The 512,610-nt window shown below is 37.8% G+C and overlaps 5 protein-coding genes across 9 annotated transcripts; 3 read left to right on the top strand and 2 right to left on the bottom strand.

Annotated features, from left to right (window-relative positions):
- Nucleotides 1-313: 313 nt before the first annotated feature.
- On the bottom strand, nucleotides 314-17,564 carry TYW3 (tRNA-yW synthesizing protein 3 homolog). Of its 3 annotated transcripts, none has more exons than XM_079927769.1 (6): nucleotides 17,378-17,564; nucleotides 14,769-14,849; nucleotides 13,579-13,677; nucleotides 13,289-13,360; nucleotides 10,944-11,077; nucleotides 314-944 (listed from the first exon to the last, which is right to left on the bottom strand). In XM_079927769.1, the coding sequence occupies exons 1-6, from the start codon at nucleotides 17,549-17,551 to the stop codon at nucleotides 716-718; spliced, it is 789 nt and encodes a 262-aa protein (XP_079783895.1). In that variant the 5' UTR covers nucleotides 17,552-17,564; the 3' UTR covers nucleotides 314-715. The 3 variants fall into 3 exon arrangements, 2 of the variants coding, with proteins under 2 accessions (XP_079783895.1, XP_079783896.1); XR_013829207.1 differs by lacking the exon at nucleotides 314-944 and adding an exon at nucleotides 12,397-12,524 and having other exon boundaries at nucleotides 10,953-11,077; XM_079927770.1 differs by lacking the exon at nucleotides 13,289-13,360.
- On the top strand, nucleotides 17,551-42,594 carry CRYZ (crystallin zeta). Of its 3 annotated transcripts, none has more exons than XM_079927753.1 (10): nucleotides 17,551-17,568; nucleotides 22,491-22,540; nucleotides 22,656-22,779; nucleotides 24,419-24,571; nucleotides 28,568-28,731; nucleotides 33,063-33,114; nucleotides 37,446-37,595; nucleotides 40,738-40,839; nucleotides 40,940-41,035; nucleotides 41,496-42,594. In XM_079927753.1, the coding sequence occupies exons 3-10, from the start codon at nucleotides 22,669-22,671 to the stop codon at nucleotides 41,658-41,660; spliced, it is 993 nt and encodes a 330-aa protein (XP_079783879.1). In that variant the 5' UTR covers nucleotides 17,551-17,568; nucleotides 22,491-22,540; nucleotides 22,656-22,668; the 3' UTR covers nucleotides 41,661-42,594. The 3 variants fall into 3 exon arrangements, with proteins under 3 accessions (XP_079783879.1, XP_079783878.1, XP_079783877.1); XM_079927751.1 differs by lacking the exon at nucleotides 17,551-17,568 and adding an exon at nucleotides 17,720-17,779; XM_079927752.1 differs by lacking the exons at nucleotides 17,551-17,568; nucleotides 22,491-22,540 and adding an exon at nucleotides 17,661-17,779.
- Nucleotides 42,595-45,457: 2,863 nt separating this feature from the next.
- Nucleotides 45,458-191,184, top strand: ERICH3 (glutamate rich 3; the record flags this gene model as incomplete). The annotated part of the gene is given in 20 exon segments (XM_079924004.1): nucleotides 45,458-45,627; nucleotides 81,323-81,407; nucleotides 81,411-81,449; nucleotides 81,451-81,483; nucleotides 81,485-81,656; nucleotides 81,659-81,688; nucleotides 81,691-81,739; nucleotides 115,960-116,053; nucleotides 118,509-118,634; nucleotides 122,288-122,359; nucleotides 123,968-124,096; nucleotides 128,716-128,874; nucleotides 133,214-133,432; nucleotides 141,303-141,483; nucleotides 149,174-149,360; nucleotides 154,628-154,929; nucleotides 159,902-160,132; nucleotides 169,327-169,776; nucleotides 183,890-184,015; nucleotides 188,954-191,184. Coding segments are annotated over 20 exon segments (5,085 nt in total).
- A 21,678-nt stretch (nucleotides 191,185-212,862) lies between these two features.
- On the bottom strand, nucleotides 212,863-491,120 carry LOC307176132 (serine/threonine-protein kinase TNNI3K; the record flags this gene model as incomplete). The annotated part of the gene is made up of 25 exons (XM_079901938.1): nucleotides 490,601-491,120; nucleotides 489,884-489,992; nucleotides 479,666-479,751; nucleotides 478,473-478,570; nucleotides 457,333-457,443; nucleotides 412,868-412,966; nucleotides 408,965-409,103; nucleotides 402,372-402,516; nucleotides 402,182-402,286; nucleotides 399,204-399,298; nucleotides 398,457-398,606; nucleotides 385,532-385,618; nucleotides 384,902-384,958; nucleotides 383,857-383,949; nucleotides 383,713-383,770; nucleotides 383,392-383,586; nucleotides 382,552-382,656; nucleotides 314,392-314,444; nucleotides 313,794-313,846; nucleotides 309,828-309,960; nucleotides 296,462-296,571; nucleotides 270,969-271,028; nucleotides 267,625-267,794; nucleotides 216,091-216,170; nucleotides 212,863-212,939 (listed from the first exon to the last, which is right to left on the bottom strand). The coding sequence occupies exons 1-25, from the start codon at nucleotides 490,638-490,640 to the stop codon at nucleotides 212,863-212,865; spliced, it is 2,508 nt and encodes an 835-aa protein (XP_079758064.1). The 5' UTR covers nucleotides 490,641-491,120.
- Nucleotides 277,854-291,117, top strand: LRRC53 (leucine rich repeat containing 53; the record flags this gene model as incomplete). Its single annotated transcript, XM_079940505.1, has 4 exons — nucleotides 277,854-277,941; nucleotides 280,264-281,055; nucleotides 285,666-286,163; nucleotides 288,782-291,117. The coding sequence occupies 4 exons, from the start codon at nucleotides 277,854-277,856 to the stop codon at nucleotides 291,115-291,117; spliced, it is 3,714 nt and encodes a 1,237-aa protein (XP_079796631.1).
- Nucleotides 491,121-512,610: the final 21,490 nt, after the last annotated feature.

The raw sequence follows: 512,610 nt of genomic DNA, 5'->3' as shown, positions 1-512,610 counted from the left end.
CCAAGACATGGAAACAACCTAAATGTCCATTGACAGATGAATGGATAAAGAAGATGTGGTACATATTCACGATGAAATATTACTCAGCCATAAAAAGAATGAAATAATGCCATTTGCAGCAACATGGATGGACCTAGAGAGTATCATACTAAGTGAAGTCAGAAAGACAAATAACATATGATATCACTTATATGTGGAATCGAAAATATGACACAAATGAACTTTTCTATGGAACAGAAATAGACTCATAGACATAGAGAACAGACTTGTGGTTGTCAACAGGGAGAGAAGCAGAGGAGGGAAGGATTGGGAGTTTGGGATTAGCAGAGGCAAACTACTATATATAGAATGGATAAACAAGGTCCTACTGTAGGACCTATACTCTAATATTCCTAATGTTAAGGCTCTCTTGAAAGGGTATTATAGTTCTTCTGTTTTACAGAAGTAGAAACTGAAACTTAAGGATAAGCATTAAAAATCATAATTTTATTTTTGCAATGACTATGTGACTAAAAACAATGGTATTTAAGAGCAAATATTGATATTATACACAGCTATTTTTAAAAGCTAAGGGTTTCCCTAAAATATAGAGAAAAATTAAATCTTGTTTTTCTGAAAGGCTGATACACTCAACTAACTAAAATACTCCTATAAAGAGCAGCTTTATAATATCTATTAGAAACATTATTCTACCAAGACACTTCAGAACCAAATCTCAGTAATCTTCAGGGAAGATAGTAACACTGATTCCTGGATCATCATGATCATCAATTTCAAGTTCTTTATTATTTCCTTCAGTAATATATTTGCCACATGCTTTTTCTGGGTTTCTTTTTTTCTTGTGAGTACATGATGAGTTATTTTTCTCTTTGATTTTCTCTTTGGGATATGAGGTCATAGAAATAGTTTCTTTTTCCAAAGCATGTTGTAGGCAGTTGTAAAACCTGTAAAGAAATAAAGTATTATTGTTATATCTGTGTGTTCTGAAACAAAATGAAATACACCTAGAATTTATAAATTACATAAACCTGATGTCTCATATTAACCTCAAGATATAGAATAAATCACAGAAATAACGTGCTTCTTGCTTTTATGATTTTTTACTTAGGAAAAGAAATGTTTCAGTTCTTTAAGTACAGTCCTGAAAACTGGTTTGGAATCACCTCTTGATAACCTCTATCCTACCTTAATTTCTATTCCAGATATAGGAATCAAACAAAGATTAAAAAAAAAGAAAATATATATTCTTTCAAAAGAATCATAAATGTAATAGAGGCTCATTTTAGAGAATTTGCAAAATATGTGAAGTTACAAATACAGATCACCTTTACATAACTACCTAAAAATAATGACTCTCATATTTTTTCTTTCCAGTTTATTAGTGTATTCTGAATTAATACATCTGTACATGTATACATACACCTACTGTCTTTTATACAATTGTGATATTACATATAAAGTTTTACATTGTTTTTTCAGATTTAATATTTATTGAAAACACTTTCCATATCACTAAATGAACTACAAAATAATACTTTTTAATGGTAGTATAACATTATGCCACTTAGATTGGTCTTAATTTACTTTCAAATTTTCCCAATACAAACAACAATGTGATAAACATTTTGGAAATAATGTGATCTGAGTTTCTAGCTATTTAGGATAGATACCTAGAAATGTAACTGCGTGGTTAAAGGTTATAAATATTTAAGGCTCTTGATAAGTACTACCTGTTTTCCAGAATGCGTGTTCAAAAAATATGCTTCTAAGGGCAGAACTTGAGAGACCACTTCACTCATACAGTGAATATTACATCAAAAAACATGCTTTACTTATAGGTGATTACGGTCTCTCATTATTTATATTTTCATTGCTTTGTTTGAAAGTGAAATTGAACATTTTTTATTAGCTATTTTAATTTTTTAATGTAAATTATTCTTTTCCTTTACTCATTTTCCTGCTGGAGTTTTTGTTAGTTTTCAGCATACGTTGGAAAGCAGCAGGATGGCTTGGTATGCTGTGTGTGCTTCACACGAGTGGTCCCCTGGGAAAGCTGAGGTTGGCTAATTCCAACCTCACTGACTCTCAATTTCCTCATTTATAAAACTAGCTATTATCCTGTACCTAGCAGGGCTATCGGAGGGATATATATGTAAGTACCTAGCACAGTGCCTGGCACCGAGTAAGTTCTCAAAAACGACTATTTTTACGGAATATAAACTCCATAAGACCAAGGACTCCATCTATCTTGTCTTCTGTTATATTCTTAGCATGGAGTACAGTACAGCCACACTTGGGTAAAAATATGCCAAATAAGTGAATAAATAACTACTGAACAAAAAAGGTAAATATGGATGTATTATCTTAGGCCCCAAATAAAATGATCTAAAAGTTGAGAACGCCTTTGCCACTGTCGGGATCTCATCATGCTTTAATATCCTATTATAATGGGAGGCTATGACAGGAAATTTCTGACATCTGCAGAAGAGATTGCTATTTGGGCCAATTTTCTTCTTTCTTTAATTCAATGAACAGGCTAAGTTCTGCTTGCAAAAGCTCTAAAACTGCCCTTAAAAACCCAAGATAATCACCTCTTACCAAATACTCCACACAATGCTAATATATACCTAACATGATTACTAATATCCTATCCATATTTCAAGAACTTATATACTCATCACTGTACACCTTGATATCCAGCACCATGCCTGGCAGATAATAAGGGCTAATTGATATTTCTAAAATGAATAAATCAATCTCAAAGAGGGAGGTACAGTAAAAGGGAAAACAGTATTTTAAGAGTTATAGCAAAAGGCTTTGAAAAAATTAACTGATGTTTAATTTTTTAGACCCCATAACATGGTAACAACCTTTTCATTTAATGCATTCCTTATATCCTTACTTAACTGAAACCTGGTTTCCCACAAAGACACCACTGCCCTGCATTCCTCTTAAGTGAAGACTGCTTATTATTTCCATACCCTGCCTCAGAGTCGAGTGATAAGGTCAGAATTCACCTGCCTCACCAACAGTTTGCCAGACTAAACTCCTTCATGTGCCCCTCTGGTTATCTAACAATATTCTGTTCAGTCCTTTACATTCATGGAAACTTCTACACTTGGCTTTATCTTTGTCTCCAGGTCCTGCCATCTTTCTGGGTGACTTCAATGACTGGTTTTCTTCTCATCTTCCACAATGCCTATTTAGAATGGTTTTAAAAAATGACCCAGTAGCATAACTCATTTTATCTAAATCAAATCCAAGCATGCTACAAAAGGGTATGAATCACCCTTATCTGATAACAAGAGGTTATTCATGATGTGCAACTTTATCTTCTATCACTCTCTACCCAACCCTGCTCTTTAAACTTAGGTAACCAAGTCTTTTCTCTGGATTCTACTGCATTCCTAGAAAATTAAAGATAAGACTAAATTCCTCTTTTATGATCACAGAGAATTAACAGCTGTGTAAAATACCTTGTCAATTACATTAAAAAGTAATTAAAGAGGAACAGGTGCCTTACTTTAATCTTCTATCAAACAACCTAAGAATTCAAAGCTATATCCTTGGGGTACCAAAAAAACAACTGGTAAAGTGGAACAAAGACCTTTCCATGTTGAAAGCCAAGAATAAAACTTCAACTACTTTTTTGTTTTCCTTGGTTAAGGGAACTTTTAAAATGTCCTTTGGGAAACTATCTTACTCAGTAAGTCAGAAATTTGTTTTCCAATTACATGTTCTCTTCTCATGATATGACCCTTTATACAGCATTCTAAAGCCCAATTCTCAAAGTGTAATTTTCTCAGCTCTCAAAGGCAACAAAAAGAGTTTGGAGTATAAAAAGAAATGTATGCTCAGGTAACTGTTTTTTTCCCCCCTCAAAAGAAAATCAAATTGTCTTCAGTTTTTCTGCTTCCACTGTCAAGACTATCATGACATAGGGCAACCTGTATATACTTCTCTTCATGAGAGAACTTTTCAGAACAGTCCTGGGAAAATGAATTCTTGTTTCTCGGATCTGTTAGAGGACCATGTGCAATGAAAAGCTGGTATTTCGTTGACTTCCGAAATAGGAACATAAAATTAATGAAATCTAGGCACAATTTCATACCCTTTTAAGTCTTCCATTATTAACAAATAACAAAAGAAGGCTATTCTCATATATCATGTATTTGGATTTTTAACTGATTTTAAGCTCTAGAATTTTTTATTAAAAAACATGTATGTGGGCTTCCCTGGTGGCGCAGTGGTTGAGAGTCCACCTGCCGATGCAGGGGACATGGGTTCGTGCCCTGGTCCGGGAAGATCCCACGTGCCACGGAGCGGCTGGCCCCCTGAGCCATGGCTGCTGAGCCTGCGCGTCCGGAGCCTGTGCTCCGCAACGGGAGAGGCCACAACAGTGAGAGGCCTGCGTACTGCAAAAAAATAAAATAAATAAATAAATAAATAAAAAACATGTATGTGACAGGGCCTGTGCCAGTGCTAGAAACAGATAAGAAATGTGGTCTGTGCCCTCAGGGAGCTCAGGGTTTAATGGGGGCTGCAGAGCCGTAAAGATACACTCAACGTGCCATGAAAGATCATGAAATATTCCTTGGAAAAAAAACCAATGCCTGGGCTGAATTGCAAGAATGAGTGGAAGCTGGCTAGTAAAGGGAGAGGAATTATGAGAGGAAAAATTGAAGGGAGGGGACATCCAAGGAGGAACTATCAGAAAATATGTGTTTTCACTATTTACTTCTCTGATCTTCATTATCTACTTCTCTGATCTTAAGTATATAGGGAGTTATTTATTTACTAGCTTTAGTTCCATTTTAAAAAATAAGACTTGACTCCTTCTCTTCTCCCCCCATTTCTATCTGCTGCCACATTCGGGTTATGTTCTGCAGTATCTCTCCCATTCATTTTGTTACTCAGGGTCCTGTTAATTCTTGCCTGGACTGTGTAGCAAGAGCCTACTCCTGCTTGCCCCATGAGTAAGCCATTTTATATCTTCCAGAATAGTCACCCTAAGGCTTTGAAGCCATAAAAGTAGTACTACTGCTAGAGTCTGTCAGCTAAATTGAGCAAATATTTATTGACCGCTATGCTCCTGTCAGACACTCAGAAAATAATAAGTAACTGTCTTTGCCTTTGGTGAACTCAATATAATGTGTTAACTTTTAAGTTCCTTTATTGTTTAGGATGAACTCAATAAACATTTATTGGGTTTCTACTGTGAGCCAGACACTCTATAAGGTTTTAGGATGAGAGATATTTGAAGTGTGTGTATGTATGGGTATGTGTTTGGTTGGTGGGAGGGGAAAGTCAGTCCTATACAAATGTGACCAAGTTGTACTGGGGAAAAAAAGACATATGTGCAATTAAACAAGTGTAATTTAATATGGTTCACATTTCTGTTTTCACTGAGGCATAAACTGTAATAATGCTGGTAAATGATAATGAGAATTTGAACCAAGGAAATGGGTAAATGAGGTTGAGATTAAGATAAGAAAGATATTAAGGAAAGGCTGATGGGATATTTTGGTTAGATATATTCAATAGGTTATTAGACATATGAGCCCAGGACTCAGGAGAGATTTGGAAGATCTACCAGTATCTGGGGAAGTGGCTAAAGCAATGGGCCAGGAAAGGAATCCTGGAGAACGACAGCATTTAACCAACATATAGAATAACAAGAGAAATCCAGAAGGAAGCTAAGAAAAAGCACCACAAACAGGAAGGAAAGCAGCAAAGTGATGTAACAGAAATTCTTACCGACAGGTATATGAAATAATGCTCAATGTCACTAATCATCAGGGAAATGCAAATCAAAACCACAATGAGATATCACTTCACACCTGTCAGAATGGCAATTATCAGAAAAACAAAAGACAACAAGTGTTGGCAAGGATGTTGAGAAAAGGAAACCCTTGTATACTGTTGGTGGGAATGTAAAATGGTGCAGTTCCTGTGGAAAAGAGTATGGAGGTTCTTCAAAAAATTAAATATAAAATTACCACATCATCTAGCAATTCCACTTCTGGGTAAATATCAAAAATAACTGAAAGCAGACACTCAAACAGATATTTGTATACCCATGTTCACAGCATCATTATTCACAATAGCTAAAAGGTAGAAAAAACTCAAACATCCATTGATGAATAAATGGATAAACAATATATGTTAAATACAATGGAATATTATTCAGCCTTAAAAAGAAGTAAACTTCTGCAAAGGAGGCAAGACTATACAATGGAGAAAAGACAGTCTCTTCAATAAATGATGCTGCGAAAACTAGACAGCTACGTGTAAAAGAATGAAATTAGATCACTCCCTAACACTATACACAAAAATAAACTCAAAATGGATGAAAGACCTAAATGTAAGACCAGACACTATAAAACCCTTAGAGGAAAACGCAATCAGAACACTGACATAAATCGCAGCAATATCTTTTTCGATCTGTCTCCTAGAGTAATGGAAATAAAAACAAAAGTAAACAAATGGGACCTAACTAAACTCCAAAGCTTTTGCACAGCAAAGGAAACCATAAACAAGACGAAAAGACAATCCTCCAAATGGGAGAAAATATTTGCAAACAATGCGACCAACAAGGGATTAATCTCCAAAATTAACAAACAGCTCATGTGGCTCAATATCAATAAAACAACCCAACCAAAAACTGGGCAGAAGACCTAAACAGACATTTCTCTAAAGAAGATATACAGATAGCCAAGAGGCACATGAAAAGATGCTCAACATCACTAATTACTAGAGAAATGCAAATCAAAACTACAATGAGGTATCACCTCACACCAGTGAGAATGGCCATGATCAAAAAGTCTACAGACAATAAATGCTGGAGAGGGTGTGGAGAAAGGGAACCCTCCTACACTATTCATGGTAATGTAAAGTGGTGCAGCCACTGTGGACAACAGTAAGGAGGTTCCTTAAAAAACTAAAAATAGAGCTACCATATGATCTAGCAATCCCATTCCTGGGCATCTATCTGGAGAAAACCATGGTTGGAAAGGATATATGCACCCCAATGTTCATTGCAGCACTGTTTACAATAGCCAACACATGGAAGCAACCTAAATGGTCCATCGCAAATGAATGGATAAAGAAGATGTGGTACATGTATACAATGGAATATTACTCAGCTATTAAAAAGAATGAAATAATGCCATTTGTAGCAACATGGATGGACCTGGAGATTATTATACTAAGTGAAGTAAGTCAGACAGAGAAAGACAAATAACATGATATCACTTCTGTGTGGAATCTAAAAAAATGATACAAGTGAACTTATTTACAAAACAGAAACAGATTCACAGACTTAGAAAGCAAACTTATGGTTACCAAAGGGGAAAGGTGGGGGGAGGGATAAATTGGGAGTCTGGGATTGACATATACACACTACTATATTTAAAACAGATAACCAACAAGGACCTACTGTATAGCACAGGGAACTCTGCTCAATATTCTATAATAACCTAAATGGGAAAAGAATTTGAAAAAGAATAGATATATGTATATGCATAACTGAAACACTTTGCTATACACCTAAAACTAACACAACATTGTAAATCAACTATAGTCCAATATAAAATAAAAATTAAAAAAAAGAAAACAGCAAACCCGCAAAAAAAAAAAAAATAAGGTAAACTTCTGATCACACTACAACATGGATAAACCTCGACAGCATTATGCTAAGTGCAATAAGCCAAACACAGAAGGATAAATATTGTATGATTCCACTTGTATGAGGTACCTGGAATAGTCAAAATCATAAGAGACAGAAAACAGAAGAGTGGTTACCAGGGGCTGGGAGTTTGGGGAGTGGAGAATTATTGTTTAATGGGCATGGAGTTTCAATTTGGGATAATGAAAAGGGTCTGGAGATAAACAGCAGTGATAGTGGTGGTTGCACAGCAATGTGAGTGTATCTAATGCCAATGAACTGTATAACGGTTAAAACTATAAATTTTAGTTATGTATATTTCACCACAAAAAAACCAACCATTGGAAATATTCATTTACTTTTTCAGTCTAATTTGCTTTATTTTTATCAATATTATATGCCAATATATTTGGCCCTTTTACTCTATATTTAAAAAAAATTTTTTTTTAAGATGCCATGTTTTTTTAAATTGGAGTATAGTTGACTTACAATGTAGTGTTAGTTTCAGGTGTACAGCGAAGTGAATGAGTTATACATACACATATATCCACTTTTTTTAGACTCTTCTCTCATATAGGTCATTACGTAGTATTAAGTAGGGTTCCCTGTGCTATACAGTAGGTCCTTATTAGTTACCTATTTTATATATAGTAGTGTGTATATGTCAATCCTTACCTCCCAATTTATCCCTCCCACCACCCCCTTCTGCCCTGGTAACCATAAGATTGTTTTCTACATCTATAACTCTATTTCTGTTTATTCTACATTTTATTTAACATTTATTGTCTTATTACAGTTGGTGAGAAGAACATGGCTAATTCCATCCAACCCAAGTCAGTCCCGATCTCTTATTAATGGCTACAAAGATAGCTCTCCACTTGTAATGGGTAAATAGATCTCCAAACTTCATATTTTTTTACCTGGAAATCATTATGTATGAAATTTTCTTACTCTTCCCACTAAGAAGTGGGCTTAGGAATTGTTTTTTTTACAAAAGAGGCTTTTTTTTCTATTAAAATTATTTTACCTTTTGATTTTCGTATCTCAAGAATATTTCTTATTGCTGGAATGTTACACATTAGGATTTTAAATTTTAAAAATTCTCTTATTACAGTTGTTTGAATTATGAAACTTTGGTCCTGTGAGAAACCAATTTTAGTACTCAACGTCTGATTGCAGAACTCATCACCTCCAGTGTTTATTTTTTCTCTTTTCCACAGCAGAAGAGTAACTCTTTCTCTGCATTTGGTTGAATATACAGCTGTTTCCAAAGCAGCTCCCTAATTTGTTCACCCTTTCTGAATTCACATGTAATCTTCTAATCAGTATCTTAAGAAACTTTTTACCCTTCTTTAATTTTTCACTGATTTTATATGATGAGCATGACTCTCTTGATAGCAGCATGCACACCATAATCTCGAAACATATTTCTGAGTCAATGGATTTAAAGCATAATTTGATTTTATAGTTGGTGAACGTGACTCAATTAACTTCACCAGGTGTATAGTTAGTTGATCTTGGGCTATATTTATAATCTTATTGAAATTCAAGTAAGGAAACAGAGAAACTGATTTGCTACCTTGTACATTTTCGCAAACAGTCTCACTAGAATACTATCTAACAACCGTAGTCAACTTTTGGAATGCTACCAGTAAGTACCTACATACAGTTCAAACTCTGTAGTCTGGTGGAGTGGCTGGGTACCTTCAGTTGCTTACTTGAAATCATCACTATATTTAGAATGTTTGCTCAAAGAACCTTGTGGCCAGGTAACCTCTCAGCTTTTTTCAGCCAGGCTTCCGCTAAAAAATTCAGTCCTAATGCCTGAGGACATCCATTGTATGTCATGAATTACTTCTCTCCAATGTATCTAGACTAGTACAAGTTATATACCACTGTTGAGAGAACTGAGAAATAGCCACTCGAATAATTTTGTTAATTCTGTGGTTCAAATAAGGAGCCCTGGTTAAGAAAGCCTGGATGGGGCTACTGATGTGATTATAGGTTTATTCTCTGTATGAGTCGGTGAACAAGGAGAAAGGCTATCCTATCCTAAGAATCCATGACATAACACGGACAGGGCCTGTCATTATACATATGCCATCTAGTGTATACTAAAATTGTTCTCTATGATAAGTAGGTACAAGAAAAATGAAGCCAAGAGAGTTGAGTAAGTTGTGGGGGAAGCAGGATTCAAACTCAGTTCTGCCTCTGGAGCCCATTTCTACCCCTTTCCACCATGCCACACTGCTGCCATTGGCACTTCTGGCCTTAGCTGCTTCATAAAAAGTTCTAGGTATTAAAGAATTTTAAGCAGGCAAATTAAGCAATAGTATTCCTTTTCATTTCAGACAGGATTCTGATGGTGATACGGAGAATGGCTTAGCAGAGAGACATACTGGAAGCATTCTACTATGAGACCAGCTAATAAGGTTACTGCAATGGTCCTGAATAGAGAACACGGCAAGAAGGGTGGGGAGAGAAGAATGACTCAGGAGTTATTTAGGTAGTGATTGGCTAGTTGTGAGGTGACCAAAGGGGTGGGGGAAAAAGCAAAAAGAAAATAATAAATGACAACAAGATGACCATCAGTCCTTAAATAACTCAGAAATTTACATCTTACTGATGGTAGGTCAGTGGCATTTATCTTCATATATAAAAGGCAGCATAATAGTCACTTCTTTACATCAAAGATTCTATTCTTAGGAAAAAGTTGAAAAAGAAAGTCATGTAAAATTAATCTACCAGGAGGTGAAGTTTAAGAACAAGAGAAATATAAAGATGTGACTTGATAGCCATAGTCCTTCTGACTGGTACAGTTATGCCAATTCAAATCTAATGCATGACAGGAGCGGGGTTCTGAGCTAGCCAGAGGTATAAAATATTTATCAGACTAAAATTAACCAGGCTGTTCTCCTCAAAAGGAGATTCTAGGTAGTCTTCAGTAGGTCACACCTAGGAGGTAGAGTGTACCTCCCCCCTGGCTGCCTTCAACTGGATCAGTTATGGTCCCTGGGGCTGCTGGGCTCTCCTACCTGAGTGACTGTTTCTCCTTTATGCCTGTTGCTGGCAGTCACGTGTCCCACTATCCTCCATGGAGCTTCCTCCCCTTTATGCTCCATTTAGTACCCATTGCAGTCTGGCCTACTCTAATCAGTTACTTGCATCATCTTAATTATTCATGATAAGGCTACAAATATAAAAGCAGTTGGGAGTATAAACTGAAGATGGTGTATATTAATAGTTTCAAAGAAGACCTAGGCATGTAAGACTATACCTTTCAATTCTCTTCTTGTTTTCCTCCATTTTTTGATTTGCTATCTTTATCAGGAAGTTGATATATTCCTCCGTCACCATCAGTTTTCCTTTATGGGTTAATGGAACTTCTAAGCCATGTGTGCTCCGGACAGCCTGCAAGGAGCAATTTAGATATGATGACTTATGTACTAGAGACACTGAAGATAACTAAAGAAAAGTCCCAGTCAGGGCTGTGTTTATATATAGTTTAGCTCCATTACAACATTTAAGTTTGTGCTTTGATATAATTTAGTCAAATACAGTTGAATCAAAGGAGAGTCAAATAGATTTTCCCATCGTATAAAATCATTTGTAAAGCAAGTCATTCTATACATTGTCTTTCAGAGAAGCACATATTATCAAAGAATCCAATGAACTTAACAGTATCACTGTCACTAAAGCTAAGGGAGCTTTAATACACTATTTAAAGAAAATAAATAAATGAAACCTCAACAGAAGCTTCAAGGGAAAATCAAAATGGACTGGATGCTAAAGGGCCTCTTAGCACTGCTTGAGCAGGGTTGTTACAAGATAAACCATGCCTTTTCTATCTCACAAAGTGGCTGCTTTCTCAATGCTTTAGGGCTGCCGATGAAACAGTCAACATATTCCAAGTAAATCCAAACACTGGATATAGGTTAAGAAACAACAAAAACTATTATGAGGCATAAAAATTCATTCAACAAGCCTTTACTAAGCATCTGCAGTGTTCTAAGCCCCATGTAAGGTATGAAGGTACAGGATGAATATAACATGGTTCCTGCCCTTAAAAGAGCTAACACTTCTGAACAGGAAACAAACAAGTGAACAGAGAATCACAATACATCATGGTGCTATGACAGAAGAAACACATACGTGTACATGTGCATGCATGCACGTACATGTGCACACAAAATGCTAAGGAAATGTAGAAGAGGAGCAACTAACTGAGACAGGTCGTGGTTTTATGGGAAATGTGGCATCTGAATTGGAATTTTAAAGGGTAAGTGTAATTTCACCAGATGTAAAAATGGGAGAAGGGGAGCATTCCAGCCAGACGATTAACTTTTCTATAGTCATGGGAACATGAAAAGCATAATACATTTGGGAAATAACCAATAGTATTCTGTCTGGCTGGGGTGGAAGTATGCTGGCAGAACATGAGCATAAATAAGGCCTGAGAAAACACCAGGAGACCTTGACTTCTTTAAAAGGGGGATTTTGACAGTATTGGCTAGATGGACTGAAGGAGAAGATGGGTAGGAGGAAGACCAGTCAGGAGACCCCTATAAAGATAGAGGTGAGGGACGATGACGGCTCAAGCAGGCACAGTGGCAGAGGGCTTAGAGAGGTGGAGTCAGGAGTGAGAAATCAGAGGTAGATGGGACAGGACTTGTCGCTAATTGAATATGGAAGATAAAGGAGAGAAGGTGAAAGAGTGGCTCTGTTCTTGCCTGGGCCACCACATGCAGTGGGGACTGAGATGGGGATGCAAATCAGTACTACGAGCTTTCATTTTCTGTTTAGTCATGCTTTACAGATGTCTTCTTCTTAAGCCACCTCATTTTGGAAAACAGGCTATCTGTTAAAAATAGAAAAAAGTAAAGTCTAGGGAGCTAGAATGGAAGCCTATCTGAAGTAGTTCAAAAGCAAACAATGTACATCATGCCAAACAGTAAACACAAACAGTAGCTACCACGTGTGATCAGAGAGAATAGGGCAAAATCACTAGGGGTTGGCTTGGCCAGGAAAGGACTCAGAGAGGCTGTGGGACTTAGAAGGAGCCTTAAAGATCTTCTAGTCCAGGGGTCGGCAAACCTCTTCTGTGAAAGGATAGATAATAAATATTTTCAACTTTGCAGGCCATATAATATCTGTCACAACTACTCAATTTTGCCATCGTAGCACAAAAGCAACCTGAGACAGTAATTAATCAAATGGGTGTACTAGAACTGCCCACCCGAGGGCTGAATGTGGCCCTAGGGCAGTAGTTCGATAGATCCCTGATATAGCTGAGACAATTCAGTCCCTGATGGATCCAGGCAGAAGACTTTAGACCCCCTGTCTGTGATTCTTTCCACTACATCATGGTGCTGATTAAACTGGGCCTTGACTATTTAGGATGAGGAGGACGGAGAGAATCAAGTTAAAAGTAAATGGAGGGGAATATTGTAAAATAAGACCTCAAATGTAAATCTAACAACTCTGTACTTCGCCCTGTACAGAAAAGTCAGTCACTGAAGGTTTCTGGGCAAGGGAATGACAAGAAGATTTGAGTAGAAGGTTATTCAATAATCTGGATTACTTCATGATCAAAAAATTGCTTTTTGCCAAAAGGTGTCGTACCAACATAGTCTTTCCTCTCTTTCCCACTGTTATGCCGGAGTTCCTGAAACCAGAATCTATTGCCACTGAATGCTGTAAGAAAATAAATTTGTTAAATTTGGAACATCTGGCTAATCAAATAAACACTTTAGCCCTACAAACTGCAGAAACATTTATAACCCCAAATCTATAATTATATAAAACACTAGTTGATTAAACTAGCATTGCATTAATTTTGGTAGAAAATTTAAAAGTTTAAAATTAAATCTACTCACATACCTATAAATTCAAGTATAATCATAAAATTTTACCAGAATCTGTGCATCCTGCAACTGTCGACACTGCACATGAAGAACAAGTGGTTCAAATTTCAAAATGGCATCGCCATTCGCTTTCTTTAGGGCTACAATCTAAATAAACGGAAAATGTTAGGATCAGACACAAGTACATGATCCTGTTCTTTGGTGACCCTTTATCCTGTGTAACTTCAATTCTCCCAAGGAACTTTCACACTCATTCTGCATCCTTCCACAGTAACTTTTCACTCTGTTTTCTTGGTCCTCTTTCTCCAAAACTTATTGATCTGCTTATTCTTTTAAGAGACCTGATTTCTAATTCTCTCATAAACCTTCTGTGTCATTCTTTCCAACCATACCTCAAAAAAGTCAACTACTACTCTATTTAATTCCATAGCAGATTTTTCATTAAGGAATATGGTACATAAAGACTAGAAGATCTAGAAGGTAGTAGAAGGTCTATCTAAATGTTTTGCTGTTAGATTGAGGTTTGAGACACATATACTATCATGTCTCAGCTAGAAGCTATATAAGGCAGTTGTTACTTCTGTCTGCCTAGTCTCCCTGCACCATCCTCCCTCCTTCACATCATTTGATTCTGGTGGCACTGTCAAGCGTGACCCTGTCACTCATCACTGCCACTATCATAATATCAGAGACGCCAAGTGCCTAGGTGTGATCAAGGATAGCATTCCATTCTGCTGGCAAAAATAGCTGATCTCAGTGGGGAGAACACCTAACCAGGAAGGATGACTCAGTGTCCTTTGGAAATGATACATGGATCTTAAAAAGTAAATCTTTTTCTGCTGGGGTTGCTGGCAGCTATCTTTCCTGCCACAGTGATTATCTGCCACAGAAGAGAAGGGCAAACATACAGAGAGAACCAGTACCCAAAGGAGATGGAGACTGAGTGAGCTTTGAAGACAACATTTAAGCACCTGAGCCAGTAATGTAAAATGCCTGACTAATGCAAACTTATATGAACTCATCTAAACATTTTAATTTAGGAAACTAAATAATCCAGGGCAGATAATAACCTCCCACAACTAAAAAAAAAGCCATTGTAATGAATTCTCTTTAGGCTTTATAATCTACAGTCATTATGATTCTATACATAAACCACCTTGAATTTTCTATTCTTTTCATATGTATTTAAAGTGACTGTGAATTAAAGTTTATTTCTAAATTTATATATAAAAACTTACCACATCATCTTTCACACAGGGTTTGTGTGTGACTAGTAGCCAGCAACAGTTTTGTTTCTGAACCTCAGAACCATTTATACCCTAAAGTGAAAAAATAACATAATTTAATTTATCATATAATATTTACAAAATAATAAGTACAAAGTATAGCATATTTTAGGCTTTCTTAAATTAATAATCCCACGTGATTTTAAGTATTACTGAGAACAATTCAACAGGCTTTTGGGTAAAGTTAACGTAAATGTTAACAAAAATGAAACCAAATTATTTGAGATAGAAAGTAATTTGTTTATTAAGGTAAAAGAACTTAATAACTATTTTCTGAAATACGGTCATGATTTTGTCAGGAGCAAAGGGATTATCACAAGGGGCTGTACACGAATAGCCCCTAAATTGTACTCTAGCTGTTTTATATGATTAGCACAATATTAAAAAAAATTTTTTTTGAATTCCTTTTGTAAGAAAGCACTGTTCCAGTCCCACACAGGACCTACCACTTTTTACTGACACCTGATCTGTTCATACCTTCCTATGTCCCTAGTCGCTATAGGCATAAATTTGTGACCTCTGGATTAGACCTTATGTGTAGTCCCAAAGGGCAGAGCTAGGATTGAAAGATCAAAATTAAGAGAGGGCAAATATTTTAACATAACTTTTTGCTTATTAACTGGAAAAATGTTTATTTGCTAAGTTCTATGAGGTACTTTAGCTATAAACAGATCCTACCCTCAAGGACACTGGAAAGAGGATGCAGGAAACACATGCACTTTTAAATCACTATACTTCTACAAGGTAACTTCTTTTTTTTTTCCTTAAAGTTATGCATTTTCTCTTTCTTTTTTTTACAACGTAACTTTTATACAGTGGGTACACAGGGGACTTTGCTGTCTGGCTTTGGAAAGGAGAAGAGCTGTGCTTGTCCTAAATAACTGATTTGTTTTCACTGAATGACCTCAGTGACTTATGTTTCTGATCTTATGCTGGCTGCTCTAAATCTTACAGCCAAATGTGTGGCCCACCTCTAGCAAATTTACAGAGTCTAGTGGTATATTTTGAGAACTAATGCCATCTCTGCTTTATCTTATCTATACTCCCTTTATGCAGATTTTCTCACTTTTTATTTTTCTTTTTGTATTGCCTGTTTGTAAGTTGATCCAAATTCTTCCAGAAATAAGGCAAAGTGAAAATAAACACAAGGTATAAGATAATACATAAAATGAAAAGAGGTTCAGAAAAAGTCCTAAGGCAGTTCAGAAGAAATAGTCATGGCTTCCAAATGGATGTGTGTGTTTGTATTCAGGTAGAAAAGGGGAGTCTGGGGAGGTACGTCTCAGATATGCAGAAATGGGGGAAGACATTTTAGGAAAAATAAACATGAGCAAAGGCAGATAAATATAAGAGAGAAAAGAGAATAGTTTCAGTAAACAGATTAAGATGAAGAGAAACAGTGGAAAGTAGAGCTGAAAGGTATACTAGAGTATTTCAGCATAGATGAGTGACATGCACAGAGTTGTGCTTCAGAAAGGGGAATCTGTTAAGTAACATGGTTTGGGGTAGAAAGACTGGTAGAGTTCAGTGAACAGGTAGAGTTCAGTGACCTGTTAGGAAACCACTGCAGAAATCCAGGTAAGACAGGGCAGGAGAAATGGAGGAAGAGAGAGAGATCAAGACGAGCAAGAGTGCCAGTGCTCAGGGGGCAATGGAAGCAATATAAGAATGAGCAGGCCCTGCTAACCTGGGAGACAGGCAAATGGTCTGTCAGTGAGGAGCTAAAGAATGAATTTGAGTGTGCTGTCTTCCATGCTCTGAATTCAGTCCTAATGTTAAAATGAACACACAGCTAACTTTTACAGTGCACTTAATATGCCAGGCACGGTGCTAAAGGTTTCAAATAAATTATCCCATTTCCTCTACATAGAATCCCTATGAAGTGGATACTCTTTATTATCCTTAGTTCATGGGACAAGAAGGGGCTAAGTTTAGATAACTTCCCTAAAGTCACATAGCCAATAATACCCAAAACTGATTTAGAATCTAAGCAGTATCACTCCAAAGCCTGAGGGACTGACCACTATTATAGACTACATACTAACGTACTTTCTCAGGTAATATAAAAATTACCAGAGTTGTAATAACGGAGTGAGCCACTAGGAGGCAGTGAACTTCTTAACCATAGCGATCTTCAATCAAGTGGTTAACAACGATTTGGTAGAGCGGTTAACGAGAAGACAGACGCCTCGCCAGGCTGGGAAGTCCTTAAAATTCCTTAGTATTAAAAAAATAAAATTCTCTAACCCTTTTAACTCAAGATCATTCCAAGGCCAGTAGTTTCAGCATCACTTGGGGGCTTGTTAGAAATACAGATCAGACCCTACTCTAGACCTACAGAATCAGAATCTGTATTTTAAAATATCTCCAAGTGATTGACATACACATTAAAATTTTAGAAGCACTGGTTTAAGTCAGCCTCTCAGTTTCCTTGATAAAGAAACCGAGACCACCGGTCAGAAGAACAAACACAGACAGGGTGTTACATTGGGTGAGCACAAGGCTCCTGGTGTTGCACACTACAGGGCAGGCGCTGGAAGGACACAAAGGGTCTTGCTCACCCGGTCTAGGAGGATGATGCGGCCAGCGCAGGAACTGGTGGTGAAAAACTGTTCTCGCCCATTTAGGAGCTGCACAAGCTCTACCACATCCTCGTCCACACTGCCTTTCCGGCTGAGGTCCGCTTTGCTCAGACACTGCGCCTTCCATCTTCTGAACTCTGCGCTACGATCCATGCGACGAGGGAGTCAGGGTCTGTATTTTCACATTAACCCCGCCTTTCCCTGGGGGCAGCCATATTGAAGCCAGTGGTGGCCGGAAAGGCCCAAACTCCTTCCTCGGGCCCGCCCCTGGGGGCGGGGCTAGGCGGAGCCTGAAAGCGCCGCGGATGACGCGGCCCGTGCCTTTTTTCCGTGGAACCTGAGGGATCCCTCAGAGACTTTGATTTCCCACTCTAGAACCGGGTAAGTGGTTTAAAAAGCCCCCTTAGTTCAGGCTGCGGACCTCCCCCGCGCTCGTCCCAAAGGAACCGTGCTGGATTTTGGCTGCGCTCCTGTCCTGCGTTCCGTCCTCCCCTAGCACCAGTGAATAAGGTGTTCGTGGCCGAAGTTATTCCCCTCCAGGGGCTGCAAGTTGGTCATCCGTAAATCACCAGGGCAGTTTTACTTGCTGGTCCTGAGACCCCGGCTTTGCTTTCTGGCAGGGTGAGCGTTTCGGGTCCCATGGTGGGGCGCCTGTTGGTACTCCCCCCATCCCGCTCCCCCTGCCTATCCTCCCTCTAGATTTCCCCTCGGCCCGGCCTGGGATCTGGATTCCTGCGGCCGCGCGCGTTTGCTGTGACCCCCGCCACAGGCAGCCGGAGGAGCCAATTTCTCCTTTCAGGCTCCTGTTTCCCAGGGCTCTTTCTGTCCGGCCTTTCCTCCTGCTTTGCCATCAGAGTTGCCGTCTTACTTTTGGAGAGAAATGTGTAGATTTTTTTCATCCCCCGCCCCCCCGCCCCATGGCTCCCAGCTAGAAGAATTTTCAAAAGAAAGAAAATTAACAAAACACCTTGTGAACACATCGTGGGATATTTACGCAGTTCGTAGAGGAAAGTTATCTCAGTGACCAAGAAAGGTGTGTTAATGATTGAACCACTGAAAGGCAAAGGTTTGGACTATTAGTCCGCAACTAGTAGAAATGGCGGTGTGCTTCCCACTGAAACCACTGGGATGCTCCATGAGTGTCTGGTCAGCAGTAGTAAATCGCACCGAGCTCCGCTCCATCCAGTCTTTTCCTCAGAATACCTGGAGGGGTTTAGAATAATTATCTATTCAACTCCTTCTCCACCCCTTCTTAACAGAAGTGGGTACTGAGATCCAGGCCAGTGAAGTAACCCGACAAGGTCACATGGCCAGGAAGAGACTTCTGTGGCTACTTTTAATTGTTAAAATTTTTTCTGGGTTAAGAATAATAAATAATATGCTGACATGAGTCATTCTTGATCAAAAGCAGCACATTTTGTAATGTTTGATTCTCTTTCCAAGTTTTTTTTCTTGCTAGAAATTCTTAAGAATTATTTAAGAATTTTCTGTTTGCTTTTATGATATGCCTTTGCTTTGGCTTTGTGAATTGATCTGTTCATTTTGTGTGAAAATATATTTCCCACATTTTCCCTATCTCTTTAATTTTCATTGAAACCAAATAGATTCAAGTGTAGCTTGGAAAAGATCACTGTTTGAGGAAGAATTTTAAATTCTGTATTTCCTCCATTTGCAAAGTATGGTTGGCAGCCTTTCAGAGGTAAAAAGTAAAACCAACATTAAACCAAGGTGCTCTAGTTCTTTAAAGTTTATATTTGATAAATAGAAAAACCTATTTGAAGTATAGACTTAATTAAAATACACAAGCAGTGTGACAAGCCTGCTGCTGACTGCAAATGATTTACTCTGAATAATAGAGCTTACAGCATGTCAGGCGTGCTCTGAAGCACTCACCATGTGCTGTTGCAGTTCATCTTCACAAGGATCCTATGCTAGGGAGTATTGGCCCCATTTTACAGATAGGGAAATTATTAGTTTTCCTAATAGAATCACATCCAGTGTATCTCTAGTAGAGCCCTTAACTTATGGGCATTTGAAAATTTTCAGACTCAGAGCAGATACCTGAATCATAAAATATGTAATGCTACCTGCAATCTCTAAGAAATTAAAGGTCTTATATGCCAACATTTCAAAGGGTGAGATGAAAAGGATTTTACAGTAAGGGGAAAAAAACACCTAACAATATTTAAGGTGTTGGGTTCCAGCTGTGCTTCCGTGTGACCCTGGTGAGTCTCTTAACCCCCTGAATGTTTTCTCATCCATTACATGGATGGTGATTTTTTTTCCACTTCTGCACACAATTAAATGGTGGTTTTAATAGCTTGCTTTTCTACCTATTGTGAAAATTATATCAATGGGTGTGAAAGATGTGCTTTTTAGAAGAAATCAGGTATCGCAAGGGTTTAAGAATTGTAATTACTATTAGTGTGTTGTGTTATTTTATTATTTTTTTAGCATACTACCTATATTATGAAGCAGATGAGGATCCTGTGGGTAGTTGAGGGGGTTCAAAGGCCATGAGTGCAGATTGGAGCCTGATCAATCATGGTGGCAAAGGCTCAGTGGGAAGTAAGATCGCCAGAAACAAAGTAGAAGTCAGAGCTGTCAAGGTCATGCCCTGTTTCCTTAGGAGCTCCATAGGATAAGGTGTAGTACTGGGCAAAGAAGGGGGGTCTTCTAAATCCAGGATTAAGGATGAGTCTCCTCCTTCCTTTGTTCTTTTCTTCCAACTTAGCAAATGTCCAAAAGTGAGGGGAAAAAATGTATGTGCTAGATATTTTTGACAGATCCTATTTCAGGGTAATTTTGCTTTATTATTGCTACAGCTTTTTGAGGGTACCAGTGATGTCTGTTGGTGTAAAGATAGATGTGAGAGCTTGAAAGAAATAAATAGGTAGGAAGTAGGTAGATATTGAAAGTGGAAAAAGAGCTACTCCTCTTAACGTGGTGTGTGTGTGCATTGGGGGAGATGAGGGTGGAGTGGGCAGGAGCTGGGGAGGGGTGGGGCTTGTTCTCTTTGCCCTCTGTGCTCTCTGAGTTTGGTACAGTGCCTTGCTTACAGTTAACGTTCAAAAAATACATGTTGAATGAATAACAACCAGTGTTTGGTATTAGTGTTTTGTTTAAGTGATTCTCTGGACTGTGAACTCTTTGAGGCTAAGGACTTGATTTTACAAAAAAGTGCTGTAAATATTGTCACATTAAATCAAAGATGACTATAGAATTATAGAACCAAAGATATTTTAATGAATAAGAAATTGGAAAGGAGAAAATAGATGGGAAAGGAACTGTGATATCACTATGTATAGGAGTAAACATTTGTCAGGTTCTGTGGTTGATACTTGCCGTCTCTTGCATGGTAACCCTGAGTGGAACTCAAGTTTTCAGATGAAGAAGCTCAAAAAAAGTGACTTCCTTGCCCAAGACCACACAGCTAGTACATGATAGATCTGGGATTCGTACTGAGAACTGTCAGATTCCACAGCCCACACTCTTTCCACAACACCATGCTGAAGACAAAAAGGAAAAAACAAAAGAACTATCTTCTTATTTTCAGAGTGGAAAAGTCTGATCTGTGCAACCTTTTCTTTTTCTGTTTTATTTTCTTTATGTATATATTTCACTTTCTTCTCTAAGAAATACTCAGCTTGAGCGAAGACCCAAATAGAAATGCGGTAGTGAGACTGCTGGGTAGGTATGGCATGAGCTGCCTTTTCCTGGTCCTAGCTCCCTGCACAGGACTTCTCACCCTCGGACTGCTTGGTGCTCTACAGTGCAGTGAGGCTTATGCCTGCTTCTGCCCCCCCTTTTTTTTATAACAGGGCTGCCCTTCAGGATATGTCATTGGTAAACAGCCTTTTAGCAATGGAGAGTTTACTTTCTCCTCTGTGCTAGGTACTATATTAAATCATTTTAAATAAAGGGTTTTTAAACGACACAACTTTTGATCAATTATATCAAGAACTTCCCATTAATACCATCAAAGTGCTTTGATTCCCTTCACACATGGAACGCTACTTTATAGTTAGCATGGGCTCCGTTCTGAGGAGTCCTGTGTTGGACTGCAGTACAGCAAAGATCTTTCATCTCAAGCCCTAGTTTCTGCAACTCTTTTTGATGTTTCAGTGGCTCGTGGTTGGTGAATATGATTATTCCAGAAGTTAGCAAAGATGTTCCCGGTGGTGGCAGAGTCTAACGATATTTGATATGGTTAATTTCAAGAAATTGTCATAGCACACAAATAAAATTATGGAGATCAGTCAAAGCCCTTTCATTGCATCTCTATAGGTATAAGATTTTCAAAGTTATCCAATTCTCTCTATAAATATTCTTTACCTTTTCTAAACTTATTTTAACTCTTGAGTTTTCATTTCAATATTAACAGTGGTAGCAGAGAAAGGTTAACTATAAATTACCCTCATTATTAAAAAAGATTACATACAAAGTAGTGTTTTTAGTTTTTAATGTTTGTTCTTTGTTAAGATGAATGAGCTTCATAAAACTAAGTGTTTCAACATTGATAAATCTCAAAAACTTAATGCTGAGAAGAAAAAGCAAGTTTCAGAATTCAGTACAATATGATCCAAACTAAATAAAGTTTGAAAACATGCAAAACAATAACAATAGCAGATATTGTTTACCAATGCAAATACATGTGGCAGTGGTATTACATCATGCCTGAGAAGGATGAGCACTGAGTTTATGGGAATAGTCATCTCTTAAAACTGTGGGACAGAAATGGGATTGGGGATGGGTACCGGAGGCTTTGGTTACATGTACATGTTTTAGGTTTTTACAATGTTAAGATTTGTTAAAGCTGGGTGGCAGGTAAATGTTTATTATATTCTTTATATTTCTTTCTATATTTGAAATATTACATAATCTAACAAAAGAAGATCTATTTATCTAATGTTAAGAAAACTTAAATTAGCTCCTAGAATTCCAAGATGTTGCAGCCCAAGCTTACACCAAAGGAAACGTAAGATACTGTATCATGTCTCACCTATCCAGATGTTTTTGTTTGTATGTTTGATTCCCTTGTTGAAGGCACTGAATCCCTACAGGAAGTAATATGAAGTACTTTGCTTTGCAGCTGAAGGATTTGTAAGATGAAAGGTCCTCAAACATGAAATGAGATCAGTGGTAAGCTCATGATTTAAACTGTTGTTTGAAAAATTGTTTGATCTTCTCCCTCCAGGGGAAAAAACACAGTGATAGCCTAGATGCAATATGACAATATGTTAATTTTTTTCCTTAGTATCTAGGTCACCATGACGACTGGACAGAAGTTGATGAGAGCTATTAGAGTTTTTGAATTTGGTGGACCAGAAGTGCTGAAACTCCAGTCGAATGTTGCCATACCAATTCCGAAAGACCATCAGGTGGAAATCATTACTTAAAAACAGGCAATAATTACACTGAGTGTGCATCTCTAGCATATCAAGCTAATGTTCGAAAGAAGCAAACTCACAATGCTTTATAAAGACATTGAATTAGGACAGAGTTTACACTGTTTGCCTCTATAAGCTCTGACAAGGCTAACATAATTCTAACTAGTGAAGTAAATGTATGAAAAGGAATAACATCTTGTAAGAAAAGTTTTAAAGTTGAGAATCATCTGTGTAATTGGATTTTTCTGAATGGAGTCATAAGTAGGTTTGAACAAGTTATTCTATTACAGACTTTCAGTCATGATCTTTGTTTTATGCATGGGGAAAATAATTTTCTTCTGCATACATGCTTTTTCGCATATAAGAAAATTTAAATGCAGAGTTTAATCATTTCCGGTGACTTCAGCAATATACTTTTTCAATAAAAATTGTGTATTTTTGTTATTGCACCTTCCATGGCTCTCAAGTCTAATTTCCTTAGCAAGCTTTATGAGAGTTTTTACAGTGTGGCCATAATTTGGCAAAGATTTATTTCTTATCATTCCTTCTCAACAGACTGCTGTAACAACACAAGCTTTATCTGGTTTCCCCAAGAGGTCCTGTCATTCCTTCTGTCTTTGCACATACTATTCCTTTAACCTGAAATAGCCTTTTTCTCCCATTCTGAAAGAATTTCTACTCATTCTTTAAGACCTAGCTCAAATACACTTCCTTTGTAAGACCTTTCCTTACTTTTATAGCAGAAGTAATCGTTCTGTATCAGTTAAGGTAAAATTAGCTTCTATTGTTGATGTAGCCTCAAAATGTCAAGGGTTCAACAATAGAAAATGATGTCTCATTCACTAAATTCCACAATTCTAAAATGTTGGTGGATAGAGTTCTCCTCCAAAGTGATTTAGGGACCTGGATTTCTTCCATCATGTGGCTCTGCCACCTTCAACACCTTTCTTCTGAGTTTGCTATGGAAGGGTGGAGACACTATGTGAATTGCCTAGGAAGGTCTTTGTGGGCCAGGCCTGAAAGGAGCTCTCATCACTTTTGTTCACATTCCATTTGGCTACTCGTAACTGTGAAGGAGCCAGGAAGGAATATTCTTCCTACCTGCCTAGGAGGAGGAGGAAATAGATTTGATGAGCACATAGTGGTCTCTGCCACACATCCGCTCATATTTCCACCACTGTTTTTCCCAAATGTTTATACTATAGCACATAAACCATTCTGTCTTATCTTTTTTTTCTTTTTATTAGTGCACTCAGATTTTATTTTATTTTTTAAATTTTTATTGGAGTATAGTTGATTTACAATGTAGTATTAGTTCCAGGTATACAGCAAAGAGAATCAATTATACATATATATATATATCCACTCTCTTTTTTCTTTATATTCTTTTCCCATATAGGCCGTTACAGAGTACTGAGTAGAGTTCCTTGTGCTAGACAGCAGGTTCTTATTAGTTATTTTATATATTATAGTGTGTGTATATGTTGGGTTTGTAAAACTGTAACGTGAGCTCATTGAAGGCAGGGTTTTCCTCACCATTTTTATAGCTTCCATAATCACTACAGTCCTAGCATAATGCTGAATGAATGCCTAAATGCTCTGTTTGAACTAAAGTACATTGTTATTGCAGGTTCTAATTAAAGTCCAAGCATGTGGTGTAAACCCGGTGGACACATATATTCGCTCTGGTACTTACAGTAGAAAACCACTTCTACCCTATACTCCTGGCTTAGATGTGGCCGGAATAATAGAAGCTGTCGGAGAGAGTGTATCTGCTTTCAAGGTATTACATTTTTAATTATTTCTATTTTAGCTTAATATGTATGTATTTTTTTAACATTTTAACATAGCTGTAAAGTATATCTGTGTTTAAGTCTTTAAAAGGCCCCATTACACAATTTCTGCCACTTGGGGGACTCCTCTAGTCAAAAAAGAAATTACCTTTTATCCAGAGACCTTGCTTGTCTGATTGTTGGGAGTAAGTGCTGGGTCATTTCTGTGTTTCCACATCCCCGCAGAATTGAACTATGATCCTTTGATTTGACAGAAATACGTAAGGAAAGAAAAGAAGCAAGGAAATTATACTATTTCCTAACTCTTGGTAATACACAGCCAGCATAGTTTTTTATTTCTTCTATAAAATTAGTTTCACAGAATACAGGGAAGGCTAATTCTTTTGAATAATCAGTAAAAGATGAAAAAATGCAAGGTCAGCTCTACATTTTTAGAGCTGTGACTCAGACCAAGGTGACCGAGTCAATGAAAATGTTATGATCAGGGCTTTCATTATTTATGTGCCAAAAGACATAAAAAACATAGTAAATTCATGTTCTTTCGTCTTTCCTCATGATTCCTTGACCTGCTCAACTATGGCAGCACATTTACCAAAATTGAACTGAGACAGCGAAGATTAACGTGGCCCAGGCCCAGGAAGCCAGGCAAATTCCTACAGCTTTCCACTCCTCCGCCTGTGGCAGTCTGGCTTCTGCCCCCACCGCTCACTAATGGCCTCTATATTGCTGGAGCTAATGGGCCCTTTTATGTCATTATCTCTCTTGACTTCTGTGTGACACTTGACACTCTCAGCCACTTACTTTTCTTAAAAATCTTTTTCTTCAGCTCCTGTGACATCCTCTCTCTCCCTTCCTCTCTGGGCATCCTTTTTCAAGCTCCCTTTTCTCTGCATGCCCCTCACATCTTGGTGTGTTGCCCAGCGCTCGCCGTCCCTACTTAGACTCTGCTTTTTATATTTTCTCCCTCATGATGGTCTCATACACACCCTTGGTTTCCATTATCACATGTGATATCCTTAGCTTAGAATCTTCTAATAAGCTCTGGACCCGTGCTGTCCAAATACAGTAGCCACTGGCCACACAAGGCTATTTAAAATTCACATTCAATTAAAATGAAAAGTTCATTTACTCAAATGCTTAATAGACCCAGATGTCTAGTGGCTACCCTATTGGGCAGTGCAGATGCAGAGCATTTACATCATCACAGAAGGTTGTGTTGCAGGGCACAGGACCCACATCGGCAACCTCCAGAAACCTCTTACTCATTGTGTCTAAAAGGGAGCTCATCTTTTCTCACAGCAGATCTGCTGCTGTCTCATGTGACTGTCTTGGTGACATCTGGGGTTTGAGGCTTACCTCTCCATTCACTCTCCCTCACTCAGCTCTCCCTTACTGGAACTGTTTCCTCTCTCCTCTTTTCCTCCCCACTGCCTGTAGTGTAGTTCTGGTTATCTTACATGGTCCTTTACCTGGATTTCTATAATAGGTACAACTTACCACCCTCCCTTCTTCCCCTGAGAATCTATCCTTGCTCTATAAGGAGTAATTTTCTAAAATGTACTTATGATTATTCTACATCTCTGTTTTAACTCTTGCATTAATTCTCTGTAGATTTCAAGGTACTGCTGGAACTGCTTATGTTATGAAAGAAGACTGTTTCGTGCTCTCTCCCCCACCTATCTTTTTCCATTCTTATCTCCCATTCCTTCTCACCCTGTAGTTTATTCTTTAGTAATAACTGTTTGTTCTTCCCTGCATATCCCATGCTCTTTCATCTCTGTGTCTTTGTTCATATTGGCTCTTCTGCATGGCAGAACTAAACTGAAACTTATATACATGGGTTCAAGGGCTTTTACCCTCCAGCTTTCATTTCTTTTCATTTTATCTCCCGAAACTATTACATTCCACACATTAAACTACTTATTCGTTGGGAATGAATGCTGATGATTTCTCAGCACCTATTCCTGCCACTGTTCCTTGATGTACTTTGTTTCCTTCATCCATAATGACTTTTCCCAGGTCTGGTTTTCAATTCAAGATCTTGTTCTGTCCTTCGAAGCCTACCTCAAATACTAGTTTCTCAGTGAAGCTGTTCTTGAGTCCTTCAACTTAGAAATAATTCCTTTCTTTTTCTTGTACCTATCTTTGACGGCCCATCGTATTTGCCTTGCTTTGTAATTATTTCTATCCTTTTTTTTCTCTTCCTAGCATTTAAGAAGCTTGAGATTAGGGAGAGTGTCTTGCTATTAATATCCATCACAGAACTTGAAGTACTACTTTCCGTAGTGGATTCTCAGAACAGGTTTGAATTATATTGAAATCAATGCAATGTGTTTTTAAGCTGTAAAAACAGAATTAATCTTACATTAGTCATACTTGACCATTTGCAGGCAACACTGTTAAGCAGTGATGCTTGTCTTTGACTCCTAGGTGCCTTTTGAACCTTTTTTATCTCTACCTCACCACATAGTGCTTTATTATAGGGCAAATTTAAGTATACTGAGAATTATTGCCTTACTGTTTTGCTTATTCCGAGGAGTATTTCCTTTTTTATTCTCTTTAAGAAATAGGAGTTAGCTTTTATTGTAATTCATAGCTGATATAGAATTCAGCTAATAAATGACTGAGCCAGGATTTGAATGTAGGTATGGCAGACTCTAATGTTCATATTCTCTCTACTACATTGAGATTGTTGAGGCTAGTTCTTTAATAGACCTGTGAAATAGATTATGAAAAACTGTATTCTCTTACTTTATCTTGGGTGTGTGTGTTGCAGGGGGGCAATAATGAGAAGAGGCAAAAAATGATAATGATTTTCATCATTGTACAGTGTACTCTTCTATTACTGAAAGGAATGGAAGACCGTTCTTTCTCAAACTTAGCCACTAAGTTTGGTTTTAGGCTGACCTGCATAACAAGTAACATGAAAACTATTTTCTACAGGTGTTTTTTATTTTCCTGTATCTTTGTAAACTGTTGTGTGTGTGTGTGTACACTCTCATATATATTTATTCTTGAATCTGTAATCCTACATAGGTGGCAACAACTCTGTTGCCTATGTCATGCTCAATTAAAAAGAAATCTTATAAGATTTCCACGTATTATGGAGAAAAAAAAGAAATAGGAGTTAGGAGAGGTGCTTGTACTGGGCAGTCTAACTTCCCTAGTGTGCAGGTTACTTTGGGCAGGCCTGTAGTGCTTGTGTGGTGCCTTACCTTACCCTCAGTCATGCTTCTGCTTTCCAGTAGCAAGGACCCAGCAGACGTTTGTTTATTGAGAGTTTTTATGTTTCTAGTGCTGTGACAGGTGAAGACATCTGTCCTGGCTCATCTTTGCTGGTCAGATCCAGGCAGAGTTGCCTGCTTTTTGGTGTATGCATGAAAAATGAGGGAAATACAGAAACAAATCTATGGAAAAGATTTAGAACAGGTGTTTGGTGTGTGGAAGAAACCTTACATTTTATTTGTTTCTTCTCCCTTGGTATTTTGGACCAAAAAAAGAAAAAAAAAGTTTTATATTAACTGCCATTTACTAACTGCTTGATCTGAGCTAATTACTGAACTTGTATGTGCGTCAGTTTCCTCATCTGTGTAGTGGGATTATCTAAAGGGAGATAATGAAAGTACTTTCCTCATAGGCTGTCATGAAGATCAAATTAGATAATACTCATTAGACACTTAACGCAGTGCCTAGCACAGCAAGCACTCAATAAAGGTTAGTTATCATCATTATTATTAGACCATTCTGGACATTCTTTCTTTTATTTTTCCTATTTCCCTTGATTTTACTTCTTACTAGTTCCCATTAATAGAACATTTTAAAATGTTCGGTATTTTGAAGTTATTTTTATGAGACCTTAGGATGTAGAAAACAGTATATAAATACTCATTTATTTCCTGTTATAAAGGTTGCATTATAAAGGATCGTACCCATTTTGACATCATTTTTAATCCCTAAAGCATTTATTAATTTATTGCTTTCCCCAGAAAGGTGACAGGGTTTTCACTACAAGCACAATCTCTGGGGGCTACGCAGAATATGCTCTGGCAGCCGATCACACTGTTTACACACTACCAGAAAAACTGGACTTTAAACAAGGAGCTGCCATCGGGATCCCGTATTTTACTGCCTATCGAGCTCTGCTTCACAGGTAATAACACACTCTGTCAGCTTTATAATCAGCACTAGAGGAGGGCAACATTAACTGGAGGAGGATAATATATAATTTATGCTTCCTACCACCCGTCCACCGTCGGTCATTTTTGGTTCCCATTTGGTTCCCATTAAGATTTATGGAGTAGAAACTGCTAATTTGGGAGACTATTCTAATCACTGAAGAAAAAAAAGAAGAGCAAAACACTGTCTTTGTCTTCGTCATGCTCACAGTCTAGTAAGTGAAGGGAGTAAGGGAGTAAGAGTAATAATATTGATGTATAATGTGGAAAGGACAGTGGTAGAGATGTGCATAGGTATCTATGGGATCACAAGGGATGTGCCTGTGGTGATGAGCTAGGGCTTCGTGGCAAGATGTAAGACTTGGATTATTTTAAAGCCATGGTTCAAAAATCTTGTTATCCAGCTCCAGAAACTAATTGCTGCAACTTAAAAGGGCTCTACCCTAGACCCACTGGTCAGTTTCCATGGATGATACCTGAGAATCTATATTGTAATTAAATTCTCTAGATATTTGAAAAGGATCAGAGGGACTTATCCTGGGGAAGGGTAGCTGGGAGTGGGGAGGGCATCCTAGACAATGGGAATAGTTGGTGTGGGGGGCAAACATCATGGTATCTGGGGAGAAAGAGCTATAGCAGTTTGCTTTTGTTAGATAGAAGATTTCAAGGCAAAGAGTGCTGAAGAATAAGGTTGGAACATAGTAATCTCTCAATAAATGTTAGCTGCCATTATCAAATAGGCGGGATTCAGATAATAAAAAGCTAGATTATAGCGCTCACACATTGTTCCTTAAGGGATTGGGGGAGTCATACAGTGTTTTTTTCAGGAGAGTGATATTGTCATATTTGTGTTTCAGTAAGATCACCTATTTGCTATGCGAAGGATGGATTTGATGACGGGAATGGAGAAAGAGATGGGAGGGTCTTATAGAAGTACCCTCTAGGAACAATACTTAAGGGCTACAGCAAGGGTCGTGGTAGAGATGGAGAGGAAAGGACAACTGTTTAGGGGGTAAAATCAGAAATATTTGGTGACTGCATGTGGAGAATGAGGGAGAGAAAGAGCTTAAGAATACTTACAGCTTTAAACTTGGGTAATGTTTACTTTGACAAAGAGAAGGAGGAAAAAGTTTCAAAGGGAAACTGAGTTCAGTTTTGAATGTGAAACTAAGACAGACATCGTCATGGAGAAGTCCAGCAGTCTGTCGGATGAAAGAGTCTGAAGCTTGAAGCTTGGAGGTATAAATTTGGGGCTGTCAGCATGTGGAGAGCTGACAAAATGAAAGTCATTGAAATCCCTCAGGGAGTGAGAAGAACAGTGGAGTGAGACTAGAACCTTAGTGAGCATTGAAGAGTGTGGTCAAACGTAGGGAACAGAGTCCTAAGGGAACCAAAGGGAGTGTATCCCAAGGGCAAGAGAGTCCAGAGTCACCACGTCTGTTAAACATCTGTTAAGCTCGTAGGTGTTGAAGACAGGAATACCTAGGTTATAGTATTGTCTCCACCTACTACTGGTCAAGTTGCTTTCCTGTCTCAACTGTAGTTTACTGACTTGAAAAACATGGATGATAATAATAGCACGTACCTCATGGGGCGTGCTGAGAATTAAATGAGGTAATTAGTGCATGTAAAGCTCTTAGTATGTGAGTAGTACAGTCAGTGTGGGTAGTGTTAGGGGTAGTAGTTGATGTTGCTAACAAGGAGGTAAGCTAGTTGTCAAATGCAGCAGTGAGGGCTATTTGGGAAAAAATACCAGCCGGGCTTAGCAATTAGGAGGTCATCGGTTGCTTTCGTCAGTTCATTTTCAGTAGAGTGGTGGACAGAAGCTTGATTGAGTGGGTTGAGGAAGGAAAAAAAAATCAATTCTTGAATGGAGACTACTCTTAAAAAGTGGGCGAGACAGGCAGGAAGGGGTAGAAGAGTACTTGAGGAGAGTGTGGGAACAAAAGGTTTTTTTTAAGGATGGACAGGACTTGGACATGTTTGTAGCTGAGAAAGGATCTGTCAGAGAGGGAGAGATGGAAGGCTTGGAAGAGAGGGCGGAGTGGCAGATGGAACAAGATCCTGAGCAGGGCAAGGAGACGACTTAGGACAGAGATAGAGAGATTGGCTTCAGTCGAAAGGAGAACTCATCTGTAAAGCCTGGAGGAGGTAGTGTAATTATGGAACGTTGGTGGGCAGGGAGGTGAGACGTTGAAGGAGGAAGACAGAGAGAAGTTGGGGCAGTGTACCATGGGGTCCACGCTGACTAGGGAGGGAAGTGAGGCCAGGAGCAGCAAGAGGGCAGAAAAGGAGCAATTGAGAGACAGCGATCTGTGAAGCTGAAGAAGAAGTTTTGAGAGAGTATGGGATAGGAGGAGTATAGGACAGAATTAGGATAGGAGGTTAATATTGCTTGTTAGTGTCTCATATTCCTCAGGTAGAATGGTTAGGGGTGGCTACCAGGTGTAGGGAGAGAGTGATAAAAGCAGAGGAGAATTCAGGAATTGTGATTTGCGGGTTTCCTCCCACGAATGTTGAAATCTCCCAGATTGGGGCTGGATTGGGGGTGGAGGAGGAAGCCTATGTGCCAGGTCCTAGTCTTCAGTAACTGCGATGGGGTGCTACAGCAGCACAGAAGGCCAGGCCACATGCTCCAGGCCTGCCGTGGGCCCCAGGGACAGAGGACTGTTAGTTCGGGTTCTCCAGAGAAGCAGAACCAACAGAATGTATATATTGATAGATTGACTTGTGGAGGCTTGGTGAGTCTAAAATCTGATGGGGAGGCTGGCAAGCTCTAGAGCCCAATAAGAGCAGCAGTTCAAATCCAAATGCAGTCTGCTGACAGAATCCCTTCTCGCTCTGGGAGAAGTCTGTCTTTGTTCTATTAAGGCCCTCAACTGAATGGGTGAAGCCCATCCACATTATGGAAGATAATCTGCTTTATTCAAAGACTACTGACTTAAATGTTAATCTCATCCAAAAAAGCACCTTCACAGAAACATCCAGAATGTTTGACTCATATCTGGCACCATGGCCCAGCCAAACTGACACATAAAATTAACCATCACAGTGACCCTACACAAGGATAGAAGGATCGTAGCCATGGGGATCCAGGAGAGGGTTAGCCAGCTTTTGCTCCACCCACTGCAGGCCCAGAGGTTTAGGAGAATGTGCTTAGTGTGTGAGGAGTTGTTTATAAGATTTAAAAAACAATCACTGGGAAGCATTTCATGACCCATGGCATAACGTTAGTAATCCTATTCCCTTACATTTGTATTTTACTTTTTTAAATGTTTTGGTAATACCTATCTCAGTTTATCGTTGCAAACCCTCAGTTTAACTCACTGCCCTCAACCCCTCATCTCCAAGCAAGCATGTTGGAGAAACTTCATTTACTGACTCACAATTGTCATTTGTCAGCTGTTGGCACGGGGGCTTGAGCAGGACTCCAGGTTACTGTGTTCTCACTCCCAGATTGAACATAATGTCTGTACAGGGTGGCCACGCCCTATTGTCCTGGTGAGTAAAGGATCCTTGCTGGGCGTCAGCTCTGGATCACACATTGGTTGCTGGCTTGTGACATCAGCACTTGTCCATCTGAAATGATAAGGCATCCCTCTTTGTCTTGCTGCACGTTCCATGTTCCATGTTTTCAGTGCAATAGAAAAACAGTGGTATGAACCAGAAGTAAAAAGAATATGTCATTTCACCAGAGGGTCTGGACATTTTAGGGGCTGACAGGGGAACCTGTGTGACAGGATTTATTGTGTTTTATACTCTCTTACCATCACTGACTCAGCATTGCTTCCTGAAGCGAGGGCTTAGAGGCTGTGCAGCCAGATATTCAAAGGCATGGAGAAGGAAGGCAGTAGCTGCTATGTTTACTTGGGTATTACTCTGTGTTTACCATGGAATAAAGACTGAGCTGTAACGACCCTGTTTTGCGACACTTTCTGTGGGAATGAATGGCGGACTCCAGTTCCTCTAGGTGAAGCAATTTCACTTAACACACCAACAAGGCCTCTGAGAAGGTAGCCCAATAACGTGATCCCAGCATCCCAACGGTGCCTGGCATGTGATAGACTTCCAATAAACATTTGTTGAATGAATAAGTGAATTGAAGGTTTACTTTTATCTGTGGCTCTGAAGAACCATTGTTTGATCCTGTGGAGCTTGGAGAATATCTTGGGTTATATATCACGATGAGTTTCCTCTTTGGGTAAGTGTTAGTTGAACTGAGGGTAGAGTTCTCTTAAGAATTATGACAAGCATTGAGCTTAATTAGCTCCAGAGTAAGGTGATGAAGCTATGCTTTCTTTTTCAGTGCCCGTGTGAAAGCTGGAGAAAGTGTTCTGGTTCATGGGGCTAGTGGAGGGGTAAGTATCTGTTCTTTAAGTTTATTTTTAAAAGAGCTTACGTTTGTGCGTTTCACGTTGTATTTCTTTAAGTTGTTTTTAAAAGCCAAATTTGTAAATATAGTCAGGGGTGCTTTTTTTCTTTTTGTAGCGAGGCTTCTTTAAATTCCATCTTCTGAAGGTGATTCCCTGTCATTAGTTTAGCATTTCTTGGTTAATTCAATAGATTACCAGGTCAAAAACGTATGCATTAGGTTTTCCACCTGTATTGGGTATGGACCAAGATAAACTGGCTTTGTTTTTCTCTTCAAGTAGTGAATGTTACAAGAATATTTATTTAGAATTTTAAACAGTTCTTTAAGGTTAATGTAAATTCCACATTCCCTTAGATAAGGAAACTAAGGCTCATTAAAGCTTTACCACTGTTGCCCCAGACAGCACTGCAAAGCCACACTGCGAGTCTTTGTCCTTTCTAGCTCCCTTCCTCCTGGCCTGCTGCGCTTTGATGACATTCGTGGGGTACATAGTATACAGCTGTGTCCCTCACACCACAACCCATGGCTTAAAATGCTAATGGGGCTGTGGGGGAGGGGGACTCAGAACTTATAAAATCAGCCCTGCAGTGAAATCACGCAACGCAAGGCTGTGAGAAACCTCTTCAAGGAACTGGCTGTCAATCTGCCTCCGAGGAGCTTAGAGGAAAAGTTAGAGCTCTGAGGTTGGAATTTAACAAGAAATCCACATGACTTCTATCCTGCAGGTAAAGGCTTTAGAAATTTTGGAGACAGGATTTCGCATTTTTAAAATATAGGGCCTGGGGCTGGATGGTTCACCTTGAGGAAGCTGCTTAACCCTTTCAGGGCACTGTGTATTCCAGAGAGTAGAGGGAAAGAAGTAACCTATTAATGCCACATTGTTCCCAGAATAATGAGAGGCATCCTGAGAATGTGAATTTACCTCTAAACGTGGCCAGATAATACAAACAGAGAATTCAGACCTCTGCATTATCTGTTACTTAATGTGAACGTATCACCAGGTTTCACACCCAGCTTCCTGTGTACCTTCAATAGATTAATTCTGAAGGATTTCACAGATCAGACTATTTACTAAAAAACACCAAGATTGTCTTTCTGGGGCTTGAGAAAATATGACAGATATACCTTGTCAAAAAACGCCCATTGTTTAGCTTCAGCGAAGAGGCTATTTGGGGGTTAAATTAAATTTAACCCTAAATAACTAAAGGATCTGTCAAACATTCATGTATTTAAATTGCTTTGGCTTTCAGAGAGCTAACCTTGTGCTCTGTATCAAAGGGAGAGATTTCAGTAGGAAGGGGAGAGAAGAGTTTAAAGAAAATCTCTTTTTATTCCCTTTACTCTCTTGTAAAAAGCCAGGTTGCTTCACCATGATTTTTTTTTAAAAGGCAGAATCCGCACTGTTCCCTGTGCTGGCTGAGTTTGTTAAATCCTTGGCTGGCGGGGATAGGCTGGCGACCTGGTGTGTGAAGCACTTCTGATCCTCCCTGCCCTATCAGAGGGAAACAGTGCTGGGTTTTGTCTTGCTTCTGTTTGTACTTTCTGTCCTCATTTAAATCAAATTCCTTTGGGATTATGTTGTGTATTTAAAATGGTGTTGAATGTATGAACACAGCTATTATTCCGATATGTTGGTGGGGAGTGCCCTATTTTAGTGTCAGCAAAATAAATAGAAGAAAAAATAGTTGACACATCATGACATATAATCTATTGAAGGAATATTGTTAGTATAATTGTTGACAAGAATAGAATAAACAGCACCTTTAAAATAGCTACTGAGTGCCCCTTTGAAGTAGTTAGAGCATAAGGAGGTATATTTACATTAACTCTTAGGTTGAAATGTGGTTTTATTAGAAGCCCCCTGTTTTTTTAATTGAAAATTAAAGTAGCAAAAATCAGTCATGCTAACCACATAGTGTATTGTTATTTCATGGAATTGAATGTCTGTTGCACTCAGTAGACAGTGAGTTCCCAGTGTTTGTTTTGGTGAAATCAAACAGATCCTCACCGTAACCCAAGTGGGTTCAGGCTCATCACTCCCATATGCCATATACTCTTTAAGGTCTGTTTCAGGCCTGGGAGTCTGTGATTCTGTTACAATTTTAATTAGTTTCTATCGTCATTTTTCACCTTAATTCTTTTCTATCATGCCCAATCTATAATCATTTTACCTTCCTTTAAACCAGTGGTTATCAATAAGGGGTGATTTTATATCATCTCTTCTCCCCCTTGGGGACATCTGGCAGTGTCTGGGGACATTTCTGGTTGTTACAACTGGGTAAAGGGGTCTGGCATCCAGTGGATAGAAGCTAGGCATGCTGCTAAACATCCTTCACTGCACAGCATAGTCCCCGCTGCAAAGAGGTACCCGGCCCAATAGTGCCAAGTTTGAGAAAGCTTGCTCTAAATGTATGGGACCCTTATCTGTGCCATTCATTTGGCATGTGATCAAACGTATTTCCTAGTATTACAATTTAAATAATTGCTTTTATCTATATTCCTAAAATAATTTTATTTCTCCTTTATACTAAGCACATTTATCTAGTGCCCTAGTGATTTCATCAAGTCCCGTGGCTTTAAACTGATGAATCTCAAATTTACGTTTCCAATTCTGAATTCTTGTTAGCCCATACCCATATTCAGCTGATGACTTTACATCTTCAGTTAGGTGAGCAATATGCAGCTCAGCATGTTCAAAGTGAATTCTTGATGCTCTCACTAACTTGATCCTCTCTAATCTTCCTTATCCCAGTCAATCTACACAGTTAATCTGGCCAAAGACCTGGGAGACATCCTTAATTTTTCTCTTTTCCTCACCTTCCACCTTCAATCTATAAGGAAGGCCTGGTCTTCCTACTCCCATTTCCCCCTACCTTCCTTTTGCCTCTCATATGATTGGAATTTCTTTTAAAAGCCTAATTTGGATCATACCCCTCTCCTGCTTAAACTCTCCAGTAGTTCTGCATGGCTCTTAAATGTAATCCAAAGCCTTTACCTCCAAGGCCCTGTGTGCCTTGGCCTCTCTGTGCCCCTCTGGCCTCATCTTCTGCTGTCCCACATGTCCCGCCCTCAAGCCACATTGACCCTCTTTCATTTTTTTTTTTTAAATAAATTTATTTATTTATTTATTATTTTTGGCTGCATTAGGTCTTTGCCACTGCACGTGGGCTTTCCCTAGTTGCAGCGATCGGGGGCCACTCCTCATTGCGGCACGCGGGCCTCTCACCACGTCGGCCTCTCCCATTGCAGATCACGGGCTCCAGGCATGCGGGCCTAGTAGTTGTGGCCAGTGGGCTCCAGAACGCAGGCTCAGCAGTTGTGGCACACGAGTCTAGCTGCTCCAGGGCATGTGGGATCTTCCCCGGTGAGGGATCAAACCCGTGTCCCCTGCATTGGCAGGCGGATTCCCAACCACTGAGCCACCAGGGAAGTCCCACATTGACCCTCTTTCTGACCTTTGAAGGCCCCAAGCTCATTCCTGGTTCAACCATGACCATTCAGCCTACAACATCTCCAGCAGGCTTCCCCGACCGTCACGTGCTTATCCCTCACTTCATTCAGGTCTCACCTCTTCAGAGCAGCCTTTCCTGATGACCTAACTGGCCCCTTTCCCTATCTCTTTATAACCCAATAGGCTGTTTTATTTTTTTCAAGTACTTTTCATTTTCTGAATTTACTTTATTCATTTATTTTTTCATGTGTTTATTATCTTCCCCCTACCTTAGAACATAAATTTCTTGCATGAAGAATCATGTCTTGCACATAATAAATAATAAACATTCATCATATTAGTGAATAAGTTAATTTGGTCATGTATGTACCTGTCTCCTCCACTTAAGTGGTAGAGGCCTTACCTTTGTTATGTAATATTTTATATGTACAATTAAAGTATGAAGTCAGTGAGCACATTTTCATCATCTTTAAACCCTGTATCTTTTGCACAAAGCAGATGCTAAATGAACATTTTGTGCAGTGGTTACAGACTCAAGCTCTGTAATCTGATTTGGTCCAGCTCCTGTTTCCATATATATAAGCTTCAATTTTCTCATCTGTGGACCAGGGACAATAACAATATCTACTTCATAGGCTTCTTGTGAGGATGAAATGAAGCAATACATAGAAAGTATTGAGTGTAATACCTGGCATATTATAAATGCTCAGTAATAGTTAGCTGTTGTTCTTATTTCTTTGTTTAGGCTCTTAAACTTCTTAACAATAGCTAGAACCTAGAAGAACCTAAAGTTCATTATATGTATTTAATAAATGTTTGCAGGGATGCAAAGAATATAAAATGTTGGGCCATATTTTGTTTTTCAGGTTGGAATAGCAGCATGCCAAATTGCTAGAGCTTATGGCTTAAAGGTTTTGGGCACAGCTGGTACTGAGGAAGGACAAAAGATTGTTTTGCAAAATGGAGCCCACGAAGTGTTTAATCACAAAGAAGCTAATTACATTGATAAAATTAAGGTAAAATTGTTCTATAATTTTATAAAAGTAAAATTTTGTTTCATGGGAGACATTTTTTTTGTAAGTTCTTTTATCAACTACTCTCTTCAAGTTGTTTGTTTTGCTTATGTGTGTTTTAAAGATTTAATTAGTTTAACAGAGATGTCTAGTTTTCAAACCTTCACTATCATTTCTGTCTTGTTTATTTTTACTAAGTAAAATATAGCCTCTCTAGAGGCTTATAGCTATAAAAACTGGTACTCTTTAATGCAAATCACATTTTAAGTAAAGCCACAGCTTTGTATTTGCAGCTGTGAGGCAGGTTTTTTTTTTTTTAATATATATTGTGAATATTGTGAAATGATCACCATAACAAGTCTAGTTAATATCTGTCCCCATACACAGCTATAAAATTTTTTTTTCTTGTGATGAGAACTTTTAAGATCTACTCTCTTAGCAACTTTCAAATATATAATACAGTGTTATTAACTGTAGGTACCGTGCTATGCATTACACCCCCATGACTTACTTATTTTACAACTGGAAGTTTGTACCTTCTGATCCCACCTTTACCCCTGTCACCCATCCCCCACCTCCACCCCACCTCTGGCCACAAAAAGGTAGTCTTAATATAATTTCTATTGGTGTATATTTTCCATAGAAGAGCAGTTATCCACTGATTAAAAACTGGATCTGTGTAGCCTAGGGAGTAAAGTTTATTTGTTTACTGGATACTTTGGAGGAGTGAGCACTACCTCATCCAAAGCACGAGATAGAATTTAGTTATTATTGCATCCATTCCATTGCTGCAACAGAATTCAAACAGATTCTGAAGTTCTCCATTTGTGCTGTAGTAGCAGTTTACTAAACACCTATTACTTTGCTAATCCCCAAACTACTTGCTCATGTTGAGAAAGAATTGGTATATTCCAGGTACTGATTACTGTGTAAACAAGGTCATTACAAACTGAGGAAAAATATGACCGAGAGTTTATTACCACTAAATCATCTTGCCAAAAAACTGAGTAAAGGCACTCCTTTGTTATATGTTGAGGGAACCTAAAATTGATTGAGTGTGCACTCATGATACCAGTATCAGAGATGAAAAATTGTCAGTTATTTTAAGAATATGTTTTTGTTTTACAGTCTAATTCCGTCTCTTCTACTGGTTCCTTATGCTTAAGTCTCTCTTATTCTCCAAAAACATTCTCTTAACTTTTTATCTCCCCCTCCTTTACCACCACACTTCTTGAAAAAGTCAGGGGTACTTACTGCTCTTACTTCCTTACCTCCACTGCAGTTTTGCTTCCACCCCAGCTACTTACAGGGCTTGTCAGGGGTGCTGGTAAGCGCCTAGTTACCAGGCAGCTGCTCTTGGCTCAGTCCTCATCCTGTCTGACCCTGACCACACCTCCTAGAAGCTGGCTCTCTTCTTACTTCTCCGACTTCATTTTCAGTCTCCCTTCTCTTCATTTTACTTAAATGTTGGTATTCCTTAGGTCTTCCCCCTTGCTCTCTGATCTTCTCTGGTGCTGCACCTCCATCCTGATTCATCTCATACGTACCCTTATACTGCTGGTTTCCAACACTACCTCTGGCCTGTTTCATTCCTTCACGCCATCAGCCTACTAGATATTGACACTCATCTGGTCCCTCAGGACAGAAACCCACATTTCATTTCCTGTCCCTGTTGTTTAATCACCATTCTCCCTCCTACCCATCAAATTGGTCACCTCATCTATCAGTGTCTTCTCTGACATGCCTTTCATATACGTCTCTGTTTCTCTTTTCCAGTCATCGTTGTGACTTAGTTTAGTCCTCATCTTCTTCAGCCTTGACTGTTATTCCCAGCTGAGCTAATCTCCCCTCTGTCTTCTCTACTGTCTCCAGCATTATTTGGTTCTCTGTTTAAAAAAAGGAAGAAAGAAAGAAAAAAGTCTTCAGAAATAACTGAAATGAGAGCTCCCTGAGAATAGGAATTTTTGTCTTTCTTGTTCCCTGCTGTACCTCCAGTGCCTAAAACAGTGTCTGGCACAAGAATTAATTAATGAACACCTGCCCCCCAAAAGTCCAAATCTTTTTAACGTGCATTTGGTGTGTTTTCACAGTCTGAACCAATTTGCAATTTCTTGTCTCCCACCTCTTCCCCCACTCCCATCTCTTTCCCAGATACGTACTTCAGCTCTGCTGGGCCAGTTTCCAGTTCCAACCTGTACTCTTAGTCCCTACATCTTTGCTTTTCTGTTTCTTTTGTCCAGACCGACTGCCTCATGTCTAACTTCCTCTTGCGCCCTCTTCCTTCTGTTTTACTTAAGGAACTCCTACTCATCCCTCAGGGCCCAGGTCATCATCTCTGTGGAATTTTCTCTGACCTTTACAGGTGATCAGAGTTCTAACTTTTATTCCCTCCGTAACCTGTGGTTTATTTCTGCTAATATAGTACTTAGCCCATCACATCACAGCGAAGATTGTAGTGTTTTCCATCTTCCTCACTTTGTTTTGAGCTCTTTATGTCCATCTTGGCATTTCTAGTACCTCTCACAGTGCCTGACACAGGTATTCATTTTTTTGTTAAAATAAATGAATATAAGGTAGATATGTATAGCTTATTTAAGATCCAGTTTTAGATGCTGGGAACCGACCTCTGAGAGCCCAAAGGAAAAGAAATAGTCTGCCAAGCTGATTGTAGACCACTTAGAACAAAACTGAATGCACACACACACACACAATCCTGCAACAGCAAACAGCCAGTGATTTTTTTCTTTTGTTTTCTGTTTTTTAATAAAAATGGGAAACCCAATATCCAGTTTTGGATTTTTGATTTGTTCCTTCTTTCTCTATTGAAGTACATTTTGAAGATAGAAAATTTTCAGCTAAGGAAAAAGTACTTTATAGTCAAGTTGAGTCTAAGCACCTGAAAATTTTGGACAAATTTTATTTCATTATAGCAATTTATTTAATACAGACCTTTATCATTTTAGATGTTGTAGCTAGTACCTTGGAATTACAGCATCACTATATAATTACATTATCTTAAAATTTGCATTATTAGTCTTTAAAATATAGCATCTTATGTCATTTGAAACACAGTTCTGTAATATATGGGACTATGATATATAGATTATTTTTCCTAATCTACTCTGCATTCTTTTATATTATATAGAAATCTGTTGGTGAAAAAGGAGTTGATGTCATTATTGAAATGCTAGCTAATGTAAATCTTAGCAACGATTTGAATCTTTTGTCACATGGAGGACGAGTAATAGTAAGTATCTCATTTTTTTTTTACCACTTTGTAGTTTTATCGTAATTTAACTCTATTTTGCAGTCATCTTTAACTATAGACATGCTGTTTTTCATACTAGGTTGTTGGCAGCAGGGGTCCTATTGAAATAAACCCACGGGACACCATGGCAAAGGAATCTAGCATAATAGGAGTTGCTCTCTATTCATCCACCAAGGTAGGAAAAGAAGTGACTCTGATTTTGGTACCTTAAACATTGATATAATTTGTCTAGTCAGGCAGACTGAAAATTTAAGTAGATGTTAAAGTTAGTTATCTAAGTGGGTTAAGGATTAATCCCTAGAAGATAACATCCCTAGAAGATAATCCCTAGAAGATAGGGTGACAGTATAATTTTATTTTCCAAGCCAAGGCACTTATGAAAGAGAAAGGAGATACTATTCGCAATTACTAATTACTTCAGGACGATAGGTATTTTGTAAACTGAGATCGTCACAGACAAATTGCACTAATGGTTAACCTATAGAGAACTACTTTTTTTGTAGTTCTGGACAAGTTGACAAAAGCTACGTATTTGTGAGAAATTCTTAATGTTCTCTTAGATTCTGAAAAACTTTAATGCTTCTGAAAATTAAGTCATGTGTTCCTCTACTGAAAAAACTTTTTCTTTTCCTCAGGAGGAATTTCAGCAGTTTGCAGCAGCCCTTCAAGCTGGAATGGAAATTGGTTGGTTGAGACCAGTAATAGGTCCCCAGTATCCATTGGAGAAGGTGGCCCAGGCTCATGAAGATATCATTCATAGCAGTGGGGCTACTGGAAAAATGATTCTTCTCTTAAAATGATTAATCCTTCCACAGATTTCCTGCGTAATTAAAGGTTTCTTACCTCAGTTTTACGTACACTACATTTGCTTTAATTAGCATTCATTTGATTCAGTGAGTTTCTTATATTAAAAAAAAAATTTATCTTTAGCAATCATAGACATTGGAGTGCAATTTATTTTATAGCTGGGAATATTCTTTATGCCTTCTGCCTCTCATCAAGGATTCATCATAGTAGGAAATAGAATATTAGTGGTCACTTGGCATTGGAGGGCATTACAGAAATTCCTAACTGATACTTGATCATTGATTCCATACCTTTGACTAAAACATGCTAATTCAAAGTAAGACTGCTTGATTTCCAAGCCTACTTCTTTATAAGAACCTTATAAGGACTTCCCTGGTGGTCCAGTGGTTGAGACTTCGCCTACCAGTGCCGGTGGTGTGGGTTTGTTCCCTGGTTGGGAAGCTAGGATCCCACATGCCTTGGGGCCAAAAAAACCAAAACATAAAACAGAAACAATATTGTAAAAAATTCAATAAAAACTTTAAAAATGGTCCACATCCAAAAATCTTAAAAAAAAAAAAAAGAACCTTATAAAGGTTCTGTAGTCTCTGATTAGCCCAGAACTATATTGGACTCTGAAGATTTTCTGGACTAAACAAGACACCTTTTCCAAACTAATCTCATCTAGATCTACAAGTCTCTCAGAAGGGCAAGATAAATGATGTCCAGAGAAATTTGTTAGTTTTCCAATATATTCCTCAATATATTATGACATTCACTAGGTTAATGATTGATTACCAATGATCCATATTCTGTGAGGACAGGAGCCTTATCTTTGATATAATATGATACTAGGTGCATAGTTTCCAAATAGATGCTTATTGATTGATTCAACTTCAAAGTAGATTTAGAGTTACCTGTTTATGTGGTGGGGATCATATATTTTTATTTAAATTAATAAATGAATTTACACATTAAGAATGATCTGCTTTTGTTATTATGACATGGTAACTACAGTAAATTCTAGAGGAAATTAAAAACTGTTTTTCTAGTTTGTCTTACATATAGTACTTGCCTTACATCACTTTTACATCACTGTTACTTCCTAACAGTGTTCTGCGTTGGAAGTTTTATCTAAACTAAATTAAGGAATGATTACCTAGAAATCTTGCCATCAATATTATGTCCCAGGAAATGAGGTTTGATTGTTATTTTTGTTCTTGTTTTTCTTCATGTGATCACAGCCTCCTATCTGTTAGTATATCATATGGTTGATTCTCTTGACCTGATTTGTTCTGTTGAATGACAATTTCTTGTTTGAATGTGGAATCCTGCTTTCACAGTGAACAGAAAGCACTGCTAACTTCTATAAGTGAGGGCTGTCGTTGGCTTCTGGCTCTACGTGCCATGGCTGAAGTGTTTTTACTGTTAGCATTTTCCAAGTTTGTTTATTATTTCTTTTACAGGTTAGAGTCTTGTAGAGTGAAAAATAGCATGTTTGAAAAAATTGTTAAAAAAACAATGTCATGAACCTAGAGATTAGCATTTTATATACATTTCAAAATGGAAGATTCCTTCCCATTCAAAAAGATAAAGGAATAATTATTCCGCAAAAGTCAGTTTAATCTGTTTTCACATTTGCCTCATCTATAGAATAAGCTAAGGCATACTGCTCACTTAACACTGCACAATCCATTGATACAGTTCAGTTAATTTCAAAGGCAAAACTAGCCAAAGTTTGTGCATTAACTACCATATTTATGGTTATGTAGCATTGGGCATGTTCCCTGTACAAATCTCCTTGTCGTTCTAGTTCTGCTCTTGTCCCAATTTCAGCAAACTATGTTCACTGCACTGTTGGTGCTTATATACCAAGGGCTACTACCCCATTCATCAGTGCTGTCCCTGATACGAAGTAGAGAATAATTTGTAGAATCAACAAGCATTATTTTGCGTTTCAACCATCTGAATTTCTGTTCCTATTTGCTTTGACCTTAGAATTGTATTTGCTTAGGATCATATAATGTGTTAAAAGATCAAATGGATCAGCCACCCTGAGCCTAAGAAGGCAAACTGTCATGCCAAAGATTTACCATTTATCCATTATTTCAAAGTATTTATTGAATACTTAGAGTTTCAGAAGGCACCATGCTGGAATTTGAGGATACAGAGATGTATAAGACATAGTCAACATCTTTGAGCTTAGAGCTGAGTAGGGATGAGAGCTGAGTAAAACATGTGTATGTATAAAGAGATTTAATTTAAGGAATTTTCTCTTACAATTATGGAGCACGACAAGTCTAAATCTATGAGGTAGGCTAGCAGAGTTTTTATATTGCAGTATTAGGTAGAATTCTTTCTCTGGGAAACCTCAGTTTTTGTCCAATGCTTTCAACTGATTGAACGAGGCCCACCTGCGTTATTGAGGGTACTCTACTTAAAATCATCAGGTGACTCTCTGTAAACACATAAAACATGATGACATTATGTTGACACAAAACTGACCATCACAAAGGGGTGACATGGGGATACAGATGAGGGGCACCTAGTGTAGCTTGGGATTTCCAGTTACACATTTAATATTTCAATGCATTTGTTACCTCCTGCTATCCAAAGTAGCTTTGGCCATAGAAGTACCAAAATAACTTGGATGCTTCTGAAAGGGAAAAAAAATCAGGGAGCATTGTATAATGTCCTTAGCTCAGCTTTACTGAGACAAGAAATCCTATGTGTTCCAAGGGACCTCCACAATTCACAGTGTAAAAGCTTTTTCTCTGCACAAGACAGCTCAAGAACAGCAAGACCGATCAGGTCACTTTGACCTTGGCTCTCTCAGCCTCCTCAGCCATGTCTCACAGACAGGAAAACACCTTAGCTCAATCCTTAATTCTCTTTCCAACACTACCTTTTCTTTTGGTAGAGCGACTTTTTTTTAATGTCATTTAAAATTGTCATAAGACAATTTAATCCATAGGGCTTAGGAATAGCTCATATTGTGGGAGCTTCCTCCATCCAAGGAAAGAGCCTAGGAAATGTATCATAGAAAGAAATCTAGATCCACTTTGGCCTGTGTCAATGACCACTAGGTGTTGATGGGGACAGTCCACATATGTTCTTCAAGAGGGAGTCTAGGGCTTCCCTGGTGGCGCAGTGGTTGAGAGTCCGCCTGCCGATGCAGGGAACACGGGTTCGTGCCCCGGTCCGGGAAGATCCCGCATGCCGCGGAGCGGCTGGGCCCGTGCGCCATGGCAACTGAGCCTGCGCGTCCGGAGCCTGTGCTCCGCAACGGGAGAGGCCACAGCAGTGAGAGGCCCGCGTACCGCAAAAAAAAAAAAAAAAAAAAAAAAAGAGGGAGTCTAACACTGATCCCAAACTGATTGCATGATACAGATGCTCATTAACTGTGTTTCAAATGTGGCCACAGATGAGCAGTCTTGGATTTTATCCTTTGCTAGTTTCATGTAAAAATACCCACAAAGACTGCGACACTACTAATAACTAAAGATAAGAGGAAACCCTGTACCAAAGTCCGTTGGGAATTTATATTAACTTCAGTGTCAATCATTTGATTTATTGACCCACATTAGCTGCAGAGTAGGTAAGAAAAAGTCTCCGCTCAGTCACTGCCTCTAACGCAGGCCACAAGAGATACACTGCCTAGAGAATCAAACCCCTTATTACACAGAAATTATCTGAGCCAGCTAGGGATGTATGCCCAGCCCTCAGGATCCCTCATCTCCTTTAGAGACTACAGGATTCAATTTTTAGTACAACTGCAGATTCAGGAGGAAGGGGAACTTTGCACTCTCGGATGTACAGTCACCCCAGAGATGGCCTTGTAGATGGATGGAGAGTAGCAGACTCTCAGGTTGCAGCAAATGCTGGAGAGTATACAGCACTCATGCAAAGAACATTTGACTGTAGCAAAGCCAGACTAAGAATTGTGGAGCTGCTGACTGAAAAAAGAAGAAAAAGCACAATGTAAGAGTTGCAAGTTAAGTTTTTTATTTGGGACAGAATGAAGACTATAGCCTGGGAGACCAGATAGCTCTGAGAAACTGCTCCAAAGAGGTAGGGTGGGGGAGGTCAGTATATGTGTGATTTTGGTGAAAGGGGAGTACATACAATCAAGCACATATTTTTTGCAGAAGATTACTGCTAGTCACGAGGAGCAGATGTCACCATGAAGGATTTTAGTGCTTTTCTAAATACGAGGAGATGCAAGAATTGGGCTCATAAAATTTTCTCCTGAAAATAGTTATCTGAAGACCTGTTCTGCCAGTTTTTCCCAGAGCACAGAGTGCTCATTCCTGATCTCCGCCCTGAACTCCTTTCAGTGGGTGTTGAATGTCAGTAGCTGCAGTGGCTCATAATTTGATCATTGTAGAGGTAGATGGCAAGTGCCAATTTGTAGGTGACAGCAGAAGATGCTCATGCCCTAGTTGAGCAGGCACTGGAACTGGCACAAGCACTTAGGAGACCACCTCACTCCAGATGTATATCTGAAAAGAACTGAGCTCCCTCATGAGCAGGGAGGAGAGCCAGGGCACATGAAACCCTCTGGTAGGGTTAAGAGCATGGGTTATGGAGGCAAAAGACCTGGCTTTAAATCCTGGCTCTACTACTGACTAGCTGTGGAGTCCTGGGCAAGTTGCCTAGTGATTTGGAGTCTCAGTTTCCTTACATGTAACATGGTAGTAACATCTACCCCAGAGTTTGTACAAATTAAACAAGCTAATGTCTATGAAGTACTTATTAGCACTCTGTCTTACACAAAGATGTGTCTAAATAATTATTCTTTCATTTTTATTAGCCATAAAGAATAAGTTGAGAAAAAGGGGAAGAATGAAGAGGGAGCATCCTGAAATATGCAAAAAATAAAAGGAAACCCCCAACACAGATTCTCTATTTACAAATAGGAGGTACAGGTCAGCATTACTGACTACAGAAAACTTCATTGGTCATATGGATAAATTTTATCCCTCTCCAAAAATGTAAAGAAACGGGATGAGAAAAAAAAATAAGGTAGAGCAAATAAAAAACAAATACAAATGCAACTTTTGAATTATGTGTGCCCCCTCCAAAAAACCCAGGGAAAAAATAGTAGTTAGGGAAATCTTTACTGAGCTAACCAAAAGAGCTAAGTCTATTCACTGATAGCATATATTATGTCTATGCAAAATTAATGAAAAGTACTAGTAATAAGCATATCCTTTAAATTTCTTAAATTTTACATAATCAGATATTGGAAGGGAGTGTGCAGAAGAATCATTATTTACAGTTCTGTTATTTAAAACCTGGAGAATGCAAGAGAACAAATAGAAAAACTATGAATGAGTTCAGAGAGGTGGCTAATTGCATAATAAATATACAAAAATTTAATACAAAACAGTTGATCAGTTAGAAAATGTATTGGGAAAAGATCCCATTCACAATGGCAATACAACTATTACTAATTCAAAAATGGTAAATTATAAGTGACCAAATTTACAAGAAATGTACAGGATCTTAAAAAAAAAAAAACAACTATAAAACTCTCCTGGGTGACATAGAAGAACACTCAAAGAAAGAATTCTTGGTCAGATTCATGTGAAGATTTTCCTTCCCCTCATATTCTGGAAAGTCAAAGTAATTCATACTAAAATCTCAATAGGACTTTTTAGAAACCTGAAAAAATGTTTCTAAAGTTTATGTGTGTGTGTGTGTGTGTGTGTGTGTGTGTGTGTGTGTAAAAAAGGACAAATAGCCAGAAATCTTCAGGAAAAAAAAGAGTTGGAACAAGTCCCAGAAGATATGAAATATTTTTCCCCGAAGTTAGGGTTACTAAAGTAGAGACATAGTAGTCCAAGAATAACCATAGAGCAGTGGAACAAAATAGAATCTAGAAAGGCTTCTCACTTTTGTGGGTGATAAAAAAGGCTTTTCAGTGGGGGAAAAGTTACTCAATGAGAGAACTGGCTACCCATTTGGAAAAAACTAACTACAATCTGACTTCACATGCAATATCAAAAGACTTTTAGATGCTTCAAACATTTAAAATGTAATAAATGAAATTATAGAAAACAAAGACATGATAGAATATTTTCACAATCTTGAGAGGTGAAAAGTCCCTCCTACTATTACTCAGAAGCCCAAATTATGAAAGGAAGACCAAATTAGGAAAAGTAGAAAAAGATCTCCAGTAACAGATAAAGATTAGTAGACTTTAAAAAAGAATTTTTCAAATTAATTAGTAAATGATGAACACCCCACAAGAGAAGTGGCCATGAGTAGATAATCTGTACAAGAATAGATACATGTGGCTCCAAACTTATGGAAAGAGTTGTTCAACCTCTTAAGTAGTACAAGAAGTGGGCACCAAAGGACTATTGATGGGAGTAGAGAATTGTTTCTGTTCTGGAGAACAGATAATGTCTTTAAAATGTGGATTCCCTTTAATTCACTAACTCCACTGCAGGAATTTATCCTAAACAGATAGACATGTGTGTAGAGATACATGTCAAGATTGTTTTTATTGCAGCATTGCTCATCATAGTAAAATGATGGAAACAACCTAAATTTTCATCAACTGAGTGATTAAAAAGCTAATACATTCATACAGTGTAACATAATGTAGCAATTACAATGATCTTGTAGATCTTTAGTTACTAACATGGGAAGATGTTCAAGACATAGTATTAAGAATATTAAGTTTAAAAAGCAGATACAGAATATACATAATATAATTCTACTTCCATATAGTTGTCTGTGTTTACTTAATGCATTGCAAGACATACCTGGTAGGTATTTATCAAAATGTTTTATCTTAATGGGGGGGATATATATAATTTCCCCCAACATTTTTATTTTTCCAACAGTTTCAAATATATATATATATTTTTTTGCCGTATGCGGGTCTCTCACTGCCGTGGCCTCTCCCGCCGCGGAGCACAGGCTCCGGACGCGCAGGCCCCGCGGCCACGGCCCACGGGCCCAGCCGCTGCGCGGCACGCGGGATCCTCCCGGACCGGGGCATGAACCCGCGCCCCCCGCGTCAGCAAGCGGACCCCCAACCACTGCGCCACCAAGGAAGCCCTCAAATATTTTTTAACAAAAAGTTATTTCTGACAAATCAGTAGCTAAATTCTATTTAAGAGAAATGCTTTCTAAAATAAAAGATCTAGAGTTTAATATCAAAAATCAAAATAAGTGACATTACATCTCAGAGTCATACATTTATCTTACCTTGAATCTTCTGTAATTGTACATCTGCACATTCAGAATTAGTTCTTACCTGTGTTGATAATTCATGATTTATTCTTATGACATGCTCCATAGAAAATTATAGTGTATTTGTACTCAATTTGCACTAAGTGGATCATAATGATTTATTTATTTTATTCTTGTTTTTTGAAATAATACATTGTCCTCTGAAAATACTCTCTTTTCTTTTAAAAAGATAAAGTATTCTTCAGATGATAAGAACTATCTGATCTTGGGAAAATTTTGTGTTTACATTCCTAGTAATGAACTCTCAGACTTCACTCACGGTTAAAATAAAACCCAAGATGAACCTGGGTTCATCAATTTGTTTTGGACGTTTATTTTGATTGCAGCATCACATTTGAGATCCAACTGAAAGCATCACTTCTAATCAAAGCAGTTTTAGTAGGTGTGACAAATGCTTTTTTACAAAATCGTACCCTTGTATTATTTGGTGAACTATTATTTTCTTAGGAATTAACACTGCAATTCTATTTCACAGTTTATACATGTAGTTTGAGTTTTTACATGTCTTGCAGTTTCTTTCATCTTAGAGTAGGTTTTGAGTTTATTAACTGGTTTCACATATTCTTGTTTACAGACCTATCACTAGCTTCTAAGTGCATCTCAGATTATGTTCCTTTTATGTCTATCCAATTACATTTCCACATAAATGAAAACTCTAAAGTGGCTGTAATTTTTTTGCCTCTTTATCATCAGCCTGCTGGTTAACCAAATGAGGAATACTGTTTTCCAGAGTTTTATTCCACCCAGTGGTAGGCAATTTATCTGGAATTTTTTTCTCTCAATGAAGAAAATACTAACCCTATTCACACAAATTTATGTGCATCCTTTTGTCTTTATCTCCTGTTTCACTGGAAGTGATAACTTCCCTTATTAAGCATAATTTTTCTGTCTTTTCTCTGAATCCCATTGCTCTGGCCTCTTCATGAACTTTGCTCTATCATTTATCCCCTTAATCCTGTATCTTCATTATCTCCTTTAAAATATAAACACCTCAATTTCTTTCCCATCTGGACTTCCAGAACATCATTCTCCTGATACCCCTGGACACTTCTCAGTTTTCTTTGCAAACATCGCTTCTTCCACTCACCTCTTAAATGTGGATGTGCTTTACTTTCTGTGACTCCTTCCTGTGTACATTGTCCTTGACTGGCATCCCCCTTGTCTTTATGCATTCCCTTATACTGAACACAGGCATTAGTATCACCTTTGAGCTGATGACTCTCCAACATTTATCTCCAACCTGCTCTAAGGCCTATATATGGACTCCCCACTGGGAACCAGCTGGATGTTCCACAAACCTCTCCAAATCAGTATGTCCAGAATTGAATTCTTCCCAGTCACAAACCTTTTATTCTTCTTGTATTTCCTGTCTCAGTGCATGAAGACAACTTGAACCTGGTGACCAAGGTCCAGCAGTCATTCTCTCTTCTTCCCTCTCCTGTGTCCCCAGTCCTTCATCCAGGTGGCCACCAAGTTGAATGGATTCTATTCTCTTTGTACTATGGAACCTGACTCACTGCCAGTGCCTTGGTCTGAACTGTCCGTGCTTCCTGCTTGGAATTCTGTCATGGCGTTCTCACTGGCTGCTCGGCTTTTATTCTTGCCCTACTTTAAATCCATTGACCACATGCTGCCAGAGTGTTCTTTGTAAAAGTCCTGATTAAAATCTCTTAATGTGTTTTAGGAAGAATGATGAGCTCCATAGCTTTGCACAAAGGGCCCTGCCTCTTTAGCCTCAGCCTTCACTATGTGCGGGTCTTACCAAACTACTGGTCCTTCCTACAATATACCATAGCCTTTTATATCTCTGTTCTGACATGCTTTTCTCCATTTCTCCACCTCCCTAAATCTTATTCATTCATCAAAACTTAACTGACATGACTGTTCTGATCACCTTCTAGTCACCCAGGTGGTGAAGGAGGGATCTCTTGCCCTAAATAGTGTGAGATGGCTCAACACACAACCCAACACTGGTTAGAAGAGACTAGCAAGAGTTATTAGTCACATATCCTCGCAGCCCGGAGAAGAGGGCACTGAATGCGCTGTGGGGCCACATGGGAGGTGCACTTGGGGGCAGAAGAAGTCAGATGGGGTGTGGGAAGCAGGCCTTGTAGGAACAAGAGGATAGGGGACCCCGTGGTTCCCACTGGGGGATGTGACTTGTCTGTTCGAAGTGTTTCACAGGCTGGCATTGAGGGAAAACCCATTAAGTTGAGGACAGGATAGATTGCAGCCGGTCCGACTGATACAGGAACTAGCTGGGTGGGGAGACTTTCCCGCCAGGTGAGGGCTTATCTGGCAAGAGCAGAGGAACTCAATGGCTAAACTTTTAGAGCCTTGTGAGGCTCAAAGAGGTCAGGGCAGCACATGGAATTTCAGGCCTTCCAACAGGATAAGCTCCTGGAGAAAGTCTTCCCTAACCACCCCTAGTCAGAGTCAGGCACCTTTCCTCTGTGCTTCTAGGGTAAAACTGAACACTCGCCACCCTGCCTAGGGTTTTAAACTCTTTTTGGAAGAAGATGGGTCTACATACACCCACGCACACACACCGCAAACATAGAAACAAATAAGCACATCGTACGCTGTTGCAGTTTACTATTTATTTGCCTGCTTCTCTGACCAAAGTGGTGTAACTTTCTTGAGTGCTGGGGCTCTGTCTTTCATTTCCTAAATCCGTCTCTGTGCCTCACACACAGAAGGAACTTAGCAAACATTTCTTGAATAAATCAATAAATATTCATTGTGTATTAATTTGTGGAACATACCCTAATTGTTGCATTAAAATTTACTCAAAGTGCGTTTTAAAAGTAAAAATTTGGGGCTTCCCTGGTGGCGCAGTGCTTGAGAGTCCGCCTGCTGATGCAGGGGACACAGGTTCGTGCCCCGGTCCAGGAAGATCCCACATGCCGCGGAGCGGCTGGGTCCATGAGCCATGGCCGCTGAGCCTGCACGTCCGGAGCCTGTGCTCTGCAATGGGAGAGGCCACAAGAGTGAGAGGCCCGCGTACCGCAAAAAAAAAATTCAGGCCACTATGATTTCACCAAGGAATAGGGAATTTGCAACCAGGTGGGTCCAAGCACTGTGCCCATTTTTCCCAAGGGTGGGGGGTGGACAGAGGCAGACTGGGGGACTGGAGTGCCCAGTAGAAAAGCAGTGGCACTCAGGTTCTTGGAAAGTAGACTCAGTCTAGACAGCCCTGAGTCCCCCAGAAATACTTGGGGAAGATTTTTCAGGGAGCTGGATGCCCTGAGCCAGTGACTGAATTCAAATAACAGAATTTGTGTTATTACTGTGACTGTGACCTCATTTACGTCACTTCCAGTACCCAGGGGGTGAGGACTGGAAAAATTTCATACTCCTTTCTAAAGTGATTAGAGGGGAGAAATCAGCTTCCAGAGCAGAGGTAGTTTAAAATCCTTTTCCCTTATTTTAATTATACCTGCTCTTCACCTTCACTTAGTCCCTTCATTCATTTGATCCCTCATTGCCCCTCAGTCCATTGGTCTTAACCAGCCCTCACATTCCATCAAGCCTAGGCTGGTCACTAGAACACCCTCAACTACCTTCAAACACCGTCCTACAAAAGCTCCTCAATGAAACCTAACCCTGGACCAAACCCATAATCAACCTTCAATTTCCAGCCTTATTTTCACCACTTGGCTTCATCTACTTAAGTTTAGCCAATCGAATGTAGCATGTGCTGCTCAGCCTTCCCCTCTGATTTGCCCTTCAGACTCAGAACTTACTTTACTTCTGTCCATGCCATTGATTCCCCACTTATAATCCTTCTTCCAGATAAAGTTGGAAAGTAATCATTTGATTAATTTTAAGATGATTTGTATGTATTCCTGTGTGCAGTATTTAGAAGATGAGCAAGACATTCTTCCCTCCGGTAAGTAGGTGGAATGTGGGAGCAGCTATTCATCAGATGTCACTCAAACCATTTATGAAAGCAAATTTCTATAAATTTAAAAAACAGAATAGGAAAGAAGATGGAATGGCTGAATCTTAGTATGATAAGCAGTTGCTAATCAGGAAGAGTGAATATTTTCATCTTTCCATTTAACTGTCTTGCACTAGAACTTAATCTTCTTTTTTTTTTTTTTTTTGCGGTACGCGGGACTCTCACTGTTGTGGCCTCTCCCATTGTGGAGCACAGGCTCCGGACGCGCAGGCTCAGCCGCCATGGCTCACGGGCCCAGCCGCTCCGCGGCATGTGGGATCTTCCCTAATTGGGGCACGAACCTGTGTCCCCTGAATCGGCAGGCGGACTCTCAACCACTGTGCCACCAGGGAAGCCCTAGAACTTAAGCTTCTTGAGTCGAGGAATAAGACCTAACAGAGTGCTAGCCAAGGGCAGGCACTCAAATGTTTGAGGAATCAAGAGTATAAAGGTGGGCTAGGTTTTCCTACCTGTAATTTTCTTTCTCAAGTTACACACACACACAATGTATATCATATATATATGTTTAATCTGAAGTTTAAATTGTGTCCCAGAAGAACACACAGAGGTATGTATACATGTTTGTACCTTAACTATAAATTACGAAATTGATATTTGGATCAAGTATGTGCTATCAAAGCTCAGCTCATGCCATCTTGCTTCAAAGAAAACCTCACTTTGGATGATTAAGAGAAAAAAAGATGTGCTTAAAAAAATAAAAGTAAAACCAATCCATCAAAACATTTATTTTCCTATATTATTTCATTTGGATGAAACAAGCATGTAACCCTCTTAACCTTATTTAATTTTTACCTTGAAAACTTTTAGCAGCCTAATTCTTATACTTATATTCTAACTACTGAAAGTGCATAACATAGGTCAGTATTAATTTTTAGAATGTCAATTCAACTTAGTAGAAAAAAAAGCAATTGATGTGCTTCAGTAATAACTTCCACTTGTTTTTAACTTGTTTTATTAAAACTTGCAATTCTATTTAATTGGCATGTAATTTAATTGCCACGTAAGTTATTTAATTATATGCTATAAATGGAAAATATTGTTTATAGGCAATCATATCTCTTTTGTTAGAGTCTGGAATACTAGATCTTCCTCAGTCTCATCTTTATATGTAATTCCTTCATGCTGATTATTTGCCTTGCATGATTGGGTTATATCACATATTAAATTGATTTTGCCATTGTTTCTAATGGTGTGTGTGTGTGTGAGTGTGAGTGTGTGTTTGTGTGTGTTTATTGTAATTCAGAGGGCCAAAATTTAGCCTACTTGATTAATGAAAACAGAAGCCCAGAAGACCCGTGTTTCTTTCTGTACGGAAAGTAGAGTATCACGATATTTCATGCACGCCATTCATGGAGGCATGCCCTACCCTCCAATCTTTGCCTAATTCCAGCATATTACTTTTGGAGGTAGTCAGTGTTCTACCCCAGAAGGCTGTTCTGATCTCACTAACAGGTTAGATGGCTTTTCTCCACATCCCTTTAAGCAGAATAACAGTATTGAGTCAGACAGAACTAGGGTCTAATCTTTATCTTTCACTAGTGGGGTAACCTGCAGCCTTACTTAGTAGGCCTCAGATTTCTTGGTTGTAAGTCAGGGATAATAGTTACTTACCATATTGGGTTGCCGTAAAATATATTACATAAATCTTACTGTGCCTTCCCACAATGCTTGGCCCAGAGAAAGCTTGTGAAAATTTTCTTTCTCTTCAATTAAGTGCTCAAAAAATACCTGTTAAATGAGTGAATGAATGGCAATTATCGATTTTTCCCAGTTGTACTGAGGTATAATTGACTACAATTACCTTTGACTTGTCTGAATCCCACTGCTCTGTTTGTTTGTCCAGGGATGGGCGATGGTCTTTTGTCTCAAGTAAGGTAGAGACTAGTACTTGCACATAGTAAGTAGTTGGTAAATTGTGAAAACCTCTACCTTTCCCATCTGATGAAAACCTTTTGTAACTACTTCAAATAAACATCATTCACTTAACAAATATTTGTTAAGCACCTGCTCTCAGGCAGGCATTGTTCTATAGGCAGGTTATACATCAATGAATATACATCCGTAAATTCATAGCATTTACACTTTAGTGGAGAGAGACAGTGATAAGCAGATAGACAGGTAAGTACATGGAATGTTGAGTGATGATAAGAGCTATACAGAAAGATAAAGCAGAGTAAGGGGCAAGCGAGGGTTGGGAGCAATTGCTATTTTATGTAGCTTGGTCAGGGATGCCTCCCATGAAGGTGATATTTGAACAAGAGATCTAGAAGAAATGAGGGAGTCAGGCATGCAGATAGATATCTGGATGTAGATCTTTCCAGGCAGAGGGAATAGCAAGTAAAAGCCCTGAGGAAGGAGCATGTGGTGGGTTTCAGGAAGATCAGGGAGCTGTGACTGAGGGGGAGGGAGAGTAATAGAAGGTGACAGCGCAGTAACAGGGAGCCTTATAGATGTGGAAATACTTAGATTTTTAATCTCAGTTAGAAGTGTACCCATTAGGGTTTGGATACAGAAATAAAAACACTTTGTAAAGCAGGGAGTGGTTTATACAGAGAATAAGTGCCTTGAACATCACTGGAAGGGAAAGGCATAAAACTTGCCTTTTTTGGTATTTGCAATACAGGGAAACAGACTAGAAGGAGGCCCCAATAGAAGTTGAGATGTAATCACTGGCAATTCACTTATTATCCACCACTGGCAGCCACAGGAAGAAGTCAAGGAAATACATGATCTGAGTTGTTTCAACAAGACCACTCTGGCTGCTGTGTAGAGCAGGAGTCCCCAACCCCCAGGCCTGTTAGGAACCGGGCCGCACAGCAGGAGGTGAGCAGCGGACCAGCCAGCGAAGCTTCATCTGCTGCTCCCCATCGCTCCCCATCGCTTGCATTACCGCGTGAACCACCCCCACCCCAACCCCGTCCGTGGAAGAATTGTCTTCCACGAAACCGGTCCCTGGTGCCAAAAAGGTTGGGGACCGCTGGTGTACAGAATATGCAATGGGAGGCCATTACAATGATCCAATGAGAGATAACGGTGTTTGGTGTAATCTTGTGTTAGAAGAAATGTTATAATCTAAGTCCACTCACTCATTAAACTGATGTCCTTCCTTCCTTCCTTCCTTCCTTCATTCAACAGTTTATGTATTTTACTACAAAACAGATTGCATCTCTAAATCTTGCAGAAATATACGTGTGTGATCTTACTGAAAACTGATTAAACAATTCTGTAAAACCAAGGGTGAAACATGTATGGCTATATGAATCAAAGCTTAGTTTAAAATCATCTTGCCTATGATGGTTAAATACATCCAAAGATTTCAATAGATTTAAAATAGTTTTCTTTCACTCATTAACATCAAAAGAGAAAGCAGTTTATCCCTTATTTTGAATCCACCTGGCTACATGTAAAGCGTGTCAAAGTTTATGGGAAAACTGGTTAAGGACAATTGGTCCCCCACAGGGCGGAAGAGGGCCAAAACAGCTTGCATGTTTGGCAACATTGCTTATTTATCTGACCCTCATGAAGACTCACTGCTTTTTTTTTTTTTAACATCTTTATTGGAGTAAAATTGCCCTACAGTGGTGTGTTAGTTTCTGCTTTATAACAGAGTGAATCAGTCATATATCAGGATACATATATCCCCATATCTCTTACCTCTTGCGTCTCCCTCCCACCCTCCCTATCCCATCCCTCTAGGTGGTCACAAAGCATGGAGCTGATCTCCCTGTGCTATGCAGCTGCTTCCCATTAGCTATCGATTTTACATTTGGTAGTGTATATATGTCCATGCTACTCTCTCACTGTCCCATCTTACCCTTCCCCCTCCCTGTGTCCTCAAGTCCATTTTCTACGTCTGTGTCTTTATCATTGTCCTGCCCCTATGTTCTTCAGAACCATATATATATATATATATATATATATATATATATATATATATATATATTTTTTTTTTTTTTTTTTTGGATTCCATGTATTATGTGTTAGCATACAGTATTTGATTTTCTCTTTCTGACTTACTTCACCTTGTATGACAGACTCTAGGTCCATCCACCTCACTACAAATAGCTCAATTTCATTTCTTTTTATGGCTGAGTAATAGTCCATTGTATACATGTGCCACATCTTCTTTATCCATTCATCTGTCAATGGACACTTAGGTGGCTTCCATGTCCTGGCTATTGTTAATAGAGCTCCAATGAACATTGGGGTACATGACTCTTTTTGAATTATAGTTTTCTCAGTGTATATGTCAAGTAGTGGGATTGCTGGGTCATATGGTAGCTCTATTTTTAGTTTTATAAGGAACCTCCATACTGTTCTCCATAGTGGCTGTATCAATTTACATTCCCACCAACCGTGCAAGAGGGTTCCCTTTTCTCCACACCCTCTCCAGCATTTACTGTTTGTAGATTTTTGATGATTGGCCATTCTGACTGGTGTGAGGTGATACCTCATTGTAGTTTTGATTTGCATTTCTCTAATGATTAGTGATGTTGAGCATCCTTTCATGTGTTTGTTGGCAGTCTGTATATCTTCTTTGGAGACATGTTTATTTAGGTCTTCTGCCCATTTTTGGATTGGGTTGTTTGTTTTTTTTTGTTATTGAGCTGCATGAGCTGCTTGTAAATTTTGGAGATTAATCCTTTGTCAGTTGCTTTGTTTGCAAGTATTTTCTCCCATTCTGAGGGTTGTCTTTTGGTCTTGTTTATGGTTTCCTTTGCTGTGCAAAAGCTTTTAAGTTTCACTAGGTCCCATTTGTTTATTTTTGTTTTTATTTCCATTTCTCTAGGAGGTGGGTCAAAAAGAATCATGCTGTGATTTATGTCATAGAGCATTCTGCCTATATTTTCCTCTAAGAGTTTTATAGTTTCTGGCCTTACACTTAGGTCTTTAATCCATTTTGAATTTATTTTTGTGTATGGTGTTAGGGAGTATTCTAATTTCATTCTTTTACATGTAGCTGTTCAGTTTTCCCAGCATCACTTATTGAAGAGGCTGTCTTTTCTCCACTGTATATTCTTGCCTCCTTTATCAAAAATAAGGTGAGCATATGTACATGGCTTTATCTCTGGGCTTTCTATCCTGTTCCACTGATCTATATTTCTGTTTTGGGGCCAGTGCCATAGTCTTGATTACTGTAGCTTTGTATTATAATCTGAAAACCAGGAGCCTGATTCCTCCAGCTCTGTTTTTCTTTCTCAAGATTGCTTTGGCTATTCAGGGTCTTTTGTGTTTCCATACAAATTATGAAATTTTTTGTTCTAGTTCCATGAATAATGCCATTGGTAGTTTGATAGGGATTGCATTGAATCTGTAGATTGCTTTGGGTAGTAGGGTCATTTTCACAGTGTTGATACTTCCAATCCAAGAATGTGGTATATCTCTCCATCTGTTTGTATCATTCTTAACTATTTTCATCAGTGTCTTCTAGTTTTCTGCATACAGGTCTTTTGTCTCTTTAGGTAGGTTTATTCCTGGGTATTTTATTCTTTTTGTTGCAGTGGTAAATGGGACTGTTTCCTTAATTTCTCTTTGAGATTTTTCATCTTTAGTGTATAGGAATGCAAGAGATTTCTGTGCATTAATTTTGTATCCTGCTGCTGTACCAAATTCATTGATTAGCTCTAGTAGTTTTCTGGTAGCATCTTTAAGATTCTCTATGTATTATCATGTCATCTGCAAACAGTGACAGCTTTACTTCTTTTCCAGTTTGGATTCCTTTTATTTCTTTTTCTTCTCTGATGGCTGTGGCTAAAACTTCCAAAACTTTGTTGAATAATAGTGGTGAGCATGGGCAACCTTATCTTGTTCCTGATCTTAGAGGAAATGGTTTCAGTTTTTCACCATTGAGAACGATGTTGGCTGTGGGTTTGTCATATATGGCCTTTATTATGTTGGCTGTGGGTTTGTCATATATGGCCTTTATTATGTTGAGGTTAAGTTCCTCTATGCCTACTTTCTGGAGGGTTTTTATCATAAATGGATGTTCAATTTTGTCAAAAGCTTCTTCTGCATCTATTGGATGATCATATGGTTTTTCTCCTTCAATTTTTTAATATGGTGTATCACATTGATTGATTTGCATATATTGAAGAATCTTTGCATTCCTGGGATAAACCCCACTTGATCATGGTGTATGATCCTTTTAATGTGCTGTTGGATTCTGTTTGCTAGCATTTTGTTGAGGAGTTTTGCATCTGTGTTCATCAGTGATATTGGCCTGTAGTTTTCTTTCTTTGTGACATCTTTGTCTGGTTTTGGTATCAGGGTGATGGTGGCCTTGTAGAATGAGTTGGGGAGTATTCCTCCCTCTGCTATATTTTGGAAGAGTTTGAGACAGATAGGTGTTAGCTCTTCTCTAAATGTTTGGTAGAATTTGCCTGGGAAGCCATCTGGTCCTGGGCTTTTGTTTGTTGGAAGATTTTGTTGTTGTTGTTGTTGGAAGATTTTTAATCACAGTCTCAATTTCAGTGCTTGTGATTGGCCTGTTTATATTTTCTGTTTCTTCCTGGTTCAGTCTCAGAAGGTTGTGCTTTTCTAAGAATTTGTCCATTTCTTCCAGGTTGTCCATTTTATTGGCATATAGTTGCTTGTAGTAATCTCTCATGATCCTTTGTATTTCTGCAGTGCCAGTTCTTACTTCTCCTTTTTCATTTCCAATTCTATTGATGTGAGTCTTCTCCCTTTTTTTCTTGATGAGTCTGGCTAATGGTTTATCAATTTTGTTTATCTTCTCAAAGAACCAGGTTTTAGCTTTATTGATCTTTGCTATCATTTCCTTCATGTATTTTTCATTCATTTCTGATCTGATCTTTATGATTTCTGTCCTGCTAACTTTGGGGTATTTTTGTTCTTCTTTCTCTACTTGCTTTAAGTGTAAGGTTAGGTTGTTTATTGGAGATTTTTCTTGTTTCTTGACGTAAGATTGTATTGCTATAAACTTCCCTCTTAGAACTGCTTTTGATGCATCCCATAGGTTTTGGGTTGTAGTATTTTCATTTTCATTTGTTTCTAGATATTTTTTGATTTCCTCTTTGATTTCTTCAGTGATCTCTTGGTTATTTAGTAGTGTATTGTTGAACCTCCATGTGTTTGTAGTTTTTACAGATTTTTTCCTGTAATTGATATCCAGTCTCATATCATTGTGGTCACAAAAGATACTTGATACAATTTCAATTTTCTTAAATTTACCAAGGCTTGATTTGAGACCCAAGATATGATCTCTCCTGGAGAATGTTCTATGAGCACTTGGGAAGAAAGTGTATTCTGTTGTTTTTGGATGAAACGTCCTATAAATGTCAATTAAGGCCATCTTGTTTAATGTAGCATTTAAAGCTTGTGTTTCCTTATTTATTTTCATTTTGGATGATCTGTCCATTGGTGAAAGTGGGGTGTTAAAGTCCCCTACTATGATTGTGTTACTGTCAGTTTCCCCTTTTACGGCTGTTAGCACTTGCCTTATGTATTGAGGTGCTCCTATGTTGGGTGCATAAATATTCACAATTTTTATATCTTCTTCTTGGATTGATCCCTTGATCATTCTGTAGTGTCCTTCTTTGTCTCTTGTAATAGTCTTTATTTTAAAGTCTATTTTGTCTGATATGAGAATTGCTACTCCAGCTTTCTTTTGATTTCCATTTGCATGGACTATCTTTTTCCATCCCCTCACTCACAGTCTGTATGTGTCCTTAGGTCTGAAGAGGGTGTCTTATAGACAGCATATATACAGGTCTTATTTTTGTATCCATTCAGCCAATCTATGTATTTTGGTTGGAGCGTTTAGTCCATTTACATTTAAGGTAGTTATTGATATGTATGTTCTTATTACCATTTTCTTAATTGTTTTGGGTTTGTTATTGTAGGTCTTTTCATTCTCTTGTGTTTCCTGACTGGAGAAGTTCCTTTAGCATTTGTTGTAAAGCTGGTTTGGTGGTGCTGAACTCTCTCAGCTTTTGCTTGTCTGTAAAGGTTTTAATTTCTCCGTTGAATCTGAATGAGATCCTTGCTGGGTAGAGTAATCTTGGTTGTAGGTTTTTCCCTTTCATCACTTTAAATATGTCCTGCCACTCTCTTCTGGCTTGCAGAGTTTCTACTGAAAGATCAGCTGTTAACCTTATGGGGATTCCCTTGTATGTTATTTGTTGTTTTTCCCTTGCTGCTTTTAATATTTTTTCTTTGTATTTAATTTTTGATAGTTTGATTAATATGTGTCTTGGCATGTTTTTCCTTGGATTTATCCTGTATGGGACTCTCTGTGCTTCCTGGACTTGATTGACTATTTCCTTTCCCACAGTAGGGAAGTGTTTAACTATAATCTCTTCAAATATTTTCTCAGTCCCTTTCTTTTTCTCTTCTTCTTCTGAGATCCCTATAATTCGAATGTTCATGCATTTAATGTTGTCCCAGAGGTCTCTGAGACTTTCCTCAATTCTTTTCATTCTTTTTTCTTTATTCTGCTCTGCAGTAGTTATTTCCACTATTTTATCTTCCAGGTCACTTATCTGTTCTTCTGCTTCAATTATTCTGCTCTTGACCCCTTCTAGAGAATCTTTAATTTCATTTATTGTGTTGTTCATCATTGTTTGCTTTCTCTTTAGTTCTTCTAGGTCCTTGTTAAACGTTTCTTGTATTTTCTCCATTCTGTTTCCAAGATTTTGGATCATCTTTACTATCATTATTCTGAATTCTTTTTCAGGTAGACTGCCTAGTTCCTCTTCATCTGGTGGGTTTTTGCCTTGCTCCTTCATCTGCTGTGTGTTTCTCTGTCTTCTCATTTTGATTAACTTACTGTGTTTGACGTCTCCTTTTCGCAAGCTGCATGTTCGTAGTTCCCGTTGTTTTTGGTGTCTGTCCCCAGTGGCTAAAGTTTGTTCAGTGGGTTGTGTAGGCTTCCTGGTGGAGGGGACTAGTGCCTGTGTTCTGGTGCATGTGGCTGGATCTTGTCTTTCTGGTGGGCAGGGCCATGTTCAGTGTTGTGTTTTGGGGTGTCTGTGACCTTATTATGATTTTAGGCAGTCTCTCTGCTAATGGGTAGAATTGTGTTCCTGTCTTGCTAGTTTTTTGGCGTAGTGTGTCCAGCACTGGAGTTTGCTAGGTGTTGGGTGGAGCTGGGTCTTCACGTTGAGATGGAGATCTCTGGGAGAGCTTTCACCATTTGATATTGCGTGGAGCTGGGATGTCTCTGGTGAACCAATGTCCTGAACTTGGCTCTCCCACCTCAGAGGCACAGATCTGACACCTGGCCAGAGCACCAAGACCCTGTCAGCCACATGGCTCAGAAGGGAGAAAAAAAGAAGGAAAGTGAAAATTTAAAAAAAAAAGTTATTAAATAAAAAATTATTAAATTTTTTTTAAAAATTAAAAAGTAATAATAAAAAAAGAAGAGAGCAACCAAACGAAAAAAAAAATCCACCAATGATAACAAGCACTAAAATCTATACTAAAAAAAAGGACTGACAGAACCCTAGGAGAAATGGTAAAAGCAAAGCTATACAGACAAACTCACACAAAGAAGAGTACACATACACACTCACAAAAATAGAAAAAGGAAAAAATAAAAAATATATATCTTTGGGAAGTCTGAAGTCTTCTGCCAGTGTTCAGTAGGTGTTCTGTAGGAGTTGTTCCATATGTAGATGTATTTCTGATGTATTTGTGGGGAGGAAGATGATCTCCACATCTTACTCCTCCGCCATTTTGAAGGTCTCCCCAAGGCTCATCGCTTCATATATCAGGATGCGGTAAACATTCCCATAAAGAAATCAAGATAATGTGGCCAAAGCTAGTTTTTTATAAGAAACTTGGAGTTTTTGTTTTTTTTTCAATTCTTGCATCTCAGACCAATGTAAAATTCCAAAATATGAATAAATGCCACCTGATGACATTTAAATTAGCATCTGAAATACATGTTGTAGATATTAAGCAGATGATTCAAAAGTAGACTTTGTAATAAACATAATTTTTATTTCTTTTCTTTTTTTTTTTTTGCGGTACGTGGGCCTCTCACTGTTGTGGCATTCTCCCATTGCGGAGCAAGGCTCCGGATGCGCAGGCTCAGCGGCCATGGCTCACAGGCCTAGCTGCTCTGCGGCATGTGGGATCTTCCCGGACAGGGGCACAAACCTGTGTCCCCTACATGGGCAGGCGGACTCTTAACCACTGCGCCACCAGGGAAGCCCTAATTTTTATTTCTTGATCAAATATTTTTACAGGTAAAAATAATTCAGCTTGCCTGTTTAGTTACTATAGGACACATGTTTGCAAGTTATGGTTATAACCACATTACCCAGCAACATTGACTCACTTTATGTTGTGAATTTTTATTCTCCTTTGTGCTGCTTTTAATATACTCAATACATACTTTTTCTGATAATAATACTGTGTATAACAATTATTCTTGTGGAACCACATAATGTATTAAGTGAAACTATTTTAAAAATGCATATCTTCTGTAGGTAGTACCCAAAGAAGTTTATATATATTATATATATATTATAACTTTGGGTTGTTAATCCAACAGTTACCTGATTTCTTTTTTAAAGGTTCTATGTTTTATTTAATGTACCCAATTAAAGGAGGGACATTATATTGTTAGGTAGTATAGATGGTTAGTTAGTTAGATATAGATGGTTAAAAGTATAAGGTTTGTTTTAAAGCTGTAAAGTTATGTTTTTATATAGAAAAGACTTGAATTAAATAATCTGTTGTCACACTTCAACTGTCACAGGTCAAATATGTTTACTGAAGAAGAGATTTTTAGTTTATTTCTAGAAAATTTCCTCACACTTTATGGTTTTAAGACTATTGTTTGATGGATGTATATGATATATATGTACACATACATACATGTGTGCATATACGCATACATATATGTGTATGTAGTGTGTACATACAGATATTTTGAAAAATGAACTGAACTATCCATTCCTGGAAGGTGAGGGATTTATACTGTTTTTCATATTTGTATCTTTCTTGGCAGCTCATTCATCCAAACACCCAGCAAATTTTTGTAGAATAAATGAATATAAGTGCATGCCTTTTTCTGATACTCAATGGACAAAATGTATTCTTTAGAATTACTTCGACAGCAAGGGAAACCATGCTCTCTTTTGTATTATACGTAATTTCTCAGTTTATAATCATAGCTGTTCATTTAAGATTTTTAAACCTTCCTTTGAAAAATATTATGGTGATCTGAATTTCCCAAAGATCGTGGGTGTTTTTATGGGAGTACTTAGGCACTGTTGATACAAATTGCTGTCTCTGGGCCCTTGTTTACAAATTGCGTGCATTAAATGTTTTCAGGTGTAATCAATATTTTTTGAAAGTCTCCAAATTTAGTTTGTAAAATTGCATGCCTGGCTTGTGGAGCAATTACGCTTTCACGTGATGAGAAATATTTTAACTCTTTCCTAACGTCACATACAAAGAAAAAGAAGAGATCTGCGTTAAGAGACAGGGTTTTCTCTCTTTGTTTAGGAAAAGAAATGTTCTTTTTCTTTTTAGCCATATAAGCATAAAGTATCTTTAAAAATCCTTGTTTCTCAGAGTCCACATCCAGACCTCCTCTAATACTGGCTGATGCTCCTTTCCAAAGCACTTTCTACTCTGCCTATCCCCACATTTCCTGCCCCAATTCAGGTTCTCATGTCACTAGCGCTCTTTTAAACAGCTTTCTACTTCACCTGCCTGGCCTTCACTAGTCTTCCTCCCTCCCTCCACACTGCAGCCAGGGTGATTTTTCTAATGAGAAAATCTGATTGTATCACTGTCACGCTTACATCTTCCTTCCAGTGGTGCCTGAAGCCTAGATCATAAACCCACACTTCTTACTTGAGTTTTCAAAGTCCCTTGGGATTGGGTCCTCTCCAGCTCTCCAGCCACATCTCTCTCCATGCTCGCTGTGCTCCAGGTGAGTTGAAATAACTTCTGATTTCCAAGGTGCAGCCCCTTCCCCTCCGCATGCCCTGCTTCCTACCTTGCTTGAATGGCTGCAAGTTGTTAACCACGTTCTGGTGTTAAAGTGGCTTGACCTCTTTGGAAAAATTGGTGTAGCGTTAAGTACTTAGATTTCAAATTCTCAGATTAGAAGCAAGGTTTTAAAAACAGGAGGAAATTTAGTAAAAATTCAAGGCTAAACGGAAATGTTAATAGAAAAAATACCCCAAAATATTGTAAAAAATAGGATACTCCCCTCCCTGCCCTGACTTAGGTAAAAAAAAAATGCAACCAACCCTCCGTCCCCCTATTTCTCTTAGAAAAGTCACCCAATCTCACACACAAATAAAAGTAACTTGATTTGCAGATCAGCTCTGGGATTCTACACTGGCCCCAGTTAAAAGTTGCCTCAGAAGACCTATTCATCTTTCAAGACTTTGGCATCACCACCTCTGTGAAGCCCTCCCTGATCATGAGAGTAAATTGCTTCTGTAGGCCCCTGTAGCATCTTGTGTGTCTCCAACCCAATTACTGTGCTGACATACACAATTGTAATCTCCCTACAGATCGGTGTGCAGACAGATATTTCTTCCCCAGTAGATGGTTAGATTATTGAATGGAAGGATTATATCTTGCCCTATTAGTAGTTCCAGTACCTGTCACAGAGCCTGAGACATACCGGATAGTCACGAAAGACAGGTTTGTTGGAATAAAATGTATCCGGGAGGACCCTCATCTGAAATAGTTTTTGCTGCTGTTGACAAAATGCAGTTTGCTCCTCACCAGCAGGTGTCGCACTAGCTCTACGTTTTCAGCACGGTTTTTGGCTTTTCCGTTATGCTCTAACATATTAATTGGGTTGTTATGGGAAGGAGATGATAATTTAGGCACTGTTTACAGAATAAAACTGATTTAACCTTCAGTTTTTCTGTGAACAGTTTTTTCAAACGTAGTGTTCCAACTGAAATTGCCAAAGTAAAAAGAAGACTTCAAATTTAAAAAATGATTAGAGTGAAATAAAAATTCAAGACGGGACATCAAGTTAAGAACACAGGAAAAATGTGAAGCACGAAATCAACACCTCAGAATGGTAATGGCACAATAATAGCTATAGCCACACAACTGTTTCTTTCCATCTCACAAGCAAAATGCAAATTGTGTTTGATATTTGACCAAAAGTGCTTAAAGAAAAACAAGGTCCAGAATAAAATGTGCTTTGTTTGTAGGATATCTTTAACTTTGAGGACAAGATCCTGCATAAAGAACTTTTAATCACAGACCTATGAACATTATACCTGTAATACTTTCACAACCTGAGAACCAGGGAACCAGAGAAACAGACAGAAAAGGAAACAAAGGCGATGATAAATGATCCCTGGAAGTATGAAGGCATACAGTGAAGAGAATTTTTAAAATAAGATAGAAAATAACCAAATACGCATTACCAAATACTTGCAGCTCAGTGCAGTAAAGGGGAGATTGAGTCTTGAAATCAGAAGATCAGGGTTATGGATCCTAAGACTAGCTGTGTGACCTAGGGCTATATAGATTGTCCTCTTAGATTGTCTGTATTTTCAAACATAAAATAAAGCTGATATCCAAACGGTGTTGTGAGGGTCAAATAAGATAATGCATGTTAATACTCTTCATGTTCTTTGAAATGCTATATGAACATAGAGTAGTATTAGAGGAGAAAAGTGAAAGTAACATTTGTTTAGCATCTACCCTGTGGCAGGTAAGTGCTGTGGGGAGGGGGGGCACTTGGCATAAAAATACCTTCAATTTCTTCCAATGGGCAAGACTCGCCTAGTCAGTGATTTGCAACCACAGCTCACTGTTTTCACTCTTAGCCATCTCTGTGTTCCAAAACACATGTCTCAGATAGGAAAATTATAGATATTACTACCCATCCCTCAACGTTGAAGGATCTTCATGAGGGGTGGGCTTTATCAGAATTGGTAGTTTTCAGCACCCAGCTGGCTTGTGGTAGTGGGGAGTCAGACTTAGTGCTTCTAAGGAAGCTCTGGATGTGTTTGCCAGCAGATTCCTGCTCAAAGTTTTTTTTTGAAGGAAAAAGATGTAAAGGAATCTGTCATCACATCAAGAGCACATATACCTCTTAGACCTTTTTGGGCAGATAGATGAGACAATTTTTTTTAAGTCAAAGTTTTCTTCTATTACAGGGTAAAACCAGTTTTTGGAAGATGACACCTTGAGACAATAAGAATAATGTTTACTAAATAAATTAAGATCAGTCTCTATTCCTGGCAGTGTTAGCAAGCTATATTTCTAAGTTTATTGATTTCACTACATGCACAAGATTTTAAGTTGTTTAGTAGTTTGTGACTTCCATTCCAGAAGTAATTCGATTTGGACAGGCAAAATATGTTTTCTTGAAAATATACACTTTTGGATGCATTGGAATCAAGAATGTTATTATTCTAATGAACTTCACATGGGCTTGGTGAGAAAGAAGTAGCAAAAAATAAGATAGTGAAAGAGAGAAAGGAAAGTCCAAGATTTAATCCAGCTTAAGGTGCAGAAAGCAAACCCTACAGCAGTTTATGTCCTCAATTCAATCCTAACATTCTCTCCTTTTATTTGTCCTTGGCTTTTATAGAGTTTGCATTTGAGCTATTTGCTGATAAAAGAAACCAAACAGTGCAGGAAATTAAACTTCTCTTCCTAAAAAAATTATAGAAGTTTAGATCATTATTACACAAACACTGTTAGAATATTAGCAATTTATGCAATGGATTATAACTTCCATAGATTTTTCTTGTGCACTTCTGCAAAACTTCATTATTTCCATGGCTGTTGAACTGTAACTATTGCCAGTTCCTAAAAAGGCAGGTCAAATATTATGTCAATTGCTGATGAGTAGCTCTATTCCTTGACAGGTTTACCAGTGCTGCCATTTGATGTTCGGTACAGAGTGGAATTAATGTTATCCCAGGAGGTAATGGTAATGAACTAAATTTTACATCCACAGAGGAGACTGGACAGCAGGGCAGTCTTGCACTTTGGTCTTTATCCGATAAATCAGATGCTTTATCACTGCAAATCCTGTCTGTCAAGTTCCCCCAAATAAGCTGGATTTATTAAAATGGGTTGTTACTCATTGTTCTGATAATGAGCTCCACTACTGGTGACTGTTCAAAAAACCACAGAAAAGCAGAGCAGAGGACCTGTTATTAGATAGCAAACCGCCTACACAGGCAGTGGGAATTGGATATGACTTTTAACTCCACGTCATTGATGGTAATTTTTGGTTGCTTGCCCGATTTGCCTGGGGCAACTAAAAACATCACCTTAGTTTTATTCAGGCTAATTGTCAGCCTGTGCAGTGGTGCCAACTTTGAGAAATGGTTGACAACCAGATATACAACCTCAGGTGTATGACCCTCCAGTTCATAGTCATTAGCACTCAGTCACTCAGAGCTGGCCTGCCCCAAAGACAGTAGTGGAGGCCAGCCATCTGATGAGACCAGAGAGCTCTGGGGAGGCGCAGCTGCACGTTCTCACCCAGATGTTCACGATTCTTGTTGCATCATTGACCATCCCTGCGCAGGGAAAGCTGGATTGCTTAGGGTCTATTGATGACCTTGTCTGACACCCATTTGTGTGCAGGGGCGGCTCAGGCTGGACGCCATCTGGCCTGACTTGGCCGGCCGTTTCATCATGTGGCTGCCTCTCCACGCTGATGGATTTCTCTGAATAGCTGAGTGTGTCAAGCTTCACTAGGTAAGTGAAAAACAATGCAGAAGCCCTGGAGTTACTCACCACATTTCTTCTCAATCTAGAAAATTGAGGACTGCCTCTCTGAGACTTGTTTATAATTTTAGGGAACACACATGATTAGAAAATAGATTATTACAATATCTGTATATAATATCCATTACCTTTACAATCTAACCATACCTCAAATTCTGTTCTTTCTCCATTTATTCTTTTTAAACACATTCCCCCATACAGTTAAACAGAATTATTCTGCACCTGTCACTTTTTTGGTGTTTCTAGTGCTCTGTCGTTTAACCAAAATTCTATTGAAACTGAAATCCATATGAACAAGCTGCCAGAAAAACAGGGCTGAAGTCAGATGTGCTGTGAACTAAAGGGTTTTACCTTAGTCAGGGAAAGACACTTAAAATTATACAGTTAGTGTGACTTTTCCCCCAGTCTGAGGGAAAAACTTCCAAGGAATTAAAACATTCTCGAGGGTCTCCTGGTGGCCATCCCCAGTTTCTATCTTTGCTGAACTTCCTAAGATCTCTGCTTCTCCCTAAGAATGTCTTTCTTGTCAAACTTGGCCTTGAGAAATTTCATGTAGCCTTTGGGGAAAATGTACTCCCCACCTACAGGGGCTTGAATCGCCTGAGGGTACAGTGGTCTCCCCCAGTTTGATTTTGGGTGGAGAGAGGAACGTGCAGGGGTTCCAGCAGGACAGTGCAGGACGGCATGTAGCCCTTCAAATCCTGCAGAGCAGTCCCACATCGGGGAGTAACCCTAACGGATCCTTCCTTAGATCCTCCCATCACTACAGCTGGTCATACTTTGCTTTAGCTTCAGTCGCCCAGTAGACATATGCTGGCTCACGTGGAGACATAGATGCATGCACGGACCTCCCACCCACATTCTCTGAAGGACAAGCCTTCCTTTCCAGAGGTAGTTGAGTCCTCATCTGCTGTCATAAACTGGAAGCCAGTGGGCAGAATTCTAACCACAGATAATTTTTGTTTCACTTACATAATGTTCTAAGAATGAGAAAATTTCACCAAAAACATCTGGCGTTTTAGCTTCTTTGGAAGTTCTACAAGGCATTTCTAGAAGGCAACAAACAGCTGAGCTCTGGAGCCCAGGTTTAGACAGACCATATGACCTCATCTGCTACAGGCCTGCCACCTCTAGTGTCTTATGTTTTTCTTCCTCTTTTGGGTTTTTGACTCCTGGTTTAAGGAGGAGGAAAAACATTCTAGATTGGACACAGTGGAATCAGCAGAACTCATTAATATACAGAGAGGTGTTAGGTTCCTTATTTCTATTCCCACTCCCTTTTCAAATTGTGACTCTTGGGTCTTCCAGGAGTGAAAACTATAGGTCATTTACTAAAACATATACTCTCTGTGGCTGTTTGCTTAGTTACAGAAGACCTGACAGAAATTTTGAAATTGTGACATATGAGGGTTGGTTCAAGCACTTCATATAAGGCCTCAGCCTCCTTCCAGGAGGGAGGTGAAGGAATTTCCTTCCTCCGGGGCTGGAGGATCATAGGAGATTGCCACCATCATGCGTTCACAGAGTTAAGATTTCCTAGGAGAAGCCTTATAATCCGTTTAGTTTAATATAGCTCTGTGTGAGGATCTCCTCTAAAACATTTCTGATTCTTCCTCTTGATTATTTCTAGAAATAATGAGCTCTCTACCATCAAACACTGCCCATTCCATTTGTGGACACATTCTCTATAACATGGGTGTGAAGTGTACTCCTACTCATAGGGTTGTTGCAGTAGGATTTCTAATTGTTGTTTGATTCTGGAAAGTTCTTTCTTTTACTGAGCCAAAAATCATCTTAGAAATTCTTCTCCTAATTATCTCTCATGAAACTTCTCAGGCTCTTCTCTCTACTGTATGAAATCCTTTCAAATATTTGGTGACATTGATACTTTCCATAGTCCTATCATGTTTAACTTAGACGTCATCCGTTATCTCAGTGGTTTCGCCTATGAAATGGTTTCCAGAGTATTCACCATTTTACTAAACTTACACTTGATATTGTAACTCTTTTATTTTGGAATGTTAAATTTATCCATACAATAATACCTAGAAGTAAGTGAAACAGTCTTTTGTATTTTAATTTCAGCAGAGAACAGACAGAGAACAAAGCAGTATGTGCCAATAGGACTGCCAAGCCGCACAACTGCAGGGGGGCACCATTCACATCATGGTCTGTGAACAGTACACTCTGGAATTGTGCGTGCTGTGCACAGCCTTCGTGACCCTACATGGGTGTCCCAGACACTTCTTAGAAAGAAGTGCTGGGCACACTTATAGGATGTGCATCAGCCCATCACACACTCACTACCAGGGTAAAAGAAGGAAGACAATTCATCGCAAGAAAGAAGAAGCTGGTGGTGAAGATTTCATTGAATAAAGCTATACACATATTGATTTCTCCCTGTTTCCACAACTACCTACCATGGATGAGAGGGACCACTTTCCCCTTACCTTAAACCAAATGAAGAGGGCTTTCAGAGCACCACTCAGAGAGCTTGGACCTTGCCTCTGAACTTGGAGAATGCAGTGACATAAGCACCTTGAGTTAGAACCCTATCATGGGGGCACAGTGTTCCAGATGTGATCAGATCAATGAAAAACACAGAAGAACTTGTCCATCTGAGAACATAGACCAGTATCACATTGATGTCTTAGTTGCCATGCCACAAAATGGCTTTATACTGAGTTTCCAAGCAAACGTCTAGGTATTTCTTATATGAACTGCAATTGGTTCAGATATCTTGATATTTTATTTGTGCAAATAATTTTTTTTTTGAGGTCTAATCAGAATCAACTTGCTATAGAGGCAGCATCATTAAATATGGATGTAGATTGCCTTGGTTTGTGTCTCACCTTGTCTACTTATCTGGCCAATGCATTAATCTCCCTGAGCCTCAATTTTCTCACCTGTACCATGAGAATAATAATACCTCTTCTTCCTGCAACCCTGGAATTGTGAGGATTTAATGAGCTAGTGTGTGAGGGTGGTTAGCACACTGGCAGCACTTGATAGACACCAGTTCCCTTCTGCCTTCTTTTTTTAAAAAAAATAATTAATTGATTGATTATATTATTTATTTATTTTTGGCTGTGTTGGGTCTTCTTTGCTGCGCGCAGGTTTTTCTCTAGTTGCGGCGAGTGGAGGCTAATCTTCATTGCGGTGTGTGGGCTTCTCATTTCGGGGGCTTCTCTTGTTACAGAGCACAGGCTCTAGGCACGCAGGCTTCAGTAGTTGTGGCTCGCAGGCTCTAGAGCACAGGCTCAGTAGCTGTGGCGCACGGGCTTTGTTGCTCCGTGGCATGTGGGATCTTCCCGGACCAGGGCTCGAACCCGTGTCCCCTGAATTGGCAGGCGGATTCTTAACCACTGCGCCACGAGGGAAGTCCCCTTCTGCCTTCTTGATGACACCCTCCATTTGTGGTTTTGCTCATCTCCAGCCACCATGTAGGGGACAGTGTAACACAGGGGCTGAGAGCCATTGCTAAGAAGGTGTCACCTCTTACAAGCCTGTGACTTGGTCAAATTACTCCAATTCCCTGCTTCTCAGCACCTTTCTCTGTTAAAAGGGGGAAATAAGAGTATTTGAGTGTAAGATGAAACATGGCATTTAAAGTATTTAGTACAGAAGTTGGCACTCAGCACATATTCGGTGATATTTTTTCTTTAATTATCATTACTGCTGCTGCGACTATAGTATAGTTGCTTATTTGTTTTGATGACAAGACCTGAAACTGTCCTCCAGAATTCTGGACAAAAGGTCTCTTTGAAACACATTTAACAGTGTTTGCTCTGTGGACGCCTGGAGCACATTTAGTTTAATCAGTCCGAAAATGAGTAGCCAATTTCCAGAAGTGGGAGGTGGAGGGAGGCATGGCCAAAGAACCTCATTTGACTGCCTCTCATTCATTCTGATTCATATTTCCTACAAAGATCTCTTGCAAATGCCTCTGAGATGGATCCTCTCCCAAACTCTAGGTGTCGTGATCATATCCCCCAAATTGACAAGTTACTTTGATTCTGCCCCTTTCATTTCATCCGTCAGCTCTTCCTTTTATCGAATTAACTACAGAGGAGTTGCTTCCCTCATGGGTTCCTCTGAATTCCCTCCCCTGCTGGTCCCTCTACTAATACTGCAGTTTTTGCCATCCTCCTGTGGTGTCATCTATGTTTCCTGCTGTGCAGCTTCTTAGTACCTCTCTGGACTCTAGGGGGACAAACTGGGTTACTAGGAGTTAAGTTGCAAAAAGATGGAAAAAAGTAAATTTAGGCTTGTCCTAGTCAAAATCTGAGGTTTGGGATATAATAGTGTTTAACAACCATTTTATAACCAAGAGCTCCTTGTATATTATTTTTTTAATCATCATAAACATAATATTTTGACAAATACTGCATTTTTATTCAGGAATGATGACAAATATTGTCTTCCTAAGAGAAAGCTAAATGGACCACAGTGAGATGACCCATAAATTCTGATAAAAAAGAAAAAAAAAACCTGCTATTTTTACTTAGCTTAGCTATGTTGCTCTCTGCAAGTATACTTTTTTCTTCCAGAATCCTGAGAATAGCTTGCACACCCATATTATTACTTTAATACACCCTTAGAAGTTGGCAACCTCAGATTAGGAATTTCTGGGTATGGCTTTAGCTGGAGTCATTAAAACCAAGTCTTTAGTGAGAAAGATGATTTAAAACTAAATAATTTATTCCCTTTTTATTTGTTTCTTTAGTGTTAAGATGTTTATCTTAATTACTACTTTTAGGGGAGTAGGCATGGTGGGAAAAGTAAGAGCTCTGAATCAGAAAGATCTGGTTCTGATTACTTACAAGCTGGTTGACTTTCATTAAGCTAGTAAATCTCTTTGAGGCTTGGTTTCATCATCTATAAAAAGATCAATAACACCTCACCTATAAGATTGGCGTGAGGATGAGAGATACATAGGTAAAGGGAAGACAGTGACTGGCACAGGGTAGATAGTTATTAAAGTGTAGCTCTTATTATGAGGATGAGCAAGCTGTCATTTTCTGAAAGCTTACTGGTGAGAAAACTGAGGGATAGCACATGTCAGTAGCTTTCCCAAAGTCACATAGGCACTCTATGGCTGTAGTATAGGCCAGCTTTGCTGTGATAGCCAATAAACTCCAGTGGCTTCAAAAAGCAAAGGTTTGTTCCTCATTTGTGTTCATGTCCATCATGAGTCTGCAGGGGGCTCTGCTCCATGCTGTCCTTAGTTTGGACAACAGGCTAAGGAAAGCACCACCATCTGGAATGTTGCTGATTGCTGAGCCCAGGGGATAAAAGATGGAGAATCCTGCAGGAGCCCTCAAACAATTCTACCCTGAAGTAACACACAACATTTTTCACTCATTTTTCATTGGCCAGAACAAGACCTATGGCCGTGCCTAATGTCAAGGTGACAGAGACGTGCAAGCTCCATCTGAAGTGGAAAAGAAACAGATATGGGTGAATAGAAGCACCTCACATGGTGACAGAATTCCAGTTCAGACCCAGGTCTCTACCTCTTCTTAAACCAGTTCTTTATAACATGACTTCATTGGTACATCTGAAGAAATTCCCACAATCTAAATGTCATATATGCATAACCGCTCAAGTTTAAGTGCGAAGACGTGATGCCAAGCAAAATGAAGGGGACTTATGCATTTCTTACTTTTTGCGATTGTAGATAATTGAAACTAAGTACCTTCCATTTAAGACTTTGCCTATTTCTATGTCACTTATTGCCTTTTAAGTCAGTAAAGCTGTATTTTTCCTCTTGACTTCTTTTCCCTGCTTGCCAAAACTTCTCCATACCACAGCACACCCCAGTGTTAACAGCTTCACTTTTTTTCCCTTTGGGTTACAGCTGAAGAAATAGTCTCAGTTCTTGTGTGAGCCTATAGAACACGTCGGAGGGACAAGGCCATGCAATTTCCTGCTCTCATGTCCAGTCATGTGGAGCTCTGGCTCAACAGAGCCCGTCTCCTGGATCCTCGCCTAGGCCAACCATTTAGCTCAGGGATGAAAGCCCCCTATGGCAACAGCCCTGTGCAGGTGCAGACAATAAACCCTGTTGTCATGATTCCTCCTCTTCTACCAAATTGTGGAATCTGAAGTGGACTTTATTAAACGAGAGAAAAACTTACTTAAAAAAGAAACTCAGAGGAAGGGAGAAACCCCACAATTCTGACTTTGGGTCAGCTATGGAAACTGTGTTACAAAATCCATATTTCAAAGAATCACCAGATTTTTCTTCCCAAGTGAATTTGTAGAGCTCAGGAGCTCACGATTTTGCTCTTTTAATCTGCCTACCTATTGATTTATTTTCACTGTTTTGGGTTTTCCCGCAGTTAGTTGACTGGTGGATAATCTCAGTTTCCAGCTCGCACTCCAGGACGGTATTTTCCCCTTTGTATGTTTTTGATGCTTGGTCCATGCGTCCATTTCTTTTATTGTGATAGGAAAGTCTCACTCATTCAGAATCCATGATCACTCCAACAATGAAACAACTTTTTTTTTAACCTTTGTGCTCTTAGGGAGAAAGTGTGGGCTGAGCAATTCTTAGTGAAAGCACACTCAGGCTCCTCCAGGGGTGCTTATTTACATGAAACTAATTTGTGAATTGCCAAAAAGAAACCTTTAGTCAATATCTGTTTCTCAAGGACCGTATCAGGTAGCACCTTAATTTTAGGATTAAGACCTTAATCTAGTTTGAGTTGTAATATGAATTAGTAGGTCATAAAGCTATGCTGTTATTTAAAAATAAATACTACAGTTCAGATTGTTTGTTTCATGAGCTTCTCTATCGTCCACCTCCTATACGAACAATCCCAGTCTTCTGCTCAATGCCATGAGTCTACTTTTAACCTGAGTTTAAGAAGTGCAATGTTTTTTTCTATACAATCAACTCCATTGTATAGAGTATATACATTCCCCCTTTTCTTCTGGCTAGAGAAAAGAAAATTCAGTCAGCAGTTTACGATGCCAGAATGCTTGAAGATCAGTGCTGTTTGCTTCCATGGAAGAGCCAGTGCCATTTAAACCAAAGGAAGCTGTAAAACTTTTTAGAGATTGTTGCTCTTAAGGGCTAGAGGATGTGGAACATCCTATATACTCCGTCAGAAAACAGATACTTGGTAATAAATGAAATTCCTAGTCTTTGGTTTCTTTTCACCAGCCACATTACTGAGCCATTGTGCATGGGGAAAGCTGGGAGAATATTTGGTACAATCGAGAACAACTTTCCTTGGATCAGTGACCTTACAATTATTACCCTCCCCATGCGTGGTTATGTTCCTTACCTCTGGAAGGTGGGAGGGAATAGAGCAAAGTGTTTAAAATTGTGGGTTCTGGAATCATGGAAAATGGAATTTGAATCTCAATTGTGCCACTTGGCAGGTGATATTTAACTTACCTGAATCTCAGTTTCTTCATCTGTAAAACAGGAATAAAAATAACACCCACCTTACAGTTGTGAGGCTCCAAGGAGTGAAGCACTTCTAATAGTGCCTGGTACACAGTAGAGTCAACAGATATTCTCTGCTATTAGGCCAAGCAGAGCCTCGTGAAATTCTATGGACTCCACATATGCTATTTCTCATGGCAAACAGTAGTGTCAGCCATCTATAGCTGCTTAGGAAACATTGGACCAAATAAGCAAACATAGTCTTCCGTTGCATCCAGCCATTGTGAGATCTCTGCTCCGTTCCTCTCCCCAGATTTAACGTCTGTGACTTAGAAAGCATTTTTGGCTAATGGTGGATAATCACAGATATGGTGATCTTGTTAACATCTAACAAATTCACTCATACATGGGTGAAGCCAGAGCCAGGGAAAGAATTATTATGACTCTTATTATGTCACCTGCTTTACATCCTTTCCTCCAAATGGAGCATCTAGGAAAACATGAATTATACTCCTTGTATCACTTATTTAACAAATACTTATTAACTACTTAAATTCATGGCAATTCAGTTGGGCTGAAGAGAGAGCAGAAACTCAGCCTGCAGTTGGAGGAGATAAGATATGCGTGCAAACAACACAGTATATGCGTATACAGCACCGAGTGTATAGACATTGTGTCAGAAGAGGAGGGTGGCCCCGCAGCAGGGGCTTGACACACCTGAGTCCTGTTCAACTCCCATTTCCTTGATGAAACCATCAACTTCTACCTCTTCTTTTCCTCCTCTTCCTTTTTCCTCATCCAAATTGCAACCTCCATTAATTTTTGGGCTACAGAAACTAGGACAGGGTCTATAGACACTGAGTCCACCGTCAGCTTGAGAGGCTTAAATGGGGAGGTCTTGGCTTGGGGAAGACATCCTCTTCCCCCCAAGCCCCATCTACCTGGCCAACTCTGACACATCTTTTAAGCCTCATCTTACGTACTGCCTCCTCTGTGAGTCCTTCTCTGACTTCCCTAGACAAATTTTTTTTTTTTTTTTTGCAGTACGCGGGCCTCTCACCGTTGTGGCCTCTCCCGTTGCGGAGCACAGGCTCCGGACGCGCAGGCTCAGCGGCCATGGCTCACGGGCCCAGCCGCTCCGCGGCATGTGGGATCCTCCCGGACCAGGGCACGAACCCGCGTCCCCTGCATCGGCAGGCGGACTCTCAACCACTGCGCCACCAGGGAAGCCCCCTAGACAAATTTTTTGGGATAGGAATGGGGATGTATTTATCAGTAATATAATTGTTTGAAGACAATTAAAACACAAATATCCTGTATTCTCCTTACAGATTCCTTAGTGGTTGTGCCTCCCCAACAGCTTCTATGTTTCTCTCTTCTCTGTCAGGGCCAGTCTTTTTCCTCTCCTGGCATAGAATCCCTGGGAGAGGATGGTGAGGAATAATCAGGGTGTCAAGGCTAGATGAAATAATAATGTGATTAGTGATGTTCAGCATCACAAAGAGTGGGTACATGGCTGGAAATGGTGGGCGATGGGGGTAGGATAGGACCATCAGTCAGAAGGCACCTCTGTATTGCACCTTATCTGTACTTCCATCACAGCACTTGGCACCTCGTCATTCTTTGTCTGCATGTCTGTGTAGCCAATAGACTTCAAGCTTCAGGGCAGACAGGACCTCTGTTCATCTTTGAGACCTCAGGCATAGTAAATACCACTGATTTCTCATGGCCACTAAATGACTCCAGTGACTGCCCCATTCCAATCTGTCTGTAGATTCCACCCAGCTCAGAAATAAGGGTAGAAGGGTTTGGAGACATCTTGTCTATCCTGGTTGCTCAGAACTCTGAATTAGGGATTCCCCCTTGAATTTGTCGCTCTATCCATTGTACATGCCTCTCAGCCTTTCCTATACCTAATGCCATGCTTCACTAAACGGCTCACTGAAATTAAGTCAATTAGGGAAGCTTATTAGGGAAGGCTGGAAAACAATTCAGGTTTGAAGTTAAATCCTTGTACATTTGTTCTTCATTTTCCAACTTCTCAATGTTGCAGCTTTGAAGGACCCAAGCTAATGTTGGAGGATGTAAGGTATTAGGAAGCTCTCTTGTAAACTTAACCGTCTACAACTGTGTCCTGATGAAATGCTTACATTACTTCTTATTGGAGTTTTATACGGTGTTGCTAAAAGAAGGGAGACCTGGGATCACATCAAATCATCAGGCATGTCTGTTATATCTGAGGAGAAAATCTCAATGACTTGATCTTTATCTGTGGGAGAAAGATAAACCTGTGGGAAAACTTATTCCTCCCATCCATTTATTCATTCCTTCATTTGTTTATTGAGCACATACTCTGTGAGAAGCACTGTGGTAGGTGCTGGGGATAAAAGGTGAAAGATGTGATATCTGTTCTCAAAGTCTAGAAGGGTAAATTATCTCTCTGCTTGCAGTGACAATCTAAACCAGGGTGGATAAACTTTTTCTGTAAAGGACTAACAGTAAATATTTTAGACTTTGTGAGTCATAAGGTCACTGTGGCAACTACTGAATTCTGCCTTTGTAGCACCAAAGCAGCCATAGGTGATTCACAAACAAATGTGTGTCTATTTTCCAACAAAACTTTACTTATGGATATTGAAATGTGAATTTCATGTAATTTTCATGTATCCTATGATGTTATTCTTCTTTTGATTTTTTCTAACCGTTTACAAATGTAGCAACCATTCTTAGCTTGTGGAATGTACAAGAATAGGCAGCAGCCTGGATTTGACCCTTGACCCATAGATTTCCCACCCCTGACCTAGGAGATGGTCACTAATGGTTTAGATCTGTGATTCTCAAGTCTAGCTCCTATTCAACCAAAGCAGAGATCTAATCAGCATTGTAGGAGTAATTCTTGTCTTTTCTTCTCTCCTGCTTCTATCAATCTCTTGCCGCCAAACCCTAATTCCACAGGTCTTCCTACAAAACAGAAATCTTTTATAAATTTATGATACTACTGGGGACATCTGGGGACTTGTTTTCCTGTGAGAAAATGAAAATGACTCCTGTGACTATTCGGTCTCTGAAACAGTTTAATTTACTTTTTTTCTTTTTTCCCTTTTCCTATCTCCATCCTAGAAATTAACATAAAAATTCCTTCTGGCTAAATTCCCAATACAGTCTCACAGTGAGCATTTTCTGAAGTGAAAATTAGTAGCTTCCTTGCAGTTTTCATCAGGGATGTGAAATTGTGCAGCTCACAGGGGTGGAGAACTCAAACCCCATTTATGAATTAATACTTGCTGCTGAGGGTACCTTGCTGTCTGCGGAGTGCCATGGAGTCTTTCCTATGGAACCCTGAGTATGTAAATAGTGTATTTTAATTTCCTTTCTCATTCCACCAGTGAGAGACTACCATTTTCTATTTGCACGAATGAATTAATATGTAACAACTAGTACCTATATAAGATTATATTATTTACACCATCCTTAGGGGTTGGTAGCACTTGGGAAAATTATAAAGTCTCTCTATAGTCCCTCCTCCTTCCCTCCCAATTTTTATCCAGGTGAAATCTACTTACAGAAAGCATTAAGGACACCATCCAATGGGAACGACAGTCAATGGGGATAAGCTTATAGGGGAAAGAGTGGGTTCAAGTCCCATTTATGGCTGTGCAGTGATTAGGTATCTATAAGGCTTCCTTGTTTAAGCATAAGGTGCCACTTTCACATCTCACATCTTCCTTCTTTGACAGCCTCTGCCCCTCTCCAGCTGCTCTAGCCATGTGCTTCCCAAAGCAGATTTGAGTCCTCCATCTCTGGATCTAAGCTATTGAGCTAGAACCCTATTTTGTCTCCACTGAGATGGTTCTTGGTCTTTCAGGTCAGAAAACTCTGACAGTATAGAAAATTTGACTTCTGCAGCAACGCACAAGAGTTATGGGAAAAGGAATTTGTAATTGTTAAAAACACAGGCTTTGGAATCAGATTTGTATTTGAATCCTGGTTTTTCCACTTAGGAGCTATTATAGACTTCAGGCAAAATAATTAACTTCTCTGTGTCTTAGTTTGTCTTATGAAATGGAGGAGAAAACCTACCTCAGAGAGTAGAGGTGAGGATTAAATGAGATAATGAACAGTTAGTAAGTGCTCAATAAAGGGCGGAGGAGAGAATTTAGTGAGTACTCAATAAAAATGCTACCACTTTGAAGAGATTGTTTTCCTTCATTTATACTCCAAACATTTGTTGAACTGCTGTTTGCCTCTGAGAATACAGAAAAATAAAATAGACACATACCATGAAATAGAGAAGCTCAGGTTCAAGTAGGAAAGACAGCCATAGATCAGAAAGTGAGGGTGAGACAGAGGTCTGTCCAGGCAGAGTGGGGCCCCAGAGGTGGGAGCCATCAACTCACCTGGGGACGTCAGAGAAGGCAGGGTTTGAGGTAAGTGTTGAAGGATCAATAGAAGTTTGTTAGGTTGTCAGGGTGGAAGCATGTTCCCATGAGAGGAATAGTGCAAAATTTGGTCTTGCTAGAGTTTAGGGTAGCAGAGGTAGAGAAAGTGGTCACAATGAGGTTGGTGAGGATGCTGGGGACAGATGATAAAGGGCCTTGAATGTCGTGCAGAGGAGGCTGGACTCTAACATGCTCGATGGGCCTTTATGATGTGTGGAAAAGCAGAATGCCATTAATGAGCTGATGTCCTTCCAACTCGTAAGTGTGGCTGAGGTAGAATTGAGATCCCCTGAGAGCTCAGTCACCGTGGATGTGTCCAGCCCTTCACTTACACATGAGGAACCTGAGGCCAGAGATCAAATCACCCAGTGTAGAACCTGATGAAGCAAAAACGGGACTAGGAATAGCTCATCTGAATCCAGTGCTTTAAACTTCTTCCACACCAAGGCCCTCTCACGTAAATCCGGGCTTCTTCGTCTAAGCCCTGCATTCTCGCTACTGGATTCAAATACAAGTTCAGTTCCAGGTGCTAGCATGCTTCACTGAGTAACAGCTTTTTTCCCACCTTCCGAATGTCAGAACTGTCAGTCCTGCCTGCTGGAGGTGGGGACCTCAGCTAGGAGCAAGGATGGGGATTTTCCAAGGAGGAGATCCACCAATTGCAATCTCTGGCAGTTGCAGAAACAAAACTCAAAGCTTTCTTTTCCTGGAACTTGCAATCTAGGGTCTGTTTTACAGTTGGAAACCAAGGCAGCACACTGTAGCAGCTCCCTGCTCTTAATTACCTTACCCTCGGCCCATCACCTAGCCCTCCCTTCCCCAGGGCCTAGCAGGAAGCACACCTGCCTAAACAGGGTGTGTGCGTGCCTGCGTGTGTGTGTTTTCACATCTCAGGTGCCTAGGGACCCCGCGCCCCAGAGCTACAGAGCAGAGGCCTGGGTCTCCTCCCACATCTGGGCCCAGAAAAAGGGCTGGAAGCTGAGCTTCACTTCCAGCTTCCCCAGGCTCAGTTCCAGCAGCGCCTCGGGCTTCTGCAGAGCCTCCGCGCCTGCCTTCCCTCCTGCCTTAGCAACAGGGAGGCTGTGGATACCGCCGGCGGGTGGGGGCCGGGGAGGCTGCGTGCAGCCCGGGCGCCCAGGGGCGGCGGCGGCCCAGCTCCAATGCCCCGCGCACGGGCGACCGCAGTGCGGAGCCACCCCGCGAGCGCGACAGTCGCGGCGTCGGCGTGCACGGGCCCCAAGCACCCACCCTCCGCACCCGTCGCGGGTCCAAAAGGGATCCTGCAAAAATGAGCCATTCTCACCCCGCTGGGTAAGTGACAAACGGAGCTCTTCCACGCCGCGGCAGGTGGCGACGCAGCCAGCGGCCCCTCCGCCCCCCTCCTGCTGCGGAGGGAAGGGGCGAGAGGGGGCGAGAGGGGGCTTGGGGAGAGGAGAAAAATAATACGGATTCTGGGTCGCAGCGAGGATGGCAGAAATCCCAGGCTTCGTATCTCCTCCCTCGCCTTTCACTGATGTTCGCTCGCTTTGAAATGTTCACTCAGGAAGGATTAAAAAATGGATGTGAAAAACGCATACATTAAGCAGGGACGTTAGCTGGAATCAAGAGGATCCTGTGTTGTGGAACATACGTGTTTTAATGCAATAATAGAGGTCACAGCATATGCGTTCGTTTGGAGAATCAGGGCTTAGAGATAAATCCTCACTGCGGCGTCTTGCATACAAGTGAGGTGTGAGTTGATATAATATTGAGGGAGGTTTCATTGTGAGGGGTACCCCTTATTTCAGGATTTTTATCTGCCCGATCTCAAAAGGACCATAGGGGGTATTTTAAAAGTATTGTGGCCAGGGGAGGTGGTGTGACGCAGGAAGGTGAGAAGGAAGAAGCTATGTGCCTGTGTGTTTACACCTGAGCTCCCGTTGCTTTGGGCAGGGTGACTCCTCAGAAGACATATTTTGGCAATTATTCAACCTGTTTCAGGAAGTTAACAGTCATTTACTGGCTGTTGACAAAAGAGAAAAAAAACAAAACAAAACACAACGAACCCCCAACCGGTCTTGGTTCTTTTATTGGAAGACGGAGTATCCAATTTCCTTCTGAATTAAACAGTGTCATGCATATTAGATGGTTTTTTATTATGATACATCTAGTAAGCAGATAATATCCTAGTTGATCTTGCAACTAATTTGAAGATGCTTTCCTTTTTAATTGAATTTATTGCACATTTTCAAGAGCAGCAAATTAGCAGAGGACAACATATTTAAGATCATTTGGAGTTTGTGATGTCTGAAATACCACAGTAGTCGTTGTGCTTTGGATTTACAGTCAAACTTAAAGATTTTACTTTTTAATGAATTCTCTGAGCGTTAGACATAGACTAAAATGTTTGAAAAGCCTAAAGGCATATAAGGTGCCATACTGGAAGTCAGTTTCAGAACTTTCTGGAAAGTGATGTAGCTGTTCTAAACAAGCTTCTTATTTATCTCAGAGTTTCGTTTAGGTACTTGAACGCTTTGATGCTGAACTCCTGTGCAGTTTTAGTTGCTGTGGGTCACTGGGATGTAAATGGCACTATTTTTCTGCAGCTGCTCTTTGCAGTGTGTCCACATTCAGGAAAATGAATGTATCAGTTAGGGTTGTCTTCCTATGTTTTTCAGGTTTTTGGCTAAGTTAGAATCTGATTAGACCATTTAATCATCTATTTTCAAATGTGGAAAAAACCTGTAGCTGCTTATTAAATTGTGCATGATTAAGATTTCAGAAACTAAAGTGAAATTTTTCTGAAACTCCATTAGTTCCAAGCACATGGAAAAAAAAGGAAAATGTGTGATCTCGGGAAAGAGTGTGCTTCATGGTACTCTGCAAGAAAGACAGTAAGATGCAATAATAATCTTGCACTAAAATTGTAGGCACCATATCTCATTCATCTTTGTGCCCCCTTTGCTTATTCCTGTATAAAGAAATGCTCAACAGATGTCTATGGAATGAATGATATCATCTGACAGTGTGTCCAGTCTAGAGGTGGACGCATTCACAAAAGAAAACCATATTAGGGCTAAACATTTATCAAGTGTTTACCATGTGCCAGGCTCTAGTCTACTGTGTAACAAGAAATACCTCACTAATCTTCCCACTCACTCCGCGAGGCAGATTCTAGTCACCATTATTTTCACAGATAAGGAAACAGAGGACTGAGAAATTTCCAAGGATTTCACGGTAGGAGGGGTCAGAGTTGGAATAAAACGCCAAGGAGTCCAGTTGCAGAGCCTGTGTGATTAACCATTACACTAGCTGCCTCTCATGGTCAACAGCTGAGATGTAGGGGAACCCTAAATACATGGAAATTCTTACCCAGATCAGACCAACCTCTGACAGGTGATAGCTGTACATAGTTATCTAGTATTTTGATGTATAATTAGAAAATAATTTTGTGATGGTGTCTACAGGTATATATTTTTTGTTTTCAGTTCATCAAAAATAAATGAAAACAATAAATATAACAACTTTTAATGCCGTAAAAGTCACCCAAGAACAAAGTTATTCAAATTGCTAAAGTTTTCCCTCAATATAAGTAGTCATTATTTTTCTTGCCTGCTACTATTTGGAAATAATAAAAGTTTCAGTAGCAAATAAAAGGTTTTCATTAAAGCCGAGAAGTCTTTTCCATCATTACTGAAGCAGTTTGTATTTATTACATTTTAAGAATAAAGTGGCAATAAAGTGCAATTACAACAAAACAGAAATTTAAAATTTCTAAAATTCCACTAATCAATAAGGGACGCCCTGATGCTTTCTTTTGGTGCTTCCTTTGAGTTCCACTGCTTCCTTAATTACAGCAGGAAACACTTGACATACAAATTGCAAAGGCCCTGTGCTGACTTCGTTCCAATAGTTTGGAGTAAATAAAAATGGTCTTAAAAACTTCTGCCAAAGATTATAATAGAGACTTTGATTCTGAGCTGCATTGTAATTTGGAGGAAGTCAACTATAAAATACTGTTTCTGGCACTGCCATCTCTAATGAAACTGTTTTAGAGTGGAAAATTTCAATTGATAGTCCCTCTAGTTTGTTCTATCTCATCCTGAGTTGCTATTTGTTTGTGTGGGTGTTTGTAGGTTGTGCACTAGTCCTAGAGGTGGAATGGGGATTTTTATACCTCTCAGTCATGCATGAGGATAAAATGATATGGTTCTTCTGACTCCTTCAAAAGATCCTCAGTGAATCCATGTGCACTGCGCTCCCTGTGTGCAAGATATGCTTGGCTCCGAGTAGAGATAGTCACACTCATCTGTAAATTTGCTTTGAGGAACTGGAAGAATGGGAAGCATTATAGTTTTCAACAAAATAAAAATGCAGAAGATGCTGTATGTTTGGAAAGATTGTTCCAAGATTTAGAAGCTTTTTTTTTTTTTTGGTTTAGACTTTTTAATTTATATCTTTTTAATGTAAAGAAGTGTTTCTGTAGTAACAGAGTATACTGAAGTGTGGTATAGAAAGAATGAACACATCCTTAGTACTCCCTGATCACTCAGTCCTATTTCATCAAAGGCAGAGTACAAAGTGCTATAGGTAAAATTGTCAATTTTTAGATAGTGGATGTGTATATATAAAAGTGACAAAGACTATAAACCCACTATGTCATTTACATATGGAGTGTCCATTGCACTTTGTCTCTGCCTTTTTTTTCAATCCAACATGGTATTATTTATTATTTTTAAAATATTGAGATATAATTAACATATTAGTTGCAGGTATACAACATAATGATTTGATATTTGTATATATTGCAAAATGATCACCACAAATACCAAATGATCTCACTTATATGTGGAATCTAAAACAACAACAGCAATAACAGCAACAAAATGAACTCATAGATATAGAGAACAGATTGATGGTGGCTATGGGTAGGGGGTGGGGGGTAGAAAAATGGGTGAAGGTGTTTAAAAGGTACGGACTTCCAGTTATAAAGTAAATAAGTCTTGTGGATGTAATGTACATCGTGGTGACAATAGTTAATAATACTGTATTTTAAATTTGAAAGTGGCTAAGGGAATAGATCTTAAAAGTTCTCATCACACACACACAATTTGTAACTACGTATGGTGTTGGATGTTAATGAGACTTATTAGGGTATCTCTGCCTTCCTAGCAAACAGTGTAGTACTTTGTATGACTGTAGTAGGGGTCTCGTCTCTTTGTTGCTCACCACTCCTACCACCAAAATTATCTGTGACACAGAATTTCAGATTTGAAGTAATTAAACATTTCAATTCAAATTGGGTAGTTTCTATTTACCCTCCTATTAAATATTAACAACTTGACTTCAAGGAGTAAATTGTTTCTGATTAAACGAGGTGAATTGAACATGCTGATTTGTCTTGACTTCCTCTCTGATAATTTTGTTATAGAGTCTGTTCTTTTTTCTTATCCCTTGGCTTGACAAACCTTTCACATAACTAGATGGGAATGGAAAGGGATTTGTTGTTTGTTATACAACATCACTCAATTCTTTGAATTTTTCAGAGTCATATGCCAAAAATCACATAGTGATCTGTCACCAAAAATTTTTTTTTCACTGATTTTTCAAATTACAGCTCAATCAGATCCTCCTTTAGTTGTGTTGGAAGCAAAGGCTTGGAAACTACTTGCAATCATATTTATTGACAAGTCAAGAAAACCATTTATTGTATCAACATCTACATAATACTTCAAATTGTCCCTTTGTCTCAGATGTTTTTCTAAGTTAAGTACATCCTAAGAAGACACCATATGGTGAGAGGTGTGCCTTTCTTTTGTGAAAGTAGAAAGATGATTATAAAACGGAGAGGAGGGAGGTGGATCAACATGGCTTGGAGGTGCATTTTTAGGCAGACCAGTTTTAGGAGAGTACAGAGGAAACCTGAGCGTCTAGAAATTGATTCTCTTCAAACAATCCTTGCCTGGGTTCCCCTAGGAAAGTCTCTGGGTATCCCAGGGGAGTACATATCCCAGTTTATAAACTTCTGGTTTAGCACACAGGGTGCTGTCAAATGTAGGATGCTGCAGCAGTCCATACTTCCTTTCTCCCAGTCTACTGAAGAAAGGAATCTCTAGCTGTAAGAAGTAGAGACTTCCCCAACTTATCTTGATTATTAATAGCTATGAAAAGTTTTTCAGGGAGACAAGAAAATAAAACATTTCTGACTCAATTTTCAATTCTAAAGTCAACCTCAAATAGTCTTGACCTGGGGTGTTTATCTATTTTCAAGACTTTTAGTTTCCAGAAATATCATTTTCAATGAAAACTTCAGATTCTGGAATATAGTACTTAAATAATCTTTTAAACTTTAGTTGCTAATTTTGGTACAGACCAAGAGAAGTAGGATGCAGACTGAATTTCCCTCCAATGGCTTACTCAGTTCCCCACACAAATAGTTGAAAATATTGTATGCCTTGGAATGATTCCATAAATGTCCATCAGTTTAAAATAAACTGTCAAATTAGGCGGGGGTAAAATTTGTGAAAAAGAAAAAAAAATAGGATTCCACATCCATACTGGTTTGCAAGTGTCTTTCATCAACTTTCTCTAAACTTGAAATCCCAAATCATCTATTATGAATATGATTTATGTTTTTAAAAAGGATGAGGAAAGAGGAGAATCAGTTGAGTCATTCAGAGTGAAACCCTTGGCACTACGGAAAAGGACATACATTTATGCTTTCAATTAAAATAAACGATTTAAGGTAAATGTATTTATCTATACTTATCTCATTAATTTAATTTTTTGTTTAAGTGATCAGTTATTGGTCCTGATGTTACCGACCAGGGTTCTTGGTCTCCTGAATCAATAGAAATTGGTCAGAGGCCAGACAAGAAATTCAGGCAAGGCTTTACTGGGGCCCCTGCTGCAGGAGGGGGGCGTGAGAACAAACAACAGATTCCCATGCTCGCTAGCTCCCTGAGGCGGGGCTGGCGAGCTTGTTCCTTATAAGGGGTGAGGGTAGGGGTGTGTCCGGAGGTCAGGACAGAGGGGTGGCTTAGGTGTTTTGCCCACCCCTTAGGTGGTGTTGTGTGCAGGGGGTGTGTGCGGTACCCTGCTTTTGCTCCGGGCTCTTCAAAAGTGGCAGCTGGGACTTTTGGTCTCTTTGTATCTTTTGTCCAGAATTTGCCCCAACTGCGCATGCATGCCGTTATTTTTCGTCCCATTTAGTTTCTTTGTATTTTGTTGCTAGAGGAAAGGTGTGTCCAGGTGCAAGCATTGCAGCACTGCAGCAAAGGGCCCCAGGTGCCAGCCTGTCTCAGTCCCCCCTGAGAGACCCTACGCCCTTATTCTTAAGCAGTAAGGGGCCAAAGCTGTCTTTTTCTGAAACTTCTTCCTGCTGGACAGGGGCCGCAGACCCTAGCCTACCCTAGAGGTGTAGAAGTCCCTTGTTGACTGTTCCAAGGACTTGTAGGGACCTGGGCCACCCTCTGCTGGAATGGGTTGAATCCCTTGAGCCATCATGAGCCTTACTTCAAACTGTTGGAGCCTAGAAGACACAAACTCAATCAAAAGGTTAAATAAACAAGGGCTAGAAAGGGGAAGAACAACAATAGCCATTAAAGGGCCTAAAAGGGAAGGAACCATGTTAACTTTGGGAGGGTTTTTATTTTTTAACTGTTGACCAGACAGTGGAGGCGATATTGCCCCTGTCAAAATTGTGAAACCACTCTGCCTGGGTGTATATTTCCTTCATATTAATTTTTACCTGTTCCGTCGCATTGTTCCAAGCGCAGCAGGAAGTATTAGTTATCGCACAAACTCTACCTTGTTCTACCAGAAGGTAATCAGGGGCCAGACAATTGTCAAGAGCCACGTCAGCCAAGGAAACGAGAGAGGTTCCAAGTCCCGTTAAGGTTTCAAAGAGGAGCCAGCTCCCTACATCCATCGTTTTACTTACCTGTTGGTGGTGTCTGGCTTTTGAATAGGTATCTCAGCTCTTCCACTGGTGTATTCATCTGTTTTGACCTGTGGGGTTTCTGGAGGTAAAAGCTTTAGTCTGGACAAACGTACCCAGCTAGATACCCCTTGCGGTTTGACAGCAGTGGGGGTGGTTAAAGTTACTTTATAGGGGCCCTTCCATTTTGGTATTCGTTGGTCTTCGGGGGACCCCTCTTTCCAGGTTTTAAGAAGAGCTTGGTCCTTGGGGTTTATTTGTAAAGGAACTGCTCCTTCCTCTGTATTTTTAGTGGGAGCTGTCAGTGCCTTGTTGGCATAGTCCTGGATTGCCTTCTGAACTTGTCCTACATTAATAATATATCTCAGGGCCTCGTTCACTTCCTCATCCAGTAGAATGTTAGTAGTATGAAAAACCCCCCCCCACAGGTCGTTTCAAATGGGCTAAGCCTCAGACCACTCCTGGGGGCTACACAGACCCTGAGGAGTACAATAGGAAGAAGTTGTTCCAGGGTTCATGAGTGTCTTGACAGAACTTTGCTAGGTTTTCTTTAAAGTATGGTTCATTTTCTCTACCTTGCCTGAAGACTGGGGGTGCCAAGAGGTGTGTAGCTTGTAGTCTATCCCTAGGGCCATTGTGAACCCCTGTGTGATTTTGACTGTAAAAGAGGGCCTGTTATCACTCTGGAGGGACTTTGGGAGTCCAAACCAAGGATTTATTTCTTTTAAAAGGGACTAACAGACTTCCATAGCCTTTTCAGATTGGGTGGGGAAGGCTTCAACCCATCCTGTGAAAGTATCAACAAACACCAGAAGTTATTTATATCCTGATCGTGGGGGCATTTGGGTGAAATCTAACTGCCAGTCTTCCCCCGATATGTCCCTCGGCACTGAATTGGCCTGAGTAATGAAGTGGGGTTTGGATGGGTCTGTGGGTTATTATGGGCACATAAATCACAGGTAAGAGTTACTTGTTTTTCTGTTCTTTTAAGCCCCTTCCCTGAAATAGCCTTTTGCATCAAGTCCCATAGTGCATCCCTCCCATAGTGGGTGGCATCATGTAAGCTCTTAGTGAGTTTCCATTGTTGGGCCTCAGGGATTAGAACCTTATTCTCCTTTTTATACCAGCCTGTGCTTCCCTTCTCATAGCCCCATTTCTCAGCATTTTCTTGTTCCTGTGGGGAATACTGGGGAAGGCTAGGGAGCTCAGGGGGGCCAATCACTAGAGCCATAACTTGTTCAGGTTCCTGCAGTTGAGCTGCCTGTTTTGCAATTTGATCAGCTTTGCTGTTCCCATGGCTCACAAAACATCCCTCCCTCTGATGGCCCCTACAGTGGGTTACTGCTACCTGGGTTGGGAGCTGCACTGCTTCTAAAAAAGCCAGAATCAAATCTTTATGTTTTATGGGGGAATTTCTAGCGGTTAACATTCCTCTTTCTTTCCAAATGGCAGCATGAGCATGTAGCACGTGGAACCCATATTTAGAGTCAGTGAAAATATTTAATTTCTTATCCTTCCCTAATTGCAAAACTCTCATTAATGCACTTAGTTCAGCCTTCTGGGCTGATGGCTGGGGTGGCAGGGCCTTGGCTTCTGTGATTTCGTCTAGACTAGCTATGGCCTACCTCGCCTTTCGGGTTCCCATTTCTACAAAACTGCTCCCATCAGTAAACCTTTCAACCTCGGGGCTGTCAGGAGGCTCATCTAGAAGATCAGACCTGCTGGAGTGAATTTGTTCTCTGGTCTCTATACACTGATGCAATAAGTCTCCACCCTTGGCCACTGGAAGCAGGATTGCTGGGTTCAGCATTTGGCACACCTTTAAGGTAATGTCAGGGGTGTCCATTAGGAGGGCCCGATATCTTGTTAACCTTCCCCCCATCAACCAGTGATGTCCTTTGACCTCCAGCACAGATTGTACCTGATGAGGGATTAACAAATCTAAGTGTTGTCCCAGGTGAGCTTGGAAGCCTCATTAACCAACAGGACTGTGGCTGCCACTGCCTGCAGGCAGCTTGGCCATCCCAGGGCTACTGAGTCCAGTTGTTTTGAAAAGTAAGCCACTGGTCTCTGATCCGGTCCCAGCTTTGGGGTCAGGACTTCTAGAGCTATTCCTGCCCTCTCGTGAAATTACAGGGTAAAGGGCTTGTTCAAATTTGGAAACCCCAGTGCTGGTGTTCTACTCAACTCAGTCTTTAGAGTCTAAAAGCCCCACTGGTGGTCCATATTCCATCGAAGGGGCTCCCTTTTTTCTCTCTTTAGAGCCTCATATAGGGGTTTTGCTATTAGGCCATAATTTAGTATCCAGGTATGACAGAACCCAGCCATCCTGAGAAAGCCTCAGAGTTGCCTCTGTCACCCAGCTCAGAAAGACTACCGGGTTTTAATCTTTCTCCTGTGTAACCTCTCAGACCTTATCATAATTTACAGGCTTCACCATACACCTTCTCATTTCTTCTGATAGACAAGTAATATAATGTCTCATCCTAGCCTGGCCTACACAATCTTCGTAGTGCCTGTGTGGGTCGTGTTCTGGGATTGCATCCCCACCCACCTGATAAATTTGGTGGTATGGATTGGTGGCCAGTAGGCCATCTGCATGTTCCCTGGCCTTTCTCAGTATACACTCCTTTTCATCTGGGGTGCAACAGTGGGCCAGAATAACCATGATGTATTTGGGAAGTCTGTCAAAATTTTTAAAAGTTTTAAAACGCCCGGTTAGATAGGATCATAGGTTGCTGTGAAACAATACTTTTTCCTTGAGCTAAGGTGAGGAAAAAAAATCAAAATTAAATATAGATCACTTCAAGGCATAGGAACTCACACAATCTGTTATTAAAAGCAGCATTCCAGGAAAACTTTGTTCTCTTATGAGAGAAACCAAATCCAGTCTTCTATCAACCTACTCTTAATAAAATTCATTTTCCTAATTAAATTTAATCCAGCCTTAGAAAGTCCTGACCACCTACGAAATTCTTTAACCAATGTTCCTTTTTCTCAAACCTTCTGCAACTTCATGTAGCCATAATATATCCCGTATTCTTTTCCCATTCAGAAATAGCCAGCTCTAGGAAAAAAATCACCCTTTTTCCTTTAACAAAATACATTTCCATTTCTCATACCTTCTTTTCTGAAAACACACATCCTACTTTCCTTAAGCAGCCATGAACTGTCTTTTACGTTAGCATTCCGTAAATTGGTAGAAAAACATCTCAAGGCGGCACCAAACAGCTTAATTTCTGTCTCATAAGAAGATAAAAGTAAGTAAATTTAGACCTATTTAGCAATTAATGTTCCAATATTTTCTCTTATTTGAAATGGCCTGAATATTCAATGAACTCTTATAATTTAACTTAATTTAGTTTCAAATTACCAAAATTTGGAGAGACTGTTTTAGATGGACATTTCCAAAACATAATTATTCCTATAGAGTTTACCAAAAAGTTCTTATCCCAGTTACATTTACTTAAAAATTTAATCATATCAGTTTATTTTCCTGGTTGACAGATTTTATAACAGAAACAATATGCCCTTATTGACTTCCAATAACCTTAGGTACAATGAAAGTATTATACTTAATGTTGATGGCTCTAAAGGCAGGTCTGTATTAACTAAACCCACAAGCTAAAGCCAGACAAACCAATTTCTACAGAACCAGAGATCTCACAGTTTTCCCACTTGAATTTAAAATAGCCCCTTTTTTCCCTTCAGGGTGGGGGACTATAGATGAATCAGGTAGTTCTTGGGAGCCCAGGCAGAATAGTTACATTGCAAAGGGAGAGGAGAGAGATGCAAGCCCCTCCCCTTTCCTTTTTGTTCTTTAAAATCCCGCTAAGTAACCCCAGGCTGGTGTCTCAGGTAATGTGGGCTGTGTTTGTATTTCAAAGCTTGCGTGCTCCACTGTGCCCACAATGTCAGCCGACACTTGCGGGAGCAGTTGGACAGACAAGACTACATAAAACAAAGATACCAATGACAAAACTTAAAGACACAAACAAGACGTTTTTAGGATGAAGGGGATGGGAGTGCAGGTATGAGGACCAAGGGAGAGGTAAAGGAGGAGAGGTGATCAAACCTGGAAGCCAGCGAGCTGTACTTCGTCTGTGGGACTGCAACCCTCAAGTGGGACTCTCACCCACACGTACACCAGTTTATAGAAATCTGCCGCCTCAGCCCATTCCCAGCAGGACTTCTCTTGGTGGCAGGAAAATAAAGGTGAGAATATTGGGATGATCAGACTTCCAGCCTCTACAAGACATGAGGTTTGAACCTCTATCACTCCCATAAATCTCTGGTCAGGGAGAGCCCGCTGGACCACGGTCTGCACAGTGTGAGGCGAGCCTCTCCCACCTCTGTTTGTTGCCTGTCAAGGTGAGCCATTGCCGGATGAAGGGAGCATGGTCTCACAAGCTGAGAGGAGTGATGCTTTTGCTGTCTGATGTCCACTCTCTCAGAAGGATAGGACAGAAGTAAGAGAGAGGAGAGGACAGAGAGAGAAATAGAGAGATTTCAGGAAAGGGAAAGGGCCAAAGGGAAAGGAAAAGTGGTGAGAGAAAAAGGACAAAGGGGAGGGGGAAAGCATTGCCTGAATGAGGGTACTGAGGCTTCCAGGGGCCAGGAAGGCAGACTTACCAAATGTGGTGACGCTGAAACAAGAGGTTCAGGTGGCCACTTGTCACCCACAGGGAAGCTGCATTTGGTGGTCCCAGAGGTGCTCAGATCCTCTACTGGGAAGGGAACAATAGTCCCTTCATGGTTGTCACAAAGTATTAGGTTGGCTGAAAAGTTTGTTTGGGTTTTTCCCATAAGATGTTACGGAAAAACCCGAACGAACATTTTAGCCAACCCAATATGTTACCGACCAGGGTTCTTGGACTCCTTAATCAATAGAAATTGGTCAGAGGCCAGACAAGAAATTCAGGCAAGGCTTTATTGGGGCCCCTGCTGCAGGAGGGGGGCGTGAGAACAAACTACAGATTCCCATGCTTGCTCGCTCCCTGAGGGGGCGCTGGCGAGCTTGTTCCTTATATGGGGTGAGGGTAGGGGTGTGTCCATAGTTCAGGCCAGAGGGGTGGCTTAGGTGTTTAGCCCACCCTTTAGGTGGTGGTATGTGCAGGGGGTGTGTGCAGTACCCTGCTTTTGCTCCAGGCTCTTCAAAAGTAGCAGTGGGTTTTTGGGTCTCTTTGTATCTTTTGTCCAGAATTTGCCCGAACTGAACATGCATGCAACTATTTTTCGTCCCATATAGTTTCTTTGTATTTTGTTGCTCAAGGAGAGGTGTGTCCAGGTGCAAGCATTGCAGCACTGCAGCAAAGGGTCTCAGGTCTCAGCCTGTCTCACTGACCACATTGAACAAGACTTGGTTAGTGTCTTCGAAAGCAAATTATTTGAGTGTATGGACACTGCACTTTGATTTTCCCTTAGTTCCTTGCTTTCACCTAGCTCCATTGTTCTCAAACTTAAGCATACAAAGAATTACTGAATAGTGTGGTATACCCAAAACCATGACTATAGTACTTTATTAATTAAATTTTTAAGGGTAATTTTTTTACCATATAGTGCATTTGTATCTTGTGCTGACTAAAAAAGTCAACCCAAATGTAAGATCCAAATTGTTGCTTTTATAGTGAGCCACAAGAAACATACTTTAAAAGTGAAGACCATTTCAAAGTGTAGATGTATGGATCTGGATTTTTTAATAGTTACTCATTGTCTGGCAGGTCTCCTCTCACTCATTCTTCTTATCTCCTGTCCCTTTTGTATGGTTAACTCTTTTTTTTTTTGGTCTATGGGCAGATTACCGTGAGGTGCAGTTTTTTCTTCTGCCCCGTGCTCTGGGTACTCTCTTTATAGAGTTTCATTATCCTCTTCTCATCCATCCCAGCTACCTGAATGGATGTGGTAGGATCCAGAAGGTATCTGTTCCCTCTTTGGATGGATCATCAGTGATCATTTTATGGTTGTCAGCACATAATTCAGAATCAAAGTGCAGCAGCTTGCGTTTCTGTGTACCCAGGAAATATATTCTTTGTTACTTTTGTCTAAATCCATGTTACATACTTAAATTGATCACCTTTCTTTTTATACCTGTGTTTTGGACTGAATTGTGTCTCTTCCCTCCCCTGCAAATTCATATGTTGAAGTTCTAACACCCAGAAGCTCAGATATGACTATATTTGGAGGTAGGGTCTCTAAAGAGTTAATTAAGGTTAAATGAGGTCAGTGGGGTGGGCCCTAATCTAATATGACTGGTGTCCCTATAAGAAGAGGAGATTAGGATACAGACATGTACATACAGAGAGAAGACTATGAGAAGATATAGAGAGAAAATGGCCAACTGTAAGCCTAAGACAAAGGCTGGAGCAAATCCTTCCCTCATGGTCCTCAAAAGAAACCAACCCTGTTGACAACATGAAGTTGGACTTCCAGCCTCTGGAACTGTGAGACAATACATTTCTGTTTAAGCCATCCAGTCTTCAATACTTGTTATGACAGCCCTAGCACACTAATACAACCTCTTTTCAACTCCTGATGCTTTTTTTTCCCCACTTGGTCCTGCTAAAGCTGAAGATGGTTTTTATGAGAAGTGTAGGGTCACTGAGAATAAACGATTGAACAATATGAGGGTCATAGGGAGTGGAGCTTGGAAGCCAGAGGTTCAAAAAGGTAGATAAAAATAAAAGCAAATGGAAAATGTGATTAAAGGACTAGTGAGGAGAAATAATTACGGCAGTAAGTCAATGATCTCTACTGGTAAGTATTAAGTTTTCTTTTGTTAAGTCTGATTAGTAATCAGATTACTTCCCACCTCTCCGTCTGACACTACTTGGGGTAGAAAACTGAACCTTTTAAGCTGGTGATCCATTTTTCCATGACTGTTATTATTTTCTTATAATAATAATAAATATTTATAAATTAATGAAAATTCTTAGGGCAAAAGATTGAAACAAGGGAAGACACAGCAGGGAACTAAACAGACAATATAAATTGCACACAGTAGTTATGAAACAGCATTAGAAACTAAAAGCATTAAAAACTAAGGATTTTAAATTGAATTGAATCATAATGTTTTATAGTAGCAGTTAATTTGGCATTCTCTATATGCTATGGATTATATTTCATATTTGTGAATATTATGTGGCTCTCACTTTAAGATTGTCTCTCTTCATAGCTTGCTCCAAGATATTTATAATAATATTGTTTCTGTTGCTTAGATTCAAGTAAAACTAATCTGCTATAAATTAGATTAATAGAAGGGATCTCAAATATCTGGGTACTAGTGACACAAGAGATTTTTAATTTTCCTCCTTGTACTTATCTGTTTTTTGAAAATTTTCTACTTGGAGCAGAAAAATTGAAAGAGGAAAGTAAAAATTGCTTGAAATCCTACCATCCATAAATAATCCTAGTTAGCATTTTGGTCATTTCCTTTCTTCTCCATTTTCCCGTGCATTATTCCTATTTTTAAAGTGATTATTCCTATTTTAACAAAGCGCCACTGTTTTAAAAAGCTGTTTCTAAGACACTACTGTTTTAAAGTTAACCAACATCTACCATGTGGGCCCTTCCCTCATAGCGTTCCAGTTGTCTTCATATTTCCCTTATAAACTACAAACTCTTTGAGGGTGCAGACCACACCCCTCTACATCTTCCATGTATCCCCAGGACTTAGCTCAGTAATTGCTGACATATGTCACCTATTTTAGTGATCATTTATGGTAAGTCCCAAGAGTATGTTTGCTCATCGATTCAATTAATATTTACTGAGTGCCTACTAAATGCTAGTCAGTAAGCTACCATATTCAGCACGTATTCTGTTCCAGAAATTCATTTGAGTTCTGGAAAAGGCCTGAATAGTGAGTTTTTAAAAAAGATTTAAAAGTCACTAACCTTCATTGAGTTTTGCCATCCTCGGGCAGCAGGGTGATTAGTAGGTATCAGTCAGGAATATGTTCAACGGCAAGTAACAGAAAACCAAATGAATAGTGGCTTAAAACATAACAACACTTATTTATTTCACAAGTAGTCTGGAGGGAGGCAATTGTATTTTATCGTAATATCAGCATCCTTATCTCTATAATTTTTTGGGTCTTTTCCTCATGGTACCAAGATGACTACCCTAGATCCATGCGCAGTAGCTTTATAAAGCCATCCCAAACAAAAAGGAAAAAGATGGATGCAAAAAACGACATTTTTTTCAAAATCTGGGAGGAGAACATTTCCAGAACTTTCCAGTAGACTTTCTTTTATACCTTGTTGCCCAGAACTGCATCAATGAACATGCCTAGTTACGAGAGAGAGTGGGAAAGAATAGATTTGACTTTCCTAACTTCTGTGGGCGATAGGCAAGGGAGAAGTGTTTGCGAATGGCTTCTGGTAGCCAGTGAGCAGTGTCCAGCACAGAGCTTTAGTGATGAGCTGTCTGGCTCTGGATGTGGATAGTCTGAGTTCAGATTGGCTACATAGCTGCTGTGTGACCCTACATAAATTCTGTATCGTCTCTCTGATTCTTGCTTTTTTCATCCTGGTGGAACATATGTCTGCTTTGTAGGTTGTTGTGAGGATTGAATGAAATACTTTAAAGCATTTAGTACAAGGCCTGGCACATAGTAAGTGTTAATGTGCTAACTTAGTGCCTGGTAGCTTAGATGCAACATACATGAGTATGCCCAGCTTTCTGTAGGAGAACTGCCATACCCAAGTCCTGAGCTAGATGTAGAGTTGGATTAATTGGACAAGGCATCCTAGAGAGATTAAATTTTGGGGGGTGAGTTTTGAAAGAGGGGAGAAACATCTGGACACATTTAAGGAAAGTACAAAGTACTCTCTAGTATTATAAAAACATAGTATTATAATTACAATCATCACTGCCAGGGCAATAGTAGCCAGTTGTGACTTTGAATAAGTGACAGGAGACAATAACGTTGCTTGTTTATTTAGCTGACAAGCTCTTGAGCAGGCAAGGCATGTTTTTTGCTATAAAACCAAGCAGAAGCTGGCCTGGCCTGAGAAGTCGATACCTCAAATTTGGTTTTGTCTTTAACTTCCTCTTACTTTCTCTTGCTCATTTTTTGGAACCTCAGATACAATACCAAGTGTGCACACAAGGATTTTCTTTTTTAACTGAAAGATCTTTGCCTTCAATTCTAAGTCAGAAATTAATTTCAGATTTATTTCTGTTCATCTCCTAAACCTTTTCAAAAGTGAGTTTGAGTATTTCTTCTCCTTGAAATTGGAATCTCTGTCTTGAACTGCCAGAAAATGACTCTTTCACCACAATTCACAGGCATTTACATAAGGTTATAACTGTTAAATTCTTTCTTACAAAGCCTCCTTTCCCCTCAGTCAAACTTGAGACGGAGAGTTTTGACCTTGGCTGGAATCTTCCAGAATTGGATGTACGCTTAGGGAGTGGGTGAGGCTGATCTCAGGCTACAGTCTGTGGAGAGGGGTTTGAGGTTCCAGTCCTTAGTGAGGTTGTTGACTCAGGGGAGGGAAAAAGTCTGAAGTTTCAGGGCCGAATGCAAGAGCATGGAGCAGGAAGCAGATCCCAAAGTCCTATGACAGGAACCAGGGGGCTCAAGAAGGAAGCTGGGAGATGGGACCCAAGGAAATTAGGAAAGTGTAGTGGAGAGTGTGGGCAGAAGGCTAGAGCATTGCAAAGGAGATACGAGCAAGGGATTGAAGTATCTGCAGAGTTGGAACTGTCTGAAAATTGTCCTTATTTTTTTTTTTTGTTCTTCTAAGTGAAAAGGAATGATATTCCAAAAGGAAACTCAATGTTTCATTTAAAAAATATGAGATAAGCATGCTACAGTAGAGAGAGGAATACTTTTGGAGTCAGAAGGACATAGGTTCGAATCTCAGTTATGCCTTATGTGAACTCAAGAAGTGAATTTCTTTGTGTCTCACTTTCCTCATTCAAAAATGGGGCAGATAAATACCTCCTTTGCAGGACTGTTGGCACATATTTGAGACTCCGTGAATGGCAGCTGATGGGTATTTACTTTGATCTTTGCACAAAGCATATGCTGCTTAAGTCTTTTTTTGTCTGTTTTTCTTTCTCTAGTTTTATTTTTCCAGCCTGTTGAGATATAATTGACAAATAACACCATGTAAGTTTAAGATGTACAATAGTGATGATTTTAGATATGTATATATTATGAAGTGATTACTATAATAAGATTAGTTAACACATCCTTAAGATTTAATTCTCAAAGTACATCAACCAAAAATACATAAATATACAGCTCAAAATAAGCAGAGATAGCCTAAACTAATTGGAAGAGAAAACAAGGAATGTATTTCCAGACCATAAATCACTTTCTTGTTCAATTAAACTAATTTATTTTAAATAGTAACCTGTTCTTAAATTCATGAATTTTTACAGTAAAAATGAGCACTGATCCACCTATTCATAAGCCCGTAAATGAGGCTTCCCCTTTAAAGAAACGATGATCTGGGCAACTGAGAATTTTTATAAAAATGGAAACTCTAACCCAGAGCATTTTTACTTCTCCAGAATACTTACTTTTCTTATCTAATTCAAGGATTCAGGACAAACTCAGGAAACTGCATCATTACTTTGACATTGACAAATGCTAGAAGGACTGGTGAGATATTATGAGTACTTTTTTTAATGATTGATCATTTAAAATTTAGTCAACCTCTTTAACCTTTGACCAGATGTCCTTACTGTTTTAAACCTTACTACTGCACATAAGAATTATATTTTAGAGGAATGAAAAGATTTTTAAAGGGGTTGATTACATTACCCTTTCCCACCCAACATGTGTGGTAGCTTTATTGGCATTGCCCTCATTAGTGGCTGTTTGTTTTTGTTTTATTTTAAATGGGCTCTTTGCACCTATCCAAGATTATATTCCAAGGTCAAGTATCAATAGTGATCAGATTTCTAAGCCAAGACAACCCACTAAAGCCTATTTGACATATGATATGTAACTGATTTAATTGAAGATTTAATAATACTACAGAACTCAACTCTCTTTGGTTGTGCTAATTCTATGGTAAATAATTAACAAGTTTCAACTTGAGTACTGGGAATTTGTGCTCTGTCTCTCTGGGACATTTTGTATATGATCTTCCCCCTTCTTAGCATGAGTCTGGATAGCACCTCTGCCCCTGTCATCACCCATTTACATTTTACTCCCTCCCTCAACACTTGACTTGTCATTCAAGACCCAGTTAAGATTTCAGTTCTTCTGGGATACCCATCCTGTGTGGGCATAGTTCACTTGTTTGTGAAATGGGATTAAAAATCGGATGCATAGAGTGTTTTGAAGATTAAATGAGTTCATGCATGCTGGGCGTGATAAACCGTTATGATTGTAGCACATCAGACTATCCTGCTGTTACAGGCATACCTCATTTTATTGTGCTTCACTTTATCGAGCTTCAAGGATATTGTGTTTTTTTTACAGATTGAAGGTTTGTGGCAACCCTCCATGGAGCAGTTTATTGGCACCATTTTTTCCACCAGCATTTGTTCACTTCATGTCTCTGTATCACACTTTGGTAACTCTTGCAATATTTCAGACTTTTTCATTATTGTATTTGTTATCATAATCTGTGATCAGTGAACTCTGATGTTACCACTGTAACTGTTTTGGGGCTCCATGAACCAGCCCTGTAAGATGGCAAGCCTAACTGATAAATGTTGTGTGTATTCTGACTGCTCTACTGACCAGATGGTCCCCTATCTCTCTCCCTCTCCTTGGACCTCCCTATTCCCTGAGACACAATAATATTGAAATTAGGCCAATTAATAACCCTACAATGACCTCTGAGTGTTCAAGTGAAAGAAGAGTCATACATCTCTCACTTTAAATCAAAAGCTAGAAATGATTAAGCTTAGTGAGAAGGGTAAGTCAAAAGCCCAAGGTAGGCTGAAAGCTAAGCCTCTTGTGCCAAACAGTCAGCCAAGTTGTGAATGCAAAGGACAAGTTCTTGAAGGAAATGAAAATTGCTACTCCAGTGGACACATGTATGATAAGAAAGTGAAACAGGCTTATCACTGATATGGAGAAAGTTTCAGTGATCTGGATAGAAGATCAAGCCAGCCACGACCTTCCCTTAAGCCAAAGCCTAATCCAGAGCAAGGCCCTAAGTCTCTTCAATTTTATGAAAGCTGAGAGAGGTGAGGAAGCTGCAGAGTTTGGTTCACGAGGTTTAAGATGTCATCTTTATAACATACAAGTGCAAGGTGAAGCAACAAGTGCTGCTGTAGAAGCTGCAGCAAGTTAACCAGAAGATCTAGCTAAGATAATTCATGAAGGTGTTGCCCCTTTTTTTTTTCTTGCTTTACCATTGCTTTAATGCACTTTAAAATTTATCTACATTAATTGGGAACAAAGAGATAAAAATAGACATTTCTTTGTTTTTCATAAATACCTACTCTCCATATTTGATAAAAATCTCAAAGCATTATTTTAACTTCCCACAAATATAATACATACAATTTTTTTTTCTGAAATAATAAGGTCAGCAAATTAAGTATCTTGACACTAATATAACCACGTACAACTGCTTTTCTACTGACTTCCAGGAACAAAACCAAACCAGAAACTTTAGCTGGAACAAAACCAAACCAGAAACCAAAACTTTAGCTACACTAAACAGATTTTTCACTGTAGACAAAACAGCCTTACATTGGGAAAAGATGCCATCTAGGACTTTCATAGCTAGAGAGGAGAAGTCAATGTCTGGCTTCAAAGCTTCAAAGGACAGGCTGACTCTCCTGTTAGGAGCTAATGCATCTGGTGACTTTAAGCTGAAGCCAATGCTCATTTACCATTCACAGAATCCTAGGGCCCTTAAGAATTATGTGAATCTACTCTGCCTCTGTTCTGTTAATGGAACAACAAAGCCTGGATGACAGCACATCTGTTTACAACATGGTTTACTAAATATGTTAAGCCCACTGTTGAGACCTCCTGCTCAGAAAAAAAGATTCCTTTCAAAATACAACTGCTCATTGAGAATGCACCTGGTTACCCAAGAGCTCTGATGGAGATGTATGATGAGATTAATGTTGTTTTCATGCCTGCTAGCACAATATCCTTTCTGCAGCCCATGGATCAAGGAGTAATTTCAATTTTTAAGTCAATTATTTAAGAAATATATTTAAGAAATAAGATTCTTATTATTTGATAGGATTCACTATTCTAGATGTCATTAATAACATTTGTGATTCATGGGAAGAGTCAAAATATTAACATTAACAGAAGTTTGGAAGAAGTTGATTCCAACCCTCATGGGTGACTCTGAGGGGTTCAAGACTTCAGTGGAGGTGTGGTGAAAATAGTAAGAGAACTAGAATTAGAAGTGGGGCCTGAAGATGTGACTGAATTGCTGAACTCTCATGGTAAAATTTTAATGGTTGAGGAGTTGTATCTTATGGATGAGCAAAGAAAGTGGTTTCTTGAGACTGAATCTACTCCTGGTGAAGGTGTTGTGGAGATTGTTGACAGTAAAGGATTTAGAATATTACATAAACTTAATTGATAAAGCAGTGACAAGGTTTGAGGGGATTGACTCCAATTCTGAAAGAAGTTCTCTGAGTAAAATGCTATCAAACAGCATTACAGGCTGCAGAGAAATTGTTCATGAAAGAAAGAGTCAATTGATGTAAACTTCATTGTTGTCTTATTTTAAGAAACTGCCACAGCCATCAACCTTCAGCACCCACCACCCTGCAGTCAACATCAACATCAACGTCAACATCAAGGCAAGACCCTCCACTAGCAAAAAGATTACTCACTGAAGGCTCAGATTGTGGTTAGCACATTTTTTTAGCAATAAGGTATTTTTTAATTAAGGTATTACTTTTTTTTAAAATAATGCTATTGCACACTTAATAGACTACAATTATGTTGTAAACATAACTTCTTTATGCACCAGGAAAGCAAAAAATTCATGTAACTCACTTTATTATGATATTTGCTTTATTGCCATAGTCGCCTTATTGTGATGATCTGGAACCAAACCCACAATATCTCTGAGGTATGCCTGTATTTCCTCTTGGTTTTAAATAATTTGAGGGCAGGGACTTTGTAACCTTACAACAGCCCGGGGCCTGTTACCTAATAAGCACTCTGTATTTGTTGCATAAAATAATTGTATGAAACACCTGCATGTCTGGCAGCTGGCATGCTGACCACCCTCCTCTCAGTTTTATCCTCTGGCCTTTGAAACACAGTGGAATCCTCCATGCTTCATATGGGGGTTCTGGAAGTGTGTGTGTGTGTGTGTGTGTGTGTGTGTGTGTGTGTGTGTGTGTGTGCATGCAGGAGTATAGGGTAAAGACTGGGACCATGGTGCTTTCTCACCCCTGGGCCTTTGCATATATTCCCTTTTCCTAGAACAGTCAAGTTCCCTCACCCCCTCTTCACATGGCCTGGCATTTATTATGTTTCCTTCTACTGGCTCAGACTTCATTTCATTTCTGGTTTTTTGAATTGTCCCCCTACTCTCAAGTCTTGATGTATCTCCTCTGTGATCGCAAAGCATGGTGTGTTTACCCCTTTCTGAGCACAGGCAAATGTATATATGGTTCATTTAAGGATAAAACTTTGCTAAACACTACAGTAGCGAATGATGCCATGCACTGCACTAGGTGCTTTACTGGCTTTGTCTTATTTAATCTTTAATAGAAGTTCTATTATTTCCCCCCTTTTACAGATGAAGAAACTGAGGATAATGTGATTAAACAACTTGTTGAAACTTATAGAGTAAAAGTAGCAATAGAAGACTTAAACTATCTCTCTGTTTCCAGAGGGTGGGGTGAGTGGACAACCCACTGGTAACATGGTCTCAAAAATGATTAGAAACAGCAGGACATTTTTAAAAGAACAAGCCCTTGTGAAACTAACTTAAACTTTGGTGGACATAAGCAACAGAAGTGTGATAGAAATTCTTCAGTACACTTTTAGTTTTTCCCCTCATGTGATATATCAAAAGTACATTTAGAAAACACAGCACTTCTTTGCCAAGTGCACAGCTGCTTGTGGACCTGCCCATAGGTGTTTGTTGATTATTCCCTGACAGGTCAGCCCCATACCTAGAGCTGTCTACCATGATTATCACTGACCCAGCAGAAGGGCTGAATATTAAATACGAGCATAAAACTAGCCTTGGAAAATATGGGCATCCAGAAGCACATAGAATCAAAGTTCAATATTCTTTTAGTGAATTTGAATTTTGTTTACAAGTAATTCGAATGAGAGTTACCATAGAAATTGTCAGATTAGATTATGAGAAGGAAAAAAAGAGGCTTCCCAAAGGTAATCAGCTATGACATCAAGGAGTGGCAGTATTGGTACTACTTGGTGATATTTTACCTAAGCACTATTTACACTATTTACAATAGCCAGGACATGGAAGCCACCTAAGTGTCCATCGACAGATGAATGGATAAAGAAGATGTGGCACGTATACACAATGGAATACTACTCAGGCATAAAAAGGAATGAAATTGAGTTATTTGTAGTGAGGTGGATGGACCTAGAGTCTGTCATACAGGGTGAAGTAAGTCAGAAAGAGAAAAACAAATACCATATGCTAACACATATATATGGAATCTAAAAAACAAAAAAAAATTGGTTCTGAAGAACCTAGGGGCAGGACAGGAATAAAGACGCAAACATAGAGAATGGACTTGAGGACACAGGGAGGGGGGAAGGGTAAGCTGGGACGAAGTGAGAAAGTGGCATTGACATATATACACTACCAAACGTAAAATAGATAGCTAGTGGGAAGCAGCCGCATAACATAGGAAGATCAGCTTGGTGCTTTGTGACCACCTAGAGGGGTGGGATAGGGAGGGTGAGAGGGAGACACAAGAGGGAGTGGATATGAGGATATATGTATACGTATAGCTGATTCATTTTGTTATACAGCAGAAACTAACACACCTTGTAAAGCAATTATAATCCAATAAAGATGTTAAAAAAAAATCTGGTCATACCATTTCCCTGCTTAAAACCCTTCAGTACTGTCACAAAACCATCCAATCCCAGGAGCATGGGGCACACCGTCTTACAGGCCCTTCCTTTGATTTTTAAACAATTTTCCTTTACTGAGCCAAAATATCCTCCCAGAATTTTCAATCATCATCTGTGATGGTCCTACCTTCTTAGCATCCTTTAAAGGCTGATTGTTCACTTATCTGACACCCTACATGCCTTTCGTTCCCCGGGCTGAGCTCCACTGGACAGTTGTGCCTCATAGAACATAGTTCAGTTTAGTGATTAAAGCAGAGCGGTCCCTCATTTGAATCCTGAATCTGCCTTTAACTAGTTGTGAGCTAGTTATCTAACTACTCTACATCTCAGTTTACTCATCTGTGAAGAGGGAGGATAACAGTACTGTTGCAGGGTGGTTTTGAGAGTTAAAATACATAGTGCATGTTATAGAGAGAGTTTACGGTACACTACAAAAAAGAGAAATGATCAATAAATGCTAGTGATAAAAATGATTTGTTTCTGGAACTTTCCTGCTGGTCACCTTTCCTCCAAACAGCCTCATTCTCTCCCTTAATTTGGATATTATGTTTCTATTAATGAATATTTTTTAAGTGGCCACAATTTTTTTTGTTGTTGCTATTCAAAGATATAAAATTCTTAAGTCTCCAGAGAAGAGCTTGGAGGCTCAAATCAGTTCTTATAAGGAACTAGTCAACCTTAGTGTGTCTCAGGCCTGCTGATTCCCCATGCACTCTTTTCCTATTGCCTCATCTCTGAACATTGGAAAACTATCTTGCCAGCAGTCAGCATAGTTTGGAGACTAGTTTTGTTTTTACTAGTCACTCCAAACCATCATATTAAAGGCATAAATAAAACAATATGATGGTTCACATCTGGCTGCATCGTTAGAATAAACTGAGAGATTGTAAATCAATATTTAGCATAATTGCTGAGATATGGCAGGTTAGGATGCAAATAAAAAAGAATGAAGAATGTAATATAAAATCACTTATACAATATCAGTTCAGTCACCCTCTATAAAGTGGCAGGCAGCAGAGATTCATGGTTTAATTTTAGTTGGCAAAGAGTTTTCTTATAAGGGCTTGGAAAATAATTGACCCTTATGTCAATTGCTCTTCTGTATTGGTCGTTCTTCAAGTTTCCTCAAAAGGTTTTTTTCCTGTCTCCCTGGGAACTTTTTCTTCTAATGCAATTTTGTAGCACACTGCAAAGGCACTTATTTGACAAAACCAAAACAACAAAACTAACATTGTCAGCAATGTGTGCTCATCCGCACTGAGCATTCTGCATTAAAAAAAAAAGTCCAAATATATAAAGCATGCTTTGGGGTATGTTTTGTTATAGATTATTTTCAGTTATTATCCTGAGCAGAAGAAATGTGATTCTTACACAGGGATTTTTTTAAAAAGGTTATAGGTCAGGGAATTGGACCAATATATTTTGTTTTTATTAACTGATTAATCATTCATTCAACCAGTTTTGGCTGAGTGTTTACTGTGGGCATGGCTCCATTCTACAACTTGTGGGAAGCATACAGGAAAGAATCTTATATGAATCTAAAGGAAGTGATTAAACATGGGTGAAAGAAATTCTGGTGGAAGGTAACAAGACAAGGACCCTAGGAAAGGGATAGGGACAATTTTATGGGAAATCCTGTGACATTCTGCATTTTCTTTTTGAGGACTTTGATCTGAGTTTACTGATGAATCATGCCTACTTCTAGAACCTCAGTTTCCTGAATATAAAATGAGGGAGTTGACTAGACCTTTTCACATATGAATTTCTATAATCCAATGATGTAATAGCTCCAGGTAAATCTATTTCCAGGCCAGGAAACATAGATCATCCACTTCAGGAAGCAGTCACAGCGTTTTACTTCATGGTGATAATAATTGTAAAGAGAAGAAGATTGAATTCTCCAGGGTCAGGCATCTTTTAAGGGGTAGAGTTAGAATTTGACCTCAAGCCTTCTGTCTCTAAATCTCATCCTTTTCTTTTACTTTGGGCAGGAAGTATTAGAGATTTATTTGCCTTAAATAATTACAGGAAAATCATTGCGCCTCTTAAGAGTTGAGGTGTCTGGTCACATATTTCTTAAATTTTCTCACTCTTAAATATCAGACATGCAGTTTTTAATGATAAAAAGCTTTTTCTGGTTATTAGTGTTGCTTTCAGATATTTTATTTGAGGAAGTTGTTTCAATTTAGATTTTATTAACTTCTTTGCTAAGACTCTTACTGAGATTCAAAATCTTCAACTTGGGTGGCTTGAGTTTCTTCGTAGAGCGGGAATTCGGTGGATTCTTGCAAATATTTTCTGATGGACAGTAAGAGAGGTGTCTGGGTTGGTGGATGGAGCTCTATTCCTCATGAACTGTAGCATGAAAGCAATCAAGCCACAGTATCCTGTGATTTGTTTAACTTGCTTTCCCAGTACAAGCACTTAATATGTGAGTTGCAGAAATATTTTATCTGCCTGGAAGCCTGCCTTAGCAGTGGAAATTTGATATAGACCCTCCTTGGACACTATCAAACTCTACAAATTGCAGATTTCGTAACCTCTGAAATGCAAAGCACCTCTGCACTCGGCTTCTCATCCTTAGTAATAAAACTGTGCTCATTCACCTAAGTCTCACTTGATTCTGTTAAGCATAAAATAGTGTAATCAGTTTTTCCAGATTGGTAGGTGAGTTGAACCTTTCCATTTGTGGCAATGTAAAGAGACATCTTGCATATCATTTCTTAAAATGCTGCTGAAAAATGTCAGTGTATTTGTGGGAGTCCTTATGTTTTTTTTTTTATTAGGGATAGGAAACAGTTGAATAAGAATATGAGCCCCTTTGGTCAAATACTACATACAAAAGATGAATTTCTGGATTAAAAGGATGTAAAGCATACATGTGGCTCATATAATGAATCATTTGATTTATCCCATGTGATATATCTTGCCACTTATTTTTAAATTTAGTCATTGGTGTGCTGGTGAACTGGCTTTTCAGAAAGAAAAAAGAGCCCTGATTTGTAGTGTTTTCCAATTTCTGTGGTGTAAATACTCCCAAGCTGGCCAATTTCAAGCTGACAATGGCTTGCAAAATTCCTGAACATTTTAACAATTGTCTTATGAGAGCCAGTATAGGCAAGCTCCAAAACACCACTGTGAGTGCTTTTTAAGTATACTTTTATATGCTTTCTAATTGTTTTATGCATAAAATCCTTTTCTCTAACCTCATTTTGAGGCTTTTAATGGTGGGGACCCTTCCATATTCTTCTATATCCCTTCTTTTTTCTCTTTCCCAGGTGTGTCTAAATATGTGTAGTAGTAAACAAGCGTGGAAATCTATTTCATTAATACTAAATGATTTTTTTTCACGTTTCACATTACTAAAATCATTTGCAGGTTACAGTCAATGGTATGTCATAGTATAATTGGTAAAACTTTCTTCTTTCTTAGTGTTCTATATAATAATTATTTGAATTTAATGAAATGTGTTAAGTGCTGAATAGATGGTGTTTGACATGAATATAATTATGTCCTATGGGATAATCTGTCTTTTCACAAATTAGATTCACCTAAAGCAAGTTACTTCTCTATTATTATCCTTATGAGAAAAAAATGTAAATTGTTTGAGATGTTCCTTGGTGTACTTCTTGTCCTTTTGTCTTAGTGCTTACATGTGGCATATCAAAATTAGATCAGCAAAGTAGGTCCCAACTTGTTTTGTACATCCTGGTGTGGCTCCAAGAACTGCCTTCTTCTACCTGGGAAGTGTACTTTTTGAAAGTGGGGATCGTTGGCATGATAAATCACTGGACAATATACATCATAGCCCAAACGCCATCACATTCAGTGTCCAGTGTTTCTGCTTCCTGACATTTGGATACAGAAAGACCTTGTGGTAGGCAGGATAATGGCCTCTAAATGATGTCCATGTCTTAATCCTCAGGACATGTGAATATGTTGCTTTACATGGCAAGGGAGGGATTAAGGTTGCAGATGGAATTAAGGTTGCTTAGCAGCTGATCTTAAAATAAGAAGATTATTCTGGATTAATCTGGGTGGACCCAATGTAAGCACAAATGTCCCTAAATGGGAAAGAGGGAGGTAGAGGAACCAGAATCAGAGAGATGGCATCATGAGAAATTCTTGACTGGCTTTGGCAATGGAAGGGGGCCAGGAGCCAAGGAATGTAGGCAGAGAATGTGGGCAGCCTCTAGAATGTGGAAAAGGAAAGAAAAAGAATCCTCTCTCAGAGCCTCCAGAAGGAATGCAGCCTTGCCGACACCTTAATTTTAACCTAGTGAGACCTGTATGAGACTTCTGACATCCAGAACTATAATAAATTTGTGTTGTTTCCAAGCTACTAGCGTGTGATAGTTTTGTACAGAGCAATAATAAATGAATACAAATTTCATTAATTCAGATGGGCTAAGTCACAAGAATTTGAGCTAAATAAAACTGGTTGTGTTAAAAACATTCTTTATGTTCTCTCTGAACAAGTGTACCAGGTAATTTGTAGTATAAAGTAGATTGCAGAAATATATATATTTAAGAGAGTAAGATGATTTAAAGATTTCAGTACATTGTTTTTATGCTAATGATATGGCTAATTATAAATGACAGGTTATGTATTAGCTAATTTTCATCTGAAGAATTTTTATTTAAAGTTTTCTTATCTCTGTACTAGAAACTGATGGAATTATATCTCTGTGAATATTTAATGATTCACAATTTTCCATTATTATACTTAACATCCTGGTCCACACCTTAGCAAGCCCTTATAAGTGTGTTTCACTGTGATTTGGTGTATGTTATCAGGAACAAGATTTAGGTTACATAATCTTTGGCAAGTGACTTAACCTAAGTCTTGTTTTCCTCATCTACAAAATGGAGACAGTTATGCCTTCTGTTATGGTCTCATGTTTGTATACTCCTCAAATTCATATGTTGAATTCACAATCCCCAATATGATGCTATTTGGAAATGGGGCTTTGGGGAAATAGGTCATGAGGATGGAGCCCTTGTGATGGGATTAGTGCCCTTATAAGAAGAGACATCAGAGAGCTTGCCTCTCTCTTTCTCTCTGCCATGTGAACAAATGAGAAGATGTGGCCATCTATACACTAGGAAGAGGGCCTTCAACAAGAATCCTACCATGCTGTCCCCCTGATCTCGGACTTCCAGGTTCCAGGACTGTGAGAAATGAATGTCTGTTGTTTAAGCCACCCAGTCTATTTCTGTTACAAAGCCTGAATAGACTAAGATAGAAATTGGTACCAAGAAGTGGGGTGCTGCCATAACAAATACCTAGAAATGTAGAAGCAGCTTTGGAACTGGTAATAGGTAGAGGCTGGAAAAGTTGTGAGATGCAAAACCTTTTCTTTCCAGCTTTATAGAGATATAATTGACATATAACATTGTGTAAGTTTAAGGTGTACAATGTAATGATTTGATACACATATATATTGCAAAATGATTTTGGCAGTAAGTTTAGTTAATGCTACCACAGCCTCAAATAATTACCAATTTTTTTGTGGTGAGATCATTTAAGATCTATGTTCTTAGCAGCATTCAAGTGTGCAGTACAGTGTTGTTAACTGAAGTCACCATGCTGTACATTAGATTTCCAGAACTTATTCATCTTATAATCAGAAGTTTTACTCTTTGATCAACATCTCCCTATTTCTCCCGCCCTTGAGCCCCTGGCAGCCACCAATCTATTGTGTTTATATGTTTGGATTTTTTAGGTTCCACATATAAGTGAGATCATACAGTGTTTGTCTTTCACAATCTGACTTATTTTACTTAGCAGAATGCCTTCAAGTTCTGTTCATGTCACAAATGGCAGGATTTCCTTATTTTTATGGCTGAATAATATTCAAGTGTATGTGTGTGTGTGTGTGTGTGTGTGTGTGTGTGTGTGTGTGTGTGTATCACACTTTCTTTATCCATTTATCTGTTGATGGATACTTATGTTGTTTCCATGTCTTGATTGTGAATAATGCTGCAATGAACATGGGGGTGCAGATACCTTTCTGAGACAGTAATTTTATTTCCTGTATATATGTACCCAGAAGTGGGTTGCTGGATCATATGGGAGTTCCATTTTTAATTTTTTGAGAAACCTCCATACTGTTTTCCATAGTGGCTACACCAATTTAAATTCCCACCAATGGTGCATAAGGATTTCCTTCGCTCCACATCCTTGGCAAAACATGTTATCTCTTGTCTTTTTGATAATAATTATCCTAACAGGTGTGAGGTAATATTTCATGGTGGTTTTGATTTACAACTTCCTGATGGCTAATGATGCTGAACACATTTTCATGCACCTGTTGACCATTTGTATGCCTTCTTTGGAAAAATATCTATTCAGATTTTCTACCCATTTTCTAACCTGATTATTTAGGTTTTTGTTTTTGCTATTGAGTTGTATGAATTCTTTATATATTTTGGATATTAACCACTTATCAGATATATGGTTTGAAAATATTTTCTCCTGAAGGAACTTTTAAGGTGATTCTGAAAAGGGAGCTGGAGAGGAAGCATCCATCTTCTTACACAGCACATCATGTACAGAACATTTGTAGAAGTATGGATGGTAAAGGCCATTCTGATGGAGTCTCAGACAGAAATGAGTAATATGTTATTGGAAACTGGAGGAAAGGTGATCCTTGTTGTAAAGTGGCAAATAACTTGGCTGAATTGTGTGAGTGTTCAAGTGTCTTGTGGAAGGCAGAACAATCGAGGCATAGACAGGGAAGTTAAGTCACGTGCTCCCGGTTATGGAGCCAGTAATGGTGGAGCCAGGATTGGACTGGAGCTGGAGTCTTGACCACTACATCCCTCTCCCTCCACACAAGTAGACAGTGTGGGGTCCAGCATGCTGGGAGAGAAGGTTGGGGTTCAAGAGATTCTTCTATCAGTATGGTCCAGGAGACCTTACCTTCAGCATGTTTTCCTTGGACTCACTCATGTTGAGCAATAATCTTGTTTTGGAGCTTTTCCATCTTAGGAAGATGGAAAAGCTGTGACAGTTAGATATTACTCACATTCCAGAGGCCTGAAAGCAAACGAATGAGACTACGTATGTGGAAGAGCTTTGTAATCTGCAGAATGGGATAGAGATACTATACTCCTTCCCCAGCTGAAGGCGCGGTGTCTGACATGGGGACACTCAGTAACTATTTGTGAAAGAATTAACCTATGACACAGGAAGAAATCAAGTACACACACACACACACACACACACACACACACACTGTATGTGCATGCATACCTCCCCACTGAATTGGGAGCACTGTCAATGTAGTGTCTGTGCCATCTCTGGATCCCTGGTGCTGTACAGAATGCCTTGAGAATAGTATACAATAAATGTTTTCTGATTAATATGATAGTGCCTTTCCTGTTAGTCTGGGTTTCTATGGAATACTCTTTCTCTCTTTGGGGGCAAATGGAGGGCTTGATAGGAATTGACCTTATTAGTTCAGAGCCCCAATTACGTCATCTACATGGTGGGCAGCAGGGGTTCAGGGGTCAAGCGTTGAAAGGCTATAGCTGGGAAGGCGGCTCTCCCAGTGATTCAGCAGCTGCTCCTTAATACTCAGGCACTGCAGGGACAGGGAGGTGTGGATTGAAGTGGGGGAAATGGTAACCATCATAGAGATAGGGTTGCTTTGTTTCCTGGGAGACAGTGTTTTCCAGCGCGTTGAACAGGAAAGGAGGTCTTTCTCTACCCAGTGAACAGGGGTTGGTAAATAGTCTTGTCCGTCATATAAAGAAGCCAGCGAGTCAGGCTGGTCTGGCCAGTTAGTTATGGGCCTTTGTGTGAACAGCATGGCTTTTGAGTGATGTGGTCACAGTGGCCGGGTGGTCGCTGTGACCAATGTGGTTGTTGATATTGTGGATTGGAACAGGAGAGGATCACAGGACTGAGGCAGCATGACCACGAAGTCCAGCTTTGGCAACAGATGCAGGCAGTAACTTACAAGGGGAGTAGAATACTCAAGGTGCAACACAACCCAAAGCCCAGGTGAGGTGACCTCATCTGGCCCAGGGTTGTGCTGAGTGCAAGGAAGAAATGTGCGTGGTGAGGAGAAACAGTAGCAGTGAGTGGAGAGGAAAGGCAGAAAGATGAGAAGAGCTCTACTAAATCAAAGTGTGGCTGGGTCAGTAAAGCTCTTGTAATTGAGTACGTGCAAAGGGAGGCTGCAAACCCATACCAAGCACCCTTGAAGAGGAGCAGAGTGGGAAGGCTGTGACAGATCATGGTTGTGACCGAGCCACAGGGTTATTACTCTCTCCCTGTGAAGGAAGCTTGATGGTCAGAATGAGGTTGACATTTATATGTAGACTGTGGAAATGTTTGCATTAGCTGCTGTCTCAGTTTGTTCAGGATGCTATACAGAATGCCATAAACTGGGTGGCTTAAACCACAGAAATTTATTTCGTACAGGTCTGGAGCCTGGTAAGTTCAAGATCAAGGCACCAGCAGATTCAGTGTCTGGTGAGAACTCGCTTCCTGATTCACAGACGGCCATTTTCTTCCTGTGTCCTCACATGGTGGAAGGGACATGGGAGCTTTCTGGAGTCTCTTTTATAGGGTGCTGATCCCATTCATGAGGGCTCTAGCCTCATGACCTAGTCACCTCCTGAAGGCCCCATCTCCTAATACCATCACATGGGGGGATAGGGTTTCAACATATGAATTTTGGGGGGAAACATATATTCAGTCCATAATAACCATTTTACTAAACCTGTATATAATTTAGTATAGTTTCTTGTTAGCAAACAATTCATTTATCTAAAGTTTCAGTTTAAAAAATTAAGGCATTGTCTGAAAAAGAAATGGCTGAGCCTGGGGAGACCCAGCTGGTTATTATTCATAGTCATGGAAAAAGATGCTTTAAAAATGGTGTCCCAACCAGGGACCTTCATTCTTTCCTAAACAGGAAGAGGTGAGAAAATCATTGTGTGCAAAGATTTCAACTCGCCTGGACCTATTCCACTTGTCAGTAAGACTGGAGGGGCATCACACACACAGACTCATTCAATAGGAGCCTGAGAGAGCAGAATTAGAATGAGGTAGTGCCAAAGCTGGCTAAGCTTTGTTATTAAGACCTAAATATTAGAAGTGTTTCAAAGTCTGAATTAAAAGAATGGGATATTTTACAGTCAACAGGGAAGTGGAGGTCCACGTTATCTTAACATTTTGACCCTACTACATTTAATCAGGGTTTTAGCACTCATAGCTATTCCAAAACTATTGATTTTTTAAAATGTGAGCCTGAAAAACAGACAAAAGACTATATATGATATCAGTCTAATGATTTATCTTAAGAATCTGTGAACTGTGGAATCATGATTGTTAGGACTGAGAGACACCTGCTCACCTTTCTGAAATGAGTTGCTGAAAAGGTATTCTGAGATTCAGAAAGGGTAAGGGATACAACGTTGACCTTTTGGAGACAGGAAACCTTTGATGAACTATAGGACACCAAGACGGTTCATTTAAAAGATGGTTTCAAAGCATTATCCGGGGCTGGTTTTGTATGTGCATTACTGAAGCTCTCAGGTTGTCTTTTTACGTAAACCCAGTGAAATAATGGTTTCTGCAGCTGTTCATGGGTCTGCAACTCTCATGTGGCACCTTGGCTTCTGGGCTTTGTAACTGCTTTTCAGTCTCTTTTGTGGACAAAATTAAACTTTCCGTACCATTTGACAGCATGGAACTTTCCTGAGATGGGCATTAAGGAGAAAAGAGACAGGAAAAGGTCACCAATACCATCTCCATGTAATTAAGGCAGTGCAAATAGCTAAATAAAATTGTTGCTAATGATATTTACTCGATTCTATGAGTCCCTGTTCTTGTTTCAGAATAAGCTAGGGATCAGCTGCTCATGAAATGTATAGATTATAAATCTTTGTGGCGGGTAATAGGGTGTGCATTTGTTTTAGGACAACTTTATGTTAGGACCATGTTTAGGCTTGTGTGTTTTCTTTCTGTCCCTCTGTCTCTTTGTGTCTCTCTATATACACACACTCACATTTATATGTGTATGTGTGTGTATATATATATTTATATATATACACACACACGGATGCACATGCATGCATACATGTATACATACATGTATATGTATATGTGTGCCTGCTTTCGTAAGATAATAATTAATGAGGGATAGGTTAAAACTTAGAAAAAGTAGTTTCAAACTTTGTTTTATAGACTTATATTGACCATGTAACTAAGGAACCAATTTGTCCTCTTTTAAATGAAAGACCGTAAAAGTCAGCAGTAATCTATGAACTTTTTTTTTTTGGTTCTGGATGTGGAATTAATGAAATTGTCTGTATATATATGTGGAAGTTAACACTTCTAAATGCTGAGCTGAAGCTTAGTTTGAAATTTATACCAGTAAGAATAAGTCCCAAACAAAATTGTATCTTCATGTGTCGAACACATCGTTATTCAGGTACATAATAAATAAGTAAGGATGCGGAGAATAATGCGCCATCCTGGCCTTCAAATCTAGCAGAGGTATTGGAGGAGGTCATTGAAAGGATGTGACCGCCTCAAGCCGGACCTGGGCAATCAGAGGCTCCTTACCCTCTCCCCTGTCCTTGGAATGCATACGTTCTGCCCGCCATTCCCACAGTGGGGACCATTTTCAAGGGTGCAGACTTAAGAGAGCAATATGTTGTGGAGGTCATCGAGACCTTGTACATGATTGAACCCAGTTAAGGCCTCTATATAAACTTTTAAGATTCTGATGGGCAGGTGCGGACAGCAACTCATCTTGCAGCTGCCCAAGACAAGCCTCTTAAGGAAGTTCCTTTGCTTATTAATCCTGCCACTTACCAATCTGGAGTGGCTGCCTTTTTTTTCACTCTTCCCTTGCCCTCTGTGTGTGTGTGTGCCAGTTTGCAAACCAACAGGAGTAGACGAAGAAATAAGCAGTAACATATCGTGGATGTGTAATGGAACTCAAGGTCTTAGAGGAACAGAGGGGAGGGTAACACAGCACACCCAGTTTGTATCAGGGGATGTTTCTTGGGAGAAGAGATGCTTGTGCATCACAGATGTTCTCCATTAGCTAATATCTGCTGAGGGAAAGGACTTCCCAGTAGTGGGACTGTACATCGTGTCCTGAAGACAGGAGAGAATATGTTTAGGGAGTGCAAGGAAGTTTGAGTGACTAGAATTTAGGGTGTGTAACCAGAGGCTGAAGGGTCCTCTGAGGAAGCCCCTACTTTTCCATCAGGCTTCCTCCACGAAGGCTTTCTTGACAACTGGAGTTGGTGGCCCCTTCTCTGTGTCCCCACGATTTTTTGCATGTTTCTATTATTGGATTTTTCATAACCAACTTAATTGTTCATGTCTGATTTCCGTACTTGTCTGTGGGATAAAACAGCATCAGGGCTGTCTCTCAGTCCTTATCATCAAACCTAGAAAACAGTAGGTGCTCAATACTTGTTTTTTAAACACATACGTAAATGACTGGCTGGCTGGATGAATGAATGATTATGCACAGTTTGGGGGTGAGAGTCAAGAATTGCTTTGGTTATCAAGCAACACTTCATAAAACCTTAATGGTTTCATTTTTCTGTTCCAGATTACTTGCAGCATATAATAGTCTTACGGATAAACACCTGGCTGGATATTTTAACAATACAAGGATAAGGCGGCATCTCTTGAGATCAGGGCTGGTAAGATTTGGTCTCATTTCTACCTGCCCTCTTGTTTCATTAAATCCAATAATTCCCTATCTTTTCTGGTTTCCTCTTTGAGCTTATCAGTGACATCTTTTCCCTTCCCTCATTTTAGAAAAATTACTTCCTTTCCAAAGCTCTGATTTATATATTTGAGGCTGTGTTTCAAAAGATAGGAAGAGAGGTCATGATGGCTGCTAAGGCAACTTATAAATTATTGAGGAAAATCCCTATGAGTTTTCAAGAGCATATGTCATTTGTTTATTTACCCACTCATTTATTCAACCCATATTTATTGAACATATTGTATAAACCAGGAACTGTTAAGGAGTAAGGATAGAAAAGACTTTACTGTCTTCAGAAAAAAAATATTGTTTTTAATAATCACAGGATATGGTGTGGAAGACATGAACAGTTCAAAATTTTCCTTTAAATTTTTAAAAACTCTTTCATTTCATGTGATGGTTTATTGATACATTAGTGTCTTTCGTTAGCTTCAAAACTATCATTTCCAGAAAATTTCCAGTTCTCTAAATGTCTATAATGTAAAACCTTTAAAAAACACTGTAGTTTTCCATTCAAAGTAAGGGGTGTGGTTATAGAAAGTGTGACTAACAATTTTAGCTGTTTACTTTCTTAAAACACTGTGGGTTTCCTTAACTATTGTTGCCATGGTGTTGAAAGGATATGCATTGCGTTTCTAATTGTTGTTTATGTGCTTGGCACTCTGTCTGGGTAGTTCTCAGAGAGCCTGCTTTTTGTCTCCTGGGGCTTTGTTATCAGACACACCTGGCTGAAACCTGGCTCTGCCATTTACAAGACAGAATGTTCAGGAAAACACTTAACTTTCTCAGCTCCAACTTCTTCAGTTGAAGGACGGTAATAAAGATAATGATACCCCCACTCTCAAGATTGTTGTAGCAATTAGAGATGTGTAATAAATTGTTGTTGTAATTGTTGTGGGTAACATTAACACTACTTCTTCAGATAAAAGTCTGTGAGCTTCATATATAAATGGGAAGGACTTTGTATTTACTTATCAACATCATTAACAAGCACTTATTGAACACTGATTATGTGCATGGCAACTCAAACAGGAAGGACGCAGCCCTTTCTCTAGAGCAGTTCAGATACAGTCTCTGAATCAGGAGTGTTCAGCATCGCCTGGGAACTTGTTAGAACATGCAAATTCTAGAGCCCCAGCCCAGATCTGTTGAGTCAGAAACTGTGGGGTGGGGTCCGTCAGTCTTTTTCCACTTGTCTTCCTGGTGATTCTTCAGATGCTGGCTCAAGTTTAAGAACTTCTGCCCTATAGGAGCTTCCAGTCTAGTTGGGGAGATTAGATACTCCCAGAGGAGAAATATCAATGACAAGTTACTTGCTAAGGGAGGGGCAGTGCAGGAAGTTCTCAACAGTTTTTCCTGGTTGGATAGTCATGACATGATATCCCATGGACAACACATTTCAAAGACTATAACTGAGTTATTCGTAATTCCAAGCACACTTTCTATAACCACACAGCTTTCTTCCATTAGAAAATGCATTCATAAAAAAGATGATCAATAATCAATCACTCGTAGCACAACTGTAGCTGATCTCGATACTCCAATAGGTTGCAACAACAGTACTAAAAAACTAGTTATCAAAATTAAGAAATATGTGGACTTGAATTAGGTATGGAAAGAAGAGCAGGGTTTAAATAAGTGAAAAGGAAGATGAACATTCCAGGAAGGATAACATCCTCAGTTTAGGGAAGATGTAGAAAAATAGAACACATATGCCCATAGGAAGGAATAAAAGAAAAACAAGTAAATAAAATTCAGAAACTATCACTCCTGGGACTTGCAGTAATGTCACTTGAAACCAATCTGAAATACTTTATATCTGCAGTACTGTATAATCTGAATCACAGCAAATTAAATTACATTCTGGGCTAGAGAGTGAAAGAAGAAAAGCAGTGTGAAAACAAAGTAATGAAACCAATTATTTTAAAAACAAATTGATGAGATCCTCTGTAGCTTACATGGTTTGCCCTTCAAAGTATTTCCTGTGAGATCATCAGTCCTGTGATCACTGCTCCTATTCACCGTTTCAAGGTAGCACCCCACGCCTTCTTCCCCAACGTGTTCAAAAAAAGAAATGAAAAGAACACCTGGGTTCCATTAAGGGAAAATTGTTACTCTAATGAAAACCTTGTTTTAAACGTCAAGTGCACCACCTGTATGTGTTTTCATAATGATGGGTATATGAGACTGTCTTTCTCTTTTTTTTTCCTTATGAAACATTCATTAAAAGTGAAAATTTATCAGCCATAGCACTACACCTCATTAGCCTTAAAAGACGCTGCTTCCTTCTCTGTCTGATCAACTGACGGTCCATCTCTCTCTCTTAGGGAACTAACAATACATTTTCTGCTTTGTATTTCTATATATGTTTTATTTGTTCATGACAGATCACAAGAAATGGGAGGATACTTTCTGAAAAGGAATACAAGCTAAATATCATGAAGAGGGATCACCAAAAATATATCCGGGAGTGCTTAGCCCAGGCTATTTTCCATAAGGTTCTTGATATGGAGGTACAAGTATTAACTATTTTCTTTACAACTGATATTTATTAATATGATAATTAATAATACTTTCTGTACCCAGAAGCAGGGGAATTCTTCCTATAGTTCATTAAAAAGGAATGGAACAAGGTGACCTGAGAAATACTCTATATCTCTCTAGGTAGTGAGGAGACAAGACACTGAAGTAAGCATTCCTTCATTTCAGTTAGGGAAAAATATGGACATCATTGTATATTTTGTGATATTTAATTTAACAAATGTAGAGTTTTAATCCGTAATGGCTACTTTAAAACATACCAGCCCTCACCATCTGTACCTCAATTTCCATTTGCTAAAAAAAAAAGTGACATCTGTTTAAATATCAGTAATTCCACTGCCATGAATTATTTCGGATTTGTTATTCTTTGAAGGCTCCGAAGCTCAGCCGTATGCTAAATTTCAAGGAGCAGGCATTGAAACATCTGCTGTCCCTCCTACTTTAGGCCACGTTGGTCAGCACAGATTCACAACCCAAGTATCAACAACTGTTTTTTCAGTCTGACATGGCATTTTTAGAAGGATATCTAGCTAACTCGATAAATTATTTTAGCCTCGCTCCATGGAACTTGTAGTTTCAAGCATCAATACCGTTTTAATGTCTGTGAAAAAGCATGTCACTTCTCGGCTTGACCAAGTAGCTGTAAATCAGAAAACTTGGCTCATAAAACCATTAACCTGTGGGTGCACTAAACATTTATGACCAACTGTAGAATCATCAGTAAACCAATACTAAGTGTAGTGCCACTCAAAATATTTATTATTATGCTACTATTAAATTGAGCAAGTGTTGTGCTCTCTTCGGATGTATATGATTTGTTCATTTAGGAATTCATGTTGTGATTTATGTCATGTGCATGAATTACATAGAATCATTGTTTATGGCTCCCAAATTCACTTCTTTATAAAAGTATTAGTTGGAATCCTACAACTAACGTTGAAAAAATAGTACAGCGTAAAGTTAATTATACATAATTTCAAACTTAATCACCAAGTTCTATCTTAGCCTTGATTCTTGAACTTTCGTTTTGCAAAATTTCCTGTAATGCACACATCATAACTGTTAAATGTGCTGTTATTAAAGAGTCTTTGTGTATTCTTAAAGTTTGGAATAAATAGCTTAGATAAATGTTAATGTGTAATATATAATTTTATATAATATATTAATATAATTTAAAAATAAAATATTTCTAAATTGTTACATTTGTCTCACATTTAGTTTATGCTGATGCTGTTTACTAATGTTGTTGTATTACTATTCACATATTCATTCATGCAATAAACATTAACTGCAAGCTTACCATGTACCAGTATGGGGCTACGTGATGTAGCTGTGAGATATAATTTTTTTAAAAATGCTGTAGAAAGTGATCAAATGCTAGAAGAGAGGAACAAATAGACTGAGCTCAGAAAAGAAGGGAATGATGACTTGCCTCTGTGAGAGTCAGAGGAAGCTAAACAGAGGTCCTGCTTTTTTGAACTGAACCTGGAGGACTCAATGAAACTTGACATGAAAAGATAAGCAAGGCATTCCAGAGAGTGAAGACAGCAGGTGTGAAGTTACAGAGGTGTGAGGGGACATTGTGGATGGAAAGGAAAGCTCACTGAGGCCAGACTACACTGTGAGTTGGTTGAAAGACTGGCAGGAAGTGACACTCTCCAATAAGTTGGGGCCCTGTTTCTGGAGGCCTTCAATTCCCAGCTAGGTTTGCAGTGTAGGTGATGAAACAATGAAACATTTTTCAGCACGGAGTGAAATAAATGAGCAGAGCTGTTTCAGAAAGATGATGTTGCTAAAAATGTGGAAGATGGATTAATGAGCTGGAAAAGATTGGAGGTGGGAGGTCAGCTAGGAAGCTGTTGCCAGAGGGTGTGGGCTAACAGCAGTAGTGGACATACTGGGGCAATGCCGCTGCCCACAGGGATCTGGAACAGGGAGAGAGACCGACACTGCCTGGATGAGGAACGGGGAAGAAGACACCCAGGGCCACTCTGAGGTTTCTAGCTTCGTGGTATGTGCGTTGCAGGAAATTGGGAAAAACAACATGGGCTAGATAAGAACCTTCAAACAGTGGGAAAACCTGATAGAGTGGTGTCCTGGAAGCCAGGGGGATCTCAAGCTGCAGAATGGTTCAATAAGATGACTACTGGGTTTTTATGAAAAAAAAAAAAAAAGCCAAACAGGAAGTTAGTGTCAGATAGACCAAGATTCAAATTACAGTTCCACCACTGACTAGATGTATGACCTGGGGCAAGTTCACGACCCTCTGCTTCAGTTTCTTCATTTGTAAAATGAGACTGCTTAGCAATTGGAATTGTTCAAGAAGAGATGATGCACTTTCCCAGCACACAGATACGCACGTAATGTGAGCTTGACCAATAAAATTGTGTTTCTGTGCAGTTCTGCATCCTACTTTTATCAGCATTACATGTACTTTCCATTTTTTAAACAAAATCTAAAGGCTGAATAATATCCCATTGTATATATGTACCACATCTTCTTTATCCATTCATCCGTCGGTGGACCTTTAGCTTGCTTCCATGTGTTGGCTATTGTGAAAACTGCTGCAATGAACATGAGATTGTTGAATATTTCAATTCTTGAATATATACCCAGGAGTGCAATTGATGGATCATAGGGTAGTTCTAATTTTGATTTTTTTAGGAACCACCATGCCGTTTTCCACAGTGGATGCACCAATTTACATTCCCAACAACAATGTACAAGGTTTCCCTTTTCTCCACATCCAACTTGCATGAGGAATGTAAACTAGTCAAACTCATAGAGGTAGAGGGTGTAATGGTGGTTGCCAGGGCCTGGGGGAGAGGAAAATGAGGAGGTATTGCTCAACGGGGGTAAAGTTTCAGTTATGCAAGATGAATAAGCCCTAGAGATCTACTATATAGATCTATTGCCTATAGTTAACAGTACTGTGTCGTACACTTAAAATTTTGCTAAGAGGATAGATCTTAAGTGTTCTTATCACAAACTAATAATAATAAAGAAGGTGGGAGGAAACCTTTAGATGTGATGGATATGTTTATGACATAGATTGTAGTTGAGAGTTTCACAGGTATATACTTATCTCCAAAGTCATCAAGTAATACACATTAAATATGTACAACTTTTTGTATATCAATCATACCTCAGTAAAGTGCTTTAAAAAAAAACAAAACAAAAAATCCCCCAAATCTTTAGGAACCTTATTTTAATAATTATATTCTATTCCATTATATGGATGCAACAAAAACTTAAACCATTCTCTTTAAAGTTTATGTTGCTCCTGAATTTTTGCTTTGAAGGAAAAAAAAACGTTTCAGACAACATATTTGTGCATAAAACATTTTTTTTTTATTATTCAGACTTCTCCTTAAGTTTAGAAATGAAAGTTATGGGTTACAGAGTAGGAACACTTTTAACTGCCTAATGTATGTTAGGAATTGGCTTTCCAAAGAGTTGTACCAATTTGTATTCCCACTTGCACACTTATGCAGGTGATTCTTCTCCATCTCAATGACAAGAGGGGTAAATGAGAATACAGTTAGATAGTGGGATTATTTTCCTCTAAAAATTTCTTTGCTATAATTGATATGATTCTTTCCTCCACTCTTTCCTGTGTGCTTAGCGTTACCATCAGCTTGAAATTAAAAAGAAACTGGAGACATTAGCTAGGAAGGAGCGAATTCAGAGATTTAAGGTAAGGAGCTACATAACTCTTTTACTTCATAATATTTCATGATTTTGAAGGCCAATGGTATTATTATTGAAGTGGCTTGGGGGCACTTTATTTTGGGGTAACTCATAACTGAGGTCAAATGATCGTTCCACCAGGCTTAAATCTTGGCCACTATTATTGCAGAAGATCATGACAAGATAGGAGCTGGTGTGCAAGAGAAACTGTATAAGGCACAAGTCATTGTAAGAAAAACTTGAAACCGTTCTTCTCAAGTTTGAAATTTTGCTTTTGTATTTTCTTGATTGATTTGTGATAGAGGTCAAAAGATTTGTTTGTCATAAAAGATAAAAATAGATGGTGATGTTCCCAATGGGATGGAAAATGGGGCATTTTAAGAATTATCCAATGGTACATTTTCATGTGAATGTGACCCTTGAAAATATATGGTAGGAAAGATCTACGTTAGCAAACAAAAGCTTAAGATTTAGACATTTTGTGAAGGCATTTTAAAATTCGTTGTTTTTTACTTTGCATTTGATAGTTCATCTTTGTAGTCAACTTAGAAGATGTGTAAATTTAAATCAAGAGATGAGAGATTCAATTAGGCATGCTTGAAAGGTTTCAGTTCAGGTTGGCAGTTTTACTCAATTTCTTGAGCCATTCAAACCCACGTGTTGTTCTTCATTTTCAGGGTATTACAAATGTGGGGCTTAAGACACATTTCACAAACTGATGAATATTCGTAAAGCTTCTGTGGAATAACTCGCCATAGGAAACAGTAATTTTCCCCTTGCCTGATAGACTCAAATCTATTTTATCTTAGTCAAAACATACTCTTATTACAAAAGTGTTGTTAAATAACAGACAATAAGTCAATTTTTCAAAATCAGAAAAGTTGGTATGTAGAGATTTGTGGTTAAGTCAACTTTACCAATAGTGTCCTATATTGAGGACTGATAGATTCTATAATTTATCTGCCGAAATGTTGATCGAAAAAATAGTTACTGGAGAATGGTTCCTGAAACAGTGTTCTATTCATTCTCGTCCAGATTGCCAGACATACTAACCAGATACATGGGCACATTTTAGCACTGGCAGAAATTCCTGATAGACACTTCATTTCCTCTGTACGATTTTTATTCATAACATTTTCACCTATAGCTACACTTGGCGAAAGACCTATATTTTAGGTCCCCCATATGTAATATATAACCCTTTGCTTATGGCATTATTTAAAAATTTTTTAAGGCAGAAAAATAATACTTTCTAGTAGTCTCTACTGATCAGAGTAGTGAGGAACATTGTTCTTCTTGTAATGATCTGCTTAAAGCAGATTAATAAATATTATTGCTGAAACTAAGGATACACTGCATCTGTAGCTGTTACTGTGAGCACAGCTATTTCTTTGGATAAAGCATACTCAATTTCCTGCCTTTCACTACCACACCCAAGTCCCCAGTACAGCTGTGGAAACATCTTCTGATTATCATGATGGTCCTCAGAGGGAGTACTTTTGAAAAGAATGAGAAAGAACTTCTCTAGTCATATAACACCTCTTATCTGGCAGGCACTAAAGTAACCTAGATTACTAATTATGCTTCGGTTTGTTAAATCACTTTCTTATTCTAGGGAGAGCACGCAGGATGGACTATAGGAAATAACATGCCAATCCTGTCTCCCCGTCCCCCAGTTGGCCCCAAGACTAATCATGGCCATAGTGTTCTGGTTGATGAAGGACATTCCAGTCCAGTAACACTGGTGAGTCACGTTAATAACACTCTGACCTGCACCATGCCAACTAATTAATTCATGATTTTGTATTACTCTCAGAAAGAACGCTCTCTGGGTACATGGTTGTATCATCTTGGGAATCCTACTGAGTGAAAACATAATCTTGTATCCATTCAACTCTGTCTTTACTGGTTGTCCCGCCTTCATTCAGTATCACCCCTGTCAAATCCATTTTGTTACTGCTGGATTAGTTTTCTTAAAGTGCAGATTACTTATGTTACTTACATGCCCAAATACCTTCACTGGCGCTGTGTCACCTATAGAAAAGCCCAGACTCTTGCACCTGACATTTAAGACCCCAAGCCACATGACATCAATTTGGCTATCCTAATACTTTTCCCCACGATTACCCTTTAGCACCCTACAATGCAGCACAACTGAACCATTGGTTGTTCCATGCATGTTCTATATTTTCTGACCTCTGGATTTTTTTCTTGCTGTTTCCTCTACTCTTACCTTATCTTAAAGCTTCTTTATGCATACAAATTCAATGGTACTGCACAACGTGTCGGGCCAGATACTTACATCTGAGCTTCTTTTATCAAAAGTATATGCACACAGTCTAAGATAAAAATAATTAAATGTACAGAAATTATGTTTAAAGAAATCGCACACTGACATTTCATTCCACTTCGATTCATTTATAACCTAGGAGTGGTATTTGCTTGAAGGAACATAAGGTAGCTTGAAACAATATAGATACAGGAAAAGACTTGCAAAATATTTCCTGGCAGTTGATGGTTTCAGCTTTAAATGAATTGATTTGATGACATCTTTATTCTGGCTTTGTGTGGCCTAATGTATTTCCTTGTTAGCATGAACATTTTTTTGGATTCCACAATATTTGTAGAGGAATTGCAACACTTTCACAGATTATTGAAGTAGGTTCATCACATATAGTGTTAAGCTTTGACATTTTCAAAAGGTAAATATGTTTTGACATTTCTCGATGAACAGCTCAAGTTATGAAAAGCAACCATCTTCCCTTTGTTGTTATCATATTTCCAGGCTTCATTTAAATGTATATGTACACAAATAATTCTTTTATTGGGTGGCAAATTCACTAGACTCTCAAAAGCTTATCCTGGGTGAAACAAAAGAAACAAGGGCCATTTTCTATCTTCCTACCTGTTTCAGGGAGGAAAAACCCTTGAAAGTCTTTCTTTTCAATTTTCCAGCTGAACAGCCTCAATAAGTAGTTTATGATACATCCAGGAGATGTTAATGTGGCAGGAGTGAGAAAGTAATTTAAAAATTACAGGAACCACTGACACCAGCACTTTAGCAGCCTTTCTATCTGGTAAGCCAGGATTCTTCACTTGATCACCCCCTGCGGTGCTGCTGCCTCATAGAGGATACCTATTGTGATCTTGGAATTGCAGTTCCCATGTTACAGAAATTCAAGTCCTTCTTTTTTGTTTTCCTAACTTGGTTACATATCCTCCAAATTGGATTCCTGACCTCCAGGTGCCATTGGAATAAAGATAATAATCCTTTTGGGATATTGCCATCCATTTTTCTCTTTAAATTTTCTTGAGTGAATAAGGAGAGCATACGGTGAATAGTTACTTCACTTGGTCACCAATTGCACCTAAACTTTCAAAATAGCATGTAGGCTTTTAGCTGCACCATGCCATTAAAACTGTGGAAGTTATTCAACTAATTTTGTACATGCTTGGAAAATTCACCCCCAGAGATCTTCTAAGAATTAGAAATGCTCAGCTAAGCTGAGTAATCACCAGGTAGTCAATTTCAATTCACATTCAGGTACAGTTTTGAAAATGTTAAGCTACAGTGCCATATATATTCCAAGAAAATATATTACGAACAGTTTAAAATATAGCAAATTTAAGGTGGCTCCTGATGTGAACTACAACAGTTTGTAGTTCACAGCTGTTAGTTGAACGGCGCAGATTTGTTTTTAGAGATACATGTAATCGGTTAAACATTTGACTGCCACATTCATCTAACTGAATGCAAATGTGGGGAAGTAACATCTAGCGCACAGCAGCCAATAGATCATGTTCTAGTTTAGAGTAACCTGCTTTCCAAGTCCTACATTCAATGTTTTTGTGTTCAGTTGGATTTTTTGACAGGAGTGGGTTTTAAGCCATATTTGTTTTACAGAGATCAAAAGAATTCTTTTGCATGATCTGATCCCTTTGTTCAGAAAACTTCTAGTCTGATTTCTCTTTGTGGGTTTTAAGACCTTTCACCTTTTGGCTCATAGAGGCTTATGTCTTTTTTCTTTAAACCAAGCACTGCTTTAGTCAGTCCACTTGGCTTCTTGTCTAGGTTTGTATGCGGAGACCAAAAATGACGACTTTAACGTAAGGATGCGCTCCCCGCCTCAACACACACGCATGAGTCTCAGCTCCTGCACCATCTCTACTCTATGAGGCATCAAAAGCTCAGACTCCTTTTGTGTCATTGATCTGACAAATTTAGTGAGTTGCCTTCATCCACGTATACCAAGATGGTATATACATCACCGTGTGGCTCTTTCAGCCAGAGAGAAGGGGATAAGGGGAAAGTGAAGACACATTTCTTCTTTCTAAGGGCATGATCTGGAAGTTTCATATAGCACTTCTGCTCACATCTTACTGGCCCAAACTGAGGCATACATCTATATGGAGTTTCAAGAGACGCTGGGAAATACAGTCTTTATTTGTGATAGGCATGTTCCCTAATAAATATTCTATTACATGAAGAAAGGAAAACAGATATTGGGGAATAGTCTCTTTGCTCCCCTTCCCATGTCTGGCTCACAACTGGCTCTTCTTACTTGGATGTTCAAATTTACCATTCCTCTTTTCTCCTTATCATTTTCTTCTTTTGCTCATTCATTTGGATAAAATGTAATTACTTTTGTGAAACTTTAATTTTTACTAGTCTCATTGCCTTATTCCAAATAACTTTTAGTTTTAAGTTCTATTAGTTTTCAGGTATTTTGTTGTTATTGTCTCTTTGGCAGTATTTGTGTGGTTCATTTGAAACTAATTGTCTCGTGTTGCCATTAGATGTTAAAAATTACTTTTTCATCTCACAGTGACTAGAGTTGGAATTCAATGACAAAATCAGAGTTTTGGCAACATATAACATGCTTGTCAAGATGGCGCTAAGACCAACTTTTGGTTGGTGGGAGTTGCCCTATCACCATTTTTTATGTATTTATACAACACTTTTCCAGAGTTGAATATTTGTTGTCACCATTACACCATGAGTCAATGTAATAAATCTTATTCATTAATCATTTATATACTGTTGTTCTCATACCCTCTTATCCAAATTTGCATGTATTATTCTTAACAGGTTTTCTACTGTTTTATTGTAATAGAACAACTGGGCCAAACATCTTGTTTTTTCCATTTTTGAAACATTGCTGATCTTTATTGCAACGTTCTGTCAGTGCTCCAAAAGACACATCTAATGCTCTGAACCGGCACTTTTGGTTTTCTCTGTAGTACATTCTTGATTAGAAAATGCATCGGTCAGGGTCTCAGCAGGAAACAGATGGCTCACACAAATAGGGTAATTAGGAAGGGTTTAATAAAGAAACTATTTAGAAAGATGCAGGTGGGGTTAAGGAAAACCAGCTGGGGATGTACAGCAGGCTGGGGTGAATACAATGGGAAACCACACCACATAGGCTTAGGGGGAAAGAGAGGACTTGGATACCAGAACCAGCTGGCAGCTTCTGGGAGAGGACTTCCTGATAGGAGCTGCGGACTTTGTTGGAGGGACCCAGCTGGCCCATCATAACCTTGGTTGGGAAGGTTCCAGGAGCTTTAAGACCCCAGTCTCCTTCCCTCCTGTCTTTTGATCTCCTGCCAGTGTCTTTCATTGGCCAAATCCAACTGGAATCCTGAGGTTAGTTGACGTAGTCCATAAAGAAATAACTCCCAGCAGCCAGAGCAGAACAGAGGAGACAGAGAAGAGGGGCAAATGGAAACTATCCAGCCTGGAAAACATCTCCATTTTGACAGTGTTTTCCAAAGTTGCCAGTTACAATTTTTCAGTTTTGTTTTCCTGGTATTTCAAGGAAGAGGTTGAATAAATGGTAATGCATTAGAAGTAAGTATTTGTCTTCCCTCTTTTTGAATTGTATTGTCTGCTTTTACTTCAGCACCAATCTTAAGACCTAAAGGACTCATACTAGAGTTGATGTTGAAAACATTTAAACAGGAATGAGTTCATTTTAATCACAGGCCCTTAGATGTCTAAATTAGGAACATTATTCAACTTAACATTTAATTGAACAAAGCCATTCAATGTACAGCATCAGTTAGGTATTGTAAGCGAGTTCACAGTGTGAATAAAATACAGGAACCTAACAGAGAACACCTCCTTTATCCAAAATACTCTACAATTGCGGCAGTTAGGTGTGTAGAGGACTTCCACACCATATGTTTTAACAAATACGGTGGGTCATAAGAGTATGTATAATGGAAGGACATAATTAAAGGTTAATCTGTTCAGTAAAAAGGCACCATTAATTAGTCTAGGCAATTTGTTGAGCTATTAATTGGTCCTGGAAACATGTCAAGATACTAATTTAAATGGAATTTTTTTCCCTAATTGTCTAGACAGCCCCTCGACCATACACTGCCCCAGGAAATATGCAGCCTCCAATTCGATTACAACCTCTTCCCAGTAATCCTGCAGTAGGAACTGCTCCAAAGGTAACTTCGGGGTCCAGATCAAAACCCTCATTGCTGGAAAATGAAGCTCCATTTCCCATTGGGGTAAATGCTTTTTCTTCACAGTCTTTAAGATGCTAGATTCAATTAATCTATTTAGTGAAATATATACTGTGCACTTATTAAGCACTTGCCATGTATGTCTGTTTAATTATTTCTTACTTTAATTGGAAGGCCTATAATTTCTGTGTTTTGGGGCAAAAGAGTAAGGAATAGATTTGTAATAATTTAAGATGATCTCTCATGAATTTGAAAGGTTGTGTGAAAAACAAAGAGGAACTTTTTATAGCTAGATATGACTTCTATCAGAATAGACCAAGTTTTGACTGCTTCCAAAATTTAAATGCATGAAACCTAGAAAATGAAACTTTCCAAGAATAGGTTTGCATTTGCATGCCGACTTACTTTACCATCAGTGTATGAAATTGCTTCAAGTTTGACTCTGGAGAAGGTTGGATATAGAAGGAAAAGAATGTCCATCTTTAAAAAAATCCTGAATTAATCACACACAGAAGCTTGACTATGCTTCCTTTTCAAGGTTATATCTCAGGTAATTTTCACTTGTTTTAATAGAGCACAGGAAGGAGGTATGGTAGCCATAAAATATGAGTTACTTAAAAGGGAAGGATAATTGGGACATTTAGTAATTAGGGAAGGTATTGTTTGCATTTTTAAGACCAAGAAGAAACATTTGCCAGCTTAAGATAGAATCTGTGTTATGAGTCCAATTGTAATTATGCTCAAATGGGTGAATTTAGCTCCATTAATTATTAGGAAACATATGACATATGAAATTAAGATATTTTTATCTAAAGCTGACAGATGACCTTGACACTAAGAAATTAATTCAGACAGATAAATTGTTGTTTTTTCACATTAAAAGTACAAAAATAGCCCTAAAATGATAAATAATATTTAAATCCATTTAATATGCTTTTCACCTTGTGAAGCATTTTTCACAAACCTTACTTAACTTAATAGTAGTTTCTTGGAAAGAAGGAGAAATTAAACCAAAAGTGGTGGCATTTTGTCTGGGACGACTGCTTAGAGCTAGGCGGGAACTAATTGGGTCATAAGCCAATTAGGTTGACACTTTCTTGGATCTGGTCTCCACTTTAAATGTCCAGAGATTTCCCATTTCAAGCTAGTGTCCAGGAATAGTCAGATCCCGAGAGACTGTCTCAAGCTAACTAAAATAACACATGACAAGCCCATTTTTCCTCACTATAGTAAATCAAAATAGGGAATCAAATCATAATTAGGGACCATTAATTCATCAGATAACAATTAAATCAAAGCTTGTAGGAGCAGTACATTTTCCCCTTATAGGCAGACCTACATGGGAAGCCAGATCACAATGAGAAGGTTGCCTGGTGAGTATGGAATCAGAATGAGGGAATATGGTAGAATGGAATGTTAATGGCATCAGGTCATCTTAGCTTGATGCATCTGTCTCCTCTTAGGAATGGGCTTGGCAAAGGTACCAGAAAGCTCAAAGGTCTTTGGCTAAAGCCCTCTATATCCTCCAGGGATAACTTTGCCTTTAGGACCGGAAATATTCAAAGCCCAATGGATTTCCTGTCCCTTAGTTAGTACTCAGATGGGCACTTTCCACATTTGCCAAGGTGATTTTATTCTTTTCTAAGTTCCTATATCTATTAACTCTTCTCGATCGGACCCATCTTTATGTTAGATATGTGAACACTGTCAATCAGGTAATATTTAATTTTTCTGACTAGCGAACGATTTTTCTTTTAGGTGATTTTCCAAACCTGCTCTGAGCCACTGGGTAGATTTATTAATTAAATCTGCACGGGGCCTTTTAGTCTACCATTTCCAACTTTTGGGGTGTGAGTGAGTGAGGGATTGCACTTAATGGTAGCTTACACATGCCGACAAGATTGAGATCAATTCCATGTTAATTTCAACTAGCTAAACTTACATTTTTCATCCAGTGGAATTTATTGGGCACTTACTATGGACCGGGTCCTGCTCTAGGCATTGGTGATATATCAACCATCAAAGCAGACAAAATTCTCTAACTTTTTGCAGCTTATACTGTGATGTACATAGGCAAAATATACTGCCAGGAAGGACATGCAATTCTTTCAATGGCATTGATGATGAAAATTACTTAATATAAAATCAGACAAGAAATTCCTAAAGAATAATAGTCTGCATGATTGCGGAGTATGTAGTAAGCACCCACTAAAAGAGTAAAATATATGCATTGGGGGAATTGTTTGAAGGTGCAACAGACTTAAGCAGGTTGAATTTTCTAAGTATCAGGGGTGAGGAGCTTTGATTTAGGCAAAAGCAATTTGGTCAAAACAGACTGGCTGAGATGCTACTGAGTAAAATTAATGGTGTGATTGAAAATGATTATCCTTAGAATGAGAGTTTCTTATACACTCTTGATAGGAGTAGAAATTGGTACAACTATTTCTGAAGGCAATATGGGAATATCTATCAACATTTTAAATGAACATGCTCAAGCATTTTAGCATATTGAAATTTATCCTAGGAACACACATGCATGTGGAAAGAAACAGATTCAGGAATATTTAGTATTGTAATATTTGCAATAGTGAACATTTGGAAGACACCTAAGAATTTATTGTTTAAAAATGTTATGGCATATTAAAGTATATTAAAAAATAAGGTAACTTATTTATACTGGCATGGGAAGATGTCCAAGATGCTTTGGGCTAAGAAAAAGCAAGGTAAGGAGCAGAAGGTTAATTTTTAAAATTTACTAAACCATTTCCAAATAAGGTATGCCATTGATTGATAACTACTTAGAAATTAAAAGATAGCCCCCAGGCCCAAAAAGTTTTGGATTCATTGATTTTATTGTTTTATTATCTTGTTTTCACTTCTTTAATTTATATTTGTTATTACGATGTCAATGCACACCATCACAGAAAAATTGGAAAATGTAAGAAAAGAAAAATGAGAGCATAAATAATACCTGCAATGTCAAGCATTCTAACAATTCTAAACCCCTTGGTGAATATCTATTTAAATCCCTTTCTGTTCACATAAATGTTGTTTTCAATCAAAATATGGCGTATACATGCCTTTCTTTAAACTGCTTTTGTTTATTCAGCAATGAGAATGTTTGGGGAATGACGTTCCTTTCGTAAAAATAACTTTTCACAATTTAAGCATCTCAAAATAAAGAATAAATTGGCTGAAAATGAATTTAAAACAATACCAAATAAATTGGTAAAAAACGGATAAAAATGATTAAAGATACTTTAAAGTTTGGGAAACTACCTCAGATATACAAAAATTATCAATATGTGAAAGTTCAGAGGCTCAAATATACCTGAAACATAAAGTTTTTGTTTATACATTAGGTGCTTTTAATCATTAAGGTAATACATGTTGACTAAACTTATATGCCCTCACCACCCCACAATGATTCAAATCCACAAAGGCAACCCTGTGTTCCGAGTCTTCCAGTCATCCCTGATTTTATCAAAATCCACATATAAATTATTTAAAAGAAATGTAAGATCACACTGTATGGACCTTTTTATGTCAGGACTCTGGACAAATAGATTAACACTATTCTTTTTAAAGCCTGATGAGAATCTATTATCAGAACAAAGCAAAATTTAGTTAAATATCCTCCTACTGATGGACTTGGTGGTTCAACTAAACTTTTTTTTCTTTTTCTTTTCTTTTTTTCATGGAAAGGCATTTTATTTTAAATATAGCAGCATGGGCATGTCAATCCCAAACTGATCAGCTAAATTTTTTAGACATATGTGTGTGTGCATGTGTGTGTCTGTGTGTATCCTTATACACATTTACATAAGTGTACTTGTGTAGTTATCTGGGTGAAATTTATTCCCACAAGTTGAATTTCTAGGAGAAAATAAGCTGAATAGAGACTTTGGGTCAGAGTCTGGGGTTTTGGTTCCTTGAAACCATATTACCAAGGAATGTTATAACACCTGGGTGGGTGAAATCAGTGTAAAAAATGTGCAAATACCCTATCGTTAAGTGAACTATCCAATCCTATCTCAAAGTATAACACTTCGAACTTCTTGATTTTAAATTGTTTAATTGTACTGGGTCCCCATAGATTTAATGGATTGTTGAGGGAAAATCCCCAAAATACTATAAAAATTCCATCACTGTATGTTTGGTTTAAAACATATACTTAAATAAGGTTAGAAATCCATGAAAATTTAATTTGCTATGGGTACTACAAAATGCCATTTTTCAACAGATTGAAGTGTTTTAAGTTTGTCTATTGATATCAGTTGTGTTTGCACACAATGTCAATCATACAGTCTTGTCTTTAATTTTGGGTTATGTTGGGTCACCACTTCTACTTCACTTGTTCTTATGTCATGAAATGTGATTACAGGGCAAGAAGGCAATGATGAAGATCAGGAACTCCATGGACAACTCACAGGGAATGAATCGATATCGATTTCCAAAGATTAACCATTACATGATGCCTATTCCTCCTCCACTTCCTCCCCCTAATGGAAAAATCACAAGGGAAAATAGACCTGAAACATGGAGAAGGAGAAGAGTTCGTCCAACCACTGCTCCAAATGGCTTAGAACCTCTCTTTACCAGGGTGATTATAGAATCAAATTTTCTTTTATTAATTTAGCACCGATTACATTGTACTATAAGATTTCTAGATGAAATCTAAGGAAATCGAATGCAAAATGACTTGCATAAAGAAATATAATAATTTTATAAATGTAGTAATTGTAAGCTTGAATGAATCTGAAACCAAATATTTGAGTAATTCAGTTGAGTAATTTAGCATAATTGAGGAAAAAATCAAGTAAATCTTGTATTCCAATTTAGTTTGTATTATACCCATTTCCAAATCATTTATTTCCTTTAATTTGCCCATTCAATCACATGTCAGGAAGTATTATAACATTTAATTTGTGAATATTCAGGGACTTAAATATATCGAAAAACACAGTGTACCATATAAAATAATTATTAACACTCACTTTTAATAATTTTGGCAAATTACTGTATAATATTCATAAATATTTTCCTTTCAGTGTTCTTAAAATATATTGTAGCTTGTTGTAATCATTCCTTAAAATACTGATAAAGAAAATGGTCCTAAGGCCAGTTATACTTTATACAGATACAGGCTAGTATGAAGGCAAAAGATCTCTTAAGTTTTGGAGTGTAAGTATACAACTAATAGCAATTATATGTAACTTTTGTGGTTATTAGCAGATGGCTGGGTCAACATTTCACCTGATGGAGAATCAGGGAGCGAAGTGTCAACATTGCATGTTGACGGCATGTTGGCTTTCCAAAACCAGCCTCGTTCAAGTGCTCTGTTTACCGCTTGTCCACATCTCCCTCCCAGCAGCTTGCCTCACCAATAACTTGCCTCACCAATAACCTTCTCTAAAAGTTGAGACTGTCTTCCTTGTGCTTGCTCAAATTTCCTCCTTTCAATCCACCTTTCACTAATTCTTTCTTTGTTACGGTCTCTGAGAGAGCCTGTACCCCCCATCTCCGAGGCCCACCCTCTGCCCTGTTCCTTGATCTTATCCTTTTCCACTGCCATGGCACTTTGCACTGTCTGTCATTCTCCTCTCCTATTTGGATTTTTATTCCTTCCTCTAGTATTCATCTGTGTCTCTCAACATACCCAGGCATAGAGTAACCAAGTCCTTTCCTCACATTCTGTAGCCTGAGACTTCTGTTTTCTCCTTTCCTACTGCAGAGTTCTCTGAAGAGTAGTTTACTGTAGCTCAGTCTAACAAGCAACCCCTGGCAACTCAGCTTACATTTAATTTCTTTTTCTCATTATTGTCTGTTGCTGGTCAATGGCAATTCTGGGACCCAGACTAGATGAGTAGTCCCTGTCCTGGGGTATTTGGCCTTGTGGACAGCAGAGCCATGGAATGCTCTGAAGATTCCATTCAGGAGTGACACATGTCACTTACACTTGAATTCCATTACCAAAGCCTGACAGCAATGGAGTGGAAGTATCATCCTCTCATAGAGACATGCAGTGAATATTTGGGGGCAATGATAGAATCTACCACATCCACTAAAACTTACTTTGAATTCTTTGAATGCTGGCATTGTTCTCTACCAGGCCAACAAACATGCTCTCTTGAAGGCTGTGGCCCCCACTTGCAAAAATGGTGACTTCCTCATCATCCTCATTTGGTGGCAGCATTCGATTTTCTGATGCTAGAATATATTACTAGGGCGAACTCTACCTGGTCATACTTTATAAAACATGTTTAAATCTCATATAAACCATAAGAATATGTAAAATCTATATGTTCAAGTTAAACAACAATCAAACACCTGTGTATATGCCATTACTTTCCAACAAAGTAGAACACTTTTGTCATACGATAAACCCCCTGTTTCCTGCCCTGTCACATCTTCTTCTCCTTCCCAGAGCAACCACTATTCTGACAAATGTGTGAACTGAGTCCCTGCTTTTCTTTGGAGTTCTATTACTTGTATGCGTAAAACTTCAAAATAAGCGCAAACCTAGCATTGCAATGAAAGAATAATATATCTAGGAGAAAATAAACTGAATAGAGTCTTTGGGTCACTATCTAGGTTTATTTCCTTGACAGTTTTAAAAGCCCCTTGTGGGGAGGTGAGAGAGGTCAGGTCATGAGTGTGTCCTAGAAAAATGGGGCTCACCAGAGTCAAGGCATCTAATGAGGTCCTCGTGTGGGCCAGACACTGGACGTCCAGGAGGAATATGATCAGGCAAATGGGCTTCTGTAGTTGGGCACAGAGGAGAGAGCAGCAACTTCTCCACCCTGTGGTCATGACAAGTGAAGCACGGATAAGCATCTGAGCTGGCTTCCCCTGGGCATTCTATTTCAGATTGGAAACACAGCAGGTGTCAGCAGGCATCCTGGCTCTGACAGACCTTGGCATGTCTGGCTTTTGAGTTCACAGGGCTTCAGTCTGACTTGGTCTTTTTTTTTTTTTTTTTTTTTTAACTTCTGTTCTCTCTTTTTGGAATCCTTATTTTGAGAATGTTGGGACTACTAGACTGATGCTCTAATATTCTTAGCTTTTCCCTCCCATTTTCTACTTCTTTGCCTTTTTGCTCTACTTGCTGGGAGATTTCTTCAATTTTATCTTCCACACATTCCATTTAAATTTTTATTTTTTCTTTTTTAAAATTTTATTGAAGTATAGTTGATTTACAATGTTCTATTTAATTTCTGCTGTACAACAAAGTGACTCAGTTATACATATATATATTCTTTTTCATATTCTTTTCCATTATGGTTTATCACAGGATACTGAATATAGTTCCCTGTGCTATACAGTAGGACCTTGTTGTTTATCCATTCTATATATAATAGTTCGCATCTGCTAATCCCAAACTCCCAATCCTTCCCTCCCCCACCCCCCTTCCCCTTGGCAACCACAAATCTGTTCTCTATATCTGTGAGCTATTGACATTTTTCTTTTCCTGCCATATTTTAAATCCTAGAACTCCTTTTAGTTCACTGAATGTAATTTAGAAAGCATCTTATTCTTGTTCTGCATGATTTTGATTCTTTGGTACTTGTGGAGACTTGCTTTGTGGGCTAAGATATGTTCAGTCGTTGTAAAAAAATGTGATTCTTTAATTGTTGGGAGCAGAGTTCTATAAATGTTCAATAGGTAAGAAATGTCCAATTATGTCATTCATATTTTTACATCCTTACCATTCTTTTTTATCTGCTTGGTCTCTTAGTTCCTGAGTTCTAGTGATAATTCATTCTCTGTAGTTGTGGATTTGTCAGTTTCTTCTTGTAATTAGTCAAGTTCTGCTTTGTAAATGTTGAGAATACCTGGTTATATGCTCTCAGATTTGGGATACTTTACCTTACTGGTGAAGATATTCTTTATTATTAAAAAATGATCCTCTTTATCTCTTATTACTTTGGCCTTAAAATCTATTTTGTCTAATAGTATTTCTCCTTATTTTCTTTAGATAATATATATGTATATATATACATAAATATATATTTATATTTATACATATATATTTCTTTTACTTTCAGTTTTTCAATGTCTTTAAAGCTTTAGACTTTAAATGTGTTTATGCAGCATATGTGTGCTTTGCATTTATCGTAACCCGAGAATCTCTGTTCCTTTAATAAGTGGGTTTAGTCTAATGACATTTATTTTATTTAGTGGTATATTTAGATTTACTTCTACCATCTTAGTTTGTATTTTCTACTTACCATGATTTGTCTTTAATAGTAGCATTTTATGCTGTTATTGCCTTTTCCTCAAAGCTTCCCTCTCTTGCCTCCATGGCACTCTACTTTCACGGTTCTTTGTTCTCTCCTTTGACCTCTCATCTTGCTCCTCTGTGCCTCTTTCATCTTCACCCCTAAACCTGGCCATCACCATAGGCTTAGACCTTGACACTTGTCTTTCTATTCAAAATGTGGTCACCTTTCCACATGGCTTCGGTAGCTTTCTAGATGTCTCTTGGACCTGTCACTAGCTCCTAGGTCCTGGGGTTTAGAATAAAATTGGCACAGTGTGGTAAATTATGCATTTTTTTTTACAGTGTACAGTTCATGGTTTTATTATATTCAGAAGTTAGGCAACCATAAGCACCATCTAATTTCAGAACTTTTTCATCACCCCAGAAAAAAAGAAACCCATATCCATAAGCAGTCATTCTCTAATCTTCCTTTCCCTACCCCTTAGCGACTACTAATCTACTTTCTGTCTCTATTGATTTGCTTATGGATATTTCATATTAATGGAATCATGCAATAAATATTCTTTTGTGTCAGGCTTCTTTTACTCAGCATAATGTTTCGAAAGTTCATCTATGTTGCAGGTTGTATCAGTACTTTCTGTTTGTGGCTGAATAATATTCCACCATATGGTTGTACCACATTTTGTTTATCTCATTGTCAGTTGATGGGCATTTGGGTTGTTTCCACTCTTTGGCTATGAGTAGTGCTGCTATGAGCATTTGCCTGCAAGTTTTTGCATAGACATATGTTTTCATTTCTTTGGATGTATACCTAGGAGTGGAATTGCTGGGTCATATGGTCACTCCAAATTTTACTTTCTGATGAACTGCCAAACTGTTTTCCCAAGTGACTACACCATTTTACATTTTCATCAACAGTGTATGAGGGTTCAAATTTCTCCACATCCTCAGCAATACTTGTTACTGTCTTTTGATTCTAGCTGTCCTAGTGGGTAAGTGGTATCTTAACTGTGTTTCAAATTTGTATTTCTCTAATGACCGATGACATTGAGCATCTCATCCATGCCAATCGTGCACTTTTACTTTAGTATTTAGATTTATTTTATTTTGATCTAGAAAAGATTCATTTAAGGTGAGATGGCTCTCATGGCTCTCATGATTAATTTACACATTAAATTCATTCTTTCATTTCATGACTACCGACTACCGTCCCAAAGCATCCTTCAAATGCTCTTAAAAGGTAAGAAAGAGGTAAATGAAAGCGGTAAAGAAATGTGGCTTGCTGGTGGCCACCTGTTCCTCTGTGAATGTATAGAACAGGGTCCCTGGCTTCTGTGGTCTGTGTCTCTAGGCCATGATCCATGAACTTCCTACTCACCTTTCAAGCATCTGTAATTACACAGGGCTTATCTGGAGTCTAGGAAACCAAATGATAGGGTGTAGATCTTACAGCCCAGCACATTGCTTCTGTGCCCTGTTGCTTTATAATTTGGAGATATAATACCTGCAGAGTTTTTTTTAATGCTTTTACAGAATCTATGTGACTAGTTAGATTTTGCTCTGAGGTTTACCTCATCATCTGCAGAAATTCTGTGTTTCCACTCAGGACTGCTGGTCACCTACTCCACACAGCAGCCTACTGAAAATGTGGATGGTACTATAAATAGTGTTTATATATGTGAAAATACAGGCTTTCAAATAAGAACCTACTTAATTATTATGCTTATCAATTAAAAAATAAAACAGTTTGTTTTAAGTTTTTATATGCTTTATGATAGAGAAAGCAAAGAACTTCTCCAGGCATGAACTAGTCTGGGGCTTTCTCCATATCTGGTTGAGGCCCCCTATCTACTTCCTAGACTCCAGATAAGCCCTGTGCAATTACAGATGTCTGAAAGGTGAGTAGTAAGTTAGCAGATTGAATCAGGAAGCAGAGGGTTAAAGGCAGGAGGGGGAGAAGAGAGTAAGCAGAGTCCATCTCAGTAGTAGTAGATTCTACATAATGATGTTAAATTAAACTTTGTAGAATAGCTCCCAACATGTTTCTCCCCTGCTTAAAACCTTTCACTAGCTTCGCCTTTCCTAATGAAAGCGAGTAATTCTTCTGCCTGACTTTTAAAATGTCAGTTTTATGATTATTCGGGTGTGTTGAGACTTATAGGTCAGAAGACACTTGCCTTTAAAAAGACAGTTTGTCCCTTACAGTTCTCAAGAGGAAGGGACATGCCTGTTTATTTTAGTCAGAATTCCATCTAGAATATTGTTTGACACATATCTGGACACTGTCTCTCAGCCAAGTTGATAAATAAAATTAACCATCACACCAGGCCATGCAGGGCCACCCAGGGAAGCACCAGGGCTGTCAGGAGAGGCGTGGGAGGAAAAGGTGGGAAAGAGCCTCTGTTGTGGTTTCCGAGGAAGAATTGGGCAATGCAGGGTAAGCAGGCATAGGATGGGATAGTATGAATGATTTTGACAGACTCTGGTGTTGGGCTGTCCTGAGTTGTCTGGTACCTGGTGCTGGGGCAGGGGAATATTGGCCCAGAGTGTTAGAGGCAGGGTGAGGGTGGATGTGGGCTCTCAGTTGGTTAGTGTGTACATGATAAATGTTCTCTCCAGGGAGCTTGGAGCTGAATTTGCCTTAGGCTGGTGATTGTGGGTTGGGTTGCACATGTGCATGTCACGTTCCACAGTTGCTCAGGCAAGAGGAAACATGAGATGACTTTGTAACCAAGAGCCAGGCCTGCCATCATCCCTTTGCTTTCAACTGTGACTCAAGGAGATGTTTCTAATCTGCAAAGAATTATCCAGTTTGCTGATTTACGTTCATGGCTCCTGGTGTCCCTGAAATATTTCTCTTGATTATCTATTTGGGAGCTCTGTCCACAGGCAAGACAATTTGCTCAAACTTTAAATCTCAGACTCTCCCGCCCATTTACACTTTTCAGACTGTCATTTGCTGAATTTCATCAAATTTACTACTTCTGGTTTTTGCTTCAAAGAAATAGGAGTGAATGAGAAAAAAATCCTCTGAGGTAGAAGGGAATGGCTTTGGAGATGGAAGTATTTTAGTAGTTCCTTCAGAAATTTTTTTTGCAGCTTTGTCATTCTTAAAAAAATGCATGCTTCCACGGCATCTGTAATTCAGTGAGATCAAACTCAAATAATTGCCTTGGATTCACTGAAAGTTGGTCTCTTCACATTTTTCATTTAGCTAAAAATTGATTTTTAGAAAAGTGAAGTAGATTAAAAGTAATGCCTGGTATCTGTATAGTTCTAGAAACCTACGATATTCTTACTAGGACCTCTTAAAGTCTCTCAAGGAGCCATTCCTATTTCTCTGCCTCTTCTTCCTCTTCCTTTTCTTGCTTCTCTTTCCAGGTCTTCCTCTTAGAGGTTAGGCAAACACTATACTTATTCACTACTGTGAAAATACTTCAGAATATAAACTAGGAGGCAAGGCATTGGATATTTAATCTCTGGTATTTAAGTTTAGTGTTTATTTTATAAGTAATTTAAATTGGTCAATGCCATAGAATATCAGGTAGGTTTATGAGGTGATATTTTTTGTTGGGTTTATTGTTTGATATTAAGAATAATATTAATAATGTTGGTTTTTCATTGAACTGAATGCCTCCTGTGAAACTGGATAACCCCAGGTACCCAGCATACATTGTTCCTGATCCTGAGAGTGACCATAGAAGGAATCAAATGTGTGCATCTCCCTCCCACAAAGAATAAGCTCAGGGAAGGATGTATTGTCAGTGCTCAAGTATAAAGATAACACTCAATTACAAAAACAATTGCTAAATTACAGTTAATGTCAATTTGAATTAGAACAAAATTATGTCACCAATATTTATTTAATTAATTTGATTTGAATTTTTATTTGAGAACTAGCAAAAACAACCAAGAGTAGTTTCCTCTTCCTGTCACTGATATTTTTGTTGCATGTAAAACACAGACACACACGTAAGATAAAAGGTGACAAACTTTGTCCAAATCCCCAGAATTTACATTAAAACTACAAAGCCAAAATGTATATATGCTATAATTGTTAAAGGCATTTGTTTTGTAATGGGCTTGACTTTTTGTGCACTGTATATAGATTGACATTTTATAAGGGTTTTGTTGCAAGGTACATAAAAATAGCCTTTTCTATTCTTTGTATTACACTCTGATTAGAAGGTGATCACACTCTGATTAGAAGGTAATTCGTTAATAAGCCCCCCTTTTTTGTTTATTCTAGGGTTCAAGAAGGATTCACAAAACACCACTGCATAGTAATGCAGCTATTACAATGATCTATTTGGGGAAAAATGTGCACATAGCTTATGATCACTCAGATTTCCGGGATGAAATAAAAGTTTATCAGCAGCACTGTGGTGGGGAAAACCTGTGTGTCTACGCAGGCAAACTGCTTGAAAAAGGTACACATAAAATGTGAATGTTTTAATTGCTTGCAGTTGATGCTCTAGATAAGCTATTGTTGGTATAATATCAAAATGACTTTAATCACTCTATGAAATTATGCATATCCAGGGACTTATTAACCAGCTGCCTAAAAGTAAATCCAGATTTACTGCTCCATGATTGAAACTGAAGCAGCAATTACTCTTGCAGATTGTGGAATAAAGAAATGTGGAGTGATTTAACCCAGTAACAGATTAATCTTGAAATAGAGATATATGATCATTAAAATGTTGTACGAATAAACTGTCCCCCAATTTACAAGTTAACTGTTTGTCTTGCCATAGTGAATTGCATCATACCTTATTCTAAGAGAAAAATACCAGATTGGCAATTTGTTCTTTAGAACTATGCTGAGATAAAATCACAAATCCAATAAACCTCAGGGTGAATCACACCTAAATAATACAGTACAAAATTTGGCTACATGTTTTTATTACATTTTCATTTCCCTTTTATCATAAATCCATGTTTGTTAGCATAAGATAATTTTTGTATCCAATATAGGATTTCACATATTGTACCAAAGTGGTTTTTTTTGGTCAATATTTAGTTCTGTGGCACAGCAATTAAAAGGAAGAGTTGTTACAGGATTATGTTTGTTATTTCCTTGCTTAAGACACTCTGTTTAGAAAGTAATAGTGTTTTTACTGATTAAAAGAAATATTTATATTTGGGTAATCTAGATATAGACTTAGGGACTAAAGGGAGGAGTTGGGGGCAAACATGGGGTTGTTACTTTTGGCTTTTCTGATTTCCTTCATCAATCAAAAACAGTGACTATTGATTTAAAAAAATTCAACTGCTTAAAGAGAACTATACATATTTAGGGATAAAATATTGAAAACTTACCAACATAAGAAAGGATAAACACTTGAATGTTGGTTTTGACTTAAAGTAAAATATTATATATTATAATGAATTATATAATGAATTATATATATTGTATTATAATGAAAAAACATTTTTCTTTATAAAAATCTATAAAATTTCTTTTTAAAAAATAATGCCAGAAACTTTTTCCCATTTTACATACTTAGCTGAAACGTAATTTACTTTGTTTCATTTTGTCATAGTATCTGAGAGTTCGTTCCTTCCATTATGTAGATGAGGAAAATGAGAGGCATCCAGAGGTACAGTGGCTCCCCAAGGTCATCCGTCCAGTTCTGAGCAGGGTTGAGAGCAGATCCCAGCCCCCTGACTAGGTGCAAGATCCTTGTTTAGTACTATCCAGCCCCAGTTAGCTATTCTCAGTAGCAAAGGGTTTCCTATATCTCCATAACAGGAGGGGTATGAAACCCCTAATAATAGTGATTAGATACACTTATTTTTTAAAAGTATCACTTTCAACTATTAATTTTGATGAATAGCTGAAATTAGCTACAGTCTCAAATTGGAGTTAACATAATGAAATTTTCCTGGGTCTTAGATCATGCTTTAATCAATAGAGTTCATTTAAAATGGCTACTTGACTGCTGGGAAATGTGGCACATACAGATGAAAAAAGAACAAGGCTTAGCTGAATGATTTTCTGGGAGATGATGTCCACTCTGTGATAAGATTGCAAAACCAAAGGTTACGGGAGAATGTTACTTGGCTACGCGTTATTTTGCGTGCATATTGATCCCAGAACTGACTTTTTGTTATGTCATTGAACAGTCTTGAATAATAGGTTGGAATGGGGACTGAAGTAATTGAATCCTGTCCACACAATAGTTTTGTCTCAGCTTGCCCTTGATTGCCATGAAAGTAATCGTTCAAAATTGAAAAGTTGGGTGACTCAGAGTTGACTTGTGGTTCAGCAATCTTAGCAATTTAGCTGGACTGAAAATAATCTGCCCTTTTTACAAATCAAAGCTGTGCATGATTCAGTGAAATGTGAATAGGTTTTTAGGAGACTTCTGTTTTAAAAAAAGGGCCATGGGGCTTCCCTGGTGGCGCAGTGGTTGAGAGTCCGCCTGCCGATGCAGGGGACACGGGTTCGTGCCCCGGTCCGGGAAGATCCCACATGCCACGGAGCGGCTGGGCCCGTGAGCCATGGCCGCTGAGCCTGCGTGTCCGGAGCCTGTGCTCCGCAACGGGAGAGGCCACAATAGTGAGAGGCCCGCGTACCGCAAAAGAAAAAAAAAAAAAAAAAGGGCCTTTACAGTTAGGCTTGGAGCAGTAAACACCTTCAAAATGTAGCATTCATTAATTTCTCTTGCTTTTGGATGAGAATAACAATACAATTAATTATTTGGGAACATGGCAAGTGCATCTTTTAGTATCATAGTGATTCATGATATGTTGCAGTTTGATTTTAGACATCAGGCCACAGATCGATTGTTTATTATGTACACCTATGAAGTCATGGAATATTTCTGCTATTTGTAAAGAGTACAGTTCTTCACAGGCAGTTTTATTTATCATTCATCCTATCAAACAAGGCAGACGTTGGCCTCCAGGGTTCATGTGGATACGAAGAACAAAGTAACTTTTTTCTGGCTCTCTTATAATTCCTTTTCTGCCCCATTTTCTTGTATTTCCATAACCTGATCCTGTTGTACCTATTTGTGCATTCCTCACTACTTCTTCACAAACACAGCGGCTGCTTCACCAGCCCCTTGCCTCCTGCCTCCCCACCCCCCGCCCCGCCCCACATTGTTATCTTGTCTTTTCCTGTGCTCTTTCCTTTGTCTGCAATAGGACAAAGGATTTTAAATTCAAAATCGTATTTTAAGTTCAAACCGTATCCATCTTTTAAGATTCAGATTAAGACTGTGAAGCTTTCCCAACTGACTTTTATTCCATTTTATCCCTCTCTTTTGATGACAATGGCTCTTAATACCTAAAACCAAAGCATTTCATCGTACCTTGACTTACATTAACTGTTTTTTTCTTTTTTCTATTACTCTTTATCATATATTGACTTTTTTAGTTGTTAAAAATAGGTGTAACTTACAATCCATAAAATTCTTCCACTGTAAGTGTACAACTCACTGATTTTTAGGAATTTTATAAGGTTGTACAGCCATTATCACAGTTTTAAACATCTCCATCACTTCAAAAAGTTCCTTTGTGCTCACTCTTTGGCATAATCTTCACTCTCATAGCCAACAGCCCTAGGACACCATTGACCTGCTTTCAGGCTCTACAGATTTGCCTTCTACGGACATTTCTTGTAAATGAAATCATACAATAGGTAGTATTTTGTGTCTTGCTTCTTTCACTTTGCATAGTGTTTTTAAGAATCATCCATTTGTAGCATCTGTCAATAGTTGCTCTCTTATAGCTGAGAATACATTCTGTTACATGGATATACCACATTTTATTCATCTACTCCAGTTGATGGATATTTGTATTGTTTCCAGTTTGGGACTATTATAAGTCATGCTGTAATGAATATACAAAGACAATTTTTTGTGTGTGTAGACATCAGTTGTCATTTCTCTTGAGCAGCTTCCTAGGAGTGGGTGTGATGGCTTTTGCTTCCTGAGTATGGGTCATACCCTTTTCAGTTTCTTTGTGTCTTTTGATATTTTTGTTGAAAACAGGACAATTTAGATCATCTATTAGAGCAACTATGGATTCCGAATTCCCACTCTTTTTTCCTTGGGTTTTTTATTTGTTTGTTTGTTTAGTAGCTTATCTAGAGCAAAGCTGTGAAATTCATGTCCCCTCTCCTTCGTATACAGCCACTGGTGTCTCTGCTCAGATTTTTTTTTGTTCTGTTTTTACTTTTTAGGCTAATCTCTTAGGGCTGTCTCTGTGTTTTCATAGTTTAGTGAACATTCAGTGATTTGTCAGAGGTCATGTTCAAGCACTTTGAGCCAATATAGCCTCCATCTTCTGCCAGTGTATCAGTGTGTAGGTTTATTAGTTTCCTGGGACTGACATAACAAATGTCCCCAAATTTGATGGCTTAAAACAACAGAAATTTATCGTCTTACGTTCTGGAGGACAGAAGTCTAAAATTAAGGTCTTAGCAGGGCCATGCTCCCTCTGAAAGCGGAAGGGGAAAATCTTTCCTTGCCTCTTCCAACTTCTGGTGATTCCCCGCAATGCTTGGTGTTTCATGGCATGTAGCTCCAACACTTCAACCTGTGCTTATCCTCCCATGTTATTCTTCTCTGTGTATCTGTGTGTGTATCCTCTCCTCTTCCTATAAGGATATCAGTTATTGGATTTAGGACAAAACAAATTCTGGATAATCTCATCTTGATCCTTCCCTGATTATATCTACAAAGACCCTATTTCAAAATAAGGTCACAATCTGAAGTTCTGGGTGGTCATGAATTTTTGGAGGGCAATATTCAACACACTGTAGTGGGTTCAGGAGTACATTCAAAGTTCAGGCAGTTTTCAAGTCTGTTCCAACTTTTATTTTCCACCAGGATCTAATGTTTCCTTTGTACACAGGTGCAAGCTTGCAATAGGACAGGGTTGTTTGAATAAGTTGGGCCAACTCCAATCCATGCTGCTTCCAGTTAGCTGGAGATGTGCAGAAAGCTTATTGAATGTGTCTATGACTGCCTTATTGCCTGTATCTCCCTGTTAAATTTCTGGCTAGTCCATTGACCTGTTGCTTGCCCTAATTAGAACTACAGTCTCAGCAGAACCTCTGACCTTCCCTGTCAGTTTGCTCTGAGATTGCTGCTTATTACTAGTAATGCCACTGACCAAGGTTTTTTTGTCTTCTGCTCCAAATCAAGTCGGCCTCTACTGACAGTGAAGCTGCTGGTTACCTATGGCCTGCCCTTCCCTTCTAGAACTGCAGTGGCAGGAGAGGGCAATGGGAGTAGCCCTAGGCAAGAATGCCACAGATTCCCACTGTTCATACCAAAAGTTCAGTACTTTTTCATGAAAAACTGCTGCTCAGTGTGTTCTAAGTCTTTGGTCCATTTTCAGAGACAAAATTTTAAGGGAAGAGGATTTGGTGACCTTACTCTAGAAGTCTGGTACACTGCTTTTTGTCTCTTCTGCTAAATTATAACTTCTTGAGGGAGGAGAACACGTTTGATATTTCTTCAGTATTTTTATGTCTCTTTAGTGCCTAAAACAGTGCTACCACTGTCAGTCAACAACGAATAACTACATTTTACAAATATTATAGGATGCTTTCTAATAGTGCCCATTATAATATTTAAGACTGCTCTGTGAAGTGGGTAAACTGAGTCACCCCCTCCACTCCACTTCCTCATGCACTCCCCCTGCCACCCTCATTTTATAGATGAGAATTCTGAAATGCAGCAAAGTTAAATGTCTCATCAAGGCACACTCAACTAATAAGTAAAGAACTGGAACATGGACCAAAATCTTCTAATTTCTGGTCTATAATCTTTCCACCACTCCATGCAGAAACCATGAAGTCAGGATTGGGAAGTGTCACTAAATTTTAAAATATAAAATGACAAAATAAGTAACAAGGGACCAAAGGTAGAGGGTGTCAATTTCTGTTCAATAAGTTTGAAAAACAATGGAAGAAATGAAATAATATATGGATGTGCTCTCCAACCATGTGGGTACAAAATAGAAGGGCAGTCGTGTCCAAGAGCTGATCTCCTGTGCCCATTCTCAGCATTTCCTTGAGTCTACTCTCTTCCTGGGCTGGGTCCTTAGGGAGTTAAGGGGTGTGATGCTGCAGCAGAATGGATCATATTACATGAATGTCTCATTCAAGTTTCTGTAATAAGAGGAGTCAAACTAGCTTTCTAGTTAGCACTTAAAAAGTCCATATATAGGGACTTCCCTGGTGGTGCAGTGGTTGAGAGTCTGCCTGCCGATGCAGGGGATGCGGGTTCGTGCCCCGGTCCGGGAGGATCCCACATGCCGCGGAGCGGCTAGGCCCGTGAGCCATGGCCACTGAGCCTGCGCGTCCGGAACCTGTGCTCCGCAACGGGAGAGGCCACAGCAGTGAGAGGCCCGCGTACCGCAAAAAAAAAAAAAAAAAAAAAAAAGTCCATATATAAAGACAAGTGGATTTTAATATCTATTGTACCTTAGTTTCTCCAGAAACTAACTTGCCAATGTTCTCTTTCTTATTTTGTTTAATTTCACATCACAAATACTAAGGTATAAATGATGGAATTACCTTTTCAATAAGTCTATTCTTTAGTATAAGTTGCATCTGATTTAGATTTTTTAGGGGCATGGTATGGTATATACAAAGTATTTCTAGATGACTATGAAAGAATGAGTTAAAATAATGATTCACTAATTATTTATTGGAGGCTTCCTGTGCCATTGTCCTGGGATCTGGGGAAATGAAATTTAAACTCTCATGGATTTCACAAACATGCAGGGCAGCAAACATCTAGATCAAGGTTCTCAAAGTGTGGTCCCTGGACCAGCAGCATAAAGAATCACCTGGCAACTTGATAAAAATGCAAATTCTTGTGCCCTGTAGCATCAGAAACTCTGGGGTGAGGCCCAGAAATCTATGTTTTCATAAGCTTTTCAGGTGATTCTGATGCACATTAAAACTTGAGAACCACTGGTGTAGCCATATTTTAATAATAAGTGTAACAATAGGAAATATTGCAAAAGAGAGGCAAAAGTTATCAAGCCTATTATTGGTAGAAGTGGAAGAGTCCAGGGAGGCTTATTGTAGGAAGTAACATTAGAAGTGTCATGAGAAGCAGGTTTCTGAGTCACTCTGTAACATAGAGTTTCTCAGAATTGGGTTTTGGGATGTATAGGGTGAGACTTCTTCAAAAAGCATTATAGAGACTTGAAATGATTAAAAATTTTTAATTGCAAGCAGTGGTTCTTTTGTTTTTTGCTGTACGCGGGCCTCTCACTGCTGTGGCCTCTCCCGTTGCGGAGCATGGGCTCTGGACTCACAGGCTCAGCAGCCATGGCTCACGGTCCCAGCCGCTCCGTGGCATGTGGGATCTTCCCGGACCCGGGCATGAACCCGTGTCCCCTGCATCGGCAGGCGGACTCTCAACCACTGCGCCACCAAGGAAATCCAAGCAGTGGTTCTTAATTTATTGGTGAGACTTTTGGGTGGGTTAGGGATCAAGAAGGGGTCTCAAATCTAGGCAGAACTGAGAATGGATTGAAGGTGGAATAATTCTGCCTCATCCATACATGTATCAGGATGTTTCAAGTCACAACTAAAGACAAAAATTTATTTAAAAGCATTACTGAGTAAAAAAATAGTCATATAAAAGCATTACTGAACTCACAGCAGCCTTTTGTTATGTACTTTATTGCTAGATAACATAGCAAGATAGAGGCGTGGAATCTAGAGAGATGTTTGGATTCAAACATTAACTCTCCCACTTATTGTATGATTTTGGCTGAATTACTGAGCTCTAAACCTAAATTTCTGCATTATGGAAACTAATGATAGTAATAGTTCCACTTCATATGGTTGTTGAGAAATAACACACCCAAGGTAATTAGGCATAATGCCTGGCCATATTAAATGCTCATATAATTTTAGGTTTTATTATTTTATTACAAGTCAAAGAGTTTTATAATGCCTTGGAGTATTTATTATATATATAAGTAATAGAATGTGTTTTTGTGGTTAAAAAATTGTCCTCAAGTTAAAAAGGAGATCTAGAAAATAATATTGTACTTATATAACAGAAAAATGTGATTTAAAACATGTTAGTTCAAAGTCAGTTGCTTTCACTAATGTATTTCCTTTTTAAATTCCAGAGACCTTTCAGTTTATTTCCAAAAGGCACTATGGTTTCCCCTTCAGTCTCACCTTTTTCCTGAACGGGATACAGGTGGACAGGTTAAGTTCCTGCTGTGAATATAAGCATCGAAAAGGTTCCAGACTTGGAGGCAAACGAGGCTACTTTGGGTTTGTGTGTGTCGAGAGATCATCTCCTTGCTACAAGTATGGAAACAAATGTCCTTTGGTAGAGGGCAAGTTTTGCTACATTTTTCTTTGTATGCTTTTACTGATGTATTTCTCAGCACAATTTGTTAAGAATCATATCAATGTAGATGAGCCTAAAATATCTAAGTTAAAGGTTGTTTATCACAATCCTGTGTGTTGTATTTAAAATTATAAGATATAAAGTAGATTTTCAGATTTATTATATAGTGGGCATAAAAGCTGGTGGTGTTTCAAATTCTGTTTCTTTTCTACCTCTTCCTTTCCTCATGATGCTTTAAGTTCTGTCTCTAAAGGGAAAGAGAGAGGCTTTCCCCCCCTCATTCATCGTAGTAATTTATTTTGAGCTGAGCTCTGGAGCATGTGTCAAGCATCTGGCTTATATAATTGCATATTATAGGTTTTGCATAATAGAGGTGTGCCTGCATTATCGTGTAGCCCCATGATCACTCTCATGCCCCTAATTTCAATCTCGGACATAAAAAAATACATGATAAAAGGTCAGTTTTGACTATTATTCATCAGTTTTCATATTGGACATTCTGTTTGTAGTCAGGAGATCTTCTTGCAGGCTTTGCTTAATTTTTTCCTGAAAGTACTCATGGAGAATTGACTCTGTGCCAAGCTAGAACATGGCAGTGAACCAACCAAAGAACCTGACCCATAGAGCGCCTTCTGACAGGGGAAGTGAAAATAATATACCAATAACCCCATGCCAATATACCAATAATACAACAACCAATTAATGTATATTAGATGGTAATATGCGTGATGAACGCAAAGCAGGGTAAGGGAGATATAAGGAATGAGGGGGGACAAGTGTCAGAAGGCAGTATTATTTTATGTAGGATGGTCAGTAAAGGCCTCTCTGATGTCTTTCGAGCAGAAACCAGAAAAAAAGTCTCCTTTTTCAAATAGGTTTTCAGGTAGAGGAAAAGCATATACCAAGGGTGTGAGACAGGATTATGCTTGGTGTATGTAAACTAGTGTGATCAGAGCAAAAGTGAGAAAGGGACAGTGATAGAAGATGTCACTGTCAGAGAGACAGTGGAGTCAAGTCATGTAGAGTCCTATGGTCATTGCAAAGACTTTGACTTTTATTCTGAGAGGGATGGGAAGCCTCTCAGGTAGGTTTAGAGCAATGGCCTGTCATGATCTGATAGTAGCTCCTATGGGAAAAATAAAATAGGGAGGGTGTGGGGAAGGGTGGAAACTACTTTAATCCAGAGGAGAGAGAGTGGTAGGAAGAGTTACAAGTGATTAGGTTCTAGACATATTTTGAAGGTAGGGTTTACAGGATTTATTGATGGATTGGATTCAGGGCATGAGATAAAGAGCAGAGTCAGAGATGATTGAAAAGTTTTTAACCTGAACAACTGGAAAGATGCCCAGTTAACATGGGGAAGACTATGGAAGGTGCAGCTTTGGGAGTGGAAGGAGGGGATTTTGGTTTTGGACACCCTGAGTTGGAGACGTCTATGAGATATGCAAGTAGAAATGTTGAGTAGGTGGTTGGATCTGTGAATCTGGGGTCTGGTGAGAGGTCCAGGCTGGAGATATATAAATTTGAGAATTGTTTACATATGGATGGCATTTAGAGTCATAAGATGGGATGAGACTGCTTAAGAATGGAATGCAGTAAGAGAAGATGCCTGAGTAATAAGCTCTGGTCACTTTAGTTCAAAGGTAAGGAAGATAAAGAGGAACCAGGAAAAACCTAGGAAGGAAGGCCAGTGATTAGACAGAAAACCCAGAGAAAGCAATGTCCTGGAAATGAACAAAATGTTTCAAGAATAAGACATAATCAACTGGGTCGAAGGTGTGGTTAGGTGAAGCAAAATGAAAATTCGGGATTGAGCATGATTATTTGGTCATGTGTTGGTTATTGGTGATCTCGGCACAAGTTGCTATTGTGGAGTGGTAGGAATGCAGGCTTGTTTGGAGTGGGTTTAAGAAATAATTGGAGAAGAGCTAAAGCCAGAGATGATGGATAGCTCTTATTAAAGAGTTTTGCTCTAAAGGATGGAAACTGGGTGGCAGCCAGGAGGGAGGATGTAGGGGCCCAAGGGGGCTTATTATATTTTAAGATGGGAGATATTATAATATGGTTATAAGCTGATAGATAGGGTTGATACCCTAGGGGGAACAAAAACATATTGATCAGGCGTGACATAGAGAGAGAAATTGCTGGGGCAAAGTGCTTGAGTAGACTAGAGGAGATGGGATATAGGGCTCAAATGGAGGTGTTAGCCTTAGATGAGAGGAAGCATTCTTCTGTAGTAACAGGAAGAAAGATGGCATATAGGGCAGAGAGAGATGCAAGTTGGTGGCTGTGTTGGGATCAACTGGAAGTTCTCTGCTGATTATTTCTATTTTCCAGTCAAAGAGTGATTGGAGCCTTAACTTCAGCTGATTATGAAGCTAAGAAAAAAATGAAAACCAGTGTCATATGAGAACTGTGCATTTTAGTTGAGGGTAATAGAACTTACTCTTAAACATCACAACCATTTTGTTATTATTATTTGAAAACTTCAAAGAAAGAAGCTAGAGAGAACCAAGTGAAATCATATAAAGAATTGTACAGAAGCTAGTTAAGTGTTGAAAGGAGAGTAGATGCCATCCATCAGATTTTGGCACTGATTATTAAACCTCGATAGAAAGTGTTTAGGACCAAACATTTTATAGCTTGGATTTATACAGCAGTTCCCAAAGAGTGCAATGTGTTCACACGTGGATGATTGTATACAAACTCATTAGCTTTCCTGGGAGTTAAACAAATGACTTGCCCACAAATGACTTGTCCACATATATGGAGAACACATATTTGACTTGGAACAGAAAAGCAACCTCAGGTAGGTCCTAAATATACCTAGGCATTCCTGATACATTGCCCTAGACCATTCACTGTCCCACTTGCTAGATGACTCTTTCACACCTCTTCTCTCGCTTAAGGAGGAAGGATTTAGAAATTTTTGGAGTTACCTGTTTAAGGTCCTTAGAAAACAAGAAAAGCTTAGCAGTGTTCACTTCCAAAGTATGGTGGTTCCACACTTGTATCCATCCCTCAATCATGGGAACTCTTTGAAGAGTCATGGTAGTTACTTTCAGTTGCTAAAGTGAAACACAGGAAAAAGAATTGCGTAACCAAGAGGATGCAGATTGCTTTGAGCTTTAGTAATGAGAATCAACACCTCATATTATACTCAGAAGTCAAATAGGTAGTCAGTGAGGAGGAGAGCACAGATGTTATCCACTTTGTTTGCCTAATTCCCTTAAGCAGATGGGCAATAAAAAGTCTGTGCATGCAGTAGGGAGGCATCAAAGCCTCTACACAGTCACAACATAAACTAAAAGTAACAGCATATCAGAGGCTCCAAATCAATGTATTTGGTGTTGCCATTGATAAGGGAAGAATAGCTTGAACAGAAGGAATGCTAGTAATCATAGTCTCTGAAGATTCATGACACCTTTATTCCAAGGAAAGCAGTGTGCTACGTATATCATCATTATAGTCAAGAAATAATTTATCATGCTTAATATGGCTGAGGTAAGTATGTTCTGATTATCCCATTTTTCACAGCCTGATAGTTACTTTGAGTGCATATCCTTTTAGCTTTATTTTATGGGGAGATAGTGAAAGGATAAGTGATATAACTAAGTTCTCATATTTACTTGTTGGGAGAATGAATTAAGATCAATTCCTATGCTATTGCTAGTCTAGGGATGGCTGAAATTCAGTGATATCTTCAGTTTAAGAAATTGCCATTGGACTTGATTCACATAGAGGCAATTTTCAGATTTTACGTATTGTTTCTATTCTTCCTGGACTGGAAAGTCTTGACTGCATTCTGACCCCACTCTAATTGACCCAGTTCCCCAATAGTTGTGTGACATGTAGAGAAGGGAATGTGTGAAGTTCTAGAGGAGGAGTGGGGAGACTGGTAGCTGCCAGACACCTCTTTCAGGTCAGGGATTGTCTCCAGGCCTTGGTGAAAACTTCTCCACATTCTGTTAGTCTTTGTGAGGAGACTGTGAGCACGCCCTGGTGGTAAGCCCAGCAGTGTAACATTTGTCTGTGTAACTAGTCATCTGAGAAGGCTATACCTGTAATCTAATCATATGGGTGTACTTCAGTGGGAGGTGATGGGAGTCCAACAGTCCTGAGCTGAAAGCCAGCTTTATCACTAACCGGCTGGGTGAACTTGGGCAAGTCATGGAATCCTTGAAGCCTCAGTTTCCTCATTTGTAAAGTGATAATGATAGTTCTTAAGTTATTGGTCTGTAGGGGAATATATCATATAAGACCATGTATATAAAGTACCCAGTAAAGAGGTTGGCACAGAAGGAGTGCTGGATGCTCTTATTGTTATCATAGTCATCATTTTTATTAATGTATGTATTATAGTTATTGGAATTCCTATTTTGATATTAACTTGAGAGATAGGATAAAAGCTATAGATGAATTTATTAATGTTACTTTTGTTATAACTGATTTTTTAAAATATTTTTTAATGTCTTAAAACATTCAGATCATTTGCTGGTTCACCAGATTTGACTTAGAATGACTTTATGACCTCTATAGATTATTGCCATTTTCCAAAACAAAAGCTTATTGCCAGGAAAAATCACCAAAAGATTGTGGTACAGGTTTCAAAAGGCCATTCTAAAAGCAATAATGACAGTTCTGTTAAAATGAGCATTCAGGCTCCTGAAGTGTTTATTTAAAGGGCACAAAAATATTTAACTGATTGTGTTTCTTAAAAATTCAATCATAATTATTTAGAGTCAATTTTGTATGTAAGTCTTTTTGTTGTTGTCTTGTTGGAATAATAAATTATCAAAGACTGAATGACATCTTTCTTCTGATAATTTTTATCTCAGCTTCCTTTTATTGATAAACCTGAATGTTCTTTTATCACATAATTCTAATATGAGGACTTAAATTACCTATCTATCTATCTCTGTTATAAGGCCAAATATATACTTTAAGGTGCAAAGTTTAGTTTGAGACTATAATTCATTGTTGTTAAGTTGCTTTCTTTTCTTGTGTAATTGCTGTGGGTAAAACTATTAAGAATTGTTGTGTTTACAAGATTTTGGTATTAATAAGGAGAAAGTAGTTTATTTTAATTAACTCTGTGTACTATGATAAATATGTGTCTTGTAACATTTCTTACTGGAATAAGAGAAGTGATCTAAAGATCTTTGCAGTTCCATTGTGCTATATATAAAGGTTAATCAACACTTTATGTTAATATTTTTTCTAGGTGCATTATTGCAATGGGCCTTGACAAAGAAACAACTTCACCAAAACCTAGGAAAGAAAAGAGTATTGAGAGAAGAGAGGGATTGATGAAGGGTGACGGGAAACTGAGGAAGGATAGAGAGTACCTGATACCAAGAAGGAGAGAGATGAAGGGGAGCAAAACCTCAGCTTCAGCCATTTTTTCAGCTCAAGAACTACATACAGGGATCGGCGAAGTGAGAACTGCTGTCGAAGAAATGGAACGTAAAGAAAAGCCAGGACAAGATGTCTGGGAAGATGACCAAGAAAACATATTTAAATATGGTAATGAGTAACACTGGGTCCTTTTGCTGTTGCCTGGTGTGGTCGTTTTGTTTAAGACTTTACAATGTGATTATAAAAATTTGCAAAAATATCCATTAAATGTTGTTACTCAGTTTCGATCTTCAGGCAACTGTGTTGCAGGTGAGGAATCCCTGACCACCTTCTCAACCATTTTGCAAGGAGTTCTGTGTGGCCTGTCTTAGAGGAGGGCAGCCTAACTCCAGGGGGTTGGAGGTGCTTGGAGGGAAGGCGGGAAAGGAGAGTTTGCGTCTGTGTGAGCCAGAGGCTCTGTTCACTTATGCAGGGAGAGACCATTTCACCAAACAGAATTTTGCCTGTTTTTTTCAGTATTTGATGTACTTGCTTTGGTGAAACTGATGCTTTGGCATCAGGTAGGAACAACCTATATGATTATATAGTGATAGAGTATTCTATAACTGAAAACATTTGATGTAGGCCTGGGGTCCTGGAGCTTGTCCGCATTTCTTGTTTTCTTGTTCTTCCCCTCCCTTCCCCTCACTCTCCTCTCCTTCCTCTTCATCTTCTTCCTCTTCATCCTTCTCCTCTGCCTCTTTCTCCTCATTTCTTTCCCCCCTCTAACTGCATACACACACACACACACACACACACACACACACACACACACACATATATATATATATATCTCCTTACCTTATATATATACATACCCTCACCTTTTGATGTAGTAGATATTATTACTCTCTCCATTTTAAGAAAATGAGGCTCAGACATACAGAGAGAAAGTAGCAGAACTAAGTTTCATACTGTAGGAAAGGAGAAACTTTTCCCTCTACCCATCTTAGGTTCATTAACTGTATCCTTGTAAATGAAACTGACAAAAGAGATTAAAAAGGGAAAACAAGCAAAAGTTTATTAGCAGGTGCATCGTGCATATATACGGGAGCACTCAGCTGAGTAACTCAAAGGGGTGGTTAGAACTTGGGCTTATATAGTATCTTAATAAAAGAAAAATACATTTTTTCAAGAAGTAACAAGGCAAAGGAAAAGGACATTGAGCTTCCAGGGACAACAAATTGTGGGAAGGCAAATATTATGTGGAAACTAATGGCAGATAAGGGCTAGTTCTAGTGAAGTTTGTTATGTTGATTCCTCTGGTGCCATCTCTGGGCTGCTAAGGATCAGAGTTGTCCCCTATGATTAACTTTTGTCCTTGCTGGGGGAGAGGGGAGGGGAGACACCTTCAAAAATGTATGTCCTGCTTTTAGGGAAATGGGGGGAGGGCAGAGAGCTTCTCTTCTATTTACTACTTCTCAATTGCCTTCAGCTCAAAATAAACCTTATGCCCAAGTGGCATAGTTTGGGGTGGCATACTCTGCTACCCTTTAATTCTCAGGCTTGTCTAATTCCAAAGCCCAAACTTTCAAACACTGTACGTATAACCTCCTCTGCTGTACAAGCTATCCTTGATGTTACCTGGTTGTGGGTGATATGTCCAAAGAATCAGAAAAGGGGAGCTGCCTGAGTGCCCCTCTTGCACCCAGGAGACAAAGCCTGGATTAGAGGAGTGCTAGCCATTGGCTGGGATGAGTGTGGAAGGGCTGGTATCAGGAAAGGGGCATCTCCTAGGTCTCTTCTTCCTCACCTTCTCTAGTTGCCGCCCAACAGTTTCAGAAATCCAAGAAAATAATTACAGAGTTGTTACAGCATTGGACTTTTTATCTGTTTATTACTGAAATAATGTGACTATCTAAAAAAGATTTCCCTCCTAACACTTTGACCCAGCTTACCTCTCTCCATGATCCTTTCTAGTCTTTATTCTTATCTTAAACTGAAAATTTTACAATATCTGTACATAACAATAGCAACAGCAGAGCAATTAACAAATGGGATGTGTTTTCGTGTTTTAACTTTCACAACATACACGTATGTTTATTTAGGCCATGTTCAATTTCTGTATTTTTTTTCTTAAACCAACATGGCCTGTGCCATAAAGCATACTTTATGACCATGAAACAGCTTTTCCCAAGTTCTTCCTTCTGTGTTGGCTCCTTAATGGACTTTAAATGCCCATTTCCATTTAAGGAAAGAAGAAACAGCGGAGCAAGGTTTCAGCTCTCTGTAGAACAGCCGCTGATGGTCAGGGCAGCAAGAAGCCTGTGAGGAGGTCAGCGAGGGAGAGCTGAGGAGGGATTGATGTTGACCTCGCGTTGACTTGCTTCCTCATTAGTGGGGATGGTAAACAACAAGCTAATTACCTTCTCTGGAAGAAGAAAGATGAGATGGGGAAACAGAAGAAATTATGAAAAGAGATACAGAAAGCATGCCACTAGTTCATTCATATTGAAAACATGAGTAGATGAGACAAAGGAGGTGTGCTTTGAGCTGTGATGCTAATGCAGTGTTCCTGGTTAATAGAAGGCTAATATTTAAATGTGATGATAGAACAAAGGCAGGGCAGCCTTGAATTTCGTGTTTTGAGAGAAAACACTGAAGCTCCTGCCAAATAGGATTCAGGGATTGTTCTTGTGGTTCACTACATGGTCCTTCAGTTTTATGGTCTGCTTCAATAATATAACTGCGATTGTGTCCTAATTGTGGACACTTGTACGACTCTGATTTTAACCAGGTGCCTCCATTAAAGTGTATTGCTGTCGATAAAGCACATATTGTGTGTGATTGCTCCTATTCTATGACCAACTCTCTCCACCCCCAATCAATCATGATTACTACTAATCTCTAACATTTATTAGGAGCCTACTGTCCTTGGCAATATACTAAGCCTATTTTAGGGATTATTGCTTTTAATAGTCCCCATAGCGTTGTGAGGCAGGTACCACCCATATCATAGGTGAAGAAACTGAAGCTTAAAGATGTTGAGCAAATTGACAGGTCACACAGCTGTGCTTTAACTGGTACTTGGACACATGACAGCCTGACTCCAGAACCCTCATATTTCACCACGCTGTAATACTGTTGATGGACTTGCAGCAATTTACTCATGTACTGTCTGGCCCCTGCTTATCTTGTGACCAGCAGCAAATATCTCTTGTTTTCTAATGTGTTTCTCTCTGTGTGTGAATTCTGTGGCTAACTTCAACCACTCCTAGAAAGTCTTCCACAGTCTCCAAATGACTTTCCACCCTTGTTTGACTCTATTCCACTTATTTGACACTATTTCACATAATTAATCATGAGTCCTATATAAAAATCTACAGCAATTGAGCCCAATAGTGTTAAAATGAACATTACTGAGGGTCATGTATAAAAACTCTTCTAACATGAGTACAGTATTTCTTGTGTACCTACGTCTTATTTCCTCAACAAAAATTGGAGATTCCTTGATGGGCAGGGGTTGTGTTACTGTAATGTCTTTTATCTTGCAATTTTAGCCTCTTCCAAATAGAAGGGTCTCAATAAAGTCTTATTGATTGACAGCTGACTAAACCAAGTGAGAAGCTATCCCATTACTTGGCCTGAAATATTTGAATCAAAATATTTGTTTTTATTAGTATGTCTTGTTTCCATCATGCAATATAAACTAATTTTTTCAACTTCTTGCTTATTTTATAATTTTGTTCTACTGATTCACATTTCTCTTTCTCCATATTAAATCTCTTTCATGAAAACTTTCTCGTGGTGAGTTCTCTTTGTTTGCCTTTTTTCATTACAGTTTCTGATCTCACTTTTCTTCTCACATCGCCCTCATCCCTTCTCTGCATTAACAGAGCTTTCTTCATATGCACAGGGCATGCATTTCTAAATTAAGTTTCCTTCATTGTGGCAGAGTGGACAGCTCTCAAGTAATTACCCGAAAGGCCCCCACTGCTGGAGAAGAAGCCAGACTATCTAATAACTAAAACACACAAAATAGGGAAAACTTTATTTTTCCTGTAATTTTTATTTTAAAAGATAATTGTTTATTTGCTTAATTGGTTCTGCATGAAATCCTTTTGCTCTCTATACTTGGCATGTTGTCACTTCAAGATTTTTAGTTTTTGGTGGAAGAAAAAGGGGAACAATTAAATATGAAAGGTGAAAAATTATAACCACAAGGGACAGATGGCGTTTATCTGATGTGACAGTTTCCTTTTTCTGCTACAGATGTGTTACACTTCTGAAGAAATGAAGCAAATTTATGACTGTGACAGGAATATTCTATTTTATAAGAATTTTTATCCTTGGAATGTAATTATTTTATTGATTGTAGGGATGAATAATGCATATGATTTCAGTTCTGGCCCAGATACAGAATCCTTCATAATGCCTTTTCTTGATGTCCATTTAGTTCTCTCAAAGAATGTGCTATTCACAGTGTTACTTCTCAGGGCCTTTGGACTTGATTAATTGAATATTTTCCACTTCACTATTCATTAACTTGATATCCAAATATTTTGAACATTCTTCCTATAAAATATGGCCTCACTGGGTCTCCAAATTAACTTTCATTATTATAATCCTGTTCTCTTCATTTTAAATTTATTTCTAATTTATTGTTTTCTATCAAGTTCTTCTCTTGTCCATTTTGGTTATTGTAGATGATGATGTCCATTTGTAAATGAGCTTTTTTTTTTTTTTTTTTTTTTTGCGGTACGCGGGTTTCTCACTGTTGCGGCCTCTCCCGTTGTGGAGCACAGGCTCCGGACGTGCAGGATCAGCGGCCATGGCTCATGGGCCCAGCCGCTCTGCGGCATGTGGGATCTTCCCAGACCGGGGCGCAAACCTGTGTCCCCTGCATCGGCAGGCGGACTCTCAACCACTGCGCCACTAGGGAAGCCCCTGGAGTTTCATTTCTTTACTGCTCTTGTATATGTAACTGATTGCAGTCTTTGATTTTGCTATTAGTTTTCCATGTTCACTAACTGTGTGAAAAAGAAGTGAAGAAAGGCCCAGAGAGGAGAGGATAATGGAGTCAAAGTTCTCATTAAAATGAAATGGGTTAAGTATTAGGGATTCTATTTTCATTCTCATAGTGGAGCTTTTCTTTTCTCAGAATATGAAGAAGATTTCGAAGCAGATGAGGAGAAACAAGATGAGAAAGCTAATGAAGGACAGGCTGATGATCCAATGAATGGAATGCCAAAGTCACCCTCAGATGATGAAAAAGATCTTTTAGATGCTGAAAAGGAGAGTGAAACCTCGTGCAAGGCATCAGATGCTGATGACAGTGTGAAAGATGAGGTTGATGGATGCTCTGAGAGTGAATTGGAAGAGGATAAACATGGCAAGTTGATTAGCTTATCATTTGACATAGGCTGTTTAGCAAGTGTACTCACTACTTTTCTTTTCCTTATATTTAATGAGATAATCTTCTTTAAGAGACTGTTCGGAACCTGGTTCCCTAACCGAGAATGCTGATCAACCCCTCTCCAATAGATATCCAAATTATGGAGTCATTCTTCAATCCTTTCTCTTTCTTTAGTTTGCTGGGATTTTTCAGCAGGGTGTCACGTGAAGCTTGTAGTGACACATCTTCTATTTACATAGAAAGTTACTACCCTTTTTTCATCTCAAACTATCTCCTCTTATATACACACATATATACACCATTTTTGTGGCTTTGGCAAAATGAAAAGTAGCTCCCATTCAATTAAGGGAAAAGTTGAAAATTCCTCCCTTATGTTCATGTTTTTTTCTTAACTTACCTGGAATGCAGATGCTGACATATTAGTTTATGGAAGGATTATTGCTCTTGGCAAAGCTTATCCCTTATAATCTTCAAACCTAAAACGACTCTGAATGTTCACAGGGAAAATACAGAGCTTTTCGGGTAGATAAAGAAACCCTCATTATCTGAGGCGTATCTTAAATATTTAAGACCTTTTTAAACACCTTAAATTACCAAAATAATGTCCAAAGAAGGAAAACATTTCTGGCTTTGTCCCATGAAAGGGTTTGGCCAAGGCTATGTGGGTCTTAGTAAATAAAATATCTTCCCTGGTACATTCTGGGCATTTATCAGTGATAATAATAACCCTGTCTTATATTTAAGTATGTGTATGTCTTTGTAGTTTGCTTTAGACTAGAGAATGAGGTAACATTATGATGACTTTTTGAATTGCTGTCAATTTTCCTCATTCTTTTCACCTCTCAAATTTTTTTCTGTATAAGATCTCAAAATTTTGAATTCAAGGAATACATAGGGATTATACAAAATAAGAGTAAATTAAGTAATAAAGTAATCACAAGAACAAATATTTAGTTTGTAGTTCTATTCTGTTCAAGAACGAGTTCAAGCAAACCTATTCTAAAATTTCATGCAGACATATACAAGACAATAAAATAAAGAACAGAAATTATTTAGAGTAAGAAAGAAGATAATTTTACTAGGAACTGCACATGAGACCATGACTATGCTTGAACTAAAAATTTAATCCTGAACTTCCTGACAGAGTAAAGAGTGAAGCACAATGTGAAAAATTAGAGTGATTTTAACTTGCAATATATTTGAAAACAAGTTTTGCTGCCATTTTATTATAGTCGAAAGAACTACTCTATATTAATGATCTAGCATTGAAAAATTTTTGTAAAGTCTTAAATTAGGCCTTTTCTTTAATTTCTCAATAGTTACACTTTATGTTTCTAGGCATGCCGAAACATAGCTTTTTCCCCTCATTTTGAATATGAATATTGGATTTAAGTTTGTATTCCTATATGACATAGAAAAAGTTTAAGAATTCTACGGAAAAGTGATGTCACCTGAATCAAATTTTAAAGAAACTATACAAGTGACTTGGACCTGGAAAAAGATTGAAAGTGTGTTTGCATATAAATATAACCAGTTCAGAACAAAGAAAGACTCAGTTTTTAATTTATTCAATAATGGTGGTGAATTATCAAATATTGATTTCACAAAGGGTCAGTACATTATTTCAACATATGGTAATCTGGGGATTATTTTTGTACTGCATAATCAACTTGCTTTCTTGGGATCAAATGGATTTTTTTCCAAGATAGAGTAATTTTTTCTGTTTAAGCAGACAAGGATGTAGGCAGTACTTGAATCTTACTTCAAGGGAAGGCTTTAATCATTTAGACCTGTAATTATTGAATAACTGATAGTGATGGGTCAACATTAACACTGAATACTACTTGCATTTAAATAACTGGAATTTTATGTTTAAAAAGGTATCCTATAGGTACTGTTCATTAAGACTATTTTGTGCTAAGTGCTGTGCTAAATATTTTACATGAATTATCTGATTTACTTCAAAAAACCTTAAAAAAAAGCAGGTACTTTTAATCTCCATTTCACTAGTAAAGAAACGTGGAAATGATGAGACTGAGTAACTCACACAGCCAGAAACTGGTGGAGCCAAGACGCAAAATTCAGAGCCTGGATTTTGGAAAAAAACAATATAACATTTCTCCAAATCAGCCAATGTCCACTTATCTAAAATTAAAGCGAGTCCCCCCAATAAAAGGATTTTGTTTCCTTAAGAATGTACATTTTGGAGGCATTTACCTTGAGCTCTTCATCTTATCCTATTTTTTAGCCTCTGTTTTTTGTTTTACTTTTAAACGGAGGAAATTAAAATGGACATTTTCTAATTTTACCCAAATTTACCTCTCTCCTTCCTGGATTGACTCCCCCAATCCACTTCCAGGCCTTTTGCTTGTTTCCAATTCATCCCCTTCCTCTTCCATGAGACTCTCCTATTCCATGAGACTCTCCTACTTCGGCAGCCTTCACTGAGCTCTTTATTTTATGAAACTCTATCATTCAGTAGTTGATTTTGCACTCATTGTTTCATGTGTGTTAAATTTTGCCCCTCAGGCTAATTTAATAACACACAAATTAATTATACTACAAAAGCTAGGACTGTATGTTGTCTTTGTTATTCCTCACAGAGGTAATTTCCTAAAGATATTTTGTGAATATTAAGCAGTTACTTGATTAACACCAAGAATACTAAAATACTTTGGTTAGTGCCACGATATCTAGTTACATTTATACTATATGATTATTACTGGAATTTTATTAAAAACATTGTATAGAGTTAGCTGCATTATGTAGATATAGAACATATAATATTTTAAATAGATGTGTAATGAAAGCTATCAGAACATATAAAATCTAGTCCACAATGTTGGGAGATTTAAGAGCCAAAAATTAAACTGGCTAACTATTTTATTTTGTTTTTTCAATAAGGGTGTTATTAAATAATACTTTTAAAGCGCTCCTTTGCATCCTCAGTATTTACATTAAAACTCTGCCATTATTCTGAAGTAAAATTTCATTGCTTACTACTGTTTCTTTCCTCCACCACCAGGCTCCTTTATTTTCCATCCCTTTATTTTGATAACCTGACCCTGTGTTATTCAAAAACATGCTTTGTAGCATGAGGAGTATCAGAATTAGATATTTCATCCAGCAAACAAGAAATGTGCATTAAAAATGATAATGACATGATAGATTCCTTGGAACAATCTATTGAAAAGCCAGAAAGCACTTCATCTTCAAAAGTGTAAGAGGCATATTGTGACCACTGAATCCTAGACACTGGTACATCCTTTTTATTGACATGATTAAGAATCTCGCTGTTAGTGTTTGGATGTGTTTCATTTGAACCTGCCTGCACCTGTTCCCAGAGGGCAAACAATTGCCCGGGCTGTCACTCTTGTGACAAGTCGGCCCCATTTAAACTGCCAGTGAGCAATTGCATCGGCCCGCCTTGATGAATACCCTGTGCTGAGCAGCCTGCAAGTGATGGAGTGCCAGGGACTGCATGCCCACTAAGAGAGGACCCTGCTTTAGGAATGATGTGTGAGACTTCCCATCGTTTAAAAAGAATGACAGATTCCTTTTCTCTGTGTTTGTGTTGGCAACCCCAGGAGCTAATTCACCAGTTGAAAATATATTGTCATAGATGAATGTTATAAAGTTGAGGGGAAAAGTGTCATGTTGCTGAGAATAGACTTTTAGGGACAGTTTGGATGATAGTACCTATGAGTAAGAGGTAAAGACTAAGTAGCTCCTTGTGAGAAAGAGAACGGGGGGAAGGGGAGAGAGAGAGAGAGAGAGAGAGAGAGAGAGAATCTGTTCTCAGAATACAAAGAAAAGAACATAAGAATTAAAGTGAAATTTTTTTCTAGTAAGAAAGATAGTATTTTACTTGTGCTATTTTTCAGTCTGTTGAATAAGTAGGCCTTAAAGACTTTGAAAATCTCAGAATCACAAAAATATTCTGTTTACTTGATTTACTGACTTCCAGTATCTCACTCTTCCTTTCTGGGCCTGACTATGGGCTTGAAGGGATGCATATGAGGGAAGCCTGCTCCTTCTGTGTTGAAATTGTACATGCTATGAGACCACGCTCTGTGGACTTCAGTGTCACTTGACTCCTCCTCGGACCAGAGAGGGTTAGGGGAAGATTGTAGGCAGCTTTTGGCTAGAATCTATGTCTGTGATGTTTTGCATGATTAGTCACATTTTAATTTTTCTTAATTGTAAGAATTCCTCAATTCATCTTCACTTTTGGATTGTTGAAGTAGGAAGTCATGGCTTTCAGGTGAATACTTAAATGCAGCAGCATCTTTTAGTTCACATAAAATACTTTTCTATGAGGTATTTCTCTACAGTTTTGAATCTGCCCTGTACATAGAGATGGCACTACTGAGGCACTCAATAAAATCTTGTGAAATGCATGGCTGGTTGACTAGATTAATGGACAAATGTAAAAAGATTTAAGCAGCAAAATGTGATACATGATTTGATTATATTCTCGGTATTTTAAGTATTTAGAAAATCCAGTTAAAGGTAAATAAGGAGGAACTTTTAAGCTTTCTTCTTCTCCTCCTGCCTTTACTTTAGATATATATATATATACACAAAGTAATGTATATATTTGTCTCATTGGTAAATTGATAATGAATTACCAGTATGAGGACATATGTTCTCCCTTACACCAAATAACTAGTTACTGTTCATGGATGGAATTCAGTGATTTCTGCTTCTATTGTCATTAAGCATACACTCATTTGATGATATTTATTGAGTACAAAGCACTTGTCTAATCAGGTATTATTGTACATGAAAATATTGACCAAACCATAGTATCTAATATAAATATGAACAGATTTTAGTGAACTCATGAGTATAATCTACAACTGTTAATATAAGGAATAGTAGGACATAAAAATTCATATGTCAAGGCTAATTTGAAGAAAATAGGTGTGACACTTATGCAGATTTTTCTGTGAAACCTTGGACCAAGGAATTGGGAAAGAGACATAATTTGTGTTAGAACTCAGAGCAATTTTGGGTCCACTGGGTTGAGATACATGGTGTGTTATTGGAGTGATCTAAATTTTTAACTGAATTTTCATATTTGAGTTTGTGAACTTAAATCGAGGTGTCTCTATGGGCTTCAAGCTAGTAAGCTAAAAACAAAGTAGTTAAAATCAGGACATTAGTGGAGGAAATAATGAATTTAAACTGTAGTAAAACAATGCATCATGCTAGTGGGTGAAGGAATGATTGAAAACTGAGGTCAGGACTTGTCACTGGTTCAAAACAAACTACGTAGCTATGGATCTCAATAAGAGTACAACAGCTTCTGAGAGAGCTACCCACGGTCACTGTTAAGAGAATGAACAAATACCTTAATAAATATGTGTAGTTGATTTATTGTACTCATGCCAAAGGAAGCAATGTCTGTCTAGAGTGTGTAATCTCTATGGAAGCAGGGATCTGGCCTGCTTTTTACTCCATTGTGTCCTCAATACCAGAACATTGCCTGAAACATAGGATGTGCTCAATGTGCATTTAGTGAATGAATGAATCTCTGTAAGTGGCTAGGAAGATGGAGGACAACTCAGGACCTCAGTTACGGAGAGAGAGCAGAGTTCATCCTGAATTTGCTGGACTGGTGCTGACTATGGATGTGTGTGTGTGTGGTTGGTACCTTTGGTCAGGTGTATATCAAATTGACTAGGCAGGCAGTGCAAACAGTGGAGATTACTGACACATATATAGTAGAATATGTAAAACTATTTTCCGTTTGTCATCCTGGAGTGGTAACAGTGGAAATCTAGCTAAGAGAAGCAATAGTGGGTTCATGACAGTGGGTGCCCTCTGTTTGAAGGCCTTTTGGCAGATAGAGTGGTCTTGGTTTTAATACAATGGGTCATTACAAAAGAAGCATTTTACAAAAATTGCTCCTTTATAGCTAATGGACGTTGGGTATTATTTAACTTCCGTGGGCCTTACTTTCTAGATCTAGAAAAAGAAGGTAACTAACTACTCCATGGGATTAAATGAGATGTTTGTAAAGTGCTTACCTCAGTGCTTGGTAGAGTAGGTGCATAATCATGATCAGGTTTTATTTTTTTCCTCAATAAATGGTAACTGTGACTACTATGCTTAATGTGATATACAGGGTGAAATCACAAGAAAGAAATTTATTAGAATATACTTATCATGTATGATATCAGAGAGAGAAGAAGACTGAAAATCATAAAGCAATGATTATTTGATTTGGTGAGATTAATTTTTATCAGGTAATTTCTGCAATGATTTATGGATAGCAATAATTGGAATTGATTCCCATTTTATAGCCAAGAAAACAGAGCCTTAGAGAAGTTAAGTAGCATAACCAAAGTCAAAGCTAATGAGTAGCTTAGTCATGATTGGAACACCTAAGTTTGTCTTACAGAAAAACATAGTATTTTCTCTCAAGTTCATGTTGCATGAAATAGTAGTGACGGAAAAGAAGGAATAGTTATCAATGAACAGTTATGATGACATGAAAAGAGAAAACAGTGAAGGATTGGGGACTGATTGAATGTGGAAAGAGAAAAGTCAGAGATCCTGCTTAGGGTGTAGAACCATGGCACCAAACACACTGGCTTTGTCCAAGGACTCAGGCAGTGGGTGCAGATCAGGTCCCTACCGTGAAGACCAAGGGCAGATTCTTAGCATCAGTACCTGGAGGGAGCACTGGAGAGAGAAATGGAATTTGGTAGGAGGCAGAGCTGTTTCCTAACATACCTCCAAGACAACTTTTTCCCTCCTAATGAAAAAAAAAAATTACAATTTACATATCGGCCCTAAAATTCCTTTATATAAAACGTTCCTTTATATGAAAGTTTTCACATAAAAACTTTATTTCTAAGAGAATATATAAAATTAGTGTAGAAAATCCCATTCCATGGCCCTAAAGCATTTTGAGCTTTTTTGTAGGCACAGCCTGGCCCCAGTGTCTGTATGAAAATGAGAGTGAGAAATGAGAGTGAAATGAAATTATACAGGGAGGTTAGAGAGAAATTTGAAAACTGAAATGAGTTTCTATGGGAGGTCAGGTAGCCTTGCCACTCAGCGGCCATTCATTCACCTGATCTTTCTTAAGGACTGACTCAAAATTGAACCAGAGCATGTTTCAGCCTTTGAAATAAAATAATACAATTAATAGAAGCTGCTAAAGAAAGAGGAGCACTCATTTTTTAAATTATGTGAACAACTCTCAGAGCCAAAAGTGAGAGTCCTGGTGTCAACACTCAGATGGTAGATACGGATATTTTTGGACGTGCAGAACCATTATAACATTGTATCCTAGCTAATTGTGCAATTAATGAAAACCACTGATCAAACAAACCACTAGCACACTGGGAGTTGTTTTTCTTTTTTAAAAAACAAATGTGAGGTGCTTAAGAGAGGGGGAAATCATAGTCCCTGAAATTTCTGAACTAGTACAAATAAGATAGAGAACGACTGTCCTTGATCTGTACGTTCCCCACCGAGAGACAGCACATCCAGATCTTATACAATGGAGATAAAGAATGAGTGGCTGAAGTATGTGATTCCTTTGAGAAACAGTGGTCATCTGGTGCCTGTCAAGGTAGTTGGAAGATAAGAACAAATGGAATTGTACTTAAGGGGTTCTGTTGCTTAAAGGCTTTTTGGAGTTTATTTTTTTACTGCTGTGTAGAATCTCTCACATCTTTGTGGGAACTCAGTATGTCTCAGTGACTATACTTAAAATGCTAAGCCCTGTCATGGAGAGCCACTGGGGCTAGAGGGAAGAGGATAAGAGTAAAGACAGGTATTTCTTCCCTTAAACTCTGCCTCAGCTGCTACAGCCATCTGGGTAGCTGACAAGCAGAAAGAAACATAAACAGAAAAAAGAATCAGGAGCGCACAGAGAGGAGCAAACAAGAAAGCTAAGAAGCTTGTAAGTATGGGCTATTTCACTTGAAAAATATATTCTATAAAAAAATTATAAACACAGGTCTATTTGGTTAAAAAAAATGAAAGGCAAGTTTGTATTTTTCTGGCCCAAGGCAGTGCATCTTCCTTACAGTGTCAGTGTGTGTGTGTTACTTTCTTGGAGATTTAAAGAAGTTTTTGTGGGTAATAAATACGAAACCATTTTTGGCTCTGGTAAGTTTCCAGACTGCATGTCTGTAGCATCACATCAATGTACTGCATAGATAGCCTAGAATCTCTTTTGCCGATTCTGTATGCCCATCTCCAGCTTCTGCATCCTCTGTCTTCTTCAGAGGACAGCCCTGGGCTACTGGGTTTGCTTCACCCTCAGGCACAAAGAGCAAGGGAGTGCCAAGAGTTCATGTTCCCCCCAGGGTGGCCTGTAGCTATGTCTGACTGGAGCAGAGTATGGAAGCCCAGCTCCTTCCTCAAGGGAAGAAAAATTCTAATATAATTTAGACTTCAGAGGTTCCCATGGGATCAGGCTGAGGCTGAGATGTTGCTTGAAATAGCTCTCTTGATTGACTTCTTCCCTTCCCTGCCCTGCTTTACCCACACCCAGAAGAGTTTCTCTTGGAGCATATTTTTAATACATCACTGGAACTTGAGTCCTCATCTCAGTGTCTGCTTCTGGGGAACCCATAAAAAAGACCAGATCTCACACACACACACACACACACACATGCACACAGACACACACACACACAAGCATTATCTCAAAGTATTAAGTATCTAGGTATTATGCAAATGCATAGATATTCTTACCATACCGAGCTACCAGGGTGTACCAGTATGGCGGGTGTTACAGTAGATAAAAATTTAAACTTTATGCACAGAGAATACTGTGGATACATCCAAGATGATAATGAGATAAGTGCTCTTGCTGAACAAGTGAAAGATTATTCAATTTCTTCTGTAACAAAATAGATACTAACAAAGGTTTTCCAGTGAAATGGCTTTCAACAAATAAACAAATACAATTGGTTTTCAGTTAAATATGACTTCGTATTGAAAATTGTATAGACTCACAGATTACATAGGTCTTTCTTTATCATGACGATTATGTGGACTCTATGGGGAAAGGGTATCAAATCTACTAAACTATATTAAAAATTTTAGTATGATTAATTACTAGCATAATTCCCACAATTATTATTATTAAATTTCCCTTTATGGACAAGCAATGATGTTGTCATTTTTAATTTTTGTAGATATAAGAACTGCTTCATCAACCTCATCCAAAAGTCACCCATATTCTAGTTGCAGTGAGGATGAATCTGCACTGGGGGACAGGGAAGCCCACGCTGAGAACAGTCCAAATGAAAGTGTCCGAAGTCCATCTTCCCAGGAGTTGAGTGAAAATGATGAGCCAGGAAAAACCCACCTTCCACTTGAGAATTCTCTAGAAATCGAAACTGAAGACCAAGAAATAATAAAAGTAGATGTGGAGACCAAGCCTCTGCCAATAGAGGAAAACTTGGAGAATGTTCTTGAAGAAGAAGCAGAGAAAGGAACCCGAGTGATTGCAGAGGGCTTATCTGAGAAGTCCAGGGAACATGTTTCCAAGGAAGACAAGGAAAAGAGTAAGAGTAACCTTTGGGAAGGAAGCGCTGCTAAGGTGAAGGACAAAAAGGCAGGTCCCCGTAGGATGGATAAAGGTGGTAAGTATGGCCATTGAGTTGACCTGCCATTGTCTCTATGCATGGAAGCTGATCTTGGTCATTGCACTCTGCCAAAGCTTGGGAAATACTATTGTGATAATGCCGGAGGGATTCAACTTTTTCCTATTTCTCTCTGTGTCACATGATCATACGTGTATTTTCAGCTTGTTTTCCTTTACTGCATTTAAAAAATTACTTGATAATTCTTAAGTAGCCTGTTTCCTATTTTCTGTAAATTCCTTCCTATGACAGTTCTATCTCAAGAATCAAATAAAGCACAATACATGTCTGAAGGCAAGGGTGTGTGTAGCTTTTTAGAAGTTATTTAGTATTAGCAATGCTATTTGTTCTTATCCAAATATGCATTTATATGTACATGTAGCTAACATTGATAGGTGCTTGCTACGTGCTGGTGCTAAACACTTACATATATTAACTCGTCTAATCCTCACAACAGCCCAATATCCCCATGAGTTAGGTTCTATTATCATTATCTCCTTTTTACAGATGACAAAACTGTGGTTTGTAGAGGTTAAGTAAGATGTCAAGCATCATACAGCTAATAAGAAGCATTCCTAGGATTTGAATTCAGGGAGAGTGGTGCCAGTTTCTAAAGGTTTCCAATTTTATCTGTGCAATAGGAATTTATAGTTAAATAAAAATTTCATAGAAAACTCCAAACTGCACTTTAAGTTCTCTGAAACGGAGTAACTTTCTGATCCATGGGTTTCTTGGGTGTGTTAGGCAGTTCCATTTGACATAGAAAGTCTTGAAGCATGTCCTAGGATGATCAGGCCCCAGTACCTTAGACACATGGAAGGTCTGATACTTTTCTCAACCTTAGGAGGACAGTTAAAGGATTGAGCTGTGTCCTGTGGATGGCCGGTTGTGCCTGCAGCTATTTGGCTCTCACATAGTACGCTGTGCCCTATAACTTGTATCTCAGGCCTTTCCCTAATCTCTCCCATCTGTCTACCCTGCCAACATGGTGGGAATTCTTTTTGACTCCAAGGTAAAATTTGTTGTCACATTTTAATAGTACTAAAATTCATCTACGTTTGAAAACTTATGAATGCTTTTAATGTCTATAACATTTATTTTAGAAACTTAAAAGCTGTTATTAAACCACTGGTACCTACAGCTAAGAATTGAGGATGTTGAATAGTTATCTTTCCATTCAGTCATTATCATTAACCTTCTACTATGCACTGTGGTCAATAAGAAATGTGTAAGAGAGGGTTCCTTCCATAAAATGTTAAGAGGAAGGCTTGGCACGCCAATAACTGGACAAGGTCAGTAGTCACATGTAAAACCAGAGAGGGTACACATGTTATGGGGCTTCAAAGGAAGAGAAGACTCATTTGATGAAGTCACCTTGAAAGTTTTCGTGAAGGACATATTTGAGGAAGGCTTTAAAGGTTAGATAAGATTTTGAAGGTGGAATGGAGGAGGATAAAGCATGCCAAACAGCAGGAAGTAGCAAGGGATATAACCTTGGAATACGTTAAACAAAAACTCTAGAATGAGCAGTTTGACAAACTTCAGCCCACGAGCCAAATCTGGCCTACCACCTTTTCTTTTTGTATTGCCTGTGAGTGAAGAATGTTTTTTTCTCTTTTCTTTTCTTTCATTTTTAAAAGGTTGGAAAAAATCAAAAGAAGAAGAATATGTGATATGTGAAAATTATATTAAATTCACATTTCAGTGCCAGAAAATAAAGTTTTATTGGACTAGAGTCATGCTTATTTATTTACATATTCTTAGTGGCTGCTTTTGCTCTACAAGGGCAGAGTTAGGTAGTTGCAACAGAGACCCTATGGCCCACGAAGCCCTAAGGATTCACTGTTTGGCCCTTTACAGAAAAAGTTTGCCAACCTCTGCCTTAGAATTATAACATTAAGACCCCCAAAATTTTCAAAATGATTTTGCCATATGTGAGTAAAGATTCTTATTACCATACATTTGAAGCCCCTTTATAAAATAATTCAAATTTTTGATCTCGGATTTTATCATTCAATTCTGGTACATGTAATGTATAATCTAGAAAATTTGTACAATTTGGCAAACTGCTGACCAAAAAGGTACGGATGTTAAAGTTCAGTAGCAACATTGACATTATTACTAGTATTTCTTTTATTTCCACTTCAGAAAACTAGATTGTTTACCTGGATTTATGGAAGTAGACAACTTTTTGTAAAATAAGATGCACATGATATAGGTTGAAATTAGGGGATAAATAGAATAACAGAAGTATTCGACTAGGATCATATCACTTGGAAGAGAGTGAGGTTTTTTTTGTGGTACTCGGGCCTCTCACTGTTGTGGCCTCTCCCGTTGCGGAGCACAGGCTCCGGACGTGCAGGCCCAGCGGCCATGGCTCACGGGCCTAGCCGCTCCGCGGCATGTGGGATCTTCCCGGACCGGGACACAAACCCATGTCCCCTGCATCGGCAGGCGGACTCTCAACCACTGCGCCACCAGGGAAGCCCGAGAGTGGGTTTTATTTTCCCCCCTCTGGATTTGTGAAATGAAGAGTGTATAGGTTTATTATTTTTCTCAACTATTATGGGAAACTTGTGTTCTTGACTTGGTGACATCTATAATTTTAAAACATTTTGTTATTATCTTTTCATTGAGGTGGGTTCAACACTAGATGACAACGTTTATGATTATTTATCTCTCTTATGCTCTAATATATGTACCAAACCTCTTTATCAGTGTTTATTTTTCATTAACAGCTTATGAAATAACATTTAGAAAATAGAGAAAAGATGGCTTAAAATTATCTATAGATTTATCACACACAAAAATCACCTTTAACATATGGTCAGTCTTTTTATTTCTAAAGTTAGAGTTTACAAGTTATGTTTTCATATTTCCATACAATGTTATATTTTGCTTTTTATTCTTAACCTTATACCATAAGTATTTTTATGTTATTATGTAATCTTCATGAATATGTTTAATGTCTGTGTATTATTCCATTCTGTGGTTTGTTCATAATGTAAACATTTCCCTATTTTTCCTATTTTTACTACTACTAGTAGTACTCTAGTATCTTATTACCTATGATAATTTGAAATTAATAATTATTTTCTTAGGCTAGGTTCCAAGAAGTTTACTTTCTGGATCAAAGGTAATAGACATTTTAAGGTTTTTGAAAAAAAATTTTTTCTTTGAAAAGATTGGTTGAAAAGTTTATACAGAACAGATGAGAATAAGATGAAAGCTAAAGGCTTCCTTCCCTGGCCTTTATTCTTTTTCCTGAGAGATAGATAACTGTGGAAAAGTTTTTTTGTGTGCATGATTCCAGAAAATTTTCTCTATATACACACATATATAAGTGCATTCATATATTATATATATACAGACTTATTTTTATATACAGATGGAAACATGATACATTTTTGTTTTACAACTTGCTTTTTTCACTTAACACTGTATCCTGAATATCTTTTTATATCAGCACATATAACTGTACTTTTATTCTTATTTACTGTATATGTTATGCCATTGTATTGCCTTGGTATCATAACTTTGCAACTTTTCTTAAAAATATGTTGCCTTCTTTGTAAGAACTGGTAGATTTGTTCTATGGTCCATCTTCCACAAAAGAACAAAATTTCTCTATTACAGAGGCCCAGAGGCAGAGTGAATAAAGTACAGTGGAAAATAAGATATTAATAAGCAAAATAAAACAAAGACCATGTAAAATATTCAGAACGATGTAGAAGGATTATGGTACCAAAACCTAAGGATTAGTAGATTATGACAGCTGGGTGCTAATGTTTTTAAAATAAACTCAAGGAAATGATGCAATAAATTTGTAAATATTTAGAATAATAGACTAAAGGAAGTGACAGATATTCTCAAAAGCCTTTATATTCCTAAGAAAATTTCAGATAAAATAAGCCAGGTCTTGAAAGTATCGTGAGTTATATTGATATTGATGCCAAGCAAAGAGGTTATGGTGGTTCCTCCTCCTTAACTGGGCCTTCAGTAAGGTGGCTGAGGGAGAGAGGGATAGAATCAAAGTTATATGCTTGAAATGAAGGTCATTTAGGTCACAGCTTATATGAGTTAGATCAGAAGGCTGGTGAAGATTGAAACGTGTGTATTTTATTTAGCTCCCTGATTAGAACCTTAGATTGCAGTGAAATGGGGGCTGAGATAATGTGTAAAAGATTCTATCTCATTTTGTATAGCACTGAATTAATCAATTTCAAGTAGACCTAGAATAAAAATTGTGATTATGTTAAGAATAAGTCTATGGACTGAAAAAATGATGTACAATGAATGATGTTTTGTTGAGTCTAAGTTAATACAACTTAATCTGAATTGTTTTCACTTAAGATCATAGTAACGGATAAATTTGTAAAGTACTACAGTCAATGCCTTCTTACCTTTCAGGCTGATAACATAAAATGATAACTTCCTTCTAACTATTTTATAATATGTCACACTTAATTGGGCTTTGTCCAGTCCACCAACAAATCAGGTGAATTTATATAAAAGATATGTCATATGCAGTGAAGTGGATAAGGTAAAAGATTATAATTGCTAGCTACAATGAGATAGTGCCCTTGAGAGTTAATTCAGTATTATAGGGCATAGTGTTATTTTTGTGTGTTTATTTTTCTCTGTTATTTTTAATTTAAGCTGTCTTAATGCATTGTGACACATGGTGTTCTAATGATGGAACAATTCATGTGGATTTGTGAAATTAATATAATTTATACATTATGAATATAAATAATATATTAAGAATAAAGTATCATATAGTATAAAGTAAAATGTATGTAGAAGTAGGCATTTTATACTTTTACATATGAATCAGTGGAAGTCATAGTGCTTGGCCAGGTAATATAGACCTAAAAATTGTTAGGACTAAAGTAAAATGCAATTTTATCATCACATAGGCAGGATAGAATGGTCTCGATGAAAGAACAAGAAAATCACGTGTTATGAGTTGCAGTCTAAATACAATTTCTGAATGAATTGTGAAAGCATATAGCTGTTTGTTTCAATAGATTTCTTCTGAAATATTTGTTAGGTATCTGCTTTATGCCACACTGTCCCTGGTGTGAACATAACGAAGTCCTTCCCTATATGGGAGATTATATTCAAGGAGGAGATGTGCCTAACAAGTGAAAGATAAACATGTAATGGGGCATCTGGGCTAAGTGCTAGCAGAAAAGAAAGTCAAGGTAAGGACATAGAGTGATGGTTTGAGGAAGGGGTAGTATTTTTTAGGGCTGTCCTCTCTCAGTGAGGGGACATTTGAGCAAAGACCAGAATGAGGTGCAGGGGTGAGCCACTCTGTCATGTGAAGAAGGAGCACAGGAAGCAGAAGGCCGAGCAAATGCACAGAGTCTAAATTGGGAGCATCGTTGTTGAGTGAAGAATTTGGAAGGAGGTCAGTGTGACAGGAGCAGAATGGACAAGCCAGAGACTGGAGGAAATGAGGTCAGAGGGAAAAACTTATAGGCCGTTGGGAGGAGTTTATTCTGAGGTAGGAAGCCATTGGAAAAATTAGTGCATACAAATGACATGAGCTGAAAGTTTTGAAAAGATTCTTGCTACTGTGTGGAGGACAGAATTTAGCTTTCTGAGTATGTTATCTTCGAACAGCTGTGGTCTTGAGTTGTGATTAATCCTGGATCTTTGTAAGCAATGTTTCAATGACAAAGGTAACACAGGAACATCTTTACTGTATAGGTAGATGATGTAAGTCATGAATTTTGTCATAGTGAGTTGTTGGGAAGATAATTGATTGGCTACACAAAGAATGATCAAAGAACACGCATAGTTTTCAAGGTGACTGGGAACTTGGAATAAACCTGCATATATATTTACTCAGCTTTTATTGCCTTCTTATGTTCTTAAAATTCAAATGAAAAGTTCTTGGCAAAACGTTCTTCTGATATAGAATTGCTCAAAATACTTAGCATTTTTAAAAAAAAACATGTTTATTGGCATATAATTGCTTTATAATGGTGTGTTAGTTTCTGCTGTATAACAAATTGAATCAGCTATGCATATACATATATCCCCATATCTCCTCCCTCTTGCGTCTCCCTCCCACCCCTCTAGGAGGACACAAAGCACTGAGGTGATCTCCCTGTGCTATGCAGCTGCTTCCCACTAGCAATATGTTTTACCTTTGGTAGTGTATATATGTTCACGTTACTCTCTCACTTCCTGCCAGCTTACCCTTCTCCCTCCCCATGTCCTCAAGTCCATCCTCTACGTCTGTGTCTTTATTCCTGTCCTGCCCCTAGGTTCTTCAGAACCATTTATTTTTTTTTAGATTCCATATATATGTGTTAGCATATGGTATTGGTTTTTCTCTTTCTGACTTACTTCACTCTGTATGACAGACTCTAGGTCCATCCACCTCACTACAAACAAATCAATTTTGTTTCTTTTTATGGCTGAGTAATATTCCATTGTATATATATGCCACATCTTCTTTATCCATTCATCTATCGATGGACACTTAGGTTGCTTCCATGTCCTGGCTATTGTAAATAGAGCTCCAATGAACATTGTGGTACATGATTCTTTTTGAATTATGGTTTTCTCAGGGTATATGCCCAGTAGTGGAATTGCTCGGTTGTATGGTAGTTCAATTTTTAGTTTTTGAGGAACCTCCATACTGGCTGTATCAAGTTACATTACCACCAACAGTGCAAGAGGGTTCCCTTTCTCCACACTCTCTCCAGCATTTACTGTTTGTACATTTTTTGATGATGGCCATTCTGACCAGTGTGAGGTGATACCTCATTGTAGTTTTGGTTTGCATTTCTCTAATGATTAGTGATGTTGAGCATCCTTTCATGTGTTTGTTGGCAATCTCTATATCTTTGGAGAAATGTCTATTTAGGTCTTCTGCCCATTCTTGGATTGTGTTGTTTGATTTTTTGATATTCAGCTGCATGAGCTGCTTGTAAATTTTGGAGATTAATCCTTTGTCAGTTGCTTCGTTTGCAAATATTTTCTCCCATTCTGAGGGTTTTCTGTTTGTCTTGTTTATGGTTTCCTTTGTTGTGCAAAAGCTTTTAAGTTTCACTAGGTCCCATTTGTTTATTTTTGTTTTTATTTCCATTTCTCTCAGAGGTGGGTCAAAAAGGATCTTGCTATGATTTATGTCATGGAGTGTTCTACCGATGTTTTCCTCTAAGAGTTTTATAGTGTCTGGCCTTACATTTAGGTCTTTAATCCATTTTGAGTTTATTTTTGTGTATGGTGTTTGTTAGGGAGTGTTCTAATTTCATTCTTTTACATGTAGCTGTCCAGTTTAACCAGCACCACTTATTGAAGTGGCTGTCTTTTCTCCATTGTATATTATTGCCTCCTTTATCAAAGATAAGGTGACCATATGTGCGTGGGTGTGTCTCTGGGCTTTCTATCCTGTTCCAGTGATCTATATTTCTGTTTTTGTGCCAGCACCATACTGTCTTGATTACTGTAGCTTTGTAGTATAGTCTGGAGTCTGAGAGCCTGATTCCTCCAGCTCCATTTTTCGTTCTCAAGATTGCTTTGGCTATTCAGGGTCTTTTGTGTTTCCATGCAAATTGTGAAATTTTTTGTTCTAGTTCTGTGAAGAATGCCATTGGTAGTTTGATAGGCATTGCATTGAATCTGTAGATTGCTTTGGGTAGTATAGTCATTTTCACACTGTTGATTCTTCCAATCCAAGAACATGGAATATCTCTGCATCTGTTTGTATCATCTTTAATTTCTTTCATCATTGTCTTATAGTTTTCTCCATACAGGTCTTTTGTCTCCTTAGGTAGGTTTATTCCTAGATATTTTATTCTTTTTGTTGCAGTGGTAAATGAGACTGTTTCCTTAATTTATCTTTCAGATTTTTCATCATTAGTGTAGAGGAATGCATGAGAGTTCTGTGCATTAATTTTATAACCTGCTACTTTAACAAATTCATTGATTAGCTCTAGTAGTTTTCTGGTAGCATCTTTAGGATTCTCTATGTATAGTATCATGTCATCTGCAAACAGTGACAGCTTTACTTCTTCTTTTCTGATTTGGATTCCTTTTATTTCTTTTTCTTCTCTGATGGCTGTGGCTAAAACTTCCAAAACTATGTTGAATAATAGTGGTGAGAATGGACAGCCTTGTCTGGTTCCTGATCTTAGTGGACATGGTTTCAGTTTCTCACCATTGAGAATGATGTTGGCTGTGGGTTTGTCATATATGGCCTTTATTATGTTGAGGTAAGTTCCCTCTATGCCTACTTTCTGCAGGGTTTTTATCATAAATGGGTGTTGAATTTTGTCAAAAGCTTTTCCTGCATCTATTGAGATGATTATATGTTTTTTTCTCCTTCAATTTGTTAATATGGTTTATCACATTGATTGATTTGTGTATATTGAAGCATCCTTGCATTCCTGGGATAAACCCCACTGGATCATGGTATATGATGCTTTTAATGTGCTATTGGATTCTGTTTGCTAGTATTTTGTTGAGGATTTTTGCATCTATGTTCATCAGTGATATTGGCCTGTAGTTTTCTTTTTTTGTGACATCTTTGTCTGGTTTTGGTATCAGGGTGATGGTGTGCTCATAGAATGAGTTTGGGAGTGTTCCTCCCTCTGCTATATTTTGGAAGAGTTTGAGAAGGATAGGTGTTAGCTCTTCTCTAAATTTTTGATAGAATTTGCCTGTGAAGCCATCTGGTCCTGGATTTTTGTTTGTTGGAAGATTTTAAATCACAGTTTCAATTTCAGTGCTTGTGATTGGTCTGTTTATATTTTCTGTTTCTTCCTGGTTCAGTCTTGAAAGGTTGTGCTTTTCTAAGAATTTGTCCATTTCTTCCAGGTTGTCCATTTTATTGGCATATATTTGCTTGTAGAAATCTCTCATGATCCGTTGTATTTCTTCAGTGTAACTTGTTACTTCTCCTTGTTCATTTCTAATTCTAATGATTTGAATCTTCTCCCTTTTTTTCTTGATGAGTCCAGCTAATGGTTTATCAATTTTTTTTTATCTTCTCAAGAACCAGCTGTTAGTTTTATTGATCTTTGTTATTGTTTCCTTTATTCCTTTTTCATTTATTTCTGATCTGATCTTTATGATTTCTTTCCTTCTGCTAACTTTGGAGGTTTTTGGTTCTTCTTTCTCTAATTGCTCTAGATGTAAGGTTAGTTTGTTTATTTGAGATGTTTTTTGTTTCTTAAGGTAGGATTGTATTGGTATAAACTTCCTTCTTAGAACTGCTTTTGCTGCATCCCATAGGTTTTGGGTCATCGTGTTTTCATTGTCATTTGTTTCTAGGTATTTTTTGATTTCCTCTTTGATTTATTCAGTGATCTGTTGGTTACTAAGTAGTGTGTTGTTTAGCTTCCATGTGTTTGTATTTCTTACAGATTATTTCCTGTAATTGATATCTGGTCTCATAGCATTGTGGTCGGAAAAGATACTTGAAACAATTTAAATATTCTTAAATTTACCAAGGCTTGATTTGTGACCCAAGATATGATCTATCCTGGAGAATGTTCCATGAGCATTTGAGAAGAAAGTGTACCCTGTTGTTTTTAGATGGAATGTCCTATAAATATCAATTAAGGCCATCTTGTTTAATGTATCATTTAAAGCTTGTGTTTCCTTATTTATTTTCATTTTGGATGATCTGTCCATTGGTGAAAGTGGGGTGTTAAAGTCCCGTACTATGATTGTGTTACTGTCAGTTTCCCCTTTTATGGCTGTTAGCATTTGCCTTATGTATTGAGGTACATCTATGTTGGGTGCATAAATATTTACAATTGTTATATCTTCTTCTTGGATTGATCCCTTGATCATTCTGTAGTGTCCTTCTTTGTCTCTTGTAATAGTCTTTATTTTAAAGTCTCTTCTGTCTGATATGAGAATTGCTACTTCAGCTTTCTTTTGATTTCCATTTGCATGGAATATCTTTTTCTATCCCCTCACTTTCAGTCTGTATGTGTCCCTAGGTCTGAAGTGGGTCTCCTGTAGACAGCCTATATATGGGCCTTGTTTTTGTGTCCATTCAGCCAGTGTATGTCTTTTGGTTAGAGCATTTAATCCATTTACATTTAAGGTAATTATTGATATGTTTTTTCCTATTACCATTTTCTTAATTGTTTTGGGTTTGTCATTGTAAGTCTTTTCATTCTCTCGTGTTTCCTGCCTAGAGAAGTTCCTTTCGCATTTGTTGTAGAGCTGGTTTGGTGGTTCTGAATTCTCTTACCTTTTGCTTATCTGTAAAGGTGCTCATTTCTCCATCGAATCTGAATGGGATCCTTGCTGGGTAACCTTGGTTGTCGGTTTTTCCCTTTCATCACTTTAAATATGTCCTGCCTCTCCCTTTTGGCTTGCAGAGTTTCTGCCGAAAGATGGTTATGGGGATTCCCTTGTATGTTAATTGTTGCTTTTCCCTTGCTGCTTTTAATATTTTTTCTTTGTATTTAATTTTTGATAGTTTGATTAATATGTGTCTTAGTGTGTTTCTCCTTGGATTTATCCTGTATGGGACTCTCTGCGCTTCCTGGAATTGATTGACTATTTCCTTACCCATATTAGAGAAGTTGTTAACTATAGTCTCTTCAAATATTTTTTCAATCGCTTTTTTTTTCTCTTCTTCTGGGACCCCTATAATTCAAATGTAGGTGCATTTAATGTTTCCCCAAAGGTCTCTGAGATTGTCCTCAATTCTTTTCATTCTTTTTTCTTTATTGTGCTGTGTGGTAGTTATTTCCACTATTTTATCTTCCACGTCACTTATCCATTCTTCTGCCTCAGTTATTCTTCTTAGCATGTTTTAAGATGGGAACAATTTGTGTAGTTTCAAAGCAAGCAGAGGAAAGGGAATGAATTTGGAAAGCTTGCCTACTAATATTACAAACCATATCCTTGCTACCACTTTTCAATAACTAAATTATCAAATTTAGAAAGAATTGGTGGAAATTGAGAACTGTCAGCAATAGTACAGGGACATAAGGCCTCTCATCATTATAGGTGAAATTGTTAATTGATACCTCCTTTTTTGAAGTACAAAGAGAAACATATATCAAAAGCTTCTAAAAATTATCATGTTCTTTGACCCAGCAATTCCAGTTCCAACAATTTATCCTAAGGCAATAGTCAGAAATAATAAAATAATTATAAGTAGTATTTTAAGTAGCTTTTTAATCACAAAAATGGAAATAATTGAATATTTAACACTAGGCAGTTGGTTAGCCAAATTTTAGTAAAACCTTATTAGAATATTCTGTGCAGTTATTGAAGAATAGTTCTTATTTAATGATATGTGGATATAGTCACAATATATTGCTAAATGAATAAAATGGGATACAAAATGTCATCTAAGTAAGAGTAAAAAATACTTAGAAATCTGCCAAAATGTTAACTAGTATTTGTTTCTGAGTGGTGAAACTAGGATATTTTTGTTTTCCTCTCTGTACTTTTTATTGTTTCAAGCTTTAAGTAGTGAATATGTACTATTTTCATATTTTGGGGAAGTACAATGTTTATATTATTTTAAAATATGTTTGTTTTCATAATAAAAAAAAGCTCACATTGGAATGCAATAATATTTTGGTATTTTAAAAACATCTTGAAATATCCTATATCATTTGAATGGAAAAAGTATTTTTCTGTGAAATTCTCTGTTTGAGCCTCTTCCATTTTGCTACAGATGCTGTGGGAACTGACAACTCTCTTTGCTTTAATGGTCATCTTTATAGCAAGGTGAAGGAGCGGAGCCTTGAGGGATGAAGGGCTAAAAAGATAGAGGAAACAGGGTGATGTGTCACATTGCTGGTGTGGGAGTCTCAGCATGCATAGTCCTCCTTTACTGTAGGTGGAAAACAGTCAAAGTCAGACACTGGCCAAGGTCTTGCTTTTAAGTTTCAGTTTCAGAAGAACATCTGAGAAAAAAATGACCAAGTGGGGTCTTTTCTGATCTCACACCTAATAAATCCTTAATGCTCAGGCCAGTGTCCCATTCTTGCTGAATCTGAAGCAGGCAGCACCTAACTGTCCAGGCTCTCATCGACTTCCAAAGCCTAATCCTCCAGGGGCAAGCCAGCTGACATGGGCAAGTGGTGATTACAGTCCTGAGACAGAAGGATTACATGCTTCAGGCAATTCTGAGTGAGTTGTAATTTTCAGATTATGCTAGTATTGTTTGGCTTCTTAGAATAGTCTTTTGGTTCAATAGCTGCTAATTGTTTATTATTATTTTTGTAAACCATATTGAAAAAATTTTCAATTGATGTATAATTGACATACAGCATTATATTAATTTCAGGTGTACAACATAATGATTCAATATTTGTAAAATAAACCATATTTCTTTTTAGCCTATGGACTACTTGGGGGAGAAACCTAGATGTCCTGTTGGCTCTGATGAAACAAAGCTTCAGTAATTGATACCAAATCAGGCTTCCTCCAACCCTCCTGCCTACCATTCTTGGGATTTCTATTGCTTAGTCAGCAAAGCAGATTTATACACAAAGACCTAAAACACTATTTATTTAAACTCTCTAGTTATACAGTGCTGTGGGTAAGATGATATTTAACTTATAGGTACTGTGTTATAAAGTTACTAAACTAAAGGTTGACTTGGTTTTAAAAAATCCAACTATAACCTAAGTTTCATGAGTTGATGTCATCTTTAAATTACTGTAAAAGACATTTTTTATTTGGTGTATTGGATGAATGAGGAAAACTGACGTTCAAAAAAATTTTTAAAGAGAATACATTGGAACTATGTGATGCACCTCTTTTTATTTCCATGTTTGTTATCTTAGGATTACTATAGTTAAGTCTTTCCATTTTTTCTCCAAAAGCCACATGAGGCAGATATTTCACTATTTGTTTCCAAACACAGAGGGATCAGTAAGTAACTAACTGCTCCTTAGCAATCCACCTTAAACTGAGCAAGGGTCCACATTCTAGTTGTGTTTTTTCTTGAAGTACAGTCTTTGGACCAAATTGCTCAGAATATCTGAGAGGAAAGAAAGCAAGAAAGGAAGAGAGAAGGTAGGCAGAGAAGGAAAGGGAGAGATAGAGAGCGAGGGAGGGAGGGAGGGGGGAAAGGGTATTTTGGAGAAACTGTGCTCTTATCTAGGAGGGCAAATCTAGGTCTAGTGTTATTTGAGTGAACTTTTGTTAACCAGGAGGTGGCATAATGAAAGATGTCAGGGATTTAGAGACACAGGTCATCAGATGATAGGCAAGGGATATAGACAGGGATGTGTCAGACACTAAAGACAAAGTTAATGGATATTAAAGTGTTGTCGAGAATTATCAGGTTGGGCGATAATACTTATAATAGACATGCTCATCATTTTATCATCTATTATTATTTATTAGGTGCTCAGGCACTTGCTAATAAGTGAAATATAAGCGTGTTCTACAGGTATGATTTCATTTAATCCTTCCAATATAACCACTGAGTAGATATCTTTTTTTGACAGATGGGTAAACTGAGGCTTAGGCTTAGGCCAAAGAACGTACCCAAGCTGACACAGTTAGTATGGGACTTGAACTTCTTAGGTCTTTGTGTTCCTAAAGTTCAGGGCCAGTAAACAGCTGCAGATAACAGGAATCTCTACAACAGTTTTTACTGTCAAATTTATAAGAATCATGCAATAGCTTTTTTGCTCTGGTCACATGGAGTGAGTATTGGGGTCAAATCACTAAAATCTACTAATGGATGAAATGCTTATAGTATAGTCAGTTCTGGTAGTTTTAGAAACCTAATGGAATAGTGATGATTGGGATTATAAAAGCCATAACATGTTTCTAAAAAGCAAAAGGCAACTAAACTCCTTTCCAGTCATCTCATTGCATGTGTATTTGGCAAATCCATCACTGCTTCTGGCTGTTGCCTTGTTTTTTTTTAATGCAAGTATTTCTTTACATGGATTTCTTTACTTCATGATCTTCTATTGTGTTTTCTTTTTGAAATCATAGCTTGAACTCTGTTTAATCTTAATAAATGTTAAAAAGAGTCATATTTTAAGGTGAATGCTTTTAAATTAATCCCACTTGCTGCTGTTCCACTTACAATGTTTCCATGACCTGTTTTAAACACGTTTTGATATTTTATATGGTCTCCAATCAGTTGGACAGGTAGTAGCTGAAGATGTGGGTCCCGGCTGCCACTGCCACTATGACTCTGAGTCTGGTGTTAGCAGTGCAGACAGAGGAGAGAAGCACTCAAGGAAGGTGGAGATTGACACAGGTGCAGGTAAGGGCACATCATTACCTAGGAAAGACCTTCAGAAATCTTCTGCAAAAGACAGTGCTGTTTCCATCTTTCATCTTCCTATCCTTGTTTCCTCCTTCTACCACCTTTATTTTCTTTTCAACTAGTGAATATGATGGCAGGAGGTGGAAGCATTAAGGGGAGCTTTGGAGCTGACAGCAGATATGAAAGTTATCATTCTTTTTTGAATACAGTGGTGCTTAGAATTTTTTAAAAAAGGACTTCAGATAATGAAAAATACTGGTAGGGATTTTCAGACCAGTCTTATTTCTTAGCCTGCCTCCCAGTTAGCTGACCAGGTAGGTGGATATACCTAACTGACCCACTGGAGACATGAAGAGCCCAGGCACATTTCACGAGGATTTACTTGAACTCCTTATTTTTTAAAATTCAGGAAGTATTCATTGCCATCAGCAAATGACCTGGCTCTTGGTGATGAGTATTCCAGCTGCAAGAGTGCACATTAGAGTGATTCAACAGACCATGACTCATACATATCTGGTCAAACAGCCCGTGCCCTTGAAATCAGGTTTCCCTATATTTAGTGGATGAATTTTAAAAAACACCCTGATTTGAATACACGTATGTGTGTGTGGCAGTTGGCAGGGGGAGGGTGATTCATTTTATTCCTCATATGGTCACAGTACCCCCACCTCCAATTTTTAATAACAGGCATCAAGTGCTGGGAGGTATATGAGATTTCACTCTATTATCAAGTAAATAAGTTAGCCAGCCACAGGTACATCAGAAGACACAAAACTCCTCGGTCAGAGAAAAAGGACTTTATTACTCACAATAAATAGAAGCAGCCAGACGATTTGCACTTGTGCTGGTTCCCTGAGCTCCCGTTCCCCCGGAGCAATGTGGAGAGGACCAGGTGACACTTGAACTTGCAGTGGGCTGAGTTGCAGAAGGACACTGAGCTTCGAGAATCCAAATCTTTCGTAGTGGGCGTTCAACCAGAGGAGTTCTAGTGTACCTCCCCAAACTTCTGCAAGGCAGGTAGAGTTGTTGTTGTCTATTAAATCCAATTCAAGCAAGAAAATATCATACATTGTATGCAGTGGGAGGGGAGTGTGTAAGGAAGGTTTGTTAGGGCTTCCTAACAAGGCACTGTGCTAAGCATTTTATGGTTTACTCTCACAAGGATTCTGTGAGTCAAGTGTTGCTATTCCCGTTATATGGATAAGACAATGAAGGCTTAGAGAAGTGTTATTTCCCAAGTTCATACAACTACGTGGCAGAGCTGGCATTCTCACCCAGGTCTGCCTGACTCCCAAGTACACACTCAGCCACTAAATCAGATTTCCCTAGTTTGTGAACATTGCTCACTTTCTTATATTCGTTATTTTTTCCCCCCAAAAGCCCATGAGGTTGCTATCAAGAACATGTCATATTTTTGTATTGATATTTCTTAGAAGAGCTTCAATTACTCTTTCTCCCTTGCTTCAGAAATGTCATGTCTGACTCCCCTGTGTGTGTGTGAGTGTGTGTGTGTGTGTGTGTGTGTGCATGTAATAGCTCAGCTGGATGCCATTAGCACTTTCTCTCCTAGAATTTAGGCATAGTATATTATTACATGGTGGCTAGTCAATTTTATTACCCTGTATTTCTGAATGTTCTTTAACTCCATAAATTTAGAGGCCAGCTTAGCAAAACAGAGGACTTTCTTTAAATATTTTTCATAACTGACTTTATTTTTAGACATCTTTATTGGAGTATAATTGCTGTACAATGGTGTGTTAGTTTCTGCTGTATAACAGAGTGAATCAGCTATACGTATACATATATCCTCATATCCCCTCCCTCTTGTGTCTCCCTCACACCCTCCCCATCCCACCCCTCTAGGTGACACAAAGCACCGAGCTGATCTCCCTGTGCTATGCCGCTACTTCCCACTAGCTATCTATTTTACATTTGGTAGTGTATATATGTCAATGCCACTTTCTCACTTCATCCCAGCTTACCCTTCCCCCTCCCCGTGTCCTCAAGTCCATTCTCTACGACTGCGTCTTTATTCCTGTCCTGCTCCTAGGTTCTTCAGAACCATTTTTTAAAATTATTTTTTAGATTCCATACATATGTGTTAGCATATGGTATTTGTTTTTCTCTTTCTGACTTACTTCACTCTGTATGACAGACTCTAGGTCCATCCACCTCACTACAAATAATTTCGTTTCTTTTTATGGCTAATATTCCATTGTATATATGTGCCACATCTTCTTTATGCATTCATCTGTTGATGGACTCTTAGGTTGCTTCCATGTCCTGGCTATTGTAAATAGAGCTCCAATGAACATTGTGGTACATGACTCTTTTTGAATTATGGTTTTCTCAGGGTATATGCCCAGTAGTGGGATTGCTCGGTTGTATGGTAGTTCAATTTTTAGTTTTTTGAGGAACCTCCATACTGGCTGTATCAAGTTACATTACCACCAACAGTGCAAGAGTGTTCCCTTTTCTCCACACTCTCTCCAGCATTTACTGTTTGTAGATATTTTGATGATGGCCATTCTAACTGGTGTGAGGTGATACCTCATTGTAGTTTTGATTTGCATTTCTCTAATGATTAGTGATGTTGAGCTTTCGTTCATGTGTTTGTTGGTGATCTGTATATCTTCTTTGGAGAAATCTCTATTTAGAAATCTCTATTTCTGCCCATTTTTGGATTGGGTTGTTTGTTTTTGTGATATTGAGCTCCATGAGCTGCTTGTAAATTTCGGAGATTAATCCTTTGTCAGTTGCTTCGTTTGCAAATATTTTCTCCCATTCTGAGGGTTGTATTTTCATCCTGTTTATGGTTTCCTTTGCTGTGCAAAAGCTTTTAAGTTTCATTAGGTCCCATTTGTTTATTTTTGTTTTTATTTCCATTTCTCTACGAGGTGGGTCAAAAAGGATCTTGCTGTGATTTATGTCATAGAGTGTTCTGCCTATGTTTTCCTCTAAGAGTTTTATACTGTCTGGCCTTACATTTAGGTCTTTAATCCATTTTGAGTTTATTTTTGTGTATGGTGTTAGGGAGTATTCTAATTTAATTCATTTACATGTAGCTGTCCAGTTTTCCCAGCACCACTTATTGAAGAGGCTGTCTTTTCTCCATTGTATATTCTTGCCTTCTTTATCAAAGATAAGGTGACCATATGTGCACGGGTTTATCTCTGGGCTTTCTATCTTGTTGCATTGATCTATATTTCTGTTTTTGTGCCAGTACCATACTGTCTTGATTACTGTAGCTTTTTTTTTTTTTTTTTTTTTTTTTTGCGTTACACGGACCTCTCACTGTTGTGGCCCCTCCTGTTGCGGAGCACAGGCTCCGGACGCACAGGCTCAGCGGCCATGGCTCATGGGCCCAGCCGTTCCGCAGCACGTGAGATCTTCCTGGACTGGGGCACGAACCCATGTCCTCTGCATCAGCAGGTGGACTCTCAACCACTGTACCACCAGGGAAGCCCCCAAATGCATTTTTAAGGGAAATGTAATATGTGCTATTATTGTCTTACTTCAAAATGTTTTATTTTAATAGCTGGCAAGAGGCCAAGGGAAAGCAAAAAGGACAGCCAGGTGTGGCGTCAGGAGAGGAACTGGAGTTATAAGACATTCCCAGATGGGGTATCAGAATAGGGACGAAGTGAGTAAGATTAGGGCTTTAGGTTTCTGGGAGATTGTTGGTGATGGGGTGGGGGTGAGATGGCTAGAAAAAAGGGCAAGCAAGAGAAAAAAATGTGAGGAAGACACACTTGCCTACTTTATAAATTTATATAATTTGGAGGTTGACACCCTGGTTTTATAACTTATTTTATAGCACCTAGTCCAGTGTGTTTTACAAATGAAAAAAAATTAGATTGATAGAAAACATTGAGGTGACCATTTTAGAAGCTATCTCCCTAAGTATTATTCTGCAATTGGAAAATTTAAATGCTTTGGGTATTTGGCCTGAAATGCCTTTATTTATTTTGCATGGATCATTGCAACAGAAATACATGTATTTGCTAAATAATAAGAAATCTATTTGAAGCCTTCTAAGAAACATATTGAACTTGTATTTATTGAAGTATGAAAGCTAGAACACCCAGATTTGCAGGAAATTATGGATGAGAACTTATGAAATACTTCAAGTAGGTTATTTATATTGAAAATTGTCCCAGACTAAAAAGTCCTGTCTTGCTCTGTGATCCTGTTTTGCCAAAGGCAAATCAATTTCTGAATGTAGATGGGAGGTATTCTGACCTATAATACAAATTTGTGTATTTAGTAAAAAGTCTTACCTTGAACTACAAAGTTATTTGATGACTATATCTAGATATAGTAGCTTTAATGGGAGTAATGTGTGGGATAATGAATGATCAGCTCACATTGTATTATGATTCTGTTGCTAAATGCCCATATGAGTACAAGAAACATAAGCTAACAGGCATATTATGGTGCTATAGGGAACAATGATTCTTAAGATTAACGTGCTGTAGGGAACAATGATTCTTAAGATTAAGTCCTCACTATTTTCCTTGTTGCATAATTTTTTCTGCAAGTCATAATATTTCAAATGAAAGTGGGATATGTGTGTGTGTGTGTGTGTGTGTGTATGTGTGTGTGTGTGTGACAGAGAGAGAGAAAGAGAGAGATTTTATTATTTAAAGACATGGACTTTTTGTTTGTTTTCAACATTTCTGATGTTCAATTTTCCTTTAATACCAATGTGCCCATTAAATTTGATACCATTTCTTTTCATCACGAAAAGCCATTGTTAAATCATGGTACATGTTATAGTCAATGGCATCCTAGAACCAAGAAAATGTTGTATAGATAATATAAGTAGCCCCTTGATATTATATATAAATATCTCTTATATATCTAAGACTTTTTGTAATATCTCCTCCCTGCACTTTGATTAAAGTAACCTTGATTTCTAACCTTATTTTATAGCACTGAATAGGAATTTAGCGGTGGAGGAAAGGGCAGCACTCAGCTCAAACAAGGAATCCAAGCAAGTTGCATCAGAAGAGCATACACTGGAGAAGAAAGAAGCAGTGGAGGAAGATGGAGGTCCCCAACACAGGGATGCTGACACAGAAGAAAAAGGGGATGCAGCACCGTGGGGAAAAGCAGGGGTTAATGAGGTTCCCTTGGGGCAGTGGAAGCCAACAGTAGAGCAGCCGGCATTAGTAGGACAGTTTACAGAGGAAAGAACGATCCCTCAGGGCGTAGTAAGTGGGGCAGAGGCAGAAGCAGAAGGGGATAGAAGGCAACAAAAGGAGGGGTTAGACCTCAGAGGACAAGAAGCAGCAAGAGATTCTGGAGGTCTGAATGAAGGGGAGGCTTCTGAGGAGCAGGCCTTGAAGCAAACGGTGCTGGAGACGGAGACGGCAGCTTCTGACGGGGAGCAGGGTGAGGAGAAGGCGGTGCTTACAAGCCAGGCAGCAGCCCTGAGAGAGGCAGCGAGGCCGGAGCAGGGAGAGTCTGAGGGAGCGGCTGTGAGCGAGGCCGGGTCTGCAAAGCCAGGTGTGGAGGACAGTGAGGGGGAAGCATCCACAGACCTAGAGGACGTGGGACCCGGAGAAGCTACACCCGAGAAAGTAGAGGAGGCCATCCTGTGGGGAGAGGCACCAGCCAAGGAGAGGGGGGCAGTTCTGGGAAGGGAAACGCCCTTGAGCTCCTGGACTTCTGTGAAGGCCCAGGCAACTCGGACGGGGGTTTTGGAGGACAGCCTTGAAGAACTTCGTAAGGGCCCTGTGGAAAGGGAGGAGGTTGAGATAGAGTCAGAGTCTAAGAAGGAAGATGAGAGGAAAGAAATGTCACCTGAGGAGTCAGGTGCAGCGTGCGAGAGAAGGAAAGCTGAGAGGCCAAAGACACCTCTGGGGGAAACCAACTCTGAGAGGGAAGCGGTGGCAAGGACAAAGGCGCCTCAGGATGAAGACACTTTAGAAGAAGAGCAAAAGTTGAAAGAGGAAGAAGGGGAACCCATGAAGGAAGTAAGACCCAAGGAAGAGACACAAGCCCCCCAAAATGACATGGGGCATGGGGCTGAAGATGAAGCAGCCGTGCGGGCATCTGAACTGACTGAAGACGCAGGGCCGCAAGGAGAGGATTCACTGACCATGTCTGAAGCATCCCCTGGATTTGAAAAGTCCCTGGAAAACATAACGGTTTGGGGGAAAGAAGGAGGAGAAAGACCAAGAGAAGCTGGAGACACAGGGCGCAGAGGCAGAGCAGGGCTGCGCCTCGGGGAGAACGTGGGCCCCGCAGAGCAGGACGAGGGCGCGAGCCCTGCAGGAGGGGGGATGTCAGGAGCCCCTGAAAGCGAGCTCTCAGGGCAGGCACAGACACCTGGGGCTGCCGGCGAGGCCCGGGAGTGTGCAGCCAAACATCAAGACAGCCTGATGAGCTGGGAGGAGAGGGATAAAGAAGGGCCTTTACAGGGGCCACAGGGAGCGGCTGTCCCAGCCAGGACACAAGAAGATGTTCCCGAGGGAGAATCCACCATGGCAGGAAAGTTGAGTGAAGAAGTGATGGGTGAGGACCCAGAGGAGGTGGCTTTTGAAGAGCCCACTCTGGGGGTCGGGCTGATGAAGAACGGGGACACCGAGGGGGACAGGGGCTCGCGGGGCGTGGTTGTAGCTGAGGAAGGTCGCCACCAAGGAGGAGGAGAGACAGGACCAGCCGCAGAGCGGGAGGCGTTGGCAGGTTCGAAGACAGCTGGGGGGCAAACAGAAGCGCATGAAGCCTTCTCCTTCTCAGATGCGGCTGGGGAGGAAAGCTGGCACAGAGTGGATGAGACACTCGGAGAAACGGCAGCTGCACACAAGGTGGCTGTAGAGGAAACAGTGCTGAGCAGGGAGGAGGCGACAGTGACTTGGGAGACGGAGCCTGAGGTCGAGGCTCCAGGGCAACCTTCTGACCTGGAAGGGAGGGCCCCACCGCCAGGGCCGGCTTGGGAGGGAGGGGAAGCTAAACCCACACAGGAGGCGGAGTCCGTGTGGAGTCCGGGGCAGCTGAAGAATTCAGATTGGGATTTTCCCAAGACAGAGGGTCAGAGCCCAGGAGAGAGAGTGCACGGGACGCAGGAACACTCACTGGAAAGCCCAATTGCACTGGGGCCCAAGAGAAGCGAGAGCATGCAGTGCACAGAGGAAGTGAAGACCCAGATGTTCTGCTGAACCCCAGGAAGGCCTAAGAGACTTTGCAGCTGATGGTGAGTTTAAGCCTGCCCTGTCTGCAGGATTAAATAGATCCCCCCTTTGGGTTGGCTCATCCCTTTCTCAGTGTCTGCACACACACACCCTTCAACTCTGGGCTGCTGAGCCCCAAGCCCATCAGGACAGGGGGCTGGGTGAGACGGACAGGGACCAGTTTCTGTTCCCTTCACAGCTCTAAGTCACAGCCCCCGTCTCGGCAAGCACAGCTCTAGGAAGCAGTGAGATCCTCCTTGCCTCCATTACAGGGCCCCAGAGATGGGTGCACAGGAGAGAGGGTGTCACAAGGACAGGTCACAGGAGGAAAGGCTTAAACTCTGTTCCAGAATTAATTTCCCTTTGTGATTGTCCGCCTTTAAATGGGCTCTGTGTCTCCATTCTGCACTTTTGTGCAGTTTAATAAATATATATAGCATATATCTGCAACATATATAAAATATTTAAAATGTGTTAAAATATATGTATATATGTAAAATATTGAAGACTAAAGACCAAAATTATTTCCAACATTTCCTCGTGTTCCTGCTATTTCCCTGATGCCCTCGTATCCTTAGTGCCTGGTTTCTACTATCCTGAGTGATTATATTCATAGTCCTATCCTTTTTGTTATTTTTCAGGATATTTTCAAGATGTCTTCTGGAAGACTTAGAGTGGAGAAGGATCACCTGAGCATCTCACCAGGAACTTAGATTTTTTTTTAACATCTTTATTGGAGTATAATTGCTTTACAATGGTGTGTTAGTTTCTGCTTTATAACAAAGTGAATCAGCTAACGAGGACTTTAGATTTTCTCTTTTTTTTTTTTTTTTTTAAATCCCTGTGCTTGTCTGAGCAGTTCCCAGTCTGCCAATGCTGGTCTGTAGCACCTCAAGTACCTTGAGAAGAGCTGCTCAGACGCTCCCTAGGGTGCTGGTTCCTAATGGAGGAGGCTGATACCTAAGTCTACATAGTTAACATGTCTATATTCAAATCAAATTGATAGTTTTCAAATGTTTGACTTTTACCAAAGATTACCTGAAAGTCCCAGTCCTGATGCCTGGGGTTTGTTTAAATTCCTTTTAATTTATAATCACACATTAGTCCCAGTTTCACACATGAGCGTTTTATTTACAATCTGTGGCTTTGCCTGTAAAAATGAGCTCTAAACGTCCTTCCCGGTATACTCAGTGGTAAAGATTGCTCCAGACCTGTAAGTCCTTCTAGAAAAGGATTCCATGGCATATCTATTCACTTACACTTAGAAATAATCACGCTTTCTATTTATGCCAGATGAGTAATTTTAAGTGTAAATCTTGTTTCAAATTGCCCTTTGTTTTTGCGTGTTTCTGTAGTGTTGCTTTAGAGGTAGACAGGTAAATGCTTGTGGCATTTCACTCCTGGGGGCCTTATTTATAGGGCCACTCAATTTAAATCAATGTAGTAAATAATTTAGCTACGTAAAATGAGTAACAACCACTATAGCAGGTAAACATTGCACATCAGTCCATACAGCAACATTCTAGACTCTAGACTCCGGTTGGTGTCACTCAACTTGGATTAAATTAGCATGCTGCTCACCTTCCCAAGTTCTGTTATTTCAAACCTGTGAACTAACCCTGCAGTGCATTGCAAATCCATGGTCACAACTTCTTCCTAAATTACCCCTGCCCCCATATCACTAGGAATAGTTGTGTATCAGTGTGCCCCTTGGGGATTTTGATTTCCTTGTGATATCTTTCTTTGTTCATATGCCAGTGCCCCAAAGGGCACATATGTTTGGCCATCTTTTCATTATGTGAGGAGGTGAAAGAAAACATCCTAAAGCAGTGATTCTCCAGTTATGCTACACATTAGACTTTCATGGGGTACTTTCATGAATGATTCAATCCCTGGCCCTACCCCAGAGGTTCAGATCGAATTAGTTTTAGATGGGTGTAGGCATCAGTTTTTTGTTTTTTAATTCTTCAGTTGGTTTTACTACGTAGGCAAAATTGAGTACTGCTGCCCTAATTATTATACAATCCATACTGGCTGCCCTGTGTCCCTAAGGACCAGGCATATTATCTTTATTTTTTTTTTTATCTTTATAGATGTGTTTCATTTTAATAAAGGAGTCATTCAGTGATCAAAGGTATAATGGACCAGTGGTTCTCACAATGTGGTCCCTTGATCAGGATATCAGCATCACCCAGAACTGTTCCAAACACAAATTCCTGCCTTCATCTCATACCCATTAAATTGGAAACTCAGTGGGTGGGGCAGAGCAATTGGTGTTCTAACAAGCCCTCTGGGTAATTCTCATGTACCCTCTAGTCTGAAAACTGCTGTCACAGACTATTGATTGTTTTGAGGATTGGTCTCAGTTGGAAAATGGATTGCAGAAGCGTTGTGTACTTTGTCTCTCTGTCTCTCTTTTACCATCTGTCTCTCTTCTCTCTTTTTCTTTTTTCTCTAAGCAATGGTACTCACTTATAAAAGTGATGACCTCAACTTTAAACTCATTTTTATTGGGCATGTAATGATATATATGTGAAGTCCTTCAGCCCCATCCCCTACTGGGGACGAGCATCACTCATGGCACATCATAGATCTCCATTGTCTTACATTTTATGAGTGGATTTCATCTACATTATATCCAATTTCATTTATTACTGAGCTGTATTACTGTGGTGTTCTACAGTATTTTTTCGCTGATCTCAACCTCATTGCTACAGAGCACTTTGAATACATAGCACCTTATGGGAAAGATTGTAAACTTGTTAATTCCATTGAAGAATGAGTTTTGTACAATGTGCTAAATGGAAATTGCATTGGATTATTTTTGTATTTAACACATTCCATCAAAACTTTCTGTAAAATTATACTACAGTCTGCGTGTGGGTTTGACTGTGAAATTCAATGTTGTGATATTTCGATGAAGTGAATTCTTTCTCTGCAAATACTATATTGATAAAATTATTTTATGTTTGAACTGATTATTTATCTTAGTTTCGTTATTAAAAGCATAAATAAACCATATGTTTACAGAGAAGACATGAATGGTCCCTTTATAAATAAGACCAGACTTTTAAAATCTTCTTTTTCTTTTCCTTACAAAATTTAAACTCCATAGAGTAGAGCAGAGAGAATTATTTTCATTGGGCTGTACTTTTTGAATATATGTGTTTATACTGACTGCGTTCATATATGTCTTTTACATATACGGAATAATATCAGAGAGGAAAATTGTTATCATTATTTCATAGATAAGTAAATAGAAGCTCAGTTAAGTGACTTGTCTAAAATCATGGCCAATCTCATGTGTTCTCACTCCAAACTCCGACTTTTTTAATCACATACACTTCCTTCTAGGAAGAGGAATATTAAATAGGTACTAAGATGCTAAATGTGAATCTCTACATATTTTTGTTTACTTGTAGAAGTAAAAATCAAATCTCATGCATATGTCTTTTATCAATAAGAAAAGGGTTATAGTTCCAGTCATTATTGATCAAAGAATATGATAGATTATTTAAATAATTCAAGAGAGAAATAGACAACCAAAGTAAAGATAGACAGAATGAGGTTATTTGAATTTCTTGAGTTAAGCCTTTTCTATGGCTTTGTAAAGTCTTGTGTTGTAAATTTAAATTATAGTTGAGTAGTTTAAAACTTCTAAGATCAATAATTTTGCCACAGTGATTGCCATTGGAGATCATTATTTGAGAAAAGAAAAGAAGGCTGTAAAAAGATTCATCTAGCATGTGAAGTATTCCAACAGCTTCAAGGACTGTGGCCCTTGAGAGACCACTTCTGACCTTGGGTAATATTTTCTTCTAGTCTCCTATACCACCTGTGTCATTTGAAAGATATTCCCAGTTATCATGGCCAGCAGCAAGAGGTACAAAGAACAGGGAATAAATACAGCTGGGATTGTTTAAAAGTTGCTCTCAAATTCACTCATTTTTCCCTCTTTATTATGTTTTCTCCTTCCCTCTAATATCATGCCCTGTGACAGGAAAACCATGCTCTTTAAAATAACAGAAAACATAAACTCTACAATAAAATGCTGGATGTTTGAGAATGCACATTCCCTTTGAAATTCCTATCAGAAGTCTCAGACTGTTTAATAATCTTTGCAAACTTATAATATTTTGGAGTGATGCAAACCCCGTTTTTTACTAGGGAAAATGAGGTACACAGAGATACCTGAAACAGATAAGCTGATACCAAAGAATATATAAGAACTAGCTCTCTGTCTCTTTTGTCAAATGTTTTCTGGTCCTATTAAATATCTGCTTATGATTAAAGGGCATAGAAAGGGCAAAATTATAGGAGAAATCTCACACTTGTTCAGGAGCTTGGTACGAATGTGACACAGAGACCCTCAAGCTGGTGTGGGTGTACCTCTGAGGGGAGATGAAGCTTTTCAAGGGATCCACTGCTAAGGCTACTTTGTAGACGTCAACCTCCATAAAATGGACCTGTCTGAGAGCTAGCCTGCAGTCAAGACTAATCTCCCTTTTGCCAATCTCCCATTCTCTCTTCATAATAGAGACCAACTCTTCATCCATTTACCAATTTTACTATGTTGTCTCTGGGATGACACAAATGGCAAAGGAACAATTTGAAATATGGTGCAGATATTGAGAAAGGGAATGACCTTAATGGCTGGTTAATAAATCCTTCTACAAGTCAAGGGGTTTTCAATTCTTTGTTTTCAAGAACATTAAATTAGGACCTAATTGACTTGTCAGCTGATAAGCCACTGAAATCATTTTTGGTATTTCATCAGTCCGTGATTTTTGCAGTACACACAGTCAAAACTACTCAATCCTGACATTTCAGGGCAAAAGCAGCTGTAGACAATACTTAAACAAATGGGTGTGTAAACTTTATTTACAAAGAAAGGTGGACTGCCAAATTTTGCCCGAGGACTGTAATTTGTTAACCTGTGCTTTTGAAAAGCAATCAGCTTCTATAACCAAGGAGACTAATCCTCACCGTTTCATATGCCACAGACATTTCAGTTTTCAAAAATGTGCCTTAGTCACAAAAGTTTGGAAACAACTGGCACAAAGGAACTAATTGCCCTTTCACTCCTCGGTGGAGTAAGAATGATTTATTACAACCTTCCTCTCTTTTTAAGACTATTATTAAAAAGCTTCACTTTAGCCAGGTTTTCAATCTCTCCTTCCACACCGTCACCATCTTCTCCAGTCCATCTGTTAGAATGCAAGTGTGAGATGTTGTGAGGAAGGGAAAAGGAACTGTAGAGTTGTGACAATTACATTTCCTGTAACACAGGCTGACTTGTTGTGCAATAGAATGTCAGCTCCATGAGAGAAGAGACATGGTCTGCTCTGGTCCATGTTCAATTCCCTGTGTCAAGAACAGTGGCTGGACATGGCACGCACTCAATAAATATCTGGTAAAAGGATGACAACTAAAATGCAGAGGTAATTCTGTTACATGTTCTAGAAGTTTTTAAGCCTAAATTTAATGGATGTTGATAGGATGCAGGGAGTATCTGAATCTGTGGACTGAAGAGAAATTGGTCATTATTTTCATAAAACATTAGAGGTAATAGGGACCCTGGAGATCAAAAGTTCCACGAGCACCTCTGTAGGTATCAGATTGAGAAAACAGAGACCCAGCGGGTCTGAGGAATAGGTTACACACTGGTGAGGGACAAAACAGGATTGCAACTCCTATCTCTAGTCTAGAGTTTCTTTCACTTCACAATGCTGCTCCTCGTTAGTGAGATTTTCTTGTTAGAGGTACAGAATCCAAATTTCTAATCAAATGCACTCTCTAAAACTTGGTGTTTTTTCGGTTTTGTTTTTTAGAACAGCTAATTTTGTTCTTGCTTTGCAAATGCTGAAATACAAGTTTTCAAATGCGGCTTAAGTGAAATATTTTGGTCGTCCGAATTACAGATGTCCCGAGGTTTGTCATTGCCTGTTTGTAGTCCCCACTGAGAATGCAAAAGTTTATGGTTAGAGACAGCAGAAGCACCACATACTAGTTATTTTATGCATACACGGGTGCACGCATGTGCACACACACACCTGCCATCGATTAATTTAAAGAAAAGGAAATCTTTGAAAATGAATGGAAACTCTCCCCACTGAACTAATCATAATGTTAGTGGCTCCCCACTAAGCACAGAACTCTCCAGGAGAATTCAACAAATTACAAACCTATCTAAGCATAAACAAATCGGCTTAACAAACTCAAATCTGAATCACTGGTTCTCAAATTTGGCTACACCTTAGAATTCCCTGGAGGAGATTTCTTTTAATCTCCGGGGGTGAGGTTTGGGCAACAGGACTTAAAAAAATCTCCCCAGGTGATTACTGTTTTGGAGCCAAGGCTTTTCTCCACAGATCTCAATTCTGAATAACTACTGAGATGAAAAGGTAGATGTTAATGTGATTTCAGAAGCCTACTTTAAATCGGTATAATACAGTTTAACACATTATGCTTTTACTATTTTATTCATTTTATTCTTTTACTCTTTTATTTCTTTACTCATTAAGCCTCACAATGCTATGAGGAAGGTACTATTAGCCCTATTTTATAGGTGATGAAGCTGGACACAAAAAGAAGTAACATATTCAAGTTGTAAAGCTAGGAAGTGTCACAGAAGGGGGTTAACCCAGAAAAAAAATGGCTCCGTCTGTAGCAGGAGTTCTCAAAGTTTAGCTTTGAATTAGAATCACCTGGAGGGCCTTTTAAATTCAAATTTGCTGGGTCCCACTCCTAGAATTTCCAATTAGTTAGGGCTGTAAGGCACCGAGAATCTGCATTTCTAACAAATCCCCACATGACGCTGATGTTGTTGAGCCAGGGACCAGACCTTGAGAAGCTAGAGTTCAAACTGTGTTTTAAAAAGGCCACCAGGTGACACTGATGCACGCTGAGCTGTGAGAACCAGCGTTCTGTTCTCAGCCTGGGCTGCACATTAGAACCCACTGGGAGGTTTTGAAAAATCCTTACGTCCAGGCTGCACCCAGACCAGTAGAATCTCTGGGCGTAGGACTGGGTACCAGTCTCTTTTTTCTTTTTTCTTTTTTTTTTTTTTTACGGTACGCGGGCCTCTCACTGTTGTGGCCTCTCCCGTTGCGGAGCGCAGGCTCCGGACGTGCAGGCTCAGCGTCCATGGCTCACAGACCCAGCCGCTCCGCGGCATGTGGGATCTTCCCAGACCGGGGCACGAACCTGTGTCCCCTGCATCGGCAGGCGGACTCTCAACCACTGCGCCACCAGGGAAGCCCTACCCGTCTCTTTTAAAGTTCCCCGTGCAGCTGGGGTAGAGAACCACTGCTTTAGAGTCTACTCTCTTAGCCAGAACTTTGTATCCTGCCCTTCACACCACAAAGATGAGGGCTTCCAACACACAAGTACCACTACAATTGCAAGGGTAATGCTGGAATCATTTTCTGTTGCCCGAGAGGCTGTATTTGAGTCATACCCTATTAGACGACAATAAATATCCTTCTCTTCGCTGCTGAGGCCTCTTCTAGAGGGGATTGCTTCTTAATAGCAATTAGATTCTGTTGTTTTCAAATCTTAATCTCCATTTGCAAACTGTAGGATCTGTGAAGCTGAGTCTCTGTAGATTTGTGGCTGATTAGCCTCTGGACAGCCATGGAGAGTTGAGTGTCCCTTCTCAGTAGAAGAACTTGTGCTCCTGGCAATTCCTAGCCCATGTGTCTCCTAAGGCTCAGTGCACTTTTCAATCCTTGAAAAGGATTGTACACACTGAGCCACCCAAGTCAAGGGGTTGCCTCTCAGCTGAACACCTCTAACCAGTATGATAAATAGCTCCACACCTGTCCAGTCCACACCTGGCAAACAGGTGCCTCAGTTGATCCTAAGGGGTTGGGGAAGGGCTAAATCACAGATTATATTCACTTTGCCTCTCAACAGTTATGTCCAGGGAAAATCAGAGTATAATGAACAAGAACGAGTTGAAGAGAACCAACAAAGAGAAAAATAAATTAGATAAGGATAGCCTGAGGGAAAGAGACAGAAAGGGACAGAGGTAGTCTCCATTCTACCTGTTGGTATATAATAGTGTTTTCCACTTATAGGTTACTATCACACATACCTTGCATTGTTCTCATGAAGTAGAATCTAGTGGCAAGCAGAAGAAGAGAGGGCAGGTACAGTTGTCCCTCTGTAGCCCACTGTACCTGCCCTATCTTCTGTTCTGCATCTGCAGATTCAACCAATGGCAGATTGAAAATATTTTTTAAAAAATTCCAGAAAGTTTCAAAAAATCAAAACTTGAATTTGCCATGTACTGGAAACTATTTACATAACATTTACATTTTATTTACAATTATTTACATATCATTTACATTGTATTAGGTATTATAAATAATCTAGAGATGATTTAAAGCATACAGGAGGATGTGCATAAATTACATTCAAACACTACACCATTTTATATAAGAGATTTCAGCATCCTTGGATTCTGGTATCCATGGTGGGGGGGGTCCTGGAACCAATGCCCCTTGGATACTAAGGGATGACTGTATTTTTTTTAATTGAGCTAAAAATGATTTATAATATTATATAAGTTTTATGTGTATAATGTAAACAAAAAGAACAAACAGTGTTGCTCATCACCCCAATATACAAATGTTAAGTCACAATCCATTGCAGTCACCCACTGACAGAGCACCCTAAGGAGAATTCACCTAGATAGTTAAGATACATATCTAAGGAAGAATTTCATTGACCCTAGATTTTCGCATCTTCCCATACATAGAAAAGCACTAAAATTATTAACTTGAGATTAACTGTTGTTTATGATTAGCAGTGAAGTGTTACCAATATGTATGCTTGACTATACATATTTCCCAGCCAAAAAATTCGTATATATCCTGGCTCCACCCCTACCTCTTCAGGTTAAACTGAGAACGGGTTTCCCAGGTTATAGTCCTTAGTAAGTTCCCCAAATAAAACTTAATAACTTTTATGTTGTGCATTTTTCTTTAAGCTGATACCATTATATTTCTGCTTCCGTATACCCTACAATGTGCTCACCACCAAAAGTTTATTTTCCATCCATCACCATGTAGTTGATCCCCTTTATCCATTCTCTGCCCCCCTCACCCTTTCCCTTCTGGTAATCACTACTCTGTGTCTATGTGTCTGTTTTTGTTTGGTTTGGTTTGTTCATTTATTTTGTGTTTGTTTATTAGTTTTTCTGCAACCACTATTGAAAACAGTATGGAGATTCTCCAAAAATTAAGAATAGAACTACCATATGACCCACTTCTGGGTATTTATCCAAAGAATACAAAAACAGTAGTCTGAAAAGATGTATGCACCCACCATGTTCATTACATTATTTACAACAGCCAAAATATGGAAACAACCTAAGTGTCCATCAACAGATGAATAGATAAAGAAGATGTGGTATAATACATATACAGTGGAATACTACTCAGCCATAAAAAGATGAAATCTTACCATCTGCAGTAACATGAATGGACCTTGAGGAATGACTGTATTTGAATTCCTATTTTAGAGATGAGCAAAAAAGTTCTGAGACTTTTTCACCTTTTGTTCCTTAAAGTTGTATTCTGTGTAATTTCTTTAGAGCTATCTGCCAATTCTTTTCTATTTATCTGTCTAATCTTCTATTTAATGCATTCACTGTACTTGTACTTTCAATAATTTTATTTTTCATTTCTTAAAAGTTGTATTTAATCTTTAATCCAAGTCTACCTGTTCATTTTTTTTCACAAAAACTGTTCATCTCTCTGTTTTGCATTCCATGTCAAGTCCATCAGTAAGCCTTAGTCGTGTCTATATTCAAAGCATATTGAGAGACATACTGAAATACAACAATTCAATATTGATTTTGAAATATTCAAAATGAGTTAATATGTAATCCAAAGATAGCTAAAAAGTGATATAGAATTGTTAAAACTTACTATTTATTGTAAGTCACTGGTATCCACAAAAACTTTTGATATTTTTGTGTAATAGGCATAAAATAAGAATGAAACGTAATTGACTACAGGGGAAAAAAGAGAAATATAAAAACAACTTATACAGAAACTAAATTGAATCTCCAAAGGGTGCCAAAAACCTAAGGTATATGTATCTGTACCACCTCTATCAACATTTAAAGTGGAGAAAGGGTCTATAAAACTGCATGATAAAACTCTAGGATAATATTACAGTGGCAATAATCATCAATAGTATTAAGAGCAAATTTTCTTATAAGAGCAAAACAAATTAAAAAATATATGAATAGATGCACAGCGATATTATATTTTCATTTATTAGTCAGAACATCTCCCAACCCACCAGATGTCTACTACCAACACTAGACCTATTTCTTCATTTTACTACCAGGCACGTGATTGTATTATCTACTCCAACACCCTCTCCCTTAACTACAAAACTGCAAATCTATCTGTTCATTTTGATGGTCCCGTGCTGCTTGCTAACTTTTTCCTACTTTGTGTCATTTTATTTTTAGGATTTCTTTAAGTACTGTATGTGTATCTACTTTCTATTCCGAAACCGATTCTTCTAATATCTGATATCTTCCGTGTTTGGAACTGTAGCTTGTTATTTCTGTTGACTTTCATTCATGGTGGTTTGTTTCTCATTTGTCTGTGATATTGTGTTAATTTTAGTTTGTGAATAATCCTTTCAGGGTCCAGTTTAATGTGCCAATTTTTAATAAATTTCCCCCTCATTGTTGGCACAAGGCTTAGTCACCAATTTCAGTACTAATAGCCCATTGCCCTCAGGGCAACCTTGCTTTTCCCTTGTCTTTACCTGATCACTGATGGTTTTAGCTCACCTTTTTTTTTTTTTTTTTTCAAGTGTTTCCTTATTCACTGCAAATTCAGCAATAAAGTAAAAATTTTAATTTTATGCAGGTTCTACTTATATTGGGAAAGCCCTTCAAATTATTGAGTCCTCATGTTATGAAAGACAGACTTTTGACATAATCTTCAAAATATTTATATCATTTAATTGTAAAGTGAGAGAATATATTTTTTCAAATATTCACAGTTACAAATTCCCAGTAAAGTTCGGGTTGACTATGAAATTACTAGCGATTGAGACTAAATTTTTCCACAACTAAAGCTTCTTAAATGATGGTTTAACACAATTGTCTTAAAATGGTTGGGAAGAGATTTTTAAATTGCAATGCTCTTGTTATTGGCACTTAACATTGTAATGTTCTTTTTAGTGGCATTTAAAATTGTAATGCTCTTGTTAGTGATATTTCTTCCCTTATATCAACTTCAAGGAAGAGTTCACATATGGGTCAAGGAAACAATTAGGTTGTATGAAACTTTCTAGTAGAGAAGCAAAGGAGTATTCTACCTTACGAATACCTCAGTTTTCATTTCTTTTTTCACTCATTTGTAATTTGTCCACTGTAGCTAGTAAAATAAGATGGGCTCAGGGACTCTTTCTACTCAGAGATAAGTAATAGGCCCCTTTAAAAATGGGAGTAGACCTTGCAGCCAATTCAGCCTCCATGCTCTTTTCCCCGTGGGGGCCTGGAGTGCAATGGTTGCAAACAGCAGCCTCCTAGGTAGGGTAGTGTATGAGCCTGTTGCCTGTATGTGTTGCCCTAAGGGACCTTGGCAGCAGCCCTTTCCAGTGGACATTCATGACTGGCAATGCTGTCCCCAGTCTAGGCTCCAGATAGGTATGCACAGTGCCTTTGGAAAGCCCCAGGGCACGGTAGCCAAATCATAATGTCCATCCGCACCAAGCTGCAGAACAAGGAGATGTGATTGAGGCCCTACCCTGGGCCAAGTTCCAGTTCTCTGGCCACCAGAAGATCCACATCTCCAAGAAGTGAGGATTTACTAAGTTTACTGCTGATGAATTTGAAAACATGGTGACAGAAAAGTGGCTCAGGCTGTGTAGTCAAATACATCCCTAATCATGGCCCTCTGGACAAATGGCGGGCCCTGTGCTCCTGACACCCATGGCACTGTCCCCTCCTTACTCACATCCATCAATAAATCCTATTTTCCTGTCAAAAAATAAAATAAAAAATTTTCAAAAATAAAAAGGGGAGTAGACCAATGTCTATTTCCAGGTTTTGATATTGCACCGTAGTTATGCAAGATGTTCCGCTGGGGGAGATTGGGTGAAGAATACACAGGACCTCTCTGTACACTATTTTGGAAATTCCTGTGAATTGATCATTATCTAAAATAAAAAGTTAAAAAAAGGGCAGAGTGGAAACTAGGGTAAGGTCTAGAGACAAGAGGGTGTGAATGAGGATGTTGCTTCTCAGCCTTAAAAGAATGGGAAAAAGGGGCTTTGTGTGACACACTCGTGGTTTATCCCAGTTCTCCAAAGGCATTGTGCAACAAAGCCCTAAGAAATGATAACAAACACTCATTTGCCTGCTGTACATTATGAAACCCCTGAGTGACCCAGCAGGGTGACAGGCAGCTGCACGAGGGCACAGAAAACTAGTCATCTTCTCCTTGGAGATGCAACTAATAGTTCCCTTTAAATGCATGGTGGGTTTTTTTTTTTTTTTTGATAGTTATTAATGCCGGGTTTACAAAATAAATACCATAAATTAGCACCACAGGAAAACTGAACTCTATGGAATCTATAATATAAACAAGAGAAAACATGACTTTTAAGGCAGATCACTTAAAATTATAAGGGGATACAGGATCTGTTTTTTAACCAGGCTAAGAACTCTAGGAACATTTGTAAACACTCCTGTTTGCTGTGCAGTATGGTTTTGATTAATTGCAGCATATGCTTGTACTATGAATAATCATTTTTGATACAGTAGTAAGACATCTGACAGAAAAATTGCAAATAAGGAGGTGTTTCTCTGTGATTCCTGAACTCTATTAATATTTTAAATCAGTTAACAGCTTAATGGATAGTGTGGGAGAAAGGAACAAACTAATTTAGCTTTAGCAAGCAACTTGAACAGTTTTCACTACTCACTGTTTTACATTTTGCAGGATTTCCATTTGTGTTAATAACTTATTACTTCTATTAAACATACATTTTCCCTTAAGCCTAATGTTTCTTCAGTGGAGACCAATTAACCAGGACAGTCTTTTCTTAGCTAGCCAATTATTTTAATTGCTAGAATTTTTAAAAATGTGCTTGCTTTGCATAGATTTGACCAGTTGAACTTGCCCCCAGAAAGCATTGACTTTGTAATACAGGAAATGGAAGACTTTTGGTGAATATGTGGATGCCAAAAAACTTGAACATTTAGGGTTCCGCAGAACTGAGCGGTAGACTAACAACCCTATGCCTTTATTCCATTGCTTTTCATCCTCGTCTTTGCCTTTAATTTGGTGACTTTCCAATCCAGCCCTATTCTGTTCATTTTTTTAAAAAATAATTTATTTATTTTATTTATTTAATTTTGGCTGTGTTAGGTCCCCGTTGCCGTGTGCGGACTTTCTCTAGTTACAGCAAGCCGGGGCCACTCTTCGCTGCAGTGCATGGGCCTCTCAACTGCAGTGACATCTCTTGTTGTGGAGCATGGGCTCTAGGTATGTGAGCTTCAGTAGTTGTGGCTCACGGGCTCTAGAGCGCAGGCTCGGTAATTGGGGTGCATTGGGCTTAGTTGTTCTGCGGCATGTGGGATCCTCCTGGACCAGGGATCGAACCCATGTCCCCTGCATTGGCAGGCAGACTCCCAACCACTGCGCCACCAGGGAAGTCCCTCTGTTCATATTTTATTCAGCTTCCTTGTTGTCTATGTGAAGAACTATGGCTTGAAGGATGGGCAGGCAATTACTGTACTAAGGAGGAACTGTAACATGGTAGGTGGGGATTGACTCTAACAAAATCTGAGCTTTGCTTCCCTATTCTTTTGTGACTGCTACTGAAAAAAATTGCATGGAGCCCATATTTAAGGAGCATTGAAGAGTTAAAAGCAAAAGCAATGACAGATCATTTCATTCATTAGACTTCCAAGCAAGGGGTGAGGGATGATTAAATTGAAAGAACAAGAAGCACCATAGAGACAGAGTTTGTTTGGGGGGTTAGTACCCTCCTGGCAATGCCAGGAAACTGGTCATTTTCATGCAAATGAAAGAACTCCCTGAAGGGCATGTAAAAAGTCATTTCCAACTTGTAGAGACACTAAACACACAACTAGGGAGGAGAAAGAGTAGCAGTAATAATGAGAATGCTAAATAGGAATATACTGATAAAGTAGAAAAATTAGTAAGCAGATTGGTAGAATGAGAGAAATAACAACTAAACAGGGAGAGGAAAAAATCAACTTATACAAATTTAGAGTGAAGGTAGCAGATCCCTAGCAGCACAGAGCCAGTTTTGCTGGTGACAGTGTTACTTACAAAGGGCATAATCAAGCATCCCACACATAAAAGAGAAACTGTGAAAGCGTGAAAACAGTGTTAAATTAATTAAACAAGGAAGCCATTAGACAGGTGTTTCTAACGCCTTACCAACCTACATAAGCAACCCAAACGTAAACCTGTAAATGCCTCAAGGTTAAGAAATCAAAATCTAAGGACCACCAATCACAAACAACCAACTAGGCTTTCCCAGATAAGGCAACCACTTAAGCTAGAGCCAATCAAATAACTGCTTTGCTTTGTTTCTGTTTCTTTTCCATAAAAGTCTTGCCCCAGGTTCCTGCAGGTAGATTGCTCCTAACTACTTCCGATTTGGCACTGCCCACTTTAAATGAACTTTTGCTCAAATAAATTCTTAAATCTTTTTAAATGCCACAGTTTATCTTTTAACAAAGACAATAGGAGAGTCAAAGGGGCTGAAAGAAACAAGGCTAAAATGATCTCAGCCCAGCAGTCTACCGAATCCCTTCATTCCTTTGTTAATTCATTCTTACTCTCATTTAATTATCCAATTGCTCACTCCTTCATTCCACAAACCACCCCTTACTAAGGAGAAACTAGCAGTCAAAATTCATTTATTTACATACTGTCTATCCTAGCTTGGTCTCTCTAGCAAGCAGAGCCTGAGCAAAAACCTCATGTGCTACTATTTCTTTAGGGAAAGCAATCCCATGTAAGTGGGAATGAGGAGAGCAGGAGTGAGGCAGGGTAGGAGGGAGAGCCAATCCTACAGTGTGGTATTGAGCTGGACAGTGTTTGGAATCAAGGGCAACTGATTGTCAGTCTCACTAAACTCTTCTGAGACTCTAAGAATGACTGTGCCTTGGGACATTTGGGATGTGATGGAGAAGGGCCCTGATCCCTGAAGGGCCCTTATTCTCTGGCCCTGATCCCTATTGGTCAAAGGTTTACTCCATAGGTCCCCAAGTGTTAACTGCTAGGTTGAGCTGCAAAGGCCTCAAGAACTTGTGACATCTCTCCTCAGGGCAACAGGGGTGCCCCAATGGCAGTGATCTGGGGGGTGGGGGGTACAAGGCAATAGGAACCAGGCTTGATATGAGGCAAGGTGTGGTCAAGTTGTGCCCACAGGAAGTTGGTTTGTGGTGATGGTAGATGACTCAGTGGCCAATGGCATAGGTGAGACCAAGAAGATCTGAGGTAACACAAAAGAGGAGTCTAATACATGTTCCTTGGAGACATTAGTAATTAACCATTTACATTTAACTTTACTGCACTGCAAATGTGGTTATCATTTTATTCATGTTGTGCTTTTTACATTATTCTCATATTCTTTTTGTTGTATAACCTGGATTATAGGATGCTAATATATGGTTTATTTGTTTTACAAACACTTAAATTCTTTCAAACCATAATCCTTTCATTAGCATCCAGGAAGTTAAAGATTAGCCCTTAGTGCTTGGTTGATTGCTCTCCCAGTAATGTTATATTAAGCATGGCTGATTGCTATAGAACATTTATCATGTGCCTGGCACTGTGATATGTGATTTTCATGCATTATTTTACTTAATCCTCTCTATGAGGTAAGAATCATTGTCTCCACTTTATAGATGGGGAATCCGAAGGTCAGAAAGACTGAGTAACTTGCCCATGGAAGGTCACACACAGTGAGGGCTTGAACCAGATTTTCACCCATGCTTGACTCGAAAGCTCACTACAATGCCAGTGCTTCTCAAAGTGTGGTCCCAGGACCAGCAGCATCAGGTCTCCCGGGAGCTTGTTGGAAATGCACGCTTTTGGGTCCCACTGCAAAACTTCGGATTCTAAAACCCTGGGGCGGGGTCCAGCAATCTGCATTTGAATGAACCCTCTAGTGATTCTGACATAGGCTAAAGTTTGAGAACTTCTCTGTGCTATTCTGCCTCCTACAATTTCATACCTGGTACAGGATAAACATATGTCATCCAGTGTCCCGTCCATTTTTATTCTTCTCACCTCAAACTATCCTCAATCTGGACATTAATTCTGTTCCCTCTGACTGATTTGAATTTAAGGATGGGAAAAGAAAACCTCTGAAAGAAGAACCTGACATTCTTCACTGTGGATTAATTTTTGAAGTGGTGTTAAGCAGACCATGGATTATTATGAGTAAAAACTGAAGGGCAAACCAACATTCAAATTATTTTCATTGCATTTCGTGATCTTGCTGGAATCTCACCCTTTCCTGATTAGTTGAGATAAAAGAAGCGATGGAAGTTAGTGAAATTAGTGAGCTTCAAAACCTTCTTTAAAGATGGCAAAGATACCTTTTTCCTGCATATGAGTCCATTGATTAAAAGACAGATATTTGAGATACTATTCTTTTATCTCACTAATTAAACATAAAGTTAGACTGAGAGTGCTTTGGAGACCTATCCTCATCAGTGGGGCCTGGCACCTGGGGCAGTGTTTTAATTCTAGAAGCCTAATTTAATTAGTACCCTGCCGTTGGGTTGGCTGCTGTGCTGCCTTGGATCTCTGGCCTGAGGAGAAAGGTACAACCCCTGCTCTTTTTGTATCTAGTTAGCCTTCCAAAAGGTAGGATGTCCAAGGAGGGAGAGGAACTTTGCTTCTCCATCATGTTTTGCATATGGTGCTAATTGAGCTGACAGTCTTGGACCACAGTCTGTTACTGCAGCAGCTGAGCCCTGAAATGATCCCCTGTGAAGGGACTGCAATTGTCAAATGGTTCATCTTTGCCCTTGTGGCTCCTGAAATATGGAAGGAAATTGATCAGGGGGAGCTCTGCAGTCTGCATGCTTGAGTAACTACAAGCAACACAAAACTGGGAAGGAAAAAGGTATTCAAATCCTACTGGTAATGGCTACACCACGTCTCCTCACTTTCCCTAACCAGTGTGCTAATAAGGAGAGGAAAATGTGAAACTCCTTGGCTTCCCTAATTACTGTGCTTTGCCCTCATAATTGTTTTGTTCCTGCTTATCACGGTGAGAGTCTTGCTTCTGTCAATCATTTCTGGCTCTTTGTGCCTAGAAAATAATAATGTATGTTTTTTGAACCTTGAGATTGTTCTAGCCCTCTTTTTTCCATAATTAAAACGGAGGAAATGATGATGTGTTTTTTTTTTTTTTTTGGTTTTACTTTGCAATCATGAGCCATAGTAATCAAGACAGGTTTGGTTGTTTTTTTTGTTTTTTGTTTTTTTGACAGTACGCGGGCCTCTCACTGCTGCGGCCTCTCCCGTTGCGGAGCAGAGGCTCCGGACGCGCAGGCCCAGCGGCCATGGCTCACGGGACCAGCCGCTCCGCGGCATGTGGGATCTTCCCGGACTGGGGCACGAACCCGTGTCCCCTGCATCGGCAAGCGGACTCTCAACCACTGTGCCACCAGGGAAGCCCAGGTTTGGTTGTTTTTATTTTTGTCCCTGCAACTTCTCCTGGGTAATTCCCAAAATTTTCCTCAGGACTGCAGAACTGCAGATTTGTTTGCTTTTACCACAATTCTGGATTGTGAACGTTTCCTATTTTTATTCCTTTTTCTCCATCACAGTGGAGGCAGTACTGTGTAGTGAAAAACTCATGGATGCTAGTGCAAGATAAGCCGAGTTTTGAAACCTGATTCCATTCTATGCTAGCTTGGATTTGTTACTTGAAAAATCAGGAAGAGCATTCTCCCTTTCCAGAGCAATTTTGAGAACTAATTGAAAAAATACACCTAAAATCATCTAAAACACTTCCTGCCATATAGCAGATACTCAGTAAATGTGTTTTCTTTCTATTTTTAATTATCATCCCCCTTGTTTGAGAAATTCTTTCTGATTTTTGTATTTGATTTAAAGGATTTCATTTCTCTTCAGATTTTATTTCAGGTGTAAATAAGAGGTCACTGTCTAAGGCTGATGCATCTTGGCTCCAACTGCCTCAAAAGCGTAAGCTTGGCAGTTTGCTTTTGCAAAGGTGGGGTTTTTAGGGATGTTGATGGTTATTTCCACAAGAGAGAAAAATCTCTACCCTTCTCATGCTCGACTTCTGTAGAATAGCTCTTTGGCTGCATGGTGACATAATATAAAAATAAACAACAACAACATTTACAATATTGACTATGGTGTGCCAGGAACTATTCAATGCACTTTATATTATTTGCAATCCTTACAGCAACTTTACAACATAATTTTTATTATCACCATCCTACAAACAAGCTCAGATAGGTAAAGTGACTTGCCCAAGGTCACAAAACTACTGTAGAAGGTCCACGTGACTCCAAAGCTAATGATTATTGTTGGAGGGAGAAAAGGAGGAAGGATGGAAGGAAGGTAAGAAGAAACTAAGGAAAGGCAGAGAGCATGAGAGAGAAAGAAATCAGTCCTTCATTTCAGAAGGATTGTCTAGTGTTAGCCCTTTTTCCTACTATTGGCACCCATTTTTTCCTCTTTCCCAGGGAAATGTCAGCTTTGGAAATAATTTAACCCAAATAATCACTGTGTTGGAATAACTCTCTCCTGGTGCTGCTGTAATTTGGCTTACAATTATAGCTAATTGAACATCTTCTAAGTGAGCTCAGTGCTGCATGCACATGGAAAAAAAAATTTAATGTGCTAAGCATGCAAAAACACGATCATAGAAGTTCATTTTTACCAGCACAAAAAGAAAGCAATTAGTGAGACATTTTTTTCAGCAAGGAGAAAAAAAAAAAGCACAAAAATCCCCATGGTCTCGAGACAAGCTCTCAGATGATCCCTGGGCCCCATTAAAAGTGCAGTAATGAAAAGGGTTTGTGAGCTATAGGTTGGCATCTGTGAAAAGGTTACCCTTCTCAGGAATCAAGACACAGATACTTAACAAGAGCCAGAGGGAAGCAGCAACATGAGGAGATATAGTGTGGAGAGAGGAGGTGATTAATTAAAGGAAACAAAGAAAGGGAACCTGACAAATTTGTTCTAGAAAATCCTCCTCTAAAAGAGGGGTATTTCAGAAGCAGTCATTCCTCTGGATCTGACCTCCATTCAGTGGAAACCTGGGAGGATTCCTGCTTTAATCCTGATTAGACACACATTCAGCATTACATCTACTGTGAATCTTTTAGTTAAAATTGGTATGTATGTATATATTTAAAAATTTTTAACTTTCAAAGTTATTCCTTTCAACTCAACTCAAAAGGATTAAGCCCCAAAGTTTCCCAGGCTGGTGCCAGCTGGTTTCCTAAAGTACCTAGAGCAGAGGAGGAGAGGGAGATCTGTGGAGACTGGTGTTCTTTAACCAGCCCCCTTTTTCTCTTTTTCTGTCTTTGCCAGAAGGCGTTTTGCCAATATGGTCGCTTCAAGCTCCTTGGTCCTGCTTATGGTAAAGCCCCTTGGCAACTTGCTTGGTGGGATAGAGTACCTGTGACTCCAGAAAAATTGGGTGGGAAAGTGAAAAGGCTGGGCGCTGAAAAAGGATATATATTTTTTTAACATCTTTATTGGAGTATAATTGCTTTGCCATGGTGTGTTAGTTTCTGCATTATAACAAAGTGAATCAGTTATACATATGTGCCCATATCTCCTCCCTCTTGCATCTCCCTCCCTCCCACCCTCCCTATCCCACCCCTCTAGGCGGTCACAAAGCACCGAGCTGATCTCCCTGTGCTATGCGGCTGCTTCCCACAAGCTATCTATTTTACGTTTGGTAGTGTATATATGTCCATGCCACTCTCTCACTTTGTCACAGCTCACGCTTCCCCCTCCCCATATCCTCAAGTCCATTCTCTAGTAGGTCTGTGTCTTTATTCCCATCTTAGCCCTAGGTTCTTCATGACCTTTTTTTTTTGAAAAAGGATAAATTTAATTGGAAGTACCATGGTTTTCACTGCTACCTCTGGATTCGCATTGGGCTGTCGCCAAGCTCTTCAGAACATGTGGGGACTTTCAACTTCGCGACCACAGGTCATAAGGAAAAGCTCTGAAGGAATACAGGGGATGTTGCTGTTCTGATAGAAATTGCCCGCAAGCAACATAATTTCTAATTGGTAGGGGAGAGGGGAGAACGGAGCAGCTTGCCACAGACATAGAAGGAGCAATCAGCACTCATTGAGCTCCATTTGTCTACGGATCCACACTACTAAGGAGGAGGAGAGAGCAGTTTTGCCTAAACGCAGCCAGTCAGAGTCAGGCTCTATCTTTCTTTCATTCCTCTTCAGCCCCCTAATCTCAGGATTTAGGGCAGTGGTCCTCAACCTGGGGAGATTTTTGTGTCCCAGAGCACATTCAGAAAAGTCTGGAGACACTTTTGATTGCTGTGACTTAGGGAGCTGTTACTGGCATCTGGAGGTAGAAGCCAGGAAGCTATTAAAAATCCCACAGTGCGTAGGACAACTCCCACAAAGAATTACTCCCTCCAATAGTTCTGAGATCCAGAAACCTTGATTTAGAGGATGCCCGATCTTCCTTTACTAATGTTATTTCCCTTACCAAGGTGAATAGCAGTAATTATAACACTGAATTTTCATGGTTTCCTGTCTGTCTTTTTCCAGGTCTGTCTTTCAATGGCAAAACTATTTTGTTGGTGGAAGCATTCCTGCCTTCCTTGTTGGGAGTGTGGAGGGAAGACTTCTCTTTTTCTGAAGGTAGCAGGTACCTCAACCATCCTCCCAGGTCACTGTGCCAAACCCTGGTATGAATGGCAGCTTTGCATGCATGGGTCGGTTTCATGATGGTACCAATGGCATTTGTGACACCTCGGTGCTGACAGCAACAGGTCACCCAAGCAGAGCACAGAGGTACCATGCAGAGAGGAGGCCAAATAATAAGTGTTGTATTTCTGCAAGCTTCTTGATCTGAAGATCAATACGTATTTTTACCAATATATCTGAAAGAAAGGTGTACTCAGTAGAAGTCTTGTTGGAATGAAATACACTTCTGAGTCGATTTTGTATGTCACCAAAGAACCTTTAATCACAGGGCTGGACACTTTAAGTAACATAATGAGATAAGAAAATGAACAATATTCTAAGAAATCAAACACATGACTCTCAAACACGTCTACTTAATTCAGTCTATGAAAACATAACAATTGTTAAGTCCCCACCAACGACTAAGGCCCCATCTCCAACCAACAACATAAAATTATTTTTTCCTTTACAAAATTAAAAACAATTCTTCAAATAAATTTTGTTTTGGCTCTTTTGCATTTCATTCCTCAGCCACAAATCCAGAGCCCAACCTGTGGTGGGGAATTAAATAGGACCAGTATGAATAAGCCAATTTAAGGAGACCTTAGAGGGTAAAATATAAATGGAAGCAAGGCTGCCATGGTTAGAATTGTTGCTGTCAGTCTGGGGGAAGACTCTCCTTAGGTAAATGCGGAATGCTCTCAGCTGCTGTCCTCAAAGCTGCCACAATTCCGGCAAGAGTGAAAATGCATCGGGCTCATGGGATCAGACACATAGCCTGCATCAGGAAAGAAGTTCAGCTGTTACTCATCGGCCTTTCAGCCCATCTCCCCATTTCTCTTAGCCAGCCTCAGCCAGTGCAACGCTGCCCAGCAGCCTCTCCTGGCTCATGTGAACAGAGAGTTTGGACACGAGTTGCTGACAAGCAATTGTAAAACAAAAGCAGAATTTACAATGAAAACAGAGAGCTGAGACCAGAGGAACATCAGCGATGGGTGTTTGGCCAGGTGACATTTTGAATTCGGAGTAAAGAAGGGTACAGTTCAGGAAGGTGGTTTATCATGATGGCTAAAAGTACGGGCTTCAGGTCAGGCGAATCTGGGTTTAAGCCCTGCCTCCACTACTTACCAGTTCTGTGACTTTTGTTAACCTTTCTGAGCCTGTGTCTTCATTTGTAGAGGGGAGAGGTCATAAGGCTGGTAATGCACAGACAAGTGGCACAGTGTCTGACACACAGTGAGTGCAAAGCCGTTGATGGCTGAAAAGGGAGGTGGAGATGGCAGTAGAGAAAAGGAAAGAGTATTCTCTATAACAGGTTGGCTCTGGTTGTTTTCTTTTTTTTCTATCTGAAAGTCCAATTTTTAGTGCTTAGGTCTGAATACTAGTGGCATTTGATGCTCATTGAAACAATAGCCCTGGGTGTGTCCAGAGAATTGAGCTAGTGCCTCAGAATCTGGCCACAGTCCTAGAGAATGCAGGATATGAGCAGGGAAGCAGTTACCTTTCCATTCCAAGTAGGGAAACCATCCATTGTTTCTGTGAAAATGGGCACATTTGTCAATAGCTAATGTTGCTTTTGCTTCCCTTTGATAGCCGAGTTTTCAGAACCAACTCAGCTATCCACATTTTCATTAAGACTTCTGGCAATATGCAGTTCGATGGGCATATTTATTTTCATAAGAAAGGTCTCTGTCAAAATCTCTTAGGCAGCACATATACTCTCCCGAGAGGCAGCACCACTGCTGCCAGTGCTGCTGTGACCAGTCCTCTCCTGCTAGTGGGGCTGGCCCTGGCCAGCTGAGATTAGGTTAGGGGAAGCAGGATACACATTATTGAATCCTAATTCTGGGCGGACTAAATATCTACACCTTAGAGCAAAGATATTTCCTCTTGTCCAGACTGAAACTGCAACTTCATCCCAGGCATAGACAGATGCTTTAATAAGCACGTAATCCTTTCATTACTATAATCAACCTTTTAATGTACCACATGTGCTTTTTCTGGCCTATGATGCTGCATGCCTCTCTCTCCATAGGACTCCAGCGGAAATCTGATTGGGAGCATCCATCCTTCCAGTGTGGGAGGGTTCACCTTCGGAGACGGGTAGCAAAATCAGTAGGGCATGGATGCTGACATTTATTATTGATACCATCATCACCAGAGTTGAAGGACAGACTCTGTGCAGTCACTCAGCTTAAGAGGGACCAAATGAAATTTGAACACAGGCTTTAAGGAAAGACTGAACCATGTCGACATGTTTTGTTACTTCAGGGTGAAAGGTCTCAAGTACAGCTAGGTACTTAATTTTATCTTCATTCTCTAGCCCTGTTCTGTGGGTGGGGAAGAAACAGTTCATAAAGTTGCTGTTATACCACAACTAGTTTATGAAGTAGAAATGGAGGGCAATTAAAGAGTTCTTTCTTATACGATGTGATGTTCCTAGTGGGAGATATTGAATATATCTTTTTTGTCTATTGGGACTGTCACTCCATTCAAACATGCTAATGTCTTCTTCTACCCCGGGTACAATATATGCATAGGAAAACCCTACTTTTTAAAATCATTGCATCACTTTTGTCTAACTTCATTTTGAGGAATTCTGCTCAACGTCTTATCCCTTTAAGAAACAGATCGTTAAGAAATGCTTCATCTTGAAACTCCACCATGAAAGAAAAGACTTTTGGTCAAAGCACACATTTCAAAGGGTGCCCTCTATTTTGTGGTTGTGCAGTCACATCTGTAAAGGTTTGAAAAAACGATATTATATCTATAAAAAATGTGATGATGTGACACTTAGAGCACATTTTCCCCCGTTACTGGATTGGCCAATTATGTTGTAAAGCTGATGATAAAAAGCACTCGACTGCATTCTAGACACGTACTGGGAGTCGGAAGCACAAAGTTTCCTTTCTTTAGTGTTCCCAAGTAGTTTGTCGAATCTATCCGGAACAATTTTCTTCTTCGTTTCTTAGAGGCTTCCTATTGCCTTAGGTATGATACTCTGCAGCCGAGGTGCATTGGTGAGGATTCTAAAGCTGCAGGGTCTATTGCCATCTATATCACAGAACCAGGCACACACCACCGAATTTATTCTCCCACAGACCCAGTCCTTGGAATAAATCTGTTCTCTTTAACTGACATACATTTTTTCAGTCCTCCATATTGTCAAAGGAAGTTCCCATGAATAAATGAGCCCATTGTACTAAAATTCCAATTAAATATAGAGCTTCTCAGGCTTAGAGGTGGGAGAAAGGACATCACAGGCCTGGCACATTTATATGGCAGCTGATAAGGGGTGCTGCCTATCCTCTGGCTTCCAGGGGCGAGCACAGAGCTATGTTAACTATTTCAAAGAGCTTTATTAATTCTTTCTAAAATAGTCCTGTGCAAAACAGATCCCATCAGTGATACCCTCACCTCCTCTCCAGCTTTTTGAGCGAATAGCTGGGTTCACATTTTACCCTCCGGCACTTGCTAAAGAGAAAACACTCCTTTTTAGCAAAGATATGATGTAATTGTGGAAATTCATCTCCTCCTGTAGGGAGGAGTTTTCTCCTCCTCCCTATACCTGCACAATATGGGACTTCAAGGTAGTAGACTCAATAAGGTGGAAACAAGGTGTTTGGAATGTCACGAGATGCAGGAGATTATTTTCAAAAAAGAGCTGTACTTTTTCCCACGGGCACACACACTCCCATATACTTCCACATACACTTACACACTTATGCACACATTATTAAATGCAAAGGTAACTGTAGACTTATACAAGACTTACAAGAGCAAAGTTTGCACTTTTATGATATAATATTTTTAAAGTACCCTTCATCTCTACTTATTACAAAATAGAATACTTTCTCCCTCATTATCAAACAGACATCGCCTTCCTAGGGGTAGTTTCCTTAGTCAATCTGACGAATCTGTATACTTACCATATTTGTCAATGGGTGAGAACTGAAGACTTTTCTTCATGTCCTCCAAAGACAGGCCTTGAGAGGCACATTGTCCAGCACTGGAAAATTCCATGAGACACTGTGAAAACCACGGTGGTGATTTGCTAATAACATTTTTATAAAACAGAATTTATTCACTCAGCATAGATCCCAGAGAACTGGCAAAGTGGTACAATGGTATTTTTATCGTACTGGTGATTTGTTGGGAAAGAGTTCAGGATTATTTGGAGCATGTCAGATCTAGGCGTGAGTCCTGGCTCTTCCAGGTAGGCTCCAATTCCTTGCTGTGTAATCTTACACATGGTACCCTTTCTGAGCCTTAGTGCATTGATCTGTAAATTGGGAAAAGTACATAAATAATATGTAATTTGGTTTTGTTTGTTTTTAAGATGTTGGGGGTAGGAGTTTATTAATTAATTTATTTATTTTTGCTGTGTTGGGTCTTCGTTTCTGTGCGAGGGCTTTCTCCAGTTGTGGCAAGCAGGGGCCACTCTTCATCGCGGTGCGAGGGCCTCTCACTATCACGGCCTCTCTTGTTGCAGAGCACGGGCTCCAGTCGCGCAGTCTCAGTAGCCGTGGCTCACGGGCCCAGTTGGTCCGCGGCATGTGGGATCCTCCCAGACCAGGGCTCGAACCCGTGTCCCCTGCATTAGCAGGCAGATTCTCAACCACTGTGCCACTAGGGAAGCCCCTGTAATTTGTTTTGATGATTAAATATAGCAAAAAAAAAGAGTTGAATATCAAATCTGGATTAATATTCTTACAAGCCTTGCTTAAAAGGAACTAATAGTCAGAACATTATTATCTTAGTAATAATCAACAGAAATAAAACACATCCCAACAGTTATTGCTATTTTTATATTGTTATTATAATAGTAATTATAAGAGACAGTGATAATAGTATTTATTGCATGATTCCTATGTATTAAGCATTTACATATATAATTTCATTTACTCTTTTTTTTTTGGCGGTACGCGGGCCTCTCACTGCTGTGGCCTCTCCTGTTGCGGAGCACAGGCTCCGGACGCACAGCCTCAGTGTCCATGGCTCACGGGCCCAGCTGCTCCACGGCATGTGGGATCTTCCCGGACTGGGGCACGAACCCATGTCCCCTACATCGGCAGGCGGACTCTCAACCACTGCGCCACCAGGGAAGCCCGTCATTTACTCTTTATCACTATCTTATCATTACCAAATCATTTCTCTCATTTTCTAGATTAGAAACGGAGGCTGAGGCAACCAGGTAACTTGTTACACGGTTTTGGTAAACGGCTCACCTAGGATGCAAACCCAAGTCTTTCAGATTCTAAAGTCTGTACCTTTGTCCACTATTCAAATGGGAATTTCCTCATGGTTCCTGGCTTTCATTAAGCCTTCTCTTTGCCAAACCTCTCCTACTCTATCATGTTGGTTAATGGGATCTCTTCCTTTCTACCTTTTCAGACTCAAACCTGAAGTTATCAAAGCCCTCGCCCTGACATCTAGTCACATTTGTCAGTTAATGGTATAACTGTAATTCCTGTGGTATCCACCTCTCTCATCCATATTTTAGCATCCTCAAAGAGGCGACCTAGTTACCCCCCGAACAGCCCCACATGTCCATAGCAGAACTCGTAACTCCCCCTGTTCTCTAGAGAACTCTCTAGAGTTCTCTCTAGCTCATTACAGGCACCACACCATTCAGTGGGTTCAAAATTCTTGGAGTCATCATCGGTACCTTTCTTTTTCCCATATCTTGCACCTAATCCAAATCTTTTTAACTTTGCCTCCAAAATGTAACCCTAATCCATCCACCTCTCCTCCTTCAAGGTCTAGGCCATATAATCTCTTTCTTTTCTGGACCTCTGCAATTTGCCTCCTAATTGATTTTCCTGCTTTCACTTCTGTCCCCTTATAATCCATTCTCCATATATAACCCAGAGTGATCTTTTCAAAATATAAAACAGAGTAAGCCATTCACCTACTTAAAACATACTTAAAACCTTCCAATTGCTTCCCAGTTCATTTAAAATAAAACACAAATACTTTACCCTAACCTACAAGGCGCTGGCCCAGCTTAACTCTCCAACCTCGCCTTGTATCCCTCCCCATCTCTGCTAAGCACTTCTTTTGGCATTCTTTCTGTCCTTTGAACCTTCCAATCTCTTTCCCAATCCAGAGCTTTTGCATTTGTTAATTCTGCTTTTCTTCATAAACCCAAATCCTGTTTTGCTGAACCCTTCCCCTTCCTTCCCCATGACTGGCTCCTCTGTCATTCAGGCCTCAGTTGGAATGTCACCTGCTCAGAGAGGCCTTTCCTGACCACCATTCCAAAGTGGCCATTCCCCTGTCAATGGTCGCTTTCTGTTATATCACATTGACTTATTTCTTTCTTTCAGGACTATATAAAATTATCTTGCTTATTCATCCATTTATTTCCATATTCTTTCAAACAATGAAATTGGAAGCCTTGTGTATCTTATCTCCCTTATTCCTTGCTATATGCTCAGCACTCAGAACAGTGCTTGGCACATAGGAGAAGCTCAAAAATTGTTTTTTTAATGATTTAATTAATAGATCCCTAAAGGATGTCCTTCTCTTCAGTCACTCAATCCTCCTCTCCACAAGGTCTTCCTCTGACAAAAATCTGACCAGGCACTTCCCTGCTCCCCACTGCTGTTCCTCAGGCCAGACCTGCAAATCCAACCTGCTGCAATCCAAACCTCCTTGCATTCTGTGTATATCTTATAGTCTACAATTCCTAAATCCATCTTTTGTTTCTCCACATTCAAGCCACACTAATAAACTTTGGCCTTTCCAAACATTCCTGAATTTTCCCTTCTCCATGGTTGTGGCTGAGCTGCTGCTGTGAATCTGCTTGGTGACATCTTATTTTTCCCTGACAGGAAGGAGTATGGTGTTATGGTTAAGAATGACAGTAAGCATTCGGGTGCAAGACTCCTTGAATTTGAAACTTCACTCCATCACTTACTAGCTCTATGACCTTTGGCAAATTATTTAACTGTTCTGTGCCTCAGTTTGTACAACTGTAAAATGGGAATTATGACAGACTTAGCTTATAATGTTAATCAAGAGAATTAAAGGAATTAATACGTTTAAAGTACTTTGAACGGTGCTGACATTTAGGAAGCACTCAATAAATGTTACCTACTTTTGTTATTTGTCAAGTTCCAACTCAAAGACAGCATTTCCTCAAAGTCCTCTTGGATACTCCCAGTCAGAATTCCATATCCTTCTAGTACTTTGTACTCCTAGCACAGTGCTTATCAGAGTCTGCCTTGGTGTAGAATGATCTGTATTTGTATACTAATACCCTACTAAACAGAATGCTCCTGCAGGTTAGAGACCCTAACACCTTTGGGTCTCCAATAGGACTTAGCTGGTACTTTGTAAATAGTTAAAATAATAAAATTGTGTTAAATAAAGTTAAGTTATCACAAAATGTTCATTTTGAGTAGTTAGATTTTTCTGAACACTTACATGAATTCACATTGATTAATTCATTTAGCGGCCTTAAAAGTGACTACGTTTGGTCACTTTCTTAAGCTATAAAGTGAAGATGTTGTTTCTTAGAGGAAAACAATGATTAAAAAGAAGAAGTATTGACTTAAAGTGGGACATGGTGTGATCTCAATCAACATTAAATGACAAATCACACTCAGTTCTGGGCAATATAGTATCATTCAGGATATTCTTGAAAATAAAAATTACCCTACTAATTCCTATAACCTCTTTATCACTCTAGCTCCTCTTAAGAAATGGGCCATAAGCAGTAGTCCTGGCAACAAGAGGATAATAGGGAATAAATATTTTATCATCAAAAAGGCTATCTGGTTTCCTATGAATAAAAGCCCATCTCCAAGGTATCTTATTTATTTAGTTGCTGAATGCAATTCATGCCAGGGGACTTAAACTTCCTGCCCAAGAGATAACACACAGGCTGTCTCTGGCTGCTATTCTAGGATGACAGACAGATGGAAGCTAAGCACACCCAAGTCAAACAAAGCAGAAGAAACCAGACCCTGATCAGTGGAACTAGTTTACCTCAACCCACGGGTATCCAGACTTCACCAGGAGTTTCACAGAAGCCCAGAGTTTAAGAGACACACCGGGACCTCCGTTTGCTGAAGTTGTGGTCAGTGAAAATAGGCATTTCCAGGATGCAGCTGCCCCATGAATTCAGTGAAAGTAAATGTGAACTAATGGCAGGTAAGGAAAACACTCAATTTTTCAGTGTTTCATACTCCTGGTCACCTAGGTAGCTTTCTTTATGCTAAAAGGATAATATATATCATATATAGGCATATATATGAATGATATATAATATTATAATGTAATTTTATGTATACCTTTTATGGGAATGGAATGAAACTTTCTCTTTTAAAGAGAACAAGATAGTCTTTAGGTTAGTTTTTGCATACTACAACATTATATTAATATATCTGATTTTAGTGTTAAAAATGTTTCAGTTATTTTAGGCTAAATAGTTCATATTAGCTCTGTGATGTATCTGTAAAGGTAAGCATAATCATCAGCTATTTTCTCTTATAAAGGTACACTAGGGAATGAATAATTTATCCAGCATGAAGAGCAGAACCAAAATTCAGAAATTATTTTTTGCTTCTCAATCAATGCTTTATGGGTATAGACTACCTAGTAGATTGGCTGCTAATGAGGCCAGTTCAAAACCAAATCCAAAACGTGCAATTTGTATTTTTGTGTCTGTACACCATTCTGACTATGGCTTGTCAGCACAAAATAGCCTGTTTGCAGTCACTCATGTACCCTGAGCAGAGACAACAAGGACATTCAAAACTAAAATATGAGGCTATGTTGGCTGAAATGAATGCAGAGATAGTGACACTCATGACAAGCACGTTGAGCAAAAATATTATCCAATGAGAAGTAAATCAATATATACGTAAGATACAGAGGAACTGTGAAGAATGGGAAAAGTACTAGCAGATAGAATATACCCAAATATAGCTTCAATTCTTCAAGGCAGGAGTTAGTTTACAAGCTAAACTGGTGGGTTAATGCACATATGGGCAAAACTCCCAAAAGGAATATTAAAACAGAGTTTTTCTGTACATTTTAAAAAAGTTCTGATTACTAGAAGCTAGCATGGCTTTAGTAAGAAAAAAATCATGCTAGATTTGCTTTATTTCTTTTTGGTAAGGATAAATTTAAAGGGGAAATCCATAGGTTAGAACATAGAGCTAGATTCAGATAATGGGCAGAGTTTCTCCTGATTGCTTTGTAAGTAACAAGGGGAGATCTGTGCCAGATGACAAGTGGGTAGATGGGATTGCCACTGGTTGAATATTCAGAACCAATACAGACCTCAGGTGACATTCCCCACAGGTTAAGTAGAGCCTTAGACATTGGGAATAGTTAAAACAAAATACCACATTTCCTAAAATTAGAATTGTCCAAACATAGATTGAGATGTTCTAGAAGGAGGTACCATCCCATCCCTGGACGTATTCAAGCTATGTCTGGAGCATCTGGTAGCGCAGGGTGCTACAGAGGAATCCAAGTATCCACCTGGAGGTCACATGACCTCTATTTCTTACATTCTATGATGCTTTAGAAGGATTTTGGGAACCACGTAGACTTTGTGAAACTAGTTCCGATGTGTTGGAAAGACAGAGTGAGATTACACAGTTCCCACTTAGGCAGAAGATTTTTATCTGCCTTATCTGCACTGTCTGACGTTTGGCCAGGGCTGAATGCCTGAGTCCCACACACATGCCACAGCATACCTGGCTACACATTACTGCTGCTACTCAGGCTGGTGTTTGTAGCTTTTTTTTTTTTTTGCAGAGCACAGGCTCCGAACGCGCAGGCTCAGCGGCCATGGCTCACGGGCCCAGCCGCTCTGCGGCATGTGGGATCTTCCCAGACCCGGGGCACAAGCCCGTGTCCCCTGCATCGGCAGGCGGACTCTCAACCACTGCACCACCAGGGAAGCCCTGTAGCTTTTTGTCTATAGACGTTTCATTTGATATAGTAACTGAACCATGCTAGTTGCCTGAAGGAACCATCTCCCTTAGTGATTTTTTCAAAGGAAGAACCACACTGCCATCTAAGATGAAGCAAAGGCAAGTGTGGAGAAATCACTTTCACATAAACCCATCCTTAAGGATTTGAATGACAGGTTGTTTAAGGCTGGTACTGGAAAATTCAGCGCTGATTCACAAAGTTTTTATATAAGATAAATTTGTAGAATACTCATGTTGAATGCCTGAGGGGTGGAGAAAAACCCTAAAACACTATGTCATCTCTTAATCCAGAAAGGTATATTGTTAAGGAAGGTCCACGAGGAAGGAAAGGTACATTGTTAAGGAAGGTCCACGAGGAAGGAAGAAAAATACTGTTTGAAGAGACTCCGGGGAATTTGAGTGCCATCTCTCCTGAGTGGTGGGAGCAGGCCGTGCCACAGTGAGTGCACGTGGCCCCATTTAGAGCCTCAGAAGCAGCCAGTGTTGTGGCTTCCAAATGCTTTTGGTACTGAAGCAGTGAATCATGGTTTGGGCTGTGGAATTTCATGAATTCTCAGAATATTTACTAGTGCCATAATTTCTTCTGACTGAATTACATTCCAAAGAAGACTTCAGATGGGCATACAGTCCAAACGAAACTGTTTTTATCATGTTCTTCCAAGTGTGGCTTTTACAGAGCTGGGGATTTTGATTTGGTGAATTACAGCAAATGCATGTAGTCTACACGCAAGGGTGAACTTAAAACAACCAAATAAAAATAAAATGACCTAGAGCATTATCCTATCATAGTGATATAAAAATAATTTCTTGTATTTGCAGAGGGCTTTATAGCTTGCATATACTTTTCTATTGACTAGCTTAAAGAATTTTTCCAAAACCTCCATGAGGTGTCTGAGAAAGTATTCATTCCATGCAGGTGGAAAGTCAGGCTCAAGAAGTTTGAATAACCTGTATAAACTTACAGAGCTAGCAAGAGGCAGAACCAGAACTTGATCAAAAGGTCTTCAGACTTCCAGTCCACGCTTTTTCTTCTAAAATACACTTCAGTTAACAGCAGCACATGTCAAACTGTTGGTGTGTTACCATGTGGAGAGCTCACTGAAGTAGTCATGAGTTACAAAGTTTTGGATCCTTTGCATATAAAGATGATCAATAAATTCCTCATGGAGAAATATTCCTCCTCATCATAGAGAAACCAGAATCAGCTTTCTTTTGTCTTGCTTTGTTAGACCTTTTAAAAAATTATACTTTCCCCTATCTAACTACGGCTTTCCTGTCCCTGAGCAGTGATGTCAAAACATGAGACACACACACCAAACTTTCTAAATGAGATTTTTATGATTCTCCCGAACTCTCTGGCTTGTGTAAGGTTTCCTAAGCTGCATGCATGGATTCATTTTCCTAAAACTGCCCTAAGTTGAACAGAAAACGATTAGGTTACCAGCGTGGTTAAAGACTTCAGGCAAAATGTTCTTCCATTCAAGTTGTTCCAATTAGTTTTTATGCAGCTAAAAATGCTCTCGGGCTACCTGTAACCTGGAAGATTTAGCCATTTGGACTTTGCATAAAACAACACCATCCAAGGCCTCACAGCTTTGCAAATATGCTTTGTGGTTTATTGGCTCCTTCTGCTGTCTGTCCGAATGATGTTACCTGTGTAAGAATATTAGCGTAAGGATCAGTGCCATATGCACCCTTATCCCCTTCCTCAAGAGGAATATATCCAAGTTAGGAGTCATTTCTTTCACTCAAAAGGAAACACAGACAGGTAATACTTAACCAGAATTTCAGTGCTTTGACACTACTCTAAAGGACTCATACAAAGAAAAGGTGGAGAAACAGCCTGCTGAGATCCCTAATGAAGGTATTTACACAAAGAAAATAAATGCCCTGCTGTAGAAAAGGCTACGAGACTCATCGGGCTGTTTTTGGCATTTAGCTGAAAACAGATCTATTTAAAACAGATCTGTCAGAAGGGATAAATGCCTTTCTACACTTTGCAATGTCTTTCTATGATGCACACATTTCCTCTGGCCTAAAGAGAAAGACGACATTTCTATTAGAAATGGAATCACCTTTGGCCTAACTTTGAAATAGTCTAGTCAGACTCTTATGAATAAACCTTTGTTAATTTATCAGCTAAATTCAACATATTTATTTATTCATGATTTCATCCTGGCTCTTTTCAAAACATTGTTTTGTCTTTGTCAATATTCCCTACGGGATAATGTCCTAAATTAAAACAAATTTATTGCACCCATTACAGTGAATGGGCAATGACCAAAGTATCTAATGGGGCCAGAGGTCAGTGCAAAGTATCTCTTTCAGGAAAATCAAACCCATCAGCTTTCTTTCAATGGCAAATGTCCCCAGGCTATAAAAGGACTGAAAGACTTGGCAATGGGTCATGGCTCTGTTTGAGCCATTAGGCAAATATCCAAGGTCTCAGCTCCCTTATTTTTAAAGGAAAAAGCAATTAGGCAAAGAATTATGAATAAGGAAAAATGCAGTGTGAACTGAAAGTGTGTGTTAATTCCTTGATGGCTCATAAATTATTAATGTGCTCAACAGTAACCTAACAACGCTACCACCTCTCAATTTACCTCTGCTTTAAACAGGTATAAACGAGTCAATTGTACAGTCCAGCAGGCGGACTTCGCCTGCTAAGCTTAAACTGAGGAACATCTTTTAAATATAGCAGAATCTTTCTTATCCTTCATTGTCTGTACTCACTATTACCCAGAAGGAAAATCTTGTTAAATTTTAGAACTATGAGATCTTGGTAGCATGACAGTCATTAAGCCCACTCCTCTTCCCTCCATTTTTCCACCTTCCATTTTACTGAGAAGCAAATTGAAGCCTTGTAAAGTGAAATAACGTATCCAAGTTCATATACTAAGTTTATGGTAAAGTCAGGCATATAAGCTGGAGTTCTAAACTTCTAGTCTTCTTTGATGGTTTTTATTCTTATTTTTAAGTGAAAAGGGAAACTAAAATTTGTTGCATACCTGCTAAGCACCAGGAACTCAACTAGATGACTTACAAACCTTATTACCTTTGCTTCACCTAACAACCCATTTTACACACGAGGAAACCAAGGCTCAGGGAGTCTAAGTCTTGTCTAGGGTCACCCAGCTATATAATTCAGACCTAGGCTAGGCAGTATCCAAATCTCCTCCTTTCCCCACTTAACCTTGTTGGCTCTAGAAGCGTTTCCCAAATTTACACCTATAATCTTGTCTCTCTCCCTCTCCACATGGTTGTTCATCAAGCACAACGCCAGGTGCTGTGCTAAGTACTAGGGATACAGATATGAGTGTGATGGGCATGGACTCTACGCTTTGGGGTAAATAGAACTGTAGACATAGACAGGTAAACGTTAATGCCAGGGAACATGGTACATGTTCTAAAGGGTACCCTCGCTACACAGAGGAAATGACATGACGGACAAGCAAGGGTTCCCAAGGGGGAAATTCTGGGGAAAGGGCTGGGGTAGGGGCATGTGCAAAGACCGAGGAAATTAAGTGGCCAAAGCGAATATTTATTTTTTTAAGTTTTCATTTTGAAGCAATCTCAAAAAAAGTTGCAACTATGGTATGTTTTTTCACCTGAACCATTGGAGAGTAAATTGCCAATCTGATGCTATAATCTCCCCAATACATTAGTGGATTCCTAAAATAAAGACATTCTCCTACATAAGCACAATATAGCCATTTCATTCCACTGTCAACTCTCAGACTCCATTCAAGTTTGTCAGTTATCTCAATAATGTTCTTTATAGCAAAAAGATCCAATTCAGAAAAACACAGTTATATTTCTTTAAGCTCCTTCAATCTGGAACAGTTCTCCGTTTCTACTTGAATCTCATGACATTTTTGAAGATGACAAGCCAGTTATTTTGCAGAATGTCCTTCATTTTGGCTTTATCTGAGGTTTACTAATAATTAAATTAAAATTATGCATCTTTGGTGAGAAGTACCACAGAAGTGATGCTGTATTCTTTTCATTGTATCTCATACATTTGATTTATCCCATTATTGTGCTGTTAATTTTGATTACTCGATCAAGGTGGTGTCTGACAGGACTCTCCACTACAAAATTGCTCTTTTTCTCTTTGTAATTAATAAGTATTTTGTGGGGAGAGATCCTATATCTCAACCAACTTTCATTATCTTCATTTATTTATATCTGTATGGATTTAAAGTTGCTATTTCATTCAATGGATAATAATGTTATGGTCGTTATTTATTTTAATGCTCACATTATCTCATAGTTGACATGCAGGAGCCCCCTCACGCTGTCCCTTTGATATATACCCATCTTTCTCTGAGTACCTCTTTCTTTTCTGGCGCAAGACGTTCCAGGAATATTTTATACATTCCTTGTCCCAGACTCGAAATCTGCCATTTCTCCAAAGTATCCTGTTTCCTTTTAGTGGAAGAGTATTTAGAAATCAAGATCCAGGTGCTTGGTATGCCCCCAGGTCCTCTCACTGAGCAGGCAAAGCTAGAGAACACACATGTATATACACATGTGTAAACACACTTAGACCTCTTCCTTGCCCTCAAATAATAAATTCACGCTTATATCTCCAATTCAAATCATCACAGGGTCTCTCCTAGTTTCCTGCCTTCCCATACCTATAATGCCTTCTCTGACAATGAGAAACCTGGTTCCCATTATTCTTAATATCTTTACTTATTTGATCAGTGCCCCGAACGTATAAATCTTTGGCTGCTGTTGCGTGCCCACCCGTCAATGCACACAGACACCCTCCTTTACCCGACTTGGGCTCCAACATCCCATACCCACTGCCGTCCCCACAAGGATGCCCTCCTTCCCATCTTGTGTTCTGACACCCTGTTCTGGGATATTCCCCACCTGGGTGCCCCAAGTGGATGCCCTCCTCACCCTGCTTGGATTCCAGTCACTGCCACTGGACTGCCTACCTGCACTTATACACTCACCACTCTCATGCTCCAACTTCTTCACACCTGATACCTTCCTGTGCAGATCCCCGTCTCGATCTGCACGGGACCACAGTGGCCACAACTTCCCTGTGTCAACATCCTTCTCACTGTGCTTGGGCTCTGACACTCCATGTGGACCACTGCTTCACTGTCCCCTCCCGCGATTGCTCCCTCCCAGGCTTGGACTCCAATCTCTCATGCCAGGTCGCTCTCCCATGTGGACGCCCTTCTCATCATACCTGGGCTCGAGCACGTTGGCTGGGCAGCCCTAACCCCTGTGGAAACCCTGTCACCCTTCCACTCTGGCTTCTAACCTTTTGCCGGGCAGCTGCCATTCACCACTCTCACCATCCACGTGGACATTCTCTGCACCCTACCTGGACTCAGACATCCTGCTCCACCCCCATGGGGAAATTGACCTCGCTCAGCCCCGTCTAATGGCTTTTGGTATTAAACATTCAGGAAGGGAAGAGAGAGAAGAAGACTAACAAGGATGAACTTTAAAAAATATTAATCAGATCATGTCATGTTCCTGCCTAAAACTCCTCAGTGACTGCCCCGCACGTGGAAAACAATATCCCAGTGTCCTGCCCTTGCTTCATGGTCTGGCCTCTGCCTATCTGGGGCTTCATCCTGTACCACTCTCCCCCTGCTCTCTACCCTCTGTCCACCACAGAGGCCTTCTGTTCCTCTTCTTTGTTTCTGTCTTATAAACTCTGCATTTGCTTTTTAGCTCTGCTGAATGCTGTTTCCCAGGGTCTTCCTGTGTTTGCCATTTAACCATCCCATCTAAACTAGCTTTCCAGTCATTCTTTACCCCATCAACCTGTTTTAATTGTTTGCATAGCACTTATCACCATCTCAGTTTTCCTGAATATTTATTCATTGTTTGTCACCTGTATAGGTGGATACAGTACTCTGCTTACATGCCTGGCCTACTGGAGAAGTACCTTCAGATGTTTCTATACATGCTTATAGCTTCCTATGTCTGTCCTTAAAGGAGGGGGAGAGCTAATGCTCCCCCCCATACCCAAATGACCCTAAATCAATGAGGAATAAGAGTTTTGGATCAATACTCCAGCTTTCTTGCTGCTCACCGGGAAAATTCTGAGGCATGTTCTATACCCTCATTGGTTATAAGACGAGATTAAACCTCAATTACACACAGCAGTGACTTATGCACTAATGTGCCCCTTATTTATTTTCCTTCCTTCCCTTTCTTTCCCTGTGCTTCTTGAGACCATGTCTGAGAAAAGCAGGTCTGTTTTTGGAGGGATGCAAACTAAGATGGCATGCCTCACCCAACTAGAGTGTAAGTTGCATAGGGCAAGGACTAGTATGTTCTTGGGTGTTTCTGTGTCTAGATCTTCAGTGCCTTAAACTGATTGTCATGTACTATACACTCAATAAATAAGAATACAATGAATAATTGAATGAACGAATGATGATTCTTTCCTTGCAACTTCATCCATTTTTAACTTTGTTTGCTTACTTCTGATTCATGGGTCAACCTCCTTCCAATTCTTTAGCCACCACTCAAGGATAAGCTGTATTCCCCTGACAGTTCATGCATGACAGCAGTGGGCTTTGCAGAAGGCTTCCTGTTCCTATTCCCCGCCCAGCCCATTCCACCCTCCACATCATTGCCAGAAAATTCTAAGAATGATTCTCCATTATGATAATCCTCATCCATTCGGTGGTTCTCAGTACTCTCCTACAGATAGGAAAGTGAAATGGAGGAAAACAGAGAGCCTCTGTTCAAGATTCACCTTTTTTGTGACAGAGTTGATGGCCATGTGGAAAGGAAGAATGAACCACAGTGGCCTCAGTGTGGCCCCAGCCATTTGCTCTGATCATTGACACAGAATTTGTCTCACTGCATATTCACCTGATCCCCAAATGGACTGTGGATTCTTCATGGGGAAGGATGCTGCCTTACGAGTCTTTAACTCCCGAGGACTCACACTCGCACCTGGCATTGATGAGTTGAAGTAAATGTGCTGACTTCTTGAAGGTACCCTTTATATTTTCCCTTGAGGAGATGTTTCCAATGTATGCGGTTTCAGAGCTATGTGACTTGGAAAAATTGGATTTTTTCTGTAAAACTTTTCCTGTAAAGGGCCAGACACTAAATATTTTAGGCTTTGTAGATCACAACTACTGCAACTATTCAACAATTGCTGATGTTGTAGCACAAAAGCAGACATAGACAATATGTAAATAAGTATGAGTGTGTTCTACTAAAACTCTACAAAAACAGGCAGGAAGTTGGATTTGGCTTGTGGGCCATAGTTTGTTAACCTCTGCTTTAGAGCAATAGATAAACCCTATTTGTGTTGCTCCCCTAAGCTGCCTTCCACCTCTGGGCCAAACAACACAACCTCAGTGAAAGTAGGAATCCACTCTTTCATTGTAACAGTTTCTTTTGGAAGAGGGATAATCCAGACTAAAATACATGAGCTAATGACAAAACAGAAAAAATATATAGTCTACAATTATTCAGTGCTTACTGTACATGTACAATTTGTAGTCTCACTTACCCCTCATTGCAACCCTGTGAAGAAGCGGATATTCTTATTGTCATCCTATAGAGGAGATGTTTGAAGCTTGGAGAGATCAACTAACTTGTCCAAGGTCACAGTTTAGAAGTGATAGAACTTGAACTCAGGTCCATCTGAGCCCAACCTTTTAACCACTACTTCGTAATAATGGCCACTGGGTGGGTTTGTAAATAAAAATCATAAAACCAATTGTATTGATGCAAGATGAAAGCAGCAACTACAGAGGCACCTATAGAGCAGTATGTATTCTTTCCCCTTCTGGATTGAGGAAAGTTCAAAGGCCATCTCTGTTGATTTTACATCTCTAGGCTCTGTTGTATGAAGTCAGATCCCTGCAAGAAATTCCATGTTCCTTTGTTCTTTATGACAGGCCAGTCTGAATGGGAAGATTTTAAAACTCCCTAAACTCTTTGAACATGCAGAACATTGATCTTCACAAACCATTTGAAACACCCTAAGGAGTTACAAAATTATAAGCAATGTTTTTTTGTTTTGTTTTGTTTTGTTTTAAGTGAATGTATACCAAACCTCTGGGACCTTTCGCCTCATCACACAACACCAAAGCTTTCCTGTCTTCCTCTGTGTATTCTTTGCTGTCAGACCCTGAATAACAAAATAGTATTAGGTTGCTAGGGTGCCTTGTTCTCATTGAAAAGCTCTCTCATGCCAGCAATATGGGGGCTCTTACCCTACTCTGGGTTGATGTGCTGTGATGTTTCTCTGACTCCTGGGGCAGCCCCGGGGTTTGAAAGTGCCTGCTGGGCCCACCACTGCCCCTGCCTTCTGAGTTGGCAGGAACACGACTGTGGATTCTCTAAGAAGTTCTCTGTGGCTGTCTGCACAGCTAGCCCTGCATGGCCATTTTTATATTGGTATTTATTGAGCCTTGATGTGTGGCACAGCAGACTGTATGTGCCTGTGGTACAGGAACCGTGCTTTGTTATTTATTTCTGTCACCCTGGCATTTGGGGCCTGGCACAGAGTATGCTCTCAACACATATTTTAAAAATGAATTTGGTAGAACTGAACTCCTGGTCATTTCTGCAGCTCCATCTCTCAGCCTCAGTGCTCTGTGCAGGTTGGCCAAGTGGTCAGGAGCCTAAGGTCTGAGTCAAACAGAGTAAGGTTTCCAGTCCCAGCACCTCCTGTTCCTAGCTGTGGCCCTTGAGCAAGTAACTTAATCTTCCTCTGCCTCGCTTTCCTTCTGCACAACAGAGGATAATAATATAGTAACTACCATAGTCATAGGGTCTTTGTGTGCATTATATGATGATATACATGTAAAGTAGGTAGAAGAATCCCTGACACACACCGCCCTCATTCTCATGAGCACTTCTGCCTATAGCATTCTTTCCTTCTCCTTTCCCATTGGATAACACTACTCAGCTTTCAGGCCCGGGCTTCCTCCTGCACAACACTTGGTCAGCTGCCCTCTTTGCTATGTTCTTTATCACATTTTCATCGTTGCTTTTTTTTTTGCGGTACGCGGGCCTCTCACTGTTGTGGCCTCTCCCGTTGCGGAGCACAGGCTCTGGACGCACAGGCTCAGCGGCCATGGCTCACGGGCCCAGCCGCTCCACAGCATGTGGGATCTTCCCGGACCGGGGCACAAACCCGTGTCCGCTGCATCGGCAGGCGGACTCTCAACCACTGCGCCACCAGGGAAGGCCTTCATCGTTGCTTTTTAAACTTGTCTATCTCCCCTGGTACCTAGCTCACAGCCTCTGCTAAATAAAATATTTACTAAACAATTGTATGAATGAAAAGTAGATTTAAAAGAGCAAATTAATTGCAGCCACTGTGGAGAACAGTATGGAGGTTCCTTAAAAACTAAAAATAGAGCTACCATATGATCCAGCAATCCCACTACTGGGCATATATCTGGAAAGACAAAAACTCTAATTCAAAAGATACATGTACCCCAATGTTCACAGCAGCACTATTCATAATAGCCAAGACATGGGAGCAACCTGTGTCCATCGGCAGACTAATGGATTAAGAAGATGTGGCATATATATATATATATATATATATATATATATATATATATATACACACACACACATACATACACACACACATATACATACAATGGAATATTACACAGCCATAAAAAAGAATGAAATATTGCCATTTGCAGCAACATGGATGGACCTAGAGATTATCATACTAAGTGAAGTAATCCAGACAAACACAAAATCATATGCTATCACTTATATGTGGAATCTAAAAAAATGAAATTAATGAACTTATTTACAAAACAGAAGCAGACTCACAGACATAGAAAACAAACATATGGTTACCAAAGGGGAAAGGGGGGAGGGAAGGATAAATTAGGGGTATGGGATTAACAGATATATACCACTATATATAAAATAAACAAAAAGGATTTACTGTATAGCATGGGGAACTATATTCAATATCTTATAACAACCTATAATGGAAAAGAATCTGAAAAAAGTATATATATATTATATATATATCTGAATAACTTAATTGTACACTTGAAACTAACATAATATTGTAAATCAATAAAAATTTATACTTCAATAAAAAATTTTTAAAAAGCAAATTAATTGACCACTATTCCTTTCAGTGCCATAAAGTACAACAGGTAGGGTGATCCTTTTAGGAAGCAGCCTAATCATAGCACTTCTCTGCTGAATCCCTGCATTGGCATGTCTCTCAATCTCAGTAAATCCCAAGTCCTCCCAAGGATCTACACCTCCTTCATGATCTGGCCCCCGTTGCGTCTCTACTTTGTTATTACTCTTCCCTATGACCATTTTGCTCCTTTTGGCTTCCTGGCGGTTCCCTGAATTCACAGACATGATCCTGCCTCGAGGAATTTATACTTGCTGTTCTTATAATCTGGAATGCTCTCCCTGGGGGCCTGTGGTTTTCTTGTTCTCTCTCTTCACAGCTTTGCTCCAAGGTTACCTTCTGGGTGAGGCTTTCCCTGACCATCCTATTTAAAAATACAGAATACATCTCTTTCTCACTCTCTATCCCTTAACCCTGCTTTAATATACTACATAATTTACTTTAAAAAAAAAGTGTCTGTCACTCCTAGTTTGTTTGTTTCATTTGCTGTAGTAACCATAGAACCTAGAAGTCTAAGCCCTGGATAAACATTTGCTAAATGAATGATTAAATTAAAGAATGCTCATAGCTCTCAGAACTGAGACAAATGGAAAATCTTTTATGAAATTCTTCCTGGAAAATATAATTTATGTGGCCTTTCGTTAACGCATTTTCCTATACAATAGGAGGCCCTGCAGGGAGTTAGCAGTTGGTTCTACCCCAGGTCTGGCCACAGCCTGGGGGACTAGGCAGCAGCATCCAGGTCCAGGGGCAGAGGGCCTGCACCTCACTATTGGAAGGGCCAAACCCCCTCCACTCCAGGCAGGCCCACAGAGGCAGCTCCGCTGCAGGTTTCCATAACGAGCTGAATGGGGCAGAGATCAGGCTGTTGAAATACCCAACAGGCTCTTTTGAATGCTTCCAAACACTATTAATGCCAAGTACCACATAGTTACTGTGTGTTTTAAAGACTTTTCACATAGAAGAATTCACTGAAGCCTTTGTGGACACTGAAGGAAAAAATCATTTGACTTTGTTTGTGGCTGGCCACAGTTGGGCTGTTGCCAAATGCCAACATTTTGCAAAAAACACTTCTCTGGGGAGAGCAAGAACTCCACATGCACCCCTGCCTTTGGGACTGTGGCTTGGGAGAACTACTTTGTTTTCTTAGACACATGACAGAGAGAATATAGCAAAACACAAATATCATACTCACCATTCTGTGATACATATCTCTACAAAGCCATTAAGTTCCACACAAGTATCAATTAGGATCATGCCTATAAAAGCACTTTTTAAAATCCTAAATGTTAGAACATCTATCTCACATATATATTTAATTTCTCATTTCATCTTCCCAGCAACCATGTAGGATGGGTGGTACTATTATTACTATTATTATTATTTGAAGAAACTGAAGGGCAGAGAGGTCAGGTTATTGGCAGAGGTGAGTGACCTGGTCACTAATATGGGAGGAGTACGATCAGAACACACTCTGTGGCCCCCTGTTTTTCTGCTCTACTGCATTGCTGCATTAGAGAAAGCCTTGTGATCTGCTGGAGCAAGGGAACACATGGGGTTCTTTCTCTCATTAGCAATTTGGACTTTTCAATTTCCAGTGGAGGATTGGGCTCGGTGTTAGAAATTCGGGCTTCTGGTCATGAACCTATTGAAGCTTTGGATCATGCAGTGCTAGGTTTTATGTGTTCACAGTCTAATCTCGAATTCCCTCTATAGGCAAAGTTTCCACTAAAGTCAGAGGCTAAGGTAAAAAGGCAACAGAGTTTGAACCTGAAGAAACACCGATTTTTATCCAGATTTAAATCTCGCAATCAATATTCAAATCAGAAAATGAATAGTGTTATTCTGGGATTACTTCCTTAGATATTTCTCTTTCTCTCTCTCTGTCACACACACACACACACACACACACACACACACACACTTGCACACTTTAGGGACTTAGAAAAACAACCGCTTACAGTTTTGGAATATGTGGAAAAAAGACAGAGTCCCTCTTTTTCATACTGCTTTTTAAATGTATAATATCCTCAGTAGTAAGTCTTCTATACTATGTTGGGAGAATGAATCATGCAACTCCCACCACAAATGTCCCCCAAGTACCCCTCAGGAAGTGTATCCCTCGGTCCCCCTTTTAATATGAGACACCAAGCTAAAAAGAAACGGTGTCTGGGGAATGGGTAATCCAAGCTGCCGCAGGTTCCCATAGGAACGCCAGGAACATGCTCCCTTTTTTATATGCATTTGCAGCAGCTGCCTCCTTTGGAATCTGGCTCTGAGCAAGTGCAAGCAGCAGCTCCAAGTGCAGAACCGCCCTAAATGTCTCTCTTTGAAACCCTTGAGTCCACAGCCTTCTATTTGTGTCTGGCCCCGATTCATCACGGGCGTGAATGCATCACCTGCTATGTTAAGTTTACAATAGAACCTGAACTAGATTTTTAAAAAAGAACAATCCCTGGCCAGTGAATCTCAGCATGAGAGAGCTGGAAAAGTGAGAAGGGTAGGAACTGAGACAGATAGTAATTACTTCCCACCATCTATCTTTGGAAGGATATTGAAATATCTCCCTCATCTGGACTTTTTGCTCTACCTGTATCCCAGCTAACTGTTTAGAAGATTAACAACAGTTGACTGCAGACCCACAATCACTCTGGGCTTTGGAGCAGTTATGATTCATAGTAGAAATGGCATTATGAATACACTAGCACAGGTTTTAAAAAATTTTTACTTATTTTCAGGGATCAAAACACTTAACATTTAAGTAAAAAATAGCTAGAAACATTCATTCACCCATTTATTCATTCATATATTCACTTCTTAGCCTCTGTCTCCCTCTTGTCATAAAACTTATCATGCTTTGCTGAAATGGCCCATTCACCCACTCTGTAGGACTGGGATTGGGTCCATCTTACTCATCACTGTATCCTCTGTGCCTGGAATATAGTGCGTCCCTACCAATTACTTGCTAAACAAAGGAAGGAAGAAATGAAAAAGGCTTTATGGAAATAGTAACACTTAATATAGAATATATATGTGTGTACATTGCATGTGTATGATAAAGTAGGAATTTGTGGTACAAGAATACATACTTCATATAATAGCTAACATTTATTGAGCAGTAACTATGTGCTGTTGTTTTAAGTGATTTACATAGACTGTTTCACCTAACCCTCACAGTAATCATGAAGCACTATTATTTTCCTCATTTTATAGATGAGGCAGCAAATAGAAAGAGGTTAATTATAATCAGCTTGGCCAACATCACACGTGGGAAATGTTATGGCCTGAATGTGAACCCAGCCTGTCTGACTGGGACAGTCTGGTCTTAATCACTACTATATCGTGATTGTAGCCTCCATATATATCATCATTTTCACCTCTGTAAACCCTTAACGGGATGGAGAGAGGACGTTTTCTAAAAACACTCTGAAATTGAAGCTGAGGATTGGGCTGTAAGAACACTGTCCAGTCAGCACGCCTAGAGCATGGAGGAAGTGGATCTGTGCTCTCATGGATCAGACCCCGACACCACCATGGGACTGCTGGGGACTCTTCAAGCTTCCCTCTGCCTCCCACATCACCACTATTCAAAACTGAGCAAATTGAAGCCCCCAAGCAAACACCCCAAAATGACTCAGCTACACATGGAACTTCCAGGTCTAGTTTAGTGAGGGCCTCCCCTGCCTTCTGTTAGACTGACTTCAAGTCCCCGCAACCCAGCTGCTTAGACATATTTCAATTCAGAGGGACTCCTTTCTTTGTCACCCTGAAGTGGACCAGACCCCAAAACCTCTTACTGCGTTCCAGGGATCCCTTCCTCCTTCCCCCTCTTTTGTTATCATTATATTAAAAATGGAGATGGAATGATAAGCTTATCACTTTTTAAAAGTTGTGAGACACCAGCTTTGGTGGGGGAGAGAGAAGTTTGAAGCAGAGGCTGAGGGAGAACGAGCCAGAGGCAGAGGAGGTGACAGGGACATTAGTGGAGGGAGCAAGGCCTGGGAGAGAGGGAGGTGCCAGCTGTAGAAAGGAGGGGCACTGTTTCTCTATATGAAGGTAAAGAGAAGAGGATTCATGAGGTTTTTGGAGGGACTGAGGAAGAAAGTTGGTGGCAATCATGGGAGATGGTCTCAGATTCTTAAGAAAAGTAGCAGGTGAGCTCTGAGTGTATTGAAATGTCATGCATTTACATTTTGACACTAAAGATTCTAGTTCAGTCAATTTTTTGAAAAAACAAATTGTCATTCATAAAGCACAGACAACAAGCATTTCACAATAGAATGGTGAACACGATAAACGTTAACCCCTTTGGTTTATCTCAGCCATAAAATATCCTCATTACAGATACCTATCCTCACTTTAGAAAATTTCCATGTATACAATCTAATTTTCTTTTAAAGATACATTCTGTGGGGTTGATTTGTAGAACCATTTACTTTAGAAAGAGATTCTCAGAAGTTTTCTTTCCTATTATTCTAGCTTCCCTATTATTTTAGTTTAGAAAAATCAATTTAAGGACTGCTAAAAATTGTACCTTTAAGGTAAGATAATTTGTTTTAAACTGAAGACTAAATACTCCCTCAAGGATGCTTATTTGTAAATGGGGTTTTAAAAACGCATTCTTTATTTATGGAAAAGAAATTACATGAAAGCAAAATGTGAGACCAAAACACCAATACAGTAATTTTGAACTTAAAAACAGATATTATTTGCACACTGTTCATAATGGATTATGAGGCCTCTGTCACTGACAGTGTGTTCTCCAGACAGGCTGCAGGTAAAACACAGAAACCATGAACTCAGTCATGATTAGTAGAATCCATTAAGGTCCTTGAGCAGAGTGTGAGCTACACTGCCATGCTATAAAGGAGGAATTGACGGGGAAAGTGGGAGATTCCGAGGTCTTCTGGCAATAAGAATAGCATCTCAGAAGAGAGCAAGATTCTACAGGTGCACTTTGGATACATTGGTCCCACAGGTAAAGGGAAGGAAAATGCTTTGGAAATCTCATAAATAAAAAGAGTAAATAAAGACAGCAAATGGTAGGAAACTATATGGAAACAGATGAAATACACAAGAAGGTAGATCTCCCTCTGTCCTCTCAGTTTCTAGTAATGGTGCAACAATTCTTCTAACCATTCAGACCAAAAAGCCAAGGGTCACGTCTGATGACTCCTTTTCCCTCAATCAGTCAGCAAGTCCTCTCACTCCACTCCACTGAGGTAATTCTTCCTCACATCTATTACTCTCTCTCTGTTTTTACTTGCCTGACATGGAAAACTCCTGGTTTGCCATCTGTCCTCTAGTACCCTATACAGAGTTGCCAGATTAATCTTTTAAAAGCAGAACTCTGGCCGGGTCATGACTTGCCTAAAAACTTTGAATGGCTTCCCACGCTGTGCTGAACACAGTCAAAGATGATTACACTAAGTATTGCTTAAAGCAGTGGTTCTCAAAGTGTGGTATCTGGATCATCAGCCTCAGCATCCCTGGGAACTGATTAGAAATGCAAAATTTTGGCCCTGCATCATACATACCCAAGCATAAACTCTGACAATTTGTGCTTTAAGAAGCCTTTCCGATGATTCTGATGAATACTAAAATTTGAGAACTTCTGGCTTAGTGACTGAAACCATGAACTCTGGCCTCAGATGGTATAGTCTCAAATTCTTTTTCTACTTAGAGTATTCCTTACACAAGTCACTCTCTGAGCCTCCCTTTCTTCATTTTAAAAATGGGGTCGAATTGAGGTGGCCACTAAGAGTTATAAATAACAGATCATAAATAATGCTCAACCCAGGGTCCACACACATGGAACGCTCCATAAATATCACTATTGCTAGCTATTGTTATTAAAGGCTACCCCCTACACTGATCCTGTTTTCTGCAGGCTGGCTCAGCTCTCCCACTCACTATTTCCTGGAAGGTCTTGTACCACTAACCCAGTACCTTGCTCATATATAGGCTCAACCGACATGAGTATCAGTGTGGAGTAAATGCCAGAAAATTCTTGATACTAATTAAGTGCCTTAGGGAAGGAGCTTAGTTTGAAATTAAATGGAGTGAAAATTCTAATGAATGTTAATGAGGCACTGATTTACTATCTGACCTGAGAAAATATGATAAACCAGTTGCTTTTATTCCCATCTGTAAAATGGGATCAACGCTATTAACCTCCTTTAAAAGAATTACCCCTACAGATATATTGCGCCTGAAAAGTGCCCACAGGTGTGGAGAATGATTCCTGTGATACATTGTAATGAATCGCATCTGCTGAAATGGGGACATGCTATGAATAATCTACATCAACAGAGCTGGAGACAATGGTGTTTCTGTTTTGAATTGTTATCAGTGTTTCCTATAATTCTGCTTATGGGAACATACACTGTAAATATTTCTTTTAGACTTCTGTCACATTTGGAGAGAGACTGCTAAAGAAAATATTGTCTATCATGTGGTTAACAATTACTGAGATCATTTGTGTGAATTGTCAGTAAGGATATATTGTCTAAGAATATTCTAACACTGGAAAATCCCAGGAATAAGCTGCCTTAACCTGTCATAATAATGGATGGAAAAAGAGTGTAGATATGGAGGGCACATATCCATTATCAGTACTGGAGAAATAAAATGTTTGAATTAGTGATTGGGAATACGTAATGCCATCTTCGTATATTAAATAGGCACCATGTTATTTGTAGCCTGCAATACTCCCCAAGTCTCGTCGTTCCTCTTTTAAACCCATCAAGATTAACTAAAGCCTGATTAGGACAATATTATAACGAATTTCCTCTGCCACTAGGCAGCCCCTTCCCCGCCTCGAGGCCACAGCAGAGCTGTGGAAACGATCTTCCTATAAAACAAGGCTGAGCATGCAACCTTCTGCCGAGGCCCCATGGCTCAGGTCCCCAGCACAGACCAGGTCTACTTCTCCACCCTGCTGCTGCCTGCCTCACAGAGGCTTCACCCGCAGAAAACTTTCTCACGGTTTCCCTCACACAGGAATCCCCACAGTGGAAGCACCTGCTCTCTTGATTACAGGCACTTATTGTATTGTATTCTATGGACCTGATAATGCCTTCCTGACTGAACTGTTATCATCTTAAGTCAGGAACCAGCATTTATCAAAACATCTGGAAGTTAGGAACCCCCTCCCCATTCCAGCAAATATGCTTAACCAAACAAGTGAATGAACGAGTGGACAGCAGCATTCACTGACTAGTCTTAACCTGAGCTAATTTTTTTCTGGCTAATGGGACATTTTAGAACAAAGAGAAATGGCCAGATTTTTAAAGATCTTGAAATACCAAAGTTATCACTAGGAAAAAGTATAGCTATGGATGATTTGCACTTGAAGTTTACATTCTTAGACTAGTTCTGGCTCCAAGATGCCCAGAGGACGACTTCATCAAGGGTTAGGTGGATGATCTCTCCCTCCTCTCCATGAGGCTCCTGAGGACGTCAGTACTTTGTACTCTCCATTCACGTTTTCCACAGAAGGCAAATTCCTCCTTCTCTGCTGAGTCAGGTATCAGCATCTTGAGGGAACTAAGGAGGTAAACTAGCTGCACTGGGCATTAGGCTAGCATGGGTAGGGGTACAGTTCTTTTAAGAACCGAAGATCTCCAGACTAAAGAAAGAGCCAGTTGAGGGAGACTAGATTTCTGAACGTGAAAACCTCAGACTTACCTTAGATTCTATATTTACTGTTTGACCTAGCTCGAATGTCCTTGTCAGATCCAGCTTTTAATTTAATGTAATTTCCATCAGTGTTCAGTTTCCAGTCCTCACCTGTTGTCTCTGCCCGCCTCAAACCTTGATCCCCTTAGTTTGGCTACATCGGATGTCAGTCACCTGCCCGACCTCAGCTGTGTCTGACCTCAATTACCTGCAATCTCTTCTTGACCCCTGCCCTAGTTAGGCCTTCGCTTGTGCCTCTTGTAGGACGGGCTGCAAACATCAACCATCAGAAAGGCACCGGTGAAACTTCAGTTAAAACACCTCCTCTCCCAGTGTCCTTGGGACATGTATGGGTGTTATAAAATGTTACAGGTTAACCATAACTTTGGTTAGTCATACTTTTTTTTTCTGAGAACTCACCAAAAGGATGTTTTTCAATTCTCATCCTGGGTTAGGGGTGGGTTTTCTGTACAATCACAAATGATGAAGGAAAAATAAGTGACTGTTACTTCTCATGCAGGGCATCCGCCTAACATCAAGTCTCAGGCTGGTCCTGGTATAGCTCTATTATACCCTGTGTTAGTTTCCTAGGGCTGCTGTAACATAGTTCCACAAACTAGACAGCTTAAAAACAGAAATTAATTTTCTCACAGTTCTGGAGGCTAGAGGTCCAAAATCAAGTTGTTGGGAGGGTTTGTTCCTTCTGAGGGCTCGGAGGGAGTCTGTTCCATGCCTGTCTCCAGCTTCTGGTGACAGCTGGCAATTCTCGGTGTTCCTGGCTTGTAGATGCCACCACCTCTGCCTCACTGTCTTCACATGGCATTTCCCTGTGCGTCTCTCTCTCCTCTTCTTATACCAACACAACTCATTTTGGATGAAGGGCCCACCATGCTCCGGTGTGACTTCACCTTAACTTATTACATCTGCAACAACCCTATTTCTAAATAAGATCACATTTTGAGGTACTGAGGTTTAAGACTTCAACATATCTCCTTGGGGGACACAATTCAACCTGGGACATCCCTCTCACATTTTAAACCATAGCCATGAGTTTGTTTTCATCATGAGTTCTAAAGAGAATTTCTTACGCTGTCTTGGAAAGAGCACATATGAGCTTTGGGATTAGTCAGATTAGTCAGACTGAGGTCAACTCAAGCTTCCCTATTTACCATCTCAGGGCATATTTCCTGTTTTGACAAGCTTTGTCATCTTCAAAATGGAGATACATTTCTACCTTGCAAAGTAGCTGGGAATATTAAATTAGATAATGTATGTACAGTCCATAGTAAGTTCTCAATAAATTCTATTGAGAATTTCCTTCTTTAATGAATGATTATTAAATAGCAGAAAGAGAAAAAGTCAATTTCTATTAAGAGGAACCTTCACGTCAATGTTTCTCTGGGACTTAATAATGAACATTTCAGTACAAGTATGTACACAGTCACACCAATTGTCAAAAGCATGATAAAGCCTTTTCAGTTTGTCAGCTAGTGAACCTCAAACAAAAACATAGAGTTGTGAATAAATGCTTTAAAACAATCACTCCTGACATTTTGGTAAGAATGCATTTATTAGACTGTATCTCATACTTGATTGTGAAAATAAACAAGGGCCTAAGTGATCTGGCTTTAGGTGCTCTATAAAATCTGCTTTTCAGTACTCTGTTCTCTGATTCATAAAGGAAACTTCTGTTTTGGTGTGCCTGGACAAATCTGGCCATGTAAACTTTGAAAAGCCTTTGAATTAAAAAAAGAAACCATGGTTATGGTTTACTGCTTGACAATCTTTTCAAGGCGGAAGAGGCAGGTGCTGCATCACCAAGATAATTTTATTTAAACTTAATTAGTTGTTGGAAGATTATTTACTCCCTTTAGTCTATCAAAAAACAAAGGTCTGTCAGCACCAGATGCATCTGATTTTTGCAGATGTGGTTGTGGCTTCCGAAATCTTTAAAGATTCATCTTAAATGTGCTTTCAGGTCTCCCTTTTGTGAGGCTTTGACAGGATAATAGAATTAGATTTGCTGAATTTCACTAAACTGTAAAGTAACGTGTCATCAGCTTCACTTACTTCTCAAAAAATATTTCTCTCTGGTAATGCTCATCAATCTAGCTTTTCAACCCCTAAACATGAAACTCTGAAACAAAAAGGATGACTCCATCAGTTTTGCAAGTGACAAGATGTTAAACATTTAACATTCTTCCATTGTAGCACCAGCTGCCTCTGGATAATGCAGACTTGCTTAGGTTTGGTTTAGAGAAAGAGGGGGAAGAAAAGAAGAAGGAAGAGGGAGGAACGGAAAAGGAATTACTCTTGCAGTGAGAATGCAAAATTCTCTGCAGATGTGGAGGATGCTGAAGAGGCATGTGCCTATTGAACAAACCTTTTCTCCTGAGGGAACATTGCAAGAGAGTCACCATCAGGTTCTCAACTCCTGGCAGTGCCCTTGTGTCTCCACCTTTCCACGGACTCACTCTGACAAGAGCACTTAGTGCACTGGGTTAAAATTATTTGTTCATTGAGAGAAAGGATGGGGTCTTAGTCAAGTACATTCCCAAATCCCACTAGAAGTGCTCAATAAACGTCAGCTGAGTGAATGAACCAGAAAAGCACGTGTGGCCCTCTGGGTCATGCCAACACTTTCTCTACAGCCAATTCCTCGTCTCAGGCACGTGAGCTGTGATCTCAGGCCAGTCAACATATTGGGAGAGGAACCCATGTGCTCGGTTGATCTAACAACAAAATCCTTTGACAAAGCCTGTGTTAACCATCACAAACTAGCGTCAACTTTAAAGAGTCAAGAGTGTTTTCTTCTTCTAGTGTCTTGTCATGAGTAATGCTCAGAAGATGGCAAAAGTCATCTATGACTTTCCATGATGAGCCATTTTCCCAAGTGAGAGGCAGAAAAGGCCAACTTTGGGTGCACGCAGCCTGCCCAGTCGTAGGGCTTTGTAAGAGAGAAATTTTCCATGTGGAGTGAGGCCTGCAGCAGTGGCATGCCCATTTTGAAGGACAAAGTATGACGTTCCCAACAGGGAACGTGGAACAGTATGAATAGCACTCTGTCAGTGGTAGGTGCTGGTTCTTTCACTCAATGAACTTTTTGATGAGGAACTACCATGTGCCAGGAGCTACTCTAGTCATTGAAGGATGGAGGCAGATGGGAGTGGAGACGCATGTAAAGAGGAATAAGGCATATGGCTGAGATGCTGGGCCGTTACCTCAGTAGGTCTCAGTTTCATCATCCACCTTTCAAGGTAGGGATAAGCAAACTACAGGTTGTGAAACCTTTGGGTAAGTTAATTTCTTTCTTTTTCTTTTTAAAATCATGATGCCTGGATCCTTACATCTTTATTTCACTGTCTTCACCATTTAAAGAGACAGCCTCATAAACAGACGATCATGTGCACGGTGTCATCAATTAGCTGAGTGTCAAGAGCCACCGCTGTAGTGCCATCTGGTGTGCATAGTCCCAGGGGCCATTCCTGGGCTCATGGTGGAGCTTTACTGTGTCTATGTCACTGATGTCTCATCTCTATTACCACCTTTTCTCTACCCACCTGAGTCTCTCCAATGACCCATTCTATTCACAGTTGCTGAAATCATGCTCACTAGGAGTCACGTGGAATTTAGAGACATGCTCCAGTGCAGTCTCAACAAAGACTACTGGTTGCTGTATCTAGTCCCATCCAAAGCCTTACATGCTGTCTGGATGCAAAGTCTGAGGTCTTAGCGACTGGATGGGAAACTACATAAAGGAAAGCTGTTCTCTTCCTTCCAATATTCCTTGGATACTGAACTCCCTTGTCTCCATGTTCTTCTCTTATTTCTACTTCTGCTCACTTTAAATCTCCATGAATCTCTTCTGCTTTAGTCACATCCAGCTCTTTGCTATTTCCCAAATGCATCACACTGGTTCTCATCTAGCTAATTTTGCCCCTATTGCTTCCTTTCCCTAGTATACCTTTCCTTCCTTCCTCTGCTTGGCTGATTCCCCCAAATTCAAGTTAAATAGCATTGGCTTCAGGAAGCCTCCTCTGACCTTCCCCAGACTCCCAGGGCATTCCACACCTGGTTCAGTACTTAGCTTCCTGTTGGTTTCTCTGACCTCCCCACTAGACTGCATTCTCTCAGGGCTAGGGAGATATGTTATCCATATTTGTATTCCCAATATCCATTACAGAATCTGGCACATACTAGATGCTTAGTAAATGTTAGATGAATGCATCTCCAGTGGAACAACCTAGAGAAAAAGCGACAGAATCTAGCCCTGGAAATGAAGGGGCTAGAGAAATAGGGAACATGACATACTCATTGGGATTTTCTCATCAATGTGTAAAATATTGTTAATCCTTTAAATAAAGAAAAAAGGGAAATACAAAGAGGTAGGAAAGAACAAATGATAATGTATTCAATTTGCCAAGAGTTTGTATACAAGTCTAGCTATCAAAATATTGGAGGCTCTCTGGATAGGGCCAGATGTAGTTCTGTGTACCTAGTAGGAGCCCAACACATATTTGTGAGTTAACTGATTAATTCCATGAATTTTTCAATTCTAGCCATGTTCAATTAAACTTTATATACTGTTCAAGTTCCTATATCTGTTTCTCTAAGATAAAGAGGAGTTTATTTAAACAAATGTAACACATAGATCTTTAGGACAAACTATAGTGTAAGGTGCTGGCCTAATTCAGTGGTCAGTAATTGAAAAAAAAATACAAGAAACTTGATAATATTTCAATTATCTCACTTTTCTCCTTCCATCCAGATATAAGAAAAGGATGGTAATTTATTGCCCTTCATGCTGAAGATCTCAGGAAGTAAAAATCTGGAGGTGAATAAGGTAGTTTAACTTTTCTAAGTAGTCTTTAAACTCAGAACTGTCTGCCCTTTAAAATAGAAGGAAAATAGCAAAAGAATACACAAGCAACACAAAAGTTGTTTAAAAAAATGAAGTTCAAATCACTCAGTACCAGAGAGTACTTCACAGGTACTTTTCACAGTGAAGTACTCTATTCCTTAACATATGTCATGTGTCAAAAACAACAACCAACATTTTAACATGGTGTTTTGTCATCAATTTTTTTTTTTTTTTTTTTTTTTGCGGTACACGGGCCTCTCACCCTTGTGGCCTCTTCTGTTGCAGAGCACAGGCTCTGGACGCGCAGGCTCAGTGGCCATGGCTCACGGGCCTAGCCGCTCTGCAGCATGTGGGATCTTCCCGGACCGGGGCACAAGCCTGTGTCCCCTGCATCGGCAGGCGGACTCTCAACCACTGTGCCACCAGGGAAGCCCTGTCATCAATTTTTATTTTACTTATTTTATGATTCCATAATTTGTTTTCTCTATGTTGATTTGGTAAAATATTGTTGAAGAAAAATGTATAAGGCTCATGTTGTCCTGAACGATAAAGGATTTTTTTTTTCTTTTACAGAATGAAAAATGCTCATTTGGGTAAAAACAGTATATTTAGATGTGTTGTTTCTAAAGTATTTTAAATCTTTTCCATTTTCATGTAGCACTCTAGCATTTAGCAGGCACGTTTACAATTAACTACAGTTTTCTTTTCAGGGATTACAAAGAAAGAAAAATTGAAATCCTTGAAAGTCATTTCCCCTGATTTCTGTCATTTTCATGCAAATAGCTATTGGATAGAAAACATCCAGAAACCCTGACTTTAATCCAAATGGCAGCTTGACTAGGAAATGGTCAACGATGTTGAATTTGACAAACAAGTAGTGTAGATGGGTCAGGGCAAGCTATGAGAAATTTATGGGTAAAGCTGCTATTTAATGAGAAAAAAGGAGTATTCTACTATCTCAAAGAGAATAAGTGATAAAAAGGAGAAGAGAGTGACTGAATTAGGATTCTGAATTTCTGGCAGACAGAATTTTTCTCTTCTCAGCCTCAGAATGGTGTTTATACATCTCTGGGTAGAGCTATGAAGTAGTGGACAATTAGCTCTAGTTTAAAACAAACAACACAAACTTCCCAGGGATGATTTGAAGTGTTTTATAAGTATTTCCTCCAATCCTTGCAAAAACCAGACAAGGTAATATCATGATAACTATTTTAATAAGCTCAGGCCCAAGTTCACACTGTGCTTAGGAGGCAGAACCAGGATTTGACACAGATATCTCTGGCTCCAAGATGCTTGCCCTTTTCTAGCATAGCACACCAACTTCCACTTCTGTTATCAGCAAATCATCCCCTTCCTCCTGAGCCTCTCTTCTACCTGACACCTGTTCCATGCCAGGTTCTGACCATTAACTTGCAGTTGATATTCCCAGAAGGCTATTGATTTCCTGCTAAAAGTATATAGGACAGAAAACCATGCTGGTACCTGCTAGCTCCCTAAGTCTGCTTTAAATGAAGACATGATGCCTGGAGCTGTTGCAGTCATTTTGTGACCAAGCACCTACAAACATGAAAAAGACAGATCAATATGCTGAAAATGATGAAGGAGAAAAAAATTAGCCTGGGTCTTCTAAAGCCCAGCAAGCAGCAGTACCATTGCCCATAACTATCTCCTTCCAGACTTCCTGTTATGTGTGAAAAACGAGCCCCTATTTTATTAAACAACTATCACTGAGTTTTCTGTTACCTTCAGTTGAAAGCTTTCCTATTTGATATGTTAGTGTGAGCGGAAAGCTAATGGCTGAGTAATATGCCATTGTGTATATATACCATGTCTTCTTTATCCATTCATCTTTCGATGGACACTTTGGTTGCTTCTACACCTTGGCTTTTGTAAATAATGCTGCAATGAACACAGAGGTTCATATTTCTTTTCGAATTAGTGTTTTTGTTTTCTTCAGGTAAATACTCAGAAATGAAATTGCTGAATTGTGTGGTAGTTCTACTCTTAAGTTTTTGAGGATCCTCAGTATTGTTTTCCATAGTGGCTGTACCAATTGACATTCCCATCAATAGTGCACAAGGGTTCCCTTTTCTTCACATCCTACCAACACTTGTTATTTGTTGTCTTTTTGATAATAGCCATTCTGACAGGCATGAGGTGGTATCTCATTGTGGTTTTGATTTGCATTTAGCTGGTGATTAGTTGATGTTGAACATCTTTCCATGTGTCTGTTGGCCATCTGTATGTCTTCTTTGGAAAAATGTCTATTCAGGTCCTCTGCTCATTTTTTAAAAATTGGATTGTTTGTTTTTTTGATAATGAGTTGTATAAGTTCTTTGTATATTTTGGACATTAACCCCTTATGAAATACACTGTTTGAAAATATCTTCTCCCATTCAGTAGGTTGTATTTTCATTTTGTTGATAGTTTCCTTCACTATGCAAAAGGTTTTTAGTTTGATGTGGTCCTATTTATTTATTTTTGCTTTTGCTTCTCTTTCCTGAGGAGACAGATCCAAAAGCTTCTTGCTAAGGCCAATGTCAAAATCCATACTACCTATGTTTTCTTCAATGAGTTATATGGTTTCAGGTCTTACATTTAAGTCTTTAATCCATTTTGAGTTTATTTTTTAACATGGTGTGAGAAAGTAGTTCAGTTTGATTCTTTTGCATGTAGCAGTCCACTTTCCCCAACATCATTTATTGAAAAGGCTGTCTTTTCCCCATTGTATATTCTGCCTCCTTTGTCATAGATTAATTGACCACATAAGTGGGAGTTTATTTCTGGGCTCTCTATTCTGTTCCATTGCTCTGTTTTTGTGTCAGTACTATCCTGTTTTGATTATTGTAGCTTTGTAGTATAGTTTGAAATAAGGGTATGTGATACTTCCAGCTTTGTTCTTCTTTTTCAAGATTGTTTTGGCTAATTGGAGTCTTTTGTGGTTCCATACAAATTTTAGAATTATGTTATCTAATTCTGTGAAAAATGCCATTGGAATTTTGATAAGGAATGCATTGCATATGTAGATTGCTTTGGGTAGTATGGTCATTTTAAAAATATTAATTCTTCCAATCCATGAGCACAGTATATATTTCCATTTGTCTGTGTTATCTTCAGTTTTTTTTTCATCAATGTCTTATAGTTTTCCAAGTACAAGTCTTTTACTTCCTTGGTTAGATTTATTCCTAGGTATTTTATTCTTTTTGATGCAATTGTAAATGGAATTTTTCCCTTAATTTCTCTTAATTGATAGTTTGTTGTTAGTGTATAGAAATGCAACAGATTTCTGTATATTAATTTTTCTCCTGCAACTTTACTGAATTCTTTTATTAGTTCTAATAGTGTTTTGGTGTCATCTTTAGGATTTTCTATATATAATATCATATCATATGTAAACAGTGACAGTTTTACTTCTTCCTTCCAATTTGGATTCCTTTTATTTGCTTTTCTTGTGTGCTGTGGCTAGGACTTCCAATACTATGTTGAATAAAAGTGGAGAGAGTGAGCATCCTTGTCTTGTTCCTGATCACAGAAGAAAATGATTTCAGCCTTTTCCTGTTGAGTATGACGTTGGCCATAGGATTGTCACATATTATGTTGAGGTATATTCTCTCTGTATCCACTTTGTTTACAGTTTTTATCATAAATGGAAGTTGAATTCTGTCAAAAGCTTCTTCTGCATCTACTGAGATTATCATATGATTTTTATTTTCAGTTTGTTAATGTGGTATATCACATTGGTTGATTTGCAGTTATGAACCACCCTTGCATCCTTGGGATAAATTCCATTTGATCTTGGTATATGATCCTTTTAATGTGTTGTTGAATTCGGTTTGCTAATGTTGAGAATTTTTGCCTCTATGTTCATTAGTGATATTGGCCTGTAATTTTCTTTTTTTTTTGGTGTCTTTTATGGTTTTGGTATCAGGGTGATGCTGGCCTTGTAGAATAAGGAACACTCCTTCATCTTCAATTTTTTTGGAAGTGTTTGAGAAGGATAGGTGTTAACCCTTCTTTAAATGTTTGGTAGAGTTCACCTGTGAAGTCATCTGGTCATCTGGTCCTGAACTTTGTTTGATGGGAATTTTTTCCATTACTGATTCAATTTCATTACTGTTAATTAATCTGTTCATATTTTCTATTTATTCCTGATTTAGTACATTTCTAGGAGATTGTACATTTCTAGTTTATCCATTTCTTCTTGGTTGTCCATTTTATTGGTGTATAATTGTTTGTAATTCTGTGGTGTTTGTTGTGACTTCTCTTTCATTTCTGATTTTATTTGGACCCTCTCTCTTTGATGAATTTAGCTAAAGGTTTATCAATTATGTTTATCTTGTTAAAGAACCAGCTCTTAGTTTCACTGATATTCTCCATTTTTAACTGTCTATTTCACTTATTTCTGCTCTGATCTTTATCATTTCCTTCCTTCTACTAACTTTGGGATTAGTTTGTTCTTCTTTTTCTAGTTTCTTTAGGTGTAAGTTTAGGTTATTTGAGATTTTTTTGGTTTCCTGAAGTAGGCTTTTGTTGCTATAAACTTCTCTCTTAGAACAGTTTTTGCTGTGTCCCATAGATCATTGTGTTTCCATTTCTCTCTGTGCATTTTTTGATTTCCTCTTTGATTTCTTCAGTGACCCATTGGTTCTTTAGTAGCATATTGTTTAGCCTCCACATGTATTTTTTTTTTTTTCTTTTGCAGGCTTTTTCTTATAGTTGATTTCTCATGTCATACCTTTGTGGTTAGAAAAGATGCTTGATATGATTTCAATCTTCTTAAATTTACTGAGACTTATCTTGTAGCCTAGCATGTGATCTATCCTGGAAAGTGTTCCATATGTACTTGAAAATAATGTGTATTCTGCTGCTTTTAGATAGAATGTTATTTATATATATATTAAATCCATCTGGTCTAATATGCTGTTTAAAGCCAATGTTTCCTTATTGATTTTCTGTCTGGATGATCTGTCCATTGATGTAAATGGGGTATTAGAGTCTTCTAGTATTGTGTTCCTGTCAACTTTTTCCTTTGTTTGTTAATATTTGCTTTATGTAATTAGGTGCTCCTATGTTGGGTGCATATATATTTACAATTGTTATAGCTTCTTGTTGGATTGACCCCTTGATTATGTACTGTACTTTTTGTCTCTTGTTATAGTCTTTGTTTTAAAGTCTATTTTGTCTGATATAAATATTGGTACACCAGCTTTTTATTTCCATTTGCATGGAATACCTTCTTCCATCACTCACTTTCAGTCTGTGTGTGTTTTTATATTTGAAGTGAGGTCTTTATGCAGCATATATATGGGTCTTGATTTTGTACATGATCAGCCACTCTATGTCTTTTGATTCGAGCATTAGTCTATTTACATGTAAAGTAATTATGTATAAGTATGTACTTATTTTCATTTTGTTTTTTGATTGTTTTTGTAGCCCATTTTTGTTTGATTCTTTTGTTCTCTTACCTTGTGATTTGATAAGTATCTTTAGTTATGTTTGGATTCCTCTGTCTTTTTTTGTGTGTGTATCTATTATAAGCTTTTGATTTATAGTTATCATGGGGTTCATATATAACAACCTATATATATAGGTGATTATTTTAAGTTGATGATCTCTTAATTTTGAATGCATTCTAACAACCCTACGTTTTTACTTCCCTGGCCAATGTTTAATGTTTTTGACATCACATTTTTGTTTTGTGTATCCCTTAACTACTTACTGTGAATATCGATAATTTTACTACTTTTCTCTTTTAACCCCCCTACTAGCTTTATAAGTGGTTGATCTACTACTTTTACTATATGCTTGCTTTGCCAATGAGATCTTTTCCTTTCATAATTTTCATATTTCTAGTTGTAGTCTTGTCTTTTCTGCTTAGAGAAGTCCCTTTAACATTTCTTGTAAAGCCAGTTTAGTGGTGCTGAACTCTTTCTAGCTTTCGCTATTCTGTAAAGTTCTTTATCTCTTTTTCAAGTCTGAATGATAGCCTTGATGGGTAGAGTATTCTTGGTTGCAGGTCTTTTTCCTTTCATCACTTTGAATTTGTTATGCTGTTTCCTTCTGGCTTGCAAAGTTTCCACTGAAAAGTCAGCTGATAATTTTATGGGAGTTCTCTTGTATGTCACTAGTTGCTTTTCCCTTGTTTCTTTTAAGATTCTCTCTTTACCTTTAATTTTTGCTATTTTAACTATAATGTGTCTTGGTGTGGATCTCTTTGTGCTCACCTTGTTTGGAAGTCTCAGTGCTTTCTGGACTTAGATGTCTGTTTCCTTTCCCAGCTTAGGGAAGTTTTCAGCTATTATTTCTTCAAATAAGTTCTCTGCCTCTTTCTCTCTCTCTTCTACTTCTGGGACTCCTGTAATGTGAATGTTAGTATGCTGATGTCCCAGAGGTCTCTTAAACTATTCTCATTTTAAAAAATTCTTTTTCATTTCTGTGCAGTTGGGATGATTTTCACTACTCTTTCTTCCAGTTCACTGATCCATTCCGCTCTATCATCTAATCTACTTTTGATCCCTTCTAGTGGATTTTTGTCTTCAGTTATTGTATTCTTCAGCTCTGTTTGGTTCTGCCTTATATTTTCTAACTTTATATTAAACTTCTCACCATGTTCATTCATTCTTCTCCCAAGTTCATTGAGCATAATTACCTTGAATTCTTGATTATTACCTTCTATTCCTTACCAGGTAGATTGCTTATCTCCACTTTGTTTTTTTCTTTTTCTGAGGTTTTGTCTTGTTCCCTTGTTTGGAACATATTCCTCATCTCCTCATTTTGCCTAACCCTCTGTGTTTATTTCTATGCATTAGGTAGCTCAGTTAAATTTCCTAATCTTGGAGAAGTGGCCTTATGTGTGAGACATCCTATGAGGCTGAGCAGCATATTCCCCTCTAATGTTCTAAGGGTGCCCTCTATGTGGGCTGCATGGGCTCTTCTGTTGTGATGTGGCTGACTACTCTGGGTGCACTGGTAGGTGGGGCTAGCACTCAGCCCTCTTGGCTGCCAGCCCACTGGTGGGCAGGGCTGAGTCCCAGTGTAGCTGACTGTGTGGCCTGGAGGGTCCCAGGCCCGGTGCTGACCTGCTGGTAAACCCGGAGCTAATAGGCTAGTGGGAAGACTCCACTTGCCAGCACCACTGTCCTCGTGGTAGCATAAGCTTTGAAAAACAGCAGCTGCCTGCATCTGTGTCCCCATGGGGGAGTCCCAGTTGCTTCCTGCCCCTCTGGGAGGTTCTCCAAGATCAGCAAGTGGGTCTGGCCCAGGTCCCTTTTAAATTACTGCCTCTGCACTGGGACTTGGAGTATGTGAGATTTTGCACACACCCTTTAAGAGTAGAGTGTGTTTTCTATAGCCCTCTGGCTCTCCCATATGCAAGCCCCACTGGCCTTCAAAATAAGACATTCTGGGGTTCATCTTCCCAGTGTAGGACTCCTGGGCTGGGGAACCTGGTATGGAGCTTGGACCCCTTGCTCCTTGAGGAGAACCTCTGCAATCGTGATTACCTTCCTGTTTGTCAGTCAGTTACCTGAGGGTGTGAGTCTTCACTATACCATGTCTCCACCCCTCCTACCTCTCTCATTATGGTTCCTTCTTTATATTTTTAGTTGTGGAAAACCTTCTCTGCTAGTCTTCAGGTTATTCTCATAGAAAGTTACTCTGTAAGTACTTGTAATTTTGGTGTGTTCATGTGGGGAGGTGAGCTCAGGATCTTCCTTCTCTGCCATCTGGTAACAAATTTCCCATAAATTCTGTTTAAATTTATACCATGTGCCACTAATGAGTCCATGCCCCACCAGCTTTCCTTATTTTTTCCTATGTTTTCAGTGTCTCTCCTCTTCAGTATAGATTCATTGCCTGGCAATCCATAGCTAGTGTTCTTCTTACTCTCTAATTCACTGTCATTTCCAGAGAAGGACAAATGGGCAACCTGCTGGACATACCTCAAGGCCAATGGTATGTCTCTCCTCACTCTCATAAATACCTCCCTCTGTGTTTACATGACCCAAGAGTCTTATACTGTATAATCACATTGTATTATAAATACATTTGGGGTCTATATTCCATACTAGGCTACTTAAAGGGAGGAAAAATTTTACTATGTACCCTTTTTGACTTCTCCAATTCCTAGAAAACTCCTGGTATGATGCAGGCACTATGTAAAATGGATGATTGACTTACTGAGACAGGAAAGAAAACAAACAGTGCTTCGATTTTCAACCTTGAGGTATCTAAAAGGCACTCAAGTTCCTACGCATCAGGGCTCGTGTGCCTGGATGACTAGCTCATGTGACACTAAATTAAAGTGCTGTATTGTTAGGGATTGCCAGTGTGGCTAAAACAAGTGCTTAAATCTCACCACAGAACTGTGCTTCTCCATGTTCTTAGTTTCAATGGACCCTAATGTGGAACAAAAAGTAGACTTTAGAGTCAGTCAAAAGGTTTGCATTGATTGAGACATTCATTCATTCATTTAAGCTACATGTACCTACCACTTACTATGTGTGTCTGTGTGTAGGGGGACAACTGAAATAATTATAATTATTATAATATAGTTTCTGATTCTGATGGGATATGCACGGGATAAGATGGCAACAAACATGATGTGTATCTAGCCAATTGAAGGTATCCAGGGAGACTTCCAAGAAGAAGAGATTTTGGAGCTGAGCTTGGCCTTCATTGACTCTTCCATGTATCTGTGTGCTAAGAAGGTGGAGGTGGGGTGAGGAAGTTTGAAAACTGCTCTTGTGTGTGCTGTTTGCAGTTGGAATGTGATTGCCTTGACATATGGATAATGGATAATACGGGGATCTTGCAACTGGAGCACTATATGATATCTGTAACAAAATTCAGATAATGATTCATTCAACATTTCTTTCAACATATTTTCTTTAGTGTAATGGACTATGCCAGTTGGTACTGCAAGTATAAAATTATTTCACATGGTTGGGTATCCACCTCAAGGAACTTACACAACATAGACATGATACTAAGTAGAAAGTGAGGTAAGGTAAATGAAACCTTTCTTAGAAGAGAGAAAACTCCTTCCATCAAGTGTAAGGATGGAATTAGGAATGCTTGTAGGGAGAGGTGATGCAACCTTGAAGAAGGGGTAGGATCTAGAAATATAGAGACAATGGGGACAACATTCTAAATATACTAGAGCTAGAAGTGTCCACAGAGATTGGCAAGTCCTGTGCTTCTTAAATTTTAATGTACATTCACAAGTCACGTGTTAAAATCTTGAAAATGCAGATTATGATTCAGTAGGCCTGTGTGGCCCCTAGGAGTCTTAATTTCTAACAAGCACCTAGGTGATGATGAAGCTGGTGGTCTGTGGGCCACACCTTGAGTAGCAAGGTCCAGTTCACATGCCTCAGAATAGTCACTGAAACCCAGGGCGGGAAGGGACTTGCCCACGCCACAGGGTTGATTAGTATGAGGGCAGCCCTCTGTCTCACACTGCAGCAGCTCGGCAAGTAGTGAAAAGATTATAAGCTTTGGAGTCAGGCTGATCTACGCTCAATCTTGGCCCTGCTGTTTACTAGTTACAAAGCCTTGGGAAGGTTATTTATCCTTTCTGTGCTCCAGTTTTCTCATTTGTAGAATACTGATAAATAACTCCTAACTTGTAGAAGAGTTGTGATAAGTCAATGATCTGACTGGCATACAAGAAAATGTGTAATAGTGTCTGGAACACAGTAAGTGATCAAAACACGCAATGTGCCTTCTCTTGCTTTTTTGACCAGGTTAACATTGTCATCAGTGCACATGGCTTCATCTCTGACATCTCTCTCCTAGGCCCTAGGCTGTATTGGCATCCAGTGACATGCAGGGGGGCCATTAACACTGGTTGGCAAATAGGTCCCTGATTAATGCCAAATATAGAGGATTTAATTTTTTTTTTTTTGCTGTCTCTTTGGAAAAGGATTAAAAAAGGTAATAAACATATTCCATTAGTGCATTCTTGGTATTCTTTTTGCAATTGAGGCCTTTAAAACACCTGCTCATTAATAGAAAATGCTCAGACAATATAAAAAATATTAATGATAGACGTTTTTCATTCCACTTTGGTTAATACCTTTTTTTCCCTGGGTCCATGATTTTTTCAGGCTGTCTTAACTGCTTATGTAAATACTAAGAAAAACTCAATCTCATGGTTTTCAAGGAGATAATAAGAAACAATGATTTGTGAAATGTCTTCTCTAATGAGAAATTTCCTGTTTCAAATACTGGCATGCGAAAGAAGGATGCTGCAGTTTTTGCATTGTATGAGGGTTAGATTCAGTCTACCTGGAAGGTGGTAAAGGTGAAAAGAAGAAAAAAAATCTATGAGGAATTAAACCTGCTAAACTGTGCAGTGCCATTGTAAGAGCTTCTTCAGAAATCTATTTAGAAATCTCTGCTCTTGTATCTGAAGCATTACAGAGACACCAGCATCACCCACTTCTTATTACTGCAAACATGGCAACAGTTGCCATGCTAGCAAGAGATTCGAAGCACAAACACTGGAGTCAGGAGGGAGCAGGGCGGGGCCCGAGCTGGAGTCAGGGCTGCTGAACAGTGCACAGGGCTGCCTGTACAGATTTAATTAGGCCAGTTGTTCTCTTTGGTCCCCGTGCTGTGTCCTGTCAGACATTTCAGTAGAGCAGCAGCAGTCTCAAAAGCAGCTTTTTTGGACCAGGTCTTTTACTATCAGTCGTGCACAACCATCACCGCCAAAAGCGGTGCTTTGATGTGCTTTGATGAAGGCAAGAGTGGGTCTGGGCCCTCGTTTTGGTTATGAATGGAGAAAGGACCAGAGTTTCTCTTCGTTTCCAGGAATGAAAAACTCATAAAACTCTTATCATTAGAAAGTCAGGCTAGTCGTTGTCCCAATATGTCATTTCACCTAATTGAAAACTGAGAAATCTGTCACCATTTATTTAGCAGTTTGCCTTGGGCGAATCTTTGCAGGTTCCCTTCCTGTGGCTGGGAATTAGTTAATTAGTATTACAAAATGCTTGAAGAGGGAAATGCACTCTGGCTCACCCTTTGGGTTATGAGGGAGCCCATTTTAGGTTGCTAACAAGCACTGCTGAAGGATAGAAAAGAACCCAAGATTACAGCATCAGCCACCGTAAGAGCTGCATCTTTCCCTCTCTCGAGTGCATATGTAGTAACCTACATATGTCACTTGCTCACTCTTTTCATGCAAATCTTTTTTGCTTGACAATAAATCAGGTCCTTGAAGCTTATAAAAAAGGTGTCAATTTTACACATGTAGGGCTCTTCTCATATCTTCACTTTTATTAATTTCCTATTTTTCATCACTTCTTCTTTTGAACAGAATATTTTGTTTGATGGTCTTTCTTTTACATTTTTCATGGAGAAATGCTCTTTCAAACTAAGGGTGGTTTTAAAGTCAAGGAACTGAAGGAAAGAATTGACATTTTTCACCTGCTCCTAACTTTAAGGCTGAATGCCTCTGTTCAGTGAAATCTCTAAGCCTGTCTCCTCAGTACAGCAGTCAGAGGGCTGAAGGCCTCACCCGTGCTTTGTCAACTGATTGCTAGGTGGCGCTAGAGAGCAAGGTAACTAGAAAAGAGCTTCTAACACAACTGCTGTAGGTCCACATTAGCTGGAAGGAAGTTCTTACATTGAGCCCTATTGCATTTCAGAACAGACTATTTCCAATTTTGATGACTTGTAGGATATCAGCAACATGAGATGCAGAGAGCACCAGCAATCAATTTACAGTCTTCTGTCTTCCTTTTACTTTTTGTGTGTATGTGTGCCTCTGGGAATTGTTTTCTTATTTCACTACAGTGCTTTCTGGGTATGGTACCTAGGGCTGTGGTGAAGAGGTTTTGTATAAATATAAATAGATGGATATGCTTATTTTTTGACCTTTATGGAAATAGTTTTAACTTCCTCCACTTTCTTTAATTTTCCCTCCTTAGTAGATGACATTCAAGCACATAATGAAGAGGTATAAGAAGTGCTTTCACACCCTCACACAACATGTGTAGCTATGTATTATCTCTCTCAACCCCATACCCCATGACATTAAGAAATTTTCTGCTTTTGTTAATTAGAAAAAATTTATGGACAGATTTGAGCTTAAAAAGAAAGAGATAAAAGGCAAATGACAGGCATCACGCCACTTGCTTAGATTCCAGCTGCTCTCCTTTGGCTTTTATATTTTTCCAGCACAGACCCTTAATGAGCTTGATTACTGACCTTCAGAAAGTGAGTGTCACAAAAATTATACATCCCAGAGGTGATAACTGTCCTGAGAAAAAAAGCCTTCTCCCTTGATTAGGCAAGCAATGTCTTACTCTCCTCACTATACAAACAATGTGAACAAGGCCCATAGAACTTAAGTGAGTTAGACCACTCTACAAGCTCAAAATACATTGCTGAATTGAGGATTAGGTATTAATGTGATGCTCTGATACACACTGAGTTCTTTTGTAAACACTAGATGTGATGTTTTAAATCAACAATGTTTAACAAGTAAAAAAGAGTTCAGAAAGCCAAAGATGTTTTTTATTATTTTCTTAAATTTATAGATCTTAAAATTATTTCTATGTAGAATCAGCTAAAAGATTCTGGGCCTTCATTGTGTTTATGAGTTAAAGGGCAGTGTTTGTCTTCATTTCCAGGACTGAAAAACTCATGAAACCTTCATCACTGGATAGGTTTTATTTTGTTGAACAAAAATATCAGCTAAAAGATTCTTTTTTTGTTTTTAATACAGTGAATTCAATTGACTACTATAGTAGAGAGTACATTTAATGAGAAAAAGATGTCTGGTTTTACAATGTACTTAATTCAATAAAGAAATCATACTAAAGTAATGTTCAAAACTGGTCCCCAAATATTTAGAAGGAAGGAGTTTATGTTTTTATATGTCCTGATTAGTTTTTGCTGCTTCTAGAAATGTGGCCAGGGAATCAGGCTGGTTTCCAGAGACATGATTAAAGAAGAGAGAGAGGACAGGGTTAGGCCACAGTCTGCTCGTGAATGAGGCAGCAGATATGGAATTTGTTTTGTTCAGGTTAGGTGTGTATCAGTGCAGGCAGCTGATTATAAAGATCTATTATGAGCAGGCATAAGCTGAGGTAAAGTGGCTAGTATCAGAGGTAGTCAGAGTGAGAAGGGAAATTTTTCCTTCAATCAAAGGCTGTACTGGCCATAGACTGAGAATGAGCTACGTTCCATTGAAGCTGGAAGAGTTTTCGAGGCAGGTAGTTCAGTACTCTGGATAGCTCCCTGCTGATTATCCTCAAAGCCCAAACCAGAGGTTAGAAGTTTCTTCTTAAAGACAGTTCAAACACGTTGGCCAAGCATAGTCTCCAGAGGCAGCATGGTGTAATGGAAACACCACCAGATAGGCCCAGATTCAACTATTAATTACCATTTTTCCACTATACAGTTTCATTAAAATTACTTAAATCGTTGGAGTCTCAGTTGTAAAACAAACTGAAAAATGGAAACCAGGAGGCCTACTTCATAAGTGAGGATTAAATGGAATCATGTTGTGAGGCCTATCATGATCATTCATTCATTCCACAAGTATGTATTTAGCAACTATTAGACCCTATTCTAAGTACTGGAGACACAGAATCAAAAAGGAGAGATATTCATGCTCTCATGATGTTTACAATTTAGTGTAGATACCAATAAAAAAGTAAGTGATTGGCTAAAACTATACTTCCAGGCAGATGTAAGTGCCATGAAGAAGCTATTCTACTGACTCTTGTGGGCCTAAAGCTTGAATTTTATTGGACTACGTGGGAGAAATAGCATGGGCCCACGCCAGGTGGGAGGTCAGTTAATAAACACCTGTATAAAGCTAAAATCTTTGAAGGACAACACCAAGATTGGGTGAGCCAGGAATAATAATATCCATTCTACATAGGAAGATACAGAGGATAATTGCTCTATGTTATCCTTGGCTCCAGATAAACTGAGAAAAATGAAAAAATGAAATATTTTCCCTGAGAGGTCCAATCCACAAGCCCATTCACATGCAAGTTTTAAAACAAAAATATCACTACATGTGTTTTATGGAAAACTCCAAGTTGAAGTTTTTAAGTGGTTTGGTGGGTTAGTGTCCCCAGATAGTCAGAAAGAGCAAAAGCAAATCATCTGTGAAGTAACGTACACCAAATAAAGGTCAAAAAATTGCCAGCGATAAAGTTCCAAGGAATATGAGCTACAATAGAAACAAAAATTTCTAAATACATTTTAAAACAAGGAGCAAGAATTATCAGGAACAATGAACTACATAATTATATCCAAAAACTTCAGATAGAGAAATAGCAGATATTCAGATATATTAATAGAATCTAAAATAAATGTGTATGAAAAGAAGAAATAATTTAGAAGTGTGTAGAAGAAACAGATTTTCAAAAGAGTCTAGTCAAATTGCAAAAGCTATACAATTTCTAGAATTGGAATAGATATTAGAAATGAATTGAATTAGAAATGCAATGAAGAGAACAGCGTATTAGATCCAGCTACCAAGTGTACTGGATAGATTTGAAGAAATTACCAGAAAGCAGCATAGAGAAAGTAAAGGGTGGAAAATTTAAAAAAAAAAGAGAGATTGAGAAATGTGGAAAATAGAGTGAGAAGATCTAAAATACATCTAATTAGAAGTCCATAAAGAGAGAAGATGGAGTAAAGACATATTAGAAGAGGTAGTGACTGCGAATTTTCCAGAATTTATGAATGATATCAATCTTCAGATTCTGGACATCTAATAAATTCAAAGCAAGATAAATAAAAATAAATCCATACCTGTATACAACATAGTTAAACTGTACAATACCAAAAACAAAGAGAAATTCTAACAGCAATTAGAAAGGGCAGATTAAAAATAAAATAAATGACAATTAGATTCACAGATAATATTTTAACAGCAGCAACAACAACAAAGATGTGGAAAAGCACCTTAAAGTTTCAGGGGAAAATAATTAAACACCTTAAATCCCATATCCACTAAAATATACCTCAAGAAAGAGGGAAAATAAAGGTGTTTTCAGAATGGAAAACTCCTTTTCCGTTCAATAGTAAGATAAGAGAATCTCAGGTGAGAGTTACCTAAGGGGACAAATGTGTTCATGAACTAAAGCTCTTGTGAAGGAAGGCTGTTCTTTTTGGCCTTTTACCTGGGTAGCCTCTTCTGACATCAAACATCCCAGCAGCTTTTAAAATCCCTCTGTTTTTATGTCGCTTCATGAGAGATCCCATAGCTTTTCCAAACTTGGTTACATATCTCCCATTACGGGGCCATAAAATAGAGAACAGAGGGCTTCCCTGGTGGCGCAGTGGTTAAGAATCCACCTGTCAATGCAGGGGACATGGGTTCAAGCCCTGGTCTGGGAAGATCCCACATGCCGCAGAGCAACTAAGCCTGTGCACCATAACTACTGAGCTTGCGTTATTTAAGTCTAAATAAACCATAGCTGTGTAAAACATTAAAATAATATCTAAGTTGTGGAATTAGAAAAATCATAATAAAATAAAATAATGGATAGAATTATATAATTTGGGAGGGAATGAATGAAACTAAAATGCTCTAAAATATCTCTTTTATTTGGGAGTAGGACAAGTATATTAATATAAAATTTATTAAGTTTAATATGTTAAAGTTTCTAGGGTACCCACTAAGGAACAGAAAACCAGAGTGCCTATTCAAATAATCCAAAGGAAAACAGGCAAAGGACAGAGTGAGAAAAAAACCCAGAGAGAATAAAATAATATGGTAGCAATGAATTCAAATTATTTCAGCAATCACAATGAATGTAACAATCAACATGACAAAAGGTATAAGAACCTTGCAGAGAAGATTATAAAACCTAACTAAAAGATGTTAAAGAACATCTAAATAAATACAAAAAGTACTATGTCTATGGAAAGGGAGACTCAATGTCATAAAGATGTCATATCTTCCCATATTTATCTACAGGTTTAAAATACCTATAATCAAAATCTTACATTTTTGTGAAAAAATGCAAGCTGATTATAAAATTTATATGGAAGAAAAAAAGTCAAGAATAATCAAGAATAGTCAAGATGGGCTGTGCCCTACCAGAAATCAAGAGTTTAATAATGCTATTGTAATTAAAATCGTATACAACTGACACAGGGATAAACAAATGTCCCAATGGAACAGAATAGAAAAACTGAAAACAGACCTATCTAAAGGTAGATCCTTGATATGTGAAAGAACTTCTTTTATAGATCACTGAGAAAGGGATGACTATTCTTTTTAAAAAGGAGGAAAAGAAAGTTCATGGTCGTTATTTCATGTTTGTTCATCCTGTTCTCTTTATACCTGAACTATATTTCCATCATCTCTCTCTTCAGTGAAACCTTTCTCAACTACCTCAACTCAAAGCAAACTCCCCTTTTAAAACACACTGGGAATGAATGTGTCAGTGCCTTCTTTTTTCACACGTTTCCAGCATCAAAATTCTATTCTTTTTTTTATTACAAAGAAGTAAGCAGATATTTAATGCCCTAATAGTGAGGGGGTGGGATGGAAAGAAGTTTGAATTAACTGGTTGTTCATTATTTTTGGACAAAAAAAATTTGAACTTGACCGGAAAGTAAGGGTCAAAATTCTGAGCGCCACAGTTTTACTCAAATTTCAGAAATACAAAGCATGGTATTCTTAGGCCAACTAATGATTCCTCTAATTTATTATAGATAAAAATATTTAATATTCACCACTTACAGTTCAGTTATAAATGAGATATTGTAGGCACCAGAAAAAAAAAAACACAAAAGAAAATTTCTTCCCTTAAAGTATTTATGAACTAATGGGGAATTAAAAATAAATGATCATAATAAAAGACAAAATAACACAAATGTATAAAGTGGCACAAACTACCGTGGCCTTTGGTAAGGCATAACTGAGGAGGAGTTAGTCCCAGAAAAGGCTCTTTCATGACATAGTGATCAAGCTGACTAGATATTACTGAAGGCTGATTAATATTTTGATAAGATTGGGCGGGACTGTTGAGGTTAAAAAATAGGATATAGGAATAGGTTGACAGTAAATTAAACATGGGGTGTGTATGGGAAATAGTAGAACTTCTAGTTTGTCTATAGTGTGTGTCACCAGGGATGCTATTGCTATTCTGTGCAGGATAATTCTTTATTTTGTGGGATTGTCCAAAACATTGTAGGAAATTCAACACTCTGCCCCCCCCACTAAATATCACTGGCACCTCCCTTGTCACTGGGAAATACCAAAAATACCAAAATATCAAAAAATTTGTCTTACAGTTCCCAAAACCCTAGAGAATTTTTTGAGAAGAGAAGTGATGGGATCAATGTCTAGAACCACTGGAACATCTGATGTTCACTGTGGAGTAAAACTGGAAATGTGTTTCACTGGTCATTTTGGATTCTGGATGACATAACGTCACTTAATTTTAGAGGCAATGTGGAATTATTGGTAGTTTTAAAGTAGGGTAGTGATATAATTGGAGGTCTACAGAAGGAAGATTACACTGGCAGTAGAGGGTTAAGTAGATTATGGCATGGGGAAGCTGGGACTCGAGGGAGAGAATTTAAAGACATGACAAAGAAAGCAGAGCAGCCAAGTTTGGACATATGGACTGGGGGCTAACTGTATGTGTGTGTGTGTGTGTGTGTGTGTGTGTGTGTGTGTGTGTGACACAGAGAGCGAGAGAGAGACAGAGAGTTGGAGCCATGGATTGAAACTGCTGATTGTGGTGAGCTGGCAAGAGAAATAAATTGGGAATGAAGAAGGGATTGGAAGAAAAGTGAATATTTAAGAGGCCTGAGGGAAGTTTCAGTACAAAGAAGCATGGAGGAGAGGCAGTAGACTAAAAAGGGGAGTATTTGCCCTTCGGTGGTGAAGAGACACCACACTACGGCTGAAACTGGATAAACCATCCTGCTCCACAGAAGCGAGTGGACACAAGCCCCTCACCGCTCCTTTTTTCATTCCTCCTAGGAGCATTGGTTTCATGGTGCTATCATCTTACACAGTTGCTGCATTCTGGAAAAACTATGTGTAAGTTAAAATTTGATAACATATTCAACTTTTATAAGTTGAATTGCATTCTAAGTGCACTAGGCAAGCTTTCTATTTAAAGGAACCCTTTCATGGACCCTTTTGTAATGTGAAAAATTAATTCCAAATCAATCTGTTTCACAGTTCCAATCTCTGGATCTCTGCTCTCTTCTCCTGGACAGCTAACTAGGTCATAGCATTCTATTCTCAGAGCCCAGCCCCACATAAACACTAATTGGTTTTCACATCTGAAAGGTTGTGTATCACTTTGTCATTTCTAAATTTACATGATGTAATCCATGTACAAGATGGGAGATTTCATACCCTGTGGGAGGAGCAAGTGCCACATGCTTAGTTTTCCAAATATATCTAAAGACACAAAGTATTTTAAAAGAGGCAGAACTTCAGGAGTGCCTTCCCCAAACTCAGATTTCATCAGTTTGGGGTTGCAGCAGGAATTAACAAATGTCTATTACCTTTGGAGAAGACATCTGACACAGTTTCCCACCTTGATATTTATTTTATAAAGGAAAATAATAATTAAAAACAAATGTGGAAATAGAAACCAAAACCCCTGCCAAATCAAGAATTACAAAATTACAGGCTGTAACTTTCATAACCCCAAAATTGAAAAAATAAATGCACTATTTTTAAGACATTGTTGAGGGCTCCAAGACCCAAAATTGGGAACATTTTGGGTGAGGACTACAGGCCATATCTTGTTGCTATTTAGGAAAAAATAATGCTGGGCTAAAAATTACACCTTGTGTGATTGTAATGAGTTAGTTAGAAAGCCTCTTAGATCAGAGGTTGCTAGCACCTTGCAAGGACTTTTGGGAGAGACCACACAGGTAATCAGCCTTCAGAATGGTCGCCTTTTGTCACAGCTGCTGTTTCACCTTGGCACTCACGGTCCTCTTGTTTACCCCATCAGTTGCATCAGATTGACTGGAAGGTTAGATTGTAGTATTCTCTTTGAGCATGCTTCTCATGCTTGGTTGTATATTGGGCTCACCTGGAAAACTTTAAAAGCTCCTGAAGTCTGGATGCCATCCCCATGGATTTTGGTTTAATTGGTCCTGGACACTGGTACTTGTAAAAGTTCCCCAGGTGATTCTTAATGTGCAGCCAAAGAGCCGGCTGAATTCCAGGTTGTTAAACTCACGACCCTGCTGGATCCTTGGATTCTTTGACTTTAAGAACCTATTGATCTCTGGTCTCATTTGCTCTTTCCTATACACATGCTGAAAAGGCAGGCTTGGGAGGAGTAATTGAATTCTTTCCCTGACCAACTTCCAGAAGACATTGGAAGAAGTCCAGCAAATACAAGTATTGGCAAAATATATCAAACTTCTGAAAAGTGACACCTCCTGTGCCAGAGAAATTCAGAAAGCATAGGAGAGTCCTGCGTGAGGACTCCAATTCTGCTTCAATAAACTTAATAAAGTTACTTACCCTTTCTGAGCCTCAGTTTCCTTATCTATAAAAATTGGAATACCTAACTTCTAAGGTTTACTTAAATGAGTATTCAAAGTGTCTAAAATAGTGCCTGGCATGCAGTAGAAATGCAATAGTGATAGCTATTTAAAAGGAAAGAATAGAGAAAATAATTGAAGCTTATTGACTGATTATGCTCCAAAATAATAATAATTACAAATTATTGAGCCAATTTATCCAATTTTTTTATCCTCAGAACAAATATTTGTTACATATTGACTTCATTCCAATTACACTGCTAGCTACTAGGGTTACAGATATGAATAAAACAGACATGGTGCATCTTACAACTTAGCTAAATATTTTACTTATTTCTGGAGTTGATTTCAAGCAGTCCAAAGATTGACCTTACTAGAGGAGTGATACAACTACAAACTGACCTTCAATGCACCCTCACAACAAATACTCAGGGTGTGCTAGGCTGTTAAGAGAAATTTGTACCAAGTAGACAGACAAGTACTTATCAGGGTTCCATAACTGTTCCGAAGGGCCAGGGAGGTATAAAAAACCATGTAAGACTATCAAAGGGAGCATCTCAAAACACCTGATGATTTTTTCCCACCCTGTTTGGGCAGTTTTAGGAGCAGTGGTGTACCTTCTTCCGGGTTCTTGAAGGCCAGAGCAGCTGTGTTCCCTCCACCCCCAACTCATCCAGTTGGGTGTGCTGCTGTGCCTCCCATCTGGGTAGCTGTCTATAAGTTGTGTGACTTACCTACATTATGGGAACTTGCACCCTTTGCTTGGGTCTGTTGGCATTTTTCACTCAGTCACTCTTGTGACAATACTACCTCTCCCAGTAACAATCCTAAGAGCTAGTATTCCTATCTGTATATTACATATAAGATGTAGGTAACTTGCCCAAGGTCACTGAGCTCTTAAGTGGTAAAGCCAAGACTGAACCTCAGATCTGACTCCACAGCTCATCCTCTTAACCTCTGCCTCAAGTGGACAAAGCTTGGGTGACTACGTTTTGGAAATACCAAAATCTGTCTCTTCAGATAATTAATTTTAAAACCACAAGTAAAGAAGAAGAAGAGCAGATGGAATTGAAGATGATGTTGTGACTGAACCTAATCTAATCTTGGCCTATGAGCCCCTTATGAAATTATGTGAGAGACTGGAGTCCAGTAAAGAATTGTGTTCAGTTTGCCTTGTTATCAATCAAGCCTGCTGATACTTAACTTCATGACATTCCATAGATTAAAGTTCATGATTCAGGTTCTCATCTCTTCATAACTGCAGCTGCAACTCTTTTGTCAGACCAGGAATATAATAACTATGGCTAAAAAGGCAACAGTAGCAATTTGTAGATGGTATAGGATCCTTGCTAAATCCAGATAATCTTTCCTCACCTTCAGGATAAAAATGTTGACTCTGATGACAGAATGTGTGAATGTGTATATGTGCATGTGTGTGTATAAGTGCGCATGTGTAATGGCTCATGTACAAATGCTCTGGAGCACATGTGGAAGGACAGAGATTTTAAGCCAGTCTTTTCTGACTTTCCAGGAGTTGCAGTATGCACTTTGTAGGGTATCCATGGAGCTCACAGTGCCTGCCTTTATTGTTCTCCATCCAGATCAGGCCATTGGCGACCAGGGTTACATACATGAAATATGACCCCACCTTCACTCCAACCACATTTGTTTAGACCAGAGGTGGCCATATAATCCAAAGGGACCAATCATATTTTCTCGCATGGCAGACTGTACTTATTCCTACTTCGTTATGCTTTTTGTATTTATGCCCTTTGCCATATGACTCTGTAGGACCTCCCACTAGAGGCTGAGTATATTTTCTCTCCCTATCGATGTTGGACTCAGCTATGCGACTTGCTCAAGGAATGTTGTAGGTTGCAGGAGACTGTGTATTGGGGATTGGGGCGTGTAAATGGCACAGTTTGCTATGGAAGAAAGCTGAACTCTTTTTTCCTCTTTTTCTGACTTGCCCCTTTGCTTAAACTTTTTTTTGTGGCTTTTGTTTTTCCTTGAGGTAAAGTTCACATCATATAAAATCAATCATTTTAAAGTGAAAAATTCAGTGGCATTTAGTATACTCACAGTGTTTTGTAACCACCACCTCTATCTAATTCCAAAATATTTTCATCCCCCCAAAATAAAATTCCATATCCATTAAGCAGTTACTCCCAATTTCCTCCTCCCCAGCCCAGACCCTGGGGCCACCAATCTACTTTTTTGTTTTTATGGGTTTACCTATTGCTATTAACGGAATTGTGTCCCCCCTTCCTCCAAATTCGTATGTTGGGGCCCTAACCCCGTATGTGACTGTATTGGAAATAGGGCCTTTAAGGTTGTGATTAAGGTTAAATGAGGTCAGAAGAATGAAGCCCTTGATCTGACAGAATTCGTGCCCTTATCAAAAGATAAAAAGACTCCAGAGCTCTCTCTGCCATGTGAGGGTACAGTGAGAAGGTGGCCATCTGTAAACCAGGAAAATTTGAAAGTCCCACTAGAACCCAGCCATGCTGGCACCCTGATGTCAGATTCCAGCCTCCATGGTGAGAAACTTCTGTTGTTTAAACCATCCAATCTATGGTATTTTGTTATAGCTACCCAAACTGACTAGTATACCTATTCTGGATATTCATATAAATAGGATCATACAATATGTGATTTTTGTCCCTGGCTTCCTTCATTTAGCATGTTTTCAGGGTTCATCCATGCTGTAGCATGCATCAGTACGTCATTCCTCTTACGGCTGAATAATATTCTATTGTATGGATACCACATTTTTTATCTATTCATCTGTTGATGGATTTTTTTTTTCCCACCTTTTGGCTATTGTGAATAGTGCTGCTATAAACATTTGAGTACAGGTATTTGTTGAGTATCTATTTTCAATTCTTTTGGAAATATACCTAGGGGTGGAATTGCTGGGTCATAAGGTAATTCTCAGAACACTGAACTTTTGGTGCTCAGACCTTCAGAGTTGCTTCTTGATTCCCACACAAGAAATTCTTCCTTAAATTCCATAAGAAACTCCCAGAATACTTTCAATAAATTCCTTTTGTTGCTGTAGCTAGACAGTTCTTGCTGTAGTTAGACAATTCTTGCTTAAGCAAGAGTTAACCCGAAGCTTAGAGAACCTAGACTAACAGTCAACAAAATTTCTAATTTTTGGTCAAAATATTAGAGGAAAAATAGGTTCAAAACTCCCCTTTCAAAGTTTGCCACAGGGGTGGTAAGTTCCTTGTTGATACTAAGCAAATCAGGTGATTATCTTGAAGAAATTCTGGAATCTGACTTGACTGTGTAACTGTCAACTACCACTTACCTTTGGGACCAGGCAGCATAGGACCTTGCATTTAGAGCATATTCCAATTCAAAACGACTCCGTAAAGCTGCCACGTGGCTCCGGCCAGGCCCTCCGCGGCTCAGCAGACAATCAGAAGAAGAGGAAGGTGAGAGAGACCCACTGCTATTACTTGATGCAGGCGACATCAGCTGAGTGAAGGAGGGGCAATTTCAATCAATTAATAAATCCAACAGGCTTAACATCACAGTATAGAATGTAGATTTATTTTAACTTTCCATTCGAGGATTTCTCATATTTTAATTTCTATTCATCTCAGCTTGCTTTTCCTTTCAGCCTCTGATGGCAACACCTGGCTAGCTTTTTTTGACCCAGTTCTGTGATAAGAGCTGGCCCATAAAACTTATGCTTGTCTTTAACAAAACACAGTAGGCTCAAATCAGATTCATAAAATAGAACATTATTATTTAATGGTTAAAAGATTCTCTACATTTTTCACTATGGTGATGAGGTTCATGGCAGAGTTCCTTTAAATTGGAGCTTACAATTATTCCCTTTACATAAAATGAATTTACACACTTTCCCAAAAATACATCCATTTTATAAAATGAAGGCTGCTTTAATGTCCAGCAAGCATGAGGACTAAATAGAGTTGTTGTAAGAGAATTTTAAAAAATATTTACAAATAGTTAAGTATAGTTAGAAAATAGAAGAGTGTGAGGGAAGAAAATGAGAAAGAGAAGAGGAAAAAATAAGAAAGTAGTTTTCTTGAACTTTTGACACCCTTGTTACTTATGCACTCTACGTAACACGACTGAGAATATTAGTGCTTTGACATTATAATTTCATAAGACATGTAGAGAGCAGACTTTGGTTTAAAAAAAAATAATATATATAAATTCTAAACTCTTCACAGTAGCCAAGACATTTCTAAGTAAAGCTCCGAGAATCATGTGATGTCAGTATTGAAATGAACCTTCAAACTCTTCAATGATTTAATCTCTTCTATGCATCCTTTTCAAGTCAGCTATGCAATCTGATGGGGAACCTCCAGTGATGGGGAACTCACTGTCTCCAGATCCATTCATTTATGTTAGGACAGCTCCGACCAATGGAAAATTCTTTCTCACAATTAACCAGTTCTATTATTGTACTTCATTTCCATCTGTTGGCCCACAGAGAACTAGGCCATTCCCTTTCCTATATGACAGTTCTTCAGATGTGTAAAAACAGCTGTTGACTCATCCTAGATTTGTCTTCTCTGGGATAAGCATCCCTGGTTCCTCTAATTGGCTCTCACATACAGGATTTTCAATCCATTCACCACTCTGATCTCTATTCCCTAAAATTTGTGTTCCAGTTTTAATTATCCCTTTAAAAGGACATAACTGGGAACTATTTTGTTTGGCCATCTCAGGAGAGAGAGGAATGATCACATTCTTTATTCAGATACAAGATAGATACTTCATATTCTAACTCACCAAAAGCTTATTTTCCACTAACCTTCATGATGCTCCTAAACCATATCTCCAACATTTGATTCTTTTACTATTGTTTCTTTGACTCTGGTGTATGATGATATATTTATTCCTATTAAATTATTTCTTAGACATGTCCTACTACTTTTCCTGCTTTCAAATATTTGTTGTCTCTCTCAACTTTACTATATCTACAAATGTGATGAGCAGAGCCTTCCTCACCTTGATCTTAACCACTGACTAAAAAGTTGAAGGGTAGAGAGGATAGAGCCTTATGGAGCTACACAAGTTAAGATCCTTAAAGATGATTCTAGTTCATTAATTAGTGCAATGCAGTTCAGCAAATTCTCTTTGCATATAGCCCATAGTTATTCGTCTTTTCCACTAGGGGAGATTGTGCTAAGAGGCTTGGTCAATATAACAAGACTAGCTAGCTTAGCAGATCCTACCATTGTCCCTGTTTCTGGAATTCTCTCTCTGATCTAACTGGATATATCCCAGGCTTGGCACAGCCTTGCTCTATCAAACACAAAGGTTCAGAGTGAGAAGGTACTTGGAACTCAAGCCTGAAAAGCATCTCTCAACATCCCAAGCCTCTGGCAGATGCTCTTGTTAGTAGGGGCTGCTGTAGTCCCACCAAATATACTTCTACTTCTCTCCACCTCATTTGTTTCAGGACTGAAGAGAAGGGAAAGGAAGTTTTATGTTTAAAGAGTAAAGCTTCCTCTTTGTAAGTTCCAGTAAAGACTCATGAGACAGAGCCACTCACTTCAGGCAGTAATCGCAGACCTGGAACACTTTTCCAAAAGATTAGGTTCCAGGGAATTCCCTGGTGGTGCAGTGGTTAAGACTCCGTGCTCCCAATGCAGGGGGCCCAGGTTCGATCCCTGGCCAGGGAACTAGATCCCACATGCATGCCACAACCAAGAGTTTGCATGCCACAACTAAAGAGCCCACAAGCTGCAACTAAGGATCCCGCCTGCCAGAAATAAGACCCAGCACAACCAAATAAATAAATATTTAAAAAAAAAAAAAAGATTAGGTTCCAGTCACTCTTTGTTAAGATTTTAAGGAAAGAAAACTTTCCTTGGATGGTTCCACTTTGGGATTTAGTTGTGCAATCTCAGGTTGATGCCGTTTTTCCCCATTTTTGCCCCTCCATACACTCGTTTATACGTGAGCCTGTATGTGTGATGTCCATCCCTCTCTCCTGTAGCACTCAGTTGCATTTGGGAATATGTTATTATTTTTGAATTAACGCTCATGTTTCAGTTCCCTTGCCTATTTTCAAATGCTATCTCCTGAACAGGTGTATAGAAAATTAAGGCAATTATAGAGAAAATTAAAGCAAACAGCTCCTTGATATTAAGGAAAGAAAATTCCATTAGTCTCATTACCAACACACATCACTTTATGTAAAATATGTGTGGTATAAAAGCAATGCCTCCCAATTAATTTATGTGCTAATTTTAGTAATAATTTTTCTGGTTCTTATTGAACATAAATGGACAATGGCTTAATGTTTTAGCTTACATTTCATTGTTTGTAAGAAATTTTGTATAGAAGGTAATGATTTACATAATTACTTTCTAACACATTTGTTATTTTTAAATTTTTACATATCAATTTTTTAAGCTATGCATACCCATGTCTATTTGCTTGCCTGATTATTTGTTGGAAGTGCCCCAATTCACTCTGAATTTGCCTTTGCCCTACAGATGCAGTCAATTCTCCTCCACCCTAAGAACTTAATTGACAGGGTGAAAATATGAATGGCGTTATGGACACACACTTTCTTTCCACAAGCACCACCTTAACTACATTCCCCAACGTCATTAGATATTCAAGCCTTTGTAATGGACATATTTCAGAAGCCAAAGTTCTTACCTCAGTGTTGCAGAGACACTCTTCTAACTTGGTAACAACTTCAGAAAATTCAGGTCTTCCCTGTAAATAAAGAAAAGACTTCTTTTCCCCAAAGAATAAAAGGGATGCATCTGTCTTTGGATTTTAAAATTGGATATTTGAATGTGCAAAGAATGAGATTAACAATAAAATAGATTTTTATTTAAAATACACTTGTATTGAAGTGTTAATTGAATGTTCACTTGCTGTTCATGGAGGGATGTTGAGTCTCCCTCTGATAAGAGTTTTAAGTCAGAATTTGCAACTACATTCAGATAATGAAATAGTGGAAAAGCTTTAATTAGCTTTGTGCGCTTTAACGCGGCAGGTTTGCCTCTTCAAAATCAAAGAATAAAAGTGAATACTAAAAACTATTAACTATCTCAGTGCCCTATAATACACTGTTCAATGTGTCTGTAGGGAAAGAACTGCTACAGTTGATTTTATAATTAGCTTTATTTTTGAAAATACCGTCTCAGATTCAAAACTAAGATCAATAGCAACCTCATGACTATGCCCTACTTTAGGGGTTAAGATGAGCTTTTAATCTTCAAAAACTGTCATTAAAGATATTGTCCACTATGAACCTTCGTGTCAGATGAGTTTGGTCAAATAAACATTTCTTGTATTCTGATTATATTCCAAGCTTTGTTCTAGTTGCTAGAGATATATAAATGATTATGGATCTAAGGAAAAAATTCTCGGGATTTTAGAAAAAGTTGGTTTCTTTTGAAGAAATTATATGCCTTCTTTTTTCAGGTCCTAAGGACATGTTACATAACCTATCATTTCTCCCTTTATGAAACTTTCACTGCCAGGAGGTGGATAGCCCAATTTAACATTCAGGTACAGTAACCAACTAATTTAGATTCTTAGTAGAACAATTTCTCCCTTAATATCTAGCCCTCCCCTGAGGACACTGCTTCCCCCAGAGCTCTCTCAAGAGGAAGCTGTTTTCTCTCACATATTCCTGTACTTCTAGGTGGGTGGGGATGGTACTGGGGGTAAGCAGGGGGTGGGGGTGGGGTCTGTGTCTTTCTCACTGACATTGTAACTTCCAAATGGTTTCTCCTGGAAGAGCCACCAGTTTGTCAAGCTTTTCCCCAGAGTCCCTCTCCTTTCTCTGAAGGTTTTGCATCTGGCTCACTGTCATGCTCTCTAGCACTACTCTCAGTGCTTTTATTATCCATGCAGATAATCATTAAGGTGGCCTGACCTCTGGGGCCCTTTGTCTCCTCTTCTGCAATGCTCTTATCCTCCACCTTCCCTTGGTCACTTAGCTCCCTGGTCATTCATACCCTAGGCCCTGTTACCAGCGATGCCTGCAACTCCTCCGTGCTCTGCATCCTCACAGTTTCCGTCAGATGGCCCTGGGGCTCTACCTCCTCTCTACCCAGCTCACTTTGTCCGGAGCTCTGACTCCAACAACTTTGACTGCATAAACCATCTTACCACTTAAGAAGATGCTGCTTTGCATTGTGAAGATTTTCAAATGTACCCTGAAGTAAAGGAAAATAGTGCAATAAACCCCTGTGTGTGTGTATATATATATATATATCACTCAGCCTTAAAAACCATGTTTTTGCTACTATTGTTCTATCTTTTTGTCTATCATCCGATGTCTCCCCTATTTTTTGTTCCTGTTACCATCTTTTCACCATCATCCAGTCACCTTATTTCCTCCATGATTTAGCTTAGATTACACTGGCAATCATATTCACTCCATCCCACATAGCCTCAACTCCCTTGCCCTATCATGAATTTTGTACACAGTTGGAAAAATCCTAATCTTGATTAAATCCATCCTGATGGCTCTTATTTCAAAATTATGACCCTCTAACCTGAAGTGGACCCTCAGTACTGTTTAGAGAGTCTATTTTGTATTCCTAGCTCACTCTCACTCTCTCTCACTCTCTAAATGGCTGTTTTGCACCTTCTCCTCTTTCCTCAAACCTCTAGTTCCCACTAATACTTCAACCACGCACCTATATCTAAACTCACATCATCTGCCTTCACTCCCTTTTCTACAGATGAACTTTGCCTGATTCTATCCGAGGGCAATTCCTTCACTGTGTACTAGATCTTATCCTTGCTAATCTACTCAAGGACATTGCTCTGACAATAATTCTCCCTTCTATTTTTTGCATCATCAGCGTTCCCTTTCTATTGTTTTATCCCATCAACCTACAGACATATAAATTCTTTCATCTTAAAAACATATAAACAAAAGCAAAATAAAACTCTTGACTCTACTTCTTCCTCAAGCCACTACTCCATTTCTCTGTTCACCAAAATTGCTCTAAAGAGTTGCCTAAATTTGCGGACTCTTATTCTCCTTCCATCTGTCCTCCATCCCAATCAGGTTTTCTCCTATAACACTGCTGAAACTGCTCTTGTCAAGGATACAGATTTACCTCCTCATTGCTAAATCCATCTTACTTGGCACAGCATTAAATGCAAATAATCATTCTTTTGTCCCTGAAACATTCTTCAACTGGACTTGAGGTCACTATTTTCTCATTATTTTAATTCACTATTACTTGCTATTTCTCAGTCTTGTCTTTAGATTTCACTTCTCCTCTTTATCTTTAAATTTTAAATTGCACCAGGCCTCAGTCTTTGGGTCTCTTCTCTATTTAATTTGTTGAGGATTTAATTCAGTCTCATGGCTTTAAAAAACAACTTCCAAATATCTATATCTATCTTAGTACTCTTTCTTGAACTCTTAACTCACATATGCAACTTCTTGCATTTATAGTCTTCTCTGCTTCAGTAAATGGCAACTCTATCATTTCTGCTTCCAAACACCACAGGATAATATCTGAATTCTCTTTTTGTCATACTCTTGCTTCTAATTCACCAGCAAATCATAATCATTCTGCCTTCAAAATGTATCTAGAATCTGAATGAACAAACTGCATTTATATTGGATCAACCCTCCCCCAGATAACAACTGTAAACTCTGGATAAAATGTAAAAGACTGTGACCTGAAAGAAACAGAGAGTGAACAGGAGCAGGTAGATTTTGGAGGGGAGTCACAGAAGAAACGAAGGGCATAGGATAAGGTTCTTATCTTTTTTTTTTTTTTTTTTACAACATTTTCCCTAAGGGTAGGCCCCATCTGCATCTTAGAGAGCAATTAAAATTCCGATGGCGGCAAGCCTGCAGTTTTGCCTGCTTGAAGAACCCGAGGATAGAATTCAGGGCATCTAGGGTAGAGTGAATTAGCTATGGCTTTGTAACAAATTATCACAAGTGGTTTAAATCAATACCCATTTATTATCTCCGTGGGTCAGAGTCTAGTACAGGTTAACTGGGTCCCTTGCTCAGGGCCTCACCAGATTAAAATCATGGTGTTAGTTCACTCTGTGATTCTCATCTGAGGCTCAGGGGCCTCTTCCAAGCTCACTGGTACTGGAAGAATTCATTTCCTTCAGGTTCCTGTTTTCTTGCCAACTGTTGTTCAGGGATAACGCTCAGCTTCTAGAGGATGTCCATAGTTCCTTGCCACATGGCTCCTATAAGCAGTTCACAACATAGCCATTTGCTTTCTTTCTGGCCAGCAAGGGCATGTTTCTCTAAACTTTTTCCCCTGTGACCAACTGGAGAAATATTCTTTGCTTTTAAAGGGCTCATCTGATTAGGTCATACCTACACAGAATAATCTTTGTCTTGCCATATGAGGAAACATAATTATGGGAGTAATATCTCATCATATTCATAGGTTTTGTCCAAACTCAAACGTAGGTGGTATTCCTGGAAAAAAGTGGAAGGGATTTGGGAGCCATCCTAGAATCCTGCTTATCACATGTAAGCACTAGAAAATGAGGGGAAATCCTAGAAGAAAGGGGTCTGGGAGAGGGAGCCCCAGAATATGCATATAAACTCTGCCTAATTCTCTGGCTGACCTCTGAACCACATATGCATAGGGCAGACTCTAAGCAGCCCAGGTAGGCTAAAAGAAGTGAACTGAGATTAGATCTTTTGCTCAATGCAGGACATTGTTCTTACTATTTTTTCAGTCTGAATTATCTAACTCTTATTCCTGCCTGTGGAAATCCTCTGCCCTCTTCAAGCCCAACTCACAAGACACATCCTTTATAAAGTGTCCAAGGATTTCGCAAAATAATTTTTCACTATTATTTAGATTTATTTCATTCTTTCTTGTGTTACAACTAGCTATTTACATGTCTATATCACTAGCTGGAACATGATTTGAGGGTAAGCAAAGGCCTGTTTACTCCTGTTTACCTAGCATGTTCCACTGCACAGGATAGCTTAGTTGAGCTCAAATTTGTTACATTAAATTGCATCATGATAATAAAAAATTATACAGAATCTGTCTACCTCTCATCCTTGTCTAAACCATCATCTTTTGCTTGTATTATGATAGTTTCCTTCTAATTACTTTTGCTGCTACTATTCTTTGCCTATTAAAAGTATGTTCCCAACATGGTAGCCAATCCACAGCTACCATCAGACTCAATAGTGAAATACTGAAAGATTTTCCTTTAAGATTAGGAATAAGACAAGGATGCCCACTCTCATTCAGTATAGTATTAGAAATCCTAGTCATAGCAATTAGGCAAGAAAAAAGAAATAAAAGGCATCCAACTTGGAAAGGAAGAAATAAAACTCATTGTATGTGGATGAGTTGATATAGAAAACCCTAAAGACTCCACCAAAAAACTGTTAGAACTAATAAAAAGATTCAGTAAAGTTACAGGGATACAAAATCAATATACAAAGATCTTGTTGTATTTCTATACACTATTAACAAGCTATCAGAAAGAGAAATGAGGAAAACAATCTCATTTACAATTGCATCAAAAAGAATGAAATACCTAGGAGTAAATTTAACCAAGGAGGTGAAAGACCTGTACACTGAAAGCTACAAAATATTGAGGAAAGAAATGGAAGAAGACACAAATAAATGGAAAGGTGTCCCATGCTCATGGATTGGAAGAATTAATAATGTTGAAACTACCCAAGGCAATCTACAGATTCAATGTAATCTCCATCAAAATTCCAATGGCATTTTTCACAGAAATAGAACAAACAATCCTAAAAATGTTATGGAACCACAAAAGACTCCAAAAGCTGAAGCAATATTGAGAAAGAACACAGCTGAAGGCATCATGCTCCCTGATTTCAAACTGTATTACAAAGCTATAGTAACGAACACAGTAGCCAAAATAATTATTTAAAAATGTGCTACAGATGAAGTAATGCCACTCACAAAAGCCTCCAATTACTCTCATCTTATATGGATAAAAAACCAAAGCTCTTGCATTCATCTCCAAGACATGCACAGCCTGCCCCTGCTATTTCCTGGCTTCCTCTTCCTCTTGTGTAGCAGGCCACGCTGACTTCCTCAGGCTGAGAGCACACATGCCTTCAGGGACTTTGCATTTACCATTCTTCCCACCTGGACTGATCAGCACCCTTCATGTTTCCCAGGTCTTTGTTCAAATGTTACTTTATCAGTTTTCTCTTGTCACCATATTTGCCCTACTTATTCCATAGAACTTATCACCAGATGACTTAATACATATTTTCATATTTTTTGTTTATTGTTTACATCCCTTCGTAACATGTCCATCCAACGAGGGCAGGAGTTTATCACTCGCTATTCTATCTCCAGTGCCTTCAGCAATGCCTGGAGCACAGAAGGAATTCAATAAATACTTGTTGAAAGAATGATAGAATTAATAGTTTTATGTTTTTTTACATTTTATTTTATTTTATTTTCAAACTTTTTGTATGGGTAGAAGGTTTTTTATTATAATTTGCTTTAAGTTTTTTTTTTTAAACCAATCAGGGAATACATTATAAATGAATGGCCTTTTTTTGAACATTAAATCCAAAACGGTGTTAGTATTTCATTGGAGAGCTGAAATAATGGTAAAACTATGATACTTACTAAACACTTAGAACATTTTATCTAACTCATAATGCTCTGTAATGTAGGCATTTATTATTTCTATTTTAAACATGAAAAGGAAAAAATAAGAAAAATTAAATAATTTATCTAAGATAGTATAGTCAGTAAATAGGAGAGCTGAATTCAAAGCTAGGTAGAGCTTGTGATCTTAATGCTCCTTCATTCTCCCTCTCTATCTGTGGCATCTATATCTGTGAAGAATAATTTCATTGTAAATATATGTTTCAGTGCCTGAGATTAGGTTCTGCATACTAGAAAGAACACTGGATTTGGAGTTAAAAGACTTGGTGTTAAATACCTAATAGCTATGTGACTTTGGATGGTTTATTAACCATTCTGAACTTCAGTTTTCTCAGCTTCAAATTGAATTGCCAAATTAAAAGAATTAAATAAGGTAATGTATTTGCAAAAGCTCAACAAACAATCAAGTGTTTTACAAAGTAACTTAATTTTTTAATAATCTATATGAATGGCTGTGCCTTGGATGTGAGTTCTCTGAATTTATGGTCAAATGCTTTAACAGTTCAGTTTGTGTTTTTGTTTATTGTGGGTATACATATATATTTGTTGAAGCATAGTTGATTTAAAATATTATATTAGTTTTAGGTGTACAACATAGTGATTCAATATTTTTATAGATTTTACTCCATTTTAAGTTATTACAAATCATGGCCATATTTCTCTGTGCTGCACACTATATCCTTGCTCCTTATAACGGCTCAGTTTAAATTCTATTCAAATTAAGGATTTCAGCCATTTATCTAGCATCATGTGAGAAGCCAAAGTGCCCATTAAAAAGCAGAAATCACCAAAATGCCTCATGAGCTGAATATACTGAAATCCCTGGATAATAAATGCCAACATTATGACGTGCATTGCTCTCTACTTTCCTTTCAGGTGGATGGCTCATCTCTTTGGTATTATGCTGCAGTTGGTGGCAGCCTGCCCTGCATCATGTATGGTGTGCACCAAGGATGTAACCCTCTGTCACCAGATAACCTATATAGTAGGTAATAAAACCAGTAACTCTAAAAAGCAGTGTTCAGTGTACCTGACAAATTCATTGCTATGCCTTTCTTTGTACTGACTGATCTCTCGGCTCAGTCTGAAAGAGGTAAACTTTTAAAGAGCAAGCTTTCTTTAGTGACTAAAGATTGATAATATTATTTTATTTTCCTGTTCGTCCCTGGTGGTCTTAACCAAAACTACTTTAAGACCTTCAGAGGTAACTGAGGTATTTTGCTCTTATAAAAGAATACCACCATTTTATTGTTACATACTTTTTTTAATAAAAGAAAAAAAATGATCACTTTAATTATATTTTGTCCACACTCTGTGCAGATTTGAAACCTACCACAGGCTGGAAGAAATATCAGTGAATCAGGAACCTGAAGTGCAATTGTTCAGCATTAGTAAGATTAAGTGATGTACCAGCAAAACAGATTATTATCAAAGTGCATCTAATTTTGAAAGTGTAGTCTTTTTTTATTGGTAGTAAATGAGCTGTAGAAATGCTAACAAGATACACTGCCTGTATTCATTACATATTGCTTGCTTAAGTCAACAATTTAATAAGACACCTTATTAACAAATTTGAGGAGAATGTGATTTACATCCTGATATCCAAGAAGAGACAAACAAGCTATAAACCATGCCAATGGAAAAATTTCAGAAACAAATCTAAGATTGAGTGGAAGAAAATGAGTTCTTTCATTTCTAAAATCCTATGACCCCATGAGAATTAAGAGGTAGATGGCATTGTCATTCCTGACAGGAAAGAGACAGTTTCAAGGCTAGTTCGCTGTATACCGTCTCCGATCTGTATAGAAAACACTTAACAAACACTAAACTCCCATCCTCTCAAATAGATCTGACTTCACTACATTTTTAAATTTTGATCAGAGATAGCTGTTTGTAAGAAACAAATATCGCTCATCTACATTGCTACACCTCTATATATTCCTTCTCATTTACAAAGTGTCACATTTGTGAAGTTAGATTTCATAAACACAGAGACTTAAATGGATGACTTGCAAGTGGAGCCTGTCTGGTCCTAGACAAGAAGTAATTGACAGAAACAATAGCCTGCTCCCTCAGAGTCAGAAATCTCTAGAGGACTGAGGATCCTTAAAAACAAAACTCCCTCAGCCCACATGAAAAACAATGATGAAAGGAACAAAATGCCAAACTGGTTAGAATTAATAGAATTCAAATAATCAGTAATAAATACTAAAAATAAATACTAAAAAAATAACACCCCTAAACAAAAGCCCCATGACTCGTGCTATGGAGATGGGAGCAATTCTTCCAAAAGAAGGCACTGTGGAAATCCTTTGTCTTTTACATTTTTTTAAATCTCTTTGTTTCAGTGATGTAGTCTGAATTTCATAAGGGAATTGTGATTTGCTTCCCCCATGGTTGATTGTTCTAATATCACCTGTAGACCTCCCAGGGACAATGGACTCTTCCATCCTTATGACACTGTCATTTGCAGTCAAAACAATTTTAGCATGATAAAGATGTGTTACAATAACTCCTGATTATAATACATCTTTATCGAGTTAAAACGCTTTGATTTCTAATGACAGAGCAGTGATAGCTCTAGGGTGATTATGGTGAAGGGATTTAACAGTTGGAAGCCCTGAGTACCACCTGTCATTACATGATGGACTTCATTGGTGGGAACAGATATTAGACAGGAGGCCAAGATGGCCCAGACTTTAATGAGAACCCCACTGACAGATCCTCAGGTTGTCTGGAGAGAACATAGATCCTTACCAAGTTGCCAACTTTTAGCCTGGAGCTAAAAAGCAGAAACCAACGGTCCTTCTCACTTCTGCCACCCCAATCCACACCTTTATGTTTGAGAGAAAAGATGATTGGCTTCACAGCATAAATATACATTGCTTGTGGAAAACTGGTTAGGAAGCTCAGATACAGGCTCGGCTGTTGAGTGACTCTGTCTTGGGCCAGCAGGGCTGGAGCAGGTCAGTACACAGCCTCACAGAGAGAAAGCCTGAAAAGCCACTTTCAAAAAAACATCAATGATGATAATCCAAAACAATGAATTAAATTTAACATCTAAAGGAACAGATGGGTTTGTGTTTCTCAAATAAACATGTCATGGTAACAAAGAATATAAAAATCCATCATTCTGAAAAGAGCCACCTTCCCCTTAAACTGAGAAATCAGAGAATCATTTTCTTTTTGTTTGTTGTTCTTACCCAGGTGATAGGATTGTACTCAGAGGGTATTGATTATCTCTGCTCTCCACTGTGTTCCCCTCCCACGTGTGTATACTCGCTTCTAGTTTGTGCTTTTCTTCTCCACAGCAGCCCCTGTGACCACGAGGGTTTTAATCATCACTGATGGATATCTCTCCTCTATAGAGAGCACAAATCTGTCCCTCTTGTTTAATCTTGCTCTGCTCTCCTCGAGCAGAAATGGCATCGAGGATGTTCGGGAAGACGCCCTGCACACCCTTTCAAAGTTGCGGACGTCGTTGCTGGAGCACAACCAAATATCCAGCTCTTCGCTTACCGATCACAGCTTCAGCAAGCTTCGCAGTCTGCAGGTGCTGGCGCTTAGCAATAACGCTCTCCGCGCCCCGCAAGGGTCTTGGTTCCGAAACACCAGGGGCCTGACCCGGCTACAGCTGGATGGGAATCAGGTCACTAAACTGACAGACAGTTCTTTCGGAGGCACAGATCTCCACAGTCTCAGGCATCTGGATTTATCTAACAGTTGTATTTCCTACATTGGGAAAGATGCCTTCCGGCCGCTGCCTCGACTACAGGAAGTAGTCCTGCCCGGTGTTTTTACTCCACTGAAGCAGTTAATCCTTCTGAGCTTAGATAAGAACCAGTGGAGCTGCACTTGTGATCTCTACCCCCTTGCCTGGTTCTTAAGAAACTACGTAAAGCCTTCTGCTCACACGCACAGAAATGCCAAGGATCTAAATTGTCAGCCATCCACCATGGCTGTGGCCACTGCAAAGAGTGTGCTAAGGCTGTCTGAGACTAACTGCAATTCCAAGGCTGCCAACCTCACTCTGGCTCTAAAAGACAGAAGTCCCCTCTTCCCAGGGCAGGATGTGGCCCTGCTGACTGTCCTTGGCTTTGCAGGTATGACAGGGAGAAGTGTGCCCAGCTTTTCTCCATATTCTTGAAGTACACTAAATGATGCCTTTCTCAGGCAACTGGGGAACGTTTCCAGGGCTTGTGGAAGGGAGAGGTTGTCAGTAGTGTGGGAGGATGTTAGTTGATTTGGCATAGGTTGAAAAAACTACCTGTTGCAAAGAAGTTGTCTAACATAGAGGAAAGGGTCTTGAACCAGAATTCAAGAGCTCTAGTCCTGGTATAACTAGCACTGTGATCTTGAGTACATTAACCTGCTATTCAGACTTCAGTTTTCTTGTCTGTAATGAGGGAATAGTCTATATTTCAGTACTGGTACATTCATTAAGATGCTGGGAGATAGGGGTTAAAAAAGTGATGAGACATAGTCTATTTCCTCAAGGCACTCCCATCGGTGTGCTTCTCTGTGGTGGAGTGAGAATCAGTGGGCTTTACCAAGTGCAGGGGGAGATGCTATTATGACAACCAGGTGCATCCTGCTCTATAGTGCTTGTATAAGTACTATAGAGCTTATACAAGCTCTATAAGCTTATACAAGAGCATATATACAGCTTATACAAGCATGAGCTCCGCAGTTAGATTATCCAGGTTTGAAACCTGGCTCTGCTCTTACTTGCTGTGTGACTTGGGCAAGTGATTAATCTGCTATGAGCCTTGGTTTTCTTCTATTTGGGGGTTTTGAATTCTTTTAAGATTTCTGTTTGTCTAACTTGTTTATAAACTTGGAGCATTACCCCACCCCCCAACTGACTAAGGAGAGGATACTATCCAATTCTTTAAATTTTCTATGGTAGTTTAAAAATTTTTTAAACTATGCATCAGCTATCATTACAACTCACTGGATGAATGATCTGATGTGATGCTTTGTGGCATTAGTCAAAGACCAAATATGCGTGAGATTTGTCAAGATATCTAGATGTTTGTATGCTTTCAGTGCATGGTGAAATCCTTTGTACCTGTGGGTAGCCATGGTGGTGAGAAGTGTGTGTGTTTGTGGGGGGTTCCCCAACACTGGAGGACCAGAGGCTTGCAAATGGCACTCAGGACTGAACTGATATACTTTGAATATGTGCCATAAATAATTATTCCATAGCAGGTTTCCAGTGAATCACTTGAACATCAGATTTTTAGCTCCTTTTAATCAGGATAGATGGAGACCAGTGTCAGGTCTAGACAGTGAAACTACCACCAGCAGTAATCAAATTCACTTGGAAGTGAATTGGAATTCTCTCAGGAAGATAAATTGTTTTAGAAAATGTGTAACCATGTCAGTAATTTTACGTGCTAAGAAATAATTTACCACAAAAGACAAAAGCACTAGAGCAACAGAGTTTCTCCTTAAATGTGTTTCTTAGAATACTTAGTATGTTATAGGTATCTTTTATGTCTAGTTTTAGAGAAGATTTTGCCAAGTTAGCAACTCTGCATTAGTGTAGAAATAGATAAAAATTCTGGAAGGTTCCAAAGGCTTTGTCAAAATGATAGGAAACTTAACATGTTGATAAATTATGAATATTATTACATGCATGTTAAGTTATTGTGTGTGAAATTACCATAAAAATGTAATGGTTTTTTTTGTGTTGTTGTTGTGTTTTTTTTGTGTTGTTTTGATGTTGTTTTTAAGTGAGATTCCTCTTTAAAACAGCTCTGACTTTTGATACCGATTTACTCCTTCGAAGCTGCTACTCCTCCTGAAGTGAAAGTGTGGTCAATAATCTATCCCTCTAAATTGTGGGAAAAAGACTTAGAACTAAAATTTGGCCTCTGATTCTACTGTCTTCTTTGGCTATAGATAAATCATCACAATTCCTAGTAATATGTAAAATCATATTCGGTGAATTTAAAACTGATAAGTGGCTAATTGGCACCTAACCTCTTGACACTTCCTATTCTGTGAACTGGAGGATAAAAAGAGAAAGCTTTCATGAAGCTCTAACATTTCTAATTCTTCAATGAGATTTTTATCATTAATTTTGCATTTTTGTTGTCTTTCTAACTCAGAAATATTCTTAGAATACTTTTAAAAAATTGCAACAATGCCCATGGCAATGAAAATTCAGCCATCTTCTTGATAGTAGGTTCAGCCTACCTACGAGCTTAATCTGCTGTTTTTGCTCTCCGCAGTAATAGAAAGTGACCATACCTGAGTGGTAATGTGACACAGACATAGCTCTAGCATCAATAGCGGGAGAGAGAGTGGTTCCTCGTGGTTTGGACACAATTTACTGAGAAACTCTATCCCATAATCAGATTACGCCTACTCTCATTTCAGTGGCTGATTCATGCATTTAAGAAAATTTAGGTCTTTCTTTCCTTTATTATTTGGTTTAGTAACTGCATCAGCCATAATAGTATTCTCTTAATGATTTGTTTTGGATTTTTTTTCCTAACAGCTGAGGCTTTTAGGATCTAATAGGACAATACCAAGCCTAAAAAGCAGCAGCAGCAATTACAACCACAATAACATATAACAATGACGATTCACTGAATCTTACTATATCAAAATACTGAATTAAACATGTCACATATATTATCTCACTTGATCTCTGAGTGGTATTAGTTATTCCTGTTTGATAGAGGAGGAAAAATAAGGCTCAGAGAGGTTAGAAAATGTTCCCAAGAAAAGTATCAGAACAGAGCTTTGAATCCTGAGTTTTCTTACTCCCCGTAAGAGATACAGAGATGTTTCTAAAATTTTATTATTTTCATGTTTTTAACATTTAAAAACCAAAACCTTTGGAAAAACCCAGACTCTAGGATTTGGCAATTAAAATGTTCTGATCTAACTTTTGCCACTACTTTTAAAAAACATGGTGTTTTTAATAGAGATTTCATAATTTCAATATGTTGTAGCACTTTCCAAGAGTGTATTGTTGTCAAAGAAATAAAAATGGGGCTTAAAACGTTACGATCTGGTAAGCTACAAAAAGGTTGGCAGATTTTGCCAGAAACTGCTATTCTATTTGGTTAATCTTCATCTTTAACAGAAAAATATGAAACAACTATGCCCGACCCCTTCTCTTTTCTTCCAAGTTTAAAAAATATCATCACATTTTCATTAAAGTTGTCTGCAGTGGAGAGAACCAGGCATAGTGCAATCAAGGAGTCTAGAACGCTGGTATCATCTTATTCACTGTCCTCATCTCCAGAGTCAGGGAACTGAGTTTTCCAGTGCAACTGACTTGCCCAGGGTCACACAGCAAGTTATAGGTAAAGCTGGACTCTGAACGCAGAACTCCAAACTCAGTCTATATTGACACCATGTCCTCCTGATCATCATTTTGGAGATTTTTAAGATGAGACCACTCAGTGCTTTTCATTATTAGGATTCATAAACAGAATTCCTTCTGTTTATTTAAGAATATTCAATAAACAATTCTGGTATGCCTCCTCTGTGCCAGTGTTGAGAGCACTGGAGATACAATATCAAATAAGACTGAAAAGATCCATTTCCTCATAGTGCTTAATTCTAGCAGGGGAGGACAGACAGTGAACAAGCAAATGAATAAGTGAACACAATAATTTTATACTGTTATAAGTGCCAAGAAAAAAGGAAATCACTGTGTCAGAGAGACAGTTGGGTGTAACTCAGAGACTTTGGTATGAACATCTATGTGGTTGAGGATGCCATTTGTCAAGATGAGAAACAGTGAGGTAGAAACAGGTTAGACTCTGCACTTGAGTTTGAGAAACACTGCCGTTTACAATGTTATTTAGAGGATAAGCTAGCCTATAGAGAACATGAAATGACTGTACCAGGAATTCTGAGATTAGATGTCAATAATTTTATTGTGGTAGTTCAAAGAAGGGAGTGATCTTTGCAAGATGGGAAAAAAATAGCAAAAGACTTAGATTTTAAGGTATAAATGAAATTCAAATAAGCAGAGATAGGAGAAAGTATTAGAAGCATCATAGAGAATATACAAAGGCTTAGAAGTACATTTTAAGACTAATGAATTGAAGAGTTTGAAACATAGTGTTTGAATGTGGGAAATGATAAAAAATGAGGCTAGGAAAGAAGGTTATGGCAAGAATATACTGAGTCTTGAATGCCAAGGAGTTTGACTTTTATGCTAATAGAAGCCAATGATGTATTCTGAGATAGGGGATGAATCTTTAGAGGTGATTAAAATATGGCAATAGCTTGTAGAATCTTCTTTTCTTTGGGTGGAGGAGGTTATTATACATGAGAATTTCAGGGTATAATGCTAAATGTGGTCTATTTTTATTGACTATGGGATTAAGAAATAGGAAGTTTCATTTCCCATAGGCAGAAAAGGAATTTTAATGCAGGAATTATTTTATCTTGAATGAATTTCAGTCCATGAAAAAAACCCCTTTTTCTGTCAAACACATTCCAGATGGTATTGTTTCTTATAATTTTTAATCAATACAAAGAAAGATCCAAATTAGAAAACAGAACAATGTCGATTAAATATCCTCTGTCTGGACTAATATTTTTCCAAATGGTGATAGATTTCCCACCCATTTCGACACCCTTTAAGCCATTAACCTTGATATTTGTGGATTTCACATTTGATGATTTATATGTTTCTTCCTATGATGTTATCTTTTAATAGTCTCTCTATTTGTCACAGGAGCTGTTGGTCTCACTTGCCTGGGTTTAGTTGTATTTAACTGGAAACTCCAACAAGGCAAAGCAAATGAACACACAGAAAACCTTCCTTGCAGAACCTTCGATGAATCCCTGTGTGATCATGAGGCAAGAAATTACCACGCTGAGGGATGCTGTAACTGCCACTTAACCCAGGAAAACGAGATAAAGGTCATGTCCATTGTGGGGTCCAGAAAGGAAATGCCGCTCTTACAGGAAAACAGCCATCAAGCAGTACTGGCCTCTGAGTCCACAGCCCTTAACCTGAAAGGGAAGGGCCATGGGACAGACGGTACTTTCTTCTGCTTTGGTGGCAGACTGCTGCAGTCAGGATGTTCAGAGCCTCCTGGGAATATGGCAGCTTTTAATGAAGCCAGCTTACCTACAAGATATTGTCCAAAGAGAGTTGAAAAGCTGAGGAATCGTGAGCCTGGGGAAGTCCAACCTCAAACTCTGCCACAGCATGTCACAAGAACAATAGGTGAGTTGTCTTGTTTTAGAAAACCCCACTCTGTTTAAATCCCTCTGAAAGGGTAGCCTCCTTTGATTTCCTCAAAAGAGAAATGCCATAAAAATCATCATGGCACCAGCCTATTCCTCTCCTAAAGATAATGGACATGTATCTGTGCGTATGGAGTGGGGTGTAGATGAACACTTCCCAACCTCAGGAGCTGAGAGTACACCTTGTGCCCATCGGCAAGTGAATTTTGTGACCCGACACCTAACAATGTGTTTTTTTGGTTTGTTTGTTTTTAAGAAGCAATAGTGCTCTTAAGAGTTATAGGAGGCTGAGTATTGGCTTCTATTCCAACATCCTTCGAGTCTAATGCTAGTTCTACAGTAAGCAACCTTGCCAGAGCATGACATGTTAGAAGAATCGGCCTTCTAATGCTAGTGATTCATTTCAGGAATGATGTCAAGACACATACTTTGCTTGCTGAGCTGTCAGGGATGATAACTTCCCAGTTCAGGGAAAGTCAGGACTTAATTCATTGTCCCATGTTGGGAGCCGAGTGAATCTGGCTGTGACATCTACCCACTGTACATGGGCGATGTCAATATTTAGGTGGAGGCAATGAATTAAATGTCTTCCTTTTTGTCCCTGAATAGTAAGGCAATGCTTTCAGGCTCAACAGTGAAACCTTTGACAGCTGCTCTGTCAAGAGGTTCCTGTCATTTATTTGAATTGGTTTACAACAGGCAGAGCTTTCTCTCAGAATATGAATGACAGAGGTGCTGCACCAAGAAATTCTTACCATGGGGATCTGGCCCTAAGGATGGATCTGGGGACAATTGGAAAAGAATGAAACTGTATGTTATTCCATATGTGGTATAAAGCAGGATGTGAATTTATGCCATTGCATCCCCCAGACTTCAGATCTTACCAGTTTCGGGGGCCTGATGATTTGACTGAAAAGAGGAATGGCTAAGGAAGAAAACAACTGCCATAGAAACCCAATCAGATAGGTTTTATTTTATAAAGCAATAAGCACTTAGCCTTTCAATAGAATCGTACCATAGGTAGATGTTTCATTTTAGCTTTGTCCAGAGCCTTCACTTCTCTGTGGGAAACCCCTATACTAAAGGGAAAGTGGCCTCTTAACCATTTAAAACCCAGTCTCCTGTTTCACACAAATGCTGGTTTGTCAAATCAATACAATTACTTTTAAGAAAGACTTGAAATTTTGCTACATGCCAGGCATTGTACTGAAGCTGGAAAGGACAGTTATTGGAGAGAAAACGTTCAAGACCACACCTGCTCCAGAATAGAAGTCTGTAAGAGGCAATATCACTCTAATTAGGGCTTCTAACTCGGAAATATAGAATTACAGTATGTCAGGGGTAGAGGAGATTTTAGAGGTGATCTAGTCCAATAGCTTTTAATATTTATCTTTGAGCCACAGAACTCTCTTAGAATATGTTAAAGGCTAGCAGTTCTTTCCCTGGAAGAATTTTATACCCACATAAAGTTCCCACTAGTCTAATCTCCTGATATCCAGCGAGTAAATGGCTTCTTCAAGGTTACTCAGAGAGTTGAAGTTAGATCTTAGATTAGAACTGGATGCAAGTTGGGGCTTATTTCACCTCTTTCTTTCTATCACTGAAAGGAATACTTCTTTCTTCCTTTAGATAAACCAATTTCACAAAACAAGAAAAAGTACACTGGTAAGATGTAATTTTAAACTTAATATGCATTGTGGAAGAGGATACGGTTTAGTATCAGACAGACCTGGGTCAAATTCTGCCATATCATTTAGTTGACATGTGACTGGGAGAAAACATGCAACCTCTCTAAACTTGTTTCTTCCTCTGTAAATGTGCTAGGAAAATAGGACTTGTCCAAGGGATCAGGTCTCTTAAATGAAAAAATGAATGTACAATATTTAACACAATGCCTACCTCTTATGCTCAATTAATAGTGAAATATTACTAATATTTTTGTCATTAATATTATTTAACATGTATCATTAATAAATATTGTATTAACATGTACCATTTAAGAGTCTCAGACAGATTCTTTCAACACAGACCAGGCCATAGTCCAAACCACATATTCATTTAACAAATATTTAATGAATATTAAGTGATGCCAAGTAAACCAGATACGGACTCTGCCTTATTGGAACCAGTAATATCACAAGTATTTCTCTGTTACTGTTGAGGTTATTATCTGCTTGAAACCTATATATTACTCAATATTTTATTATGTTCTTCCTAATATTTAGTCCCAAGTGGTAAATGAATTGAGAAAAAAATTACTATAGCCACTTGGAAAGAATTTAGATATTATTCATATTTAAAGCTAACCTAATGGACAACTAATCTAAAGATTTACAACTATGAATATTTTAATTTCCAATTCCACAACTTTTACATCAGCATCACAACTGATTAAAATGTGGCCATAAAGAGTGCCATTGCAAACACACCAAACTGCCGAATGTCCCTTGAGGATTTGGTTAAAAATTAGGAAATTTTCAAGAATTGCCATAATCAGAGGAGTCCTTTTTGCACCTCTCATAAGGCTTCTAAGCGTCTGTTTGGTTGGGGTAATAAAACTCTGCTCAGTGCTAAATTCCTGCATTTATTGTTCAGCAGATATCAGCAGTGACACATTTAGTAGAAGATATGCAACATCCGCTTCAGCCTTGGCAAGAGAAAGTCTTGAAAAGCATTTAACAAATGAATCATGGCAGCCTCCAATAGAAAAAGGACACAATGGCTTACAACCACACAGGCTGAGACATTTTATTACAGGCTCATCATCCAAGCCTTGTGAGCCTGAGGAACACTCTGTACAAAAAACCTTACAAAAACATAGATCAAAATATGATGATCCTTGTGGGCTGTTAACACGAAGCAGGCCTGGGTATTTGCAGCCAAACAGTTGTCTTATCTGTAAATATGTGCCCTGTGATCAATTTCAAGATTATGTGAAAGAAAGGAAGCCAAATCGTCGAGAACTTTCGAAGCCCAAGAAAGAGCAAATCCAAATTAACAGAGCAATAGAAAAATTCCTGATGAGTGAGGACAACATGGAGTTATTGGGGTTATCAACAAAAATCAAGAAAACATATTCCCCTAAGAGGGTTAGCTTCCGTCATCCTGATTTAGTAGAAAAAAATAGTTTGGTGATGTCATCCAAAACATCAAGCCATTGGAAAGAGCAGAAAAATCAAAGTAACCACCTGACCAACTTGGATCTCAAAAAATGTAGCCATCCTCAGGAGAGAAACAAAGGAGGAAAATGGCTTACTGATCCACAAATTCTGCAAAAGAAGAGAACCAATCAATCTGACTTCAAAGGGAAAATTAAAGGACAAAATTTAAGGATAAAATTAAATTTAAACCCTTTTAGAAAAGTTAGAGTCCATCCAGAAAAATCCTTGCCAGAATTCCCAAAGAAACGCAGACAAGTGCTGTCACCTTCTAATAAATTCTCCAAAGTTTCTGAGAAAGAAGCCAAAATAAACCTTGTGTCCTCTGCAGATTTTCACCAACAGTCAGAGAGTAACAACTATGTTAGATTCACTGCAAAACGGCTGCCTCTCAAACATGCCCCAAAGCAGACCCCATATTACAGAAAAAACATTAAAAAGGCTCCTCTCTTCAGTGCTGACAACTTGTCAGTGGCCAACCAGAGCTCTATGGAAGGCAACTGTCACCCTACGGGTCATATTCCTGATGGAAACCCATCAACATTGCGTCAGCCAACACCCACTGTGACTGAACACAGGCAGTCACACTCCCCCGTCTCGACTGAGCAAGTGGGAGGTGCAGCTCGCCTTGCACTGGGCATTCCTTGTTATTTACCAGCGACTTTGGAAAACATAGGAAGGGATATTTTACCATCCCACCATTTTAGGGGGGCTACTGACCAAGGGGTGACAGAGCCCACTGAAAACATGCAGCAGGACAAATCAAAGACCAGTGAGCTAAATCAGTTTTCTTTGTCCCTGGGGAATCAAATCCACAGGACTGAAACCTACAAGGAACATACTTTAGATCAAAATCAAACCTTACAACATGCAGAGCAACTCTCAAGTCACGAACAACTTGGAAACGAAGAAAAAACGTTAATGACAGAACCTAAAATATCACATCCAATTGTGGAAATTTGTGTTATGGGTGAGGGAAATGATGTAGAAAAGAAACTTCCTAAAACAGAAACTTATGATTCCTCTCCTATTTCCCGAACACAATCCAAGGGCAACTTTACATTTATGAAGACAAATTCTATTCCATACCAAAATAAAAGAGAGCTTCCCAAGGATATCAGTACCTCTCTTAGTACTCAAGCCATCTGGCCTCTAACCAATAGTAGTGAAAAAGGAATTGACAGCACAAATGCATTGCCCAGAGATGATGGCACTGAAGCACTGCAGATAAAAATAGTAGGGAAAGAAGAGAAAAAAATGTTCGATGAAAGCAAGGCAAATTCTAGTATGTTAATTAGCACCACACAGATGACCTTAAATGGCACCACAAAAGAAAAGCAACAAACTCGGGAAAATGGAAAAAGTGAAAAACATATATTATATGATTCAAACTCTGTCGAGGCGACTATTACAGCTAAGGATTTGAGAATGACAAGTTCCCATGAAAGCAAAAATAGACTACCTTGTAGTGAAATAGATCTTAAAATTAACAGTAATATGCATGATTTGAGAGAAGTTCAAGATTTTCAAACAGATAAAGATAACAGTGCACATAAAGAAGGTGCAGTGACAGGGGAGACATTACCAGAGTTAAAAGACATTAGTTTTGAGGCAGAAAATAAGGTGTCTCTAATTCTTAGAAGAATAAATGAAGCTGAAAACTTTGCTCCTAAACCTACATTGTGTCCACCCTCTGCTGAATACGTTAATTCATCACCTTTAGAGGCAGAACAAAGTGAAAAAAATAACTCAAATAATAATCCTTTTCTACTTTAGCTTTCTTCAAAAGGACACACAGACACTCCCTAGCCTTTGCATGCATTTCAAATGCAGTATTTTGGAGGAAAAATCTTCACTAACTCTTTGTTATCAATAAGATAAAAGTACACAGTTGAATATAATGCAAAAATCAAAGAGCCACGAGATATGTTTGACACAATTAATTGAGTTTGCTTCTCTAAGGAATGGGAAAATGGGAAAGAAGAGTTGTGCCTCATCCTGGAAAAGAAAACAAACATTAAAAAAAAAGCCTTAAGCAAATGAAAGATTAAATAAGAAAAAGTACTTGAGCAGATTTACACTTGATGATTATTTTATGGAAATTACTATACACATCTCAATTAGTGGTATTACAATATTTCTTTCGACATAGATGATTATACATTCATACTTGTGCCTGATCTGTTTTCCTAATTATGGTATGAAAATAAAAATTGAGCTTTGTTTGTTAACTGTAGTCTAGCTGATATGCATATTGGCATATTTCAACCATTTGCGACTGTTCTATTGACAATTATGCTAGATCCTAAGTAGAAGTCTTTACAAACTGTTATTTCTCTAAGAGAAAAATTTAAGGATTTCCAGATGTAGTAGGTCATTTCTGTAAAATCTGTAAAATCCTATAAATCCACTAGGTGGAGATCTCGACTTCAATCATTTTAGAACAAATGGGACTTCAAAATCAACACAATAGCTCCAGAACAAAAGGAATATTAACAAGCTTTATTGCCAATTGTTATTAACTTAAGATTTTGAAAACTAAATAACCCATTAGCATGTAAGCTTTCAAGGCTTGAGCTCTTGAGTTTGGCATGCCACTACTGTTTGGTGTGAGTATTCTTCCTTATGCACAGGAGAGAAATGTCTTTATAAATATTAGATTTAAAAGCCATAGTAGAATAAGCATTTCTTATTCAAAGCCACACTTATTTGAAAGATAGAGGTATACTCAATATTATTAGTGATATCCTAGTAAAATGTTGAAAGCCTAACATCATGGTATAGAATACTATAATATTTCATATTTTCTAGTGGGAAAAAAGGTCACAAATGCAACTAACTTTCTCTTCCCCTGTCTCTATATCGAAGTCTCTATATCTTTATAGCTACATGCGGCAATATTATAAAGCTTAAAAGCTATTAGAACAATGTAAATATTGCTTACATGCCCCATTTCCTGTTTTCTTTCCTATTCAGAATTGGTAGCAAATGACAACTTTCTTATTTTGAAAACTTCCTAAACTTATTATCTCTCTTCTTTCCCTGGATTCAAAATGTTCTTGCTTTTAACTCTGACTCTTCTCCCCTCCCTCCTCGAGCTCAACTCCTATGCCATCTGTCTGCCTCCCCGGATCCCACTTCCTTTTGTCAAGCACCTTGAAGGTAAGAAGAGCATCTATGCCAACTTTTTCTTGCACATTAAGTTTACTGTATTCTAATTGCCAGCTCCCTCAGTTTTGCAGAGCAGGTTACTCTTTTTCTCTGTAACTATCTTTCTTTTCCCTTTTCCTATTTTCTTTTAAGCACCTTCATTTTACTGCAGAGCTGTTAGCTTTGTTTGTCACTGCCAACAATGTCCCTCATATCTAAGGGCTTAAAAGTACTCTGTTCACTAGCTTTCATTCAGAAGGCAGTGATGACAGTTCTCCTGGACTCTTTCCTCTCATCCACTTCCTAAATCTGGTCTTTTCCCTCCTTCTGTTATGTTTCCTTTGAAGTAGTTCTCACACTTACCCCTGCGCCCGAATCCCCATGGTAACCATTGTAGTCTTTGTGTTGTAACCAACTGGATTACTACTGCAATAGCAGCCCAGCTAGAGACTCTGACTTCAGTGTCTTTTGCTTCTGTGTCACCCCACTAGTTCTCTGTCTTTATTGGGCACAAATCACCTGGGGTGCACGTTAAAATGCAAAGTCCCAGGCTCCATCCCAGAGATTTTGATTCAGTAGATTTAGAATAGGATCCCAGAGTCTTCATTTTAACAAACATTCCAGGGTAATGTGGAGCATATAATACACAGCCTACACTAAGAAACAATGCTTAGCTATTCCAGTGCACACTATGAGATAATTCAGTGCCTGCCTCACCACAGGAGCTATATACAATTCTTTAAGTGAATAAATCCTTCATACCAAACTCTGATGAACTTTCCAGAAAATTACTTTTATCATATCTTTCACAACTTTAGAGACAAAATATAATTGTCTAATTTCATGTCCAAATTCCCTAGTCTGGTTTCCAAAGCTTTCCAAAATCTGATTCCATCTAATTATCAGAACTTTTCCCCACTTCTCACTGTTTTCCAGCAAGTACCCTCTATCTCTAATAGGCTAGTGTTTTCATTGTCCTCTTCTATTTTTATAGGTCTTGACTAAGAAGACATGCACAGGAGACAATAATGTGTTTCAAATTTAAGGAATGAAGCAAAGACAGACATAAAACAAAGAATGAGAAGTGAAGTTGATAACCTAGCAAACAATGACCAGGCAGCATGATGTTAGTGTTTAGATCTAAATATGAATTTGTTTCAAATGAGGGTCTGGTATAGCCCCTCAGTAGCTACAATGTTCCAATAACTAAGTCTCTCCCTTGTGTCTTTTCTCACAATGAATTGGCCCATGTTCTGTTTCCTTAAACTCTGTCTCTCTCACCAACCCCATTCATTCATCAAATTCCTATTTATGCTTATAATCTCAGCTCAAGTATCACCTCTTCCAGGAAGCCTTCCCTGACCTAGCTCTGTGTCCCCCACTTGCTAGTGTTCCTTTAGCATTCATTCTCATCTAATCTTGGTTTCCTTCATCTTGGCTTATAACTATAAAACCAGTAATGTGTTTATTCTATTAATCTCCATATAACCGCTAGACCTTAAGCGCCATTAAGAGCACATCTCCATTGAATCTCCTCACCCATCCCTGGGGCTGTATATAGTAGAGACTCAGTAAATAATTATTTAAGGAAAGAGTGAAAACTAGCCCATTGTTCCCTTTCTCCTCAGTACTTAGCTTACTGACTAGGTGAAGACCTTACTGGGCAATGCAATGATGACTTAGGCATGTCACATACAGAAGCAGCTCAAATTTACAATGCTGAGATGGATACCACAGCCAAACCGGGAGCCACCTGACTGACAAGTACAAATATTGCCAGCCAGTCAGAGACTTAGCTTTCCTATTATACTTTCTCTCCATCCTCCTCTGGGAGAACCTCATCCCCAGAGCCCTGTACTTCCCTGCTTAGCAGCAAGACTTTTCTACTAAGCACTCAATTTTTGACCTCTTAGTATTTTTATTTTTAATCCTTAATAGCATTTTCCTTTGATTCTATTCTGGTTTCTCTTTCTCATTTTCCAAACTGTTACTTCTGGTACCCATCCTACCTAAAAAATGCTTTTAGAAGTGCCAATGACTTGCTTTTATTCCAAATTAAAACTTCCATGTCCCTTATCTATAATCATGAAGAGTCAGTTAATAAAAACAAAAGGGATTCCCTTTGATTGTTATGGTATATTTTAGAATATTTCATACCCCAAGGAGAGAAGGAAATTCTGGATTAGGTGCCTGACACAGTTATTCCCAGAAAATATGCCTGAGATTCATACTGAAAGACAAAGAAAGTTTCCCCAAACTATTTTAAGTCATGTAATTTTTCAAGACAATTTTCTAAACATTGAATTTCAGATGAGGGGATTGGAAGCATTGATAAGCAATAGTGATATTCATTCATTTACTCAACATATATTTTTGAGCATCTACTAGGTACAGTTCTAGGTAAGGAGGTTACAGCAGCAAAGAAAACAAAATGAACGAACAAAAAAGTCCCTGCTTTTATGGAGCTAACATTCTGGTAGTGAGAGAAGATTCTACACAAATAAATATATAATCTGGTGAATTAAATGGTCAGAGGAAGAGGTTATTTCTTCCAAGATACTCAGTCCATGTTCCATAATTATCTTCCTTTTTCTTCATAAGAGTTTTTGTGTATACTTGTAGGATTGGGTAATGATGTGGTCTGGTTTTGCCTTTAGAAACAGAATGGGAAATTTGCTTTCTCTCCAAACATCTAGACTAGGGTTTATTCTATTTCTCCTTTGGTGAGATACCAACAGCCTACTTTATCTGCTCCCTTGTTGAAGAGAGGTAAAGTGTCTGGGAAGGATCAGAATCATATAAGGTCATATAAGAAAAGGATAACAATAACTAGGATGGTTTGGACCGGATAATTAAGGGCTATTGGGCCTTTGTGTATGAGGATCTCCAGTGTGAAGAGTGTGAACTAGTTCCCTCCACGTAGAGCAGAAGAATCAATGCGGGCTGACGTCAAAACACAAGGATTTCAGTAGACCTCAGACATACTGGCAGGGGGATTCTTAGACACTATATAAAACTGTGATATCAAGAGAGAAGTTGTGAAATCTCCTCCTTTGTCAATCTGTGAGAACAAAGTAGACACCAATCTGTCTGGTACGTTTTGGGAGAATCCTTTCCTACAGATAGATGATCTGGGATTTCATTCTGGGATTATATGACTGTTCCCCTCTACTCTCTCAGATCTATGATCGTATTAATCTTTTTTCACTGTTTACGTATCCTACTTTACTTATTCCTTCCCTAATTTTTTTTTTTTTTCGATACGCGGGCGTCTCACTGCTGTGGCCTCTCCCATTGCAGAGCACAGGCTCCGGACGCGCAGGCTCAGTGGCCATGGCTCACGGGCCCAGCCGCTCTGCAGCATGTGGGATCTTCCTGGACCGGGGCACGAACCCGCGTCCCCTGCATCGGCAGGCGGACTCTCAACCACTGCGCCACAAGGGAAGCCCCCTTCCCTAATATTGATTCCTCCATTTAAACTCTAAATCTATGCTCTTAGCTACTTTGTCATACAGTCACTCAGAGAGTTAGAGAAGGACTAGGAAGCCAGGGCTTGAGCCCTGGGCTCAAAGAAGACCACTGGTCATGGGGTCTTCGCCTGCAGGCCTGCCTCATGGTGAAGAGCCCACACAAATCCATCTTGTGACAAACTTCTTTCTTGAAAAAAGTGACTAAGTGTGGTTCAGGCGTAGTTAATAAAATTGCAGCTGAGACGAGACTGAGTCATCTGTCATACCAGGGTCTCTTACTAATCAGTTGTGAGAAACATTTCAGAATCAGAGAGCAACAGCAAAGAAATATGAGATACTCAGACTTCTTGAGGCAATTAGAGACTAAAGAGCAGAAAGCAAATCAGTCTTCCTGCCTTGACAGTCTTAAAATACACACTGAAAGTAGACTTTGGAGCTACACTATTTGTGACAGATGTTGACCATAACACATTTTCTAAGAGGAAGTAAAAATTACTCACTTCAGGACATGCATTCCACCCTCGCATCAGCAGAGATGATATGGGCTTGGGAATGGAATAGCCGATGGGAGGTCTGATATGGTGGTAAGCCATGTCTGCTGCGGCAGCCGCTGCAAACCAAATGGTCACGTCAGTCTTGAAAATCACATATTTATTTCAAGAAACATATGAACAGACAACAAAAAAATAATTAAAAATCAATCTGTGCAACATCAGCAGAGATTCAAAGAGGCCTCTATGCTGTTTTTTTTTATATGCTTAAGCAAAATAGTGGATAATATGCTACCGTAAGTTTATCTTTATAATTGTTCGTTTCTTCGGTTGTTCATTCAACAAATGGTGAGCAGAGGGGATTTATACAGGAACAAAGGAACAGACAAAGGAACAGACAAATATCAAGCAGAACAGGGTATGTACATGACGTTTCAGGAAGTAAAGACTGAAAGGCAGATTGGACCAGCCTATACAATGCATAAATCCCAGGCTAAAGAGCTTATACTACACATAGCAAGACAAGGTGCCCCGGAACTTTGTACCCCTGAGAGCACCTGTATCACTTGGGCAAAATAGATTATTTTTTACATTTAACTCTGGTTACTGGTTACAAGATTGTTGGGATTTTAAATTTTAATATTTATAAAGTAGTTACTATTTGCTAAACTCTTGTTAGATACTCCAAATCCATCATTTTAGCTAATAGTTCCCATTGATTGAACTCTCTAGTGTGGCCTACCTGCTTGGATGTCTGCATGTTGCTCATCTGAAACTCCACATCACTGTGTTGTGATTCTCAGGACATCTTTGTGGATTCCTGAGTGCTGATTATTTTTCTGTTCTGCAACCAGTGATTTCTGTAATCCCTGGGAAACCAAGCTTCTTGCTACTTTTATTGAACACATTTTGTACCAAGTATCATGGTAGATACACACATAAGTTCTTTCGATCCTTTTAAACCATGCGTGCAAGGTAAGTGCTATTGTTATGTGTGGGTTGTGTGTGTGTGTGGTGTATGTAAATAGTTTTTAATTTATAAAAATTTTAATATAACCAGTAGTTGGCACAACTTCTTTTTTCAGATTTCATGCTATCTTCAGCCATTTCACATTGAAAGCACTTTGTAAATAACACATGAAGCTCTTTTATTCCTCTGAAAAATTGCTCTGCACCCGTGGGATGCTAAAGTTCCAGGATACTGCTGCCTGTGTTCTCGATTGTGATGTCACAATCATCTGTCTATATCTTAATGACTTTTGAGATGTGACCCACAACTACTATCTCTCTTCCACCAAAGTTTACTCCAGCTAAATTCTGTTTATAGATCTGCATCCAGCAGATGTAGTGAAATTATATACAATGCAACTTAACATTTTGCTTTATGGATCATTCAGAATTACTATATAATTTTGCCAAATGTAAAATTAATACTTGTTTTTCATAGAAATTCAGAAAATTAGGAGAATTAGAAAGAATAAAATCCTATTATTCAGAGGAAGCAATTGTTAAAATATTTTGAGCATTTCTTATATATTCTTCATATCACGGAGCTCATGTCCAATATACAATTATGTAATACTTTTTCCCCTAAATTAAATATAAGCATTTTCTCATGTTATTAAAATTCTATGTTAACATATTTTTATTGACTCTGCATTTAGTTTGATTTACTTAATTATTTCTCAATTTCACGTTGTTCAAATTTGAGTGTAAACACTTCAAAGAATATGTTTTTTAATATGACTTTCCCAATTTCACAGATCATTTATGGTACTTTGAGGAGTGAGTTAATATGTCAAAGGGCACAACCACTTTAAAGACTTTTGATACATACTGATGAACACTTTTCCTAAACAGTTGTAATAATTTATACTCTCAATAACAAGTGTATGTCATTATACCTGAATCAGAATTAGGTTTTCTCATTTTATAAAAGATTTTGCTAATATGAGAGGTAAATATATCAGCTCATTTGCTGCTGTTTATATTTTGTTCTTTGATAAGTAGTGAGGCTTAATATTTTCCCAGATATTATTAGTTATTTGTATTTAAAATATTAAGTTCATGCCCTTTGCCCACTTGGAATTTCAATATTTCCTTGCAACAGTCATCTAATTGTACAATGGTTCCAGGCTGAGGGCAGAGTCAGGAATTTCATTCCTGCTTTTGTCTTCAATGCCCTTTGTAACATATTTGCATTATCACATTTTCCAACCATTTCTGGCCACTATCAAGTACAGTTGCTGACACTAAGAAAACAAAGAAACAAAAGACTGCTCAAAACATATTTAGCAAACTTAACATGACTCAAAAAATATGTTTTTTGTGTCACAAAAACCTAGGCTTTTTAGGTTCCTTCCAGTAGCTACTCTTGACTATTTTTAATTCTTTTTGGAACGAGGTACATAAATAAGCAAACAAATAAACTGACGCTTAATGATCATTGATCTTCTAACTCTACTTTTTCACCTTATAATCAGTTGGATATTGTTGAGCTGGTACAGCTATAAGCACATAAACCGGTGTAGTGAACACATTTAAACTAATTATACATATCCCAATGGGTGGGGAGGGACTATGCATAAAGTGAGTTAAACTCAGATGCAGGTGCCAAACGTCTCCTCTGAAACTCTTAGACTGTGATATCAAGTATATAAAGTTACTTGTTTGCTTCTTGACACTGTGTCTGAAAAATCAGTTTAAGATGAACAATATTTAATTCTTCATTATTCAGAGTAGATTCTGCAAGGTCTCGGCATCTCCTTCTCCCTTTTGCTTTACGCACCCTTGGCAGTGATACTACTCATTAGCACCTCTGCCAGAAAGTGGGCAATGCAACGTGAAGGGTCATGGAATTGAAATTTGTCACCGTTGAGACTGCTTTGTCAGTCTTGCCTGAGTGGCCATGCTACACTAGCTGCTGGGAACTTTTCTGGTATTCCACATTCAGGAAAGAGACTGTCACCCATTAATCAATTTTTTACCTTGATTGCTACATAAAATATGTGAAATGATTTATGTAAACGTTGGTTTCCACTTTCACGACTGAAACTTTGCTATTAAGAGAAAATAAGGATACATTTGAAAATATCAATAACTTAATATTGAGTGCCTATTATTTCTTCAGTATTACCCTAAGATAGTTATCAATAGTTTGGCAAATTTATAATCTAGATTCTAGAGTAGGACTGTCTAAAAGAACTTTCTGCAATGATGAAAGTGTCCTTCTCTCTTGTTCAATACTGTCACATGTGGCTATTAAGCACATAAAATGTGGCTAGTGTGATTGAGAAACTGAATTTTTAATTTTACTTAATTTCTATTAATATAAATTTAAATTTAAATAATCATGTGTGTCTAGTGGCTTCCATATTGGACAGCACAATTCTAGAGCATAGCTCCCATTATCCTGAATGAGACAAATTAAACACAAATTTGTGAGTCAACCTCAAGGGTCTGCATAACCATGGTGTTGATTTGTGGATTCAAGTTCTTCGTTATCAAGAAAAGAAATGAAAGGAGATCATGATTGTTGTCTCTCAAAAGAAGCCAGTAATAGAACAAGCATTCAATACAACATGTGTTAACCTTCATTCATTTATTCAAAATGTATTGAACATTCTATGTGAGTGACAACAGGCAGAAAAAAACGAAGTGTTATGCTTTTCCAAAGAAATTGGTAAATGGATGAATAATAATAAAGAAATGAATTACTGTATATTTCACTGATTTAATGGTTCAATCATAAGTTGTGAAATATGATTCTTTTTCCCCTGTAATTCCTTTTTCCCTACCCTCTTTCTCTGCATTATATCTACTGTCATTTAGGTTTTAGTTTAGATGAATTATCTCTGGATGACCTTCCTATGGACTCCCATAGCACTCTGTACTACAATAGTATGTATTATATTAAACTTAATTGCCTATTTACTTGCTTGTCTCTGCAAATAGATCACAAGCTCCTTGAGGTCAGGGACTATGTCTTTTCAGCATTGTGTCTCCTGTGCTTAGCACAATGACTGGCAATTAGTAGGTATTCAATAGATATGCAGTGAATGAATCAATAAATGAGATAGTTCAAAATACGATTTCATTGGAAATAATATAGATCATGGTATACAGGACGCAGTACACATTTACCGTACAAATGAATGAAGATGATGGATTAATGCCAATTAATATATCGCCCATTATTATGATTTTAGGACAGAACATAATGCATAGCTATGAAGAAACACTGTAGAATGAATATAATGTTTAGTTTAATGTGAAATTAAAACATACTTAGATAAATTATTGAGATCTGGTGGCATATTTAGTCCATAATATTATCTTTTGTTCAAAACATTTTGGGAGGGGGCTTCAATAAACTGAAGCAGTATAAATACTAAGAAATGTCCTTAACTAGCATATCTGGAGGCCTAATTTTCAGTCTGTCTTTGCTTTTAACTCTCTGGGAGATCCTAATTAAGCCAATTTGCCTCTGTGAGTATTAATTTCTCTAAATGTAAGATGAAGCAGTGAGGGCACACAGTAATGGTGACAAGTGTGGGCTTTGGGGACAAGAAGCCATGACTTTAAGTCTTGACTACACCTCTTACCAGCATGTGATGTTGAGCATACATCTTATCCTAATAGAACCTGATCCATGGCTTATCGGCAGAATTAAAAGAGTCTTCATAGAGCATCTGTTGCATTGTTGGCTCTCAACAAGTGTTAGCTGTTATGGTTGCTTTAATTATTATCTACAGATCTAAGGCTCTGACTGATTCCTTTCAGTCTGAACCTAGAGAACTAGATATCAAAAATATTATTGTATATTTTCTATTCTGTTTAGATGAGAAATCTTAGTTCTTTGTGAGGTTTCTTTGAGCATGAATACCAAGTGAAACATTGCATTGCTACTGCAAATCACAAGGCTAAAAACCACCTCATTGGGTTTCCCTGGTGGCACAGTGGTTGAGCGTCCGCCTGCCGATGCAGGGGACACGGGTTCGTGCCCCGGTCTGGGAAGATCCCACATGCCGCGGAGCGGCTGGGCCCGTGAGCCACGGCCGCTGAGCCTGCGCGTCCGGAGCCTGTGCTCCGCAACGGGAGAGGCCACAACAGTGAGAGGCCCGCGTACCGCAAAAAAAAAAAAAGAAAAAAAAAGCACCTCATCTGTCATCAGTCCCAGTTTATAACGCAACGTGGCCATTATAGAAAGGATGACTATGCAGCTCTCCATGATGAACTTAATTAGCTTTATATTGCTTTTGGATAAATTGGTACTAGCTTCTGAATTCCTAAAGTTAACTTATCGCTTCCTCTCTTAGGTTTTATAAAAGTAAAAAAGAGAGAAATGAAGTACAATATATTGTTTGTAAGTTTTGTCTAAGACAAAATTGCCAGAATTTTTTTTCTAGTTGGTGTGTATGTGTGTTCTAAAAAATACAATTGATTCTACTTCATAGTTTTTAATGGGCAGGGCTGTGGTGAGACAAAGCAAATGCATTCTACCATCCCAGCAAGAGCTAAGACACATTCTTTGTTAAACTGACACTTTTCAGTGATGTATCACCAGAGCATACAGCATCTGAGAGAGACCATGAGATTGCAATCTTGAGATTGTACTAAGAATGGCTTAATTTTTTAAACCACATCCCATTCTCATTACAGACTGTCAGAAGAATAGATTAATTTGCACCATTGTCTGTTCTCATTGCAATCTTTGTCAGTGTAATGAAGTATTGGCATGTTAACATCAGCTATTTTCATAGAAATATCACCATCCGTTGGACCGATTTGATCTTTCCAGTGATCTGTGTAGTGAGTGGCTGGCATTACTCTTCTCAGTGATAAACTGATAAAGATGTCAGCATAGCAAACATAGGATTTCAGAACTTTAGTTCACTCCTATTTTCCTATCACCTGTCAAAGCACAGTCCACATCATCAATGTGCTTATGCCCTTTGAGGGTATTATATTTAAGATGCTTTAGGATCCTAATTATATATGAGCAGAACATAATCATCTAATATTAAGCAGGTGTAGCAAATGCAAATGGCTATAAATATATGAGACCTGTGACATAACTGGGTCTCTAAATTACATTAATTCATAATTTTTAAAACCACATGTGATACACAAAATGTCTGCAAGCCATATTTGGCTACTGGACTGCAGTTTGCAACTCTGAGGTAAAGCCTCAACATGAAGTTTCACCAGAATCTGGCTAGACTGAATCTGCAGATGTTCTTAATTTGCTGCCATGTCCCAGACTTAGAGTCTGGCATTAAGGAAACCCAGGACACTGAGCTGAGTCTCCTTGTGAACCAGATGGCACCACACATGAAAACAAAAGAAAAATAACAGGCTCTCTTCTTTGGCTCCAAACTATAATCTGAAAGTGATCCACAAAATTGGGTACCTGGTAATAAGGGAATGGGATTGGATAAAATACAGACTGATGGATTAAGTCATCCCAGATTTCTTCTTTAGTTTTTCATGAGGTACCAAAGGAGACAGGCCCAGGAGAGAAATAAACTATGGGAAGCAGGTGCTGGTTTCTTTGTTTAAAATGTATCCAGGACAGGGTCTTGTTTGCCAGGTCATACCAGCTCCTTTTTCATCTTGCCTGGTTCTTGTCTCTCTGCTTGACTTCATAGCGTGGCTCCTTGCCCTTCTCTCTTCCTGTATCCATCATCCTCCTGCTGGCTAAGCCAGAAGCCTGGAAGTCCTCCTGGTCTCCTCCCTCTCCCTGGTGCTTCCACCTCAATATGTCCGCAAGTCCTGTTAAAATCTCTCAAAACCAGCCTCTCCTTTCTCTTCACTACCTTAGTTAAGATTTTATACATTCTCTTCTAGATTACCTGGTTCCTTGCCTCTGTTTCAAACTTTTCCAATCCAGCCTTTGCTTTGTAGCAAGAGGGAGCGTTCTAAGATAATAGAGTTGTACTATTGCCCTGCTTAAAATTCTGCAGTGACTTCCATTGTTGACACAGAAGGTCCTTCACCATGTAGCTCTAGCTTTACATTTACAGCATGTATCTTGCTGCTGATTCCCTTGTATTCTCTGATTCATCGCTACTGAAAGATGTGTGAATCTCTCATGCTCTGCACCTTGCCCAGGCTGCTTTCTGCCAGGACACCTTCACCATCTCCCCACTATTTACCAGTTAAATAGTACTCATCTTTTAAAGATGCAGTTCAGGTATCATCTGCTCTAAGAATCCTTCCTTGATTTACCCACCAGTCTGGGCAGGAGATCCCTCGAAGGAGGAGCTGTTGCCCTCTGTGTTTCCCTCTAGCTGGGATTTACTCCGCTGACTGTACTTTTCTCATGCCGTCTCTGCACTACAAGGGAATGCCCTTTTCCTCTGTTTTCTCGCACAGTTCCTGGCCAGAACTGTGGATGGCTTAATATAATAATAATAGCTAATATTTATTGAGAGCTTACTGTTGCCAGACATCATTCCAAACCTTTGAGGCAAGTCCTACTAGTATCCCTGTTTAAAAAATAAAGACACTGAGGTACTGAAGTATAGCTTGGTTAAGCAGTTTGAGTAAGCTTGCAAGACTCATGCTCTTACACTTATGCCAAGTCTCTTTAGCCTGAAAAATATTTTCTTAAAAATTGCTTAATTGCCAATATTTAAAAATCTTTCGATATCTGAACAAACACACAGAAATTAGTTGATATGGCAACAGTGAGCAAGCATCCCTATACTTCCTTCATGGCACTGTTTGGCTGGGGCTGGGTAGCAGCTGTCCCCTTGAGTCAGAGCATGTGATTTCCAGTTCATCACATTATCCTGCATCAAGGGTTTTCTTGCTTCCCCTGATCCTGTAGGCATTTGATCTTGTGACCCTTGGGACAGTGAATGTAATGACTTTTTCATTTTTTTCTAAACCTGAGATTATAAGGTTAATTTGAACATATACTAGGTAAAAGAGACCCTAACTTCAAGTTCTTCTGAAGGCATACTCATCACTTGCATAGGAGTCAATGCTAATATTTGCTTTCTATTTATATATTTCACCCAGGAGATAGGATTCTGTTAAATCCAGGAGGATAAGCCATGTGTAATGTTGCTACTCCCATAATTGATAATCCTGTCCCACACTGTAGTCATGGATTTGTTGCTCATTGTAAATGGCTAATATGTAGCTTATATTGAATCTGATCCTTCACATAATTCATTGCTGAACATTTGCTAGACTGCCTAACCACTGTGATGATATTAACAGCCTCAGTTCTTGATGCATGGTAACTGTCCAACTTTAAAAAATTCAGTGTCTATCATGAACAACTTCTTTTGCCAATAAAGTACTATAAATTCCAGTATCTGAGATATTGGATTCAAGTTATTCTTAGGCAAGATATTTAACTGTTTTATTATATAATATTCTCCCTCCAAAAAGAGTATATATTCCTGAGGGCCCATGAGAGAGGGGATCTTTATCTTTTTGAACTGTTCATTTTATAATTAGCAAAGGGTAACAAAGTAGAGAAAATTGCAAGGACACTGCACTTAACTGAATAGTGAAGAATTAAGGAAGATATTTTTGGAAGAAGTAATATTTAAGCTAAGGCCTAAAAGTAAATTGGAGTTAGTATGATGAAAAGTGGGGAGGAGTGTGTCTGATAAACAACTAACGTGTGCAAAGACACAGAAGTGAGAGGAAATGTGTCATGTTGGGGAAATGAAATAGTTCCCTGTGGCTGAACATAGAGGACAGGCTGCAAGTGGCAGGCAGTAGACCTGGGGAGGAAAGAAGAAGCATAACTATGGGGGCTTTGTAGATTGTTTTATGAAATTTTTTAAATCTTACGAACAAAGGAAACACATTGAAGACTTTAAGTAAGGGGAGTCAGATAATCAAATTTGAGTATTTAGAAAGCTAAATGTAGTTATAGTATGGCAATTGGTGAAAAAAAGATGGTGAGCAAAACTAGAGACAAGGATACCATTTAAGATACTGTGCAGGATTCTACTTGTGAAATAAGGAAGTAGCAGTGGAGAGCAAGATAAGTGGATAGATTTGAAAGATATTTAGAAAGGGGGATTGAAAGTAAGAAAAGTGAAAAGAAAAGGAAGGAAGGAAGGGAAGAAAGACAAAAAGGAGGAAAGAAGAAAGAAAAGAAGGAAAGAGAAAAATTAATGGTGACTTTGAAGTTTTTATATTGGCTCCCTGGAGAATGAGAACTCCACTCAAGCACAGAATCATAGGAAGCCTCGACCTTATATTACAGTTTGCCCTTATCTTTCATCTTACAGTTGCAGAGAGATTTCAACTGACAAAGTTCACAAAATCATCTCATTTGATCCTCACAGTAATCTCTGTGGAGTCATCATTAATTGCACTTACCAAAGAAACTGAGCTTGTGAAAGAGCCCAGAGGCCAGAGGAAATGCAACACATTCAAGGAAGCAAGGAAAAAAGGTTTGGAGTGGCTGGAGCATAGAAAGTGAAATGGTGCAAGCAAGATCAGAGATACTGAATCATGTAGAGTGTTGCAGGACATAGTAAGAATTTTGAGATTTAATCCTAAGAACATGGGAAGCCATAGATGATTTTAAGCAATGGTCACATAATCAGGTTTGTTTTTAAAATGTCATTTTAGTAGATGTGTAGAGATTGGAGAGGAAGAGAAGAATAAAGAGAGAATGATCAAAGAGCTATTGCAGTAGTTAAAGTGATAAAGATGGCAGTTTGAACTAGAGTGGTGGTAGATAAAAATTTAGATGTAGATACGGGTATATACCTCACCAATTCTATTCAGTATTGTACTAGAAGTCCTTGCCTGTGTGAGAAAGCAAGAAAAAGATTTAAAATACACACATATTTGAAAGAAAGAAATAAAATTTTCTTTATTTATACATGCCCTAATCATCTATGTGCAAAATCCCAAAGAATGTACAAGAAAGATACTTGAACTGATAAGTTAATTTAGCAAATTTGTAGGGTACTAGGTTGTTATTTAAAAATTAATCATGTCTGTATACTAGCAAAACACATTATACATTGAAATTTAAAAAAACATTTAAAGTAGCATCAAGAAACACAAAATTCATAGAAATAATTTTAAAAATATATGTGTAAGGTTTCTATGATGAAAACTACAAACACGCTGATGACAGAAATCAGACCTAAATGAAGGGAGAGACATACTATGTTTATCAGTTGGAAGATTCAATATGCATAAGTTGTAAATTCTTCCCAAATTGCTCTACAAATTCACTGCACTTCAATCAAAATTCAAACAGGCTTTTTTTTTTTTTTGTAGAAATAGATAAGCTGGTTCTAAAATTTATACAGAAAAGCAAAAATCCTATAATAGCAAAAGCAATTTTAACAAAGAAGAGCAAAGTTGGAGGATTCATAGTAAATGATTCTGAGATTTACTATAACTTATCAATGTATTGTAGTATTGGTATAAGGGTAGACTTATATCAATGGAACAGAATAGAGTCCACACATATGTGGTCAATTAATTTTTGACAATAGCACCAAAATAACTTAATGGATAAAGGAAAGTTTTTTAAACAAATCATGCTGAAAAATTGGTATCCATATGGAAAAATAAACAAATAAATTAACAAAAGGATAACAAACTCAACTTTTACCTTGTAGTGTTAAAAAAATAACTCTAATAAATCTTATAAATATAAAATCTAAACCTACAAGATTCCTGTGAGAAAACACAGGAGAAAAACTTTGTGATCTTGGGTGTGGCAAGAATAATTTAGACAGGATTCACAAAATATTTAAAAGTTTGATAAGGTAAACTTCTTTGAAATTAAAAAGTTTTGCTCTTTGAAAGACATTGGTAAGAATATGAAAAGGCAAATCACAGACTAGAGAAAAATACTTGCAAAACACATAGCAGATAAAAGATTTTACCTAGAATCTAAGAACTCATTAGTATATAAGATAATTTGCACAAATACTTCACCAAAGAAAGAGATATGAGCAGCAGATAAATGCACAGAAAGATTATCAACATTAATAGTTATTAGAGAAATATAAAATAATACCACAATTATTTACCATTATATACCTACTCAAATGGTAAATATTTTATTTATTTTAAATATAATATTTTATATTAAATTTAAATATTTAATATTTAATATTTTATTTTAAATAGACAATAAAAAAGTGCTGGCAAGGATGTGGATCAACTGAAATCCTCATACACTGCTGGTGGGAAGTCATAGTGGTACAAATGCCTTGGAAAAAATCTTACCATAAGATCTAGTAATTACCTCTTATGTATTTATCCAAGAATAATGAAAACATCCACACAAAAACCTGAACGGTTTTGGCAATTATATTCATAATTGCCCTAAAGTGAGAATAACTCAAATGATCATCAACTTGGAGTGGATGAATAAATTGAGGTACATCAACACAATGGAATATTACACAGGAATGAAAAAGAATAAATTACCAATAAATGTACTAACATGTCTCCATTTATATGACATTCTGGAAAAGGCAAACCTGTAGGGACATAAATCAGATCAGTGGTTGCTAGGGGCTGGAGGTGGGAAAAGTGACTTGATTCCAAAGATGCATGGGGGCTTTTTGGAGTGACAGAAATGTTCTATATTATGACTGTAGCTGTGATTATACTGTATATATTTGTTAAATATATATTTGTTAAAACTCATTGAAATGTTAGTCTAAAATGGTAAATTTTGCTACATAAGTGATACTACAACTTATACTATATAAGTTAAACCTGATTTTTAAAAATGACAATTGCAATAGTTTAAATGATGAAGATGGTGGCTTGAGCTAGGATGGTGGTAGATGACGGTAAGTAGTAGGTAGATCCAAGATGTCCTTAGGATGTAAAATCCACAGGAATGGATTGGATGTGAATGGATTGACACAGGAGGTGAGAGGAAGAGAGACATATCTCTCTCTTGTGAAAATACTACAATGTGTCTAGAATTATAGTGGATTTTTAACATATACTCATAAGCCTTACCAGAAAGCAAATTCTAAGAGGTAGAGAGATAGCAGCATATCAGAGCAAGACATTACAAATAGCAATTTTGGTCCCGTTCTAAATAGAGTCTTCTCATCCACCCTATAATAAGGGCCAGATCTCATCATTTAAAACCATAAAAGCATATAGAGAAAGATTAGGACGATTAAATAAAGAGCATATAATTTGTGAAAAGTACTTTGTTAGACACTATGCAGAGTGTAATTAAAGACCATATGGTTATTAGGGGGAAAATGCCTTGAATAGACAATATGAGTTATGGCTTTTGCTCTGCACATGAGTACTAATAAATATTGTGATCCTGGTTAAGACTTTGAACTCGTGAGCATCCACATTTGTAAGATATGTCTTTCCCTAACATCCCTTTTGACTTGATCCATCTGATATATTGTGATAGGGTGGCCACTTAAGAAGCTTACAATACAATTCATTTAAAATTTATTTACGATTTAATTTGAAAACAACTTTTCAAGCACGGTAAGTTCTGGGGATGCAAAGTCAAGGAGTTTTTAGACTCACAGTGGATACAAGTAAGTAAACAGTGAGACAGTGCTGTTGTATCTACAAGAGCAACCCAAATAAAATGGAGAGAGAGATGCAAATAAAGCTTACCTCAAATATTTGTACATTTTTTCCTGTGATTAGATTCCCTACCTCTACCTTCTACATGTACACAGAGTATCAATGTATATTATCAACAACAAAATTATAGCCTCACTCACAAAGTTCCATTTTTAGAATGCATCTAAATATGTAATACAAAATTAGAAAAAACAATTCTCTTTTGTATAATGTGAGACAAGCAGAAAGCAGTCCTGATAGGTTATTTTTATGTGTTGCTACTTTCAGTTCACTCTTATATGCACATCAGAAAGGCACTTCTAAATCTAATCTCAAAAAGTAAATATTGCATTGTTCACATTATTTGTACCCACATTCCACATGGCCATTATCATTTGCTTGTTTTATTAACAACAGATACATCAAAGCCCTAAACTTTAATAATAAAATATGCCTACACTTCTGTGTGTCTGTATATAAAACCACATAGTTATAGGCCATTAAGTTTTCTGGATTGGGCCACACCTTTAAACAATTTGAGACCGTTTCCTTACCTCTCACCTTGCCAATCCACCAAGAATAGTCATTTTGGGGGAAAAAATGTTTCTTGCATTTGTGAAAATGCACAGAACTCTGGAAATCAGAGAAACTTCTTTTTTTTTTTTTTTTGCCTCACCCCGCGTCTTGCAGGATCTTAGTTCCCCGACTAGGGATTGAACCCACACCCTTGGCAGTGAAAGCACAAACTCCTACCCACTGGACCTCCAGGGAATTCCCTCAGAGAAACTTTAATTGAGGCATGGCTTACCTGGCTTGAGATGAGCAAACGGAATTTCGCCGGTGAGAAGTTCCCACAGACACAGAGCATAGCTGAAGACGTCAGCTTTGATGGTGTAGCGTGTACACTGTGTGAACACCTCAGGAGCCATCCAGCGGAGGTTCTATGGGTCAAGAAACATCCACAAGTCATTTACCAAGTGCTTAGTTCTTCTACTGTAGAATAGTGTTCTTCTTAGTGAGGATTTGTTAAGTGTTCTCTCGAAGTTCTCAAAAATATAAACTTAAAATAACATCGATACTGCCCTCAGTGTGCGCAATAAACTGGCCCGTTCATACAAAAACAGTGTGTTTACTGCTGCTGTTTAGTTTTTTAAAGGGCATTTTCTTTTTATCATTGGAAGATCATGAAATCCATAATTCTTTCCAAAATATTGTAACAATATTAATCACCAAGTAACACTGCCTCTTATGAAATGATGATCACAGCAGCAGCAATTTTTTGTGTAACTCTGAGCATCTTTCCCCTGGAAGCCTTACAAGCTTCTGAATAGCCATCCATGGGTTCATCTAAGAACTCTATGCCTCCCTGGGGGTGAGTCACGCACTGTGGGAGGAAGCTTCCCTCCTTTAGAGCTTCAGGTTGTAGTTTAGGAAGTCACTAAATTAGACCCATAAATAGTGCCCTGATGACTGAGGAGAGAAACGGCCTGAGTGTAGTGCCCAGAATATTCGTGTGCAGCAGATTCCTCACTGGCAGGATCAGGTCTGCCACATCTCCTTTGTTTCCCAGCAGTGTTATTTCTGAATGCTGTTTGCGCCATATTCCAGAAAGCAAGCCCATAAAACGTTACGAGTTTCCCTGTACAAAGGTCTACCCTCATGTTTTCACGGCATCATTTACACCCTTTTTACTTGCAGTTATGTATTTTTAATTTTTAAATATAAGTTTCCGTTTAATTTTTAAATATAAGTTTCCGTTCTGGGATGCATAAATTTGGTTTATTTGTGGTTTAGGAAAGAGAGGACTAGATTTTGAGTTAGGAGATGCAAATTCTAGTTCTGGCTCTACTGCAGACTATTTGGGCAGTTCTGGGAAAGTCTCCTATGCTTCCTGGACCTCAGATTCCTCAAGGGCAAGACTGAGGAGGCAGCCCCTTCCAGCTCTAAAACCCCATGGCTTCATAGCTGTATCAATGGATTTTGCCAAATACCTGCTTTCTTTGTATTTCCACTGAAAGAAAACAGTATTCTTTTATTACTCCTAGTGAAATTCTGTGTGTAGTGTTGCCTGCTGATAATTCTTTTGAAGTGTCTACATTATTTTGAAGTCATGCATAATTGCACCTTTCCAAGAATATCTTCATTTCGATTATGGTGCTTATATGCAATTCTTCCACACGAGCTTTCACATTCCAAATAGCCTCCATTTATATAGCATATTATGTGTTGTGTCACAACATTGCATAATGGGGAGTAGGCATACAGTATGGCCATTTTTTTCACGGGGAGGGTAATAGAGTAATTAGCAAACTTACATAAAGCCACATAACTAGTAAGAAAGAAAATAACCTTCAAAATAAATCTAGAGTAGTGCTGTGCTTAAAGACTCCACTGCTAGGATAAAAGAATATTACTTGCTATTGGTGAAATTCAATTCGATTCCATTTGACAAAAGGTTATTTAGTCAGAGAGCCTCAACTGGCTGCATTTTAGAATCACCTAGGGGAACTTTTAAAAGATACACGTACCCAAGATCAACCTCAGGCCAGCGAGATCAGAATTGCTGGGGGTTGGATTCAGGTAAGGATGCTTTTACAAAGTTTCCAAAGTGATTTCAATGTGCAGCCATGGTTGAGATCCACTGAGTTAGCTATCTCTATGTCAAAGGTACTAGATGAGATCTGTTTGTCCTGTCAATAAAGGACTCACTCTTCCCACCTCTCATCTCCTACCATTCTCCTCCTTGCTTACTCCACTCCAGTCACTCTGGCCTTGAACACACAAAGGACTCTCCTGCCTCAGGGCCTCTGATATTACTGTTCCCCCTTCTACACTGCTCTTCTCCTCTCATGGATAACTCCACCATAGGTCTCTTATCAAACGTTATCTTTCTCTTTCTCTCATCTAAATGGCTCCCCCATCACTCTCCATTCATATACTCTGCTTTGTTTTTTCTTCATAACACATCACCGTCTGGTATATATTTTGTTAATTTGTTCAACGTTTATCTTCTTCTATTAGAATATTAGCTCCATAAACACAAGAACTTTGTTCACTGCAATATCCCCAGTTCCTTAGAATGTCTGGCATCTAGTAGGTATTCCATAAATACTTGTTGAATGAATGAGTGAAATTTAATTGGGGAAACCAGCATGCTTAATCCTACTTACAATACAACATGGTCCATGATGTCGTTCCTGCCCTTCCTCTCTTAACTCATCTCTCATTTTGTCTTCCTCACACAGAGCATGCCAACAGTGCCAAGCTATTTGAAGTCCCCCAGGAGGTCTGGTGTTTCTCATCCTCCCCTGTGCCTTTGTTCATGCTGTTGTTCACTCTGTCTGAATTATTTATCCCTATTCATTCCACCTGAGCTCCCATGATGCTTTGTCACATCTCTGTCACTGAACGTCCCCACTGCTTTCAATCTTATCTGCTTATTACTATGTTTTTTCCGACAGAAAATGAGTTACTTGAGATCAAGGACTAAGCTTTTATTTGCATTTTGTATTCCTGGCCCTTTGCACGATGCCTGACACACTGTAGGTCGTTGATAAATGTTTGTTGAGTGAGTCAGAGTACTACCTAGTAGTGCAAACAAAATGCTACAAAAGCACAGAGAGAAAAGTGTGTGGGGAGGAGAAGGGGGGGAGGAAGTTTATGGGAGGGAAGTTACTTAAAATGGATACAATTTCCTGGGCCATGCAAGATGAGTAGACGTCCTCCAGGTGGGGTACAGTGAAGGGCTTCACGGGCAGAGAATATGATGCTGGCAGAGTCACAGGGCTGTGAAAGTGAATGAAATGTTTGGGGAATAGCCAGATGGCTTGTATGTCGGGGTCATAAGGGACTTGAGAGAAGTTTAGTGGGAGAGGAGGTCGCAGAGGAGCCTTGGGGTCACATCTGGTGGGGGGGTATAACATTTTAAGCATCATTGATGGTTTATAGGAAGAAGTGAATTGTCAGAACACAACACTTGGCTGATGTTGCAAAGAATGAACTGGAAGAGAGGACTGTAGTTAGAAGCCTAGAGCAATGGTCCAGAAAAGAGATGGAGAGGACCCAAACTGAGGCAGTGGTAAATGAGAGTTTGGGATGAACTTTAATAAAGAAAAGGAATAGAAACAAACAGAAAAAGTGATTGAGTAGTGTGTAAGCAGAAGCAGGAAAAGGAAGGAACAGAAAATTAGCCCAAGCTTGGGTAATTAAATAACACAGCTAGTCCAGAAAGAAAAGTGCACTTCTTTGTGCAGAAGGGATGGGAGAAGGCAGATGATGAACCTAATTGCAGACATTTTGAGTACAATTATGCTTGCTTCAGATGTTGGCATTTATATTTTTCTTAAACATTAATGCTTGACTATATCACCTATTGCCTTACAATGTTAAAATGGAAACTATGAATTGTTAGTAGATACGGGTAAACTATGGATTTTATGGTTACCTATTAAATGTTAACTCTACCACTTAATAAGGAGATCTAAACATGAATGCCAATTATCCATGCCTGCCATGTACTTTTCGATTATATTTGAAACAAATTCTGTTATTTTTTCTGTAACATTTTCCAAATATATATCTAATCTATTTCTCTAACAGAGCCTTGAAATAGTTCTTTTGGGGGCTTACTGAAAATAGAAACATAAAACATTATCCCGCCCTTGGAAGAATGACATTTCTTCCAGTTAAAGCTGCTTTCATCTCCCTTCTTCTCATGCTGAGTTTACACATTTCAATTGTTTCATAATTATAGGGAACACGAACAGCAACAAACCCCAGGTTGTTTTGTCATGTTGTCTTCATCCAGAGACTGCAGAAATCTTGATTCTGAGGGAAACAGAAAACAAATTAATGTCAAAGGAAATATTTTAAAACCAAGGTCAGGGGCTTCCCTGGTGGCGCAGTGGTTGAGAGTCCGCCTGCCGATGCAGGGGACGCGGGTTCGTGCCCTGGTCCGGGAGGATCCCACATGCCGCGGTAGCGGCTGGGCCCATGAGCCATGGCCGCTGAGACTGCGCATCCGGAGCTTGTGCTCCGCAACGGGAGAGGCCACAACAGTGAGAGGCCCGCGTACCGCAAAAAAAAAAAAAAAAAAAAAAAAACCAAGGTCAAAGATTACAGCTAAAAGTTTGAAATGCCAAGAAACCTCTAACTTATTTAAATTTTCACTTCCTTTCTTTTAGCTGAGAATATGAAAGAGGAAAAACCGAAATAAATGATATACTTTTAAAATTCATTGAAATATGAATGACTTAGAGAAGTATAGCTGTCAGTGTGAAATCCATTTTCAGATTCATCATATAATATCAGCACCAATGAGTAATGGAGAAAGAAACGGATGCCACTTTGGGCATTATTCATGGAAATCTCACCTCCAAAATCTGCCACCACAGCATGCCCATCCTCATAGAGAAGAATATTGTGACTGTAAAAGAAAAAAAAGTAGATATTGAGTATACTATTTCCTAATCTGAATGGCCTCTCAATGAAGAGGATGCTAATCATCACTTGTTTACCCCAGAGGATAAATGACTCCCAAAAGGCTAACAGACATCTCAGATTAGTGACTCTGGTTTTCTTAGTTTTGCTAATCTGAAAGGAATGTTTATAAAATGTGGTCATTTTATATCTGACTTTGAAAGTATACAAAGTGTTCTACTTTAGATAAACCTTCTAAACATGTCAAAAAGACCCATTAGCTGAAGATCAGTTTTTCAGCTCTTTGAAGTTCATTTGTTAACAAAATCTGGCTACAGGCAATAGTAAAATGTACCTGTGAGCATATCAGAGTCAGAGCAAGGGATTAAGCTTGCTAGAACCCTAGGCTTATAAGGACAGTTCAAGGCAGCACCTGACATGAATAGGAAAAGGATTCTTTACAGACAATGTCTTGGTCATTATGTTCTAGCTAGAATCCCAGGACAAAGAAGTGTTTTTAAGGCCTGTGAAATGAGGCCGGCTAATCTACTTTTTAAGGTCTTGGAGAGGAAAACATATAAAGGTCTTCAAAGTCTCCTTTCCAAACCAGAATTCAAGCTAGATCAAGGCTGTCTTTTTCAAGAAGTAAATCAAGGCTGGGGCAGTCCAAAGAGAGGTCATTCCTCCCACATATTGGTGAACTGAATTGTGGGATATCTTATGGACAAATGTATTGTGACCCAAGATTGCCTTTGAGTGTTTCTTACTGAATGCCTTTTTTTATGCTTATTTCACATTTGGTTTCTAAATGAGTCATTTCAGCATTAGGAGATCTCCTACTGGGTTTCTTTTAGTGCACATAGGCCATACTATATTAATTTATCTGCTCTATACTTAATTGTTTTGCTTCATGGTCAAAAAAGGAAAATTTTATTATTTTCTAGTCCCAAATAAGTCCAGTATGATATTGAACCATTTATATAAGTGCTTCCAGGTGCTGAGTTGAGCTTTATAAGAAAGTTAGTTTTGAACTTCTCTTGTATCATAAATGAATTTTACTTTTATGGTATACACTTAATCCTCTTTTCAACTACCAAAAATCTAGAATGTGTTCAAGATTTTTTTTGCTTGGAAGAGCTCAGTGTAGAAGTAACATAGGGTGTTGAAACAAAAACCCCAATATGTTCTCTTTAGCTGTAAATTACCGATTAATACATGCTATGAGAATGACACTATCATAATAAAGAACTCTACAGCATCAGGAACTCTCTGGAAGTTCAAAGGCAGCAAGAAGAATGCATCAAAATGCTGTACCACTAGATTCCTTGAAGGATTTAGGTGACTTCCTGTACCACAATCCCTTAGCCTATCAAAGGATAATGAGTGTTACATTTCATAGATATCATTAAAACACATGCTGAACACGAATCACCAGTCAAATTAAATGATTATATGTATAGTACCCTATCCATTAATTTAATTTTGATTCAAATTAATTATCTAGAACAATGGTTATCAAAACAACTAGCAGCATATTCTCAATATAGAAAACAGATTTGTAAATGGAGCTGCCTTAGTTAAACACAGGGAAAGGCTCACAGAACCCCTACTTAAGCTTCACCTTTTCCAAAAATAGCAGTCTTTGAGGCAATAGCTTAAAACTATGCATGTAGAGAAGCCCTCAAATAAGTTACATGTCTAGGAAATATTTTGTTTATTCATTTGTTTGCTTAAATTTCTCTAAAGTAAATATTTTATGTTAACAAGAATAAGGATGACAATACCAGCTAACTGGAGTTGGGGTAGTGAAATGTTTAGCAAAATTTTACTCTTCTAGCAAAAGAAACAAGTGAATTTGGTCACTAGGCTGCCCAGTGCTTCCTGGTATGAGAGAGGCAGGATGTCTCAGGATGCAGGGATTATGCTCATTGTTGTATCGCCATCATTTTTAGCGTGTGCTTATTTTTGGCACACTGCTTATACTCCTTATCACTCAATAACCATTTCTTGAACAAATAAAAGAAACTTAAAATAGAAAGTCACAAGTTTGGAAGGGTAAAGATTACATTAGTTAATCAGCAAGTACTTATTGAATATCATTCATCATTCTATAAATATTTAAAATTCATAGACTCATATGATTGGAAGATAAATTAGAACTAACCTAGTTTAACCCTCTTAGCTCCAGAGGAGGAGTACAAAGCTCAGAGAATTTAAGTGTATCAACAGACATTATATAAGTAGCTAGTGGCAGAGAAGATATAGAATCCACTTCATCTAGGCCAGCATTTCAGATTTTAGAAAAGTGCCTGGCAAATAGTAGGTGATCAGTGAATTTTGTGAATTATTCTTGTGTCATATTATGGACCTTTCCCCAAAGCATGCTATTTACTTTCTCCACATTATCAAGATACACTGTTGGTGGGAATGTATATTGGTACAGCCACTACAGAGAACAGCATGGAGGTTCCTTAAAAAATAAATCACAGCAATATCCTTTTTGACCCACCTCCTAGAGAAATGGAAATTAAAACAAAAATAAACAAATGAGACCTAATGAAACTTAAAAGATTTTGCACAGCAAAGGAAACCATAAGTAAGATGAAAAGACAACCCTCAGAATGGGAGAAAATATTTGCAAATGAAGCAACTGACAAAGCATTAATCTCCAAAATTTATAAGCAGTTCATGCAGGTCAATATCAAAAAAACAAACAACCCAATCCAAAAATGGGCAGAAGACCTAGACAGACATTTCTCCAAAGAAGATATACAGACTTCCAACAAACACATGAAAGAATGCTCAACATCATTAATCATTAGAGAAATGCAAATCAAAGCTACAATGAGATATCATCTCACACCGGTCAGAATGGCCATCATCAAAAAATCTACAAACAATAAGTGCTGGAGAGGGTGTGGAGAAAAGGGAACACTCTTGCACTGTTGGTGGGAATGTAAATTGATACAGCTAGGATGGAGAACAGTATGGAGGTTCCTTAAAAAACTACAAATAGAACTACCATACAACCCAGCAATCCCACTACTGGGCATATACCCTGAGAAAACCATAATTCAAAAAGAGTCATGTACCACAATGTTCATTGCAGCTCTATTTACAATAGCCAGGACATGGAAGCAACCTAAGTGTCCATCGACAGATGAATGGATAAAGAAGATGTGGCATATATATACAATGGAATATCACTCAGCCATAAAAAGAAACAAAATTGAGTTATTTGGAGTGAGGTGGATGGACCTAGAGTCTGCCATACAGAGTGAAGTAAGTCAGAAAGAGAAAAACAAATACCATATGCTAACACATATATATGGAATCTAAAAAAAAAAAAAAGTGGTCATGAAGAACCTAGGGGCAAGATGGGAATAAAGATGCAGACCTACTAGAGAATGGACTTGAGGACATGGGGAGGGGGAAGGGTAAGCTGGGACAAAGTGAGAGAGTGGCATGGACATATATACACTACCAAATGTAAAATAGATAGTTAGTGGGAAGCAGCCACAGAGCACAGGGAGATCAGCTTGGTGCTTTGTGACCACCTAGAGGGGTGGGATAGGGAGGGTGAGAGAGAGACACAAGAGGGAGGGGATATGGGGATATATGTATATGTACAACTGATTCACTTTGTTATAAAGCAGAAACTAACACACCATTTTAAAGCAATTATACTCTAATAAAGATGTTTAAACAAAAACCTAAAAACTAAAAATAGAGCTACCATATGATCCAGCAATCCCACTCCTGGGCATATATCTGGAAGAAACCATAATTTGAAAAGAAACATGCATCCCAATGTTCATTGCAGCACTATTTACAATAGCCAGGACATGGAAGCAACATAAATGTCCATCAACAAAGGAATGGATAAAGAAGATGTGCTACATATATACAGTGGAATATTACTCAGCTATAAATAGGAACAAAATAACGCCATTTGCAACACCATGGATGGAACAACAGATTGTCATACTGCGTGAAATAAGTCAGACAAAGAAAGACAAATATCATACGGTATCGCTTATATGTGGAATCTAAGAAAAAAGGTACAAATGAACTTATCTACAAAATAGAAATAGAGTTACAAATGTAGAAAAAAAACATATTTACCTGGGCATAAGAGGTGGGGAGGGACAAATTGGGAGATTGGGATTGACATATACACACTACTACATATAAAGAAGATAACTAATAAGGACCTACTGTGTAGCACATGGAACTCTACTCAATACTCTCTAATGGCCTATATGGGAAAAGAATCTAAAGAAGAGTGGATATATGCATATGTATAACTGATTCACATTGCTGTATGCCTGAAATTAACACAACATTGTAAATTAACTCTACGCTAATAAAGTTTTTTTGAAAAGTGTCAAGTTTGTAGGATATTCCCTACAGAGGTTTTTCGTATATCTACGGTTTAAGTCAAAACCTTAGATAACTAACTGAATTTTAGGATAACACAAACTCAATAGCAATGTTAATTACCCTTGCTAACTTGACTTTGCCTTAGAAACTCAGCCTTTTTAACACCACTTCTTTGATGACCTGAACCTTGAGAGAAGAATAACAATAAAACATACAAAGAAGGATAACTCAAGGTCTTTTTTTTTTTTTAGCTTTTCTTCTTATTTCTCCAGTGGCTTTCAAATAACAACGGTTGCTTTTGCTTGGGTTTCCCAGCAAGGAGAGATCAAGATAAAAGCATATAAATATATGCTAACATTGGACTGATTTAGCAATCATAAAGCAATGTGATGATGGAGGCAGCAACTAAAGCAAATCATCCAGAAGCCAAGGAATGCCACAGCTTCTGGAAGCTGGAAGAAGCAAGAAACTGATTCGCCTCTAGAGCCTGTAGAAAGCACTGTCTCTGATGATTCCTTGAGTTTAGCCCAGGAAAACTAATTTTGATCCTCTGACTTCCACAAATGTAAAAGAATAACTATATGTTGTTTTTAAAAAAGGACACTATGAGAGATGCAAAGTGATGAACATTATAGATTCCATCCTCAAAGACCTTAAATTCAGCTCACGAAAGCTTAGATGAGTGTGGGTAACATAAGAATTCAAAGAAAACAGTGGAGTTATAAAAGAAATTAGCTTTGGGCTTCCCTGGTGGCGCAGTGGTTGAGAATCCGCCTGCCGATGCAGGGGACACAGGTTCATGCTCCAGTCCGGGAAAATCGCACATGCTGCAGCTGGGCCCGTGAGCCATGGCCGCTGAGCCTGTGCGTCCGGAGCCTGTGCTCCGCAACGGGAGAGGCCACAACAGTGAGAGGCCCGCGTACCACAAAAAAAAAAAAAAAAAAAAAAAAAAAGGAAATTAGCTTTGAAGTGGGCCTCAAGGAACAGTCTACAAATATCGGCTGAGAGCTGATCATGCGCCAGGAAATTTCCTATACACTGGGATATAGTGGTGACCAAGACAGGCAAAGAGCTTATGAGCTTACAATGCAGTGAGGAGGAAATGAGGCTGAGACAAAGGGGGAAAGAAGTGTAGGTCAGGGAAAATCTTGGTAAAGGCCAAGAGTTGGGAATGTGTGTAGTCTGTAAGAGGAGTAAAAGAAGGATGTACTTACTAAATTGGAGACTACATGCTGGAGTGTCATGGGGGGAAACTGAGCGGAGGTGGTGTTGGATTACAAGGGAATTTGAAAGCCAGGGAGGGAATTCCAGGCTTGACACAAAAAGCTAGTAGGTTTTTATACATAGGGTGCAATGCTCTAAAAGCAAGGGACTAGTGTTCAAAAATAATTTGAGGTACTGAAAGACAAAAGTAATAAGGTAAAGTGGAGAACAAAACAAAACAAAAAAAATAGGATGAATCCATCAAAATATTTGAAAGAAGTGTTTAGATCTTGGATCTAAACTATATCTAAGCTTAGATATAGAGAAAAAAAGGGAACAAAAAACTTAGGATCGGGCTTCCCTGGTGGCGCAGTGGTTGAGAGTCCGCCTGCCGATGCAGGGGACACGGGTTCGTGCCCCGGTCCAGGAGGATCCCACATGCCGTGGAGCGGCTGGGCCCATGAGCCATGGCCGCTGAGCCTGCGCGTCCGGATCCTGTGCTCCACAATGGGAGAGGCCACAACAGTGAGAGGCCCGCGTACCGCAAAAAAAAAACAAACTTAGGATCATCTTCAACTTTTCCAGTTTGGAATACTTAAGCAGACAGCAATAACATATCCAAATTGAAATGGCTGTCTTACTAAAAATCCTGTGAATTTTTTATGAAAAGTATAGTGGCTGACTTGGGAGGCTAAGGAACTTGACTAAAGTCATTTTTGTGCTTGGCAAGATTGGACTCACCAGATAAATAGCTATTATTTTTACTGAACTGAAATAACATTCAAAGTGAACTCTTTTGTCCCTAACAAACAATAGCAAATTAAACAAAACAAAGATGTAGTGACAATTTAGGAACATAAGGACAATGTGAGTTCATAGCAGCAAATGGGGCCAAATGTCAAAAAGGATGCTATGAAAATGTCATTGCAGAATGAGAGCACTTTGGGAAGTGCTGGAATAAAATGAAATGTTCTCTTCACCTCAAGATAGTCTTTTGGATCTGTCCATTTCTTCTTTAAATGCTCAATAACAAAGAAAACTAATTTTTAGAACTACCTCTAAGATTCACCCATTAATTTTTTAGTTTAGTGCTAAGCCATACTTCCCATCTAGAGTGAAGCAAATGGAGGGGGACAAGTAAGGATGAAGTTGATGGAATCTGTGCTAATTAGTGACAGCACAAATGCCTCCTGATGGGTGTCATATCAGAGTCAGAGAGGTAATCTGACAGGTCACTGGCATTGGAGCGGAGGGTTCCTAGGGAAAGGGCTGACCTGGGAGCTGGGATAGTAGAAGTGGTGTGATAATTATTAGTGATGAGCTCAAGGGTTATTACTGAGATATGTCGTGAACTGCAAGTTTTGAGAAGGGTGAGAATAGTGAAAGTTGTGGGAGTCATGTGACAGTAACAGAAAGGGTGGTAGTAAAGAGAGAAGGGATTAAATATTGCGTGAGAGCCTCCTGTGGGCACACGCCGGTGCTTTCAAGATTTTTACGTTCCTCCTGGAGCCACTTTGTGGTTGGTATTAGCATACTTCTTCTACAGATGGATAATGGAGGCTCAGAGCAGTTATGTAAGATGGCCAGTATCATAGCTGGTAAGAGGTGAATCCAGCAGTCAAATTTCAGTCTCCAAAGTCTGCCCTTTTTAGGAGAAGCTGAGCCTTGCATCGTCTGGATGGGCCCTGAGGAGCCCAAACTGCTAAGGCTGGATTTCTGGACAGATATTCCAGAAATTTTGCTTGGGTGAAGAATGGTCTACCAACTAGTGTCTAAAATACCTGTGTTCAGCATATGACTGTAAGGTCATAAGACTGAAGTAACAAGCTACATGGAAAGTAAGCTAGTACACCTCTGTACCACCAAGACACAGCAGGCAAAGACTAACCTTCCTCCCTCCCAGAGTATGATTAATGTGTCATACACAGGAATGAAGCACAGTCACTGTGAACGGGTACTTGCAATCCGACCTGGGAAATAAGCCAGGCATATGAGGAGTGTCAGTGGCTTGGAAGCTATCATCAGGATCAAAAGAGAGAAATAAAAGAAAGGCGATGGGAATTCTGAGACTTCCTCTCCCCCAGAAGACCATTTGGGAGGTTCATTTTTATTTCTTTGCTTTTGTGGAAGGTTCTGGGGAGTGGGAGTCTGCTGTTATATCTGAAGCTTTACAGAGCACCTTCACGCACATGGTCACATTTGGTGGAAACAGTTGAGTCAGACCCTTTTAATTTGAATTTGATAAAGAAACCTGTCAGTAACTGCTGGCACTAGCACCTTAGCCCCAATCCTACCACCTGGGAAAGGAATCCAGGGGAGGTAAGGGGCAGGAGATCAGATAGACTACCCCGAGAGGAAGGCAGAGAACAGCTACTATAATACACCAATCTGTACACACAACAGCGCCCACGCCCACCGGCACACGCTGCTTGCCTTCTAAACTCTCCAGACACGTGGTTAAGGGCGAAGTGTCACTGAGGAGCGCTCTCCAGATAGCAGGGAGTTTGGTAAAACCATTAAAGGAAGTTAAGCAGATAAAGGTCAACTGGTCCTTAATTCTTACAGCGATTTTTTGGCATTTCTGGATTTAACACTTGGACTTAATCTAAGTGAGTATGATTTTAAAAGCCCATGTTATTTGCTAACTTGTGATTTTGTTGTTACAAGTGAGGCTTATGTTCAGAAGCAAGCTGTTTGGCTGACAAGTGTGCCGGGTCAACCTGGCAGTGTCAGCAGCTGAAACGGCTTTCTTGCTGCCCTGGGTCATCCTGTGTTGTAGGAGAAATGATAAGCTGCAATCATGGTCACCCCTGTGAGCACTGCTCAGCTTTACTCTTCCTGCTGTGAAGGTCTAGTTTTGGGCTAGAAACTGCAGTGTCTGCCTTCAAAGAGAATGCAGTCTGATTGGGAATGCAATGCAAACTAAAAGGGAGAGACATTATCATCACAAGCTAGAATTTAAAGTGGTTTTCACTGTGAAAGACCTAGAGAAGAATCCAGAGAATGTAAGAATTAATTCTGAAAAAGATCATTAACAAAGGAGAAGAAAGAGTCTTAAGAATAGGAGGGATAAGAGGTAGTATGTAGGACAAGGACCCATATTCAGGATACCTGGTTTTTGCTGTTTCTAGTCCTGTGATTAAATCATAATATTTGAACTTTTCAAGTCTTCCTTTCCTATCTTTAAAAATTGTGAGGGGAATGAAGGATATTAAAAGAGATAACACATGGAATTTTGTAAACTGTGAACTGCTAAATAGGTTTTCTAAAAAAATAAATTTATTTATTTATTTTTGGCTGCATTGGGTCCTCGCTGCACGCGGGCTTTCTCTAGTTGCGGCAAGCAGGGGCTACTCTTGGTTGCAGTGTGCAGGCTTCTCATTGCGGTGGCTTCTCTTGTGGAGCACGGGCTCTGGGAGCGTGGGCTTCAGTAGTTGTGGCGTGTGGGCTCTAGAGCACAGGCTCAGTAGTTGTGGCGCACGGGCTTAGTTGCTCCACAGCATGTGGGATCTTCCCGGACCAGGGCTCAAACCCATGTCCCTGCACTGGCAGGCGGATCCTTAACCACTGTGCCACCACAGAAATCCCAGTATTGGTTGTTGTTAATAAACATAGGACCTAGCTTACGGAGTGTTTGTAATGACTTAAAGGCAAATGTGCTTTGTAAACCATACAGCCGTGTACATGTTGGGTATTAAGTGATGAGTCTTGAAAGTGATTTCCTGAATCAAAACCCACAGACTTAGAGAACGAACTTATGGTTACCAGGGGGGAAGGGTAGGGGGAGGGATTGTTAGGGAGCTTGGGATTGACATGTACACAATGCTGTATTTAAAACAGATAACTGATAAGGACGTACTGTATAGCATAGGGAACTCTGCTCAATATTCTGTAACAGCCTAATTGGGAAAAGAATTTGAAAACGAATAGATACATGTATATGTATAACTGAATCAATTTTTTGTACACCTGAAACTAACACAACATTGATAATCAACTGTACTTCAATATAAAATAAAAAGTTTTTTTAAAAAAAGAAACTGACTTTACTATGGAATATTTCAACTCACTTTTAGCCCTAGATCTCTTCTCCTTCCATTCTCATTGTCTAAACGTACAATACTACTGCTGCTTGATTGAATGACTGCATTTCACCTAAAAGAATCTTTGGTTCCCTGACTGCATTGATACTGCAGTATTTGGATGTGGCTCCAGCTTCGTCTTTCATCATGAAGCAAATGATTTGGGTCAATTGTTTTATGTAACAGAACTGAGTATTTATCTTTTTTGAAGTGTCTGTCCCTTACAGATCACTCCACAGTAAAGTTCTTTTAACCTCAACAATGCATGCACTTAGCAGAATACAGAATGTAACTGAGGGAAAGATTTACTTCATTCAAATAAGTGATGTGAATACAACCCATGCTCTGACCTTCACTTCTTTCTTCCACAGTAATAACAGTTCATTTTCAGAAAAAGAGCAAGCTGTTTTCAATGTGGTGTGTGTGTGTGTGTGTGTGTGTGTGTGTGTGTGTGTGTGTGTTTATATCTTTTAAGTGTTTTCTCCAGTTTTCTTTTAAACAAAAGTGAATGGAAGTTAAATTCTGCTGGTTCCTTGTGACAAAAGAAAATTTTCTCCAACCTCAGAACTGAATTAATTTAATGAAGTCATTATGTAAGCATCATGAGTCTTTTCATTTTAATTGCCTGTATTGAAAATTTACCTAAAGTGCTCAAATGATTCATAATCAGTTGGCTATGCACTATAGTCCAGTACTAATTGTCACTATTAATCAGACTGGCCTGTTTATGAGACGATTTTTCCAATTCTGACTTTCTTCCAGAGCAAGACCGAAGTTCATGGTGGCCTTAGAAGGATCAAGGTGACTTGCAACTCTCACTCCACTGCCATTAAGAGTTTTTTTAAGCCACTTAAAAAAATCGCATAAATATTAATTCATTTTGTTCTGAATTATACAACCATGTAATTGCCTATGTCAGTGGCTACTAACGAACACTAGTTTGCATGGCTAACCTCTCAGTGTCCTTATTGGAAGAGATGACAGCCCCCAAACTGTAAATCTAGTAACAGAACAGCAATGCTTCCCAGACTTCCTATAAGCCACTGTTTTCTGTTATATGCCTGATGGTGATTAACTCACATGATTAAAGACACATGGCTATCGGCATGCCTGGAAGCATTCCAAGGGTTAAATCAGTGGAAGCAATTAGGCTTCATTTTCAATCTCATCACACTGTGAAAGTCATTAGTTTACAAGCACATGTGCCTGACAAGCAATCACTCAGGCCTGATGCTGAGGGGGCCTGGATCTGCCTGCTGCCACATTTTGCTGGTGGGGTGGTAGTGCTACGTGATCACTTGGGACTCTCTTCCTGCCTAAGACCCCTCTCTGGGGAGCACTGCCTTCTTGACCTCCAGCATAGGCAACCACATTATTCTCTCCTCTCCAGTCATCCTTGAGCAATTGCCACTGCCAAACTCAATGTGGCTTCTTTACCTCTGAGTATGTGACCCCCATACTCTGAACTGCTTCTAATTTGTTTCACGTATAATCTAAGGTGTTAGCTAGACCCTTGAAATGCAGTGCAACTCACATCTACTTGCTTTGGAGCTCTGTACCCTTTCCTAAAAAAATATTTCCAAATCATCTAGTTAGCGCCTTGTCGTCTACACATATTCTCATAGTCTCTTCTTTTTGGTATCTTTCTGCCTCTGACTTTTTTCTATCATCTCTGCTTCCTACTTCATTAGGTAACAACAGTTAATCAAAAACTCATTATCTTCATGAGGGGTAACTGCTGGAGGTCTTGGGTTTGAGCCCCAGATAATGGAGATAGCATATTTGGGTTCAGAGAACTTATTGATATTTACTTATTATGTATGTTTATGTGGTAATGGGACCCTCAGCAACCACTTGAGGGTTCCACAATTTTGGCTGCATGTAGAAACCTGGTAACAATTGTATAGTAACATCAGAAATCACATACTCTGCTTCATAGCTAAATAAAGCCTCTACGTATATTCTTTTTTTTTTTTCTTTTTTGTGGTACGGGGGCCTCTCACTGCTGTGGCCTCTCCCGTTGCGGAGCACAGGCTCCGGACACGCAGGCTCAGTGGCCATGGCTCACAGGTCCAGCCACGGCATGTGGGATCTTCCCAGACCGGGGCACGAACCCGTGTGCCCTGCATCGGCAGGTGGACTCTCAACCACTGCGCCCCCAGGGAAGCCCCTACGTATATTCTTGATACATCCTTTGTACCTTGGGGTTCAACATAAACTATTCCAGGATGCCTACCACGAAAAGAAAATTTTGTTGTTGTTCTTCTGCAGGAAGTGTGAAGCCTCTGAAACTCATTTTTAAGATTTTATTTCATCAGGGCACCCTCCTTAACAAAGGCCAGAGAAGCCTAAGCCTGGATTTCTCTATTAATCTTTTGAAGGTAGTTCTTCACTAAAAATAAGAACTGTAATTTTATTTTTCCCTGCTGCCGAAAAGTGACCCTAGTTTGGCTTCATACAGACTGCCCTGGTCCTTTGGAAAGCATGCAGGAGAAGAAACATGTTGACAGAACGATAGCTCCCCCAAGCTCATTCAGGAATAACAATATGCTAATCTTGAACATAATCTAGGTAAGAGAGAAGGAATTAACCAAAGTCTCATATCATGAACTTCTAAACACTGAAAGCCTAATTTCAGTGAACGCTCAGAAACCATGGAAACAGAAAACTCCAATAAATGCAAAGGATTGCAAAACCTTGACTTTTCTTAAAACAAACTCCAGTCTGTCAGTAGAAGTATATTTGAAGGCTTACTTCTAAAACTACTGGATTTGTCCCATTGCCAGTGGGATTGAAGAGGTGGATTATAAGATTTATGTTGTGGTTAAACCCATTTATTGAGGGTAATGTGAAAAAACTCCATACTCTTCTTCACTTACTATTTGCTCAGCACCATGAAACGCGAGTGGAGCAGTGATAATGCCTGAATAAATCTAACCACACACACACACACACACACACACACACACACACACACACACACACACTATTGACTGTGACGTTTTTGCGAAATAGTGCCCTAGAATCAACAATCAAGTATGATTTCCATTTCTACACTAAAATTATTGCTTATTCTTCTTAACAGAGCGTAATCTTATGAGGAACCTTAGGTACACAAACTGCAAAATGGAACATTTTTGAATGACAAAGGGACAATCGATATCACAGACATCAACAGCTATGCATTCATTACATATCATTTGTTTTATTTTAATTTAAAATTGAAAAAGGGAATATTGGAAAACATCATATTGACTATGTTTCCTTCACAGGATCTAACATTTTTCTAATGCACTGGGACCCTGGATGAACAGGGGGTTTTGGCTTCAGACATTTGGTTGTGAAACCTATGTTTGGGGGGGTGCAGTCTCAGGACAGTGGGGGAAATTTTCTCCCACAAAGCACATGGTCAGGATTTTGAGGAAGGATGAAAATGGCAAAGATATGTGACATCAAAGAGTTAGAAAAGTAATAATTAGCTAGCCTGATTACCAAAATAAAACCACAAAACCAAAAGCATCAAAAAAGTTTCCAGCTTTTGTGCTTCCACTATCATCTAAATACTGCTTCCTAGTCACTTTTCCGAACACAGTGATTTTTAATAATACTAAAACCTCTAAGTTTCGTATGCAAACCCCACTTTGTATGTAAACCCTGAAATGCACTGGGCATTTATTTACATTGAGGAGAGTACATAAGTCTACCAAAACAAAACACAGAAAATAATATGAAAGCAAAAACTTGGGGGACTTAGGACAAAGAAGAGATATAGCAAGCAATATTTTAGAATTTGAAAGGATATTAGAAATTATTAAATGATCTGTTTATAAAGGAAGGATTTGAAGAGCTTTGTTTTCTGTCAAGGTCACTACTGGATTTCCTGACTAATTGTTCATTTTCCTGCCTCACTTACTTCATTTTGCCTGATCTCTGAAGACCCAAGCCCATGTTAAATACAGAGACATAGATGCTAAGGGCACCAACTACAGACGACCCAGACTCACTTGTACCCAAAAGTGTCATAGGACTCTTCTCACCCACTTTTTTTTTTTTTTTTTTTGCGGTACGCAGGCCTCTCACTGTTGTGGCCTCTCCCGCTGCAGAGCACAGGCTCCTGAGGCGCAGGCTCAGCGGCCATGGCTCACGGGCCCAGCCACTCCGCGGCACGTGGGATCCTCCCAGACCGGGGCACGAACCTGCGTCCCCTGCATCGGCAGGCGGACTCCCAACCACTGCGCCACCAGGGAAGCCCTCTCACCCACTTTTAAGAGAGCAGATCCAGTACCAACTCTTCGGGAATGTGCCATGGGCCTTCTGAGCATCTATTTAACACTGAGACACAAAAGGTCTGTGATAAACCCTCTATCTCTGCATGTTAAAATTAATTCCTAGACATTAATAGGGAAAAAGAAAAGGCCAGAGAGAGCATGGAATAAGAACTGAAATATATGAAATACAAGTAAAAGAAGAAAAATCTCTGAGTTCGGCGTGACAAACACCATTGATTATGTGCCAAGTTTCCTGTTAAAAGACCCCAAAGTAGGTGTACACGTGTAGAGCTTAAAAATAACAGCTGAGAGGAGAGCTGGGCTTTATCAACAAATAAGGTTTCCGTATTAAACAGAGCAGCATCGGAAGTGGGCAGCTCCATGAGAGCAGGTGAGTAGGCTCTGTCTCTGACAAACAGAGGCTGTGCTCCTGCAGAGCTCGGCCTCTAAGGAGGATCTCCTTCTAACTCTCAGAATGAGCCACAGATGAGTGTTCTGAACAGTGTGACTTCAGGGGAACTTGCTTGCGGTCCTTCGGGAAGCAGGGATTTGTAGGTAAATCAAGAAAGGAAACCGTTTACCTACTGGACTAATCTGATGCTACAACTTTTACTATGGCGTCTCCATCCCTCTCAGATGAAGTGCCTATGTCTGCAAAAGGGCAGGTTACAAATGTTCTTAATCCTGCATGCCTTCCTTCAAGGACACTTTGAAAATTCAAAAGGAATGAACAGATCTATTTCTTTTTTAAACTTGCCGAATCGTTCAGTGTCTCTTTGGTTGCTGAGAAGAGGGGCTCTTAGTTTTTTTCCAGACACTAGATGGTCTATCCCTGGGGGATAGAGTATTAGTCACAGAAATGTAACTCATCAGCCATGAAGGTTTAGGGCTATTTTAGTTCTAACACTTTGTCAATGCTGCGTGGCTGTCCCCACCATGGCCCCTGGGCCTTCCTTCCTCTCTCCTTCACTTTGTTCCTGTTGTCTCCTCCAAATGTGAATTCACTTCCAACTTTTCCTCTAAATAAATATCCCCATTTTTCAGCACCCAGTCCAGTGATCTCTTCTTATCCTGGCTTTCCCAGCACCTGACCCCAATATGATTATAAGCTCCACGGGCACAAGACCCATGAACCAGGGAAATTATTGGTGATCGATAATAAACTCTTATTGAATTAAATTTTCTTCTTGATCCTAGAGAAGTAAAGGTAAGGAAAGAATTAGAATGATTTTAAGGGGTGGTTTTATTCAGCATTGACTTTTCCTAAATTCCATAGATTGAATTCTGTAGCTACTCTGACCAAACTGTTGTTTTCTATTTTCTATAATAGATCCAAATTTGTGACTCAGAATAAATTCTCTGAGACTTAAAACCTTGATTTCACTTTTTAGCCTTATTCCAGGCAAATTCTTATCTGTCTATTTCCTGTATAATCAGCACTTACCCAACAAATATTTGGTTAATATTTATTTGGCATCTACTATACTGCTGAACACAGAAAAAGCTTTAGAACAAACCCACCTTTCCATTAAAGATAAGGAGATGAGCTGAATAAGCATTTCGTACTTTCCCCCACTGATCATTGACTGCTCTGCCTGAAGCTCTATTCACCCCATTGACCCCTCCCCCCATGCCCTTGTGCAAGCAACAGCTTCAAGAACAAGCTTACCCAAATATTCTAGCCCACGTCCGGGACTCTGAAACTGAATGCCTACAACATTATTTTCAGTTCCATACATTTGGTATTTAGAATATGCTCTCTTTTCTTATTTCTTCTTTTTCTATATATCTCTTATTTCCCCCAGATACATTAAAACTATTCTTAAAACATTTTGTTATACATTGCCCCCTAGGACTTGGCAAATTACAGCAGCTCAAGAAACATTATGGTTGTGAATAATCAATATAGCTACTAATACAACATCCTGACTTTTTCAAAGTAACCCTCTGGACAACATTCTATTTCTCTCTTCCTCTTTCTGGTCCATATTCTTGAAGGGTTTTCTTAAATTTACTGCTTCTACTTCTTTACTGACTATACCCTCTTCAATACGCTATTCTCACTTTTTACCGTGCCACTCCAAAAAAACCCTTTTTTCCAATGTGAACTTCTGTTTTGCTAAATGCCACAGGCTGTTGGTCCTTGTACCATATTCTATCCTAAGCCCTTCCTATTCTTGGCCAAAGCTTGCTTCTTTTCTCTTAGTGAAAGTTATCACCATGATTGAGTTACCCAAATAAAAACCAGGGAACCAAACTTGATTCCTCCCTGTCCTTCGATCCCTTCTTAAAAATGTCACCATGTACCATCAGTTCTACCTTCTAATATGTTCTACATCTGTCCAGTTATGCCTCCTACATATTGAGCACTTATTCCCTATGGACAAGTCAATAATGTTGATTAGAATCCCATTTGTAGAAAAGATCGATAGGAGATCTTTCAATGTTAGGCATGGTGTTAGATATTAGGTAATAACAGTAAGTAACACTTAAATAGAACTATGTGCTAAGCATAGTTCTAAGCAATATATGTTAACCTATCTAATTGTCACACAGCCCAATGAGGTTGGTATAATAATTATACCATTTTAAACATGAAAAAATTGAATTGCAGAAAGGTTAAGTAACTTCCCTAAGGTAACATAGCTAGGTAGTTTGAATTCCTCATTTCATTTAGTCTCCATAGTAGCCTTCTATGGTGGTATTAATATTTCGACTTAGAGCTGAGGAGTTGAAGCTGAGAAACTTAAACTAATTTTCCTTGAGGCCACACATTTGGTAACAGTGTCAGAATTATGCTAGAATCCACATCTAGTTGGCTTGAAAATTCATTTACTTTTCTCCACACATGCTCTGACAGGGTCACAGAGAATAGTTTAAGAAAAATTAAATTGGAAGGAACAGCCTAATTTCTAATATGTTGCATTAATTTAGGAACATTTATTTTGAATACTGTTTTTTATGAAAGCAAAGAGGATGAGCGTTGAAATAGTGAAGTCTATAAATTAAAGAAAGTAAATGTAACAAAGGACAGAAAATGATGACTAAGGAGAAAAGGCTGGACATGGAGAGGGAAGCAAAAAGGGACCAAATGAAGGAGAGAGGTGAGGTGTGGGAGTGGAGCAGCTAGGTAGGGGTGCTGGTGATGGAAGGGACTGGAAGGGGGAGCTTAGCTGGAGCATGAAAGGATGAATGTCCTTGATAGTGCTTAGAAAATCTAATGAGAATGTATTAATAGAAAATATGATATGTGACTAAATAGTTCAACAACATGCATATTTCATGACGTTGGCCTTATGTGACTGGGTTACTCATGAATCTACCAGCTGAAACAAAGCCAAAAGATACCCGGTGATTTTATTCAAGTTTACCGTCTACCCAGTCTTTGCATTCAGCATGGAAGTGACAAATGATTACTATTCTAAAAACATCTACTATCCAGCATGTTGTGGATACTCTGTATTCTGTACTTACCCAGCGCTGCAGAACATTTTGTTCCTAAAGTATTTAGTGGTTTTTTGTTTTGTTTGTCGTTTTTGGCTTTGGTTTTGATTTGTGTATAGCCCTTCTATTTAACTCAATGATGATGGAAACAACAATCTTATAAATGTTATCCACACATGCTGTACAGTCAAGGAAACAAATGCAAACATCTATTTGAGTGTCTGGTCTCCAGAGGACATGATGATTTGGAGTGGCCCCAGACTCAGACCCTTGGAGGTTGGCTACAGGGCATTTATGGGACATGGAATGAGTAAGGCTTTGGGAATCAGAGCAATTGGGTTCAAATATCAGCTCTGCCATTTAGTCAACTGAGTGACTTGGGGGAAGAAATTAATTTACTGAACTTCAAATTTCTCTTCTTTAGCATTGTGAGTTTTTTTAAAGATAAATATGAAATGAAATAATACTTGTGAAAACATTCATAGTTTATTCACATAAACCTGACACAAAGATGACAACACAAATAAATGATACATTCCTCATGGAATAAAAAATATACGTATATCCTCATTTTATGATATATGAATGGGGATGTACGAACAATTTTAAACTGTGCTCAAAAGAACAAATAACCTTAGGTAGAAATCACCTTAAAGCATTAAGTCTTCCAGAAGATGTGCTAAAATTTTATTGGTTCCAAAGATTACAAGTCATTACATATCTCAAAAGGGTTGATTTAACCCCCAGATTTAGAAAACCCTTTATTAGGATGAATAGGTCCTAAAAAGAACCTATTGAACTGAATAAATTAAAAAGCAAAACAATCCAGCTCTCTTTCCTTGACTTACATGTTACTCTTCAGTTTTTCAGATTTTGCTCAAGTGGGAAGGAAGCTTTCAGAAGGTTGCTAAATAGAGAGTTTGGCTGTCAGTAGGGCATTCCATGCAAGAGTGTTTATGGTGGTAATCTATAGAGTGGGCCTGAGAAGGCCCAGCAGGCACCCACCTGAATGACATGACTTATATCTTTACTCCTGCCAGCTTTCAGGTGATGTCAGTACTCTTATCCTTAGCAATTAGACCTCTCCTGTGAAGTCTCTACCAATTTCTTTATTTTACAATCATCTTTCTTCCTAGTTTAAACCCTTCCAGCTATATTGTAGTAGAAAGAACAGTGGATTTAGAGAAACAAGACTTGGACTCTAATCTAGCTCTCCCAATAGAGAGTCTGTTTTGAAAAAAATTATTCAAATTAGTTGTTACCTGAAATTCTCTTATCTATAAGAGCTATCTTTTCAGATTATGGTAAGGATGAAAAACAAGTCTGTATGACTTCAGTAATATGTAGAACACTATATAAATGTAACCATTCATCGTGTGTATATTTCTGCATCCTCCACCCAGCTGTAAGCACCTTAAAATCATGAGCCCTCATTTCTATGTCTTTGAATATTCAGGGATTAGAAGTTGGTGAAGTTTTAGGTTTTTTTTCTGCACACAGGGCACTCCGTAGATACTATCCATGCTGGCAGTGTTGTAGGAATTGTCAAATAGCAGGAAGAGCCTTTAAACTTCATAGGAACTCTTAAGAAAGTTCCAGTAATTTCTCTCCCACCTAGAAGCTAATAGGTGACTGATGATGACAATGGACAGAGGTAAACATGTTCAAGAAAAAGAAAAAGAAGAAAACTAAGAAAACATAAGAAAACTAAGAAACATAAGAAAAAGAGCAAAACTAATTAAAATTACAGACAGTTCACGTAAGAACAAACTAACTTTCCCCATTTGAAGGTGGCAGGTAAACTTGAAGTCAAACAATTACCTTCAAAGATGGATAAAAGTCACATTCCCAGCTTGAAAGAGCTATCATGTGATAATGTTTCCTCTGACACCTATTATAGCTATTGCTAAAACTGGCATCTGTGGAACATTACATCTTAATGTCAACATTGCCTTCTTATAGCTTGAGTGAGGTATCTTGGCTGCTGTTGCTTTATGACATGATAAAGAATTCTGAAAGTTGCGATGCTGTCTGCAGTGTCTTTTCCTGATAAAGCAAATGGAGATGTTGGAGATGTATGTCGGTATTTGATAATTTTGAAAGCTTTGAGAAAGCTACAACAGCTTGGCAAAACATAGATGTCCAGAAAACTTCTTTGAAGTATTTCTCAATCCCTGTGCCTAACCTCAAAGGCAAAGTGAAAGTCAGGAAAGACACTTCATGGAAGCAAATCCCAGCACCTGCCTCTGGCAGTCTTGCTAGAATCCTTTCTTTCTCTTTTCCTCCTTTTCTTTGAGCAATTAGATAGATGGAATATATGAAATCTAAAATGTTTATTTTCAAACTGCAGCTTTTAAATGTATAAATTTAAACATAGAAAACATATAGCAAATGTTTATTTGCAGTTTTACTCCTCCGAGTATGTTAGAATTTCTTCCACATACTTTCTGGTTTATACTTACACAGATTTCTACACCTCTGGTAGTTACATATGCATAAAAATGCATGCTAATCTATTTATTTAATCATTTCATACATATGTGGTAAAGGAACAAAATGCACATCTCAACACCAAATGTTGGTGAGAATGTGGAGCAACAGGAACTCTCATTCATTGCTGAAGGGAATGCAACATAATACAGCCATTTTGGAAGACAGTTTAGCAGTTTCTTAATAAACGAAACATAACTCTTACCAAAAGATCCAGCAATTGCACTCCTTAGTATGTACCCAAAAGAGTTGAAAACTATGTCCACATGAAAAACGTGTGCACGGATATTCATAGAAGCTTTATTCACAATTTCTAAAACTTGAAAGTACATGCATGGATAAATAACTGTGGTGCATCCTGACAATGGAATACTTTCAGTGCTAAAAAGAAATGATCAAGCCATAAAGAGACTTGGAGGAAACTTAAGCGAATACTACTAAGGGAAAGCAGCCAGTCTGGAAAGACTGCATACTCTATGATGTACTGTATGTCCAACTAGATCACATTCTGGAAAAGGCAAAACTATGGAGACAGTAAAAAATCAGTGGTTGCCAAGGTTAGTGGGGAGAGAGGGATGAATAGGCAGAGCACAGAGGATTTTTAGGGCCGTGAAACTACTCTGTATGGTACCATAATGGTGGATACATGCCACTATAAGCTTGTTCAAACCTGAAGAATGCACAACACCAAGAGTGAACTCTAATGTAACTTTGGACTCTGGGTAATAATGATGATGTGTAACGTAGGTTCATCAACTGTAACAAATGTAACACTCTGTTGGGGGATGTTGACAATGTGGGACACTATGCATGTGTGGGGATAGGAATGACTTTTTTTTTTTCTTTCAGTACCTCAGATTATTTTTGAACACTAGTCCCTTGCTTTTAGAGCATTGCATCCTATATATAAAAACCTGCTAGCTTTTTGCGTCAAGCCTGGAATTCCCTCCCTGGCTTTCAAATTCCCTTGTAATCCAACACCACCTCCGCTCAGTTTCCCCCCATGACACTCCAGCATGTAGTCTCCAATTTAGTAAGTACATCCTTCTTTTACTCCTCTTACAGACTACACACATTCCCAACTCTTGGCCTTTACCAAGATTTTCCCTGACCTATACTTCTTTCCCCCTTTGTCTCAGCCTCATTTCCTCCTCACTGCATTGTAAGCTCATAAGCTCTTTGCCTGTCTTGGTCACCACTATATCCCAGTGTATAGGAAATTTCCTGGTGCATGATCAGCTCTCAGCCGATATTTGTAGACTGTTCCTTGAGGCCCACTTCAAAGCTAATTTCTTTTTTTCTTTTTTTTTTTTGCGGTATGCAGGCCTCTCACTGTTGCGGCCTCTCCCACTGTGGAGCACAGGCTCCACTGTGACTTCTCTGTGACTTCTCAGGCCCCTCTGTGACTTCTTCTCAATTTTTTTGTGACCCTAAAGTTGCTCTAAAAAATAATCTATTATTTTTTTGTAATGCACATCGCTCCTAAAATGTTTGTCTTCTGTCTCTGTCCCTGACTCCCTTGCCACTTGATTTCATCCTCTTCTTGGATACTTAGTATTTTCTATTTTGATGTATAGACATTTACATTATATCATACTCTGCTAAGATATTGTGGCATCTTTGTTAATTACCTCTATACTTAGCACTGTGCCTGGCATCTAGCAGTCATTCCAGAAATATGTATTTAATGAATAAATAAAATAATACTTAGCTTTTGCCAGTTTCCATTTGCTATGCTACTTTGATAATATCCTATGTAGGTTATCAAAAATTTCTACCTTTTGGAAGAAAACTGGGATGAAACTTTTGCCTGAGGAACTATCTATCATATCATTTAATATAGGTCCTGATTATCTAAGTTGTAGACACTTGTTACTAGGCACACCTGAGCTTCCTTTTCAAATATAAAAAAACCCCAAACACACACATATATGTGTCCACACACATCACAAATATATATACACAAATTCACAATAGTACTGTGATATACACATAATATACAATGGCACAAATCAGTGACTTGCTAATCTTTTTTTTTTTTTTTTTTGTGGTATGTGGGCCTCTCACTGTTGCGGCCTCTCCCGTTGCGGAGCACAGGCTCCGGACGCGCAGGCTCGGCGGCCATGGCTCACGGGCCTAGCTGCTCCGCGGCATGTGGGATCTTCCCGGACCGGGGCACGAACCCGTGTTCCCTAGCATTGTCAGGCGGACTCTCAACCACTGCGCTGCCAGGGAAGCCCACTTGCTAATCTTTTGAAGGAAACCCCCTTAACTGCAGCATGGATAGTGTAATGAATTGAATGGTGGTCTCAGAAAGATATGTCCATCTTCTAATCCCCAGACCCTGTGAATATTATCTTATTTGGAGTCTTATTATTATTATCATCTTATTTGGATCTGTGTGGGCCCTAAATCCAATGACAAGTGTCTTTATAAGAGACAGAAGAGGAGGAGACACAAACACACAGAGGAGAAGGCAATTTGAAGACAGGCAGAGATTGAATGATGTGGCCAAGAACCACCAGAAGCTATAAGAGAATTTCCCCTAGAGCCTCAGGAAAGAATGAAACCCTGCTGATGTCTTGATTTTGGACCTCCAGCCTCCAGAACTCTGAGGGAATAAATTTGTGCTGTGTGAAGCCACCGAGATTGTGATAATTTGGTATGGCAGCCATAGGAAACTAACATAGATGGCCTGGATAGAAAAATAATTCCCTGCTAAATCAGGCATAGCATTTTCAAACAAAGGACACCAGAAACAAAAGAGGAACTAGGAGAAGGCATCCAAATTCTCCGTGACAATTATTACTACCTATTAGGTAGGACCATTCAGATACATCTAAATATATCCTGATAAATTATTAAAAATTTGATAATTGAAGCTATCCTATAAGCATCCAAGAAAGAAACTAAGTTAAGCAAAAGGGATAAAAATCATGTCTACTTTAGGTTTTTGCATGACAACTTGCATGCCAGAAGACAATGGAATACTGTTCTGCAGCACTTTGGGGTAACATGATTTTAACCAAATCATTCTATCCCCACTCACTTATTAAAAATTATTTTTTGAAATTCTGCTATGTGCTAAGTACTGTTACAGTCATTGATAATGCAGAGCAGTAAGAAAAACAGAAAAAAAAAATGTTCCTCTCATAAGATTTACGTTCAAGGTGGAAAAGATAGACACCAAATACCTATATATCATATAGTGATAAATGTCATGAAAAGAAACAAAATAAAGTAAGATGAAAAGGGAATATGGAGATGGGAGTTCTAGTTTTTATAGGGGGGTCAGGAAGCCCTCTCTGAAAAGGTGATAGTTGAGCAGAGGCTTGAAGAAAGTCAAGGAGTGAGCCAGAATGATATCTGATGCTGAGGGTTCCTGACAGAAGTTACAGGTTGCAGGGCTCTGAGGCAGGAGTGTGCTTAGGGACTTTAAGCAACTGCCCAAAGGCCAGCTGGAGAGAATTGAGCTAAGGGGGGCATGGTGAGAGCTGAAGTTAAGAAGGGGTCGGGGGCAGAGCACACAGGATCTTGGAATACACTGTTAAAATTTTGAATCTTACTTTTAGTGAAATGCGGAAGGCTGGAGGGTTTTGAACTGAGAGTGCCATGATCTAGCCCATCTGTTAAAAGTATCACTCTAGAAATTAAATAATAGGGACAAAGGCAGAAGTATGGAGACTATTTAGTAGGCTATTGCAATAATCCAAGATAGACATGATGCATGGGTTAGGGTGATTGAAATGAAGGGAATTCAAAGTGACCTGATAATAGGATCAGATCCAGATGCTGGAGTATGGGGAAGTGGAACTCACCTTCCCCCAAGAACACATCAAAAAATACATCTACATGTGGAACAATTCTCATGGAAAACAAACTGGAGACTGGCATAAAGACTCCTGTGCAACCAACACTATGAGAAAGATCCACACAGAATCAGCTAGGAAGGGAGGAGAAGCAATCAGGTCTGGACCTGTGCTCCCGGGAGGAGACTCAGAAGGGGAGGCAGATTATACAGGCAGAGATCCTCCCTTGGGGAGTGAGCAGTTCCAGCCACATATTGGGTGCCCCAGCCCTGGGGTCTGATACAGGGAAGACAAGCCCCCTTGGCTGGTGGGAGGCCAGTGGGACTAACAGGAGGGATGTAGGAAGCCTGGACTTTGCTTGTGAGGACATGCAAATGCTTGCTTGATTCTGAATCAGGGTTTAGAGTGAGAGTGTGGCTTGAGAATGTATAAGTAACTGGCTGGTTTCCCATGACTGCTCGGCGTGCACCCCAGCCTGAGCCTAGCAAACGCTCCAGCCTTGCTTGCTTCACGACACAGCTCCTCACTGGAATGAGGGCTACCATGAATCAGGAAAGAAATTGGCCATTAGACACAGAGGCAGCCCAGGCCCAAAGTGGTATCTGAGCAGGGTGGGGCAGCCATTACTGGCACTTATAACAGGCAGCAAACCGGAAGCAGTCTCGATCTCTGATGGTGCCAGATCGCCATAGCCTGCACCTTGTCACATGCTGAGAGCCAGCACAGGCCCTGCCTGCCTTGTGGTACAACTCCACAGCGGGCCAGAGGTGGCAGAGGCCAAGGGGAGAGCTCAGCCGTGAGGGACAAAGGAGAATTATATACTCAAAGTAGCATCTGAGCAGGGTGGGGGAAGCCATTACTGGAGCTACACAGGCAATGCATCAGAAGCAGTCCTGGTTCCTGACCCCAACTGGACTGCCACAGCCCAAGTTGAGTGCCCACACTGGCCCCTGTTGTTCCAGCGCTCCTCATCTTTGGGGTGAGGGTGTCAGTGCTGGAAGCAGGAAGAATACACACTTAAAGGGAATGGAGCCACATCAGACCCAACACTCAGGGTTCTGCTCCAGCAACTTGGAATCTGATCCCACCCCCTGCCCCAATAGGGTGAAAACAGCCACTGAGCAGAGGGGAAGCCCCAGCTCACACCTGGCTATGGCCCTGGCTTCTCCATCTCCAGCCCTACCTCCTACCAATGTGATAGCTGCAAGCACACCCTGAGGAAAGAGACTTGAGTTCACATCAAATCCAGCTCTACCATCAAAGCCACTGAGTACACAGAGACTGTATAGGGTTGCTCTCTCATAAGGACAACCCTTCAATACCACAACAGGTAATTGTTTCACCTAATTTCATAGAGACAGAAAAAGTTAAGCAAAATGAGAAGACAGAGGAATTTGTCTCAACTGAAAGAGCAAGAGAAAACCCTTGAAAAAACAACTAATGAGACAAAAATAAACAACTTACCAGATGAAGAATTCAAAACACTAGTAATAAGAATGCTAATGAAATTAGTGAATAAGACAGATGAACACAGTGAGAATTTTAACAAGGAACTAGAAAATATAAAACAAATCAACTAGAACAAAAGAATACAATAACTGAAATGAAAAACACTCTAGAAGGAACTAACAGCAGACTAGGTGATACAGAAGAGTGCATAAGTGATCTGGATGATACAATAATGGAAATCATCCAGTCAGAACAGCAAAAAGAAAAACAAATTTTAAAAACTGAGAACAGTTTAAGCGATCTCTGAAATAACATCAAGTATACCAACATTTGCATTATAGGGGTCCCCAAAATGAGAAGAGAGAAAGAAGGGGGAAGAAAATGTATTTGATGAAATTACAGCTAAAAAGTTCCCAAACCTGAAGAAGGAAACATATATCAAGGTAGAGGAAGCACAAAGGATACCAAACAGGATGAACCCAAACAGACCCACACCAAGATATATCATAATTAAAATGGCAAAATACATATACAAGGAGTCATATACAAGGGAATCCCCATAAGGTTAACAGCTGATTTTTCTGCAGAAGCTTTGCAGCCTAGAAGGAAATGGCATGATACATCAAAGTGCTGAAAGGGAAAAACCTACAACCTAGGTTACTCTACCCAGCAAAATTATCAGTTAGAATTGAAGGAGGGATAAAGAACTTCTCAGACAAACAAAAAGTAAAAGAGTTCATCAATACTAAGCCTACCCTGAAAGAAATGTTAAAGGGTCATCTCTAAGTGGAAAAGAAAAGGCTATAATAAGAAGTATATATAGGAAAGGAACAATTCCACTAGTAAAAGCAAATATATAGTAAAGGCTGAGGATCAACCACTTATATAAGCTAGTATGAAGATGAAAAGACAAAGAATTGTAAAATCAAATGTAACCACAAGAATCAGTAAAGGGATAAACATGAATATGTAAAATATGACATCAAAAACACAAAATTTGGGGAAGGGGAGTAAAAAATGTAAATCTTTTAGAATGTATTTGAACTTAAAAGACTACCTATTTAAAACAAGTAGATATAGCTATTAGTCAACACATATAAACCCCATGGTAACCACAAATCAAAAACCTATAATATATATATAAAAACTAGAGAGAAAAGGACATAAGCATACCACTAAAAAAAATCATCGAACTATATGGGGAGAAACTAAAAGAAGAAAATAACAGAAGAATTACCAAAACAACTGGGAAGCAAGTAACAAAATAGTAATAAGTACATACTTATCAATTATTACTTTAAATGTCAATGAACTAAATGCTCCAATCAAAAGACACAGGGTGACTTTTTGGATTAAAAAACAAAACCCATATACATGCTGCTAACAAGAGTCATGCCAGAGTTAAAGACACACACAAACTGAAATTGAGAGGATGGAAAAAGATATTTCATGCAAATGGAAAAAAGAAAGCAATGGTAGCAATACTCATATCAGACAAAATAGACTTTAAAACAAAGTCTATAACAAAAGGAAAAGAAGGTCATTATATAATGATAAAGAGAGCAATACAAGAAGAGGATATTACACTTGTTAATATATATGTACCCAGTACAAGAGCACATTAATATATAAAACAAATATTAATAGACATAAAGGGAGAAATAGGCAATAAGACAATAATGGTAGGGAACTTTAACACCCTATTTACATCAATGGACAGATTATCCAGACAGAAAAATCAATCAATCAACAGTGAACTTAAGTGACACAATAGTCTGGTTATTTACAGGAAGTTCCATCAAAAAACAGTAAAATACACATTCTTTTCAAGTGCACATGAGACATTCTCCAGGACAGATCATATGCTATGCCACAAAACAAGGCTCAAAAATTTAAGAGGTAGAAATCATATCAAGTGTTTTCTCCAACCACAAGGTATGAAACTAGAAATCAATTACAGAAAGAAAAATGGGAAAAACACAAACATGTAGAGACAAAGTAACATGCTACTAAAAACCAGTGGATCAATGATGAAATCAAAGAGGAAATCAGAAAAGACCTCAAGACAAATGAAATCGAGACACAACTACCCAAAATCTATAGAATGCAACAGAAATAGTTCTAAGAGGGAAACTTATAGTGATACAGGTCTACCTCAACAAACAAGAAAAAATCTCAAGTAAACAACCTAACTTTCCATCTAGAGGAATTAGAAAAGAAGAACAAAGCCCAAAGTCAGAAGAAGGAATAAAATAATAAAGAGAGGAAATAAATAAAATAAAGACCAAACAAAAACCATAAAACAACAACACCAAAACAACAAAGCCAGAAAAGATCAATGATACCAAGAACTGTTTTTTGAAAAGATAAACAAAATTGATAAACCATTAGCCAGACAGGCTAACCAAGAAGAAAAGAGAGATAACCCAAATTGATGAAATAAGAAATGAAAGAGGAGAAATAACAACCAATAACACAGAGATACAAAAAAATCATGAGAGAAAACTATGAACAGTTTTATTCCAACAAATTGGAAACCTAGAAAAAATGAACAAATTTCTAGAAACTTACAAACTTTCAATATTGAATCAGGAAGAAGTAGAAAACCTGAACAGACTGATCATTAGGAGTGAAATTGAATTTGTAATTAAAAAAATACTCCCAGCAGACAAAAGTCCAGGACTAGATGGTTTCAGATGAGAATTCTACCAAATGCATAAAGAATAACAAATACCTATTCTTCTCAAACTATTCTAAAAAACTGAAGAGGATGGAACACTCCCAAATTCATTCTACCAGGCCACCATTACCCTGACACCAAAACCAGACAAAGGTGCTACAAAAAAAAGAAAAATTACAGGCCAATATGTCTATTGACTGATAGATGTAAAAATCCTCAACAAGGGCTTCCCTGGTGGCGCAGTGGTTGAGAGTCCGCCTTCCGATGCAGGGGACGCGGGTTCGTGCCCCGGTCCAGGAGGATCCCGCATGCCAGCCGAGTGGCTGGGCCCCTGGGCCGTGGCCACTGGGCCTGCGTGTCCGGAGCCTGTGCTCCACAATGGGAGAGGCCACAATAGTGAGAGGCCCGCATACTGAAAAAAAAAAAAAATCCTCAACAAAATATTAGCAAACTATTCCACAATAGTGTATTCAAAAAGGATCATATATACCACAATCAAGTGGGTATATGATCAAGGAGGCACAGATGGTTCAATATTCACAAATCAATCAATGTGATACCCCACATTAACTAAAGGAAGGATAAAAAACACATGATCAACTCAGACACAGAAAAGCATTTGACAGAATTCAACATTCATTCATGACAAAAGCTCACATCAAAGTTGGTACAGAGGGAATATATCTCAACATAATAAAGGCCACTTATGAAAAACCCACAGCTAACATCATATTCAATGGTGAAAAGCTGAAAGCTTTTCCTCTAAAATCAAGAATAAGATAAGAATGTCCACTCTTGCCATTTCTATTTAACATAGTCTTGAAAGTCATAGCCACAACCATCAGACAAGAAAAAGCCATCTAAATTGAAAAGAAATAGGTAAAATTATCAATCTTTGCAGATAATATGATACTCCATGTAGAAAACCCCAAAGTCTACACCAAAAAAACTATTGGAATTAATAAGTGAATTCAGTAAAGTTACAGGATACAAGATTAATATACAGAAATCTGCTTTTCTCTACAATAATAATGAATTATTAGAAAAAGAAAGCAAGAAAAAAAATCTCATTTAAAATTGCATCAAAAAGAATAAAATACCTAGGAATAAACTTAACCAAAGAGGTGAAAGACCTCTACTCTGAAAACTGTAAAAAATTGATGAAGGAATTTGAAAATGATACGAACAAATGAAAAGATATCCCATGTTCTTGATTTGGAAGAATTAATACTGTTAAAATATCCATACTACCCAAAGCAATCTACTGATTTAATGCAATCCTTATCAAAATACTCATGGCATTTTTCATAGAACTAAAATAACTAATCCTAAAATTTGTATGGAACCACAAAAGATCCTGAGTCACCAAAGTAATCTTGAGAAAAAAGAACAAACTGAAGGTATCACACTCCCTAACTTCAGACTATATTGCAAAGCTACAGTAATCAAAACAGCATAGTAGCAGAACAAAATATACACATAGATCAATGGAACAGAATAGAGAGCCCAGAAATAAACCTACACACTTATGGTTACTTAATCTACAACAAAGGGGACAAGAATATATAGTGGACAAAAGACAGTCTCTTCAATAAGTAGTGATGGGAAAATTGGAGAGCTACATGTTAAAAAAATAAGACTAGAAAATTTTTTCACACTATATAGAAAACAAATTCAAAATGGATTAAATATCTAAATGTAAAATCTGAACCCATAAAACTAGACGAGAACAGAGGCAGAACACTCTTTGACATAAATCGTAGCAATATTCTTTTGGATCTCTCTCCTAAGGCTAAAAAAAAAAAAAAAAAAAAAGCAAAAACAAATGGATCTAAGTAAACAAAAGCTTTTACACAGCAAAGGAAACCATAGACAAAATAAAAATATTATTGAATACAAGAAAATATTTGCTAATCATATAACTGATAAGGGGTTAATATCCAAAATATATAAACAGCTACATACAACTCAATATCAAAAAACAAACAACCCACTTAAAAAATGTGCAGAAGAACTGAATAGACATTTTTCCAAAGAAGATATACAGATGGCCAACATGCACATGAAAAAATGCCTCTCTATATATAAAATGGAATATTACTAAGCCTTAGAAAGAATGAAATTCTGCCATTTGCAACAACATGGATGGAACTAGAGAGTATTATGCTTACTGAAATGTCAGACAGAGAAAGATAAACACTTTGTTATCATTTATATGTGGAATCTAAAAAATAATAAAAGAATGTAAATAACAAAACAAACAAACATTGATATAGAGAACAAACTAGAGGTTACCACTGGGGAGAGGAAAAAGGGGGGCAAGATGGGGGTAAGGTATTAAGAGATACAAACTACTATGTATAAAATAAATAAACAGCAAGGATATATTGTACAGCACAGAGAAATATAGCCATTATTTTGTAAAAACTTTAAATAGAGCATAATCTATAAAAATATTGAACCACTATGTTGTACACCTGAAACAAAACTAATATTGTAAAGCAGCTATACTTCAGTGAAAAATAAATAAATACAGATTTTTGGAAGATTTTTCCCTAAGAATCTAGAAGAATGGACTAAGGAGAATGTTGATTTGGGAGTGGGGATAGAAATCAAATCTTTGGTTTTAGTTTAACTTAGCTGTCTAAATAAACTCAATAGCAAATAACAACATCTTTTAACTAGATGCTAGTTTGTTTCCCTCTCTTATTAAAGAATCCTGGCAGTAGAAAGTCTAGGGCTCTTGTGCTAACTGCAGACATTAGGAATCCAGATTCCTTTCTTTTCTGCTTTGCAGTCTCTGATGTGTTGTCTCATGGTTTAAGATGACTGCTTGGAGGTGGAACGATAAGAGCAGCAATCAGAGCAGTCAACTATGCTCCCCACAATAGAAGATCTGAGCAGCACATTTTCATAGTTGCTATAACATCTAAAACTTCATTATGTATCTCCTAAGAACAGAAATATTTTCCTACCATTGCCATTATTATGCCCTGGAAATTACATTATCTGATATATTCTGCGATATCTTTTAAGTGGAGATAACCAGTGGGAAGTTAACTATAAGCTTCTGGAGTTCAGTGGAGAGTAAAAAGATAGAGACAACCTAGCCAAACCTTTATTAATATCTAAAAGTAATAGGAGGGGACTTCCCTGGTGGCACAGTGGCTAAGAATCCACCTTACAATGCAGGGGACACAGGTTCAAGCCCTGGTCCGGGAAGATCCCACATGCTGCGGAGCAACTAAGCCCGTGCGCCACAACTACTGAGCCTGCATTCTAGACTCCATGGGCCACAACTACTGAGCCCGTGTGCCACAACTACTGAAGCACATGCGCCTAGAGCCTGTGCTCCGCAACAAGAGAAGCCACCGCAATGAGAAGCCTGCTCACCACAACAAAGAGTAGCCTCCACTCGCCGCAACTAGAGAAAGGCTGTGCGCAGCAATGAAGACCCAAAGCGGCCAAAAATAAATAAATAAAATAAGAGTACTAGGAGGAAATTAGCAGATATTCAAAGGTTCAAATTATACATCATGGAGTCTTACACAAAGATTTACTCTAGAAGAAATGAACAGAAAATAAAATGATAGAAATGGAGAAATTGCAGTATAACAGAACTCCAGAGAACATTGATACCAGCAAAATAGGTAGGTTTTTCCAAATGAGAGTGGTGAATACAACAAAATTAAATTGCAAGAGTTAAAATTACTCTTGAAAGACAAGATATTTAATAAAAGTATGAAAAATGTATTAATAAAAATATATGTGTCTAATTTCAAATAATATTAGAAAATATTAAGGAGTGGAAAAATAAAAGCATATTAGAATCCTTGCTTTCAAATGGGGGTGTCCAAAGTTATAATACCATTCTTGGATTTCACTATATAAGCTCTCTTTCCACAACCCCAACTACTAATTTAAGACCTCTATCTCCTGGAAAAGTCTACTTTAATAATTCCTAGGAGGCTTAGAACTATGTCATATGTGCTAACAAATACTTCTTTTCAGTTGCTCCATGCCTGTTCAAGAGTCCCTGCTGCTTCAGCTCTGCTCATTACGCTTTATCATTAGCACAGCCCTTCCAGGGCACCACACCATGGTCCCTTTTGGTAGTACCCACCATGATGTGCAAGGTGATTATTACCAGAGGTTGCTGCACATCATGCACTGAAACACTGACTCAGCTCTTTGAATTCTTCTGGTCTTTGAATTCTTCTGGTCTTTGAATTCCAAACTGTGCTATGCTTCATGTCAAAGCAGGAAAAATTCCCTCTCGCCATTATGTGCCATACTCGGACATTTGAGAACCAGAATGTTGCTATGAAAAGAATAGCTATAACTCTACTGTATAGTCCCTTAAAGATTTCAAAACTGAGACTTGAGGAGTCTAGGACCAGACTGAGCCTGATCTATGCTAGTTCTCCCTTTTGAACACTGATAATTCTTTGTGCTCTTTCTGTACGCAGAGCTCGTCAAGCAAACCATCTAAAAGTAGCCTCTCCTGAAAGAGAAACCAGAAATGGCTACCCATACGTAGTAGTCACAGCTTGGCCAAAAAGCTAGGACTCCCATCTCCCTCATAATAAACAAAGAGAAAGAGTTCAACAGTGGTCTGTAAAAATGTAAAGATGACCACAACCTAGAACCAAGAACAGGGTGTATACTGTTCAAATCACTGGGGAAAAGGAATATAAAGAAAACTTAGTCTATACACAAAAGACATAAGGAAATAGCAAGGAAATGTTAAAAAAAGTCAGTAAAGGGCTTCCCTGGTGGCACAGTGGTTGAGGGTCTGCCTGCCGATGCAGGGGACGCGGGTTCGTGCCCCGGTCTGGGAAGATCTCATATGCCGTGGAGCGGCTGGGCCCGTGAGCCATGGCCGCTGAGCCTGCACGTCCAGAGCCTGTGCTCCACAATGGGAGAGGCCACAACAGTGAGAGGCCCGTGTACCGCAAAAAAAAAAAAAACAAAAAAAAAAACTGCCTTTTTTTGCTTTGTTGAGAATAGAATGAAGAGTTGAGGGGACCAAGAATGGAAAGAGGAATATAAATTAGAGATTTACTTTGATAGTTCAGGTGAGAGACGAGAGTGGTTGGGATAAGGATGGTAGTGGTGCACAGAGTGTGAAATGGTCCAGTTCTGGACATATGTTCAAGAAAGAGTTGACAGAATTTCCAGATTGGTTAGATGTCTTTTGTAGCTCTTGATTTGCTTGTCTATCTTCCTTATAAGACTTTAAGTTCCATGATGACAGAATAAATTTATTATTCAGCTTAGAACCTTTGCACTAACATAGTATTTGCCTTATAACAAGCAACCAACATTCTTTTTTTTTTTAATTAAGGGTACTTTAATTAATTAATTAATCTATTTTTGGCTGTGTTGGGTCTTCACTTCTATGCGAGGGCTTTCTCTAGTTGTGGCAAGCAGGGGCCACTCTTCATCGCGGTGCGCGGGCCTCTCACTACCGTGGCCTCTCTTGTTGTGGAGCACAGGCTCCAGACGTGCAGGCTCAGTAGTTGTGGCTCACGGGCCTAGTTGCTCCACGGCATGTGGGATCTTCCCAGACCAGGGCTCGAACCTGTGTCCCCTGCATTAGCAGGCAGATTCTCAACCACTGCATCACCAGGGAAGCCCACAACCAATATTCTTAAACTTAATTTAATTTCTATATACAGATATTTTAAAATGAGCACTGTGGGATGGTAATAGAAGCAGAACAATGTAAAATGCACTCAACATCACTCAAGAATTATCAGCCCATTACTTGACGTAAATTCACGAGCAGAATAAGAATCTAAAGTAGAACTAAAGGAAAGGCTAAGATTCGTGTGCTAGACAAAATGGCCATATGTTTCATTCATTGTGATAATTTTTCATGCAAAATTCCATGCATATTTTATTCTTTAAAATGAACTGCTATTAGATTCTTACATCATAATTTCAAAATATAACTTTTAGAGAAAAGGCACAATACATTTGGTACTATATAATCAAAGTTGTAAAATAATCAGCATAGATTGTTATGTATGGTTGGAACATTTTCAAATCAAAACTTCAAAGACTTTTAAAATGTGGTCAGTTCAGATGCTACCAGTACAATACTAATAAACACGACAGCTCAATTATAAAATTGTTAACTTTCAATGCACTCAGTGATCCACTAATTCAAAAATTTTATAGCTGGTTTTGATGAGACTAAAACTAGCAGAATGCTTCTATTCTGCTACCACACAGCAAATAGCCATTGAAAAGGACGTGCTCATCGTTATGTAATCCAATAGATAGTATATATCTTAAGGCATTCTAAATGCAAAATAAATATATCAGTTTTAAATTCCCTGCCATCATGCAGCTGAAAAAACTGATTGCAACTAATTGCACTGTAAACTATATATTGTTCTAGCTTTACACATTCTTTTCTATTCTCTTTGAAAGACATCTTGAGCATTTTTAGGAAATAACACTAAAAAGTAAAATAACTTGGATGCACACTAAAGAACCAAGTGTAATGTATTACCCCACTATAAACATATTTTTGGTACTTCCTTGCATTCAAGTTAGGCAGAACTCTCAATATTCTTCATATAGAACTTAAAGGGCCTCCAATTAACTTCCATGACAGTTGAATCTTCAAAATTACGTTAAACGCAATGACATGTATAATTTGCATTAAAGACATTTCATCAGAGGAGATCAGTTAATTTCTTGAACACTAACAAATCAGAATTTACAACACTCTTGAAATTCAGGAAGAATATGTGGCTCTCCTGTGACCATTCCTTTAAAATTGATTACCACTATGTTAGAAACCACTATAGTTTGGAATTGTTTAGGAGAAGTATGAAATAAGCTTTATATAGTGAAATGTATTGTGTTAGTATATTGGGCAAAGGCTAGAAAAGTTAAACAAATCACATCTTCTAGTGATTACTTAATACTAACTAGGACTTTCCTCTGGGTTCAGCACACTTATGAGTGTAACCAATATATCTATCTACTTGTTATTTAATGCTTTTTAGAAGAGCCTGTCTTATTCCTTTCTCTGTTACGACAATGCCTGACACATGCTAAACATTTAATAAATGTTTAAATAGATGGTTACCTTACAAGTGAAAGAATAAACAGATAAATGAATGACTTAACAGACCAACTGATTAATCAAGTCATTGTTAATTGGACATCACTCTTATAACCTTGCACTGAATTGCTTTTCTAGCCATAATGACTGTCTTTTCCTGAGTTACCTACATTTGCTTATCTAGCCCACTTAGAACTCATGGTCTATATTTGAGGAACAGGGAATCGAGATTGAGTGTGACCAAGAAACAGTACAAAATTATATGGCCTTTTATTAGAGAGTCAAGGTGAGACAATGTTTAGTAGGAATCTTGAATATCCCAAATATTCAAAAACCTGCTACACTGGCTGCATTCACCTCCTCCTCCCTAGTTTTAGCTGCATCTACCTCCTCTTCCCCATTCTTAGCATGGGTTTCTTTACATGGTAACAGCAGTGTTCCAGAGGGCAAGTCTCAGTGAACAAGCACTTATCAAACCTCTGCTTGTGTCATGTTTCCTGATTCTCTTTGGCCAAATTTAGTCACTTGTCTGAGCCTTGAATTGGGGTAAGAACAGACTACGCAGGGATATGGATACCTAAGAGGCATGATTCACTGCGGTGGGGTGGGCTTAACATAACAACATGCCAAAAAGTAACATAATTGATTATATATTCTGAAACAGTCATCCCAGACACAAAGTAGAGAACTGATTAATGTGAGGAAGAAGAAATTTGGGAGGGCCTGTTGAGAGCCTATTTCAGCCACTAAGGGAGAGATATTAGTAGCTCAAACCAAGAGGGTAGCAAAGTGATAGAGAATAGCAAGTAAATTTGAAAGCTACTTATGTGTTAAAAATCAAAGGACTTGGTATGATTGGATATGGTAATGAGAGAGAAGAAATTATGCAGGACGACTCTAAAACTTTTGGTATGTGCACTTGGGTAAACGGCAGTACTGTTTCTGAGAAAAGAAACATTGGATAAGAACAATGTGGTGCTCACAAGCTTGGTGGTAAATATTTTGCGTTCACGACTCCTTTTAGTTATCCAAGTGAGAAGGCCAAATACATAGTTGGATATTTAGGCCTTGAGCACAGAGGAGAGGTCTGTGCCAAAGATAAAATTTTGAAATCATAACTAAAGTCATAATTAAAGTCACGGTTTTGGAAAAAAACATTGCATGGGATAATCAAGGTAGAAATTCAGATTAATGAGTACAGAATAGGGAATGGGAGAAGAAATAGAGATGGCTTGGTGTCTCCAATTTTTATTAGAAGCTTGCCTGTGATGGGGAGAGACCTACTGGGATAACTGGAAGGAAAAGTGGAATCAATGAATTTATGTTTTTGTTTGTTAATTCTCTAAAGACAGGAAAAACTGTAACATTTAAAAAATTCTCACAGGTAGAAACTTAAAGAAAGATTTTGAAGCCATGAGCCTTCCTTGACTCATCTACCTGTCTTATTGTTGAATCTAGTAAATTAATCTGAGTCACCTGGCATCAATTCATAGGAATACATTCAAGAGGTATTTGAACATTATTAGGAAACAGTTCTCTAATTTATCTAATTCCCTCAACCTGGAATGCCTGTTCTCCAAATCCTGTCCATCCTTCAAGGTCAGATTCAAACACCTTCTCTATTAATTCTTCCCCCATGCCCACTCCTCTAGCAGTTAGATGTTAATATTTCCCTGCTTTATCTGTATCCCTTGTGTTATTCTTTCTTTTGAATGTTCTTTCTTTACCTATCCTACTATCTCCTTGAGAGTAGTGATTGTTTTGTATTCATTCTTCTATTCCTCAGGGCAAGGTACATAATAGGCAATCAAGAAAGATTTAGTGAATAAATGTGTTGGCAGAATTTCAGGCAGCAGGCGGAGTTCTTTAAAGCCATTATTTCTGGGCAAGAGTTGTGCATATGTGTATGTGGGGTGAGGGGAGATTTTTCTTCAATGCACACCACAGTGTTTATTACCTATTTGACAGACTCATTAGACCCCTTTTTGCTGCATTTGTACTAAGAGAATTTCTAATTGAGGGTTGTCTCGGGTTGATATGTACAAGAGCCAATGAGTTTTACCCATGGTTATTATCCTCTCTTTTAGATAAAAAGTTTTTATCTCAGGGTATCCGCACTTAGTTGCAACCCAAATGGTTTATAATGATGATAATTAGCATTTGAATAGAACCTTACCTGTTCAGGGGCCTTACAGCCATGCTTATTATTTAATGGAATGGTCATGCTGTTTTCCTTCACTGAGAAATCTTCAAATATAAAAACCTATGGTATATAGATATCATAAAAGCCTAGGAGCTGATAGAGTTAGTGATGCTATGCATTTTGCCAGAAACATCAATTTTATGGTATAAAATTGAACGTAGAAGACCATTGGTACTCTTCCAGCCCTGAAACTTAGCATGCAATGTATGCTCTAAGGTACAACTACATAAAGACAAAAAATTCCTTCCACAGTAACCCACCATTTGTCAAGGAGAGAAACCTTTCTTTTTCAACAATCTCTTAATTGCCACAGGACATGAGTGAGCACTGAAAGAAATCAGTCTGTTTGAAACTCTTGGTGAGATCATTCAAAGCCATTCTTAGGCTGTGATCATTCATACGAGACTATTGATTTTGAGAGCACCCTAAGAGTATAGTTAGGCCTTCAAAGAATAAATCTCAATTCAAGATCCCTATTGGCTTTTGACAGTTATCTCATCATCTTGGCTATTATACTATTTTATCTTGGAAGGAATACTAGGCTTTTTTCCCCCATTCTCCTCTTAGATGTCAAGTTTATATCTGGTCTTTCATGGCTTAATTTTACATGGTGAGCTCATAAGAGAAATACAGGACAAGGTCTGAAACCATGTTTATGAAAGAGCTGTAGTATAACTTGAGGTCAATTGTGAAATGCAGATAAAAATAGAAATTTCTTATTCTGCTAGAAATTAATATACTTTTCTACTTCTTAAGAGACACAACATTTATTTTCTCATGAAATTTGGGAAATTCAAATATTGAGGGAGACTGGAGTAGTGGAAGAAGCACTAGGATTAACAGGCAGAGTTGGGCAGAGCTCTAATCTCTGTTTACCATTAACTCTCTGTGTGATTTGGGGGGAATTAATATAACCTCTCTAGGAAGTATTAAGTAGTACATTATTAAAATAAAGAATTGGCAGTTAATAGTTACTTTAATTGTATATTTTGAGGTGAGAGTCTATAGATGGAAATATATAATTAAAAAGTAGAAATTGCCTTTATTGGTATGATTAGGAGCCTGGGTCCTCTAATATTTTATCAGAATGAATACATCATACAGAATCCCATTACTATATTCATCAGTCAAGAATTATTTTAAAACAAAATCATTCTTTCATTTATGCTTTAAATTAGTTCTACTAAGACAACTTTTTGCCTAGGCAGCTTTAGTAGAAGTCAGGTGTTGAGGTATTTCCATAGAACCTGTGTTTCTTAGAGTATCTAGGAATAAATACTTAATAAGTTGGAATGCTGTTACAACTTTACTCATTGGCTTTCACAATAAAGTCACTATACTATCCAAGTGCTAATAATAAAAAAAAACTAAAAATTATTTTCAAAATCTCTACATAAAATTTTGAGATATACATAAATGCAATCAGAAATATGGAATAGTTTATATATTGCAGAACACATAGTTCAAAGTGTTATGCATGGAACCTTGAGCAAAATCAAAGCAATAAAGAACCCTTCATCATATTTTAAAATAATGATCCAAAAAAACTGACAACACAAATTAGAGCAAAAAACACTGCACTTTGAGTAAGGAGATTTGGGTGACTTCTTATAATGGTGAGAAGCTTGGGTTTTATCCTTAATCAGACTTGATTTTGAACACTGGCCTCTGGAATTCTTAATTATGTGACCTTGGGCAAGCAACATAACCTCTCTTAGCCTCAATTTCCTCATGTGCGAATTGGTGATAAATGTGTCTTTCCTGACTATTTTACAGGTTGTTGAGAAGATCAAATGAGTAATGGATGGAAAAGTATTTATAAATTGCAAAGTGCTGTGCCAATATAATTCTATTTGATGGAGCAGTAGCTAAATTTGGTACTATGAAGAGCCTTTGTTCTTCTGGCTATGTGGAGGCATTAGCTCAGTGTCAACTTTCTCGAAGTCTTCTACATTTACATATAATGAAGAGAAAGATTTTTCTAATTAAGGGATATGTGTGATGAGTTGAAATAGGTTTTCTATAAAAAAGTACAATACCACAAAGTATACAGATTTGGTTTATAAAATTGTCAAGTTGAATGTCAAACTGTAACCTTAGCCTGAAGGACTTCAAAAATTAACACTATGCTACATTTGGATTTGAAGCAGGGACTTTTGATTTGTTTATCAAGACACACTAAATAAAGAAGGATTTAACATTCTGGGCCTATGACTTTTGACTAACGTTAGTTAACTTGATTAATAAGGAACACAAAATTAGGGGTCTATCTTTTCTGAATTTGATTTGTGGGAGGGTAAAATGTGTCAGGTAGATGTATATTGCCTAGAGAGAATGAATGACTGGGAAAATAAGAATGCAAACCTGACAAAAGCAAGAAAGAGAGAACTGAGGAAAGGAGACATACTTGTTACATATCTGCTATACACCTGGCAGTATGAAAGGTATCTTAGAACCATATCCTTATTCAGTCTTCATTGGAACAAGAATACTGTGCAGATGGCAATATTAATTCCAGTTTTTATGGAAGAAGAAAGTAAGAGTGAATAAAATGGAATATTTGATCTTATCCATGAGCTACTAAGTGGAAGAGGTAAATGAGTTTCAGTGACTGCTAAGGTCCTTTCTAAAGCCAATACTCCATAAGAAAGGCTAGCCATACTGAAAAACTGTCATCAGCTTTGCATTCAGAATCCCACCCACATACCTATAGAACTTCGTGGTAGGAAGCAAGGTTGACTGTTTGTTACTAAGTATAAGGCTCTCATATGTAGCCATTATATGTGTGGTGAGGTTGAGAGAAAAACATATTGTTCTTCAAGTGGTAGAGGAGGGGTTTCTAGGAATCCGGGGATTTCTTGGAGAAGGATGCTTATTATATTGGCCATGGGGGTGGCAGTAGTGGTACAAGCAGTGACTTGTACCACTTTACGAGAGTAAAGTAGTTCACATTTATGAGTGAGATCTATGATGATGAGTGACATCATGGAACTGAAAGAGATAAACTTGGTGATAACCATGAGCATGCCCAGCAGGGCCTGCTCAAGGAGTAGGTGGCTACTCTAATGCCAGAGTTCCACCTTTATCCTGTTTAGGCATCATAAGTGGTGCCTCCTTACATTAGCTTCTAGCAGATCTAGAGAAGCCAAAAGCACCAACTCTTTCTCCAGGACCTAAGAAGAGGTTCTATTTTGTACCATCCTGCACAATTCATAATACAGAAAGGGGATGAAGGTTAGAGACCAGAGAGTTGTCAGGTATCAGACGATGTCATCTCTACTTGGATTGTAACATTCTCTGTACTTAGAGAGCAGTGCTTTTTATGTTGGGCATAGTACTTTTCATCCCCCTGGCATCTTAAGTATTTCTCTCAGTCTCTGACACCACAGGATTTAGGTTTACAAAAAATAAATTTATTCTTCTTTTCTGGAGATTTAAAAAAGGAACCAGAAAAAGGCCAGCAAAGACAGGAGAAATATTCTGATAATTGTTTGTCTTGCCGAATTCTTCCAAATCACCAAGGAATGTGGCTTGTGCTTCCATCTTTTCTGTAATACTAAAAGAAAGTAACACATAACGATCCAAGTATTTCAAAATGAAGAAACTGTATGAGTCTGAAGAAGACATAAGGATCCAGCTAAACTCTACTCCAATATATATTTTTAGAAAAACAAAATAACAATAAAACCTGTGATTGTATCAAGTGCAAAAATGCAAATCTTTAATCATAAGACCTAAAAAATGTTTCCCTCAACAAAATTTTAGTAAAAGTTAATACTAATTTAATTCCCTATTGATACCTGCCATCACATTTCCTTTACACATTAGGTATCAGAATTACATTTCTGTGTATCTGATATGGCAGAAATCCCTGCTGGAAGGCAAAGCAGCATAATAACTGCAATAAAGAATATTATACAATTACATCTTCCAAGGAGTTCTGAGTTAATAGCATATTTAGAAGCCCCTGGTAGACTTGATAGTATATATTAACTACATCATCAATAGTTGAAGTATTTGTCATGCAATGTTGACTTTTAGTGGGGAAGGGATGGCAAAAATGTGAGCAAATAATCTTCATTGATTCTCTCATTAACTTTGGCTTTCATCGAATATCATGCCTTCAAATATACATGCTAATCTTGTGTGTTCATTAGCTTAAAAAGAGCTCAAATCAACAACTGATTTATTGTAGACAGCTTTGACACAAAGGCATTTTCACTGATACTAAAGACACTAACTTTGACAAATGGAGTGATGAAAGGAGGAGAAAGAAAGAAGTAAAGAGGTAATCTTAAAGCAGTTAGCCTCATGTGGCCTATTTATGGAGGTTCTTTGTGTCAACAGAGGAGAAGCAGAGAAATTCTGCAATGACAATGGTAAATGGCATAGGCCATTCACACTGGACTACGGTTTCTCTTTACCTTAGTAAATGGAAAGGCCTAATATGAGTTGTGGTATGTAGAATGGGCTGCACAAGATGTTGACACTCTCATCCCCTTGACTGTGAATATGTTAACTATATGTGATAGATAGGACTTTGCAGATGGAATTAAAGTTACAGACCTTAAAATAGGGGTATTATCCTGGACTAACTGGAAGTGCTCAATTTAGTCACCACAGCCCTTAAAACCCCAGAACTTTCTCAGCCTGGAGTCAGAAGAGATGTGGCAAAAGTCAGAGAGATCCCAAGTATGAGAAGGATTCAGTGTGCCTTGCTGGCTCTGAGACGTGGTGGCCAACATGCAGGGACTGGAGAGAGGTCTCTAGGGGCTATGGGAAGCTCCCAACTGATAGCCAGCAAGTAAACAGCGACTTTAGTCCTACAACCACAAGGACTGAGTCTGCCAACAACCTGAATGACTTTGGAAGTGGATTCTTCCCAGAGCCTCCCAATAAGAGCCTGACTGACCGGCACCCTGTTTTGTTTAGTTTTTTTCTTTTTCTTTTTGCCAAAAAAAGCACAAAAAAACAAACAACTCAGCCAAGCCAACCCAGATTTTTACCCATAGAACTGTGAGGTAGTAAGTTTATATTGTTTTAAGTTGCTAAATTTGTGGTAAATTTTTGCAGCAGCGACAAATTGGCAGAAACTAATTAATGAATATAACTAAATGTGAAGATGTTCATATAAGAAAAAGGTCAACATTCAGATGTAAAAAATTCAAATTAGCACTCAGTTGTCTTTTTGAAAATCATGAGGGACTAATACTACCTTAGTTGGTTTATTCTATCATTACTCAGATGTTTACAGGGAACCTAACAGTTGATCGTAAGAAATCATGTTTCTTTCTTTCCATTTCTAAAAAAATTTCTTTTTAACCTTCATTCTTTTGTCTAACTAGCCTCTTCAATTTTTCCTTCTGGTGTGCCAATTGTTTCTGCCATAAGATAGTGAAATAATCCTTGCTATTTTTATTTTTTATGTCATGAATTTGTATAAGGGCTATTTCATTAATAGTTTTTAAAAATTTAGTTCACTGAATATCAGTTTTTACTATTTGGGTTTATTTTCTCATTATCATTTACTTAGAGCTTTGCTTATTTTCCTAAGAGTAGTATTTTTCACCACTTTCTAATTCTAAATATGTAATGAGGATCAGATCATCTACCTGCTTAAAATCCTTCAATGACTCCCCACAGATCCATACTCATTGCTTGGCCTAAACAACCTTGTATATTTTGGCCCCTGCTTAATTCTTCAGCCTCGTGTTCTTTTTAGACTCACATCTATTGCCTTTTGATCAACCACACTGAGATTCTTAAGTGTTTCACAGTTATTTGTATGTGCTCCACCCTCTCTGGGTGCCTTGACTTTGTCAACTGGATAACTCAAATTGGTACCTCAGGGCTCAACTGAAGCACCTTCTCTTTCTAGAAGCCTTTTCTGCTCCTGTGTAGTCAGGGTTAGATCTTTCATCTATGTGTTTTTGTAGAACCCAAGCTTAATATGATCATAAAACTTATTGTATTGTACTGACATCAGCTTATTCAATGATCGCTCTTTCTTAAACTATAACCTTCTTAATAATAAAGCATGTATTTTTCTCATTTGTATAGACAACGACTGTCACATACTAGGCATTAAGTAATATGTGATGAATGATGGAATGAATAAATAATGTGAATGAATCAATGAATCAATCAAATCAGTTAACAGAGCTCTGGTTGCTTTCAGGGCTAAAAAACCCCCAGAAAAACAAAAAAAAAAAACCAGAATCAGAAACAGGAGTTTAGTTAGCAGGAATATAGTGGGCTATAAATACAGATAAGAATTAGAGCCCAAACATAAGTGACTCATATAGGGGATGAACTGTAGGGAACTGGGGGATCGGCATAGGCCAGTGGTTCTCAAAATGTGGTTCCTAAACTAGCAGCATCAGTCTTACCTGGGAACTTGTTAGAAATGCAAAGTTTTGGCCCTAACACAGATTTACTGTACTGGAAATTCTGAGAATGGAGTCCAGAAAGCAGTGCTTTAATAAGGCTTCCAGATGGTAGTCTGAGAACCACTGGCATAGGCCAAGATAATAAGATGAGGCACTTGGAGCTTAGCAAGCAGTGTCAAATATCTAAGGGATCAAGTTGCTGGGAAGAAAAGGCAAAGTTAAGAGACACTAGATATAAAAAGTTAAGCTATCAATCCTGATGGAATTGAATAGATATAGAGAGATAGAGAAATAATTACAGGGGAAAAAAAAAGCAAATAAGATTGCAATATTGAGCCAATATTTCCTAAGGTGGTAAGTCTCCATAGGTTAGGGGCAATGGGAAGTATGGATTCTGATACATCCTTTGGTGTGATAAAATAGATAGAGGTAAGAATTCATACTTAACAAAGTCTTTCTAGGTGACTCAGATATGTATTACCTCTTGTTCCTAGGTGAGAGGCATTAGCTTATTAGAATCCTTATCCAAACATCCTGACTTGGAGCCAGAACTAAGGTGTTAGCATGGGTAGGAAGTAGTTAATCTAGTTCAAATAGTAGGATATTGGGGTGGGAACCAGCTTCTTAACTGACATACTTTCCTAAGCAGATAACACATAAAGAAGACGGAACAATTTTCAACTCCTTACTCAAATAAAGGTAATGAGAATCGGATGCGGGTAAGATGAAGCACAGAAGTAGCACTTTAAAAACAAATAGCTTATTTTCCATCATCACAGTAATGTAATTAGCATGGACTTCAACCAAGTCTTTCAACTCTGTTTCTCATTAACTATGCACAAGAATTCTTAACAAGGAACCCAATTTCCATGTGGCTGTGTACATGATGCCAAAGATTCATATAAAAATGAAAACCTAGCAGATTATTTAGGAATTTCCCCAAATCTGCATATTTGGCACTGTATAAACAAAGCTACTGATTTATTTTCACTTGTCATGTAGGTGTTCTGATAGCTATAGCAAATACAATGGGTTTTTTTTTTACCCCCTTGGGTAACTTGCTATTGTTTTGAATCTATTGATCAAATGTTTATTGAATCCCCCTATATGTTCAGCAATGCCTAATTAAATTAGCAATGAGATACCCAAAGTTTGGCAGTAATACAGAAGAAGAGAGAAACAAATGTTACTTCAGAAGCAAGAAAATTCAGAACAAAATATAATCCTATTTGCTATATGGAATTGAACCTGAAACTTTATGTTGACAAGTTAAAATCAGTTAAAAGAGGATGTGTCTTCAGAGTTCCACTTTTGGTTATAGCACCTCAAACTTCATTCTGAGAGGAGCTATACAAACATTTAAAAAATCTATCTGAAGGCACAAAATGGCTAAAAAACAGTGCAGAATTAAGGGGCTAAGATAAGGAGGAGAAGGAAACCCAGAGATGTGAGCCTAGAATTGAGGGGTCAATTCCCCCTTTGGGAATTTCCCTGTTCCATCCCTAAATAAATAACCAATGGAAGTGCATGCATATGACCACCAAAAAACATGTAAAGAATCTTCAGCACAGCATACTCTTACACTATGGAAATAGCCCAGATCCCCATCAACACTGAAATGGAAAAATAAGTATATTTGTAGAAAAGAATACTGTATTATGGTTTTCTTAGGGTATATTCCCAGTAGTGGGACTGCTGGGTCATATGGTAGTTCTGTTTTTAGTTTTTTAAGGACAGGTGAATGGATAAAGAAGATGTGGCACATATATACAATGGAATATTAGCCATAAAAAGAAACAAAATTGAGTTATTTGTAGTGAGGTGCGTGGACCTAGGATCTGTCAATCAGAGTAAAGTACGTCAGAAAGAGAAAAACAAATACCATATGCTAATGCATATATATGGAATCTAAAAAAAAAAAATTGTACTGATGAACCTAGCTGCAGGACAGGAATAAAGATGTAGATATAGAGAATGGACTTGAGGACACGAGGGTGGAGTGAGGGGGAAGCTGGGGTGAAGTGAGAGTAGCATCGACATATATACATTACCGGATGTAAAATAGTTGGCTCGTGGGAAGCAGCCGCATAGCACAGGGAGATTGGCTCGGTGCTTTGTGACCACCTAGAGGGGTGTGATAGGGAGGGTGGGAGGGAGGTTCAAGAGGGAGGGGATATGGGGACATGTGTATGCATATGGCTGATTCACTTTGTTGTGCAACAGAAACTAACACAGTATTGTGAAGCAATTATACTCCAATAAAGATCTATTAAAAAAAAAAGAATAGAATACTGTAGAGTGTTTTAAATGGATGAATATGAGACATGCTGGGACCTGGGCCCCTTTGCTGCAGTGCTGCAATGCTTGCACCTGGACACACCTTTCCTGTAGCAACAAAATACAAAGAAACTATATGGGACTAAAAGTAACTGTGTGCATGCTCATTGGGGCAAATTCTGGACAAAAGATACAAAGAGATCAGAAAACCCAGCTGCCATTTTTGAAGAGCCCGGAACAAAAGCAGGGGGTCTGGAGCAAAAGCAGGGTACTGCTCATGCCCCCTGCACACGCCCCCTGCACACACCACCACCTAACGTGTGGGTAAGCCGCCTAAATCACCTCTTGGGCCAGACCCGTGGACACACCCCTACCCTTACCCCATACAAGGAACAAGCTCGCCAGCCCCCCCTCAGGGAGCGAACAAGCAAGGGAACCTGTTGTTTGTTCTCGTTCCCCCCACTGCAGCAGGGGCCCTAATAAAGCCTTGCCTGAATTTCTTGTCTGGGCTCTGATCAATTTCTATTGATTAAGGAGGCCAAGAACCCTGTAATAAATTCACAAAAAGAATGTTGACCAATAGAAGCCGGATATAAAACACTGTCTATGAATATAATATATAAAGCTAAAAAACAGGCAAAACTAATCCATGGTGTTACACATCAGGATCAGGGAAGGGGTAATGATTGGTGGTTCAAGATCTGACCTACCACAGTTTAAGACTTCAGTGTATTTCTAGTACAGGGGAGAAAATGAGTTTTCCATATGGTCCAGAGCAGAAACACGTTTTTCAGTAGGTTTTGGGCCCAAATTCCGAGCCAGTAATTCCTTACCATTCCTTGCTTTGTCATGGTTCTCTGTACTAAATTTCCTCAGGGACTTCTAAAGGAAGAGAGGTATAATCACCATCAAGGTAGTCTTTAGGCTTCCTGGGTTGCCTACTGAATTATCTTAATAATGCCCCATTCTATCACTTCCAAGAGTCACATAAATTTCTGTAATGAGTTGATATAAGAAATCAGGTCACTTGACCCAGTATCATTTTCATTTATCTACAGTTGGATAACTCTTTATGATGGAATAAAAGCTAGTTATTATAATACAAAGAAATAAACTAAAAATATGAAAGATGAGAACACAGATTATTCCAACCTGAGTTTATCATTCAATGTTCAATATATACCAATCTAAAGTTTGTATCATCTCTATGAATATCATTTAAGATGGCAATAATAAGGTTAGATCCGAAATTGCATTCTTTCCTCTTAAAGTAATGAGTTCCATTCAAGTGCAAATACTATGGATGATCCAAAGTCCAAATGTACTGGCAGACCCTTGGTTGAAGAATTTAATATCGAAAAATAAAATAAGCAGAGTTTTAAAATAATTACGTAGCAATTTTGTTGTTCGAATTCATATGGCAAAGACAGATCTGATCATATTTGACATCTTATTTCTTTTATTTCCTTCTGTGTTTAGGTGTTATTATCTCTCTTAACATCCTAATGGGAGAATTATATTTGAGGAATTGCCTCTTCAGCAACATTTATGAAAATGAGTGTGGTGCTCTGAAAATACTTCCTTCTATAGCTCATTAAATGCTCTTTTCTAACTTGTTCACATGGAGTATGGATTATTTAGCTTCCCCATAACTGAGCAGTAGAATTTACCAAACAATGGCAAGCTATTTATATATTCTCCTTTTTGTTACAAAATGCAGACAGGTACATGCCTTTTCATTGATAGTGTTATTAACGATTCAATACTACTTGTGAATAACAAAGGGCTGAATTATATAGTTAAGTATTATAACCAATAAATAAAAAGAATTTAGAAAATCTTTTTTCCTACTATGAATGCATTAAAAAAATCTCTTCTTTACCTCATCACAAAGAAATGTACAAAGTACCAGAATTTCTATGACCTGGAAAAATCAACAAATATAGCATTCAGTGTATCATATGTATGTTTGCACATGGATTTGAATGAATTATAGAAGGATACATATCTATGTCTCTGTCATAGCTGTATCTGTATAGAAGAAAAAAACCCCATAGAAGCTATGCTCACTCAATCCCTTTGCCAGTCCAAAATAGCTACTTAAAAACTGACTTTTAGTACAAGGCTCATCATCAACTTTGAAAAGAAAGTGAATCTTGAATTTAAGACTAAAACTTTTCAATATTCCTGACATCCTATTTCTAAATGCTACCGAGGTCAGCTCTATTTTAGATTGTAAAAATCACACAAAACTTTTCTGATGTTTTCTTCTTTCCTCATAGGCCGAGAAATTGAAATGGTTCAGTACTCTGCTCCCAAAGACATTGCTGCAGTAATGTGAATTTCTTCCCATTCCTCTCTCTCTCACCAGGAGGCACTGGTGAACCCATTTTTTCCTCCCTTTTTTAATTGGCTTCTCTACTGTTAAATAGCTCTTGAGAAAAGTTGTAGTATCAAGCAGTAATCTGAGATGCTGTATAAGATTCTTCTCTAAATCCCCATAATGTTCTAAACTGCTCCAGACCCTCCTCACCCCATTGGTATTTGTGTCTGTGGTATGTGTGAACACTCAAAGTTTTCCCTCCTGACCCTTATGTACCTTCTTCTCTCAACTCATACAGTAGTAATAGTTTAGGAATCCCTCTTAAGCATCAAATTACCCTTGCTTATTTTAATCACTGCTGTTTTACTGTTTGTTCTGGCTGAAAATTCCTATTCTGTTAAGTTCCACCTCAAGTATCACTACGCCTGTGAGCTCTTTCATATTCTCTGTACAGAGTTGATTAAACTTTCCTCTGTACTTTCATAATAGTTGGTTTATCACTTATCAATTTTGTCAAGGTTTAGAGCTCCTTGAGAACAGAAACTATGTCTTAGTCAAATTTGAATCTCTTGGTACAAAACATAATACACAATAGATTCTCAATTAATTCTTGTGGGATAAACGAATAAGCCAATTACCTATAAGAACAAGGCAAGGCTATACAGACATCTTTCATTGTATAATCTTTATAGCAGTGATGTCAAACCATATACCATCATCCCTAGTGGCAAAGGAGTTATTTCACAGGGATTACACAGTTGGAAAACTTTTATTTTTGTTTGTTTAGCATACACTCACACTTCTTTATTTTCCTTGAGGAATTTCTCTCCCTCCTTACTTTTAGTTCATGAGGTTCATGTACATCTAGGATTCTAGGAGTGGTTTATGAATTACCTGGCCAATTAGAACATCACATTCTCCCATCTATAGCAATTGGCTCAGGAATAAGCATGAGGCTATAGCAAGGCCATTCAGAGCCTATTATAGATATACAATTCTAGGACATGTGTTGGTAATATGGAACTAGAGGACCACTTTACACTGCCACGGTGGCCACCAGTTGAAGATTAAGAATAAAGCCAAGAATAAGTAAGCCAGTAAGAAAAAAAGCCTAGAGATTGAGAAAAAAGAAGTCTGATGATATCATTTGAAATTCTAGATCTAGCCATGTTTAAAACACATCTATTCTTGGACTTTTCAGTTACATAAGCAAAAATCATTTTCTGTTTTGCTTAAGCCAGTCTGAGTTGGGTTTTCTGCAATTTGCAACTTAAAAAGGCTGTCTAATACAGCCTAACAATCCAAGTTTGCAATAAGCTTTGTCTAGAAATTAAATATATAAATGTATATGTACCACACATACACATATATGTGTATATATATATATATATATATATACTGTTTACACATATGTGTGTATATATGCTGCTATTTTTCAAATATATGTAGCACTACTGTAGTAAATAAAACACAGAAATATTGTTTATAAGTGTTATTGACATTACGCCAACTTGGTTATGCATTTTCTCACTTGATGGACTCTAAAGGTACAACAGCATCCCCTGAAGTCTAGCTTTTAATACTAAAAGAGATTATCATACTCAAAATATTTTCTACCACTGATTTGGAACATCTGTGCAGTCCTGAATCTACAGTTCATCTTCAGTAAATACATATTGATTGATTTCAATTATAAAATAAATTTTCTCCATTAGTTCAAAGATAGTATTACCTTGAATCATATGTTATTGTCAATTTGCAACCACTTTGACCAAAAAAGGGTAATTTCACATGGTTCAATCTAATAGAAGCCCAATAAGTATTTATTGAATGAATGCATCAATCAATATATTTTTACTATTTTTATACTGTAGATCTAAAATACTATTCCAAAAAGAGTAGAAAAAAGCAATATTGTGAGTACTTGTTACTTGACTCACCTTAATTTTGTTCAAACTGGCTTCTGTGTTTAGACACTGCCTAAGAGATTGAAATTGCCTGGGAAATTTTCATTTGCATTTTTAGGTATGAAATAGCCATTTCAGTAGCTTTCTGTACCATCTAAAATAAACTCACTTTTTTTTTCCTCTTCCATCTTGATGAATGAGTCACATCTGTGCGTTTCTCTTTTTTTTTTTTTAATACTTACGTGGTATGCTGATCCAGAGAAATGCTTGTAAATAACTTTTTTTTTAAGCTTTCAAATCATTTCTGTGCTCACATTTTTCCCAGTCTTTACCAGCCTATTTGTATCTCCTTCGAATTCATTATTCCTTTCTCTCCACACTGTTTGAATTATCTGAGATATCATCTAGAATGAAATTGAAGAAAACTGCCCTGCAATTCTGAGAATAAAAGAAATATAAAACCAGTGCCCACTCCTTTTCACCTCCACCTCCACCTCTCCTCCAGCATATTGTTTTCTACTAGTTGTCACAATAACAGCCATGCGGTTTACTCGCCATCTCTGTGAGGACTACATGTTCTGTTTCTTCTGCCCAGGGTGCTTGTGTAACAAAGAAAAACAGCTATAAGAGGTTTGTGTTTAAGCAGAAAATGTTCTCAAAATTCTAGATACAAAATATAGCTTATTTTGTATTCCTGAAGACACTTATGTACGGCCTGAACTTTAGTTATGCTTCCCAGCGCTCACAAAATTAAAACCTCAAATTAAACATCTCATCAGTGTAGCTTCTTTGCATTTCATCTATTTGTTTCAAAAATGATAAAGGAGGAAAATTATGCATTTGGGGAGGTACTTGGTCACAATACAAACTCACATTTATTTGAAAGTCTCAGAAAATAGAAATTGCAAAGCCTGTTGTGAGAAGAGTGTGGAATACAGGAAGTCAACCAAGTGAGTAAACGTGAAATGGAGGATTATCCTTATTTGTAGAGAATCCATTCCAGCAAGAAATTGAAACAGGGGCTTCTGCATCTAAAACAGTGGGACTCCTGACAACTTCCAAACGCCCTATACCATATTTCTCACAATTTTACATAAAGTAATGATGATTATTTCACCGGCATTTCAAACATACATGGCTGACATCTTGCTATCTTTCAATCCTTTCTACTCCTAACACTTACTTCAGATCAGTTACCAGATCCAGTCAATTTCATCTCTACCATAGATCTTTAATCCTTACACTCCTTTACTTTCCCACTGTTACTGTCTCAGTTCATACCCTTATGATTTCTGGCCTGGGCTATTTTAACTTCTCCCAACCTATGGTGAATGCTTCTATACCAAGCCACTCTCTGTAACATTGCCAGAGAGGTTTATGAAATTTTATCTTATGGCGTCCTGAAACTGTGGTCTATCCCCTTGCTTGTTAGCTAACAATGAAGTAGGACGTGCTCTCCCCACTCAACAACGTTCTTACAGTGGCATGGGTGCTTTGAGGATGGCTAAACTTTTGCAGTATTTGCCTGCTGCAGGCAGCATGCGAATATTGTAGACAGGGAACAAGAATTCCTAGCAAGAATGGTAGCTCCTGCACTGTCCTGGACTTCCCAGTCGTGTCCCATTTGAAAGCCTAGAGGAAAGACATCCCTGAGAGATGCTTCTCAAGGCAGCGTGAAAGTTTCGAATGGGATTCTGTGCATGTGATTTGATGGTAGATTTTCCAAGAATTAAAATACAATAATAGGGCTTCCCTGGTGGCGCAGTGGTTGAGAGTCTGCCTGCCAATGCAGGGCACATGGGTTCGTGCCCCGGTCCGGGAGGATCCCACATGTCGCAGAGCGGCTGGGCCCGTGAGCCATGGCCGCTGAGCCTGCGCGTCCAGAGCCTGTGCTCCGCAACGGGAGAGGCCACAACAGTGAGAGGCTCGCTTACCGCAAAATAAAATAAAATAAAATAATAATAATAAAATACCCTGAAAATGTCTAAATATAACAACCATTTCCCTTGTTCTTTTTTTCCCAGATAAGTCAGAAGATGTAAGCTATGATTAAACAAAACATTAACAAAAAGTAGGGTACTGTTAACTCTCAATTATACACCTATGAATTATTTATGGTAACCCAATATTTCCTTTTTACCTATCTGCATCTCAGGTGGCTGTGTAAGGTCTGACACTGCAGAAGAGAGGAGAAAGAGACTATTTATGGTTTGACTTTTAGAAGGTACATTTTTAATAATGACCTTCAGGCTATTATTTCTTCTCGTTGCTATTGCCTCTGCACATTTTCTTCGTTGTCGTTGTTGTCGTCCTCCTCCTTTCTTCTTCTTCTTTCTCTTCTTCTCCCTCCCCTCCTTCTTCTCCCTCCCCTCCTTCTTCTCCTTCTTTCTCTCTCTCTCTCCACACCCACCCCACTCTGATTAGCTGAGTTAAACAAAACATGTTATGATCACCAGGAATTTTGGTTGAGTGGGAGAGTGAGAAGTCAGAAAAATAATTACTAAGTATTTTTCTTGAGAAATATTCTTTGCAACTCTTATTTGTAGCAAATATATAAGAGTTGGAACCTTGGTAAACATACATGCAAATAAGTTACGTCTGGAACCAGGAGCTAAGATTTATTTAATGTCTACTATGTGCTAGACACTGCTGTAAGGTAGATATCTTCCCCATTTTATAAATGAAGAAACCGATGTCTAGAAACAACTTGTTAGCCATTACAGCATTAGGAAATGGCAGATCAAGCCTTGATATTTCTGACTTGAAAATGCACATACCTGGGATATAGGTTCTCTTTGATACTAAACTGCTCTTAAAACTGCCACCTTAATTCTTAAATTCTTAGTCTCTATGTTGTTGGCCCAAACCTACAGTAACTTTTTCATACAAGAAATGATACTGTAAGCTAGTGCGGGCAAGCCAAGCCCAACTTTTGAGAGAAGAGCCTCAGTTTGAGAAGTCTCAAAAGTCCTCTTTTCGTAACAAATCACACTTCTGAGTGTTGGCCTCCAGAGCAGAAACTTCTTGTGCATAAAGTTGTGTAAACTTACTGGTTATACAAGCATTTGACCAATTTATGACTTTAACAGCACTTCATTGATCAAAAGCTCAAAATATAAATTTTAATTAAAGGTATTAATTAACTTGCTTATTTTGGGGGGGTTTCTTTCACCGAGTATATTCTCTTAGTTCTCACTATAGTAGGTTTTATGTACCAAAAAACCCCAAAAGACAAAAAACATACTTTTCCTTAAAATATTCTGAAAAATATGAAGTAAAAATAAAAAATACACAAAATAAGGTATTTGTAATCTCTAATTGTTGAGACATTTTACCAGAAGAGGTAAGACTTTGAAACTAGACAATTCCAGCTTCCTTTAGTGCTTGTTTGTTTTTGTAGCAAAAACTATTTGTTAAATGTATTTGCTAAATTAGAATAATATATATATAGTTGATACGTACCGTGTAACTTACTTATAGAAATTTTAACATTTTCAAGTAAACAAATGGCTCTCTGAAGTGGTTAAACCTGCCTTGCCCTGCAAATGAGTAGAGGAGCTTAGTATCCAGCTAAGTTTAGCAAACTAAATAAACTACTGCTCAAAGGAGAACCATCTGAACTATACATTTCTGAGTTATTTATAGTCATAAAGAGAAGATTCAGTTTATCACAACTTCCTTGTGTTTATTGTTGAAGCTTAAACATTCACATTGCTCATGCCCTTGTCCCAACTAATTCTGAATTGTCCAATTCAATTTTCTGAATTTGGGCTACACTGACCTTAGATCAGAGTGCAAATGAGAACATTTTTCACAGACCAGTTATTTGACATATACTTTTTCATTTGTTCACACTTATATAGAAGTGCTTTACAATTCTAATTTTGAAGGAATCTGATTTTATATTTCTTGCACATGAGTTATGTTGCTTATGCAATCTCACTTCCATGATCTTGATTGTAAATTAATTCTTTCATTGTATCTTTCCTGAATCACAGCATCAATTTTCATTAGATACTTTAGATGTCTTCTCTCATAAATGACATTTTGAAAACTGAAAAAAGCCATTCAGGCTGCATCCCCATGGATCCACAGTTTCATGCTGCATATCTAGCAGCACGTCGCTTTTAATCAACTTAGTGATATTAGGGTAGTTTTTTTCTTTCCAGATGTTGTATCTGCCAGTTTGCAATTCTTGAGATCTAATGTCTTCATCCCACCAGTTTTTTGATGACATATAAACACTCTGGGCCTTTTCTTCGCCATTCAATATATGCACTTTCACATTTGGCTGAGAAGTAAATTCTGGTACTGAATATCATTTGCATCAGACCAGAACCAGCAAGAGTAAATAGAGGGTAAGCGCATAGTCTCAAAGACACTCTCTCATCTCCCTTCCTGTCAATGTCTACGGTCCTTTGACTGAACGCTAACATTTGCAGACACCTAACTTGACCTTAGTGTGATACAGATTTCTATTCAGTGACGGCATCTGAGTAAACCTTTCTTCTTCCAATCCAGTTATGTTGATTCTTCTTCTCTAGCTAGAATTGGTTTTGATATCCTCAGTGAGATTATTTGGCAAATGTTTGTTTCTCCTTTTTATGGTTTTAAGAAGAGCAAATACATACCTTTTGTTCATGATTAGAAAGGTACAATTCATATTACTTTGCTTATCTCTTTTTAAGGATTTCACTTAATATTTACTACTTACATTAGACAATTCATTTGTATTCACATTAGAAGGAAGAACTCATCTATTTAGAGACAACAATTCAGTGAGTTTTAAGAGACATATACTCCTGTGAAACCACTGTCTCAATCAAGATACAAAACATTTCTGTCACCTCAACAGAATTCCTCACTCCCCTTGGATATAGTTCATTCCTCTCTCAACTCAGCCCTACGTAACCACTGATCTGCTTTTTTGACACGGGAGATTAGTTTGCATTTTCTAAAATTGTATGTAAATGAAATCTTATGGTAGGTACTCTTTAATGTTGCCTTCTTTAACATGGCATAAACTGAATGTAGACAGAGAACGCTGACCATATTTGAGTCCATATTTGGGATAATTCTGATCAATTAGGAGTAAAAAGTAACTAAGAAGTGAAAAGGATAACTTAGGTATTTGTGTTTAAAAAAAGGGAAAAAAATCTTAATATAAGTAGATGGCATATTATATTTGTGCTGTTGAAATTACAAGGAATATTTAAAAAAGGAACACAAATCCTTGCCAGAAAATAACTCTGGGTCAGTTAAAAATTAAAACTTTTCCATTAAGGCATCCAATAATCACTGTATTTAAGAAGTCGAGTGTCAACATAAAGCAAAATTGTGAAACGATTAATTTAGACATAAAAATATAACAAGTTCAGGAAATGTCACCACTGGTTTTTCAGGTTCACATGAATCTGATTTTAGTTCCCACATACTCTTTTCAGAGGATATTTAAATAATTTGACTGTGACAAGCCAAACTGTTTTGATACCTCATTGAAAGTCAAATGAAAACATTAATCAAATGCAAAAATATTCCAGTCAGGCATAGAAATGCTGCAGGTTAGAAAATAAAATGTTGCCTTTGAGAAGGAAAATCAATCAATTCAGAAAAAGCAGGTATTGGCTCAAATCTACATGGTCAGTAGTGACTAGAAATTACTAGAATTTTGGGATTGTATTTTTCTTAAGAATCATCAGATAGTCTTGGGCTATATCTATATTGCAAAACCAGTTTGTTCGGCTAATTTTTCACCTGTGTAAATTAGAAAATCAGAGCAGTCAAAAGCTGATTACATTTTCTTTTCTTATAGTCTTCACTGTTTCTTTGGACAAGCTTTAGTGACTAGCATGCAAATAATTATCTGCAGCACAAAACAGCCAGGTAAGTGACCTGTGGGATAGCAGTCTTAATTGAGCCAAAGAATGACTTTCATATTATTAAATGCTACTTGAATTGTTCAATATTAAGTAAAAATTACCTTCTCATTTCTGTTATGAATTCTATAAACTACACCTCCCTTGGTAAGGCAATCTTTCAAATAGCTTAGCTGTTCAGTCAGAGCCGCTCCTGGTTTGTGGGACTAAATGACTATATATCTCTATGTTTTGGACTATATGAGTATATAGTATGGGGAATAACCTTAGTCTGTCACTTACTAGCTGTATCACCTTGATAATTTGCTTAGTGTTTTTAAGTCTTTCTATACTTTATCTTTTTAAAAAAGCTATCATACAGAGTTATGAGTATTTAATAAGCCAATGCCCGGAAATATTGAGCTCAATGCCTGGCACAAAGAAACATTAATATATGATACTCTCATATTCCTTAAAATGTTATTAATTCATTCATGCATTTGACAAATATTACTTGAACTTTTATTAGGGCTCAGTCACTGTGCTAAGCATTTGGGAATAAAATCCACAGCCCCTGTCCTGAGTGTATAGCAGGGAATATATTCAAATACATGAGCAATTTTAAGAGTGCTATCCTGAGATAAGTAAGAGCATGGTGTGCTGTAGGAACACCTAGGAGCACTTCCTGGAAGAAGGAATAGGAATTAGCCAGGAGAAAAGTGATACTGGAGGAGGGGCGAGAAGGGACACTGAGGGGAAGAAGGGAAGAAGGTATTGTGGGGTGGGCATTTTCATCAGAACGAATAGTGTGTGTTAAGCTCTATATTAAATTTACCTTTTCAGATAGAGAATACAGATGAAATTCAGTGGATAAAGACAAAAAAGAAAGAAACAAACAAAATACCCCAAAACAAACAAAAAACAGAAAGGCAAAATAAAACAAAAGAAAACCCCCCCAAACCTTTTTCTCCCTACTGCTTACAATGCTGCGGAACAGGCTTGGTAAATAAAAGCTCTTTAGCCTCATATTTAGGAAGCAAAAAAATAAAGAAACTTTGTCAAACCCAGAAGAGGTTAATAAAAGTTCAGTGCTAAAATGTCTGCCCTAAAGGCCAACCATATCTCAAGAGGAGGAAACTCAGAATATCTTTCTCATTCTTTGTATGAAATGGGAAAAAAGAAATTAAAGAAAGAGAAAGAATTAGATGAAGCATGTAATCAATCCTTTCCTTTACAAATCCCAGCAATTCAGGAGGCCTGCCAGCCGCTAAATCTTTCAGGGACCACAGACAGGAAAAAGCCTATTAAAATGTGCTCCGTTCCCAAAGAAAGGGGTCACTCAAGATCCTCAGACCCTTAACTCTGAATAGATTTAATGAAAGCCAACTGCTATTTTAAGAATTTAGAAGGGGATTTCCCTCCCCAAAGAAAAGAAGACAGACATCATCAATGCTCTAACACTGTTTCATCTGTGGCACCAGGCATGCTTTTCACTAACTTTCTGTAGGTTGTTAAAGCCATTAAAAGAGGATTTAGTGACTAAGAATACGTTCTTCACATACAAGGCTTAAAATGTAATTGATACAAAGACCATCCCTTTAGGATTAAAGAGTTCTAATCATTCTGTGAGGCTCACATGCTCTTTTCTCCATGCTGGTCAAGGTAATAGCCTTTCAGAAAAGAAGTGTGTTGTCTCCCATACCATTTAATAACCACAACACCTTTCACCCTCAGTGGGAAGAAGATAATCCAGATTACTCTACAAATAGTAGAGATCCAGCAGTTGGATGCAAAATGAACCTTATTCTGAGACTTTCTGGCAACTCAGTTCCATGTGATTAATAAAAATGATATACTGATTTCTCTTGCAGAGTCTTTCTCTAACGTGCTCCATGTACTTTTGCCCTGACACCCCCTATCAACTGCAAGGATATCTCTGTGAAGGTAGACATAGACACCATTATCTCCATTTGCAAATGAGGAATCTGAGGCAGAAAGAAGTCAAGTGACATCACAACAGTGACACATGAGAACAGAAATAGAAATGAGAAAAATGACTGTCTTTTGGGAATCAAGAGGGTGTGAAGGGATGAATTCTTTCTTTTCTTTGACTATTGAAAGAAGAGCAGGGGGCAACCTTCTCAGTGTTAACTTTGAAAACATCCCTGCTCCTTAGAGTGAGAAGGACAATATCCCAGTTGAGTAGCCTGGTGAGCTAACTGGGCATAGGGAAGGAAAGATGCCTAACTACATAGATGCTCCATACATCCTCTGCAAAACTAGGGCTTCTCCTACTTGACATTTTTTCCTGGCATGAACTCTGCTATGTGCCTTTGATGATGCTTCCCCTTCTCTGCCATTGTGTTCCCAACAAATGACTGTTGAATGATTGAATGGCAGATGTTTAAATTGTATGCTTAAGTTTTGTGAATGAGCCTTAGGAAGAACAATCACTGAGAAGGATCTTGAATAATCAAATAACCCTGTCAACCTTCAGCTATGTTTTCATTCAAATTCTGTTCTAGATCTGCATCAACCCAATGGGAGTGTCAAACTGAATCCCTGTTGCAAGTTTGAACCATGATGGGATGGAGAGGTCTCAGTGAAGAAAGTAATACAGGATTAGAATTCCCTGGCCCATCTTTATATATATATATATATATATATATATATATATATATATATATATATATATATATATATATATATATAAATATAAATATATATGAGCTCTTCAGTCAAACAATCCAGTTAGCTCTTACATCTTCATGGCAAGAAGAAACTAGCCATCTGAGATATTATAAACAAAGTTTGTGATACTACAATCAAAAGGGGAGACAGGTCCTTAGAAATATTTAATTCAGTAAAGAAACTTGAGCATTCAAGAATATTAAGTAGTGAAAATATTCCTTAAGAAAAATAATGACAATAATATCTAATGCATCTTCTCATTTAAACCCAATAAGGTAAGTATTATTATTGCCATCTTGCAAATTAGGAAACTGGTATTTAAACAAATGGCCCAAGGTAAGCTGTAACACAGCTGGTATTTGAACTCGCATGGTCTGGTTCCGTAGCCTGCAATCTCAGTTGGTTCACCCTGTGGCCTTCGAATAGGGTGGTAACCCACACCAACACAGATTCCCAGAACTGTTCATGCTGCAAGTCAAAAGAAGACTAACATTGTTGGAAGAGTTGCTTCCTCACAAGGCTGACAAGGAGGATTTTGAGACAGAAAATATTAAGCAAGGCAAGAAAATTTATAATTTTCTGCATCTCTTTTTCTAGGCCACATTAAAGGTAGAGCTATTGAAATTCAATCAGTGGAAAAATATCTACCTATTAAGATTGTTCCTCATTTATTAGCTAGCAATTCTGGCTCTGGACTCCGAGTCAGGCTGCTCTCTATTATAAACTCCAGGATCTGAAGAACACAACAACATAAATGAATCTCAGCAAGCAAAGATTGAAAATGATGAACTGAGAAATGCACAGATAACCACAAGGTGGCATTAATATCATTACGGAAAGGTTGGCTGCTTAGGAAATTGACATGGTGCCAAGAGGGGCACTCTCAGTGCCTCCCAAGAAATGAGAGCAGAGAACAAGGCCGAACAGAGAAAAGCCTTTGTTGACATTTTCAAAAGCTGATTCTATACAGGCCATATCCCCAAAGGATGGAAAATGGCAATGTGAGGAACCAGCAACACTAGAAAATTGCAGGCCAGCAAGTTCACTGCCAGTCATAGGGAAGCACTGGAAAGGTTTTGGCAGGTCGAAAGGTGCATCCCTTCTCCTCCAAGCTCCACCCTGGGGTGACAGAAGGTAACCCTGCCACAGGGAAAGTACTCCAGTCTTTGGCTTTGGGAATTCCCAGGGTATGGCCATGTTGTACTGAAGAAAAGAGGCAGCAGACTGAACCACTTCACCACAAAAAGCATGGGTGTAAGAAAGTCTAAGGCCGGGTTCCAGTGCAGACTAGTAGCATTTTTATGTCAAATCAAAAGTGAATTTTGGTATCACAGAATTCCTGTTTTTGGCCAAACCCTGACTTTCTATGTTCTCTTTACACACAGATACATTTATTTTGTACACACACATAATCTTGTGTATGGTGTCAAATGGCAGAGGGTGGCTAAGAGTCCACCTCTAAGATGTGAGATTCAGGGATATGTCTAACTGGGAGGATTGAGGCAAAGATTCTGATGGAAGTTTCAGCGAAAGATGGCAGGTTTGACTAGGTCTGTGTTAGCAGTATGATAGTGTGGGCAGAAGGAAGGAGCTTTTCCTCTGATTTAAATATACCTGTTTTAATTTAAAGGGAGTATGTGTCTAAGGGAATTTACTTAATGAGGTGTTAAGTACGAGCACTATTTTTAGAATTGGTGGATGCAGCCAAAATTAAACCAGACATTCTAATGGAGGCAGCTGAGAGAGGAAGAATGTTTTAACTGGGCCTGGGAGGAAACTTTAGCTATTTCCACAGGAGTACAAAGAAAGCACAACTCAGGACTAAGGGACCTTATAGGATAGAGTAAGGAGGGGGGACTGCTATTTTGGCTCAGGATGAGGAACCAAATTGAAATATGCTGAGAATGTTTGGGACACATCTGGCCCTCTAGGAACTGTGGGAATCAGGTTAGAGGGCAGAGGTGGATCTACTATCAGAGAAGAGGAGGATGAGCTGGACAGTGAATTTCTATTTAAATAACAGGTAGGCACTTGAGAGTCAGAGGGAACTGTCTGCTTCATCTGGAGGTTCAGGGAGCCGAGGACAGACAGACTGACTTTAATCATGTCAGACGTGGGAATGGAAAATGTGACTGAATATCAACACCTGAGTGAAGCTTGCAAATAGGATTTTTAAAAAATTAATTAATTTTATTTTTGACTGTGTTGGGTCTTCGTTGCCGCGCACAGGCTTTCTCTACTTGCGGCAAGCGGGGGCTACTCTTCCTTGCGGTACGTGGGTTTCTCTTGTTGCGGAGCACGGGCTCTAGGCACGCAGGCTTCAGTAGTTGTAGCATACAGGCTCAGTAGTTGTGGCTCACGGGCTCTAGAGCACAGGCTCAGTAGTTGTGGTGCATGGGCTTAGTTGCTCCGCGGCATGTGGGATCTTCCCAGACCAGGGCTCGAACGTGTCCCCTGCATTCAGGCAGATTCTTAACCACTGCGCCACCAGGGAAGCCTTGCAAATAGGATTCATTTGTAGAATTAAATGTCTGAGGAACCCTTTCAGATGGATATGGTATAATAAGGTTCTATGAGTAGAGTGATCAGAGTCTGTGTTTTAATTTTCACTTTTAAAGAAAAATGTGTGTGTGTTTTCATTGACCTAGAGCAAATGGAACTGTGAGATGTTTTTGAATTTATGTAGCCTATTTCATACTATTACATCTTATTACAGTACATGTTTTTTACTCTTGAACCATGTTTAGGTTCAGGGACACATGTCCCCACATTCCCAAAGCTATTCTCATGTCTTTAATGTAACAAAAAAAAAAGTGAATGAGAATTATTTCAAAATTAACTTATATATAATATGCTTTACTGAGTAGCTTTCACCACATCTCCCAATTAGTGGTATTAGTTTATACATTGTGAAAATGTGTTTATAAACTAAAAATATTTAGTATGCAGTTGACATTGTTTGTGCAAGTAATTCAGGCAAATCTAGATCACCCTTCTACCCAAACCCTAGTACCTGTTGTCACTAGTGCAAATAAGGTGAATGTAACCCAGACTGCTGGCTGCCTATCAAAACTCATTTCCTCTTCTCGGCACACAGCTGGACTACATTTCCCAGTACTCCTTGCAGTCAGTCATGGCTATTTGAGCTCTAGCCAATGAGATGTGACTGAAAGTGGCATATGCCACTCTGATACCTGGCCCACAAAGCATTTCATGCACGTCTCACATATTCTTGTCCCATTTATGCTCACTTGAATAGAGATGATCCTCAAGGAGACCCTAGATGCAACATGCTGAAAATGGGTCTTGAACAACTTCATGGGTAAGGGACCACCACAACAACCTGTTAATTCACACAATCAAGACACAAACTTCTATTGTTTTTGAAACATTATACATTTTGAGGTCTGTTATTGCAGCAGATACCTTAGCCAAACAAATCCAAATTTCATCTTGGAAAGCTGTATAGCTTAGTTTTTTTTTCCCCTCATTACTCACAGTAGTAATGAAATTGACACAGATTGAAACTGATTACTTAAATTTTTTTTTTTTTAATTTTGAAAATCTGAAGTCATCTTACAATTTTGGATATAGACATTTCATAATTAGGCACCCCTTAAGCCCTCAGGCCCTAAGCCCCAAGGCATCCCTTGTATGTAATTAATTAACTTCTCTATGAATCCCAAATGGTAACAGCTAGGTCTCATCCTTGGGAGAATTGAGAAAAATATCTCTCAAATCCTTTCCCATAGGGCTTAATTTCTTCAGAACTGCAGATGAGAAAGAATGGAAGCATTACAAAAACATGAAAATGTGCATGCTTATATGTGCATTGATGTATAATATTCACATATACATTTATGTGAGTCTTTCTCTATATATGTGTGTATTGATTTACTATACATAGGTCTATATTCTTCCAGGGTTTTATAGCCTTGAATACTCGTATGAACTGTGTGCACTTCAGTTGTCTAATATTGAAACTTTTACTTCTGTTTGGCTGCTTATGAAGATTCTACACTCCTGGGAACTTTTCTAATATTAAGTATGAATTATAAATTAGGTGCTCAAGAATGCTTTAGTATACATAGCACAACTCCCATGGAAACTGCTGGATCTTGGAACCTACTCTGTGCCATAGGTATCATGAGCATGTGGATCTGTCTTTTGCGTTAGTTATTGAATGAATGAATGAATGATTATATTGTATTTAGGGCAACGATTCACAAAACATTTGGAATTACATTGTGACTTGACTTCCCAATATTCCCACTCCACCCTGGAAGAAGAGAAGGATGAGATTGTATAGCAAATGGTTAAGAGGAGTAATTGGTATTAGACTAGAAGGTAGTTCTCAATGCTGCCTGTATATTGGAATCACCTGTATTGCTCTCTAAACCTATGACACCTGGGCCCCAACTCTGAGATTCTGATTTAAGTAGCATCAGGGTTTTCTTAAAGTTTTCCTAGAGATTCTAATGTGTAGCCAAATGTGAGAACCACTCCAACTAGAACAATGTTTTCTCTCCTTGCTTGATTATAAGAATTGGCTGGTAATCTTGTTTAAAAATATAGATTCTCAGGTCCAATTTAGGACATTCTCAATCTGTGCCTTTTAGGAAGGAGTTTTTGATTTTTAAATGAGGGCCCCCAGGTGATTCTTATGACTGGGAAATAATACTTAGGCTCTAAGCTCTGCTGGAGAGGGGCTACGGGTCTGTCATCCTCAGCTGTGCCTCCAGACATAGCATAGACTCTGGCTCACATCAACCATTCAAATATTTTATATTAATTAATTAATTCACTTAATTTTAAAGTGGAAATAAGTGAAAAAAAGACAAAATTAAAAATGCCACTTGTGACTGGTTTTATACTAGAGATTTACAAAAGTAGAGTTGTGAAGAATTTCATGAGTTTCAAGGGTTCTCTTTTAAGACTTACCATAAATATTGCAATGTAATCAATTAATTGGCCTGCATTCAAGTACTCAGAATTCTTTGCAAGATGGTATTTGCCAGTGAATGCTAAATTCCTTCTGTATAATCACTTATTAGAAAAGTCACAAGCGAAAGGAATAGCTGAGAGCGAACTCTGTAATCTATGTGAATCAAGGAATACAATTGTACCTAATAGGTAACAGAAAAACAATTAATAATTTGTTAATTTGTACTTGATTGCTGTTTTTTAAAAAAATGCAGGGTTTTTATATTTTGTATTCAACTGAAAGGCAAACACATACATCAACTTAAAAGAAATATTAAAAATTTTAATCAATTTTTTCTTTAATACCTTCTGAAATCTTCACTAACTTAGTTAAATCCACCTTCAAAATTAAAATTCTTTTACCCTTTACTAGCATTGTCATTTAAAATTATCTGTCATTTGTCATCAGCAAGTTGGCTGTTTTTAAATTATCACTAATTATTTTCCTTTATAGTCACTCGAATAAGATGACACTCAAAAACAGCCCTCAGATCTAGACCTAGACCCCCAATTAATTAGTTGTGTTATATAAAAATAAATATCTGTATGGATGAGAATACTGTGGAGTGTTTTTCCATCCACATTCTTGACCTATAAAGGAACAAGTGAGGGATTAATCACAATAACAACTGGCATTTCTATAGTGCTTCTTCTATAGCTCTCTTGGGAGTGCCATGACCACTCTGTTGGAAACATCACTGTTTCATTGATTACAGTGTTATATTATTTACTTAAATACAGAAAAGACCATTTATTTGATGTTTGCAGTGATGTTTGGTTTCAACATCAAAAAATTTGGAAAATGGACTTTGCCAAGAAAACAAAGATAGCTGCTAGTATTAAGTAAAAAACATTAAAATGTTTAGCTGTAAACCATGTTTTGCAAGCTCCAATGCCACAAAATGAGCATATAAATTGGACAAGGTATAAACTGGTAAGTTGGTAGGTGGTGGGATCTATGACAAATTGAAAAGTACCTTCCTGCCTAAAGCTACACATTTAAAAATATTTAAACATTATGGGCCAAAGAAGACATATCTGTATGCCTCATATGCAACTTCTGCTCCATACTAGCAGAACATGGGGTGTAGAAGAAGAAATAAAGCAGAAACACAGAAGCACAAGGAGATGGTATGAGAAATGGTGGGTCACAGGAATTGCGCCTATAGGACTGAAGTACAAAGAGCAAGGTTGATCAATGTGGCCGATGCTCATCCAATATCACCCAGTCTCCTCCTATCTCTCTGTACTGACTTGGTTTTGCTGTTGTGGTTGCATCAGCATAATATAGCTATAAGCATGTGGCTGTGGGCTTAATATCTTTAGTCAGTTTCCTTACAGTAAAATGGACATAATAATAACTGTATTATAGGATTGCTGTGAAATTAAATGAGTGCATACATAACAAGGGCTTAGCAGAGGTCTTTCACATTGTAAGCACTGAATAAATTCTCATCATCATCATTGGAAAGAACCACTTCCTTAAGCATTCCTTGATTTATATGGTAAGAAACTTATAAGGGAAAAGGCAAAGTGTTTTCCTTTCTCTCAAATAAATTAACAACCACAAAACCAAAGATAGAAGTGTCCCCTCTCTGTGGGCTGATCTGTAAGCTCAAACAACTTCTTTCTTTTAGAACTATAAAAGGTATTGGGCAAGTTAGTCAGACTCTATCTACAAGGAGTCATACTTGTACCAACTAGGCCATTGCTTTCTGAAATGACATTCATCGAAATGCCTCAAGAATTTGGTTCAGTTAAAAATGCATTGACTGAACACCTCTGTGTAAGACACTATGTTTAGTTTTGGAAATCTGAGATGAAGAGCACAGGATTGCTGTTCCTGAGGCCCTGACCTGCCCAGAAAAGTTGGGGAGAGAAACATGGAAACAGGTCATTTCAATACAAATGTAATGCCTGAGTTCCTCACTCTATGATGTACATCTTTCCCTCTACCTCTTTCAATGGGAGGGACTTCGTAAGCATTGTGCAAATACAAGGATTAGTATGCTATGAAAAGACTGAGGAAAGATACATGCCTATCCTTCAAAGTCTAGTTTTAGCTCTACATCCTCCAGGAAGCTTTCCATTCTACTTTGATCTTTAATTTACTCAAAATCCTTTGAAAATTGCTGATTAATCATTTTGGCCCTTAATCATTTTCCACCTTAAATGGCAATTAATTTGCTTCCCGGGCATATGTTTTATGTCCCTAACCAGATTGTAGTAATAAACCCTGAGGAGAAGGACTTAGACTCTTTTGGGCAGTACACATGCTACATTTGCATTAAACTGAAAAAATGTTTTATTGCTACCAGATTAAAGAGCAGTAGAAAATAGTCCACAAATAATAAATGCAAGAATTTGGTACTCTATTATATTGAAGGCACCCATGAAATAGTGTTTCATAAGACTTGAAGACTTTTTGGCACAATTTAAGTATTTAGGTTAGATTAGAGACAGAAAAAATGGTAAATATAAACTTATATCTGTTACATAATACATGTTCTATTTTCACTTTTAATCAACAACATTTATATTTTTGGTCCTGCTTTATAACCTGGTGGCAACAACTTACATTTACTCACAGGGCAACAGAACACACTTTCAGTTGCCCCACAAGTGAAGCGTTGCAGCAAGAGAAAACTTTCAGTGAGCATATCTGTTTCAATGACACATGCAAAGATGGTTGGGATAACGAAACAATACTCCTAAAACTCACAAATCACCAGTTGGAATTATGCTAATTTATCACCTAAATCTGTTTCCTGAACATTGTTACTGAAACCCAAAGAAAAAATGTTTATTAACATAAATATTTTTAAAAGAGAGGTAAAGAAAATAACAGGGAAGAAATAACTTTTTTTTGAAAACTAGTAAACAACTATAATTGAGTCCTATATATGTTTACTTCCAATATCTAAGATTCAACCACTCTTCATATCTAATTTATTTTATCTCTCCTATCTGTCTCTTCCTTTCATTTCCTCTGCCATTAGTGAACTTCTGCTTTTCATTACTTATCTAGATCACTGCAACAACTGCTTCACTAGTTTCCCTTCAAGTTGATCTATTATAAAGACGCTGAATTAATCTTTCCATACTACAGTCCCAAATTTGTGACTCCTTGCTCTAACATCCTCAGTGCCTCCTTCTTGCTTACAGAACAAAGTCTAAACTACCTTACTCTAGCATTCACTAATTTCTGTGCTCTTTTTTCAGTTTATTTTTCTTTCCCAAGAGTCCTCTTCACACATTAAATACACTACCTACATTTATACATTTCATCTACTGAAGTGAAACTATTCAGTGCTCCTATACATGGTTTTAACTTTCTAATCTCTTTTTTTATTTTTTCATGTCTTCCCTAAGCCTAGGATATTCTTCCAAATTCTAACCATCCTTTATGGTCAAGCCCGAAGGTCACCTATTCCATAAAGTTGTTCTAAATTTCTCAGAAGTAATTAATATTCTTCTTTCTGAAATTTTATAGAAAATATTTCACTATTTCCTTAAGAGAACTTGTTATTTTTATACCTAGAGCATATTTAGGTATTTTTCTCCTCTACTAGAGTAGGAAAGCTCCTTGAGAATGGAGTCTATGGAAGCTTCACTTGGCTCTACTGTGCTAAGTATAAAGGCTTTGAACATAGCAGATACCCAAATAGCTACGGAACAAATGACTGGAGTAATTAATGAATATTGAGCAGTTTTAGAACTGTGGGCTTTGTATAAAGGATCATATATGGGATCTACTTGACTTACTGGCAACCATGAAATGAAAGTTACTGATTTTGAATAATCCAGCTTGTTTCATAAACCAGTGGTTTATCAGATTGGTGGTTTTCCAGATATTCTCCTTAGCACCTTTGAGATTCCAGAGAGATGGCTCAAGGATCTCCCTCTTTGGCAGTGGGAAGTGGTAAATGAACAGAATTTTGCACCATATACTCTGCCTTCAACTAAAGCTGCTCCTTTTGTGTATCAGCCTTTTTCTAAGACTTCTCTTAGAGAAAGCATTCACTATTTTAAAAAAAAAGAAAACCTTGGGGTTCCACCACCAAAACATTCTAGTTCTATATTCGTTTCAAGTCTCCATTCCACATGAAAACATCTTCACATGATAACTAGGTAAATGAGCTGCTGTGTTTTGGCTGAGTTTATAATTATAAGAAAAAAATAACAAAATGTTAGCACAAAAGTAGCATTTCAGATAATTTTATAACAGGTCCTACTATAATACCTGACTTTGTATGAGACATGACATTCTATAATGGTCATTGATCTCAATCCTTGATCTGACTTTACTGGCCTGAGAACTAGCTAGCTGGTGAATCTTACAGATGTCATAGTCTTTCTGCATATTTTTCACAGATTTGAAAGGTCCCTGAGAGGCAGTTATACAGCTTTCTATTTCTGTAAAAGACAATGACAAACCTTCCTATCCCCTAGGCTTATGGTAGCCTGTCCCCTTACCCACAGAGTAGAAAACTGTGTTCTGCAATAAATCTAAAATGTATCTTCACTGAAATCTGTCTTAGACTCCTAGTAAGTTACACAGTTCCAAGTTCATTATTTAGAGGGAAAAAAATACCTGTTTAAGTCACGGTGTATAATTGGCTGTGTCAAGTTGTGAAGGTACTCCATACCTTTGGCAACATCTACTGCAATAATTAATTTAGACTGCAAGTCAAGAATCCTAGAATTTAAAAATAGATTTAATGAGGATGAAATGGTCAAAGCCAATACCATACCTTTCTAAAAGGAATCAGTAGTGTGTGTGATTTGTTATTCTGTATAATTTCAGCCGTTTTTGCTTGATTGAACATTAAGCTAAAAATTCAACAAATTTGGAAAAATAGCTTTTCTACATCTGATAATGCTTAATTATAGATCAATTCAGATACCAACCCCTCTTATTTAAACAGTCAACTTGATTTTATAATCTTTGTAATTTTATATTTAATTTCTTTGTAATAACATAAAAATGGAATCTAATCACTGAGTAAAAACCACATTCTAATTATCATATGCATAGGTCTAGGAAGTGAATTCAAATTAGACTTGTGCAAGACTATTCTTTCTTAAAACTTTAAAAAATAAATACTGTGACCCCTGGTAATTATTTTATTCTGATCTTAGACATATCTGCTTTACTGGTATGTCAAGTTTAGCCTAATTATTATAAGCTTCAGTTACCAATTTAAATTCCTTGAATTTGTTATCTTAAACTGAATTCCTGTTAAGAAAGCACAGAAATCTTTCTAGTCATTAAAACACGATTATTGGACATAAATTATTAGCCATCTTTAAAATGTCACATTTCCTAGCACTCAGAGATATCAGAAGGTAAAAGCTCACCTAAGCAGAACGCGTATGAGGTGTTGCAACTGTAATTCCAATGACATGTAAAATGATAAGTCAGAGACCATACCTCTTCTGTTCATGAAGGAGGGAGAATAGAGAGCCCCCTGATATGTACTGAGTGACGATGGCAAACTGGCTGGGATCATTCAAGCAAGCACCCACAAACTGAATGACACAGGGATGATTGAGCCGGCAGAGAATGGACACCTCTCGGCAAAACATATCCACATCTGACTTGGAGCAGTAGGTGTTGGCTCGATAACTGGAAATGACAGCAACAGGAAGTCTTCAGTCAACAGATGAATCAAAACAAGGGGCTAGCCATGCACATACTTCTCAGAGTTTACTGCTCTACTTGGATGCTAAATTTTCTCATTTGCTTGCTTACCGCTTTATAGCCACTATTTTATTTCTGCATCGTCCTTTATACACTTTCCCAAAAGAACCTAAAATTGTTTAAGAGAAACAAGTAAACACATATTATTAAACTGAGCTCATTAAACTGAAACAGACTAGTATTTTCTTAGGTTACCTGAGCCGATAATCTCATGGAACTCAATTTCTGAGAGCTGAAGATGGAAATGTGAAGGCAATCCAGCCCTTAGAAGGAGAACATCTGCCTTCTCTGCAAACAGGAATTATTATTTTATTTTTTAAGATAAAAAGCACACATGTGGATGCTTACACACACATGCACATGTATACTTAACCAAAAACATCATACCCTAGTAACATTTAATTTTCTGACTGTAATTGACTACTTGGAGATACTAAAACCTTATCACAAATGATCCCTATTCCCCTACATTAAAAGCCCGTTAGTTCTCTGTCTCTGTTACCCGACCTTTGTTATCGGAGCTAAGGGTTTATTCCTGATTTGGTCAACCACTAGCTTGTCTGTATGATGTGGCAACTCTGGAGTACAGTCCATATCACATCATGATATAAAGAGTCTTACCTGGTCAATCCCAGCAACCTGTCACAAAAAGCTTAGTCAAATATCCATAAACTAAACCTTCAAGAGATGCCAATTAGGAAATAAGCATATGAATTATTCAGAAGAAACATTCAAAACCAAAAATAATTTTTTAAAACTTCAAATTCTAAATAAATATAAATTTACAGTTGAATATTTTTTACTTTCCTGATTCAATGGTATTAATTTCTGTGCATAGCATACATTCAGAAAAGTTCCCAAAGTACTACTTATTTGGGATCTTTTGAAAAATAATTTCTTTTTCAATTTTTTTCCCTATGACAAACCTTTTCCCAATTCTCCTTAAAGATATTAATATTTATAATTTATATTTCATTAAAAATACAAATGTCTATGTGAATTTGATCTTCTTTTAATATTCATATGGAATTTTCACCATTATACCTTCATGAACTAAGAGGACATATGCAAAATAACATAGCAGATGAGGTTAATTATGGAAAGAACGGTCTGTTAATAATATTATTTATGCTTGCAAAATAGTCACTTGTAATATATAAAACAAAATAGAAAGTTATCATATTTGAGGCAATAGCTATTGTTAGTAATAAAATATAACAACTGTCCCATATTAAAATACCTTTTGTCATGCTTTTAATCTTCCCCAAAGGGGATGGAACAGACACATAGGAGCCATCTAGAAATCAAATTATAGAGTTAAAGGTAGCAAACATTTTTTTCCATAAAAGCTAAACACTATGAAAAGTAGCATGTGACAAAAGAAATTTGCTAAGAACACCAAGTGAGACTATAACTTAACTCTAGGTTTTTTTCTAGATACTGAAACTGTACAGCAAGTGTTTATTTAGAGGGTACATAAAATGATTAAAAATAAAAATCCAAGGTCTAGCAGACCCCAGTGGATTTAATTCGTGTCTGCATATGAGTATTCTCTGTTCTGCCTTAATAGATTACTGAAATGGAAAATGACTGCTCTCAGCTTACCCAGGCCTTCCCAGTCATGCACCAGCCTCATAAACATCCAGTCCAGAGAATGTAAAACTTGGAGGAGCTGCAGACTGGTGAGTCAGAAAGTAGCCTAAGTGGGGGCTTCTTTATTTTCAGCCTCACCCAGACGGAAATCTTCTTAAAATAAAGCTGATCTGACATGCCTTCATCCCTAACCCCAGAATGTTGGTGATAGAAACACAGGTTTACCTTTAGGCACAATATTGCACTAACAATGAAAATTTAATAAGAAAGGGGGTACCTCCTCCAGGCTGAGAATATTCATTACAGGGCAATTCATCCTGAGGTCTCTTATAATGTTTCAGGAGTGTGACAATTGCATCATGTCCTTTATGAAAAGACAAAGAAGGACAAAGGGTCTTAATTCTTGTTTGATTTATTCAGCTCACCACCTGATCGAAAAGTAACCAAGGTAGCCTGAAACAAGATTAATCTTAAGAGGTAATACATTGCAATAGGAATTTAGTGCTTTCATTCATTCATTCAAACTCTACTACCATTTTGTAATGCATAACAGTATCGAATCACTAAGTTGTACACCTGAAACTAATATAATATTGTAAGTCAAGTACACTTCAATTAACAAAAAACAAGACTGATATATGTGATGTGCTATTTTAGGCACTATGTTGGGTATGGGGGATGCAATGAACAAGGCAACTATGGTCCTACCCTCAGGAAGTTTAGTGTAATTGAACAAATAATAAAAATGATGAGAATTGCTAAATGAGTACATATCAAGTGCTATGGGAGTATATAATAAGAGCACGATTAAAAGGGCGAAAAGCACATTTGGTAACCAGGAAGGAGAGATGTATTTGCTGTGATTGAGCATTACATTTGGCTGGCAACTGCAGTATAACAGGGCATTAATATAATCTGCATAGGTTTTTGTGGCAGGAGACAGCTGGCTGCCTACCAATATTTGTAGCTCCCATTCACAGAGTGATTTTGTCACTGGGAATGGCTGCCCACCCAGGGACAACAACTCCGTATCCCCCTTGCAGCCAATTGTGGCCTTGCGACAAATTCCCATCAAGTAAATATGAGCGAAAGTGAAATCACTTCCAGGCCTGGACTGTAAGAAATAAGTGAGTCTTCTCTCCTCTCCCTATCTGCTGGCTGGATGCAGAGGGCTCTGAGGCCATACGGGAGGGGAGAAAGCCATCCACTGGCCAGAAATACCCACCCTGGACTGTTACATGACTGAGAAATAAATTTCTATTACATAACACCACCAAAATTGGGGAGTTTGTTAATTGTACTAGGGACTTATAATTGTGAAAATGCTAAATAAAATATAAAAATAAAAATGCTAAATGCTCCTCTGAGTAGAAACAATTTTCAATAGAACTACACTTTGATAGTATCTTATGCTTTAACTGAGAAAATAATCTACTGTAGCTAATTTATACAAGAAGAAAACAAAATCGACCTTAAAGACCCTGCCAAGCAACTTGTGAAATGCAACAGAACTCACTGTAAAAAGGGCAAAATTTAGAAACTGAAAAAGTATAAGTGCTTATCCACCATGAAGGGTTCAGAGTTAACACTGGTTTGAATACACCTAGCTAATGTATAGAGTATATGCTGTGAGTTGTGCCTGCTTATTAAATCAGAAAAGAATTAAAATTAATAGAGCATGCAGGATCATAAGATGAAATGATTAAGATGTTTATCAGCACTAAAAGCTTTTTCAAATGTAACATTCCAAGTCCAGATTCCTCAAGAAAAAAAAGCAAAAAAAGAATTGTGACTATGATTGTTAAAACTTGTAGCAAAACTTAAATCTATGGAGTTAACAACTAGTGTCCATTTTCTTATCATCCATAGCTTTCTATTCATGGCTGGCAGATCTACGATTTTCTCAAATCATAGACACAGGTTATGATGAAATAATGGGGAACCAGTCCCATCAATACTCTTTCTTTGGACTCTCATGTGCTCACAATCAGGGAAACCTCAAAACATGAAAGACATAAGCCAACAGGTAAATTTCTAAAGGAAGAGCCTACTAGTCAGAAGGAAAAGAGAATGAAAAGAGCCCCAAATGGGAGAAAGCATGGCACGTTCAGAAAATGAAAGATGGCCAGTGTGGCTGGAGCATCGCAAGCAAGGATGAGTGGTACCAGGCTTGGCTGGAGAAGTCGGTGAGTGCACAACATGTGGGGTAGTGCGTCTCAAATGTTATCGTATGAGAATCACCTGGAGTGCACGTTAAACTACAGATTCCTGAGCCCTACTCTCAGATCCTGATTGAAAAGGCCTGTAGTGGGACCTGAGAGTTGCTTTTCTCACAAAGTCCCAGGTGATGCTCATCAGCAGTCCACACTTTGAAATTACTGATGTGGAGCTTTCTAGCTTTATAGGTTAGGATAAGGAGTTTGTGTGTTAATGCAGATGAGATGGGGGACTACTAGAGGACTTTAATTAATTGAAGGACATGGTTTGTCTTTAGTTTTCAGACATATCCTTGTTTACAGATTACAACTGATGATGCATCTTCATAAGGCTGTTGTCAAGACTAAGTGAGATTATATATGTAATATGCCTAACAGTTCTAACACATAAATATGCCTTTTGGATCTTTTCACTGCTTTCTTGCTTCACTATTTTGCCTCAAGAATTGTAAATGAACTTGGAAACTCATTTTCGGAACTTCAGATAAATTTTCTAAATACCAATATATTCAATTTTTGTTGCTGCCATTGTTAATTACCACAAATCTAGCGGCCTAAACATTTCAACTTTGTTATCTTATAGTCCTGGAGGTCAGAGTTCGACACGGTTCTCACTGGGCTAAAATCAAGGTGTTGGCAGGGCTGCATTCCTCCTAGAGGAATATCAGTTTCCTTGCCTTTTCCAGCTTCTAGAGGCCACCAACATTTCTTGGCTTGTGGCCCCCTTTCTGTATCTTCAAAGCCATCAACAGCTGGCCTGAGTCCTTCTCACATCGTATCACTCTGGCTTCTGTTTCTGCTTCCATATTTAAGGACCCCTGTCATTACACTGGGCCCACCTGGAAAATCCAGGATATTCTCTCTCTCAAAGTCAGCTAGTCATCAGCCTTAATTCCATCTGCAATCCTAATTCCCTTTGCTATTTGCCATGTAAGGCAGCATACTCACAGGTTCCAGGGAATAGGACCCGGGCATCTTTGGGGGCCATTGCTCTGCCTACCACCTTTAGTTGTGATGAAAATCAAATCTCAGTGTGCTTTGTTTGCATGTTGGCGCAGCTTTTCTTTCTTCCCCATTGCTAATGGCCATTTGAGCCTAAGGATAAATTAGCACCACCACCAAGAATTTCCTCTGGAATTAAAACATCCCTTCATCTGTCCCCTTGTTAGATTCTTAGGTTCTAAGGTTTTATCTGCTCCTATCCACACTGTCTGCTCCTACTTTAACAGGACCTGTGGTGCTTTTGGAGTTTTTATTTTACTTAATTTGATCTTTAAGTGTTTGGGACCAGGAAAAACAAATCAAAAACAAGCTTTTTTTCCCCTTATTTCTGTTTTTCCTAGGACAGGCTCCTTTGGGGAAAGAAAACAACCCAAACCACAAGCATTTACCCAAGTACAACCAAGCTTAATTCACAGATCCCACCTCCTCACCTGTCCCAGCCCCTCTGCTGGACTGACTGTGGCTGACAGCCGAGAGGGCCTCCTGCTTTCCCTAGTGAAGCAGAAAGCCACATCTTGAATCCTGAAGGCCTGTGTGAGTCAGTGATCACACCCTTGATGTTACCTTTCATCTCAACAGCTCTCTTGGCTCCACTTGCTCTGAGCAGTTTTAATTTCCTGCCAGCGCAGTGGTACAATTTGCTGGCATTTTCTTTAGGATGCTTTTCATCAAGAGCCTAATGAGTGCCTGAGTTCTGGCTGGTGATAAGCATGAGGATGCCAGGGAAATGCCAAGAGGCCCCGTTGGCTCTGGAAGGCATCTCCGCCTGATTTCCCACCTCCTGCTAACTGTGGGCTGAAGCACACATGTATGGGAAATTCTCCTCTGCTCTCACTGCACTGACAAACTACAAGTGTATGCAAAGAAACCTGAAAACCACTAGGACCCAGCTCCCTGATACTTGGCTATGAGGGGTTAAGCAGAAAAATGCCTTGATGGAACTCACTAAATGGACTTGTAAGCCAAACTCCTGATAATGGATATACCCAGATAACCAAGGCACACTAATGGAACATGTCCAGAGATAATCGAAGTCCCACTAATTAAATAAAATGTTTTCCCATATCTAAGAATGTACTATCTACATCCAAGTATTTTACCCAAATAGGAGGTTGCTATGATATTAGCCTAATGCAGTTAGAATAATGATTTGTACTTTCAGAGTATTATTCATTAGTGCCCCCAAGGGTTTTGGCAAATGGGACTCTCCTGCTGGCTTGAAGTGCCTTTCATTTCCTGCTCCCTACTCTTCCAGTCTTGTCTATATTCCCAAAATGCCACGCTTCCCCTTTCATTTGTCTTTTTCTTATGTTCCTTTACTCCTTACATTTGGAGTGATTTTCCCCACCCCACCCCCCAAACTTTCTGAATAGCTCTTTATTTTAAAACCTAGGTTGTTCTTTAAGGCTACAAGTCCATCCAAAGGGCTGTTACATGGAGAATTTAGTATCTACATCGCGGGCATGTATACAACAGAGGATTCCTAATTATTCAAGAAGAAAAAGTACAAATTTTATTATTTCCCTATAAGGTTGTCTCTCAGTCTCCACCATTTCATCTTAGAAACAATGAATGCTGTTCATCGCTATGAGAAATTATTTTAAGAACATAGAAGAAAGCTTGCTACGAAAATCATTTTAAGAATTAGATCTGAAGATTATGGTGAATGACACCAGTACTAAGACCTTTGTGATTCTGACACCCTGTGGGTCTGAGATTAAGTAGAAAACATGGAGATTTGATCTTAATTACGGAAGCCAAGAAATTCTTGTTGATCTTGTATGTACCACATGCCCAGGTCATCAAAACAGCAGTCTGGGCTATTTTTTTTTTTTTTTTTTGCAGTATGTGGGCCTCTCACTGTTGTGGTCTCTCCCCTTGCGGAGCACAGGCTCCGGACGCGCAGGCTCAGCGGCCATGGCTCACGGGCCCAGCCGCTCCGCAGCATGTGGGATCTTCCCGGACCAGGGCACGAACCTGTGTCCCCTGCATCGGCAGGCAGACTCTCAACCACTGCGCCACCAGGGAAGCCCTGGGCCATTCTTTACATGTGCCTCAAAAAATAAAACTCTCACAGCAATGATATTGAAGAGACTTTGCTCAATATTTTACTATCCCCCTTTCCCATCATGTTAAAAATGCACTTTCCAGAAACATTGAAAAGTGAGATCAGAGGATGGCCCCTGATGTTTGCACTTCTATGGCTCATTTTCCTCCTGACAGTACAGGTCCCATTCACTGACAATTAAATCAGAGGCAACAAATATTCCAGACTTGCTACATCTTCTCATGACTTAAATCTGAAAGATACTTTACTTTGATATCACAAGAAAGAGAACACACCCCCTGCTTCCTCCATGATTCTTATCCCTTAATCACCAGGCCCAGACAAGAATGTCACCAGTCCTCCTTCATCTTGAGATAAAATCCACAAGGATGAATGCTTTTGCCAAAAGGACATTATATACAAACCAAGCCATTTAACATTCCTCTTTCCTCTTTTTCTCCCTTCCCATTTTGCCTTTATTTTCCCTTCCCTTTCCTTCCACAAATATTTATTGAGTGCCCATGAGAGACTAGCTCAAACAACATCTTCCAGGGGAAGCCCTCTGTGACTTTTCCATTTTAGTGTCCTTGAACTTTTTACTTACCATCTTTGTACTTTTTACTTTACTTTTTACTTAGCAACTTTTTACTTACTTTTTATTTTATTCATAGCTCTTATTATTATCTGATAGTTTCCATTTGTTATCTTGCTCGTGACCTGTGTTTTCTGTTAGAAATGCAAACTTTTTAAGCGCAGGGGGATATTGTCTGTTTCACTCACTGTTTTACCTCGGTTCCTAGTATACTGTCTAGAATATATTAAGTTTATAACACTCTTTTTGAATGAACGAATGAATGGTACAAAGTACGAGAGTGTAATGTTGAAACAGAAATGCTCTTTACTGTTGTAATGAACGTTATATAGTAGAAAAGAAAAAATATATATAAATGTTTACTCAAAATTGTATTTAGCCAAGCTTTAGGAAGGAAAGGTAGAGGATGCTGTGAATGTGCATAACGATGCTATTTTACAATAGGCTGGAGGGGTCAGGGAAGAGTTCCTTGAGGAACTGTCTTTTAAGCTGAACTTGAAAGATAAGCATGAGTTGATTAAGCAAAAAAGGAAAATAAAAGAATTCTAGTCAGAGTAAAAAATTTTGCAGTTCCAATGAATAGAAAGAGGAGCTGTATTTAGAATATTCTCTAAAATCTTCTGCCTATTAATTTGAGTATTAGGATTGTTCAGTTAATAAAAAACCTATGATATTTCAAAAATCCCTACAGAGAAAACAGAATAGCGGTAATTAGTATTCTTGAAAAGATCAACTATATTATGACTGATCAGATGCCATTTAGTGAGACATGGAATAGAATGTTATGACTGAAATATCTGCTCATTCTCTATTTCACTTCAACAAATGTGTATTGAGCAGCTATTAGGAATCAGCCATTGAACTAAGTTTTTGGAAGATCAAGATTAACAGCCCAAATGTTTGTTCTCAAAAAGTTTAGGGGGAGAGTGTTTCAACATGAGATAGAAATGTGCGTATGGCACAATAAAACATCAAGAAAGGATGTGTGTATTAGGCTGGAATGTCAGGGGAGACTTTCTGGAAGAGAGGATCCATAAACTGAGTCTTGAAGGTTAAATACAATTAAATTTAAGAAGTGAAGTCAGGTAGGCAGGGTGGGAGGGTGTAGAGAAAGAGAGGACTGCTTGAGAAAAGGCTTGGAAGCATGGAATAACATGATATGCATAGAGGAGCGAGTATTTTTGCATAACTACCATATAAACAGATGCTGGCTTAACAGGGTTGTTGTGTAGATTTGATGGGATAATGTGATGTAGAATGTGCTTGGCACAGAGTGAAACCCTAGTGAATGGTAGGGATCTAGTGAATGTGATGACGACTGCAGCATGTGGGGTCACTCATGTGCCAGGAGGGACTGGATATGAGGTTTGAGAGGTAAGAAGGGCACAGGTATGCCATGATAATAAACTGAGACTTTTTTTTCCTAAGGTGATAGTGTGTCAGTGAAGGATTTTAAGCTGGGAATGATATGGTCCTATTTACAGCTTGGATACATCTTTCAGACTACAGTTAGAAAATGGAATCAAAAGATGCCAAAGACAAAAAATAAGTAGTTATGAGACTATTAAAATGGATCAGGAGAAGGAGGATAAGGTTATGGATTAAAACAGTGACAATAAAAAAAAAGGATGGATTCAAAATGTAAGTATGAAGAAAAATAAAAAGACTTTTTGATTGAATGGATATGGGGGAATGGAGGTTGAGAGAGAAAAAGTAGTCAAGCGTCAATCCAGATTTTTGACTCAGGTGCTAAGTGAACGGCAATGCCGTTAAATGACATAATGAATAAGGGATATGGTAGAAGAACCTGACTGATGAGGACAAAAAAGATATTAAGTTCAACTTTGGACTTGTTGAGTTTTAATTGCTCCTCAGGTATCCAAGTAAAGGGATCCAGCACATCAGATGGTGTGATGTTTTGAAAACATGGCCACAGAATCTTTGATACTTCTCCATGACTGAGGAGGAAAACCCTGCTGTAGTAAAGAGACTTGCAAATTTGTACTAAAATTTTAAAATATTATGTTATATATTTGCATGCAACTATACATATTAGAACAATGATTTTAAATTGCTTAATATTTTGATTAGTGATTTTCAAAACCTCTTTGATCTTGCTGTAGTCCTTAAATATTAAGTTTTAAATGAATGGTATTACTTAAGTCATAAACAAGAAATATATATACAACCAAATAACACAAGCTTTTATATATTCCGGGTTTGTCTAGTGGTGTTTGGCAGGGATAAAATGCTTCATTAGGAGGTTTAAAGAAAATGACCATTATCCTAATATGTCAATGTCATATTTCTTACTGGACACTAAAGCATGTTGTAAATGAGGAAAGACTGTAAGATTTGGAAGCTTTGGGGAGCATGATAGTATCTCTGCTATCCACTTAATAACAACAGATACCACTATTTTTATTGAGAATCTGTGATCCAGACATTTACATCTTATCGCTAACCCTCAGCAGAATTCTTAAAGTGGTTATTAATTTACTCATTTTAAATTTGAAGATTAAGCCTCAGTTAAATAACTTGCCCAAGGTCATTAAGTAATAAGTATGGGATTTGGACTTAGATCTATCTGATTCTGAGTGAGGTGGTAAGCAGTTGAACTGTGCAATGAGACAGACCTCTGTTTGGTATCAGCTCTCCACCTAAGAGCTGTGTGGTTCGAGCTAGTGTGACAACACCTCCAAGTCTCAAACATTTTATCTGTAATACAAAGGTAATACCAATTTAAAGGGTTATTTTGATAATTAAATTATATACATATTATGTATGCATATGTAATAAGTGATTAATTACTGTAAGTTCTCTTCTGCTGTTTGTATTAATGTTTGTAGCTTCTTACACAGTTATGTCTCAAAATTTTTGTGTTATCCCCCATAAGAGTAAAAGTTCTTCCTATTCTAATGAGAGTTGGTATTATTTTATTTATTTATTTTTTAAAAGAGTTAACTAAACATGTAGAAAGGTAACCAGTAGACACAAAATTGCACATAGATTTTAAAATGCCATCTAAATCTTTTGTTTATTCCTTCCTCTATCCCAACCCAATCCACCCTAGCACACTAAACTATGTTCATTAAACTAAGTAAACTCCAAAGAGGTAAGAATTCAATATAGAAGAAGTTTGGGAGTTTATAATCCATGGATGAAGAGTTATCAAAATATTTAAGGACGCCACCTCTTCTTCCTTCTACTCCTCCCTCACCCTTATCTCTTAGTTATTTTTTACTGGCTGAAAGCTGTAGAAACTCACAACTGTAAGACTTCATTACTTTTAGAGAATACACTATGGTACATTTACTATAAATAATTCACACCACACTACACTTGTCAAAAGGAATGAACAAAGTATATATCATGGTACAGGAACCTTGATTTTTATTGTTTTTGCTCACTTACTCACTAATTCTCCAACTGCAGCTCCCTGTCACTGTGAATTAGAGTAGTTCTGTTGTATACAAATATTGTATTCTGGGTAATTAGATATTGGGATAGGAGCCTCTGTAAATTACTTTAACTGGTGTCAGTACTGAAGCAAATAAGTTTTAGTTCTGTTTCTAGTTTGGGTTATTTTCTGACCCTAAACAGCCTGACATAAAGGAGTGCTTTTCTTTGTCAAAGGCAGCCTTTTCAAATCTAACTGCCAGACACACTATTGAGCTATGTGCTCAATTCTAATTGGCTGAGATCTTTTCAATTCAGCAGTTTCATCTTTAATGCAATGGATGTAAGATTATGTGTAGGTCTTTTCAATGGGTTTTCCCTACTGGTGATTAGGGCAGAGGATTTGAACATAAGCAGGCTGCTGGCTATTTCTTCTGGCTAATTTAAATTGATTCATAGAAGTTCTTTGTACCCAAGGGAAAGAGCAGAACAAATCCAAGTGAGTGAGACAGCTATGGCTACTCTCAGATGGAACGGTAGAAAAGAAGAGGGAGGACAGACTGGGGAGAGGAAACATTCTAAGTATTATAAAATTGGAGCTCTGAGCAATCTGGCAGTGAAATATTGAAACTTAAACCAGTAGGCTTCTGGTTACTGGTTAGAACCAAGGTCACCAGGAAAATTATTTCTAAGATTGATTTTGATATCTTTAGGTTAAAAGGGCTAAGTAAATGGAAAATATTTTTCATACCTGATCCCACAGGGAGTCATAGTGAGTAAACTCTTTTCTAAAAATATTCCAAAAGATAGTAGATAATTCTTTTCAGAACTCCAAAGCACCTCTGAATGTGCTATAACAGAATAGCAGAGAGGGTCAGCTAAAAATTTTGTTTGGGACAGATGAAAAATTTGCCTTCTAACCATTCAGAGATGAGTGCTGTTGAGAAAGCCTCCTAGTTCTATCTTAAGAGGGTAGACTACTATTCAAACTGGGCACATTCAAAAGTATTCCTTTTTAAATAGACAGACCCTGGTTATGAAGTCTCTTCTGAGTTTTCTAAGGACTGGATCGGGTACAGGGCAAGCCATGATGGGGCCACTTTTACATCATCTCTATTCCACAAAGAAAGAACTCCAAGTGAAGTTTTAGTGCTTTTTCAACTCCATCTCCAAGTTGCTCAAGAAAATCCTTGGTACGCCATATCAATTAATTTGGTGACTCCCGCTCTGAAGGAGAAAGCAAAGCCAAAGAAAACAGGGACAGCGCACTGCTGACAATATTTTAACAAGGCCATTTCAATCTTCCCTGAACACATGAAAACAATGCAACGTTTCTCTAGCAAGAGAAAATAGCAACAAATTTATTTTGTTGGTTTAACTTGCTCTGCCCTAGAACATATGCAAAACATCCATCTGTCTCCTGAGTAGTAACATTCAATTTGTTAAAATTCATAGTAATAATGAAATGCAACACTGATGCCTGGCACATTAGTTGAACAAATAAGGGTGACAAGTATGGCATATATTGCAGAGACCAGTGGGTAAGTCCTCTAAGCTAAAGGATTTTTATTGTTGTCATTTGGTAGGAAATCTTAGGAGCTTACACAATGATTCACTGTTTTATAAAGTGTGGAATTCCACAAAAAATAAAAGTAAAGCCAGTTTTCAACCATTACTCTCAATCAAGTAAAAACAAACAAAGCCAAACCCTGTGAAGAGATAAGCTGCAGCAGCTACTTCGGAGCTGTCTTCCGGAAGACTAATGACTTGTAAACAGTCTTTCTCTGAAACTCAAATTTATTGAGAGACACTGTCTGAGAATCATTGGAATAAATGCAACATAACTAGAACTTAGTAAGCCCTCTCGAGGCTTCAGAATATGTAAGATTTTCCAACTGATATGCAAATATACAATTACCTGGACTTTCTTTTACACAAAGTAGAAGGCAGTTATACCTAACAGAAATGTATATAGTTATTCATCAAAAGACACGTACATGACATGTACACGTATAACAACAGTGTTCCTAATAGTCCCCAATTGAAAATTATCCAAATGCCCTGAAAAAGCAGAATGAATGAATTGTGATATAATTAAAAACATAATACCATACAAGAATGAACAGTCTAGAGCTACCTGCAACAATATGGATGAATCTCACAAACTGTTGGTCAAAAGAGGCCAGACATAAAGATGTATATAGCATAGCATTTCACTTATATTAAGTACAGAAAGAGGTAAAGCTAGTCTATGCCTCGAAAAGGCAGGGGTACCCTCTTTGGGGAGTGAGTGGAAGACAATGTAAGTAGGGCTTCTGGGTGCTGACCATGTTCAGTTTCTTCATCTGGACGCTGAGTGAGTTCAGTTTGTGAAAATTCATTGAGCTATAATGTGCAAGTACACGTGTGTGCATGCGCGTGTGTGTTTATACAATACTCAAGTAAAAAGTAAAAAACATAACAGGCCTATATCTTAACACATTCCTTGCTGTTCCATGTCTGTTCACTTGTCTATAGTAAAGTAACTCCTATATCATTTCCTCACTAGCAGTCTTCAGACCTATGTTTTTCTTTCTCCTTGTCTATAGCTCTCTAATAGCTATATCAGAAATGTCTAATAGCTATATCAGCTATGTCAGAAAACAAACCTGACACCTTGATCTTGGACTTCCAGCCTCTAGAATTGTGAGAAAATAAATTTCTGGTGTTCAAGCCACCCAGTCTGTGGTATTAGAGAGCTATAGAGAGCTCTATAGCTCTCCTTGTCTAATAGCTCTCTATTTCTATCCATCAAACTTCATCTCTCTGTTCATTAATGGACCTCTACCTATTTCAAGGTAGAAAACCTTTTAGATCCTCTTGGTAGCCTAAGAACTCTTCCAGTTTAGTAATTGCTCTTTTTAAGTACGGTTTTCTAAGATTCTAACATTTAAAAAGATAAAAATACTTCTTTACATACTTTAAACATCCTAATAAGACAATGCAGGCATCAAAGTCTGATATATTTTACAGTATTTAGTTGTAACTCTGATTTCAGTACTGTTCCATGTCACCTGAAAATTTACACTCTGTTGCAGTTTATGCATTTATGTAGAGCTCTCTTAAGAGGTATAGTATATTGTAATAACAATGACAAAGATGCTATTTGACCTTCTAATTGTGTCTAGTTTCCTCTCCTTTAAAATGAAAAATTCACTATTAATAATCTTTATTTCTGGACTACTACTATTACCACTCTTATTATTACTGAAATGCCAATTATTAGGTATTTATTTTGTGCCAGCCACATTTATAAGCAATTTGCACATATTATCTAACTTAATCTTTACAATCTTATGAAGTTGTTATTGTCCTCATTTTTCAGATGAAAAACTAAAGCTTAGCAAGAATAAATAACTTGCTCAAGATCAAGCAACATGGTTTGATTTAAAACCAGGTGTTCTGCCCAAGCTTTCACCTCTTTGAGCTCAAATAAGTTTATACTTAAGCACTAAACATTGGTTGCCTTACTTTTTCTAGTGCAGGCATTGTTAGCAGGGTTAGATGTGACAAATACTCCCTTTCTTTCTTTGCATTAATTTCATTTTTAATAATTTGAATCCACATCAAAATTCTCCTATATAAGAGGTAAAGACTAGTTCTGCATCTACTCTAAGAAAGTAGCTATCATTACCTATCACAATTTTGTTTCTCCAGTATCTAGAAATGTGATATCTCCTTCTCCCTTCAAAATGCCAATACCAAGAATGCCTTCAGCTCATCTGCAGCCCAGGAGTTGCTTTCCCTATTGTACTCTTTGATCCAAGTCTCCAACGATTCAAATACAATCTCCAGAGGAAATGGGAGTATACAAGTCATGCAAGCAAAAGAATTATTGATGCATTGGCATAATCTGTGCACAGAGTTCAATGTTATCACTATAGAGATGCAATGGTGAAAAGTATACCTTTTTCATAAGCCCACATTAAACATGTCTGCTCATCTTTTTCGCCACTAGACCTGCTTGGATCACAAGCTACCAGATTCATATCAGCTCCGTTATCCAGTAAGAACTGAACCAGGTGAATGTGACCATGGTAGCAAGCAGAGTGCAATCCTATGATAGAATAAGAATGAAAGTGTGAAAGGAGAAAAAGGGAAAACTGAAACCCAATTTTCAAAAGACAGTCACTACCACATAATAGAATTGTTGCCAGAGATATACAGCAAGGGTTGATTTCTTTGACAAAGAATTAATTCTGTCTTTGCGCAAACAAGACATAGTTTAGGAAAAGAAGTACCTAGTTGATCTATATAGACTACCTTTTGCTTAGCACAATTTCTAGTATTTCTCTATCCACTGTAATTACCAGAATAAATGTTAGCAACTTTGTACAAATCAAAGAACAAAGACCCCAAACAAGGGTTTTTTTTCAGCAGCAAGCCAAGGGCAAGGCAGTGGGATCAGTCTGTTCCTGGTGCAGATCATAATGGGTGCATTGACTGTAGATACTTTAGCACAATAATGAAACTGAGCAAAGTCAGTCTGCCTTTTACTATCACCATGCACCATCAATTTAAATGATGTCATTGATAAAATATTCCCCCTCATTGGGGTTGACCACTCCCACCCCCACCCCACCCCCCAAGCCCACCACTTTTCTTAAGCATTCACATGCATCAGAAACTGGTGATGTTCTCACCACAGTCTTACCTGTGTGCCCATCCCTTCCTTGGTGGTTGATGCTTATGACATTCTGATCAAGAAGAAATTTAACCAGGTCAATGCTCTTGCCATAGGTACAAGCACTGCAAAAATATAACACAGGGAAAATAGAAGGCTGAACGTATGTACTCCAAATTAATATGTTGAAGCCCTAACTCCCATAACCTTATAATGTGACTATAATTTAAAGAGGTATAATTTACAGAGGTAATTAAGTGGAAATGGAATAATTAGGATTGGCCCTCTCCAAATATGACTGGTGTCCTTATAAGAAGGGAATATTAGTATACAGATGACATGAACAGAGGGACAACCATGTAAAGACACAAAAAGAAGGTGGCCATCTGCAATACAAAGAGAAAGGCCTCAGAAGAAAACAAACCTGACACCCTGATCTTGGACTTCCAGCCTCTAGAATTGTGAGAAAATAAATTTCTGGTGTTCAAGCCACCCAGTCTGTGGTATTTAGTTATGGTAGCCCTAAAAAATTAAAACAGCCCTGATTCACCCAGGCTATTCTAGATGCAGATGTTTATATAAGTGCCAAAAAGATGAGAGAAGGAGGGAAAGAGAGGAGAAGGAGGTGATAAGAGAAAAAAAGCACATAAAGCAATAAAATCCTAAGATTCTCAAATATGGGCCTTCAAGAAAGGAGCTGTGGGTTTCCCTGGTGGCACAGTGGTTGAGAGTCCGCCTGCCAATGCAGGGGACATGGGTTCATTCCCCGGTCCTGGAAGATCTTGCATGCCACGGAGTGGCTAGGCCCATGAGCCATGGCCGCTGAGCCTGCGCGTCCGGAGCCTGTGCTCTGGCAACGGGAGAGGCCACAACAGTGACAGGCCCGCGTACCTCAAAAAAAAAAAAAAGCCGGACGTGCAGGCTCAGCGGTCATGGCTCATGGGCCCAGTTGCTCCGCGGCATGTGGGATCTTCCCGGACCGGGGCACGAACCCGTGTCCCCTGCATCGGCAGGCGGACTCTCAACCACTGCGCCACCAGGGAAGCCCAACACTATACTTTTAATGTTCCGTTGTCTGAATTACCTCATTATTTCTGTTCAAAGCAACTATTTAGAGGAAATGACGAATTCAGAACATATATATATATATATGTGTGTGTGTGTGTGTGTGTGTGTGTGTGTGTACGTGTGTATACAAATGTGTATACATACAGACATATGAAAACAATAACAGGAATGTACTAAGTGCTGACTATGTGTAAAGCACTGTGATTTGTACATAGAAAAATTCATAACTGTAGTCAGTTCCTTATGTAAAAGGAGAATTTCTTTTATAAATATGTACTTAAAATGAATAGAATGAAAATATTAATACGTTATTCCTAGCAGCCACAGGTTTGCACAAAATAAAACAATTGGATACCTACTTTTAACTCACTTCACTAATCTTGTCATATAGACAATCTTCTGAAGGTGACAATAACCCTCTGATTATAGTCAGTTTCAATTTATGTGCACAAAGTAGCAAAATGATTTGAAAACTAGCCTGTGGTGTCAGCCTCCACAAGAATGACGTAATGGGTAGAGAACACTAGTAACCCGTACATATCAGTTCTGCCAACTGTCCCCTTCAGGGACAAATTCCACTGGTACACTTTGAAGGCATGATCTGAAGAGTTCTTGCATCTGTTCTGTTACAGAGTGTGTAGAAAACAGACAAAATATTTTGGTACTAGAACATGAAGATATATAAAAACACAGGATTTGGAATTAGTCAGGCATGTAATACATGTTTTTCTAGCCATAAGAATCTTTGGCAAGTTACTTAGTTTTCCTGAGCCTCAATTTTCTCATTGGTAAAAAAGGGATAGTAAATCCAACTGCATAAAATGGTTAGGAGGATTAAATGAGATAATGGATGCAAATCATCCAGCACATATTCACTGTTCCATAAATGGTAGTTTTCTTCACCTCCCTTTTGTCTGACCTCTTTGGGTGATAAGAAAAATCTGGAAATCCAAGTGAAATTTGACAAGTTGATGCCTGATGCAGAAGTGTAAGCTTAATTTTAGTTCAGTATTTAAAAAAAGTGTCTCATTTCTCTTATTCACTAGTACAGGACAAACACTACGTAAATAACATACTAGTCTCAAATACATGTTTTAGAGGTTGCTAACAGCCAAGAGATCTGTAATATGTAGGTAAATAATCTGATATTCAAGGTTTACTCAATTCAAATGACTACGTTTTTATTTTTATAAGCAAAACAGTAACCTGTTAAAAAATGAGGTTTTAAATTTTATAAAACATCTGCTTTCCTTTAGGACATTTTAGGGAGTTATGCGCTTGAGTTCTTAGCAAACTTTTCCCTCCCTCTCTCTCTCTCTTTCTTTTTTTCTTTGTCACAACTTTTCCAAACCCAGCTGCTCCTTCAGGGTGCTTTTCCAGAGCACGTTGCAAAGGACTGTAATCGATTCCTAGCAAGGAGCTAATGCCTTCTTAGGTACCTCAGTGGCCACCCTGACTAAGCTCTTACAGGCTGACAGATGGATGTCTTAGATAGGTAGATACATTTGCACATAAGGTTTAAGTGGTAAGGAAAAAATGTCACATTTGATGCTGATGAATTCTGGTAATGATATTCTTGTCGGAAGAGGATTATGGGCACTGCTCCTTTTGGCAGCTTTCTGCAGAGTGTAGTGGAATAGGAGCAATATGCTTACAGATGTTGATATGCCTGTTGCCTTGGCAACATCAGTCCCTGTCTTTGTGGCTGCTGCCAGGAAGGCAGCATCTGGCTCTGGCCCCATCTGTTGTACTGACTGCAGCATCTGCGTCTACCTTTTTTCTGTGCATCTAGCTTGGGCTCCTTGTCCTCTGGCCACCCTCTGGTCTTGCTCTCTGATTGCAACATCTGCCACTATTCATTCTTGCTTCATGTACATGACTTCCAGTGTTGTAGGGTGTTAGCTAAGTTTAGAGGCTATTGCACTTAAATATTCTTTTACCTGTGAAAAGCCGTTTCACTGAAGATGTTTTCTTTAGTCAGACTTTCTATTCCTGATATTTGGATGATCTCCTTGGCAACTTCAAATTTGCCATTGTAGCATGCCCTAGAGTTAAGAAAATATTTTGAGAATAGTAAGAAGGTACACATAGTATACCTGCAGTACCTATGGAAGTATACATAATACTCACAGGTGCAAAGGGGTGTCTCCATAGATATTAACAACATGTGGCTGAACTTCTAAATTGCTCTGGAGCAGGTACTTCACTATATCGTGGTGTCCAAAGCGAGAACAGAAGTGGAGTGGAACGTGATCCTCATTGTCCTGAGCATTCACTGTCATCAAAAGAAAGGGAAACATATGTTATCTGGAATCCTCTATTTCTCAACCTGCTCATGTGTAGTATCAGGGACTTTTCTAAGTGCCTGAGAGACTCCTGGAAATTGCCAATTAATGACAATAATAAAGGAAATTAAGTGCCACCAATTTAAAAAGTTAGAATTCTATCCTATAGCCTATTTCCACATTAAGCAGGCTTTCTTCTAGCTCCCATAAATCTATGGAATGCATCTAATCAAATCTACCTTGCATACCATATGACCCAGCAATCCCACTACTGGGCATATACCCTGAGAAAACCATAATTCAAGAAGAATCATGTACCACAATGTTCACTGCAGCTCTATTTACAATAGCCAGGACATGGAAGCAACCTAAGTGTCCATCGACCGATGAATGGATAAAGAAGATGTGACACATATATACAATGGAATATTACTCAGCCATAAAAAAACAAAATTGAGTTATTTGTAGTGAGGTGGATGGACCTAGAGTCTGTCATACAGAATGAAGTAAGTCAGAAAGAGAAAAACAAATACTGTATGCTAACACATATATCTGAAGAAACTAGGGGCAGGACAGGAATAAAGATGCAGATGTACAGAATGGACTTGAGGACACAGAGAGGGGAAGCGTAAGCTGGGACGAAGGGAGAGAGTGTCATGGACATATATACACTACCAAATGTAAAATAGCTAGCTAGTGAGAAGCAGCCGCATAGCACAGGGAGATCAGCTCGGTGCTTTGTGACCACCTAGAGGGGTGGGATAGGGAGGGTGCGAGGGAGACACAAGAGGGAGGAGATATGGGGATATATGTATATGTATAGCTGATTCACTTTATTATAAAGCAGAAACTAACACACCAGTGTAAAGCAATTATACTCCGATACAGATGTTAAAAAAATTTACCTTGCACAGTGGAAGAGTTCAGGAAACTAGTAAGTATCTAAAAGGTACTCATAGCCTTATTTCCACAAGTATCTCCTTTCAAATTGATTCCCCTTTCACCCCCATAGAAGATGTTAAAATTTTAATACTCTGGACAGAGCACCATTTCCCAAAATTTTGGCTCAATATGTTAGCGTGGGGCCTAGTACTCTGTATGTTCGCAATACTGTGTAGGAGGTTCTGATGTCCCCCTAACTGAGAAATGTCATGTTGCGGTATACAAATCATGGTATAATGAAAAGGCAGCAAGTTTTAGAGTGAGGAAGACCTCATGAATTGTATTATCTAAGATAGTTTTTTAACATTAACTGTTAAATTGATTACTCAGTAGTGGGCATTTGACCTTCTCTTTGTCCAATCCAGACTTATAACCTCTTCTGACATTTGGGAAATTCCCTATACTGAAAGTACTGACTAGAGGCCAAGATCACCTTTTATCATAGAAGCTGAAAATATGCTTTCCAAGCCTCCTTTGCAGTTAGGGGCACAGAATTAGTAGAGGGTGACCATATGTCCTGGTTTAGGCTTCTTATCCTAGAATAATTTTTAATAGTGACCCTTTCACTCTCAACCACGTCCTGGTTGGACTCTTATCTACAGGCTCTTCCAATCAACATGTTATTTCAGACTCTGACATCAGAGCTGATGACACACAAAAGGAGAGTCTATTCTATCTTGGCAAAGTAGCAGTGGTAGAATAGCTCCATCTAATTTCCAGTGGTACTGTTGTCCAGCCACAGACTGGGTGCCCCGCATTATTGGTGCCAGAAACACAAGTGTTGGTGTGTGTGCCTAGCTGGGGTGGCAGTGTGCCTTCAAAGGATTAGTTTTGGGGTGTGATTCTGGACACCATTTCTCACTGTGAAAATTCCAAACCTGGCTTTCTACTCTGTCCTGGGGAAGATTCTGTGTGCTAATTGATATCCTTTAATATTTCCCCTCATGCTTAAATTAGCAAGTATTAGTTTCCAACACTTGCAAATAAGAACACCTGACTGACACATAGTCATTCCTCAACAAGTATTAAATAATCAATATGCACCAAGCACTGTGCTAGGTGTTGGAGATATTGATTTCTTATAAGTAACAGTGGATATAATAACACTATTGGTGCAGCAGGGATGCTGAAAGGATTAAAGGAGATCATTTCTAGAAAGTGTCTAGCATGATGCTTATCACAAATTAGATACTTAATAAAAATCTTCACTCTCCCTTTTTACTAATTTCCCTCTTAGAATTTTGCTAAGTGGTGCTAAGGCAAATAAGCTATAAATGCATAGAGTCTATACCCTCAAATAAGTTACAATCTAGTTGAATAGTCAATAATTACAGGCCTGAAGTAATAACAAATCAACACCAAGCTGCTAAATTCTAGATCTGCTTTAGCACAATTTTTAAAACCAAAAATAACCAGATCGACTGCTCTACAATCACTTGTTTTATTATTTTACTACTTTGTCCATCTGTACAGGGTGCTTTATTCAAAATAGAAAATAATAGCCCTTAACAAATCCCATTCATTCTCATTCTTATATATCTATAAAAGAAATTATCCATAGAGCCAAAAGAATTGATCGAATTACTTTTTTAATGATGAAGGGTTGGAAGGAAAAGAAAGGCAAGATAAGAGTTAATTTTAAAAAGTTCAAATATAATCATCATTTAACATTTAATGAACACTGGTTTAGGCCTTATAGCTGCTATATTTGTAGACAATAATTCTTATTTTATCAACCTGCAAGCCCTTAAGCCAAAGGGAAATCTTTAACAAAGTTCCTGAACTCCTCCTCCCAAGACTGTTATTGAAAAATAAATCTTTGAATCTTTTCTATTAGTGAGTGGCTCAGAAGGACACACTTCCTTCAGAAGAATTTTCCCGGTTGTTTTGATTATCTTCCTTTTTAAGATACTTTTCCTTTGTTCACATTCTGTTGGAAGCCAGGGAAAGTCAATACCATGAGTCAAAGCTTGAGGACAGCAGGGAGTCCAGGGCATCAGGAGGTCACATGTGAGTTCTTGAGGGCCAGAGGGGACATTGTAAAGCAGAATGAAGCACAATATTCCATTAATTCATAATTTTCCTTTAGCCATACCTGGTCCCACCCAACATTATTCTTCTCTAGTTGAATCAATAAACTTCAAAGCAGACTCTTTACTTGGTGAATTACCTGCAATGGCCTAGACATTATTCTCATCAAAGAAGATATAAAATACCAACCAAAGGGACAGGCCAGGAGAAATCTGCATCAGATGCAGAGTTTATATATATATATATACCCGTATTTCTGCTTCAGTCCTTCTGATTCCTTAATTCTGTCTTGGACCAATTTGCAAAAACAAAAAGTGCATATATTATTATTCTTACCTGAGGAAAACTGAATGTATGAATGATATTCTGTTTGCTCTAACATCTTATTTAGAGATTTAAGTAAAGGAAAATTTCAAGCAAAGGAATACATGTAAATCATTATTAAGAAAATATTTGGTCACTAGTCCTCTACTTTGAAGAGAGTAAATGTTCAGTAATGTCTTTTGAAAGAAAGATTGGATGAATGGGTAGGTAGCTGGATGCTACTTCTTGCTTATTTCTGCTCATTGATCTTAAAGATAAAATAAACATTTCCATATTAACCCAGCAAAGTTAGGACCTCTCACCAGCTCTCTAAAGCAACTCCCAAGTGTGTCTTAAATAAATTTTCAGTAACAAATCTGTGTGATAGTTCTGACAAGACACATTTTAAAAAATAAATTACTGACCATGCCCTAGAAATTTTTGTGACTTTCTCTAGTATCCAGTTCTCCAGTTAAGAGAACTATAGCATTCAACATTCAGATGACAAAAAATTAATAGTTTCTGAATTTAACATTTTCCATTTTTAACTTATTAAAATGATAAATTGTGAGAATTGTGTCTCTATTTTCCTCCTATGGAGTCCAGCAATATTTTGACCTTTTCAATCTCATTCGATAAGCATTGCAGTTCTCCTTTTTAATTGCCCTACGAGGTATAAGGAAGAAGACTAGAGACTTAAAACATATGTGACTGAATAGGTCAACCTCACAAACGTGCAGAACGTGCTTTCGGAAATACATTTTGGCTAATTTGCAACTTGAATTTATTTTCATTTGTGACATTCTGTTACCACGGAAACATGCTGTAAATACCAGATTTCAAATTGCACTCCTTTTGGGGTCATTCATTTATTCTTCCCCTTATGTCCATTAACCACAGGCAAAGTCCAGATCTAAAATAAATCATCTGGAGGCTTAGATACATTTTGGAATAAGTAAACCAGCTGATAATAAATCTTGTGCAGTGTCCACCAGCACAAAAGATTTTCTGATTTATTCTTTGCAATTGGTTGAAGTACAAAAGGGACTTAAATATCAAGTGTATATTAGAAGGAAGTAAAAATACTTAAAAATCTGAGTCATGTCACTTGATTTTTTTTTAAATGATTGAGTAGGAGGCATGTAGTGCTTGTGTGAGTCAGAAAGAAAATGTTAAAAATTATATCATATGACGCTGGTATGTACTGGGAATCTGGGTGCAGTACACATTTCAATGCCTTTTGTAGAAGAGCCCTTTGATCCTGGAGACATGCTGATCATAAATGACACTCATTTTGACACCACTGAGCTTTGGAGTTGTGCAGAGGAATAAAAGGCTGAGGTTGGCCTTGATAATAAAGGAAAAATGTGAGTGGTTCCTGACCCCTTGGAAGAGTGAGGCAGTTTCAAAAACAATTATGTGTTCGGTGATTCACATTGGTGTACCTCTGCCTATCCTAAACCAACAGAATCAAAGAGACTGCTTAAACAAGGTCCAGACAACAGCATTCCTTGCATCCTGACAACACAAGTTGTTTATGATAATGCTATAGAAAAAATTCCTGAGTTATTATACACTGGCTCAGAAAATGATACAAACTACGTTTCTCAAACGTTACCAAATAAAATGGCCCTGTTTCCAACATGGAAATGAAATTGCCCTAGCCTCTTGCTACAGTTGTCTCTGGGAGCCTTTGTGTTTTCCTTAGAGTAATGAAAACATTGATTAGTTTTATTAACTGAATATCAATCTCAATTTTGGACCAAGGAAATGGCAGTTCTATAGATCTGACAACCTTGTGCTTTTGGAAATGTGCATCATTTCTGCTGCAAAGGCCAGCAGTTCTTACAGCTGGGCTTTTAATTAGGTCTCTTGGGGATCAGAATGCTGGATATGCCTGAGAGAATTTAATGACAAGATGTAACTCTGAGTGAATTTGTGTCAAAAAATTAAGTTTGTGAGGAAGAGGAAAAAAAGAGAAAGCTTTTTTTCAATACTTTCAATTTTCCAAAATTCATTTTGTAATTAAAAAACTAAAAAGTTGCAGGAAATTCTATTCTACTAAATGCATCTAAAATCTTTCTGTGTATTCTAAAGGTTTTTTCCCCCAACCTGATCACATTCTAACTCTATTTCCATTAAAAATAACAGTAGTATCAAATACTGGGGAGGATGTGGGGAGCAACTGGAACTCTCATATATAGCTGTGGGAGTGAAAAATATTGCGAACACTTTGGAAAGTTGTCTGAAATTTCCTAAAAAGTTAACGATGTGCATGCCCTTTGATGCAGTAATTCTCTCTCTCTCTCTCTCTCTCTCTCTCTCTCTTTCTCTCTCTAAATACACACACACACACACACACACACACACACAACGAAGAGGGATTAACACATATATTCACAAGAAGAATTGAATGTTTCTGGCAGCTATATTCACAAAAGTCAAACACTAGAAACATTTAACCTTCCATTACAAGGAGAACGGATAAACAGTTAAATTGTGGGAAATTCATAGAATTTTCGGTAATAAAAAAGAGCAAATTATGATTCATGCAACAACATGGATAAAAGTCAAAATCATCTTGTCGATCAAAAGAAAGCAGTCACAAAATTATATCAACTTCAAGAACAGAAAAAAAGCTAACCTATAGCAATAGAAGCCAGAATATTGATTATCTTTGGTGGCGAAAGCTAGTTACTAAGAAGTGGGCAACAAGGAACTTTCCAGGTGAAAAATTTTCAACTTTCCAGATGAAAATATGTCTATATATTGATCTGGGTGGCTTTTACATGGGTGTATCCACAAGCAAATATTCACTTAAGTCAATATTCAGTTAAGATTTGAGAATTTTGCTATATGTAAAATTTACCTCAATTAAAAAAAGATTAGTGAATAACAAAAAGTAGGAAAAATTTAGGAAAACCCCTTACTTTTACTGCAGCACCTAATACATTAAGAGTTGAGCTAAAATATGTAAAGAAGGATTAACATATAGGTTTAATTAATATATTAAAAATAATAAATTATGACTTGTGGAACAAATTAGTACATGCGTACAAGATTAATCAACTTAGATTATTCTCTAATAAATAAGTAAAGTAGAAGTAAAAAGCATACATAAAGTAAAAGATAGCAAATTTCTTCTTCTAAACATAATCTTACCATCTGCTTTGTTGCCTTCTTCCACCAAGAGTTTCGCAATATTAAAGAATCCTTTTGCAGATGCTAGGTGGAGGGGCCTATCTCCGACTTCACCGCTTACATTTACATCAGCACCAAATTTCAAAAGGAGGCGGGTTACCTAAAGGATCCATGCATTTGAAATTAGTATCAAATGCCAAACAGTAATGCAATGCCTTCAGCAATAGGGAAGGAGACATACCATTTAGGTTTTCTCTTGGATAATTTTTGCCTGAAAATAACAGAAAATCCTAACTCAACTGGCCTAAACAATAAGGAATTTATTATTATATCACCTAGCAAGAAATCTAAAACTGGAGCAATTTCAGGGTTGGGTCTTCATTGTATCAATACATAAATAACCTTCTCTCAAGTCACCCATAATCTTCTCTGAACAATCTTTTCTAAAGTTTCCTTCTGGCCAGAGCCAGCAGTGCTTACTTGATTCTTGATTTTCATAGTGGTTCCATACATAGGTCACCAATGGTAATCTTGCTACTGGGGTTCTGGGTCCTTTTTTGATTTGTGAGTAAACAGGAGATAGCCACACTAGCCCCCAGCATCTTCCCAAATTAGCTGAGATTCACATCCAAGAGGACAGAGAGAGATGAAGTAAGAAACAACTCAAGAGTTTCCAGGGGTTGTTTCGGGTAATTTACGGGATTCCTTCAAATTATGTATATATTCACTTAGGAACCTTCCAAATAATTTCTCTAAAATTGACATTACCTCCCCTGTGAATTTTAGGACTCATCATAGTGATCCCAAGAGATAAGTTAGGATACACCCGTGCCACTAAAATAACAGTTATGGGAGGACTCCTCAAAAGTCTTGACCATTGTGGCATCAGCATAAAAGTGAATTCAAGCTCTAAAACTATTTTGTGGCAGCAAATAAATATATCTTGAGCGGAAGCCTCTCAAGAATATGGTATATATTCGATAGAAATTCTAGGCGAAAAATTAGCTGGGTGGGATGTGGGAAAACTTCCTATTGCATGCAGTAGGTAAAGAACAAAGGTTCTGAAATTGGGCTTCTGCTTATTAGGTATGTCACCTTGAATAAATTATTTGGCCTTTTGAAAATTCAGTTTCTTTGTTGCTAAAATGGGAATGCCTCATAGAGTTGTTGTGAGAATTAAATAAGTTATTACACATAAAGCACTTAGAAAAGTGCCTGGTATTCAATAAATGATAGCAGAAGTGGTAGCACCAATGTGGAACACATGTATTTTATCTATTTCTTGGCTAACGGGCAGACCAATACTTAATTCAAGAGAAACCTGAACAGTAGACATTTAGTTTCAAGAACCTTGCACTCCTAAGCAGATATTTCCACTTACACAGGCTCCATAAATTCTGATTATGTGACTTTATAATGGATAGAGTTAAACTATCTTTGAAATCGATTGTCTATTAAGCACTATTATTATATACCTAGGAACTACTGCTGTTGGTAAAATACTCTTCCACTTAAAATAAGTAAATAAGCAAATGGCAAGGAACATGGCACATTAGTATATCGAATGTGCCATTCTCCTGTCAGCATATTTTAGTAAATGACAATAGCTTCCATAAATTACTTATGTGCTGTCTTTGCACATAGGAAGTGAGTCCCTTATCATAAAAGGGCCATCCACATTTTAGCATAATTTTATAATACTGTGACTATATATTCAGGGAAAGTAAACAAATTTAGGTCTCCACACAACATGCATAGAAGCTCTTTATGTTTCTGCTGGGTCATGAGGTTAATCGCCAAAGAGGATGACTCTACAAATAACAGGCACTGTGTATATCTTGTCTGTGCCTGAAGTCAGAAAAGTATAAAGTTTTTTCGCCACCTGAGTTTTGGACCCAGTACTTTCAGAAGCGTTTTCAGTGCTCAGCTCTCCAGGGCACCCCAGTGCAGTCTGAGCAGCCTATCAGTGAAATGAGCAGTCTCCCCTAGTTAGAGGTCACACTTCGCAGGTCTGAGACTGTCCAGGCACATGCCAGCCAGCAAAGAAATAAAGGCACAAAGACTAGAACAGCACAGAGACACAAGGAAGTTTGATTTTCAACTTGGGATCCTCAGGCAGTGCAATGGCATGACCTGTACAAAGGTAAAAAGGTATAATTCTGCTGCATAACTGAGACCAGATCTAGAGAGATAAAATGAGGAAGAGTAAAAACAGAATGTCAAAAGAACAGTTAAGTTTTGATTATCTAATTACATTTGTATTTCTGTTTTATTTGGTTCTATTGAGTTTCTTGAGTATAGCTAAAAGATGGTGTTTGAAAAGAGCATATAAAATTTTTCTTTCAATATGTTAAGGTTGAAAATCAACGGACTGTGGAATTACAGCACCAGGCCTTGAATTCTAGCTCCACTACTTCAGTAAATGGCCTGGACTTTATGATTTCGCTCACTGATAGAAGAGGGGTAAGAAGAGGCTCTTCGGTACAACAGAATGAAGATGGGTTTTGGGATCAGACAGACCTGAATACATACTCCAGCCCTTCTACTTATTAGCTGCATGACTCTGGCATGCTACCTGACCTGAGTAAGCTCCATGTGTATCATTGATTAGAAGGGATAAATAACAGCTGATTTTAGGGTTGGGGCAAAATTAGAAAAAAATCCACATAAAGGCCTTAACATAGTGCCTGTCCCATAGTATGAGTTTGCTCACATGGTAACTCTTATTAAGTTCATAAGGTTGTCACAAAGGTCAAATGAAATTATTTGTTGAATGACGCTACATTGTAAACTTTAAAGCATTCTATACGTATCATTACTTAATTACAGATTATCAAAATTTATAAATATGTTTCTGATACATAACTATATAAAGAAAATTATATATTTAAAGCACATTTAGTGATTGTTTTTTAGTTTATCTAGGTTATCCCATATATTAGTTTCCCATTGCCACTGTAGCAAATTACCACAAAATTATTGGATGAAAAAAACACATTTTTATTCTCTTAGAGTTCTGGAGGTCAGAAGTCCAAAATCAAGGTGTTGGCAGGCTGCATTCCTTCTGGAGGCTTTCATTTCCTTACTTTTCAGCTTCTACAGCCTGCCTGCATTCCTTAGCTTGTGGCCCCTTCTTGTATCACTTTAATGTACTGCTTCCATTGTCACATCTCCTACTACTGACTCTGATTTTCTGCTCTCTATTATATGGACCCTTGTGATTACATCAGGTCCACCCAGATAATCCAGGATAATCTCCCCATTTCAAGATCCTTAACTTGATCACATCTGCAAAGTCCCTTTTAAGGTAACATTCACAGGTTCCACAAATTAGAACGTGAACATGTAAACATATTTTGGTAGACATTTTTTAGCCTACCACATGCCAGGTTACTAGAAAAGAGGAAATTCCATTTCTAAAAGTTATCTATTTTCAGAGAACTTTTGGAATGGGCTTTATGATTTGTTTTATTGTTAGTGTTAGTATCATCCCAGAGACATTTGTTGAGCATTTGCCAAACACTTTAAATTAATATCATAAGAGCAACCCTATGAGGTAGGTGCTATTAATATTTTTTTTTTCATTTTGTAGACAAGAAAGTGAGGATCAGGGATATTATACAACCTACACATGGTCATAAAGCTAGTAATTTTTCAAATTCAGGCCGATTTCTATAGCCACCCACTTACCCATATACTCTACTGCCTCCCTCGTGTACTAAAGTAGTCAGTAAAAATGTATAACTTGGTAGCTGCTATGTTTCTATGGATCTACAAAAGCTCTTCAAGGGGGGAACTGATGAGCAGATGGCAAAACTAATTCAAAGGATATCTTAAATATCCTTTCTTTGAACCTAGTACAGTTCAAGAAAACCCTGGAACACCTAAGTGATGCCCCAGGCTTCGGAAATGCCACTGACTTACCTGTTCATGCCCATAGTATGCTGCAATGTGCAATGGAGTGAAAAAAACTGCATCTTGAACGTTGATGTTAGCTCCATGTTGCAGTAGTACATCAGCAGCCTGGACAAGAAGGAGAGCTGGGTTAGGAGATTCATTGGTGGCATCTGCCCATCAAAATTCATTTTACAATTACAATGTACAACTCTCCTTCGGGGGTCACCATCTTAAAACACAATTTTCTTCCACCTCCCTTCTCTGCAATCTCCAATGGCTAGCTTTGGCCTAGAAAATGAAAACCAAGCCCCTCACTATCACATTCAAGGTCCTGTCAATCTGATGGTATCCTTTTAAATGTATTTCCCATTACTCCCTTTCATAAACCCAACTGTACAAACAAACTGCACTCAATTTCCTACTTCTCAGAGTCTTTGTTCACATTACTTCCTCAGTCAAAAGTTCTCTTCTGGGGCTTCCCGGGTGGCGTAATGGTTGTGAGTCCGCCTGCCGACGCAGGGGACACGGGTTTGTGCCCCGGTCTGGGAGGATCCCACGTGCTGCGGAGCGGCTGGGCCCGTGGGCCATGGCTGCTGGGCCTGCGCGTCCGGAGCCTGTCTGTGCTCCGCGGCGGAAGAGGCCACAGCAGTGAGAAGCCCGCGTACCGCAAAAAAAAAAAAAAAAAAAAAAAAGGTTCTCTTCTGTCCAATCTACAGATGTTTAAACACAAGCCAAATGCCATCTCTTCCAAGATTTCTTTACTTTCCCTCCCTTCGTTGCCAACTGATTTGCTAAAATTAAGTCTTCCTTGCTTTTAAATCTCATTTAAATTTTCTTCATGTCATTTAGAACATTTAAAAATCTATATACATGCCTTATCCTTATTAAAGAGCAAATTCTTTAAGGACAAAGTATATATCAAATTCATCTTTATAATCCTACACTAGCATGTTGCCATGCAAATAGTAATCATTCAACACGAATTTGTTGAATGAATGAATGAATAAACGAATGAATGAGTGAAAAAAACTAGAAGGAGCTATTGGCCAATGAAAGGCACAGATTGCCAACAAATCTGCTCACCCTTTAGATTTCTTCTACTAAAGGCTCATCTCTAAGACTCTTTTCTCTAGAAAACTGATGGAAATCATTTCCTCCAGATGTGTTCATTTTCACTGTGAATTTTCTTAATGCACTCTCTATTCTTCAGTTGGTAAAACAATACACATTTGGGGAAATTTTCAAAAGTCTGTTAGACTTAGAAGAGAGAACATGAAGATGAGATCCAAGAGCTCAAGGAACATATGCTCCCACACCTCTTCTGTTCCTAGAAACAAACTGCCTCCTAAGTCAAGTTTCCTTGCCTGTTTGAATCAGAGCCCTTCAGAAGTGGTGAGGGGTCATGGACATTACATAACAAACCAGTATGTTTTAAAGAGGAAGAAATCAAGAATCAAAGGAATTAGGAAATTTCTCAAAGTCATGGAGCAAGTCAGTGTTAGCAGGGAAGTGAATCTCTAGTCTCTCACCTCAAGCTTTGTTTCCAAGTGCTCCAGAGTATTAAATAGTTCATTCATTCAATCATCCATTTGTTCATGTGTCAATACACCATTTATTGAGCATATATGAACTGAAATGATGTTATTTTACATGATTATTCTTACAGTTTATTCAATCAGTGGGGTAGCATTAGAACTGATTGTAATTGTCATACGAAGAGAAAAGGAATTCTTGTTGGAACAGCTGAAATTTCTGGTGGGTCCAAAAATATAATAAGCAGGTGTATAGGCTTCTATACATTCCAAGAACAATGCTTTTTGCTAAATTTGGATATTGCTGACTAATGATCAACAGAATATACAATGTGTACAGTGAGTTGTTTTTCTAATAAAAAAATTAAAATTACAATTAACACTTATTGAGGGCACATTATGTATCAGACCCTGAACTAAGTGCATAAATGGTAACTGGAGTGCCTCTGTTTCACTCCAAAACATAGAAAGATATGTTCTACTCTCCCATTTTAAAGGTGAAGAAACTGAGCCTCAGGGAGGCTTTGTAACCTATTTGAGGTCATACAACTAGTAAGAAGCAGAACTGGAATTCAAATTTAGGCCTGTTTGACTTCGAAGTTTCTTTCCATCAGGCCCTTCCTGTGACCTTGACCTCATTAACACTAACCTTTAAGTAAATGAACTGACTCAATCTCAGATAAGAGGAAGCTTTCTGAGTAGAAAGTAGAAGCTTTGTAGATTCAGCTTGGAAAGAATGCTGGAGCCATTTATATCAAATGTCTGGTATCTTAGACTTCACATGCCTGTGAGTTCAATCTTGGGAACCTTTAAAGGAGGTCACAAACGATCAAGGTAAATGAAGCTTTTTACAAATTCTCTTATTTTATATATAGCATAAAAGAAAGTAGACAGCATGAATTTTTATTGTAAAAAGGATTCTCAAATGTTAAAATATAGAGCCAATTTCTTAGGCATAGTTCTAGAACTTACTTTCATTCTAAAAGATAATGGCTTTTAGGCTTGAATAAATAGTCCAAAGCAATTTTTTTTTTCCTCCTAAGTTTGCACTTATCCAGTCATTCAGAAGGTCAACCTTTTGCTGAACAGTCATTAATTATGAAGTGTTGGCCTTCTAAGAAACTTTCAAAATGTAAGTTTTAATGAAACCACACAGAGTCATTATTGAACTATAGGCTTTATTTAGTTTGTTTTAAAATTCAAGGAAATATTTAACTATTGAGAGCAATGTACACTGGAATTATCTGAATAATTTCACAGGTTATTTATATAAGTTGAATGCATTTATTGATTCTTATATTTCAAGTCATGATAGGGAGTGTATCTCCTAGCAATCTTATGGGGATATAATGTATCGTGATATACAAATATGCCTGTCATGTGGTTAAGACAGATGCACTCATATTGTTTAGGCTGGAACATATATCTAGCAAATCATTTTTTTTTTTTTTTTTTGCGATACGTGGGCCTCTCACTGTTGTGGCCTCTCCCGTTGCGGAGCACAGGCTCCAGACGCACAGGGTCAGCGGCCATGGCTCACGGGCCCAGCCACTCCACGGCATGTGGGATCTTCCCGGACCGGGGCACGAACCCGTGTCCCCTGCATCGGCAGGCGTACTCTCAACCACTGCACCATCAGGGAAGCCCTATCAAATCATTTTAACCATGCTTCCCCTACTCCAGAACCTGAAAGAGCTGGTAGGTCAACTTCACCTGTTTTCCACTACATGAAGTCCCATGAAGTCCCAAACTGAATCTCTTTTATTCACCACTATGCTAAGCAGAGAATAGGCATCCAAATAATGGTTGAATTGGACTGTATTTCTAGTTAAAACAAAAAAAGGAATATATATCTACCATCAGTCAGAAGGGAAGTTAAACATTAACAATTAGGACCCAATTATATGATAGAAATTTTAAACAATTCAATTCAACGAACATTTATTGATCATTTATTTTGAATTAACCTTTAGCAAATCCCAAGTGCCTGCTCCATGCCAGGAACTGTGACTGGAGTTTTACATACATCGTCTCATTAAGATTTTTGCAGGGCATAAAATTCTGTTGTATTAAAAATTTTTGAGAAAATACATAGTTTTGATTTGTTTCCCCCCAAAAATAACAAAACTACTGGTGAAATTGTATACTTGAAACAAGTCTTATCACAGAAAGGATATCTTAATAATCTTTAAACTCTTTATAGAAATGAATTTTATCATACTTAGATTTGTATAACTGACATATATATCAGTATTATTATTATTAAAGAACCAAGGGGCTAATAACTTGGGCTAGTAACTTGGTATCCTTTACTGATGGAAGAAATAAGCACCAAAAATGTCTATCATTAAGTGGTCATTTTTTGAGCACAAAAAAATGGATCAGAACCCTTTGTTTTGATAGAAGGGAATTACTGTATACATTACCCTTTAAAGATATTTTTATTTGCCAGTTGACTCCTCAAAAGATCCAAGTAGAGTCTCTACAATTTCCAGGTTGTAATTTAAACACTTATTCAAACATTCTGCTTTCTTCCTAGAAAACCTCTGTTCTCTTTCTCTGCCTATAACATACCCAGTCTCAAGGCCAAGCTCAGTTCCCAGGTTCTCTGAGAACCTTCCACAAATCCTTTACTGTATTTAGCATTTCTTTCTCTAAATACTTATACTACTTATCCTCACAACTTAATCTTTTCATTAATTATCACTGTGGGTAAACGATTATTATAACAATATCAATTTTTTAAAACTATTTTTTCATGTTCTAAGCTTGTCTCAATGAAGTACAAGAAGGTTTGACTCCAGGTTAAAAAGATTTTTTACCTGAGGTACTGGAGTTTAATCCTTCTAACTAAAATAGCCAGACCTCATGATTTAAAATTCCAGAGATTTAAAAAGTAATGCCTACAAGAACAAAGGTCCTCATTGTTCTTGTTTGCTGAATGTTTCTCCTACAGTAGGACTTTAACTTATTGAGTTGGTCCCATTTGGCTCTCCCTCTGAACTTCATCTTATGAAAATCAATGACAGCGATGAAGAAGAAAAAAAAGACTGTATCAATAGGGACTAAATGTCTCATGGAAGAGAAAGTAGAATACGGTAAATTCTACATGGGATAAAATGGCAATCAATCAGATTTGAAATTGCCAAAATTAAATATAGTGTCTTATACTACCAAGTAGACCTTCAATAAATATCTACACTTTGAAATTAAATTTTTCTGGGCTTTAAGTGATATCTCATTTCCTATGACTTCTTTGGAGTTTTCCTCAAATTCAAACTTACACTGATGTTTTCCTTAGGATTTATAGTTTGTTTAAAGCTACAGTTTTCTCTTCTGTATATCTTTATCTAACCTTTATTACTGAGACTTATAGAGAGCAGAACCATGAAGCTATTCTGGGTTAATATCCATTTCCATTTAGTAGAAAATCTGTATTATCAAAGCTTTAGAGGAAAATGTTTTCTAAAGTTTATGTCTCAGGAATTCAAAATGATCCCAAAGATATTAACATGCAAGTGGATTTAGATTTGAAAATTTTCAATTATTTCCAGTTCTAACTTTCAATAACCAGTTCCAATTGTGTCCCATAGAACCATTGCCTTCTCTCCTAAAATTTTCAATTTCCTTTGAGAGTAGTCTACACCTTTCATTCACATATCCTCACCTCCTATTCAATCCTCAGCCCACCTACAATCTGACTTCAGACCTCACTTCTCTAGAACATGACATCAGAGGCCTACTAATTGTCAATTCCAATGGACACTCTTGGCTCTTTTCCTTATTTTAATACTTCTCCAGCATTTGTTACTATTTGTCTTCCCCTTAAGATCCGATCCTCCCTTAGATTGATTGACATAACGATCTTTGGGTTTGGTCCCTACCTCTCTGCCAACTTCTTATTGTTCCTCTATAGAGGTGACTCTCTGTTCATCTCTTAAGTGTTTCTTAAGTGTTGCTTTTTCCTCACTAAATCTTATGTTTTCTCCTGATTTCCTTTGTCTGCTTTAATTCTCTTGTATTAATTAAGTTAATACATGGAAAGAATTTGGGACATATTCTTAGTAAGCTAAGAATAAGTATTCAGTATGTGGTAGTTATTAGATATATCTTGCCTTATACATTCTCTAGTTGATTCTATCATTACTACTACTACTGCTACTATTTCTACAACACACACAGACACAAACATACACACACACACACACACACACACACACTCTCTCTCTCTCTCTCTCTTTCTCTCTCTCTTCTCTCTCCAGCTGCATGTGTTTTTCCCAGACTTCCTCCAATACAGGGTCTACCTTATTTGGCAACTCATAGTCTGGTTATATATTTCCCCTCTATTTCCCAATTACTTTTACTCTGGGTTTATACTGTCCCCTGCATTGATCTCATCTTTATCACTTGTCCTTTGATTTTTGTTAATGTGAATGAAGCATTAGAATGTGTGCTTTGAGAATATCTATGAGCTAAATGAGAATATCTCATTTAATGGTCACAACAATCTCATGGAATTGTTACTAACAGCCCCATTTTAAAAATAGGAAAAATAAGGTTAAGAATTACACAGTTTTAAGGAAAAGCACCAAAGTTTAAACTCAGACCTATAGGAGTCCAAAGTACCATACTACCCCATACTGTATTTTTTTAATTAAAAAAGATATTAATTAATTAATTTTTGGCTGTGTTGGGTCTTCATTGCTGTACGTGGGCTTTCTCTAGTTGCAGCAAGCAGGGGCTACTATTCATTGCGGCGCGTGGTCTTCTCATTGCGGTTGCTTCTCTTGTTGCAGAGCACGGGCTCTAGGCACGTGGGCTTCAGTAGTTGTGGCACATGAACTCAGTAGTTGTGGCTTGCGGGCTCTAGAGCGCAGGCTCAGTAGTTATGGCACATGGGCTTAGTTGCTCCACGGCACGTGGGATCTTCTCAGACCAGGGCTCAAACCCATGTTCCTTGAATTGGCAGGTGGATTCTTAACCACTGAACCACCAGGGAAGTCCACTGTTTTTCTTCTTATGTGTGCTTTTATTTGGAGCCAGCTAGCAATTCCTTGCCATCTCAGATAGTCCTGTACAGGATATAGCTCTTGGTTGATGTTGCTCTTCAAGGATTTTCAAGGATACCTATATAGCCAGTATATCAATAAGAATGATCCTAGACTTCCCTGGTGGCGTGGTGGTTGGGAGTCCACCTGCCGATGCAGGGGACACGGGTTTGTGCCCCGGGTTGGGAGGATCCCACATGCCGCGGAGCGGCTGGGCCCGTGAGCCATGGCTGCTGAGCCTGTGCATCCGGAGCCTGTGCTCTGCAGCGCAAGAGGCCACAGCAGTGAGAAGCCCGCGTACCACAAAAAAAAAAAAAAAAAAAAAAAAAGAATGATCCTGACTTTGTAATTGTTTGCAGATGACTGAAAAATAAAGTTAAAACTTATTCTAAGTAGAAGTTGTATGTTAGGGATCTTGAAGAGTTATATATACAAGGACAAGAAGTTTAGGATTTTTCTTAAATTTTTTCCGTATGGGGTTTCACCAAGAGACTTCAAGTAGGAGCAAAATATATTCCGATTTACATCTTCAAAAGATCCTTCTGGTAAAAGTCTAGCAAATGGATTGAAGAAGGAGCAAAACTAGAGTGGTCAGTTAGCAGGGTCTTGCAGTAAGTTGAAAAGAAAGAGATAAGGATAAAAATGATCTGAGGTAGAAGTAGTGGCCTAGAGATGGAGAATGGGTGTTAGAGGCATTAAGATGGTAGAATCACATGACTCAGCCTACTGGGGATGGGGAGAGATGATGGAAGTTATCAATAAATGATGACTGTAAAAGAGGAAGCCTATATGGGAAAATGAGCATGAGGATAAAATTGTGCCTAATTCATGAATTTAGGAAGTAGGAACGTTACCTATATATATATATTTTTTCTTTTCTGTCTAGGTATTTTATTTATTTATTTATTTATTTTTATAGATCTTTATTGGAGTACAGAGTGAAGTAAGTCACCTATAGTTTCCATCTCTCCGATTAATCACTTGTCATAACTAGTTTCTTCCAATTCCCCTTAGCAGTTCATTGTGATCTTTTCCAACACCACAGCTGTTTCAATTGGGGTCAATGCCTCAATCAAGATGTGAACAAAACTAGAGTTTTCAAACAACTACCAAAAGCTGTACCAGTTAAAAATACCACTAATTGCTTATCCATTTGGATTCAAGGCTTACATTACTTAGCATTTTAGATGGTAGCATTGCTTTAATTTAATAAGCACTTCTTTTGACTTTATGCTCTATTTTCTGAAGAATTTTTTATTTTTATGTATATATACTGACTTCTGGACACCCATTACAACTGTTCAGTGAGAACTCTATCATATAGTTATAGAGGTTTTCACTTAAAACACTATTTTTGTAATGACTTTTTTTTTTAACCTGACATAGCTCAAATTAAATATTAGAGTACAAAAACTTATTGGAAAATAGTTTCTTCAGGCTGTCACAGAAATGAGGTTCTCATGTGATCTTCCTCTTATTATCTCAGGTTAAAATTAAATTTGGTTTGAAAATTACTCAGAAAATGATTCCACAAGATAATATTATCAAAGAAATTAAAGGGAAGCTCCATATTCTTAAGCTGTAGAAATACAGCTTAAAGATATATCAACTTATATACATATAATAAAAGAATTCCATTGATTATATAAATCCATAGCTTCTCAGGAAATTATGATAGCATAAATAGAAAAGCTGGTGGATGAAGAGTGATGAGAAGCCATGAGGCCAAGGCTGAAGATACAAGTGGTACCATTTTAGAAAAGTAATAATTAAAGCTAGGAGATAACACCCCTTCCAGAAGGTAAGAGGACATATTTGTGGGATACTTATGGCTAAAAAGTGGGAAGGAAGGAGAACAAAGGAATGCCTGTTAAGGAAGCCCATGGAAGAGAAACTTTTAAGAAAAGAGGGGCAAATTTATCTGAGCCTTTCAGCTAATCATCATCTTGCTGTGCTATTTTCTTCCTTATAGATATACTTTTTTTGCAGCATTTCCTTATGTGAGGGTCTTATTTTAAAATCCCTGGCTGAGAAAACAGGCTTTCAATGTTCACTGTGTTATGAATACATCATGTTCTATGCATTTCAAAAGCCACAATTTTTTTCTTATGAGGTTTATTTTTATAACTTGCCAAAGGTCCAACATTTTTCACTATATTGCAATTGTAGAGACTTGAAAACTGTAGTACAAGTTAGGCTCCCTCTCAGTGATGTTGCTCCCAACACTGCACACACCCTGGACATTATAATCATGGAGAGGTGCGAGTACCATATGACAAAGAGTTTTCTCATGACTTTTGTTCTCCAGCCCAAGTCACCTATTGAAAACATGTAATTTGCCTCTACTTGAAAAATTAACTTCTACATTACACTTTGAAGGTGAGTTGCAGTAAACTAATAGAACGTAAGAAGGAACACATAAAGATTTTGGCTCTTAGATAAAAATGAGTAATAAGAATCCTTCTAAAAATTATTTCAATGATCAATTAATTTCCAGCAGCTCGAATTTAAAAACAAAAAAGACAGCATCAACAGTTAATGAGCTAACAGTTAATGAGCTAACAGTTATGAGCACAGTATATGGAATATTTAGTGATTCCCTTTTTGAGCTTCCTCATTAATTAAGCCAGAAAATTCACTATTTGTTGAACTGCAGGATACTAACTAAATTTGTTTTAGAACAGCAGATGTAGGTAATAAATTACATCCTACAGGCTCTTTATTTAACAAGATAATTGAAAATGTTGGTCTGCAATAACTTAGAATAAGTGCAACAATGATATTGGTAAATCCACAGTTGTAAAAATATTTTAACTGATTATGAAACAGTATGCATTGACAGGTATAGAAATCAATTATAGATAATTTTCTTTCTAGATAAGAAGTTTATTAAAAGAACACACAGCGTTCAGTCAGAGACCTATTATCAGGACAGAAAACAGTAGGAATAATGGTGGTAAATGTATTAACCATTCCATTGGTCATGTTAAACTAAGATAAATACAGAGTGACTAAAAATTGAAGCCTATAATGAAAATGAAAAGAAGCGCAATATGAAATCTGCCCAAGTAGTTTTGGCTTCAGACACAGAAAGGGCCAAGAAATAACTGTGGGTGGTATCAAGTCCAGACTTCTCAATCCCTTCACATGTGTAGCAAATGACAGAACCTGGATACAAAGAAACCTTGGCAGTCTGGTTCCAGAGCCCACATACCTAATGACTATGCCATACTATACTGCTATAGCCAAAAAACATTGCTCTAGAATCCCAGTTTCTCAAACATTTTAAACAATTTTTCAAACTTTTACTTAATGAACTCAGCATAAGTACTCAGCAGAGGTACTATGATAGAATTGGGTTGGGTGGCACCTGAATGTAAGGGGCATGAGCTTAGCACTCCTTCCTTTCTCCTTGAATAACCTCTGAGGTACCACTGGAATGCTAGACATCCAGAGAGTGCATACTGGAAATCATTTTTAAACAAAAGAGAATTGCTAGTTTTTGGAGAATAGAATTGCCACTATATCTACCTGCTAGTCCTCTTTGATTCTAAGAAAAGACAGGGCCAAATAACGTGAGTATAGAATCATGCCAAGTTTCTTGGGTTAATAGAGCCCTTATCTTCCAGACATAACACATAATCCCTCTATAAATCCATCTATGTATATATTTGTTATTGTTTTTGAGAAAACATAAGTGGTATTATTATCTATGAGGCTAAATAGTACCCTTGAGTGTGGGCTTGACATTTCTCATGAATAGAGCATGGCAAAAGTTATGGAATGTCACTTCCAAGATTAGGTTACAAAAAGACTGTGACTTCATCTAACTTGCCCTCTTTTGATCTCTCCATTACTCTGTCTGATAGAAACCAGATGTCTTATTATGAGCTTTCCTATGAATAGGATCACATGGCAAGGCACTGATGTCTCTGGATAACAGCCCGGGAGGATGAAGCCTGCCAACAGCTACAAGAGTGAACACAAAAGTGGATTCTCTCCATTTAGTCCTTGAGATGACTACAGCCCCACCCGAAACCTTGTGAGAGACTCCAAGTGAGGGGACCCAGATAAGGTACCCTGAGGTTCCTGAGCTACAAAAATGGCAAAATAACAAATGTTTGTTGCTTTAAGCCACAAAGTTTTGGGATAATTTTTTATGCAGCAAAAGTTAGCTAATATACTATTGTGTCTGTCAATTCATTACTAAAAATATCCAGGTCATAACTGACTTCTACATTAAAATAGTTCCTACTGCCCACTTCTGAATATTAAAAGGGGAACAGCAGTGCAAACCAACAAATATTTTTGAGCACCTAAGTTTTCTAAGCAGTGTGCTAGGTTCTGGGGATCAAAGATAAATTAATTGTTCAAAAGCAATATACAGGCTAGTAGAAGAAACAAAACAAAATGACTATGATATAAAGATGGATTTGATGGAGATAAAATATGGCCTACCATAACAAAAGAAAGGAGGTATAAGTTATAAATTTGGTCTGGGAAAGATAAATAAATCTGTAGAGGGGGAATGTACCTGGAAATTGAAGTAAAAGTTTGCTAAGTGAAAAAACGAAGATCAATCAATTCATTCATCCCTCAAACATATTTGATCATCCAACAGTACCTAGCACAGAATATATGTTTGCCAAATTCTACTATTTCTTAAAACCTACTTCAAATTCTACTTGCCTCATGAAATCTTTTTAGACCTCTAGGTTCATTGATGTCATCACTGAGACAAGTGATTAAATATCCCAATAGCTTTAGAAAGACATTGAGGCTTTATAAGAAGAATTTAATATAGATACCCTCCCTGGAATTACTGAATCAGAATTGCTAGATACTAAAAATCTGCATTAAAAAAAAGCTTCTTAGATGCATCCATTATGGAGTAACAAGGACTAATCTGGAGAAGCCAAGGTAGCTAAAATTCATAAGACAGAGTACTAGACACAAGAAAATTGCATAAAGAGAGAAATACAAAGATCTGCAGAAGGTATCCTTAGAGGGTAAAGCTGAGCATTGATTAGTGTGTGCTTGTGAAGCAACTACAGCTGACTGGGAAAAGAACCAACAGAGATTAGTGATAATTTTGCCCAGTGCTCACACAAGGCCAGGGATAATGCCTATTCTCATCACCCAGACTGGAAAAGCTCATGATTCATGGGGCATTGGGTAAAATACTCACAACAGACTTCCCTCAGTGCTCAGTAGTTGGTTATTAGCCTTGCCCTGAGCACTGCTCCATTCTCACCAAACAAATCTTAAAAGCTAGACCTAAAAGGAGCAAATTGTTTCTAAGTAAGTTAACTGCATCCCAGTAGAGATGGAGGGGTTGTCTTAAGACTATTTATAGGAATTCAAAATATCTAGCACCTAACAAAATAAATTTTATAATATCTGGAATCCAATCAGAAATTAATAGGAATGAAAAAGGCAGGAAAATATGACTTATAATGAAGAGAAAGAGTAATCAATCAAAACTGACCCCAAATTGATCCAGATGTTAGAGTTTTCAAACAAGGACAATAAAATAGTTATTAATACTGTATTCTATATGTTTAGAAAGTAGACGCACAAAAGATATAAAAATGACCAAAATCAAATTTTGAGAGATGAAAGCTATAATATGGGAGATAAAAATGCACTAGATGGGATTAGTAGTATATTAAACATTATAGAAGAAAAAGTTAATAAACTTGAAGATACAGCAATGGAAACTCTATTAAATGAAATACGGAGAGAAAAGAGAATTTTGAAAAAATGAAAAGAACATCATTGAGGATTTGGATAACATCCAACAGACAAATGTTCATGTAATTGAAGAGGAGACAGAAAAAAGTATTTAAAGGAATAATGGCAGAAAAATTTCCAAAGTTAATGAAAACTATAAACTCACAGATGCAAGAAATTTGATAAACCCTGAACACAAGAAAGAAGAAAACTATACTAAGACAAATCATAATTAAATTGCTCAAAATCAGTGATAAAGAGAAAATCTTAGAAGGCGCCAGAGAAAAACACACATTGAGGGACAGAAATAAAAAGGACAGAAGATTTTTTGTCAGAGATAATGCAACTAAAAATACAGTAAGTAATAGGTTTAAAATACCAAAACTGAAAAAAAAAAGTAACTTAGAATCCTATATCTAGTGAAAATATCTTTTTAACACAATGAGGAAATCAAGTCTTTTTCAACCAAATAATATTATGGGCAAGATACTTGAACAGACAGTCCACCAAAGAAGTTATACAAAGGGCAGATAAGCACATAAAAATATGCTTAACTCATTGGACATTAGGGAAATATAAATTAAAAGCACAATGAGATACCACTCATTCCCTATTAGAATGGTTAAAATTTAAAAGATCGAATATACCAAGTGTTGCTGCTGAGGATATGGAATAATTGAAACCCTTATGCACCGCTGGTAGGAATGTGAAATAGTACAACAGTTTGTCAAAGTACAATCACTTTGGAAACAGTCTGTCAATTTCTTAAAAAGTTATATATAAACCTACCAAATGATCTAGCCATTCTACTCTTAATATTTGCCCAAGATAAATAAAAGCACATGTCCATACAAAGACCTGTACAGAAATCTTCATTGCAGCTTTACTTGTAATCCCTAAAAACTGGAAAGAACTCAAATGTCCAGCAACAGGTGGATAAACACTGTGGCATATCCAAACAATGAAATCCTACCTACTGACTAGACATCTTATTTGATCATTTATCATGTAACTGACATTTAAAATCTTCACATTTATGGATCCTCAACCCTCCACCTTCCATTTTACACACAGATACACACACACGATATTCTTCCATTGTTCCCCATCACAATGAAGTAGAAATCCTTTATTCAGTTGCTGACACCAGAAACCCAGGAGTTTTTGTTGACACCAACTTCTCCTACATCCTGCTCATAGGTAACCCATCACCAAATTAGTTTGATTTTTACCCTCTAAATATTTTGCAAATCTGTGTTTGTCTCTCCATCTCTACTAATGCCACCCATACCCAGGCAATCATTATAGATTATTGCCTCCAAATATACCTGCCTGCATAAATTCTTCAAATTCAGTTGATTTTAAACATTGTAACTAGAGTTGTTTTATCAGAATGGAAATCTGATCACGTTACCACTTCTTAATGGTTTCTTATTACTCTTAGGAAGGAGAGAGAACTCCTTAACTCAGTTTATCATCCAACCCAGGGAGATTTTGAGAGTAAGAGGGGGTTCACTTAATCACACCAGGCCAACAGGTATGAACAGGAACTTTCCTGAGGAATCAGGAGTATGAGTCACTCTACAAATAAATCCATTGGTCACCTGGCCCCCAACCTTTTTCTCCATGTTCTTCCTTTTCCACCACATACCCCAACTCTATCAGCTCCCATCCACACACACACTTATACTGTTTCCTCGATGTATTTCCTATAGTCAGAAAGTTTTTACACATATGATTTCCTCTTCCTGGAAAGCTCTCTCTGTGTCTCAACTTCTCATCCATAAAGTGGAGATAATAATTCTACCTATTCTGAAGGGCTATTTAAAGGATTAAGAGTTAATATATGTAAAACATTTAGTACTTAGCTAGCACTAAAGGTAATTGTTATTGTTACTACTGCTACTATCAGTATTATTTCTTCTTCTCTTTACTTGCTTAACATTTACTTAGGTCCTTGAGTTATAAGCCAAATTAACAGTTACTCGGAGATTCACTCCTAACCTCAATGACTATGGACATATTCATTTTAAAAATGCTAATTGTGTGTCTGAGGACAACAGAGAGAAAAAAACAACAACAAAGGTTATGTCTTTGTTGAGCTTATATTTTAGCACAGGAGACAGACGGTAAAGCAGAGTAAATAAATAATAGGCTGTTATATAGTGATCAGTGCTGGAGAGAAATAAAAGAGGAAAGAGAGTAGAGAGTGCCAGAGATTTGACGTTTCATTAAAAAATGATGATCTGGGAAAACCTTATTGAGAAAATTCCATTTGAACCAGGATCTTAAAAAGATAAGGGAGTAAAATATTCAGTTAGTAAAAAAGAGCAATCTAGACAGTGAGAAGAGCAATACAAAGGCCCTGAGGCAGGAGCATGCCTGGTATGTCTGAGGAACTTAAAGTTGAGAAACAACAAATAATAAAAAGGTGGAAGTTACTTTTCCAAATTCTAAATGAAATACATTTTAAAAGGCTCACTCAGGCTGCCTTGTCAGAATAGGCTGAGGGGAAAGGGCAGAAGAAGGGAGACTAAATTACCCTCTTTAAGGCATAGGACCATGGTGACATTCATAGCTCTTATTACAGTGGCAATTCTGTTTGTTTGTGTGATTCTTTGATTGTCTATGTTTTCCACCAGACTGTAAGCTCTGTGAGACTAAGTTTTACTCATCATTAAATTACCAGTGTCAAAATACAGATATTGGAACCTATTAGTTCCTCAGTAGATATTCGTTGAATAACTGAGTGAAAGAAAGAATGAATACATATTATTATATTCTACTCTTTGATTTCTTTACCACATTGCAAGCTCCTAGATGGCATTTAAAGTTATATTTTATACTTTTGTCCATTTCTACCACAACTAGACTACGTTCTTGTGTGTAAATGCTCAGTAAGCATTTACTGACTTGATTTGTTCTTCCCTAGTCGATTTTTACATCTTCTACACTATAAATATTCTTGAAGAAAAATTTGTAGAATAACAAAAGAAAAGTTTTATAAGTCAAGATAAGCCTTAAAAAGTCTAAACAGGGAACATGAACTCTTAAGGTTTACATATTGCCGGAAACTATGAAACTCACACAAGGGAGAACCAATGATGATTATTTTCTTGTCTTTTGGGAAATAAGACTTTATAATAGAAGTTTATTTATAATCATAGCTGTAAAATTGCCTCTAGGAAAGCAATAATAATGGGGCAAACTATCTTGTTTTCTAACAGATCCAATTAAAACAAGAAACTAAAAACTCAGTCATATTTGTCAAAAATACACTGAGAAAAATCAAATCTACAATATTTACCAGTCAAGTCTCAGTCCAGTTTACTAACGTTGCAATGTACAAATGTAGGCATTTGTTGACTGAAATATGCAATAAAAATATATTTTTGCTTGGGAATACTTGATACATTTGAAATGCACAATAAATACATTATTCATTCTCTAGTGGTTCTTTGCTGGGCTGAAAATATATAATGTTTTTAAACACCAGGCTTAGGAATAGCAGGCCAATAATGGACTCTTCACTGTCTCTGATTACTTTTTCTTCTCTAAGACACCTTTACTTGTAAACTTGCTGTTATGAGCTCTCTTTCATTATGCCACAAATAATTCCCATTACTAAATCATGACAAAACCTAATTTCTTTCTATAAACACTTTGTATGCAAATCATGGACTATGTAGCATTCATATAAGAGAGAAGTTCCAATGAGTTGTGGCTTCTTTCCAGAAATACACTTCCATATGCTTGTATTTTGGTCACAATTAGTGGAGGTTTAGTAAAAGATATTTTGTGACTCTTTCATGATAATTATTGTAGTAATTATAATTATTATAATAATCCCTGATTCTCATTTTAATTAAGATTCTCCCCTTCTCCTCTATGGAACCTTTAATCAGTGACTAGTGAAAAGGCCAGATGCCATGATCTCTTCTTTTCCTAACCATCCAATCAAGGTGATGATAAAGACAGAAATGGCCAAAAAGACCATATGGCAAGGTTAGCTTGACCACTTTGCCAAGTAGAAAATAGTCCAGAATAATCAGGAATTGACCTCTTGATCTAAGCCCTCCTCTTAATTTAAATTCTTTATGTTTATTTAGATTGAAAATGAAAAAGACCTCATCACCATCTTCTAGTAAGTCTGCAAAGAAATGATCAGTCTTCAGTAGATCTAACTTCAGTAGAAGACACCCTGACTTTTGTCCTTATGTTTTGTTTGCCCTTAACTTGTCTCTGCTGCAACTCCATGAACACATTCTGTGATAAGCCTTGTATCTTATATAAATGTGTTGCCCTGGACCCAAAGCAGCCAATGCCATACACTATAGGGCATGTACATCTTGGGATAGAGGATCACTGAGAAGCCAGAAGGACCTCCAGTTGCTGGCTTCTTAGGCAGGTGACTGCTTATAACAAGTGAGACTGATGTTGATTTATCCTATTTTTAATAATCTATAAAAGAGAGGTTCCACTATTTCTCTGTATTTACGTCTCCCTCCTGACTTGCCTTTTATGACCATATGCTTCATAAATTAAAAAATAAATAAATGAACATATGTAAATTTCCACACAAGAAGTATCAATATAATAATCAGATATCCCCAGAAAAGCTGTTCTTCTTTAAAAAAGCAAGGGAACAGGGAACTCACAGAATGTTAATACATACGATATGAAATGGAAATCACAGCGGTTATAAAGGCTATTAATTTTATAAAGTTAGAGAGGCAATATACAAAGATTTATCATTTATATTTTAATCACTCATGATTAGGCCTGAAAGCTGTGAAGTTTGTAAATTCCTTCACAACACACACCTACACAATATATATTGTATTCATCATTTAGCACAGAACTTTATATAAAAAGCAGGGGATTTTCTCTGCACAAAATTTCAGTATTCAGAGGAGATGTGTGAACAAAGAGACCAAAATTTCATTTTCAAACCCATGGCAAGACTCACTCCCATTTACATGATAAAATGTCCAAAGAAATCTCAAATTTGGTCCAGATAACAGAAATTTCCTAACCATATTAAAAACAATTTACTGCTTTTGATACTGTCATAAAATGTGCTCTGGGAGTCTATTATAAAAAGAAGGGCTTGCATCTACTTTTGTCATGTTTCAGGTATTATATTCTTCTGTGTTAATATATTTATAGCTATTTTCATATAAAAAATAGGGAGCATAACATATCTAATCCTACTTCATTTGAAATCAAGCGGACTTATAATTGGACTAATAACTTTTTTCTTTTTACTAAGAGGGAAATTAATTAATAATTTTAAAAACCCTCCATTGTACATGACGGATTTTTTTTCCTGACACCTAGAAACCTACAAGTTCTGAATTAATTTTCTAGTTATGAGAACTGAAAACTTATTAGTATAACTCACTTTAACTCCTAAATTGCTCCACATCTGTGAAAGAAGAATAATGATTAAAAGTTATGTTTTCAAATATCAAACAGCTCTAAATTTACCATATATAATATAGTTCAAAGTCAATGAATCTTGCATTTTAAGATTAGTTGTGAAAAAAATTAAAAATGAACTAATCCAGCAACAAGTGTTCTATAATTTGAAATCTCTATCCTGAAAAGAAATAATGTTTAACTGGGGACCACCTGACTTACAGCTGTCTAAAGGTTAGCCTTGTTTTGTTTGTAAGTACCAAGGAGAAAATACAATGAGGTGGTGGAGATTATTGTACTTGACCATCCTCTATCATCTTGGCTAGAATGAGGTACCCCATCAGTGAAACTAAATGAACAAGAGGTGTCATGTCATCAAATTCAAATAGGAGGCATGGCAGATACTTGTGCACTAGACAGGAAGGGGTTGATTTCCCATCATGTTACATATAGTCAGCTACATCCTCAGAAGCAAGGCAGATTCAGCATAGTGAAGAAGCATCTGGGAGTGATAAAGCAAGATGGTAGAGTAGGAGATACCAGCCTTTGTCCCTCCAGCAATAAGACAACAGTTAGACTGCTATCCATGAAGGAAAATAGCCCTGGGATGGCCCAACAGTCCAATTAAGAACCAGCAGCAACGCAATGGAGCAAAAACTGGAGAACAATCACACTCATAGGATTTATGAGGAGATTGGGATAGCTGAGATGTCTGGAGAGGGCTAGGAACAAAGAAGGGTGCGGGATATCAGTATCAACCACGCAGTGGGTACCACCATGGTCCTCAGTGACCTGCACTGCAGAGGATCCCAGCAGCCTTTTCTCTGAAGACCTCAATAGCCTCCACAGCAGATAGCAGTCACAGACTCTCCACAGCTTTCACAATGGAGGACCCCACAGTGTACACTGGTATGGACCCAGCGGCCTGCTCTACAGAGGACATATATATAGAAATCCTTAAACCATAACCCTAATGCTAACCCTAACCGAGTTAAAAAAACTTTAAAAATCGTTAAGTAAATTCAATACAAATGCAAGACACGAAATAAACAAAATCAAAACACAAAATCAGTTGTACTAATATTTGAAGAAACAAATAAATGGAAAGATATCTCATGTTCATGGATTAGAAGTATTACAATTGTTAAAATGTCCATATTTCTCAAAGCAGTATACAGGTTCAGTGCAATCCCTATCAAAATTCCAATGGCATTTTTCACAAAAATAGAAGAAACAATTTATATGGAAACCACAAGAGCCCAAATAGCTAAGGCAATCTTGAGTAAGAACAAAACTGAAGGTATCACACTCACTACATTCAAATTATTAAATTACAAAGTGATAAAAATCGAAACAGTATGGTACCAGTTTAAAAACAGACACTTAGACCAATGGAACGGAATACAGAACTCAGAAATAAACCCACGCACACATGTTCAACTAATCTTTGACAACGGTGCCAAGAATACACAATGGGGAAAGGATAGCTTTTTCAATAAATGATATTGGGAAAACTGGATATCTACATGCAAAAAATAAAATTGGGTGCTTATTTTATACTATGCACAAAAATCAACTCAACGTGGATTAAAGACTTAAACATAAGACCTGAAACCATAAAACTCCTAGAAAAAAACATAAGGGAAAGCTCCCTGACATAGGTCTTGGCAATGATTTTTTAGCACAAACAACACAAGCAAAAAAAATGTGGGACTATATCACACAATAGTTTCTGCAGAGCAAAAGAGACAATTAACAAAATGAAGGGGGAACTCAAGGAATGGGAGATAATGTTTTCAAAGCATATGTCTGGTCAGGGGCTAATATCCAAAATATATAAGGAACTCATATAACTCAAGAGCAAAAAAAAAAACAAGACAAAACCAAAGAAGTCAATTTAAAAATGGGCAAAGGAGGGCTTCCCTGGTGGTGCAGTGGTTGAGAGTCCACCTGCCGATGCAGGGGACACGGGTTCATGCCCGGTCCGGGAAGATCCTACATGCCGTGGAGTGGCTGGGCCCGTGAGACATGGCCGCTGAGCCTGCGCGTCCAGAGCCTGTGCTCCACAACGGGAGAGGCCACAACAGTGAGAGGCCCACGTACCGTAAAAAAAAAAAAAATAAATAAATAAATAAATAAATAAATAAATAAATGGGCAAAGGATCCGAATAGAAATTTTTACAAAGAAGACACACAAATGGCCAATAGGTATATGAAAGATGCTTAACATCACTAATCATCAGAGAAATTTGCAAATCAAAACCACAATGAGATACTACCTCACCTGTTAGTATGGCTATTACCAAAAGTCAAAAGATAAGCGAATAGAGAAAAGAAAACCCTTGTACACTGTTGATGGGTATGTAAATTGGAACAGCAATTATGAAAAACAGTATGGACGTTCCTCAAAAAATTAAAAATGTAACTATCATATGATCCAGCAATTCCCACTTCTGGGTACATATCCAAGGGAAATAAAATCGCTATCTCAAACTGGTATTTGCACATCCATGATTATTGTAGCATTATAGTAGCCAAGATATGGAAACAACTTAAGTGCCCATCAACAGATGAATGGATAAAGAAAATATAAATATATATAATGAAATATTATCTAGCCTTAAGAAAAAGGAAATCCAGCCATTTGCAACAACATGGATGAACCTAGAGGACACTATGCTAAGTGAATTAAACCAGACACAAAAGATAAATACTTCATGATCTCACTTATACGTGGACTCAAAAAAAAATCAAACTCATAGTAACAGAGAGTAGAGTGGTGGTTACCAGGGACTAAGGGGATGGAGGAAATAAGGAGATGTTGGTCAGAGGCTAAAAACTGTTATATGATGAATAAGTTCTGGAGACCTAATGTACAGCTTGATGGCTATAGTTAATAATAATGTATTGTATTGTACACTTTAAATTCCTAAGAGAGTAGATCCCAAGTCTTCTCATCACACACACAAAAAATTGTAACTATGTGAAATGATGGTTAATTAGATTGATTGTGGTAATTATTTCACGATGTATACGCATATCAAAATATCATGTGGTACAACTTAAATATGTACAATTTTTATTTGTCAATCATGCCTCAATAAAGTTTAAAAAAAATCAGCATAGCAACAAGAGCTGCAGTGGGAGCTCACATAGCCTGTTCCAAAGTGACTGCTGCTTATAAAGTAAAACAGAGACTGGTGATATATTGCCCAAACATTTGCAACTGGTAGGTCTCTTTCTAGAACTTCACTTCCTTTGACTTGAACCATCTGCTTTCCAAAAATAAGTCATATTTCATCTCAAATTTGATAATGCTAGTTTTCTTGTTATTTTATATATGTAATTTATATGAATATTAAAGAAGACTAATGAAATATAACCAGATAAAAGTCGTGATAAAAATTATCAAAATTTTATACTCAGATTACTTTGCATATATCTTTAAATTCTTATTTCATTCAAAAGATACTAAAACAATAAATTGTAGCTGATCCATTGTAAGGGTTGTTTAAGCAGGAAAGAGGATTCTGAATCCAACCCAGTGACTTGCATTTAAAGTAAAGGCCTTGGCCTCATATCAAAAGAGTTATGAATAAATGTGTATTTATATGTTAAATGAAAACAAAATAGTCAACTATAGTATGTATTTGAATATAAGTTCTCTCTTTTTTTTTGTGGCCTCTCCCATTTCAGAGCACAGGCTCCGGACACGCAGGCTCAGCGGCCATGGCTCACGGGCCCAGCCACTCCGCGGCATGTGGGATCTTCCCGGACCGGGGCACAAACCCGTGTCCCCCGCATCAGCAGGCGGACTCTCAACCACTGCGCCACCAGGGAAGCCCAAATTCTCTCTTTTATCAGTGGGTCCTGATCACCTGAGATAAGAGGCTTGGTAATGTCTGAAGAATGTATTACCTAAGCTGCTGGGAATACTGATGGGCCAACAGCACAGCCCTCAGCTGTCTGCCTTCTCTGGAGATTTCCCTTGGCTAAAGGAGCTGCCTTGCAACCATTAGAATCTAATGATTGGTTATTTTGCCAATATAAAAGCCCAGCCTCCTCATTCCAACTTGTAAAACTCTCAGAGGTCATCCCATCCTCAGAGCTCTCTAAGGGATTGACTGAGCTTTTGTTGAGACTGTATCACAGTCCAGTTTCTCCCCAGCTCAGTCCTACTTTCTCCCCTTCCCTATAGGTGTTGATCCTGAAAGCAGGCTCCGATAAACATCCTGAACTTAATGTCTGTGTGAGTCTGCTTCCTGTGAGTTCCACGGTAGGCTTCCAGAGTGCTTTCACTTTAATCTGGCTCTCAAAGAACATCTAACTGCTCGCATCCTGCCTGAGGATCAATGTCAAAGTTGACAGTCTGACTTAGACACAATCTAGAGTCCACAACTTCTTTCCATCCTTTTACCGTTTTCAACTCCTCTCTCCATGCCTCCTCCTCTTGTGGAGGCTCACAAAAATGAACAGCAGATGTCTTATTTCAGTATACTGTAACTTTCATTATATCATTACCATATCATTGTAATTAATAACTATAATATGGTAACATCAGCTATTATAATAAACAGACCCTCAAATTTATGTCTCAAACCCAATAGAAGTTCATTGTTTGATCATTTACCAATAATCAATAGGTAAACAAACTGGCATTATAGCCCTCTTCTACACAGTTGTTTGGAAGGTTCTGCTATTTTCACCAAATGGTTTCCAAGGTTTCTCTGAGAGGTGACTTCATTCTAGTCAACAAAAAGGGGAAAAACATATGGAGGAGCAGCTAAGGGAGTTTTTGGAGGCCACACCTGGAAATGGTGCACCTGACTTTCACTGAGTCCTCAGTCGGAGGCCACACCAAACCGCCAGAAAGACTGGGAAATGAAGTCTTCGTGAACATCCAGGAAGAAGGAAAGAACATAGATTTTGACGAGCAGCTCTGACACACTAGGGTCATCCAAAGACTTCATCTCCCAGAACACAGTGGGTCAATTCTCCACACTCAGTTTCAATTCTGTTTTGGGGACTTGTGACTATTCTGTGAATTTGAATTCTCTGTTAGACTCTTTCTCCACCTGAGCATTTAATATGACTATTGCTGTTGATCTCTTTTCGTACCTTTTCTGAAATTATCTAGGTTACTTCCAATTTTCTATATCACTCCTTACTAACAGACAAGAGAGAAATGTGTACATATTTTATTTTTAAGCAGTATTACTGTAGTATAATTTATACACTAAGAATTGCATATATTTAATGTGTACAATTTGATGAGTTTGGATATATGAAAACACTCATGGTATTATCACTACAATCAAGGCAATAAACATATCCATCACTTTCCAGAGTTTCCTGAATATGACACCAAAAGCACAGGCAACAAAAGCACAGACAGGCAAGTGGAACAACATCAAACTAAAAAGTTTCTGCACAGCAAAGGAAACAATCAACAGAATGAAAATGCAACCTGAGGAATGGGAGAAAATATTTACAAACCATATACCTGATAAGGGACTAATTTCCAAAATCTGCAAGGAACTCAACTCAATAACAAAAACACAAACAGTTCTACTAAAAATGGGCAAAGGACTTGAACAGACATTTCTCCAAAGAAGACATACAAAGAGCCAACGTGAATGTAAAAATTGCCTAATATCATTATCCAGAAAACGTAGATCCACAATGAGATGTCACCTTACACCTGTTAGGATGGCTGTTATCTAAAAAAAAAAAAAGAAGAGAACAAGTGTTGGTGAGGTTGTGGAAAAACAAGAACTCTTGTATACTGTTGGCAGGAATATAAAATGCACAGCAGCTATGGAAGTATGGATATTCCTCAAAAATTAAAAATGGAACTACTGTTTGAGTTAGCAATCCCACTTGTGGATATACATCCAAAAGAATTGAAATCAGTATCTCAAAAAGATATTAGCTCTCCCATGGTCATTGCAGAACTATTCAAGATAGCCAATATATGGAAATAACCCAAGTGTCCATCAAAAGATGAATAAAGAAAATGTGTTGTATACTGCAATAGAATATTATTCAGCCTTAAACAAGAAATTTTGCCATAGGCAACAACATGCGTGAACCTTGAGGACATCATGCTAAGTGAAATAAGCCAGAAGGACAGAAGGACAAATATTGCATGATTCTTCTTATATGATGTATAACTAGCAGAGAATACAATGGTGGCTGCCAGGGGCTGGTGGGTGGGGAAAATGGGGAGTTGTCGTTCAATAGATATGAAGTTTCAGTTATGCTAGATGAATACACTCTAGCAACTTGCTGTACAATATAGTGCCCATAGTTAACAATATTGTATTATGCATTTCAAAATGTTAAGAGGGCAGATCTCATGTTAAGTGTTCTTACCACAAACAAAACAAAGGGAATGTCTATGTATTTTATAGTCATATCTTTTCCAGAGTTCCTATATACATTTACATTGAAATACGCAATCACATTTCATCAGTGTATTTATGCTGAATAAAGGAAACAGAACCTGCATATATCAGTATGAGTTCTAGGTTCTTTCATTACAGTTATTCCTCACAACAACGTACAAAGTAAATACTGTTATCATGATTAGACTAGAGAGAAAAAATTTAGGGTTAGAGGTAAAGCAATCACCCCACCCCAACCCAAGGCCAATCAGGTAGTAAACAGAAAAATTGACACTGGAAACCTAAATTTGTCTCCAGAGCATTACCACAGTATTAACCAATAGGTATATTGCCTCAGGACTGGTATCTGTTCAAAACTGGGATAGGAATTATGAATAATCATGCTCAATTTTAGTGTAATACCTTAGTAGAAGTGTGGTTTTTACTAGACATAGAGCACCAACGTTCTGGGTTTAAGATTTTAGTGCTCTACGCTCCTCTCCAGACACTCTCCTGACTTTCACTTTGCTCTCTGGCAAATAATTTATGTGATGCAATCTTCAGCTCTAATACTGAAATGATAATTCTGTAATTCCTCTCAAGGTGTTTCTATCAGGAATGGTAACTAACATTGGCTGGAGGTCACGTATGAGTTGTGTTTAAAGCAAACCCTTAGAAACTTGAGATACTGATATATGTAGCTATATAAATACACTGTAAAATATATAACTTTGTGAATGTTCTAGGTCTTTTAAAAGTTGACTTTTCATACAAAAACAATTCTTGTGGTCCACAGCCTGGATTTAATGCACCTCTGGCCAAATAAGTCTTTTCAGAAATGTTTCTTACCATGTCCTTAGATGTCTAATGATTTGCTTAGATTTTTGTTTCTTGGAAATTATGACAGATTCCATTTAATCCTGCCCACAAAATTATTGAGGTGAAGAAGATACAGCCACAACTGTGAACTCAAAATGAAAACGAATATATAGAATTCTAAGTTATAAAATTAGCTAGAAAGTTTGGAAAGCTTTTTAATGTGAAGAAAAAGAATAAAAAAAATTGTCATTTGGTACCTCTTTAACTCAACATATTATTTAGATGCCAATATCAGCAAATAATTCAGTTTAATACAATATAACAAATATTGGTTTCCTACCCCTGAAGGTGACATACAAGTCTCACCATAAAAGAGCCACTGCCTAACTCTCTAGCATCGTCTTTCCAAATCCCCTTATCTTAAACTTCGAAGTCCAGACACAGAACTGCTTGTATTCCCCCACATATTATGTTTCTTGCCTCTGTGACTTTGTTTGTACTGTTTCCTCCACCTCAAATGTTCCCACATCAAATAGGGTGACTTGGCTTCCACATCTCTAAAATGAGGATAATAATATCACCTATCTTATGGAGTTATTATGAGTATATAAAGAGATAATCAATGTAAAGTGCTTTGAAAATAACTGGCATTTTGAAAACACTCAATAAAAGTTGTTTTCACAGACAGGTGGCTTAATCTGTGTTATATTTTACTTCCCAATAATTTAGCCAATGACATACTGTTAGTGGAAATCTACTGTATCAAGATGTTTCTTTCAAAAATGCTAAAGTCTGCTTATGTGACATGTAACTGTAAAACTTGGGCTTACACTAGCAGCATGATAAATAGCAAGATAAACAGATTATACACATATACAATGATAAATTATCTAAGTGAAAAATACACTTCAATATTCTGTCATGTAAGTGCAAAAGCCAATAACCGTAAGCATTCAAACACATAAGGTCATCACTAATCAGCACACCTCAGGTTAGAGGCTACTACCTTTATGGTGGCAAATAATGTGACATGTTTCACAAAATCAATAATTCAAGAGGTTCTTTATTTCTGTTTTTTCCCCCTCTGAAGAACAGGACTTCACTTGTCTCTTTCCACCTCTGATATAATTCAGAAAGAATAATATCAAGTCTTAATTTAAAATGAGTGATGTAGTACAGAGTTTCAGACCATATATCTCTTCAAAGCTGTCAGTTTCCTTTCACTACTTTTCCTATATTCCAAAAACAATTTTAAATTAAACATAGATCAATAATAAATCTTCCAGTTGCTGTCTTATTTATGGCACTGCAAGAAGAGATACTGATGTTATTTTTATAAGCCAAGATGGACATTTTCTGATTCCTTTAGAATTTAAATTAAAACAACTAAAATGTTTCAGGAATTTCATTAACCATGAGATGTCTACTATTTTGATGACCTTAAGTATTATTCCCTCATGTGTCTCTCATATAAGGTACAGGAAAGCATGTCCTATATAGTATATGGGAGAAGAACCTCAGTTTTCATAGCCCAAACTTGATAAGTATAAAATTATGATATGATTTGAGGATTTATAAGGACGATAGATGATTTATCCAAATACCTAAGACCTGATCTATTCCAGATTTATGATACCTCTAAGAATTTAGATGATTTAACTCCAAAGTTGAATGATGAAATATTAGCTAATATATAGCATAATAAAAATTGTAGTTATCAATTTGTAGTTGTGCATTTATATTTAAATGCAACTTATACACATACACACACCACAATTTATTACTTTAATGCTTACCTTCAAAACTGTATAAATGCCCAAGGGCCCTCACAGCTCACTACAATCATGAATTACTATTTGCATTCCCTGACTATATTGTGGTGTTTGAATCTTTGTGACACCAATATCAGGTTGTCTGTTGTGTACCTTCATTGTCTACTTTTTGTTTTTGTTTTTTTTTTGCGGTACGCGGGCCTCTCACCGCTGTGGCCTCTCCCATTGCGGAGCACAGGCTCCAGACGCGCGGGCTCAGCGGCCATGGCTCACGGGCCCAGCCGCTCCACAGCATGTGGGATCTTCCCAGACCGGGGCACGAACCCGTGTCCCCTGCATCGGCAGGAGGACTCCCAACCACTGCACCACCAGGGAGCCCAGAAACTTACTTCTAACTAATGTGTGGGTCAAAAAGAATTCAGAGTAGAAGTAAGAAAATATTTTGTACTGAATAATAACAAAATATGACATACCAAAACTTGAACAGTATAGTTAAAATAGAATATTGAGATGTATAGCCTTAAAAGTTATTAGAAAAAGGCTAAAAATCAGTGAGTTAAGCTATGCATCCACCTTAAGGAATTAGGAAACAAATAGCAAAAATTAACTCAAATAAATTTGAAGGTAAGATAAGAAAGAAAGGTACGAGCAGAAGTTGGTGAAAAAGAAAACAAACATGTAATAAACAATGAAGCCAGAAGTTGATTCTTTGAAAAGACTTATAAAATTGCTAAACTTCTGATGAGAGTGACAAGTAAAAAGAGACACCAAAATAATGAAATGAAATGGAATGAAAAAGAATATACCACTATTGATACTGCAGAAAACTAAAATTGCTAAGAGGATATTGTAAGCAATTTTATGTGATGTTTGAATATTTAGATAGAAAGTCTAAGATTTTTTCTATTAATTAAGATAATGTGATAATATTCTATGGATAGACAAATTGACCAATCGAACAGAATAAAATCTAGAAGCGGACTCACAGATAGACACAATATATCACAGAGTTGATATTGTAGATCATCAATAAGGAAAATATAGGCTTGTTAATAAATGTTGAGACAATTGAACATAGAAAAAAATTAAGCTGGACCCATACCTCACACCATAAATTGGAATCAATTTTAGATGGGTAAAACACTTAATATTAAAAACAAACAGCAGAACTTTAAGAAGAAAATAGCTTCATGAAATTAGGTCTGGGGGATTCTTGAACACTATATGCAAGCATTAACCATAAATCAGGAGAAGCCATTTATAGCACATACAACCATAAAGGAGAAAGGAGAGGCAGTTTATAACAGTGGTTAAGGTCAGGGATTGTGAAGTCATACAACCTAGGATAGAACACCATCTACATCACTTACTAGCTATGTGACCTACATAAAGTTATTTAACCATTCTACATCTCAGTTTCTTAATTTGTAAAACAAGATTAACAATGATGTCTATCCCCTAGATAAAACAAGATAATTTGTATAACGTGCTTAGAACATTTCCTGGCACATAATAACCCCTGTAAACATGTATAAATCTATTATTATTATTCATAATACATTGAAAATCATTCCAATGAATCAATTAAAGTAGACTTACAATTCAATGGAAAAATACAAAAAGGCACTTCACAGAAAGAGTAAACTCCAATAGCCACATACATATAAGAAAGGTTCAATCTCATAAGTAATCAGATAAATGCAAATTAAAACCAAAATGTAACAGCATTCCATAGCCACCATTTTGGGGGAAAAAACAAGTCTACTATACTCATGTTGGTGACAATGTGAAGCAAGAAAACACTCACATATTCAGTCATCCACTGGGTGGGACTGTAAAATAGTTCAATTCCTTGAACATTCACATACTCTATAACCTAGCAATTCTTAGATTTATATCCTAGGGAAGATCTTATGATAATACTCCAGGAAACATGTACAAAAATTATCCTACAACCTTGTCTGTAATAGAAAATTATTTAAATCTGTTCAAATATCCATTCAAGATTAAATTGAATAAATAAATTGTGGGAAAATAAATGAATCACAGTTATACAAATTAACATGGATCTTACAAATATAATGTTGAACAAAATAAACTAAGTCACAAAAATTTTATGTGTGTGATTTCATTTACACAATGCTCAAAACATAAAAAATTAAAAACAATATAATTCATGACGTTATACATGTACACATACATATACATAATATCTAGGAAAGCAAGAGAATAGTTATCATAAGTCAAAAGAGAGAGAGAGAGCAATTACTCTAGGGAAACAAGATGAAACCAGAAGGTCACATAAAGCTCTTATGAGGAAGCTCTTATAAGTTTATATATATCCTTGTATATGCATGATAATTTCCTCAATAAAAATAAATTTTAGAAAGGATAAAAAATGTATTGCACAGTTGGAAAGCTGTCCAAAGTATTTTTTAAATAAGCAAAAGATGCTTTAGAAGCATTTGGTATGATTCTATTTTTGAAGAAGATATGTATATATGAAAATATCTTGAAGAATATCCATCAAAATATCAAAAGCAGTTACCTCCGGGTAACAATGACTGGGGAGAGGTAGCCATTAATTGTATAGTCATTTCTGTAAATTTTTTTTTTTAAGAAAATGTATTCACTATAGTAATAAGATAGAAAAAAACTTTAAATGTAATAAGTAAGCTTAAATAACATTATATATTTCACAAGTCCTTGTTTACCTCTTTCCATGTCAATGTATAGCCTTGCACAATGTTATGTTTAATGACTGCAGACTACCCCACTGTGCCATGTACCTTTTTTAAATTAAATTTTATTGAAGTATAGTTGCTTTACAATGTTGTGTTAGTTTCTACTGTACAACAAAGTGAATCAGCTATACATATACATACATCCCGTCTTTTTTGGACTTCCTTCCCATTTAGGTCACCACAGAGCATTAAGTAGAGTTCCCTGAGCTATACGGTAGGTTCTCATTACCAAGTACCTTTTTGATTTAGTCAGTGTTTATTGCTGGGCATTTAGCTTGTTTTACTTACTTATCTTACATGGGCACACTTGCAATTCAATTTCTTATAATTTCCATAAAATAAATTTCTAGAAGTGGATTTGCTGGATCATAACATATGCAAAATTTTAAGGCCAAAAATGCAGGAAGTTATCATAATTTGACAGCAGTGTTTCAATGGTAAATTTATTATTCACATATTGGTACTGGGTTTTGTTCAATTACAAATGTTATGTAAGCTCAGAGAGATTCGAAAGGCTTAGTTACCAAAATTAGACACAATAATAATTCCAGCAAGGGCCCAGACTTGATCTCTTGAAAAAAGAAAGAAATGTAGAATGCCAAAATATCTTAAGCAAAGAATGTATCCCATACATCCCTGTCACTCCATAGTTGGTATATTACCTCATATGTGGAAATGTTCAGAAAGTGCTTACTTAGCTGGAAATTCTAAGTTTGCCTGACTCACAGGAGATTCACAGGGAAAACACAGAAAAGTTAGAAGAACTTAACTTTTTAAGTCCGTATTAGAACAACACATTTCAACCCTTCTTAGCATCATCAGTTTAAAGGTTGTGTATTCACTTTGGCAACCAATTACACTAAAAGATATAAAATCAAACTGGAGAGGGACTAGACATATAGTAATTCTCTAAGTATTACATCAGCGGGGGGGGGGGAAGTGGATATAAATAATCCAAAGATCTTTATTTATCTTGACATTTCATAAATGGATCACAAGCTATGAATGTTGAGGCTGTGTGATAGCACAGCACTGTGAGTCAGTAACTGATTTTATGCCAGAGAGCACAATTCTCATGTTAGATTAGAGACAACACTGTTGATTAGAATGGGGATTAGTAAAGTTCAGCCAAATCATAGAGAGACATGCAGATCTCACAGTGAATGTTCCCTTTTTGTGGAGTAGAATTAAATTTAAATTCTACTACTCTCTTTTGTTAGGGTCAAGCTTCATCATTAGATTAAGTCCAAATTCCTCCTTTATGTTTTAAATAGGTCAAAAGATATACTGAATGGACAGAGAAAAAATTTTAAAGGTAAAACTTGATCATTAGTTTTGTTTGCATAGTCTGTATACTTCATTTTATAGAATTTATAAGAGTAATTTGTATGAAGCTATTCAGAAAAATTGCTTGGGATTTGGTAAGCTACTTTTCTCATAAAAGGTATCATTAGAATCTCTTCTGCATTTATTGAGAGGAGAAATGATTTTACTCATTTTGTATAATTTCTAAAATAACACTTAAGCATTAATTTAGTCATTCAACAAACATTTATTAAAAATGTGTACTATATGCAAAAGCACAAAACTTGTACCTGTGAGGCTGTAAGGATTTTAACATGCAGTTCCTATGCTCAAGAAAAATATATAATAAAACAATCAAATAAAACCATGTTTATAAAACACACAGTATTAAATGCTACAATAAAGGTATAAAGTGCTGTGCTTGTTAAGAACATAGAAACACCTCAAGGTAGAGGGATCCAACATTTTCATGAAGGTGTCATTTTAGCTGAACTTTGAGGATGGGTGGGAGGGGCAAACTATAAAGAAACTATGGTGTGATAAAAAGCACAGGGCATATAAATGGGTCATTTAATTTAATTTAGAGCATGGGTTGCAAAATGAAGAATATGAGGACCCACGGCTGAAAAGGTAGGAGAGCTGGGTCATTACTTCTGGGTGTATTTTGGAGTCACCAAGGTTCTTGGTCAGAGGAGTGACTTTATCAAAGTCATGCTTTAGAGAACCTGGTACATTTTTAGTTTTTAGGATGAAGTGAACTATAAAATATTGGGGGACAGCCTTATAAGTCAGAGTACTACTACAAGAAGTACAGGAGGATGACGACAGTCCTTTACAGCTCTAGACAAAAGATTTGCATTCATAGCCCTTTGTCTTACTTAATTTGGAATTTCTTCCAAGTTTCCTGGATAGTCGATGCATACCTTTTCAGGAGGGAATTATGAGAATGATTTTTCAACTTCTGTCAGGACCTGTCCAGGTGTGGAGATCTGCAGTAATTATGGGATAGCTTAGCCCAGAGATTAGGAAGTTAGTTAGTAGCCGGCTTCAGGGCACAGAAAAAAGGAAAAGGGCAGCAAGGTTAAAGATGCTACAAGGGGTTACACTTGAATTGCTTCTCAAAGTAACTCTAGAAGGCTTTATGTGCCTTTCTTAATTGATCCATGCTTAACAATAGCTACATCTGTCTGATATTCAGTTGTGCAGGAACATGTGATGAGGCAGAGGTGCTGAGTGCCCTTAAGGGGCATCTCAGAAAAGAGATGCTGTGAGAGAGGGTAGCTGCTAGGACCAGTCATGGGGGTTCTAGCCTCTCACTCCACCTAACCTCAGCAAATTTATAAAGGTTTCTTGGATATCCACCAAAGGGAGTCATCAAGGAGAATAACTCACTCAATGTTCAAAGAAGATAAAATACTTAAAGGACTCTACTCCCTAAATACCATCCCAGAAGGAAGCATTCCTGAGAGAAAGTTACTTGGCACCCACAATCTACTTTACTGTTATCTATTTACTGTTGGATTTGAAGGTCAGGTAGAAAATATCGGTCTTCCAATGTATTCCTAATTGAGGGGAAGAAGAGTAATAATTTTTTGCCCTCCTGAGACATAGGAAGCTTGGAGGCTCTGAAACTTTGGGGATGTGACTTGAGCAAGCTATAGAAATCTTGATTCAAAACTCAGTTTTCAAATACCCTAGGGAGTATGGCATGGGAAAAGAAAGTTAAGTGCAGATGCATCAAAATATATAGCTGTTTCTTATATACCTAACAAGGAAATTATTTCTGTAGCTGATAATTGTATAATTTATATATGAATTATATATGGTATATAAAGATCATTATATCTATATTTACATCTATCTATCTAGCTAGCTAGCTAGCTTTTTTTAATGTATGAAGGACCTAGGATATTGGAATCAATTCAATGCATAGAAGCGTTGGCATAGAGAGGCAAATTCACAAAAAACACTGTTAACAAAGGGATTTCTAATTCAGATTGATTTGATTAGCAATAATCTTTAAATCTAATTTCTCAGGTAATGTTTCTTTCATCACTTTTTAGGGTAGCAAGCTGATGAACATCTCATTTACATTTTTACTAGCCTATAAAGTTTTCCTGCTTATGCTTTTTTTTACCTTACCCCGAAAGCAATACTTAATGTTTAAAAATAGCTTATAGAATCTATGGCAAAGACTTAGGTGTGAAAAAGAAAAGTGACACTTAGCTAGCATACCCTTACATCATTATTACAATTAATACATACTTAAAGCATTGTTTCTGAGACCATAAAATTACTGATTATGATGCATGATCTATGATTTTGTCTCAATTTCCAGACCAAAAGCCTAGACAGTAGGAGACTGCCTCCTTGCCTTTAATAAAGAGTATTCTGTAACACAGGGCACATTCAGTAACTGGAGCATAGAGTTTCTGGCTTCGACTTCTGAGAAAACCACTTTTGAATGCCACAGAAGATATAGTGTTCCTAAATCAAGTCTCAGTTATTTAAGACTGTGTGTTTAGTTTCAGACTTAACGAATTTGACATGAAGCTTTCTCAGACTTTGCCATCATGGAACTGCAAATGACTATTCAGACCAAGTTTAAAGTTAATACCAATGAATAGTGATAAGAATACCTATCCATCATTAATGGATAGAGTAATATTTAAGCAATAATTTATAATGATGTGCATTGACTGGTATAGTTGGTCCTTGCCTATGTTTTTTGTACCTGAATTGTGGTAGCCCATTATGTTCATATAGGATTTGTTTCTCTGTCTGCAAAATTTGGGAGAAATCAGAGATAAGTTAACAGTGCTGCATGCTGTGAAATCACATAGAGTTACATACCAGAATCTCAGAGAAAGAAATACAGACAGATGGACCCAGAGACAGAAAGTTTCTAAACTTTTTTACAAATCCAGCATTGATTCCAAAGCCCAACAAAGATCATTGCAATGGACTGAATGGGTCCTGAACTCTGTCAAATTCATATGTTGAAGCCCTAAACCCTAGTACCTCAGAATGTAATTGTATTCTGAGATAAGATTTTTAAAGACATAATTGAGTTACAGTGGTCCCTAATCCAATACAACTGGTATCCTTATAAGAAGAGGAGATTAGGACAGAGACAGAGAGACACCAGACATCTGTACACCAATACAACCACGTGAACACGCAGCAAGAAGGCCATCTGCAAGCCAAGGAGAGAAGCTTCAGAAGAAACAAAACCTGCCTACACCTTGATCTTGAACTTTTAGCTTCCAAACTGTGAGAAAATAAATTGTTATTTAAGTCATCTAGTCTGTGGTCTTTTGTTATGGAAGACCTCGCAAACTAATATAATAACACAAAAAAGAAAACCATAGATTAACTTCACTTATGAAATATTAGCAAAACAAGTTTAGTAGCAAGCTAAGAGAATAATGTGCCTTGACCAATTGTATCACTCTAGGAGTACAAAATCATTCAATGGAAGAATGACAATTGTTCTGGAAGCATCAGCCAATGCAATTAGGAAAGAGAAAAACAAAACTTTAATTATTAGAAGGAAGCAATATTATTACCATATCTAGGAAATATAATTGTCAACCAGGAATATACAAAAGACTCACCTAAGATATCTACTCGAAACAATAAATCAGTAAGTTCAATGGTTATAAAATTAAAAATCAATAATCAATAAAGTTTCCTATATATAAACTATAACAAATTAAAAAAAATACAGTGGGGCTTCCCTGGTGGCGCAGTGGTTGAGAGTCCGCCTGCCGATGCAGGGGACATGGGTTCGTGCCTGGTCCAGGAAGATCCCACATGCCATGGAGCAGCTGGGCCCGTGAGCCATGGCCCCTAAGCCTCTGCATCTGGAGCCTGTGCTCCACAACGGGAGAGGCCACAACAGTGAGAGGCCCGCGTACCGCGAACAAACAAACAAACAAAACAATGTCATTTGCATTAGCAGCTAAAAGATAAAATCCCTAGGAATAAATTTTAACAAACTCACAAGGGAAATATTCTGCAGAAACTTAAATAAATGGAAAGAAACATATTGTTCTTGAATAGGAAGACCCAATATTATGGGATTATTTATTTTTCCTAAATTAATATATAAATTAGGATTTAACCTAGTTAGGATACCATCACATTTTTTCCTTAGAAAAAAAAAGCCAATAACAATAAAATCAGAAACAAAATAGAACAAATAAAAAATGACAGCCTACTTTGTTAGCAATTGTGTTCTAGGCAGTGCCTAAGACTTAACATATATTAAGTCACTTAATACACACACACACACACACACACACACAGCCAACATGGTGGGTAATAATATAATCTCCTTTCTAAAATTAGAAAACTGAGACCCAGAAAGGATAAATGACTTTCCCAATGGCATACAGCTAGTAAGTGGCAGATACTTTCTGAGATTTAAATGTAGAGAGTCTTTTGGAGTCCATGCTTTTTACTATTGTAATCTAGTGCCTCTAAAGTTCATATAAAAATTTAAAATGTAAGAATAGTAAGGAAATTCTGAAAACAAAGAAGTGCCAGGGGAGGGTACCTGCACTTTTAGATATTAAAACATAACCTAAAGGTACACTAACTAATAAAAGAGTTGTGTTTGCTATTAGCATTGGAATACACAGATAGACCCAAATACAAGACAAAGGGGAAAATAAGGAGTATTCAATACATATTGTTTGACTACCTGAATAACCTTTTGGGAAGAAAAATAAAAACTGAATTCCTATTTCATTCCTTATACTAAAAGACATTCCTGATAAAATCTACATATAGGGGGGAAAACAAAATTAAAAGTACTTGAGGTAAATATTTGTGATTTCCTTTTTACACAATCTTTAAAGGACCAAGTCTTTCTAAGCAGAGGCCACAAAGCAAAAAATTCAAAATCTAGTCACATAAATTTGAAAACATATATTAAAAAATGCTTAAAGAGGAAACTAATAAAATAGGCTGCAACAGATATGACAAAGCTTAAATCTTCAATGTACAAGGGTATCTTCCAGGTCAGTAAGAAAACAAAGTTAATACAAAAATAGGCAGCCTATAGGATAAGAAATTCAAAGAATCAACAGTGTATCAATTAAAAAAACCTCAATCCCTTATACTTAACAAGATTTTATTATTTATATAATTGGGAAAGATAATAGATATTGCTATTTTATGCAAAGGAAAGCAGGTATTCATACTGTAAAAGGTAAATAAATCCACTTTTTGAAAGGCTTTTTGGAAATAATTATCAAAATATAAAATTCACATACCCTTTTGCCCAGCTACAAATATACGCATAAATAATCATGGATGTTAAAAAGATAAGTCCATTACACCCCTCCTACCACATCAGCGTTCACACGTTAATGGCATTTCCAGGGTTCAACTATGTTGTAGCATGTATCAGTACTTCATTCCTTTTTATTGATGAATAAAATTCCATAGGATGGATATATCAAATTTTATGTATTCACTCATCAGCTGATATACATTTGTTTCTACTCTTTGATTATCATGAATAATAATGGTATGAACGTTCATGTACAAGTTTTCATGTGTCTTGGGTATATACCTAAAGTGGAATTACTGGGTCCTATAGTAATTCTATGTTTTACTTCTTCAGGAACTGCCACACTGTTCCAAAGCAGCTGTACCATTTTATCTTCCCACCAATAATGTATGTGTGTTCCAATTTCTCCATATCCTTACCAATTCTTTATATGATTTATTTTATTATATTCATCTTACTGGATATGATGTGGTATATCACTGTGGTTTTGACTTGCTTTTCCCTAATGACTAATGATGGACATCATTTCATGTGCTTCTTGGCCATTTGTATACCTTCTTTGGAGAAATGTCGGTTCAAATCCTGAGCCTATGTTTTAACGGGGTTATTTATAATTATTGTGTTGTATCTCCGTTATATTTTAAACTTTCATTTATATTAAATACTGCTCCTATAAGATTTTACATCTCAGAAAGGAAAAGAGAGGTTAATATGCATGGAGTGCCTACTGTGTGTCATAGTACGAGGCACATGTTACACATAGTGAGTAGTCATTATCCTGAGCTCTAGAAGAAGCCCTGAATGATGCTTCAAAAGTTATTAAAATAATTTGAATTTGGGTCAGCCAAAAGCAAAATTGTAAAACAAACGAAGGTGGTACCTCTTACTAATTATTGATTCATATTTTCAAGCTACCTTTCTCTCAGATATCTTTAAATCTTATTTCTCCTAATACTTTTTAGGGTAGTGTTTCTTAAATTTGAATATGTATATCAATCACCTGGGAATCTTGTTAAAGTGCTGACTTTAGGTAGGTCTGAGATTCTATTTTTTAACTAGTTCCCTGATGATCCTACATTGCTGGTCAGTGGATCATATTTCAATTAGCAAGGCTTTAGTGTATGAACTGATTACTAAGATTTTAACTATAAGAGCTAACCTCAAGGATTAGGAAATTTTGCATTTTTACAGAGGTGCCCTAAAATTTATAACTGCTTCAAAATCTAAAGAGTGAGTCTATGGTAGGCAGGGGAATTGATAATCTTGAACAGGGGCCTTATCTAGCATGTAAGAGGTGGTACACCCATTCAGGAAGAGGCCCTACTTGGCCACTTTCTCTAATGGAGGTGTTCCTAGCCTGACAACTTGAACACATTCTGTGACTACATAATGCAGGTTTAGAACCTGAAGGTTTAGTTGAAATTTTTCTTCCAGCATCAATTTATAATGAAAATAGAGGAGTAGTTGAAAAGAACTCCAGTTACACTACTGGTTGAACTGTATACATTTTGCTGTTTTGCTAAATAAAGGCATTTATAATTATAACATGATTCTGATATAAACAAACCCTGTTGAAATAAATAAACCTTGAAAATGTTATGCTAAATAAAAGAAGTCAATCACAAAAGATCACATATTTTATGATTCCATTTATATGAAATGTCTAGAATAGCCAAAACTATAGAGATGGACAGTATGTTAGTGGTTGTCTAGGTCTAAGCAGTGAAGGGTAGATGGGACTGATGGCTATTGGATATTACGTTTCCTTTTGGGTGATAAACATGTTCTAAAATTATAGTGATGATTATACAATTCTGTGAATTTGCTAAAAAAACCATTGAATTGTACATTTAAATGGGTGACCTACGTGGCATATAAATTTTATCTCAACAAAGCTGTTTAAAAATGTAATGCAGAAATATCAGAGATAAGGAATAGAGCTTAGAAGAATGGGTTTCATATAAAGAGGCACCAGAATACCTTGATGTGCTTAGTCTTTGAGACAATTCAGAGCTGAGAATAGAGCACATTTCCCTGACATTTAAATTCTAAGTTTCTATCTACCACCTCCAAAGCTTAAATTCTGGTCAGGTGGGCTGAGAAGTTGCTGTTTGGATTAAAAGAAGGGCAGTGTAGCATTGTGAGAGCTGGCTCTGACACCACACAGCATGTAAACACCCACTCTTCCAATTATTACCTCTGTCACCTTGGACAAGTTACATAACTCCTCTCTGCCTCAGTTTTTTCATCTGGGAAATGAGGATAAAATTTCGAATGAAGATGAAGTCAGTTTTCTGATTCCAGATGAAGTTCATAAGGGATTATTGCCTAGTTATAAACTGGAGGCATATCTGATACTTTTAAGCTATAAAACTCATGAGTATATTATCTCTTTAAAAGGGAGAGAGAGAGAGAGAGAGAGAGAGAAACCACATTTTATAATTCCAAGAATTCACTTGTTTGTGCCTTTGGAAAGAAAACTCAAGCCATTTTAAAAGAAATAACAGGGTCAGAAGCTTCTTGGTATACAAAACTCTCTCCTGAAACATTCAGATGATTTAGTTAAGAATGAACTGGAACAACATCAACAACATTTCCTTGAAATCAGATATAAATTCCAAAAGAACTGGGAAGCATTTGTGAAGCAGTGCTTGAGTAAGTGCTTACAATCCAAAAATGGGATGAGGTAGGATAGAATAAATTCAACTATGAAAATAATATTATCACCTGCACAAAGTATATATGAAACTATGCCTTTCTGTGAAAAAGAAAACACTCCATAGTTCCTATACATTATATATTGCATCATCCCAGACATGCTTTTCTCTTTGCTATCCAGTTGCCTAAAGCTACACATAATTGATTTGTCTCCTGATAACTGCAGAAACGACTGCGTGAAACACCAAAGTGTAACAGCTTTTAAAAGAGATACTCGAGACTAAGTATGAAGTGGGGTGTATACACTTGGGGTGTATGTATGTGTGTGCATGTGAGGGTATGTGTGTGTATTGAATGCTCACATACATGCATTATATCTCCATGGGTTCTTATGCCCATTTACTAAGTGCCATATACAGTTATACTTGAATCAATTAATATTGCTTTAATTGTACATGTAGCAATATCTGGGCCTTAGACAGTAACATATTCAGTTTCTGTTTTGTTTTCTCAATACTTGTTTGGTGTCTTATGGCTGCAAGCCCTGTTTCAGCAATACATACAAGAGTCATAAGGGAGTAATTGTTTTTTTTAATTACAAAACTACAGATGTGAAGTCAGATAACCAGGTTTGAGTCCTATCCATCTCATTTATTTATTATCTGCATGGTCCTGTGGAAGTCATTTAACTTCTTCAATCCTCAGTTTCCTCACTGGTAAACTGAGTCTAAAGGTAACTATCTCACAGGTGAACCAAACGACAAACGTATGTGAATGATAAAACACTATCACATGTTAGTTAATTGTTCTCATTTTCCATGCTTGAGAGAGTATATGACTCATGTACCCTCTGGACTCAAAGGGGAGAAGAGAGTTTAATGCATGTTTATTGATTGTCGACAGAATCTCCGGCCTTGCATAAAGCAGCACATGCATATGTATTGATAGATGGATAAATTAGTCAGGGAGAAGTAGTGAGACTCAGGACAACCAATATTTGCCTGCTTTTCAGAGCACAGTAAATCTAAATCTGAGTCTCAAATTGCAGTCAGCATGTCTAGGAGTTTGCAGCACGTGTTCTCCTCTATTATTGAAGAAGACAGCTGCCTAGTCAATGTAAATTTTATTGTAAAATTGTTTAATAGAATTTACAATTATGGGAGGACAAACACACTTGAGACACTAATGGAGGGTCTGAATTTGATATGCGTAGACAAAGAGGCCTGTCAGACTTAGCATCAGTTATTGTTTCACAGAAAAATGTGGGCAATAAAGGAAAGTGACTACTAATGAAAGGAAACTCCCACTGATCCATTGCCACCATTCCTGCTAACCAAGAGTAAAAACTAGGAGTGGAATAAGCATCTAAATTTTTGGTATAGCAAATAAATACTATTATGTATATTTTACCCTATTGCACTCAACATTTCTACACCATATGATACCCAGGATCTTTATCTATTGAAACTCTCTATACCCTTAATTATTGTGAGACTATATTATCCTTGTTTCCCTCACACCACTCTGACCAATCCTTCTTTGTCTCCTCAATGGCTATTCAGTAATTCCTAAAGTCTCTGTGGATGTTCTCTTAGGCTTAGCCCTTGGCCAAATTTCAGCTACTGTTATGGCTGCAAATATCACGTATAATTTCCAAAAACTTTCATTAAGTCCCAACTTCTCCACTGAATACTAGTTGTATATTTTTAAATGATTAACAAACATTTCCACTTGAAAACTTGTATGTGATCAGCAAATCAACGTGTCTGGAGGTAACTGGTTTTTCCTCAGAATTAAATCCTTTATCCAATCCTTTATCTTTGTCTATTTAATCATCATATCATCACTCTGGAATCCACACTAAATACTGAAGTCAGAGAAATCCTCTTCAACACATTATTTATCATGTCTCCAATCATTCTCTTGCTCAAAAAGTCTCAATGGCTCCTCATTTCCTAGTGGAAAAAAATCCTATTGGCTGTAAGTGTCTTTAAGTGTGGGAACTTCTGTGTTTTATTCATCTGTTTATCTACCACACCATATAGTCTTGTGTATTGTACATCACAAACTATAATAGTTACTTATTGAATTGAGTTAAACTCCTTGGACTTCCATTTTCAGTTTCTTTTTTTTTTCTTTTTTTTGCGGTACACGGGCCTCTCACTGTTGTGGCCTCTCCCGTTGTGGAGCACAGGCTCTGGACGCGCAGGCTCAGCGGCCATGGCTCACGGGCCAGCAGCTCCGCGGCATGTGGGATCTTTGCGGACTGGGGCACGAACCTGTGTCCCCTGCATCGGCAGGCGGACTCTCAACCATTGCGCCACCAGGGAAGCCCTTCGGTTTCTTTAATCTGGTCCATTCCTAACATCCTACAAGGACCCTTCACAATCTGTTTCATGCTATCATTCTATTCACTCTCCCCTAAATGTACTCGACTCATTTGTCCTCAGTTTTAGACATGATTCCTCTTCTTTTCTATGTCCAGTTCTTACCACTTTTCAAAGTTCAGCCCAATTTCAAACCACCTCTCATAAATCCTTCCCTAAATCTTCTAGTCCACCTTGATCTCTATTCCCAGTAAAATCCTAACACTTCTAAATTTGTGTTCTTTGCCATTCCTCGCTATGTAATGATCATATTTCTAATTATTCCTAATATCAAACCCACTCTGATCTTTGACTCTTTCTCTTCTATAGTTATGACCATATTGATATTTTACTTTTGAATTGCTTATATAAACTTTCTTGTGTATTTATTTTGTGTGTCCAGCTACACTATAAAGTCTTTAGGGGGAAAATCTATGCCTTATTTTCTTGTATCATTCCCATATTCTAGCACAATGTTATGGAAAAAGTAGAGGCTCAAAAATATTTGCTAAATGGATGAATGAGTGTGTGTGTGGGGAAATGCATTAAAAGTGGGTATTGCAATTAACAGCTGTGAAGGAAATATTTCAAATTAAAAAATTCTGTATTTTGAATATGATGCTTTCAGGTTTTTTGGATACCATTTTCCTATATGATCTGTAACTTAATTAGCTCATTAGATAAGAAGAGAATAAAGACTAACGTATACATACCTGCTTTATGCAGTATCCATGATTGACTATAAAAGTCATTAAATGTTATATCAGAGCTAATGAAGGAAGTTGGAGAACCCATGGAGAACCATGAGACAAGAGTAGAGATCTATTTGGAATTATTTTGGTAAAATCTGCCCTAAGGCTGGTAGAATCAATATAATATCTCCTTCCATACTATGATAAAGCAAGAAAACAGTTATTTGAATAGGAGATGAAGAGACCAAGCTCTTAACCACCTTGTTTTTGACCCTGTTATAATTCTATCACTCAAAAATGTGATTAGCTCAGTACTAGACAAAAAGGATTTTGTTTTGCAAAACATATTCTGAAAAGAATATGTGTCACATATATACAATGGAATATTACTCAGCCATAAAGAAACAAAATTGAGTTATTTGTAGTGAGGTGGATGGACCTAGAGACTGTCAAACAAAGTGAAGTCAGTCACAAAGAGAAGAACAAATACCATATGCTAACACATATATATGGAATCTAAAAAAAAAAAAAAGGTTCTGAAGAACCTAGGGGAAGGACAGGAATAAAGATGCAGACATAGAGAATAGACTTGAGGACATGGGGAGGGGGAAGGGTAAGCTGGGACGAAGTGAGAGAGTGGCATGGACATATATACACTACCAAATGTAAAATAGATAGCTAGTGGGAAGCAGCCGCCTAGCACAGGGAGATCAGCTCGGTGCTTTGTGTACACCTAGAGGGATGGGATAGGGAGGGTGGGAGGGAGACACAAGAGGGAGGAGATATGGGGATATATGTATACATATAGCTGATTCACTTTGTTATACAGCAGAAACTAACACACCATTGTAAAGCAATTATACTCCAAAAAGATGTTAAAAAAAAAAAACCAAACTTCTGTCATTTTCCTGGCATTAAGAGGTTGAATGTGTTAGTCACTGGGACTTAATGTCTACCTCATTAATTCTTCTACCCAGACTTCATATAATTACCTTCCCTTTATCACTAACCTCGGTTTCTTTTTTGGAAACCATTTACATTTAAGTGATTCTAATGGGATTTTCCCTCTCCTAATAAGTAATACAAATTCATTTATATTTATAATAAATTTCATAAGAAAGATTTATTTTCTGGGAAATAAGATAATTTATTTTCAGGGAAATATAGTAAGGAGTGGAAATGTCAACATGAAGGAAACTATTTCACTCCCATTGAGATATATTAATATTTATTGAATGAAGAGCCCTTCAACTTTACACTGTTAAGAGGGATGACTCACACCTATTTTACAGGTTTTATTTATGATTTTATATGCAGCTCTATTTGTTCACAATTGTGCATGTGTGTGTAAGTGAGGAAAGTACACTTTAACTTGCAACATGACTAAAAGGGAGAAATAGATAACTACTTAATAATGAAGACATAAGACTGCTTATTTATTACACTGTTGAGCTTACATGTGATTACCACAATTAATAGAGTGTGAAAATCATGGAAGTTTGAGTAAAATGACCAAGATTCCAGACATGGCTTTTTTTTCTCAATGGCTTTGTAATCTGTAAAAACAATTACTGTACAGAGCCTTTGTTTTATAACTACTAAATGGCAGTGACAATAAAAACTATTTCATGAGGATATGTTCAGTAAATTAAATAAACAATGTAAATTAAAGTGCTCTGCATACATGAAATTAATATCTCAACAATTAAGTTTAAGATAAGAGCCAGAGTCCCTCCTCTGGCCTTTAAAACACTGCAATCTTGTTTGTAACCATCACCTGACTTTGTCTCCATCACTCTGCCTCCAGCCCATATACACTAGTGACTTTGGCTCACTCATGACCCTCCAATACACTTAGCTATTTTCTGCCCCAGGGCCTTTGCAGATACTACTATATATATTAATGATAGCTTCACTATATAGCTTATTTAAAATGGTGCCCACTTCTTCACTCTGCTTTCATTTTACCTCATTTTATTATTTTTCTTGTACTCACTACTAACATTATATAATATTTTTTCCTTATTGTTTGTTTTTTCCTTATTGTTTCCTTATAGATAGCTAGTGGGAAGGAGCCGCCTAGCACAGGGAGATCAGCTCGGTGTTTTGTGTACACCTAGAGGGATAGACAACACTACAACTAAATTTCAAACAATTGCCTGTTTTAATTGCTACTCTCACCTCAGTAACTAGAACAGTATCTGGCACACAACAGATGCTTAATAAATCAAATAATGCACACGTGAATGAATTAATGAATAATTTTTCATTGAGTCCTTACCATGAATGAAGCAATCTGCAAAGTGCTTTATACCGATTATCTAATTTAATCATTACAATAGGCTTATCACTATTTCTATTTTATAAATGAGGAAAACAGAGGTGTCTGAAGGTACAGTAACTTGCTTGAGGTAAATATAGCAAGTGGTGGAAACAGTTGCCTGACTCCAATACCTATGCTTTTAATCACTGCTATATAGCCTCTGTATATCCAGCCATCTTTATATTAATTGATGTTTGATTACACTGTTACAAAATAGACTGAATTTACTATCAAAAGAATATTTATATAGCTTAATTTGAACCCCAAAAGAAATGTGTGTGTGTTCATTAGTTAAAATTAAACCAACCCCTAGAATCTCAAAAGCCACCATTTGAAAACAAGAATCCAAAGAGGTAGGTTTGTTTTCACAGGTGGCCAAGATATGACTTACCTCCAGGTGACCAGCAATTGTAGCAATATGCAGGGCAGTGAGGCCGCCATACCCAACCTGCTGTATGTCAGCTCCACTGTGAAGCAGAGAAGTGATCAATTCTGCACTATCCTGCAAGGAAACACATCTTTAGTGTTACTTTTCTCTCAATAGCAGTTTTGAACACTGTGCAACAGGATATATTGATTCCCTGACTGTCAGCCAATTTAGGCGCTCAAAGAAAACTTAAGTGTGATTTCTGGCACAAGAGCACATGAGAAAGCAAAGAGCAGCTCTCAGATGGTTGAAATGTAGGAACAGATGACAGGCTGTTCAATTATAATCAATCTTCTACCACTTGACCATGAAAGACAGAAAGGACATTTACCTATGGTGAGGCTCTTGCAAACTCAACTCAAACGTACATGTAGGTCACTCCAATAAATGTGCTTTCTCCAGAAACTGCACTATTGAACTGGCTGCAGTGGGCCACTTCATGGTAGTTCAGTACTTGATTTTTCTCTAACACATATGTGTCATGGGTCCTATACATAATTAATGACATAGTGTCATGGGCTCTATATGTAATTAATCAGTAGTGTCTTTCTTAACTTGACTCATTAAAATGTTTTCGCTCAGTGAAAATGTTTGAAACATTGCTTGAGCATTTAAATTAGAATACTTTATGCAATGACCAAAATAATCCTTCCTTTCTTCACACTATTATTTGCACTGTATTTCTATCTTTGGAGAGACATGGTGCTTTTTAATAATATTAATAGAAATTAACATTCATTGAATTTTTATTATGTAATTAAACTTTCATACCCATTAACTTATTTAAACCTGGCACATGGAGACTTCAAAAATAGTTGTTGATAAAAAATGAATTAAATATTTCTCTAAGCAATCCTATGAAAAATAACTACTATAAACCTCATTTTATAAGTCAGAACACTCAAAAGAGTAATGTGGAGGGCCACATATTCACAAAACTCCAGATCTGGAAGGGAATGCAAAGAAAGCTCTTCATGTTTAACTCTCTCCCTCAAAGTGAGAATTCAAACCACAACTTCTATAATACTTGGCCCATCAATATCTCAAACACACCCAGTGGCAAGAAAATCAAGTCTTCATGGGATAGGCATTGCATTTATGCATATACATAAAATTTCAAATACTGTCAGTTAAGAAAATCCTTCCAGGGCTTCCCTGGTGGCGCAGTGGTTGAGAGTCCGCCTGCCGATGCAGGGGACACGGGTTCGTGCCCTGGTCTGGGAAGATCCCACATGCCGCGGAGCGGCTGGGCCCGTAAGCCATGGCCACTAAGCCTGCGCGTCCGGAGCCTGTGCTCCGCAACGGGAGAGGCCACAACAGTGAGAGGCCCGCGTACCGCAAAAAAAAAAAAAAAAAAGAAAATCCTTCCATTAAAAAATGAAGTTTGATTTCTTAATGCTGTCACACATAAGTGAAGGTTGAGAAGTTATAAAAATTGAAAAACTTTAGCAAAGAACTTCATATAAAAAAATTAATGTTATAGTTTCCAAATCTTCCACTCTACACCTGCTCTAGCAAGAAAGTTAAAGATTTCATCTTCCTTTACTCTTCCATTGCCTCCCTCTACTCAGTTTACAGACTTAACGTTTTCTCCATTCTAAAAAAACCAAACAAACAGACAAAAAAAACCCAGCATTTTTTCCACTGAGGTAAGCTAATTTTATCTATATCCTTTCTGTCTCCAAAAATTGACTGATTTAGGAACTTAGCCCTAAGCTATTTTCTCATTCTAATTGCCACCTTTGGTAATTCTTATACAATCTGATAACTTCATTTTTGGTCCTGACTTCTCTGTTAAGTCTAAATTCCATATATCCTGCCTACCAATAGCATCTCAAATTAAAAATTCAAAAGCGCTCTTGTGAATACCATTCATAATTTCCCAAGTGTGACCTATCATCTCCTAGCATTCCTTATTCACATTAATGGCACTTTCTTATTCCAACTGACCTTGAGTCACTTCAACTCAATCAGTTTCAGAATTCTGCTGGTTTTGACTCACTAGTACCTCTCACATTTCTTCTCCTTATTTCCAACATCACCCTACATAGCCTCCTGAATGGTCTCCTTGACTAAGCCTTTTTTCATTGCAGTCCATCATCTACACTATTAGCAGATAAATTTTCTTACACACAGTTTTGACCACATCATTCTCCTTTTCAATAAACCTTTCATACACTCAACAAAAACTTCTTGAATATATAAATATGCTCACAACATATGTGTTGAAACAATGTTTGAGCAGTGGGAACACTGAGGTGAGAGAGATAGTTAAATCCCTGCTTTCATGGAGCTTATATTTTTACTGTGTATATATGTGAGAGGAGACAGAGAAAATAAACAAATAAAAAAATATTATATACAGTGTCATAAAGTACCAATGGCTATAAGAGGAAAGAGGCAAATGATAAAATGACTACTTTAAATTGAGTAGTCAGGGAAAGCTTCACTGAGGCGGTAAACTTTGAGATAAATGGTAAATTCCAAAAAGGGGAAATCTAAGTCACAATTTCGAGGATGGCCATTAAATGACAGGGAATAGCTAGTGCAACAGTCCTAAGATGGAAGTAAGCTTAGTGTGTTTAAGGCCAGTGTTGAGTATAAGGTTAAGAAATAAAAGAAGGAAAAAGTATTGTGCAAGATAAGGTCAAAGATATCTGATCTTGTAGGACTTTGCAGGCCACTGTATTGGGTATTCAAATTTTTTCCAAGAGCAATAAATAGCAGTAGAATGACATGACACAGAGATAGGGAAGAACAGGAAAAGGTAGTTTCTGAGGCAGAAATAAAATGTTTTGTTTTTCACATGTTAAATTTGGTATACTTAGAATGCAGGGTTAAGATTGTGGGTACTAGAATTAGCGTCCCTAGTTAGAATACCAGCTCTGCTAATGACTATGTAATCTAAGGCAAGTTACATAATACATTTACACTAATTTCCTTGGTTATAAAAAAAGGGGACAACAACTGTATCCACCTGATTTGATGCATATATAAACTGTATATCCACAATTGATTTGATAATGCATATACACTGAAGCACTTAAATGGTACCTGGCAAAACAATACTAAGTAAATTCATTACCATTAGACATGGACGTCTCAGACTCAGTATAGGTTCCAAAAAAGATATAGACTTGACTCCATCGTCTAGCTCCTCTTTCTCCTTTCGTTTTACTTCCTCCCCACACTTCACTTCTGCTTCACTAGTTACTCATGGAAATAATCAAAAGAATAAAACATAAAAAAGCTCTGAACCAGTACTGGAAATTAAGAAACGTCTACTAGTTCTGCCTCCTCCAAAAAAAAAAAAAACAATTCACAGAAATTCACTCCCACCTCACCAATAACCTTTAATTTTGAATGGGGAGGGCTAAAGACATGAATAGTCTAGATAAACGGGAAAGCCATCACCTTAAAACATTTTTCCTTGCCGATGGACAGGCATTTAAATGCAGGGAGGTGAAGATGGTATTTTTAAGCATAAAATCATTTTTTTAATAGAGGGAAGTATGAGCAAATAAAAGTATTAGAAAAACACAGTATTATAAGATAAATGACAAATTGGAGAAATATACACAACATATAAAACTGACAAGTGGTTTGTATATTTAATATATGAAGAACTCATACAAATCATTAAAAAGATGGATATTCTTTAATTCAACTAATATTTATTAATGAACATCTACCTTATGACAAGTACCATATTAGGCTAAATTAAAATAAATTATATGAAAATCATGGAGCATATGAAATATTTATCTATCAGGCAGATTCTTGTAAACACACGTTCATCTTTTCCTCAACTGTCTTTGTATTTTATTTAGCTGGAATTTGTGGATTTTAAGAGAAAGCGTGTTGTGATTCCTTCAGAATAGGCAAATAGTGTGGACAAAAGTTAAAAGTAATAAATTACCCTTTCCTATCTTTGCTGGATTTCTCAAGCTGACCTCTGATTGATCTAAATATATCTTAATATTTATTAAGTACTATAAAAATAGAACTCTAATTTTACCAAGCTATGCTAAAATGTAACAAAACAATCACTGCTACTTATAAATTATTTACTATGGGTTAAGTACCAAGTAAAATCATCTCTTTCCAACTTCACAATTTACCTATGAGAAAAATATTACAAACCCTATTTTATAGTTGATGACAGTCAGTTTCAAGAATTTAAAGTACTTGCAGAGCCTTAAGTAGTTTGTAAGTGTTGGAGCTAGATACAAACTCAGGTCTGTATGATTCCAAAGTCCATACTTCACTTTTGACTTTCCATAGTGCTTTCACTGGTCTTTCTTTGGTGCCAAGCTCAAGGAAACAGTTGAGAGGATACCATTTTATTGTATTTTGTTGTATTTAACTGACAAGTCCCAAATATTTCTCCCCTACTCTACAGAAATATTGTTTCCTGATGGAATAATTTTAAAATTCAGCAATCTGGTGCACATCTCCTGGAAAGGAAATTGATAGAAAATAAAAACATCAGGCAAATTTTAAATATTATAAAGCTGATCTCGCTGATTACTTGTACTCTGCAATATACTAAAGTATCTGAGGGCAAGTTTTTTAAAAGAAAGACTCTTAAGACTTGCATTAGGAATATTATTCTGGGGAACTGACAGGTTTTCCCTTAGGTTTTTCCCTCTCTAGCCAAATTTACATTATTATTATTCAGTGGGCCACACAGAAGCATTCTAAACTGTGGGGGTAAATAAGCCTCTGTAATGCATTCACATGTACAATACTTATTATTTTTAAACAAAGGAAAATCCTTATGTGGAAAGGTGAAGCTTGGACAAAAAAATCAGTCCAACTATCTCCTTGAAAAATAGAATTGGGGGTACAATAGACCTCTGAAGATTTATGTAAATGGATGAAAATTTTTTGTACTGGTATCGACTCCAACTTTGTCCTACGCATAAAACTCTAATACAGAATCTACTCTCTTGCTTCTTGTTAACTCTGTAATTGTTACTATAGATAAATCCAGGAAAAGTAGCTATTAGTGTCAGAGAGCTCAGATTCTCTACTACCAAATTACATAAATTAAACACACACACACACACACACACACACACACACACACACACGTATGTTTTTGCCAATTCTATTCCAGAATAAAAATTAAACTGGGACTATTTAATGTCTAAATTTTACTTTCTTCTGTTTATGGAAATATGCCCTCTGGAAGTTTTAAAATATAGCAAGCATTCATTTACAATCTTATGATTTAGATGTGAAATCTATGACCCATCTCCTTGCACCTGGGTGGATTGTGACCAAAAGAGTATGGCAGGGCTTCCCTGGTGGCACAGTGGTTAAGAATCCACCTGCCAATGCAGGGGACATGGGTTTAAGCCCTGGTCTGGGAAGATCCCACATGCCGCGGAGCAACTAAGCCCATGAACCACAACTACTGAGCCTGCGCTCTAGAGCCCGTGAGTCACAACTACTGAGCCTGTGCGCCTACAGCCCGTGCTCCGCAACAAGAGAAGCCACCGCAATGAGAAGCCCACGCACTGCAATGAAGAGTAGCCCCCACTCACTGCAACGAGAGAAAGCCTGCGTGCAGCAGCAAAGACCCAACACAGCCAATAAATAAATAAATATAATAAATCTATTAAAAAATAAAAAAAGACTATGGCAGAAGTGAGCTATGTTTCTTCCAAGGCTAGGCCATAGAAAGTCACATAGCTTCCTCCTTGTTTTCTGGAAAACTTGCTCTTGAAGCTCCGAGCTACCATGTAAGAAGTTTGACTAACTTGAGGAAACCATGCTGTGAGGAAGCTTAGGCCATATGGAAAAGGTACATAGCACATAAAGATTCTCCAATCAAATGACCCATCTAAGACCAGCCTTATAGTCACCCCAGCCCAGGCACCAGACATGTGAAGCCTCCAGAGGATTCTAATTCCCCAGCTGATGGAGTAACTCCCAGTCATTCATGTCTTCTCAGCTAAGGCCCTAAATACAGTAGAGCAGAATCAAGCCATCCCCACTATGTCTTGTCTGAATTTCTGAAATGAGAATCCATGAGAATAATAAAATGATTGTTGTATTATAGGACTAAGTTTGGGGTAGTTGGTTTTGCCTCAACAGATAATCAAAATATCTCATAGAAGAAAATATAGAAAATAAAGGAATAAATAAAAATTTAATAACCTGCAGTCCTACCATTAATCACTATTATCATTTATGTGTGTGTTTATTTTCTTTCATTCTTTTTCCTAGGTATGTACCTTCATAAAACTACATAGAGCACAGATTAGCACAGCAAAGCAAACCTGTATTTGCATACTGATGGCCACTTCCTACATTTGGAAGTCATTTCTTAACCTCTTGAGCTGTGGGTTCTTTTTATTTTCTGTAAAATGAAGTTCATAATAGTATAAATCTCATAGAGTTGTGAGGATTAAATCAAATCATGTAATGCATTTATCACAATGTTTGAAACAATTTTTATCATCAATTACTATGTACACAATTGAGTTCATACTACACATAGAGGTAGGTAATCTCCCTTTTTCATTTACTATAAAATCATGAGAATCTCCCCATGTTTGGAAGATGTAGAGATGCACCACTCAGATCTCCCTTCAAGAAAGTGTGCCAGGAGGGTGGTTAGCTGGCAGCTTCCCTCAGCTAGCTCATTCAGGATTCACTGCAGCATTAGAGCTGAGATTACGATTTTTTCATGGTGGCCCCCAGTCAGTGACTGAGAAAGGTGGTGGTAAAAAGACCTAGCCATTTCCACTCAATGTGACACCCCTCTAAATGGCAATGTGTGCTCTGGAGCTCCCACTGGGCTGGCAGAGATTTTAGCAAGTCTGCCCTGTGGTCTGACAGCTCCTGCTGACCAACATTTCTTCCTTCCTTCCTTTTCCTTTCACAGGTGTCACTTCCACATAAATCTCTTGCACTCCTAAATCCCTTTCAGAGTTTGCTATTCAAGAACTAAACAGGCATACCATATGATAAAATGTTTTCTTTTAATGTGCATTTAAAATCAAAACTGACCTGGAATTTGAACTTAGGTCTTCTGACTGAATCCTATGCTTTTCTGAATGATATGTTACCTTCCACCCCCAACCACCCTTCTACTCCAAAATGTTTGCCTTTCATGTGCAAGCCCTGACCATGTGCTCTTCACAGAAAAGGGATCTAATACCTGCTGGATCTAATCCATCTTATGTAACTGCAATGAGGACAAAATGGAATAAAGCATGTGGAAATGTTAGTAAACCCCATATCCTTACAAATTTATACATTTATATTAAATGTATTGTCCCCAAGACTGACCTAATTCAATGAGAATATTCACCTTATGTCTCAGTCCACTCTGACTCTAAGATGTTTAATCATGCAATGCGGGGGACCTTCAAGATGGTGGAGTAAGACGTGATCACCTTCCTCCCCACAAATACATCAGAAATACATCTACATGTAGAACAACTCCTGCAGAACACCTACTGAACACTGGCAGAAGACCTCAGGCCTCCCAAAAGGCAAGAAACTCCCCACGTACCTGGGTAGGGAAAAAGAAAAAAGAAAAAACAGAAACAAAAGAATAGGGATGGGACCTGCACCAGTGGGAGGGAGCCGTGAAGAAGGAAAGGTTTCCACACACTAGGAAACCCCTTTGCGGGTGGAGATTGTGGGTGGTGGGGGTAAACCTTCGGAGCCATGGAGGAGAGCGCAGCAACAGGGGTGCTGAGGGCAAAGTGGAGAGATTCCCGCACAGAGGATCGGTGCCAACCAGCACTCACCAGCCCGAGAGGCTTGTCTGCACACCTGCCGGGGTGGCTAGGGGCCGGGAGCTGAGGCTCGGGCTTTAGTCGGATCGCAGGGAGAGGGCTGGGGTTGGCTGCGTGAACACAGCCTGCAGGGGGCTCGTGCATCACAGCTAGCCGGAGTGTGCCCGGGAGAAAGTCTGGAACTGCCAAATAAGCAATAGATTTTTTCTTGCCTCTTTGTTTTGGGGTGTACGAGGAGAGGGGATTCATAGCACCACATAACCAAGCTCCAGAGACGGATGGAGCATTGGCTATCAACGCAGACCCCAGAGACGGGCCTGAGATGCTAAGGCTGCTGCTGCTGCCACCAAGAAGCCTGTGTGCGAGCACAGGTCACTATCCACACCTCCCCTCCCGGGAGCCTGTGCAGCCCGCCACTGCCAGGGTCCCGTGATCCAGGGACAACTTTCCCGGGAGAACGCTCGGCGCACCTCAGGCTGTTGCAATGTCAGGTTGGCCTCTGCTGCCGCAGGCTCGCCCCACATTCCGTACCCCTCCCTCCCCCCGGCCTGAGTGAGACAGAGCACCCGAATCAGCTGCTCCTTTAACCCCGTCCTGTCTGAGCGAAGAACAGATGCCCTCAGGCAACCTACATGCAGAGGTGGGGCCAAATCCAAAGCTGAACCCCGAGAGCTGTGCGAACAAAGAAGAGAAAGGGAAATCTCTCCCAGCAGCCTCAGGAGCAGCGGATTAAATCCCACAATTAACATGATGTACCCTGCATCTGTGGAATACCTGAACAGACAACGAATCATCCCAAAATTGAAGCGATGGACTTTGTGTGATTTTGTCTGTATAGCTTTGCTTTTACCATTTGTCCTAGGGTTCTGTCTGTCTGTGTTTTTGGTTGTTTTTTTTTTTTTTTTAAGTATAGTTTTTGAGCGCTTGTTATCATTGGTGGATTTGTTTTTTGGTTGGTTGCTCTCTTTTTCTTTTTATTACTTTTCAAATTTCTTTTATTTTTAAAATATTTTAATTTTTTATTTTAATAACTTTATTTTATTTTATTTATTTTTTCTTTCTTTCTTTTATTATCCCTTTTCTTCTAAGCCGTGCGGCTGACAGGGTCCTGGTGCTCCGGCCGGGTGTGAGACCTGTGCCTCTGAGGTGGGAGAGCCAAGTTCAGGACATTCATCCACCAGAGACCTCCCGGGTCCACATAATATCAGACAGCGAAAGTTCTCCCAGTGACCTCCATCTCAACGCTAAGACCCAGCTCCACTCAATGACCAGCAAGCTACAGTGCTAGACCCCCTACACCAAACAACTAGCAACACAGGAACACCACCACACCCCTTAGCAGAGAGGCTGCTTAAAATCATAATAAGGTAACAGACACCCCAAAACATACCACCGAACGCAGTCCTGCCCACCAGAAAGACAAGATCCAGCCTCATGCACCAGAACACAGGCACCAGTCCCCTCCACCAGGAAGCCTACACAACCCACTGAACCATCCTTAGTGACTGGGGGCAGACACCAAAAACAATGGGAACTACAAACCTGCAGCGTGTGAAAAGGAGACCCCAAACACAGTAAGTTTAGAAAAATGAGAAGACACAGAAACACACAGCAGATGAAGGAGCAAGGCAAAAACCCACTAGACAAAACAAATGAAGAGGAAATAGGCAATCTACCTGAAAAAGAATTTAGAGTAATGACAGTAAAGATGATCCAAAATCTTGGAAATAGAATGGAGAAAATACAAGAAACATTTAACAAGGACTTAGAAGAACTAAAGAGCAAACAAACAATGATTAACAGTACAATAAATGAAATTAAAAATTCTCTAGAAGGAATCAGTAGCAGAATAACTGAGGCAGAAGAACAGATAAGTGACCTGGAAGATTAAATAGTGGAAATAACTACTGCAGAGAAGAATAAAGAAAAAAGAATGAAAAGAATTGAGGACAGTCTCAGAGACATCTGGGACAACATTAAATGCACCAACATTTGAATTATAGGGGTCCCAGAAGAAGAAGAGATAAAGAAAGGGACTGAGAAAATATTTGAAGACATTATAGTTGAAAACTTCCCTAATATGGGAAAAACATAGTCAGTCAAGTCCAGGAAGCACAGAGAGTCCCATACAGGATAAACCCAAGGAGAAACATGCCAAGACACATATTAATCAAGCTATCAAAAAGTAAATACAAAGAAAAAATATTAAAAGCAGCAAGGGAAAAACAACAAATAACATACAAGGGAATCCCCATAAGGTTAACAGCTGATCTTTCAGCAGAAACTCTGCAAGCCAGAAGGGACATATTTAAAGTGATGAAAGGGAAAAACCTACAACCAAGATTACTCTACCCAGCAAGAATCTCATTCAGATTTGACAGAGAAATCAATAACTTTACAGACAAGCAAAAGTTAAGAGAATTCAGCACCACCAAACCGGCTTTACAACAAATGCTAAAGGAACTTCTCTATGCAGGAAACACAAGAGAAGGAAAAGACCTACAATAACAAACCCAAAACAATTTAGAAAATGGCAATATGCACATACTTATCGATAACGACCTTAAACGTAAATGAATTAAATGCTCCAACCAAACGACATAGACTGGCTGAATGGATACAAAAACAAGACCCTTATATATGCTGTTTCCAAGAGACCCACTTCAGATACGGGGATATATGTATATGTATAGCTGATTCACTTTGTTATAAAGCAGAAACTAACACACCATTGTAAAGCAATTATACTCCAATAAGGATGTTAAAAAATTACAAAAAATAAAAAATCATGTAATACGTCAATTTCTCTCCTTTTTGTTTTTTTTTGGTAACAGCTTTATTGAGATATAACACACAGACACAATTACCCCCTTTAAAATGTACGATTCACTGGTTTTTAGTATATTCAGCGCAGGCTCAGCGGCCATGGCTTACGGGCCCAGCCACTCCGCAGCATGTGGAATCTTCCCAGACCGGGGCACGAACCCATGTCCCCTGCATCAGCAGGCGGACTCTCAACCACTGTGCCACCAGGGAAGCCCCCCCATTTTCATCAACCCTGAAAGGAACGGTGTACCTTTAGCTACGGCATCTCAATCCTCCTCAGCTGTAGGCAATGACTAATCTACTTTCTGTTTCTATAGATTTACCTATACTGGACGTTTCCCAGTATTTCTGGGATTGGACGTATTGCTGAATTGGACTAAATTGTTTTCTGTAATATCCTATCCAACTCTGATATATTAATGCTCCCTGAAGTGTCCCATCAAGCTGCAAGGCAGAACCAAACTTGCTTTGGAAAGAAGACAGCGTTTCTGAGTGTGAAAATAAGACATATAAATAAATATGTTAATAATGTGCCTACCTAAGCAGTTTTTTCTTCATAAACCTAATTAACCCAACATAGCAACTGTTATAGCCTGTTTGTATTTGTAAAGATAAAAGTAATATAAGCAGTTTTGTAGTCTTCAAAGAACATTAAGGTTTCTTCTAGGACAAAGAACTATGCAGGGCTTCAGTATGAAATATATTTAGTTCCAGGTATAAAAATTTAATGGACTAAAGCTGCTTCATGTGTCATAGACATTGCCAATGAAAGGATCCATTAATCAGTGTAAAAATAACTGCTCACACCTACATGCCTCTTGTTGAAATAATTCTGAATTTATCTTCACAAAAGATATCAATGATTAAAGACTTCAGTGTGGTGGAAATACTTGACTTTGCTTGAAATTTTGAAAAAAAGAAAGAAAAAAGAGAAGGAACACACTCTTAGATTTGAGTACATGTACTCTTACTAGGGTAATATCTCCAAATTTGCTTTTGCCCTATTTTTTTTTTTTTCTCATCACCTCTGCTGACCCTTTTCCAGTTTCCCATAATCACTTTCTTCCTGTGGGCTGCTTCCAATTGGCCTTTGAGTATGTTTGTCTTCTCTTTCAATAATATAGATATGATTTAACAGGGAGGAGCTAATCAGAATCTCTGGAAGTTTGGGAGAATGCAAATACATGCTATTTGAAAAAGCAAATTGAATATTATAATTTCTTTAATTTGCTTTCACTTATATTTTATTCTTTAATTAAAAAAATTTTAACAGACTGTGAATTTTTATGTTTATCCAAAGAGTCAAGACCTTAAAAAAAGATTCAAAAACACTATCGTAGAAATCTTTCCAAGATCCCACCACTTATCAAGACACTGCCCAATATTGCCTTTTGAAGGAGCAATCAATATTCATTGCCTCCTTTTTCCTAACACCATTTATTTTCAATCCATTTTCATACTTTCTACTCCCACAAATTCACTAAAATATCCCTTACAGAGATATCTGACAATTTCCTAATTTCCAATTCTAATGACCAAAATAGGACACTATTTTGTTCAATGTCAACATAATTCTTCCTCCTTTGAAGTACTTTCCTTTTTCCCAGTCACCACAGAATTATAACTTTATTCATTTATTTATGTAACACATATATTGATGAATATATACGAGGAATTGTTGTAAGTGCTCAAATAAGATAATAAGCAATTTAGATCCAGTCCTTGCCTTAGCAGTGCTCATAATTCCTATCAGAGGTTACAAACAGGCCTCAATGGGAAATGATGTACATGGTTTGTACTGTATATGTGTACATGTATTTAAAACTAAAATTTGTGAATTAATGGCCAACAAACAAGTATCAGGAAACTTGATATAATTTCTGATTTTCTGAAATTTGGGACAATACTGGGCTTACATTCCTATATGGCAACGATTAACTGGACCTGAATATTGACTGCTCCCTTCACATAGGGCATAAATTCTCTAACTTGCTATAGTGTCCACTGCTTTTTGTATCTCAAAAACATTGAGTCTATTAGTTCCCATTTAACTTTGTTATATTATCTAACACCTTCATTTATTTATGTTAACTGCCTCATTCCTGAAAGCATGAGAGATTGTGACCCCTAATCTAGAGGAAGGTGAAGAGAAGTAACCAGAAAGTGAAATATAGCATTATTTACAGTGCGATAAGGTGCTAAGGGTACATGGTATGTAATCCAGCCCTGGGGGGATGGGGTCAGGGAATCCTCTTCAAGAAATAGTGCTGTCCAAAATAAGAACTGAAGGATATGTTAACATCTTTAGTTATAATCCCACTATCTTTTCATTGAGAACATGTTCATTTAGAAAGAGATTATGAAGTATTTGGTTACTAAGAAGAAATGTGAGTATAAAAAGAAATCCATCTTAAAGATTGCTCTAATTTGTGGGTATAAATGTTCCCTAGTTCCTTAAAGTATGGATCAAGTCAGTGTTAAAAAGTAGCAATTTAACTGGAAGTTAAGTATGCAAAAGTGCTTTGGGTCCTGGATTTAGGACAGTTTAAAAAAAATCTCTCAACTTTGCAATCAAACACATATGCTATGGAAAAAAATATATATATGGACAAAAGATACAGTGGTTTCCAGGCTATGAATCACCAGGACTAGAAAACAGAGTTTTCTGATAGGCATGGCTGTGTAGCAATAAGAACCTAGGTCTAGTGACCCAGACAGAAATAGGCTTGAATTAAATTTTTCCCTCCTTCCTTGTCCTTCCCCTTTGTAATAAATATATAAAATAATTCTTCTAAATGACTGGAATGAGATCTTGCTAGACATCTACAGGATGGAATAACTGATCATTCAATATCTGCTTTTATCCTGTGAAATGCTAAAAAGAATCTGACTAATCAAAATGCTACTTTTTATTCACAAAGAAATTTCATCAAGTGGTTTGTCTGTATATGTGAGGTTAAATTAGATGATCTAATAAACTTTTGTTCATTAACATTCCTTTTTTTTTTTGTGAGGTACACGGACCTCTCACTGTTGTGGCCTCTCCCATTGTGGAGCACAGGCTCCGGACGCACAGGCTCAGAGGTCATGGCTCATGGGTCTAGCCGCTCTGCGGCATGTGGGATCTTCCCGGACCGGGGCACAAACCCGTGTCCGCTGCATCGGCAGGCGGACTCTCAACCACTGTGCCACCAGGGAAGCCTCATTAACATTCTTATTTAAAATCTTTGAAACTATATAAATCTCAATTTTTTCCCCAAAGTCTTGTGTTTCATTTTAGGAGTACAATTTAGATACCATCTAAAGAAGTATGCCCCAAAGTGGAATGCAAATATGACAGGAGTCTTGTAAGGAAATATTCATTAAAGTGCAAGAAGAAAATACTAGAAATTCTGCTTATGTTTATTTATATATAAAGATAATAAAATTTTACCAATATTTAACATGAAAATTTACACTAGTGGTCTCAGTTCATATATCAGTTTGTCATGTGTTACATACAGTACTCAAAGTATAAGAAATCAATACTTGGAATTCCAAATAGAGAGAAGATGAGAGTTGCCTGCATTTAATATATGAGTTTTAGCATTTAGTATATGAGGATTCATTATAGCTATGTGAGCCAAATTCGGTGGATTTATAGATTTTAATATCTTATTTTAACTGAATTGATCCTTAAAAAAATGGCATATTATCTTCAGAAAATTCCTGTGATGAAACTATAGATCAAATACATATTATTAATGTAAGAAGAAGAAAAGGAAAATGGCAGAGCTGCGTTTTTCATTCTACTTACCTGAGCTTTGTATAAGCTAAATTTCTAGGTAAAATTAATGGCAGTCTAATTATCTTTGAATATAAATTTGTCAAAATATTTTGATATTATCAAAAATGATATTTGAAGTATGAATTTATGTCCACAAATTTTAACACTGTCTGCCAAAGAGTTTACTTTGCCTTGAGCTATTTACTGGTGATTTTTATTCACGATTATAATTTATGAACAATTATATACATTTTGAGGTGCTAATTTTATACGGCATATGATAAAAAATGTTTGGAGTCCATTGATCTAAGTATAGACTTCATTTCTTTGATATCTATTATTAGGTATTCTCATCTCTTCAGTATGCAATAATACAGAGGACATGGTCCTTTTCTTTTTATTTTTCTGTGTAAAATAGCTGACACATTAGGTCTCTATTAAATGCTTATTGAAATAGAAGTTCAACAATAATAATTAGCTTTTATTAAGTATTTACTATGTGTTAGTATTTTGCTGCATGTCATACTGCATATGATTTGTCCTTTTTAAAACTGTAAACCACCCAATGAAATAGGTAATTCTATTTGCTCCATTTCAGAGAGACAGTGGGAGAGAGTAACTTGCCTGAAGATGAACACTATTAAGTCTTAGAACTGAGATATGAACATGAATAGTGTAGCTTTTAAGCTAACAGTATTTATTAAGGTACATTATTATATCAATAAATATCAAGTATTATTTGTACTAATGTTTGGGTACTCATTAATTTCTCAAGAGTATTTATCAAGGATCTTTTACAGATCCTATACACTGAGGAATCAGAAAGAAAAAGACTCACTACCAAATTCGAATTTCACAGTCCAACATGTGAAATATAGAAATAAACAAATAATTACAAGTGCTGTAATAAAAAAGAATGTGAATGTGTAACTGAAACCCAAAAGATAGTACAGTAAAATCTGAGAGTTCAAGAAAGCTCAAGAAGACTCAGTTTACCTTGGTTTTAAATAAATAATACTTTCCTATCAGGAAAATAAATTTAAAAGTATTTAAGCAGAAGAAATAACAAGAATAAAAACACTGAAGTATGAAAGTGCTTAATCTAAAGAATGCAGTAATCTAGAACAGTGCTTTTCAAACTTTAGCCTGCAAACCTGCTTTCTGGGATTAAAAAAAAAAAAAGCAAATTCTGGTTGAATAGGGAGTGAGATTCTTCATTCCTAAAAATCTCTCATTTGAGGCAGATGCAGCTGATTCTCTGGCCACAATTTGAGTTGCAAGACTTGAACTGTGATCCTCAACATGTAGCCTTAGACTGCTTGCATCAAAACTGCCTTGACTCTTTGATAAAAAATTTATATTCTCAGCCTATCCTAGATGTACCAAATTAGATTGGTGTGAGATGGAGAGGGAAATATTCATTTTAAGCCTGTAGTTACCATATGATTCTCATGCACATTAAATTTGAAAACCATTAGGTTTGGAAGTTCAGAGCCTGCACAAAAAGAGTCTGGAAAGTAAATTCAGCAAAACTGTGAACTAAGGGATCTTGAATATCTAATTTAGGAGTTTGAATTTTATTAGACAGGCAATGGGTGACCATAGAAAGTTTTAAATGAACATTGACATTGTAGATTTGTGTCTTATGCAGATCACTTTAGAAGCAATCTAAAAATATATGGGATCATGACAGGATAACTTGTATGGATTTTCCCTACTGACAACTGAAATCTATAAAGTGGAACAAAATATATGACACAACTATTCTCAGGCAATGAAGAACATGAAGAAAGAACTGTGATCTTGGGAGAAGGGAAAGATACAAAGTAAGTCCCCACAATACTCCATGATTGCCCTAGCCTTCTGCCTGAGAAAAAAAATTCAACACCTTTAAGGGAAGATGACATAATGAAGATTTCCTGTAACAAATAATATATAATGTCTAACATGCAATAAAAATTGATAAGTAAAGAAACCAGAAAATGTAACATGTAGTCAAAAGGAAAAGCATTCAATAGAACAAACACTAAGGTAATCCAGATGTTAGAAACAACAGATAAGGCACTTAAAGTAGTCACTAATGATAGGTTCAAGAATTTAAATGAAAATATGGAAAAATAAATGAACAGATGAGTAATCATAGCAGAGAAGAAATTATATTTTAACAGTAAGTGGAAATTCTGGAACTGAAAAATACATCTGAAACGAATAACTCTTAGTAGATTAGAATCAGATGGAAGATGGCAGAGAAATGGTGTTGAAACTGAATTCAAATAAACAGAAATAATCAAATTTTGAAAACAGAAAGGGGATTGAAAAAAATGAACAGAGACTTGGTAATATTTGGAAGATTATCAAACAATCTAACATACATATTTGAAAAAATAATGGTCAAAATTTCTGAATTTGATGAAAACGAATTTACAGATTTAAGAAACTCAATGTTCAAAAAGCATTGTACACAGGAAATCATACATAGGATTATTATAACCAATCTGCTGAAAACCAAAGATATTTTCTCTTCTCTTACTTTCTTTAAAAGATATTAATGCTTAACAAAAAAATTCTAACAACGTATTGGAGATTATACATGTATAGATGTAAGGTATACGGTAACAATAGTATAAAGAATAAAGATTGAGTGGAACTATATCATTGGAAGGGTCTTACATTTAAAGTGAAGAAGGCCAATATTAACAAAAATACCTGTGATATGTTAAGGATCCATAGTGTAATCACTAGAGTCATCAGTTAAAAAATAATGCATAGTACTTTTTTCTCTTTAAATGACATTGTTAAGAAAATGAAAAGGCAAGCCTAGAATGGGAGAAATTTTTTGCAAAAAATATATCCAACAAAGAATCTGTATCCAGAATATATAAAAGTCTGTTACAATTCAAGAAAACAATAAAGCAAATTTAAAAATGGGAAAAAGTGTTCAACAGACACTATACCAAAAAAAATTTGGTGACAAGCAAATGAAAATCTATTCAATTCCATTAGTCACTGGGGCAATTCAATATATTCATAATGAGATACGAATACACACCTAATAGAATGGCTAAGATAAAATATACTGACCATATGAAGTGTTGGCAAAGATGTGGAACAACTACAATTCTAATACATTACTGATGGGATGGAAAATGATGTAGCTAGTTTGGTAAGGAGTTCGGCATTTTCTTATTAAAATTAAAAATGCACTTATGATATGACCCAGCAATTTCACTCCTAGATATTGCCCAAGAGAAATAAAAACATAGTTCAAACAAAGATTTGTACAAGAACGTTAATAGCAAATTTATTTATAATAGTCAAGATGTAAAGACAACCATCAACAAATCCTTCAACAGATGGATAGTTAAATAAACTGTGGTATATCCTTATAAGGGAATACAACTTTCCAATAAAAGAAATGAATTACTAAACACACAACAACAGCATTATGATAAGTGGGAGAAACCATATATAAAAGAAAACAAACTGAATAGATTGCATTCATATAAAATTCTAGAAAGGGGAAAACTATAGGGATAGAACAGACATCAGTGGTTTCCAGAGGTCAGGTGACATGGAGGAGGGAATTGATTGCATAAAGGTATGAGGGAACTTTTGTGTATGATAGAAAAGTGTTATATCATGATAGCAATGATGGTACATGAATATATATATTTTCAAAAGTCATCAACTTGTACACTTAAAATTGTGAATTTTATTGTGTATAAATTATACCTCAATAAATTTGATCCCTTAAAAAAACCCAACCAGGGCTTCCCTGGTGGCGCAGTGGTTGAGAGTCCGCCTGTCGATGCAGGGGACATGGATTCGTGCCCCGGTCTGGGAAGATCCCACATGCCGCGGAGCGGCTGGGCCCGTGAGCCATGGCCGCTAAGCCTGCCCGTCCGGAGCCTGTGCTCTTCAACGGGAGAGGCCACAACAGTGAGAGGCCCGCGTACCGAAGAAAAAAAAAAAGTCAAGATGTTGCTAGAAAGCAGAGATGCCCTCATTTGTGAAAAATACTCAGGTCTGAGGCATGCCCAGCATTCGGGGGTGTGTAATTGAATGTGGCCAATAAAACGATTTGAAAATCACATTATTCATTTTGTGAGTATTAACAATAAAGTTCAATTGCAATATTTCTAAAAATCCAAAGAACTGTATAAAAGTAATTGTTCTGTATGCATCAAAAATACTAAGATCAAGAAAGGCAAGGAAAGGCAGAGAAACTCCTTCAGTTTAAAGGAGACTACAGAGACAAGAAAACTAAAAATATATGACTCTGGATTGAATGCTAAACAACAAAAAAATAAACAGCTATAAATGACAGTATTGGGATAACTGACCACATTTGCATTTTGGGTATAGATTAGATAAAGAACATAGTATCAATGTCACATTTTCTGATTTTGATAATTGTACTGTGAATATGTAAGTTAATTTCCTTTTTCTTAGGAAATAAAGATAAAAGTATTTAGTAGCTATAGGGAATGTTGTCTTTACTTTCAAATGATTCTGAAAAAAAATAGAGTGATGATGGAGATGGGACAAAATATAAACAATTAATAAATCTGGATAAAGTGTATATAGGAGTTTCTTGTAATAGTCTGGAAATTATTTTGTTTAAAATAATACTGGGCTTCCCTGGTGGCACAGTGGTTGAGAGTCCGCCTGCCGATGCAGGGGATACGGGTTCGTGCGCCGGTCTGGGAAGATCCCACATGCCGCGGAGCGGCTGGGCCTGTGAGCTATGGCCGCTGAGCCTGTGTGTCCGGAGCCTGTACTCCGCAGCGGGAGAGGCCACAACAGTGAGAGACCCGCGTACAGAAAAAAAAAAAAAAAAAAAAAAAAGCGTACAGGAAAAAAAAAAAAAAAAAAAAACTAAAATAAGAATTAAAATATATGGGGGAAGAGAATCACAGCCCAAAATGAATCAGATGCCTACTGCAGTCGTTCAGGGAAGGTATAATTAGAACTATATTTAATACAATAGTAGTAGGAATGGCTACTTTATATTGTTTCTATGTTTAAAGTGGAATGGTAAAGTTAATTTGTTTTTATCTTTGTTAAGAAATAAGTAATCATGCATTCTGTTATGGCCTCTTAAGAATCTTTGCCTACCTTGTGTCCTAAGATTCTAAATTTGTTTAAATTTGTTATAAAAAAGTTATAGTCCATATATCCTTCTGTAAAATATAAGAAAACAGAATAACTAGAGCAAAGAGAACTCTAAAAATGGAAATTTAGGTTTGATAAACAGAGGTGGAAGAACTATATTTTCTTAAGATTGTAGTCTTAGATCATTCAGAACCCATTTGTGTGGCTGTGTCATGCTAAATCTTGGGAAAATGAACTAATACAGAGAGAATATCCCAGACAGTCAAATTCAGAATTCATGGTTTCACAATACCACCTTGACTATCCACCACCAGCTTCCTATTCCTTGAAGCTCTTTTACTTTAACCTCCTGCCATTCAGCAAAAAGGCCGGTGTCAGACTCTATTTCCTACACCCTGAACTCAGTCTCCATTCAAGTTTTGTAGGATGATTAGTAGGTATTAAAGACAATTTAGCACTTACTGACACTTTTTCCCAGAAGGAATCGGACAAATTGACTAGGCATTGATGGGGCCGGAAAAAGGATGAGCATTAGAGCATTTGCATGGTGAATCACAGGAATATGTGAATGTGAATCATGGGAAAATATGGCTCTCTTCCACCACAGTGATAAACTCTCTAAAGGTTGGGGGAGGGTTGCAAAGTGAAAGTGATCCAGATACAAGCAAAGGGCTGTCCCCAGCCCCCGCCTCTGCCACCACCACACCTGCACATACAAAACTGAAATAAAATCCTGTCACAGACTCACATGACATTGAGAAAGAACAAAATATTTTGCAATATAACAGTAAGACTCAACTGTACTTGATTCTAATCATTATCCTAACATTTACTGGATAACCAACTTTAATCTTCAGTTTTCTTTTCAGTAAAATAAGGACTAATATGAAACTCACCAAGTTATTTTAATGACAGAAGAAATAATGTATATAAAACCTAGAGTGATATTTAGCTCATAATAAGTACAGAGTAAGTTGAAACTTACTACAATCAGAAAATGAACATTTATATTTAATTTATATGTTACATAAATTCATATTTATGACAATCTCAAGGATCTGTCCCAACACTAAGTATCCCAACCTTTCCAATCCACTTCTATATTTACTTTATGATCAGGTACTGAGATTATGTTGGAACCAAGGATTAATGTAAGGAAAAAAACAACTGAAGCAAAAGTAGGAGAAATAAAAGAAAGATGATAAAGAGAACCCTAGAGGTATATTTTTATTAAGGAAAACATGCAGAAAAATGCAGCTTCAATGTGCTTCTTTCATCCTCAAATGCAGCCTCATCTTCTGCACAGAGGCAGCTTGGTCTCCTTGTAAGGAGCTCTGGCAAGAGAACCAGATTGCCAAGTCTTAAATTCTGGCTAACCACTAGCTATCCATGTAACCCTGGAGATAATAATAGTATTCATTCTCAGGGTTCTTGTGAAAATTAAATGAGATAAACACAGAAAGCAATAAAAAAAGAATGTGTTTTGATGATATCTGCTCAACAAAGAGTTAGCTAGAAGTTTATCCAGTAATGTAATTCTGTGGTCACTCTGCATATTTTCCATGATCACTAATTTGCAAAAAAAAAAAAGCCTACAGATACACATCATCTTTGGTTCTAATACAAAACTTTTGTACCTTGTAAACTGCCAAATGCAAGGCTGTAAATCCATTTCTTGTCAGTCGAGATGGGCGGAGACCTTTTAACATAAGGGTTCTAATATGTGACTTGTTGCCTTAGAGAAAAAATGAAAAAAGTTAAATTGTGGGGATAGACTAAGTGACTTAAAAATCTCTCTTTAACTTAATGATAAATATCACACTGATGTATGAAAATGTCAGACTGCTGTTCTGGAGGCCATTTGTAAAGTTTTCTGTTAATTGACAGCCTTAGTAGTGAACATTTCTACATTTATAAAACTTTGTATCAGTGCTGTATATTTTAATGCATTTGTGTTACATTTTTTATTTGGTGCTCTCCTCATCATGTTTTAAACCATAAAAACATGAAAAAATTCACCCTAGTAAACTATTTGTGAAAAAGCTTAGATAGAAATCTAGCTGTGCAGGATTCATCAGAACATCATTAGCAATGGAGATTATTTAGATCAGAGAAATCTGGAGAAAATGCCTAAGGTTGGGAAGGCGTGTTTAAATTTGGGAAGAAGATCTGTTAAGTAGGGTCTGTTTGGGAGGAGTGGTTAAGGGATATGTTTAGTATCAATACTATATATTAGTGTTCTTTTAAAAACTGAGTTCAAAGGACACTAGTTTGGATTAACAAAAAACTATTCATTCACTAATTCAGTAAGTTTACTGAGTACCTACTATAAGCCAGGCACCATCCTAGGTGCTTGGGATATATTAATGAACCAAACATAACAAGATATGAGCGGAATTAAACTCTTAGTCTTCACTTTGATCAGTCTTCACTTCGGGATTTTATCTTTGGCATTTATTACCTTCCACATATCTTACTACAGACTGTGAAGCAATTGCTTGATGATATTTTGGGAAATGCTTTAAGTGCTTCTCAATTTAACCTTATCCATGACTGCCATGCCCGATACTGAAACATACTTTTTTTTTCCCCCAAGCAAATTTGATTCAAGGTAGGAGCGCAATAAAACTTAAATTCAGAGCTAAATCAATTGTAATATCTGCCTGGTAGTTAGTTACTTCTTCAGCTAAAGGTTATCAGGGTTCTAGGGGCAAAGCAAAAGAGGAAATCGGGTATGAATAGAATTCTCTTGCAGACTATTAATCAGTTCAAATCACTGACCATATAAACATATAGCCAGCTTATAAAGTATTGAGTTCCAAGCACTCACCTCCACAAATGCAACATAAATGAAGTAGAGACAGACCATTTTCTGTGCGGTAATTTAAATTGACTTTACTGAAGGCATCATCAGAACTGAAAAAAATATTTTACAGATGATTACAAATTTCAGCTTTTAGTTTATCATTTTTCATTTGAAAAATTATAATAGGGAATCCTGTTACTACAAATTCAGAAATATATCTTTTCTAGGATTCTTTTGTACCTAGAGAAAAGAATTTTGAGTATACCTCTAGATGAATAATAACTAAAATCATGAGAAAATAATATTAAAAGTTTGAGAGACCAAGTTTAAATTAAAGACTATCATACAAGTTCTATGTTCTACATATAATTTGAACTTTTCAGGACACCTTAATGAATTAAAATTTGTGTATAAGTAGAAAACACAGGTATTTGAAAATAAACCCATTTCTCTCACAATCAAAACCTTATATAATATTTAGGGAGAAATTCAAGAAATTCTCTCCAAAAAGAAAAAAAAAAAAGGTATCATTTGATAAGAGACTGGAGAAAGGAATACAGTCCCAATGTATTACAAATTCTGCCTGAAGCAAAGTTTCCTTATACTCTGACTGGGTCAGATTTCACAGATAAAGAAGGTCTAAACTCTGATAAGGTACTATGATACAGTCCCAGGTGGGAAGAGAAGTAGTGCTAGTGATTCAATTAATGAAATCCTTGCCTTTGAACAAAGACCATTGCACCAGGAGGGCCCTAGAGAACCATAGGTAGCCTTTGAAAAAAATGTAAAGCTAAAATTCTCGACCTCTTGAGGTCACTGGTACTGCCAGGACATTTTTCAGTAGAAATGAGATCATATCTTTGGCCTCCCAGGTTAATTTCAAGCTGCCTCCTACCTATTTAAATCTCCAGCAGCTTTAGTGAGATAGCAAAGTCTTTGGTGAATGAGCCTTCCATATCATTTGTAAAGTACTTACACTTGAAAGGTACTATAAATTCAGAACATTATCATCAAGGCACCTAGTTAAGAACTTCAAAAGCTACTGAAATTTTAAAACAGAAAAAGAAAAGGTGCTATTCTCCAGGCTGCTGCTAAAAAGAGAAGCCTCTAATTCCAGGGATTTTGAAGGATTTCAGTGAAATGCTTTAATTAGAAATGGCAAGTCCAGTGGTTTGTTTTCATAGACATGGAAATATTGCAGAACTTTCTCACCCTCTTCACTTTCTTGCTTTCCATATTCAACTTCCCAGTAGCAAAGTCCACAGACATAGTTACTCACATTGAGAAATATACCTCAACTTGCTTTGGAATGTCACACGTTGAAGTACAATGAACACCAAGTCATTTTTACAAATGTTGCTAATATAATATAGCAAGGAGCCCAGGATTTCATGAAAAATAGTTAAGAATTTAACTCACTTCTATCTGCACCTTCCCCAGCTGAATGAACAATGCAAACAAACAAAAAAATCTGATGAAAATACCACTATTTAAAATGTCTACCAAAGGAGCCTAATTGTAAATGGTATAGCTATTTCATGGTATGAACAGAAACTTTACAAAATAATATGGTTCTTGGAAATATGTGGCCTTTGCCTGAGCCAGACATCTGAATTCTCAAAGCCAGGTGTATTATAGATGTCTTGGAGAAATTCAACTAATAGGTACTACTAAATAAAGTACACTCAGCAGCCCAACTTGGAAATGCATTCATAGTTCTCCGTGGTTATGATTGCAAATAGTACAGGTTTTCTGAAGAGCTGAACTCTGCTTTTAAAGCTAGGTAGACTGGATTTCTCTCTTAAAGTTTATAGGAAATTAGTGTCCATAAATAAAAAGGAAAATAAAACTGTAGCTAGCAGTTGAAGATGTTGATTGACAGTGATTCAGAAGCTCTGAGCTGCTTTGGCTTTCCTTCCTTGGTCCTTCCATTATCTAGCAAATGAAATACACAATAAGAACAGAAGACAGAAAACAAAGTATTGGAGTGGGGCAGGAGAGGGAAGCCTTCTGTTAAATGTAAAGAACTATACAACCTTCAGCCTAAGAGAAAAAGGGAGAAGGAAGTATTGACACTTTCTTTTGAGCTAACTATAACAAACTGAATGGCAAATACTGAAAGAAGATAAAGCTTGAGAGCGCCTCTGTAGCAATAAACCCTTGAGAAAAATTAGTTTTTCAATGTGTATCTCTAATATTATACAGCAATGATGTTTTAAAAGTGGAAAAAATCATTTCAGCAGTGTAGGTACTTAAATCTTGGGCCTTGTATTCACACCAGGACTGAAATCGTATCCTGTTCCTGTCTTTAAGTAGTGCTTTTTTTTTTCTCTTTTTCTCCAATTTGGGCAAGTTATTTAACCTCCTCAAGTCTCACTTTCTTCAGTTATAAAATTATTAAAATGATTCACATGACATTGTGTTGTGAAGAAAAATGGAATTAAGTGCTTACTATAGTACTTGGTACATGATATGTTATCATTACTATTTTTAGCAAGTTTACTGTGAATGTACAACTCTCCTTTTGTAGTCTAAGTCTTGAGAGAACTTTAGCACAATTTTCAAACCAAGTTTGAACTTCTTTGACCTCTCATATTTCACAACCTGTAAAATTTCCCTATTTTGACCAAGTTGACTGTTGTGACATCTAATACCTATCAGTGATTCAGAGCAACTACTAGAATCACAGTTTTGTAATACAAGTCCAGCAGCATCATTACTATGGGGAAGGCATTTTCAACACTGGAGATATTAAAAGAACAACAAAATCCAAAGGAAAAAATGGTTGTGCTGAAAATCATTTTATGGCGAAGGTAGACTCAATTGCTTTCTTTTTCCAAGTTCTAACTTTGATGGTATATTCAATCAGTCTGGCACGACACCTACTGAACACCCAACTGTGTGCTCCACCTCTGTTCTTAATGCTCATTTCAGGTTGTTTTCAACAGTCTACTTGATAGGAACTGTTCACTAATTCCTGGATCATTTAAGTGCATCAGTCTTGGGAACACGCACAATAGAGAGAATCCTGCAGTTGACCTTAGCATTAGTCCTGATCTCTAATGCTCCAAGCAGCTTTGCAAAGAAAGTAAACACTGAATAAACAGAAAAAATAAGGTGATAAAGTCTATTGCTTTATTAAAAAAAAAAACACTAAATGAATGTATATTGTTTACATAAATAAGACTGAAAGTATGAATTATATTAGAGACTTTTTATTCAACAATCATTCTTTAACTTACTGAATCTTACGCTAGATTTGACCATTCATAAGTAAATCAGTATACAGTCCTAAATAGCTCCTTGTCAAAACTGAGCTGTAGTCTCTTACTTTTATTTTCCTCTTGAATTCTATTTTCCCTGAACTCATGCAACTTCTATTAATGCCAACAAAATGAATAAACAGAGAATAGACTCCCACAGTGTTTGTCAGTTAAGCACAATTTTAATAGTAACATTTTTATCTTAACTTTAATAACTGGAATGTAATTTTTTTTTAATGAGAGTTACTTTGGGGCTATACTTGAATCCTAATTCTCACTTCCTGTTAACTTGTAGTCAAATGTTCCTGTCAAATGTTTGATACATGCAATTAAAATATTCGAGATTTTAAAGCAATCATTCCTAGGGGAGATATTTTCCCTTCTTTTGCCTCTTCTAAAGGAACTGTATGTGTCAAATTGACTGCCAGTTGAGCATCACTTATGTATTCTAATATCCTAAGCTCAATTTATTTTTTAATTTTCCCTTACATTTTTTATCACCTGCCATGCCATACTGTAACTTAACATATCCTAATGAGTTCACAGTGCTTGCTGGTGCATGAATGAAGTTCCTAATTAAAATGAAGTCACTATATGAATATATTTCTAATAGTAAATTCTGTCCTTCATCATTAAAAATGGTAGTTTTGGGCACAAAGGTTACTTTCTTTCTTGTAGCATAATGAACTCTTTTCTTAGCCTTTACCTTTTATCCAGAAAAGTACGCAGTTTTGTGATCCAATTAAACTTCTCATGACCTCATCCTTTCAAGAGGATATCTGACATGTTCACAAATGGAAACTTATTAAAATGTAACATTTGAACACTTGGCCAAAGCCAAAATATTCAGATAGGTAGAAAAATTTCTTAAATTAATTCATTGGCTGAAATGTAGGTAAAGGCCAAGAAGTAGAAAGAAGGTAAAAATTTGTTATGGATCATCTAGTTTCCAAAATTGATAATTTAGGTTTCAAATGGCTGGTTGTAACTTCTTGTGCAGTTCTTGATGGCTGCTGCTGATTTTCCCCCAAACAATAAAAACAGAAGAATCAACAATAAGATCTGTTCCCAAGATATATCCCCAAGAAACATCCAGAAACATATTTGTCCAATATCTTCCAGATCAAATCTGCAAACTGACAATATGAAGCATATTCATTCTTTCATTCATACAATAAACAATTATTGAGCTACAGTGGCAGGGTAAGAATAATTAAGGATGATAAAACTGGTACAATAATAATTATTATCTCATAGGGTTATTGTGAGGTTTAAATGGGTTAGATCTTTTAAGACTTTTATAAATACTAGCTGCTATAATAACTTTTATTTCTAAAGCATTGATATTATTTTAACTTTTTTATTGTTTTGCTTTGCATTTGAGAAGGGGGATAGGAAAGTGAAAGGGAAGATGGAGGCAGTATGGAATAGGAGGGAAGAATAGCGGGAGGATAAAAGGGGGAGAGATAGTGAGAGCGAGTGATGTACTAAACTAGAGAGAAAGAGACAGAGACAGGGACAGAAACAGTGTTTGATATCAGGCTGCTTCAAGGTTTTTTACAAGATATTCCTGTAAAACTATTACTTAGCTAGTTTTACCTAGACAAGCAAGAAAAGAAATAGAGAGGTAGACAGTCTTGGGACAATGTGAAGTCTCTGCTTTTTGGTTTGAGGTCTTTTCGTTGTTGTTTTCTGTTTCATTGCTAATTAACACAATGCACTTATCAAACATACCAAATAATCCTTTCACTCAATTTTATTTTTTTTAAGATGGAATTTACTTCCTCAATACTCTACTTAGCACCTTGATAGAGAATTTTACTCTCCTTTGGTAAGGTCAGTCTGTGATGTTTCTGGAGCTATTCATTTTATAATAGCTAATTTTCATAATTGGTTATAGTTCTGAAAAAGTAGGTTTTTGGAAGATATTTCATTTGGATCATAAGTATGGTGGACTGCAGCTGGGCCCAGAGGAACTTTTCAGGGAGAAAATAAGCAGGAAAGTACATCTCAGAAAACTTCCTTCGTTTTTTTTCTTTTTCAGTTCTTCTAAATAGTGCAAGTGCTTTCCCATGGAACAGAGCATCCTCTTGACTACTTTTATTTATTAAACCTAATCAATTTCAAAGTGAGATATTAGCATTATTGACCAAGGTATATCTACTCAATGCCAAAATGAGATTAAAAATGAGAAAAAATAGGGTTTTTCTGATTATGTTGAAAAGTCATAGCACTGAAAAATTATAACTTCTTTGGAATCTCTTCATAGACATATTACAGATTAAGCAGATTAAAAGTAGGCTTGACAATGAAATCAGAAAAACATAGTTCTAAAATTTCTAAAGATTTAAAAACATTGAAACAAAATAATTTAATTGGAAGCCTTTTAAAAGTTGCATGTGGAGACCCATCATGTAAGTGGTTTTCAAAGTTCATGTAAGGGCCCGTGTATCACCAAGGTGTGGGAGTGGGAGTGTAAAATATATTCTTCCACTCCCACATGCAGGGACAGTTCTAGTATACAGGACATAGCAAACTTGTAGAGTGGCACAGGGTAGGTGAAAAGTTTTCAAAGATAATTCTTATCCATAGTTCTTTCCCCTTCCTAGTTTGAGAACTAAGATCATGAAGATCATACATTTTGAAGTGAAGTACAGATGGGTGGAATCCCTGCACAACTGTACAAGTTGTGTAACCTGGCTCAAGCCAGTTTACTTTGATTAGTCTTATTTTCTTCAGGTATAAAATGGCAAGCTCAATACCTACTCCAGAAGGATGTGAACATAAACAATGACGATTAGTTTTTAACTAACATTTTTGAGTGTTTACCATGTACCAGTCACCGAGCTCAAAGCACCTTACATATATACATTTACGATTACATGAGCTAATGCATATTAAAATACCTAGAAGCATGCCTGGCATATGGTAGGTGCTAAGTTGTTAATTTGTTTTTCTTTCAAGTGCTATACAAATAGCTATTACAAATACATACAAATATAAATAAAGCTAAGTAGACAAAGAAGCTGCCTTTAGTGAACATGTATACTAGTGGTTAGACAGACCTGTAAAATGAATAAAGACAGCACCAGGTAGTAAGTGCTATTATATTGATAAATGTAAAGATCAGAGAGAGCAAAGAGGAGGAAATAACCACACAATATACTCCAGTGTACCACTTCTGTCTTTCCTTCTTCTGCCTTCTCTATTTCCTCATTTGTTCCAGTCTCTCCTCTATTATCTCAACAAATGTTCAAAATTATGAATGAATTCAACTTTATCGTGGAAGATGAAGGAACATTCAATTTCCATTAGCAAGCTCTTTTTTCAAAGCTGCTATAAATTGGCATAAGCAAGATAATGGTTTAGTTCTGTTTGTCTTTTTTAAGTTTAGAACTTATATAGCTCTGTACTATATTGTGGGTGAAAGCTATTCCAGGAGGTTGTGTATTTGAGGTGACATAAGTTTTGCTTTACGATGCAGAAAATCTCTTTTAATGAGTGGAATTAGTATCTACCATGAATGCTATAAAGAAACTTGTCAATAAGTGAAAACAACCAAAAAAGCTGCAAAAAGAAAAACCACAGGCAAATCTATGTTTACACTAGTGATCTATGACTCTAGTATTAAATACTCCTTTTTAGGCACCTTATAGTTTTCCTTCTATCTATATGTTTAGAGGAAGCCTGATGTCAAGCAGCATTACACAGTTGTCCATCACAAAAGTATTTCTTACATCACATAAATCATGAATAAAGATGAGAAAGAAATATTCTAAGATTTAACACCTAAAATGTCCTAGATACTCGATTAAATGTGATCTCATACAATATAATGTTTAAACTTCCCAACTACTCTGAAAATTTTGGTGTGTAAGCCAATGAGTAAGACAATTTATATTCTCAATATTCCATTCTTTTCTTTCCTTGTCATCCATCATATTATTCTAGAGAAAAGAAAATCCTGAGAACTCTGCCCTAGGCAGGATCGACTTTCTTTCCCTATGATGCTATCTGCCTTGATGGAAGCAGACAAAGCAGAGTGCTCTGGTTCTGGTTGGTTGTTTGTTTGCTCCCTTGACTCTCTGCAGACCATACTAGTTGCCTGCTTTCTGTTTTCATATTCCTCATCCCTTCACCCACATCACCACAGACAGAGTTCTCAGTGCAACTTAGGTATCTTTCTAGAAGTGTAGTTTTCAAACTTTAGCTGAAGTATCATTTTTAGCATGCAAAAGTATTACCTGGGGAGCTTGTTAAAAATTCAGGTCTCTGGAAATCATCCCCAGAGATTCTAATTCATTTGATATGGGGTAGAATCATGGATTCTAAAATTTTTGCAAGAACTGCTGGCTATTTTACTGCGGGAGGTCCTTAGCCCTTGGAGAAACATGATTCTAGGCTGTGGGTAATCCTCTCCTCAGCCTCATTATTATCACTTCTGGCTAATGGGACATTTCTGTAGGTTCTTTAATGGCTTCAGCACCAGGCTACCAGTCTTCCTCTCCTCAAAATGCCCTACCATTATTCTCAGGGAATTGACATCCATTTTGATGAGCCTTCTAATACTCTAGTCTGAAAATTCTTCAAATACCTCTTGATTACAATCTTTAAAAGTTATACTTCAGATTTTGGCACCATTTTGAATTGTTCTAACATTTTACATTTTTATTTTTGAAAACATCCTCTTGATATAAAAACACTTTATCCTAATTTTCTCACTTCTTAACTTTGAATAAACTATTTGTTACTCTCACTTGGTAATAAAGTCTTCAGTCTTTCAGACTGCCCTTATTTACCCAATCAATCATGATAATAGAAACCTCCAGTTATTCAATGCTTACTGTGCGTTAGTCTCTGTACTCAGCATTTGACATCATTTTTCAAATGTCCTGTAAGGTCGTTATTATTAACTTCATTTTACAGATGAAAATAAGCCTCAAGGAGATTAAGTAATATACCCAAAGATACATTTCTTGTAAATAGAAGAAACTGGATTTAAAACTATGGTTGCAAAATCCTTATGCTGACTGACACAGCTTTCTGACTCAGCTTAGGTAAAATGGTCAAGACATTAAGTTTTCTTGCTACCAGTAGACTTTCCATGGTACTCATCCATTCTTGCCTATATATCTTTCCTCAACTATGCCTTTTATCTGGAATGCTTTACAAAACCAATGAATAAATCAAGACAACAAACCTTCTTTTTTTGTATTTGAAAGCCATCTTGTTTTTTCTTCTACTTAGCACTTGTCATAGGCTGTCTTCTGTGAGTTATTTATATATGCCTTTCCCTTCAACCAGATTGTGAAACTCTGGGAGCAAGAATCAGCGTGTAGTAGGAAGCTGGGGAGACCTTGCTACAAATCCCAGTTCCAGTGCTTACTGACCATATGACTTTGACAAATCCAACGTCTCTGCTCCTTACTTTATTATCCACCAGAAGTAATATTATCTATCACACAGGGTCATGGTGTAGATTAAATAATGGTTTATATTTGATGTGTCTGGAATAACACCTTGAATATAGCTGGTACAATAAATCCAGCTACCGTAGGACCTGCAGAAACAGCTGCTTGTTGTTGATGTGGTAAGAGAAAAAAGTACATTTCAAGCTTAATCCTTAAAAGGATATGTCTGTTTAAATTAGTCTTGACATATTTGCATAATAGTTCCCAAATTTAAAAAATAACAACAAATAAATGAGATTTTAACTTTATAAAGTTGAGGAAAATCTCCAATTTGATCACATTTCATTCAGCATATTTATCTGTCAATAAGAGCTAGAGGGTTTATGATTAAGTTCTACATTTATAGCTCTTTTCCAACAAAATTAATATGTGTGTATAAATCTATTATACCAAAGTGCCAGTCACATCTCTACAGGGCTTTCAAATATTTTCCCATAAGTGAGCATATGATAATACTTGCAAAAGTCATCCCAGTGTATCTCATCATGAGTGTCAAAGCTGAGTTAATCATTTTGGGCTAAATAACATGGAAAATTAACTACTTCCCAAACCATAAATTGAATACTTATGAAGGCCTTATTAACCCACTGACAAATTTTATATAAACTATATTATACATGGGTAATTTTATTTGCCAGTTATGTGAGCTTTGTATGTTTACAATATCTGAAATTTCTTTTGAAAAGTATGTCATTTGGTCATTGCTTTACACTTATTTTCCGAGTAAAATGGTTAGAATCCTTTGTCATTAGTGGGTTACATGAATAACACAGCTGTAAGTGAACATGGCTAATTGGCTTTTGTGGAACTTTTCCTCAGTCAGGCAGCTAACTTAAATTGACTCTCCAAAATACATTGTTTCTCAATGCCAAGATTCAATTTCTCCAAAAGGTTGCTTGTGTATATAAGGGCTCTGCCCTTCTTTTCTGAATATTTTGTGTCTTACAAGGTTGTGACAATATGCCAGATTATTTTTATCTTGTTATCATGGAACAAAACCCACTGAAAGCCTGAAGCCAATATTACACATTGGTATATGATTGTTCAGGGGAAGAATGATACACAGTTTCATTAACAGACAGCGTTTCAATGTCAAGAGACCAAAGGGTTTGTTAAAATTGGAGTTCTCTAGTAGTCCAAAAAGAAAAATGTGGCCAATATTCTACCACCATTTGGGAAGAGAAGTCTTACTGTTTGTTGCTGGCATGGCTCACAAGAATGATCTAATTCTAGAGAAGATTATTCAGATCAGCAACAGTTTGTATTCAAAGGCTAGCCTTTAGGTTCCTTTCTCTTTAAACTTTAGTGATGGGAACAGGCAAGGCATATTTTAAGGAGATAAGATATTTGCATTTTAGGGGCTATATGAATGGGCAGGAAGAGATAACCTTATATTCTAAGGTTAACATAGGAGGTTATATGGGTTGTGTTTTTAAACACAGATACAGCTAAAAACTAGATCAACAATGAAAACACTTATACAGAGAAATAATAACTGACAACTTTACCCAAATATATGCCTTAGTTCTGTAAGTTCTTTTTCTTTGATCCGCAGGTCATCTTCTAATCTTTCTATTACAATAACGTAAGATTCACTGACTTTCTTCTTCCATTCATCTAGTAAGGAAAAACAAAAGGGATTGACTCATAGCTCTTTTGCAAAATGTAGACACAGATCATAACATACAAGTGATTAAAACTCTGTTTTTTACTCTGAATTATACAATACTTAATTTAAATTACTGATTGTGAGTTTAAAATGCAGATGTTTATATTTAAAATGCAATCATATTGAATCGTAGTAATTAAGAACCCATTTGATATTGGATAATATATTTACATAGAAGAATATATTTGACTTATTTCATTTGATTTTATTGCATTATAATTATAGCAATCTCTAGTTGCCAGACAAGAATTTTTAGGTTTTAAATACTAGATACTTAAGATGTAATCCTAAAATCCCCATATTCAACAGTATTCCAAAAATTTTTCTGTAACATTATACCTAGGAACTAGTAGAAACAGAAAATTATAAGAAATTTTCTGTTTTTCTCTAAAGATCTTTCAGAGAAAAATAATTTGAGTTCAGATAATCTTCTTAACACTTTCATATAATATGTTATCTTATACTCTTGTAAAAATTAGCAGATATTCCAGTGAAATGTTAACTATATATAACAACTATTGCACTATATTGTATTTAAAGATATAAGAATAATTACCAGTACAAGTTTGGGTTGGTCTGGATTTATAATTTCCCATTTGTTAGAAGATTCTTCTTTTCCCAAGTGCAGTTCCTCAGGTTACAAGATTCCAAGTTCAAGTGAAGTGGCAGTCCAGTTGAAAAATACTTTGATAGTCTGGCTAAAAATAAGCTGACCGCCAAATGGAATGTCATACAACAGTGACAAAGAACAAAATAGTTTGTGCTTTCAAGGGTGAAATCATAAAGGGAATTAATCAGTCTGTTTAAAAGAGCTGTATCAAAGATAAATAGTAAATGCTTCCATAAGATTATTTGCCTTCATCAATTGGCTATCCACCCATATATACCTTGATGGGCATTTCTTTAATCTAGAAAATGATTCAGTTACATCTGAGGTTCACAAAGAGCCATTAAAACTACCTAGATCTTCTTTCAGGATCATTTTCTCCTGAGACAAAGTAAAGACAATTGGAAAAGAGTGACTGGTGATAGAACTTGTCTCTATAGTATATATATAATGGAAACCCACATCTTATGGCATGCTACTAATAGAAATGAATATAAATTTGGCCTAGAGTAGAGCTGTAAAATTATTTTTGTAGGAAGAAATTCCCAACATAGACCATGATTAATTTACACCACTTGTTGATTATATTGACCATAAGAGTCATAGTTAAGAATATGACAGAGTTCTACAAATAGCAATTCATAAAATAACAAGAATAATATCACAAATAATAAGATGGAATGCTTACAGTGTGCCAGACACTAGTCTAAATGCTTTACATACATTTTGTCATTTACACCTCATACAATCCTGCAAGGTATATATTATTCTCATGTTATAGATGAGAAAAATCCATATTTGCTAGCAGGTGGAGGAATCTGGAATCAATTCTGAGTCTATATGATTCTAAAGTCCAAGTTAGATATTATTATTGATGTCTCCCATAATTCCTCTTTAATTCACCTTCCATTTACTTCATGAGGGCATTTCTCTTTGTACATGCATATTTCTATTGATATAAATGAACTCAGGGTAAGATGGAGAATAAATGGAAAACCCAGAAAGAAAAGTTATCTAATTTTTAACTATATATTTCTTTTGGATAATGTAATTATACCTAGAATATATACATTTCAATCTTGAAATTCATCTCCAGAGGCTATAGTTTCAACGTAATAGGTATGAATTTTATATTTATTATAGTTGAATGTTCAAACAACTGTTTCCTTTTGAAGCAAATGCTTAGACAAATTTATTATTCCTCACTACTTTTTCTCAGCAAAGGTAATTTAAGTTCCAGATGGAGGGTCTTCATACTGATCAGATACAGTTGGAGAAGCAGGTATCTGGGGTTATGGACATCTCTGTCCTCCCCTGGATATAACTTTCCTTATCCCCCCTCCTCAGTATATGCTGCCATGGCCGTTGATGTCTGTTACACTGTGGTGGCCTTTGGTTACTTGATCCATGCACTCTGCATTTTCCTTGTTTGAAGGCCAGACATCTTCAGTTACACCAGCTTTCTCTCAGCACTTGTGTGACCCCCATCCCTTCAGGTCAGAAAGTCTTTGCTTTCCCCAGACATGCTGCCCTCAGGCCCATTAGCCTATGCACCTGACTTCCTAAAATGCTTGGTACTGGAGACCAAGCATTCAGTACAGTCCTAAAGACCAAACTGGATAGTCTTCTTTAAGAGGCTTGCAATCTCCCAGGGCTACACCTTGGGAAGTAATGCACAAGTGTCCTTCTCTCAGATTTCCATGGCTTTCATACCTTGAATCCAGAGGGACAGGGATGGGAGCCAGGGCTCTTGACCTTCTTCAGGACATCTAAATCTGTCTATTTTTCCCGATTTTCTTTCTTATTTCTCTCTCCACTACTTCCAATCTTATACCTGTGTGTGTGTGTGTGTGTGTGTGTTTGTGTGTGTGTGTTTGTGTGTTGCCTCTACCGATGAAAGAAAAGCTAGTTCTTATATCATCTTACGTTGTCTTTCCAATTTCCTCTTTGGTACATAAGTTTAATGCACTGATTTTTAGAACTTTTCCTTTTAATTTTTGAAAATATTTTTATCCTCTCAGAAAGGCTGGCTCTTACAAATGAAAGCTTAGACTTTCAAAGCTACAATTTTTGCTGAGTTTGGAAATCCAATCAGCAACTCAATTGAATTTTTCTACACCCTGAGGCAATAAATTTTGCTAAAGAATGGTGAAAATGATAATCTCAATACCTAACATATTAAATGTTATTGAATTTCCTACTTCCAAAGGAACACTATCTATTAGCCCTTTTATGACTGTGAGTCTAGGTCATGGATTGAGGGCAATGGAGGTGCCTTCAGGGCTGTGAAGAAAAGGCTGGAATAAGTAAATGATCCAGGATAACAATTCTGCTTTTCTTTCCTAAAGAATCCTGGAGGGCATCCACATGGAAGCAGAAAATATTTTCTCCGCTTCTCTGTAAAAAATTCTGTAAAAATTCTTTTTACCTTGAGTTGATAACATGCTCTAAATTGAACTCTACTCTACCAGTTGTGAGATTTCCAGAAGTGCAGAATGTCATATATTATCAAAAACACAACCTAGGGGCTTCCCTGGTGGCGCAGTGGTTAAGAATCCGCCTGCCAATGCAGGGGACACGGGTTCGAGTCCTGGTCCGGGAAGATCCCACATGACGCGGGGCAAGTAGGCCCATGCACCACAACGGGAGAGGCCACCACAGTGAGAAGCCCGTGCACCGCAACAAGGAGTGGCCCCCGCTCGCTGCAACTGGAGAAAGCCCAGGCACAGCAACTAAGACCCAACACAGACAAAGGTAATAAATAAATAAATTAATTAAAAAAAAAAAAACACAACCTAATTACAAAAATGGTCACCTTCTCAAACTTTAGTGAGAGTAGACACTATCTGAGGAGCTTTGTAAAAAAAATAGAAACCGGGGCTCCATACCCAGAAATTCTGATTCAGTAGATCAGGAGTAGGGCCTAGAATATGAATTTTAACAGGCACCCCTAGTGATTCTAACGTAGATACTACTTGTAGCTTACTTCCAGGAGCACTATTTTAAAATGGCTTAAAGTGAGATGCATACTCACTGGAAGGTTTTTGAGCCTTTGAATTCCACGTAAGAGAAAAGAGGAGAGAAAACTGAAATAAAGAGAAAAATAAGATTGCTTCACATTCTCAGTGGGTTCTATCCTATGGTAATCAGTGAGGCAATAGATGATTTGGCTGTGCATATATAGTGTCATATGGTAAAGCTGAATCACAAAAGTGGAAGCAACCAAGATGCCTTTTCACAGGTGAATAGATAAATGAATGTGCATGTACATTCATACAGTGGAAGTTTATTCAGCAATAAAAGAAAGGAGGTACCAAGCCGAGAAAAATCATGGAAGAACCTTAAACAAATATTGCTAATTGAAAGAGCCAGTCAGATAAGGCTGTATACTATATGGTTCTAACTATACGATATTTTGGGAAAGGCAAAACTTTGGAGACAGTAAAAAGATGAATGGTTGCCAGGCGAGCAGGGAGAACGGGAGGGAGCAATACGTGGAGCACAGGAAATCTTCAGGGTCATGAAATTCTCCTGTATGATATTCTAAGGGTGGATATATGCCATTATACACTTGGAAGAAACCACAGAACTGTAAAACACTAATGTAACCTATGGACTTTAGCTAATAATAATGTATTAATATTGGCTCATCAATGGTAACAAATGTACCAAACCAACTTAAGATGTTAATAATAGGGGAAACTGTGGAGGGCCAGGAGGGGGGAAGGGAAGGAATATGGAAACTGTGCTTTCTGCTCCGTTTTTCTGTAAATCTAAAACTGTTTTAACAAAAAGGTTTATTAATTTTTTTTAATTAAGGAAAATATAAAACAATAAATAAATAAGACCAAAAAACAGTAATTCTTTAACAAGACCATTTGAGTTTTTCCAGGAATGTTTGTTTATAACTTATAAGGAAAAGCCTTCTCTAAGGAATACATAACTAATAGCACTTCTTTTTCTTTTACACTTGCTTGTGTTTTTTGTTTTTTTTTTTTTTCAGTCAGAATGTCAGGGTAGATTTAGTAAATACCTTATTTCTTCAGCTATTCCTTTTTGACCAACCTTCCTGTTCTACTGAGTTGCCTAAATCTAATGTTAATGCCTTTATCTTTTCAACTGATTTATCAGAACACTTCAGCATATACATAGATATGTTCTAATACTCCTTCAATAAGCCTATTTACATTCTTTTTGAATTCCTTTATTTTCGGTTATATGATTTATTTATCCCAATCTACACTTGTGCATCTGCTATTTATATTTTATACTAGTCTCTTCATAAATATTTAAAAGGATGCTTTTAAGATGAAAAATACAAATTTGACCTTGACACTTCTCCTACCTTTATGATTCTAACAGAGAAATTATAAAGAACATGTATCCCAAGAAATCAAACTGATACACTTAAAATAATTTTTAGCACATTTAGGATGGTGAATTCATTTACACCTAAAAGCTAGATCATTCTTCCATTGTATATGAGTTCTTGTTAAGATGTGCCCAAGCTTTAGGAAAGTTTAAATTTTTGATGTGTTGCATCTGGTTGACAAGCAATTAAAAGAATCATTGCTTTAAACACAGTAAACCAGAATTACTAATTGGTATATATTTAGGTTTTTTCCTTCTTTTAATAAACATTAAATTACTCATATTGAAACAAAGTTATCTAAAAGAAAAATTGAGCACTAAGATGTCTATACCTATTCAAGTAAAATCATTCTTTAATTTCTCTCTAAACAATATATTTTTGCATTAGACAAGCATAATTTGTAAGATTCTTATTTGTCAAACAAATTTCCTCTCTTTTCCACTGGAATATCTAAATTTATGGTATGTTGGATGGAACTGTAAATCACCATTATGAATCTGAAAATTGTTGAGGTAATATTCAGATTAATCCTCAAAAATGAATAGGACTTGTTATATAATATTGAAAGTAACTATTATATAATAATGAAAGTAAATGTGAAAAAATCAATAGCATAGTAATTTAAACAGGTGTTCTCAATATCTCTAACTGTAAGAGTATATTAAAGAAAGAAAAAATATTACTCTTTTTGTTTCTAATATACTATGACTGAAAATGAAAAGATTTTAATCTTTCTTGTGCCTTCCTTTGTTGCTGGGTGAACATGAAGTAAAGTTTCTAAAGAATCTAAATTAAACAGTAATATCTCTGTCATTGGCTAAAACTTTCTTTCCCCAATTGATAGTACTTCTTTCAATTGTCAGCTTAGCTCTTTATTCATTGATTGATTCATTATTCATTCAATAAGCATGCACTGTACCAAGCACTCCAAAGAGCTCACGGGGCCAGGGATAGACATGTAAATAGGCAATTGTAATAAAGCATCTGTATTATGATAGAGACATACATGACTCGTAATGAGAAGATACGTTTAATAAAACCTACCTTTCAATTGGAAAATATTTCTCTGAGGCATTGAAACCATCAGAACAATCTAAACTTCATGACTCAGGCCACTTCCATTCCTTCTTCATCCTTCTTTCCCCCCTCCTAAGAGTCAGCTGGCCTGCTAAGGAAATAACATTGTGTTGTAATTATAGTTCAATTAATAACTAATTATTGTCTTTGGGCAAATACCTTATTTCCATGTCTTGAGGTTTGTCATTTAAAAACAAAGGAAAAAAAGGTGGAGAAGGGAAAAAAATTAGTTCTACTTAAGTTTTTTTTTTTACTTATCAATTAGCCAGTTGTGGCTGTTCCTCAAAGTGAAAACTAATTTGATGTTGGTAAGACAAATTACTTAAAGTTTCAAAAATGGATCTATATAACATGTGGTTGTTAGAGAGCTTGCTGAGTGATTCTATATGAACAGTTCTTTGTTTAGTCCCTCCAAGCAGAAACAATCTCAGTAAGTAGTCTGTCTAAGCACAGTTATCATTATTTTTGTTGTATCTCCTCCTATGTCTTCTTAGTGGGAGAATAGTGATTAATGGTTATCATGCCATACACTTTCATGCCCCCCTTCTTCCCATTTGATACCATGTCAGTGTCAGAAATGGCATCAGCCTTTGGCATGTACTCAAAAGTTCTTGATTTCCCTTCAGTTTACATTGTCCAGTTCAGTATACCACCAATCAGAACTGACAATGACTGAATTGTAAAATGTATTCTATCCATGTTATACTATAATTGTGGAACTGAGCTGGTTCCCTTCACAGCTGAAATTTTATAACATATAATCTTGAATGTCCTAAATATAAATTAAAAGGGGTGCTATGGTTAAATTAGTGTAAAGTTGTTGGGGTAAAAAAAGTCAATTTTTACCCACATCTTCATTAACAGATCAATACTTTTGGTTGGGTGAAAGTATTTGGTTGGGACAGTTTATAGGTCCACCCAATATCTGATTTCTTCTTGCAGGGGCTATTGTCTCTGAAGCCAGTTGTTAGGGGACTTGTTATAGCAAGTAATGTTTCAGAATATCTTTAATACCAGGCAGACTTTTGATAATAAACCCAAGTGCTTCCAATTTTATATAGTCAATATATGCCCTAATATATTTACATCTAATTTTATTGGCATCCAAATAATATATCCTTCCCATTCAGAATTCAAGTTTAATAATCTAAGTACATATAAAAAATTATGTTTTCAGTTAGAATTTGTGAACAAGTTACACATGTTTTCTTCACAATTTTACCCCCTTCTTTAACATGGATTATCAAGAGTAGGCTATAATTGTCGTGAACTTCAAGACTATTTGTTTTAATGTAAAGCCTTATTTAGAAGTTAACACTATATTTGAAGTGTGTATTGTACTTTCCCAGTTTGGTAACCTGGAGAGTGATTGCCTTTACTATTCCTGCCCGTGTCTCCCATGAAAAGTAGTATTCCTACTTTAGGACTCAGTTTAGGTGTCAGCACCTTGGAGCGGTGTTTACAACTTCATAAACTATTTATGCCACCTTCTTCTTGCTGTATCTAGATTCTGCTTTGTCTCTGGAACCCATATTGTGGCACTTGAGCTTCATACTAATGTGCGGAAGGAAGATGTGAATTAGTAGATTTATCTCAGTCTAAAAACTTTTAAAAATTGTCAACCACACTAGTGAAGCTTTCTGTGAATTACAGAGTGGTAGAAACTGTTAGAAGCACCTCCATCCTGCCCGAGGATCACCACTCTTACCATAATACAAACGTTACTTTTTAAGATCACAATCTCCCCTGAGATCTAGAGCAAATAATGCAACCTGGGTGTCTCACATGGCTAGGTATGTTAAGCCATGGTGGAATATACTAGACTTAAATTCCAAGTCTTAATTCTAATTGTTTAAGTTGGTCTACTATGTGATAACATTTCCTAATTGTTGCCCAGAGTTTTTCGAGTTGAGGTCTAGGTCTGATTACACAAACAGTTAACCTAAAATTGTCCCCATATTTTCCTTCTTCATATATGCAGCCATGGAAAAAATGATGGAGCCCTTGGTGAAGGGCTATGAAGGATTTGGAACTTGTGAGGATTTGGAACAGTGAGAGATGAATGTTTGCCAACAATTGGGGTTTAACAAATTAACTCCATGGTCATCTTTCTCAAACTTTCACTTCTCATAATGCTGAAAGGCATCCATTTCATTTAGCTACATAATGGTTAACTTATTAACTAATCACAATAGTTATCTATGGATCCTCTAAACACCACATTTCCTCTCTTTGAACTATTCCAAAATTCTCATGTTTTCTATTGAATCTGGACATGTACTAATTCACAAAATCATCTTAAGATGATCTATCAGGGCAGCATCCTTTGATGTTATTAAGAATGGTTATTATATCTCTTCCTTTTTTATGGTCAAACATTTATATTTGGCAAGTATGCACTACAATTATATATGTGAGTGCATATAGATTATATATCATAAATATGTATACATTATATACATACACAGTGTGTATATGTGTGTATATATATATATAAATATATATATATTTATACTTTTTACAAGAGTAACAATAAAACAAACTGACATTGTAAAGTCCTACTCTGAGTTAAGCCTATATGAGGGCAACACTTACTTCTATTAAAGCATCCGTTACGGAAGACAGAATTAATGCATTCATCTCTTCTGTTAGGCTGTGAGCAACTTAAGAGCAGAAATTATGTCTTACTCATTTTTGCATCCCCAACAGCCTAGCACAGTGCCTGATTGATATAGATATAAATTTAATTGTTTTGCATTGAATTGAATTGAACTAAATTGAATCAAACTGAATTAGATTGAACCAATTGAAGTGAGTAGAATCAATCCCTTCAGTAAGGGAAATTCTACTGAATATTTCCCTTCTCAGTTCTGGAACAGAGGTAAAGTGAATACAGATGAAGCCATCATCAAGTCTGTAGACAAAATACTGCAGCATTTTGAAATTCCATGCAAAGATAAATATATATATATATATATATTTTTTTTTTCGGTACGCGGGCCTCTTACTATTGTGGCTTCTCCCGTTACGGAGCACAGGCTCCGGATGCGCAGGCTCAGCGGCCATGGCTCACGGGCCCAGCCGCTCCGCGGCATGTGGGATCCTCCCGGACCGGGGCACGAACCCGTGTCCCCTGCATCAGCAGGCGGACTCTCAACCACTGCGCCACCAGGGAAGTCTTAAAGAAGGGTTTTTGAACATAGCATTACTTAAATAGGTCTTACTTCTTGTGGAGTTTTTAAAATCTTGGAACAGAAATAACTAAGCTTGAGCATATGATAAATTGAGAGCTTGGACACAATTTAAATCATTATATCATTAGAGAGTTCAGAGAAATTATTAAGATGATGTTCATTAAAATCCCTATTATTGCTCTATACAGTAAAACAAACTAAACAAAACTGATGGGATCAAAGTAATTTAAACTTAATTTTGATTTTTTTGAGACTAAACAATTGATGAGATTAAGTTGGGCAAAGTCATAAATATCAAATAACAGTACATAAAGTGGTAGCAATGGTGGAAAAATAGGAACAGGAACGCTAATAAGAGTTTCAAAAGGAAAAAAAAGTCAAACCAGGAAAGCTTAGAAAAATAAGAAAACTTTTATTCTCAGAGGAGAAAAGCACCTGGGGAGTAGCATAAGCCAGTGTCTATCAGTGAGAGGACTATGCAAACTGTATATGAATTCCTGGTACATTACGGCAAGAAACATTGAGGAAACTGAGTGGTGTAAAGACAGACATCATTTCATAGAGAGGATAATAAAAATTTTGCTTGTTGTAAGTCTCTAGAGATTACATTTGATATGTAGTGTTCAATGCTGGACACCTACCTCATTATCATGAAAGAAAGAACAATCAAAGAAAGAAAACTTTTCTTGGAAATACAGAAATGGGTTATGAAATATATTTGTTCTGGCTAAAGACAGTAATTGTACATATTCTCTAAATGCTCCTTTAACAATTCCATTAAATTTTCCTAGATATCATAATTGAATGGGCTGCACATTTTTACCCACTTAGAAGGTATTTTGTTTTAAATTTAAATTTGCAAAAGGCTTTCTAGTAAGTTCTATCAAACCATTCCAAACTTACATTGCCCAGTGGCCTTTGATGTTCATATATCTTAACTTATGGCTTAATGCAGATCACAGGGAGCTAATGGTAACCTAGGAACCAATCTAAAACACTGTCCAATTTCTATACTTTGCTCTACATTGAGCTTTCTGCTTAAGTAGAAGATTTTATTCTATTTTGACTCACTGGAAAACTCTGAAGATGGTTTCATTGCTTTTGCTAATATCTGATTATGGGCTATAAAAATATGTATTTATGTAAGTATTTTGGTTATTACTGATGTTATTTTTCTACTGTGTAGCTTTCTACTATGTATCTTACTACAGAAACACATTCTTTTTGCTCTTTAAATCAGATTGATATAATAACATCATATGTGGTATCATTTATATATTAATAAAAGTCACCTGCATACTGAATTTTTAGTTCAGCACAGATGATGATAAAATCTTACAAAGACAAAAGGTAGCTCTTCATGCCTAAACAAAAACATTCCCCAGAAATATGTGTTTAAAGAGAATATAAAATACAGGATTAAATACTAAAGTGTTGCATTCAATCAGCTTTTTTTTTTTCAGGTTCAAAGTAAATAAGCCTCTGTGAAATACTATATTATATTAACCTGCTTGTGAACTTTCTTTTTCCCAGCTTTTTCTTGGTTCAGTTCTACACAGTTCAGCATGTACTACTTATGGTTAAGAAAACTTATCACATGAATCACCACTTTCCCTTAATTTATAGTTTTAGTAGGAAGTGATCTGTGGAGATACACTGGATTTTTTTTTTTTTTTACTTCCCTATTTCTTACTGTTCAACAGAGTCTAGTGTCAACTTTGTCACTTGGTAGTCAAATACTAGAACGATTACCCTCACCCATCACACACACTACTACTAGTACTACTATTACTGCTACTACTACCACCACTGCTACAACTACATCACTTCCTCCCTTCTTCTCTGAAAAAGATTATCAATCTTATTTTTGGTCAGCATTTTAATTTCTAATAAGGTACCTAGACGTTTTTATAAAAGACCCGAAGTTAACCTAAAGTGTAGACATTTCCCCAAGCCACTCATTCTCACACATTACACTTCAGACTGGACCTCTTTTAGACCCTCCTATGACCAGGCACTCTCTCCTCCCAATCTTCACAAACACTGTTCTCACTGCTAATATACATTCCCTTGCTCATTCTACCTCCTCCTACCCGCCACAAAAACAATAAAAGAAATATAAACAGGCCAACCATATTCTCCGTCACTTCCCCCAAGAGGCCTTTCCTGATCATGTAGTTTTGTTAGTCCCTTATCCTGGAAGCTCCCATAACATCCTGTAGTTTGCTTCTTGTAGCTCTAATCACAAGTGACTGCAATGGCTTTTTCTTCCCCTGTCTTATCATTTGCTAGACTGGAAAACCCTGAGAGCAAGGAAAAATAGCCCTAGTGTGTAGCAAAGGCCCTGACACATAGTTAACATTCAATATACATTTGATAATTTGAAGTTAGAGAGGGCATAGCAGTGGTCTATATTATTTATCTGTTTGAAACTATCATCTTATTTTTGAAGGAACTATGTAGATTCATTTCCTGCTTCAAAGCACATACATTGAACATGCCTTTGTCTGCTTAAGCATTCCCTGACTTCCTCTGTAAAACAGTTAGTTTATCATCTCTGTAACAGGCATTATGCTAGGTGCTGGGCTGTCTACCTCATTATATGGTTTCTTTAATACAGACTAAAAGGGTTGAGGCTCTAGATGTTTACCTTAACCCATTTTTTCCTTCTTAACCCTTCCTAAATTTAGCATTTCCATGATCATTACGGTCCATGACCATGACATCCATTACAAAAGTTTCCATCTACTGGTGCCATCCCCTCCACTAACATACCATGCCCTTTACTATTAAAAATATACCATCACTAGGGAAAATACTGAATAATAAGTCAATTAAAGAATTATAATTTATGCTTCATATAAATGAGAATAGATGACTGATTTTTAAATTTTAAACAAAATATAAAAGTAATAATCACAAAAATAATGAAGAAATAAAAATAATAACGGAGTATTTACAGACCATTTTAGAGAAAAGCTTGAACTAAGAAATATAAATGGAAAATGGAGTACATTTTTGCCTTGAGGAACTTGCTAAAAACACACATTTGGTCTTAGGTTCCAAATAATCAGAGGGTGGCCCAGGGCTCCCACATGTTGGAAATTCTTAGAGGGGATTTTTGATATATTAAGCTGGAACTCCCCTCAAAATATGCCTTCAGATTAAGGATCAACTAGAAGTAAATCTGTCATACTATACTCCAGACCAAAAGAATTGTGGAAAGGCTGCTTCGGCATTGAGCAAAACATGATAAATTAGAAAGAAAGTAAAATAAGGTCCCTGAGAAATTATGGCCCTAAATATGCTCACTATGGATATGTCCTGTGGATGTGCACAGCCTGGGGCTAGAGAACCTCAGCTGAACATAGTTTAAGATTGTTACCAATTGGTAATGTCTCTCCAGTCTCCTGACAGAAGCAAATGCAAAGCCCCAGGGGCAGGGTCCATTCATCTTAGGCCATGGGGAATTTCTACAGATACTTTACCAAGGACAATGAGCAGCAAACAAAATTAATCTGACACGCAGGAAAGCATGGCAACGTGAGCTGCAAAACAAGAATCAGAAGCAGATCCCCACTGACTTCAGCTAGTGGAATTATCAAATGCAGCTTATAAAACAACTGTGCTTGCTTGCCATATTTAAAGGAAAAAAGAAAGGGTAAGCACAAGAGAGATGACAATGTTAAAGGAAAAAAGAAAGGGTAAGCACAAGAGAGATGACAATGATAAACTATCTCTAGAGAACAGGAAACTCTAAAAAGGGAAAAGCAGACTTCAATGAAAAGGAAACCCTATGAAGTAAAAAGAAAAATTAAAAATCAGAAATTTTTCATTTCATTTTTGTCCAAATATTGTCAAGAAACCAACTAAATTATGTTTTCACTTTAAATTCACATCTTGAATTTCAAACTGAAAAGAAAAAAATATACACCCTCCAAAAATTATCGATCAACTTAATAAAAAATGGTTAACAATTTTATTGTGTTACACATTTGAATTTTTAGAGCTCTTAGTAATTCTTAAACACACATGGACTCAAAGCTCAATCCAAAATATGGTAAGCACTGGACACCTGTTATTCCTTGATTCCTGTCTGAAACAAAATTATTAGGAGTCCCTGCTATGATGATGGTGTATTCTGGGCACTTCTTGGAATAAATAATGTACAGGAATCATTCAAATGCATATTCAGTGGGAAGCCATCTGGCTCCGTGTGAATTTATGAATATTTTAGCTTGCTCAGCTAGTCAAAAGTAAAATCTGGCACTTGGGATTATCATGTAGATTTGTGACATATATTATAAAAAAATTGCTTCTATAAATCAATGATTGACATATCTACTAAAGCATAGTTTCTTTCTTTCATCATTGATTGAGTCCACTTAAACTATGTATAATATGGCATGCTTAGTTTGGAAGTCATCATAATTCAACTTGAATTACAACATGCAATGTTTTATTAAAATAGTTGCATATAAAAAGAGAATCTCGGCATCGGGTTAGACTTTATAGGTTACTGTAGGGGACACTGTGATGTGGCACCCACATTTTTTCTTCAATGAAGGGCTTATTACCTTATTACTTTAGCTACCAGGAGTGCTGTCAGTAGACACATTTCAGCTGTCAGCCCCATTCACAGACTGCCTCAGCCACAGAGAGCTATCTTGCCCAAGATACTCCTTCCCAAGATGGCCATATCCAGTGATGATTGATTTGGGCTATAAATTGTGGCCACTCTGGTCCAACTCAGGACAGCACTAAAGTGCCATTCTGGCACCAGAACTCCTCCTGAGATTAGCCAATCAAGATTGTCATTGGGCCTGCATCACAGTTTGACTTCTCTCTTCTTCTCAATCCTGCTTCTATTCCCTTCCTTGAACAATTATTAGTCTCAAGAGCACTTATTAAGAAATGTACAGCACTCTAAACTCCATTTCAGATCCTGCTTTCCAGAACACTCAACCAGCAGCCATTATCTAATCCTACCTCTTATCTAAAACAAGTACTTCTTGGGAAAACTCTTGTGTAAATTATATCCCAATCACTTTGCTTCAATACTTCTGGCATTAGGAAGCTTAGTATCTCATAAGAAAATTCACTCTATTATTGAGCAAAGTTATTTCTAATATTGTATAAACACTTTCTTCCTTGTAACATCTGAAACAATATGAAACCAACTTCATCATCCTACTGATTTAATCATTAATGAATTAAATGGCATTCTCATGAATGCTCACAATTTATAGGAGAATTACATTTTTAACATCTTTGAGAATTATACTTTCATAATTACAAATATAGATTTGAGAGTTGATAGCACACAGATGATATGAGAATGAATGATATCCAAAGGAGTAAATGTGGGTAGAGAAACCTAAACACAAAGACCTGTGACCTTCCAGTGATATGAGGTAAGAATGATGATGAGGAACAAGTTAAGGAGACTTCAAAAGAGGGATGAATGAGTTAGGAAAAGAACTAGTAGTGTGGGGTTCCTTGAAGCCAAATGAGGAATGCATTTCAAAGAAGGAGTGATTACTTGAGACAAATGCTGCTGAACTGGATTGAAGATGAGAACTAGATAGAATAGTGAATTGTTTTTCTTCCAGTTTTATTGAGACATAATGGACATACATCACTGTATAACTTTAAGGTGGACAGCATAATGATTTGACTTACATACATCATGAAATGATGATTACAGTAAGTTTAGTAAACATCCATCATTTCATATAGATACAAAATAAAAGGGAAAAGTATTCTTCCTTCTGATGAGAGCTCAGTATTTACTATCTTAAAGCTTTCATATATAACATATAGTGTTAATTATATTATCCATGGGGTATATCACATCCATCCTTAGTACTTATTTATAATTGTAAGTTTGTACTTTTTGACCACCATCATCCTATTCCCTCTCCCCCCACCTCCTGCCCTTGGTAATCACAGATCTGATCTCTTTTTCTATCAGCTTGTTTGTTTGCTTGTTTTTTCAAGTGTTATGGACTTTTAACACTATGTTAGTTCCTGGTGTACAATATAGAGATTCAATATTTCTATACATTACAAAATGATCAACACGATAATAAGTCTAGTTACTATCTGTTGCAAAGATATTACTGGATTTATCAAAACAAAGAGTCCTGGAAATCCTCAGAGGAGCAAGTTCAGTGGAGTAAAGTAAAGAGGTAAAGACTGAACTAGGTTGGAGAGTGAATGGGATAAAATATATTGCAGAATGGAAGTTCAGATAATTTATTCTAGGAATTTTAGTGTTAAGGGAGCAGAGAAATGAAGTAATAGCTGAAGGAAGTGGAGTCAAGAAAGAATTCTTTTTTTTAATTAGAAAAATAACAATATATTTATGTACTGATGAGAACGACCCAGTAGAGAGGGAAAACTATTGATACAAGAGAGAAGAGAGAATTGTTGGAGTAGTAATCCTGTTCAAAAGAATGTAAAATTACAAAGAAAATCATGTTTTAATGATCTTATTGCTAAATGATGGTGATTTAGAAACCTCAAAGTACTGTATACGTTCATTTGTGGATAGGCAACTTCAGGAATAATATACTATATTCCTAGAACCCATTTCAGAAGTTGTATCTTCTTTGGAGTCACTAGAATACTGCAGCAAAGACACAGACAAGATTACAGAGTCTTACAGGGCTTCTGATTTCATGAGAGTAGAAAATAAAATGCTTCAAGCTCAGTTGATAAGAGTAAGATATATTAGTTTTTATAGACAAAAATTCTCTTTATACAATACCATTCATAGCATCTTTTAAGTTTGGCCTCCTCCCATAATCACAGTAAATCATCATCCAAAAATATGTAGCAGAGGCTATTACTTAGAAAAGGGTTATAGTAAGGACATGTGCCCAGTCAGTCAGTAATAACAGGAACACATTTTGGCTGTACTAGTTTACCTTATGCTCAACTTTCAAAGTTAAAGAAAGCACCTTTATAACAGGGGGAAATGTCTATTTATATCTGTAAAGCCTGCTAATGAAAGTGTATCTTGGTAATGAAAAGCCCTTAGGTTCTGTTAAGTATCCTGATGTGTCTGAATATGTGCCGATCAGCCTAGTGTTTGGAATATGGTCTGGAGAGAGCAGAACTGGGCAACTTATTAGAATGAGAAGGATTAAACTTTCCAGAGATAATCTACATGATTTACATACATATATAGTGAGGGGAAAGAGATTTTTCAGGGAACAAAAAAATCTACTTTTTCTACTAAACTCATGGCAAAAACTTATTTTGTATTTAAACACCAGCAGTTGTAACAAGTAAAAAAAGAATTTCTACACTTTCTCCCTCCCTTCTCATAGACTAGCTTCCACAGACAGTTTCTGATTTGACTGGATAATGGTTAATTAGAAACTCTATTAACTTTAACCAATTATAATGAGTGATGATCTTTATTATTAAATTTCATTAAAAATTGATCTCACTGATATATAAGCAGTGAATTTCATAAGTTAATTTATGATCCTGTCAGTGCACCTGTACATTTAAAACTGTACTTAGACCACTTGCTATACTCATTATTTCTTTGTGTAGTAAAAGTTTTCTAGTTCTAGGCTTTATTAAAAGTGTTTGAAATTTCTCTGAAGAATAGCATATTGGTGGATATAATTTACTTTCTCAAACCCCAAGGCTAAACATAATAGGAAAGAAACCAATCATGTAAAATTTCATTGAGTAGTGCAACATTTCTCAACCTGCAAATGAAACAAATACTTACTTGATTTCCAGAGTTGTGTTTTAAAAGATTTTTGCCTCAAGATGTAAATTCTTTAATTCTTTTCAGGGCAACGTGATACTCTCCTACAATGAAATGGTAAATGAAAACTAACTTGAACCATCTGAATGATCTGCAGAGAGAAAAGAGCTGATACTAGTGAAGAAAGGACATTTTAAAAATCATTCACATTACTTAGCCACAAAGTGTTGGTTGTAGCAAAGATTTTGAGAGCCTTTAAGGAGGCTGGAGATTCAACAAGCAGATTGGTAACACACCATAAGAGAGTGCCCAAAGAATATAGACATTAGAGTTTTGATTGTCTCAGCGATGCATTAAAGCACAGTTAAAGAAATATAATTCTGGCATAGAGAGCTAGGAAATGACAGTAGCAGATGGATTGCACCAATCTGCAACAATCAGGGATGAATTGCTCTCTTTGAATGATAGGATTTTATACTTTGGAAGGCTACTAGACTCCTGTAGCCAGAGGCTTCAAAAGATAGACTATTTGTCCAACCAGCCCAGAAGGAAACATTGTCTGTTAGTTTCAAATCATTTACTTACCTGGGTAATAACGTCCCTGGGTTCAACATCTTTAGACACAAATGTCAATAATCAAGCTGTGGCACAGGTAGATGATGGCAGTGACTAATTCACAGGTAGTTTCCCCCTTAACCTCCTGTTTTTGCAAATATCAATGCAGTAGGGAATCAGCAGCGTTTATTATCCCTTTAATCCATTTTGAGGGCATTTTTAACTGAGGTAAAATAGACATACAACATTATATTAGTTTCAGGTAGACAACATGATGATTTAAATTTTGTATATATTGTGAAATGATCACTACAATAAGTCTAGTTAATATACATCACCATGTATACAGACGTTTTTTCTTCTGATGAGAACTTTTAAGATCTACTCTCTTAGCAACTTTCAAATATGCAATATGGTATTATTAATTACAGTCACCATAATGTACATTACATCTCCATGACATTTATTTTATAACTGGAAGTTTCTACCTTTTGACTCTAGTCACCCATGTGGCCCACCCCTCATTCTCCACCTCTGGCAACTACCAATCTGTTCTCCATATCTATGAGGTTGGTTTTAATTTTATTTTTTTTTGTTGTTTGTTGCTTTTTTTGTTTTTTTTAATTCCACAATACTCCACTTTGTATTCCATTATATATATGTGTTTATGTGTGTGTGTGTGTGTGTGTGTGTGTGTGTGTATATATATATATATATATCCCACTTCTTCATCCATTCGTCCATGAATGAAGACTTAGGTTGTTTCCAAATCTTGGCTATTATAAATAATACTGAAACGTATAAGGGAGTACATATATCTTTTTGAATTCATGTTTTCATTTTTTTGGATAAATACTCAGAAGAGGAATTGCTGGATCATGTGGTAATTCTATTTTTAATTTTTTGAGGACTCTTCATACTGTTTTCCATAGTGGCTGTACTGATTTACATTCCTCCGATGCACAAGGGTTCCTTTTTCTCCACATCTTTTCCAACATTTGTTATTTCTTGTCTTTTAAAATATATCCATTCTAACAGGTATGAGGTGATATCTCAGTGTGCTTTTGATTTACATTTCTCTGATGATTGATGATGTTGAACCTGTTTTCATGTACCTTTTGGCCATCTGTATGTTTTATTTGGAAAAATATCCATTCGGATCTTCTGGCCATTTTTCAATCAAATCATTTGTTTCTTTGGTATAGAGTTTTATGAGTTCTTCGCATATTTTGAATATTAGCCTTCATCAGATATATGATTTGCAAATATTTTCTCCTGTTCAGTAAGTTGCCTTTTCATTTTGTTGATGTTTGCCTTTGCTGTGCAGAAGCTTTTCAGTTTAATGTAGTTCCACTTGTCTATTTTTGCTTTTGTTGCTTTTGTTTTGGTGTCAGATTCAAAAAATCATCACCAAGACCTATGTCAAGAAGCTTACTGCCTATGTTTTCTTCTAGAAGTTTTATGGTTTCAGGTATTATTGGGTTGGCCAAAAGTTTCCTTCTATTAAGTAAAAATAAAAGACACATTTTTCATTTTCACCAAGGACTTTATTAAACAACATATTCACTGTTTTGTTCCACTACCTTCTGCCATTTTTCAGGCAGCTTCATAATTCCATCTTCCCAAAACATTTTATCTTTTTGAGCAAAGAACTGTTCCAGGTGCCTTTTACAGTCTTCCAGGGAATTGAAATTTTTTCCATTAAGAGAATTTTGTAAAGACCAAAATAAATCGAAATCTGAAAATGCAATGTCTGGTGAATATGGCAGATGAATTAGAACTTCCCAGCCAAGCTGTAAAAGTTTTTGCCCGGTCACCAAAGAAACATGCGGTCTTGAGTTATCCTGATGGAAGATTATGAGTTTTCTGTTGACTAATTCTGGATGCTTTTCATCGAGTACTGCTTTCAGTTGGTCTAATTGGGAGCAGTACTTGTTGGAATTAATCATTTGGTTTTCCAGAAGGAGCTCATAATAGAGGACTCCCAATCCCACGATATATACAACATCAACTTCTTTGGATGCAGACCGGGCTTTGGTGTCGTTGGTGGTGGTTCATTTTGCTTGCCCCACGATCTCTCCCATTCCACATTATTGTACAGTATCCACTTTTAATCTCCCATCACAATTTGTTTTAAATACAGAACATTTTCATTACATTTAAGTAGAGAATCACATGCGGAATATGTTCAAGAAGGTTTTATTGCTTAACTTATATGGAACCCAAACATCAAAGCAATTCACATAACCAAGCTGGTGCAAATGATTTTCAGTGCTTGATTTGGATATTTTGAGTATGCCAGCTATCTCCTGTGTGGTACTATGCTGATTTTTTTTTTTTTTTTTTTTTTTTTTTTTTTTGCAGTACGCGGGCCTCTTACTGTTGTGGCCTCTCCCGTTGCGGAGCACAGGCTCCGGAAGCGTAGGCTCAGCGGCCATGGCTCACGGGCCCAGCCGCTCCGCAGCATGTGGGATCTTCCTGGACTGGGTTATGAACTCGTGTCCCCTGCATCGGCAGGCGGACCCTCAACCACTGAGCCACCAGGGAAGCCCCTGATTGTTCTTAATGTCTCAATTTGATCTCTATCAACTTCAACTGATCTACCCGACCACGGAGCATCATCCAGCAAGAAATCTCCAGCACAAAACTTCACAAACCACTTCTGACACGTTTGATCAGTCACAGCACCTTCTCCATACACTGCAAAAATCTTTTTTGTGTTTCAGTTGCATTTTTACCTTTCTTGAAATAAAGCATAATATGCCAAAAATGTTTTTCCTTTCATCTTCGATATTAAAATGGCTACACAGGGCTTCCCTGGTGGCGCAGTGGTTGAGAGTCCGCCTGCTGATGCAGGGGACACGGGTTCGTGCCCCAGTCTGGGAAGATCCCACATGCCGTGCAGTGGCTAGGCCCGTGAGCCATGGCCGCTGAGCCTGCGCGTCTGGAGCCTGTGCGCTGCAACTGGAGACCACAATAGTGAGAGGCCCGCGTACCGAAAAAAAAAAAAAAAGGCTACACAAAAATTTACCAATTTTGATGTTTTTTTTTTAATGCATGATGATATGAGAGCTGTCACAATACAATCTAACAAAATTGTTTCAAATGAAGTTAAAGACAGCTAAGCACTACTAGAGCCATCTTACAGAAAACACTGAATAACATTTTGGCCAACCCAATACTTCAAGTCTTTAATCCATTTTGAGTTAATTTTTGTGTATGGCACAGGATAATGGAGAAGTTTCATTCTTTTGCATGTTGCTGTCTAGTTTTTCCAACACCATTTATTGAAGAGGTGGTTCTTTTCCTACTGTATACTCTTGGTTCCATTATCATAAATTAATCAAACATACACGTGTGGTTTTATTTCTGGGCTCTCTATTGTATATTTACGTGGTGGGTTTTATGCCAATAAAATGCTGTTCGAATTACTATAGATTTATAATACAGTTTTAAATCAAGGAGTGTGATGCCTCCAGCTCTGTTCTTTTTTCTCGAGCTTGCTTTGGCCATTAGGGATCTTCTGTTGTTCCATGCAAATTTTAGGATTGTTCTATTTCTGTGAAAAATGCCATTGGAGTTTTGACAGGGAGTGCACTGAATCTGTAGACTGCTTTGGGTAGGATGGGCATTTAACAATATTAATTCTTCCAGTCCATGAGCATAGAACTTTCCATTTATTTGTGTCTTCTTAAACTTTTTCATTAATGTCTTATAATTTTCAATATACAGACCTTTCATCTCCTTTGTTAAATTTAATCCTAGATATTTTATTCTTTTTGATGCAACTGTAAGTGAAATTGTTTTAATTTCTCTGATAGTTTCTCATTAGTATATAGAAAGGCAACGTATTTTTGTGTACTGATTTTGTACCCTGCAACTTTACTAATTTTTTTATTAGTTGTAACACTTTATTTTGTGGAGTCTTTAGGGTTTTCTATATATAGTATCATGCCATTTTCAATAGTGATAATTTTACTTCTTCCTTTCCAATTTGTATGTCTTTTATTTCTTTTTCTTGCCTAACTGCTCTGGTTAGGACTTCCAAAACTGTGCTGAATAAAAGTGACAAGAGTGGGTATCCTTGTCTTCTCGTTGAAGTTAGAGAAAAGGTTTTCAGCTTTTAACCTCTGAATTTGATGTTAGCTGTGGGCTTTTCATACATGGTCTTTCTTATATGGAGGTGCAGTTCCTCTATACCCATTTCATTGAGAGTTTTTACCATAAATGGATGTTGAACTTTGTCAAATGATTTTTCTACATCTATGGAGGTAATCATATGATTTTCATCCTTCATTTTTGTTAATGTGATATATCATGTTGACTGATTTGCAGATGTCAATCCATCCTTGCATCACTGGAATAAATCTCACTTGATCATGGTATAGGATCCTTTTAATATATTGTTGAATTCAGTTTGCTAATATTTTGTTGAGGATTTTTACATCTATGTTTATCAGGGATATTAGCCTGTAATTTCCCTTTTTTATGGTGTCTTTGACTGGTTTTGGTATCAGCTTAATACTGGCTTCATAAAATGAATTTGGAGGTGTTCTTTCCCCTTCTACTTTTTGGTAGAGTTTGAGAAGCTCCTGTATTAACTTTGTTGAACGTTTGGTTGAATTCACCAGTGAAACAGTCTGGTTCTGGACTTTTGTTTGTAGAGAGTTTTGAAATTACTGACTCAATCTCCTTACTAGTAATTGGTCTCTTCAGATTTTCTATTTCTTCATGATTCAGTTGTGGAAAGCTGTGTTTCTAGGAATTTATCCATTTCTTCTGGCTTGTTCAATTTGTGGACGTTTAATTGTTCACAGTAGTCTTTTATAATCCTTTGTATTTTTGTGGCATCAGTTGTAACATCTCCCCTTTCATTTCTAATTGTACTTACTTAAGCCCTTTGTCTTTTTTTCTTGGTGAGTCTAGCTAAATATTTGTTAGCTTTATTTTTTTTAAAGAACCAGCTCTTTGTTACACTGACATGTATATGTCATTATAACTCCCAAATTCAGTGAGCATCTTTGTGACC

This window comes from Stenella coeruleoalba, assembly GCF_951394435.1.
Source record: "Stenella coeruleoalba genome assembly, chromosome: 1".
NCBI classification, from domain to species: Eukaryota; Metazoa; Chordata; class Mammalia; order Artiodactyla; family Delphinidae; genus Stenella; species Stenella coeruleoalba.
This window is presented reverse-complemented; position numbering and strand designations above follow the sequence as displayed.

Excerpts from the sequence above, each read along its gene's own strand:
- CRYZ (XM_079927753.1), top strand. The coding sequence starts at position 22,669 with ATGACGACTGGACAGAAGTTGATGAGAGCTATTAGAGTTTTTGAATTT. Across the intron at positions 28,732-33,062 it reads TATCGAGCTCTGCTTCACAG|TGCCCGTGTGAAAGCTGGAG; the intron begins GTAATAACACAC and ends TTTCTTTTTCAG. Across the intron at positions 40,840-40,939 it reads CACATGGAGGACGAGTAATA|GTTGTTGGCAGCAGGGGTCC; the intron begins GTAAGTATCTCA and ends TTTTCATACTAG.
- TYW3 (XM_079927769.1), bottom strand. The coding sequence starts at position 17,551 with ATGGATCGTAGCGCAGAGTTCAGAAGATGGAAGGCGCAGTGTCTGAGC. Across the intron at positions 13,678-14,768 it reads CCTGTGTGAAAGATGATGTG|ATTGTAGCCCTAAAGAAAGC; the intron begins GTAAGTTTTTAT and ends CCGTTTATTTAG. Across the intron at positions 13,361-13,578 it reads TGCAGGATGCACAGATTCTG|CATTCAGTGGCAATAGATTC; the intron begins GTAAAATTTTAT and ends ATTTTCTTACAG.